The sequence below is a fragment of the Mercenaria mercenaria genome, chromosome 9 (assembly GCF_021730395.1).
Source record: "Mercenaria mercenaria strain notata chromosome 9, MADL_Memer_1, whole genome shotgun sequence".
Classification (NCBI taxonomy): Eukaryota; Metazoa; Mollusca; class Bivalvia; order Venerida; family Veneridae; genus Mercenaria; species Mercenaria mercenaria.
In genome coordinates this window covers 8,889,213-9,465,928 of record NC_069369.1, presented here as the reverse complement: position 1 = coordinate 9,465,928, position 576,716 = coordinate 8,889,213, and the positions used below count along the sequence as shown (strand labels likewise).

General features: G+C 34.8%; 1 protein-coding gene across 4 annotated transcripts; it reads left to right on the top strand.

The window, feature by feature from the left end:
* Window positions 1-106,188: 106,188 nt before the first annotated feature.
* LOC123546439 (G-protein coupled receptor dmsr-1-like) lies at window positions 106,189-386,143 on the top strand. 4 transcript variants are annotated; one of them, XM_045332696.2, is made up of 6 exons: window positions 106,189-106,346; window positions 238,052-238,105; window positions 281,064-281,098; window positions 319,953-319,984; window positions 356,355-356,512; window positions 377,559-386,143. In XM_045332696.2, the coding sequence occupies exon 6, from the start codon at window positions 378,138-378,140 to the stop codon at window positions 379,326-379,328; it is 1,191 nt and encodes a 396-aa protein (XP_045188631.1). In that variant the 5' UTR covers window positions 106,189-106,346; window positions 238,052-238,105; window positions 281,064-281,098; window positions 319,953-319,984; window positions 356,355-356,512; window positions 377,559-378,137; the 3' UTR covers window positions 379,329-386,143. The 4 variants fall into 4 exon arrangements, with proteins under 4 accessions (XP_045188631.1, XP_045188630.1, XP_045188632.1 ...); XM_045332695.2 differs by lacking the exon at window positions 106,189-106,346 and adding an exon at window positions 155,593-155,702; XM_045332697.2 differs by lacking the exons at window positions 106,189-106,346; window positions 238,052-238,105; window positions 281,064-281,098; window positions 319,953-319,984 and adding an exon at window positions 334,837-334,988.
* The last annotated feature ends 190,573 nt before the right edge of the window (window positions 386,144-576,716 follow it).

The window sequence follows — 576,716 nt, the reverse complement described above, 5'->3', positions numbered from 1 at the left end:
ATAATTGTATATTGCTATCCTAAGGTTAACAAAGTACAGTTCTTCTCTGTACCAGGCATACAGGTAGCCAACTGGACGCTGGCATATTTCCATTATACATTGCAGATTCATGCAGATTCAGCAGCCCGCAGAATGTCTTATCACCATATTTGTAATAACGCTCGGACATGATAGCTAATTACCAACAATGCTCTTGGCTATATTTCCTATATAACTCTGATTAGCGGGAGAAAGTTTAGAAGGGCAAGGGGAACCGAACTGAATAGACTCTATTAGTTATGGGTTAGCTATCATTGTCAGTGCGTCTCACTTTTCCTTAAGAACCTGGGTTGAACTTTAAATAAAAACTGTTGACTTTCAAAGTGTTGTTTACTATTCCCTTGTCACCGGAGTTTATTACGTGACAACTGTTTGGCGCCGAGACCAAGGATAAGTGGGACCAAAATGAACTTTTTAAAATAGATTGTCACTGTAATGATCTGTGAATACTACCACTACGATCACATGGACTATGAAGATAACAACATGCCAAAAACTGTAAATTACTTTTCCTCAATCTTCCCAGACAATTTTGCAAGCTGGAAACGTTTTCCTATTTCTATTTTGTGCAGATTAACAAGAACAAAATTACTTTTTGGATATTTTTTTTCATCGGCAAAACATAAAAAAAAAATTTTCAAACAGTCTTTTTATATCTATGGTCAGAAAATAGAAAGATAGTAACAAAATAAAAGAGAAAAAGAAATAAAAAATGAAAAAGTTAGAAAATAGTAAAACAAAAAGAACAGAAATAAATGGAATTGTGTACTGTATGTTCTGTATAGCTATAGTATTGGAATTATTAGGGTTATCTCCTGTCTGTAACATTGATTTAGAATGATTAGGGTTATCTCTTATTTATGAAGAAATCTTGGTTTGGGCATTGGTAAACTTGATTATCGGATTCAGTGCAAAATGTGTTACTTAGAAATGTATTTGTTAATATATGTACCGGTTTTACCGCATGTCATTTCATTTTTTTTTTTTTTTTTTTTTTTTTGTCATTCGTGAACAAAGTTTTATTTTGTCGGAGGTCAAATGTACATACGGTTGTCTGTTGTAATGAAAATAAGGATACTTGGTACAATATTTGAATTGTAAACTGGAAAACGAAGTTTATTGTCTATTTTTAGGACAGCTGGTTATCTTCATAGAAATGTTGTGTTTTTGGTGCATTGGGTTTTGGAATTATGCATAATATCATTTTGTGCATTCTCTTGGTTTGTCAATGTGAAAAAATGACAGCTTGTTGATTTTGACCATCAGTAGATAAAGGGTTACATTAGTATCCAGTCTGAAGGCTTCCTGAGACAGGACGGTCTATTTTGCTGAAAATATGAGGACACCCATACAGGGGTGTGGAGTAAACAAACTGTTTTACTCCCTCAGTATATTTTTTATTTTATTTTTGTTTTATGACTTATGAATTCTGGAATAGGGGACTCCAGTGTAGTAGAATGGCAAATCAGCCATGTATAGTGACCAAGGTATTTAGTGTGCGCGAGTGACGCATCCGACAGTGTTTACGTCGGCACTCAATCTGAGAAATAGACGCATTGATAGCGTTGTGTATATAGAGGCATAGAGGTATACTCTTAGACTAGTATATATTGTATTTGAGCAAAATAGATCTGTTTTCGTTTCTCATGTTACGCCATAGGCACCTTGTCAACTCATCCAGGCTTGTCATTTTTCAATTACTTTTGGCTAACCATCAACTGTAAGTATTGGATGTAAGATTGTTTTCCTATCTAAATGTTAATTGTCTCACGTCTTGTATTTTGATATAATACAGTACACATATTTATGCTAGGTACATCCTTTCTTTCATTTCTTTTTGGAAAAGTTGAAAATTTAAGTAAGTCATGCTTGCAAAATACATGAAGATTTAGGCTAGGTAATGTAAGCAGTACACTCTAAGAACTGAGATAGTGTGTATTATACACTGTTGTCAGAATGTTGCCAAAGGATATTACATGTAAACCCGCAAGAAATATATATTGTGACAGTCATTACTTACCCTAATAACACCGCATAAGATTACATATATTGTAATATTCTGGTTAAACACAGTGAAGAAGAAATAACTTGCTAAATACGATGTTTTGGACATTTTATAAATTTTTAGCTCCAGTGAAACAGTTTTTACAGATGATAACTTCATAAGTTCGAAATCAAATGTGATGAGAAATCTGTCCCTCAGTGACAATAACCTCTTTTAAAAACTGTTTTAATGAAAGTGACATCTTGGAACATTTTTTAATTTATTGCATCCAAACTTGAATAGTATGGACATCAAACGTTTTATTTCTCTGATGATATTGATACAAATCCTGCCAGTATGTATACTTTGATACTGTGGAAATCGGACAGTTCCAGGCAAAATGTATACTTCGATAGCGTGGAAACCGCACAGTCAAAAGCACAAACGGTAGAATTTGTAATACAGTAGAAGCGTGCATATATAGAACTTTTCATACATAAATCCTACAGAACTTTTGTGCAATCATATTACATAAATTACATACACTAATCATGCAGAACCTTTATGACTTCTATATCTAAAGGCAATTGACTCTTTGTTTAGTGATACATAGTGTGTTTACCACTTTATACAAAGAGTACAAATATATGATATGGAGAAGGCAGGGGCGTAGACCTACGCACTCTGTATGCTACAGCCAACCTCGACGCTACACATGTAATATTGAACAACGCTAACACAGAAGAAAGTTTTTTTTAAACAGCTGGCAGCTGAAGCCAGCAACACGCATACATCCTGTACATGTGAACTACACCCCTGGATAACTTGCCAAGGGGGCGTGCGGGAACTACATGACTGTACTGTCCATCCTTTGAACTATGCACATGGACCTCCAGGATGGTGTCCTGATTTAAACGCGTTGGATTAAATTCATGTACATACGCATTTTAGTGTAACATGTGACATACATATATATATATATATATATATATATATATATATATATATACACACATTTTTTTTATTGAATCGTACCTTCATTACATAAAATACGGGAGATGTTGAGTAAACAAAATTAACATTTAATTATTACAAGTGAGTTGTACAATCCTGGAATCATCGTGTACACGGAATTAACATTTACTTTTTAGAAGTGCGTTTGATGTCATGTATATTTATTCTCCAGGCATAGTGACATGTTTTGTTTTTTTTTCCATACAAACATGCAGTCGTTGTGTAAACGAAATTAACATTTACTTATTAGAAGTGCGTTGCCTTACAATCCTGGAATCATCGTGGAATTAACATTTACTTTCTAGAAGTGCGTTTGATGTCATATATATTTATTCTCCAGTAGCATAGTGACATGTTTTTTTTTCATACAGTCGTTGTGTAAACAAAATTACATTTACTTTTTTAGAAGTGCGTTTTAATTGTGACAAACACCTACATATATTTTTTTTTCGTGAACTAGTGACTTTGATTTCTCCATGCAGGAGATGTTGTGTATACAAGAGGACCATGATGGTCCTGAATCGCTCATCTATCCCCACATGACCCAGTGTTGAACTGAGTATGACGTCGTTATTTCTATTATTTGACATAGTGACCTAGTTTTTGAGCACATGTGACCTAGATATCATCAAGATAAAAAATTCTGACCAATTTTCATAAAGATCCATTGAAAAATATGGCCTCTAGAGAGGTCACAAGGTTTTTCTATTATTTGACCTAATGACCGAGTTTTTGAAGGCACGTGACCCACTTTTAAACTTGACCTAGATATCATCAAGGTCAACATTCTCACCAATTTTCATGAAGATCTCGTGAAAAATATGGCCTCTAGAGAGGTCACAAGGTTTTCTATTTTTCGACCTACTGACCTATTTTTTGACCGCACGTGACCCAGTTACGAACTTGACCTAGATATCATCAAGTTGAACATTCTCACCAATTTTCATGAAGATCCATTGAGAAATATGGCCTCTAGAGAGATCACAAGGTTTTTCTATTTTTAGACCTACTGACCTAGTTTTTGACCCCACCTGACCCAGTTTCAAACTTGACCTAGATATCATCAAGATGAACATTCTGACCAATATTCATGAAGATCTCATGAAAAATATGGCCTCTAGAGAGGTCACAAGGTTTTTCTATTTTTAGATCTACTGACCTAGTTTTTAATCCTACGTGATCCAGTTTCGAACTTGACTTAGATATCATTAAGGTAAACATTCTGACTAATTTTCATGAAGATCCATTGAAAAATATGGCCTCTAGAGAGGTCACTAGGTTTTTCTATTTTTAGACCTACTGACCTAGTTTTTGACCGCACGTGACCTCGTTTCGAACTTTACCTAGATATTATCAAGGTAAACATTCTGACCAATTTTTATGAAGATCCATTGAGAAATATGGCCTCTAGAGAGGTCACAAGGTTTTTCTATTTTTAGACCTACTGACCTAGTTCTTGACCCCACATGACCCAGTTTCAAACTTGACCTAGATATTATCAAGGTGAATATTCTGACCAATATTCATGAAGATCTCATGAAAAATATGGCCTCTAGAGAGGTCACAAGGTTTTTCTATTTTTAGATCTACTGACCTAGTTTTTAACCCCACGTAATCCAGTTTCAAACTTGACCTAGATATCATTAAGGTGAACATTCTGACCAATTTTCATGAAGATCCATTGAGAAATATGGCCTCTAGAGAGGTCACAAAGTTTTTCTATTTTTAGACCTACTGACCTAGTTTTTGACGGCACGTAACCCAGTTTCGAACTTGACCTAGATATTATCAAGTTGAACATTCTGACCAATTTTCATGAAGATCCATTGAAAATTATGGCCTCTAGAGATGTCACAAGGTTTTTCTATTTTTAGACCTTCTGACCTAGTTTTTGACGGCACGTGACCCAGTTTCGAACTTGACCTAGATATCATCAAGATAAACATTCTGACCAACCTTCATAAAGATCCCACAAAAATGTGACCTCTAGAGATGTCACAAGGAAAAGTTTACGCACGGACGGACGGACGGACGCACGGACGACGGACGATGGACACCGAGCGATCACAAAAGCTCACCTTGTCACTTCGTGACTGGTGAGCTAAAAAAACTAACAACATCAAAGATACCGAATGAATAAAGACATTATTTTTTCATGTTATCATAACGTATTCTGTCATTAATTAACTGCAATTACCAGGTATGCATTTCGCATTAATTCACAGACGTTCATCCGGATATTATCTTTAGAAGTGTTATTATCTATGTATTTTCTTCATTATGCTTAAAAAAAGGCGTAATTACAATACCTATACGATCGTGGTGTGATATTTCAGACATAATATTGCTGATACCATCTTTTTCTGCTCTGTTAAATGTAGAAGAAAGAAAGGAGTCAAGATAAGAGAATAGATTAAGAAATTAGGATATAATAAAGAAGTATTTTTGTACAAAAACACCGTAAGTGATTTTTTTTTGGTAAACCAGATCATATTCTCTATAAGTATTTTTTATACATTTTTATACGTAGTCTAAATTACAATCGTTAAAGGAGTCTTTTTTATTTTGTTTTCTTCGGAAGAAAGAAAGGAAATTGTAATGTAATGGCCTATTATTTTATTATTGTGGGCCTGTTACTTTATTATTATGACATGTTCATACTTAAATTATTATTTTATTTTAAAGAGAAGAAAGAAAGGAAATTGTAATGTAATGGCCAGTTAAGCTTTTCTTTATTAGTATGACATGTTCATACTTAAATTATTATTTTATTTTAAAGAGAAGAAAGAAAGGAAATTGTAATGTAATGGCCGTTCAGAACATAGTTATAAAGTAATATAGAAGCAGTTCAGTATTCTAAAATATTGCTTCTCCAAAATATTGTTCTCTCTGTTTCATACACATGTATAATTGTATATTGCTATCCTAAGGTTAACAAAGTACAGTTCTTCTTTGTACCAGGCATACAGGTAGCCAACTGGAGGCTGGCATATTTCCATTATAAATTGCAGATTCATGCAGATTCAGCAGTCCGCAGAATGTCTTATCACCATATTTGTAATAACGCTCGGACTAATTACCAACAATGCTCTTGGCTATATTTCCTATATAACTCTGATTAGCGGGAGAAAGTTTAGAAGGGCACGGGGAACCGAACTGAATAGACTCTATTAGTTATGGGTTAGCTATCATTGTCAGTGCGTCTCACTTTTCCTTAAGAACCTGGGTTGAACTTTAAATAAAAACTGTTGACTTTCAAAGTGTTGTTTACTATTCCCTTGTCCCCGGAGTTTATTACGTGACATTTATAACGGGAGTCACTAGGTCATAGGGCAAGGTCGTAATGACCTTTAGGCTGGAAATGATTTTCGTTCTATATTTTAAAAACACGTTGCCCTATAGTCTTCAATTTTCATAGATACATAATTGTGGTCAGTATATGACCCAACTGTTTGGGGCCAACAGGTTAAAGATTAAGGACACAATGACCTTTAGACTGGAACCGGTTTCCGCTCAATTACTAAAGAATGCCTTTGCATACAAGCATCAAATTTCTATGTATAATTTCCTGTGATCAGTAGATGACGCTCCAAATTGTTTTGGGATTAGTAGGTCCCAAGCCAAGGTCACAGTGATATTTGGACTGAAAAGTGTTTCCGCCCATTAACGTATGAAAGGTTTCGTCTGCATGATTGCAAGTGGTCACTAAATTAACCCTACTGTTGAGGGTCAGTAGATCAAAGGTCAAGGTCCCTGTGACTTCGACACTGGTTTTCACTCAAAATCTTTAGAACATATGGACTATAGCAGTAAAACTTCAGTTAATGACACGGTCTAAACTGTTCGGGGGAAGGGTTTGAAGGCGGTAGGTCAAAGTTTTAGATCTCGAGACCGAACGGTTTGACTCAATATTTTGAGAATCAATGAGTTACACCTTTAAATATTAAAGAGTGATTGGTTGTGGTTCGTAGATGACATCATGTTGTTTTGAGGGACATTATATCAAGTGGTGAAAGTCGCAATGACATAGACTTTGAAACAGTTGTAGATTAATAGCTAAAACGACGCGTTGGCCAACAGTCCACAATTTTCGTAGATGTATGGCCTTTGATCAGTAGATCAAAATTTTTGTGTTGGGGACAATAGGTCAAGGGGCAAGGTCACAGTGATCTCGGGTCTGTTAATGGGAAGGCCAACATTGGTGCATACACGTTTACAAATACCTTTTGTTTTATTTGTAAGTAAATCTATTAAAACGGCAACGTTACTATCTTTCTAAAGCAACATATATTAAAACGGTTGATATGTTATATAATTAAAATCAGCAGTGGGCAGATCCCTTTCATGGGCATATATTTCAAAAACAAGCACACGGACCAATACATTTTATTTTACCATATTATAGGTCATGTGTTTATTTATGACCATGGGAAGTTTCATTAAAATCTACATTGTAGAAATAGTTTTATTCACGAAGCTGTTATCAAAATTGTGATTTTCCTATAGACACCCATTACGAAAACTTGTATGACGTCCATATATTTCAATAATTCTAGGAAAAAATCAAGCACACGATCCTATCTGTTTTATTTACCAAACTTTCTTAGTATAATCCTGAAGATTATTAAAGCAAATTCTGCACTGTAGATTTTTTTATCCCAAATGCAGAACTACGTCGCGTGTTATGAACAGACAACATGAGCAATAAAGCTCTTGTACGTCAAACTACGTACATTGTATAAAGTAACAGACTTTACCTTCTGTTACAACACTTTAAATACCGAGTTGAATTCAAGCCAAGCAAAGAAGCTACCTGTACCATTTTTCACATCAGTTGTGTTATGCGTTCCGGAATCGAAGTTCCAATCTTTTCGCACTAAATGCGGACCCTGTGCCATTGAATTTTTAGGGCGGTTCTCTTCACCAAATATTTCTCTCCTCCCTCCATGCCATAAGAGATCAATAAATAGTCTTTAATGGCGCGCCATAATGTCATAACAAAACTGTTTAATTTTTTTGACTTTTCCAATTAGTTGTTTACAAACGAAGGGTCAGTATCGTAATTATTATTACTGTAACATAAGACAACATAATGTACTTTACTGCACTTCAGTTTAAATATTACTTTTCAAAATTTACGTCGGGAAAAGATAAATTGACCCTTACCCGTACAGCGAAATGATAGAAATTAGTACGATTATTACACAGGGCATGTAATTTTGGTCCGAATAAATGAGGTAAATTATATACATGTAACTACAAAATTCATCTCTCATTTACAGAAAAGTATAAGGCATCTAGGTAGTAATTTACAGAATAATTGATTGTTTCTTTCCAAATATCAGGAGAATAGATTTTAGTTGCATGGTATACTTTTTACGGTAGTGTCTGTCGTAAGTTGTATGAGTGAGTCAATCATTTGTCATTTGTATATAAGAAGATGGTATGTAAGGTGCACTGATTATAGATATTTTATCTTTTGATTGTTGTACATTTATGTATTCTTGTTAAATTCAGAAGGCAATATTTGACATAAGATGTAAATAAATTCTTGGTATATTGCTTAATGTAGAACTTTTAAGTAAGTATAATAAATAGAATTTAAAATAAATTAAAATGCTATAAATAATAATAAAATAATAATTTAAAACAAATAAAATTTAAATATGTATAATGAAGATAGAACTTTCTGAATAATATGATCCTGTCCATACAAATGCATTCAATTGATCATTGACAACGTTTTGAAGGGATTGAGGATTTCAAACAAACTAACAACACCATCAAAGCTTAAACATAACAATTTATACCTTAGTATAATGTACATTGTAAACACCTCATCAATATATTGCGAGTTCATCATTCTGACATCTTATATATGTGTGGTCTTGATTCAGTCCTATGTAATACGGTGCTGTCAAAGTATACTCTGTTGGATTTGCAATATTTGAGCCGTGCCATGAGAAAATCAACATAGTGGGTATGCGACCAGCATGGAACCAGACCAGCCTGCGCATCCGCGCAGTCTGGTCAGGCTCCATGCTGTTCGCTTTTAAAGCCTACTGGAATTGGTAGAAACTGTTAGCGAACAGCATGGATCCTGACCAGACTGCGCGGATGCGCAGGCTGGTCTGGATCCTTGCTGGTCGCAAACCCACTATGTTGGTTTTCTCATGGCACGGCTATTTGGAGATAAAGTCATGGAAATGTCAGGAAAATCTAGAATAATGATTAAGACGTATGATGTATGAATATATTCAAATGTATAGATAGGATTGATCGATGAGAAGCCCCATGTGGTTCTCTGACGATCTGTGTATGAAAAGAATTGGAACCACTGCCTTACCCTTGCATGATCGTAAGAGGCGACTAATAGGGTCTTAACACTTGGTTTTGCTGTAACTCTGTGATTCCAGCAGGTATGCAAATTTTGATTCCATACCTCATGTTTTTATTTCGATGTAAATGAGATATGGAACCAAAATTTGTAGTCCTGTTTGGCGCCATATAACCTACACTGTGTTGGTGCGCCGTAAAACCCAAATAAATGAATAAATAAATGATTGATGAGAACTTGTGTTATGTTTAGACAATATAATATACCTTTATTACTGTGATCATTTTAACTCGGATTATATATCATGTAGTATGCTTAGTAGTATTAGTATAGTTCAGTTTAAGCTTGTGCTAGTGGGTGTGAATGGGTTTGCATATTTTATAACATATATCGGCCCTGTTCGGCCTTTTACCTTTAGCCTGCTGGCGGCAATTGATTCTGCCTTTGCAACCAGTGCAGGCACTTCCGTGCAGGCTGATCATTGTCTGCATTGTTCGCTATCTAGTCTGTACATTTTCAGTGAACACCCCTCATAATGATAAATGGTATTGCCAAAATTGAATGATGGGCCAGTCCATTTTAGAAATTTAGCAGACTAAGGTTTCATTTGCTTGGTTGCTTTCTCTTCTTCAAAACTATATGTTTGATATTTGCTTAATCATGGTAAACAATATCAATGAAATTTTTCAGTTAAGGTTACTATGCAAGTCATGTGTATCAAACAAAATCATAACTTTAATATAACCATTCCTCTACTTGATTTATACAATTAATAAACTCCATGTCACATATATCATAGTGAACAGAAACCAGAAAAAAGATCAAATAGGATCAGAGAGAATCTGAGCTGCAAAATCAAGTTTCAAATGATACTGAACTAATAACAAATATAAACTTATTGATAAAACAGTTGGTAATATATATCTTTGTTCTGAATAACACGGCTGTAAAATAAACCGTCCGTACGTTTGCTCTTGATTGCAAGACGGGCTCTTATGTATAAAAAATAAATCTGCATGCAGTTTTATGTAAAGTACTAGTGCAAATGTGTGATCTCATTCTTAGTTAAAATTTCTTTTAATTTACAAAAACTGTTGGACAGTTTCCTATAGAAAATAGTATATTTCCGTTCATGTAAAGTTGAAAATTATACTTGAGTATAAAACCTTTTAACTTTCAATTATGTAAAACGCAATATTGATTTATAATATCGCAGTTAGAAAGTAATTGTGAATTTACCCATACAAACATGTGAGACAGTACGTATTTCTTAGCATTTACATTTTGATGTTCTTCTATTATGGCTGTCTTCATTCAATATACCAGTATGTATTTACATGTTAACGATTTGTATGTAAACAAGGAAGAATATCCAACAGGGAAAGCCACGTTCAAAAAACGCAGCCTCCCCAAAGACACACACGAACAACTCTCGCACACCACACACAAAAATGAACACAAAAGGACAAAACAAACAAATACAGGAACACAGTGGCGCACCGTCAGTGGCAAAACCACCACTGGGGAGTTTAAACCGACGTATGGTGCACCTAACCTCACTCTCACCATGTTCCAAAGTCACAAGACAGTGTAAATAAAAGTAATCCCCGCCAGGTGAAACCCTAACATACGTAAAGGCAACAGAATGTATGTAATGTAAAATTGTAAGCCTATGCATTGATATGTTACAGAAACGAGACCCAAGATGAAAAATAAAAATGAAACTTTCAAGCCTGATGTACGTTTATATTTTACGAATAATACTATTTCTATGTGATACGGTTCCTTAATCCTATACACAAGACAGCCTAACGATTCGATTTGGAATATTTGCTGATGGTGAGCCGTTATTTGCTAAATGCTAGCAACTAATTTTGATTTTCAAATTGCCAATAACTAATTACCTGTTATCAATTGCAAAATGGCATTCAGCAATGGATCAGTTGGCAAATGGGACATGGCAACTATTAACTGAAAAGATACATTTAGAAAAGCCTCAACACGTTATCATACCAAATAGCAAATAGTTTCAATTCATATTAATTTGCATCAGTTTGAGTATGATAAGAGTTTCAAGTTTCCTGCAGTTACAACAGCAGTTAGCGAATGGAAACTGCATAATTCTCATTGCAGGAGTGGGGCATATTTGGTTGTGGTCAAAGAAGTCAATTACGGAAACGCAGCTACGAAGTTCAGTATTCATTTTTAAAATACAGATGGGTATTCTAGGGATAAACCACTTTAAAATTGACCAATGACTGAAAACCCCTGATGCATTCGAAAATTTAACCTCAAGTGAAAATTGATGACTACTGTTCAGCTGGCTACGGTAGGTTACATGCGTTACGCTGTCATATGAATTGACGATTTTGCAGTCTGAGAGTATGCAATAATAGATCAGTTAAATCAACAATGAGGTCTGTTAATATAAGGAATAAATAGTTAATATAGTAGTTGTAATTGTCTTTGAATTACTTAATATATGCCGACGTCATTTGGTAGTATACAAACGTATGTGTACATGACGTATCGTTCAAGGACGAATATACTTTCTGAAATAATACGAACTATATACTTATTATTTGGTAGAGGTTGTAGATTAAACCTTTTGTGGTCTATAAGCGACCTGTAAAAAGTCTCCCTGTACTTGGACTCAGTGCTGTTTACTTATCCTTTGGAATCATGATTTACATAGATTTTCATCGCATCAGAATTCCATTTAAGCTGGTGCTAGGTGTGGTGGGGTTGGTAGGGAGGGGTTGTTGTCATTTTATTACCTCTCTTGTAGTCAAACCGAGTTTGATATCATGTTGCCTCTTCCAAAGGATGTTTTCATTGATTACATTATTTAGATCTAAATGTACTTTTAGCATTTTATTGGACCGGGATATCTATCTAATACAGACTGTTTTAATCTAATAAACTAGATCGTTTAATTAGTTCTAGATCAATTTAAACATTCCAAAGCCTTTTTCACAAACCACGTAACACAACTGATCATCTTATTCGACTGGAGAATTTTATTCCTGATGCAATTATGAAAATAAAAAAATCTTGTGTATGTCTTTCAGTTTAGAAAAAAACCTTACGATACAACTTAGAAACATGGTGTTATAAAAGACCTTGACGACTTTGAAAGGTCGTCATCCGATATTTGTATCTCATTGTTTTATCCGATCGAATTTTAGAAAAGCACGTTAAATGCAGATTTTGAGCCAGAGCAAGGGGTTCCTAAAGATTCTATTTTACCATTTACCTTTATTGCATTAGATTATGTTGATAAAGTGATCATTTATGTCGATGCTTTTTCGAAAGATATGCGTATAGTCAAAAGCCAAATACAGCATTGCTTGAGTTTAAACTTGAAAAAATTTTCAAATCGAAAACTCCACTTTTGTAAATTACAGAAATAGCATTGTTACCTGGGCTATTTATAAACGGTTCAAAATACCTGTAGTTTACGCAGCAAAGTTTTTTGGCTTTATATTTTATAAGAATTATTATAAAAAGCTCTCTCATACCACATAAAATACATCTGATGCAAAATGCTTGAAGTTACTGAATCATTTAAAAAGTAATTTCAAAATAAATATATTGATTTTCAAGCCAACCGCAAAGTTTTTTTTAGAGCTTTGATTAGATTCAATCTAGATTACGGCTCGTTCAACAATTACATCTTATTTACAAATGTTAGACACCATTAAAAATAAAGGGCGTCGTATCGCTCACGATGCATTTAGAACATCACCGGTTAAATGTGTGCTTGTGTAAGCGTATGAACCCTCTTTATTCACGACCAGACAAACGCTCAAAACAATATACTTTGAGGGTAGCTACAAACACTTTAATCCTACCCGTAAAGACATTTTCAAAATGAAATGTTTCGACTGTTACAAGAAAAAGCAAACCGATTCAGATCGCTTTGTTTTCGTATTGTAATTTATTTTGTTTGGTTAAACGTCGAAAAAAAAAACGCAATAAAAGGTCATAGGGCGACATTACAGCTTTGATGGTTGCGGAAGACCCAAGTTGCCCCATCCATGATTTATTTCATTAATTGCGGGCATGCTTGATGCATTCCTCACATTAAGAATTGAACGCCCCGAGCGGGGCTAGAACTCACATCGGTGAGGATCAAGTGATTTACACACCGACAGCGACCTTAACAATTGGCCATTGAAGGTCCCTTTGAATTATCGGATCGAACGTATATGTGGTAAGTGTTATGCACTACTACATGTATTGATATGAACTGATTCATCGGATACGATGCAGATATGATTTATAACTGCAAGACATCGTATCTGCCTAAAAGACAGATTCGTATACTGGCTATTTAAATGGACAATTAAAAGTATGGCATACCTACATATTTAGTATCTGTTATGTATTGACTCGTAACTTTAAAAATAAATGTGTGTATGCTAAATCTGTAGCGGAACACAGAAAGATTAAAACCTTATTTGATCTGCCTGTTAATTTGGTATGTGTTGTCATCCGTAATCAGAGTAAATTATTTATTATTGTGAATTTCTTTTAATCAGTTGTATGTTTGACCGTCTTGGACACTTACAGCCTTGAGTTTGCCAACTACGTGAAAACAAGTATTTACGAGTTATCACTTCTATACGCGTAAGTGTAGTTTTAGAGAAATATCTTTAAAATTAAACATTTTTCCTTTTTATATAATCCTTGTATGACAATACCAAGCAGACATATCTTTTATTTGTTTCAAGAAACAGTTGTCATTCAGCTGACGTTGCAATTTATCATAGCACTAAGCTGTGTTGTTTGTTCTAGACATGTTTCACAAACCGCCTAATGTCATGTCCAATTTAAAATGAAGACGTTAAAATCTAATTCATTTGCATTTGATTGTGTAACCAGACAAGTTCATATCGACACTCGGTAAAAAAGTGTCAAATTCGGGAGAACCCAAGATACTAGCTTTAAAAAATGTAATAGGCAAGGTATCTACATCATTGTCTCTCTTAGACTATTAAGTTACAGTGGAACCGGAAACGTCAAACTTTTTATTGACGTCTGGATTTCATATCGGGTGCGTGACGTCATTTTAATATGTGTCCTTTTTATTAAGATCAGTTTTGTCAAATTTATTCAGGCTATTAAACAAATTCCTAATATTTATACAGTATTTAAATATGTAATGTAAAGAGTATCAGCTTTACATCGAGAAATGTGCACTCATTCTTCAGAGCCTAAAGTCGCGAAATATTTCCTCTGCAGAACTCTCGCATATTTCTCGATACAAAGCTGATAACCTATAATTACTTCACTATTAGATATGAGAATAGTATTTACTAAATAAGTCAATGACATTTCAAAATAGGTGTTTGCTTTCTGTGGAAATTTAGTAACGGTTCGTTTTGCTGATTAATTGTAATTCTAAATTCATAAAATAAGTAAAATATTTCGTGTAGATATTTTCGGTTATATATCATATTGCCTTCATGGTTTGCTATTTATGTAACAATTGCATAAATGACATTTCGTGTCTAAAGAAGATTTATTTCATGGCGGAATGCAAAATGTTTGAACCTTCGTTTGATGGAAAAGCACTGTTTGTTCATCTAAAAATGAGTGACATTGTTAGACGTCTTTATGAACGACAAAACTGATCATCCACTGGTGATAGATGCTGTTTGGAATATCCGGCTCGATGGTGTCTGCTCGGAGAGAGCCAGATGTTGCCACAAGTACCTATAAAATGTAATGGAATATTTGTCTTGTGTGCCATATTCATCCAATTATAGCAAACATAAAACAAAACAAATGAGGTTCTGTAGTATCAGTATTTTCTTACATTAGTGTATTTATTGAAAGCACCTGAAATACGTCCGGAAGAGGGAAAGTCATTATGACGTTTCAAACTAGTGTCATTATTTTGTTATTTATTGTGCTTTTTAAATGACCATGTTTTTAATCACAAGCGGTGTAAAAAAAACTCACAGTCCTCAATTATTTTATATTAATTTCCTCATATTTATAATGCTTTTAAGTTTTATCTTAAAAACAAACAAAACAGCTTTCCAAATTGATGATATGTGTAGTAATTACATGGTCAGAATAGCGCTACTTTTAATATTGTACATGAATTGTTGTCGTTAGAGCCATAAAGGGATGTAATAAAAACAGTAGATTCAATAAAACATTCGTGTATATTCAGCAATATTCAAACCTTTGACAGCAATTATCGGTAACAGGATTTAACAAGAAATTAATTCATTTAATGCAAACTGGTGAAATACTGAAAAATATCAGTGAGATATTTCTCTTTATCACTTACAGTACCGAACTTCCTTTTTTTCAGATAAAATTATCTCCCTTGAAATACATTATTTAATTACCTCCCTTCGTTACATTCAGAATTACTGGTACCATATGATGATCCTAATACTCAAGCCATAGACGTGTCATGTACAGCTAGACAATCCTATATAGAACAAGCTAGCTATGATAAAGTTTGCAAAATTAAACATAGTAATGCTCTAAAAACGTTACCTTGGTTGATTGGCTTGCCATCCATGCTATCTATAGATATGTGTGCTTCCTCCATTTTTTATCTGTTCACTATCGTATGGTAGATTTTACTGGCGACAGCACATTTAGTTAGTTGTTGTCTTAGTTAATAATCACAAGACATCAACCCAACCTTACGTAATATGCCAGCATTTTTGTCGAAGTACTTTCCCACTAATCCCAGCCATCTGTGTTCCAACTTCAATCCATATACAGCTCCTAGATCGATATTTCCTAGCTATTCATACTGAATATATGATGATATTTAATTCTGCAGCTTGATTTACCAAGGACTTTTGGATATTCCTCTGTTGTTTACGTTTTTCGTGTTGTTTTTAATGTGACCTTCAGGGTGTGTTTGTGGTACACAAAGCAAGCTTCCGGTTATTCAACAAGCTGACGGCATTGACGCGAAAAGTTTTAAATATGCTTACTTTTCTGCTGACATTTGTCTGTAAGCCGCGGATTGTGTATTTTTAATCAAAATATTCAAATACAGTTTTTGTTTTAAAACAAAATGGCATCGTGTTGATTTCATGGACCTAATCACCAATATTCGATATAAATGTGCCAAAGTGATCATGGTAGTTGAGCGGATGCATCATATTATGTAAAAAAACGTGGTAGCCTAAATAAATCCAAATTTCATCATGAAATATTGGATTTTTTTAACATTTAAGCACGTAATAAACACGTAATAAAATCCGTTGATCTTCACATATAAGCATAAAATAAAAAGAAAATTTGAATTTGTTTGTTTGCAGTGAGATATCGGAATATATCATCACCGATAAGGGAGACAATTCTGATATTTCGTGAAATGTTCAATTGTCTTTCTATCGGTGATGATATATTTCCATATCACACTGCAACAAACAAATATCCTCTATGTATTTTATAATCATAACGGCAAATGTGGCAGCCACATTTTAAACCCTTTAATATTTATCCCATTTGACGTATAAAGGTCAACTTGCCATGTGATATTTAGGTTCTCTCCATATTAATGATGGGGTAATATCTCCATAGATCGAGAATGTAATAGGTACACCTTCAGAAATATGTTTTTGAATGATATATGAGCTTACACAATTTCGCCCATGCAAATATGTGAAACGATATTCATTTCTCAGCATTATGTAAGACGTTTTGACAGTTTAATTATCTTCAATGGCTAACGTCACGCAATGTGCCAGTATGTATGCAGTACTACATGTATTAAGGTTATTCATGGTTTAACGTTATTTTTGTAAATAACATTGCGAACGGGAAACTTAATGTTGGAACGTTTGTCTAAGAAATAATGTTAACATAACAGGAAATGTACTTCTCTTCAAGAAATCCATAAAAGTGAATACCAGACACAAAACTTAGAATAAATATGTTGATTTGGGGTTCGCATCAAAACACGATGACTGTTATTTTACATTTGTTTCAACTATAAGTTGATTTTGATAACTGGTTAAACGAGACCTCCCAAAACTTGCAAATATACCGGTAAACGATGCGTGTGGTATTAACATGTTTTGGGACTGAAAAGATTTCGTATTTGTTGTCTTGCCTGTTTTGTCGGGCCTTTAAAGTTTTTTCGCCCTGCCTTCTGCAAGGCTTCGAGTACATTCCAATAGGTTTTGTCTTTATACGTAATTATTTGCACGAATATTCCTTGTGTTTTTTCATATCGTTCCTTTAGCTATATTTTGTTTGTTGGTGCATGACCCGATAGTGAAAATTTTTATTCACACTGTCCTCTAACTTTGAAACATGGTGGAGTTTAGCACTGAGGTGTTGTGCGGACCGTAAACTGGATATCACTCTTCATATTGCATAAACCCTTCCAAGGCTTCTTTTATCTGTCTGTTATGTGAACGCTCGTGTACGTTATTTATGCATTTTAGTGTGTCTGCATAGAATATTACGCACATTTCCAACATTTATAGATCTATACAAACACAGTTAAAAGATTTTGATCTGAGGTGACTGCGTTCCTTCTTTATTATATACTTTGTTAGTCTTTATTTAACACTGGTTGAAGAATAATTGTAAATTGTAAACAGTTAGTATAGAATAGTATACGTTTAAGCAAGTTCCTGAATTAAGTGTTATTTTGTGTGCGTTTAAACGGGTATAGACAACATTGGGACTTCTTGCAAATTATCCAGAAATCGCGCCATAATTTGCAAGAAGTACCAGTGTGTTCCGGAATAAGCACCAAAACAAGCACTTGTCACATTCGGTTGTTGTATTCAATTCTTCGTAATATTTATCTCGGAAGAGTTGTATTTCTTCCTTTTGGGTATTTATGAACCGTCGTTTAGCAGTTTTATACAAAACGTAATTACTTTCAGACTGGTCACGTGGTCTACCATTCATGACCCATTTTATCCTGGCATTTCTTTGTTCGGTATGGGCATTCTTAATTTCATCGACCAGTACCGCTTCGCATGAGAATCTCGATTTGGGAATAACAACTCCGTCAAGCATTTTACGTGTCAGTTTGAAAGTATAATTCAGTCCATTTGTACTTGTTACTCCCAGGTTATTTTGATTAAGGAATTGCATAAACGCTTCCACTCTTTGGCCGCAGTCATTTTTGTCTATATTATATTACTTTGCAAATTCTTTAATCCTGATTCCCGAAAAAAGCAATTTATTGTTATTTTATTTATCTCATCAGGGCAAAGACTGAGACAGTGTTTCTCATTTGTTATTTAAAACCAAATAACGATAAAAATTATATTAATATAATATTATAAGCAACCGGCGATTGTAGCGTAGAAATACAATTGTTCCGTTTTATAACAGTGTATTATTACTAGTATATTTTTATGATATAGCGGCAGAAAGCTGCATTTTTACCGATAAAGAATATGTAGAAAGCAAATGTTTTTCATCGAAGACGAGCAATACATCCATAATTATATAATACGTAATTGCATTCAAATAATATAATATTGCATACCGACACATGGAAATTGGCACCATATCGATGCATCGGATGAATTCAGAAGTTGTAAAAGTTATTTTGCACACGTATTTCACAAAGATCATCGACAACATACTTAAGCAATGTCAATGTAATTGCTTAAAAAATGAACAAAATGGCGTTTTGGAAATAATCTTTAAACATTGGACATCAAAATTTCAAAAGGAAGGTAAATTTTAACAAAAACTAATTTTCTCATGGTAAAGATCTAAACTGAATCGACACGACTATATGGTTTTTCATTGGATTTGATCAAATTTTAATTAAAACTAAAAACTGTATTTTTATCGGAAGGTGAATTACATTTGAAAGCGGGCGGGTCTTTTGGCTGTGATATTTAGATGTTGAAAAGATCGATATCCTGGCATTTATTTTCATTTTCTGATACTCCTAGAAAACAAACCACTTAATTTTTGTAGCATGCTACCCTTAAATGTACATATAAGAAATAAATGCTATTTTTGGTCATTTAAAGTTACGAGTCAATACATACCAGTTACTAAATTTTAGGTATGTCATACTTTTAATTGTCCATTTAAATAGCCAGTATACGAATCTGTCTTTGTGCTTTATGCTTAGACAATTTACAGAGTTTGTATGAAGTATACTCACCTTCAGGTACAATTGAGCCGTGCCATGGGAAAACCAACATAGTGGCTTTGCGACCAGCATGGATCCAGACCAGCCTGCGCATCCGCGCAGTCTGGTCAGGATCCATGCTGTTCGCTAACAGTTTCTCCAATTCCAATAGGCTTTAAAAGCGAACAGCATGGAGCCTGACCAGACTGCGCGGATGCGCAGGCTGGTCTGGATCCATGCTGGTCGCAAACCCACTATGTTGGTTTTCCCATGGCACGGCTCAATTGTTTTCTGTGCTGATTGGAACGTAAAATGTAATAATCCATTCAAGTTATATCTGACTCGTAGTCATGATTGAAATGTGTAAGTCAATAGACCAGTACTTTAAAGTTGCAGGGACCCAAATTAAACATTACAATAAAAAAGATAAAATTGTTAGCTTATTATAGTGGTCAAAGGACGCCCATTTGGGAAAGTACTCCAGAAGACTTTTTAGTACTATTAATAGGAGGATAGTTCAGTCAAGATTCAAGAATACAAGATACAAGAAAACATAACATAAAACAACTTAAAACATAAATGAGGAAAACATTTGCATTACCAGCATACAGAATCTGTAACTAAGCTAAAAAAAACAAGGATAACCACACAGAAATAAAAACTACATTTAAAGGCATTGGTATTATATAATACAAGCGACAAAGCAGAAACTAAACAAAAAAAAAAACCAGAACTAAGAAACACATGGGAAGCAACTAAAGGAGAACTATAAATACATGGCATATTTACATTAGGACCGGTCCAGATGCGGGCCAGTCTGACAAATTCCTTGTTATTATCAATGCTCCTGATTTCATTTGGCAGACAGTTTCACACCCTGACAGCCTCAAACCTAAATGAATTTTTGCCATACATGACAGTCTTCACCCTGGGCACTTCTAACATATTTACACACCTGAAATTATAAGAATAATCTTTAACATTTATAAAATATCTTAAATTTTCTGGTGACATATTATGAATTAATTTACATATTTCAGCGGCACAGAAGACGTTCCAATTTCAGAAGCGTCTCTGGTTCTTTTGAATGCCATATGTAAAGCTCCCATACATGGGACTCTTGTCTCAATGTTAGTAATTCTTAATTGAATGAGAATCAGCTCGAACCCACGGCTCCTGGATTTGTGGCCAGACATTGTTACCACTGGACAATTCCGTCTGCTGTTACCGAAGTGATAGCATATAAACGTCACATACAATGGAGCACATAAGGACTGGTGTATCATTGTCATATAAAATTGTTCTTATCTCTGTTCATGTCTCATGAACTAGTGGCGATATTAATAAGCTTTTCAACTGACTCAAAAGAGAAAAATGAATTGTTTTCTGCATTGTAATTTTACTGTCCAGTTAACGCCGTGCGCCTTATTATACAGGGGGTTATATGCATATAACACTACCAAGGTACATTCACAAAACAGAATGATACAAGCAATACATGAAAGACATAACAATATGATAGAAGTTGGTCGTAAACTTTATATAACTTGTATTGCATTTATCTAGTTTGAACGAAAACATAAAGAATAAAGAATAAAGAGAAATACCAGGTGCAATAAAGTTATGTATAAATTTGCCTTTGAAAATTTGGACTTTGAAGGTCTGTTATTATGTTCGAGAAAGGAGTGAAATGTTAATGTCCAAATTTGGAAAGTTCTGTAAGTGCTAGAAGGTCAAATTGAAATGTCTATACATCAGTGTGAAAAACTTGACTTAGTGTGTGTACTATGTTATATAAAAGGCATTTCAAAGTTCAAATGATATTTCGCGTGATTCACAGACTTTGAAATCGATTGTAGTTCACCAGACGTCTACGTACTCCTGAATTATTCCACTGGACGTGAAATATCTTCGCCTTGTATTGATTAATCAACACAGATTAGTATTTCTATAATAAAGAATTTCTTAAACAAGTCTAGGCACTCTAATTACGGAGAAACTGACTAGAAACCATTGTTTGAAAAACGGTAATTTCAGATGTTAGCTCTTGTCTCTTTTCATTTTTGTTATTCATTAATAACGCATATTTGCTAAGTTTGTTCTAGATACTTATTTCGAAATTAAAACAAATACCAAAAATTATCATATATATTTTTGTGTATGCGGGGGCAGGATGGGGGCGGGGCAGGATGGGGTTGGGGGCTGTTTGGGTGTAAGATGAATGTTCCCCGAAATAACTTCATTCGCAATTCTGATGATTAAATACCTGACCAGAAACTTGTTAAGTACAATCAAATTTCCAGAAGATATCCTCAACAGTATGTTGTGTTTCTTTTGCAATATGTGTATTAAGTCTGGCCAATGCAAATAAGACCGAACTTGGAAACTGCTCTAAATCTAATTTATTCTTTTCAAGTGTAGGGTTTCGTGTATTGTGCATAAATGATACTTGATTTACTAAGTGGGCAAATCATACTGTTAAATGTTAAAAGGCAGCTGGATAACGTTCAGTTTGTTTCTTGAAAATGAAGAAGATTATGCAAAGAAACACATCTTAACCATATTTATCCTTGTTGTCTGGAACTGATAAAAACGATTCTTAAAAGTGATGTTCTTGCAGAACTACCTAAAACAAGTTTGTCTGAAAGGATAATTACCTGTCTGGAAATGTTTTCACGCACGTCACAAATTCAAGTCTATGAAAAAGAATCAATGACAGCAGAAGCTACAATTAATACAACGGCGTGATATTGTAGAAATTTATTATGTTCGTTTTCCTTTCTGATTTACTGTACATGTCGTCGGATTGCGTCGAAAACTATTATCATCAGGAAAGAAATGTATTTTGCTTTTCTGCAACAGAGCTATATCTTTCTCTGCTCAGGTCGTCAAGAAGCAGAACGTTAACGATAGTCAATCCATTACAGTCTCTCATACTCTCACTGTGTCTAAGTTTATTTACTATCCAAATGATCACGACTATGAAGTTACATTATATATACATTTTATGTAAGTATGCCTGTCTAGACTTTGTTTGCAAAACTACAAATAGTATTTCTGAAAATCAAGCGAATGCATAGAATATGTCGAGAACAAGCTGTATGAAATCATTCCATGTTCAGACTGAATCATTTTTATTTGGCACGTACACATTTTGACGGTCCAGTGGGTTCAAACAAATTAAGTTTGACTGTAATAGTATTAGCTTTCAAACGAAAACGCCAAGAAAATGAGGGGATCTTGCTATAAAATGATAATTTGGAAGTTCTTTGCAGTTTTTATGAACATAAGTGTTCTTATATATGAAAAATGCATTGATAATTTCTAAATAGGACAATTGACCATATAATAAAAGTCTATACAAGTATGATAAAAATAATATATTTTCATTGCTTATTTCGCTGAATAAATATTTGACTGACTGATATTATGTATCTTAACTTTTCTAAAGCAGTGGTTCCTGTAATACATGAATCAGGGGAATAAACCTATTTTTAAGATGTAAAATGCCAATTAACTACGAACATTTTTCATAATGTTCACCTCATTTACTGTGGGGAAGATTTACATAATACATTAATACTAAACGTCTCTCTAATCGCAATTTAAAATCTTGTATAAAAATACCGGAAAAGTGACATGTGAAGAAAAAAAATGTTCTCACATTTGTGCCTTTCTGCAGTAAATGCATTTTAAAAACACTTGCAAAAATGAAATGCTCGAAACAGTCATTCATCTTTTTCCACAATGTGTTTAATAAATTCAGTATTAAAAGATTAAAAGACGCTGATTAGAGACCTTCTCTGCATGTGCATCTTAATGTGGAGAAATGTTATTGTATATGTCGAAATTTACAATGCAAGCAGAAATATATTTCAGATTCAGTTTATTTTGCAAAATAATTATGATGTCCTTCACCATGAGTTCCCCTGTAATTCTTTTGGTGAGCTTATTTTACATTAATTTTCTCATTATCTGCTTCAGACTCAATACAGTATTTTAATGATAGAATAACGCTTCTACTATTTAATTATAATTTGACACATGACAACCAAACAGTATATTTAATGCGTTTGTTTTTAATTCAGAAACAATTATACACATAAATCGCTTCGTCGTGCCGATGCAGGACAATAATACCCAATGATAAAAAACACCAATAATTCACGAAATTGTGCTGATTAATGTTGTTTTAATGTACTTTTGGGAGACAGAAATCAGATGGATACTTAACAAACAAAACAAATTGTCAACACAATTTCAATTTAGTGCTGCTGTCTAAACTTTCTGACAATGTTTGCGCCAAGACAAACAAAGTAGCTGATTCGGTTGTAAATCATGGACAATGTTTAACGTAAACTAACAGAAACCGTGAATAATGCCTCTCCTGAATTTAGTTTTAGCTATTAGCATGCCTCGTGTTTTAAGATTTACTCATACTGTATCATTTGAAAGCACATTTTTAGACCGCTGAGAAATGACTTCGTGCGTTTGCCTTTCACACTGTTATTTATTTTTCGCCGATACTTCTTCAGATTTATACGTTTGTTTTCTGAAATGTGAAAACAATCAGAACATGTAGATATCAGCGTGGAAAGTCTGCTAATAGATGCCTAAAATCTTTATAAATGTATCTATAAGGTTATGTGCCAAAGAGCGCCAGGATAACACCTCTCCTTTAGAAACCAGGTCTTGAACCAAATATTCTCAAGAATTACAGGCATGTGTCCAATCTCCCGTTCATTCTAGATATCTTGGAAAAGACAGTAGTGGCATCTAAACAAAATTAAATTTCCTTCGATACTGCAGTCCGCATACAGAAAGTTTCGCTCAACTGAGTCGGCTTTTAAAGGTACAGAATGACATCATCCGATCTCTCGACCAAAAACAGTCCTCGCGCTACTCGAGCTGTCGACAGCTTTCAGTACGAGTTACCATCGAGCGCTGTTACATCGCCTAGAATATCAATTCGGAATCAAAGACAAAGCGCATGAATAGATGTCATCGTAACCAAGAGACCGCTATCAAACTGCGCGTTGATGGCGAGTTGTCGACGCCTGTGCTGATGAAATACAGTGTCTCATAGGGATAGATAGATAGATTTATTTCGGTAAGGAGTGCACATACATGAACATTTAAAAACAACATGCATAGTAAATACAACATAATAACATAATACACACATGAACTTATAAATAGCAACGACAGGCACACTGTCACCAAGGGTTACACAAAAAAGAACATGTACTGGATGCAAAGAACAACATCATGTGCTCTGAACCCGTGGTGCGATAAGCAGAAGTTATAGACTGCTTCATCATTTCTACGCCGATGTCTTTCAGTTATACCTATTATTTAAGCCAGTAGAAGCTGTTGCTAGAAGTAAGGCTTTGCGCCACACTAAGGGTTGCCTAGCTGAAATTGTCTCGTTGATGCATTGTAACATGCTAAAGCTCAAACTGATAAAACATAATTAATTTTGTTCGCGTCAAAATATAACTCAAAACATCGCAGACATCTTGGTGAATATCGGTGACACCGTGATAAAATCAACAAAATGAGTAAGGAATTTTTGTGCAGTGTAGGCAACAATATAGATATTGAACAGAACATCAACACTGTGTGTCTGGCTAGGTGTGCATAATAAAAAAGAAAAGTCACATCCAGTGATGCCACAAAGTCCCTTTTTAACTGTCAGGTTAGAAACCTAACATCACAAGGCTGTAATCGGTTGTGCTAAAAACTGAAGACGTGCTGTATGGCAATCGTAGCTTTTCGTAGGAATGCTATACAAATGTAGTATAATCGTGATAAAAATAGTTGTAATTAAAATCTATCGGCGTGAAGTTGGCAGTACAGCAGTTGCAGCAGAAGTAGCAGTTAACTGCTGCTACTGCCAGCAGTAGTAGCAGTTAACTGCTACTACTGCCAGCAGTTACAGCAGTTAATAAGTTGTTACAGTAGTTTATGTTACTGACATTAGATATTCTGTTTCCCTTTCTTCACAATAGACATTAATACTAGTACATCAAAATGCTGTCTCATCTTGCCATTTTCCCTTTATTTACTGTTATTTTACAGAGGGATGCGCTCCCTGTCCCCACACCCATGCTCCTACGCACATGGTAAAGTAAGTTTCAACAAGTTTGATATAATTAATTCCCCTGATTTACTCCTTATGAAAATGAAAGTAGAAAAATCGCGATTTTCCAGACAGTTACATGTAAATGGTTTCGTAAGTGGTCCGGGTACGTTTTCTTAATAAAATGAATAAATGTATTTTATAGGCATAAATATTCATTGGATTATCTTTAATGATTATTGAAGTGAAGATAGGAATAAATATTGACAAAAAGTTGTTAACGATAAAATCGGATTTCCTGGCTCCGTATAGACAATTACAATGAAACTAGATTTATGTATCAATCCTTCGCACAAGGTAGATTTGGAAAACGAGGAAAGTTTGGGGGTCCCCAGCTCCGCCCCAGACCTTTATTAGCGGATCGGACCGGGTGGCCGTTGTAGAGAGGGTTGTCGCCCACCAGGCACGGGTGGCCGCCATTCCGGGAAAGCTCTTGTTTGAGAGGAACCCGGGCCGAGGTGTGAGGCGGGGTGGGTCGGGGGTGACCTTAAATCGTTCCAGCAGTTAATAGGAGGTCCCTACGGGACCTTTATCTAGGGTTGAGACCGGGTGGCCGTTGTAGAGGGTGGCGGTCTATGGGAGGCCAGCATAGTGGCTGTTCCGGGAAAACTCTTGTTTACTCGCGAGCGGGTCTCAAAGTTGGTGTCAGGCCATTTTCGGAATTTTTCAATTTTTCCAGTTTGGACGCCCCCAGCTCCGCCCCAGACCTTTATTAGCGGATCGGACCGGGTGGCCGTTGTAGAGAGGGTTGTCCCCCACCAGGCACGGGTGGCCGCCATTCCGGAAAAACTCTTGTTTGGGAGGAACCTGGGCCGAGGTGTGAGGCGGGGGTGGGTCGGGGGTGGCCTAAACTCGTTCCAGCAGTTAATAGGAGGTCCCTACGGGACCTTTATCTAGGGTTGAGACCGGGTGGCCGTTGTAGAGGGTGGCGGTCTATGGGGGGCCAGCATAGTGGCTGTTCCGGGAAAACTCTTGTTTAGTCGCGAGAGGGTCTCAAAGTTGGTTTCAGGCCATTTTCGGAATTTTTCAATTTTTCCAGTTTGGACGCCCCCAGCTCCGCCCCAGACCTTTATTAGCGGATCGGGCCGGGTGGCCGTTGTAGAGAGAGTTGTCCCCCACCAGGCACGGGTGGCCGCCATTCCGGGAAAACTCTTGTTTGGGAGGAACCCGGGCCGAGGTCGGGCGGTGTTTGCCGGGAAAACTCTTGCTTTTGAGAAATCGGGGCGGAGTGTGGTTGGAGTGGCTTTCTTTCAGCAGTAAATACACCAGAAATATATACGAAACTTGTTTATTGCTCTTGTTAGCTGTAACAAGAACCTGGTTAATTGCTGTCATAAACCATTTTAATGCTAGCAGTAACAGGAACCTGGTAAATCACTTTCATAAAATATTTAACCGCTGGTAGTTACACGTAGAAAACTGGTATACTGCTCTTATAAACCATTTGACTGCTAACAGTAACACAAGAAAACTCGGAAACTGCTTCCATTGGTCATTTCTCTGCTTGAAGTAACAGAAGTCTGGTAAACTGCTCTCATAGACCACTTAACTGCTGGCACAAACGTAATTGAGACTGCTGGTCTTACATAATTTATATGAGAATTTTAAACTTCTCGTATATACCAGTTAACTGCTAGCAATAACAGACATAAAAACCTGATCAACTGTTCAAATAAACCATACTAATAAACCGTTCTTAATCATATTTAAATCCTGGCAGTTACATATATAGGAGACTGGTAAACGTTCTTATAAGCTATTTAACTGCTGACAGTAAAATAGTAAGAAAAATGACGAAACTGCTCTTAGTAATACTGTTTTATTGCTGATGGTTGCATATCCTGCTCTTAAAAACATCATTTAACTACCTGTAGGAACATATACATGAAACTGATGAAAGTAATCGCAGAAACAACTTTTAACTATGGACAGTAACATCTGTCTGACACTGATACCAGATATCGTCATTTAACTGCTATCATTAAATAATATAATGTTTATAGGAAATACAGAAAACTCAAAAATTCGTATATTTTAACAGCTGTCAATATCATACAGAAAACAGATGAAACTGTAGTAAGTGACAATATGTAACTGCTGGCAGTGACATACACAAAGAAATGATAAAGCATGTCGTAGAAACATCATTTACCTGCTGGCGATAACATCTGTAACGGGCTGAGGAGTGTTCGAATCCCGTCTCGGCACTTTTTCCCGCCTCATTAATTAACACACACGATGAATTGCTGTCACTGCTGGAAGTTAACTGCGATACGCAGTAAACTGCTGTAACTGTTGGCAGTATGAACAGTTAACTGTTGTAACTGCTGGCAGTAGCAGCAGTTAACTGCTGTAACTGCTGGCAGTAGCAGCAGTTAACTGCTCCTACTGCTGCTACTGCTGTACTGCCAACTTCACGCTGATTTAAAATCTAGCCCTTCAGTCATCCGATAGCACTACAGTTATTGCTACTATATTAACACGGTTAAAATGTATGAAGCACCAAATGACTATGTCCGATTACGCCGCGTCGAACGTTAAGATGCTTTTAGCCCATTTTCGTACACGTACCAATTATAGTGAATTACGAACACATGTGCAATGTGTGCTCATAATTTATCAAAACTATGTAAGCGTAGGGTAACCATTAACATTAGCATATTTCATTTGCAGTTATTTCACAGGTCAGTCAGTACAATACAATCCGTTCCGTTTTACGCTTTAAGATAATAATTTTATTTTTAATGTTTATAATTTTCTTTGTTTCGTCCTTCAAAAATATTGTATATAGATTGACGTATATTTTTTGTTTCATCATCATCATCATCTTCTTCTTCAGAAATCTCCCCATTCTAGAAGAGTATACTGGCGATATTGTATTCTCGCTTATGTCAGCATTTTTTTCCCATTTAACTGCATGTAAAGTGATCTGAAATGGCGACAAATTAGGAAAATTTAGCATTTCTCAAATAGACGTGCAACTTCAATATGTATATGTACTATCTTGCAAAGGTTTCATTGAAACATATATAATATTGTGGTTTTATAACATAACTTTTTATATAAATATCCGGTCCATAATTTGTACTATATGACCGGTCTATATTCAACACAATAAGGCAAAATACCTTAAATTCAAACAGTGAAACATGTTTTCTTATGTCATGTAATAAGGCTCTTATTGCATGTCTTGCTAGTAAGTAATCAAAACTATTCTATTGATCAGAAGTATTACGGCACCACCTCGTTTTGCTGTAAAAAAAATCCGACTGCAAGCGTTAGTTCTCCAGTAAATCTGTCAGCGGCGATTGATATATATATCCGCTATAGACCGATATGTTTAATAAATGGTTTTGATTCACACACAGAAAAAAATGTTTAAAATAGATGTAACATAAAGCATTTCGTGTGAATTGCTATTACGTTTGTTTGTTAATTTCTAAAGCGATTTCTTTTAATGCTTTATAACGCAATCGTATGTGCAACAACATATTAAAACAAAATGATTACGAAAGTGAAAATTGCGACAGAGATTTCAAGAAAGATTTTCTCATATTTCTTATGTTTGATGTAAACGGTGTTAAAGTCTTTGCTTCCCATAAAGCAAACGTTTAGCTATTTTATCAAATGTTGTACAATAGATTTTGTTAAATAGGATACGTAAACATTTGAACACCCTTTTAAAAAATCTGATCAAAATGGTGTTTTCGCCACTGGCTTTCCCAGGTGGTGGCCTACTTTGATCCATTTTTGTTTTCTTACTGTTTCGCATTACTTTTTTGCTATGATTTGTTTGCAATGTGCAACCATTGAAACTTCGTAAATTTTTTTGTATTATTCTTGGGAAGCTATGTCTTGGAACGGGCCATTCTTGTCCGATTTTTATCCATTTGTTTTTAATTTATAAGTGAAGTATTATAAATTCATGATGATCATGTTATTATTTTTGATCGGACATTGGGGTTTTTTGTTTGGTTTACTTTTGCTTCATTTTTAGCATATATGATGATATGTTAAGTGTCTACAGAACAAATTACAAATGCTTTCGAATGGGAAAATTGTTAACCAATCTAGGTCCGCTCTGTAACTCTTGCCGTTTAAACATATTTTATTTCAAACAAATTGATATGATTACAACAGAGATATTAACATTAACAATGATACAATCAATTTGAAAAGGGATACGACCGAAAGCCTAGCTTATAGAGGTCTTCTCCCGACTGAAGTGTAATTACTTATACATCTGACGGTCAAGTATATAATGTTTGAAATATGATTTTAACAATAACAAAGACATTTTCATAAGAAGTATGAAAGGAATGACGATGAGAATTGATTTGGATTAACGAATGCTGGAAGCAGATCCTATATGTTGTGTCATGGAAAGCGTCTACTGTCCCTTATGAAATGTTGAACTGCGACGAATATTTCAGTGTAAGTGTTTTCACTAAGATTTGGATCACCGTGCAACAACGTATAGAGCGTGACTGTACATAGGTTAAAGATTTTTTGGAACAACAAAGCTCTGATATTTGTGTAAAGTGGACATTCAAAAAAGAAATGATGGTTACTTTCTATAAGGCCACAATGACAAAGAGATGAGGGAGAAATATTTTTGCTATGTAAGTGTTGGTTTAGGGAACTGCACTCGTTGCGTAACCGAGCATGATGAATTTGCCATTTCCTCGTTCCTATATAGAAATGTGCAGGTGTTTTGCGAATGTTACCGCGGATTCTGTGTTTGAACGGAGATAAAGAAGGGGAAGTTTGCAACCGAGGAGATAAATCGTTCCATTCTCTTAAAGCCGATGGAAGAAAAGAATTATAGTAAAGTGCCGTACGAGTACGTAGTTCCTGAATGTCGGCGGCATTTCTCAAGTTGTATGTAGCTGTTTCTCCGACAGTTTGCGGAACAAGCGAAGACAAATATTCAGGTGTGAGACCATTTTTCATTTTATACAAAAGAATCAATTTGTGATGCAATCTACGTGTTTCAAGTGATTCCCAGGGAACTTCTTTATGAAGATTATGAAATGAAACAAGCTGTGTCATTCCAGACACAATTCTAGATGCTTCGTTCTGTATTTTGTCAAGCTCCTGTTTTTCGTTTTGGGTGCAGTTGCAATAAACAACGTCGGCATATTCGAGAATGGGTCTTATAAAGGAAAAATAAATGATTTCGGGAGATTTTCTGTCAAGCTGAAATTTAAGTTTGCGCATCAGATGGATCCTCTTCCAGGCCCGTTCTGTTATGTGTGTTATATGGTTATGCCATGAGCCATCCTCAGAAAGATGAACTCCAAGGTGTTTATGAGATGTTACAGTTGATATTTGTTGATTATTCATGAGAAGTGGTGGATGAAGTGGTTTATTTGCTTTGCGTGAGATAAGCATAGTTTCTGACTTTGATGGGTTAAATTTTACGAGCCATGTATCTGCCCAAGTAGAGATTTTGTTGATGTCGGTTTGCAAAACTTGAGCGGAGATTACAGGATGGTCAACTCCAATATGAAGGCTAGTATCAGCAGCAAACATGTTAATTCTAGCACTAATATCTTCAACGATATCGTTTATATAAACTAAAAAAAGGAGAGGTCCTAGGATTGAACCCTGAGGAACTCCAGCCTGGAGAGAACCCCAGTTAGATTTAACACCAGGTAGAATAACAGATTGACGTCTGTTTGAGAGATAGTTAGAGAACCAAGACAAAAGAGGACCATCAACACCAGCTTTACGATCATATTGCCAAACAAGACGCTTAAATGATTTCAACTTAGGTTTTGAGAAAGCAAAAAGAGCAAAGATGGGACAGTGAAAACGTACAATTAAAACTCGTTTCGAGTGAGTGAAGGATACTTCAACACAAATACACTCGAGGTCTGTTGGTTCGAGATCTGGTCGTCGAATATAATGTAGGCTATTCTTAACATAAACAATAACTCCGTCATGACTATCTCCTTTTCTGTCCTTTCTTTCTGGCGCATGAAAACCTCTAAATCGTATATTGTCACTTAAGTCACTAGAGCTGAGCCATGTTTCGGAAAAAGAAAGGACATCAGAAGAGCTGAACTCGGCTTCCAGAACATCAACCTTGTTAAAGAGACTTTGTACATTGTACTGCAATGGTCAGTTTGTTTCGTCTCCGCTCTGTAACTCATGAACCCCGTGAAGGATTTCAAAGAAACTTGACACAAACGTTCACCACACCAACAAGACGTAACAGACAAAATGTTAATATTTGAAATTGCACCGTTTGAATAAAGTCATCATGGAATGTGCCATCTGTTGTGGCTATGAAGAAGTGCATGGCAAGCAGATATATGATGGTTTTTGTCCCATGTGTTCGAAGACAAATGTCAACAGCTGCCGTTAAACCACGACTATCATTAATTGCTTGTATACTCCACCTTCACGAACGACTACATATATATCAGCAATATCTTATATATGAGCCGTGCCATGGGAAAACCAACATAGTGGGTTTACGACCAGCATGGATCCAGACCAGCCTGCGCATCCGCGCAGTCTGGTCAGGATCCATGCTGTTCGCTAACAGTTTCTCTAATTCCAATAGGCTTTGAAAACGAACAGCATGGATCCTGCTGCGATGCGCAGGCTGGTCTGGATCCATGCTGGTCGCAAACCCACTATGTTGGTTTTCTCATGGCACGGCTCAATATCTTTCATGTTTATATTATGCAAATGCAGAAGTTTACTTTCGGCAGATATTAAACCGTACAACAAGTTTTCAGATCTTGTATTGCTTTACTCAATTACGAAATATGTATGTAAAAGGTAAACTTTTATTGCAACAAGCTAATTTGATTGATCTGTATGCTCACTTGCGCCTCCGCAAAAAAATCAAACTGATAATGATGCGAAAGTTTTACTTTGTAGCTTTTAAAGGTTGTCATACTAACTACATTTTAAGGGGCCTCGTTGAGGTCGTTGACTTACAGTGACATTCCCCTCACCGATGCAGGTCCGAGCGTCACTCAGGGCGTTTAATTCTTCATGTTAGGAAGCCTTCTAGCTGACTTACGGAATGTCGGTGGTTCTAGACATGACATAATGCACTAAGGTGCACCTGGAATATTCCTCCGCACTCGTCGTATGATCGATAACTGTGTCGGTGCGACGTTAACCCGACATAAAACTATATTTTAAAATTAACTGGTGGTGGGGAGTCGCAACATTTTCTGACTGTTTTCAGTTTTCATATATTGTGTTAAGAATTGATTTATGGACAAAAAGTCTTCTTACAAATAGTGATTAAAATGCACATTCACGTAACCACATGTATTTTCATGGATTCGGATAGTCAAAGTTTTGTCTCAGTTTCAGAAATAGTTCCTTTTCACCTGTCTGACATATTACTCCAGTTCAATAGCATTATGTGTGGGTTAGATGGAGAGACTTGCATTTATATCAGAAATACGCGTAATATAACACGAAATTATAGAAGAATGACCATACATGTAAAAAATGCATATATGTCACAGGTTTATAAAAGTGAAAATTATTTTACACAAATAAATAAGACTTAAGCACATAGTGTTGGATTAAGTATTCTTTCAATTATAATATCAATAATAAATAACTTGAATGTTATGAATGGTAGGGATATGCCAATATCTTTTTTTTTTATTGACCGCGAATGCCAATAAATGACTATTCTTATGCCAGACAGATATGTCCATCTTGATATCTATTTGCAATGCAAATTCGCGTTTATACAGGACTTTTGAGCTTAGATAAAACAAAAACTTCCTAGACATGATCAAGTTATATAACAATGGTAATCAACCTAAGAGTAGCACTTAATCTATAACAGACAGACGAAAAAAATTTATGTATCTTGTCTCTCCTTTTCAGTCCTTGTGCAATTTCCGAAATATATTGCTTTTTAATGTAATTTTATCAAGCTGTTATCTTAAAATGTTTTAAAGGGGAATATTCAACATTTGACAATGTATATATTTAGAAAGAATTTAATGAATACTATAACTTGGCGAAAAAATTATGAAAATCGGACTACAAACAAAAAAGATATGGCAATTTAAATATTATCAATTAATGAAACGGCAGCCATTTTGGGCACAGTGACGTCATCGTTCTTTCCTTATATGGGCATCACCAAATATTGTAATATGGCAAAATTATGTTAAATACAATTAAACATGGAGCTTAAATTTAAGGTATACACTTTTACACACATACTAAGGTTCATATTATATTATGGTCCACAAAATATGTTTCTCTTAGTTGTTATTCACTGATTTTCCATATATGGTAATGCCCATATAAGGAAAGAATGATGATGTCACTGTGCCCAAAATGGCTGCCATTCGAGTTCATAGATGGTATTCAAATGGCTATATCTTTTTTGATTGTAGTCCAATTTTGATACTTTTTTCGTTAGTGTTAATGTTTCACCTAGTTCTTTCTAATAAGAAATGTTGCCAAATGTTGCATATTCCCCTTTAAGTGAAAACAGTTCATGAATGTGTTGTTATTCCAGACATGCTCTATCATTACTTTGAGAATATACGCAGAGCATCTCAAACACTCCTAACAAGTATTGTTACCTATGTGTTTTACATCTTCCTTGTTTAGGAGATATTCTATCGTGAGCAAAATCCTAGATCTTATCAAATATAGTAACCCGTATCTGGTCGGCGAATAATCATTACCGATAAAAATAGCAGTTATGAATATCCTTCTTGTCCATTACTTTCTTTTCTGCGTCGACTTTATCTGTCGACTTGCAGAAAATATATACGACGAGGTTCTTCTGAGCTATATTTTTTCTGAGACGATCCGGATATACGAGTAATTAAGTTCAGAAAAATATTAAGCTGATACTCTAAGTATTCTGATATTTATTGAAAATCATTTCAATTTTTTTAGCGACTTTGACTTTTAGTGAATGCTAACTATCGCAATATACTTACGCGCAATACGTTCCCGCAATGACGTAGCGCTCTAACTTGATTTTCTTCCTTTGAACCAATTTTGATCAGTACATTTTCATATTTATGCGAGATTATACAATGATGATGCATACGTGACATTCACATGTCGCCGATAATGTTTAAGCTGTAAAGTTGGATTCTGGCAGTGTATTAAAGAAACTGAACATGAAATCGAAAGGACTACATATTAACTTCGTAAGATTTTTAAGCGTACATCTCACCAACCCTGTCAGAATTTTGGCTACAATTTCACAATCGATCGCTGGTGGTAAAATTCTGATTTTGTTCTTACCAAATTCAATTTAAGAATTGAATATATACGTATTAAATGTACCCTTTTAGGATTGGGATTGAAATACATTGATACATTTGTGACGGCAATGACCTGCGTGTTATTTTTGCGGAAAGACAGAAACACTTTTATCTTTTGCCTTGGAACACTTTTTCCATAATCATCCATGTTTACTGGAACCTGTTACACGTACCCATAAGCATTATATGATGATCAAAATACATAACTAGTTCCATTTGCTACCATTAATCAACCTGTCTAGCGGACTCTCGTTTTCTTTCACATGAGATCCTGAAGAAGAGGAAAAATTCTCCTACAGAGAATGAACTACTTGCTATCAATAAACGTTTAGAAATTATAATTAATGACACGGTATGCCTTTGTATGAAGTTATATATTACGCCGAGAAAACAAAACAACTATAGTTACAAGCTTTCATTTATGTACAACATGATATATTGACGAATGATTAATGACCTACCATTTGTCGGCTTGCACCCACACAAAGCTGCGAGACGAAATTAATTTCCTGGCATTAAGGCGTTTTGACAGTAGAATTATCTTCAATGTCTAACATCATGCAATATCTCTGTACGAGGGATGTTCAGAAAGTAGCTGCTTAACTTATAGCAGGTCGAAATCATGTTGAAATTTCTGTTTTTAGCCTTTAAAAACGACATTAAATGCAAGTATACATCTCTGTGGTGCACATATTGTCAGTACAAATGTACTGTCGAATTCATTGGTTTTTTTTTTCACAAATAAAATTTTGTCACCTTGACCTTAGTCGGCAGGTAAAGGCGTCTGTGTGTTCATGTAGATAACGTTTCTTTTGTGACTAAAGTCAAAAGCTAGCCTACTTGAAACGCCCAAGAAATAACATTTAGTCCTTATTCTTACATGTTTACAGAAGCAAACTACAAAACGTGAAGTGTCTTTCTATAAATATAAATATAATCGAATATTGTATCTTCGTCTACCGATCTTTGCAATAAATACATGGAACAGCTAAATCGAACCGCCCATGTTAAATTTAATTCGTCTTCTGATGAAAATATAGTTGAATATCTTGGTTTTAATTTAAAATATGCTAATACGTAAGGAAAAATCATATAGCCGTGTCGATTAAATTTAGATTTTTTATCTTGAGATATAGAAGCTTAAACTATTATCAATGAGTGCTATTTTTAAAAATTTACTTAATTTGTGTCACAAATATTATTCTGCTCTTTTGGTCTGTCAGGAAAGCTGCTGTTTTGACCCATCAAGAAGATTTGTGTTTCCAAACAGTCAATATTTTGGATACAGTAATCAAACTTTGGTTGTTTAGCACTGCACTACGGCAAAACACACATCTCATACCGTTAAATCTTATAACAAAAGAGAAATTACCCTGCAAGTTTCTACTATTCCCGTTTTTGAACTGAAACAAAATTATTTCTGAAAGCAATCAAATACATAGTTAGTGAGAACATTGCTCTCAGTTTTCAAAATTTCGTATTGAGACGTTTATGTAGTGGCATGTGTCTCGAATGCTCCAAGCCCTTAATGTGTCACATGCGTCAAAGCAACACAAAGGCTGGTTATAATATTTCCAGACAGACATCCTTTGAGAAACCATAACAGTATAGTCAAATAAGAGCTGTCATTCTTAAGCTGTCCGAAAATTAAAACTGATTTTTAGAAATCTTTTATGTTTCAATGTTACTGACATTATCTTTATGGGACAGAAAATAAACTGCTACTATTAGTAGTAAAGTAATTGTTTGTGCGAAGTCAATCTGACCCCCCTGACCCCTTGACCCTATTCTCTAAGTGGACTTTAATCTTACCCTAAACTTAAAATACTAACTTGGTACCTTTGATACCCTGAAAATCTTTTAAATCTTTAGTTAAACCGAATGAAAACCTTTGGTTTAACCAAAAAAAGATTTAGTCTTTGGTCCGGACTGACCCCCTGACCTATAACCCCTCGGTCCGAACTGACCAATGCCGGCCAATTTAAAATCCACAGGTTTTAAACCCAATTAAAAGTTTTTAAAGTTAAATTTAAATACATATGATATAGATGAGTTTACAGAATAAAATATATTGTTTGAAAGAAAGAAGATTTACTGATAATATAAACCCCCATTATGTTATAACAAAAAATGGGAGAAAAATGATAAAAGCTACCTGTTCATCTTGTGGAAAGATGAAATCAAAGTTTGTTAAAAGTACAGGGGGTAATTTAGATATTCACAAAGCAATGTTACCTTTATTACCTAAGAAAGGTTTAACACTTCCAGGATATAATTATTGTGGGCCAGGAAATCCCCTAGATAATGGACCCCCTGTCAATGAACTGGATGCAGTATGTATGGACCATGATTTTTGCTATGACAGTGGTGTAAAAAAGGGTACATGTGATAAACAAATGCTTTCCAATTTAAATAAAACTAAATCAAAAACATTTGGAGAAAAGATTGCAAAACATTTAGTTGTGAAACCTATAATTAAAACGAAATACACACTTGGTCTCGGACAAAAACAAAAGTCAAAAAACGGGAAAAGGGGGTAGAGTATACCCCCGGAATCACATGGAGCGATGAATTAGCAGAAGAATTACACAAACTAATTAAAAGAAAATTTAGGAAACGAAGAGTGATAGTTAATGATATTGATGATACTTGGTCAGCTGATTTAGTTGACATGCAAGCTTTTTCAAAATATAATAAAGGAGTAAAGTACTTGTTAACCGTTATTGATATATTTAGTAAATATGCTTGGGTTATTCCATTAAAGAATAAAACTGGAGAATCTGTTACTGAAGCATTTGAAAAAATAATTTTAGAAGGACGATTACCAGTAAATTTATGGGTAGATGAAGGAAAAGAATTTTATAATAAAAAGTTTGAATCATTTTTGAATAAAAATAAAATTAATATGTACCATACATTTAATGAAGGAAAGGCTGTAGTTATTGAAAGATTTAATAGAAGTTTAAAAAGAATAATGTGGAAATATTTTACAGCAAATAATACTTATACTTATTTAAATAATTTGCAGGATATGGTTGATAAATATAACAAAACAAAACATTCTAGTATAAAAATGACACCAACCGAAGCTAGTAAAAACTTAAATAAAGGTACTGTTTACTTTAATTTATATGGTGATTTAAAGATACCAAAGAGTAAAACAAAATTTAAAATTGGTGATCGAGTTCGTTTAAGCAAACTTAAAAGACATTTTGAAAAAGGATATACACCAAACTGGACAGAGGAAATATTTATAATTTATAAAATTAATAATACAAATCCAGAACATACACTATTAAAGATTTAAATGATGAAATAATTCAAGGTTCATTTTATGAACAAGAACTTTTACCTACTACACAAGAAGTTTTTAGAATAGAAAAAGTTATTAGACGAGACTATAAGAAAAAACAAGCTTTAGTAAAATGGAAAGGTTACAATGAAAAATTTAATAGTTGGGTACCATTTAGTGAATTGAAAGAAATTTAATTTAAAATATATATATTATATAAATGGTCCATAAAAATTTAATTTCTAATAATGGAATAGAAACAATAGATCAGTTAATCATTCACTTAACCAAACTAGCAGCTGCTTACAGAAAAAGTTATAAATTTTGTGGGAGAGTAAGTACCGGATTATATATTACAGCAGGTGTTTTTGGTTGTTCAGCTGCATTAGCACTTGTTCCAGCTATTCCTATATTTGTAGCAGTTGCTGGCGCTGTTCCATCAGTAATTACCATATTTACTAACAGACTAAACTTGACGACAAGAAATTATTTTAAAAGCACATCATCACAAAATAAAACAACTAATAACAAAAGCACGGATTGGAAAAGTAAATAAAGAAGAAGAGAAACAAGTTATTCAGGATATTTTTACAATACTATTAGAAATGCAGAAAGAAAAAAAATATTCAATGCCTTTTGAAACGTATATGAAGGAATTTAAACTTAACGGATATAAAAGTAAAAAAGAAGAAGAGCTGTATTAAATTTTACGTGTGTTTTTAGAGATTTTTTTTCTATAAGTATATTATATATAGATGGTTAATAGAAAGGTAGATAGAATGATTATGCCAAAATTATCTAGCACTTTAGGAGAAATAATGAATCCAGATAAAAATTCATATAAGAAAGTTCTTAAAAGAAGAAATGTTATTAAATCAAAACTTGATCAAATAGTTAGCGATGAATATAAAAATCATGTCATTGATAAATTACAAAATGTTATAGATCCTTATCTTCGTAAAAGAACTTTATTTGAATGGGACTGTGGTTGTCTATTAACTGAAGAAGAAAATGCTGTACCCTCGAGTACTAAAACCTCTAGTTTTAAAAAGTTATGTGATTGTCCCAGACCAAATAATATTAGAAACAACCCTAAAAAAGTTATTGTAACCGACTGTGATACTAATGAAGAAAAAACATATAAAAGCAATTATGCAGCTTCTAAAGACCTTGGTATTAATTCTGGGTTAATAACAATGTGCTGCAAAGGAGAAAACCGAGTAAAATGTGGAATATCAAAAGTTAATGGAAAAAGATATAAATTCAAATATTTTATTTCTTCTTAAAGATAATTTAAAACTTTATTTATTTTATTATTTTTTTAATTATTTTTTTAATCCTTTTTTGCTTAACGAATTTTATTTTCTAAATATAATATATAGATGGAAATTGAGAGATCTACAAAACAATATTATAAGAAATTTGAAATTAAAATTACATATAGACAAGATCCAAAGAATCAATTATATTTAACTATAAACGACTCTTATGAAATACTTAAATCTGAACTTAAAACTTTAAAAGGTATAAAAATAAACGTTGTTTTAAAAATAAACTTTTGCAAAAATGGATAAAACTGATACAATATATAAATCAGCTTTTTCAATCAAAGGCTTTAGAAATTATTAACACAAACGAAATAAAAAAAACTTTACGTCAAGCTTTTGATGAAATAATAAATAGAATTGGTAATTGGATTTCTGAAGGAAGTGGCTGGAGAATAGAGTCAGTTGATGCTCATTATATAAATAGATATAAGTATAGTCCATTGGCTGCTTCAAGTTATTTAGAATTACCAAAACCATTACAAAATTCAATGAAAGGATTAATAAATATAAAGAATGATGATAATGAATGTTTTAGATGGTGTCATTTAGCTTACAAATTTCCTGTAACAAAGCATTCTGAAAGAGTTTCAAATTATAAAAAACATATAAACGATCTTGATTATACTGGAATTAAATTTCCTGTTACATTAAATCAAATACCTAAAATAGAAGTTTTAAATGAAATATCATTTAATATATTTGGATATGAAGAAAATAGTATTTATCCATTGTACATATCAAAATATCAATACGAAGAACACTGTGACATGTTGCTAATTACTAATGATAAAATAAATGATAAAATAAATGATAAAATAACTGATGATGACTGTAAGCCCTCAAGAACTGTAGTCCAACATTATGTTTGGATAAAAGACTTTAATAGATTAATGAATAACAAAACAAAAAATACAAACAAGAAACATTTTTGTAGATCTTGCCTGCAACATTTTACTCAAGAAAGAATATTAAATGAACATATTCCAAATTGTTTAGCTATTAATGGTATCCAAGGTGTAAAAATGCCAAAAGAGGGAAGTAAAGTACAATTTAAAAATTATCATAAAGGTTTAGCAGTACCTTTTGTAATTTATGCTGATTTTGAATCAATAACTAAAAAAGTTTTAACTGCTTTACCATCAACTGAATCTTCATTTACTGAACCATATCAAAATCATATAGATTGTGGTTACGGCTATAAAGTTGTTTGTTGTTATGACGATAAATATACTAAACCAACCCAGATTTATAGAGGTCCTAATGCAGTTTATAAGTTTATTGAAAAAATGCTTGAGGAAGAGGAATATTGTAAAGAAATATTTAAAGAACATTTTAACAAAGATTTGAGAATGTCTAAAAAAGATGAAAGTGAATTTAAAAAACAAAAGTTTTGTCATATCTGTGAAAAAGAATATAAGGAAAATGAAAATCCTGTCCGGGATCATTGTCATATAACAGGAAAATTCAGAGGAAGTGCTCACTCAGAATGTAATATTAATTTTAAACTAACACATAAAATTCCTGTTATTTTTCATAATTTAAGAGGTTATGACGGTCATTTTATTATGCAACAAATAGGGAAATTTAAAAAAGAAATTAATGTTATTCCTAACAATATGGAAAGATATATGGCATTTATGATTTCTGACTTGGTTTTTATTGATTCATTCCAATTTATGTCTCAATCATTGGATAACCTAGTAAAAATATTCCAGAATTTAAATTTTACTCAAGAATTTGATTGTGAAAAGCATTATTTATTAAAAACAAAAGGTGTTTATCCATAGATTACATGGATTCATTTAAAAATTCCCAAGAAACAAATTACCTTCTAAAGAAGAGTTTTATTCAATTTTAAATAAAACCCCACATATCTGACAACGAATATGAACATGCTAAAAATGTTTGGAATAAATTTAAATTAAAACAATGGGAGAATATCATGATCTATATTTAAAAACTGACGTATTACTTTTAGCTGATGTATTCGAAAATTTTAGAAAACTATGTTTTAGAGTACTACAAATTGATCCTTGTCATTATTTTAGTACCCTGGTTTAGCTTGGGATGCAATGTTAAAAATGACTGGAATTAAGTTAGATTTTAATAACTGATATTGATATGTATTTTTTTATTGAAAAGGGACTGAGAGGGGGAATAAGTTATTTTTCAAACAGATACAGTAAAGCAAACAATAAATATATGAAGGATTATAATTCAAAAGAAGAAAGAAAATACATTATGTACCTCGACGCCAAAAATCTTTAGGGTTGGGCTATGTGTCAACCTTTACCCTCTGAAACTTTAAATTTAATCCGAAAAACAATTTAAGAAATTAATTGCAAAAGGTAAAACTAACTTTAAAATTGAATGTGATCTTAAATATCCAAAAGAATTACATACTGTACATAATGATTATCCTTTTAGCTCCTGAAAAAATTATTATACCAGATCAAGGGCTTTCGATTATAGTAAAATTTTAAAAAACAGAATTTGAAAGGAAAAAGTAATGTAAAGAAGTTAGTTTCCAACTTTAATGAAAAAACAAAAATTATGTAGTTCATTTTAAAATCTTGAACATATACAAAATTAGGGTTAAAAGTAACAAAAATACATAAAATATTAACTTTTGATGAAAGTCCTTGGTTAAAAAAGTATATTGATTTTAATACTCAAAAAAGATCTAAAGCAAAAAATTCATTTGAAAGGACTTTTTTTAAGTTAATGAACCAATTCTGTATTCGGTAAACGATGGAGAATTTACGCAAGGGGATTAATATTAATTAACACATGATGAAAATATTTTATTAAAATACATAGCCAAACCTTCATTTGTTTAGTTCAACGATGTTTAACAAGAATTTGTTTGGTATTCATAGAATAAAAGAAAGTTTGTTATTAAACAGACCTTGTTATGTTGGAATGTGCATTCTAGATTTATCAAAATTTTTAATGTATGATTTTCATTATAATTATATTAAGGAAAAGTACGAGGGTAATTGTAAATTATTGTTTACGACACGATTCATTATTTTTATGAAATAAAAACTAAAGATGCATATTGAGGATTTTTATAAGGACAAAGATTTATTTGATAATAGTGTTTACGATAGTAATTAAAAATTTTTATTTCGACAATAATAAAAAAGTAATTGGAAAATTTAAAGATGAAGCTGCTGGCATTCCCATTGTTGAATTTTTTGGGATTAAGAATAAAATGTATTCATATTTATTAGAAAACGAAGTAAATTTTAAAAAAAATGTAAAGGAATTAAAAAACTTGTTGTTAAGAAAACAATAGTTCATAAAAATTCCAAAGATACTTTGTTTAATTCAACCCAAAGAAATCACACTTTTAAAGTTATTCGTTCTAATAAACACAATCTTTCCAGTTATGTTTAAATAAAACATCTTTATCATGTTATGATGTTTAAAAGATATATTTTTGATAATGGTATTGATACATTAGCTTATTTTTAAAATTAAAACTTAAATTAAAACTTAAAATTAAAACTTAAATTAAAACTTAATGATAGAACCATAAATTGTTAACTGAATTTTCATAACATTTAAAGAATTAATATAAATAACATCATTTATTTTAAATTCATTTGCAAAATTAAAAGAAATAGATTCATTTTTTCTATTATTTTTTACATGATAACTTTGAAGAATTACATTTTCTTTTTCTTTATTTGTAATTTAGCTTCTCCTTTATCTAATTTAATTGCATCAACAAGAATAATTAAGATGCATTAAAATTAATTGTTACATTTTTAAACCATTTTGAACAAAAACCAACTAGCATTTACAGTTTTCCATTGAAATAATCCCCCATGGGTATTTTGGGGTTATACATGTTAAAAACAATGGGGGTTTTTCTTATTAATTGTCTTTCTATTTTATTTACTTTTTCATTTATATTATTAAATATTCCCATTATTTTAAATTATTCCCAGTTAAATAAAATCACAGTTTTTAATAAGTTAATTTACATGCCTTATTGTTAAAATAATTTATAATAGTTTGTTCATTTTGTTTTACATTATTAAATTTTTTAGTATTTTATAAAATAAATCATACAACGGTATTTTTATCTTGTAACATTTTAATGAAAAAAAACAATAATATCCGCAAAGCATACTTGTTTTGTCTTGAAAATGAACATTGTTGTATTTTACATTTGGTATATACTTAATTACTTCTTTGGTGGAGGAAGTCCAAATGGATCGAAATACAAAGTATTAAAGTAACAAACCCAATGTGTTCCAGGTCCAACAGAGTCGTCCAAATTTATAATTCCACACTCGTCCTTTTCTTTTAATTTTGGTAATTATTTCTACTAAACAAAACACCCCTAAAGTTTTTATTTTAATTGTTTTACCCTTGTTCAATTTCAAAGTTAGATATTGGTTTGTTATAAAGTTTATTTTTCTTTTTACAAAATTTCTATTTCTTTTACTAAATTTTATTTTCTTTTACTAAATTTATTTTTTTTACTATGGGAAATTTCCCGTCGGAAGGTCTTCGTTGAGAATCAATCTGTAGTCCCTTACCACTTAACAAAGATGTAATCAAAGGTATTCCTAGACTAGCAGCCAACATACCTAAAAACCCACCGTCTTGTTTTTGTTTTTGTGTTAATTAATCACTCCAGATCCTACTAGTTGCTTTCGTTTATTAGGTGTAAGATATGGTGATATCTATTTCTCTTATCATTAGCTACTGAAATCATACATTTCCAAGTATTTTACTAACACCATACTGGGCCCGTCCAGAAAGGGCCCCAAAGCCTAGAGGGCTAAAATTTTTGGAGCTATTTTTGCTGCCATTGGAAGAATTTTTTTCCTAACAAACCAGCTAAAGCTCCTAAAAATCCACCATTTTGACCTGACTGGACATTTGGCTTTTTGAAATTGTAATTTCTAATCCCCTTATTATTTGCAACAGCTTTTTTAATTGATTAATTTGTGTTTTTGTTTAAAATAAAGGGGAAATTTCCATGTAATTGTTCATGTTTTAATCTAAAAGTTTGTGGAATTTTGTTTGTGGCTCGGGCTAATTTTCTTTGTCCATCTGTAAGGTTAATTTTATATTCAATATAATTTGATGACATTATATACTTATATTTTTTTTAATTTATATTTATTTTAATTTATATTTATTTTAATTTATATTTATTTTATTTAAACAACAACAAGTTCATTTAAACAATGACAAGTTCATTTAAACAATGACAAGTTCATTTAAACAATGACAAGTTCATTTCCAAAAGTATTTATTTCAACTGTTTTTCCCCAATAATACAATTGCGTAAATACGAATATTAGCTGCTGGTGAATAAATTTTAAATTTTGCTGTTAATGTAATATGCTTAGGGTCATCTGTAGTTACTTCCTTTTTATATTCCAAGTTAAAATGAATAAATCCAAATAAACTATTAAAGTTTGATCTATTTAGCAGACTTCCAGTAGTCTTATTATTTTGTTTATAATAATAATTAATTACATCATCATATATTCTTGATATACTTGTGTATTCTGTTTCTGGATAAAAAACACCCTTACCAACTTCAAGACGACAGAGCTCAAAATACAATTTTCATTTGCTGCTTTAATTTTAAAAGTATCTAATAAATGTGGGGTTTTTGGGTTTTTGTGAATTACTTTTGTCAGGGCGTTTGTAAATAAACAAATACATTTTTGTGGTTTTGTTACAAACCCCTGTTATTCTAAAGGTTATATTAGTTTGTTGTGTACATTGATTGTGTTATCATTTCCCGAAGGTATGACCATCTTGCTTTTGTAAATCTTTCAGTAGTAATTAGATCAAACCCAAATTCATTAAAAACCAAACGTGGAACCCATAGAATTAATTTTGTTACAATTACTCTACCTGGATCAGCAGCATTAGCTCTAAAAATTAATTCATCATCATCTGTCAGCTGCAGTGTTATTTGAATTTGACTTGGAGGTATAATATTAGTTTCTAAACCTTGAAAAAATGAATAATTATTTAATGGAATTTTAGTGTTTACCTCAGCACCACCTTGGATTAATTTCTTTCTAATAGCGAAACCACTATTATATGTAGCTTCGGTTTTTCTGAGTTCAGTGTCAGCGTCAGTATCTAAATAAATAAACTCATTTGTTCCAGTTGATTTTACATAATCTTCAGATAGTTCAACCAAACTCTTTACATTTATTACTTTGGTATAAATTATTACAAACATAAAAAATTTTTCCTTTTTTTTAATCACTAACTGATCAATTATGAAGCTGCATTATTAATTAGAGCAACTTATCATTACCATCGTAATTATTACCATTAGCAAGCTTATTACTTTAAAACTTACTTCAAATAACCATTAAAACCCAAACAAAATATGAACTTCTATCATTAATTGTAAAGTGATATCCGTTTTTTTGTTGCTTTAAAATTTTTCCTAGGACAGATATTAAAGCTGTATCTAATTGAATAGGAGTTAATTCATACTTTTTACAATATTGTTTTGTTCTAAAACATGTATATATTTTATTTTTTATTTTTTTTTATTTTTTTTTTTATTAAGTTTAAAAATGTAGTTTTTATTAAAGTTAAAACTTTAGTTTTTATAAATTAATCTGTTAATACGTTTACGTGTTCCAGATCCTGACAATATTTTATTTATTCTCATATGAATATCCTCCTCAATATCATTATTATTTTTATTATTATTTTTATTTTTTTATTATTCTTTTTTTTGTAATTCCTTAGCAATTAAATTACCAACTGCTGGAGCAGGTTTCTTTTTAAGTTTTTCACTTTTATCAGCAGCTAAATTTCCAACTTCTGTCCCAAACCTTTTTTGTTCCCCTTTCAAGTGCTGCTTTTCCTGCTGTTTCCAAAGCTTTTTTCCCCTGGGCAATTGAAGATGCACTCCCTTGAAAGCATTTCGTTAAAGTGTCAAAGATACCTGTTCCGTGTATGATTTCTTTTCCTGTGTGAGCATCAACATAAATAAAAATTCCTTTATTTTTGTCATAAACTTTTTTGTACATTATATAAAACTAAAATTTATAATTTCATAATTAAAGTTTTAAAACTTTGTTTTAATTTAATTTCTTTTAAAATTAGTGTAAAACTTGTTTCAACCTCATTAAAATTTAATTATTCCCACCAAATACATCTGTAATATATATTCTAATTTTAATTATAATATATTTATTAATTCAGAATATCCAACTCTTTGTGGTTCTTTGTAAATGGATAAGCTCTCTTTAATCTGCAGTACTTAAAGCTAGATAATATCACTGAAATACCATCAAAAAGTGAATTATCAATAAGTCACAATGAATGTAAATTGTAAACCACAGAGTTAGTTATATTTGGTGTTGTAGTTCCCCATTCAGTTTTGTCTAATTTTTTTTTCTCAAATCCAAGAATGTATGAAAATTTGATATTTCCAAATCCAACTTAAATTATCTGTAATTGAAATCAAAATCTTAAAACTACTTAAATTTAAATTCCAAACTTATTGGAGCAATTTCTGATTTATTAAATTCAAAATCTCATTACTTTAATGTTTCCCTAATATAATTATTAATATCTGTGTAACTGTAAGAACCATTTGTAAATATAATTCTTTCCATTCTTTACCATTATTATAACGAATTCTTTTATTGTCATATTCATCACTAATTTATGCCAAGAATAGGTCAAGTGTTAATACTATCCAAACCAACAACATAAGTTTTATTTTTATCTAAAATTAAAGAACGACTAAATCTGATTGTAAAATCACTCGGTTTATTTTTATCATCTTTAACTGTTTCAGAACTTAATACTATTTTTTGTTCCATTTATATAATTATTAAAGTTTAAATTCAAGAAAAATAATTTTTATATAACATTTCATGTTCTTTTGGGAAGAGTGAATTCATTTTTAATAGTTCATCAATTATTCTAATACCTTCATTTTTTAGTTCTTCATTATTATTTCCAGCATCAATTGAACCACAAATTAACTCCAAGTCATTAACCAATTCTTTTGAATTACATGGACAAACGTCATAACCCTGTCCTCTAATTACTTTTTTAAATTTCATAGATCTTTTATTGATAGGTAATCCTGATTTTTCTGTTAATTCTTTAAATATTTTTCTTGAATGAATTGAATGTTTTTAATTATTGTTATATCTTTTATTAATCAAATCAATTAAATCATCATCTACTTTAGTGTTAATGACTTCTTTTCCAGTTATTCTATCCTTAGCAATTAATTTGTTTTGACCATATAGTTTATTTAAGTTAATAATTAAATTACCATATTGTCCATTTGGTGAAACTTTATATGGGTTATGATATTTTATTCCTTTTCCACTAAATACCTCTGAGTCATTAATAATTTTTGATAAGCGTTCACCATATCTTCTAAAATTTTCTCTATATAATTCTAACTCCGAAACATACTCACCTGCAGTCATAGGTTCTGCATCTGTAAATTCAATTATTTCATTTGGGTTTTTTTTACTATATTTATTTATATCATAAGTAAAGCCCTTTAATTTCTTGGTAACCTCTTTTCTTGTTTTTATCCAATCATCTTTATCTTTGTTTATTGCTAACTCTGTTAATGTAGGCAATTCATATTTTGATATTATATCTTTATCAATATTTACATCTAAATTTGCCACAAATTCTTCTTCTGATTCTTCAGGAAATTCTCTAGTGTATTCAAACACATCATCTTCATCATCCAAACCCATATGATCTTTCGGTGGTATTAATCGCATTGGTTCTCGGAATAGCTCTTCCAAACCTATAGTATCTTCCGGCGGTAATGGTTGTTGTAGTCCCGGAGGTGGTTGTTCTACTTCTTTTATTTTATCAACAAAACTTTTTGGAAGTAACGCTAATTGCTCCTTAATTCCAGGTAATGCTTTTAACTGACTTGATAATTGTTCTTTTTGACTTTCTATTTTTTCAGTAATTGGCTTATAAATTTCAGTGTACATATCCCGATTTGTAGCTTTCTTAATTTTTTCTCTCATTATTTCTTCTCTAAGAGCTCTCATCTTTTGTCCGACTAATTTTTTTCTTATTATCATTTCATTAAGTTTTGATTGCATTTATATAATAATGTAAGATAATGTAAGATATTGTAAAATAATGTAAAATAATGTAATATTATATAAATGGAAATTCCAAATTATGATACAAAAAGTGATAAATCCAATAACTTTAAACAATTTTATCCTTTTATGCCAGATTCATGTTTTAGAATGTTAATATGTGGATCTTCTGGATCGGGAAAAACAAATACATTAATGCATATACTTCGAAAACCTCTTATATTTTAAATGATAAATTATACTTGTATGCTAAAAACTAGAACAATCTAAATATCAAGATTTAATTAACCACTTAAGTCAAATTGCAAAAAAAATTAAAGTAGATCCAAATGAAATACTTGAATATTCAGCTGATCCCAACCAAATTGAACCTTGTGAGAATCTTGAATCAGAAAAACAAAAAGTAGTAATATTTGATGATTTTGTATGTGAAGATAAAAAAGTTCAAAATGAAATAACAAAATACTTTATTCAAGGACGTCACAAAAACTGTTGTGTTATTTATTTAAGTCAGTCTTACTATAAAACACCAAAAGATATTCGAATTAACTGTTCACATTATATTTTATTTGAAAGTCCAGGTAAACGAGAAAATAATATGATTTGTGATGAACAAAATATAGATCGTGATACTTTTGCTAATGCAACAAATCAAAAATATGATTTCTTATATATTGACAAACCAAGGAAGTTTTTAAGAAAAAACTTTACTGGTAATATTAGACGGGTGTTTTTAATGATACAAAACAAATAAGTGAAACTGAAAGTGTAAGTAAAGTTAAATTTGATATTGATTTAAGTGATTATGCTACTAAAAAACAATATAAAAAGCTTAGAAAGGACATGGAATCATATCTTCACAGAAATAAGGAACTTGATAACACAATGAACAGAGCATTAGATATGGGAGGTAATAAAATAATCAACTTAGGAAATCCAGATAAATCCACCGATGTAGTTTCAAGACGGTTTGTGTATAAAAAAGTTCAAAGTGTAATAGATGACTATAATCTTGAAGATGTCAAAAGTATAAAACAGACATTAGAAGCAGAAGTAAAGAATATTGAAGAATTAACAAAAGATTTTAAAAAGAATTCATTATTAATAGTTGAATTACAAGGTAAAATTGAAGAAGAAATGAAAGCTATGACTGATTCTATTAAAGAACTTGAAGAGAAATCTGATTTGACAGATGACAATATAAAAAAAGTATTTAGAACTAATTTTGAAAAGTTATACACTCAAGTTCAAGAATTAAAAGATAGTATGATTAAACATGAAGAACTAAAAGACAAGATTATTGAAGCTGAAAAAAAGTTACAAAATATGTATCAGTTAGAAATTAGGACAGAAATAAATAAACTAAATACTGAAACTGAAAAAAAGCATAAAGATTTATTAGAATTAATTTCAAATAAACTTGCAGAATATAAATCTGACTTGGAAAAGGCAGCTTCACAAAGAGGTGATGATCATGACACAGCATTAGAGGATTTTAAAGAAGAAATTAATTCTAAAATAGATGACTTTAAAAAACAAATTCGAAATTGGATTAGTATTGTTGACAACCGTCATAATTTAAAGTATGCAGACTTAAGTAATATTACAAAAAAATTACAAGAAGATATGACGCAGCTTAATGCTAAAGTTGAAGAACATAAAATGAACTGGACTTTGTAGTTGAAAAATCAGTTAAACAAGGAGAGTTAATTACTGCTAATACTGAAGCAATTACTGCTAATACTGAAGCAATTAACACAGTTAATAATCAGATAGAAAATTTGAAGAAACAACTTGTAGACCTGATTAATAATGTTGATGCAAGTCACAATATAAAGTACAAAGAGTTAAGTAAACTTAAAGGTTTATTACAAGAAGATATTAATAAATTTAATAATCAAATTAATGATAAAATTAAAAAAATAATAAATGATTTGGACTCTGTAGTTGAAATATCAGCTAAACAAGGAGAATCAATCACTGCTAATACCCAAGTAATTACTGCTAATACTAAAGCAATAACCGCTAATGTCGGAGAAATTGCTACTAATGATGAAAAAATTTCTAATAATTGGGAAAAAATTATAGAAGTAAAAGATGCTTTCTTAAAACAAGAAACACAATTAGCTAGAACAAAGGCTACTGTTGACAATTTATCTGTTCTGAAGTTGCTACAACAAAACGAGTTGATGATTTAGCTGAAATAATTCTTAAACTTAAAAAGAAAGACAGGAAAATAGAAAAAAGGGTAAAGGAAGTGAGACATGAAGCGTTTCTCTTTGAATACTATTATAATCATACTTTTGATTACATACAAATGAAAAAGTATTTCGACCGTCGTGGTGCCTGGATACATTCAACATATAAAAATATGGCCGATCTGAACTATTTAAATATATTTGAAATAAGACCTGGAATTATCTTAGATTATAAAGATTTTATAAGCATAAACCAAGAATATAAAATAGATGTACTAGATATGCTTTTGAGTGGTGTGTTTATAGTCAAAAAAACCGGAACTTATATAATAGATATTAAGATTTTATTAAAGGGTGCAAGCTCCCCGGGTGAACCGTATAAACCGACTAAAAGCCCAATATCACATTTTATATTTAGGTGGCGAAATAATAGGCCTCAGGATGATGTTTTACTTTTTGGTATATTTGATAATGTAAATATAACAGCTGAGGCAGCTGAGGACTTTGATACTGATAAGTTAATATCTATGTATAAAAAAAAAATTAAAATTTATCTAAAACAAGGAACAATGTTTGATATTCACCCGTATGACGATTCAGCATTTACAGAATTAACATTTATGCTTTTGATGGGCAGTTACATCAAATTCTACATATCAGATGAACCTGTATCCTATGATAGAAACAGCCTTTTGGATTAAAGGTTTAATTACTATGTGTACCCTAATAATATACTTACTAATTGAAAATAAGATCAAATATGTTGTATAAACAACTCCTCGATATATGTTTATCTTAAAAGGAATGCAATAAATCGTCTGTTTAACTGCGGTATAATAGTTAGTATATAAATAAGAAATTCGGAAGTAATATTACAGGAGGTACATTTTATAGTTAATTATTTTTAATACTTTTAGATTTTGTTCTCATTTTTGTTAATTGGTAAGGTTTTGTCAAGTTAAAGCAACCTGAAAACCTGTTTTTTTCTTATTTTTTAAATTGGTTGGCATTGGTCAGTTTTTAAAAGTGGTCAAAAGGTCAGGGGGTCAGTCCGGACCAAAGACTAAATCTTTTTTTGGTTAAACCAAAGGTTTTCATTCGGTTTAACTAAAGATTTAAAAGATTTTCAGGGTATCAAAGGTACCAAGTTAGTATTTTAAGTTTAGGGTAAGATTAAAGTCCACTTAGAGAATAGGGTCAAGGGGTCAGGGGGGTCAGATTGGGCTCGCTTCGGTAATTCTAATACTACTACTATTGCATAAAATGACGATTGGCTGAGAAGATCAGACAATGACAAGTGTTCAAAAATTGAATTTGGTCAGGTAAACGGAATGTAGAAACGGTGCAGTTGATATTTATAACTACAAACGTGTCTCTGTTCTAAAGAAAATTGACAGTAGAAGACTTAAAATAGCTTAAGCGCACTTCTGTCTGACAGATATACGTGAATGGTCTCCATGACCTGAAAGGACCAGAAAGTATAAGCATTACAACACCGAGGCCTAGTACAACGATACAGTGTCACATGACATAGAAACTATACAATATACAATGTAGCACACAACGAAGCAAAATGAAACAGCTCTTACGTATCGGATCAGTAATAGGTATGAAATATGAATGTGTTGATGCTCTTACACTGACGGAATGTATCTACATTTTGAAACCAAATAGTCCTAATACAAAATGAAAGATCAATGTAAATTGTTGAATATGAAGAGCAATACTTACCTGTAATATAGAAATACTTCAATATTTTTAATACAAGACTAATGATACCAGGCTATTTGTTTTTCTGTACAATCATACAAAGTAATTGTACACTCAACAATTGCCGATGTTTTATTTTTCTATAACAAAACAATTTTTTCTTTTTCGCAATTTCAACTGACCTTACTACTATACCTATACGGAAATACTGTTTCTTAGACTGTGTATATTTAGTTTAACACATATTAATTATGAAAGATAATGAATATTTCTAAATACGTCTCTTTTATCACATTCTATTGTAAAATAAATCATTGAACTGATTAATGATAATTCATATCAAGCGATTCATTCGTTCTTAGACTATCTGACTGACATTTCTCCCATATGCATCTATGACAACTTTTGAACCACTGCCACAATCGAGGTAAATCAGAAAACATCATTATAAACACTAATACACACATACTCGTTTCCTGAAGTGTCGACTGGCACAATAATGGAATCGAGAAACACTATATTTTAAGCTATTGAAACGATCACGAAGAGCAATTAATCGACTTCTTAAAATCTTCCCAGATACAATCGAGCTCGCAAATATCAATTAGCCGAATATCAAGGATGCCATTAGGGACTAGAGCGAGATTGTATTGTCAATAGATTTTAATTGTTCTTATCCTATTTTAGTTTTAAACTAAATTGTATTTTCCAAAATGTGTGAGAAAAATGCTTCTAAGTCAATTAAAGATAGAAGAGATAATGCCCATGGTTATATAAATTATTTAGTCAGGCAAGGATTCACTCAGTAGTAAATTTACATTAAGTAATTGAATAGGTTAAACTGTTTTCTAATATGTTTAGTTTAAACAGTATTTATTTCAATCAAGTAAACATAACATAAACATCATTGTAACAAATACAGTTAGGATTAGGAAAAAAAGTTACAAGGTAACTTATATGAATCCTTTTCCTAATAAGGATTTTGTGTACATACAGTATGATTTTGTTGCAACAAGATATGTACTGTTGAATGATTAACAAAATGTAGAAAAGTAAACTTAGAAGAAAATAGAAAATTAGAGGGAAAAAAACTGAGTATTTCTTCAACCTAATTTAGAAGGATGAAAAGAAAACCACACAAAAAATGAAGAAAATAATGTTAAAAATATATATATTCAGCTACTCGGGGACCCCCACCCATCAACCGTTGTGACTCGGATCAAAACTACCTGTCGCTGCTATGAATTGCTGAGCTTTGACTATGACATGCTTATTTTGTTCGAAAGACAGATAAGCCACAACTACAGAACGGAGAGTCAATTAGTGAACGCCGATGGAGATCAAAGTTTAATGAACTACAACCCAGTCTTAGGCCAGTATGAAGTATATGGAGATTGCGCTGGCCAGTTTTAAACAGAGCATTGGGTTTCAGATTGCTTCTTGCATTTAACGCATTTTTGAAAGAATGGATGATCTTTTGGTCTGTAATAGAAGCTGGTAAACTGTTCCATTCCAGAATTGCAGAGGGTAAGAAAGATGTTCTATAGAACTCTGTCCTACAAGGTATCAACTGTAACCTTTGAGAGTGTCTAAATTCAAACCTATGATCAACCCGAAGGAGGAATTAAATTCTTATATGTTTCATATGGTGGCATATTTCTGCCACGAGATAGATAGGTAGCTATTACGATAATATTGTAAACTTTTCAAGAAATGTGTGTATCTTTCTGAAAACATTTCAGCAAAAAATAATATTTTCTAGATATTTTATTTATTTCTAGAAAACAGTTTAGTGCAAAAATTCGTATTAGTGTACATTTTCTGAAAAAATTACCGCAGTATTTTTTTATTAGATATACTCTTCATTGTCAGGAAACTTTAAATTATTAAAATAAAATTTTCGGAAAATTTCGAAATATCATGATAATTTCTGAAAGTATCGAGATAGTTATCTAGCTAATAAATGGCAGCTGTGATCATTTGCGAAAAATCTATCGAAATACTGATGTATTTTATCGCAATAACATTTTCAGGAAACTTTCGACCATTGAGATTATCTTGTCAGAAAACTTTATCGAAATAATGTTTTTAAGTATTGCGATAGCTATCTAGCTATCTCGTGGCAGAAATATGCCACCATTGTTTTACGTTGGCATATTACCGATAGCTACTATTCTCTGTACATAAAATATGAAGTTTTGTATGGAAAATAGTTTACATTTTTATGTACGGTGCACACCGTTGCACATTTTCACTAAAACATTCTGTTAATTCTGCTGATTTTTGTGACTATTCAGTGGCTATATATTCTTTAAGTAGTAAACCTAACCAGCACTTTTGTCACTGACTGTTTATTAAAATTATGTTATTTTTTCCACTTGAAATTAAAAGCTGACGGATGCACAATTATTCTTGAAATTACACAATAGTACGATCACATGTCGGGGAGAGATACTCATGGCTTTCCCAAGCCAAGAGAAAAGCATTGTCTAAAAACGTTAAATTAACGTTGAACTAATTGCAGTGATATTAGGACTTCGTCATCGGTTTACATTATGCCGGACAATACAGAAATCTATTTGTCTATTTGTCATCGACATCACTCCAGAGACTGAGGATAAAAAAGCATCCCTGACGTTCAAATACTCCATCGGCTCAGTTCCTCTTGTTGGATAAGTCCTGGCAAATAAGATAATAAAGTTCTGTACTCTAGCACATTCAATGCGAATCTACTGTCGCTTGGGAGAAAGTACAAAATGTAGGTGTTAGTAGTTCACTGAGTATTCAGTTATGTAACTTATTGCTGTTTTGGTATATGTTTTAATGTTTTTGTTTGATTTAAACTCCAAAATATACGAAAGAAAGGCGTCTTTAAAGCCCGTCCAATTAGCTCAATAGGGAAAATGTATATCTGTGGATTATGGGGCCGTCAGTTGATCCTCGGGAAAGGTGTGTTTGTCGTTAAGATCAGATAGAAGACATCATTTCTCAAGTCATTTCGTCCTCTACCTCTGATTTATGTTGAGAAGTTACTTGCGGAGAACAGGTTTGTACTGCCCCAGACTCAAGGAACACCGGCCAGGTTAATTGCCTGCCGTCATTATAATAACTGAAATACAGATGAAAACGGCGTTAAACCCAAAACAAACAAAGTAGTTAAACTGCCGCAGTAAAACAACAGCAGCAGCAACAGCAACAACAACAGTTTAGTAAGCATTACACATCTGAAAGTTGTACATAGCCAGTCGTCATTTACATACTGACACTATTGTGAATTTATATCATTAAAGATATGAGAAAATTGCCAGAGAAGTGTAAGTTATAATTATAAAATGTGTATCGGTGTAAATGGCGCTTTGGACATTAAAATGCACAGGTTTATAATTTGTTTTACTGAACGGTTGACGTCGGACAAAGTACAGAGAAAATACACAAACTGTTGAGATACAAATGTCTGTGGTGAAGGAGGAAAGAACATTAATGTTATTTTATCAGAATTTTCATATCTATTTACAACAATGGGGTAATTATTTTACCTAACTTATGATATGCTGGTCACTTGAGCGGTAAGAAAAGATCTCGCTGAACGCCCAGACGTACACAAGCCACGTGTGCTACAAGAGAAAGTTAACATTCTTTTTGTTTGTTATGATTTTCTGTCAAGACATGTTAATATACAAAAGTTAGCGATTTTCCCTTTTTCCTGTGGTATGTTTCTATCTAAACTGGTATTAACAATTAAAACAACATATCCGAATTTTTATTGCGAAAATGTATGATTTGCCTTTTAGCCTATTTAGCGAGACAGGCACACAGTGGTGTACGCCAGATAGACACGGGCAGTACCGGAAGGTTAAACGATGCCTAGCCGGTTGTCAGCGGCATTAGTAAACTAATTGCCAATTGATAATTCAGCTGTCATGACTTAAACTATTTTTCCAGATCAGTTCAGAAGTTTTTGTCTGTTTTTCGAGTGTTTTTGCACTTTGTAATGCTTTGCTCACATTTAAGATACTCTTGCGAAGTCATTTAATGTCAGACCAAGTATGACTGTCGTAGACAAAACCTTGTTTGCTGCAGACTCGAATGATAGATTGACGTTCATCACTTAACTGTTCTCAAATATATTGATGAAGTTGAGGTGATTTACAGTTCTAAATGTATGTACTTTTACTTGCATGGAATAAACATGATGAAAATATCAATGAACCGCTAGTGCATTACTTTGATTATTTGATTCTCTCGATGTGATAAATGTCGGCGATGGCAACAATATCAACACCAAACTTGCATGTCAGAAATATAGACTACTTCACAACATCATATTTGACTCTTGAAAACCATTGTATGTGACGTTGTACCGCGAAAAGCTATGTTCATTATAATTTCGGAACTTAAGACTTTATGGACTGCACGCTTTGCGTACGAAAATTCAAGACTGACTTCAGCATCATATCAAACATAAAAGACTTTTTATTTCTGTAACAATTAAGGGATTTGAAAATAGAATATGGTGTAGATGGCGTATCCACTGACTTATCTGTTGGCGTCCAAATGCACTCCCAAACATGTGGAAGTTTTTGTGCGAAACAAGTCTAGTAACTCTAAATTCGCGAATCTGACAGTGATAAGGTTTGCGTTACCGCCTGATCTTTAGAATGCACTAGAGCAGACGTGATGCTTTACTTTTTTTGTCTTTCCAACCTTTATAAACTTGAAAGTGATATTTATACAACGGCAAAACAAAAAGCTGACCGCTAAAAGTTTTCACATATCTAAACTTTTATAATGGTATAGCGTTAAGGGCATTGCGCTACGTTCAAATATTTTGTGGGTATGTGTGTTTTTATTGTTTGTGTACTTGTTGGTAATATATCTAAATTTTCATCAGATTAAATCTTAATGTATATATATAGAATATTTTTTGGTTTCAGTGTAAGATTGAAATATCTTTCACGAGTAAACACCAGATGCTATATTTTCACGAGTGGCATAGCCGCAAGTGAAAATGTAAGATGGAAGATATTTTGATTTTACATGTAAAACTTTCTTTTTATTTCATGTTTTACTAAATTTACCATAATAATGAGAGATATAATTGATATCTTTCACTGTGAGAATAACAGATATATTTCACTCTAATATTTTGATAAGTCACTGAAAATTATGTAATTAATTACTCTTATTTCTGTTGATCAATGATTTCGGATGTAGGAATCAAAATACGAATATTTCAACACATTGTTTCTGTTTTCGTTAAGTGTCCAATTGATCTAAAATGTTAACAAGCACAATAGCTTGCTTGAGATTTTAACATTCATATACCAAACTTATGCAAGAAAATGGAAGTCGTTCTTATCTACGTGTTAGTTCTTTTATTTCATCTTGTCTTAGATAGTTTGTGATAAAATATTCACCAGACATATATATTAATTTTGGCTGACACACAGTAATTATCACAGATAATAGAAAATTCAAATAATGTCTCATCGCGATACTTCCAAACAAATTTAATCGCGCACACGAACCCTGTTACTCAGACAGTAATTGTTTCCTATTCATTTGTAAAATAAATCGTTAGGGCTGATATTATTTCCGACAGAGATCTCGAATTTATATTCTCGTCAAATCCCTCCACACTTTAAAGAACCCAGTGTAGTATATATATATATATATATATATATATATATATATATATATATATATATATATATATATATATATAATAACAAAATCTGTTTGAGTCTGTTTGTTTGAAGTATCCCATCATGCTTCGAAATTCTATTATACAATAGATTGAATGAACTCCGTGGCCCAAAAGGACGTGAACAAGACAAACACTAATTCCAAGTCTATGAAACATTTTACGACTGTCATAGGGTACTTAAGGTATCCAATCCACAAATAAGCAAGTTCTATATAACAGTGTTATTAAGATATTTCAAATATTGATGCCTGGTAAGCTCATGTAAATTACATGACAATAATAAATTGTTATTCACATATAGTATGAATTAAAAAACAGACAACTTGCTGACAAATGCCAAGGCACGAACACTAAAGAATCCATGGCCATTTATGTTCGTGAGCGCCATAAATCACCAAGATAAATGCTGAACAGAACGTTTTCAAAGAAGAATCCACAAACAATAACTTGCCAGTTTTAGTGACGAATCTGTCAGATGAAATAACATACATTTTAAGGAAAATATCTGTTAGATATCGTTGCAAATTTTAAAAGAGAGCACCTTGTAAAACATTAAGGAGAATGTCATTTCCTAAATCTGGTAGATGAGTACCGTCTAAATAAATAATTCTTGGGAACTTTCAATGATTTCAGGATACTGAATGTAGGCCCCACCCTGTCCCATAAGATAAATAGTTATTATGCAACTATTAATTCTTTTTCTGGCCTTCTCAAGCTTATATTGAGATGCTTCTTCAAGAAAGTTTATGTTTTACTTCATTGTCTTCAATGATACTTCAACAGAAATCCAGTTAATAGATTGTAAGATTGATCAATTCGCAGTCAAAACATGACTGTTGTGATTCGTGCATATATTTTATGGTCATCTTATTTACTAATTCTTGTCCAGCAGACACAACTCTTTAAAGTGATACAAAAATAAATGGGTCACCAGGCGTCAAGAAATGTTACCATTTATGGATCGGATACCTCAAGGTAGGGGACATATAATCACAATACGTTGTTTACGTCTTCTGCGGAAGTGAGTTCGGCATTTTCCGATTGTTACGAAAACCATTGTTCGTATGAGTACATTTACGATCAAAGAATGCTGTAATTTAAAAGCAGACGAGAATTTGAAATCTTTTCAATTTTTAAAGTATGTAAAGTGAATAATTCACTTGATTGTATTTTCAGATGAAGTGTGATAATGATGGGAAAATTAATAGATAAATATTTATGCATGTTTTGTGTTGTGTTCAATTTCAGAACAAACTAGATCAAGATTCACACAAAGCAACATGATTCTCTGTTTCTGAAATTTAAAGCTACACACGAAACATATGTCGAAACTTCCATTTAATATATTAGATAACGTTATGTCCTATGAAAATTCGTTATAACAAACCCTTTCACATAGATAAATGGATTCTAATTGTGTAACAATTTTGGGAATATGGTATAGTTGTATTCTATAATGATTAACAAACATGTTGCAAAACACCATTCTTTAACAAATGCAAGCACTTAAGCGACATGTGCAAATTGATTATTTTCCCACTCGCTAAAACTGCCGGGAGTTCAATAATACTCCATGCAAATTACAGAAGAAAGTATTAACAATGTCTGTTTGACATAAATTTCCCAGCTTTAGTGATTTACTGTATAAGTGAACGGAATACGACTACAGTCCCCATAAAATAACTTGTTTGTAAAATTAAATTCGTCTGGAATTTTGTTCCAAAGCGGTACTTAGAATATTTCATTAAAACGGAACTGGCATATACGTGTTGCGAATCTGCCGCCGAGTGTTAATACGAGGGGTGTTCAATAAATATCAGGAAAATGCTCTCATTTCTTCATTTATCGGTAAAAATCAATGAAACTTTTGTATAACGTAAACTGGGGAATACTTACTTGATATGTCAAAAGCATGTTTTCTTTTGACAAATGATATGTAAATGCTAGACCCCACGGCAACGTCATGTGACGTCACCCGGTCCAATTTTGTCTCTTTTACTATTCTGAATTCGCTAAAACATACCTTGCCATTACCTATTTTTGGAGCTACCTTTCCTTAAATTAGCAGAGTATTAACGTTAAACGTAAGTGTTACACCAATAACGTCAAATTATAAATTTTACATCATTAAAATGTTTGGCAGGCATATTGTGTTGGTCATCGCCTGATTATCAAGGTTGAATGGAGACATGTTAATACTTTTTGTGTTTTGAATATAAAATAAAGTAATAGAGAGAATATTAATAATTTACCAGTGCTTTAATATTCGTTTCATTTCTTAAAATATTGTATATGCATGATTGCGTCTACAATAATGTAAATTTAAACCATTTCTAGTGATTTCTATCAAAGTGACGGCAGTGAATTTTCACGTTAGTGATATATTATAAGATTCTTTTACTGGTTGTAGGTGCAGATAGGAATTTCCGGCCTCGAGGGTAATTATTTTCTTGCATACCATATTCAAGAAATAATAATAATAATAAAATCAATCGAACGGCTATCTTTTTAGAACTATTTCTTATAGAAGCGTATTTAAACAAAGAGCGGGTAACCAACGTCTGTAAACAAGAAAGACGCCATGACGTTTCAAAGACAAATAACAATATTTAGTTCCGGTTTCGCTTTATCAGCATGATCAGTTGCAGCGTAACGTTATGAATTTTTGATAAAATAACGGTTTTAGAATCGAGAAATATACTATCAGGAACAAAGAGGAACGGTGAAGGTACTGGATTTTTATTCTGTTTTATGAAATAAAATGTAAATTACTAAATAAATCTTTTACATATATGTAGTTCGTAATACGTCATTTACAGCACGAGGGTCATCTTACACCACGGGGTATAAGGTGGATTTTTTTTCAACACAGGTAAAGTACTGGAAATCCCCTTCTGGTATGCAAGAAGTTCTGTTCTTGTATATAAATGGCTAGCATCTAATGAGGCTACTTCCGAATCACCCTGATGGTACTATATGATTCTTGGACGTTTCGTCAACAGTGACGTAGCAGGGAAGATTATGCCAATATATGTCGTGTTTCGTATGCATATAGGCTTGATGAATCCTTAAGTAATTTTATATTATAAAACAAGAGTAAGATAATCATTTGTTTTCAATACAGATGGTACTACTTACTATATTTGGAAAGGAGCTTGTTCAAGATCAGGGTTAATGTGCCATATGTTTCTTTAGAATTTTCTTGTATTACTGTTGCGTATGTGATAAATGGAATAATAATATTCAGGTCGTTTTAATTTTAACCCAAAAAACGCTTATCGAAATAATATCCTACAAGGTATAAAATGCCATAAAATGCCTTGTCATTAAACAACTAAATTGACAATATTGATAATACTAAGCGACTCGCCAGGCACACACTATTCGTGTGCAGTAGTTCTTAGATCTAATAAGTTTCAGATAACGGGTCGGAAGTTCAATATAGCTCTTGTTATTCCAAGATAATGTAATGTGTTCACATGTATGTTTTTGCTATTTTTGATCTCTTCATAAGACATAAGCTTGTTTTGCCTTACATATCATTAATATATCTTATACAATTCTCATACCAGGATTTGAAAAACAGACTTTGTTTTCCAACAAGAATGGAACGGTAATGTTAACTGACTATCGTTACTTATCAATCTGGTTGTCACATTTTCTTTAGGAGTGTTTGCAGGGATTAGGGACAATAGTACTTAGTATTAGTCACGGATATTAGAATCAAGCGTGAGCCTTTTTTCAATAAAATCGTGGAATATTTACATTACATGTGTTTTATAAGGCGATATATATATATACATGTATATAACATCCCACTGACCGCCCACTTAGCTCCATAGGGAGAGCAAAGATCTACGGATCGCAGGACCGTTAGTTCAATTCCCTGGTAAGATGTATGTTTTCCGTGACAATTTATAAAAGACAATATTTCTAAAATTATTCTTCCTCCATCTGTGATTCAAGAGGAAAAAATGGCGATTACTCGTGTAGAAGAGGTTAGTGCTAGTAAAAAAACCTAGAACACTGCCTAGGTAAACTATCCACGTGTTACATAACTAAAGCACTATCAACAAAAAGCGCTGAACCCAAATAAGTATAAGAATTTCAACTCACAGCATAAAATAAAATAAAAATACCTCCAAAACTCAAGAAGTTAATAGACTTACAGATAAGGAAATGAAAAACTAGAAAAGTCGTCATTTGACCTAAATTGTGTTGGTATGAAACTAAAACCAACAACAAGAAAATAACGGTTTAACCGAAGGATGCTCCCCGATTATTGCTAATTAAAAGGTCTCTTGGTACCATGAAGACTAATTAGTCTTACTACATTGTTTCCTTATTCATCTAGCAAATATTATATATATATGTTTCATAAATCTTCCAACCTGTCGGGTTGATCAGTACAAAGAGCAAACGAGTTAAGAGGAAGACGGCTCTTCTCAGTAGACAATATGTCTAAATTTATTCGAACGGCGTTAAAACAAGAATTAATCTTGCAATTTGGTGCCCCCGAAGGTGGGAATATTAAAATTGCACTGTCCGTGCGTGCGTCCGTGTAAATTCTCTTCCGGGCTGTAACTCTGCCATCCATAAAGGTATTTTGAAATAACTTGGCATAAATATTAACCATAATAAGACAACATGTCATGCACAAGACCCAGACCCTAGCTCCAAAGTCAATGTCACACTTAGGCGTCAAATGTTAAAACAGGGCATGTTTCGTTTCCGGTCCATAACCCTGCCATCAATGAAGGGACTTTAACATAACTTGGTATACATGTTTACCATAATAAAACAATGTGTCATGCGCAAGACCAAGACCCCTAGCTCTAAGGTCAATGTCTCATTTAGAGGTTAAATGTTAACAGGGTCTGTTTCTTGTCCGGTCCATAACTCTGCGATCGATAAAGGGATTTTAAAATTACTTTGCATAAATGCTCGGGGACATTTGGCACTAATAGTGACAGCTCTTGTTTTTTTCTAAATCTTTATAAGTAATCGTTTTGCATTACTACTTATTGCTGTAGGATGTATACAATTTATATATTTATTTTCAAATCTACGCTTTCAGAGAAAAATGCCAAAGCGCATTAGTAGGCAGACACATTTAATCCTTAAGATAGACAGGCTTCCGTTGAATTTATGGGGATTAATATGTATGCGTATCCAACTAGAATTAATCTATCGAATGTGATTGATAAAAGCCCGATGTCATTCAAGAAAATACGAAGGATATATAGCCAAATGTGAAATGACACTGACGTGTCATTGTCATACTTTTTATTTACATATCAAGAAAAATGTAAGGTGTGCGGCACTATTTCAGACAAACTGTGAGCTATATGTCCGCCTGTGGAAACTTTGAATAATATATAATGTACCCAATTTGTCGCATTGGTTGGCGGTCTTCAAACTCCTAAAACGATTGCCGTCTTTCTTATAACCTGCACTGAAATATGAAGGCGAAGATTTCTGTCAAGTTCGTCTATTAAATTCATAAACATCGATAAAAGTAGCTTTTTTATATTGATAAAGGATCAGAAGCAGCTGCCTACACTAGTGATATCAAATTATATGTTCAGTATAGATGTCGTCATGCTTATAAAGAGATGTAGTGTCCTTCTTCAGTCAGCGATATGTCGCTTACGCGCATTTGGCGCGCAGTTATTCACTCTACGGACTAAATAGAAATAAGATGAATCCATTAGTTTTAAGTTTCATCAGTCTTGACCTTAACGTACATTAGAGATTTTGAAAGTGTAAACATCAATGTGAAGACTAACAAAACACAAACTGATTGCTTTATATTTTAGGCGATATGTATTTCTGCATCCTGGACTTTGAGACTATCATTTACAACTTTATGTGCTGTTTTACAATAAAACCATTTTTATTTTTTCATATAAGTGTTTGAATAAAGTCAAGCGAATACATTGCCATACCACCGTCTGTACTCACTACTAGACATTAAGTAATGACATGTATAACAATTTCTTTTAAAAGCATATGTATGTAATAAATATCTGATTACATGTAGATGTAAATCTGCAGCGGTACTTAGTGTTGTAGAATCAGATACTTCAAATTGGCGCCGTTGTACGCCAAGGAGGAGTGCAAACACGTCTTTTCCATATATTTTATCTGCACAATATCTAATCTAATGTGAAATTGATTATAAATGACTAATAAACACATTATTTAAGTGAATATCCATATTAAATTGAGCTAGCCCATCAGATATTGCAATCTAATAAATCATTTTTGTTGGGAATGTATAATTTATTGTACAGTTCTGACAGCCTAACAATGCAGCAGAATTACTTATTTTGAAAAGACAGAATGCCAACATAAATCAATTTTGTCATTAAGTAACATATTCATAATAAGTTATTATATTGCCGATTGAAATTGTGTGTTATATTAACTGAGAAAAAATATGTGAGGGATAATCACATCTATACTAAATTCAGTCTTAAAAGCAATTGGCACTTTCAAAATAAATGGAAATGTGACGAATGTTTTATAAGAGTGTGCATAAACAAGGTTTAACAATGAAATCATCGAACTGAAGCGATTTCATATATTAAAATTAAACGAATCGAATCGGAATACAACAATAATATGCGCAATTAAGCATTGTGTCATCATTCCTGTGAGGTTTTATAATAGCCCAACCAATACTTTTGTGTGTAAAGATTTTTATACAGGTTTTTAACGTATAAAATCAAAGAGCCATGACTTAGTAAAATAATGCAATCCTAAAATAGGCATATTTGTGTTTGATAGTGATACTGAAATCCAGTCACGTTCAATGGCGGTTGAGCTAGAATATAATACGTTTCGAAGGAACACTGTTCTTGCCATTGAATAAAGACAATTCCGAGTCCTTTATGAAGCACAGTTAAAGATACCATTTCAACCATTTTGTTCTTAAATTTGAAAAAAATGGCTGAATCAATTCAAGAAACCACACAGTTACAAAATACCTATTTGTATGAAATAAGCACATACATATAAAATATCTTCTCCGATTACCAAGGCGAAGTTATTACTCAGTCTGCACAAATGACTTCATAGTATGCACGTAAAAAGGTAAAAGTCTAACTACATATTTGTTCAATTTGACGTACTCTACAGGGTTTAGCAGTCCTTGCATATTCTTAATGAAACATTGGGAAGCCAAACTGGTGCAACACCATCAAATTATAAAGGAATCAATGAAACAAGACTTCAATGCTGTTATCACTTTTTAGTGTCTAACATTCTATCTTAGACTTACTAGACGATTGTTGTCGCACTTATTTGCTGAATTTGCATGTCATTTCTACAATATTGTCTATTAAATACTTTATACAAAAATATAGTCAAGAATGTGTGCAAAGTTAGACAATTATCTATTATCTATAATAAGGCTAGACAGACATTTATGATAACAAGTTTTTTTTTAAAGGAAACATACGACAGACTATCTTTAGTTATTGGGATCTTCAGGAATTCCTTTATTTACAGGATCCAGTATTTCAAAAAACGCATTGTTTTATTTGTTTTACATCTAGGATCAGTTGGTGAAACATTTGCAATATACTGTATCAGTACATAATCTCATTCAAGATTAATTTAATACAAGATAATTGGGAATATCTCATATATTAAATGCTGTTTGATGCCTATGGATACATTATTTTGAGTGTCTATTTAAAATAAATTGTTCTACTTTGTCCAATATGTTTTATGAATTAATCACATTTGTGGAGAAAATGCTTGTAAAGAGCACCATTTACGGTGCAGTCTATGAACACGTCCGTTTGTTATTTTGTATTTAGTGTAATGGCAACTAATATGACCTAAGACATTTTGAAAAGCAGTCTTTTAATATTTGATTGCGAAAAAGTAAACACGTTAATGCTTCTTTTATTTTTCATATTTCTTGTCAACTTTATTCTGGTAACTTCTTAATTTTGCAATGACGTTGTGGTATATTAAATTTTGAATTGTTTTTCTAACTTAGAATGCACACAGTAAAAAATAAATTGAACTTAAGTAATAGTGCAACTATATTTCTGCAAAATAACAGAATATGTCACATTATTCGTTGCTCGGCAATTTCCAAATACCCTTGGTTTATTCTGTTTTATGAAGAATCTATATCAAACAGACGGATGGCTATAACAAAAGTATTTGAAATATACAAGAGTCTTTTTGAAAAAAGTCAACCAGGATATTTTTCTAAAAGTAATAAAACATTTTATCAAGAGAACTACATTGAAAAATATTATATCCGGCATTCAGCCCTTTTACAGTAGAACGATACCCGTTCCTCTCTTGATTGTGTATGCGTTAAATCTCACACTTGATTGCCATAACGTCTGCTTCTTTCTTGCTACAATCGTCTTACTTTTTGATGCAGGAATGTCAATATTTGTTTGCAACCGCAGACCTATTACAAACGCCTACATTTTCATATCTAATCGTCTTCCATTATTCCTTATTACTGCGGGACGTATACAATTTATCAGTTTGTTTTGAAACCCATGCTTTCAGAGAATAATGCCAAATTGTCCAAGTAGACACAATTTATCTTAAAGGCAGACTTGTTTCCGTTCCGTTTACGGGGACTAATGTGTAAAACAAAACTACAGAATTTAAAAGTACAACTTAATTCATCGAATAAGCTTGATACAAGCTCAATGTCATTTCAGAAAGTCTGAAAAATTAGATTCCATAGAAAAAACAACAGCGACATGTTATTACACATTTATTCACATACCATTAAACTGTAACTTGAGCAACACAGATTCAACACTGTTAAATATTCCGTTCTCCATTGTCTTGAATGTATGGTATTTTTAATATTTAAAATACCTCATTTGTCGTATCGTTGCGTAAATTTTTGAATCTAGTGTGTCAGAGATGTTCAAACGCATCATCACACCAGAACGAAAAGGAAGGAATCAGCCATAGTAGAAAAGCCTATAGTTTAAACATATTTTATTTACAAGTCATTACATGAATAATATACAACAACTGTTTGTTTGTTTGTTTGTTTGTTTTGGGTTTAACGCCGATTTCAACAGTATTTCAGTCATATAACGGCGTGTTCCTGGATTCTGTACCAGTACAAACCTGTTCTCCGCAAATAACTGCCAACTTCCCCACATGAATCAGAGGTGGAGGACTAATGATTTCAGACACAATGTCTTTTATCAAATAGTCACGGAGAACATACGCCCCGCCCGAGGATCGAACTCACGACCCCGCGATCCGTTGACCGATGCTCTACCTACTGAGCGAAGCGGGCGGGCTACAACAACTGAGATAAGGGAATTGGACAGAAAGCTAATTAGTTTACGGTTGTCCTTTCCAAGTCTTTACAAACAACACATACATAAGGGTTTGAATTGCTAGTACATTGTATTGATATATTTTTTGTCTATCAGTTCAGTTCTAATTTAACTAAAATATAAAAGTTGATTTATATCAGTTTTTCTAATAAGTTCGCATAATATTATGATAAAAATAAAAGTAACACTTTTATATTGACAAAAGGATCAGGAGCAACTGCCGACACTTGCTGTTTTAAATTGCATCTTTTTCGACATCGTGTCTGTATATACAAATATTACGAGATGTAGTGTCTATCTTCAAGTATCGAGATATCGCTCACACTCGACACTATTAACAATTTTGGAGCACAAGTTTTCTCTCTACGGACAGATTTAAAATGTGTAGAGGCAATCAGCAGTCGGACCCTATTTCGTAGAGCCAGTAAAATAATTATTTTTCATCTGTTTTTTCCTTAATGTACATTAAAGATATTTAAAGCGTGAACGACAATATTAAGAAGACTATTAACGAAACAAAAATTGACTACATCATTTCGACGTGAGATTATCTTTTATATTTATGCTGTCTACAGCTTCCGTCCTAGACTTCCTGACGAACATTTGCATATTTATTTGCTGTGTTTTTGTAAAATTATCTTCAGAATGTTTATATAATTGTTCCATAGATATAAAGTTAAGCGAAAACATAGTCAAACAATTCAGTAACATCCATCGCCAATACTCACCACTGTACATCGCTAAGTGATGACAAATTCTTTAAATGCATTTGTATATATGTGTAAGAAATATCAGATTAATATGTATATGTACATCTGCAACTCTTCTTTTTGTTGCAGAATCAGTTATATTTCAAATTCACGTTTTTTATACCCCAAGAAGAGTTCAAACACCTCTTTTCCATATATTCTATCTGCACAATATCTGATCTGATTTAAACATGCTTCAGTAAAAGGAAATAAATTATTTATCATAAAGGCCGTTTAGTGTCTGACAAATGCATCACTTTAAGTGACTATCCAAATCAAATTGTGCTAGCCCATCAGATATTGCAATCAAATAAATTACTTTTGTGGAGAATTTGTTATTCATTGTGCATTTCTAGCAGATATTCTTAAAATTGAACAGAATGATACATTTTCAACGGACAGAATGTCAACATAAATCATCTTGTAGTCATTACGTAACAAATGAATATATGCAAAGTAATTGCAACAAATCACGATGTGGAATGGAAAATGTCAAAATAAAGGTGGAATTGACATTCTGAATTACAGTAGTAAAGACAGTTTACGTTTTTACAATATAAATACTACGTGTACAATTTATAAGTGATTCTGAAGTCTACGTATCCGGGATTAAGTGGGGAATGGAAAAGGGAAATTTAAGGTTTTCAAATATCTTAGCTTCAAACCTATACCATTGTATCGCCAATTGACCAAGGATGACGCAAAACGTTACGACACTTTGTATAGAGAAACCGAATATAGAAATAATGGTAATTTAATTCTGAAGTAGAACAAATGGAGAAATAAAATAAGAAATAAAGTGTACGATCATAACTGTAGTCTATATTATGTATTTGTGTAAATATTTAAGAAGACGAGTGTGATACACGATGCAAACCTTTGTAACGTGGCATCGTTTTCTTTGTACTTTTTGTTGCATTTTCCCTTTAAAAATGAAGTACCTTATATTTTAGTTGCTTCAACGACCAATGCTTGTAACCTTTGATTCTATTCTCAACCAGCTGTTGTAATTTTTTCCACACATAATGTTAGTGAATACTCGGATTCTCTTCTACGTTACCCTACTGTATTCTGTGCCTTCCACACAATTTGGATGTAAATCTTCAAATTCCAGTGTCAGTCGGCCTATTGTATTTTGTTACTTTCACATATCATCTTAGCGAATCTACTGATTCTCTTCTCAGTCAACCTACTAGTATTATATTTTGTTATTTCAATACTCAATGCAAGATAATACTCTTTTCAATTTGCCGCTTGTTGTATTTTTTGCTTTCACACATACTAGTAGTAAAAGCGAATATTTTGATTTTATTCTTTGTCAGCCTTTGGTAATTTACTTCTTCCATAAATAATGCAAACGAATATTCTATTCTCTTCTCCGTCAGCCTGCCGTACTTGATACATACCTCATAGACAATATTTGTTTGCTTCAGTCCAGATTTCTAGTGAAATGAGATGCAATTATTTCACAAGTGGCAACGTGAGATATGGTGTTCATGAATTGTAAGTATTTCCATATCACTTGTAAAATTACGTATTTTGAAAATGTCATAATATATCAGATGCTGAAAATTAGCCCATTCGTGTTAGAAACCATTGCAATGATATAACGTTACAGTTTTATTCCCAGTTGTTGAACATGTAAGGAATGCAAATGAATAACAAAAATACATTTTTATACATTTGAAGTAGACAGGAGCTGAAGAAGACTGTCAAAGAAAAGATTTGCCCTACATGGAGAAATGTAAAACATACCAGAAGATGATGCTTTCATACATGTCATGACATTTATGAATATTATGCTGCATCCTTATTTTCGTTAAGGCATTTTTTTAAAATACCCGGCTAAACTATACCATATATAAGTAACGTGAATGAATTTTAACAATGGTTAATCAGATAAGAATATTGGCCACTTTTTAAAGGATTATATTTGGATCGTCCCCGTGTATAATAATCAGTTACTATATGACAAAAAAGATAAATACTATTTACACCGGACACTTTACAGAAATACTTAAAATGTACATTCTGATTATTTTGTATGGACGGTGACTCAGTGCAGACCTGGAGCGCCACTCCGGTATAAACTTGATTCAAGCAATTTGAATGAAAAGTATCTCCAATGTGTATATTTTGTAACCATGGTAATACTTATTTTAATCATTAGTCAGTATATTATACATATTATACACTAAATGTGTGCTGACATGCAATAATTTGCGTATTTTTGCCGAGCGCTCCAAATGATAATCACTTCTGGCCTTGCGCAGAACGTTCTAGGCCTGCAATGAGCAACATCGTTTCCTACATTCAATTTGTACATGTAACGGAAATTTTCATAATATTGTTACTCTGTACTACCATCATGTAACGCAGAACGGTCAGTGCTTGAAGAATTAAAGCAAATTCCTATTCAGATATGGAATAACAATTAGAAGATGATAAGCAAACAACGGGAGTAACTTCATACTTGTGACAAATTGGAACTTACATGCATTATATGTAAACAAATCAATTAAATGTCCTTGCGTCTTTATTTTACATGAAACATATTGAAAACAAACGAAGACAGCATTTAAATAACGTATGAAAGAGTAAACTACAATAAGATTTCAGCATTTGGAAGTGAGGTTGTCTATCATTTGCTTTTATGACTAACGCTTCAATCTTCACAACGATTATTTTTTGTACTTTTTTGCTGAATTTGCATATTAATTCTACAACATTGTCTTCAAAATAAAAAAATATACGAAAAAAATACCAACATTTGAGCAAAGCTTACTGCAATCATTCATCGTCAATAATATGGCTAGACAGAAATGTGATAAGTTTTTTTTTTCAACAAAACATACGTCAGACCTAATTAGATTATTGTTCATCTTTAAGGATTTCTTTATTTGCAGGTCCCAATATTTCAAAACGAATTGTTTCATGTCTAGGAGTAAATGCCGTTTATCCCAGACTAATCTGATACAAAATAAATGGAGTTTGTTCGTATATAAAATAATTATGCAGTATGTATTATTTAGGGCATTTTTCAGACTAAACTGTGTAAGCCTAGCCAATACATTGTTATATAAAATTGATCACTTTATTGGAAAAAATGCATGCCAAGAGCAACATTTCTTATGCACTTTTTACAACTCGATTTTGTTTTCTGGTTTTTTTTTGGTTTTTTTTGTCAGATGGTTTGACTGTCAAAGGGAAAGGTCTTTAATGCTTTCTATTTGGCATATTAATTTGTGACTTCAGCAAGTAAATATTCCCTTTTATACTGCTTTAAGCTGTATTTTCACCGACGTTTTAGTTCCGCGTTTGTCTTTATCTACGTTTGTTCTGCAAAAGGTTTATGAACTTGTAAATCATACATTACTTCAAGACTAGAACGCTGGTCGCTGTTGCCACAAAAATATTGATATTCCAGATGTTATTGCCTTTCTTAATTTAATAAAATATTTAATTTATACAGTTATTTAATAATAATTTAATACCATGTGCAATATGAGAAAATTAAATTCAAAATTACTACAAACAAAGATTCATAGTTACACAAACAACATAACCAGATAAAACTACCGCAATAAATGTTCTACATTTATGAGATGAGTTTGACATTATCATTCTTGCAACATTGTTGAACAGTAAGAAGAGCTCTGCCACGCATCAGGGCTACATGCACCGATAGTATGGGATCATTCGGACGTGGGAGGCGTTGAACCAGGTGAGTATTTCTGTTTATAATGCATGTAATGTCGTCATGGACTCGCACCCATAATCAGACAGTTGTTTAGTTAAGTAAATCAATTGGAGGACAGGAACTGAAATTTATAAAATAATGAAGCTGACACCACAACAAGGTTCGGTCATCTGTGTCCTGATCCTGTGTCTGAAATGCTTGGCATAAGTGTTCACACTTTTTTTCAGTTTTCTAACCAAGCAAATTATCATGACTTAGGCATTGTTCAACAAAGGTAATAAATTTTTTTTACACAATATGAATTAATGCAATCTTAATGAAAGTATCCCGATAAAGGCACAACGTCTTTAACTTAGGTGACATATGATCACCGTGCGCCGAGTTCACGTACGTGACGGTTTTTGAGGTGGCGTAATTCCTGACTGTACATGGCCACGTCAAATTTGCAATGCAGTTAGTTGTAAGGTTACGAATCATGATTGTATATTTCTTGTTTTGCTTCATTAAACTATATAATATCTTGAAAATACTCAGACTATATGGCAAACTAGGAAACGCATAATGAGCCGCACCATGAGAAAACCAACAGTGCATTTGCGACCAGCATGGATCCAGACCAGCCTGCGCATCCGCGCAGTCTGGTCAGGATCCATACTGTTCGCTAACGGTTTCTCTAATTGCAATAGGGTTTGAAAGCGAACAATATGGATCCTGACCAGACTGCGCGGATGCGCAGGCTGGTCTTGATCCATGCTGGTCGCAAATGCTCTATGCACTGTGTTGGTTTTCTCATGGTGGGGCTCACATGTTCTTTTAGACTAAATAATCCAGATATTATTGACGTTATATGATATGCGTTCGACTTAAAATGGTGTGCGATCAAGACGAGATGTAATGGGATTGAGATAGAATGTCATGACATCTATAGAAGAAGTCATGATATCGAAATAATTATAATATATTTTGAGCGTATGACATTTTATCTCGAGTGCACGACATATCTCCAGTGCACAACATATTTAGTGGACGACATAATTTATACTGTCAAAACAGCTCGTATATTTATAAATTCGATAAAAAAATTGGCATATTTTCGTTTTAACAGATTTTACATTGGGGAAAATGTTAATCGATGTTAGGACCGTCACTGCTTCTAAATGAAAAGGAAATTTCGCTGTATATATTTTGTTGATTTTCTCATGAATCTGGGCAATGTTGGTCAATTCTAAATCCTAACGGAGGAATTATGCTTGCTTTATGGGCGATTCCAAATAATCTTTCTTAAAAGAAATGAACAAAACGCCAAAACTTTACATATGAATGGACTCAGTGTCAATATTTTCTAGTTCACTTGGATCATGACCAGACTCAATCAAAACCGAGTCTGTTATTATAGTCTTCTTGGTTGCATTCTTTGCTTCTAAAGGATCTTTTTTATAGATTTTATTAACTGTCAGAACAGCAATCTTTAAGTGCCATGTGGCAGCTGTAAAAAGCCTACCCGAACTTTGTTATATAACAGTTACTGTGTTATATTTTCTGGTCCTTTGGGATCATGGAGTACATTCATTTTGACTATAATTGATTTCCGCTTAAGCCGGTGCTAGGGGACGTGAGAGGTGTTGCACATTTCATTACCTCTCATGAGCAGACTCAATCAAACCAAGTCTGCTATTATATTCTTCTTGGTTGTATTCTTTGCTTCCAAAGGATCTTTTTATAGATTTTATTTACATTCATTTTCCGCTTAAACCGGTGATGTGACGTGAGGGATGTTGCACTTTTCAATTTCTACCATGAACAAACTCATTCAAAACAAGCCTCTGCTATTATGTTGATTGGTTTCATTCTTTGCTCCGAAAGGATTATTTTGATAATTTCGTTAGTCAGTCAAGACATTTTTCTAATTGACATTCCAACACGAATCATCATAGTGATTAATTTCTTACGCTTATGTTTTTCGACGGCGTTGTGGTATATTAAAGTGTTTTTCTAGCTGAAAAAAAATCACACAATTTTTTACTGTTAATGCTACCATCTGTCCGCACAATTACTAATTCTATGGCTCAGTAATTTCCAATACCCTGTTTATGTAACGCACCTGTACTGAACAAATATTCGTATATATTAAAATGAATAAGGATCTAGCAAATACAATTTGGAAAACTTATAAAACATTTTGTCAATCGAGGATATAACCCGACGATTCTGAGAAATATCGTATCAGGCATTCAGCCCTTTTATAGTAGGATGCTACCCGTTCGTCTCTTGTTAATGTCTGTGTGAATTTCAAAGCTCAATTTGCTATTAAATACTTATTTGACCATCAGGATGCTTTTGAGTGATGTTGTAATTGATGTCCCTATTCTTGTCTCCATTGTAAAGAACTAGGTCTCTTTTCTGCATTTTGTCATACCTGTGTGTTAAATATTCATCCTTGCTTTTTTCCACTTTCCCCAAAACCCCACCCCTTTTATCTACTTCTTACCCATATCTTTACTTTTCATATAATTTAAATGTACTTGTTGGATTTTTGAAGCAATCCGTCTGCTATATTTTTCAGATACAGTTTATGTTTGTTGCAGGCCAACTTTGCGGTACATGGCTCTATGACTGTGTTTGGGCTGCTCTGTTCTTTCGGACTATCTACCCTTTTCTTTTGATTTGGTATAATATAATATATATATATATAAAATATCTTATTTTTCGTATCGGCATGCTAATGTGTCGTTCTTTCATATTGGTGTGTTGGCGTTTCTCAAACGCACTCAGACGCCAAATCGAAATAGCAGAAATCAACCAGCATAGTATAATCTTTGCAAACACCGTCTTAACCAGGTTAAATTGCTTTTAATTGTATGCTACTTGTGTAGTTGAATTCAATCTACTTCTTTTGTCTGAAATCACTTTTCTTCTTTCTTTTTTACAATTGTCGTCTTTCGCCTTGTAATCAGTACTGAAATACAAAGAGAAGTTCCTCTAATCATATTTAAATTTGTTTAAAGTAACAGTTATATATAGAAAAATATTCAGTAGCAAATGTGGAGACTAGTGATATTATGTTGTGTCTTTTTCGACATCAGATCTTTATAAGACGTTATTGCGAATGCTTAGAGATGTAGGATCAAGATATTACTCACACTCGACACTAACAGATACTTTTTCGCGCCAGTAATCGCTCTACGGAAAAATTAAATATCTGTTGTCGGGGCTTACTTCTTTAAGCCAGTAGAATAATTATGATGAAATTAATTTTTTCAGTCCTTTCCTTACTGTACATTTAACATTTTCAAAGTGTAGACAATGCAGAGACGACGATTAATGAAACAAAAATTGGCTACATTACTTTGAGTATGCTGTCTATAGCTTTTGTTTTAGACATTGCAACGAACGTTTACATATCTAATACGTGCTGTGTTTTCATAAAGTCATCTTTATATGAGCCGTGCCATGAGAAAACCAACATAGTGGGTATGCGACCAGTATGGATCCAGACCAGCCTGCGCATCCGCGCAGTCTGGTCAGGCTCCATGCTGTTCGCTTTTAAAGCCTATTGGAATTGGAGAAACTATTAGCGAACAGCATGGATCCTGACCAGACTGCGCGGATGCGCAGGCTGGTCTGGATCTATGCTGGTCGCATACCCACTATGTTGGTTTTCCCGTGGCACGGCTCATATCTTTCTATTATATTCGTAGTTTCTTAGATATAAGGATAAGTGAAAACATTGCAAAACTAATCACTAAACATCCATCGCCTGTACTCACCGCTAGACACAAACAGATGTTAAAAATTCTTTAAAAGCATATATATGTTAACAAATATCTGATAAGTATGTAGATGTAAATGTACAACGGTCTTTTTTTGCTGAGTATGGTTCAAATTCGCGTTGTTAACGCCAAGAAGGAGTTAAAACACTTTTTTCCATATATTTTGTCTTCACAATATCTAATTTAATGTAAAATTGATTAAATAAAAGGGAATAATCTATATATAACATAGAGCGACTGGTGTCTGACAAATGCATTACTTTAAGTGGGTGTACAAATTAAATTTTGCTAGCCCATCAGATATTGCAATATAACTTTTGTGGTGAATCTGTCATTTATTGTGCAGTTCTATTGGTTATTCTTAAAATTGAACAGAATGATACATTTTCAAAAGACAGAATGTCAATAAAAATGAATAACACATTAATACATGCAAAGCTATAACATCAATCACAGTGACCGTACCAGAGCTCTTCGCATACTCCGATTTTTAAAATATAGTGGTTTTTATAAGTGCACCGGTTACGATTAGAAATGTAAACAACGGACTCTGTCTATGAATCATTGGAATGAATGAATGACAGTCGATCTTAGGCATAATACTGCTTGACAGAGGATGCTAATGACTTCGTGTGTTGCCGAAAGGTATACTTGAAACTGGTAAAATGATTGCTTAAATTTGTACAAAGTTCACTGTCTTTGCCGTTCGCCAGCTGCTAAATGGGCAAATATGAAAGATTCAGTGTAAGTTATATTTCACTGATACTACATGTTATTAAGTTCATACCCTAAGACACACGTAAGAGACATTTGGGCAGTATGACGGATTAAATGGTTGGCAAAATTAGATTATATTTTTTCTTTACACGAAAATTGCCGTTAGTTAACAAAGCGAATACGCCGATAATCCGGAGAACACCGAACGTGTTATTGTCACAATTTTTTTCCAGTTCACGAAATGTATCCTGGAAAATAGGGGTGCAGTTAAACTGCCTAACTATAGCTACTACTGTTATAGGGAAATGGTAGAGTGTCTGCCTTAGTTGTGAGAGGTCCTGGGTTCGAGTCCTGGTCAGTGCTGAAATATTCCCATTCTGCTACAGCATGATTTTGCTGTTATCAGACTGTTCCAGATGTTCTATATTTTAGCAAACAGTATCATGGATCACATTATTTAACAATCCAGACCACAGCTGAATGTTGAATCAAATGCACCCAAATAGAAAATATTCAATTTATTATGTCCCTTTGATGTTTCTGCTCTCCAAGTTCAACACGGGTTACATTTCCTTCTTTTATATGAAAATATTAAATGCTCATAACTGGTTAAATATTGTCAATATATCTATTTTTGAAAACTATATGGACAGTTGCCTTCATTTCAAAGCTTTTTAACTTCATATCTATGATTTGAAAAAAATAGGTACTATCTCTACACAGTGTGGAGTTGAAAATGTCGAAATAAAGGTTGAATCAAAATTCTGTATTACAGTAGCAAAGACCGTTTACATTTCTTACAATAGCAATTCTCATGACTATTAATAAGATATGTTGATATTTTGTGTGAATGGAAAAGAGACAATTAAGGTTCTCAGATATGTTAACATCAAATCTAATACCGCAGCTTTTACGTCCGATCAGAGAGGAATTCGATCAGTTACGACACTCGTATCAAATAACCTAAAAATGAAAAATAGAGAAATGAAATCAAAACTAAGACTTAACGTACTAATTGTTAGCGAATTTGTTAATAGTTTTCTAGAAATTATGATATTTTAAAATGATTTTTATTGCAATAATATATATTATGAGGACGTATGGGTTTGTAGTATTTGTAATACATGATGTAAAGTATCGATATGTGCCATTGTTTTATTTTGTATTTCTTGTTGCAAAAATATTTTCTGTAATAAGCTTTGTGTCAGAATGGAGTGCCGTATATTTTAGCCGCTTCCACAGTCAGCCTAAAGTATTTTGTTACTTCCACACATAATGCAAGTGATTTTTTTTAAATTCTCTTCTAAGTCAGCCTTTCTTATTCTGTTATTACCACACAAAATGCAAATGCATTTTCTGACTCTTTTCTAAGTCAGCCTATTTTGTTTTGTTATTACCACACAAAATGCAAATGCATTTTCTGATTCTCTTCTCAGTCAGCCTATTTTGTTTTGTTATTACCACACAAAATGCAAATGCATTTTCTGATTCTCTTCTCAGTCAGCCTATTTTGTTTTGTTATTACCACACAAAATGCAAATGCATTTTCTGATTCTCTTCTCAGTCAGCCTATTTTATTTTGTTATTACCACACAAAATGCAAATGCATTTTCTGATTCTGTTCTAAGTCAGCCTATTTTATTTTGTTATTACCACACAAAATGCAAATGCATTTTCTGATTCTGTTCTAAGTCAGCCTATTTTATTTTGTTATTACCACACAAAATGCAAATGCATTTTCTGATTCTCTTCTCAGTCAGCCTATTTTATTTTGTTACTTCCACACATAATGCAAGTGATTTTTTTTAAATTCTCTTCTAAGTCAGCCTATTTTATTTTGTTATTACCACACAAAATGCAAATGCATTTTCTGATTCTCTTCTCAGTCAGCCTATTTTATTTTGTTATTACCACACAAAATGCAAATGCATTTTCTGATTCTCTTCTCAGTCAGCCTATTTTATTTTGTTTCTTCCATACACAATGCTCTCCTCTCAGTCTATTGTATTTTGTTACTTTCACACATTATGTAAATGAATATTCTGATTATTCTCTCAGTCAGATTATTACTACTAACTGTGCATATGCGATATTTGTTTGCTTCAGCCAAGATTACTAGTAAAACACAGATGCAATATTTTACCGTTATGGAGTTCACGATTGCAAAGTACATTAACGTTACTTGTAAACTTTCAAATATGTTATTGTCTTAAAAGATCAAATCATGAAAATTAGTACATTCCAGTTACAAACAGGCTTGATATTATAATTTGATTCCAAGTTGTTGAATATGCGGGAAAAGAAAATGAATAATGACATCAAATTTAATGCATTTGAGTTAGACAATAGCTGAAGGGAGACTAGAAAATCACAAGAATAATATTTTAATCTGCGCGCCAGTTGCCCTACACAGAAAATTCTAATAGCATAAACGAAATGGAATTTAACTTACTGATGCATTCATGAATCTAATGCTGCGCCCGTAGTTTTTATTTTCCTTTAGGCATTTTTGTGCTATACCTTACGATAGGACTGAAATATACCATATGAATACAACGTTCATGAACTTTTGCGTTGGTTAATCAGATAAAGACAGATTATGTTTGAACTGGCATTAAGAAAACGTTCCCGATTATTGTAATTAGTAACTATATATTACTCAACACAAATATTATTTACAGTGGACGCTTAATAGGGAAATACTTGAAATGTACAATCTCACGTTATCCTCTTATTATTTTCTATATTTATTTTTGGCATATTTTATAAGAGTTTTGATTGCTCTTGTGTATTCTTACATTAAACATATTAAAGGCAAACTGTTACAAAGACAGCGTTTACATATAGCAAAATAGACTAAAATGAGAAACCAGCGTTTGGAAGCTGTCATTTGTCTGGTGTCTAAAGCTGCTTCACGACTGTTATTTTCACACTTATTAGCTTGATATGCATATCATTTCTACAACAGTGTCTCCTAAATACAAATTCATACGAAAACATAACCACAAAGTTAAAGACAATTATCCATCGTCTATAATTAGGATAGACAGAAATTTATGATAACAAGTTCTTTGAAAGGAAACATACGTTATTCTAAATTAGATTGCTATGTATCTTCAGGATTTCTTCATTTGCAGGATCCGATATTTTAAAAAGACAATGTTTTATGTCTTAGAGCAGTTGGCGAAACACAACTTTCCAAAATGTATTGCATCAGCGCATTATCTCATTCAAGATCAATTTGATACAAAGTAAATGGCAATATCTCGTATATTAAACTGGCAGTTTGGTGTCTGACGGATTCATTATTTTGAGTGTGTATTCAAATCAAACTGTCCCAGCCCGTCCAATATTTTTGATGAAAGAAAAATCACTTTTGCGTAGAAAATGCTTGTCAAGATCGTCATTTTCTTGCAATTTCTGAACAGTTTCTTCTTGTTTTGTGTACTCAGTAATATGGTAAATAATCTAACCTAAGTCATTTTGAAAACGAGTATTTCAAGAGGGTTTGACTGGCCTATGTGCTTCTTGGTCGGAATATTTCTTTGTATCTTTAGCAAGTAACTGTTCCTGTAACACTGCTTTGTACTGCAGTTGATATGAGTTTTCTGTTAGACGTTTGGATTTACCTACATCAGTGTTGTAAACCCTTTTTGAACTTCTAAATTATACTTTAAGATTAGAACTGTAGCATTTCAGATGTTAATACTTTTCCTAATTCTTATTAAATAATTTCTAACATAGTGAAATATGAGCGTTGTTAACTGCGATTTTGAAATTAAGGATTCATAGGAAATCAAACAAGAAATTTTTGAGGTTTTAAATCATTACCAAATAAAATTACTGTCCACTTTTGACAGAGCAAAATCATTTCTTCTTCATATTTAACAGTTTAAATCATACATTTATTTGAATAGTTTAACATCATCATCATTGCACCATTGCGACACGTGTACGTTGGACAGTAAGAATATCTCTGCTTTGGTATTTCTTACTTTGCATTTTGATTTATATAGTTTTCAATTTATTGAAGTCAAAATGTTATTTGTTAATCTATCCATTTGACCATGCGTTCTGAACGCTAATAGTGTGGCAAATAATTTCAACAAAAGTAGCACGCTTACGTTGCATTGGGTTAACTTGAAGCGTTTTTTCTAGCTTAGAAATTCACACATTGAAGGATTGATGTGTTTCTGAATAATAATGCTATCATCTGTAGTCCATGTCTTTTAATAGTTTTCTAAAAACTTTTGTTTGGATGTGAAGCATCTTCACTAATAGATGGATGGATATAACGAGCTATTTGAAATATACAAAGGTATAGTTGTAAAAGTCAGCAAGTATATAAAATATTTTATCAACAGTGGTTATGACCCAACGATTGAGACACTTCGTATGTTAAGCGTTCTTTTCTTAAACAATAAGACGCTACATGTTGCTTTTTTGATTTTGTCTGCGTTTTCTGAAGCGGACAGATGGAAAGTATCATTGTAAATTGTTCAGTTATATAACACGGAGGAAGTTATGGAAGCCCTGGAGGGACAATTGATTTCCGTACTTCCCACTTCTGACTTCTAACTTTTGCACTTCTCACTTCCAACTTCTTGACTTCCCACTTCCTACTTCTAACTTCCGCACTTCTGACTTCTAACTTCCGCACTTCTGACTTCCAACTTCCTGACTTTCGACTTCTGATTTCCAACTTCCATATTTCTTACTTCCGACTTTTTGACTTCTTACTTCCCTCTTCTAACTTCCGCACTTCTGAGTTCTAACTTCCTGACTTTCGACTTCTGATTTCCAACTTCCACACGTCTTACTTCCGACTTCTTGACTTCTTACTTCCCTCTTCTAACTTCCGCACTTCTGACTTCTAACTTCCACACTTCCGACTTCCAACTTCCTGACTTTCGACTTCCAATTTCCGCACTTCTGACTTCCAACTTTCCCTCTTTGGAAGTCGGAAGTAAGAAGTGTGGAAGTTGGAAGTCGGAAGTAAGAAGTCAGGAAGTTGGAAGTCAGAAGTGCGGAAGTTAGAAGTCAGAAGTGCAGAAGTAAGAAGAAGGAAGTAAGAAGTCAAGAAGTCGGAAGTAAGAAGTGTGAAAGTTGGAAATCAGAAGTCGAAAGTCAGGAAGTTGGAAGTCAGAGGTGTGGAAGTTAGATGTCAGAAGTGCAGAAGTTAGAAGTAGGAAGTCAAGAAGTTGGAAGTGAGAAGTGCAAAAGTTAGAAGTCAGAAGTGGGAAATACGGTAATCAATTGTCCCTCCAGGGCTTCCATAAGAAGGACTGTTTTATAAAACACTTCATTTTTTATTATCGCGGCAATGAATACTGTTGATAAAAACCGATACTTGAATGAAAAGCAATCAACTAGACATTCCGTCGGTGTGAAGAATGTGTACCTGTTTCAAGTTTTTCACCATTTCATTTATTATCATAGAAGTAGAAGTATGTTCAAAAAACACTTCATATGATTATAATTATAAAACAAATGGGTGTATGTTCAACAAAACAAACAAATACTTTACCTGTGTATGTGTATGTTGCAACAATCTCAGCAACCATGGCTTACCTTGCAACAAATTTATCACGTGTATCATTTTACCTGTACACACACCTTTACAAATATGTCTCTTTGTGTCCGTTTCTGTATTTATAACGGATGTCTATACCTTCCATTCCGGACAATATCTATGATATATAAAAGCACCTAGGTAGAAATATGATCGGCAATTTGCAAACCAACTGAGTGAGGGAGTTTATGGAACCAATATTTTTATTGCATATGTGAATTGTGTTTACTGACCTGATATTTTTGCATATTGAGGAATAGTCGCACATATAGCCAACCAGGTACTATCTGCTTGTAAATTTTATCATATCGGACAGACCTGTATTATGCAAAGCATAAGTTCGGATCAACCCTTAGGTTCCTATTCATCTGAAAGCGTTGCGTTTTAAGTGGTTCATTGTACTGTATTATTCTAATGTGCAATGAAACCGAGGCTGAACGATTTGATTATGAAGAGTATCCGCATCTATTTCAAAGAAATGACATATACATTGTGTTAAGTTTCCGCAAAAACTAATCATTGATAATATCAAAATAATTTCAAACCTGTGATGAACTGTTTGCGACTTGTGAGGCGAAGCTAATTATATATTCTCTCCTCTTACAACTGGCAGACTATAAAATACTTTAATTTCTTTTAACAGATACAGTTTTTATTAGCGGCATTTTTAAAAATCAAGGAACACGCATGATCTTTTACATTTTTGAAGAACTTCATTCAAACTGGTTGATTATGTGAACTGGTTTGTATGTTAAAAGCGATGAATATGTTTTACTTGTAAAATATTTCAATACTTCTAGCCTCATTCTCAGAATGGATAATAAAATGAGTAGAGCTCTTCGATAAACACCAAAAATTCTAAGTACATGTGAAAGAATATAGGCCGCATCAATCTGAAACTATTCAGTAGGCCTCAAAAAATAAAAAAGGTTATTTTAACTATTGCAGTCAGCTGATTATGCCCCGCGTTTCAAATGAAAACCAGTATCAAAACGCATTTTGTGTAATTTTGTAAATCATTTTTGCGCCGGTGATATCTCCGGATAAATGCAAACAATTATGAGAATTTATTTTTAAATGTTAGACGGACATTAAGTCCTCAAACAAAATTAATGAAAAACTGTGCTTTAAACTAGAACTATTCAAAATTATGTTAGATGTGAGTTTTCAAAGCGTTTCAGTGTAAAGTCAGTCATAAAGTCAGAAGTCTATTACACATTGATCACCACTGTATTTGCAAACTTCGGTGTCTGTTATCCTGTTTTTTAGCATAAATCCTGTCGTAATACCGCCCCTTGAGACGAGCCGTGAAAATGAAGTGGTGCACCCTTTCATTATTGCATCGAACGGATGCGATTTAGTAGTTATTCGGAGTTGAAAGCTACACTTAAGTGCATCGGCGCAATTTATCACTGATTCAACGATAAGGATTTTCCTGCACTTGAGAAAAATGATTTTGTGCAAAGGCAACACTTACTGAACTTGCCATTTACGCCGTTTAACAATTGCGCAATTTTAAACTAAATAATAATTTGATAAATATTTTGCGTTGTGTGCAGAATGCTAAGGCATAGAAGTGTTATTATTTAATAATGATGTGCTTGTCAAAGATAAGAGATGATACAAATCAGTGAATTCTTTAATGCAGTAATGTTTCCATATACCATCATGCTGCATGTATTGAGAATATGAGAATATGCGTGACTGTTATTTCACACAAATTTAACATGAGACGGTCTGAAGTGAAGGTGATTGAATGGATAAATTTGCATTGAGAGCTTAACTCAAACAAATTAAATTGTACTTGTTTTTAGCTCATATGAGAAACTTAATAGAATTATATATCTTTTAGTTTGCACAATTACCACTTGCGTAGTCACATTACCGTAAAAATGACACTTAAAGCGCGGTTGCACCCTGCTAAAAGTGTGCACCTACCCAAATGCATATATTTTCGTCACGTGAATCAAAACAAACTTCACGTATTTTGTGTGGTATGATCTGGTGCAAATCACATTTACGCCTACGCAGATTTTTAACATGGTGTATTTACCACCTTGTGAACTAAATTAACATAACAAGGAATCGGTAAAATCGAATGATGCTCCCCGATGCATGTGCTTGTCCTAATATGGGGAATAACGTATTAGAAACCAAAGAATGGAGATAAAAAAAGAAGAAAATTGATTAAAGGGAGATAATCAAAGCAAGGGACTTATCATTAAGTGTAATTTTTTCCTCTATCATTTTGTGAAATTTCAATGAAATGCCATTAATACTTTTCAAGTAATGCTCCGAACAAGCCTTCTTTTGTATAATAAAGGGAGATAATTCACAAAATAGGTATTGTACAGTTATGGTTCCTTGACACTGAGTTCCCGTTAATGGCCTCAATGAAATGCCATTAATACATTTTCAAGTAATGCTCCGGACAAGCCTTATTTTGTTTAATAAAGGGAGATAATTAAAAAAATATGTAAAGTAGTTATGGTTCTTTAACATTGTACTTCCCGTCAATGGTCTCTATCATTTTGTGAAGTTTCAATAAAATGTCATTAATACTTTTCAAGTAATGCTCCGGACAAGCCTTATTTTGAATAATAAAGGGAGACAATTAAATAACTAGGTAAGGTACAGTTATGGTTCTTTAACACTGCACTTTCCGTGAATGGCCTCTATAATTTTGTGAAGTTTCAATAAAATGCCATTAATACTTTTCAAGTAATGCTCCGGACAAGCCTAATTTTGTATAATAAAGGGAGATAATTAAAAAACTAGGTAAGGTAGAGTTATGATTCTTTAACACTGCACTTTGTCATAATGGCCTCTATGATATTTGAAGTTTCAGTCAAATACCATTAATTCTTTTCAAGTTATACTTCGGACAAAATGTGACGGATGGACGGACAGAAGGACGGACAAAGCGGCAGCTATATGCTCGCGCTTCGGGGAGCATAAAAATACACACCAAACAGATTTTCGGGATCGATTTTGTGATTCATTAAATTTTAAATAAAACCTTTATAGAGCAATAAAGAAAACATTAATATTCTAAAATCGTACATGTTGTCCTACTTTTATTTTACTTTCCTTTGTTGAAAACATGCGGTCTAGAAGTATTAGTGAGTTATTTTGGTGGTTGGGTGTCATCTTTAAACGTATTCAAAATCTAATAAAAGTGTTTTTTTTTATAAAAAGTATGAACATTTTAATATTCTGATTATTATTCTGGATAAAGCGTAATCTAAATACAAAGAATACATATTTTCAAACGAAATGAACGAAAATGTGAAACTACAGTACAGTGTTTTATAAAGCAACGTACGTGTTTGTTTCACCACTGTAAAGTTTATTCTTATGTTAATCTGTACAACATGGAGATGCATACCTGCAATCGATATCATAATCATGTATGTTCCACATAACTATGTCATGTCCCAAGTATTTACATTGAATATTGTTTCTCAGATGCTAAAGGGTGTCATGATAGTGTTTTAATCTTGAATTAATCACTTAGCATATAAGGTCTATTACTTTAGATGAAATGTTACAAGTACAAAAGTAAAATGAAATAAAGAAGCCGTTCATGCCAGTCAAGAATAACTAAACTGGCATGTAAATCCCACTACAAACAATTTTACCTTGCCATATACTACCTGCTGGTACTATGCCCCATGTAGCAACGCAGCATTATTGCGTAATACCACCAAGCACTTGTTGTATATAACATTGAATGGACAGTATATCATGCATAGGTTTATAGTGATCCGATATTAAGTGAAACTATCAAGTAGAATGTTTTGTCATGTGTTTCAAACTTAAATATGTAAAAGGCAATACAGAAACTCAGCCTATGAGAGAATAATACGAAAGTAAAAAAGGGAAGTAAAACAAACTGTCTTTGGCGGACCAAAGTTCCCATTCAGAACTACCCTTACCACGATGACCAAAATAACGTCAGAAGGGTCACCTTTGGTTTATAGTTTCTAATACAGCTACAGACTTGCCATACAACATGACATACAACATGGCAAACAAAGTAGAATACTTATCTCTCACGCCAATAGCAGAGACTAAAGTACGTAAAATATCAGTGTTTAGGGTGTTATGTCAGAAAAAGAAGAGAGAGATAAAAGCTCAAATTAGACATATATTGAGCTTTCAAGATATCAGGTGTAATGTATATATGCATAGAAAAACGTGATTGATACCACATTTACCGATTTGATAAGGATTTCAAATGAGGTGGTGAAAACCTTGATAGAGTAAGATACATAAGTGATACGGATAGAATGTCTAGCTGATAAAATTCCTTCTCGCTTTTCATCTTCTGTATCATTTTTATGAAAACTGAAATAATGCAGTTTTGTACAAAAGGGTAACTTGTGATTTACCAGGTTAGTTAGTTTGATACAGGAATTTCGTTACAAATAAATATGTAGAAAAAGCTGATATAACGACGTGTATGTATTTTTGTATGTCCAGTACATCGTAAGTATTATGTACTATCTGCTTTTTGATGTTAAGAAAATTTCAAATATATTTGGAGGGCAACATCTGTTTACAAAAATAAAACACAAGCCGCTTGAAAATTGAAAAAGAAAGGAAGTTCAAAATTTCAGAAAAAGCATAATGTTTCATATAAGGTGATAAAACTAAAAATAGTCAATACATTTCTATATAAAATGTATGTCATTTGATTGATCTGTCTACGGCAAGCAAACTTATTTATTATATAATACCCTTTTCCCAGATATCTGTCAAGTTGCATGGATTTTACAAATAATTTGTTCAAGATGATAAAAGGAAGCTTTGACAAACATTTTTATTTACAATTGATAAATGTCTACTAAAGAAGAAAATACAGAATTGATTGACAGTCCAGTATTTTCGTCGCAGGACAACTGCTTAGAATTTTGTTTCAAAGGATGTGATGCTAGTGTTTCGTTTAAACGTCTCAAAATAAACTACTATAGAACAAAAAAAAAAAGTGTTTGCTTAAGTTATGTCTTTATATCGACTGTAAAGGTTGCAGCATGCATACATAAGATATATTGAGACATACAAATTTTCTTAGTACTCGATAAAGGGCATAAAACTCCTATGCAATATACTTAATTTTTTTTGTAAGCTACATACAACAAGATCATAAAAAATAACGTAATCAATGCTTTATCATTTTTGATATAAAACATATGAATAAACAAAGAAAGTTGGATTGAATTGGCCGCTTAAATCTGACAGGGTTATTCAACCGAAAGGAGATAAGACGTTTTACCAACGCCAAGGACGATTGGTTGGGAAACTTTCAGTTGTTTGCATACTAGAGGCAACTAGATTCGTAAACAAGTATTATAGTAACGTAACATAACGCAAACCTCATAACGTAGTGTTCAACGTCCCATATTATCACAAATGACTGTCGATTTACAGATTACATGCAGCATAAGCTAAACTACCCGCGTCATTGTAAGAGAAAGTTATATTCCACAACGCAAAAACGGGAACCAACTTAAGACAGAGAAAGTAACGGTAAAGCTCAAGAATAACTGAACGTCTAGCAACAGACAATGCTGGTCAATACCACAACGACGACAATGTTTAAAAAAATACATTAATAATAAATTAATAATTATAAATTATTTCCCCTTTTGTGTTGATATTAATGTAATATATCATTCCAGACATGCTAAAACTACTGCACTCCATTAAATCCTTCTAGCATTCCTTATTATTTTACACAAATTAACACAATATTATGGCGTCGTAAATATTTGTGACGGCATTTGTCTCCACACAGAGGAATTAATGGATATATTAGCAGGTTTCTCTGTGTATGTCCGAGTTTTGGTTTGCCGATAATGAAACACTGAGATGGGATTTAAGCTTTGCTATTTTGTTAGTTTTTACTGTAAACAATAGCTACATAATTGAATAAACGTTTCATGTTTTCAAGTCATACTACACACAATATGGTTGAACTGTTTTGAGGGATCTTGAAATCCTAAAAGTATTTCATTGCTGATGAAAATTTGATATTTTTACATACTAGACACAAATCATACTTATCAAAAGAGTACTCAGTACCAAATCTTCAGACATACACGTAATTATTCCGTTTTTTTAAATCATTGTCGTAAAACGTTCTGTTTTCTTTCCACGAACATATTTTCATACTGCACACAAATAGGAATAGACCCATTCTCATGATCTTACCGTATACGTAGGCACTGTTACAATAATAACCAATTGGGTTTGGTAATCATCTGGAAATGTACTTGTTTTACCATGTTATGACTAGTAGCACGCACCATACTTTTTATGTTTATCATGTTTGTTAAAATACTCGTTGTTTATTTCGAACACAAGTACTTGCTAAAAATAGTTAGGGGAAAACTGTGATGAATATAGGTAATGAAATGATACAAAGAGAAAAAACACATGCACTTTTCCCTACCTCTTTCAAGCAGACTCGACCCGAGTTGTCAGTTGTGTTGCTACGCTACGTTCCAAGCGTCTAAAAGAAAGTCTTGTAGAAAGGCATCGTGCCTGGTTATAACAAATAGATAATAAATAAGCCGCACCATCAGAAAACCAACATAGTGCATTTGCGACCAGCATGGATCCAGACCAGCATGCGCATCCGCGCAGTCTGGTCAGGATCCATGTTGTTCGCTAATGGTTTCTCTAATTGCAATATGCTTTGAAAGCGAATAGCATGGATCCTGACCAGAATGCGTGGATGCGCAGGCTGGTCTGGATCCGTGCTGGTCGCAAATGCACTATGTTGGTTTTCTCATGGTGCGGCTCAATTGATGTTCTCTCCGCACTCATCTGGTTATTGCGCATTTTCGTATTACTGAAGATATATTAAAATGACAGGTGAGAGTAGATATTAATAAACAACTATAATTAAAGAGATTCTTAGTTTATTTATCTTAATAGGTTTTGGCGCTTCGGCAGTCTACCTTCCAACTTTGTTTGATAGGTAATTACATCAATTGAGTCGTGTTTTACATAACTTATAATAGTCAGATCAATGAACGAAGTAAACGACATCTTTGTCATCGTCAGCAAATGTTGTTGATGATGGCACAGTTCCAAGCTTGTTGAAGTATTTCATACCTAGAAAATTGCAACTCAGTTTAAAAAGTAACGCAATTTGTTGTGTTCGTTTAGAAAGCTTATATGTCTTGTATTTAAAGTACTTGTGCCATAGAGGTTTTCAATCTAAATACAGAGACCAATAATTCAAAGGAAACTTACAGAAAAGAAGATAAAAACAATGTAATATACATTTCATTTCATCATTTTTTTTTTTTTTTTTTTTGCTTTTCATCATCAAAATGCATACAGACATTATGATTACTGCAGTGCCAGCAAGTAACTTTGTAACCCTAAAGAAGAAAGGCAATTATGGGTAGGCAAAATATAATGCCTCGCCTCCAAATATCAACCTTCTGGTAGTAAGGAATCACAGAGGTTATTATGCAAATTCATTAATTGAATCGACTTTAGGAGTTAAAAATCTGTAGAAAGAACAATTAAAGAATTCAATATGTACACAGAAATGCAGACTATTCAATATATCAACATTTTGGTCTCATTTAAGTTGCTAGTTACGTATGTCAATCGTTTCATGTAAAGATACGTCTTTTGTGGTATTAATATGACCTCGTTCAAAGGCATATTAAACATTCAGCGTTTTGAGGTACTGTTTTGTCTTTAAAATTAACATTTTGAAAATCTGATCAAACTTTTAACATGCATATAATATTGAACAGTTAATAATTCATTTATCAAGAAAATTTATGAACACGCACTGATTCTGGAATTAATTAATCCATGACAAAAAGAATCATGTCAGTCTATCTTTGACTTAGACCCCTTTCAAAATATAACGTTGTTTGTATTCATTTCCATTTGGTTTTCAAAACATATATTGTAAAACAGCAGGGATTTCTGTGTAACATATGAACATAGGAAAATATACTTGAACCTTATCTGGTTCTTACAGGACAACAATATATCACTGTTTTCGACTACTTGCATTTTTCTAGTGTATAACTGCTACATAAATTGGCAAAATGACATCCCTTTCAATTTACCGGAAAAATCTAATAATGCATTTTGTGTTTTCACAAAGTTAACCAAAAAGAATTAAAACAGAGATTGTTTATCATTTAACTTTTAATTATAGTTTTAGGGAAAATTATAATTTCAAAGCATACAATTATTGTAGACAGTGGCACTTAATGAAAAGTGAAATTAAAAGCAATTATGTTAAAGGCAGAAGATGTTTTGGTTAGTCCATATACTTAGCTATAAGTAAACTTAAGTACATAAAATACAAACTTCATTAACTATCAGAATATTTTCTGTTATTCGGAATTTTCTGACACTTCGGCAAGTACAAACACAAACAATCTTTGTTAATGCATCGATGTAACTCTACGTTGTTCTTTTTTTTGCATTATCTATACCTTAAGGTTTGTCTATGCATTTTTGTGAATACTGATAAAAACACACAAGGTTTTTACTTTACTTATTTTATATAATTAATGAAATCATTACATTGCAGAGTAGTCTCCTCTTGGTACGGTCTTAAGTAACTGATAAATGTCATTCCGAATTTCTTTATTCGATAGATATTTACGCCCAGCCAACATTTTTTTCAGTCTTAGAAAGAGAAAAATTTCAAAAGGATTTATTACTATTTATAAGTACTCATGTAATAAACTAGTTTTTGACGTCGTGGGGGTGAAATAAAGCAATTAACTAAGTCCATTTTAAAAAGGGAAAAGTCCTATCAATCCCATTTAAAGTAGCCATTTTGGGGAATTTACATTGATAAAATAAAGGCTATTTTTTCAAACTGGTCATAACAAAATAAGACAAAACACAAAATGCTCATTCAAATACATGTACTTTATTTACATTTTGTTCTGCTCGGCAGAACTTTTATGTTTATTATGCATTACACACAAGGAAGATGTTAAAGTATCTTAAAATTATAAAAAGCTTATAACTGAAATATGATTTAAGTTTAAAAGTTTCTGCCCGGCAGAACTTTATTTGACTCAACTTAAATAAAATTAAGGATATAATGGATATATAAAATAATAATGAATCCATAAATTTTGTATATCATTAGAGTAATAAAGCTTTCATGTTGACGTCGTTTTAGGTATTGGAGACGTTGGTCTGATTAACTTGGTCTATATAGGTAAAGAGAGACGAATTTTGATGTTTCACCGGGAAAAGCTTACATGTGATAAAAGGAATATTACATTTGTGCCTATCAACATTAAACTGATTTTATATTTTGTTCAACACGTCTAATAACTTTGATATGAAAAGAAACTCATGTCATGTCTTCTATGAGATAGGGCTTTGATGTTGACTCCGTTTTAGGTATAGAAGACGTTGGTCAATTGACTCGGACTGTAATAGGTAAAAAAAAAGAAGAAGAAGACAGTTTGAAGTTTAAAGGCCTAGATTCACTACTATATAAGTGTCCCCCCCCCCCTTAAATCCAATATACAACTCCCATCTTATCTGCTGCTTATCAGCGATTATGTAATAGCAACTGATTAGAGGGCAATTAGCACAGCAGGAACCCCAACTAGACCATGAAGATGTGTGCAGTGGAGTTGAAAGAAATTAATTTGTCTTCAGTAAATGTGGAATGATAATAATAATTATTATTTTGATATTATGTAGATGATAATAACTATTACTTTAATGTTATAATAATGATAATAATTATTCATTAATTTGAAATAAATTACATCCGTTTCCCCTTCTCACTAATAGATACACTTGTAAGGTAGACTGACTTTCCAATAAACAATGACCCTTGTTTATTGGAGCCATACTGTGATGGTCATTAGCCCCCAACTGTGCTGGTGAAGACAAAAATCCCTTGGCCCACTGCCAAAATCTAGGCCTTTAAGCAAATATAACATGTAATAAAACGAAAAGTATATGTTTAACTTTCCACATTGAATTTATCAAACCCGTCGAATGAAATTGATAAAATGCTCGGCATATCCTCGCATTGTGTTATGAAAAAAAAACATAATATCTTCTATTTATTTAACCTACTAAAAATAAGATAAATTTTAATCACCGATTAAAAGTTTACTTACGATACAAATACATATACAGGGACATATAACGTAAGTACACAGAAAACATCTTTGCTTAGTTGAAATGTTTAAATATTTGTAAGTGAATATTAATCTACGTATTATTCATGATATTTCTTTTAATGACCCAAAAGCACTACATTAGATCACATTAACTACTCATATGGCTTTGTGTTAACAGTTACGAAGTTTTTAATACCGATTAACAAGCTGCATATAGGTAATATCCATTTTAGATTAAGGAGTTTGATAACGCCACTCGTAAACTATGTTATCTTTTTATAACATTCGATGAGAATAATACCATGTTTATTATAAAATGTGAATCTCCTAATTATTACAAACTCATTGTTTGAAATGAAGCATTGTTTTTTTAACTCCCGCAACAACAACATCAATACTTTTTTGGCAAAATCTATATCAAATCTGATTTTCAATATGAAGTTGAAAGTGATACCGTATCAGCATCAAGAAAATTGTTTTCTACAAGTTTGACAAGTTACGCACATACGATAGATCCTGACACTGCTGACGCTTCCAAGAGTGGGATGGTAAGGTTGTTCTCACGATGTATTATAATAACTAGGCATATATTACAGATGTTGTCTTAAATAAAAGAAGAATTTTTTATTGCACTTATCAGATGCATTGTTGTCTTCGAGTGATAATAAATGAGCAAAATAGTTCAAGCAGAAAAGACACAGAAAAGGGCCATAAAAAGTTTACGTGAATGTATACAGACCGTACAAGAGAAATATCATGTCGAAACTTGTGAAATTATTGCTTGAATTTGGACAAAGCTCAACGTTTTTGCCGTTCGTTTGCTGCAAAAAGGGCAAATATAAAAGACTCGGTGTAATTATATTTCATTGGTACTACCAGTTAGTAATTTCATATTCTAAGAAACAGGTCAGAGAAATTTGGGCAGTTTTGACCGATTACAATGTTGGCAAAATTAGATTATATTTCTTCTTTACACGAAAAGTGCTGTTAAGCCAATACGCCGATAATCCGGAGTACACCGAAAATGTTATTGTCACAAAATTTGTTCCAGTTCAATTAATGTAGCCGGGAAGGGAATTAAATAGGGATGAACTTAAACTGCCTAGCTATAGCTACTGCTGTCACAGGGACGTGGTAGAGTGTCTGCCTTAGGTGTTAGAAAAAAAAAGACAAATATCAAACAGGGAATGCCACGTACCAAAATCGCAGCCTCCCCAAAACGAAACCTAAAGCACACAGACGTGCACATCACAAACACACACACATACACATACACGTGCACACACACAAAGCCAACACGAGGACAAAACGAACAAACAAAGGAACACACACACATACACGCGCACACAAAGCCAACACAAGAGGACAAAACGAACAAACAAAGGAACACAGTGGGGCACCTCCTTGGAACGGTCAGTGGCAAAAACACCACTGGGGAGCTTAAACCGGTTTATGGTGCGCACCCAATCTCACTCTTACCCCCACCATGTTCCAAAGACACTGGACAGTGTAAATAAAAGTAATCCCATCCAGGCGAATCTCTAACACACGTAATGGAAACAAAAAGGCATGGCATGTAAAACACAAAAATGCTCCTGTATAAAAATATAAAAAGCAAACCTTTAGAACCAAAAACCTATGTACTCAATGCCTTTTCAGAAGACAGAGCAACAAGAGAAACACCCTTAAGGGCCCAACGAAACAGGCCAGAAGACAGATATCAAAACAGTTCAGTCCTGGTAGGATTTAAAAACTGCTTATCATAGAGTCCTCCCCCACTTCCGTCAGACACAATCAAAGAGGGAAGCGTAGTGTCCAACTGTAAACGGGTTGAACACTAAACATGCGGTATGTCTCAAAACAGTTGGGTCGTAACCTCTTTTAATAAAACATTTTATAATTTACCAAATACATTTGGAAAATTACCATGACCCAAGATCTTACGAAGTTTGTAAACCACATCCCCATAAAAAACGGGTTTAGAAATACCTTCTCGCAGAAGTGTCTTTAAATTACTATTGAATTTTAAAACTAAATCAGAATTACGATAGTAAAAGTTAGCAAAATATTTACGCAATTTGTGATATCGGTAGCCTTGCTGAAGAAGTTTACTTGTAATATATAGATTACGTTCATTGAAATGCTTGACATGACTACACGCTCTGGCAAATCGAATTAATTGAGAAATATATACCCCATAAGATGTAGCCTGAGGTACATCATGTCCTGGGTTTCAGTCATGGTCAGATCTTAAATATTTGCATTCTGTTACAGCATGTATTTGCAGGTTATCAGACTGTTCCAGATGTTCTATATATCGTGGATCATGATTTAGCATTCCAGATCACTGCTGAATGTTAAATGAAATTCACCCAATAGAAAATATTCAATATATTATGTCCCTTTGATGTTTCTGCTCTCCCTGTTCAAGAAGAGTTAAATTTCCTTGATCACAAAATTTCTTTTATATGAAAATATTAAATGCTCATTACTATACGATTCTGGTTAAAACATTATTAATATATCTATTTATGAGAAATATATGGACATTTGCCTTCATTTCAAACCTTTTTAACTTTATACCTATGATTTGAATCTCTACAATGTAGGTGAAGCGTGGATTTAACAGCAATGTTACCGGCCTCTGCATCAAGATGCACTCTATATAGTACGTACAGTATACATAAAGTTTACGTTTGCAGAAAGTCGTGTTTTTAATTTCTTTTAAACAAAATGTAACAGGTAACAGCATTTGAAATTTATGATCATAAAGTGCACTAGATAACGGTTGAAATTAGTCATAATCTAACAATTAAAACAATTCAATTTCATTTTCCCTAATACCTGTGGCACCAGTTGCAGACTGCATTGTCGCTCTTAATTTGTAGTTATCGAATAAACTCAATTTCATTTTAATCTCTTTTATTCCAAGAAGATAAGAAAAGAGTCGTTTCATATGAAAAACGAATTAATTTTGATGACTGCTTGAAAATACAGGGATAAAAGGTTTCATCAAATTAATGCTTTTCTAGTTATTCAAAAGAATGCATGGAGATGGTTCGCATATCAATTTTACTATTATATGCAACATCAATACATATGCTGCTTTTGTGGGAGAGCCGGGAGAAATTGAACCACCGTTCCTTTTAGATGTGTTTCAGTGATTGCGTTATTAAATATAAGACACACGAAAAAGTCTAGATGCGGATATCAGTTGTTTGTGTTCCAGTAATGTCCATTGGGTGACTTTTGTTATCAAACTACAAATTTTGTATTTATATTGGAGAAAAAGCTGTAGCATGTTGCGTTTACTAAACATACTTTGAATCATATATTTCGCCTTTTACATGGTTTTTACAATAATTTTGAGTACTTAGATTATTGCCTATAGGAATATGATTTTAGTTTAGTGATTTCCAAAGGCATATACTAGTATTCAGCCTAGCCCGAGTCTAAATGTCTTCTATGACATGCTGGTGACAGTCACATACTAGAGCTCAGTTTCCCCTTGTTTTTGTGCTTCTTTTATCTCTATATCTTTTAAACATGTTTTAACTTTGAACATAACCATGGTTAATTAACACACTGTTTTCCAGAGTAGCGCCTCCGATTCATAATTGCGAACGATTGCTTGGGAGAAACATGTAGATTTAGGCCCAGAAAATGCAGGGGTTTACTCCTTGAATTGGTAAAAAAAGGTTATTTACTGTATCTTAGTTACCTGTTAATGGATATTCCTGAAACGTTACACAAATATAGATCACTCTAATGCGTTGGTTTAGTTTCGTCAGGATCGTTTTAGCAACCTTTTGTTTTATAATCCATAAATTCCCACATAACAAAGTAATGGATGTTCATGAAATTCTACACAAATATAGATTATTATAGGACGGTGGGGCGTGCAAAATCTTTCATTAGAATATTTTCATTACCTGCAGAGTGGTTGCACTTTAATTGTTTAAACGAATAAATATATCTTGGAATTAAATATCGCACAATATAGTCCCCTTCTATTTGGCGGGGGATATCTTTAGATTACATTTACTAATAGATAAACACCAGGATATATCAAGTGTGAGGAAAGGTTGCAACTTTGATCATATTTTCGAGTGTCGATATTTAATGAGACATTTCAAAATGTTCTCAATGAAAATATGATATACATAGCCAGGATAACCGTTGCCCATCTAACTATTACGTAAAGAACAATATTTTTGCAATCGCAATGACTTAGTTAACTGTTCAAGGAAGTTTCTGTTTTCAGTTTTGGCTATGTTTGTTGTATTTGGCATAAAAGATTGCAAATGCTCTGTTTCAGCATTCATTAACCCGTAAAGTGAGGAAGCCATCCAGCTGGCTTATAGAAGATTAATGGTTCTATATCTGTGTTCCATCCTGTTTGAAATGGTGCACGAAGGGGCACCTAGTGACTTTCTTAACCACTAAAAGCTGGAAAATCGCCATATAATATATATATATGAGTGTGTGTCAATGTGAAATTAAATCCAACATCGTTAGATTTGTTTCATTCTATGTTTTATTGTATATTTTAACTGATATTTCATTAGTGGCGAACGCTTCGTTGAATAATTCAAATTCACTATTTATATAAATGCGTTATTTGCTTCCTGTTTCGCTACAACAGTTTTTCAGAATTTTACAAATCCCTTAGGCTACTGTATTTGTTTATATACATGAGAGAGTCCGTCTCGTGGGTGTTTAGAATTGATTGTCTGAACATCAAAATGTAATTCCCCTCAGACGTTAGATAATCAAGAAAACAAAAGACATGCCATAATCAGTTCTTTTGGTGCAAATACGTTGATTGAATTTAACACCTAGCATCAGACCTCACGGGAAGATCATGCTCAATAAACGGAACTATTCGGTAAACACTGTAACTTTCGTATACTGTTTGATTAAACAAAAGTAGAAGGCAGTCAACACGAAACTGACAGCTGTAGCTGATGAGTCAAAATATCGTTATATAGCTGACTTGTAAAAAGACTTAGGAATATTTTTAGCATTTCAAAACGAATTGAGACTAGATATTGATAATTTAATATTTTTGTCACAGACTCAACATATTTTAAAAATTCCCATATACTATCAATGCATGTAGATAGATATATCAATTTCGGTTCAAATGAACACAGAATGGCAGTAACAACAAAATGCATAAATACATAAATAGACAAGCATGAAGAAACACCATGACGTGCAACCTAATACCAAAGATACAGGTGATTTTCTTCATTTCCATTATGATCCTTGATACTAGATCTAGTGGCATTACATAGGGAGCCAAGATTGTTATCACATATTTTGAATAATAAATTGAAAATGCAAACAAAGCAACCTTATTTCGAGCACAAAATACTGTTCCTTATTGCAAAAATATATTCCAGCGGCGTAATAAAAATTGCTAATAAAAAGGAGACAAATCTACCCATTATTTATTCAGATCAACTAATCAACAGTGAAAACGAGATACGTGTACAAATGAAGTTATCGAGATGAACAACAATACAGTACCTAAAACTAAACACAATAAAACATTGGCAGTTTCCTTTCGCTTATTTTGAGTTTCAGTTAGTCTCGATTAACTTTAGAGCACAGTTTCAATTTGGATTTCATGATTTTAACAAATTTTAATAGCGATTTATGTATTCGCTTTCCATATAGCGTGCACATGCCTCTTGTTATTAAGATATATTATGCCCAAATATCTATATTGAAACAGATAAATATGAAATACCATAAGTCTTTAAGTGCACATAAAACAAACATGGTTTAAACACATGGTAAACAAGACAGTACTGATATGTATTGGCACTTATTCTGGAAGTGTTTGAACAAATGTTGCTGGATAACATTTAAAGATGATTTCAGCTTTAATATGAACAGCGGGTTTATAAATATATTTGATGAGGTTTTCTTGATTTACATCAATATTTAATGATACAAGTCATATTTTAGACAAAGATGGATAGATTATGTCTTTAATGCATAATAATAATCATTTTAGATTTATTGTACCTGTCTATTTCTTGTAAAGATCAGTTGAAGAATACTTTGTTCACTATTCAGAACGTTCAAAGTGATAATAAATTCATCGTATTCTAAAGAAAACATGCAGTAAAAATGTTACTCAGTATTAAAGAATCAGTTTTATCTTATGTTAAATTCATCTTATATATCAACTTTTTTTCACTTTTCTGATTTAATTGAGTTGGGATTGTTCTTATGCTTCCCTCACTGGAGGAAATTTAAACCCGTGTTAGTAGTACTCAGTCTGCTAACATTAAAAACTAGTTTTATCGAATATATGGATATATAGTGTGTCTCATTGTGTTTAAGATATGCAGGTACATGTATGGTAATTGCACCTAGGCTTCTATATGTTTGTTTATTTGTAAACCAATATTTTTTGGGAGCAGCGTGAAGCGTGTTTGGCGTCTCAGACTGACCATAGAGTTTGAATTATCTACATAGAGAAAGGTCACAAACGTCAATAAAATGTCTTACATAAAGATATATCCCCAAATGATACTTCAAGATACTTCTTTAAATGGTACTTCAATTGTATTTTCTTAAAAGGCACTTCTTTGAATTGATACTTTCAGATACTACCTCTAATGGTACTTCAAGATATTTCACATGATGATATTTCAATGGTACATCTTTAAATGATACTTCTACGGTACTTCTTGGTACATGTTATGTGGGGTTTCATTTACGGTTTTGGGGTGCTTTCAAAGGGAGTTCCCTGGATGTTACTTCAAACGTTCTTCCTTAAATGGTACTTAAGATAGTTTCTTGGGAGATTTAATTCAAACATAGATACCGTATCTGCAGCTAGGTATATACACATGAAAGTTTAACAATTGAATTGAAATATTTATTAAAATTTATTTTTTAAGTTGTCATTAAGCGTACTTTCCATGTAAGCCATATCAGATTTGGAGACTGCAAGAGCCGTGTTAAACAACTTATGATAAAACAACAGCGTTCAAGTGTTATGAATGATGTTGTTTTATTGTACGTAATTGTGTTTGAAAAACCTGAATATAGATGCTGCCAATTGAATGAAAATATAGCTGGTATATTTTTTTTTCAATGTAGAGATGTTTTCATTTTTTATACTTATGAGAGCTAGTTACATATAACCAAATAGAATTTCTTGTTGTTTTGTAAAAAAAATGGCACTTCACTTTGATACTGAATTGTACATATAAACATCTGAAGGCATGTCCTCTAATTAAACGACATGAAAACATGCTAGGAAGATTTTATTTACAAGTAAACTGATCTGAAGATTATTTTTTTGCAAGACGAAAGATTGCACTGGCATAAACAAATTAATCCTTATGAATTTGAAATTAACAAAACTATACCATGTTGGGCATATCCACTGATTGGAGAATGTAAGGTAGATCAAGATATAACGAGCAAGACTAGAATAGCTACGAATAAAAAATGTTTGCCTTTGAAAAAGCTTATGTTGTAAGAAATGGTGTTAGGTAGCTGTTTCGCACCGCCGCGCGTTGCGACACTAAAGGTCGAGCGTATTGTTTGACATTTCGAAAATTGAATTCACGCTTCATAATTAAAGTTATCTTCATTTTTAATTATTATGTAATGTACTATTAGCCTTTTTCAAAATGAGAATAAAGACAAAAACGGTTGTCTCAGATAACGCCACATACAATAAATTCAACCTTTCTAAGTTACTGAAAAACCGAGATCAAACAAAATATGCCCGCTTGGGAAAATTGGCTGTTGATCGACCTCTACACATTTTTCAACACTATTTCAGATATACGATGAAAGTCAGTTCATAAAACCATTCACACTCGTTCTACACATGTAACTGACATATTGTTCATGTAACACACAGGAGAAGGACGAATGACGCATTTTCTTTTGCCAAACCACAATGCATCCGGGCATCGAACACGAGTCCTTTCCATTCATAGTACTATGCTCTACCTACTTAACTAACAGGACATACTTTCTGTACGAATAGTCTTAGGGCATAATTATGAAAACTATATAAACACATGTAGTACAAGGTTATTGAGCAATTCTGTTTTTTAAATCCAGTTGAGCAAACTGTTCTGATTTGAAGATTTTCCAAGCGTTATTATTTCAAGCAGACAGTAGTCTTTACGGAAGTTCATTGTTAAGCTGATTAATTACGTTTCATACCATATTTTTCAACTGTAACGGTTATGCAAGTTTCCACGAGTTTACCGATTCTGCACCAGACCAGTATTGACTTTATATCCGCATGTAACTGGCAACTTCTCCACACGACAGATAAATGATTGACGAATAATTTCAAACACATTTATTTTCTGTCAAATAATCATTGATAACACATGCCATACCCGGGTTTGGAACTCGTGATATCTTTATTCCAGTCTTGTAGTAAGCTTACTGAGCTACCTGGAAGGACTGGCTTTTGAAGTGATCGAAGTTGCACTGCATTCATAGGTTTATTTACATTGCATACTGAGTCCTGTCTTATGACAAATTTAAAACAAGAAAGAGAGGTCGGCAAAAAGTTGTAAATTTCGGACTTAGAAAAAAACGTTATGACGAATATTAGTCTGTTTTTATTTCGGTTATAATTCACACTGACAATGTTCAAGTTATATGGCTACTTTCCACCTTTGATGTTGCATTACACCCCAGATGTCCATTCGGGATATAAAAGTCATGGACAAGCATGGGTAAGCACAACAGTCAATCTTTCTCAAGCCATTTAAATGGCTTTCTCACGTGATGAACCAAACAAGGCTCGAAACTACGTAGGCAAAGTTCTTTACATTCGAAGAGGCTCAGAGCTACATAGGCAAAGTTCTTTCCATTCAAAGAGTCACGATTCGTGAAATTAACTGAACATAACTGAACTGTTTATACGAAACAACTTTTCGTCTGTCGATAATTCCTAAATTTGCATTTCTACTATAAAATGTAATTATAGTTATAAACATGTGTAGCTGCCAGTTGCCAAATACACTAGATAATGAGTAATGCGAATGAAAATTAGTAAATATCTGACAATTAACAGTCTCCTAATATCTGTGGCACCACTGCAGGCCGCAATGTCGCTCGCAATTTATAACTATTGAGTAAATGCAATTTGTTTAAAATTCCATTTCCTCTAATTAGATAAGAAAACGCAGTGGGTTTATTTGCAAAACGAATTATATTTTAAATTAACTGTTGAGAAGAAACAGAAGTAATAATCTTTATTGCTTTCGTAATACGAAGTGAGAAAATATTCAGATGTTGAATTTGCCTCTATCACTAACTGTTTGGTTGGGGTATCTATTTTGTTTACGTATTTAAATATATGAAATATTAATTTACAATATTCATTTTTGTTCATAAAAGCAGTAATTTATTGTTGAAATACAGTTTATATAAATTATAAGTTATATCTTACCTGAATAAATTTTCGTTATGCATTGTTCAAGGCTCATCATGCTTGAACAGTTTAAACACGGAACGGATTGGCAGTATTCTTGAACTTTTCATATATCTACACCGGTATAAAACTTACTACGCAGATTCCATAGCAAGAGTTATAGAAATTTAAAAATTGCAAAGCATTTATCTTCTTTCAGTCAAACATGCAAACGAACCTGTCAATTATTTAAAACGTTTAAATTTTACATTTTGTATTAACCAACTGTCCATTGCAATGCGTTCTTACTGTGATATGATATACGTTGTTCTACAACTTTCTCCTGCTTTTAGAAGCAAAACTGTATCCGAATGTAATTAACTTACTTTTCAACGAATATAGCTGTTGATTAACTATGAATTGTTTAATTGTAACGCCTTTGTGAAACATGCCGTTATTAGCTAAGACACACACTGTCAGATGTTTCCTTAGTTGTTGATAATTCGGATGATAGAGTGTATTCAATGTATACAAGAATTCCGCCTATGCTGGTGGTGTCGGTATGAGCATGCCAGTTCATTTCGTGAAACACTCATTCAGAAATAGTCTGCCTTTTCTGGTTTTGTTGCGTTCTATGAATTTAAAGAATCTTCTTGCTGATTTATTCCTTGTCACATAATATAATATTGAATACTTAAAAGTTAGTCTTTCAGAATGAAATTATACAGTAATCATTATTTGCATCTCATTTCACTCACTAGTTTTTGTAATCAATGTTCAGTACAGTGTCGGTTAAACTCTGAGAGCGAAAAGTAATTTAAACCCCGACTGAGAGGTGTTTAAATTAGATTGTCTAATATATCTAAACATCAACAAATTAAACGAATCAGTTAACATTTTTTTACAAAAAGGAAAGCAACTGACATGTCATAATGAGTTCTTTTGGTAAAAATCCGTTGATTGAATTTAACGCCTAGGGCTCGCGGGATGATTATACTCCCTGAATGGAAATATTCGCTGATTGCTGAAATGTTCATATAATTTCTGATGGTGAACAAAAGATACACCGAGTAGATACCGGTCCATATACGAAATTCGAAAAATGTCTCTTGAAAATGAAAAATTGAAACAATTTTACTTTGCTTACACGTAAATATAACGTAAAAGGCATTTGATCAATAGCCGTAGCGTATTCATGTATAGTGGTAGGTTCTTCTCGCTAGATATAAGCCTTTGATCTCGATTTCTTCAGTTTAGCTCGGCTTTTCAAAGAATAAGTACAGATATTTTACTTATCCATTCACCGGCGTCTGTGTCTGCGTCGGCGTCCGCATCCCTATCGGATTGCGTTTTTTATTTGTTCACTTGTAGGTGCTAACGGATTCTCTAAAGTAAGCTGACATGAAGCGCACAAATATAATCCCTTATATTAATTCTTGGTTACATTCTATGCTTCCAGAGGATCTTCGTTTAGATTGTACTCGCAACTTTGGTTTAATTTTCTGTGTTGAACCTTTTCTTGTGGGTAACTGCACACAGTTATTACTTGTTGATGATCTGGCATGCAAATGTTTGTGTTAATGGGAGTGAATATCGGTTTTGCAACTTGTCTAGTTGTGCACTTGAAATAAATTTGTTATTGGTGCCTAAACTTTAGAAATTGATAGGTGTGAGGTTGACATTCCCCTAACACGTTTAAACTCCAGTTTCTTTTACAAATATAATGACTTTCCAAGGCAATGCCCCAATGCTCAAATTGCTTTTTTCCGTTTCGTTATATATATATATATATATATATCTTCCCTCTCTCCCTATTTATGCCGCCTCCATTATTTACTCATCACCTCCTGTTCGCCTCCCACATTTACTCAATCCCAATTTTTTATATCTTTTGTATAAATAAATATATTATACTTGTTCAGGCCTCCCGTCGGCTGCATTTTTTCACTACTTCAACTCACTTGCCCCTCATCGATGTGGGTTCGAGCCTCACTCGGGGCGTTGAATTCCTCATGTGAGGAAGCCATCCAACTGGCTTACGGAAGGTCGTTTGTTCTACCCAGGTACCCGCTCGTGGTGAAATAATGCACGGAGGGGCACCTGGGGTCTTCCTCCACCATCAAAGCTGGAAAGTCGCCATATGACCTATAATTGTGTAGGTGCGATCTTGAACCCAACAAAATAATATAAATATCAAATGCAAACGCAAATGTAAAAACTATGTTGAAATCAAAAGAAATGACGCACTTTAAATACCATTACTTGAAGTATTATTCATACTAATGCATGTAATAAAAATGATAAAGCCTACGTTTTTAACAGAGATCTAACTCTATGTAATTGGCCTTTTTGTTTTGCGAAATGTCGCAATCACCTTTAAATGTCGTATGGTTGATATTAAATGTGGCAACCACCGCGAAATATCGCAAAATCTTCTGAAATGTCGCAAAATCTTCTGCCGCTATAATTCGGACCTTTAACGCTAAGGTACGGAATCTTTTTTGTACCACTTCAATTTTCGCCTGACCTCACTTGTCCGGAAACATACATACATGCGAGATCTTAATATTCTCAGGTAGGTTTTGAGTCGGTAATTATCGTCTTAATTTTCTCATGTTATTTTTTAATTCTTGCATTGGGATTTGGAAAATTCCCTGAGAAACAGTTGCACAATACGAGATTTAGTAAAACCTCGCATATTGTCGCACTGTCGCTCAGGACACAATTTCTCGACAGTTTGATCAATATAGTTCTTTCTATGTGTTATATATCAATACACCGTGGCAAATTTCTAATTTCAATCTGTGTGACAGGTTTCACTCAAGCTGGGACTATTGAATTAATGCAGTCAAACTTGGTTATTCGGTTACAGGGCATCAATCCTAGACGTATGCCTTGGTCAAAACTTGTTATATAATCTATTCCCTTTATTCATAAAAACAGCACAGGATTTGCAAGAATCTTTACTATTGCGATAGAGCTAACATCCCACTTTGTTTTTTTTTGTGCCCCCTACCTCCCCCATGAGTGGTGGGGGCATATAGATTTGGATTTGTCCGTGCGTGCGTCCGTCCGTGCGTCTGTGCGTCCGTCCGAAGTTCGTGACGCGCCTAGCTCAAAAAATATTTGATTTAAATTGATGAAACCTTGCATGAGTCTTTATCATGATATGAACTTGCGCACCTCCTATTTTTCGTCTGACTCCGCCCACTATTTCCAGAGTTATGGCCCTGAAATAGTTAAAAATGTACATTTTCACCTTGTGACGCGTCTAACTTAAAAAGTATTTCATATAAATGGATGAAACCTTGCATGAGTCTTTATCATAATATGAACTTGCGCGACTCCTATTTTTTGTCTGCCTCCGTCCCCTATTTCCAGAGTTATTGCCCCTGAAATAGCTAAAAGTGCACATTTTCACCTTGTGATGCATCTAGCTCAAACCGTTTATGATATAAATAGATGAAAGCTTGCATGAGTCTTTATCATGATATAAACGTGCGCGCCTCCTATTTTTTGGCAGGCTCCACCCCCTATTTTTAAAGTTATGGCCCCTGAAATAGTCAAAAATGCACATTTTCACCTAATAATTGCCTAGCTCAAAAAGTATTTGTAAATTCATGAAACCTTGCTTGAGTCTTTATCATGATGTGACCTTGCACACTTGGCATTCTTCTTGAGAAATTTAGTGTTTATTACAGTGTTACGGCCCTTGAAATAGCCAAAATAGTGGAGTTGTTGTTTGTGATGCTCATAGCTAAAAAAGTATATAAAAGAATACTGAATCCTTTTCATAAAATGTTAGTTTAGGCTATATTACCCCCTTAAGACTGCAAACATTTGAATTATTGCCCCTTATTTGTGACAAATGTACCAGTGGGAGGCACACCCTGTGCCCTACAGACACATTCTATATAGGGGACTATATTTGGAATGCGTATGTGATGAAAAATGGTGCAAAACTTAGCGGAGGGTTAATTCTTTCATTGTATGTATCTTTTTCTATATTTCCTATTGATTTTTTTGCATTTATTTGTGTCGATTCCCTTATGTCATCGGAATATGGACTCCCGGGGATAACATTATATGATAAAGTAGTTTCATATGCTCTGGAATTATAAGGACGAAACAATCACTGTTGCCAAATAAAAATGTTTATGATAATCAAGGCTCAAAAACAAATATATATTAAACTGTTTGGAAAAAATAATATAATCTTTAAAAGTAACTATGTATAAAAAAGATAACAAAATACCACATATTGACAAATGCATAGTAATAGTTATTCACTTAGAATAATTTGCCAATATTATGTAAATGAGACAATTAAGATTAACAGCACCAGAACCTATTTTTGCGGGTTTACTGCAATTGATCTTTTAGTAATGATCACTGATTGGTTGATTTGTTCACACGCGCTCTCAAGTTTAAATCGTTGATAAAATATGCTAATTTTGGTCATTTTGTGTTTTAAAATACCGTGTTGTAGTTTTGATTCAGTTGATAACATAATTTATGTCGAAATAGGCTGCAATTGTTTAGTTTAAGTGTATTTTGCATCACAATAAGTATTTAGTGAAGATGAAATTAGTTTTTATTCATGGATTTTACATTCTCTCAGCTGTATTGTACCAGATTTCGGACTACTTTTTCCATTTCTCCAGTAAGTATTTCTATCATATTTTTACTAATGACACAACCTTACTGGCTGATAAAACTCACTAACAGAATTTCCATTTAGCATAAAGAAGTATATTACTACTTTATTTATTAATAGTAAATAGATGTATAAAGAACAACATATTATCGACAGATTTGTAACAGTTTGTTACAACAGGTTAGAAATACTGGTTGACATATGGCAGGGGTGGAGAGAGGAGGGGCCTGGCCTCTAAGTGTCTGTGATTTTTTTCGTTTAAAGGTGGTTGATCAGTTTTCGGTTCAGCGTTCAGGTTTGATATATTCCGTTCTGTTGGGAAACTGTATATTACTGTACCGTTTCCTTTTGAACTTCTATAAAATATGAACTTATATTGAACTACATTTCCTTTTGTCATTTTGATATTAGACATGAAAATTGCACAACCTCGCAGTTCTTTATAATTTAAGCATATTTTCTGGCGTCTCAAAATCGCGAGACTAGTGTCTTATGACTTTCGCGAGGAAGAAGTATATATATAGTTAACTTCGTAAAGCATATGAAATTGCCTCTACAAATGATACCTATATCTTTGTGGCAGGATACTTAGAAGCAGTGAACGTGTAGAAAATAGTTCCACTGCAGTGAACATAAAATAACTATGCTTCACTTAAGTGAAAAAATAGATGAAATAAAAATGCACATTATTTTCAATCAATATTTCTTATTGTTTCATTAGGCAGTAAATAACAGGTTTCTGTTTTTTCCATTTATCCATTTATTTTAATGTGACTCACTATAAAACTGAAAGATAATGACGCCGATCGTTATTAGTGTATAATAAAGAATATGTGCTATATAAAGACCAGTCATATGGCACAAAATTTGCACCAGCAATTTATATCAAAACTCGTGATAATTAAAGACAGCAATTCTATCATATATGATATTGCAGCGGTCATCAAGGAATTATATTTATCCTCGTAAAATTACTAATTGTCTGCTTCCAAAGATCAATACTATATATTAAGATAATGGTCAAGTGGACAGTAAATTGGGAAATTTATAGAAATTAATCTCCCCAGGGTTAATTGTTCTGATTCACATTTCCGACGTTTTCAGTATTTATATATGAAGTCGTATGAAATGAGAGAAATACGCCGTTTTGTAATATTATGTAGCTTGCTTTTTTTAATAGTGATATCACATTCATTGTAAAGGAATTTAGTTGCACAAATGGAGTTACTAAAGGAATAATCACGTGACTGATGAATAGTAAGTTACAAGCATTTGTATTATTGTAGAGAATTGGTCTTGTTGTACGTGTTGCTCATATATTTTGTTTATGTATTATAGCGATGCAGGTTTTAACAGCGGCTCAGGCTAAATATTTTGTATGGATCAATTCGTTTCCCATCTCAAAACTGTGTTATTATTTCACGTGGAAAATAAAATACCAGTGTAAAATGTTAGCATTCATTTCAATGGCATTGATACCGGAGCAGAAAAAATGCACATCAGTGTCCACTAAAACTATATATAGAACCAAATATTGATCTAATTTATCGCGGAGAACTTTGTGAAAAAATAAATCCATTGTATTGTTCAAATCCGAATCTTACAAATAGCATGACATGTGTTGATGAGGGCATTTTGGCATGTGCTGATGAGGGCATTTTGGTTGACTTTGCGTTGTTGAGACATTTATTTAATGGTATGTTTGTTTGTTTGTTTGTTTGTTTGTTTGTTTTGGGTTTAACGCCGTTTTTCAACAGTATTTCAGTCATGTAACGGCGGGCAGTTAACCTAACCAGTGTTCCTGGATTCTGTACCAGTACAAACCTGTTCTCCGAAAGTAACTGCCAACTTCCCCACATGAATCAGAGGTGGAGGACTAATGATTTCAGACACAATGTCGTTTATCAAATAGTCACGGAGAACATACGCCCCGCCCGAGGATCGACCTCACGACCCCGCGATCCGTAGACGAACGTTCTTACCTACTGAGCTAAGCGGGCGGGTGTCATTTAATAGTATATCAGTGCCTTTAAATCTTTATAAAGATTGGTCAATAGTTTACTACTTGTTTCCTGTGGCACAGCACGGCCTGTAAACACTGGCTCGTCCTCTTTGAGGAGATGAGTTGAAAAAAGAGCCAACGATACTTCCGAGGCGGCGCTAATGACCGGAACTTTAAGCAGAATGTAAACAAAGAAGAAGGGTGAGTTGATTGTTTCCTTTCTCAGTTAAATGTAAGGCCATATTTCAAAAAAGAGCCAATGTAGTTCCATTCAGAAATGATTATACTTTTTAATAATGCAGACCAATTTGCAAGGTAAATGCATTCCTTGACGTGAGAACATTTGAAAGTTGGAAAATGGGGCAAGTTCGAACCAAAAGTGGAGATTTACCAATATATTTCGCCCTAATTTACACAAATAAGAGTAGACATATATTGTACCAATTTTTCTCATAATGGTATGTTAAATCCGAATTATTTACGTGTTTTAACGGCGGGTTTTACCCCTCTATGCTCAATTTTGGCTAAGAGGAGGAGCCAAAGCCTTGGAGGAGGCGCAAAAGTCCAGAGTGGGAGCCACTGACCAGTTCTTTTCCTGTGTGATTAACACTCGTATAAAGCGTTTTCGTTCTCGCATTGTAATATCTATTCCGTTTTAATGTTTGTAATTTGATGCTTGAAATTGTATTATACTACCCAAATGCACATAATCTACCTAAAATAACAAGAGCTGTCCGTAAGACAGCGCATTCGACTTTTCTCAGTGCTTGACTCTGAATTAGAGCTTTGTCGGTAAAACTTTATAAAACTTTAACCAAAAAAATCTAAGTTAGAAAATGCATAACTCTGCCAAAATTCAAATCAGAGTTATGGGGTTTATTTCTCCTGGGGCAGTGTTTAATAGTAAATAACTATTTTAAGTTTCAAGTCAATAGCTTTGATAATAACAGAGCTATCTGACCTAATCAAAAACTTTTACCAAAAATTATAAGTTAAAAAAGGGGCATTACTCTGTCAATATTCAAATCAGAGTTATAGGGATTGTTTCTCCTGATGTAGACTTTGAAAGTAATAAACTATGTTAAGTTTCAAGTCAATAGCTTTGACAGTAACAAAGATATTTGATGCTATGAAAAGGGTTAACCAAAAAGTTAAAAACGGGCATAACTCCATCAAAATTCAAATCAGTGTTATAGGGATTGATTCTCCTGGTGTAGACTTTGATAGTAAATAACTATTTTAAGTTTCAAGTCAATAGCTTTGATAGTAACAGAGATAATTGACTTATAAAAAAAAACAACGCCGACGTCAACGCCGGTGCGAGTGCAATAGCTCTACTTTTTCTTCGAAAAATCGAGCTAAAATATATGTGTATGTATCAATGCAACGGCTACACAGTTTAATGATAACTGATCAATTTTAATGTAAATGTTTGAAAGGAATCGCAAAGAAAGGATTCCCAATTCTGTATGATATTATTACTTTTGTTCGTTCCAGATGGGTCTGTTTAAAGGCAAACGTAGGAAAGGGTTATCATTGACAAAGAAAAAGAACGACGTAACATACAATTGTAAAAGAAGTGAAAATAAAACACAGCAAAGCATATCAAATTTACACGAACACTTTAGAAATGTAACCACGAGCACCCCAAATAAAAAGAAGCGCAAGAGAACGGCTGTCACTAGCATTAAAGTGAATACATTCAGATCTCCTTTGCACAAAAAAAAATGTAAAGTAGTATCGCCGATTGTTCGCTTGTACAATACACACCAGGACCGGAAATGGTAATACTTCTTGTGGAAATGATGGCGATTTATTCTGCAAGCCCATTAATCAGCTTAGTATATCTGTAAATTAAGCAAAACAGTTGTGCAATTTGACATTTGGTTTTATACTTGCTACTAAGTAAAATGTTTGATTAAACTTTGAAGCGCTATTTCTGAGTGCATACATGGCGCTAAATACAACGTCCACGTGACGTAAACATAATATCGTTTTGACGATTTAAGCATTGCTAGTTATGTTAGAATGTACACTTTATTTATAAAACTCCCTCGATTGTTTTGCTAATATGTTTTTTTCTATCGTTTCAGTATATTTATGTCTTTTCTAATTCATTGAGAAACAAATGTTTTTAAAGGCGTACGCTAGAATTCCCTGTATATGAGATGGGCGAAAATTTTCCCAATAACAGAATTTCTTTAAACTTTGGATATTGAAGGACAATCATCTAAGAAACAAAAAAAATGCAATTCGAAAAAGAGTTATCTGCCCTTGAAAACGTCATTTTTGGGGGAAATGCCGTTTTCAAGGGCAGATAACTCCTTTTCGATACCGATGACCTATGATTTTTATTGCATTTTTTTGTTTCTTAAATGATTGTCCTTCAATATCCAAAGTTTGAAGAAATTCTGTTACTGGGAAAATTTTCGCACCAAATTCTAGCATACGTCCTTAAGAGTTTATCTGAAAGCATAAATAAAATCGAGTAAGGTAGTGATACCATATGATGTAAATATAAGAAATAATATAATAGGATCGGCAAATCAATGAATCGCGCGAGCTGGAAATTAAGTATCAACATACATGTTTCCTTGCAAACATTATTTAAGTAAAATCAGAAAACTGCATTTATAATTCTATAACTGTAAGCCCAGTAACGGTCAATACCCATTCTTACTGCGTAGCATTAATTAAAAACAAAGTCTGACAGCAAATATTGCCTCAACAGATGCCACCCTATTTACAAACTCCCAGTACTAAATTATAACTCAATATGACTTTGACTGCAGAACGACTGACAAACGGACAAGGATAAGACAAAACCTATATAAAACGTGCGGTTCGACCGGGGAATAAATATGTAACGTTTTCAGTTTCATTGTTATCGTTAGAATATCTGGGAGAAGTATTTTGAGTGTTAGCATTTTCATATGTATGTAATCGAATTAAGCAATTTATAAGTAAACAAAAATATTTATTTAGTATTTGTTAGTAACCAGTGAAGCACATATTGCAATTGTATTTCAAGACTACTAAAAAGTTAACACTAACTATTAAAAATTTCAAAATGCGTTGGACACGAAAACCGCTGTGCATTAGGAAATGTCCCTTTCATAAAAATATCATAATTATACCACTTATAACGCCATGATAGCCCATCATTAGACAAGTGAAAAAGAAAAAAAGAAGTGCAAATATCTCACAATACATTCTAAGAAAATGAATAGGATGTTGTTACAATATCATCCATCAGATGTTTGTCACAATCAAAGGGAACCGTGATAAAGCTCGGATATGTGAGAATTAATGATACATTAAAAAAATCTCAATTTCATAGTGCTTTGGCTCCCACTCCGGTTCTTAGCGCCTCCTCTGCGTCGATGGCTCCTCCACATGGTGATAAATGGACATGTACGGGATAAACACGCTAGTAAACCACATAAATCATGCAGTACCAATATATGCTTTTCAGCAAGATTGATGCAGTGACTATAAAATCTTAAATTTGTGTAAATTAGGGCGAAATATATGGGAAAATGTCTACTTGTGGTTTGGACTTGCTCTATTTTCTAACTTTCAAAAGTTCTCACGTCAAGGAATGCATTTACCCTGCAAAATGGCCTGCATATATAAAAAGTATAATTATTTCTAAGTGGAACTACATTGGCTGTTTTTAGCTCACCTGAGCACAAAGTGCTCAGGGTGAGGTATTGTGATCGCTCACCGTCCGGCGTCCGTCCGTCCGTCCGTCCGTTGTACGTCCGTCCGTTGTACGTCCGTCCACACTTTCCTTTAAACAACATCTCCTCCTAAACCAACAGGCCAATTTTGATGAAACTTCACAGGGATGTTCCTTGGATGGCCCCCTTTCAAAATTGTTCAAAGAATTGAATTCCATGCAGAACACTGGTTGCCATGGCAACCGAAAGGAAAAACTTTAAAAATCTTCTTCTCAAAAACCAGAAGCCCTAGAGCTTAGATATTTGGTGTGAAGCATTGCCTAGTGGACCTCTACCAAGTTTGTTCAAATCATGACCCCAGGGTCAAAATTGACCCCGCCCCAGGGGTCACTTGATTTTACATAAGAAAATCTTAAAAAATCTTCTTCTCAAAAACCAGAAGCCTTAGAGCTTAGATATTTGACATGTAGCATTGCCTAGTGGACCTCTACTAAAATTGTTCAAGTCATGACCCCGGGGTCAAAATTGACCCCGCCCCAGGGGTCACTTGATTTTACATAGGAAAATCTTCAAAAAATTTCTAAAAATAAACCAGAAGGCCTAGAGCTTAGATATTTCACATGTAGCATTGCCTAGTGGACCTCTACAAAATTTGTTCAAATCATGGCCCCCGGGGTCAAAATTGACCCCGCCCCAGGGGTCACTTGATTTTACATAGGAAAATATTTAAAAAATCTTCTTCTCAAAAACCAGAAGCCCTAGAGCTTAGATATTTGACATGTAGCATTGCCTATTGGACCTCTACTAAAGTTGTTCAAATTATGACCTGGGGGTCAAAATTGACCCCGCCCTAGGGGTCACTTGACTTTACATAGGAAAATCTTCAAAAGTTTTCTAAAAATAAACCAGAAGGCCTAGAGCTTAGATATTTCACATGTAGCATTACCTAGTGGACCTCTACAAAATTTGTTCATATCATGACCCCCTGGGTCAAAATTGACCCAGCCCCAGGGGTCACTTGATTTTACATAGGAAAATCTTCAAAAATTTTCTAAAAATAAACTAGAAGGCCTAGAGACTAGATATTTGACATGTAGCATTGCCTAGTGGACCTCTACAAAATTTGTTCAAACCTTGTCCCCCGGGGTCAAAATTGACTCCGCCCTAGGGGTCACTTGATTTTACATAGGAAAATCTTAAAAAAAAATTCTAAAAATAAACCAGAAGGCCTAGATTTAGATATTTGACATGTAGCATTGCCTATTAGACTTTTACAAAGTTTATTCAAATCATGACCCCTGGGGTCAAATTGACCCTGCCCCATGGGGTTACTTGATTGTACATAGAAAAATCTTCAAAATTTTCTAAAAATAAACAGAAGAGCTTAGATATTTGACATGTAGCATTGCCTAGTGGACCTCTACAAAAAGTTTTCAAATCTTGTTTTTAAAGTTACTTAAAGAAAATTTCAACTATATTTTCTCATAATTCTTTTGATTGATTTCTATTATGATCTTTTGACCTTGAAGACTTGTCCTTAAGTGCAATGATAACAGGTGAGCGATATAGGGCCATCATGGCCCTCTTGTCTTAAATAAGGCCTTACATTTATCTGAGAAAGGAAATAATCAACTCACCCTTCTTTTTTGTTTACATTCTGCATAAAGTTCCGGTCATTAGCGCCGCCTCGGAAGTATCATTGGCTCTTTTTTCAACTCATCTCCTCAAAGAGGACGAGCCAGTGTTTACAGGCCGTGCACAGTATTAGTCTAAATACACAAGCTATTGATCAGTTGCATGTAACTTTCGTTCAACGTAACTGAAGTTTAATATTGTAAAAGAAAACCTTTATCATTTATCTAACATTTTGAGAAAAATAAAATAATCTTTCAAAGCTTTTAATTATGTATCTACTTTATAATGTTAAAAATGTAAAAACATAAAAGATATGAAAGGCCCGAAAGAAGTTTGATTTGAATCTGATGAAAACTGTAGATGGAGTTGAGTATACACAATTGTGTGACGGAGTAACAGACGGATGGACAAACCAAAACTTTAAAAAAAAATATCAAGAGTCCAGAAAATGTATAATCATAAAATCAAAAGTTATGCTGCATAGTTGATTCAAGAACTACAAAAATGTTATTATAAATGCTCGCGTAAATAGTCATGTCACTGTCTTATTGATGCATTACCATATATAACAATAATAATTTAAATACCAGTATTTAAGCTTCAAGAGGAGTGCAGAAAACATATATACATAACTATTCCTGACCTCATATTCTTCAGGCGTTGCCGGATGAGTACTTGATGGATATCGACCTCATGCATCGGGCTTACCTGCCTCACAACCTCGAGTGCTTCGCGCTCTCTGTGTCTCATGTAGTTAGTGGACTGGTCGTTCCCTAGAAAAGACCTCGTGCTATGTTGATATCCTACACAAAATACCTGGCAACCGAAAATACTTTTTGAGCCTGATTGTACAGAGCTATCGACTCTAAACCGAAAGTAAAAAAAGAAAGTGTTTAGTTGATCAACTTTTTTTTGATATGTCGATGAAAATCGTGCTGGTTAATATAGCTTATTCTACAAGTGTCATTTAAATTAAACTGATGAGGATTTTGGCTGTATACTGTTCGCATTCCTAAGAAATACTCTCTTCTGCACGTCCTCATGCAGTTAGGGCATGCAGGACAGATAGTACGCGAGACGGCATTAAAAGTAAATATGTACATCAACAGTAACATGTAACATGTAGAAGTGTTGTGTTAAAAGGAGCACAATTTTACACAAGACAAGTTTAAAATCTAAAACTTTGTGTTGAAAAGAAACTTGATATACACGATAGTTCGGGCAGTTTTTGCAATTGGCTATTGTTGTGAATCATTCACTACTTTAAAAATATGTTGAAATGTACAATTACAAATTGTTGTTTTTAACATCCAATTGTTTTTGGATTTTTAGTTGTTTTGTGTTGTTCTAATTTAAAAATAAGCTGTCCAACAATATAGTGTTTAGGTTTATTGCCACGAATCAAAATAAATATAGCTGAAACAACTCACATAAAAGTATGTTTTTGCGTCTGGGGGAAATTGTCCTAAGTTAGACTAAGTTATTTCTTTAAAGTCTCTAATGAATCGCTAATGTGTTTTCTTCCAAAACATTATTGTAGAACAACTATAAGACTTCCAGTAATGAGGTTCTGATTAAATGATGCCTAAGTTGCTAAAAGTTTGAATTAAATGCAAAGAACCCAAACAAATATAGCTGAAGAGACATTAATAGATACATTTGCAGAAATATTTACGAGTTCTCGTTACAATAATGTACTCGTCATTGCATATTTAAAGTATTTTCGTATCTAACAAAAAAAACAAAAAACAAAAAAACAACAAAAAACACCCGACTTCATATTTATTGTCTGAAATTCCTTCTATACACTGACGCTTTGAAAACAAAAATGGGTTCAAACATTCTGTGTTTCAAACGTGCAAAACTGCATTAAACACTTTAAGCAAAATGGATGGAATGACCAACAGTTACTGTTATATCACAAAACTTATTATTTTTCGTTCGTTCTAGGCCAGAAAATTTGATTTATGCAGTTATCTATTTTGCAAAACTTGCTCGTTTGCTTGTTTTATCAATACCTCTAAAATACATCTCATTAAATTTAGAAAATCGACAAAGTCAAAAGTAGGAGACTGTCTCCACACTCGTTTCTTCTAAATACAACTGCTCAATATACATGTATAACACTGATAAATAGGAACTAGTGTATCCTTAAAACACGTAAGTGTAACTAAGATAACTTTATGAATGTTGATAATGAGTGGTTTTGTTTTTCGCTCAATCATAAATGGTAAATTATAAATGTCATTTCTACGAAGACATGCAGGCGGCAAGATCGTTATACTATACACTTATTAAACGGCAGTGGCGACCTAAAGTTGTTAATAGCACGATAAACCTGTATTGCACGAGGGAATAGCCATTTTACTAAACAAATCTTTGAAGTTCGTATTTATATTTGTTTAAAAGGTTGAACAAATTTAATCTGTACATAAATGTTACAAACAATATGCAGTAAATGCAACGTTGACTGGTTTATGATTTTCTACATAATTTCATTGTCTGCAGTGGATATACACATGATATTAATGAGAGTTATGTTCACGTAAATGATGCTATCGTCATCCATTATGCTACATTTTTGATGAGCAATTCTAAGACAATGAGATTGAATGAAATTCTGGCAGCACTTAATTTTACTGTAATGGGATATAAACACGATGAAAAGAGATTTCTGCTCTGAAGCAATCATTCCCAGCACAAATGAAATATGTGATTGCGCTATTACCACTTCCAGTTTATATACATTTTTTCCACCAAAATGTATACCATTCCCATATAAATATAAATTCTAACACGATCCGCAGCAGCTGCTATATAAACATATAGCGAAATCGCCTATACATGAATCTACGATAAAATATAGCTCTTCCATTCCGCCCTACGATTGTACTCCCATTATATACAGTATAATATTAATACGTACTAAATAGGCTATTCGACTTTTTCAGTGCTAGTAGTAATAAAAAGTACATCAAATTTTCTGAAACAAACTATTTCTAACTGATGAATTTATTTGTTTATATTTTTACCGTAAGAAAATGTTTCAGCCCGGTAAGTTTCAACTTCAACACCAGTGCATCTATGTCTGGTCGTGTGTGTAGTTTACAATTTCTGCGTTGTAGGCTCCACAGATGTCAACTAGATTCTACTTTGACAGTAAATAAATCATAATTCATGTTCCAATCTTCCAGACTCAAGTGTTTACGTGTTTATATGCCGCCGCAATGTCCTAGCATGTATGTTTCAGTGCCATCATGTAGGTGACGTGTACTATTTTTAGAAACAGCATATATAAACACTGAATTAAGTATTTACCTCTGATTTCTATATCCGACCTTAGATGTTATTAAAAATAACATTTTCTCGGCAATAACTACTTAATAATTTAATTAAAACTTATTGAATATCGGAAAATTCAGTTTGATGCACGCTTTCCATTCGTGGGGAGGTTTTTATAATAGCATATGGCCAGCCGAATGACATATCGCGCTAAAATGTAGTGCTGTAAAATGCGAAGAATTTGCGTGGTTAGAATCAAAATAATAAATATGTTCCAATAATTTTATCAGTTAATAAAATATGGGCAGTCGTTCGGATGCGAATATTAAATCACTCGTGCTACGCACTCGTGATTTAATTATTACGCATCCGAACTCCTGCCCATATTTTATTAACTGATAAAATATAGGCACATATTTATTATTTCTTAATTAAATGCCAAAGATAACGACATTCATCTTATACATTGTGAATTTATTTCCTTTGTGAACTGAACATCAGAAAACAACGTACCACGGAAGATGTTATGCAAAAGAGCATAATTTATATTACATTGTAAATAATTGATAAGAAATCGTTATGGAGAAAATGGAAGGGGTGTGCTTGTAAAAAGCATGTAATTATACAAACACAAATAAATAAGCAAATTGGTCGGGCCACAAGTTCTTGCAACAGCAGATGACGGCCCACACAAACATATATAATACTAACAAATTGGTGGGAAAATCGAAGCTTTTGTGGGTGGGGTAGAGTGGGGGGCTCTAGTTCTTTGGGAAGACAATCTTATAGATGGGACATATTAAAATGTCTATTTTTTCCTACCGGGAACGTTACTAAAACACTTAAAAATCCACAACACCTATAGTTTTACAAAGGGAAACCTTTACGAACATTGTAAAAATTTTATTAATATATAAACATGTACTAGGAACTTAGTTATGAAAACCATTTAAATATGTTCGTCTCTACTGATTTTACGGATTCTCTGGTCGATTAAGCACGATAGTTGGATCGTTCCAGTCATATCATTACTGTTAAAGCTTTATAAATGCCATTTTATATACATTGTTCTATAACCTACATATGCAAAGAAGAAAATCAATCCACGGTTATTTTGCGATAACCCATGTGCGTGCAAGTGATTTTCTTGGTTTTTCCGTATACTGCCAAGCCATAGCATGCAATTATTTTCATGAAAGAAAGTCACGTGACGTTTGTAAATACTAGCGTAAAAGTGATGACCCCGATAAGCTGGTTTCCTTGTGTACAGGAAATATATGTTTTCTGATACAAGTGAAATTTTTAAAAAATAAATTTAGTATGAACCAAGAAATAGAAATAAGCTCATTTTCCGCTAGCATTGCGTCTCGTTTTCAAATTACTTGTCCTCTCATGTTATCTTTACAACAGGTTTGGCTTGGTATAGCATTATGGAGCTCGAGCATCAGAATATACTAATAAGAACTATGGTTACTTCTTTACTTATAGTTATTCACTGACGAAAGTAAAGGGAAGTACTAAAATTCCCGTAAGATTATTATTTCATATTTATGTACGTTTTCTCGAGCGTAATATTTCCGGCGGTGGCATTCAACAAATGTAATTTTCATCAAAACTCAGCTTATGACAGGTTGTTTTATTTTCATTTCTCCTTTTTTGAAATGTAGATGACGTCTTGGTCGCCTTGAGACATCCGACAATTTATTTAAGAAACCCACGGAACTGTAAGACAATTGTTTTCAGCTCTTCGAGGAGAATACAGATATGTATTGCGACACTGTAGGCGATAGAATGTCTGAATTACGTTATGAAACGATACATTTGAGAAATAAGATGCATATAATACGCTCACGCTCTATCACTGATATACTCTAATAATTTACAAGTCACGTACAGAACATCGTTACCTCATAAGAAAAGTTTTACTATAAGGCGGCAAAACACTTTTTCGGAATGTGCTTTATTAGAAATCTGGTACATATTAATTAAGCCCTTCCTTAGGGTGGCCGGTAAACATTTCCCTGTGAAACCAAAATTCATTTACCTAGAACTTAAACGCTCAGAGACAAAGATATAAGCACAAACTTGATGTGTGAACAAATGGTGAGTTCGTAGAAAAGGCGTGTGAAAGTTTTCTCAATTGTGTGAGTGCTATCATGTAAGTTGTTGCATTTGTAGAGAAAAACAAGCATTGTCTTATCGGGCGATGTTGATCTGCGCTGGAAAGGGTTGAGGGTTTGCCTGCTTTCCTTTACCATCCAACCCATGTTACATGATGAGAGAATCATATTCTGTTTAAATGAGTTGCTTTTTGACGCCGAACATCCTTCTTATTAATAATATTTTCTCTTTCGAAGCAAAACAGTCCTTCACATAGTTTTAATTGTAAATACTCCATTACTCTTTATGCTGATATGTTCAGTTACCAATGAATTATGCTAAATAACTGATTTAAACTAGAGGGATTTGTATCGCTCACTTGACGTAGCTCTTACACCAGGCGACCTAGTCTCCACTATCACCCAGACTGTATAAAAATAAATATTCTGACAAGTATGAAGTTTTTCTATGCTTTGAAATAGCGTCATAATTTGTGATACTAGACGATGTTTTGAATTTGACAAGGTTACATGATTAGGAATAAAATCAGGCCTACAGTATGATGTTTTTTATGATTGGTTGACTTTGTTTTAACCTCAGTTGTCACATTTGAGCCGTGCCACGGGAAAACCAACATAGTGGCTTTGCGACCAGCATGGATCCAGACCAACCTGCGCATCCGCGCAGTCTGGTCAGGATCCATGCTGTTCGCTTTCAAAGCCTATTGCTATTAAAGAAACTGTTAGCGAACAACATGGATCCTGACCAGACTCCGCGGATGCGCAGGCTGGTCTGGATCCATGCTGGTCGCAAAGCCACTATGTTGGTTTTCCCATGGCACGGCTCATTTTAGTATTTTATTCTTCTGTTTCGAAAATATTAGGGAAGTGTGGGATACCTGATAACAAAACTAGTCAGTTCAAAGAATATTGACGGCATAGATGTTGATCTGTAAACATAGAGATTATTTTCAATATTTTTTAAAAGTAGTTAATGAATAAGTATTTCAGTATGTCTTCGAGGCTCATTTAAAAAGAAAAAAAAATACATTTTTTTCCCTCACTTTAATGCGCTTCCTACCATTAATTGCATTCAACTTGCCGGGTGTACTTCCAGAACAGAACAGAACAGAACAGAAGTGTACTCGACAAAACTGGCTCACAGTGGTTTTTCGCTATAGCATAACATGAAAACAGCGTGAGTTAATACAATTATTGGAGATATTAAAGTTATTTGATATATATACACAAGAGTACTTACGAAAAAAACCCAAACAAATATGCATACAACTATACTCATGTGTGTTTACAGATACAAATAGAATTACATTTGATATGTCTAAAAAAAACAGGATTCAATTTGATAATTACTATGTAAATATAAGTTTTCATTTTGTTATTAGTTTTTTTAGGTAAGTAATTTACATGTCTTAGAATGTATTAACATGCCATTGAAATATTGGGGTAAATATAAAATATAAAGATGTAAGAGAAAATTTCATATGTTAATGTCATAATGAAATGGGCTTTAAATTTGAATATCATTTTCTTCTTTTGCCCACCTCTTATAAAATTAATATTTTGGATCAGTGTCGTGGTCACTAAACGAATAAATTTGTGAACCACATGTCTTATAAAAACAAGCTAAAACTCCGCAGAATTTCTAAGTATTTGAAGGCAGTCTGATGCCTTTAGAAACTTGTCTTTATCTGTCTAATTATATATGTTGATTCAAATCATTGTGTGTGTTTTCATGCCTTGGTCACAGTTTTAGAAAGACTTGTGCAAGGTGACCAAAGGCAATGTATTTGTCGATTTGCACAACACAAATAAACCTAAAACTGTTGACGAGAAGTAATAAATGTTGTAACATCTTTCACGCCCCTAGCACCTGTTCAGGCGATTACGAGTGATAGACCTCCAGATCCCAAAGGACCGGATATCACAAAAACACCGAGTCGCGCAACTTCAGTTATATAGCGTAATTTGAATTCAGTTTTTAGTATAATTGACACAGACAATTCTATCTGCATTTCTTTTCATCGAAGAACAATTCCATTAACCGAATTCAAGACATTTTGTATGCTACAGTATCAACATATTTCTCCATTTGCCTTAGAAAGTAAAAACCAATTGTCAAACTGTCTCAAGGGTACTAAAATAGATTGTCATTTTTCACAGACGGACACCAGCTGCCTACATCCCATCAATAAAGATGAAAAGAAAACAAAACAGCCTGTCAGAAACAGTTCTTTAGATGCAAATACTTTGATTGAATTGTCTCTCCCATGAAGATAACATTCAATGAATGGAAATATGCACATGCATACCGAACATTCCGTTTACTTTCTCGGCATGCAAAAATAGGCTGACAAAGTCGTATGGACTTTGTTATTACTGTGAATCTGTCATAAAGGCTGTAAAAAGGTAAATTTGACTGTTCGTGAAAATTTCAAATTGTTTTGGAAATTTATCGGATAAATCATAGATTTGATTTTCATATGTCAGATCTCGTCAGTAAAAACACACCCGTACAGTTTATGTTCTTGCACAAAGATGGAAAATAGCTCAACTAAGACCCTCGAGTATAACATATCATACCGGCATTTCCGCAAAAGAATTTTCTGTGTATATTTTATACTTTCGAATTAGGCACACCTTCCACCAGGGCGACTCTTGAATCAGACACTTTTGCTTACAAGTAATATTTGCTTTTGATAATACTAGTCAGTATGAATATTTAACCTTAACGCAAAACATTGAAAATTGTGTGTTGATAAGCCTGTTATTACATCGTTTCTGAATAACTAACGGCTGTCTAAACTGTCCGTTAGTATTTCGCAGTCGGAGAAAAAATTTCAGCTTTCGATAAAAGAAAAGCAAAATGTTGAGCTTACAAATTTTTATCGTGCGTGTAAATATGTAACATGATAATGTCTAAGAATATTAATTATGTGGAACTATTTAGCAGAAGCCTCCAGTACACAAATTTGCCGAGAGTTAAGTAATGGGACTTAGAAGTCACTAGCCTGGGAATCCAGTCTGACAATTTCTAACTTTTTCTCCTACCTGCAAATATTGTCGATACTATCAAATACTCGATGAATGCCAATTAACACTAATTAGCGCATATTAAATGGGACCTTTAACGCATAGATATTAGGTATGGTTGCTTCTGGCAACGCACAAATATTATCAACGGCTTCGCAGGTTAAAAAGTAACCAAATGCGGTCATAGGTTAGTATTTAGGACATTTGTCGATTACTACTACTGATGGCATGTAAAATAGAAAAAGTGAAAACTGCACAGGTCGCTCAACACGATAATAACGAAAATGTTGCAGGCTCGATTTGAATGAGCTTGTTATGGACGGTAGCGGAAATGCATGCTCTAGACCCGGGTTGAGCAGAACTCAACATTTACACATGCTACAAGTACAAAAATCAATTTAGAAACATCCGCAGATGTATTCTTACGGCGGTGCACATGGAACCTTCAATGATACACTAGCGTGTAATTTCATGAAAAAGCGGCGTATGGTCCCCAGTTAAAATAAAGGGTTTGCCCTAAACGAGAAAACAATGGGCAGAACTAAACAAACTGGAATTTAGAAAGGGGACCTGAGGTTATGGAGCCTTCATATCACAGGAACTGCCAAAAGACAAAATTAAAAAGCAGGAACCATATCCAAGAGGTTACTATACTATGCAAAAGCTATAGCTATGAAAGCGGGAACCACCCAGGCCGAAATGTTCAAGCTGATAAACTAAATAGTACCAATAACACGACATAAAAGTCGTGCTAAACGATCTGAGAAGATCGAAGATTGAACACTAAATTATAATTCCGAAAACTGTTGCTGTGATGAATTACAATATTTCACTATCTGAACATCTCGATACCGATTTATTTAGCGGTAAATTTGGTCTGCTGCATGCAGTTTTAAGGCTGTATAAAATCAAGCGTACACAAACACAAACAGGGTTGCAATGGGTATCATAAAAAGTCTCAAGAAAGTATTTCTACACAATTTATTTATTTATTTGGGTTTTATGGCGCACCAACATAGTATAGGTTTTATGGCGCCAAACAGGACTACAAATTTTGGTATCACATCTCATTTACATCGAAATAAAAACATGAAGTATGGAATCAAAATTTGCATACCTGCTGGAATTACAGAAAAACCAAGTGTTAAGACCCTATTAGTCGCCTCTTACGATCATGCAAGGGTAAGGCAGTGGTTCCAATTCTTTTCATACATAGATCGTCCCAGAACCACGTGGGGAATTTCTACACAAGGTTAACAATTGTGTAAAACATCGCCAGCGGCCAAAGTTATGATACTGTTCAAAACCACTTGTGGCAAATAGCTATGCCCTTACATACAAGAAAAATATTACAATTCATTGTATTAGCTAGTCATAAAGAAAATAAATCCACAAAAATAACAACCATTTACAATATGAATACTGGTTTTGATTTAGAGTGTTTAGCTGCACCATAATTCCCTGCATACTACTCAGAATTAGCAACTTCAGAAGGCCAATAGAAACATTACCAAGTAAACTCTCGGAAATAAACTTTGAAAGTAATATGTTTTGATTTAAACTTAACTACTGTAACGCATAATAATATCTTATTGATGTACTATCACCCCATTCCGCCGCAAGTAAAAACGCCTTTTATTTGCAAAAAACTTTTTTTCTCAGGCGGTTTCAAACAAATATCCTATCACTTTGCCGACTTGTTGAGTATAATGGTAGGTAATTCTTATAATAACTATTGTATTTATTTTAGAAATTTGCACCAGAGGTGTTGCAGAAGCTTTGAATGTATTTTGCCCTTTAGAAATGTATAATCGAATGATTTTTGGCTTTCACTATGTAGGAAAAAATGTTACATCCACTTAGTTTTCGCTAATGCTTTGTTAAGGTGTGTCTACGTTCTCGTATTAAAGATGATTAAATAGTATTACAATGTTCTTCTACACTTGAAAGAAAATGATATTAATCTTTTTAATGTTTCTGTCAAGGCTTAAAATAAACCTTATGATTAAAATTAAAGTTTTGTATTTTAATACTTTTAGATTTATGTATAAATTATGCGATAATAATAGCTTTTAATCGTTTAAGTAAGTTTTGCCTAAACCATAATGGCCAATCAGTAATATGTAGATCGATAAAGATGCAGTTTTGCAGTATAAAACTGAGCGATAGTATCGTTTGCTATTTTAAGATGTGCTTTAAATTTGTTTTTCTTGTTTTCCGGCTGTGTTTCCGACACATGCACGTCAGTTATAGGAAAGGAGAAATGGAATCCTTCTTAGGATGATATTTATAACTTTTAAGAGGGTTTGTATAAAAAGAATGATCTTGATTCGTTTAAGTAGTTTTAATGGTTTCATTCAAATGATGCATTTGCATGTTTTCTACAAATTTGTTTCTAGAATTTTTGAAAATGTTAAATTGTCTCGAATGTTTCTAGGAATGTGCTATGGTTGTAAAAATAGCATTAAAAGTAAAGTGATCATTAAAACATGATTATTTGAGCCGTGCCATGAGAAAACCAACATAATGGGTTTGCGACCAGCATGGATCCAGACCAGCCTGCACATCCGAGCAGTCTGGTCAGGATCAATGCTGTTCGCTATCAAAGCCTATTGGAATTAGAGAAACTGTTAGCGAACAGCATGGATCCTGACCAGACTGCGCGGATGCGCGGGCTGGTCTGGATCCATGCTGGTCGCAAACCCACTATGTTGGTTTTTTCATGGCGCGGCTCATTTACGTTCAAGATGTGAGGAAATACAATTCATCTAAACTTTCTTTAAGCCACGTATTATGATATACGAATACTTGTACTGCTGTTAGACAGCTTTATAATGAATACTGTATTTCGATGCATTTTTGCTGAAGCAAAGTTTGGCTTTTGCTGCTTTATGTCATTTTGCTGCTTGATGTCTGTTTGCTAAAACAAAATGATGCAATTTTGCGGCTGTCTGCCAGTTTGCTTCCTGACGCCATTTCGCATGCTAGTTTGCTGTTTGATACAATTTTGCTGCTGATCAGTTCTCTTTATAGCATATAGGTGCATCATTTTATACCTTACTATAAATAGTAACAAAAAAGGCATTAAAACGGTCATTATGGCTGCCATTGACGGATTCATAATGACGCAGTGTGCTTCGCGCGCCATAATCATAATGGTCATCTAAAGGTCAGCGCGTCCTGATGTTGACGTCATGTAGCAACGTCGACGTCAATATGGCGGGCGATAAGGTGCTGAATCAATTCCAAATCGATTGTCAAGGTCAAGTAATGATGACATTTTTGATGAAAAATGCAATACAAATGATGTTTATAACTTTGTGAAAATATGTAAAATGAAAATACCAAGATAAAGTGAAAGGAATATCATAAGATCAGTGAACGCTTAATTGTGCCTTCTATCCATAATGGCACACATAGTTTCATAATGGCCCTCGGGCTAAAGCTCGCAATTATGGCACTAGGTGTGCCATTATGGCAAGAATGTACAACCAAAATTCGCATATTAACCTCTTAATAGTATATGTCATGTCGTGTTTGTTTGCTAAGATATTTTAAATACTGAATTTCTCTCAGTTATAACATTATTCATCGTTTCTATAATAAGGTACAGTTAGTTGTTTGTACACATCATACTATTTGCTTTTAATAGTTTATCTAAAAACATGTGTATTGTAAAATATACGAACATGATAGCAAATGATGTATGAATTTTGTCTTTGCTATCAGAGTCATATATTTCTGACTTTAAAGTAAATAAATCTTATCAGAATAACACAACCTGTCAAATATCATAACATATCTCAGACACGTTTCAATTTAGAAAACAATACATTCCAGACAACTAACCGCACATATTGATATTCGTTTTGTTTTCAAAGTTTTATAGCCTTTTTAGGCTCTTTAATATACACAAAATAGTTTGATTCACAATACATTGTCATTAAAGTTCCTTAAATTGTGAAAGCACAACTAATTAAGATAAGTGTACAGCTATTCTATACGAAATGCTGAATGTATTAAAGGAAAAGGTACTTTAAGCTATATTTTTGTCATTGGCCAAATCTGAATAAGTTTGTGCTACTCTTGACTTCTTCCAAAGTAGTAATAAACAACTTGTCAAAATATATCTATTTCGCAAATAAAGTTAGGGTTACTGTATGAGAATAAGCTACAGAATATATTTCTCTGCTAGTTAACTTACATATTATATTTATAATCTGTCTATATCTATAGATATTGCAACCGTTTTTCTGAATTTGTAATGACCTTCAGAAAATGTTTTTATAGTTTCGTGTATTTCCAAGTTTTCTCTCTGATCATAATAATTATGTTAGTATGCTATAAACATTGTAATGATGTTTTATGTAATGAAATATTTTGGTAGTATCAAAAATATTCATGCACAAGGCCAAAACAATAAAACAGGAGAAAGTAAAACCATCGCCTGTATAAAATTATATTTTTTTATCTGGCCTTCGTAATTCTGTGTTTCATAGATATTTGTTATGATAAGTTAAAGGTTTAATTTTTGTCTTATATTAGGTTGGGTGTATTAGAAAAATATTTACTTTGCAACTAACTGTGAATTTGCTTTCTTTCATCCCATGACCTAGATATATTTCTTCTCCTTGCAATAGTCCGTATGTTACATGAACAACCATATAGCCTTGCACCATATCAATATTGTAACGTTTTCTTGCTATATCTGCTCCTAATAACTTAAGTTAAACTAGTTGTTAAAGACAACGGTATGCTAGAATAAATTCATCACTAGTGTAAATTTATGAATCAAGGAGAACTGAATATAACAGATTTCTACATCTTGAATTTGTTTAGGGATTAATTTAGTAGTATAACATAATCAAAATGATTTATCCTCGCCATTGGTAACACAATTCATTCAGTTACTGTAGTACATAGGATAGTGCAAGACACAGAAGACGCACTAATTCCAGATTTCCCTGGTTCGTATGCGTGCCGTATATAAAGCACCCATACTCTGGACTCCTAGCTATATGTCAGTTAATTTAAGTCGGAGGAGGATGGACTCGACCTTACAACCCTGGTATCGTAGTCAGACAGTGTTGCCACTGGAACACTGCAGCCGCTCTATCAAACATAGATTACCTTCACTTATATTATATATCATAGTCTTACGGTCACCGACATGTTTGTCTTGTCCCCGTATAATTAATTACTAATTGTCTGTTCCAAAAAATCAATACTTTCTATCAAGATAACGGTAAATGGACAGTGAATAGATAAATGAATAGCAATTGACATCCCTAAGGTTAATTGTCTGATTCAAAGTTCAAACGTTTACAGAATCATTGAGAATACTTAATCGCTGTGTACTATTTTAAAGTCATCTTGTACAAGAAAACACTTTTAATGGTGCGATTTGGGTAGGTGGCTATATGGTTACACAAGCTTTATAATGGACAAATTACAAAAGGATTGTGATGATATATATATTAGATACTTACCCTAAGCCTTCTTTACAAATGGGGAAACAATCTGTTATTATAGTGAAATTCTTGAGTGAACACCGTTTGTTAATCCTAATCCTGTCCATGTTATATCAGTGCAAAGGAAAAGTAACGTATCTATGTTAAATACTATGCATGATAACTCAGTTATGCATCTAATAGTCCTGAAATTGATTCTTTGATTATCTCATATTTCTTGATATTTTTTCCATACTTTGACGCATATATATGGGTAGAATGGCAAGAGAATGTAAATTGAAGTAAAATGGCAAAAAGAGCAAAACGTAACTTGATTAGACGAATTATTCTAACCAAATATATTATAATTAATAATAATAAGGCGGGGCGACGTTTGGCGGGGCGCCACAACGACGTTCGGCGGGTCGACATTCGGCGGGGCGCCATAATGACGTTTGTTGGTGTGTTTCTGCGACAGAACGAAAAAACGAGATGGCACAAATCTGCCACAATATATCTGGTAGTAACAATAATTAAATTTTAATAAACGTTTCAAAATTTAAAGAAGCTCGGTTGAATAAATTAAAGTGGTTATCTTCTGCATGGTATTGATAGTATGTGTATAACTGCTTACCTGAATTATAATCTCTCAAATACATCATTTGCGAAAACAATTATAGGTGATCTTTAACGTTAAATAACGGTTAACCTCATCGTTTGATGTAAGCGTTTATGGCAAGCCAATTGTCCAATAATTACGTGAACCCTAGTTCACGGTTGAAAAACTAGGATTAACGATCGATAAAATAAGTTTTTCGAATACTAACCTATATTTTCGAGCGAAAACATAGGATAACGCCGTGAACCATAGTTCACGCTCGTAAATGTAGGTTCACGATTGTAAACCCCAGTTCAAGGTCGTAAACATAGGTTCACGTTCGTAAACTATGGTTTACGAGCGTGAACAGGGGTTTACGAGCGTAAACATAGGATAACGATCGTAAACATAGGATAACGACCGAAACTCATAGTTCAATCGAGAAACCTAGTTTATCAAACGTAAACCATGGTTTACGGTCGATATATTAGGCTTATAGAATCAACAATGAATTTCGGTCGTGAACATGGGTTTACGGCCATGAACCTATCTTTACGGACGTGAACCTATGTTTACGACCGTGAACCATAGTTTACGGACCTGAACCTATATTTTCGAGCGTGAACCTATGTTTACGAACGTGAACTTGGGTTTACGAGCGTGAACTTAGGTTTACGTTCGATAAACCAGGTTTTTCAAACGTAAAACCAGGTTTTTCAAATGCTAACCTATTTTTTCGAGCGAAAACATAGGATAACATCGTAAACCATAGTTCATGCTCGTAAACGTAGGTTCATGTTCGTAAACCCAAGTTTACGGTCGTAAACATAGGATAACGACCGAAATTCATAGTTCAATCGAGAAACCTAGCTTATCGAACGTAAACCATGGTTTACGATTGATATACTAGGATTATAAAATCAACTATCAATTTCGGCCGTAAACCTATGTTTATGGTCGTGAACCTATATTTACGAGCGTGAACCTAGGTTTACGGCCGTGAACTACAGTCAGTTTACCTTCGTAAAACCGTGTTTATCGATTTGTAACTATATGCAAGCCAATTGTCAATAATTACGTGAACCCTAGTTCACGGTCGAAAAACTAGGATTAACGATCGATAAACTAGGTTTTTCGAACGTAAAACTAGGTTTTTCAAATACTAACCTATATTTCCGAGCGAAAACATAGGATAACGCCGTGAACCATAGTTCACGCTCGTAAATGTAGGTTCACGATTGTAAACCCCAGTTCACGGTCGTGAACAGGGGTTTACGAGCGTAAACATAGGATAACGATCGTAAACATAGGATAACGACCGAATCTCATAGTTCAATTGAGAAACCTAGTTTATCAAACGTAAACCATGGTTTACGGTCGATATATTAGGATTATAGTATCAACAATGAATTTCGGGCGTGAACGTGGGTTTACGGCCATGAACCTATGTTTACGGACGTGAACCTATGTTTACGACCGTGAACCATAGTTTACGGACCTGAACCTATATTTTCGAGCGTTAACCTATGTTTACGAACGTGAACTTGGGTTTACGAGCGTGAACTTAGGTTTACGTTCGATAAACCAGGTTTTTCAAACGTAAAACCAAGTTTTTCAAATACTAACCCATTTTTTCGAGCGAAAACATAGGATAACATCGTAAACCATAGTTCACGCTCGTAAACGTAGGTTCACGTTCGTAAACCCAAGTTTACGATGTTTTCAATCATTCGAAATATAGGTAAGTACTTGAAAACCATAGTTTAATTCGAAAACCTAGTTTATCGACGTTAATCCTATGTTTTTCGACCGTGACGGTCGTAATTATTGGAATTGGCTTGCCTAAGGTACATTTGTTCATGACATTGAACGATATTGTCAATATTTGAAAAACCTAGTTTTACTTTCGAAAAACCTAGTTTATCGATCGTTAATCCTATTTTTTCGACCGTGAACTGGGGTTCACGTAATTATTGGACAATTGGCTTGCCATAAGCGTTACTTTGTTCATGAACATATGAATCGATATTTCAATATTGTTTCCATTGGATATAATCTGAGTTTAAGCAAACGCATCTAAGCGTTACTGCCCAAAAAGAAAGTATGCCACGGTAATTAAAGTGAACAGATTTTTTTCACAAACTTTGTATAACATGTACTGGATGAAAAAAAGTTCAGACCTGTATCTCCTGGCAAAATTTCAAGAAAATAGAAAAACGGTCTTTTTATAACTATTAGCATCATTTTGAGGCTGTACATATGAAACTAATTACATATCTGAGCATATGATTACTTATTACATTTGAAGTATATGCTAATATCCTTTTTACAATGTTGTCGATTTATGATTAAGTTCGCTGAAAATGAATAAAGAACGAAACACTTATGATTTGACACTTTAATATTATTGTCTAGTATAAGATCCAGAAATATTAAACTCATTCCAAAAGGTCATTTGTCAAATGCGATTTCACAATTTTGATTTGGCTGTGCCAAAAGTTAGGAAACAACTGTTTCTCAAACAGGTCACAATTTAAAAATATTGCCTACCGAAGAATATGCATGGTCTCATGAATACATTTTTGTCTAGAAGTAAAGAAGCTGTATTCGTTATTTCGTATGATAGTATCTCTTCCGAGCAGCCACAAGATTTGTATCAAGTAAAACTGCCAGGTAGGTTTATACATTAAGTCGTATTATCAACAGTCTGTTTGTTTGCATATAAGTTTATTTATAGTCGCCACCGGTAACCCATATGGGCGACCCCTCCAGGTGACTATTAGTAATGTTAGTAGGGGGATAGTGCAAGATACATACGGCGCTCCAATTCCAGAAGCTTTCCTGGTTCTTTAGCGTGCCAGGTGTAAAGCATCCATACACGGGACTCTTGTCCCAGTGTTATTAATTTTAGTTGGAGGACCCGCGGTTTTGTAGGCAGACTGTGTTACCAAAGATTACTGCGTCCACCCAACGTTTATAATAATGCGTGGACAGCAACAGAATAGAACATCTAAATTTTATTTTTTGGAGTTTTAAATTATATCACAAGGATAGTTTGAATAATTTGACTCATTTTAAACGAAAACATTACATTATAAAAGAAGCAAACACTTACTTCAGTTCGTTTTGCCTGAGCAAACCAGGCAGACGTTATTTTATGCCAATGTCATCATTGTAAATGTTTGTTTCCTGTCTACGTCATTAGTGGCAGTCCTCTCCAAGATAAAAACCGTGATCGAGGTTTCCTTTAACAATGTGCTCAAAACTAGTATATAATCGTAATATACGTGAAATGTAACATTAAGGCGACTAACAAAATGTCGTTAGCATTAAAACGATTGTGTTACTTTCTTTTCTGGATGTAAAGCATTGCATGACCTTTGTAAATAACGTGAAACTTGAACAAAAGATCTTCCTCACAGTCTTTTGTTCGCACCTGATATTTTATTGGTATTTAGTTATTGAATTGAACGTTTCAGTTTTATAAATACTTAACGTATTAGTCAAGTTGCAAGGAAACATATGAAACATATATATCAAGTTTCATTTTCAGTAGTTCATGGCCTGCATTGCATTTCAAACACATCTACATACTATTTGGCGCTTATTTTTTTTTTAAAACTGGTACCAGACTAGAAAGAAAAAGCCACTATACATGCGATATCCCTAGATATGTTACATGTATAAGAACCATTATTATGACCGGAAAAGTATACTTACCCGTTTCAATCGTGTATTCTCACTTAAAACGCACAGTTCGGTAAATTGATACTTAAAACATCTTCCATCGTGCACCAGTCACATTGTCACAATATTTCATATCGCAGAGACACTCCGCATATTTTATGGCTTCGTCAACGTTCATGGCTACCTCAGGGTAGGTTATAACATGTACAGTGGCATTTTCAGTGATATATTATGATTGAATTTTGTCGTCAAAATAATGTTGATTGTCAAAATATTGAACAATTTAATTTGTACATAATTGTATCTGATAACTGAAATAATTCCATGCTGCCTAGTTAATGTTGCATGATCAACAATTAAGTAAAATTTGTCGTGTTATCGGTAAAATTTTCCCCCTTGAAATCACCTGACAGTGCGATATCGATTTTTATCTGGTTGATATTTTCCAATAGAAATAAAGAAGGAAAAAAAGTTTGAACAAATATTGTTTTGATTAGAATGAACACACAATATTTATTATCCTATTGAAGTGTTCGTCATTCTTTTCTCTTTACAAAGATACAAAAATTATTTATCTAAAATGAAAAATTAATGCTTCCCTTGGCGATTAAAAAACATCACTATCAGTCTCTGTTTACGGCATATAGTTACTGAATAAAATAAGCAAAAACCTGTGATACGTATCTTATTCTTTTCCCTGTAACCACTTTATTCATATTTTGAGAATATTTATTATCCTATTGAAGTATTCTACATACAATAAACTTTTTATATATGTTTTTATTTTGAAATTATTTTAATGTCTACTTGCTTCCCTAGACGTTTAAAAGTTGGTGATTTTTGTATTATTTCTTTATTTGCCGTGTCCGTGGTATTTCCCGACGCGTGCGGAAACGCACGAACTCGCCCGAAGTTTAGCTGCCGATGATACAGAAAATATGATTGTTACAACATAGTATTAAGTGATAATAACAGTGCGGGAATAATTTCAGTTATATTAAGGCGAACCATAGTTTTTGGGAATTACAAGCTTTCCGCAAAATAAATGTTAAAGAGAAAGATGCTGACGTATCATGTTAATAAATAAAAAAATATTAAGACATGATGCACGTTGCAACTATATATATTTCTTTCTAAACCACTGTCTCGTATTTTAAAGATTCGTTTAATTATACTTATACCCCTTAGTTTAAGTTTTAACCATAAATATGTTATAAAGAATTTATATAATGCAACGTACATTTGAGTAAATTGTTTTCGGAGCCTCTGAAACAGCCATATTAAAGCGCTTTTCGATAGTTGTTTATTACCAATTAACAGCTTTTTGCAAGTTTATTGCTTATCAACACCTTTTTATTAGGGGATTAGGGACGATCAGGTCTTTTTATTACACAGACAATAATCTTCTCGGTGACTGCGTAAGAGCATTTTGAAAATTGTAACATGTGTAATGAACGAGACTTAAATACACAATAATATAAATATTTTTTTTCATTTTCAGATACAAATGTTGTTAGATACATAAGATAATGGGACAGTGATTGAGTATTTAATTGTATTTGATTAACAGAATTTTTTCTGAATACAGGTTAATTGTTCGATATTAAAGTATAGCTATATAGAACACGTGTTAAAAGTTCGCCTAAGAGTGAAAATATTATACTATAGAAGTTTTGTGACAACATTTTGAAACATTGTCGTTTATTGATTTATTAGTTTATTCAAAGAAGTATAAAATACATTTTTTAATTTTTTATAGCTCTTTGGTTTATTGTCTCTTTTGAAAATTATTATGTACTTTCTCTGCTCCATATTGTATAATGCTTTCACTTGCTGTAGGCATTGTATTTATGCAATAAATCGAAATTGAATTGAACTGAATGTACGCACAGCTAATCTCAAGGAGGTATCCCAGCAAACACACGACGTCGCAAAGACGTCTTTTTATAGTTGTTTTGGGGTCGCGACGTCGGTGACCAGAATCCGACGTTGTTCCAACGACTTTACAGCGACCAAAGTCCGACGTCGCTATCCCGACGTTGTTCCAACGGCTTTACAGCGACCAAATCCGACGTCGCTAATTCCGACGTTGTTCCAACGGCGTTACAGCGACCAAAATCCGACATCGCTATTCCGACGTTGTAAAAACGTTGGAACAACGTCATTAGATCTACTGAAACTTTAAAATATTTCAAGCTGCAAAAATAATTTCATTGCGTGAATACTTTATTGCATTTTTGTCGGTTAGCGCTATTCGTCATGTCGTGAGGTTAGTAACATTAACCATCTAACATTAACTCGAAAGAGTTCCGTCCCATGATTTCCGACATGTGTTCGAAATTGACCAATCAAAACAGGTCTAGCTCACGTGCCTTTTTGCGCTCGTTCATGTTGTTGATTGGAGTTTTGAAAATTCGTGGAAGTATTTAAAAAGCGCCCTGTACAAATTATATGTCAAATCATGGCTTCTCCACCTGTAAGTATGTTGTTTGTTTTTACAGCAGTTATTTTTTGTCATGACGTTTTTAAAACTGTTGAAGTTATAGCTATAACTTATATTGTCATATATTTTCGCGGTAGGCTGTTGTGCTGCATGAGGATAAATTAATAATTATGCATTTTAGGCTAGAAATGGACTTACTTAAAATATCTTGCATGCGATGAAGATCAGACTGTCAACATTTTGCAGTCTTTTACTGTTTACAGTGCAAAAGATAGAACTTTTGACAAAGTGATTTTAGTTTATAAATTCACGTATGCTTAGTGTCTAACAGTTACATGCTATTTGTATGTTTATATCTGTCACCAAACAGCATTACTTGTTGGAAGCGGCTAGGGGTGTGGTAGTCCAACTAATTTTATGCGGGTCATAATATAGGACTAGACTAGATGGTGTTTGTAAACAAATCCCTTGTAGTTTCTATTTTTAGAACTGATAAGACAGTGAGAGCGGCTAGACGTCCATGTTTTTTTTTTTTTTTTTGTAAACAGTGATGTTTTTCTAACTGCATCAATATGCTTAAAACACAGATTCTATCAATATTTTTTTTATCAATTCTGATCAAAATTCTATCAAGCCACCAAAAGTCTGTATATGAAAAAAGTCCCTGCCCATCCCCACTTCTGCATGATAACGTGCAATGCATTCACACGCCATCCACCATAAAACAAGAAAATTTAACAGAAGTGCCGGTGTGAACAGGTTGTTCCATTATCTAAAGGCAACAGAAATATAGCCGGAACTATGCTTACTTGTCGCTGTCACCATATTGACTAACATAAAATCAACAGTTTTAACATTTTGTTTGTAGTCAAAGCCATTGCGTGACGTCACATGTTTTAGAGATTTCCTGAAAGAAATTGTACCAAATAAGTTTAGACATGTTGAGACAGCGACAGTCAAGTTATCACACTGTCCCGAAACATCCTGTTACGTTGTATTTGGACATCTCCATATAATATAATTTATTATACTGCTTCACATTCGTTTGATGCCTGATGATTCTCTTCAGAAGTAACATAATAGTTCAACTAATTTAATGTGACCCTAGGAAATGTTGGGATAATTCTTTTCATATGGGCAGTATCCCCACTTGCGTCAAACACTCAAATGACCAAAATAGTTGAAGCAATTTCCGATGAAATTTTCATCGCTGCCAACGCTTTACATGCTATAGGTTTAAATGCCGATTATTTTCAAACATTAGTCATAAATTCAAATAAACTTACATGTATTGAACAGGGATTCAATTTCTCAATGATTTATGCCAAAATTATCAAATAATATCCAAAATTACTTATTTTCTGGTGATTTAAATGTATGTATGTACTGTACACGATTAAAGTTTACCGTGTCTCTACATGCAAATATGCGAAAACGCAAAACCAATAACTTTACATGACTGTGTACTGTGATTTATATTCCATTATTTTGGTCCTTCAAAGTTTTGACGTTTAGATTGCCCGTCACAAATATAAAACAATCTGAACGGCGAATTATTTTGACTAGTAACATATATGCCTCGTGCAGAAAACCTAGGATCTGTTTTACAAAGATTTTGGTATGTCTGTGTTTAGTCAGGCTTAAGTTTTCATTAACCTTTACCCTGCTAAGTTTCTAAAATGAACTGATCCATCGTTCAGTTTGGACAGTACCATCTATTTTTCGAAGGGGTGTTCACTGAAAATTTACTGACTGAATAGCGAACAGTGCAGACCATGATCTGCCTGCACAGATGTGCAGGCTGATCTTGGTCTGCACTGGTCGCAAAGGCAGAATCACTTGTTGCTAGTAGGCTAAAGGTTAACCGTAAACTAGTTGTGAAACTGATTCAAGGTTGTTTACATCTAAAATGCAAGACAGTAAATTCTCAAAATTTATTTTATGCATGGGTGTACTACTGTTGTGTGTGCTTAAAATGTAGATTATTACAAAGTAGCTCTAATTTGAAATCTTTTGCTGTTGATAGGTTTCCATGTTGTCTGCTGTTGGAAGAACATCTATGAGGGACTGTGAATAGAATCTTTATCTTCTGCTTATATACAACACTTACTCATGGGCCAGTGGCACAATTTCTAGCTGTACAAGGATATGATGGTGTTTGATAAGTAAGTAATATTGGAATAAAGTTTCCATAAATTTATTACCTGTTTTTTTTACTTCCTCTTGAATGAAATATGCGTGAACTTAACTGAAACTCATCTGAATCGTGTTTCACAAGCATTTTTGTGCATGTTTTAAATTTAGAAGAATACTTTTAGAGAATGAAAAATAATAATTATGCAAGAGTTGTATTTGTCTTGTGTCAAGTTTTTGTTGAACCCACTTACGGTGAGCTCGATATCAGGGCTTTTCTGGCCATTTTGGGAAAAAGGCCCCTGTGCTTTTTGGGAATTTTCGACTCGGGGAATACTGTCATATGGGAAATATATGTATCGGTTAAACATCCAAATTAGGAAAGTATTTCCATGAAAATCAGTCTTTTTTTTTTCCTTATGTATATTTCTGTGATTTCTACTGCTAATATTCATAAAAGGAAACTGCTTTATATTCAAATTCAAGCTGAAAATTCAATAAAATCTACAATACAATGGTTGCACCACTATAATTTGCAACAAAATAGGTCTTAAAAAAAAAAAAAAATTTTTTTTTTTTGCTTTGATTGGGAATTTTTGAACAGCTATTGGGAAAAAATATGCATATTTGCCATTGGGAATGGGGCCGAATTTCGGCCCCGTGGGACACGCTGAAAAAGCCCTGGATATAGTCGCCACTTTCGATGTATGTGCTTGTGTCTGTCTGATTTTGTCCGGACCATAACTTATACATGCATGAACCAATCTTGTTTATATTTGGCATGAATGTTTACCTAAGTGAGAAGGTGTGCCATGCATAAACCCCATGTTCCTGTCTCAAAGGTCACATTTAAGAGGCCTACGGTCATACTGAAGTTTGTCCAGAGCAGTTCTTCTTCATGCATGGTGGGATTTTGATGTAACTTGGCATGAGTGTTTACCATTATGAGACGGAGTGTCATGCGCAAGAACCAGGTCCCTAGGTCCAAGGTCCACTTGACAGCTGGCGGGCTCAACACTCTGCTCCTTGGCATACTTGTCTTATTGATTTAATTTTTAGTGATATAGATTCAAATTGTACCTTTTTTAATTAACTTTTTATCACCAAATTCATTCTGTTTCACAGGTTGATGACAATGAAACTAATGACCATGTTAACATCAGAGGAAAAGCAAACTGGGAGAAGAAAGGACAACATTGTTTTCGATCTTGACGGGTAAATATTTAAGAAATGATATTTGATCATACTTACGTGAGAATGGTGTTAGTAAGAATAGAAATTCTAGCATTTGAATGAACCCGTCCAATGTATTCAGGGCTCCAGAAATTTTGAAAACTCAGTATGTCCGAAATGAATTCACGACATCGGCGCTATGCCACCCACTTTATTACCGTATAAACTTTGTGATAGAGTAAAGAAATTAGTATGTCATGCATTAAAAATGATACACCGTCACCTTACCATACATTTAACTTTATACATAATTCTAATATGTGTGATCATCTAGTCTTTAACAAAACGTTTAAGTTTACATGTGTGTTAAAATGTATATTTTCAGCCTGCGTAGACATAGGACCAGGAAGGGGAGCTAGGAGTGGGAGAAGTGCCTGTGACTGATATATGCACTATCAGATAGAAATCCAGTTCAAAAGGAAATCTGAAATAGTGAAATAGCAGAAATCATGACTTACATACTGTGTAATCTGCTCTAAAACACAAACATTTGAATTTAAAATGTGTTAAATGCAAAACAGTTCTACTTACAAAATGAATCTTTCAGTAAATTCTAAATGCAGCTGAAAAGTGATATACATGAAATGTGTGAAAACAGTGCAAGTTAAGTTTGATTTTTTGTTGTATACAAAACTGAAGAACTTGTATCCAATTCATTTTCTGGATGCACAGTGTTATTGGAATTTTTTTTCAGCTAATTTAAAATTCTACAAGGTGAAGAAATTTCAAATAGTATCTCGTGAAAAAAAGTTTGCACAATGAATTGTTTTTCAAAAATTTGCAGTTGTTTGTTCATTGTTTTGCCAGTCCATTACACTTAAACTTTACTTTATTTATTCTTAATATTTTTGTGAATGGATTAGATTACTCATTCACAAGGCAAAATCAAGAATTTGTTGGTTAAGGTTAATGTTGTCTCAAGCTAAGTGATGGGCAGACTTTATCCATTTGTAGTGATTTTTAGAATAATTAAAATAATTTGTCACATAAATCAATATTAAATGACCTGGCTGAAAGTTATATATGAAAAAAAATGTATCTTGTTCAGATTGTTCTACATAGAACTTTTTTGCAAGATTTTTTATTAAAATCATTTTCGGAAACTGCATAAAAGATGCCACAATTGGACCTTTATAACTTTACTATTTGAACTATAAGAATAGCTATCCTACTCGATACGGCATCAGCTTTGCGTCACATCTTGGTTAAGTTTTTGGTACCAGTTTACATTTTGGCAAAACCTTTGGGGATAAAGGTTTGAAACTTTCAACACTTGTTATCATCACCATATCCAATTTTAGGCAAGGGCACATAACTCTATCAAGGACTTTTGCTGAATTAGGGTACCTTTTATTTCCTACTTGTTCATATTTTGTGTAAACTGTTTGACATATGACATTGAAACTTTTATCACTTGATTATTATTATACCAGTCTGTATCTGTAGGTAAGAGTACATAACTCTTACAAGTATTTTGGCTAAATTATGACTCTTTTTGGACTTGGAAATTGGTACAATTTCTTACCAGTCCATGTTTTGTGAAAACTGTTTGATGTGTGGCTTTGAAACTTTGAACACTTGTTTATTATATGATCGCCATCTGTAAGTAAATGTTCATAACTCTGTCAACTATTTTGGCTGAATTATGGCCTTTTTGTACTTAGAAATTGGTTCAGTTTGTGTACAAGTACGTGTTTGTCAAAACTATTTGACATATGGCTTTGTAACTTTGAACACTTACTTACTTACTATCATGATTTCCATCTATAGGCAAGAGCAGATAACTCTGTCAACGAGTTTGGATAAATTATGGTCTTTTTTAGAGTTGGAAATTGGTTCAGTCAAACTTATTGGAATGATTAAGCAAGATATTCCATTAAATAACAATAAATCTTGTGCAGAATGTAGTATACTAAATTTGAAATATTGCAGAAAATTTACATTCCTGTTGCATTTTTTACCAATATCTAAATTTTATTCTCAACCGTTTTAGATCACATTTCTGTGTCAAATACACATTCCCTGCTAATTTTCTTGAAAGGAAGATGTTGAAAAATTTCACCCAAACTGTGGGTGAGTAACTTTAAAATTTTAGCTAGACTGTACAAACTATATGCAGAGCTATCCTACTTGTTTTCTGTCAGCATCTAAAATCAGATTTCACAGACCGAAGTGTGGTATCGAACCAGTATTTCTTGAATTATTTAAAGGAATTTTAGGCAGTTTCACTCATTTATGGCTATTATTCAATGCTTTTTGTTCAAACATAAAGTAATTGTGTAGGGATAACGCATGTTTTTCATGCTACAACATCTCCAGAATCCCGAGGGATTGGTTGGTACCCAAGCCAGGTACCAATGATTCCCGAGGGATTCTGTAGATGTTATAACACGAAAATAACATGCGCCAACGCTATTCTGGCATAAAACGCAAAACCAAGTAAATGAATATATTGTCCCTCAACGTCATTAAATTCCCATGAAATACGCGGTAAAGTTTGTTTTATCACGTTCACGTCATTTCCTTTTGAATTATTCGTTTTGGGGCCGTAATACGTTTACGCTTTGCCACGGAACGCGCATAAATAAAAAGGTGTTACAACAGCATGTGAGCGCGAGAATCTCTCTGTTAAGACACCCCCGAAAAGTGACAATAACAGCAGTTTTATGCTAGAATTCAAGATAATGTTTCTTCACTTAGTATCAAGTTTTAAAATAGTTAAACATGCTGCTTCTATGACAGCTCTTGTTTTTATATGCTATGACACTTTATTACATTCAAGCAAAATGGTTGCCCATTTCCACAAGTGTTTATCGTTGTATTCATTGATGAAATATTTTGTTAAAAAGCTATTGAATAGTCGATTGACTGTTGCTGTCCCTGAACAGCTCTTTTTACAGATTACATGCATCAACAAAATTTATTTTTGATTGAATGGTATATGTACTTTTTAATAAAAACATTTCAGTTGAATCATATTTAGTATGTTTTCTTACTAGACCCAGTATGTTAAGATACGTCTTGTGACTATTCTATTATTCAGTACACTTTTGTTTAAAACCATAGACTGTTGGGGTTTTTTTTGTGCTTTTAGACGAAACAACATTGAGAAAAGATGTCATTCAAATGTAAAAAATACATCTTTCCAAAGTTGTGAAAAATATGTCGTTCCAACACTGCAGAAGACGTCAAAACACCTTTCACAATCAAAGAAAAACTACGTCTTTCAAACGTTGTGAAAAAGACGTCTTTCCAAGGTGGCAAAAAAGACGTCAACGCACTTTTCATTATCAACCAAAAAACAACGTTTGTCCAACGTTGTGAAAAAGACGTCTTTCCAACGTTGTGAAAAAGACGTCAACACACCTTTCATTATCAACCAAAAAACAACGTCTTTCCAACGTTGTGGACAAGACGTCTTTCCAACGTTGCAAAAAAGACGTCTTTCCAACGTTGTGACAAGACGTCAACGCACCTTTCATTATCAACCAAAAAACAACGTTGTTACAACGTCAGGAAAAGACGTCATAACAACGTTGTAACAACGTGGTGTGTTTGCTGGGATAGCACGCGCTAAAAGATGAAAAATCTGTAATCCCCTGTTCATATAGTAAACATATTCGTGATAGTTATTATGAATAACCTTTACACTACATTAGCGTCACTTTATCCTAAATCTTTTCTAAAAGACTTTTTTCTATGGTGTGCTCGTTTTATTCTTAGGTTTTCAACTTTTTATTTTAAAAATCTGACATTTATTAAATTAGTCAGTCAGTCCCTTTTGAGAAACCTTGAGAAGTCATAATTCGCAATTTACTTTATTACACAATGACTAGCTCGGGGGCCAATAGGTCACACTTCCAATTAACAGGCTCTGGTGTCATAAAAAGATACCTTTTACATTGTACTTTCTACACAATATCATCGTATACAACTGAGAATAAACAATTGCGTTCACGTAAATGATGTTTTTTTTTTTTTTTTTTTTTTTTTCAAAGTAGTTTATTAAGAGAAAACTTGTCACAATGAGATTGGATGAAATAATAGGTTTCCCATAATTTAGAAATAATGTCATATACGCGTGACTTTAAGTGTTTTAAGCCCTTTAGGACGATAAAATATTTGATTGCTCTATTACAACGTTGATCAAGTGCATGTAACTCTAAGATAAATATGATTCAAATAGAAAGTCATGTTCTAGTAATTCGTTTTCTGCTTACAAATAAACAATTTTATTTGATTGAAAGACGCACATGAGACAATAATGTGACAAAACAAGCTGCTTCGAAATGTCATTATTTAATATGACTGACATGACCACGGAAATAATGTAATTTTTAAGGTGGAGACACAAAAATAAATATAGATAGATAGATAGATAGATCTTTTATTCCACATTGTTAATTAAGATGCCTAAGAAACAAGCTATTGTGTGAATTGTACAACAGACTCGGATCTAACATCTCCGTTATCGGTGAGATGTGATTAATATCCGACAGAGTTGATAACACTTTACGTCTAATATTATAAATGTAATAACGATAAAGAGTGATATGGCGGAGTAAGGTGTCGTTTCAAGAAAGTGTCTTATGATCTTCAGTAATATGTTTAAGGACAGTTTCAGTTCTAAAATAAATTTTCAAAACAGTAAGATGGTTTGTTATATTTAAGTGTATGGTAAACAAATAAAATGTAAAGATCCACAGATCAGCGATTTGCGTGTGTCTGCGTACAAGGTTAGCTTAAAAAAAAAGCTGGAAAGCAGCTCGGTTCGTTCTTTTTTTAAGGTAGGTTGTGGACATGTACACAGCATATGCACAAAACCGTTATGCAGAAATGTGTGGGGCCTGATTTTTCCCGGGAAACCTCAGTGTAGAGAATTAGTCTAAAAAAAACGAAAGACGTGAAACGAAAAGAGCCCGAGTTAACTCAGTTCTGCACTGCGTATTGGCTCATGATCACGCATTAGTAATGTTACTTATGTCATGTTTATCTAGTGAAGTAAATCACTTGTGTCCTAAACCAGAAAGTTTTCTGTTGCATTTCTAACTCAATCGAGTTCAAGTGCAGTATGCACTAACCGTGGCTCCTGATCAGTACCTTGATCTTATGACGTCTCTTCATTTCAAAGACATATTTAGGTTACTATACTTATGGCCCGCAAACATGGGGGTAAATTTATGCTTTGTAAGCCCGATTTCTACTGGTTACTTTGCAAAACGTAATATTTGGTTTCCGGGTTTTTGTTTTATTTATAAGATGAAGCTGGAATCCAGGTTGGTTCTAATTTTCGGAACGTTCGGAGTTCTAGGCGTGTTCATGTTGTTTTCACACTAAATTCCTAACGTATACGTAATACCGGCATCAGTATAAATAGCTATACGTAAGAATAACAATGTGTCTGGCATTATAAATTCTAAACAAGTATGAAATTACAAAATCAGACATAGTTGTGTTAGCGAGATTTCAGGTAAATTAAATCAATGAATGATGAATTTGATGATAAACTGGGATCAACTACTTACCACATGCCGTTTGTTTATACTGACAATTCATGTTGCGAAGCACTCCATATCGTATACCTATAAGCGATGTATTGCTGATAAAACACTGATTGTTTTAGTTGATCTTAAATGTTTACAGCTTGAAACAACTTAACTCATTATGAAATACAGAAAGAATGCGGAAGTCTAAGCGTCGAGCTTATTTACATGGTTACTGAAATCGTCTTTTAAAAATATGTAATTTTTTTACATTTCTTTTTAATTCGTGGTGATTATAGACAGTAAACATAACGCTTCTCTGTACTTAATTAATGGTAGAAGACAATGATAGGAAGTGCAGGCCAGCAACACTGTAGCGTTGTATCTTGAATAATCTTTTTTGCTCATCTCTCAAATTAAAATCTTTTTTGCATGATATAATTACTGCCATAATTATTTATGAAGGACAAACAATAAAAATGGTTAGCTGACAAGATATTTCCTACAAAACCTATTGAATCATTTATATGTTCGTCTTAACTTGTTTTAATGTCTTATTTTTGATGGCTGTTGTTTTACAAATGTTCATACCTTATGAAAATAAATGGGAGCCCGAAAACGAAATAAGCAGTAACTTTGCACCTATAGTTGGCAACTTTAAGAACAATTGTACTATGACAGATGCCAATGACTGGAAGTACTTAAATAGTTAAATAGTTCTTCTTTGTCTAATTATCTACCTATTTATATAGCCTGTCTTATTCCATCATATGTCTTTTGACGTAATGTCGTGCACCGGTTACATTTCAAACTTTGTCGTTGAATGCACTCTAACTTCCGTACTGAATGGAGCTCAATACGGTCATTAGTACCTTGAACAGGGCTGTTGTTTCGGCTGAGTTGGATTCTGTTAGACCTGGATTATCCGAGGCCCTAATGTAACATCCAAGTTCAAGATTCTGTTGATATTTGTCTTTTGTTGTACCTAACCTTAATGTGTCTTGAGCGACCTGTGGAGTTTCCACATTTTCTATTTTTTGGTGCATATTGCGGTCTACTACGCATTACAAGTGCGTGTATATGTCGATAAGCTGTTGAATGCTTATGACTGATAATTGCATGTTATGTTCATTTTGTTTCAAATATGGCCTTCTGAAATTAAAAGAAAAGTAAACATATTACATGTACTGTCACAAATGAAATATACTTAATCACTAAAATAGATAAAGCAGCTGCTAGAGATATCTTTGACGGATCCACAAACACATTCTTTCTATATATTTTTGTACAATTGGCATTAAAGTTGAGTGACAAAATGATATACAAAGCTCTTTTGTTTTTCAGTCTATAAACAAGATAGCTGGCAATTATTACGCCTTTTAATTGGATGAGAAATACAATTAGCGCTGATGAGCTTGTGTATGAGCGTTTAAATTGCTGAACAAATTTAATTTTGCACGAACGGACACAATGGCTAGAGTGCTGTTGTGGTAACACTGACTAACTACGAAACCAGGGGATGTAAGGTCGAATCCCCGCTCTCGAACTGAAAATTACTAGCATAAGGCTAAGGCAAAAGTCAAGCACAGAAAAAGCCACAACAAAGAATGTAACCGCTCTTCCAAACTCTAACGCGTTTCTCAAGGAATTACGTAACGTTAAAATAATCTAATGCTAATGAAATAACAGCTTAAATGGTAATGGTTTGTGATACATCTTAATTCTTAGATTTTTATATATAGTTTGACAATAAAGATGTTCAAGCGCTAATGGTATCTAAATACGAATGTGTCTGTACTAAGGTGATACATTAATTTCGTTTTTGTAACTTGAAAAGGCGCCAAGTTGTTGTCATTGTTGTGCAACTAATAGAGTATGAAATGAAGATTTTGTTTTTGACTAAAAAACATGGCCACTTTTCGTTTCAGCATTTTTTATAACAAAACAGGTAATTGTGTGCGTGTTTCTAATTATTAAAGATATTGTACAGTAATTAATGACGTCAGGCATTAATTACGATCTGTCAACGGAGATATTTTAGTTCTTTATGTTAATAAGAAATGTTCATAACACTTGATTTGTGCTGCTCATGGAAGTACGTGTCAGAATCAGTCAACCGACCAGGCACGATCAAGAATGAATACGTTGCATATCAGATAGAAGTAAGCAGCCTTTGACTCGATCCTCTCAAATACCTTACTGCTTGTATTAAATTCAATTTTAAACAGAGGGATGAACCTGTCTACATTTCGTTTCATCTTAGAACACTTCCTTTGACCTAGTAACAGTTCTTCTTTATGCTAGATTGTGAACACATAGCTCTGTTCACCTTTGAGAATAAAAACCAATTTTCAAATTGTCCCGCGGGTGATAAAATAAATTGCCATTTCTTCTCAGACGGACACCCAATGCCTACATCCTTTCAATAAAGATTAAAAGGAAACAAAACAACCTGTCATAAGCAGTTCTTTAGATGCAGAAACATTGAATTATTGTCTGTCCAATGAAGATGCTTTCAATAAATGGAAATATGCACAGAATACTCAATGTACTCAAGTACTGGCTTTTCCAGGAAGCGGACTGGAGAGTGGTTCAAATAAGCCTGAAGCTTTCATTACAATCAAGCTAAAATAAATTAGTATATTAAACTAAATTAAAATACTGCTCTAGTCTACATGCAAAAAAGGGGAAGAAGTAAACAAACTAGAATTAATAGAGAGGGAAGCGATGTTATGGAGCCTTCCTATCACAGAAACTGAAAACGAAGGCACCATATCCAAAGGGTGATTAAACAATACACAAAAATATGAAAACAGGAGTAATTGGAACCACCGAAGCCGAAATGCTCCAGCTGAAAACTGAGCAGTATCACTAACACAGCATAAATTTCGTGCTGAACGATCTGAAAAGACCGAATTATATTAATTCTGATTGAACGAAAAGAGAAAAGTTCTACGGCCGCCACACGGCACAAACAACGCTGCTCTGATATAGAAAACAATGAAAATCCAAAGGTCGCCCACGACAAAAATAAAAAAAGTGCAGGCTCAGTTTTATCTAGGTGCAGGCTCGGTTTGATCTAGCATGTTATGGACTAGCAAGTATTGTTCTACTTAAAACAGAATGATGCGCATTACTTGAATCATCCTGCGCGCAGGAATATTGACCTCCACCGAAAAAATCGCAAAATGGTAGCATTCGTGGCAACGTCTTGTAAATAAAACTGCCATAACCTATTGGTAAATTGACATTGATGTCAAAACCTTTTATTTATGATAATGATGAAAGCACACAATTCATTTATTTTGCAAAATGTGAATCGTTCTTTTAACTTTATTTAAATACATTCAACTGAGCTCGTTATTCACATTTTTTCACCTGGAAAATATTAATGTTAGTATTTCTGTATTATTATTTTTTAATGCTTACCAATGGCTGTTAAAATTCTGTCCAAATAAGACAGAGGCCTTGATCAACTGCTGTATCTCACGTTCCAGTTAAGGTCGTTAATTACAGAACAACTGTGGTGTAAACCTTAGCAAAGACAGTAAATAACAAGAACACAAAGAAAGTATTTTATCATCATCTTAAAATTTCGTTACTTAGAAAAGCTCTTCACCAAGTTCATGTATTATTTCTTCGACCAGTTATAGAGTGTGCTTCTGTCATTATTGTAACAACTTTGAAAAAAGAATGTCTTGAAAAATTGCAAAACGAAGCTGCTAGACTTGTAACAAGAGCAGCACGATCGGTATCACTCAACAAATTATACTTGGAAATTGGACGGATATCTCTGTCTGAAAGACATAAATACCAAAAATTAATAATTATCCGATTCGATATTTAAGACTAAAAATGGAGTGGCTCCAGTCTGGTTTATTAATCTTTCATCAAAAAAAAAAATATGATTCAAGAAATAGTGCAAAATTTGAAATTATCCCGCTCCTTCTTCGATTTAATTTAGGAATAACTTGGAATCGTTATATGCTTTCAAAGAGTTACTCTCCAATCCGTCTCGACGGGTAGGTATTACGATAGGATCTTTTTGTTAAAATACAACGAAAAGGTCCGAAGTTTTCGAATCCCACGGAGGCTTTTGTACCTTATTTTATGTGTGATCAACTGGAAATGCATAAGCATGTTGAGAACCAGCTATTGCAAATACTAATCCAAAGAGTCTAAATGAAATGTGTCTCCTCTGTGCTTATCTGTCCGATGGTATACTAGTATATGTACTTCGCAGATCTTTCAGTCTTATTTATGTTGAACATTCGCATAATAATTGGGCCGCTGACAGCTAACCTAGTTTACAAACACTTTTAAATCTCTAGAACTACTGGATATATTTTTATTCTCTCAGTTTACCATACTTGAAAACAAGAAATACTTTGGAACGGCATTAAATGGTAAAGCACCACTAGGGTGTTTTGACCGGTCGTTCGTGCACCAAACCCTACCGTCTCCAAAGCTGCGGGATAAATCGTTTAACATATCTATATCTGTATCTGCTCATTAGATGTTAGATAATGTTCATCAGCAAAATGTATTTATTTCTCGGTAAGACCTTCGAGTTCGTGGTAATCCGCATATAACGGTATATTTCCAACGGTATCGAATGTGTTTATGATAAGACAGTCATTAATACCTTTAAATCTATAACACATACTTATTAATACATAACAAATACATATCCAAAAATACTAAACTCATTTGTCTAATGCGATTTCACATTTTTATTTTACTCTGCCAAAAGTTAGGAAACAACTGTTTCTCAAACAGTCCACAATTTAGGACATGGCCTACCTTCGAACATGCATGAATACACTTTTGTCTAGAAGCAAAGAAGCTGTATTCATTCTTTCATATGAAACTCAGATGATAGTATCTCTTCCGAGCAATCACAAGATTTGTATCAAGTAAAGCTGCCTGGTAGGATTATACATTAAGACGTATTATTAATAGTAACAGCTTTGATTGTTTCTCTATATATAAGTTTATTTATAGTCGTCACCGGTAACCCATATGGGCGGCTATCAAAATGTCGTTAGCATTAAAACGGTTGTGTTACTTTCTTTTCTGGATGTAAAGCATTGCATGACCTTTGTAAAATAACGTGAAACTTGAACACAAAATCTTCCTCACAGTCTTTTTGTTCGCACGTGATATTTTATTGATATTTAGTTATTGAATTGGAACGTTTCAGTTTTATAAATATAGTAGACGCAACTTGACCCCGATGGTTGACCTTTGTATTATAATACATAATGAGGCACAACTTATTATTGAAAAGGAGTGTACGTAAATCACGAGCTGCACGCGAAAATGGAAAAATAAATTTTGTGTGATATAAATTAGATGTTATTGGAAAGTTTAGCTGATCAAAGTAAATATACATTAACTTTGATACTGCACTGTGTACAAAACTTAGTCTATATAAATATGCACAGCTACCATAAGCCCCTTTTATTTCTTCAATGAAATAATCGATATGAATAATCAGGCTAAGGTCAACCATCGCGGTCAAGTTGCGACTATTATACTTAATGCATTAGTAAAGTTGCCAGGAAACATATATATCAAGTTTCATTTTCAGTAGTTCATGGCCTGCATATCATTTCAAACACATCTACACAATATCATCGTAAACAACTGAAAATAAACTATTGCGTTCACGTAAATGATGTTTTGTTTTACAATGTAGTCTATTAAGAGTAAACTTGTCACAATGAGACTGGATTAAATTATAGTTTTCCCCTTAATTTAGAAATAATGTCATATACGCGTGACTTTAAATGTTTTAATCCCTTTAGGAAAATAAAATATTTGATTGCTCTATTACAACGTTGATCAAGTGCATGTAACTCTAAGATAAATATGATTCAAATAGAAAGTGGTGTTCTAGTATTATTTATTTTATTTGATTGAAAGACGTACATGAGACAAAAAAATGTGACAAAACAAGCTACTTTGAAATATCGTTATTTAATATGATTGACATGACCAGGGAAATAATGTAATTTTCAAGGTGGAGATACAAAAAATAAATATAGATACATAGATAGGTAGATCTTTTGTTCCACCATGAGATGTGAAGCATACAATTCACGCCATAATATAGAAATTATATGGACATATAAAACATAGAGAAACACATCTATTGAACACAAAAATTGAGAAATGATAAAGTATAAAGTGTAAAGGCACTTTACATGGAGTAAATGGCAATTTGTAAATGCTAATATTGAATGTTCAAGAACTAGCCATTGATATTATTTTAAACGAACATAAACAACAATAATAGTGTAAAATATAATACATGTATATATTTATCTATATAATAGGTGTTTTATTTCAGTAAAAAATATGTGCTAAATATATTTGACTGAATATTCTTTAGTATATTAATCAAAAATAAACTTACATTATTGTCTTTTTGGATATTGCATTTTAATTGAGATAACAGTTACTAACTTGTGTATATCTGGAAATAAAATATCTTTCAAAATATACTCTTCACATTCACTAAACTACTTATTCAGCGGGAGATATACTAGTTACTAGTAAATTCTCTGAATTTGATTGTTTTATTTTGAAACTTGAATTTAAAATATTGTTAATTAAGATGCCTAAGAAACGAGCTATTGGGTGAATTGTACAAAAGACTCGGATCTAACATAACTGGCCAAATGTCTCCGTTATCGGTGAGATATGATTAATATCCGACAGACAGTTGATAACACATTACGTCTAATATTATAATGTAACAACGATAAAGAGTGAAATGGCGGAGTAAGGTGTCATTTCAAAGAGTGTCTTAATTATAATATACAGTAATATGTTTAAGGACAGTTTCAGTTCTAAAATAAATTTTCAAAACAGGAAGGTGGTTTTTTATATTCAAATGTATGGTAAACAACTAAAATGTAAAGAATCCACAGATCAGACATGTACACAGCATATGCACAAAACCGTTGTGCAGAAATGTGTGAGGCCTGATTTTTCCCGGGAAACCTCAGTGTAGAGAATTAGTCTAAAAAAAACGAAAGACGCGAAACGAAAAGAGCCCGAGTTAACTCAGTTCTGCACTGCGTATTGGCTCATGATCACACATTAGTAATGTAACTTATGTCATGTTTATCTAGTGAAGTAAATCACTTGTGTCCTAAATCAGAAAGTTTTCTGTTGCATTTCTGACTCAATCGAGTTCAAGTGCAGTATGCACTAACCGTGGCTCCTGATCAGTACCTTGATCTTATGACGTCTCTTATCATTTCAAAGACATATTTAGGTTACTATACTTATGGCCCGTAAACATGTGGGTAAATTTATGCTTTGTAAGCCCGATTTCTATTGGTTACTTTGCAAAACGTAATATTTGGTTTCCGGGTTTTTCTTTTATTTATAAGATGAAGCTGGAATCCAGGTTGGTCCTAATTTTCGGAACGTTCGGAGTTCTAGGCCTGTTCATGTTGTTTTCACACTAAATTCCTAACGTATACGTAATACCGGCATCAGTATAAATAGCTATACGTAAGAATAACAATGTGTCTGGCATTATAAATTCTAAACAAGTATGAAATTACAAAATCAGACATTGTTGTGTTAGCGAGGTTTCAGGTAAATTAAATCAATGAATGATGAATTTGATGATAAACTGGGACCAACTACTTAACCACATGCCGTTTGTTTATGCTGACAATTTATGTTGCGAAGCACTCCATATCGTATACCTATAAGCGATGTATTGCTGATAAAACACAGATTGTTTTAGTTGATCTTAACCCTTTGCCTGCTGGCGGCAATAATTCTGCCTTTGCAACCAGTGCAGACCAAGATCAGCCTGTACATCCGTTAAGGCTAAGGGTTAAATGTTAACAGCTTGAAACAATTTGATATAATTCATTTTGAAATACAGAAAGAATGAGGAAGTCTAAGCGTCGAGCTTATTAACATGGTTACTGAAATCATCTTTTATAATAAAAAGATGTAATTTTTTTACATTTCTTTTTAATTCGTGGTGATTATAGACAGTAAACGTAACGCTTCTCTGTACTTAATGGTAGAAGACTATGATAGGAAGTGCAGGCCAGCAACACTGTATATAGCGTTGTATCTTGAATAATCGTTCTTGCTCATCTCTCAAATTAAAATCTTTTTTGCATGATATAATTCCTGCCATAATTATTTATGAAGGACAAACAATAAAAATGGTTAGCTGACAAGATATTTCCTACAAAACCTATTGTTTCATTTATATGTTCGTCTTAATTTGTTTTAATGTCTTATTTTTGATGGCTGTTGTTTTACAAATGTTCATACCTTATGAAAATAAATGGGAGCCCGAAAACGAAATAAACAGTAACTTTGCACCTATGGTTGGCACTTTAAAGAACAATTGTACTATGACAGAGCAAATGACTGGAAGTACTTAAATAGTTAAATAGTTCTTCTTTGTCTAATTATCTACCTATTTATATAGCCAATTGTCTTATTCCATTATATGTTTTTTTGACGTAATGTCGTGCATCGGTTACATTTCCAACTTTGTCGTTGAATGTACTCTAACTTCCGTACTGAATGGAGCTCAGAACGGTCATTAGTACCTTGAACAGGGATGTTGTTTCGGCTCAGTTGGATTCTGTTAGACCTGGATTACCCGAGGCCCTAATGTAACATCCAAGTTCAAGATTCTGTTGTTATTTGTCTTTTGTTGTACCTAACCTGAATGTGTCTTGAGGGACCTGCGGAGTTTCCACATTTTCTATTTTATGGTGCGTATTGCGGTCTACGCATTACAAGTGCGTTTATATGTCGATAAGCTGTTGAATGCTTATGACTGATAATTGCATGTTTTGTTCATTTTGTTTCAAATATGGCATTCTGAAATTAAAAAAAAGTAAACATATTACATGTACTGTCACAAATGAAATATACTTAATCACTAAAATAGATAAAGCAGCTGCTAGAGATATCTTTGACGGATCCACAAACACATTCTTTCTATATATTTTTGTACAATTTGCATTAAAGTTGAGTGACAAATGATATACAAAGCTCTTTTGTTTTTCAGTCTATAAACAAGATAGCTGGCAATTATTACGCCTTTTATTTGGATGAGAAACACAATTAGCGCTGATGAGCTTGTGTATGAGCGTTTAAATTGCTGAACAAATTTAATTTTGCACGAACGGACACAATGGCTGGAGTGCTGTTGTGGTAACACTGACTAACTATGAAACCAGGGGATGTAAGGTCGAATCCCCGCTCTCGAACTGAAAATTACTAGCATAAGGCTAAGGCAAAAGTCAAGCACAGAAAAAGCCACAACAAAGAATGTAACCGCTCTTCCAAACTCTAACGCGTTTCTCAAGGAATTACGTAACGTTAAAATAATCTAATGCTAATGAAATAACAGCTTAAATGGTAATGGTTTGTGATACATCTTAATTCTTAGATTTTTATATAAAGTTTGACAATAAAGATGTTCAAGCGCTAATGGTATCTAAATACGAATGTGTCTGTACTAAGGTGATACATTAATTTCGTTTTTGTAACTTGAAAAGGCGCCAAGTTGTTGTCATTGTTGTGCAGTTGATAAGAGTATGAAATGAAGATTTTGTTCTTGACAAAAAAAAAAAACATGGCCACTTTTCGTTTCAGCATTTTTTATAACAAAACAGGTAATTGTGTGCGTGTTTCTAATTATGAAAGATATTGTACAGTAATTAATGACGTCAGGCATTAATTACGATCTGTCAACGGAGATATTTTAGTTCTTTATGTTAATAAGAAATGTTCATAACACTTGATTTGTGCTGCTCATGGAAGTACGTGTCAGAATCAGTCAACCGACCAGGCACGATCAAGAATGAATACGTTGCATATCAAATATAAGTAAGCAGCCTTTGACTCGATCCTCTCAAATACCTTACTGCTTGTATTAAATTCAATTTTAAACAGAGGGGTGAAACTGTCTACATTTCGTTTCATCGGAGAACACTTCCTTTGACCTAGTAACAATTCTTCTTTATGCTAGATTGTGAACACATAGCTCTGTTCACCTTTGAGAATAAAAACCAATTTTCAAATTGTCCCGCGGGTGATAAAATAAATTGCCATTTCTTCTCAGACGGACACCCAATGCCTACATCCTTTCAATAAAGATTAAAAGGAAACAAAACAACCTGTCATAAGCAGTTCTTTAGATACAGAAACATTGAATTATTGTCTGTCCAATGAAGATGCTTTCAATAAATGGAAATATGCACAGAATACTCAATGTACTCAAGTACTGGTTTTTCCAGGAAGCGGACTCCAGAGTGGTTCAAATAAGCCTGAAGCTTTCATTACAATCAAGCTAAAATAAATTAGTATATTAAACTAAATTAAAATACTGCTCTAGTCTACATGCAAAAAAAAGGAAGAGGTAAACAAACTAGAATTAATAGAGAGGGAAGCGATGTTATGGAGCCTTCCTATCACAGAAACTGAAAACGAAGGCACCATATCCAAAGGGTGATTAAACAATACACAAAAATATGAAAACAGGAGTAATTGGAACCACCGAAGCCGAAATGCTCCAGCTGAAAACTGAGCAGTATCACTAACACAGCATAAATTTCGTGCTAAACGATCTGAAAAGACCGAATTATATTAATTCTGACTGAACGAAAAGAGAAAAGTTTTACGGCCGCCACAAGGCAAAAACAACGCTGCTCTGATATAGAAAACAATGAAAATCCACAGGTCGCCCTCAGTAAAAATAAAAAAGGTGCAGGCTCGGTTTTATCTAGGTGCAGGCTCGGTTTGATCTAGCATGTTATGGACTAGCAAGTATTGCTCTACTTAAAACAGAATGATGCGCATTACTTGAATCATCCTGCGCGCAGGAATATTGACCTCCACGGAAAAAAATCGCAAAATGGTAGCATTCGTGGCAACGTCTTGTAAATAAAACTCTGCCATAACCTATTGGTAAATTGACATTGATGTCAAAACCTTTTATTTATGATAATGATGAAAGCACACAATTCATTTATTTTGCAAAATGTGAATCGTTCTTTTAACTTTATTTAAATACATTCAACTGAACTCATTATTCACAATTTTACACCTGGAAAATATTAATATTAGTATTTCTGTATTATTATTTTTTAATGCTAATCAATGGCTGTTAAAATTCTGTCCAAATAAAACAGAGGCCTTGATCAACTGCTGTATCTCACGTTCCAGTTAAGGTCGTTAATTACATAACAAATGTGGTGTAAACCTTAGTAAAGACGGTAAATAACAAGAACACAAAGAAAGTATTTTATCATCATCTTAAAATTTCGTTACTTAGAAAAGCTCTTCACCAAGTTCATGTTTTATTTCTTCGACCAGTTATAGAGTGTGCTTCTGTCATTATTGTAACAACTTTGAAAAAAGAATGTCTTGAAAAATTGCAAAACGAAGCTGCTAGACTTGTAACAAGAGCAGCACGATCGGTATCACTCAACAAATTATACTTGGAAATTGGACGGATATCTCTGTCTGAAAGACATAAATACCAAAAATTAATAATTATCCGATTCGATATTTAAGACTAAAAATGGAGTGGCTCCAGACTGCTTTATTAATCTTTCATCAAAAAAAAAAGATATGATTCAAGAAATATTGCAAAATTTGAAATTATTCCGCTCCTTCTTCGATTTAATTTAGGAATAACTTGGAATCGTTATATGCTTTCAAAGAGTTACTCTCCACTCCGTCTCGACGGGTAGGTATTACGATAGGATCTTTTTGTTAAAATACAACTAAAAGATCCGAATTTTACGAATCCCACGGAGGCTTTTGTATCTTATTTTATGTGTGATCAACTGGAAATGCATAAGCATGTTGAGAACCAGCTATTGCAAATACTAATCCAAAGAGTCTAAATGAAATGTGTCTCCTCTGTGCGTATCTGTCCGATGGTATACTAGTATATGTACTTCGCAGATCTTTCAGTCTTATTTATGTTGAACATTCGCATAATAATTGGGCCGCTGACAGCTAACCTTGTTTACAAACACTTTTAAATCTCTAGAACTACTGGATATATTTTTAATCTCTCAGTTTACCATACTTGAAAACAAGAAATACTTTGGAACGGCATTAAATAGTAAAGCGTCACTAGGGTGTTTCGACCGGCCGTTGGTTTACCAAACCCTACCGTCTCCAAAGCTGCGGGATAAATCGTTTAACATATCTATATCTGTATCTGCTCATTAGATGTTTAATAATGTTCATCAGCAAAATGTATTTATTTCTCGGTAAGACCTTCGAGTTCGTGGTAATCCGCATATAACGGTATATTTCCAACGGTATCGAATGTGTTTATGATAAGAGAGTCATTAATACCTTTAAATCTATAACACATACTTATTCCGTAACTCGTTCTCCGATAGGTTACTTATCACATGATCTGTATCAGATAGCACAGGCGGGAATGTGTCCGATAGGTTCTTGATAAGGTTAATGTTTTTCGCAAATGGCTTAAGATGTAATTTTGCGGCAGGAAAGCATCAAAGTGATAAGCATTGGAATTAACGAACACCTCCAGGTAAAAATGTCTGATATATTCTAAAGTTACAACTCGTGCACTATATTTTATCTACTTTAAATAAAATTGATTAAACCTATAAAACTGCGGATAAAATATTTGTATACCACCCAAAGGTAACTATGTACAATTCATATATCTATTTACATAAGATATTATCTCATTGCTGTGCTGAGTTAATTATATGTTTAATCGCTATTTGAAAACTCTGTCTATGCTGCTTTAACTAGGTTTGTTTAAATTATTGTAGATATTTTCTTAATTAATTGCATTGTTTTAAGTTCTAAATTTACAGAGGTTTTCAATATGAAAAATCTGTATAAAGTTTTGTAAAAAGGGCAATTTTTTAAATAGGTACACAGTATTTAAAATCAAACGCTTATGAGGTATTAGAATATTTATTCAATCTATTTTGCCATGCAATATTTATTTAACAAATTTATGTTTTAGCTCAGTCAGCTGAAAAAAAAAAACAACTTGGTTATACATAAAGCAAAATAATACATGGAAGTCAAATCTTTAAAGTGCTTAACAAATATATGTTGTGTTATGTAACTTTAGATTTTAGATTTAGGCAGAAATGAATTCGTCACCTTGGCGCAAAAGGTGAATAAGTCCTTCTTTAAGTCAATGCTGTTATCCATATACTGCATAACTCCGTCTACTTCTACTTCAACCTGCTTGTACACAATACTCCAAGCAACTGATTATATTATGGAGTAGTTAGTTTTATGACAGTTGTTAAAAGTGCTCAAGAGGTGCAAGGTCCTTTCTGTCTAAGTCTGCTGGCGTCTTTCAGCCTTGGAATTGCTATTTGAATTCCTCTATTAGCCAAATTGTCTTCAATTATTTTAAAATGCCCGCCTACGATAGACACTATTAAATGCGGGAAGTACTCCTTGTTATTCAGTTGTGCCAAGAGAAACAAATTGCTGGTGTTCCATAATCACCTACCATATTCCCCAAAGTATCAGTAAAATGTAAAGGGCGGGGGCTGGAGAATAATAGAGAAATGTGGAACACAATTCCTTTATATTGTATTACATTTTATCTGTTTTAAAATACATAGCGGACTCTAGATATCTAAGCAACGCGATCAAGACTGAAATCCTGTCATTTATGAGGCTGTATCTTTTGTTAAATTGTTCAAATTTTAAAAGGTTCGAAATTTATGTGTTATCAAATTGCATTGTGATTCTTTTCACAGTTGTAATATGTGATAGTTATCATATTCCCCAAAATGGGCAACAGCAGTATAAAACGAGCTGGTGTGAACGCATGTAAACTGTGATTTGTCAAAACTATGGCAGCAAAGCTATTTACTGTTGGTGCTAGTTTTACGTTATGAATACAAAGGATATGAAACGTTAAATGGAATATGATTATAATTTTATTGAACTAAATATAACTTGTTCGTGTATAATTTTAACTTTTATCGTTTAAAATAATATTTTGTGTATGAACGAGTAACGTTGTGCAACGACAGACGCAGTAGGAAGATATGTTCCTGACGACTCGAGATCAGATATATCTGACAGTAAGATGCATTAAAAACAAATATCACATTTAATTCTTCTAAATAAAATGTGCTCTCCGAGGAAACAAGTTAGGAACATTGCGCGCATAAATTACATATGGTATGCTCGTTTTTGTCGAGCCCGCTTGCGGAAGCAAAGACATAGTTGTCCAAATGGCTGTTCGATGTATGTGCGTGCGTCCGTGAGTCCGTGCGTGCGTGCGTCCGTCCGGATTAGTTTGTCCGGACCATAACTTTGACATGCATGGAGCAATCTTGTTTACATTTGGCGTGAATGTTAACTTTAGTGAGACGGAGTGTCATGCGCAAACCGCAGTTCCTATCTCAAAGGTCAAGGTCACACTTGCAGGTCAAAGGTTAAATTCAATAATGACTTTGTCCGGAGCATTTCTTCTCCATGCATGGAGGGATTTTGATGTAACTTAGCACAAATGTTCACAACCATGTGCTGGAGTGTCATGCGCAAGAACCAGGACCCTAGGTCTGAGGTCAAGGTCACCCTTAGAGGTCAAAGGTCAGATACAAGAATGACTTTGTCCGGAGCATTTCTTTTTCATGCATGGAGGGATTTTGATGAAACTTGGCACAATTGTTCACCATCATGAGACGGAGTGTCATGTGCAAGAATCTAGAATTACTTCCCTTTGTTGTCACTATAAATAGCTTATATTGTAACTTTTTATTACGTGTCGTAGGGAAAAATCAAGACCACTTTTCTGTAGTACAATATGCATGTTACATCCAATTTTGAGGTGTATTTTGACTTATCTCTACTGGTAAGGCTTTTTGTGTGGACTTAGAGTTTCTTAAAGATTTACTTCCCTTTGTTGTTACTATAAATAACTTATATTGTAACTTTTTGCAATCATTTTTTATTTGGCATAAATGTTTGCCTCAATGAGACAGGGTGTCATGTGCAACTCCTAGTCCTTTTGACAGCTGGCGGGCTCGATATGTTTCATGTGGGCATCTAGTTCCTGATATGGTTTGTTCTTTAACAAAAAAAACCAATGTTTGGTTTACAGAATCTTGCAAATATGCATGATAGGTGACTTAATGATTTTAACTCGATATTTTTTAGTACGACACACCTTTCAGAATGTAAAATAAACACGCCCTTAGATGTATACAAAATATACAGACTACTTCCAAATGCCGGATGTTTAATATTTCACTTTTAATTAGCGACTGAGATACATCAGTATATCATTAGAAGCATTTATTTATTTTCCTTCTGTTTATTTAGTTTACTTTTAACGCGTGGCACCGTGTATTTGTTCTCATATTTCATATATTGGTGTCATATCTTCGTTAATTTAGGTAAGCAACCGGTACAGCCGCACTCCGCATCAGTATCCGCCTGACGAGTTACAATAAGTATAAAATGAGGAAACAAATTTGCTATCATTTTACGTAGACAAAACGGCTACATTACTTTATTTTACTTACTAAACAGTTGTTCACTAAATAAAGTTATTAAGGTATTAGATGCCTAATAGTAATGTTTGCAAAATGGCATTTGCTTGGTATATTCTTAAGGGTGACCGTGTTTCGCACTGTTTTGCTATTTTTTAACAACTTTTACCGTGCCGATTTTTATAAATTTTGTATTACTTACGGTATCTCCTCAAGCTCAAGAAGAGACAAATTTCAAAGTGATGACCACTATCCAAAACGTTTTCAGAGAACTCATTTTACCATTAATTTTAATAAAAGAAGCATCAAACTATTGGTAAACAATAATAAAACACAAAATAAAAATGTCAGTATCATTTTTTCTAGGGTGCCTCAAGTAAACGGATTTAATGAGACAGAATTCTAACTTTAACATTGAAAAAATAAGGTCGAATCCTGTGTTTCTGTTTTGAATTTTGCTTACTTCATTCGAAAGTAACCTTGGGGCAGACGTAAAACCTACCTAAATTTCTTCCTCGATATGTCATCTAAAGAGTGAAAGCAAAATAGAGAAACTTTACCGCATGTAACTCAATATGTTTAAATATGTGTAACTTTACCCCTTCTCTTTAAGTAGTAAATTCACTTTGAACAGCAAGAAATCGCTTATCAAATTATTTTTCTCCATTTTTGTACAATAAATCAATTATAAGTCTTGAAAGAAGTAAAACCTTACTAGAAAAAAGGAAAATAAGGGAAAAATATTTGGTCTCAGTAGGGGTTTTCATGTTTATTGCGTTGTTTCGTTTCATCGAAATGTAAGATTTAGCGTGTATTTCTGTGCGATGTTTTAATAGGTATGAATGAGATTGAAATGACTGCGCCAGTAATCATGATAAATGGCTTTTTTATTTTAATTGAAGTACAGACATACCTCTCAGCAGTTATGGAAACTCGCGCTAAAAGCATGTGGTCTTGCATTATTGGGCCAAGTATTTTATGTTCATTTTTAATTAGTTACTGAGGTTCATTACAAACCCATTAGAAATATATATTTTGCAACCGTGAACTTGTTTTCTTTCTGCTCGCGCCTATTGTTTATTTGTTCTCCATGTTATCGTCTGACAGTTACATTGTATAAGTACAGGCTGTAGTCTTCAAAGGTAGTGGGCCAAAACGCGATAAAATCTATCAAACTGTCGTAGTTACAAAATATATCGTTTGGAACAAATGGAAATACGTAGCTTCTATACAACATTTATTGGCAATATGCATATTTAGCAAAGTTGTCTACAGATGTGCTCGATTTGTCTACCTATTATTTTGGAAAGGACAGGCTAGTAAACGAAATCTAGGTCAGGAAATCACAGCACCTTTTAAAATGGTGCAATTCATCTCTCACATTACGTTACCTAAAATATTTTTTTTTTATATTTCACTCCGAGCGTACAGATACTGGTATAGAATGTAGGGGGGATAAGGCATGTTTTTTCGTGCTATTACATCTGCAGAATCCCGAGGGATTGGTTGGCGGCCGACCCCGGTAGGGCGAGGGTACCAACGATTCTCGAGGGATTCTGATGATGTTATAGCACAAAATGAACATGCGCTAACACTATTCTAGCATAAATGAAATACTACCTCTTATGTTCTCTCTATCTGATATTGATGATGATAATTAAACTGTAGAGTACAAAAATAAATACCGTTTTGTTTAACTGAATACATCTAAACGTTAAATGTCATTGACTGAAAACATCTAAATGTTTAAATGTTATTGACATTTAACAGTATATTCGACGACGAGTATACAGAAGGTAAACGTAACAAAAATGTGTAACGTTTTGTATTGACCCTCAGAACCAATAGAAAATTATATTCCTGACTAGAAAGCAGATAAGTCTGACAAAAAGACACATAGTTAATAAGAGATGTCAAATATCAAATAGCATCTCAGACACAGTCTGAATACCAAATATATCCGCCGAAACAAACACTAACAAACTGGTTTAGGGGCATTATGTGCAATTATTTCATTGTTTTATGTTTATTCCAATGTTTAAAGTGTTTTTCCCCTATCTCCAGTTTTGTCCGGCGTGAAGCCAATGCCAATGATAAGTGCTTTATGACTTTAATGCGGTATATTGAATGAAATACGGAGATATCTCACAGGAATTATAGAAAATTTCACTGACTAAATCAAATCGCATAATGGTGCCAGGTGTGTTAAAGTTTGTAATTTAGTTACTGGGATTTTCAGAAAGTCCTTAGAATCATTTATTTGATTTGCAAATGTAAATTTGTTTTCTTTCAGCCCTTGGTCACTTTGCATTATTGTCTCGTGTGATAACCCATTCGTTACATGTGCTGTCGCTTAAATTGAAAATGCTTATAATTAAAAACATATTTCAACTACAATCAACAAACCTCACATTATCAGTTAGCACATGACGTTTGCTCACATTAACTATTATCGCCTTTGACTCAGTAGAAGCAGATTAGGTAGATAGGGATTTTTGACTGCATCTACGTAGCATGTCAATGGACCTTCATGAAACATTAAACAAATGAAGATCACTGTAGGGGTTGGTACACGTGCAGCTGTCGTCAGGATCACTTCAGTAACTTCCGAGTAATATTTTAGAGTCCATAAAACCCCACGTAACAAAGTTATCTATTGATGGATATTCAAAAAACCTAACACAAATATAGGCGGTGGTGCTTGCACATCTTTCATCAGGGTCGCTTTAGTAACTGCAAAGTCATTGCCCTTCAGTTATTTTGAAATTCATAAATTCCCTCAAAACAAGTTAACCCATTGATTAATATTCATGAAACTTTACACAAATGTAGATCACTATAGGATGGTGGTGTACGCACAGTTAATACGTTTTCGTCATCATCTCCTGACCTTGGTTACTGCAGAGTTGTTATATCTTTCAAAATGTAGTCCCCTCATTCACTAAACAATTTATTTGGTGGAATTTGCTTGTTAATTCTATGCTGGTTAGCATGAACGGTGTATCTTCAAATCTAATGTTACAACGTCATATACAAATGGAAGTAGATTAATCTATGCAGCCTATTTACGTTATACTTCTATAGATTATAAATCTTTTTACAAGATTCCTTTGGTTTGTCTGATATACCTGGGATGAATACAGTACACAATGTGGCATTTTTAGCATGACAATTCACTTACACTTATTTTTGCTATAATTTATTACTCATAGTGATTACCACTTTTAGTTATAAGAGGCAAAAAAGTGATTTACACTTTTAGTTATAAGAGGCAAAGAAATAAAAAAAAAAGTGATGGTACTATCAGATATTGTTTTATGTGTGTAATGAATGTTCTTATGTGTATATTATATTATTAAGCTTTATTACGCAGAGGAGTTATTGCTTCAGAGCGCACTTAAGACTCTCCATCTCCAGGTCGGTAGTGCGAGCCAACTTGGGTCACACCCATACCTTCTCATATGACATCAGTAATTGTTTCTCCAGGAAGCATACTCAAGAGTGATTTAAATAAATTTTATCACGATCGAGTATAATGATTAAATGAGTATAAGAAATTTAAACTAAAATGGTTGCCAAAATTCTAACATAAAAATCCCAAAATTAAACAAAACTAACTGTCCAACTCAAAATATAAACGTATGTGACGTAATCTATAGAATTCATACGTCAATGTGCGTATTCAACACGTTTCCTTTGTGTACTGCGTAACGCGCATTATATGATATACACAGTTATACTTTAGAGAATATTTCTTATAATAATAATTCCTGTCGCAATTAAATCATGCATACGGTGACAATTGTGTCTAGAAATTGAAGTTTATTTGGACTACTTTGCATTTGTATATTTTGTTTTGTTATATGAATGCCAAGCGAGCGGATAAAATGTTTTGTAGTGAATTATAAAATTTCCCTGAGCACGGTGGAAATTTTTCTCTGCTGCGGAACGACAGAATGCGAACGTTCGGTAATCATTGATCTTACGTCTTTCCATCCATGAACACGTACTACCTTTCACGCAAAGTAGCTCAGGTATCAATTTCAGACTGATATTTTATGTTGCGCGCAGTGTATCACGCGCAAGATTTTTGCACACTGAAACAAATTTTCCACGTTTAATCGAAGTATTTGTGATAATTTTGAAATTGTGCGCCAAGTGCCTGTCAGGAATGCCTCAAATAGCATATTTTTAACTAATTATATTTAGCAAATAGAATTATTTCCTTTAATTGTTTTAGACAGTGTGTAAAATAAAATCAGATAAATTTTAGTAATCCAACCAAAGAATGTTTAAATCTGCTTTATTGTGATTGACTTCACAAGATTTCTAACATTTATATCATTCTATTTTCTTATGATACTGATAACTTATATTCGACAAAATTACAATGTAAAAGGTAATGTCCAATTAATTTGGTGTAAAACATATATATTTCTAAACAAAAAGATCAACAACTACAACAAAAACTGAACATTGACATACTTCGGATGTTTACTCGTTTTTGAATGGCTATGTTTGTATCGCAAGATTTTCAGCATGATTTTTATGCCCCACTTCAAAAAAGGAGGGGTATATTGTTTTTGCTGATGTCGGTCGGTCGGTCGGTCGGTCAGTCTGTCTGTCTGTAGACCAATCGGTTTCCGGATGATAACTCAAGAACGCTTGGGCCTAGTATCATGAAAGTTGATAGGAAGGTTGGTCATGACTCCTATTGGTTTTGAGATCAGTAGGTCAAAGGTCAAAGTCACAGTTGCCGGTTGATCATCACCAACAGATGACGCCAAAGGTCAAGGCCACAGTGACCCAGAACAGTTAAACCGTTTCCGGACGATAACTTGAGAACACTTAGGCATAGGATCACGAAACTTAATAAGGAGGTTCATCATAACCAGCAGATGACTTCTATTGACCTTGAGGTCAGTAGGTCAAAGGTCAAGGTCATAGTAACCCGGAACAGTTAAACCATTTCTGGACGATAACTTGAGAACGCTTTGGCCTAGGATCACGAAACTTAATAGGGAGGTTGATCATGACCAGCAGATGACCCCCATCGATTTTGAGGTCAGTAGGTCAAAGGTCAAGGTCGCTGTGACCAAATAATTTCTGTTCCTTGTGCAGTTACTGAATGCATCAAGGGGGCATTTCGTGTTCTACGACCTCTTGTTTTCGTAGAAATAAATTTCTAAGTGTCATTAAATACTGCCAGCATCTCGATGATGCATACAAACTAACGAAGTAAAAACAATAGATTAATTTATATAAGTGTCTTTTGTAAAAGAATTAGACATATTTGACAGTAAAAATATTTATTTTTATTTTATAGAAGTTGGCAATTACTTGTGGTAAAGAGATTAGTACTGGTACAGCTTGTTTGAAAGAAAACCTTAAATCGGAGTATTACAAAATGAGTATCATTTATTAAGCATTTATTGCTTCCTTTGAAGTTACTGTGACTTGTTTTCCATAATTATACCTGTATTTTTGCGACTTTATATGTACATGAATATGAATGAATGAATGAATAAATGAATGAATGAATGAATGAATGAATGAATATTCAAAAGATTCGTAATTGTAATACATTGTGTATGTTTCAAATTTTAGTGTACATAGGTTTTTGGCCATTTGAATTTCAGTTAATGCGCGTTTAACTATTCTTCTACCAGTGGTGACATAAAAGTCACGTATCTCATTGCATAAAAGTAATTTAGTTTACCAATGTATCTCATGGCATAACAGTATTTTTTTATGAATAACGAAATACAAGCAAACATGAAAATTATAAAGTATAAATTAACACAACAAAACAGCGCGTAAACTGAAACGAGGTCCTTCTTATTCATTTCTAAAATGTCAGTTACTCCTTCATATCCTTAGGACGGCCATATTTGTGCAACTTCGCCAGGTATATATATGTTTTTGACAACACAGAAAATGACGTCACTCGACCTTCAGCTATTTCCGGAAGTAAATAAAATGAAAGTAGAAATGCTAAACTTGAAAACGAAAGCCGCATTTTGATTCGTAGATAGTCAGGGGTCACGCGCAGGGGTTACCCCGTCTAAATGTATTAAATGTATGCGCGTGGACTTCTTTTTTTTGTTTTTTTTTTTTTTTTTTTTTTTTGCTTTTTGAGCCAATTTTCAGCACTTTATCACAAATTGAAATTTCCTGGGCTTTAGTACAGCATGTCAGCTTTTAATCTATGGAAAAGTATTTGAGCTCTGGATAAACACAAATCCCACAGGGGTCCGTAACGGACCAAGGGTACATTGATAATTTTGGAACCTCATCAAATCGCTCAAAATGTCATTTTTTATGTTGTCTGAGAGTGTCAGTATATGCCTCAGATGTAAGATATAGCCGTATTTGTGAGCTGCAGACCTAGACATTTCAGAAATATTTTCAAAATAAGTTTCGTGTAATAAATGTTGTTTCTACGGAAGCGTGAAAGGGCCATCAGACGCCAATAAGTTTTAGTACGTTAAGGCTGCGGAAAGGATATATTGTAATTATTCTATAAAATATTCGCTTTTTTTCATTTGCAATTTTCTTGTGAAATCAGGATGTCTTTTTTATAACATAAACGCAATATAATAAAGAAACACTGTCTATTTACAATTCCAAATAACTTTGTATTTAAATTCTATCGTTACATCTCCGTTTAAACCTGGGAATTAGTTCATATGCACCGTAGGGATGTTTTTGGTTGTGACAGGCATTAAGACATTAATGAGCCGCCCATGAGAAAACCAACATAGTGGGTTTGCGACCAGCATGGATCCAGACCAGCCTGCGCATCCGCGCAGTCTGGTCAGGATCCATGCTGTTCGCTTTCAAAGCCTATTGTAATTAGAGAAACTGTTAGCGAACAGCATGAATCCTGACAAGACTGCGCGGATGCGCAGGCTGGTCTGGATCCATGCTGGTCGCAAACCCACTATGTTGGTTTACCCATGGCACGGCTCATTTATTTTAGTGAAAACACAGTATTCTCATGCTGCGACGCTTACAATTAAACGTTGTCTCTCAGACAAACACATGCTTTAAAGCTTCGTACAGATGCGAAACATGAATTCAATAACAGTAATTGAAATATGTCTTGTAGACCAAAGTAGAAAATAACCGCATGTTGCACATGTGTTTCAAATATTTTAGGACTAGAAATTGCAATAAATAATAATAATAACCCATCCATTGTAGCATTATTGAGATTTGTCTCAAAGAAAATTCGCAATGCATGTTTAATCACTGTTGTTTTTGCTTTTTGCTTTTTTGTTGTTTTTTTATGGTTTTCTTTATTTCTTTTTTAAATAATATTAATCACATATAAACAAAATAAATGTTTATATATCGTTTGTTGATGGTGTAATACAGAAAAAATAATTTCTTTCTTGCTTGTATGAAATTGTACGTCTAAATAGTAATAATCAAACAGAGTAACATCACAACACAATTGTTTGGAAGTATCTTATTACGAAGCAGCGAAAAAATGTCAACGTAAATTTATCAGGGAATTTCAATAATTCAGAGCAAAACATATGATAATTATATCCTTTATTGTCTGTTCGCTTGGAATTTTTCATGTAACAAATGCAAAGTAGTATTAAATTGAAAGAATTAGTTTCAAGTCGGCCATTACCTGAGTTTTTATCTCTAGCTTGTCCAATATCCGAATTAATTTGAAACAATTAAGACTGTATGTTAGTTTTCAGAATAGCTTTGTCAAACAAATGCTGTGTACGCAAAAACGAACGAAAAGCGAAGAAAGTAAAAAAAAAAAAAAAAACAAAGGGAAAAAAACATGCGATATGTGACACCAGTGTGGTCTGAAATCACGACATTTATATTTACATGAGCAAATTCTTTATAGGACTCTGAGCAGAGCTTTGGAACGTTGTCTATTATTATTGACAATAAAGAAGTACTTAAAGGAGGCTTTCTCTGGTGTACGTAAGTCCTAAAAATTTATTTGTAAATTGAGAATCTGTTTTATGAATTGCAATAATAGGACAAGGCGGTGCTCCACCATGTTTATTTATTTGTTAAGTTTGTTTACTTTGTCTGTATACGTTTTACCTTGTTTATGTACGTGAGTGTATATATTTCCTTGATGGACAAATGCATAAACACCCAAGATTTCAAGATTCAAAATTTTATTATTTGAAACATAAAAATATGAGATAAACAAACAAATATAGACAAAAATAAAAGATATACAAATGTATGGCTGCTACATAACTAACCTGCAAATAAAGGCATGGTAAAAAAATCCTAAAGTTAATATTTTGATATATTTATATCTTTTAAAAATCAAGAAAATGAATAACGTAAGCCATAGTTTTCCAACTTTGTTCTTATAAAAGAACAGGGCTATCTAATTGAAAGATCTGTGCCCTGCAATTCAGCTCCAATATTTTGATTGCATAATGAACATCAACTTTGTATTCTATTCCAATATCCTGTTTCTTTAGATTTTATTCTATATTATAGACATTTGTGTGGTGATTTACCATGCTATAGCGTATCAGTGTGATGTGCATGGGCCGTTTCTTTGAACTTGATTGTTCTTTTATGGACCTTTGACATTTTAGTTTCCGTATTTTGCGAATCATTGATGATAGAAATACGTAAGAAAACTGTCACATTTACTGTAAGGGATAAATTTAAAAAGTAGTACATGTACTTCACATTAAAATATGTTTTTTTTCCCAACATATTCATTCCCACAAGCTTCAGCAGACTTCTAGTAAACAGATAGATGACGACAGACGACTAGACCACATAACAACACTGAGTCCTAGCTTTACGTCCACCACACAAAAACTTGAAGACTGCTGTTGTGATATTTAATGATAAAACAACTTTAAAACATCCGAACCTTTTATTATGGATCATGGGGTAGTGAGTTCGGCCTTCAGGCGCGGCGACAATTTGATAAAAACCGCTAATACATGAGGAAAACTTGGCAGTTAATTGCAGAAATCAGGTACACAATACAGAATCTACGAACGCTGAATAAGTTAACTGTCCGTCGTAAGATATCTGAAGTTGCGCAGAACGCAGACAAAACAAAATGCCAGCGTAATAGGGAATCAACATTACAAAGTTACAAGGCTTATTTAATTTGTTGTCTTAGGATGTTTTATACCTGTTTGATTTGGTTTATGTTATTGTTCGGCTTTACATGGGAGTAATCAAGAGTAATAAAGACTGTCATAATCATTTTGTACATTCTTTAAGGTATGTTGCTTAGTATAACAATTATTTTATCCGACCCCTAATCCAAACAGAAGGTTGGATATTACTTTATTCTCCGTCCATCCGTCCGTTCGTAAGTACGTCCGTCTGTGACTCTCTTGTTCTGAGCATGAATCACAACTATTAAATAATCACACAAAGACGAGGGACTTTGAACATCTTTATTTGTTTCCCCTTTTCAGATTTACTGGTCTGAAACTGAAACTGAATAGTTTGTTTAAACGCCTATTTTTATACAATGATATATTCAATGGCGTTGTACATAGTAATAATATTAATTATTATAACAATATCAATAATGACAATAATAATAATAACAGCCTTTTTGTAACAAACAGTCATGACCGCACCCCTCCCCTTGAGGTCATTTTACCCCTATTGCGAATACCAGTGCTTAAAGCATCACATGGTACGCCCAGACGAGCTGCATATAGAGGTTCAAACCCCCCGGTTAATGATGCCATCATATACTATTTAAGAAAGAAATACTACACACTACCTTACCCATAGAGCCTTACCAACAAGCGCGTTTAATTAAACAAACCTTGGAAATATAAATGTTGAAATGTAAAACCTTTTACAAAAATTTAAGAACTATCACCTGCTGTTTTCGCATAATAAACAGTTATCAAAACATTCAAAACAGTACCGCGAAATCTCTGAAATACAGTGTCTTAAGATTTTTTTAATGTGTCAAGTGAATTACTTTTGCGTAGTTCTAACGGCAGTTCATTCCAAAGTTTTGGACCAAAACTTCTATCATTGAATGTTTTGCACTTGTTGTATGGAACAACATAACGACATTCAGAATTCTCTGACGATCTCAAACCTTGTCTACTAGAAATATACTCTGTAAGCAATTCTGTTAAATACGCTGATTAAGTTAACTGTCCGTCGTAACATATCTGAAGATTTACTGGTCTATAGAATAATATCTGAAAGTGCTGAATAAGATTTATTCAGGGTACATATAGTGATGGAGGCTGAAAACAAAACGAAATTCATGTATCACATTTGATATTACTTGTAAGTGAAGAAGGTCATCAGCAAATGTTTTGTGTATATAGAGCTGCAAACACAAATGAATGTTATGAAGGAGAAACAGTTTTTTTTATTTGCCCGGTGATACAGGTGCATATGATAATATCCAAACCGCATAGTTACGAAGATGGAAGACATTAAGGGGAAGTACTATGCTTTAAGATCTATAATAACTGTAACATCAATTAATGTTTATTCAGAGGTACAAGCGTAATGGCTTTTTAAAAACGGTTAAATAAGAAAAAACACAACACTGCCTTATATTCATTGTACATTATTTTGTAATTTAAATCATTCTTTTTTTTAATGCTTTTAGTTGTTTTTGGTTGCGGTTTTATCCCGCTACCAAAGTTAAGTGTATTTCTGACAATCACATAGCATCTTTATTTGATTCCAAGTTACATCCAAAGGATGTTCATGTGCTTCCCAAAGTAGTCCCATTCATGAACAATGCGGATGAATTATCAATGATCAAGCAGTTCTTATTCAACCTACATCCGTTCACACTGACCATTTAGATTATACAAGATCTATCAAAGATAAGGTATTCCAGCCGATTGTTACATCACTGATTTCCAGCTGTCAATTTAGATAAGTTCATGTAAGGTCAGGCAGAGTTAATCTTAGACATTAGGCACATTTGTATTTGATTTTTATACAATGTCATGTATATTTATAGGTTGGCATTCAAACAGAAAATAAATCTAGCAAAACCCGCAACCATCAGACATCTCAAGGCTTTGATTTTTATATAGTTTCGTCTTGGTAGTTTACTCCGTTTCCTTTCAGACAGTGAACGCTTAATGGAATGCTTCCCAATATAATAACAGTGTGCTTCCACTTCCTTGATAAAATAGAATACAATCCGTTAATGATCATAGTTCATATTTTATATGTTTCAGTGGAGATGAGAATTAAGGTCATGAGCGTATTCAAGATTCAGCAATGATAACCAAGCAAGTATTATAAAGATGAGCTCATAAAGATTAAATGTTTAATCATTCTAAACGCACGAACAGCACGAGGCCAGAATATTAATTGCATCCTTAGAGGAGTACTTTGATACATGCGCGGCTAAAGAGAAAAGTAAATTCTTGTGTTATTGTATCATATAACGGTTCATATATAATTAATAATCAGTATTTATTACTTACATGAGAACGGCTGCTACGTAAAACATACTGTTAAATGTTTCTTAAACTACATTTAGAGATATTTCTTTGAATTTGTTAAATTATATTTCATAAAAATCAAATTGTAGTGCTCTTTCTTCCTTTTTGTAGTACAATTTTCTCGATACAACAAATTTTATTTTACAAAAAAAATAATAAGATGAAATTGAAACTTTGTTGTTGTGAGTCTTTAAGACATTATCACGTCATTTCTGTTTACTGACATTAATTTCTTACACACCTTACAGCGGTTTCCTGTGATTTTACCCATGTTGCTTTTGTTCTTTTTTATTTTATAATTGCTATTTATCTAAATAAACATTATTTTATCTGCTCGCCTGGTGTCTTCTGCAACTTTTACTAGAAATAATTGGATATTTTATCTCTTCAGTATTATTTATCACATTCTTAAGCTTTCATCTTTTAACCCTTACCCTGCTAAATTTCTGTAATGGACTGGTCCATCATTCAACTTGGGCTGTACCATTTATCATTTGAAGGGGAGTTTACTGAAAATTTATTGACTGAAAAGCGAACAGTGCAGACCATGATCAGACTGCACGACAGAATCAATTGCCGCCAGCAGGCTTCGGGTCAAACGAAGTATGTCTACTAAATATTCGTTCATTGACCTGTGATATCTTTACTGTTTTGTAAGCCAGTTGGTCGTCCAGCAGATATTATTGCTTTCTATTAAATTATGGCGTGTGATGCATATTGATTTGAAGAGAGGATGGGTCAATTAACGTCAAATGTTTGAAGTCAATGTACTTTGTTGTTTTGTCCTTACACGCCATAATCAGACCAGGGAATTTAGTTGTGTAAAACTAGTAATTATAATGTAAAAGATCTATTTAATTTGATCAGGTGCCTACGTGACTTAGTGGTTAAAGTCACTGACTTTACATCACTTGCCGCTAACCGGTTTAGGTTTGAGCCATGCTTGGGGCGTTGAATTGTTTTCAAAGATTTCATGTGTGAAAGCCATCTAGCTGGCTTACGGAAGCTCGGTGTTACTACCCAGGTGCTGACCGCGATGGAATACTGATAATGCACGGAGGGGTACAAGGGTTCTTCCTCCACCTTCAAAAGCTGGAAAACCGCCATATGACCTAAAATTGTGTCAATGTGACGTTAAATCCAACAAAACAAAAAACAAAAATTTAGTTTGATCACCTTTATTGCAGTTTTATACTGGCTGGTACAGTAAATAAATATTGCGAAAGAATGCCTTAGAAACATAGAACGCAACCAAGAAACATGATAGCAGACTTGGTTTGATTGAGTCTGTTACTGGACTATCCGTGAAGGATTCAGAAATGTTTCCCATTGGAAGAAGATATACCTTGCGCAGTTTCCAGATCTTTAGCATAAAGGTTAATTTCTCGCTCTCATGTTAGCGATTCAGATGGTATTAACAGTGTCTAGTTTTACAAAAATATTCCCCATAATGAGTAAATGTGAGTAAATATGTCATATGAAAGGTCAAGGTCACATTGAAGGTAAAATATTTTAGGTCAAATATATTAGTTTCTTGGCCTGGCAGAAGCTTGTATTTATAGCATAATACCGTATGTCTATCATGGACATTATATCAGATAATTAGGCTATTCTTCAGATAAGGTATTTAGTCACTTCCCAGTAGGAGACATTGTATCGCCCGGCAATACTTCTTTCACTTGTTCATACTGACATTCTTATTGCCATTTATTAGAAAGACGGTTCAGTTATCAAATAAAAATGGACTATTTTAGAGGTTTGAAATTTAGTTGAAAATCTTTGCAGTATTTATTAAAGGATCTTTTTTTAATCCACAGCTGCTGTGAATGACTTGAATTGAATATGTGCATATCATCTGCATTGTACGCTAGGATTATTAATTTGACATTTTTTGGTATCTTTTCTTCCGAACTACTACTTTGCTTGAATGAAACTTCATAGGAGTTATAAGTGCAAAACCAAAGTTCCGTCTAAGGTTTTTAATGGACTTTCGTATAATACTCATTACAAACTTGACTACAGTTTGTAAAACAGAAAATATACAGTTTTAGAAATTTATGCCAAAAGTAAAAAATGAAGTTTGTTTACAAAATACGTATGACGAAATATTGAAAGTTTTGTAAAGATACTTTTTTACTGTAAACAGTTCATTGTCTTAATGGAAAGGCAAGATTTTCAAGTGATAAAGACGATGTTTTGCAGAATGCACTTCATTGATATGAGCATTTATTGTCTTAAGATGTCTGTACGTTAATCGCCATTGTTTTTGTTAAGTTCTGCTTTGTTTTAATGTAATGCACGGGTAATAAAGACTGACACTAACAACAGATATAAAATAATATATATTTCAAAATAGAAGTTTTCTACGTTATAAAGTGTTCAATGACATACTAAAAACATGACACTTTTCCGTTGAATTAATGTTTGAAGACTGTTAAAAGTCGTATCCATCCGACTACTGAACATACTATCAATTTAATCAAGTTCAATAAATATTGTATCATTGCAGTGTACTAACCAAAGGTATTGGTAAGTAATAATGTAAAACTTGAAAAAGGTCACTGATTTTTCTGGCGAAAATGCATAGAGTCAAATAATAGAAATAACTTTGTCGCTGGTAAATAGTCGTAAATATCGTACACAGTTTTGAACCATTTTTTTTTGTTCTCATTTTTTTAAGCAAGCCAGGAGGAAAGTTCTGTATAAACAAGATTTTTGTTATGTGAGATTGCTTTATTCAACAGAAGCGGTTCTGTGTGTCGTAACGTTTTACCTTTTGTTTATTGCTGGCTTTAACGACACACCGGCACAATTTTAGGCCATTGGCGACTTTCTAGCATTTGATGGTGGAGAAAGACCCCAGGTTCCTCTTCGTCAATTACTTCATCGCGAGCGGGCACCTGGGTGGGACCAGCGACCTTGCGTAAGCCAGCTAGATGGCTTGGATATGGTGCCTGTTTTTTTTTAAATTTTGTCTTTTGACAGTTTCTGTGATATGCAGGCTCCGAAACCTCAGATTTTCTTTCTAAATTCCATTTTGTTTAGTTTTGCCCATTGTTTTCTCGTTTAGGAAAAGCCAGTTCTTAAACTGGGGACCATATGCCGCTTTGCATGAAATTACACACTAGTGTATCATTAATTTGAAGGTTCCATGTGCTGTTAATACTAGAAATCTACACCAACACCTCTATTAGATGAACTACACTTTATTATTACTCCATATCACACATGCAAACAGACATGACTGTCATATGACGTTGCTAAGCAAAACATGACGTCATGACGTCACAATGACGTTACTTTACGTTGTTTCCAAATGAAGAGTACTTGAACAGAGTTATGTAACATGAAATTAACATTCATTATATTTTCTTTTCTTTTCTTCTTCTTGGTTTATGAGAATTTTAAATTGTCAGAAAACGTCTTGAGAAAATAATTGAAATGTAAATTAATGAGAAAAATGAAAAAAGTCTATATCTTAAATTCTTCTGAAAATCGCCCTCAATGGAATACTTCCAGCAGACTGTAGCCAGAAGCTTCTCGTTTGGTCATGCAGTCGGCGAGATGATGTTTTCCCGGGCACCACCGTATCTCATTAACTTCTCTTCTGGACAGGGATTCACTAATGGCTGCTATGTCGACCCGCAGACGCTTGTCATCAACTAACTTGGTGGAATGCACAGCATCAATGACACTCTTATTGTCCACATAAGCTATTATTGGTATAGTTGTACGTTGAAGCTTCATAATGTCCTCCAGCATTTGTCTGTAGTAATAGCCACTTTCAAGTCCTTCTTGTAAACTTAGCGCTTCAGCAGCAATTGTCGATTGAACAACTCGTTTAATCTTGTTTGTATGCCAATCTAATGGGCAACATCTTCCCTGTGTGTCAGCTAACCATATAACAAAAGCCGCAGTACTTCCAGTCCCATCATTGATGTTACATAGAGAGGCATCTGTGAACACCACAATTCTCCAATCACTGACATTGCTGCTAAGTCTTGGGAATGAAAGGAAAGATCTTACATCTTTCAGTCTGTTGACTTCTTTTACTGCCCTTAACAAATCACCAACGGTTGCTTGCTTTAATTTGGTACTTAAATCTATAAGTTCAAATGCCATGTTTGGTCTAGTTCCCTGTACAGCCCAGTTTATCTGACCAATAATTTGTCTATAGATTGACTGATCTTCAGCTGTAAGTATATTTTCTTTGTGTTGGAGCCGTTTTGAATCAAAATTTTGACTCTTTATATTTCCTACTTACTTACATTGGTCTAGGCAAATTTCTCTGGATTGTTGTATGACTCTAAATCCAATATAATCAAAACTGCTTTCCTCTACTTTACCCGCTACAAATCTTTTTCTCAGACTAGTCATTACTTTCTCCAGGTATTCATCTCCAGCATGCAAAAAATCATCAACATGACAACAAACAATACCATTCAACTTTCCATTTGTATGCAAACTGAACATTGCAGGATCCATTTTAGAAATTTGACACCCAAGTCTCAGTAGTTCTTCCTTCACACTCAGATAAAACTGTCTTGTACCATCTTTAAGTCCATATAACCCATGACGTAACTTCCAGACAACTCCTTCAGCATTTTCACACTCCTTTGGTGGCCTTATGTATACATCTCTCTTTAACTCCTGACCTTGTAGAAATGCCGATTTAATATCTGTGGTCTTAACAATCCAGTTGTTAATGGAAGCAATATCAAAAAACATTCTCATAGTTCCTTTACCTACTGTTGGACTGTCACTTTGCATTGTGAAATCTTCTTCGAAGCCCCTAACAACTAGACGAGCTTTTGTCTGTTCATTCTTCGAAGTTATGACCCATCTGGTTGGTAAAGTATTTTGTCCACAGTCGTTTTCCTCCTCATATGTGTTGAATTGTTTAAATTTCTGTAACTCTGCCCTTTTTGCCTCTGTGATATTACTATTTACATCCCTGTTCTTCAAAACTAGATTCACGTTATCAGTCAATAGTTCCCAGTCAACTTGTTCCAAATTTATACTCTTTTTCTCTTTACTAATATCTTCTTAAATGTTATACCAGTGTTTGTTCTTCCCTGTTGCCTTTCCTGCCCTTCCAATAACCTTTGCAGGAATCCATACATCAGTGTCTTGCTTTTTATACTGGATCTTATCATTTGGTTTCAGTATCTTTCTATCCTGTATGACCACTTCCGACTGTCTATCTATATCTAGCCCTGTTTGTATGTCATCATCAAATCTTCTTGCTGGTAAATCTTCAGTTACCATTTGATGATCACTTGACCTTGTGTTCTCTATCTCTGGTTGAGTATTAGTCCATTCTAAATGTGTACTCTGTTTTTCACTGACACTGTCACTGCTGTCAAACAAAGTGTTCACCTTTTGTAATCTATTAGGAGATACACGCATAAACACTGCTCCATGTCGCACAAACACCACTTTCCCATCTTGGAAAACTACTTTTCCTGGTCCAAGCCAGCGTTCTCGACCCTCTCTTTTGTAAAATACACAGTCACCATGTTCAAATACCTGTTCTGAGGCTCTACCTTTATTTCCGAGTGCTCTTTTTACTCTTTCATCAGCTTCAGACTGTATAAAAGCTCTTCTTGTCGCATGTAGTACATTCAAATGCTTTGCGAACACTTCACCGCTTGTCGATCCTTGTAAAGCTGGCAAATTGTCACTCATGATGTTTGGAATGTTGGGATTATGACCAAAGACAAGTTGATGGCTACTATAACCATTCCACATTTGCAAAGAATTCCTTGCCATATTTGCCCATGAAAGAAGAGTCTGCAAATTAACTTCCGTATAATCGGCATGAAGCTTGGTCAACATCATATCAGTAATTGCATGCACTCTTTCACACAAACCATTTTGAAATGGACTTTCGGCTGATGTGGTACATAACCGAATATTCAGAATGGATGTAATTTCCCTTACCTCGTTTGAATTGAATTCCCCTCCATTGTCTGTCATTAAAGATCCCATCACTCCAAATTTCCCTACCCTCTCTTTCATCAAGGTATCTATGATATTACATGGCTTCTTTCTGTCTATAAAAATCGACAAAGTGTACCTCGACCGCATGTCTATGATGTGTACTATCCACCGCCCATTCCATTGTTTTAGATCCATTGCAACTTTTTCATTGAACTTGGAGGCCATAGGCATACCTACTACTGGCCTTGAATGAGTCTTAGCATACACTTTGCACAGTTCACACTTGTTTTCTATCTGTTCAAGATCTTCTTCATAATCATCTTCCCATATTCCAGCATCCTTCAGAAGTGCTACTAACCTTTTCTTCGCAGGATGTGCGAATTGTCTGTGCAGTTTAAGTAGGGTTTTGTATCTCTCTTGGGCATTCAAATTTTCTAGTTTGACTGCTCACACTTTTTCTACTGGAACTTCCACTGTTTTATCTATTGGAATGCAGTAATAACCTGATGTTGTTAAGTTTAAAGCTACCTCCTGCCCCATAATTGTTGCCGTATCATTTTCTAGATCCATTTTTATTGCTGCTTTCTTCATTGCCGTACGTGATAGTAGTAAAGGAATATCAGACTCTACGACATCAGTTTTTATGATCACCGCTTTTCCAGCAACAACAGCAGGTATGCTGAACTCACCTTTAGATTTCAGGCATGTACCCCCTCCAAATTTAAACACTCTGACCTTCTGATTTCAACACCTTCTCTCTGTCTGTTTTGTCCAAAGAACCAACATAATTGTCCATCCAACTGCTTCCACATACTGTACTGCTACAAGCACTGTCCAAGACTGCACAGTTTTGAGCATCAACACCCAGACGTCTAATCTCGTTTCTATCATATCCAGTGAATAGTACAGCATGGACACTCTTCATATTTTCCCAGCTATCAGGACATGCAGGCAGCAAATGTCTATAAGAGCCACACGATTTGCATATCAATGGTCGTCCATCAGGTCCTGTGGGGTTAATTTTCTTTATTAATCCCTTCTTCTCATTTTCTGTGGCGAACTCCCCTCTCTGATTAACCCTCGAATTATGGTTTCCTTGTTTCCCTCGATACCAGCCTCTTCCTCTTCCACAACCGTAATTCCCCCGATAGGCGCCCCGTAATTTCGAATACCCAGCTGCCAACAGGGCCTCTTCGTTGGCAGCCAGTAATGCTGGTTCTAACTTTATACTACTTGCCTGGTTGTGCAATGATTCGTTTTCATTGCCCTTGAACTTTTTCAGTGACTTTTTGGCTTCCTCGTAAAGAGTCTTCTTGTTCTCATAATTCATACCGGTTAGAACTAATAACCTTTCTTCCTTCGAAATATTAGCCTTCCTGAGAAGCTTAAAGGCCAGTATTTCTGTGGGCAGTGTCATATTCTTCTTTTCTATCTTTCTGTACTTCGAGTCAAACATAGCCACAAATTCATTTATATATTGACCTTCTAATCTTTTAAAGTCTTCAAAATCCTCAATTTTTTTCAAGGCTATCCGTGAGATCATCTTTAGCAAGATGCTGATCCAAGAAATGAATTAAAACACTTAATCCATCGTAACCTTTCAATTAATCTAGTTGAAGCTGATCAAACACTTTCTCTCTAATTTGTGACTCGTCATCCTGAGGAAGTGTTAATGCCACAGCAATACCTTGTGTTTGTTTATTTAGATCTGTTATTTCTTTCCACGCTAAAAGTTCTTGCTTAAATCTTTCATAGTTCTTTCCTTTTCCAAATACTGGGGGGCTTATCCTAGTTGTCATGTTGAACTCCCTGTTTAATTCTCTGATGTTACTCCAAAATTTCACCTCAAAACACTAAAATTCATTCGCCAATTGTACACCACAATACACAAATTTTTACTCCCTAAAACGCCAGAATTACGGCACACTACGCCGATTTTCACCAAGGATCCTTTGGTACGCTCTGCTACCACTTGTCAATACTAGAAATCTACACCAACACCTCTATTAGATGAACTACACTTTATTATTACTCCATATCACACATGCAAACAGACATGACTGTCATATGACGTTGCTAAGCAAAACATGACGTCATGACGTCACAATGACGTTACTTTACGTTGTTTCCAAATGAAGAGTACTTGAACAGAGTTATGTAACATGAAATTAACATGTGCACCACCATATGAACACATCTGCGGATGTCTCTAAATTGCTTTTTGTACTCTTAACATGCGTAAATGTTGAGTTCTGCTCAACCCGGGGCTTGAGTACGTGGACGGTAGCATGCATTTCCACTTCCGCCCATGAACAGGCTCAATCAAACCGAGCCTGCAACATTTTCATTTTTGTCATGTTGAGCGACCTGTGGAATTTCCACTTTTTCTATTTTCTTCACATGAATAATTAAATGACCCGAGCGAGGCTCTAATCCGCGGGCAAGAGATTTGAAGTCAGCTACCGTAACTACTCGGCCACGAAGACCTCCTTACCTTTTGTAGTTGATAAGGTTAAAAGAAACCAACCCGGTCTGAGAGCTGCAAATATCTAATTACCTACATATACAGTTATAAGAAAGTAATGTAGACATAGTATTATTTAGAAAAATAATTTCCTGGACGGACGATTAAACGAAAAACTGATAAAAACAGACTGATAAATTATACTAGATAATTTACTTGAAAAACAATGGGAGTTAGTTGGCAAGACAGGGGAAATACCCAGATAAAACAAAAAGAATAAAGTAGATCAAGAAGTATTATTGCAGGACTTTAACAGAAAGTCCGGTAAGTAATTGCAGTTTGTATAACAGATCTTGTCGATGCTACTTAGGTATGTCAATTTGCAGTGGAGATCTGAAGTAACATTTTCAATTATGTCAGTCCTTATATGACATGCAGTTCAATAATTCTGTTTTAATGGAGTGATGTCACGCTAACTTGCTACGTTTTTCTATCAGATATGGGGAGTTTGATGACAGGCTTAGCACTTCCATAACAATGCATGATCTATGCCTTCATTTCATGCAAAGATGGTCAATTAATACAAACTGTGCGGACTCAATACGAAGGAGATAATGATTAAGGTCACGGTCTTATTAAAGATTCAAAATGATAACAAATCGAGCGTATTAATTCTTCAGCTTAAATCATTAAATGTAAAAGTTGATCACTTAAGCGGATAGCGTGTGTCTAGCATATTAATTTATCATCGCACATTCAAAGAAATATGGTTCATAATAACTTATTATTATATTAATCTGTGAAGGTAAGGCTAAATGGAACAGTATTTCCTAATATGCTCACAGCGCTAAGTATCTAAATGTCTACGCAAGATATAATTTACGGGATAGTCGCTGTCTCGTCTGATGGAAATCATCTAAAGCCAAGCTTCATCCTTATACCACAGTCACACATACGGCCCAGATAGCTACGTTTAGCTACGGATAGAAACGTAGTTATTCGTATCGATCCGTACTTGAGCCGTACGGACTGGTACGGATTGATACGGGTTACTACTTTAAGGTACGGTTCAGGTACGGATCGATACGGATCAATACGGATTACTACATTTCTACCCATGGCTAGACGTAGCTATCCGCGCCGTATGTGTGACTGGGGCATTACGTATTACAACTGTTTCTCTACATTATTATTACATTTTCCGTTTGTCAGTTCTCTACTCAAACAATATTTTTGAACTATTTTATATAAATTGAACGTTCTTTTTAAATGGTAATATTGGCATGTGGAACTGTATTCTCGTATTAGGTGACTGAGCACATTCAGACATCAACACAATAGAAAGCAAAATTTTCTTCTGCATGATATGTTTAGAGTTATTTTAAACAGGTTGACTGTACATATCGCAAATATATTTAGTCTTGCATTAATTCAGAACAGATGACGTGCATTCTTTTCGCTAAAGCAGATGAAGATCATGTGAGATTGAATAAATGTTGGAAATTAATGTCCCTTACCAATATTTTACGTACATGCAGTCACCAGGTGTGAGGAAACATTGTTGTAAAGTTAGTAATAAGTGTAATAACTCCACGTCTCTGCTACCTTTTCATACAGGCTCAGATACTTAGAAGTTTAAGTATAAAATATTATTTAAAAATGTATTTATTTTTAGCCTGTGTAATGTACATTGATAAGGCTGTAATAAATGATAAATAACAAATAGAAAATGATGCGCGATGTTATGAAATTGAAACTCAGTATATATATCAAAGCATGTTGAATTATAAGTACTTGTGTCATAACTTGACCAGAACCAATTTCTTAAACAAAGTTTAACTTTACTAATAAAACATATGTAATAAGTTCATTACACACTCAGCAACATGCACTATAAACATGGTCGCCATATTATTATACTCCCACCAAACATGTTGGAGGGGGGCTATATAGGAGTCAGTTTTGTCCCGTCCCGTCCCGTCCCGTCGCGTCGCGTCGCGTCGCGTCCCGAAATCTATTTTCTCAGTTACTACTATATGGATTTGATTCAAACTTAAAAAAGATGTATCACCTTATTACCCGCATCATGTGACACATGGTGCATAACTCTTGTCACCAACTTTTCATGAATTATGCCCCCTTTTACTTAGAATTTAAGGTTAATTTTGATGCATTTTCACTATATTACTAAATGGATTTGATTCAAACTTAAAATAGATGTTCCACCTTATCACCCACATCATGTGACACAAGGTGCGTAACTTTGACACCAATTTTTCATGAATTATGCCCCATTTTAATTAGATTTTAAGGTAAATTTTGATGCATTTTCACTATATCTCAGTTATTATTAAATGCATCTGATTCAAACTTGAAATAGATGTTCCACCTTATCACCCACATCATGTGACACTAGGTGCATTACTCTGACACCAACTTTTCATGAATTATGCCCCCTTTTACTTAGAATTTAAGGTAAATTTTGATGCATTTCACTATATCTCAGTTATTACTAAATGGAATTGATTCAAACTTAAAATAGATGTTCCACCTAATCGCCCACATCATGCGACACAAGATGCGTAACTCTGACACCAATTTTTCATGAATTATGCCCCTTTTACTTAGATTTTAAGACTAATTTTGATGCATTTTCTCTATATATCAATCTGATTGGCTTAGAGCCAAAGGGAAGTAACCTTTTTTAAAAACTTTTGTACTGGGTAACTTCCCCTTAAATTCCATGAATTAGTCTATTTTTAGAAATTTTATTTTTAGATTTTCAATAATTTAGGTATTTTTTTTTTTAAATTATTATTAGTCCTGTTTAAAAAGTAAAAACATTTTTTCTGTGGTAACATGTGTCTATAAGACACTTTTTTGTTTTCATTTTAGTGTATCTCTTTTATTAAGAGTTTTTTTTTTATTTACCGCATCCCTCATCCTGGGCACATATACTAGTATCACTTATATGTGCCGAGGAAGCCCAGGATTAAGTACTCCAAAGACGAGTAAAGTTTTGTTTTAAGTATTAAATTGTTTTTTATGTTTTATATTATTCTAAGTATTTTTAAAAATTCTTATGGTTGATGGTTGCCATTCTTCTGTGACAAGACCGTATGGCGGGGGTATAAGTCACTCCTGTGAGAGTTCTAGTTTGAAAAAAGCTCCAAAAACAAATTCATAGAGAAAAGTCAATGTTTACGTATATTGTTATAAATACATCATATTCTTGACGTTGTTGAAAAAAACATCACACATTTTGAACAACATTAGAGGAGGTATAATTCGCTGCTAGACGTTTTCCAGATTTGTTAATCTATGAGATTATTAGAGAGTACTGCAATGTTCATCATTGTTGATTTATACATAGCATGGTCTCACATAGTTTAAGATGATTATTTACGCTGCAAGTATATTACAATATGTATAACACTGCTAAAGTATCTTCTATAGAAACAAATAATAGAATTTTCTTCATACTACGTTATTCCACAGAGAAATCAGAATAATGCAAAATAAATTACGTAGAGGAAGTATCTGCCATTGTTTATGTTCTTGTATTAGTATTTGTTTATTACTGGTAATTGGATTTCATTTATCTCATTTCTGACAGGTGTTGTTATTTACACGTCTTTCCTGACAGACTTATCTAGCTTAAATCAGAAACTCAAAACCTTAGTGATTCTGAAAGTAAATATTTAACATTTGTGGTAGATAATCACAGACAAAATATGTGAACAGTTTTCTATATATGCATATACTGAATGAATTTACCTTAAACTGAGAGTAGGAAAGCCAAAGACTTGTTGCAGTAGTAATCTGTACTTTAGTGTATAAGATGAACACTGCAAGTATTTTGATAAACAGAGAGTAAATACAACCGCAGTTTAAAAAAAAATATCACTAAGTCCTTCTGTATAGAAGCTTAAGATACAGTAGTATGAAACAGTGATGATGAAAGAACTTTAATTAAAAAATGATTCAAGTATTGAACTCAGATGGTAAAGTTATGTACGGTTTGGTAAAACACAAATTGTGAAAGCAAAGCTGCGTCCGCTAGCGGTCCTGTTTTGATTATTAATTAAGATGAATATAAAATCGGATGCAGTTGTATCATATTATTAATAAGATATTGGAAATTACGATCTTACTACTAATAATTTGTTTTCAAATGTAATTATAGTTATCTGAAACACCTCTTGTGAGCTTATTATTTTTACAAAACGCCGTTTATGGGTATATTTTTACAATCTTTAATATCGTAGAATATATTGAAAACCGTTTAGTTATTGTATGTGTTAGAGGGAGAATTCTATTTTTTTACACTGTCCAATAACTAAAGAACATTGTTAACATTAAGAGGGAACTTTGATTTGAAATCCCAGTGGGTGTTTTTGCCCACTGTACCCCGCTGCCTTCGTTGGTTAAATGTGTTTTTGTCTTCTTTGTCTGTAGTTTAATGATTCCTTGTTTTGCTTAATAAATGTTTCTTTATACATCTGAGATATGCACTCCTATACATGCACTGCTTTAGGGTTTCGTCTTCAAGTAGGTGACGTTTTATGGAATGTGTGTTCTTTTCGTGAGTGTCCTTTTTGATAATTTAGGCGTAAGGAATGTCGTTTGAAATTTGTCTTGCAAAGCATGAACCCGAATTTAAACGGCCAGTGCAAAGCACCAACATAAATCCAACCGAATATTGTTATCGAAGTAATAATATTCGTCTATATGCACGCAGTGCGAAAGCAAGATGTAGTTACTTCATGTGTGTCGAAACAAGATTGTTTTAAAATAGCTAGGAAATTGGACCAACAAAATTATTTGTAACCGATCCTGAAATGACGCCAGTATTCTGTGAACATATTCAGAACATTCCGATAGGCCATCAAATTATGTTTGAAATAATTGACAATGAAACACACAAAGTGTCTACAGAAAACCATTAAGCAGACAGAACAAACACAAAAGAACAAAATGAGGTTGGAAAACAAAATTTTGATAAAGATTACGTCACTTACTTATCGCCTAAAATCTGCGGATAAAGACAATTAAGGTTATATTCCAGTTTTCAATCTATAGATTGATCTTTTCGAACATAACTTTGGGCCTCCCGCTTTCATAGCTTTGGGTATTGTTTAATCACCCCTTGGATATGGCGCCTGCTTTTTAATTTTGTCTTTTGGCAGTTCCTGTGATATGCAGGCTCCATAACCTCAGATCCCCTTTCTAAATTCCAGTTTGTTTAGTTCTGCTCATTGCTTTCTCGTTTAAGGCAAACCCATTATTTTAACTGGGGACCATACGCCGCTTTTCATGGAATTACACGCTAGTGTAGCATTGAAGCTTTCGTGTGCACCGCCGTATGAACACATCTGCGGATGTCTCTAAATTGTTTTTTTGGACTTTTAGCATGTGTAAATGTTGAGTTCTGCTCAACCCGGGACTAGAGGGCATGGACGGTAGCATGCATTTTAACTACCGTCCATGAACAGGCTCAATCAAACCGAGCCTGCAACATTTTCGTTTTTGTTGTGTTGAGCGATCTGAGGAGTTTCCACTTCTTCTATTTTACCTTCAACTAACACTGTAAATACAACAATAATAAAATAATCGTATTAGTATTCTCTTTTCTGGACACGTGTATGACAGAACTGATTAATACCGTTTAAGTTTAAAAGCAAGAGAAAATAGTAGTGAATATTGTTGTTCTTAAAATACAATTGATAGAAAAAAGACATAAAAATATTTTCCTTGAATATGGGAGCTATATAGTTTAGATTTATCCCCACTAATCCCCGCGTCAAGGAATGACAAATCAACACTGCTCCTTAGTAGGGCAATCAATAAGTTTCCCATTATTTTTTCTCATTTACAAACAGGACATTCTCAAAAGGTGATCAGATAAATTCATGAACGCTCCCTAACTGACTGATCAAATGTGTCACATATATGCTTTGTAGTTGTACTTATATATACCTCAGTTAAGTAGAATCGGAATCGAAATTATCTTTATCATTGTTGATGCGAGTTGAAGGTAATACATCAACTGGCATATGTTAAATAGTTGAGCTTTTATCAAATATATAATATGATAAGTTAATCTAACAGGCTATTTTTGAAATATTTGTTTCTATTTTTATTAACTTGAAAAACATTCATACCTATGTCGATGAAAGGTACATAAGCAAGCTGTCTGGTTCTAAAACAGATCTACTTTACAATGGCTTTTCTGGCTCGATATTTTCTATATTTTAATAATACTGGTATTTTACTGTAGCAATTTATTTTATCGACGATGTTGGCACAGTGTGACATAAAAAGGGACTTTATCTGTTAACGCAGTGTAGCACTTACATACTGTTATTAAAAGGAGTTTGTCGAGGTCAAACTTGGAGATCAAAGGTCAAGTAGCTTAACTTCATGTCTGCTCCTTTCTTCTAAACCGCTTGGGAGGTTATCATAAAACTAGCATCAAACTTTCATGTGAAGAGTAAAGAGTCAAGGTCAGACTAGTTGTTCAAAGGTCAGATAGAATAACTTCCTAACTTCATATCGTTCCAACCCCTTCGAAGAAAATCAACGTTCAGAACGCCCAACCATGGTCACAAGGTCCAAGGTCACCTTTGGAGGCCAAAGATCAGATAGTTCAAATCTTTGTCTGTTCCATATCTTCATAACCACTGGAACGATTTTCGTAAATCTAGCATCAGCTGTCACCCTCAACGTGCACAACCGTGGTCATTTCGTCCAATGCCTTAGTCATAAAATAGAGGTCAAAGATAAAATAGCGCAAATCAAGTCCGCTCTATATCTATGGATTTTTGTAAAGACAACATCATCAACACGACATAGAGAGTGCTAAATCAAAGTCACTAGGTCAAAGGTCATGGTCACTCTTAGAGGTCATCCTTCAAATACCTTAAATTCGTGTCCGCTGGATATCTTCTAAACCACTGAAACGATTTTCATATTACTAGCATTAATTGTAAACATTACCAAGAAGAAATGTAGAAAGGACACCCTAGGTTACTATGTCCAAGGTCAGGGTCACACGTGGAGGTCAAAGATGAAATATCTCAAATCCGTGTCCGTTCCATATTTTTAATGCGTCTCTTAAACCTGTAATCAGTTATCAACCCATCAAGACAACATTGAGTTAAATGTTACCGATTATGTCACGAAATTAGTGTTCTACAAAGTTCTACAAAATACAGCCTGACAGAGCAGTGAAAACAATGTATTTTCAAATTGAAAACACTCTTTAAGTAACTACATGTGTGGTATTAACTATTATTTTCCCATCTTAAATTTTTCTAGATTTTTTAACTAGATTTAGTTATTCGTCGAACAAAATATGCAAATTAAGCAGTAAATTTAAAATTGCTTACACAAACAAAAGTCAAAGCATATAAATTTAAACATCAATTAAGCCTTGTATTTTCACGAAATAATGTACTGGGAAAACATGGAAAGTACAAGTTTTCTAAACAAAGTGCAACAGGCAGCTGAAGTACCCAAAGGGGTTAAGAATGTTAGATGTTGCTTTGGTAACTATGTAAATTAACTGTTGGTGTTATCAATGTTGCTAATATAGTCAAATTTCTTCTTTCTGTTACAGTTCGTAGAAATTTAATTTGATCATGAAAGATATGTACCCTGTCAAATTAATCAACTCTATGTGCCCTTATTATATTTTTATATTTATTTGAAGAACAAGTTTTAGGCTGAAATAGTACCAGCTTGTTTAATCAGAGTCGAATTAAGAATTCAGAACACGTAGAACTATGTATGCCTTCCTTTGTGTTTTTTCACCACCTTTTTTATAAATTATTTTTGGAGTGGATTGATGGAGGGTGAAGAGCACTTAGATTTACCCTTAACCGAGCGTCCCCCGATGTATATCCATCCGAATTTGTTTCATGCATATCTCAATAGGTATTTTACATAGGCTCATTAAATATCATAGGATTGTTACTCAGGATGCGAAGTTGTGTTCCCTGTGTTTTATTTGGGATTTTACTTATAAAGACCATATTTATGGCCCTTGGTCTTCAAAAATATTTGACCTTGAGTTATGAAACGTTATAAAATTATTATTCAGCATTACAAATTGTGCATCTGGTGTTTTGTACTGGATTTTATGGCCCTTTACAATTAAGATATGCATCAAGAGCCTAGAAAATCGTGTTTTGCCTATCTCAGAAATGATTGACATAGACTTATAAAATCATATCGAAATGTTAAACTGTTATTCGGCATCTGAAGTTGTACACCATTTTTTTTTTCTTTTTCTGGGGGATAGGGGTGGAGTGGTTGGTGATTGGCGGATATCACTTCGAAAGAGTTATGAATTACGATATTTGATTTATTCAAAAATATGTATCTCTAGGAATGTGGTTTAGCACGTAATGTTGTGCACCTGGGTTTTTTTTATTGGGATTCACCAATCTCACGTCTACCTCTCCCAGTTGTTTCTCTTTTAGTTTCTTTTATCTTGCCTTTATGACGTTTCTTATTGCCCGCTCTTACTCAAAACTTTGGTCAAAGTTATATGAAAGCTGACTTTGTCCTACATTGTCAGCAAGTTACAAATGACCGCACAGGAAGTGTGCTCAATAGACACTCACCCGTTTGTTATATTTCAAATGTTTCTGCTAGTTATGTTTAAATGATAATTTCTAAACATTTTACCTTGGTGTTTATTCTTTTCAGTAAAGCTGAGAATGAGTTTTGAATGTCGATAGGTTTTATTAAATGTTTTCATCTATGTCTGCATTGTATTTTCTAACAAGGGGTTGGATAACATTTGCTATGTTAATATAAAAGATATATTGTGACCACGAATGATCTATTTGTAATATTCGCCTGAATACAACATGATGTGCTTGAAGGAGATTAAGACATAAAAGTGTTTATGGTATTATGCACTTGTCCTGCTGTTGTAAAGTATTACTTATTGCCATAACAAATGTCCAAAAATGATGAATTTGAATTTGCATTAACACAAATCTCCCTACACAGAAATCGCAATTTCCTGCCAAAGAGACATTAGGTAATGCATGTGTTTGCTTTGATTTGTACAACATTGCTTGTAGCTGCGATAGTTTAACATTAAATGAACTGATACAGACGTAATCGACCTGTATATAACCCCAGTCACACATACGGCGCAGACACGGATAGGAACGTAGTAACCCGTATCGATCCGTACCTGAGCCGTACCTCAAAGTAGTAATACAAACACTTAGTCAAAACGTGTTCAAGACTTATCCCAAACTTGCAAGTTTCTCCAACTTCTGAACAAGCTACAGTCACACATACGGATATGTCCGTGCGTTGAGGTACGGTGCGGATAGGATTGGTCTGTGGGGGGCGGACACTGATAAGTACGGAGCAGTAGGTCTTAGTACGGGAAAATGGTGAGAAACGGGGAACAAAAAATACAGGACCCGAATAAGTACGGATAGGTACGGCGTACTACGTTGAACTACGTTTTACTGCGCCTGGCAACTTGCCCAGCGCGTGGACGGGTCTGCGGTGAACTACGTTGAACTATTCTTAAGTACGGACAGTCTCGGATAACTACGTTCAGCTACGGATCAATACGCATGACTACGTTCGCATTAAGGTTTAGTCACGTGCCGGTAAGTTTCATATAAATAGGCCACGTGTAGCAAGCGTTTTCATTGCGATTTAAACCTGCAAGCAATACTACACATGGCAAGCTATGGCAAGGTACGTTTCAGTACGTTTTAGTACGTTTAACTACGGGCCCGGCCGCTTAGCTCAATAGGTAGAGCGTTGGTCTTTGGATCGCGGGGTCGTGAGTTCGATCCTCGGGCGGGGCGTATGTTCTCCGTGACTATTTGATAAACGACATTGTGTCTGAAATCATTAGTCCTCCATCGCTGATTCATGTGGGGAAGTTGGCAGTTACTTGCGGAGAACAGGTTTGTACTTGTACAGAATCCAGTAACACTGGTTAGGTTAACTGCCCGCCGTTACATGACAGAAATACTGTTGAAAAATGGCGTTAAACCCAAAACAAACAAACAAACGTGTAACTACGAATGAATAGGTTTCGACCAAGTGGGGCTAAAGTCATGGTCAAATGACTACGGACCGCTCAAACTTTTGTGAATGTTCAAAAGTTTGGGATAAGTCTTGAATACGTTTTGACCAAGTGTTGGTACGGATTGATACGGATTACTACTTTGAGGTACGGCTCAGGTAGGGATTGATACGGATTACTACGTTTCTACCCGTGGCCAGACGTAGCTGTCCGGCGCGTTCGTGTGACTGGGGTAACATACACATAAGTTTTAGCGATCCGTAGCCATTTAAGCGTGACTTTAGTCCAACTTGGTTAAAATGTATTCATCCGTACTTACACGTACTAAAACGTAGTTATCCGTACTGAAACGTACCTACCCGTAGTTTGCCATGATGATTTTAAAACTTGCTGTCTTTCCCCGCGTTGTACTACGTTGAACGACGTTTCGGTATGGATAACTACGGCTGAACGTACTTATCCGAGGCTGCCCGTACTTAAGCGTAGTTCAACGTAGTTTACCGCAGACCCGTCCACGCGCTGGGCAAGTTGTCAGGTGCAGTTAAACGTAGTTCAACGTATTACGCCGTACCTATCCGTACTTATTCGCGTCCTGTATTTTTTGTTCACCGTTTCTCACCATTTTCCCGTACTAAAACGTACTGCTCCGTACTTATCCGTGTTCGCATCTCCCCCAACACACACACCAATCCCATCCGCACCATACGTCAACGCTAGGACATATCCGTATGTGTGACTGTAGCTTTAATGATGTACGAGCGTTTTTTTTTTTCAGAATATCCGCCATTTTGAAAAATCTTACTCCGAATTTTTCTTTGTAACAAAATATTTGCCAAAATAATGTTAGATGATTAAAATATGGCTAATAATGTTACATTTTACCAAATAGTTTCTACTTGTTGCGATTTTTTTTTTCATCCTTTATTTTGGCTGGTATTTGCCTAGAATTGATATAAGATGTACAATGGGGTAGGGGTCGGAAATTTTAAATATCTATGAAAGAAGATCAGGTTTGGTTCTGAAATTTTTCTGACTGAAAAGGAAATATAAATTAAAACATAAAGAACTAAAAACATAAATATTCACCAGTTTTTAAACATTTTTTTTTTCTAAATTAATCTCTAAGATGCACAGTGACCCCAATATTTTTTTCTTTTTGAAGCATGTTTACGTGTCAAAGCTGCAAATTATTTTTAAAATGTTAAGGTCAGATATTTTTGTAGATTTAAATACGTTTATTAACTTGAAAATAAATTAGGTGGTGTAATTATGTCAGCATGTAAAAACGAAGTTTGAGGGTGTATATAGGAGTGAGCTTATTGGTGGGTATGTCGGCCGGTCTGTCAGTCCGTTGATTATCATGGTTTCCGGACAATAACTCAAGAAAGGCTTGACAGATTTAAACAATTTTTGAGAATACTCGGGCCTAGGACCAAAATTTTGTTACACAGGTGTAACATAATAAAATACAGGTCAGATTCAACTTTGAGGTTAGTAGGTCAAAGGCCAAGGTCACAATAACCCGGAACAGTTTAACGATTTCCGGATGATAACTTGAGAACGCTTGGGTCTAGGATCATAAAAGTTGAAAGGAAGATTGATCATAACCAGCAGATGACACTTATGAATTTTGAGGTTAGCAGGTCAAAGGTCATGGTCACAGTTACCCGGAACAGTAAAACCGTTTCCAGACGATAACTTGAGAACGCTTGGGCCTAGGATAACGAATCTGAATAGGGAGGTTAACCATGATCAGAAAATGACCGCTTTTGATTTTGAGGTTCGACTTTGACATTGGTTTATTTCTGTGACAAGGCCGTATCGTGGGGTATAATTCGTCACTCCCGTGACAGCTCTACTTTGTCTTAGAAACTAATGTTCTTCAAGCTCGCAGAGTATGAAGAAATTCTTAACTTTAGGAAAAAGCGATCCTAAATCCTTAAAACGAAAAAGCGGTAGTCTTTGATTTACTAGATTATATATCTACAGGCGGTATAATTACTTTTTATGACAGTGAGGGTCATTTTGTTCCAAGTAGATATCTGATTCAAATTAATGGCATACTTAAGCCGAAGACTTGACAATAAAACTGATATATTGCAAAGTATTTTTTGTTTTCCACGTAAGACTGGAGTATCAGTAACTAAAAATAATTGAAGAGAATGAAATGAGTATGGAAACAAATAAGATATTTTGTGTTGAAGAAATAAACGGAGACGCAGAAATAAACGATATATTTATCTTTAGGTATCCGATCCACAAATAGATATCATTCCGATGCCTGGTGACCCCATGTGTTTTGTCTGCTGAACAAGAATTAGACAATAAGACGACCATAATAATATGCACGAATCACTAGTCATCTTTTCTGTAAATGGATTTCTGTTGAAGTATCATTGAAAACTATAGAGTAAACAAATAAAAAATGTTTACATATTTTTGTCATGTAGTTTTCTTTTTCTTTTTCAGTAGACATGAATGCTATTGACAAGTTTGGTGCAATTCTGACCATAAGTTTCATTTGGTAGACATTATCCTTAGTATACTCAGTGTCACTAAAAAGTTACCACCCTAATGACCCTTATATTTTAAAAATTGCACTGGACTGTGTTAAAAGCATAACACAACAACATTTTAGGCAACTGAGACGTCACTGGTGTAAAGATTTGTCAAATTCGATTAACTCTATTTGAGGCACGGGCTGCACGTGCAAAATGACTTTTTCCAGCGATGTTGACATGTACGAAAATTCCATCGCAAATACACTTTCATATGATACCAAAAATATATGAGCTTACCAGGCATCAATAATTGATATATTAATTTTTAATAGCACTGATATATAGAACTTGCTTATTTGTTGACCGGATACCTTACATAAATATCAATAATTAATACGATTGGTGAAAGGCGTTTTGTCAATAATCACGGTCTACGGACGCAGCCTCCCATAACAAATCCCTAATCCAGTGTATGCATGGAGAAAATGTTTCCAAGCCGATTCGATATATCTCGCCGAGTAGTTTCTTTTTCTATTGTTACCGGTAATTGGATCTCGTTAGACTTTTGGTATGCGTTATTTGTCAGATCTTTTTATTAACACGTCTTCCTGTCAGAAAAAAATCGTCTTGATCGACAGTAACAAAATTACTTGGTTCATGGTAATAATAATATAATTATGATATTTTTGTTTTCAAATAAAGGCTGTAGTGGTAATGACTTAAACGAATTATTTTGTCTTCGAACGATCTGTGTGCAACAGCATATGCTATTGAGTAAGAATCTTGACAATATTACTAACTTACATTATCACAAATTGAATGAGTAAACAAAATACGCTTTGAAGACATCAGATCACCATGAACTATGCTGGTCCTTTAATTATATCTTATTGTAAATATTCTGACAGACCAATGTAATTGTAATTTTCTCAGTTTTCTGTCAGACACCGAAATCCTTAAGCTAAATGCTGTATATGGTATTGTGTTTGCTCTTATAACAAAGACTGAAGTCAGAAAATCCCCATACTCTCATAATGCATATTTCATATTATTTTAAACAGATAAAGATTCAAGTCACAGTCTGCCCTAAAATAATGATTACCAAATCAAGCATTTTGATTGTAGCTCGTAAAGATAAGATGTTTAATCATTTTAAACGGGCACGAATATCAATTGCATTAATTTTACAACTGAATATGGTTCGTTATTACTTGAATATCTAGTCTAAATATCGAGTCTAAAGGGACCTGATATTAGATAACATATTATACAACAAAATCTCTACCACGTAAAGTATATGGATAAATTGTTTCTTCGTTATATTTTACAGTTACAATTAATTTGAACGTCTCCTCGTCTCGTGTCTCCTGCAACTTTAGCTGGAAATATTTGCAACATACAAACTGACTTTTATATCTCTTCAAGTGCTATCATATTGATAAACTTTGTCTTAAGCATATATCTTTTAAACGCAGTATTTCTACCAATTACTTTAAGACTCATTTAGTTTATCAAGAGTAGATACAGACATAAGCCGATCACATACTACTGATGCCACCTCGGAAATTACCTTGTAATCGTACAGATAACTGGTTGCCACTTTAAACCCACTGTTATATTATCTGCTATGAATGAATAAACAACACTATGTTAAGTTCACTTCTTGTATTATACCAATCAATCAATAATTAAATTTGTTTATAGATCTACCGAGGTACCATTATCGTCTTATTGATAAATTCAGATCCACAGAGGTCCCAAAAATTTCTTTGCGAAGAATTCTATCTCCAAATGTGCTTCCTCGTTAAATGACTAGGCCGGACAGAATGAAACTTATAAAAGATCTCTCCCGAATTATCGCGTGATAAAACAGCACCTTTGATCGGACACTACAGTGATACAAATTATCATACCTAACCTTGCTTACATACCATGCGCGGGCAACAAACTATGCTTATACCATATACAACAGCGCTTATACCATGCGCAACACCAAGCTGTGCTTATACCATTCATAACTGCGCTAAAACCATGCACAACTGCGCTTATACCATGCGCAACCCTATACTGCGCTTATACTATGCGCAACACTATACTGTGCTTATACGATGCACAACACCATACTGCGGTTATGTACTATGCACAATTGCGCTTATACCATCCGCAACACCATACTGTGCTTGTACCATGCACAACTGCGCTTATACCATGCGCAACACAGTGAAATAGTAAAATTTCGATTTTTGCTGTGCAGTAATAACGGGATAGGCTTTAGCGTACGTTGTACACAAAATTAATATATTCAAAATGAAAAGAACATAAGGGTTAGTTTTGATAAAAGCACATGTGAAGCTAGAATTTCCGCCATAAGTAGCGACTTGTACGAAGTGTTAAAAATCGGCACTCTCCTTCCGAGTTGAATTCATTTGCATCTTCCGGTAAGAATAACGTTCTTCCTCACGCTTAGTCCAGGGTTCAATGTGTTATTACTTGTTCCCCAGTTTGTCTTCAGTCTTTGAATTTTTCGCACCATAATTAGTCGACCGTTGTTGAACGAGTGTTGTAACTGAACACAGTAAAACACTTACGGCAGCACCGCTGTTCAGATACTTCATGATTCATGGTATATGTAATACCATATAAATGGCACAAAGATTACTTAGACGAATATTTTAAGCATAGATCTTATTGATTGCTCTGTTTTGCTTAAATCGTGTTTACACCATACCAAATCTGATTAGGATGTACACGTATGCCTTAGAACTCATGAGTTAATAGATATAAATACGGTTTGAAATCTAGATTCTATGTTATATATTGTTCATTTTGTGGCATTCTAAACAGTAACTTGCGCAACTACAATGCCTATATGTTTAAAAAAATAACAATTATAATCATTATAATAAAAATGGGGGACTGGCTGGGTGGGATTTCTCCATTTCGTCCATTTATGACCTTGCGGAAAGAGGCAATTGTGACGTCATCGCGCATTTGTCATGAAAAACAAAAATCGGCATTTTGCGTAAGCACCAAGAATACCCGACCTGTCTTGTGGAGTCGTTAGTTTAAATTGAAATCAAATAAATGACAAGATGAGAATGTAACATTATTTCACTAAAATGTAAGTGGTTATTTACGAGAAATAGCCATCATTATTTTGAAAATAAAAGGTAAGGACTCATTTAATTTAAAGTAGACATATCAAATGGACCGGCCACTCGACCTTACTGATTTCTTTTTCAATCATTTCTTTCGTAATTTCAGCGTGATCTAAGGCTAATTTTAAGTTCTTAGATTCGATGAAAACTCTAGGACCACTATATTGTATTGAGGAGCCTTCGATAAAGCCTTTTTTTTTGCAGTACATGTTTATTACAGTTTGTGTAATAGCTCAACTCACGGTACAATACAGATAGATTTATTGGTGATTTACAGATTCCAGATACATTGTATTAATTCTAGAACATTTTTAGAAATTGCCAGATGGCTTGGGCTTTCCCTTTGGGTGCACTGAACGAACCACGGAAAAATACCTTTCCCTAAGGGGCTGCGATGTTGTTATTACCTGTCACCGAATTAGGATTATTTGATTGTCTCCAACACAAAATTATTGGGTGTTGTGCGCCACACGATAAACAAGAGTGTGTAAAGCAACAGTTGTTGAAAGTGCAATGTCTTCTGTTATATGCGTTGCATGTGTTTACATTTTGAAATGTCCAAGTGCTAGTTACATTTCAAGTCATTGACATACAACGAAGCCATAACTCTTGATTTATAGAAGCCCAAGATGCTGGACAATGCGCCTGTCGCACTCGAAACTGCTCGTCGACTGTTACCTGTAATTGTCGACTGTATTTGTACACATATTTAATCAAGTCTTGGGTTAGTGTTGGTGATTATTTCAAAAGGATACTCATATAGATTAAAAAGGCATCCGCCCACTTTTCAATGGATGTTATTTTTCCTCTGAATTCCTTAGGTCTAGATTCAATTAGACCACTTGGTGACATGTACAAACTGTTACATTTCTAAAGAGCCTTTTAGCAGAAGCGCCATATTAACGTACTCATCCCGCCAGATTTGGTCTTTTATAGACTGTGGGATGTGCATCGCAATGTCATCTGAGTTAGTCATCATGGGTTCGAGTCCCGGCTGCAGGAGCCGGCTTAAATTAACAGCATCCGGTCCCTTAATGGGGTTAAAATCACCACCACACCCAGTGCTTTCAATAATCTTATCTGGGTAGTTCAGAAGAGATCTAAAGTTAACAATATTATCTATACCATTACCCGGGTTTTCTGAGTCTTCGGCATCACATAGCCTAACATGTTCCACTTCGTTTTCGGTCTGAATGCCTTCATCTATCTTTTTCCCTTTCATCATTTGCTTTCTTTACCCCTCATTTCATTGATTTATTTCGACATTTTGTTCGTGTTTGATTTATCCTGTTCGCCCATTTACGACCTTGCGGAAGGAGGAGTCATCGCGCGTGTTTGTCATGAAAAACAAAAATCGGCACCAAGAACACCCGGCCAGTCTTGCGGAGTCGTCAGTTTAAATTAATCACAATTAAGTGACAAGATGAGACTGTAACATTATTTCGTAATATAAAAGAGGTTATTTACAAGAAATAACCGTAAATATTCAGTCATTGACCTGTGACATGCATATTATTTTGTAAACTATTCGGTCTTCCTGCAGATATTATTGCTTTCTATTAAATTATAGCGTACGATGCATATTGACTTAAAGTACGGATGGGCCAATCTGCTTGAAATGTTTAACGTCAGTGTTCTTTTTTATTTTATCCTTAGTTATAAAACTAGAGAGTTTATTTTTTTAAAACGAATAATTGTAGTGTAATAGACCTATTTAGTTTGATCACTTTTATGATAGTTTTATACAGGCTTATACAGTAAAGACATTATAGGGCGAGCATTAACTTGGAGACAATATATTACAATACGAAAGTTAAAATGAACCTCAAGAATGTGTGTCATGTGAGATTAGAAAGTAATTTTAAACCTATGTTAAACAGCAAGTCAAGGGAGCGACATATTCTGGCTGCTTCCTCATGCATTTGACTGCTTAAGACAGGTTGAGATATAGATTGGAAGGTTAATTCGATAGTTAAACGACCAGCGGCTGTTTTATACAGCTGACCGTTGAAGAAGTATAAATAAGGGCACAGAAGAATAATGGTTGTTAATTCAGAGTTGAAATTTTATCAAACATACATTATGACTACTTTTCGAGAATGTATTATTTTATTTCACCAGCTGAATTTAAGGGAATAATGTAAATTGTGTGAATAGCAATTGTTATCATTTGACAATAAGATAAACTTGAGTTTGATTATAAAACATTTGCGTTCACTAAAGAATTATATTAAATCGAGACACTTTCAAATGATAAACGCAGCTAAAAGCAGGCTTAGAGATATCAAAGGGTTACTTGTTTTTTCAAGAAACAGATAAATACTTTTTGCGCTCGACCTTTCATTCTCGTAATGGAAAGGCAAGATTTTCAAGTGATAAGGACGATGTTCTGCGGCATGCACTTCATTGATAATAACATTTATTGTCTTAAATTGCTTTTTAAAGTTATTGCTTTTGCTTTTGTTGTGTGCCTGTTTTGTTTTAAAGTAATGTACGGGTTATAAATACTGACAGTTATAACAGATGTTAACAAAAACTTAGTCAAATATTGAAAGGCTTTGAATAGGGCTATTTCAAAATAGAGGGTTGTTACTTTAGAAAGTGTTCATAATAAAAATTGATAGTTTTCTCAATGATTTCTTCAATTCATTTAGATTAAAAGATTGAATACTGCTTAAGCCGGTGCTAGGGGGCGTGGGCAGTGTTTCATTTTCCATTACTGCTCATGAACAGACTCAATCAAACCGAGTCTGCAATTTTCACTGTTTGCTTTGTTCTCGGTGCTTCCGAGGGATCTACTTTTCAGATTTTATTCGTTCTTTGTCGACGAAATCTGAATATGATTATCTTCTTCAAATGTTTCACGTGAATTTTCATCTAGAGTGCTGCATTATGATACACATACCATAAATTTGATATTGAATAAATTAACAATAGCACGATTACACTTCAACAATTATTTTAGTGTTTTTCACCGTGTCTCGGTCCTACGTCTTTCCTAGCTTCGTTTGAGAGAGGATTCATACATAGACAATACATGTATGTTATTTCAAATTTATTAGATTTAATATTATTGTAGTGTACGAGAGAAAAATTATCAATAAGAAATAATCTATAATTGGAAAAATGTCATTGAATTTTCTGGTGAAAATACATAGAGTCAGATGAAAAAAATAACGATGTTTCTGGTTAATGATTATCAAAATCATACACAGATTTGAACAATTTCTCAGTTTTCATTTTAATATTCTCTTAATATTAAAAAAATAACAAGATAGAATTTACAGGATAATCGCTCTCTCGTACAACATATCCAATTTGGTGGAATTCATCTAAAGCTTAGCTTCATTCTTACATATCACCGATGGTCTAGTTCTCATGCGTTAATGTTATATACTATTTGACTAGCAAAAAGAACAAAAGTTCAACAGGAAAATAGAAAAAGTGGAAACTCCACAGGTCGCTCAACACAACAAAAACGAAAATGTTACAGGCTCGGTTTGATTGAGCCTATTCATGGACGGTAGTGGAAATGCATGCTACCGTCCACGCTCTCTAGCCCCTGGGTGAGCAGAACTCAACATTTACACATGCTAAAAGTACAAAAAAAACAAACAATTTAGAGACAACCGCAGATGTGTTCATACGGCGGTGCACATGGAGCCTTCAACGCTACACTAGTGTGTAATTCCATGAAAAGCGGCGTATGGTCCCCAGTTACAATAATGGGTTTGCCTTAAACGAGAAAACAATGGGCAGAACTAAACAAACTGGAATTAAGAACGGGGATCTGAAGTTATGGAGCCTGCATATCACAGGAACTGTCAAAAGGCAAAATTAAAAAGCAGGCACCATCCAAGGGGTGATTATACAATACCCAAAGCTATGAAAGCGGGAGTATTGGAACCACTTAGGCCGAAATGTTCATGCTGAGAAACTAAACAGTACCAGTAACACGACATAAAAGTCGTGCTGAACGATCTGAGAAGATAGAAATATAACAGCCCTGACTGAGTGTACGGAGATACTTTTTACGGCCGCCACACAGCACAAACAACGCTGCTGTGATAAAAAAATAGAAAAAGTGAAAACTCCACAGGTCGCTCAACACAACAAAAACGAAAATGTTGCAGGCTCGGTTTGATTGAGCCTGTTCATGGACGGTAGTGGAAATGCATGCTACCGTCCACGCCCTCTTGCCCCGGGTTGAGCAGAACTCAACATTTACACATGCTAAAAGTACAAAAAAACAATTAAGAGACATTCGCATATGTGTTCATACGGCGGTGCACATGGAACCTTCAACGCTACACTAGTGTGTAATTCCATGAAAAGCGGCGTATGGTCCCAAGTTACAATAATGGGTTTGCCCTAAACGAGAAAACAATGGGCAGAAGCCACAATCGAAGAGCGCAGCCGCCAGTACAACACTTTAAAATGGAAATATGGGTGTGTGGAACTGTATATTGGTATATAGTGACTGAGCACATTCACACACTGACACAACCGAAAGCAAACTATTCTTCTGCATTATATGTTTAGAATAATTCTAAGCATGTATACTGTATATATTGCATTAAATTAGCACTCGGCTGAATTATTTTGTTACTTCTGTATCAAATTATTAGTTATTATATTATTTTCCATTAATTCAAAACAGAAGACGTGCATTATTTTTGCAAAGCAGAGGAGTTTCATCTGAAATTTGAAAAGATGTTGGAAATCAATGTCCCTTAACAATAATTAACTTTCACGCAGTTACCACGTGTGAATTGGAATTGTTGTAAATTTAGTAATACATGAAAGTGTAATAAATCAACGTCTTTTTAATATTTTGCTACTTTTTCATGCAGGCTCAGATACTTAGAAGTTTAAGTACAACACATTTAGAAGGCTTTAATAAATGATCATTAACAAATAAGAAATGATACGCGATGTTATGAACGGAAGAAAATATATCGAAACGCAGAATTGTAATGCAACCTCGTGGATATGATTAATACTTTTCATGGTCTCTCATCTTTAAAAAAATTAAATACGCTGCAAGTATATTACAATATGTATAACACCGCTAAAGCATCTTGCTCAAATCCTTTCTATAGGAAAAAAAAATATCTTCATATTACGTTATTCACCAGAGAAATCAGAATAATGTAACAGAAATTACGTAGAGGAAGTATCTGCCATTGTTTATGTTCTTGTATTAGTATTTGTTTATTACTGGTAATTGGATTTCATTTATCTGATTATTGACAGGTGATGTTATTTACACGTCTTTCCTGTCAGACTTATCTATGTCAAATCTGGAACTTAACACCTTAGTGATTCTGAAAGTATATATTTAACATTTTTCGTAGAGAATCATCCACGTGTCAAACAGACAAAATATGTGAACAGTTTTCTATTTGGTGTATACTATATGTATCTACCTTAAAGTTCCATAAGGCGTTAAATCTTATGTTTAAAACTGATAAAACAGCCGTCAAAATAGATGTTATGCAAAATTAGATGTTTAGAAACGCGTAACCTTTAATGCTGCACGTGAGATTGCACAGTTAGAGCTATAAAGGGAGGTAATCCAAGACAAAAGATTCAGTAAAACCTTCTTCCATATTCATCAATATTCAAACCTTTGCCAAACATTTAAGAAAACAATTATCATACGTATGATTTAACAAGAAATTAACATATTTATGTTAATAACGAAAAAGTGGCAGCCATAATTTAAACAAAGACATTATCAGCCTTTAAATTGAGAGTATGAAGGACAAAGGCTTGCTGCAGTAGTAATCCTACTTAAGTGTGTAAGATGAACATCGCGATTATTTAGATAAATAGAATAAGAGTAAATACAACTGCAGTTAAAATATGATTTATTAAGTCCTTCCATATAGACGCTTAAAATACAGTGCTATGAAACAGTGATAATGAAAGAACAGTAATTCAAAAATATTTCAAGTATTTAACTCAGATGAAAAAGTATTTTACAGAAGGTATGTACGGTTTGGTAAAAGCAAAGCTGCGCCCCTAGTGGTCCTGTTTTGACGAATGAAGATGAATATAAGATCGTATGCTGTTGCTAAATATTTGGATATACGAAAATCACGATCTAAATATTTTTATAGGTTTTGTTTTGAAATGTAATTATCATAGTTATCTGAAACACCTTTTCTAAGGTTATATAACAGACTGCCGTTTATGGATATAGTTGTTTAAACTTTAACATCGTAGTATATATTGAAAACGTTTTTTACAGCATATCAAAATTATGATATGGTTTTCCTTTTTATGGAGGGGTTGTGGGGGGTATATAGATTTGCCCTTGTCCGTCCGTCCGAGAATGTTGTGTCGCGCCTCCAAAAGTATTTGACGTAGAGTCACAAAACTTTACAGGAATGTTGGTCAGCATGTGTAGTTGTGCACCTGGGGTTTCGCGTCCGGATTCATTCAGTCTTGTAGGAGTTATGGCCCCTGACTTTGTAAAAATTGGTCAGTTTAGTGTTGTGTCGCGCGTAGCTCCAAAAGAATTTGAACGAGAGTCACCAAAATTTACAGGAATGTTGGTCAGCATGTGCAGTTGTGAACCTGGGGTTTCGCGTCCGGATTCATTCAGTCCTGTAGGAGTTATAGCCCCTGAATTAGTTGAAAATTGGTCATTTTAATGTTGTGTCGCGCGTAGCTCCAAAAGTATTTGATGTAGAGTCACCAAAATTTTACAGGGGTTTCGCGTCCGGATTCATTCAGTATTGTAGGAGTTATGGCCCCTGACCTAGGAAAAAAATTGTGTCCTTTGTTATGTAGTGGGGGCATCTGTGTCTGTCTGTCCGTAGACACAATCCTGTGTGATTAAAGACAATTAAGGTTATATTCCTGTTTTCAATCTCAAGATTGACCTATTCGAACATAACTTTGAGACCAACATTCTTGACAGTGAACAGAGACGGAAGCCAGTTGAAACATTACTTTCAACTCAATGTGTAAATACAACAATAATAGAATGGTGGTTTTACTTTTCTGGAGACGTGTATAACGGAATTGATTAATACCATTTAAGTTTGAAAGCAAGAGAAAATAGTAAATATTGTTGTTCGTAACATACAATGTATAGAAAAAAGCATAAACTACTTTCCTAGAATATGGAAGCTATAGAGTTTAGATTTATCCCCACTAATCCCCACGTCAAGGAATGACAAAGCAACACTGCTCCTAAGTAGGGCAATCAATAAGTTTCTCTCTTTTTTTGTCATTTACAAACAGGACGTCATCAAAAGATGATAACTGACAGATAAATTCCTGAACGTTTTTGATTGTCCGATAAAATGTGTCACATATAATTATGCTTTTTGTTGTACATATATATCTCTCTCAGTTAAGTAGAATTGGAATCGAAATTATCTTGATGCTAGTTGAAGGTAATACACCAATTGGCATATGTCTCTGTTCGCATTTTACAAACAGTTGAGCTTTTATCAAATGTATAATACAATAGCTTAACCTAACAGGCAATTTTTCAAATATTTGTGTCTGTTTTTATTACCTTGATAAACATACGCAAATTAAGCAATAAATTTAAAATTGCTTACACATACAAAAGCCGAAGCATATAAGTTTAAACATCTATTAGCCCTTATATTTTCACGAAAAAATGTACTGGGAAAACATAAAAGTACAAGATGCTGTACAAAGTGGAACAGGCAGCGCAAGTTCCCAAAGGTGTTAAGAAAATTAGATGCTGCTTCTGGTAACTATCTATTAAATTAACTGTTGTTGTCATCAATGTTGCTAATATAGTAAAGTTTCTTCTTTCTTTTACAGTTTGTAGAAGTTTGATTTGATCATGAAAGATATATATCCATTCACATTTATCACCTCTTTATGCCCTTAAATTTTTTATTTATTTGAACAAGTTTTAGGCAGAAATAATACCAGATTGTTTAATCAGAGTCGAATTATGAATTCACAACTGAGAACACGTAGAATTATGAATGTCTTCCTTTGTGCTTCTTCACCAGCTTTTTATAAATTATTTTTGGAGTGGATTGTTGCAGGTTGGAGTGCACTTAGATTTACCCTTAACCGAACGTCCCGCGATGTATATCCATCCGAATTTGTTTCATGCATATCTCAATAAGTATTTTACATAGGGTCATTAACCATCATAGGATTGTTACTCAGAATGCGAAGTTGTGCAACCTATGTTTTTTTTATTTTACCCATTAAGACCAGATTTATGGCCCTTGATCTTCAAAAATATGCATTATGTGCTTAAACATTTGTGTTGCGCCTATTTAAAATATTTGACCTTGGGTCATGAAACGTTATAAATTATTATTCAGCTTTAGAAGTTGTGCATCTTGTGTTTTGTATTGAATTTCACTCTAACAGACCAGTGTTATGGCCCTTGACAATTAAAATATGCATTATGAGCCTAGAAAATCGTGACGCGCGTATCTCAAATATTTTTATATAGACTTATGAAATCATATAGAAATATTAGATTGATATTCAGCATTTGAAGTTGTACACCATTTTTTCTTTTTCTCGGGGATTGGGTGGAGCGTGGGGGTGGGGTGAGGAGGGATAACACTTCGAAAGAGTTATGAATTATGGTCTTCGATATATTCAAAAATGTGCATCTATACGAATGTAGCCTGGCCTGTAACGTTGTGCACCTGGGGTTAGATCGAGTTCAGTCATCTCCAGTCTACCTCTCCCAGTTATTACTATTTCAGTTTCTTTTATCTTGTCTTTCTCAGTGATGTTTCGTTTTGTCCATAACCCCCTCCCCGCTGCTAACTCAAACCTTTGGTCAAGGTTATATGAATGCTAACTTTGTCTTACAAGTAAAATATGACCGCACAGTGACAGGAAGTTTAGGCGGCCTCAGTGTCTAATGAACTCTCATCTGTTTGTTATTTTTCAAAGGTTTTTGCTAGTTATGTTTAAATCATAATTTCTAAACATTTTATCTCGGTGTTTATCCTTTTCTTGCACACCGGACTGGCATTTCCAGCGTTTATACCCATGCCGGCAAAACCCATCTGGCACCCCCTATGCCAGATGACTCTCGTGCTGTTAATGACAACAAGTGGTTCATGCACTGAAAATATATTGTTCATGTAAAATACGAAAAATGCAGGTACCTTGATAGTTTCTCTCCATTGCTTATAGTATATTTCTCGATTCAAAACACGTTACTTTACCGAAAGAACATAACGTTACGCTACAAACGGTAAAACTAAAGTGGAACTTTGTTATTGTGCGTAACGCAAAACATCGTGACGTCATTTCTGCTTACGGACGTTAATTTCCCGCGCTTTGTGTTCATTCTCTACTTTAAGAAAGAGTGCTAAGTTAGTATTTCTACCTGTTATTTGTAAAATACGGTATGCAAGAAAAATAATCTACCGGAATAAAATGCCAACAGGTATACGATATGCAAGAAAAAATATCAGTCATGTGTTTACGAATCGGATAGAAATATCCACCCCGAGGGCACCTGCGCATGGGCGGTAATTCAGCCGCCCAGTGCGCAGGTGCCCTCGGGGCGGATATTTCTATCCGATTCGTAAACACATGACAGATATTATTATTCGGTAAAGCTGAAAATTCGGTAAAGCTGAAAATGAGTTTTGAATGTCGCTTGGTTTTATTAAATGTTTTCATCGTCAACATTATATTTTCTTTCAATGGGCTGGATAACATTTGCAATTTTGAACATAATATAAAAAGTATATTGAGACTAAAATGATGTATTTGTCATATTCGCCTGAACACACAATATAGTGTTTGAAGTGGATTAAGACATAAAAGGAGTTTTATGGTATCATGCACATGCCCTGCTGCTGTAACATACCCCTTATTGCCATTGCAAATGTCCAAAAATAATTAATTTGTATTTGTATTAAAACAAACGTTCCTACATCGTAATTACCTGCCAAAGAGAGATTAAAAAATATATATATATTTAGGTAATTTATGTGTTTGCTTTGATTTGTACAACATTGACTATAGCTGCGATAGATTTACATTGCATGAACTGAACGTTTGTTTGTATACAGACGTAATCGACCTGTATTGAAAAAAGCAATAATCTTTTATTTACTAGATTATGTATCTACAGGCGGCATAATTACTTTTTATGACAGTGAGGGGCATTTTGTACCAAGTACATATCTGATTAAATTTTATGGCATACTTAAGACGAAGACCTGACAATAAAACTGATATATTGCAAAGTATTTTTGTTTTCCTCGTAATACATCAGTAACCAGAAATTTTTGAAGAAAATAAAATGGGTATGGAACAGATAAGATGTTTTGTGATTGAGAAATAAACGGAGACGCAGAAATAAAGGAGGAATAAACGAATACTACTATGCGTACAATGTCTGCTCAATGCTGATGTCTTTTTAAACAAAGAACAATGCTGACAGCATTACAGTTGACTTTGAACTTTGGACTGTTCAATTATTCCAAAGTCACTGGATAGTCAATGCTAAGTGTATATACCAAATGAACGAAAGATTAAAAATCACTACAGTCATGATTTCTGACTGCTAAATGATAAATCTTTCACTGCAAATAACTGAATTTCTGTTGCAATATCATTGAAAACTAAAAAGCAAACAAATACAATTTCTTTAGCATTTTTGTGACATGTAATTTATATTTTCTTTTTCAGTAGACAATACACTTTCAAATGATACCAAAGTTATATGAGCTTACCAGGCACCAGTATTTGATATATTTAAATAACACTGTTATGTAGAACTTGCTTATTTTTTGATCGGATACCATAATTAGTCCGATTGGTGAGAGGCGTTTTGTCAAGCCATCTTCAAGACATCTCTAATTTGTCTTTGATAATCAAAACAGGCATACAGTACATTGAAATGTATCATTAGAACAACGCTTGTATATGTACAAGCAAAATAAAAAGATAAACTTCCATTATGAATAATCACGTTCCATGGACGCATTACAAATCCCTAATCGCGTGCACGCATGGATAACACAGGAAATGTTTCCATGCTGATTTGATATATCTCGCTGATTTTTTTTTTTTTTGTTACCGGTAACCGGAACTCGTTAGACATTTGGTATGTGCTATTTGACAGATATTTTTATTAACACGTCTCTTTTTTTTTTCCTGTATGAAAAATTCATCTTGATCGACAGTAACAAAAATTACTTGGTTCATGGTAATCATTTGATATTATTGTTTTCAAATCAGGACTGTAGTGGTAATAATTTAAACGAATTATTTTGTCTTCGAACGATTCGTGTGCAACAGCATATGCTATCGAGTAAGAATCTTAACAATATTACTAATTTACCTTTTGACACATTGAATGAATAAACACAGTTTCAAATTAATGAAAAAGTTTTTAAAAATGTGAAAAATAAAAAGCTTTGCAAACTGTACTAAATTTCAGTTGTTGTCAATAAATGTGCTAACCGATATGCCTCTTTGAAAACATCAGGTCACCATAAACTTTGCTTGTCCTTTAATTATATTTTCTATTTAAATTGCTTATCGTAAATATTTTGACAGACCAATGCCATGGTAATTTTCTCTGTTTTCTGTCAGACACTGAAATCCTTTACCAAAATACTTGTAAACACGATAACAGTACTGTATAATGCATATTGTTTGTCCTAATACCAAAGACAGGTCAGAAAATCAACATACTTCCATAATGCATATTTCATAATTTTCATAAAATTATTGGAACATATGTATTATTTCGATTCTAACAACGCAAATAATTCGCATTTTACAGTACTACATTTTCAGCGTAATACGTCATTCGGGTCATATGCTGTTACAATTTACCCCCTATGGTTAGAAAGTGTTGCATAGCCAATGGAACGTATATATATTTGTTTATTTTTTATCAAAATTTTGAGAAATATATATAATTTAGTTATCTAACAGCTCGCAAACTAATTATGAACAGAATAATCAAAATAAGCGAGTTGACCTTGTATTACGAGTGACGAGATTAACTTTTATATGACGTCACATCATTATGACGTCATACTTTATGTCATACATTTATGACGTCACCGCTGAATCATAATTAAGCTAATTGAATTCGCTTGTAGAGATCAGAGCGTGTTTTACGGACCTACACATAGGTCAGTATGACTTTTTATTATATTTATGTTTTTAAATGCTATTTTCAACCGTTTGGTCCTGAAATAATTCGTATGTAATGGAACTAAAGTAGAATATCTTATGTTACAATCATAGGGGGGTGAAATGTAACAGCCAACCGTATTTTATCGTAGATTCATGTATAGGCGATTTCGCTATATGTTTATATAACAATTGCTGCGGATCGTTTTAGAATTAATATTATTTGAAATAGATAAAGATACAAGTCAGGGTCTGCCCTGTAAAGATTTTGTAATGATTACCAAATCAAACATGATTGCAGCCCGTAAAGATTAGATGTTTAATCATTATAAACGGGCACAATGCAATATGGTTCGTAATTACTTAAATATCAGCGAGTCAAGTAGATACCATATCATACAACAAAATCGCTACCACGTAAAGGATGTGGGTAAATCGTTTCTTCATTATAGTTTACAACTACAGTTAATTTGAACGTCTCCTCCTCTGGTGTCTCCTGCAACTTTAGATAGAAATATTTGCAACAAAACTTTATATTTTATCTCTTCAGTGTTATTTATCATATTGATAAACTTGGTCTTAAGCATACATCTTTTAAACGCAGTATTTCTACCTCATTTAATCTATCAAGCGGAGATACAGACATAAGGCGATCACATACTATTGATGCGACTTCGGAAATTACCCTGTAATCGCACAGATAACTGGGTACCACTTTGCTCTTGAACCTTCTGTTATAGCTATTATCTGCTATGAATGAATAAAAAACACTATGTTAAGTTCACTTCTTGTATTATACCATTCACTCAATAATTAAACTTGTATATGGATCTACCGAGGTACAATTATCGTCTCTGTAATAAAGTCAGATCCACAGAGGTCCCATGCAGGCTTCAGTTTGACCTGATCAATGTCCTAAAACATTTCGTTCACTGTAAAAAGTAACCAAGTTATTGCGTTTGTCCTGAACAGCTGTAAGTTTCTATAGAGCGAACAGTGTTAGAAAGCCTTCTAATGCCTCTAAAGTTAATTCAATAGAGAAAAGTGGAAACTTCACAGGTCGCTCAACACGACAAAAAAGAAAGTATTGCATGCTCGGTTTGATTGAGCCTGTTCATGGACGGTAGTGGAAATCAAGACCAGTGTCAAAAAGGTGTACACCATGCGGCCTGTATAAAGCGCTGGTTTTGTAGTCGATGTCTATTGTGAAATGTCTTCTTCGACTGCTTTCGCTTAGGAGTTTATGACTGGTGAAGTGTATGCGTTTTCGTTTGTTCTCGATACTTTTAATCGATTCAGCACGGCCCACACAATCCTTTGAAAAATATCTAGCCAAATAACTTTAGCGTTAGGAAATGTCTGGAACAAATACCGAATACTTTTGAACACCTTTCTAATTAAGCCATAAATACTGATCGATGTGAGATCGTTGCCACCGAGATGAATTAATATTACCCTCAAGCTCTTTGTTTTGTAATATTCTTCGTTGTGCAGCTGCCTATGAAAATCTTTCCACTTGAGGCCCCTGACCCCAAGCCGTCCGATAGACGTATTGTTTGGTAAGATCAAATTCGGTTGTGCCATGTCATTTGCTCTTTTGCCGGCTCGATAAAGAATCGAATCAGACAGGATCCATATAGTGCTGATAATATCAATTTTAGAATAAAATAGTACTGTACTAATTTAGCCAATATATGCAAACGGCTCAAGCTTCAGCTTACATGGCCTACTAATGTACCGTTTCGGTTGCAGTTAGATCATTGTACGACCGTGTAATATTTATTTACAAGCTTGTATGCGCCATATTGTTAGGCTGCACTTTTTGAGCTCTGATTTGATTTAATTTTGTTGTCGGTAATAGTGGGAGTAGAGACGTAATTTTTGGAGTGTAGTTTTGTGAATGTGTGCTTGATGTGTTTGTGTCATTATTTTTTGGATTGCTGCATGTGTTGATCCAGAATCAGCATCAGAAACAATTACATATACAAACTTGAAATATTTATTATTGATAAACACTTTGTGAACTTTCGTTCACCATTGTAGTTTTCAATCATGGATTTTATTATGTATGACACCAATTTCTTACACAAAATTGGACAATCAACAAGGTGTAGACTTAATCCTATTGTGTTATCAAGGTTAAAAGATTTGAGAATATTGAAACAGTACAGAGGAAAAAGAGCTGGTCGCCTGAAGGCACAATCCTTGAACAATAGCAAAAGTGGTTACAGTAAACCAGTGGTTTTCAGAGGTGTAAACTTAAGCAACCTTATATACCCTAAGAAAAAAGGAAATAAATTGAATGGACAAAATGAACAGCTTACATGTTTGACGCTAAATTGTCGCTCGGCAGTAAATAAGGATGTTCTTATTGGTCAATTATTACGCGAGGAAAAAATAGATTTTGCTCTTCTTACAGAGACTTGGTTTTCGGACGACAAACAACACCAATATGAAACGTCTGATCTCAATCAAAATGGCTACAAACTGAGTGTTACGAACAGGCAAAATAGGGTGGGTGGTGGTGTTGCACTGACGTGTAGATCTGCTGTAAACATGCGCAAACTTTCGGCAGGCAATTCTCACAGTTTTGAATATGGTATTTGGCAGTTGATTTTCAAGAACATTACTATGCATGTAGTTGGGATTTACAGACCTCCATCTTTATCCACTTGTTCCCAGTTCGTCACAGACTTCTTTCAATATATGGAGGGGGTACTATCACAGTACTCAAATGTAATGGTCATGGGTGACTTTAATCTTCACATCCACGATGACACAAATGCAGTAACAGAATTCAATAATTCTTTGTACGCCATAGGTTTACAACAACATGTACAATTTAGTACACACACTGGTGGTAACATTCTTGATTTGGTCCTTAAATGGTCGTAAATGGTGTTGAAGTAGTTTCTTGTGAACAGGGTCCATATATTTCTGATCACTGTGCAGTCAAAATTGTGACAAATGTTAGAAAGGAAAATATAACAAGTGAGGTGGTGCTCTTTAGAAATTTCAAAGACATGGATACGAACACATTTTCAAGCGATCTGAGAAAAATGACAATCGAAACTGATAATGTCGATCTTTTTGTTGAAGAATTTCAGACAGCAGTAGAAAAGATTATAAACTCACACGCACCATTTATAGAAAAAACAATCATCCATCGCGCTCCAAAACCCTGGTTCACAGAAAAACTTCTTCACCTTAAAAGAGTGGCTCGCAAATCTGAACGTTTGTGGAAGAAACATAGACAATCACATCTGCATGAAGCCTTCAAAACAGCACGTAAAAACTACGAAAAAGAACTCAAACATGAGAAAAAATCATCTCTGAGTGAAAAAATTCTTAATGCAAAAGGTGACTCGAAAAAGCTTTATAGATTTGTATCTGAGACAACAGGCACTAGGTCTGAGAACCCTATGCCAATTGGACATGACAGTACACTGGCTGAGAAATTTGCAGATCATTTCATGAATAAAATCGAAAAAATTCGAGAATCGTTGAAACATTCCGATAAGTTTCAACCATGATAAAAAGATATTCCTTGTTTTGACAGTTTTAAAGATCTGAGCGAGGAAGAAGTTAGAAAACTTATAAACCAACTACAGACAAAATCATGTGAACTTGATATTCTACCAACAAAAGTGCTAAAATCATACTTGGATGAGCTGTTGCCTGTTATTACCAAATTGGTTAATTTGTCGTTGCGCGACGGCATCTTTCCAACAAAAAGGAAACAGGCAATTGTAAGACCTTTATTGAAGAAAATGGGACTGGAACTTGAATTCGCAAACTACAGGCCTGTTAGTAATCTATCGTTTCTGTCAAAATTAATTGAAAAAGCAGCTCTGTTCAGGTTAAATGATCATGTAAACAAACACAATCTTCTACCAAAAAACCAATCTGCTTATAGGAAAAACCATTCTTGCGAATCAGCACTGTTACGTCTTGTAAATGATTTACTGGATGCTATGGAGAAGAAAGAAGTTACGGCGCTAATTGCCATCGATCTCAGTGCCGCTTTTGATACTGTAGATCATGACATTCTTGTTGATGTGCTAAACAAGCAGTATGGCGTTCGTGGAACAGCACTGAGCTGGGTTGATTCCTATCTGCGCCCCAGAAGTTGTCGTGTAAGTGTCAATTCAGCCATGTCATTTCCACGCCAATTAAATTGTAGCGTTCCACAAGGGAGCTGCTTAGGACCTTGGCTTTATTTGACATATGCGGGGACACTGTTTGATGTTATTCCGCCGTCGATTTCAGTTTACGGCTTTGCGGATGACCACACTGCTAATAAACGCTTTAAACCATCATCTCCAACAGTAGAATCCAGGTAATACGAGAAACTTGAACAATGTGCTAAAACAATCAACAACTGGATGAATGAAAATAAGCTTAAAATGAACACTTCCAAAACCGAGTTCATCATGTTTGGTAGTAGGCAACAGCTCTCTAAGTGTTCAACTGACAAAGTATGCATTGTAGGTGATGAAGTGAAATCAGTGAGCTTTATTCGATATCTAGGTGCATTCCTGGATGAAAACTTGAATCTAAAAGAGCATGTAAAACGAAAGTGTAGAACAGCAATGGTCAACTACTTCAGAATAAAATGTATCCGGAAATATCTTACCAAAGAGGCTACCGAAACCCTTGTCCTGTCATTGGTGATATCCCATTTAGATTATTGTAATGTCATTCTGTATGGTATTGCTCAAAGTGAAGTAAACAAAATGCAACGAATTCAGAACATGTGTGCAAAACTTGTCCTGAATCGAAGAAAATATGACAGTTCCAAGCAAGCGCTGTATGACCTTCATTGGCTGCCAATCAAAGCCAGAATCACATTCAAAATGTTCACCTACATGTATAATTGTTCAGTTGGAGACTCTCCAGAATTTCTTTCTGAACTTCTTATAAAACAAACACAGACAAGGAACTTGCGTTCTTCAAATTCCGTTACTGGGTGTTTCGTTGGTCCTTTCAACAAGCGCAAAACGTTCAGCGACAGAAGTTTTGGTACTGTTGGACCTAAACTCTGGAATGAATTGCCTCTCGAAATAAGGAACTCAGACACAATAGATGTTTTCAAAAAGAAGTTGAAAACTCATTATTTTGGAAATTACTTTGCACTCTTTTAGAGACTGTGACTGTAATTTTTAAGAGATTGAAGTAACGTGAACTGGATGATTTTATTTTTATTGTGTAAATACATTCGAATATGAACTATATTATAACAAATACAAAATACAGTTGTTTGTAATAACTTCTGGACATGTCGCAATAACCCACTTATTCTTACTTAATAACAAACAGCTGTCTTACTGTATCAAATATTTTATCAATCTTATCTGATGTCTGATCTTTTTTTTAATGCTTACTAAATAGTTTATTCACAATGATATTTATGCCCATTTATGTTATATGTCATTAAATATCTTAATTTTTGTCGTATCTTTTAAGTATTTGTAAAACGCCATTGAATATGTTTTGCGTAAAAATAGGCGTTTAATCAAATAAAACAGTTTCAGTTTCAGTTTTATTTAATTAGGCCCACCGCTCCAATATGATACTTGGTTAAATTTAATATCATTACTATCATCGTTATTGATGATGTTATTTCTGTTGTTATAATTGTTGTTATTATTATTGTATCCTTATATATGATCAACATGCGTAAGACCTCCAGCGCCCCTGCTATTTCTACACCATCGTCAGCTAGTTGAGTTGCTGTGCCTATGCGAAAAGAGTGTGAGGTATAGTGACCGCTAAACAGGCCTGTATGCCTAATGCATTTGCTTAACACTGCGGTAAATTGATATCTAGTAAAGGGCTTGCCTTTGACCTGCGGCATCCTTCCAACAGTTTTCCAACTATAAATGAATTGGTTAGATCATGAAAACCATAAGCTTTGTGAAAGATGCTTACCCCCAGAGACATAGGTCTTAGTAGTGGCTGGCGTGCTTCAGAGCTCGAAACAATATGAAATGAATAAAGCCACGTGCTTGGTTTCATATTGTAATTGATATCGTAAAGAGTATTGCTTATAAAAATTTTATGGTAAAATTACATGATGAAATTCAGCAACAACACGTGAATACCTATGTCTCTGGGGTAAATATGACCTATAATTGTGTCGGTGTGCGTGAAATCCAACAAAGCTTACGGTTTTAGACTGAAATGGCGGTTTAGTATATTTTAATGGTGTTCGTTGCGAGGCTTTCTTTTAGTAGAAGTGCGACTCTTTCCTGAATACTTCACAATAGACACTGTTCTGAATCCATTTCTGGGGCCAGAGTTCGGAATCGTTCCCACTGATGAAAACGAGACAATGCGTCACATATATAATTTTTGAGCAAAGGACATGAGAGGCTTTTTTAGCATGTTGTGCTTTAAGCAGCGCATTGTAATACATCGTATAAGGGCCATAACGCTGATTTTAAGTTCTTCGATTCGATAAAACGCTAGGACCACTTAATCAGAAAATATTTTTGCAGTACATGTTTATCACTGTGTATGTAATGACTCAACTCGTGGTACAATATAGATAGATTTGTTGGTGATATACGGATTTCAGACACATTTGTATTAATTCTAGAACTTTATTTGAAATGACCAGATGGTTGAGGCTTTACCTCTACGAAAATTAGACACCTTCCCCAAGGCGCTGAAATGTTGGTATTACCAGCCACCGAAGTAAGATTATTTGATTGTCTCCAACATATAATTCTTGGGTGTTGGGCGCCACACGACGAACAAGACTGTGTAAAGCGACAGTTGTTAAAAGTGCAATGTCCTATGTTATATGCGTTGCATGTGTTTACGTTTTGAGATGTCCAAGTGCTAGTTATATTTCCAGTAGAGCCTTGATTTATAGAAACCCAAGATAATGGACAATGCGCCCGTCTCAGTCTAAACTGCTCGTCGCATGTTACACACGCGAAGCCCTGTAATTTTACTGAAGCCCCCCCCCCACCCCCAACCCCAATAACAGACACATATTTGATCAAGTCTTGGGTTAGTGTGTGTGATTTTTTCAAAAGGATACTGATTTAGATTGAAAAGACATCCGTCCACTTTGCGATGGATGTTATTTATCCTTTGCACTCCTTAGGTCTAGATTCAATTACGTCTAAGACCACATGGTGACATGTACAAACTGTTACATTTCTAACGAGCCTTTCAGCAGAAGCGCCATATTAACGTACTCACCCCGCCAGATTTGGTCTTTTATAGACTGTGGGATGTGCATCGCAATGTCATCTGAGTTAGCCATCATGGGTTCGAGTCCCGGCTGCAGGAGCCGGCTTAAATTAGCGTCATCCGGTCCCTTATTTTGGCTCAAATCACCACCACACCAAGCGCTTTCAATATTCTTATTTGGGTTGTTCAGAAGGTAGCTAAAGTTAACAATATTATCTATACAATTACCCGGGTTTTCTTAGTCTTCGGCATCACATAGACTAACATGTTCCACTTCGTTTTCGGTCAGAATGCCTTCATCCACCTGTTTCCGTTTCGTTGTGAAATGCTGTGCTGTTGTTATTTGGTTTTGCAATCTTCTTTGGCTTCATTTACCCTTCATTTATTTGAATAATTCCGATATTTTGTCCGTGTTTGATTTTTCCTGTTCGTCCATTTATGACCTTGCGGAAAGAGGCAATTGTGACGTTATCGCGCGTGCTTGTCACGAAAAACATGTCTTGTGGAGTCGTCAGTTTAAATTCAGCTCAATTAAGATGGGACTGTAATACCATTTCGCTAAAATAAAAGTGGTTTGATCTGCGACATGCTTATTATTTTGTAATCCATTTGGTCTTCCTGCAGATATTATTGCTTTCTATTAAATTATAGCGTGTGATGCATACTGACTTAAAGAGAGGATATGCCAATTTACGTCAAATGTTTAACGTCAATGTTTTTTTATTTTGTCCTTGGTAATCAGACCAGAGAGTTTATTTTTGTAAAACTAAAAATTGTAGTGTAATTTGATCACTTGTTTGGCTCATACAGTAAAGAAATTATAAATATAATCTGAAAAGTAGATCCCTCGGAAGCACTGAGAACTAGACAAACAGTGAAAATTGCAGACTCGGTTTGATTGAATCTGTTCATGAGTAGTAATGGAAAATGCAACACTGCCCACGCCTCCTAGCACCGGCTTAAGCAGTATTCAATCTTCAAATCTAAAAGAGTTGAAATCAATGATCCCGAAGGACCAGAAAATATAACAACACTGAGATGAAGTCGGGGCGATTTTTTACGGCCGCCACGGGCAATTAACACCCGCTGTTGGGAAGTAAATATAATCTGAAAAGTAGATCCTTCGGAAGCACCGAGAACAAGGCAAACAGTGAAAATTGCAGACTCGGTTTGATTGAGTCTGTTCATGAGCAGTAAGTAATGCATAATATAAGACGCGCATTAACTGGAAGGCAATATATTACAGTACGAAAGTGAAAATGAACCTCAAGAATGTGTGTCATGTTAGATTAGCAGGTACTGTCAAACATGTGTTAAACAGCTTGTCAAGGGAGCAACACATTCTGACTATTTCAGGCAGTTGGCTGCTGAAGACAGGTTGAGATATAGATCAAAAGATTAATTCGATAGTTATCCGACCAGTGACTGTTTCATACAGCTGACCGTTGAAAAAAGGTGTAAATAAGGCAAGGAAGAATAATGGTTGTAAATTCAGATGGAATTCAATTACACATACATAATGACTATTTTTCGAGAATGTATTATTTTATTTTACCGGCTGAATTTAAGGGAATAGTATAAATTGTGTGAATAGCAATTGTAATCATTTGACAATAAGATAAACTGTTTGATTATAAAACATTTGCGTTCACAAAAGAATTATAATAAATCGAGACACTTTCAAATGATAAACGCAGCTAAAAGCAGGCTAACCCATGAACAGGCTCAGTCAAACCGAGCTGCAACATTTTCGTTTTTGTCGTGTTGAGCGACCTGTGGAGTTTCCACTTTTCTCTATTTTAGATATATCAAAGGGTTACTTGCTTTTCGAAGAAACAGATAAGTACTTTTGCGCTAGACCTTTCATTCTCGTAAAGGGTAGGCAAGATTTTCAAGTGATAAGGACGATGTTCTGCGGCATGCACTTCATTGATAATAGCATTTATTGTCTTAAAATGCTTTATTTAAGTTATTGCTTTTGCTTTTGTTGTGTGCCTGCGTTGTTTCAAAGTAAGGCACGGGTTTTAAAAACCGACAGTTATAACAGATGTTAACAAAAACTTAGTCAAAAGATTAAAATGCTTTGAACAGGGATATTTTAAAATAGAGAGTTTCTACTTTAGAATGTGTTCATAATAAAAATGAGTTTTCTGTTGCATTATTTTTGAAGACAGTTAATATCCGTAACCATCCGATTACTAAATAAATATGAATTGTACCAGTTTATCTCATTGTTTCTTCGTTTTTTGTCAACGAAATCTAAATATGATTATATTAATGACGCTTTTACCTTAAATTGAGGCATTTCAAATTCCATGAGTTTTCATCTAGAGCACTGCATTATGGTACACTAACGATAAATTTGATATTGAATAAATGAACACCATCAAGACTAAACTATAACAATTATTGTACAATGTGTTTCACTGCGTCTCGGAGCTACGCCTTTCCTAGTTTCGTCTGAGAGAACTCTCTTACATAGACAACATACATAGACAATACATGTATATTTTTTCAAATTTAATAGATTTAATATATAAGAATTAACGATGTTGCTGGTTAATGATCATCAATATCATACATAGTTTTGAACAATTTCTCTGTTTTCATTTTACATTTTATTAACCAATGGGTGTGTTATTTTTCCTTTTTGAATATACCAGATTTGTGTTATAACGGGATTGCTTTATTCATCCGAAAAATTTCCGTGTGTCGTAACATAATACCTTGTTTTTATTTAGGTTAACGTCTCACCGACACAATTATAGATCACATGACGACTTTCCAGAAGGTGAAAGGAGAACCTGGGTGCATTATTTCATCAGAGACGGGCACCTGGGTGGAACCACCGACCTTCCGTAAGCCAGCTAGATGGCTCTTTCACATGAAGAATTCAACGCCCCGAATGGGGATCGAACCCACATCGGTGAGGAGCAAGTTATTTGAAGTCAGCGACTTTAACCGCACGGCCACAGAAATCCCCTTACCTGGTTACAAGTATCCAAACCGGTCTGAGAGCAAGCAGACAATATCTACCAATCAGTGACAGAGCATTACATACATATACAGTTATAGGAGAATAATGTAGACACCGTATTATTAGGACAAATTATTTACCAGGACAGATGATTTAAAGAAAAACTAACCAGATAGATAAATTATACTGGGTGTTAATTGACTAGATAAGAGTTACCCATAGAGAATAAACTGGAAACAGAGAATTATGTAGTACAATAAATATAAGTGTGCCATTTGATAAAAGGCATTTTTAAATGAATGAAAGTGTGATGGTCAAAGCAAACAAAATGTAACCATCAGAATTTGTGTAAGTGGACTCTTCTTCACTTCTCATACATGTTTTATTGATATTTACGTAAGTAATATTGAATGAAAAATACGAATTCATTCAAGATCGTGTCCATAATTATTCTTAGCTGCAGGACTTTTACAGAAATTCCAGTAAGTAATTGCAATTTGTACCATCTTTTTATTTGATCTTTTCGATATTAGTTAAGTATGTCAATTGGCTGTGAAGATCTGAAGTTATATTTCCAAGTTTATCAGTCATTATATGATATCGTATTTTGATGGAGTAATGTTACGGTAACTAGCTACGTAGACATGGAGTTGGTTATAGGCTTAGCACTACGATTGCAATGTATGTTCTGTGCCTAGATTTTATACAAAATATGTCAATTAATACAACCTGTGCAGGCTCAATGCGTTTGGAACGCTTTTTAGGAGATAACGATTAGTGTCTCGGTCTTGTTAAAGATTCCTTATGATAACAAAATCAAGTGTGATAATCCTTCAGCTTAACTTACTAAATAAATAGTTAAACACTTTCGTGGATAGCTTTAGGCTAGCATATTAGTTGTATCATCATAGATTCAAAGGGATTGGTTCATAATAACTTATATTAAAATCAATGAACCTGGGGCTAAATAGAACAGTATTTCCTAATATGCTCATAGCTCTTAATATTTAAAATACATATCTATACAAGATATAATCTCCCTCGTAAAGCATATTCAGTTTGGTAGAATTCATCTTAAGCCTGCCTAGCTTCATTCTTGCATATCACCGATGGTCTCTGCATTATTATTACCCTTCCTGCTTGTCAGTTCTCAACTCAAATAATATCTTTGAACTATTTGATATAAATTGAATGTTCTCATGCGTTAATTTCATATACTATTTGGCTAGAAAAAAAAGAACAAAAGTTCAGCAGGAAAAGTCATAATCGAAGAGCGCAGCCGCCAGTACAGCATTTAAAATGGAAATATGGGTGTGTGGAACAGCATACTGGTATATAGTGACTGAGCACATTCACACACCGACACAACCGAAAGCAAAATATGCTTCTGTATTATATGTTTAGAATAATTCTAAGCATGTTTACTGTATATATTGCATTCTAACACGATCCGATTCATTTTCATATTAAACAAAGAAGGCAGAGAAACAGTGAATTATACTACAACAAATCTCTGTTCTGACGTAACAATTATTACGTCATGGCGTCAAACGGCATAGCGGCGCGCTGGAAAAAAACCGATTGAAAACGGGCAAATTTTTAATGAATGTCGTCAAGGATATACTTAAAAATCCTTTGTAACGTGTTAGAATTGAAATAATATATCTCATTTAGTGATTTGCTCTTGAATAAATCATTGTTTGTCGTTCAGATGCGTATTATTATAGCGTTGAATTCTTCATGTGAGGAAGCCATCCAGCTGGCTTACGGAAGGTCGGTGGTTCTACCCAGGTGCCCGCTCGTGATGAAATAATGCACGGAGGGGCACCTTGGGTCTTCCTCCACCATCAAAGCTGGAAAGTCGCCATATGACCTATAATTGTGTCGGTGCGACGTTACACCCAACCAAAAAAAAAATTATTATATCACTCGGGCTGCGCCCTCGTGATATAATTCCTTCGCATCTGGACTCCAAACAATGATTTATTCAACGACAAATCACTGGATGAGATATATTATTTCAATATAATCAACATCTCTTCAATATTTTGCTACTTTTTCATACAGGCTCAGATACTTAGAAGTTTAAGTACAACACATTTAGAAGGCTTTAATAAATGATCATTAACAAATAAGAAATGATACGCGATGTTATGAACGGGAGAAAATATATCGAAACGCAGAATTGTAGATCAACCTCATGGATATATATCGTGTAAGATTATAAGTATCTGTGTAATACCTTGACCAAAATCATTTTCTTAAATAAAGTTAACTTTACTAACAAAACGTATGTAATAATTTTATTACACGCCCAGGAACATGCACTATGAACTTGGTCGCCACATTATTCGAAACAAATTCATAGAGAAAAGTCAATGTCTGCGTATGTTGTTGTAAATCATAATCTTGGCGTTATTTATAAAACATCACAAAGTTTGCTAAATAACATTCGATGAGGTATAATTCGCCGTTAGATGTTTTCATTTCTGTAATTTTTTTTAGAGTTCTGCCATGTTTACCATTGTTGATTTATACTCTTCATGGTCTCTCATCCTTAAAACAATTTAAATACGCTGCAAGTACATTAAAATATGTATAACACTGCTAAAACATCTTGCTCAAATCCTTTCTATAGAAACAAATAATAAAATTATCTTCATATTACGTTATTCGCCAGGGAAATCAATCAGAATAATGTAAAATAAATTACGTAGAGGAAGTATCTGCCATTGTTTATGTTCTTATATTTGTATATGTTTCTGGTAATTGGATTTCATTTATCTGATTTTTGACAGGTGTTGTTATTCACAGGTCTTCCCCGTCAGACTTATCTAACTGAAATCTGGAACTCAACACCCTAGTCATTCTGAAAGTAAATATTTAACATTTTTGGTAGATAATCATCCACATTTCAAACAGACAAAATATGTGAACAGTTTTCTATTAGGCATATACTGTACGTATTTACCTAAAACTGAGAGTAGGAAAGCGAAAGACTTGTTGCAGTAGTAATCTGTACTTTAGTGTGTAAGATGAACTCCTGAATTACTTAGAGAAATAGAATTGGATTAAATGTAATTGCAGTTAAAATATAGATGTACGAAGCTCTTCTAAATGGAAGCTTAAAGCTCCAACTTTTACTACCCTGGCAGTATTCAATCTTACGAACAATTCAAAGTTGAGACTAGCATTCCTGATATTTAAACTGAACCGTGAAACTTCAAACTCAAACATTCATTAGCTTTTCTGCCATTGCTGACAGGCCCATTAATTAAAATAATCTAGCAATAAATGCAGAAATAATAAACTATTTAAGTCTGGGATGTAGAACAATACACACAGACTAGCAAGTGTTGCTGTGAAAAGGTCTATAAACTGATAAGCTATTTGAAATAATTGATCATTCTATGTCTGTAATTTGGTTCCCGTTTTTAAATAACATATAACTGCAGAAAAGAGCATGATATTCTATTCACTTTAAACATTCAAAATTACTTTTCTTGCAAAGTTTTAGAATGCACTCTATTTGTTAATTCCATTGATACATGAAGCCTTCTGCTTATCAGGTTTGTTGATAAAACTGGCCGCATGGGACTATTTCTCGAGGGTTCATGACCTCATTAGTTCCTCCCGGCAAATTCAATTTTTGGCAGTTTAAATTATTAGTCCCCTAGTGGTTGAAAACCAGTTTCAGGGACTATACGAATGCATTTTTCCGTCATTCCGTCCGTCCGCAGTTTCGTGTCCGGTCCATAACTCTGTCATCCATGAAGGGATTTTAATATTACTTGGCACAAATGTTCCCCATGATAAGACGACGTGTCATGCGCAAAACCCGGACCCCTAGCTCAAAGGTCAAGGTCACAATTGGAAGTCAAAGGTCAACAGGGCTTTTTTCCTGTCCGGTCCATAACTCTCCCATCCATGAAGAGATTTTAATATTACTTGGCACAAATGTTCCCCATGAAGAGATGATGTGTCATGCGCAAATCCCGGACCCCTAGCTCAAAGGTCAAGGTCACAATTGGAGGTCAAAGGTCAACAGGGCTTTTTTCCTCTCCGGTCCATAACTCTCCCATCCATGAAGAGATTTTAATATTACTTGGTACAAATGTTCCCAAAGAGGAGACGACGTGTCGTGCGCAAAACCTGGACCCCTAGCTTAAAGGTCAAGGTCACAATTGGAGGTCAAAGGTCAACAAGGTTTTTTCCTGTCCGGTCCATAACTCTCCCATCTATGAAGGGATTTTAATATTACTTGGCACAAATATACCTCATAATAAGACGATTTGTCATGCACAACTTTCAGACCCCTAGCTCAAAGGTCAAGGTCACACTTAGCAGTCAAATGTTAACATAGCATGAACAGGGTCTGTTTCGTGTCCGGTCCATAACTCTGACATTCATTAAGGGATTTTAATATCACTTAGCACAAGTGTTCCCCATGATAAGACAACGTGTCTTGCGCAAATCCCGGACCTCTAGCTCAAAGATCAAGGTCACAATTGGGGGTCAAAGGTCAACAGAGTTTTTTTCACTGTCCCGTCCATAACTCTGCCATCCATGAAGGGATTTTAATATTACTTGGCACAAATGTTCCCCATGATGAGACAACATGTCATGCACAAAGCCCAGACCCTTAGCTCAAAGGTCAAGGTCACAATTGGAGGTCAATAAGGTGTTTTCCCTGTCCGATCCAGAACTCTGTCATCCATCAAGGGATTACAATATTACTTGGCATAAATGTTTCCCATGGTGAGACGACATGTCATGCGCAACACCCAGTGCCCTAGCTTAAAGGTCAAGGTCACACTTTGAGATCAAAGGTCAAGAGGATTTTTTTCCTGTCCGGTCTATAACTTTGTCATGCAAAGCAGGATTTAGGTATCAGTTGGCACAAATATTCCCCTAGATGAGACAACATGTCATGCGCAAGAACCAGGTCCCTAGGTCTAAGGTCAATGTCATATTTAGAGGTCAAAGGTCAAATTCAAGAATGACTTTGTAAGGAACGTTTCTTCTTCATGCATGGAGGGATTTTGATGTAACTTGGACCAAAATGTTCACCACCATGAGGCACCCTTGTTTTTAGAATTACATCCCTTTGTTTTACCATAAATAGATTTTATTGTAACTTTTTATTACTGGCGGTAGAAAAAAATCGAGACCACTTTTCTGTGGTACAGCATGCATGTTACATCCAATATCTAGGTGTATTTTGACCTATCTCTACCTGGTAAAGAGTTTATTGTGGACTTATATTATATAGATTTTTTAAAAAGATTAATTTCCCTTTGTTGTTACTATTATAAATAACTTACATGATAACATTTTTATAATCAGCCAAAAAAAAATCAATATGAAAACAACTGTGGGTTTTTATATATGCACATTTTAATCCAAGTGTGTTGTTATAACATATTGTATATGTAGTACAATATTGTTTATACATCATTGACAGATATCAGTTCATTATGTTATACTGCAGTAGAGAAAATTAGGTGCCTTCCAGTAGGGGACTTTGTATTGCATGGCAATACTTCATTCACTTGTTTTTTTTAAACTATACTCCACATTTTTTTGTTTTAAAAAAGTAAAAACACTAATTGATAAAGAATGCTTCAATGTGTATTAATGCAGTTTTTCATAACTTTTTATTCAATAGTTTATTTAAAGTTTTGAAAAATGGCTCTCTGATGTGAAACATGCATAATTTATATAAAAATCTGCCCCAGCGCCATTTTCTGGTACAATCAGACAGTAATAATGAAAGAAATGTAATAAATTATTCAAAAACATTTCCAAGAATTTAGCTAAGATGTAAAAGTTTTTTACCGAAAGTATGTCAGGTTTAGTAAAACACCATTATGAGAAAGAAAAGCTGCGCCCCCTGACCATTATGAGAAAGAAAAGCTGCGCCCCCTGGCGGTTCTGTTTTTGAAGAATTAAGATTAACATAAAATCGAACACTGTTGCATCTTACGCAGTGCAAAAGCAAAACAAAGTTACTTCACGCGTGTCGAAACAAGATTGTTTTTAAATAACTAAAAATATTCTCAACAAAATATTTGTAACCGATCTGAAATGACGCCAGTTTTCTGTGAGCACATTCAAAACATTCCGATAGGCCATCAGATTTTGTTAGAAATACTTGGCAATGAAACATACAAAAAACTAATGGACAACTTGTGGTTTGAAAACAAAATTTTGATAATGATTACAACACTAAATTGTCGCCTAAAATCTGTCAATTAAGACAGTTAAGGTTATATTCTAATGTTTTCAATCTAAAGAATGACCATATCGAACATAGCTTTGAGACCAACAATGAAAAAAGGCGGTACAACAATAATAAAATAATTGTATTACTGATCTCTTTTCTAGACATGCGTGTTACAGAATTAATTTATACAATTTTAGATTGAAAGCAAGAGAAATAGGAGTGAATATTGTTGTGCGGGAAAGTTATTGATGCTGTTGTTGTCGCTGGTAAACAAGGCTGTTTTCCTAACATTCAGTATATAGCAAAATCATGAAAAAGTTTTTTATGAATATGAAAACTATATAGTGGAAATCTAAACATACAACAAAAATAAATTGTACATACATACAAAATCCTGGGGGTTACTTTAAGCAGTTTAAGATATATCCAATGTAGTCGTATTTATTAAATTTAGCGTTTAGCATTTAGTGTTATTACTAAAAAAAAGGAAAGACAAATCAACCCTGCTCCGAAGCAGGGCAATCGATAAGTTTCATTTTTGGCGTAGCTGTCTAAGCCAACTTTTGACCAACTAAAAGAACCAATAAATTTTGTAAAGATGACCTCATCAAATTCGTGTCCGCTTCATATTTTCTTAATCCCTGGAAGGATTTTCTTAAAAGTTACCTACTATGTCATGACACTCGCCAAGGTATTGTTTGCGAACATGTTTGAAGTTATCTGCAACATTTTACAAATATTGTTTCCTAAAGTGGAGATCTCATCAAGAGAGCTAAAAGTGATAGGTTAGCAAATTTCTTTGGATTTTTTTTCTAAACTGTAGAACATCTGTGTTTTATTCCGCGAATGTATTTGTAACTGAAGTTCTATAAATACATGTATTTCGCCTATCAGAGCAGTGAATAAAATGTATTTGCAAACTGAAAGTACACCTTAAGTACGTATTTACTACAATTTCTCCGTCTTGAATATTTCGAGATTGATTAACTAGATCTGAACAAAGTGGAACAGGCAGCTCAAGTTCTCAGAGGTGTTTAGAATTTTACGTTATGTAAATTGATGTAACTTGCTAATTCAGTTTTTTTTTTTTGTTGCTATTGTAAAGAATTTATGGACATTTATACCTGTCATAGTAAGAACATCCCTGAAGTAATGTAATATCTCAGAGGACAATTTTCCGCCGGTTTCTTTGCTTACGTTGTCACCGAGTACATTCAGTGTATTTAAAGGGGTATCTGGTTTTAGACTGCTTCTAAGCATGGTTTCACCGCATAGTCATGTTTGCGAAAAAACCGGAGAAGTCGACTACTTCCGGTTTAAATAGTAACAAAGGCAAACCCTCATTTGGACTATAAATAGAGCATGTACGGATTTTACGGATGCTTTTACACAATGTTTTCGGTTTTATGCGAACTGTTTTTGTTTTGATCATAAGCTGCTATACTTGCAGTCTTTGATATAGTTCCTAGATTGAAAAACCAGGCAAGCCTTTCATTTTAAAAGGAAATTTTATTATTAAATGGTTTTATTGTCAACAATGTTTCATTATATTTTTACCGATGGGCTGGATGACTTTTGCTATTTTAGCATAATATAAAAATTATATTGAGACTAGGTATGATTTATTTGTATTACTCACTTGAACACTCAGTGGTGTGCTTGAAGCGAATTAAGACATAAAAGGATTTCTATGGTCTCATGCAAATGTCCTGCTGCCGTATCATATACTTTATTGCCATTACAAATGCCCAAAAATGATGAATTTGAATTTGTATTAACGCATGCCACAGAGAGATCTAGAAAGTATATTTAGGTAATTTATATGTTTGATTTCATTTGTACAACATTGAACAGCAACATAAAACATGTGTAGCTTCCACAGTGTTCTGTTGCGTGAACTGAACGTAGACGTGATCGACTTGTACTGAACAGACAAAAGCGATAAACTTTTATTTACTAGATCATCTACAGGCGCCATAATTACTTTTTATGACAGTGAGGGACATTTTGTTCTAAGTACATAACTGATTCAATTTTATAGCCTAATTAAGACGAAGACCTGACAATAAAACTGATATATTGCGAAGTATGAGAAAGAGACATTCCTCGTAACATTGGATTATCAGGAACTGAAAGTTGTTGATGAGAATAAACTGGATATGAAATCAGATAAGATGTTTTGTTTCACTCGCATTTGTGATCGAGAAATAAACGAAGACGCAAAAATAAAAGAAGAATAAACGCATATGTGCTTAATGCCTAAGTCTCTTTAAATGAACAACAATGCTGATTGCATTAACATTGGCTGTTCAAAATGAAATCTTTACTTTCTTATATACCTAATAAAAAAAAAGATTAAAAATACTGATGTTATATAGATAGTTTCAAGTTCATCCGAGTGATATGTCTTATTCTTTAAAATATATTTATATTAAAATATCGTTCATTAATCCGATTGGTGAAAGGTGTTTTATGAAGCTGTCTTGCAGACCCCGCTAATTTGTCTTTGTCAAATCAAAACAGACATAAAGTACATTTTAGTATATTATTAGATAAACACTAGTATCTGTGGAGCACAAACAGGACAAACTTCCATTATGAATAATCACGTTCCATGGACGCAGCCTTGAAATAACAAAAACTCAATCCAGTATATGCATGGATAAAACGGGAAATGTTTCTAAACTGGTCCGTTATCTCGTTGAACATTCTTTTTGTTACCAAAAATTGGATCGCGTTAGACTTTTGGTAAGTGTTATTATTAACAAGAAAAAACATCTTGATTGACAGTAACAAAATTCCCTGGTTCGTGGTAGTATGGTTATAATTTGATATTACAACGTATTTTTTTTCAAATCAGGACTGTAGTGGTAATAAATTGAACGAATGTTTTATCTGCGCAACAGAAATACTAGCAATTAAGAATAGTAAGGAAAAGAGGCAAAATTCTAACTACATGTCCAAGCAGCGATTGTTGCAATATCTATAAACCATATCAGAAAGATAAAATCAAAATAGAAACAACTCGAAATAAAGCAGAAATATTAAAAAAAAAACACGTTTTGTGTGCGCCTCCTGTGGACACTATTACGAGCACGTTTGAATTAAAATGAACTAGGATTAGCTTCTAAAAATAGTTTCTGACAGTGAGAAATCGTTTATAGTATTTATTCTGCATGTATCTACTTATTCATTTCTGTTTGTATAATTGTTCAATATCAGCAAACATTTTTATTCAAAGTAAGCCTGTGGCGGAAGGTTGTAAGAATATTTTATTACATGTTTTCGTTCTTTGTCTAAATGCCACGTTTACCAGGTTATAACGTGTCTGCAGGAAAACGTTTATAAATTATTAAATATTCAGACAACAAAGATCAAACCGCCATATTATGTCTCATGTATGACATGTTCCCAGAATCGTCTCGTGGAATCTTACAAACCAGTTGGAAAGCAGCCGACGTTTAACAACGTGTATTGTAAATCGAAAAAATAATTCATTTCTTATTATTTCTATTGTTGCAATGATACTTAATGTAAATATTGTCAGCGATAAAACCAAACGAGATTATGCACAATACATTAAGACACATAAATGCTACTAAGCCTCAGTGTTTGGTATATTCCTGTCAATGTAGTATCTATTACATTAAACTCGGGAATACAACTTTAATTGTTTTTATTGAAGTTATTAAATGATATCTTGAAATCATACTACATGTAAATATATAAAACGTCAAAATAGCTTTTCGAATATAGTTTCAAATGAATTCTTGCGGAAAAAGCTATTTTCCCCGGATCTGGGCATGTGTTAACGGGGGATGGGGGGGGGGGGGGGGGGGGGGGGGGGGATGCTATGCAGCCAAAGTAGATTTTGCTGTATTCGTTAACTACCAAAAAATGCATTGTCGTCTCCCCATAGCTTATACTTACTCATTTGCTCTCGTTGTTTACTCTCTCAAATACAGCTCAGAATCTGTTTCAATTTTCCTCGATAACCGTGAATGTATTGAGTCTCGTGCAGCTTGTGCGATTGGTTTTAGGAATTAAAACTATTAAAGTTTGGAAGTGTCTATTTAATTGCTCACAGAATTCGTATCAATCGGTCTCAGTCTGGCTTTTGCAGACGTAAGTACACGAAAACGTGTTATATCCCTATATTATTGAGCGCTTTGTTGTAATTGGTATTTCACAAGTGTAGACATTATAAAAGATGGACACACCTCTTTTGCTAGCATTTAGAATTCAAGGGCGATAAATTTTATTAAAAAATGTAAACAAATCGTTTTGACTGGCCGCAAAACTCAGTATATTATTGTAGCAAAATTATGATAAATACATTATCTTTTATCATTGTTGTAGAAAGGTAACAGCTTTTAACATTGAATAGTTTCCGTTGTAAAGTTCTATAGCTCCTAGAAAATGGGCTTGGTGGGTAAATTATTTCGAAATATAACGGGGGCGGGTATATTGGTAAGTGAACACGGCTGCTAAGGTAAGAAAGAATCTTTTTATTAACTGAGCATACATAAGTTAGTTACTAATAAATGAGTTGTTCTCCAAATTTCCACCTATATAATATAAACTTGAGACAACATGTTCATCTGCTCAGACGAAAAAAAAGTATTGACAGTAAGGTACGATTGAAATCTACATCATGTTTACTTTTGTTGCTCTGCATATCATTGAATTATAAACATCATGTTCATGAATTGTATTAATTGTAAGAGAACAATATAATCACATAGCATGAACGCCTCTAATCATCTGATGCATTATATTTACGGTCTCCCTGCAAATGATGTTGGTGTGATAACAGTTACTTAAAATTTTATTCATGTAATGCATTACGTACACTCTGAGAGAGCAGGTAGTAGGTGATGCCATCATAATGTTGGCAGAGGAGGAGTTTATTGATTTCTATTAACTTTAGTATTTTATTCCAATGGTTTATCGAAGAAATACAACAGCGGATGGTATTAGAAGCTGGCACTGTTTCCAAAAAGGAAGCAATAAATTGGGATTTCTATTTTATAATTTTATAATTTAACTTTGCCGGAACTTCACTTAAATGCGAAAAAAAATCAATAATAAATAATCAATTTCCCCCAAACTATGCACTTATAAAACTATAAAAGTAATATAATATAAAATTATATACCTGCAAATAAATACAAATATGCATTCCAGCGTAATAAAATATAAAAGTAATTAAAATTCTTAAAGATTCTCTTTTTTTCCAGTAGTAACATTGTGATATCAACATATTCGTGTGGTGCCGTCCACTGCGCCCGAGGTTGCCTAAGTAAAACTGGTTCAATTTGTTAAACAAAACAACATAAAAAGTAGAAATACTTTTCACTTGTGAACACATACTTTAAATGTGCGCTTGTTTGCAGCACCACTGTTGAGAAGATTGCATGTGATGTTTCCTCGGGGAAAGATATATTGTTCTTACATGTGAAACAGACGAATGTTTAGTAAGTCAAAGTGTTGCGCACTAAGTCTGGGTTAAAAAGTCCAACGTCTGAAATGATACGACTATAAGAATAAACTACATCGCTTGCAAAATATCTGGATATCAGTAAATCTATCATTAAATATTTTTTACTCAAACTGCAAAACAATGGGATTGCATTTATAATAGATTCACACAATCAGTTATATATTTGGTGCAGTTACTGTAACTTGTATGCTAATGGAACTTTAAAGAGTGACGAATCACTTTCATATCTTTAACAAAAGTCACTGGCCTCCAGATCGTTCGACAAACAAACAAAAAACAAATTGGCATCAGGAAATTAATGCTGTATTTGGTAAGAAGGCTTTGAAACTTAATTACTGACAGACTAAATGTTACGGAAACACATGAGACTTAATTGTTTTTACTTATTTTTTCACTGAAAATCGAAGTTCGTTTATAACGCTTTACTCCAGGTAAACTGCCTTAATTATAAATATCTGAATCCAACCGGCTTTTTAGACACATATTCCTCCGTGGCGGTATTAGTAAAGACAGCCGCAAATTTTTAATTGCCGCAGCGGCCCGGGTTCGATTCCGGACGTGGGCCCTTTTTTCATTCATTTGGCATTTTTAAGACAGTTTAGAAACAAAAACTCATATCCTGATGTTCATAATATGACCAAACTTCAATTTTAAGGAAAGATAATTTTATACCAAGATCTTGGGATCAGTGCCTTCAAAGGGGTGCAAGTTACAAGTTCATAAAATTAGGAAGGTTTTCTTGATTTTCTAATAAAGTGCGTCCCGTACATAAATGCTTGAACTCGTGTATGTTCTCAGTAGATTGTCATAAAGTAATATCCATGTTTAGAGGCACTTACAAAGTACAACTTCTAGTGTATCATACGATTTTATTTAACTGCTCATCCTTTGCCAAGTCGGTATACTTGTGGGGTGTATGTAACGGTTATCAAACATACTGTTGTGTGTAAGTGATATTTTACTGCCACTGCCAGTTAGTTAGTTCAAAACACGTCAGAGAACTTTTGGCACTTTTGACCGATTAAAACTGTTTGAAAAATTAGATTTCATCCTTTTTGACACAAAAATTGCCATTAGCTAACAAAGTCAATACACCGATAATCCGTAGTACTCCAACCATGTCATTGTCACGAAATTATTATCATGTAATGTAATCGGCTGAGTATAATGGTACGCTTGCACTGCCCAACTATAGACTCTGCTGTTACATAGAAGTGATAGAGTATCTGCCTAAGGTGTGAGAGGTTCTGTGTTCAAGTCCCGGTCAGCGGTTAAATGATCGAATTCTGATCCAGCATATATTTGAACGTTTTTGGACTGTTCCAAATGTTCTATAATTTTAGCGAATAGAATGGTATATCATTATTAAGCAATCCAGATCACTGTTGAATGTAGAATGAGACACATCCAAATGGAAAATATCCAATTTTTTATGTCCCTTTGATCTTTCTGCTCTACATGTCAAAGAAGAAATACATTTCCTTGATCACAAAATTGTCTTTTATATGAAAATATTAGATACTCATAACTATGCATTTTTGGCAATTTGAAAAATATGCATTTCAAAGCTTATTATTCTATGTTTTGAAAATAAAAACAAGGTACTATCTCTACTTAATAGTATGACTGGACGTGGTCAGTAAATGACCCTAATGTTTTGGGGTCAGTAGGTCAAAGGTAATAGTCACGATGAACTTTAGGCTTAAAACGGTTTCCGCTCAGCAGTTAAAGAACTCGCTGGTCTACGGTCGTCAAATGTCATATAATGGTTGCTTGTGGTCACTAGATGACCAGTTTTGTTTTCGGGATCAGTTTGAGGCATTAAAACTAAAACGGTTTTAACTCAATGGCTAAAGACTGTTTTTGTCTACAGCTACTACACTTCACAAAATAAAAAGACAGTTTTTGTCTACAGCTGCTACACTTCACAAAAAGAAAAGACTGTTTTTGTCTACAGCTGCTACACTTCACAAAATGATTGCCTGTGATCAGCAGATAATCCCTACTGTCTTTTGTGATCGATTGTTTAAGGTAAAGACTGTAAATGTTTCCACAAAGTAACTTAAGAATCCTTTAGGCTAATGCCTTCAAATTCCTTAGAGTCAGTAGATGACAAGTATTCAGTTGGGGGTCAGTAGGTCAGAGTTTAAGATTACAGTGATTTAGACACTGGAAGCAGTTTTGGCTCAAATCCCTAATAAGGTATTGGCCTACAGTTCACACACTTCGTAGCAATATGGTCTATGTGTGTGTGTTCTGGTTTAACGTCTTTTTCAACAATTTTTCAGTAATATAAACGACGGTGTCTACTTGTAGCAGTGAGCACAATGTCCAACTTTATAGTGCTGTCTCACTGGAACATCACGCCGTAGACACGTGACATGATACCCCACCCAATCTCATGATACTGACACCGGGCTGACCAGTCCTAGCACTACCATCTTAATGCTGAACGCCATGGTCTATGGTCAGTAGATGACCCTTATTGTGTTGGTTGTCAGTATGTCAAAGGTCAAGCCTAAAGTGATCTCGACATGCCACCATAGAAAGCAAACGTATTTTACAAACAGCTCTAAGACTTGTTTTTGTTATTTTCAAAAATTAAAGGAACATGCAAATTGAATAAACTGGAATATATATATTTAAATTACATACACAAACTAAAGTAAATCTATACGACTGTAAATTTAAACATCAGTGAAGTTGGTCGTAAATGTTCTAAAAACATGTATCGGGGAAACCATAATTAAGTGAAAGTCATTTAAACAAATTCAAACAAGCAGTTAAAGCTCCCAAAGGTGATTAAATTTTAGATTTTGCTTCTAGTGAGGATGTTTATTGAAGTTTCTAAGAGCATATAGTCTAGTCTCCGACATTTTAATTTGATTATGAAAGACACATAGCCATCAAAATTCATTAAACAATAGTTTATTGAACTCAACATATTTTGAGTTGAAACAATGTAATACTTATTATTAACATTTCATTAAATGACAAAAGCCATTTCGTTATGCATTTTTAACAAAACACGTACTCGGAAACGCTTAGAATTAAATTAATGTAAGCTATACATTTACAAAGTATAACAGGATTTATCAAATTGACACAGATAGTTGAAGCTCCAAAACTGCTTTAAGTTAAGAATTTTAATTTCCTTCTGGCGAGCATGTTTCCCAAGTTATGATCTCATTAATGTTTCAAACCACATCAGTTTTAATTTTAATAACTGTATTTAGCAAAAGCTATTAAGGACTTTTTTGTTTGAACTCATTAGGGAGGAAATAATCTCTTTCGGGTAGATTATTATTGAATTATAAGTAATCCATTTACACTTTAAAATGCTCGTGAACGTCTATTTTGATTTATCTTTTGAATTCCCAATCTGTATGTCAAATTGAATTTTTTCTTGGCAAAATTGAATTTGCAAATTTGATAGACGTAAGGTCTGATAACTTTATCTTAAGTCATCCTTGCCAGTAAAGTTGATTCAGTTCTTTTTAGTTTATGCTACAATTTATGTGTAAAGTGAAGTTATTATTATTAACAATATTTCTTATTGGCGTTTACTAATACACGTTATGCTTATTCATATGGAAACGTATTTCCTAAATTAATTATAATATTATATATTAAATATATTAATCTATAAATTTGAGTCTGGAATAAACGTATTTATGTGACAGTCGCTCGATCACCCAACTAGAAATATCATTACGAACTATGAGGTTTTTAATTGTTTCACACAGTTGTGCTGTTCTATTATAAAAATATTATCGATAGAAATAATCGGGAATGCATTCGCGCTGTCAGTAAACACGTTGACAAAACCAGTAAATAACAACTCCGTGTGAAAAAGAGATAAACAAATTACATTGAGGTAATTCATTTTATTCTCTGTGGTGTTGGTAGGATAACTAGCGGTCAATTTACCACTGCTACTAGTTAACTTAACGTTGTGCTAGCAACATCTATTGACTAGCATATTGATGGATTTGTTTCTACGTGAGTTTGCATCAACAGACGGCATAATTACATTTTACGATACTGAGGGACAATTTTTTCCATTCAAGTTTATGGCCTACATAAAACGTAAATCTGACAATAAATTTGTTGTATGGTGAAGTATTTTTGTTGATCGGGAGAAGACAGTTCGCATAAAACTGAATTATCGATGATTTATTATTGATGACAATAAAACCTATGCTTTCTGTGGCACTGTCATCAGTGACCGATCGATAAAAGTTCTAGTTTATACGTACTCTTAAATGTCTCCAAATGGACACAAATGCTAAATTCCAGCAACAGTAAGACTGAACATGCTAAGCTATGCTAAAAGTGTAATCTTATTTCAAAGCTACCTGTTTTTATTGCTTTTTATGAGTAGTCAGTCGTAAATATACAGAAACAAGTTTGGTCTTATTTAGTTATATTAGCAAGGAGACATTTTATATAATTAATCCCGATACTTTGTTGCAAAATGATTCATGTATAAACTGTATTTTGAGTTAACCAAGGCAAACAAAGTTTTTTTGTTAAACATACATCCAGATACTTTAAAATCAGTTCTGATATGCTTGTTTCTGTTAAAACACGTTTGCGTTAAAATGACGTCACGTGCGATGACGTCAAAGATTTGTTGCTACCAAGAAAGAGCACTATTATATTTTATCCACTGTTTTAGATTAAAGGCATATCAGAATCGAAATAATGTATAATAGCAAAATCGTGTTTTACCAAAATTAATACACAAAAATATACGTAGCAAGAATAATTCACTCGAGTTACGCCCCCGTGAAATTATTTCGCGGACGTATAACCTCTTTCCATGCATTAGTAACGTTAAAAGACACTTAAATGAAACATAACACACTTAATATGCGATTCATCTGTTTTAAGCAGGTGAGAAGCGACGGCTTAGTTTCTTTTATTACAAGAATCTTCGAGGTAAGCTATACCTTGCAGACATATTCGATTCAATTAAGTTCAATATCTATTTATTGTCGGTAAACATAATAACATTACAAACTTAAGCTATGTATTGCTTTTGATGACCGACATATTTATACATGTTAAAGTACACACTTTACATAAAATACTGTATCATAATTTAAGAGCTGAAAGACATATGACATCATAAAAGACAAATGGGATAAGCGACGTTGGTTAAAAATTGAAATATTAAGATAATTTACACAAAAGATTGAATAAATAATAAATAAATAAAATACATTATATAAGCAAACACGTGCATAAGTAATGTCAGGAATAGGTAAAACGCTAAAATAAAGGACAAGCAGTTACGTCTGTCACGGGCAAAATAAACTGCCACAAACTGAAAACAGAAAAAAAACATGAAGATGTTAACAACATCAATGTCAACATAAATTCTCTTATATAGTTACAAGAATCAAACTTGAAAGTGTTGAAAGCATTTAGGAGCTGCTGCTGCATGTTGCTCGTATCCTTGACTAATGATTTCCAAGAGATACAGAAGCATAAATAACTTCAGCGCATTTGCTGATGTTCGCAGTTATCATTTTGGCAGATTATATGAAGCTGAAACAAGATTTAACCAATTTTGAGAGTTTAAATTGATGTTAATGTTTTAATTAAGGAACCTCTAGTTCAACTCAAGATGGAGAGTGAACATGGTTTATCCTGGGGCAAAGGAAACCAAAGTAGCAACGTACAGTTTGTTTATACATTAACACATTATTTTGCCAAGAACAACAATGATCGCTTTCGAAATGCAGCCTGAATTGATCTGAACATAATTAAGTTATAACCACTTACATTGGAAACATCAACTAAGGATACTAAGCAAAATTGTTGTTTAGTTTTCTCACATTAGCCCGTTTTATGATTTAGCAATTTTACCAACACCTTCTACTGCTACAATCCACTGAAAATACATTTTTCATCTCAAGGTCGCTTGTTTATTAAAAGCATGTTTAAATATATCTCGTTGTTTTGTTTGACAAAATTATTGGTAGGAAAGATATATCGTTCTTTAAGAATTTTATGAATAGCACTTGCTACATTTTCCCCTTTATGCATGAATGTTTTAATCATATTTTAATATCAAACATCAAGACAATATATTTTTACCTCTAGCTTTAGGATATGGCTCAAAAGTGCAGTATCCAATCTGTGATTGTGTTTCTAGATTAAGTATACTGTGATAAGTCTCTTATAATTCTTTTACAGAATGGCTGTGTACAGTTGTGCATGACTATTGAAAATGATACTTTTATGTTCTGTACATAGATGAAACTATAATAAAGATATATATATATATATATATATATATATACATTTAATTTCTGGCCAAGATACCGGTACATCAACACAACACATTCCCGATGGTGATACGTACACTGTAATCTATATATCTGGTTTTGAGTATTTACGAAGACTAATACCGTTTTAAACGACAAACAATCAGCGATTTATGCTTTCTGAATGGATTTATCAATAATTATTCCGCTATTTTGACGGGAATGTTGTCATAAAAAGTCAGATATGTTCATGATTTAGGCAGAAACCGATACAATCTGTCACAAACAAATGTTTAATAGTGTGTAGAATCATGTCTAATGCTCTATATTCACTAGAATCCACACTTTACACTTTAAATAGAATTGGAACGAAATGATTGTCTGAATTCTAATTTTCCCATTTTTACACGTGGTGATGGCATAATGCTTACCTTTTTTCTTTCTTGTGACTGCATAATAATTATGGTGACACGCGTTATTCCAACAATATCTGTTTTGTTAAATATCACGAACCTCACTTAATTTAATCTGTTTTAAGTGTTCAGATATAACATAATAATGTTTTGGTTAATAATTTCTTAGTTTTACCTGATTCAAGTTGATCTGAATCATTTTCGTGTCCGCTTCTTGAAAACAAAACTGGTAACATATGAGATGTGGTCTTAGTAATGTTTTGTTATTGTGCCTGACACTCTTTAACAGGTGCTTATCATAGGTATTTTTAAGCATATTTTTATCAACAACGTTTCAAATAACAGTTATTTAAATTATATCAATTTTGTTGATATAACATGTTTAATTGGCATTATAACTGAAACAAAAAATTAACCCATTTCGTCATGTGTTACTAAAACCTATACAATGGAACAATAAGATAGATAAGAATTGCTGTTACATTTTTCTTGTGATTATGTACAAGAAACGCAAAACAAAATAGTTCCATTGATCTGAACATTAGTGCTGCAGAAATGTAAACACTTTTACTCTCGATGATTTTATTTTAATTTGTATATTTTTCCTGTGTTCCCTTCAAAGCGATAAAACAGATACAGTAATATAAACACATACATAACGGCCACAAAGCGCAGAACTCTCTTATATCGTATACCTCATATGTAGCACATTGATTCCACGAATGTATTAAGTTTTTATTCGATCGCCATCCGTCTTCCAGCTACAAGGATTTGCACTTTCCTGTCCGGGACGTTAAGGTAATATCACGTTGAAGACAGAGATTCATGTTGTCCACGTTTTTCTTTCATCCTGATACACGAGTTTCAACTTAAAAGAAAGAGCAAAAAGGAATTAAGTTCGATGAAAATTATTTAGTCTAGCCGGAGTGTTTTCTGATATGTAAGCTTTTTTTCATCGCCGATATTGTTTTGTTGCATTTTTAGCTCACCTGAGCAATGCTCAGGTGAGTTTTTCTGATCGCTCGATGTCCGTCGTCCGTCGTCTGTCGTCTGTCGTCTGTCAACATTTAGCTTGTGTATGCGATAGAGGCTGTATTTTTCAATTAATCTTCATGAATATTGGTCAGAATGATAACCTTGATGAAATCTAGGCCGAGTTCGAAAATGGGTCATCTCGGGTCAAAAACTAGGTCACTAGGTCAAATCAAAGAAAAACCTTGTGTATGCGATAGAGGCTGTATTTTTCATTTAATCTTCATGAATATTGGTCAGAATGATAACTTTGATGAAATCTAGGCCGAGTTCGAAAATGGGTCATCTCGGGTCAAAAACTAGGTCACTAGGTCAAATCAAAGAAAAACCTTGTGTATGCGATAGAGGTGGTATTTTTCAATTAATCTTCATGAATATTGGTCAGAATGATAACCTTGATGAAATCTAAGCCGAGTTCGAAAATGGGTCATCTCGGGTCAAAAACTAGGTCACTAGGTCAAATCAAAGAAAAACCTTGTGTATGCAATAGAGGCTGTATTTTTCAATTCTTCTTCATGAATATTGGTCAGAATGATAACCTTGATGAAATCTAGGCCGAGTTCGAAAATGGGTCATCTCGGGTCAAAAACTAGGTCACTAGGTCAAATCAAAGAAAAACCTTGTGTATGCGATAGAGGTGGTATTTTTCAATTAATCTTCATGAATATTGGTCAGAATGATAACCTTGATGAAATCTAAGCCGAGTTCGAAAATGGGTCATCTCGGGTCCAAAACTAGGTCACTAGGTCAAATCAAAGAAAAACCTTGTGTATGCAATAGAGGCTGTATTTTTCAATTCTTCTTCATGAATATTGGTCAGAATGATAACCTTGATGAAATCTAGGCCGAGTTCGAAAATGGGTCATCTCGGGTCAAAAACTAGGTCACTAGGTCAAATCAAAGAAAAACCTTGTGTATGCGATAGAGGCTGTATTTTTCAATTGATCTTCATGAATTTTGGTCAGAATGATTGCCTTGATGAAATCTAGGCCGAGTTCGAAAATGGGTCATCTCGGGTCAAAAACTAGGTCACTAGTTCAAATCAAAGAAAAACCTTGTGTATGCGATAGAGGCGGTATTTTTCAATTGATCTTCATGAATTTTGGTCAGAATGATTGCCTTGATGAAATTTAGGCCGAGTTCGAAAATGGGTCATCTGGGGTCAAAAACTAGGTCACTAGGTCGTATCACGTAAAACCTTGTGTATGCGATAGAGGCTGTATTTTTCAATTGATCTTCATGAATTTTGGTCAGAATGATTGCCTTGATGAAATTTAGACCAAGTTCGAAAATGGGTCATCTGGGTTCAAAAACTAGGTCACTAGGTCAAATCAAAGAAAAACCTTGTGTATGCAATAGAGGCTGTATTTTTCAACTGATCTTCATGAAATTTAGCCAGAATGATTACCTTGATAAAATCTAGGCTGATTTCGAAAATGGGTCATCTGGGGTCAAAAACTAGGTCACTAGGTCAAATCGAAGAAAAACATTGTGTATGCAATAGAGGATGTATTTTTCAATTGATCTTCATGAAATTTGGTCAGAGTGATTGCCTTGATGAAAACTAGGTCGGTTTTGAATATGGATTATCTGAGGTCAAAAGCTAGGTCACTAGGTCAAATTAAAGAAAAATCTTGTGTATGCGATAGAGACTGTTTTTTTCAGTTGATATTTATGAAATTTGGTCAGGTTGATTGCCTTAATGAAATCTAGGTTGAATTTGAATATGGGTCATCTAGGGTCAAAAACTAGGTCATATCTAAGAAAATGCTTGTTTTATCGCAAGAGACCAATTTTTTTGTCCAATCTTAATGAAAATTGGTCAGAATATTTGTTTCCATGAAATCACTAGGTCAAACATGTTTTACACTGTTATGGAGTGTTTCTTAGGTGAGCGACCTAGGGCCATCTTGGCCCTCTTGTTTAAAAAGGGTCTTGTTTAGTATCACTACCGGGATAAATAGCAAGTAATATCAATAAGCTTTTCTTTTAATTTCAGATAACGGTTTATGAACCAAGTTCATCTGCTTAGATACAAACTATGGACAGTAAGGTAAGTTTTTCTGCAATGTGAAAGTTTGTTTCCTTCCTGTGTTTTCCTGTCAGTTACACGAATCGGAATACTTCACATAACGGATACAGATTGTTAATAATATTTCAACGGTCTGCCCTGCAAAACGTTGTGTTCGACCTTATCAATCAACAGTCGCACAAACTGACAAACTAAAACATTGTGTTTATGTACTTAATACTATGTGTGCATTGTGGTATAGTGTGTAATGTTTAGGTGGATAGGCCCATCCATCTAACGGTTTGTTAGAATGGCCTTTCTCCGCCTCTCTACCCACCCAAAACAGTTTGTGCACTTTTACCAAGAATTGTCAAGTATAAGAGGAATATTATTTAGTTTGTGAAGTTTTGAACATAGTTTCTTGTAGGTCTTTTTACTTGAGTCAGTTCTGCATTCCTCTTGCCCTATCAGCATCCCAACCCAAGGTATTTTTACTTTTTGTCACTAGTAATATCATCATCTACGTATAAATTTCCAGTTTTGATTTCTTGACATTGAAAATATTTTTCAAAGTTAACCTAGTGTTGAATTGTCAACAAATAACTTAAGACTACAGTGACAGTAAGCTGAAGTTCGTGTGTCATATGCATGTATAGTTACACAGTTTGTTATAACCCCCCCCCCCCCCCCCCCCCCAACACACACACACATGCGCAGCGTCAGTCAGTTTTATGTTCGTTTGATAATTCATATATGGCTAACAGAAAGACTGTAGTATGTTCCCCTGTTATTATAGTGTGTACTAAATAAAGTACATGTATGTGTGTACTTGTGTATTTATATGTTTTACGTTATAATTTATCTGACAAATCAGTAGTACTTCCTTTTGCATAATAGCCATGTTATACATATAAACATATATCTATTACAGTTGTTATGTCTTCCTGGTATGTTTAACAAATACTTGACGACCTTTCAATTATAGTTTTCACATACACAAAGCTTAGGATAGAAATACACCTTCCAGGACTTCACGTTGTGTTTTCACCCTTACGTAATGAAGGCAATAATGCTACAATAAATGTAATTCCTTTGACTTTAGTTTTACTGTAATTTGTTAAATTTGGCATTTAGCCGGAATATAATGTTGGAGCAAGATGTCAGTGCTCTAAACCTTCTTTCTGACAATACTGTAATTAGATGATTTTCGTCTGTCGAACATTAAATACAAAACTGCAATGTAACATACTGTGTCTAAACTAAATTAAATGTAGATTTGCTCGTCTGCTATTAAAATTGAAGGGTAAATCCAGTGCGTCCATAAACGGTACCTACATCGTAGAGACTCTTCTATTCTTATAAAAGTGAACAAACATGGATATTCCTCAATGATTATAGATGTAATGGGTCAAAATTTATCTTCTTACATGGCTGGCAAAAATGGCGGATTTCCAACTTGATGAGAAAATTGCAATATGTCTACAGACATAATGACATTTTACGATTCGGACGGACAATTTTATTGTGGGCATAATTCTGTGAGTCTGATTTGCATTGACAATATATTATTACTAATTGACTGAATGTTATGTTGTTGAAGAGACAGTCGAGTTTATTACTGGGTACTGACCATTGGCAGAATAATTACGATTACATGTCGATACGTAGGAAGGATTGTTTGAGTTAACAAGCAGGTAAAGGATTCAGGTTTGAACTGCTTCTTTAGTAAATAGCAAAATAAGCGTAATGTTTTGACACGTGTTTTTTGACGTGCTTATTACTTTGGGAATTGAATATCTCTTTGTCAGGGAATCGCATTTCTATTACATGGATGGTCGCGAAAACAGTGTCGAAAGCGTATCAACAAATTTAACAAGGCTCAACGATTGATATACATGTGTATCTCAAAACAGTTACTTACTATGAGCCCAAAAGAAAGGTCGAAAAGAGCTGTGTTCGAGAACTCTCGCAGCTTGTGTCGTTACTGCTGAGTAAAAACAGATGATGTTTTAAAGCAGTGTTACATACCGCTAATTGGATCTCGTAGGAGATGTGTAACGTACGTTGTGTTATATCATTTTATTACCACGTCTTTCAATCAGATTTATCTATCCAAAAAAACAAAGACAACTATCAAACAGGGAATGCCACGTACCAAAAACGCAGCCTCCCCAAAACGAAACCCACAGCACGCAGACGCGCACACCACAAACACACAGACACACACATACACATACACGCGCACACACACACAAAGCAACACACGAGGACAAAACGAACAAACAAAGGAACACAGTGGGGCACCGCCTTGTAACAGTAATGTGGAACAAAGAAGCAGAATATATGAGGACGGTTATCTGTTTGTAACATTGGCGTAAAGGGTTTACAAACTGACCTTAATGCAGAGCAACCCGCTATTCAGTTATATTCCACTTAACATTATAATAAATCACTCAAACGATAGCTGTATTACTTGCTGATAGAAATATCAAATCAAACAGAACACTTTACTTGCGATAGTTTTATTATACGTCAACATAGATATAGCTACCATGTTTAGATTGTGCGTATTTATAAAGACTTCAAAGGAAAATGAATCAATGATGCATCTCTTAAAAAGGGACTAATCAATACCTATCCCATCGTGTGGACCATTTACAAAAGGCCCATCTTCATAAAACAATCAGATAAGTTCAAACAATCAGCAGAATACTCTCTCAAATAATTTGATAAGATTTGTCACAAACACGAATGCTTTGGGCCATATTCATAGTCGCCACTCAAACTCACACTTGACTCAAACTTGGGTAAGTATCACTCAAGTAGGTCTCGAGTAGACCTTGCGGGAGTGTGAGTGGAAGTCGAATGTCATATTCATATATCCCACTCAATCTTAACTTTCGGAAGGGTAACTTAAGTATTGGTTTCATTGTACACAATATATTTATAAGATTATAACGGTATATATGACAATAACATCAAAGGTATCGAAAAGTGTTAATCGTTATTTTTGCAGATCTATTTGCCAAGTCGGAAGTTGTCGTTTTATTGCCTGTCTGAATGTTTGTCCGTCCGTCTATTTGTTTTATATAACGTATTAATATTAGTATTATTAGTCATGTTAGTAGAATAAAATTTATACATAAAAATACATGAGTTTTTTTCCCGCTGTATTGAGATTTTATTACAACTGAATAATACTCGTGCCTTTAAGTGTTGGTGTTTCCGAAAGCCAGTCCACGTAAATTCCAATCATTACATATATATCATTTGCGAAATAAATGTTTTCGAATGAGATTTGGTGAATATTGTTTTTTTAATGACACATTAAGTCGGAGGGAAATATTTATATTTTTCAGTATGAATTTTCAGATATCTAGGCTTGTAAATATTTGTTACTAGGACGTGTGTTTTTTTTTTTTTGGATTGACTGATGAATTTGCCACCAGCATGGATCCAAACCAGCCTGCGCATCGGCGCAGTCAGGTCATGATCCATACGGTTCGCTAATAGTTTCTCTATTCTCAGCATAGATCCTGACCAGACAGCAAACGTACTATGTTGGTTTTCTCATGGCGCGGCTTATATCTTTTATAAAATAAATGTTTCCGTAATGATGGGTTCTTCATGACATTTAATTGTTATATTTTTTCAGTATGAATTATTGAAGAAGAAAAAATAACCGATATCTAGGGTTGTGAAATGTAAATGTTAGTTACTAAGACGTGTGTTTCTGAGAGTGACTGATGAGCCCCGTCAGATTAGGTTTAGTAGATGTATATTTGATTTCCTGTATCTATCTAACCGTTTTTATTAATTCAACAGTCTTTTAATTTGTTGGGTATTTTTACGTTTTCGTCGTCCTCAACAACATGTATTTAAAAAAAGAACTAAATATATTTTTTCCAAAATACCTTGCACAACTATGAACTTTCGCTTTTAAATGGCACTGTTATCTTACCTTCAAATTAATTGAATATTGTAAATTTATCATCTAAACTTACATTATGAGACCTTGAGAAACACTCAAGGGTCCCCAGGACCTCCCTTAACATTCACTCACTCTTGGGAGTTGACTCGACTGTCACTCACCTTTATGAATACAAATGGAATCTTTCCTGAGTGAAGACGTGACCGTTAGGCAATTTATTTGAGTGTACTCAATGAGTGGTGTTGGAGTTTTGTCTAGGAATATAGCCCTTTAACTGATGTTAAATCGTTGTCCGTGCTCCGTATTATTTAAAGGGGCTTAAAAGTACAATAGGATAAAAAATGCTAGACACTAATCCCAGCAGGGCGAGTGGTTATTTAATCCATCTATTAGCCGTAGAGAAAGCAGTGATATTTTATTAATTTAAATGCGTATGGAACATGTACTTTTGACCTATTTCACTGAATGGTTCCGTCTCTGATCGCACACGTTTCATTGATGTCGGCTGGATGTTATTTTTGAATCAATGTCAGAGAAAAAAAACAAGGACACAGTTTCAATTCGTTTAACCCGAAAATATGCAGATCTTTTAAAATAATCTAAAGTTATCTAGCAGTAACGGTTGATCTATCAGAAACGGACGATTTCAAACTTGTTTCTGCCTTTGTTTGTTTTATTTCATTTCATTTTTTTCTTCTGAATGTCTGGCGATCTCTTTACTGAAGCAGTGGAAGGATAGCAAATTTCTTTGACGAAATAGTTTTAGAAATGTAGAGACATTTATTCAACAGAAGGTTATAATTTTGCACATTTAATTTAAATTTCCAATACAAATCTATAGAATTTTTAAAATCATCATGCTTAGGCATAACATGAGACAATCCCTGTTAATATATTTTCATTACTTGCGTACATTTTGTAGAAAAGCGTGACATTTGAGTTTATGTGAAAACACATAAATATTTCAAAGATATTTGGCATTGTTTGGGATTTAATGTACTGAAAATTTGGACTGCAGTATCGAACAAGAAGTATAATAAAGTCATTCTTTCGTGCTGTGCTTGCTTTCTCGCAGTTCAATAAAATCACTGTTACAGTAACTGTTTCGTATGACACTCCAATGCCAGTCTCCCGCGCGGTTTTTACAATGCATTACTTCTTGACAAAGTTATAACGCTTTACAAAAGAGTTAGAAAATGTCTGTGCAATGTTGAATTAATACTGCATTTCTGACCCTTTTCGGTAGATATGCCAAAAAATAGACAACATTTTGTTATTTTGAGTCATAATAGATACTTGCATTTATTACTATTAGTTTAATCAAGTGTGGAAAAATCCGCAAGTACATTTCAGAATGAGCTCCCCACGACCGTCAGCTACACTATACATAAATAAATAAGTCAGTTTAGTATGTGTATACATAATTATATAAATATAATATCATGCTGACTAAATAGATTAAGTTAAATTTCTTAATACATAATATAAGAACGAACCAATGATTTCAAAAGACAATTTTACAGGAAGAATATTACCAAGATTTTGCAATATGAACAAAGGCACATTATTATACTGATACGCATGGAACAAAAAATACATAAAAGTGTTCTATAAATCTACTAATATCGATTATTTTATTCATAAAACATTATTTCAATTTATGTCTTTCACATTACTGCCTATGTTACATACTTAGGATGATTTATTACATTACTATGTTACAGGACCATGTGTTAGAAATATGTAATCCTCTTTAAATAAATGCATTATTGTCATTACAGCAAAGAAAAATACCGTATGTAGATTCTTGAGACTGATAATTAACATGGTTACGATTTATTTATTTACGTAACGCGTTGTCTGTAACGTTACGTGTGTTACCAAAGACGATACCGGCTAGCTGGGCGTCCAAATGTGATTAATGGACATTAACAAATGATATTTAGAGTTCGCTCTGATACTATCTATATAAATATTACTATTATGAAATGAATAAAGCATGTCTATTCTGATCACGTCTTAGACGTACGTTAAAACTGGAACCCAATATTGTAAGGTTATACAAGGCAATTGCCATCAAGTATGTAAAGACAACTTTTAAACTTTTCCATGTTTGTTTTTATTGAAAATGGTCACTTAAAATTTGATCTTCTATTGCCATATTCCAAGGAGGTAGAGAGTACTGAGCACCGGTTATTACAAACGACCGACTACGTGCAAACTTTAGAAAAAAGAAAGCGTATTTTCCAAATAAATAATCATTGTGTTAGAGTAAGAAATTGGATCGTTATAGTCTCACTAGAGCCTATTGCTTCTGTTTACTTCAGTTAAATGACATGTTCTGTAATTACATGTGAACGATTTGATGCATTTAGCTAGGTGTCATGATCAGCATGTTTGTGCAAGTACTTTATATCTAGCTAACTTTTACTTTCCACAAAATCGTTTTTCTCAGAAGGCCAGCAAGAAGCAACATACACTGCAATGTTAATTATCTTTACAATAAATCTAAAAATTAATGCAATTTATTTCTGATTACTACTTAAAGCACATATGCTAAGGATATTAAAACAGTATTGGATAATGCAATTTCGTAGAACTGAGCTTAATTTTCGTGTTTATTGACCTTTATCCGTGTATCGAGATACCGTTATTACTGACTTCCGTCATTAATTCCGTTTTACCAGGAACAATAGCACTTAATCTTGAAGATCCAATTTACAAATTTACGACGTAATTTCTTGCAATCGTATAATTACAGACCGTAAATGGCTTTTTGGGATTATGGTAGTAAAGAGTACGGCTAAAAAGAATTTTAGTTTTCACGTCATTTGTATTATTTTCCAAATTATCGCCGAACTTAAAAGCATTTTAAGTACGACAAAAACGCATAACGTTATAACTACCGAGTCTGATGCGCTTTCTATTCCTTCATTTGTTTGGTGGATAATATAAAGATACCGGCATTTAAGGAGTCTACAACTTAGGAGTGTTTCATATCCTGATATAATAGCGTTATTTTTAACTCACTTCCAAACAGAATTGTAGCCAGTGTTTACAGGCCGTGCAAATACATTTCAGAAGCGTTACCGTTTCCATACTGCATAATGAACTACCCTGTCACGCGTTGTAATGTATTCTTGCATAAAACTACTTTTCACTGGATGAACGGAGAAAAATCGTGTATAAATAAGACAATTCACGTGCTGTTAATGCATGCTTTTTAATTTTTGAAATGCTTTGCCAGGGACGTATGTGTATTTTTGCGCACTCCGTCTTGTTTCATCGATAATATACGGTGTTCCGTTTGGACAATCGTGACATTTTATTTAATACTAAACCGTGATGCATGATGGTACGATGACGAAAACACGATGGCGCGATGGCACGATGATGAAACAACGATGGTACGATGGTGAAAACGCCATGGCACGATGATGAAATCGCGATGGTACGATGGTGAAATGTCGATGTAATATCGCGTTTTCATCACCGTACCATCGCGTTTTCATGATGAAACAGTCATGGTAATATTATATGAAAACAATACATTTAGACTTGGTGTCATGTTTTAATGCAAGAATAGCGACAATACACGTTTGTTTGTGTATTAACAGAAGCGCTTGGGGTATGTTTGTGACCGAGACCGAACAAACATTCCCGCGGGTTCCTGCAGACGTAATACACAAAACACATGTATTATCCCTATATAAGCATTTGATTTGATCCAACTTGTCTGTTATTTATATAAAAAAAGATAACAGCAACATATAAAGACATACTTTTATTTTCAATTTTATTATTGTAGTTTTGTTACAATAATCTTTGTTCAGTTTGGAACGCAGTTTGCGGTATTAAGGTGTGGACACATTCCATATCATTTTACAATCATACGCCATTAAATCAACCAACAATAATTACCAATACATAAAAAGCGGTTTATCCATGTAATTATTCTTCAACAAGATTTTCTAAGACATCATGCATATGACAGCAAAATGAGCTGAGCTGCACATTGGATAAAATATCAATCTCGATAACTTAGCTTGCGTTTTTAATTTAAGAACGAAAGTGTTTCAAAGAAATTTTTATGCAACCTCGCCCCCACCGCCCCATTTGGAGGGACATACGGTAATTGCAGTGTCCATCTGTCCGTCCGTAAGTTAGATCGTATGTCCCGAATTTGCGTCGGGCCCATTATTTTGTTATCCTTCAGGGGATTTTTAATTTGAACCAAATTTTCTCCATAATGAGACAATGTGTCACTCGCAAGACTCAGACCCCTGGCTTAAAGGTCAAGGTCAATGTCACATTTTGAGGTCAACATGTCTTTTTACCTGTCCGGTCGGTAACTCGATCATCCCTCAAGAGATTTCAATATTGCTTGGCATAAATTATCCCACATTATCAGATGGCGTGCCTTGTGCAACATACAGTACTCTAGCTTTAAGGTCAAGGTTACACTTGGACGTCAAAAGTCAGTAAAGTTGAAGGATTTTAATATTACTTGGCACAAATGCATCCCATAATGAGACAATTGGCCACGCACAGCTCTCAGACCCCTAGCTGAAAGATCAAGGGCGCACTCTGAGGTCAAAAGGGCTTTTCCTTGTCCGGTCCATAACGAATATGACCAACCATTTACTCAGATATCACATGTTAATTACCACTACCATTCAAATGAAGCAGTATTAAGGCATGCATATTTTCAAAAGTAGTTTCCTGTTTATCTCTTTCTTTGAGATATGTAGCATATGATGTGACAGACGATGCTTTTAATACGTCTTTCTTTCAGGGTAGGAGAATCACCGCCTTATTGATTCATTCTGATAGTAAACATTACATGTTACCACATAATATGTATAATGTATGTGCCTGTTTTTTGTGTATCTTGGGCATAGTCATGGAATACTGACAGAGGTTACTATGTCATCGCAAAACAAACAAGACCAATTTTCGAAGGACATAATTATATTGCTGGAAAGTTTAAATAGATACATTTTTGTAACAAGCAAACGCTTTACCGATATAGCAGAAAGAAAGGTTAGGATTAAGTGATACACCAGAAATGACAGATGTACAAATAAAAGGTATTAACAGAAATAAGCAATTTAGTTCTCCATGTGCCGTTAGGAAAACATCATTCAGGCAAACCGATTTGAGATAATTGAATAAAAATTGGCCAAGAAATGGCGCCAGTGGTCTGAGAAAATATTAAAAGAACTTTGCTTTGGTATTCTCGTAGGAACTGTTCAATACATCAGACATATCGAATATGTATTTAACAGGCTTTCCCACTGCATTATTATTACTGTACTATATGGACTACTGGAATGACGACATGCATATAATTTTCAGACCCGAATCTGCAATCGCATATAAGGATTCTAAAAAGTCCCTGTCTTCACTGTATGCTGATCTCCGAGCTGAAATGTCTTGGTCTTAGACCGGCATTCATCAGTGTTCATCTCTGTGATCAACATTGATTGTAGACTCGGCACTGTAATCGCAGATGTCAGGGTCGTAGATCGACATTTGAAATCGTTCAGCTTTTATATCAACATTCTATGTTAAAATCCAGAACTCAATGTTTCATTAAGTAGAACTGAAAATGAAATGATTAAGAATTTTCTAAGAAGGATCAGGTTTAGAAATACTGACTGTCCATTAGCCTTAGTGTAAGCAAGAGTCAAACTACATATATCTGAGTGTGGGTGTTTCTGTTTTTCCTGATATTTGGCTTTCATAGTTGTTTATTTATAATTACTCCTTCGTTGATTCTGGAATTCCGGAATTCTGGGCACAATGTGAAAGTACAACTTCATTACTGTTTGTATAAATTTCCTCCAAATAACTGGAAACACTGATTGTGTCGATAGATCAGTCTAGCCTAAAATAAATAAAGACCTAAAGTTGCCTATATATAACGGCTTATATGTCGATGTTTGTCTCTCTGTTTTTCTTTTATGTGAATTCCAAACGCGTTCGTTACTGATATATTGGATAATTATACAGTACTTTTTATCCTGCTGACGTAGACTGATAAGTAACCGAATGAATACTTTTATACATTTTTTTTCAATTTCAAATGTATAATCGGGTTTGCGAAAATGTATTTTAGGTACCGACATTTAAATAGGTTTTGTATATTACGATCAGACGCTGGAGAGCTGATGACATGTTAAAAGTAGTTAAGCGTAAAAAAAAATATTTTCTTTTTATCAAAATTTAGCTGTCCATGATAAGAAAACAGAACACTATCTAAATTATATTTATGTACATTAGAGGAACTATTATGAATTAAGGTCATTTGTGGTTATTACAGTCTCGGTTTATTAACGTTAAATTGCATCAATGAATATATTTTATAACTTAGTCTATCGACAATAAGGGTACTAGGATTTAACTGTCGTGTTTTGATACTTTGCTAACCTATGAATGTACAAGTCTAGCAACTTCGCGTACAGATTGATTAAAATAAAAGACTTATGTAATAATTATTTTGTGTTAAGGTATAAATGTCAGGAACATAATAGCTTTCACTGCAATTATACTTTACGATAATGACAAACTTATTCTTTATACGCAATAACACACTATTTTTATTGTTTATTTCACATAAAATTAATAACACAATTACGAGGCTAAGTGATGCTCTTGTAAAAACTAGTTACAGGAGACTTTGATACTATACCTGTGTTCAGATAATTAATGTTAACAACACACTTACAATTTAATCACTTAGTTATTGATACTGTATTGTCATAGCTAGCATCTGTGGGGGAAACATCTAGTAAAACTGTATAATATCTGTCTATTGAACTCTTTTAGATATACATTTTTCTGGTTACTGAATAAGGTATTAAAATATGTATATTTTGTATTGCATTGATACAACACATATGTAGTATAATACATATTATCATTCTTGAGCACTATGGAATATTATATTCGTTCGTATTGTCTCTCGTTTGTAATTATAAAGTATATTGTTTAGTTGCAAACATTAATAAATGAGTAATATATAAGTTCACTGTATTATTGTGACATGCATGAATCAGAAATACAGAATTCATATAGTGCAACATATAAAACATCTAGATATATAACATTGCTTAGATCGATCAAGTATTTCAAGAGATTTGTTTCCTAAATGGGTGATTTAATTCTACAACAAATCTTTTTACATGCACATGTACCTATAATGTCAGTTATGAAAAATGAAATAATAATCTGTCAGTCGTACATGTAGTTTTGATCGCCGAAACAGTTTCCCGAAAGCCTGATATTCCAGTCTACATCTACAACCAGCTGTATTTATTTTTTCTTGCATACCGTATTTTACAAAATTATTAAATAAATAAAGCAAATTCTAAAGTAGCGTATTCAAATAAAGCTTTCATAAATAGAAATGACGCATGGTGTTTCAGTGACACACAACAACAAAGTTTCGGTTTACCAAGGTATTTGCTTTTATCGCTTTAACACAAACACTATATAGTGAGTGGATGAACTTTGGGTACAAGATGGGTTTTGCCAGTACGCACAAAAGCACCGGAAACGCCAGTCTACTGCATGAATGACTGATTCTGAGATTTACAGAACAGCGTTTGCGTGATAACCCGGCGTTTAGTGGACAAAAGAGAAGCCAAAAGACATAAACAACATTTGCTATGTAACAGACATAATTTTTGCTTTATTAAGTGCGATGAAACATAGCTTCTCCACTATCAGGGAAGCGTCTTTGAGGTGCCATTTTGTTAACATTTTGGTACTAGCTTCGAGCTTATAGAACGCTTGATACTTCTTAAATGTTGATTGGACCATTTTTCCGCTACGTTTATGCATTAGTATATTAGCTATGATGAGAATAAAAGTAATCGTGTAGTAACAACTGTCGATTGAAACTAACTTGAATCTTTAAAATGATATTTTAGTTAAAGAACAATGAGGTTTTGCAGGAAAATAAACAAGTGAAATTTTGTATGCGTGTTTAAAGCAGTACTCGCAAAAAAGATTGTTGAACTTTACTGATATTCAGTAAATATCAAGTGTCTTTTAATTATTCAAGCTCCACAGAATCCACAACTATGCCTGTTTACACTTAATTGTAAACTTGCGAGTTCTTGGCACTGTATATCGGTGTTGAGGCTTGTGGTATGACCTGGTGTGTTGATACTGAAAATTTATTACATGGCACAAATTCTTCCTTAAAAGTTGAGGTGAGGAGGGTGGGCATTGCAGTACACAGGAACTACAAATCAGCAAAACCTTACTTATTTGAAAATAAGATACGTTAAAGCAGCTGGTACATCGCGCAATAAATATTCTGGGAAATACAATGTAGAAAGGTATTCAAACAAATTACAACAGGCAGTTTTAACTCTCGAGGGTGTATAGAATTTTTTATTTTGCTTGACAATGAATGTAGTAAATATGTTTTGTGAATTTGATGCAGTCTTTAACTGTTCTCATTGCAGTCTTGGTTTTGTTAGATATATAGCTGTAAGAATGCATTTACCGTAGTATTTACTGAACTATTTAACTTATTTTACCACATTTTGAAATGCGGTAAAATCATTATTTAAGTAATTTAAAAAGTCATATTCTTTACTGTAACAATATAAGATATACTTGAAAATAAAAAAAAAATGTTGAATGTATGTCTTTATCATTTGATCTTGTCAGATGTACGAAAATACATTGTAATTGAGCAATATTGACAATTGTTTATTTCAAGAGCAATTGATTCCTTCTTCATAATTTCGCTTTCAAAAGATCGGCATGTATCCCCATACTTCTTTACGTACATTTTTATTTTCTTCTAGCAAAAGTATGGTATTAATATACATCCGGCTGATTTGAAATTTCTTAACTGATTCGTGCTTAAAGCTTATGGTTAAGCCATGCAACGAATCAATAACTCTTTACGGCACCTTAAGAATAGAATTTATATGAACACTTGAAAATACAGCAAAAAAAAAATGTATGAAAACTTTTTATCCGATTTTACAGATATTAGAAATAATCATTTTAACTGCTGCGTTACGCAAAACCCTACTGAGTAAAATAACCTAAACTAAAAAAACGAAGAAATATTCCCTTTTTGAAGAAAATAGAATGTAAAACAAGCACAATATCTGAAGTATGAGAATACAAATTCTAATATTTACAATCACCCCATTCATTCTATTAAAAGTTTGGAAGTTCATTTTGTATGAACCGCAAAAGGGAAGGGACAAATGTTACAATAACCACTGTCTCTGTTTTGACGACGTATACGTGTAGTCAGAGAGAACGTTCCTTAGATGACTTCATAGTTGTTCTGTCTAGTGCACAGAATGACGGGAAGCGTACTATAATGTTAAATACAACAACATCTGCGCAATTTTAAGAAAAATCATGTTTATAAATGGAAATAAAATACATTGTAAATATCAGATATGAATTTATTTTTTCATCAGAAATGAACGACAGAATAGGATCAGCAAATTAAACATGAATACCTAGCGCGAGTCATGGATTTACCGATCCTATTCTGTCGTTCATTTCGCATGACTTCCTAAAAACATTTATAATAAGAGGAATATTACGCCTAAATAAAACGAATTACGTTTTACATTCTGCCCGTGACTTTTATATCTCACGTTTATAACATGTGTCGGCAAGTCGCATTAGACATAATAACTATATAAACATCTTATGGTAGCATTGATATTGGATATATTATAACATGCTCGCCTTTCTCTTACTTTAATTAATCTGAGCTACATTTAAGTAAACAAACTCCTCTGTTTTTCTCTTTAAAAAGCCCAACCAGAATAAAGCACACACTTTAATTATATTACTCATACTATAAACCCTGTATTTAATGTAATTAATTTATTTCTTATTATCGTTTTATTGCCTTTTATTCTGGTTCGTATACTGATTTGGATAATAACCGGAAAATTATAAGCAGAATTAGCTTGGCCACTTGTGTGGCGCTGAGCGTTATGCTCGTGTTTATCTTAATGTCCGATTAACTTGTATCTGTTCATCAAGATACCGTTATTATCGAGCTTCTGGCAAAAACAGTCAGTCAGGTACTATTGCAGAAAATCCCGAAGATCCAGTTCACTGGTTATATAATTTTTTAATATTTTGTTATGATAGACCATAAATGTTCTCCTTTTTTCGCGGAACATTGGGCCAATGGTTTATAGTACTGAATACTAGTTTGAGTTTCTTTCAAGCATTGTCAGCAAATACTTTTAAACAACATTCTTAGGACAGTTCATCCTTTGTTTCGGTAATACCGACTATCAATTAGTAGACAGTGTTTGATATCTTGATAAAACTGACGTATATCTTAAACGTTGGTTGGTAAAGTTGATATTCAGGAAGCAAGATGTTAATTGCAGTTTATGTAAGTGTCTTCGTTAACAAAGAGGTATAAACCATAGCCTTTTTACAATGTAAACACTACACTCTAAAAGACGCATTAGTAAACATGATTATGCTGTACAAATAAATATAATTATAATACGGTCTTATTTTGATACCGGTAGTACAAATAACGCAGCTAAGTTACATTTGATGATTATTTTCTAGATGTAAATCAATGTCCTTATATAACTTATTGCATTGGAAGATGACCAAAGTACATCATTAAAATGTGAGGTAGAGCTAAACTAATACTCGTCAAATAAATGAAGTAGAATATTTGAGAGGTTTGTTTTGCCTACGAGTCTGATCATTAATGGGTTTTTGTTTGCGATTTTGACAGGTCCTGTTATTAAGACATCAACTTGTGAGACATATCTTCTTAAAGACGGAAGGATAATGTCCTACTAATTCTAGTAATAAACAAAGAATGTGACCGCTTTTTAGCTCACCAGAGCACAAAGTGCTCAGGGTGAGCTATTGTGATCGCTCACCGTCCGGCGTCCGTCCGTCCGTCCGTCCGTCGTCCGTCCGTCCGTCCACACTTTCCTTTAAACAACATCTCCTCCTAAACCAACAGGCCAATTTTGATGAAACTTCACAGGGATGTTCTTTGGATGGTCTTCTCTAAAAATTGTTCAAAGAATTGAATTCCATGCAGAACTCTGGTTGCCATGGCAACCGAAAGGAAAAACTTTAAAAATCTTCTTCTCAAAAACCAGAAGCCCTAGAGCTTAGATATTTGGTGTGAAGCATTGCCTAGTGGACCTCTACCAAGTTTGTTCAAATCATGACCCCGGGGTCAAAATTGACCCCGCCCCAGGGGTCACTTGATTTTACATAGAAAAATCTTTAAAAATCTTCTTCTCGAAAACCAGAAGCCCTAGACCTTAGATATTTGACATGTAGCATTGCCTAATGGACCTCTACTAAAGTTGTTCAAATCATGACCCCGGGGTCAAAATTGACCCCGCCCCAGGGTCACTTGATTTTACATAGGAAAATCTTCAAAAAATTTCAAAAATAAAGCAGAAGGCCTAGGTCTTAGATATTTCACGTGTAGCATTGCCTAGTGGACCTCTACAAAATTTATTCAAATCAGACCCCCGGGGTCAAAATTGACCCGTCCCAGGGGTCACTTGATTTTACATAGGAAAACCTTAAAAAATCTTCTTCTCAAAAAGCAGAAGCCCTAGAGCTTAGATATTTGACATGTAGCATTGCCTAGTGGACCTATACTAAAGTTGTTCAAATCATGACCCCCAGGGTCAAAATTGACCCCGCCCTAGGGGTCGCTTGATTTTACATATGAAAATCTTCAAAAATTTTCTTAAAATAAACCAGAAGGCCTAGAGCTTAGATATTTCACCTGTAGCATTGCATAGTGGACCTCTACAACATTTGTTCAAATCATGACCCCAGGGTCAAAATTGACCCTGCCCCAGGGGTCACTTGATTTTACATAGGAAAATCTTCAAAAAATTTCTAAAAATAAACCAGAAGGCCTAGGTCTTAGATATTTGACCTGTAGTATTGCCTAGTAGACCTCTACAAAATTTCTTCAAATCATGACCCCGGGGTCAAATTGGCCCCGCCCCATGGGGTTACTTGATTGTACATAGAAAAATCTTCAATATTTTCTAAAAATAAACCAGAAGGCCTAGAGCTTAGATATTCGACATGTAGCATTGCTTAGTGGACCTCTACAAAATTTGTTCAAATCTTGACCCCCTCAGGGTCAAATTGACCCAGCCCCAGGGGTTATTGTACATAGGGAAATCTTCATAAATTTGCTTAAAATAAACCAGAAGGCCTAGATCTTAGATATTCGATATGTAACATTGCCTAGTCGACTTCTACAAACTTTGTTCAAATCATGACCCCCGGGGTAAAATTGGCCCCGCCCCAGTGGTTACTTGATTGTACATCGGAAAATTTTCCAAAAAATTTCTAAAAATCATCAGTTTGACATTTGAAACATATTACTCTGGTGAGCGATCCAGGGTCATCATGACCCTCTTGTTATAGTTTACTTTTGTCATTTAAAAACGAAATACGAGGACATTATTTTCCAGTTGAAAATTATGATAGGAAAGATTCGATAAGACAGCGTAATGTTCGTTTAAGTAGCACAGGACATCAAAGACAAACCGAAAGTCTACGTAACATCTGATCTGCACTGAAAAGTAAATGTTTGATAAATTTAATACTAGGGTGATCATTTTACTAGAGTCGTTGGTGAAAAAGAAATAGCTTCAACTGAAAATTATTTAAGACAGCGCCTTTGAATCATCAGACAACAGTTTATTACAGTAAAGAGTCAGACCAAGATACAATAGCATTTTTGCAGTAAAATCCAATCAATATGTTCCAAATATCATTTACATAATTAAACCATAAACATATGTGATGTTACAGTAACGAAACAATGAAGGTATTTGAGGCCAGCCGATTTGGATATTTGGTATCATATATTTCAAGAATTATTAAATAAGTGATAAGTCCATAATACAAGTAGGTGCGAAATTCGACATTGGTTGAGAATTTTTATATAAGAACATCGAGTGAATCCGACTTTTGATATCGATACTAGTTCAGTTGATAAATATCTTTCGAAAGTCAACGATATTTTGCCTGCAATAATTTCATATTACTACCCGGAAAGTGTTTATCTTTGTATATGGAGTGACATCTTGTTTTCTATGTCTGTAGGTTTAAAGTTACAATTATATAAATCTGTTAGCACTGCGAATATGTTATATGTCCTTGTTACATTTGAACTTTGTTTTATGGTCATTATGACATAATAAGTTGAAATTTATGATAGGATCACACTACATCTTGAAACACGTCATTGTTATCGAGCTAAATGAACGTCGTAAAAAAAGGAAAAACAAAAGTTTGTAAAAGAACTATTTGTCATATCAATACATCTGGTGAAAGCAGATTAATGCTTGATTCAACAAAAGGGGAACACCGGAACCACGTTGAGACGTGGTGTAAATGTGAAGACGCAAAAACATATTTGTACCATGGTTAAATCAATGAGTAATCCATCAGATAACTTCATGAACTAAGCAGAATCTTGTTTTACATCTTTACAGTCTATCAAATATGTCACACTTAATACATATTCCCTCTGCCTGAAGCTGTAGCATGTCTTGTTATATTATCTGGTCTTTTGGTATCTTGTTGCGTGTAGTAAGAGGTGTTGCTTGCAAATTTAATCACGTCTTGATTATGAACAGACACTGTCAAACCAAGTCAACAAAAATTTTTGTCGAGCCCGCCTGCGGTGAGCTCGACTTAGTCGACACTTTTGGCGGGTCGGTGTATGTGCGTGCGTCCGGCCGTGCATCCGTGCGATCGTCCGATTTCGTGCGGACCATAACTTTGACATGCATTGACCAATCTTGTTTGTATTTGGCATGAATGTTTACCTCAATGAGAAGGCGTGTCATGCGCTAACCCCATGTTCCTATCTCAAAGGTCAATGTCACAATTGGAGGTCAAAGGTCAAATTGAAGTCTGTCCGGATCATAACTTTGGCATGCATGGACCAAATTTGTTTATATTTGGCATGAATGTTAACCTCAAAGAGAAGGAGTGTCTTGTGCAAACCCCATGTTCCTATCTCAAAGGTCAAGCTGGAGGTCAAAGGTCAAATAGAAGCTTGTCCGGAGCATTTCTTCTTCATGCATGGTGAGATTTTGATATAACTTTGCATGAATGTTCACCTTTATAAGACGGAGTATCATTCCCTAGGTTTAAGGTCAAGGTCACATTTAGAGGCCAAAGGTCAGATACAAGAATGACATTGTCTGGAGCATGTCTTCTTCATGCATAAGGGGATTTTGATGTAACTTGGTATATGTTCAACACCATGAGGCAACCTTGTTTTTAGAATTACTTCCTTTGTTGTTACTATAAATAGCTTATATTGTAACCTTTTTATTACTGGCTGTCTGGGAAAATTGAGACCATTTTTCTGTGGTACAACATGCATGTTACATCCAATTTGTAGGTGTATTTTGACCTATCTCTATCTGGTAAGGAGTTTTATGTGGACTAATATTATATAGATTTTGTTTTTAGACAGTGGCGGGCTCGACATTCTGCCCATGGGCATGCAGAATGTACTTCTAGTATTGCATTTAGTGCGACCGATGGATCTTCTTACATTATTGTTTTAGTTTTTAATTGAATTGCTTAATCTTCATATTACACAAATTGTGAGAGAAAAATTATTTTTGTTTGGCAAAAATCGTTATGAGTATATATCTAGCTGCCAATTACTTATGAGCTCACATGAGCACGAAGTGCTCAAGAGTGCGCTTTTATGGTCAGTGATTGTCTGGCGTCCGTCGTCGTCCGTTGTCCGTCAACACCTCCCAGCCTAAACCACTAATCCAATTTGGATAAAACTTTCACAGAAATGTTCCTTGCATAATCTTCGGGGGCCTCCGTGGCCGAGTGGTTAGAGTCGTTGACTTCAAACTATTTGCCCCTCATCGATGTGGGTTCGAAACCTCATTTGGGGCGTAGAATTCTTCACGTGAGGAAGCCATCCAGCTGGCTTACGGAAGGTCGGTGGTTCTACCCAGGTGCCCGCTCGTGATGAAAGTATGCACGAAGGGGCACCTGGGGTCTTCCTCCACCATTAAAGCTGGAAAGTCGCCATATGACCTAAAATTGTGTCGGTGCGACGTTAAACCCAACAAAATAAAATAAATAAATTGCATAATCTTCATTAACAATTAGTAAAATAATGAATTCCATACAGAACTCTGGTTGCCATGGCAACCGAAAGGAAAAACTTTAAAAATCTTCTTGTCCAAAACCACAGTAGCTAGGGCTTTGATATTTGGTATATGGCATCATCTAATGGTCCTTTACCAATTTTGTTCAAATTATCCACCTAGGGTCAAATATGGCCCCGCCCTGGGAGGTCACATGGTTTACATAGACTTATATAGGGAAAAAATTTGAAAATCTTCTTGTCCAAAACCACTGGGCCTAGGGCTTTGATAATTGGTATGTAACATAATCTAGTAGTTCTCTTCCACGATTTTTTAAATTATCCCCCCTAGATTCAAATATGGCCCCGCCCCGGGGGTCACATGGTTTATATTGACTTATATAGGAAAAAACTTTGAAACTCTTCTTGTAAAAACCACGGGGCATAGGGCTTTGATATTTGATATGTGACATCATCTAGTGGCCCTCTACCAAGATTGTTCGAATTATGCCTCTGGGGTGAAAAGTTTTACATAGGCTTGTACAGGAAAAAAACTTTAAAAATCTTCTTGTCTTAAACTACAAGACACAGGCCTTTGATATTTGGTATGTAGCATTGCCTGGTGGTCCTCTACCAAGATTATTCAAATTATTACCCTGGGGTGAAAAGAGGCCCCGCCCCGGGGATCCCAGTTTTATATAGACTTATGTAGGAAAAAAACTTTAAAAATCTTCTTGTGTAAAACCACAAGACCTAGGCCTTTGATATTTGATTTGTAGCATTGCCTTATAGTCCTCTATCGAAATTATTCAAATTAAAATCCTGGGATAAAAAAAGACCCCACCCCAGGGGTCCCAAGTTTTACATAGACTTATATAGGATTTTTAATAAAAAAAAAATCTTCTTGTCTGAGAGTTCAAGGCCTAGGCCTTTGATACTTGTTATTTAGCATTGCCTAGTGGTTCTCTACCAAGAATGTTCAAATTATGCCCCTGGGGTGAAAAGAGACTCTGCCCCGGGGTCACTTGTTAAGTGTGTTATGTAGGAAAAAATGCTTTAAAAATTTTCTGATCATATATCCTAGACTGTTTTATTATAATCACCTGATGACCCCAAGAAGTTAGGGGTCACTTGACTTTGACCTTGACCTACTGACTTACTTTTTTGTTTTTTAAGATAGAGCCTTGAAATTTGGATGACAAATACAGTTTTGCACACCGATCTTAAAACTGCTTTTTAGTGACCATGAATGTGACCTACTGACTTACTATTTCTTTATATTTTAGCATCAGTTTGACATTTGAAACATGTATCTCATATTACTCAGGTGAGCGATCCAGGGTCATCATGACCCTCTTGTTAATAAAATGAGATTGACGACGTAAGTATTATATAATACTACTGTAACATTTTCTATTGGAACGTAGTGCTGCTAAAATCCACAAAATGCCAGTCATGCATCAAATTAAAACTGACGTTTACTTGGCATGAAATTAATCTTACGAAGAAAAAAGTTTCGGTCAGTAGCCACACATTTCATTTTTCTAAATGTTTCTGTCTAAACGCATATGTAAGTACTAAGACCGAAAGATGTACGCAACTTATTTTCAAAAGAATAATACAAAATCAGTGACAAATCGCATCAGACGTAATCAGAAGGAACCACATGTATTAATGTACTCAGAATAATTAAGCAAATAGTTTAACCATCACAAAACCATAGAAAAGACCCAACAGCAACAGCCAAAGCACGCAGCCGTCCTGAACAAAAAACCTACTGAAGTGTATATATTTACGTGCAAACGACACACACATATCCGAAAATACAAAGAGTAAAAGAATAAAAAGACAAAAGAAGAAACAGTTACATAAAGAAAAACCAAAGGTCATGGCAAAAGAACGGTTGACGGACACTGAAACCATTAATCCAAACCTTGGTCCAAATTAAGTACGGCGTAAATAAAATATATCACCGCCAAGTAAATCAATTACATACTTATTGGTAACTCTTGTAAAAAGATATGATTTTTAAAATAACATGCTAGTATTTCAAATGAATCGCGTGTAGAAAATCTACTGAATGTCTTTGCAAGGAAAACACCTGTAAGTCTTTTACAGATTAGGTATAAAAAAGCTGTTCAGTCCGTTTGTGGGGAGTAGGTTAAATTTTGCAGAAAGGAGTCTTAAGTTAATACCTAGTTCATACTTTGTCGAAGAAGAGAGCTAAAAAGTCCAATGTAAACGACAAAGACACCACACCAAATACGCTGTATGTCTCATAAAAGTATGTTCAGAACCTACATATATATAACTTAATCATTTCAAAACTTTACATCACCAAAATGTCTTACGTCATTTGTAAGTAACATTCCTTTGGCATGCTGAGTGTTTTGAAGCCATATGCTATTTAGTTTTAGATGAAATTAAAATTACACGTAACAATATGAATACTGATTCTAAACACAGAATGACAGTCAAAGTAAGAAAACAGACGGCAAGCGTTCCCAAAGGAAGTTTTATTTAAAATATATTAGGATATTGTGAATATATTATTGCATTTATGCTTTTAACATCGTGAAGTTTCGTCCTTTATTTACTGTTTGTGATGGTGTAATCTCATTTTTAAGACATTATAGTCATACAAATACATGATTATTATGCCCCCCTTCGAAGAAGGAGGGGTATATTGTTTTGCAGATGTCGGTCGGTAGGTCGGTCGGTCGGTCGGTCTGTCGGTCGGTCGGAATATAGACCAATCCGTTTCCGGATGATAACTCAAGAACGCTTGGGCCTAGGATCATGAAAGTTGATAGGGAGGTTGGTCATCACCAGCAGATGACCCCTATTGATTTTGAGGTCTGTATGTCAAAGGTCAAGGTCGCAGTGACCCTGAATAGTAAAACGGTTTCCGGATGATAACTCAAGAATACTTGGGCCTAGGATCATGAAAGTTGATAGGGAGGTTGGTAATGACCAGCAAATGACCCCTATTGATTTTGACGTCAGTATGTTAAAGGTCAAGGTCACAGTGACCCTAACAGTAAAACGGTTTCCGGATGATAACTCAAGAACGCTTAGGCCTATGGTCATGAAAGTTGATAGGGAGATTGATCATGACTAGCAGATGACCCCTATTGATTTTGAGGTCAGTATGTCAAAGGTCAAGGTCACAGTGACCAGGAACAGTAAAATGGTTTCCAGGCAATAACTCTAGAACACTTGGGCCTAATGTCAGAAAAATTGACAGTTAGGTTGGCCATGACCAGCAGATGACCCCTATTGATTTTGAGGTCATTAGGTCAAAGGTCAAGGTCACATTGGCCAGGAACAGTTAAAACGGTTTCTGATCTTCTTATCCAAAACCATAGGGTCTAGGGCTATGATATTTGGTATGTAGCAAAATCTAGTGGTCCTCTACCAAGATTGTTCAGATTATTTCCCTGGGGTCAAATATGGCTCCGCCCTGGGGGTCACATGGTTAACATAGACTTATACAGGGAAAAACTTTGAAAATCTTCATGTCCAAACCACAAAGACTATGGCTTTGATATTTTGTAATGTAGCATCATTTAATGGTTCTCTACCAAGTTTGTTCAAATTATCCCTCTAGGGTCAAATATGGCCCCGCCCCAGGGGCTAAACTCAACTTCATATAGGCTTATATAGGGAAAATCTTAGAACCTTCATGTCCATAACTTACATCATTCAAATTTGGACCACATGTATAGTTATTAGTGGCAAGATGAACCTTGACATGAGTTGGCCTTGATCTTGACCTAGTGACCTACTTCCACATTTCTGTAGCTACAGCCTTAAAATTTGGACCACATGCATAGGTTTGTTTACCGAAAAAAACTTTGACCTTGTTATTGACCTACTTTCACATTTTTGAAGGTACAGGCTTCAAATTTGGACCACATGCATAGTTTTTTGTTCCAAATTAAAATTTGACCTTGATTTTGACTTAGTGACCTACTTTCACATTTCTCAAGCTACAGCCTTCAAATTTGAACCACAAGCATAGTTTTTTGTACTGAAATGGACTTTGATCTTGAGATTGACCTAGTGACCTACTTTCACATTTCTGAAGGTACAGGCTTCAAATTTGGACCACGTGCATAGTTTTGTGTTCCGAAATAAAATTTGACCTTGGTTTTTACCTAGTGACCTGCTTTCACATTTCTCAAGCTACAGCCTTCAGATTTGAACCACATGCATAGTTTTGTTAACCGAAATGAACTTTGAACTTGAGATTGACATAGTGACCTACTTTCACATTTCTGAAGCTACATGCTTCAAATTTGGACCACATGCATATTTTTGTGTTCTGAATTGAAATTTGACATTGATTTTTACCTATTACCTGCTTTCACACTTCTCAAGCTACAGCCTTCAGATTTGAAGCACATGCATAGTTCTGTCTACCGAAATGAACTTTGACCTTGAAATTGATCTGTTGAGCTGCTTTCACATTTCTCAAGCCACAGCTTTCAAATTTGAACCACAAGCATAGTTTTGTGTACTGAAATGGACTTTGATCTTGAGATTGACCTAGTGACCTACTTTCACATTTCTGAAGATACAGGCTTCAAATTTGGACCACGGGCATAGTTTTGTGTTCCGAAATAAAATTTGACCTTGGTTTTGACCTAGTGACCTACTTTCACATTTCTCAAGCTACAGCCTTCAAATTTGAACCACATGCATAGTTTTGTTAACCGAAATGAACTTTGAACTTGAGATTGACATAGTGACCTACTTTCACATTTCTGAAGCTACAGGCTTCAAATTTGGACCACATGCATATTTTTGTGTTCAGAATTGAAGTTTGACATTGATTTTTACCTATTACCTACTTTCACACTTCTCAAGCTACAGCCTTCAGATTTGAAGCACATGCATAGTTCTGTCTACCGAAATGAACGTTGATCTTGAAATTGATCTATTGAGCTGCTTTCACATTTCTCAAGCCACAGCTTTCAAATTTAGACCACATACACATTGTTTTGTACCGAAATGAAATTTGACATTGATTTTGACCTTGAGCTAGTCTTGAAATTTGGAACATTCAAAAATGGCTCAGTGGATGGCACCAAGATCACTCTGTTATCTCTCGTTAGGTTAATAGGTTAAAGGTCAAGGTCAGATTAAACCGGAATGGTAGAACTTTTGTTTACAGTGAGCATATAGTTTCTGTTCCTTGTGCAATTACTGAATGCATCAAGGGGGGCATTTCGTGTTCGACGAGCTCTTGTTACTGAATAATTTAGAATTAGCACTATCGCTGATGACTTTAAAAATGTCAAATTAACACACGTGCTTTAAGTAAATGAACTATTTAGGATTAGGACTATCTTAGGTGACTGAAAATGTCAAAGATATTGATGAACAGGCAGTATAGTTAAATATGAGCACAAACAGGCGAAAAAATGGTAGTGATGGCTTTAAGAGCTTATTATGTTGCTTTTACCTGAAATATGCTACTTGACAGCATTGATTAATGTCATATTACAAGAGGTAGTGATCTTAACGTGTATTATGAAGTAAACTTTTAGCTTTTGTGAAAATGCTAACTATCCTTATACTCCTTTACAAATTTGGTACCAAAATGTTCATTAATTAAGTAGAAAATGACAATTGTAATTGGAAATTCACATTGCGTTATTTAACTCAAAATTACTCTATATTTAAGAAAATTAATATATTTAAACTTGTAAAGTTTATCATATGACTATCAAAATGTTATATTACAATTTTCATATATTGCTAAGTAGCTTTAAGCTATATGCTTCATTTTACACTCTGCCTAAAGAAACACTTCAATTGTTATTGTTTATTATTTAGCCGGTTTCTTGATTTACACTTTGATTTGACATCCTTTCTCAAACAACAAACCTCTAGCTCCTGAGAACGAGAGAGGTGGATAATTCGTTTTGGCATATTGGAGTCCAACAGGTTTAAAACTTTTGATTCATTACATCATCTTTTGATTTTGGTGTAAAGGAGATGTGACAGCAAAATATTGAGTCCTGTTTGGTGCTTTATAAACTGTACTATGTTCGTGTACCTTAACACCAAACGTCATCAACATTTAGAATAATGTAAAGATGATACATCAAACTACCCTGTATGCGTTCTAAGATGCGTATTACAGAACACAGTTGTTAATTTTCTTGCGGCTATATCTGCTTGCATCAACATCTTGTTTTTAATCTAAACTGTTTACATATCATCGGTTGGGACGAGTTTCTTACATTTTTACGCATTTTGTTTTTATTTCAAATGAAATAATGTAACATCTCAGAGGGTCTTAATATATTAGTAGATACATTGTCTTGCATTATTTAAACGTCTTTTGGCTTCGAGGTGTTACCGAAACATAACAAGTCTATTATTGAATATAATCATAATCGGCCGCACAATGCTAACATGTGCCTGTTGCAAGCACAATGATCTACCGAGGTTTCAAACTCCGGAATTAATAGATAGCCACTTGAATAATTTCTTTTCTTATGCTTCTGCTATGCTAGAAATGAATTTAAAAAGTGCAAATTATGATTGTTTTCTTAAGTAACTTTGTGTAAATGGTATACATTTAAACAAGCACGTATTTCTTCATCATCACAGAATTCCAACAAATAAGCTAAAAGGTGTACGATTTGCAATGTTGTTCGTAAGATAAAGATACAGCAAGTTTATAGTTACTTAAACAAATTACAGAAGACACTGTGAATTCTCAAGGGGTCTTTAAAATCTTCTAGCGACACTTTTACCAAATTTATGTTGTCGTTGATCTTGCTAACACCGACAATACTCATTATTTATTTACCTCTTCATTTTAACGGGCATACAAAGAATTTTTAGAACATTTCCCCCGAGGAACTAGGTTTGGGATTGTCTTAATCCCTATTGTTCATGACATATGTCTAAAACATAAAGTCACTGTTTATATCAATTCATATGGCTGGTTCAGTTGTCATGCTTTGCTTTTTGTAATAGATTACAAACTTAAGACAACTGTACGACAAAGTGCCATTGTATTGATATTTTTCAATTAATGCACCTTGTTTACAATACAAAAATATTTGTCAAACATGTGTCAATAGTTTTGACAGCTAGTGCAAAAATGTTTTGCTTTTGTAGAAATAATATTTCAGTGCATTCAAATGTCTGTAATTGTTTGACCGGAATGAGTATTTTCTATGTTTATTAATAACAAAGAAGATAAAACAATTTAAGATCTTATTATTGCATAAAAACGCGATTTTTTTTCATCGAATCATAGAGTGTATCAAAGGCAACATCTTATATATCCGCGGTAACAGAATAATTCTTTATAAAATTATACTTGGCGTCTATCACAAAAAGCTCCTCAATAACTTGTACTAATATTATTTGCTGCCGACGGAAAAAACGAAACATAGATGAGAACAAAATATGATCTCACAGAATGTTTCGAGTGTACTTTTAAATTGTTTGTAATCAGCACAGTTTAGTTGTAAGAGATTGTAGTGCTTTAAAGGGGAGATAGATACGTTTAATTTTAAATCTAAAACTTTGAGCGTTCTATAAGCAAAACGCTTCGAAGCTAAACGTTTAAAATACGTTTATGAAACATTGCAGTTAACATGATTTATTAAAGAAGAAATAAAACAACATAAACTGTTTCTATGTTCATATTCCTCGACTCTCCATGACATAAGTTTTATATGGTGCTGTCAGTTTTCAGTTTGTTCCGCTGTGTCCAAACTCTCCCGAAGACTATTTTTAACTCAATATTCGTTTTTAATATGGACATAAAAATGTAATTTGTTCGAAGTTTAGTAGTTTAGAGGGAATTGATATAGAAAGGAAGCGTTAAGAAAGCGTTAAGACATCTTTTCTAAATATTACTGTTCAATAGGCTTTGAAAATTATTAAGTAGTACTCAAAAGAAATATTCGCTATGAGTAGAGGTATGTCTCAAAAATTGATTAGACATCTTTTTATTTTTATTTCAAAAGCTTTAGGTTTATTTATGGCCACATGAAATAACGAGAAACAAAATTATGCTAACGTAAATGTTATTGTTTTTTTTTTTCAATTAAATTGTATTGTATAGACAGCAAACTACCCTTGGTTTAATTAACATTATAGCATTTTAAGGGAATTTTAAAAGACGAATTATACCACTTGTTTAATTAACATTATAGAATTTAAAGAGAATTTTAAACGGCGAATTATATTTTATTAGCTACCTCCCGTGTGCGAATATGTTTTGAACGTTGGAACAATATTGATGGCAATTTATACCCTTTAGTGAAATATTCAGCACCAATATTGTTTAAATCATATTGTATGTTTGAACTTTGATAAAGAACAAAACCTAAGCACTCAGTATATAACAGTTTAGATTTACTTCTAAATGTCGTCGCAATATCGTATTTATTAGAGAAAACATCACTATTTCATTATGTACATGTATTCAATTACACATTAGATCCAGTCGAACATGAACTTAATTAAATTATATGTAATTTAATTATTTGATCCAGCACCGTTGTTCGATTAAGACGAAAAAGATGTAAACATGTAAAAGTAAACTTTATATAACGTCGCATATAATCAACAGACAACACGAACTACAAAGAGCCTTTGCACGTATTATATCAGCGCTATGCACTGACGAGATATGAAAACGCAACAAACATACGCCTGAACATATTTTTACTACAAAAAGCATCACCTTGAAAAGTTGAACACGTACACATTTCGATACTCTGTACCCATTGTGTTCAAATTTAACCAGCACAACAGACTGTCAAATTAACACAATGAGTATAGAGTATCGAGATGTGTATGTGCTAAACATTTCAAGGTGATATTTTTGTAGTAAAAAATATATTCAGGCATATGTTTATTGCCTTTTCATACCTCGTCAGTGTATGATAATAGTAGATTTGTACGACCAGGACTGTTAAATACTATAGTTCCAGCAAGGAACCTACCGGTACCATTTTTCCCGACTTCAGTATGATGCTGTAATGAGTCTAATCTCTAACCTCCCGCACTCAAAGGGGACACCCTATCGTTGATCTATTTATTTGAAGTGAAGTATGGTTTCCAGTGTCAAGTACGTACCGATGTCATGGGAAATAGAGAAATATTTACAAACACTTGAACAAGATATATAATGGTTAAAAACAGATACGGTCCTCATTTTAACTGAGTTAATTCAGAAGTCGTTCTTCATTATAAACACACTCATTGTATCTATTTTGTTCTTAAATATTACTGTCTCATCCTTAATGCAAAAAAGCTATCTATTTTCATTTAACAACTCCACATGTTTGTATTTTAAATATCCGTGTCGGCTTATTATATACCGTGTAATTGCAAACAATAGTCACACTGTCATTTTTGGTGTTATTGATCCTCGCTACCAATAAACTGATACAAAAGTAGTCAAACACATATTTGTTTCCAATTAATTATCGATAACGAAGCATTTGAGGGACAGATTGATTCTCAAAGGCGAGAATTACAACCAATTAGTAAGCCATTAGGCATCGTTTCATGGCAGTTTTATGGGAAAAGCTCTTCGAATGGTAAATGCACCATTTAACTTAATTGGACAACCGTTGTATCACTTTAATGTAGTTTCTATGTATGTTAAAATAAATGTTGTTGTTGTTGTTGTTGTTGTACTGTAAGAACAATGCGTACAGGTATCTTGCAATACTAGCCACTATTTGTTTGAACTTTAGACAAAATAAAGAAATAAAACACAAAGTGCTTCCTATAACAATCTGAAAGCAAACGTAAATTGATCTGCAAGTGGTGTTTTACTCACTTATTGGTCCAAGGAAATATCTCAATATGTTAAATAGTGTTCAGTGTATCATGTTAAGCAGGTCGAGTAACATGAACGAGCTATTTTTGTTACTAGATCGTTGGCATTAATTAATATATTTTGTTTAGGTCATTAGTTTTCACAAACAAGCTATTTTAACTGCTAAGGCTTTGAACGTTTTATACTTTTTTATCATTTTTAGGTTATAGGCCAAAAAATATACCTAACTTGTATTTTGTCAGAATTATGACAATTTTTGCACTTTTTTGGATTAAGGTTTTTCAAAGTCCACTTTGCTATTAGAGCAATTATTGTAATTTATAGCTTTTTCAAACTTCGTATATCATCATTTGTTTAGTATATGATGGCCAAGGACTATAACGCTTGCTTGCAATTATCAGAATTATGGTCCTTTGTACCTAGCAAATTGGTATTTCTTTGTACTTTACTATTGTAGGTTTACTTTTCATTGATGATATAGCTTTGAAACTATCAGTAAGTGAATATGAAGACCAAAAGCCTCATTTCTTTTCTTGCGTATTGCCTGAAACACTTACAGACGAGCGTTTGTACCGACAGGCGCTGATCTTATTATATGAGCTGTGCCATGGGAAAACCAACATAGTGGCTTTGCGACCAGCATGGATCCAGACCAGCCTGCGCATCCGCGCAGTCTGGTCAGGACCCATGCTGTTCGCTTTTAAAGCCTATTGGAATTAGAGAAACTGTTAGCGAACAGCATGGATCCTGACCAGACTGCGCGGATGCGCAGGCTGGTCTGGATCCATGTTGGTCGCAAAGCCACTATGTTGGTTTTCTCATGACACGGCTCATATATGTTTCAGTATTTGTATTGTTGTGCACGCGCACGTTAACATGATTAATAGATTATCACTCACAAACTAAGCTGCTAGCTTTCATACGAAACTGCATTGACAGTGATTTTATTTCGTCAGTGAGTATTTGTTTTGTTTTAGCCACAGTACGTATTTTCACTGTATTTGTATCGAATATCCACTCGTCAATTCTTAATAATTAGAGGTAATGGCTAGGTTTCTGAATTCGGGGGCAAGTTGAATTATACTAAAAGAAAATTTGGTAACATGATTAATAGATTATCACTCACAAACTAAGCTGCTAGCTTTCATACGAAACTGCATTGACAGTGTTTTTATTTCGTCAGTGAGTATTTGTTTTGTTTTAGCCACAGTACGTATTTTCACTGTATTTGTATCGAATATCCATTCGTCGATTTCTTAATAATTGAAGTTAATGGCTAGGTTTCTGAATTCGGGGGCAAGTTGAATTATACTGAAAGAAAATTTGTGACAGATGTCTACCCCTTGCTTTTGAAAGAACATGAAGCAGTATAAGTTACTTATATTTGGGAAATAACTCAATAAATCTTACTTACTAAATTATACTCATCAAAATGATTCGAAGTCGACAAAACTTAACTTTTACAGATGTATGTAAATTCTGTAAAGAAAATTAATAAGGAACTGATCAGTTGCATAATATCTTAACTTCACGCTAATATGTGATACTTTCAAAATAGAAAATTTTTTTTTTTTTTTTGAGATCTGTTGTAATAATACATATTTGGTAGGTATGTTTTAGCTAAGCAAGACACTTGTCATTATCTTTTTTTACCTCGTAGTGTGGAAATGATGAGCCAGCACTGATTGAGTTCTGTCACTATCTGAAATTAAAACAAACAGGATTTAATTAGTTTGTTAAATAGTTACAATAAGTCAATAACAGTTGTATAGACGCGAATTAGCTTTTCTGCACTTGAATGAATTGAACAGCTTGTATTTGAACTATGCCCTAGCTATTGGATAGTCGTTTGGAATATACACTTCAAAGCGTCTTCATCACTTTGTTGAATTCTTCATGTGAGGAAGCTATCCAGCTGGCTTACGGAAGGTCGGTGGTTCTACCCAGGTACCCGCTCGTGATGAAATAATGCACGGAGGGGCACCTGGGGTCTTCCTACACCATCAAAGCTGGAAAGTCGCCATATGACCTATAATTGTGTCGGTGCGACGTTAAACCCAACAAAATGAAAATGAAATCATCACTTTGTTATTTACTAGCAAAAGTATGGAAAATATGCCAAGCTTCATTACCGATATATGTGACCCTAGGTCTCACATCTCAACATTCAAATCAAGTATTGTTATAAACCAGACTTTGGAGCTATCAGTTTACAACATATATACATGCAAGGACATTTGCAACTCGACAAGAGTTTTACAAACCGTACTGATGCTTGGAAACATCCATAACATAACACGTCGTGAACATTTTATTTAATATACTGTATAGTTAAAAAATGAATTATACACATCTTGAATTGCTGGCCACTCAAAACCATCTGACCGAGTCCTAAGTACTTATATAATTTATTTTCATACATTGTTATTCACCACCCGTTTGGCATTGTTTCGATGCCAGTACGATCATTTTGATCACTTCTTTTATCTATTAGATGTTGACAGGCTGATCTCATTTTCATTAAGGATAAATAATGATACCATCTGTCCTATGAGATTTGCCTATCGAAGACGCTTTCCTGTTCTTTCTGATCATTTAACTTCCTTATGTACAGGTTCACTTAAGGTGGTGCTAGTGGACATGTGTCATTACCTCTCTTGAGCATACAATCTCAGTCAGTTTTTATTTTGCTCGGTTGCATTTTGTTCTACCAAAATATGTTCTTAATATATATTCCATTCAAATGCACCCAAAGTGGAGTGCCTAGAAATAAAGTAATATTGTAATTGAACATTATTCCGACTCTTTTTATATTAACATTTCTGTTAAATATTTACTGCAACAGATCATCTAACAAAGGAGTTTTACTCTTATTTTCTAAATATATACTGAACAACTTTGTGAGTGAACAGTTTGGTATTTTCGAATATCTTTGTCAGACTACTTTTTGCAGGTTATACTACATACAAACAACATTGATTTCTTGAGTCACGGCTATAAGATTAATAATACATTGTGTACCGTTATATATTTGTTTAATGATATAGTGAGTATTGCTATATACTGGTTTGCAGTTATTTACCGATAACGAAACCCGTGTGAGTGACAGCTGAAGCATAGAAAGTGAAACATACAGCCAATTAATCTGACATAGTCTGTAGTTGGTAATAGTTTTCTAGACCTTCAGTTAATGATTCAATTTAACTTCATTTCATAATTATGATTTCCTCCACATTCTTGCACCCCAGAATCATTTTTTTTACAGATGCTGGTAATTGTTGAAATACCTGTCACCTTTTGCAAAAAATTATGGATAAAACTAGAGTGTAAATCTCTAAAAATGTTTCAAGATTGTAATGGTCACCATATTTCAATTATTTCATAATCTGAAAGCAAAATGCATTAAATTACGACTTTTAAAAATACCAATAACTGGAGAAAAGAATTACTATACTCGTTTAGTTTTCGTTTTATAAATATATGCGAGGGCACTTTTGTGTTTTACATAATTACGCATTTCTTCCCAGAAACTGCTCGTCGATTAAACAAAACCGCGAACGATTGTTGTTTCCTTGTTCTAAATACATAATTGATACTTTAAAAGTCTTTGCAGGAGCTGATGATATGATTCTGATATCATTTAAAATAAATGATGTTTGCTTCACTTATCTACCATTTTTGTTTTGATAATTCGGTTTAAAAACAATACCGCGTGAAGAAGATGTGGTATTTTTCCCCTATATATATACGCTGGATACCTTTAATTTTCCTGGTAGAAGCTTTTCGTCAGATTTTACAATAATCTTACATAAATAATGCTTGCATGAGTCTTAGAAAGAATAAGATTCGCCAGAAAACGTTGCCGCTTTAGCATGATTAGTTTTTGTTGGAAACTGCTAAGGTGATTTTATAATGATTACTCCAAAGGAGAATATTTGTCCCTTTACCAAAACTGCGATCATTTTTTATAATGAATATCAGAGCTTTAAATAGAAATAGTCATCAAACAGCTGCTTAACACATATTGAAATAGTTATACAGAAATAGTCTTTGCATGACCCTCAACCAATAATGTTTTCCGATGCATAAAATAATACATGGTGGAAAGATTTAATAATATATTCTAACACGACCCGATTCATTTTTTCCTATAAAACAAAGAAGGCTGAAAACTGTGTGTTATTATACAACACTTAATTTTTCTGACTTCACAATTATTACGTCATAGCGTTAAACGGCATAGCGGTGCGCTGCAAAAAAAAATAACAACGGAAAACGGGCAAATATTAAATGAATGTCGTCAAGGATGTGCTTTAAACTCCTTGGTTACGTGTTAGAATCGAAATAATATATCTCATTTAGTGATTTCCTCTTGAATAAAATCATTGTTTGTCGTTCAGATGCGTATTATTAGACTGATCTATATCACTCAGGCTTCGCCCTCGTGATATAATTCCTTAGCATCTAAACTCCAAACAGTGATTTTATTCAGCGACAAATCACTAAACGAGATATATTATTTCTTAAATAAACTTGAATCGGTTTCTTGTCATGGACCACTTTATGGACCTTTCTCCAATTCCCCTTTATTGCACTAAAGGGTGTATGGAGGTAAATATGGTATTAACTTCATGAACAACCAGACATATGTATTTTTATTTAATTCTTTTCAAATATTTATAGCCCGATGAACTCATGTAAGTGGGCCACTATGTTCCTCTGATTTGAATGTAGATTTTCTTATTGAATATCTATACTTGTTATTGATCCCAAGGTGAAGTTCTGTATGCGTTGGGGTCTTGATTATTTTATTGATTTTTCACGTGATTATCCATATGTACCTTATCCTGGTGTGTAGTTAATTACTGTATATATCGTTTAATGCTGAACAGTAAACAAGACGGCAATCCAGAGAAAATCAGGTTTTAATTAAGAAAGACCGCACGCACGGAAAAGCCGTTCTGTCGCCCACTTTGTCTTTCAATTTATATTCAACACAAATGAGTTCTGCTAAGTACAATACGATGATTACAATTGACATCAAACGAAATTAGTTTTCAGACCGAAGCATACAAATTAGATTTATATTCTCCGTAAGACCTTCCCAATCTAGTTTATGACTGCCTAATAAAAGACAACCGTATTATCGAAGCTATGGTAGTGAAAAGCTTCTGAATCCACTAACTTGTCTCAGATTTCTGTTGTTGAAACATTTGTTTAAGAAAATGTTACAGTGACTTATATTATCTATACTTTATCACTCAGCAAAAGAAAATATTTACATTTTAGGTTTTCTGACAAACTACAACTTGGTATCAACGTGCGAGATTAATATTCTAAACACTTCTGCGTAAACACAGCGGTGGGCCTTTTGTAGTACTACTACTTGATAATTGTCCTTACATTTTTGTTACTTTTTGTGACCAGCTCAAAATATGAAAATCAATGTTATTAAATAGTTTTCGAATATTACATTCGCCTGTTTCCATATCGAAACCAGGTTATTTTTGTTGTTTTGTCACTAACTGAAATGAAAAACAATCTTAAAGAAGTTATCATCAAAAGCATATCTACATACATGATAATAAAAGAAACAAAATTATCAATTATGCCTAAAGGCAGACCAAAATTGTTTTTGGACCAAACATATAGAGACAGGCTATATTCACATCTTTAAAACAGAAATTACAATTATCATAGTCTAGGATCTAGTGTATGCAATGGCAATATGACACGTTCATATTATATCAAAATGGGCTGAATATATATTATAAGAGTAGACTTTATGTATTAATACTACACCTGCTATCGATCTTTGTATACAGGTCAATGTTTAAAAGGACAGAAAATATAATGACACGAATTAAAATCAAATCAGTAGAAGATTGCGAGACATATGAATATAATACATGTGTCCATCCTCTTCACTTAACAGTGTTCTGTTATTTTTACTAAACGTACTTGTCGCAAAGATACATTTCATTGATTGAATACATGTGCACTTTTCGAGGTCTTTTGTTTGACCAGTTCCAGTATGAGATAACAATACAAATTATATACAACAATCCAGACATTATTATTCCGTAATGCAGAGAACATTATAGACAACAACCGACAGATGATAAGCAAACTTATGATTTCTTTATCAAGTTATCTAAAATAAATGTAAAAACTTAGGTCATCTTCTGGCGGGGAACAACAGATCGTTATTTTAAACATAACTCATTTGGTGCAGCCAGCATACCTCCTTTAATGATATCTCTTAAATATTTAAACATTTACTTACGTTCGAGGAAAAGGAAAAATAGTTAAAACTTTATTCTCTTTCAAACACATTTTGCTCTATATTTGACGATCAGTTTCGACAAACACACATTTTTGTGATGCATGATTATGATATACTTACGTAAACCTGTCTCAGACCTTCAGCACAAATTTCTTCGAGGTAAAGAAACCACGAAATTACCATATAATGATGTAGTTGTGGCCCTAGAGTCTCAGTTTTAACCGCGATTAGAGTGAATAGCCAAGGATGTATGTGTATCATCTAAGAAATCTTTGAAAGCTTTAGTTAGAGAAATTCGTTATACTATTAGAAATAGCCTGATGTATGTCTTAATTGTTTAAAGCCAGTAATCGTTTGCTTGTTTATCAAAGATTAAACTGTATGTAACCTACATTTTGAAGGATACGTTGATCTATGCATTTGTTAATTCCAAGTCATGTACAAATGCGCTGGTAAGCCGCCACTCCTTTACATTTGTTGCGGGTGAAAATAGCCTTTCGTACACAGAAAAACACTTCAATCGCTTAATTCAATGTTAACAGACTATTTTCATGTAAAACTGGAACACTCAACTGCTGGTTCATTAATTACTAGACTTTGCACGTCATTCGCATATTGAAGACGCATACAAGTATCTTTTTTCTAGTGGAATTCATAATTTCTAACAAAGTAGACGTTAAAGTCCTAATATGCGAGTAAAATTTCTTTGAACATGTTAAAGGCATATAATCTAGAAACCTAAACAATTATTACTTTTAAATGTATTGACATATAACAATTTTTGTCTGGTCATGTTGTTATTCTAGACACGTTGTTTTTTGGTATGTCGAGACAAGTATAGTAGTCATTTATCAAGCAAGTCGTTTATGTAAAACTATATCAACAGACAGTCCCATAAGTGGAATATCCGAACTATTTGTCAGTGCTTGACCTATTTACACCTACGTTTTGCTGTTGCAGAAAGCGTTTCATACTTTATACCATGACATTTAAAACACGGAAAGCCTCAGTGATCATATTCTTTACTTTAACGTCACAAATATGTAGATCCTAAGAATTTCGATTTCAAAGACAGTCTTGTCCTGTACATACATGTGCATGCAATATTGCAATATTGCAAAGTGCATATTTCATAAACATAACAAAGAATCAAACACAATTATATACCTGGCATGGCACTATTTAATACATTTCAGGAGATTTTTTGTTCGTAATGTACATTGGGCTTTTTATTTGACAGAGCTACAAGAAGATTTTATTTTTCCGTAATGTTCACTGTATTTTATATATTTTGAATTACTCATACATTAGCTAGATCTTTGTTTAGCAGTTCTTTGGAAACATTGTTATTTGCATGATACTGCACTCAACATCACATCGCAAATCTAAGATAAACTAATATCGAGTTTCTAAAGTTTCGCCAAGTGGAATTAAGATAATATTATAATGTGAAAATTTACGAGGCAAACATCGACAGCCTGTTTTATATTTATTTCATATTCAGATTGTTTATATACCACTTATTTGTTATTTATTCATTTTAGAATTTACACCTATTAACATTATGTTTGTAATGGCAGCGGCATGTCCAAAAATTTGATATACAGTTAGATTAATAAATGGTGTACAAACTAAATATACTGACCGAAGTGGTTATCTGCAGCGGCGGCCAAAGAAACAACTCTAATCAATGTTTCAGCACCTACTTAAGTTCTTCAGGTGTCGCAATTTCAAATGTCAGCATATGGTACTTCACCTATACAGTTTACTTAATTGATAAACAGATCAATCGTTCAAATAAACGGGTAATAGTTGTGCAAATATTACCACGAACTAGTGCTTTAATTATGGTATTTTGAACAAGCATTTGATTCTTTGTTTGGTCCCGGAAGAATTTCGGAGGTATATAGTTGCCGTCTTGTCCTTTAAACTTACATATATGTATCACTATGAAATGAACATGCAAACCATTTCAGGTCGTATGAATCATACTAGCTTTATGAGTTATGGCTCTTTGAAAAGCAGAATACTGTATACTGTTCAATACCGTTGATAACTCCTACAATTTCAAAGGGAACTGACACAAAACGAGAAAAATGCATCATTAAGAAATGAACTTGCCTATATTATCAGGACATCAGTTCTCTTGTCTGATTTAAGAGTTATGTCCTTTGAATATTATCGTGTAATACTGATTAAAGCCTTGTCTGCATGCCTCCATCACCTATAGTTTTCAACGGATCTGGCTCAAAGTAATAGAAAAATCTATAAAAGCAACTCGCGCTTGTTATGAGGACAATATGTTTACATGTACTATGCCTGGTTTATAAATTAAGGCCCGTTGAAATTTTAAACAAATGCTTTTTACATATATATTTATAAGTCGTGTTACCGTTTTCAAGCGACCTAGTCGAAGCCATAAAATTGCATTTATATATAAGTGAATGAACCTGCGTACACATGGTTCTACTATATGCCCCAGGTTAAACACATCCCAGTCCCAGCCCCTGATCACTTAAATACATATAGAACGTATAAAAGTTCTATGGTTGTTGTCACATCTATCTAAAGTACAGGAAATCAATTTGGCTGCATACCGTTAGTTTCAACGAACCCCGGAGTAAATAAAATAAAGGAAAATGATTTAAAAAGTGAGCAATATACAGTATCAATAGTCCTTATCTTTGTATGAAGTTTTATAAACATCCCTTCAATACATTTGGAGTCATTTTCCGGACAAAACATTTATAAATACATCATAGGATTTGAGATAATTCATACAGAAAATGTGTTAGAGTTATTTTTTTGTACATTTTTTTTTTCTTGTGTACTGCACTTCCCTTTTTCAGCATTTGTCATTTTGTGAAGATGTATGAAAATCCCTTATATAGTTTGAGACAAACGAGTTACGGACGAAAGCATGTACACACATACGTACAGTATGGAGACCATCACTATATCGGCACCGTGTAAAATATGGAGTGGAGTCGTGGAGTGGAGTGGTGGAGAGGAGTCTGGAGTCGATTTTGGAATCTATTTTGGAGTCAAATTTGGAGTGGAGTCCTTTTTGGAGTCAAATTTGGTGTGGAGTCTTTTTTGGAGTCAGTTTTGGAGTCAATTTTGGAGTCAAATTTGGAGTTGAGTCTTTTTTTGGAGGCAATTTTGGAAAGAGTCATGGGAGTGATTTCTCTCAGGCCTGAAGTCACTAAATATATGTAGTTGTATTGATTGATAAAATGGGTCTTAAGACAAAATGGTCTCTAAATTTATGCGGCCTGTCAAGCAAGATGTTTTTGTAAATGTTGGGGGATTCTGTGAGTGGAGTCTCATTGGTGTTTAATGTTACTGAAGTTTTTGGTTTATATTAATTATTTTTATCATTTTTGGGTGAACTGAGGAATGAAATACCTTGATTTTATGGTCTAAGAAAAACAACAACACTGGTTATAACTGTTTTCATCACGGTTTTCCTGGTTAAAAAATTCTATTAGAGTCTGTGTTTTTAAGACAATGGTCATGTCATTATTGGTAATATTATGGTTTACCAAGGTATTAAAGTCCCAGAAACACTTTGGATATTGTAATTTCAAGTAGCATTTATTTCACCAACAAAGATATCAGCCTTTTTTTGCTGAAAATATAATCCTAGCATTGCTTTTTAAGTTAAGTGTACAACAGAAATACAGCACAATATTTTTTGAATAGTATTGCAAAAACTACCAAATGTTTCAATTTAATTGTTTTTATTGAAGAAATAACTTAAATCCATAAAATGGTATATAGTAACCTTGTTTTACACAATTATATCAATGAATTATCACAAAAAAATAATGTTCTATAAGTAAATTAATTAACGGTTTTATCTTTACCTTTCTCACTTGCACTTCTTATTAAATACCTTTAGGGTTTAATGAATATAAGTTTATTGCTTACTTTATTGGTGAGTTACAGTGACCTGTGACCACCTGTGACCCTGATGGATCAAGATTGGTCAGTGGGCCTTTAAGATTCATCAGTCACCTGTTACCCCCATATATTAGGAGAAACTAGAATGTGTATTCTCTGGTGTCAGTATATCAGGGTAAGTTGTCATTGTGTACCATTATAAATATGACTTGTTTGTTGGAATATGGAGGACAATTTTTATTTCACATAATACACTGGTATGCGAGATAAGTGACTCCAGAGTAACATGGATATTTATAAATTCTGACTTTGTTATTTCTCAATACGCCCTTCGTTATTTATAGAAATAAATTTTGAATTTTGACCAGCGAAGACCATGGCTGATCATGGTCTGCATTGTTTGCAGAAGGCAGAACTATTTACCTGCTATAACAGTCTGAACTTAAAATTTACAAAATGCAAATCTTATAAAATCCAGATCATAGTTGAGCCACACCATGAGAAAACCTACATAGTTTACTGCATTTGCATCGAACTAGATCAGCCTGCACCTGTCTCATTTATCAGATGTTCGACATGGTACCCGAGAACCGTGGTAGAGCTCTGGTATGCGAGAATGGCCTGCACAGGCATGCAGTTGATCAGGATTCATATAGTTCTTTAACAATTTGTCTTACTCGAATATGGTTTGAAAGCACATTTTGTATGGAATGAGCAGACTAATCAAGAACCAGACTAGTCACACAATTACAGTATGCTGGTTTTGTCATGGTGTGGCTCAATAATTCAATTATTTTGCTAGATTAAGTGGCACATTAAAATGTTGCAACCTATAGTTTTGCATATTTCTTCTATATGTTTGTTTTCCTCCACTCTTTTTTTATAGAAATCAGAAATGGCATTTTTGCATGCTGGACAGAATTTTTCTGTGCTTTTCCGGTGCTAGAAAAACAAGTTTTTTTCTTCATTGAAATCATAGTGAAATATAATCATAGTGAAATTACAGTCAAACATGTCTGGACGGACCACCCATAGAAACAGTAACAAATGGTTTTGGGCGGACAGATAGTCTCACTAAACATATATGATATCTTTGAAAATGGTCAAACTGGAGATAAAAATCCTGGTCTTTGCAGACAAGTTTTGATTCTTATTGTTAGCAGGTGGTTTTTACCACCGGTTGACTGTACATCAAATTCCTAGTTCTCTTTGTAATTTATATGTCCATAGGCATTTTATAATATGAAAATAAAGGTACAAATGTATTTTTTTTTTTTGTAAATTGTACTATTGTCTATGATAAACATATGCATAACACACAGTATTCTATCCTTCATTAATTGTATCAAGTATTATCAAGTATTATTATTATATTATGCCGTTTGCAGTAGATAGTAAATATTTAATTACCTAAGTTTTTTCTTGTTTTCATTTTCCTGATTCATTTTAAAATCTTAAAACAATAGTTTCTTATTATTTCATATTTCAAGTTAGAAATGTTTATTAATTCTCTCTGAGTAATCTTCAGGCAACATCTGGCGTAACAACATAAATAACAAACCATGAAGGAACTAGGGGTCAAGTCCTGATAAAAATGACATACTAGTATATAGGCTGCACCGGTACCTTCTCCAGCAGAATTTTGTAGAAATCTGTCATAAAAGCAGAGAGTGATTTGTTGTAATTAACTATCCAATGTAATGTCAAGTTAACCTTACCAATCTGATAAGGGTAATTAACTATCCAATGTAATGTCAAGTCAACCTTACCAATCTGATAAGGGTAATTAACTATCCAATGTAATGTCAAGTTAACCTTACCAATCTGATAAGGGTAATTAACTATCCAATGTAATGTCAAGTCAACCTTACCAATCTGATAAGGGTAATTAACTATCCAATGTAATGTCAAGTCAACCTTACCAATCTGATAAGGGTCATTTGAGAAAACGTCAGTAACTGTTATTGTTATTTCCAGAAGAGTGTGATATGAGCCGCGCCATGGGAAAACCAACATAGTGGCTTTGCGACCAACATGGATCCAGACCAGCCTGCGCATCCGCGCAGTCTGGTCAGGATCCATGCTGTTCGCTATTAGTTTCTCTAATTCCATTAGGCTTTGAAAGCGAACAGCATGGATCCTGACCAGACTGCGCGGATGCGCAGGCTGGTCTGGATCCATGCTGGTCGCAAACCCACTTTGTTGATTTTCTCATGGCACGGCTCATATTGAGCCCATTCATGATTCAACAGTTTACTAGCCCTTAACCTGCTGCATTTCTATAATGGACTTGTCCATCTTTCAATTTGGAGAGTACCAATAACTGTTTAAAGGGAAGCATACCAAAAAGATACTGACTGAATGGCGAACAGTGCAGATCATGATCAGACTGCACGGATGTGCAGGCTGACCTTGATCTACACTGGTCGCAAAGGCAGAATCAATCGTGTCCAGCATGATAAGGGCTAGTAAATGTAAGTGTGAAATATTGTATGTGGATAATTATTTGTAGGTGACATATAAATGCAGGATCTTTTAATGAATTTTAAGGTTTTATTAAATGTTGACTCCAAAACTGACTTCAAAACAGATTCCAAAATTGACTCCAAAAAGACTCCACTCCAAATTTGACTCCAAAAAAAGACTCCACTCCAAATCTGACTCAAAAATCGATTCCAGACTCCACTCCACCACTACATTCCACTCCATATTTTACACGGTGCTCACTATATCCCCTTAACCTTTCTTTTTCTGACGGCAGTAACAAATTGTTTTTCAAATGATTAAATTATGTATTTCCCATCTTGGTTAACAGTTAACTTTGTTATGTGATTAGCACATTTTTTCAACAGTATTTCATTTAGCTAATGGCAGGCAGTTAACTTATCCAATGCTCCTAGATTCTGTACCTATTATAACCTCCGCAGGTAACTGCCAGCTTCTCCACTTGAAGCAGATATATGCAGGTCGAATGATTTTATACACACTTTCTTTTTCTAAATTGTCACGGAAAACATACGCTTTGCACGGGGACAAACCCTGCGATCTGCACTGCCCCTTGAGACAAGCAGGCTGGCTATATAAATCACTTGCCAGTTGTTTGGATATTATCATATTGTTGATAAATGTGTTTGCTTTGTTCATACAAGGTGTAAGGATGATTATATTGTCTTTGAGCAATATATACAGATCAAACATTTTTCATTTTCATTTGTATTTTTAGTGTAAACAGTATTACATAGATCGTGTTTTGGGTTTTGTCCAAGAATGTGACATTCGTTTGATCAAAATGCATGAATTGTGTGCTGTAATCAATCGAATCGCATCAGATATTGTTATTGTGGGTCATAAAGTATTTTGAGCCAAATACCATAGGAAAAACGAAAATTATAACAATAAATCTCCTGTCTTCTTAGTTTTAAGAATGTTGCTAGAAGTTCATTTGTACAGTGCTCTAGCGGAAGATAGACAATGTTTTCATAAATGAAAAAGGAACTAATGAGTTATACTTTTCTCTCATTTTCGTTCAACGAAAGTGTACTTAGTCTATCGGAAAGCTGCTGCACATCATGGTATACAATGTCATTAGGCAAAATAACAATACAGTACTTTTGTCTTTAAGTTATTTTAACATACGTTAACTAGCTTGCCAAATATAAAATCCAGTTAGCCTGCCTATGATAATAAAGTAACTAGCTATAGATTAATTCATAAAATATGTTATATAGTCATTTATCAAAGATGGTAATATGCAATAATCGTGCATTCATGCTTCAGTGCATTTTGCAAGCAGACAAAATTAATGTTATTATGTTAAACTATTTTATACGCTGTCATTGGTTACGAATTCCTTTCATTTTATTTGACCTTTTCTCATTTCAGATGAAAGATGAAAAGTTTGAACAGAATTAGCTTAGGTAAGTGTTTTAAAGTATAAGATCAAATCTGTGAAAAGGTCCTTTGGAAGCATAAAACGCAACCAAGCAACATAATAGCAGGCTCGGTTTATTAGTAGTGAAATATACAGTACCCCTCACGCTCCCCTCCCCCTCCCACCTCCAACCCCAAGCATAGGCTTAGGCGGAATTTTGTTCTATGGAAAATGAATTCACTTAATGATCCAAAAGGACCAGAAAATATATCAACACTCAAAGTACGGGAATACTTTTATCGTCGCAACGCGGCACTTAAAGACTGCTCTTGTGATAGTTAATAAAGTCTATGAAAACGTCTTTCCAGTTAATTCGTTTGCTTTTTCGTGTATTTCTGTATTTATTTTACAAGCAATATGATTAAACGATTTTCTAACACTTGAACAGGTTCAGTTCTTATGCTATCGCTGCAGTTAACATTGTAGATTAATGTCCTTGCAAGAGCATTTGCGAGTACATGTTTTAATTAACACTTGTATAAAGGCATGACACTTTTTTTTCTGAATTTGAAATCAAGGCTCAGTTTTTAGCGTAACAACATCGGAACATTGCACACTGTTTAGATAAGTGTGAAGACGATCCTAAATTTTCCCAGTGAATTCCCTAGGTAATCATATATCAAGTTTAAAGTTATTTAAACAAATTGAAGCTGACAGCGGACACTCTCAGAGGGGCTTTAAAGTTTAGATAATGCTGCCGGTGACAACGTTAGTCAATTTATGTTTTCACTGATGATTCTAACACCATTCAGACTCATTATTTATTTACAGACTAGTTTGAGTGGGTAAAATATTAAAAGCAATTTACTGTACATTTCTTCAAGGAATTATTTCGGAAAGCCCCTTAGTAATGTATTTTACAGGTTTCTAAAGATTGTAAAATTTGATATAATGGTAAAATCAAACCTTTACTGTTAAAACTGTATAATGTTTTTGCCTTTTGTAAAATGTCACACAAACTGTTCTTAAAATTTGCTTGGTAGAAATATTTTCGGTAAATTATTAAAATCATTTTAAATACAGTACGAATATATCCCGTTTATTGTCAAAAGCTAAACGTGTTTGACTCTTGATTTTGTTCTCGTCGAAATAAAATTTCAGTACGATCCGATACTTTTTGTGTGTATTTTTATTGATCCGATAATTCTATTTGTGAATGTTGAACTATGTAAGAAACTTGTATGAGTCTACTAATAGGGAATCGATACACCGGATGAGATATATACTATTGAATTAAAAATGTGTACTTCCGGCACGTGCACAGAGCGTCTAACTTCGGATTTTTTGGAAGAATACGCCTTTTCTTTGTGCCTAATAAGCGTCCACAAAACCTGTCCGAACACGTCTTGCACATCAGTACAAATATGGATATATGGTATATATCACGTAGTATGCACTTGTAAAAAATGCACCTAGTGAGCACAGTTCATATAAATAAATATACCTTTCCGGCGGGAGCACCTATCCGAGAGGCGGAAATTACCTGTAATACAATACAATATGGGCAGTGTTGTTTTCATTCCAAAATCTACATTTAAATGGATAGGGAATCGATACTACGCGTAGCGACGAAAATCGGGATCGATCCCTCTACAAACATTACTTGATTTTGCAAGGGATACAGCCGCTATTATTAACTTCATATGAATTATTTTCAGAATTAGATACTTTAATCTGGGATGGGCTCAAAGTAAGACTCAACTATCACGCTATAGTAAAAACAAGAGCATCGAAATGCGGAGCAGTATAGGCCCGAAGGTAGGGCCTTTGACCCGTAAGTGCGATTTGAAACATGCGCTCTGCATGTTGTCTCAATGTGATGGACATTTGTACCAAGTTCCTTTAAATTCCTTCAAGCAGTTCAAGAGTTACGAAGCGGACACGAAACAAAGTCGAAACAAATTTACACAAAATTGGACTTCATATTATTAAGGAAAAACAAATTTTGTCTGCAATTCATCTTACAGCATTGCTAAATTATTTGTTCTTCTAAGAAAAGCTTACAGAATTGTCACCAAAGTCAGTTTAGATAAGAAAGTGGATCTATTGTTGACTGGTGCTGTTGCAAATAAACTAATCAGTCAAATCCTGATAATTTGATTGACTTTGTTGGGTTTTACGTCGCACCGACACAACTTTAGGACATGTGGCGACTTTCCAGCTTCGATGGTGGAGCAAGGCCCCAGGCGCTCCTCCGTGCATTATTGCATCACGAGCAGGCACCTGGGTAGAACAATCGACCTTCCTTCAAATCCTGATAAAGAAGATTTTGAGAATCAAGTGTTTTAAGGTATTTATTCATGCTCAGAAGTGATTTTATTCAAGGCAGTATCTATACACAATACCGTAACAATGCAGTTTAACATTAAAAAATATTTTGAAAATTTTATAGATATCAGTGAAAGCAAATGATTACCATAGCTGATCTCTTGACAAAGAAAAACAAGCCTACTCAGATGATCTAGTATACCATAAAAATCAGTGTGTGAAGTTGATAACAGCCCACGTTTTGGCATTTCACACTTGCATTATGTTTGTTTTGCAATACAAATTCCCAAATCGAAATGTGTGGTATAAATTATGCACGAGTTTAGTTTAGCCTTCTGATAATATAGCCTTTATCGTTCATCAGTAAACCCATCTTTACAGTTTTGCAAACAAACTTCGAAAATAATTTAACTGATACGTTTGTCTTAGCTGTTTTATGTTTAGTTAATTTTCTTGCAGAATGGTGTTGTCTTGCCAAATTATGTCTTTATGAACATTAAAGAATATATTAAAGGTACATAATATCTTAAAACTGAAAACAACATTGATTATGTTTATTTATATTGACATCATGATAATTTCCGTCTGGTCATTTTGTTACTTTAGACACGAAGTTTGTATTATGTCGAGACCAGTAGCGTAGTAATTCATCAACAAACAAGCCGCTAAGCAGACAGTCCCAAAAGTAATATTTCACGTATCATTTACAAATTATGGGTCCGCTTACAGTAGAAAGACGTTAAAACGTCTGTCATCACGATTTTTCATTGCTTTTACAACATCTATTATACACCGTATAATGTAAAATGTCAAGACAGATATCAACTTTACGTATGAATCTTTGTAAAAGATTGTCTGTGGATCATATTGCTAAGTGGGTTTAAATAAACGACGGATGTCGTCATGTGATCGATATTCTTGATACAGCCTGAAGCAGGAGTATAAAATATAGTTCCTTCGTTGTCCACTATATTTTTGGCGGAACTGTCATACTATCTATCTATACTTTGGAAATTTTTTAGCGTTTTGGCTTGTTAATGTTTTAACGAGCCAGGCCTAAATAGAAAGAAAAGCAACCAATAAGCAACAAGGACACACTCTATTCAAATTTACATAACAGTACACGTAGTATTATACATGAAACATCGTCCTACAATTTATGATATCCGATTCTGATGAAAGCTTCATGCTTCCTGGAAAACTAGTATTGGTGCCATATGAGAAAATGTGGTCATCACTCCGGGGAGTGTCGAAACCCAGACTACCCGGGCTGAGTCTCTGACAACTTAATAGGGGATGAAAATCCCGGAGACGGTAACGTCCGTATATAGTTATTCGTCTTCCTGTTTATGTACACACCGCAGACTGGTTGTCTGCAGGAACATCCGAGCACCCCGAATCAGTCACAGAAATTCGTAAACCGCGCCAACATGATTCCTTTACTTCTTGTTCGTTATGAAAATTGTACATGCAACTGAAAAAAAACATTTTTAAAACAGCAAGGAAGTGTAAAGGCCGTCAAGTTTCTGCGTGGAGTGCAAACAAACAAAAAAAACCATAAAAGCCGTTGCGAGAACGCTGTGAATCACGTCATCGTTAGGGCTTCCCGTAAATTTTGCAAAATAAGATATTCGCTGTAAGAGGTATGATGACACTAAAAGTAAAACTGTTACAGCGAAGTTTCACTTTCTTTTGAGTGTTGAATATTTCTTTGTAAGTGGATATATAAAAGATAAATCCCCATGCTAGGCGGTGCCTTAATTCATAATATCTAGACAACCGTTCCCCTTTAATAATCTTTTTATAAAAAACTATAAATGTAACCTAAGAAGACAAGATCAGAAATGCATTTCGTTAGCATATTTACATTGGCAAATATATCTTCTCATAACTTCCAGAGATTATAAATGTTATATTTCTAAATAGGTATAGAGAGAACACAAATAGAAAATGATGGAATAATTGACAATGCTGCAACTTTAAAAAAAGAAATAGAATTTTCTATGCAAAGTTAGATAATGCAAAAAAAAAGTGAATCAGCAACTCTGTAGCTAATCAATTTAAGTACATCATCAGTTGAAAGTATTTTTGTAAAGAACATTACAATTAGGTTCACACATGTAACAAAGTGGTAACACATGTCACGTTATTAACAACAGTTTTAACATAGTATGTCATTACCCATAATTGCATAGGAGCTGCTGCGTAGCGTTCATTATTTTGTCTGCTATATTGTGCCCAATTAGTCATTCAAAGTAAACATAAAATACTACCTTTAATGAGACTATTTACGCAGTCTAGCTAGGTAAACATTTACAGCATATATATTGTATTTATTCCACTTTCACACTGTCTTATATTTCAGTTATTGGCTCTAATAGCATGTCATTGAACATTGAACATTTTTTACTTACAAACTGTTACCCGGGCAGTGGATGTGTTTCTCTGACAGTGCGACATTTTTTAATCAGTTCTAACTTAACGCAATATTTGAGGACGCCATATGGTACTTCCTCAACAAAGTTTATTTAAGTGTTGAGCAAATAAACCGCCAGGATATGTGCAAATAACACCAGTAAGAGTAGCTTGACCATATGAACGTATACGACCATTATTAAATGTTAAATGTACGAAGTACACTTGTAACAGGTTATTTCAAACAAGGTCTATAGCTCAATCGTTATGATAAATATAATAACGTATTTCGTTGAAACATGTTCCTCTGTTTGCAAAACATGCTTTGCTTTGGCCTTTCTCTTCATGTAGCAACCATTTGCAAAGGTACGCATATATATTAAAGAACATGGACAAGTGGAAAAATATTAGATCTTATACAACCATATCCTTAGCTATTGTTTTCCTTGCCCGCTACATGTCTTAATCTAAATGATACACGTACGCACTGCTGTGCTGTTATTTGTAAGACAAGTATAAATCAAATTGGCCATTCCGTTGTTCCACCATGATAGAAGGTAATCGATTTTGTCTCCGAATCTCTAGTGATTAATGCTGATGAAGATGAAAAGGTATCCAAGCTATTATGCAAATGAATGGATCATTCTGCTATTTGACTCGGATTAATGCCTCAGTTAGATGTGGTATGTTCATTTTAGCGATATTATTTCTCTCCTAATGTTTCCACAGTAAACTGGTTCCACCACAATATACCAGATTACACAAGAGAACGTAGCAGTACAGAACACAGCAAATCTAGAGACTCAACCAATTTAGTTTCGATGCTGTTTTATATACACACCTGATCTGCACTTTTCAGTGATACAAGTTCAATATTTGCATCTATGCTCAAATCACTGTTGTCATGTCTCAAAGGTGAGCACATTTTAGCTTTTTAACTGGTTGTCACCAAGCTTAAAATTCTCTCTGTGAAAGTTAACTTGATGACGAGGATACCATAACTTTGTAGGACCTGTGGACTTTCCACTTTTTCTGTTTTATAGGGAATGGTGTGCATAAAGGAATATAATAAAGTGGTGGTTATGCAGCTTTGCAATATCCACCATACTTTTTATCACTACTGTACCATCGCGTTTGTACGAATCGGCTTCACATCCTTTCAAATTGTCTGTTCGTGTCAGTAATGTAGACAGACCTGACTTTTTCATCTATTGGTAAAAGGGTATTTTACCATCAAAGTCGATTTTACATTTATAAGAGTATGACTAAAACAATGTTTTTACATGTGTGGCGCTTTTTATGACATATTTGACCAGCGTCATTTTTATGCCCCCGAAGGGAGGCATATAGTTTTTGAACCGTCTGTCTGTCGGTCTGTCGGTCTGTCAGTCTGTCGGTCTGTCCGCATTTTTCGTGTCCGGTCCATATCTTTGTCATCGATGGATGGATTTTCAAATAACTTGGCATGAATGTGTACCACAGTAAGACGACGTGTCGCGCGCAAGACCCAGGTCCGTAGCTCAAAGGTCAAGGTCACGCTTAGACATTAAAGGTTATTGCATTGATTGGCGTGTCCGGTCCATATCTTTGTCATCGATGGATGGATTTTCAAATAACTTGGCATGAATGTGTACCACAGTAAGACGACGTGTCGCGCGCAAGACCCAGGTCCGTACCTCAAAGGTCAAGGTCACACTTAGACATTAAGGGATAGTGCATTGATGGGCGTGTCCGGTCCATATCTTTGTCATCGATGGATGGATTTTCAAATAACTTGGCATGAATGTGTACCACAGTAAGACGACGTGTCGCGCGCAAGACCCAGGTCCGTATCTCAAAGGTCAAGGTCACACTTAGACATTAAGGGATAGTGCATTGATGGGCGTGTCCGGTCCATATATTTGTCATCGATGGATGGATTTTCAAATAACTTGGCATGAATGTGTACCACAGTAAGACGACATGTCATGCGCAAGACCCAGGTCCGTAGCTCAAAGGTCAAGGTCACACTTAGATGTTAAAGGTCTTTTTTCATGATAGTGCATTGATGGGCGTGTCCAGTCCATATCTTTGTCATTCATGCATGGATTTTAAAATAACTACGCATAAATGTGTGACACAGTAAGACGACGTGTCGCGCGCAAGACCCAGCTCCGTAGGTCAAAGGTCCTAAACTCGAACATCGGCCATAACTATTCATTTAAAGTGCCATCGGGGGCATGTGTCATCCTATGGAGACAGCTCTTGTTACATTTAGAACAATGTTTGTGGAATGTTTTGACATATATAACACATTTTTTTCTAATTTTAATTGACATTGAAGGTATAATTACTTCCATCCTTTCACGCATTTCAAAATTCCGTTAAAATGTATGGTTAACCTTTGAATAAATATCGGCTATATTTCCCCTCGACCTTCCTCATATATTTACACTAGTACAAGAAATCAAAGTGCGAAATATAAACGTTATGGCCAATAAAAGTAATGTTGAATTATTCAATTGCATCTAAATAATGGAAATTTATTTCACCAAGTCCAGTTGTATAAACCTGTTTTTCAGATATGGGTTTACGTGTGTTTTGGAATAGTTTATCAATTCTGAATAAGAGAGCAACATTTTATAACTTGACTTCCAGACTGTCAAAGAATATACTTTTAATATTGTGCTATAAATAGTCATGTACATTAGAGTTTTTACAGATCGTGTCTTCCGTTGCCTTAGCCTATTTAAAGCCTCGTAGATATAACAGAGGTTACGACAAGCTACAACTTGACGTTGTAAGAACTTGCAGAAAATGCCTATATAATCCATCTTTCGACAAAACTGGTCCATGCTACATGGACTTTGTGTAATTTTACATGTTAAAAACATACGTTACTTTTTTAACGAAGTAAATAGCATAGAATATCCAGTTTATACTGATAGCAGTGTCATTTACACATTGTAAAAAGGTTAAATGATAATTTTAATTTCGTAAACATTAATTCAATTTCTTTGTTTTATATTTTAGACGAGTGAAACTTAGTAAATGTTTCGCAATGCCTTGCTGTATTGTTTTAAGGCAAAGAGGGGTTTAAAAAGCTATTCCACGGAAACACTGAAAACAATTAGCCAGTGCCCCTAAGTATCATGTAGTTGGTGCTTGTGAATATGTAATCAACAGTCAATCGCTTATTAGAGATATACGAGCGTTTTTTTTTTTTTCAAGAAATTCCGCCATTTTGGAAAATGTTTCTTCAAATACCTTTTTTACCACAAATTAATACTAAATAATTAAATATGGCTAATAATGTACCATTTGATCAAACAGATTCTTCTTGTTGCGAAAAACATTTCACCCTTATTTTTGACTGGCATTTGCCTAAACTTGATGTAAGGTGTACATTGGGGTAGGGGTCGGTTATTTCAAATATCTGTTATAGTAAAGGAGTTGGCTCATCACAGACTTCATTATTTTTCTGGACTTGTTCCATGCTCACGACAAAATGAAAATATTATCTTGTTAGGCTCGAAGTACGAACGTACTTTACAAGTAAAATCATCCAATAAATCGTGTTTTCTCTTTATCGTCAGCAAATATTGAATTATCTAGTTTTGTCTTATTATAGTTAAAAGAATTACGTTGATAAATGTGTCTGTTATGTATACAGGATTGCAGTAATACAGTCGGCGATCTTACACGTCTGATATTAACTTTATTTATCAATAATATACCCAAGAGTCTAAGGTATTTAGCGTTTTCTCTTCAAATGACGTTTTTGGAATTGAATATTATAAATGTGGCTAGTTTTAAATGGCTTTTATCTGTTTTATTTTATTATTTTTTTTTTTTTTAGTGTGTGGGGGGGGGGGGGGGGGTGGAGTTCAGACACAACGGTAAAATTGATTTCATACAGATTTGGCGGGTGAAAATATTTAAAAATTCTCCTCGACAGTAGCGGGTACCTGAATAGAACCACCGACATTCCCTGAGACAAGTAGATGGCTTTTTATTTAAGAGTTCGACATCCCAAGCGAGATTTCGAAAAGACATTGATGATGCGCAGGTCATATTGAAATTCGAAGACATTTAACACTTGGCCACGGAGATAGGAACCCTCAAACTACATTGTAAAAACAAAACATAACAAATCATAACGTCGAAAGAAAATAACCTAGAAAATAAACATTAAGTTTTTCTGATCGGTTTGCTGCTTGAATACGTATAAGGTAGACTTAACATATTTGTGGGCAATTTGATAATGGATTCGCATTGATATACCTGAAATCAGTGTTTCAAACAATTGGTCTTTAAACATTTTATAAATTTTTAAAATATTATAAACGCCGTCTTTAAGTGTTTTAGTACCTCCCCGTTCTTGAGCTCTGCATATATATATATATATATATATATATATATATATATATATATACATATATGGTCCCTTTGATCATGCAGCCAATTCAATTTTTATGCCCCCGAAGGGAGGCATATAGTTTTTGAACCGTCTGTCGGTCTGTCAGTCTGTCAGTCTGTCCGCAATTTTCGTGTCCGGTCCATATCTTTGTCATCGATGGATGGATTTTCAAATAACTTGGCATGAATGTGTACCACAGTAAGACGACGTGTCGCGCGCAAGACCAGGTCCGTACCTCAAAGGTCAAGGTCACACTTAGACATTAAAGGATAGTGCATTGATGGGCGTGTCCGGTCCATATCTTTGTCATCGATGGATGGATTTTCAAATAACTTGGCATGAATGTGTACCACAGTAAGACGATGTGTCGCGCGCAAGACCCAGGTCCGTAGCTCAAAGGTCAAGGTCACACTTAGACATTAAAGGATAGTGCATTGATGGGCGTGTCCGGTCCATATCTTTGTCAACCATGGATGGATTTTCAAATAACTTGGCATGAATGTGTGCCACAGTAAGATGACGTGTCGCGCGCAAGACACAGGTCTGTAGCTCAAAGGTCAAGGTCACACTTAGACGTTAAAGGTCATTTTTCATGAGAGTGCATTGATGGGCGTGTCCGGTCCATATCTTTGTCATTCATGCATGGATTTTAAAATAACTACGCATGAATGTGTGGCACAGTAAGACGACGTGTCGCGCGCAAGACCCAGCTCCGTAGGTCAAAGGTCCTAAACTCTAACATCGGCCATAACTACTCATTCAAAGTGCCATCGGGGGCATATGTCATCCTATGGAGACAGCTCTTGTTTAAAAAGAGTTTCGCTTTAGCCGGTACCTGAGTGACTCGTTTACTCATATCATTATCTCTCTTACAGACACAGTAAATTTAATTATTTGAATTTGCTTTTGTTTTGGCTTTGTTGCGTTCAGTGCTCCCAGAAGGTGTTCATATGTATACACTTGCCACGATGTCTCTTTGAATTACTTGAAACGACGCGATTTGTGCATTTTCGGATGGATATTTGAAATAGTTACGCTTTCCTTTTCATAAATCAGATAACAGATAAGTATTCTTTTATTAATCTAATGACACTGTCAAAATTAAGAATGCATTCATGTAGGTAAAGGGTGCATAACTTTTTATAAAGCTGTTGCATTTGTGTGTATGAATATTTGTTTCTATATTCGAACCAACATGTTTGGAACACCTGTCATAAGGGTAAAAATGTTATGTTTCCCTATTTAAATGTTATACGTTAAAGACACAAACAGTCTCAGACCTTTTTGTTTCTACTGAAGCTAACTAAACGGCCTGATTTTTTTCAAACCGACATGACTTGGTATATCATTGGCCTATAGGTTTCATAAAGATAATAAAAGTTTATGTCTGTTATGAAAAGATTTTAGCAGTCCAAAATAGATAGATAAAAGCTTCCACGGATATGTTTATGTTACTTTTGGGACAAAATAAAATATCAAATGAACAAGCAACAATGCCCTTACATAAACTTTATTATATTCGTAGTTTACAGTGCAGACCTACAAAACAATGTAATTGTCGAATACACAGTCTAAATTCCCCTTCACGATTTCATTTGAGACTGTGTAAAGAGACTGTGTTTTCCCCTTTTCTCGTTTATCTTAATTCTTATTATTGTCGGCGTAAAGTCTGTGAAATATAAAGAAACAAGTCGATGTCAATACTCCATTGGCAATGCCACTTGGTAGGAAATACATCGCAATTTCGTTAGATGTGTCTTTGCATAATAAAGAGAAATGTCATTATTAAGCCAGACAATTTGTTACTGATGAGTAAACAATGATTGTTTCTCATCCTCATTACTTCGATCTAGCAAAAAACAGAAAACATAGGTTTATACCATGACCTGTTTTGATAAGAAGGCATGTTCTTGTATACTTGTACTAAAATTATGTTTTCAGCTTTTGCATGTGAATGTTATATTCATAATATTTTAAGCGGACGTAGAAAAGGTTACGTTGATGAGATAGGTGTAAAACCACATATTGTTCTTAGCCTTTAGCACACCTTATATCGATAAGTCACCTGTTTTGTACATGGAATCTGTTGGTTCCCAGAATAACTAAATGAGACAAGCCTTTCAAAAAAAGATAGAATAAGCGTCCCATTCTAAACATAAGTCATTACAATTTTTTTAATATCACTTACCCGATTGCGATCATGTGTTTGCGTTCGATTTCATAATTAAAAGGTCATTTTGACTTTTTGTTTTTATAATAATTGGTAAGATATTTTTACAGGTATTACCTAAATATTACAAGCCGTAACTGTCTGAGTCAGATAATACCAGATTTACCCAAATGGTCCAGGTCTTTATTATACTTACAGTGAAGCTTTTGGAAAAGGAACCTGTAATTTGAAAATTTACAGATAGTCATTTGCCATTTTTATATTGACAGATTTTTATGTTGATTACAAGACATTCTATTTTCGCCGATCAAGATGTCGTATTTTTATTTAGCATCTTACAAAGTTTGAAGTATCTGATGAGTCAATACATGTTGGAATGAAAATTTCATCAAAGTAATCCACATTTTAGTGTATTTCTCCTATTTTATTGGCTTTGATTAGGATGCTAGAAAGATACTGTACAGTGAAGCACAGCACTCGTTCAGATTGCCTAGGTGTTATATCCCGACGACATTAGCTCCTACAATGTACAAATACACACTGTGTATGTCCTTGTTATAAATATATCATTGATACGTTTTGGTCAACAAATCGATTAAGTACTAGTAAATAGAACAAATGTCATTTTATAACTTTTAAGATGAAGGTAGTGCAGCTTTATATGAGCCGTGTCATGAGAAAACCAACATAGTACCGTTTGTGACCAGCATGGATCCAGACCAGCCTGCGCATAGGCGCAGTCTGGTCAGGCTCCATGCTGTTCGCTTTTAAAGCCTATTGGAATTGGAGAAACTGTTAGCGAACAGCATGGATCCTGACCAGACTGCGCGGATGCACAGGCTGGTCTGGACCCATGCTGGTCGCAAACCCACTATGTTGGTTTTCCCATGGCACGGCTCATATGTATCTTATGACACTATCTCTGCCATACTCGCAGAAGACTTTAGAGACTTTTGTAAACGCACTAGAACTATGCTTCTGTTTTGCTCACAAATCTTGCTAATCAAAGCCTGCAAATTTTCTTGAAGTACTTTTGTATTGACAAACTAGCGTTATATTTTTGTAAAACGTGTGTATAAAATACTTAGTTCCGACTTTATAGAATACCATCAGTTTAATTGATTCAATTTAATGACTTCATAGTATAACGATATTGTTCACATTTTATTTATATGCTTACTTGTCGTGATGTTTTAAACGTATGCCTGGTTAGGATAACACTTGAAAGTTTCTATAAAATGTCTTAATCAACATGCTTGTTTTCCTGTAGCTTAAATGTACTGCGAACAACATAAGATAATTAAGGTTGCTATGTTCAAATTCTTGATATTCGGCAATTTATTGCATATTCTAGGCCATCGTCGTAGCAAAAGTCATTTGGTGAGTCTTACTTTTCTGCATTCTCTCATTGTAAGAAAAAATGAATCTTTTACTCAAACCTCAGTTCAAATTTAAGTAAGTTACAAATTGCGCAACACTTTCTGATATTTATTTTGAATTCTCTCATGTGAGCTGCGTGTGTCAGCTGTTTGTCAACGAAATTTGATCTTAAAGACGAAAAGGTGAAAAATAAAAAGAAAGGAGATATTTTGAAAGATATGACAGTTTCTTTCATAGAATGTCAGAACATCAAAACTTCGTTTGAAATCATGCAGACGCTTTCCCTAAGGTTTTGTTTTCTTCACCAGCCGAGTGTTATTTACTAAATAATTGGCGATGCCGCGCTGTAATTTGTATGTCAGATAAGGACAAAAATGAATATTTATTGTTATGCCAAAGAAGAAGATCATCGAGTTTTCGATCAGTCTGTACTGAATATTGCTGATGAAGCTTCAGAAAGTGTCCACGCGACTTCTAGATTATGTAGATGACCACAGACTTTATTCTGACTCAAAGTATTCCATTATATAGGATTTCTCTATTAATGCCAGCATTGAATTGTATTCAAATTGTCTACTTCTAGGAAGGAAAGAAAATCATGAAAGTCATATTATCCTGGAGGAGCTTACACGACATTTCCTGCAAAGGATTTCAAAATCATTGAACTTACAAAACAACCTGTCAGACTTCTAATTCTTTCTTCTTCTTTTTTTTTTTTTTTTTTTGTTCATGTCTTAAAATTCATCAGATAATATTTGGCCGTATGACTAAAATGAGCGCACTGATAAATGTGTGTGCTGTCAATGTATATAAATGTAAAAGCGTGTCGCTCACTATAGTGTTTTACATCAACGTGTAGCAAGTAGATGACTAAAATAGAGAAAAGCCACATATAAGCCATATAATAAGTATGTTAAAAGTGATTTCGAAATAACGATGATTTGTATTTTTGTTGTCTGTTTGTATGTTTATTTCATGTCGTACTTACGATGATATATGTTGCTGGTTTTGTTTGAACTATATTTGTACATATATCTTTGCTATAGGTATTAACGTCAGCTAAATGAGTTACCCTCTACTTACTTAATTACACGCTTACTTACTAAATTACTTATTTGCTTGCTTATTTACTTACTTACTTATGTTTTTACTTACTTGCTTGCTGACTGGCTGGATGACTGGCTGGCTGGCTGGCTGGCTTGCTTACTTAGTGTTTGAGCATTAAATGTATTTATACTTGTATCATGAGTTGAAAACACGTAGAGTGATGGTCTAAACGTCTGTTTTGTACATTTAGTATGTTGTTTGCCTTTTGATTTTCATTATCTGGCAACGATTAAAAATGTTATTATTAAAATTCTAAATCATTGAATTGCTTATAAAGTCCTTTATACGTTTGAATTGTTTTCATTAAAGTTTATTATTTTACTCAATAAATTTGTCTGTCTTCTATATCGTATAATAGATTTTATAGATTCAAAGAAGACTACAATCTGTCTGAACCTATACTTAATAAGATTTCCTACAAAATAAAACGCGAAATAAACAAGGTACTTCAGACCAAACGAAGTGTACAAATTAGATTTTTCCTGTGACTTCCATCTAGTTTATGGATTTCTGCGCAGAAGACAACTCCAAATTAGGTTTTCACGGACGTATTGGATTAGTTCTGACTTTGGTTAATAGAGGCATCATATTGGAAATTAACAGTATGTGTTTTCTATACCATATATTTACATAGAATTTCTTTTTGTGTATTCCATACACTTGTAATGGTATTCTTGGTGAATGTCTTGTAAAAGGGGAAGGTATGTTTAGTTTTATATGTTTAAGTATGTTAGTATTTTTTAACATTTAGCCTACTGGTGGCAAGTGGCTTTGCCTTTGCAACAAGTGCAGACCAAGATCAGCATGCACATCCGTGCAGGCTGATCATGGTCTGCACTGTTCGCTATTTGGTCAGTAAATTTAGACACATTACGCTTAAATGATTAACATTGTCTTGAGTTGTGAAAATTTCTAGTTAGGGTGTCCTACTTTAAATAAAATAAAACCAAGCATATGCGATAAAAAAGAAATTTCAATATTATATAATAAAAAATTAAGGTAATGGTAGATTTCCCTTAAGCAAAGAGCACCTCAAATCACACATTTTAAGACTGGTGAATGTTTATATTTTCAGTTTGTTTTGTTCTTATTTTAATCTTCAAAGATAGCAGACTGAACCAAACTTGATCTAATCAAATTGAGATGTTTGAAATTACCGACCCTACCCCATTATGCATTTTACATCAGATTAAGGCAAATGCCGGTCAAAAATAAGTATAATCTGTTTGGTTAAATGATATATAATTAGCTATATTTTGATGATTTAACATTTATTATCGGCATAAAATTTGTTAGAAAGAAATATCCAAAGAAACATGTTTCAAAATGGCCGATATCCTAAAGGAAAACGCTCGCACATCCTTACGTAAAAATGTATTTATGGTAAGTCTTTCATCGGTGATATTAACAGTCGCAATGTGGTTAGATATGTCTTTGCATAATGAAAATGAAATGATATCGTCCTACCAGACAATTTGTTACTGATGAGAAATTTCGTTTACTAGAAAGCACTAGAGATGTTATATTATTAGAAAACATCTAATGAGTGTATAAATTGCACTTTTGCTATCTGCTGTCTGTCCTTAATTTCTTATTGATTCGCAAATGTGTTCCTGTTAAGAAGTAACAAAAAAGTTAAGATATGTCTATGTAATTGTATGTATTGTTTGCATATAAGTTTTTAACCATGTTTGTACCGCGCTTCACCATTTCCCCTAGATTTCCAAACTGTTATTATCAAAAATATTTAATATAGACAGTAACAAGGGCAAGTTCTACGCTTAAAATGATCATTTTGTTGCCATCACATCGACGTTAAACCAATATTTCTATTAGACCCGTGAAAATTTTTACATCAAAAGAAAAAATCGAATCTTGATTTGAAAATAAACGAATTATTGCCTTCAAAATTGCCAGTAAACCATATTTAAATATTTGTTACCTTTCAATGATTGTAGAGCAATTTGAAACTATTCTTTGATCGCTTTAAGACAATTAACGTGTTGTGATGAAACAAATTGGAATTACTGAGCAATACTGAATAAATTACAGTACATATTCTAATAAAACAAAAACTGACGTTAGTATTAGTAAAATTATTCAGATACATGTGCGGATGGAAATCGCAATCTACATGTATCTAGAAATTTAAGTTTTGTATATTAACAGACAAGCGCTTAAATTAGCTTTTAAATTAGTTATACATATGCACATTTCTGTAATCATTGCAGTTCTTAGTTTTTGGAAACGTTTTCAATAAAGACTTATAGTTTCACCACATCTCTATCTCGCCAAGCGTAAACTAGTTGTTCAGTTTTTATCTTCTGTTATGTCTTATAGTCAGTGTAATAAACTTATTAAAGACAGAAAACTAGACAAAAAATGGCACGAAATGCAAGCCCGACGAGCAGACCCACAAGGCCTGCCCAAGAAGCGTGTGTTAATGAAACGTAATATCTTGTTATTTTTCAGTAGACGGAGAAAACACAGTATAACTTCTGACATTTTTCACCTGTCGAGACAAATAACACAGTTATAAATCAAACAATAATATAGTTTTCACCTTTTTAGTCTTTTTGCGGTAAATTGTTGTTCTAGTCCCTTTTGAAAATGCAATATATGAATGCGTAAAGTCAAATACATCATTTAAAAACACATTTTCAGATTCCGACGATAAGTATTGTATAACACAAGTTAAATTTCTTGAAACTGATCAGTTTTATGTGTCCTCATAAGACAGTTATCCTTGTATACATGTTTAGAGTTCCCAAATCATCTAATGTATTACAGATACCTCACAGAAATATAAGTATAAAACGAGAGGTTTGGTAAAACCTTAACCGATTTAAACTTCTCAATTTTGTGTTTGGCTTTGACTGCAAAGGCAATGCCCCATTTGTTACTTAATTGTTTTCTTTTGTCTCTGTTGTTTGTATGTTTAACTTTGTTTATGTGCTTTGTGTGTATGTTTAACTTTGTGTGTGTTTATGTGCTTTGTGTGTATGTTTAACTTTGTGTGTGTTTATGTGCTTTGTGTGTATGTTTAACTTTGTGTGTGTTTTTGTGCTTTGTGTGAATGTTTAACTTTGTGTGTGTTTATGTGCTTTGTGTGTATGTTTAAATATACTTACACTGCTGTAGAGTTCCAGTGTGGGTGCTATATTGTTTCATTTTGGCGGTTTCTGATTGATCTGCTATGATTTGCACTGGTCTCTGCTAAAATGTAATGATGAATATATTTACATTCAATAAATCATTCCCTGAATGTAGGGTCATTCATAAAAGTTAAGTTGATGTTTCAATTTCAATTGCATTAGGACCTATGCATAGTATTAGGTAATTAATTCCAAATGGAAATATGCAATTTATGTTCGATAACCTAGTCCCCGAAATATATCGTCAAACTTGAGTCTTGCATTTTCCATTACTGCTCATGAACAGACTCAATCAAACCGAGTCTGCAGTTTTCACTGTTTGCTTTGTTCTCGGTGCTTCATAGGGATCTACTTTCCAGATTGTATTTACTTCACAACAGTGGGTGTTAAGTGCTGTGTGGCGGCCGTAAAAAGTCGCCCCGACTTCTTCTAAGTGTTGTTATATTTTCTGGTCCTTCGGGATCATTGATTCTAACTCATTTAGATTTGAAGATTGAATACTGCTTAAGCCGGTGCTAAGGGGCGTGGGCAGTGTTGCATTTTCCATTACTGCTCATGAACAGACTCAATCAAACCGAGTCTGCAATTATCACTGTTTGCTTTGTTCTCGGTGCTTCCGATGGATCTTCTTTCCAGATTTTATTTATAAATACGGTTTGGAAAAACGGATGGATAATGTGACAGACATTGCGCAGACAGTCTGTCCAGACAAACGAGAGGACAACTGTTGTTTACTGAGGACATTTCTGTATATTCCGCACTGTTTTCTGGGTACATTCTGTTGCTTGTTCAGTACTTTATAACAAATGGAATACGAAATAGATGTCCATTTGACAGAATGTTCGTCTTTGTTTGCGTCCATCTTTCCTTCCGTTATGTTTCGTGTCCTGAGCATAACGTTATCACCATTCAAGATACTGATTTTAAACTTTGCATATAGGTAGGTGGCAATGACTATAGTGAACAAGATCGGCAGTTCAAAGGTTAAGGTGACAACATCGTCAATTTTTTTCCGTCGTATTTTGAGTCTAGAACATAACTTCATTCAACCATTCAAGATATAGAATTATAAATAGGCATATAAATAAATGGCGAACCTGATCAGCAGGTCAAAGGTAAAGTTCAAAAACTCAGTCCTAATGTGTCCTTTGTATTTTATGTCCTAAGCACAACGCCAATACTATTCAAGTTATTGATTTTATACTTGGAAAATATATGGGTGGTGATGAGGCAATCAAAAGAAAATAGTAATCTACATTACTTCAGCGCCTCTGCCCAGACACATTCACAAATTACCCAAACCCCTCACTTTTAATTTCTTGTGTCTAAATATACATCAAGGTCAGAGGTCAAAGTCACAGACTGAGTTCAAATGTCAAATCCGCCATTTGTAACTTATGCCAGGAGTACAGTTTCAAATAAATTCATGGTATTGTCATTAAACTTGGAATATAATTACGTAATTTGTGATAAGACGATTTGATGAGTGCAACAATCAACGTAACTCCCATCTCAAATATTTTAACCCCTTTTCAAATCCACAATGCCTCCTTCAAAAAAACAACACAAATCTATTTTAGTTTATTCACCGCCACAAACCCCAGTCCCCACTTACCGCCACATCACATCCCCACTCCTACATGCAGACCCCAAGTTAAATTTCTATTTCTTTAAACTTTACTTCCTGCTGCTTCGGCCTAGAACCTCGTCCGTATATTGCCCCGCTTTGCAGAGCTCTTGTAAAAATTATACTGACCAATGCACTAAATAGCGACATATGGTCTTTTATTTGAAGTACTTTATAAATCAACTTATGAAGATAAAAGCAAATGGTGCCAAAGTCTAGTGCCGCAATTATGTCTGATTGTTCATAGAAACATATGTCATTTTATTCCATTTAAGAACGTCGGGCCTATTGTTTCAACCCCCCCCCCCCCCCCCCCCCCAACACACACATTCATAGAATTATCTATGACCGACATATCTTTAAAAATGGACCTGTAATTAAGTAAACACAAAATATCTTGATAAACGAGGTCATTTTACATGTACTAAATGGAAATTTCAGAGCGCATTTAATAGGCACACAATTCATGCTTCGAAATAGAATAAATCAGAGAATATGTGCGATTTCATGCCGTATAACATTTTATGTAAAAGCGAACTATTCTGGCAGACAGATCAGGAGGGTTGAGTGCTTTTTCAAATTTGATAGTTTAAAGAAATGTTATGTCTGACTCAGTTATTTCTTCTGTAGTTTTTAATTTTCTCCTTGTCAAATGCATGTGGTAGTAAATTGTCGTGAAACATTGATCAAGGAAAGAGTATGAAATTAAAGCATTAAAAGAAATAAGATAATTTGAAAGCCATGACTGCCAGACATAACGACATTGTTTAAATCCAAGCAAGAACAATCCCAAAGGTTTTGTTAACTACACTGGCGAAGTGTCATTAACTAAATGGTTCGCGACGCCGCTCTGTAATTTGTAAGTAAGATAAGGACACTCATTAAATCTTTATACAGAAGCCGAAAATAGACTTTTCCTATCCGTCTTTTGTGGTAAACACTGATGAAGATATAAAAGTCTCTACTCAACGTCATGCTTATGCAAATGATCGAATACTTACTTCTATTATGTTTCTAATTACTTTGTCTGTTAACTGTATATGGATGTTTAGCATTATTTTAAACGAATGTTCTGTTTCTACACAGGAAGCTAAGTAATTCGTTTCAGTTTCATGAAGAGGTCAGCAGTAGCACTTCTTGTTTAGCATGACATTTAATCAAAACTCATATCTCATCGGAATATATTTGACTGTATGTCTAAGATACTGTCTGTTGTTAATGTATATAACTGACAGTGTTTCTGGTCAGTCAGCTGAACTGTGATGGAACTAATGCGATCGTTATAGACGTTTAAAAATACAGGTATGGTCCTATGAACAAGTACTTGTGTCATATGATAAAGTAACCGTGGTCCCAGTGAAACTCGAGCCCCTGCCCATTAACCATTAGACCAACGTTCCATATAGTAGTTTAAAACGACACAATGAAAATACGAAATAAAAGACAAAAATCTATGAATATTGTTTTTGTAGTGTAAGTACGGCAGTGTGCTAACATATATTTTCTCGAACTTTTCTGAACCTATATCAGTTGCGACTTACATTTTGCTGGATATTTGTCCTTGTTTTTAACTACTGAGTAAATGGAGACAAAAACGATTTTCTCAGAGGTTTTAATCACGTTGAAGTTTTTACGTTAAGTGTACTAGTTTTGTTTTCCTTTGCTTCATGCATTTTATTAGAAGGTAATAACAGATGTTTTTGAAAAGTGGTTGTTATTGTATCTGCGATGATTCCGGTTGAATTGAATTATCTACAACGTATAATGCACATTATTCTTTACCTGAGCATGAAGCTGGATGAACGATATATAAAATAATAAGCGCTGAAATTGTAGTTACTGTTAAGACACACATGAATGTGATGGTTTTAATAATCGCCTAAAATGAATAATTTGTTAAATCTATTACATTTCCAACAACCTAGACTAGTTTTTAAAATAAGAATACAAACATTTAAAAATTCAAATAAAAGATACATGTAATAGCTTTTAAGAAGAAATAATGTTGTTAACAGTCATTTGTATTATCTTTTCATACTTAGTAAGACTGTATTAAATATCGCTTACATTTTTAGCTTGTTTTAACGGTATCCTATGTAAGTAAATGAGTATCGTTACGTTTCACAAAGGATATGATATAGAATACCAGTCATCTGATACAATACAGTTGAAAAGACAACACATTGATAAACAAGAAACGCGGCAATGCCACGAAACCAGGTTTTCAACACTTTTCATAAGAATATACAAGAGTGCCAGAATGTCACAATATACACCCGTCACAGCAAATTTCTTTACTCTAGCACCTGTATTTGCAGATGTAATTTTAATTTTGTGGTTGTTTAGTAATCATTGTAATTCTTTTGTTTTTCTAAGTCCACAAAAAAACTCCTTACCAGGTAGAGATACCTTAAAATACACCTAAAATTAGAAAGTAACAACTATGTTGTACCACAGAAAAGTGGTCTTGGTTTTTCCCTACGGTCAATTATAAAAAAGTTACAATATAAGTCATTTATAGTAACAACTAAGGGAAGTTAATCTTAAAAAAAAAAAAAAAAAAAAAAAAAAAAATACAAAAAAAAAAATTTTCAGTCCACACAGAAATCCTTACCAGGTAGAGATTGGTCAAAATACACCTCAAAATTGGATGTAACATGCATGTTGTACTACAGAAAAGTGGTCTCGATTTTTCCCTACGTCTAGTAATGAAAAAGTTACAATATAAGCTATTTATAGTAACAACAAAGGGAAGTAATTCTAAAGAAGGGAACTGCGCAAGACACTTCGTCTCATGATGGTGTATAATTGTGCCAAGTTACATCAAATTCCCTCTATGCATGAAGAAGATATGCTCCGGACAAAGTTTTCATTCTTGTATCCTTTGACCTCTAAGTGTGACCTTGACCTTAGACCTAGGGACCTGGTTCTTGCGCATGACACTCCGTCTCATGATGGTGAACAATTGTGCCAACTTTCATCAAAATCCCTCCATGCATGTAGAAGATATGCTAACCCTAACCCTAACCTAACCCTAACCCTATTTTTAGTAACAATGACCTTGACCTTGATCTCAGAAACCCCAAAATCAATCCCAAGCTACAACTTAATATAAGTTTTCTATACACCAAGTTTCATCATGATAGCTCATTCCTAAGTTAAGTTATTGACCGGAAACCCTTTTTCTATTTTAAGTAAAAGTGACCTTGACCTTGACCCCAGAAACCCCAAAATCAATCCCAGCCTTTGTCTTGATATAAGCTACATACGTACCATGTTTTATTCAAATATCTTTACCGAAACAAAAGTTATTGACCGGAAACCTTTTTTATATTTTAAGTAACAGTGACCTTGACCTTGACCCCAGAAACCCCAAAATCAATCCCAGCCTTTGTCTTGATATAAGCTACATACATCCCAAGTTTTATTCAAATATCTTTACCGAAACAAAAGTTATTGACCGGAAACACCAGTTTGACGCCGCCGCCGCCGCCGCCGCCGCCACCGCCGCCGCCGCCCGCCCGACCGACATCTACCCCAATCTAATAACTCAGGTTTTCGTTGAAAACCTGGTTAAATATCGAATGGTGTTTCCAATTATCACAAGGATGTTGTTTTTCTCGCAAGTAGAGTGGAACTAGATGGATGATAACAGCGCCTTGTTACAACTGCCAGTAAAGCAGAACAAACTGAAAATTACATTTTACTGTGTGACACTTAAAAGGTAAGTGAAATTGAATAAGCAATAAATACCACTTACGCAGAGGTATAAGGATTGTGAAAACACAAGTTACTTGTTCCTATTCTGGCTCATACTGGATCGGTTTGTCTTCAACTTCATTAATTATACAGTCTTCATGAAGTTTCAGTATTTTCCGGATCGGTTTTCTGACCAAAAGCCTGAGGATCATTTTAACGTAATAAGAACATATCAACATTCACGCGCCTGTAACATTTTTACTTTCATCGTGTTGAGCGACAATGTCAGCTTCTGTGACTGCCCGTTGTCCGTCCACAATTTCTTGTGAACAAGATAGACTACAATTTGCAAAAATGGTTTGATTTGATACAAACTTGCAAAATATCTTTAACCATAATAGATCTTGGATTCTATGATGAATCCGTCAGATCCAATCATAGGTTCCGGAGTTACGGCCCCTGACTGACCCCTGAAAGAGCAAAAATGTGTTATTTTTTACCTTGTGAACACGATAGAAGTGACATATTGCATTCGATTTTAATCACACTTACACATAACTTGTCACAATAGGACCTCGGCTTCTTTCGGATACCGGCTAGATTACATCATGGTTTCTATAGTTACTGTCCCTGAAATGGCAAAATTTTCTATTTTGGCCTTTTCAGTCATAAAGAAGTTTCATTTATGCTTTGATTTGATACAAACAAAATACAATCTTGATTATCTCTAGTCGAAGTTCGAAACTGATGTGGAGACAAAAACTCATTCAACATTTATGACCCTATCTTTATGAAACTTGGTCAAAATGTCTATCTTGATAATTCCTATGCCAAGTTTAAAACAGGATTATATGTTATCAAAAACTAGGCCGCCCGGTCAAATCAAAGGAAAAGCTTATTAACACCTGAGGCCACATTTATGACCCTTCTTCATCGAATTTGGTCAGAATGTTTATCTTGATGATTCCTAGGCCAAGTTCGAAACTGGGTCACATGGGGTTAAAAACTAGGTAACCCGCTCAAATCAAAGGAAAAGCTTGTTAACACTCTAGAGGCCATATTCATGATCCTAACTTCAAGAAACTTTGTAAGAATGTTTATCTTGATGATTCCTAGGCAAAATCCGAAACTGGGTCATATGGGGTCAAAACCTAGGTCACCACTTAAATCAAAGAACAGCTTGTTAACACTGTAGAGGCCACATTTATGACTTATCTTCATGAAACTTGGTCAGAATGTTTATCTTGATGATTCCAAAGCCAGGTTTGAATTTTGGTGATTTGGATTTGAACCACATGGAACAGACCTTGCACATATTGCATGTACCATATTTAACAGGCGAGCGATATTGGGTCATCATGATCCTCTTGTCCTATTTTATTATCACAGCAGCGTAGTTTGTGCCGTGTGCCTATCGTAAAAAGTCTCCCCGTTCATTCAGTCAGGGCTGTTATATTTCGATCTTCTCAGATTGTTCAGCACTCCCGGTTTCATAGCTTTGGTTATTGTATAATCATCCCTTGGATATGGTGACTGCTTTTTAATTTTGCCTTTTGGCAGTTCCTGTGATATGCAGGCTCCATAACCTCAGATCTCTTTTTATAAATTCCAGTTTGTTTAGTTATGCCCATTGTTTTCTTGTTTAGGGCAACCCCATTTTTAACTGGGGACCATACGCCGCTTTTCGTGGAATTACATGCTCGTTCTATGTGCACCGCCGTATGAACACATCTGCGGATGTCCTTAAATTGTTTTCGTACGTGTAGCATGTGTTAATGTTGAGTTCTGCTCAACCCGGGGATAGAGGGCGTGGACGGTAGCATGCATTTCCATTACCGTCCATGAACATGAACATGAACGAAGTGTAGAAATCTTCATGTAACGAAACCTTACAGCTGTCTTACGAAGACTCTCCTCAGGTGCCATCCCCCACCTTCCCCATGTACAAAACGATGCTCAGATCTGAGCTTTGAGCCTTCCTGTACCACCAAAAGCAGGAAAATTTGCGGTATGACCTAACAGCCTGACTGTAAAAAAGAGCTTACGGTCAGTAATAATTTCAAAAACGATCATACAGCCCATGTGTCATTTGCTGCTGTTTTGTTTCCCGCTAATGTAATAGCTAATAGAACTAAGACAGTTGATTAGTTTACCGTTTAACTGTGACAGTGGTTTAATGGGGCTACGTTGAATTAATCTGTGCAATGTTGACTCAGCATTAATCATTGATAATGGCAAGTTTTTCCTGCGTGGAATCAAACTATACCATTTAACTCAAAACGAACTATTTAGAGATAATGCCGAATGCAATCCAGATCTCAGCGGTAATTGGTCAATCTAGTGGGCAGTTGGCATCATTTTAAAAGGAGATTGTTGAATGAAATTGTTTGTTTCATCCTGGACGAGTCGATGGATTTCATGGAAAATCCCTTACAGATTGTCTTACTGTAATGTTTGAAATGATAATTAGTATTAACATAGAAGTGTACGCAAATAGAAACACAATGTTGATGACCAATTAGTTATGCTTAATTTGCTAGAAGCAACAAAGTTACTAGTTTCAATTGTTTATTTTCTTTTTGTACGAGCATACATCTAGGCACAATATTAATGGCATTTTAGAAAGCTGTACACTGAGAGAATAACAGAAGCAGGCATTGCAGGATGTGTGCGCCACGTGATGGTAACATTAGTGGCTCAATTAGGAAATCTTTGTCATTTTAAAGAAGCACATTTCGACGGATAATGGTCTTTTACACTTCAATAAACAATCATATAATAATATTTATAATTTACAACCTGATGAATAAGTCAAAGACGCGAAGTTGGTACGTATGACTACAACACCGCCGTGACGGTGCTGGGTGATATATTTTTGATTATGCGATTTCGATACGAAAAAAGAAACATACATCCGTACAGTGTTGTTGCATAGCAGGTACAAAAAGTAATGAACTTTATTCATAATACGAAAAAAAAGTTTCTCTTAAATGTTGCGGAGGTTATCGGCATGAAAATATTTTCAATTATTTTGTTTTGTCATTTGGTAGGCCGACACGTATATTGGTACTTTCAGACACATTTGATACATCAGAAAAGTCCCTGGCCATTCATCAAACAAGAGCTTTACGTAAACTAGTCCCAACTGCGATAATTTAGTGTTCATTATGCAAGTAATTTGTCTACTTGCTAATAAAACTGCCCGAAATGTCTGGAATAGCGTTTTTCATTACCACTGCATCTGCTTGCCATCATTAATTTGGTTTTATGTTTCCTCTATAAGGCGATTTAGATATCAGTAGGTATGAACATACAGCTGCTTTCAGCAAGCGCAGGCATTGAAATACTTAAACAGATGCAGTTTGATTCATTTAACGGTTCATGGTTTGACGATATCTCGGATGTTTTCTTAAATCTGTATTCTTTCACAAATGCATGTTTGTCTGTGCACCTTGTGCTCGTGAAAATGTACCTTTTGCAGAAAATTACCTGAAAATCCCTCCGTCAACTCACCAAAGATTTGCGTTAGATGATGTATTTAGTTACAGTCGAACTTCGATGGCTCGAACTCGAGGGTCCCGTGGAAATTAGTTCGAGTTTTCCGTTGTTCGAGCCATCCAAATGGCGGCCATTTTGAATTTGGGAATTCGAGGGCAAGATGTGTTACAAACCTTACATCGTACTATATTGTCATATTGTACCTAAATGTGAGTATGATACGATGACAAATAAAAAACGAACGCTGAAATATGCTTAATTATTTATTTTCAAACATGACATGATACGGATAAAACACAAATAAAACACTAATATAATGATAAGAATTTGGTGAAGACAGCATCAAATAGAAAGACATGAATAACAAACCTTTTTGAATCATAGTCCAGTACAAATATTATCAAATTTATTGCTTTCCAGTAGCCGACTTAGCTATCCCCCCGTATCCGGGTCCTTTACTAAGTTGTTCAGCCATGCTTAAGCAGTATGAAAGTTGACGTCGGATCTCCCGTTTTTATGCAGAAAAAAATAAAGACAGACGTAGTATGTACATTGCTCAATCATTTTAAATAATTTTATTCACATAAATCAAAGCCCATTAAAGCATTGCAGTGAACGAAAGTCACTTTGTTTAATTTGTTTGTCGTATACCGACGCTAATTACGTAAGCGTGTGAAAATTACGCACGCGCCGGTTAAAGGGGAAGCTTGGCGAATGTCAGGCAGAAGTGTGAAAACTTTGTAAACACAAGCCATCCCGGTAAAAATTGTCTGTTCGACTGAATAGGTGTAATTATCACTGTAATTAAGCCGAGGGGACCACCAAATGAGTTCGAGAGTTCGAATTATCGAAGTTCGATCGATCCGAGGTAGAACTAAATAGAATAAAGAAGGAATAAATTCGGGACCGGGCGAAGAGTTCGAGCGATCCCGGGTGTTCGAAAGATCCGAGTTCGAGCCATTGAAGTTCAACTGTATTTAGTGGTAATTAAAAGGAACTCTGCCTCTTTGAGAAAAAGTGGTCTAAGACCGCTTTAGATAAAACTCCTCGTTAATTAGACTATTTCGAAAGAGCAAATAAGGCTAATTACATTTAAACGGTTTAAAAGATGTAAAAGGTATATCTTTAATTCTCTCAGCAAACCTAGTTATTACATACTTTAACAATTTTGACAGTTCTCCTGTAGTGTCCTACGCAATGCTGATCTTTGCAAATTACTACACATATCTTAGTGTATACAAACAGTTGTGTCCCGTATTTTGTTCAAATAGCTTGATAACATGTACTGAATTAGTTGGATCAAAATTAATGTGGGGACGCCGTGGCCGAGTGATACCCGTGCTTTGAGAGGCATCTGCTTTCTTATTTCGCCATAAAAGCTGGAAAGTCACCATGTAATATATAACTGTGTCGGTTAAACCCTAGAAAGCAAACGTTTGTTTTTGCTGGGGGTAGTGGTGGGGGGGGGGGTCTTTGTTGTTTTTTTTATTAATTTAAGTTTAAGTTAATGCCTGGATTTCTTGGAATTTGAATGTAATGAATAATACATTATACAAAATATTGAAATCCACAAAATCCTCTCATCAATTTACAATACTTTTTTATATTTTATACTGTTCATGCTTAATGTCGTTGGCATATGGTACTTTATCTTAAGTACTTAGTGAATCGGTCGTTCAAACAAACTTTAATGATAAAAGCAAATAGTGTCACCCACTTGAGCCGTAATAATGTCATTTTGACTGTAGAAGCATATGCCGTCTTAATATAAGATGATTACCCCAGATAGAATGAATCTTCATACTTATTGACCAGAAGCTGCTGAAAAAGATAACATGTTAATTCTATAAAATTTTAAGACGGGCAAGTAATATTTAAAAATATTTTGTTTTGGTAGTATTTCTTTCTTGACTGCTGAAATCAGTCAATTTATTCAGTAAGTAGCGCATTAATTTCAAACTACGCTCTTTAATTACAAGTTATCTATTGCTGATAGAAGTGTTTGTTTAAGGTATATGCAGAAAAGATTTCATATGAAATATCTTAAAACAAAATTATTTTACAAATAATAAATATATAAGAATTAAGTACTACATAAAAAGGTACAGTAAGAATTCATAGCTCAAAATAAACGAAATTGATATTACAACGCTTGGCACAGTGATAACGATATCAAGATGTTTTTCTTTATCTCAAATTGTATTGTTTCATACAATGTTTTGTCAGATTGAATTCTCCCTTGTCAAATGAAAATTATTTGTTAAGAAATGTTGGTTTTAAACAGCAGAAAAATACGGTAAGTTAAGACAATAAAACGAACGAAGATAAATTTAAGGACATGACAGTTTCTTTGAACATAAGAACGTGGCTTCTCCATTTCTATTTATGCAAACACCATCCCTAAGGTTAGTGTCATTTACTAAATAACACGCGTCGGTCGCTGCGCTTTAATATGTAAGTCAGATACGGACAAAGCTGAAATATTTATTGTTATGCCAAAGAAGAAATTTAGTTTTCGCCCAGTCTCTACTGATTATTGCTGCTGAAGCTGTAGAAAGTGTCCACGCGACTTCTAGATTGTGTAGATGACCACATCCTCACTTCTGTTCTGACTCTAATTAGTGCACTTATCAGATATATAAGGTTCCTCTAAATTAGGTTATAGTACTCGAGTTTCAGCTTTTGCACTAGAACGTAAATCTTACATATACCTTGTGCCGCAGAGTGGAAAACAAATATTCTGCGTATTACCTAATTGAGTCGAGCCCTAGTTCTGTTTATTTTTCAGCATGAAACTAAAGTTACCTCGATAAAGTGTCTGATATGAATGTATAAACTGGTACATGTACAGTATCTTAAAATAAGAATATTTTGTATTTGAAGTAGTGTAATATTACTGGCTTAGATAGTCAAACTATATCAAGCATATTTATTTTTGTAAGCTTTCTCCAATTTCGTGCATTTATGTTTTGCATTTATCATTCAGTCTGTTTTATAGTCTTTTGCCAGTGTTGGCTATTAGTCCCCAACTGGTTGAAAACCAGTTACGGGGACTATAGGAATGCACTTTTCTGTCCGTCATTCCGTCCGTCCGTAGGGAACAATCGGGACCACTTTCTGTGGTACATGCATGTTACTTCCAATTTTTAAGTGTATTTTGACCTATCTCTACCTGGTTAAGAGTTTTGTATGGACTTATATTATATAGTTTTTTTTTTCTTAATTTCTAAAAAAAAATCTAGGATTAACTTCCCTTTGTTGTTGCTATAAATAACTTATATTAAAACTTTTTTATAATAGGCAAAAAAAAAATCAGTATGGAAATACAGGTGCAAGTGTAAAGAAATTTGCTATCACGGGCATATATTGTGACATTCTGGCACTCTTGTTTATATTTTTAGATGTTATTATTATTATTATTATCATTTACTAGATTTTTATAGCGCTCTTTTCATCCATAAAATAAACGTCCAAAAGCGCTGAAAACGTTCAAAAGCGCTGTTATAAAACAATCAACAATTGTAGGTTTTTGTAAATGCTAATTTTAATCCAAGTGTTTTGTTATAACATACTGTATATATAGTACAATATTGTTTATACATCATCGACAGATGCCAGTTCATTATATTATTCTGCAGTAGAGAAAATTAGGTGCCTTCCAGTAGGGGACTTTGTATTGCATGGCAATACTTCATTCGATTTCATAGATGCAATAGATAGAATATATACTACGATGACAATCCGTTTGTTTTTAATCAGATAAGACAACATGAGTATGTCTGTTGTCAGGAATTTTACTGAACCTATACCTAATACGATTTCCTGTAGAATAAACGTGAAATTAACAAGGTACTTCAGACCAAACGAAGTGGAACAAATTAGATTTTCCTGAGATTTCCACTCTAGCTTATGGATTTCTGACTAGAAGAAGACTCGAAATTAATTTTTTACGTATTATTGAATTAATTCAGTTAAAAAAAGACGGAAATGAAAAGTACTCAGAGATAAAGTGTAATGTCATTAAAATTAATGCTTTTGCAACAGAAAATTTAAATTGTTCTGCTTATTCAGAGGCATAAATGCTTCGACGTATAGATGCTAAAATCTTACAAAATGCTGGTATCATGGCGTCTCACCTTGTCCAACGAAGTACTGTTATCATCTCGAAGTATTATTATAACTTGAAATAAATCAAACAGTCATTCAACCTGATATTCAGCAATTGACTTAATAATAAATTATGATCATGCTTGAAAGAGATCTGGAACTGAAAGAGATCAACCTTTATTTAAGAAAATAGAAGGAAGACTTGTTTGCCTTATGTTCTGAGATCATCATGATTTTTCTGACGTATAATCGATAAAGCAGACTTTTTATTTCTCCATTTTAGATGCGTATTATTAACAGCCTTATCTGCCGACAAACCTTTAGTTCAGAGTTGGTATACATGTATTCCAGAAATAGTGACAAAGATCTTAAAAAGTGTGTCTAGAATTGCTATTTTTATCACATTGTTATCATCGACACCATTCTGTATTATTTATTTTATTAAATGCAAAAAGTATGTTTTTCTATCCCGCTCATCATTGTACATACTGTCCGTATATACATGGTATTTTTTAGATTTAAAGTAATATTCCCCTCACCCTATATCCTATTGATAATATGCAGATAATAAAAAAACGAGTGATATATTTTAATACTCTCAGAATTCTTCAATTTTATATACAAAGAATTCATCCGCTGTAAGATTTATGTTACTATTCTACGTACTAAATACAGGTGTTTAGAGTGTTGTAAATATCAATACTGATTTTGTTTTGACTGACTAATATTTAGTCAAACGTGGAACAGTTCAGGAAAATGCTATTTTTGTCAAAAACTATTTTACTGATAATATTATATCAACAAGGGTTGTATTCATTTAACCAGACGAATAGCCACATGATATGTTTTAGTCTGTCACACTGTTTATAGCAGATTTAACTGTGAATTAGTCCTTCCGTTTTTTGTTTTCACTCAATAGCAAATTATTGCGACCTCTCTTGTATTTGTAGCAGAATGCCAAATATTTTGTGCACAATACATACCAATATCTCCGCATACATGCGACTGCTTAAAATTGCTATAACTCATTTTCGTTATCAGTTATATTTGTAATATACGTTCGTGTCCTAACCAGCGTATGCTTTAAGAATATACCTGTTTAGGTAGTTTACGGCATACTTTTATAGCTCTTAGTATCTTTAATATGTACACAACTATAATACGTGCAAAGATCTGTCAATTATTTGCTTACTTTCCATTTTTTGTCACTAGCAGACAGACTCAGAATATGATCGACGTTTATTGACTGAACTAAGGTACCAAAATAACATTGAGGGTTTAAAATCATTTTAGATTCAGAAGAAATCATGTTTACGTTATGATTTGTCATTTTTATTAATTGTAGAGGGTAAGGTAATTGTATACGTAGGAATCGTGCTATTCAGTAATACGTAGATGGCATGTTTGGTAAATGCAGCTGGTACATTGTATATCTGATAAGCTAGACACATTGGATCGTTATACAGACATAAGTAGAATAGGTTTCATTACTATTGTATCCCAGTAGTACTGGCCAGAACATGATGTAACAGCTGTTCAGCTTACAATAGAAACCGGCTTAAATTTTTGTAATATTTCCTTTTCTAGTTACCAGTGTAACAGCTTGCATACAATAATTTTGTCGATTTTCGTCTTTACACATTATATAATTACATTCTTCATTTTGTACTCCGGTAATTTTACCTTCAAACGCGTTTATAGCATGCAGTTGGTTTGGTTTAGATAAACCAAGGAGTGCGTTTATATTACAATAAAACTCAATTGCAAATTACACTTTGGTGACATTTTCTGTATTGGCTCGTCTGTTATGATTATTATGGTACAATAAATTCCTACTCCAATATTCATGAGGTAGTTTACGAGAAAAAGTTGATTCAGTATTGTTTATTAGGACCCTACTGGTTGTAAACATGTTTCTTGGATTACAAGATTGCCGTTTTTCCAGTAAATGTATATATTTATAATTCACTTGCCACAGATGATTTCCGTAATGAGAATATATGCTAGTCTTTTTCGTGTTCGGTCCATAACTATGCAATCCACCAAGAGATTATCATATTGCATGGCACAGTCATTCCCATAACAAGATAACCTGTTGTTTGCAACACTCAGACCCCACATATAAAAGATCCGAGTCACGCTTTGTGGTTAAAGGCCAACATGGTTATTTTTCTTTAAGCTCAATAACTCAGCTATCAATTTAATGGCACTTGACACAAATGTTCAATGTAAAACGACGTGACTTGCGCAGTACCCAGACCCGTAGCTCTACCGCACTTGGAGGTTATGGAAGACGTTTCCGCTCGATAACTCGGCCGTCCATCAATGAATAAAAATGTTCCCATGTTCCCAATAACAAGACGATGTATATGTGCCACTCATAGACCCTTACGTTTATTAATCAATGTCACTATTAGAAGGCTTTGTCCATGTCTGTTCAATAACTTTACCATTCACCAAGCTTAGGGATCATAAGACCCTATGGCATAAATGTTCCTAATAATGATTTAATTGTTGTGTGCAATACCCAGACGACCAACTGAAAGCTCAATACACTCATTAGTTAACTGGGTATATTTTGTCCTCAACATGTTACTCCCATCTATTGGGTGATTTAAATAATACAAGGTCCAAATGTTCCGCATGAGACGATGTGTCAAGATCAAGTCCGCTAGCTAGATCACAATAAAAACAGTTTTCCTGTCCTGTCTGTAGCTTTTCCATCCGTGCATTAATATTTTGATATCTTGGTATAACCATTTAGCATAACAAGCTGAAATGTCATATGGACCCAATTAAAATAAGAATGTTAGTGTTTCTTTTTCAGACTTAAATGAAGTATTTGATAACATTTTGCTTCAGTTTGAAAATGAAATGTTGTTAACAATAATTTATTATCAGTACAGGTAAAAAGCGATAACAATTGTAAAATCATAAATATGCAAACAACTCTTAAACATAATATTGTACATATAGCACGATATTGTATTTATATATGTCATTGACAGATTATTAGGTTTTTGCTCATATGGCTTTGTGCGTACTTTAGTTAATAGAAGATAGTATTGTCTCACTTAAATTTTTTAGTACCTACTTAAGTTTCGGAACGACCGTAACGTTTATTCTTTGGCGTTTTACTTTTTACTTGTATTTCTAAGACCTTATGCCAGTAAAATTTACATTAAATGTTCAAACAAATTTAACATAGGTTCGTTTTGTTTCAAAAGAATCTTTCATCTTTATTTCTATGCGTCGTCTAATACAAAAAAGTATTGAATATTTTCATCAGGTAGGGGCTACATATTCGAATGTGACCTGGGGTAATCGATACCAGTAATGGTTAAAATCTCTAATCGATTACATTTGATCATGTATTCACATAAATTCTGTTACCAGACATTTTTTGTTTCAAGTAATCTTAATCTAATTAGTTATATAGGAAATTCATGTGTTATTATGGTTACTTTCTGATTGCAATTTAAATACATTAAATATATAATATATGTTACAAAATGGTTGATCGTATTCTTTTAGATATTCTTTTAAAGTGTTCTCTTTTTAAAGTGTTTGTATAATAGTAAGGAGTCAATAATTCCATCATTAACAGACTGTCATAGATCAATACTAGTAGTAAGCAATGGCAACAATTAAAACTTGTATACATTAATATGTTTTTTCCTTGGGCTGTGGAAGACAGTTAATTATCTGCACATATACCCCAAATGATTTAAAGACTTTTACACAATGACAAACGTAAAGCACCAAAGTAGTCATGAAAATGTCTTATCAGTTTTACATAAGAAAATTCTAAGATATCCTTTCGAAGAATCTGTTATAAAAAGATATATAATGATATAAAATGATATATAATATAGTCTCTCTTCTAACTTATGGCGGTTATATATAAATTAAACCTGTATTTAAAATTTTTGACTTTCTGGTTATTCTGCCTATAAACACTTTTGTTAAGATCATAATTAGGACGGTTGAATTCATTTGAAATATTGACTTTTTTATTATGGGATCAGTTCACGATGATAACGTCTTTAATAGAGAAAGTATTTTAAAAGAATAAGCAGAGTAATAGGTAAATAAACCATATACGCTGCTGCACCATGCACCAGTTTGAAATATTGTTTCGATGTATCATCTTTAAATGTATGTATACTTACTTGAGTTTATAATCTAGTGGACACTGTATAAATACAAAAAAGTCTTTGCAAACTACGCATGTACAATGTATATCAAATGCATTGCCCCTGTTTACAAATCCACTCTATTCTTTGACGACACAAGCAAAAGTACACGTCAAGTAAATGTAAATTGTAATATAAAATAGAATATGATAATATATAGAATATTACCAAAAGTAAAAGTACTTAATAGTGCAATCGATATTATGTGTAGGATCGCTTCAGAATTAAAAAGTGTCACATTAATAATGTTATCAAATCATTAAATTGTTTATTGGTGATATTTATTAGTATATACCACAATTCGTTAAATATGACACAGTTATTTCTTTGTAGGATACAGAATACTACATAATAAATAAAATACAAGTAGTGTCAGTACTCAGTACATGTCCATTAACTTTCAGACTTCAGAAGGAATTCTGTATTGCAATGACATATTATGTGTTGCTATGGATATTTATGATCTGTCGAATTGGTGGTAATTACTTCGATTGTCAAATGGCGGTTATTAACATTGTCTAATAAACTATTGAACTCTATACAATCGTTGCGAAAATCCTGTCGTTCACTATACGAAACACAGCGAAAACCAGATGATCTCTGCTTGTTAAGACGATTTGCAATCTTGAAACACAATTTTATAGAACGAAAACAAAGTTCGTCTAAAGTTAAAAAATGACTTAAATTTCTTAATGGTGGTCAGACACATGTAAGCAACACTTTATCACATTATGAGATTTTACATATATTCAGTGAACCAATATATATATATATTGAACTTTAAAAAATATAATACAATAGGTCTTACACTTTTATCGTTCAACAGACAAGGTATGTTAATACAATCGATATTCATGTTAAAATAGCTCTATCTTGGTTGAGCAACAATAACGAGAAAATCCATTTTTAAATCTTCCTCAACGGACATCAAACAACTGCATACAATTAAATGTAAATGTTTGGAACAAATCAGTTCCTTGACTTAAATCTGATTAACCACTTTTGATGGTGTAGCATCAATACTGCAATGAATTTAGATATAAATGATTGCAAAAAGCAATACATTTGCGAATACATTGTACAAATAAAAGGTATTTATGAAGATATTGGAGTGTTAGGAATGTCCTTCAGACTATATGTATTTATCACTTACAAGACAAAAATACCTAAGTCATCTTAATATTCTACTCTAAAAGAACTACTTGTTTTATACAATCACCAAAGAGCTTGTCTTGCGTATTGGTGACCTTAACGAAATATTATAACTCGGTTTCAATCAAATCCTATCTATCAGGCGGAACCACTGACTGATCAATATTCCTAGCAGTATATCTCAGACCGCCACATACTAATTAGGTAATTAGACTGACAAGGCGTAAGTTTCAGGCAGCACCGACTATTAGTTACACCACTTAGAGTCACTTCTAAGCATCATATCAGTGGGTGGTGATATATTGCACTCTACAAGACTAGTACCGACAGATAACAGAATAGCATTTATACAGTCACTAAACGTTCATTAACACCTAATGGCTCTTAATATCTTTTTAATGGCGTTATCATGGCAGCGTTGTATTTGATGATGCTTAATTTACCGAATAGCTGAAAAAGCCTGAAAACATGCAAACACACAATTTTCTTATAAAAACAGTTCGCTATTAAAGAACGCAACAAAGGGAGGTATGTATCAGTGGCATTTACGAGTGTAGAAAGTAGTCCTAGTCAATGAATTAGCATTACATCCACCTAAGCACATTTACATTTTCATATCATTGCTCGTGTCTTATCTTATTGACATAAGTCATGAATTTTGAGAAACCTGATTGCAAGACAAGTTATAATTAGAAAGACACGAAAATTTCTTTTAAATAATGACAAAATATGAGATTATGTTCCTTCCCTAAGGTTTTTCTTTTCATCATTCGATAGCCCAATGTCACCAGGTAGATTAAACGCGTCGCCGAGTAATAATTGTTTATCTAATACGGACTGAAATGAAATACGTGATTGCTCCGTCAAATCTATTTTAGGATATAGTTATTCTGAGAAATATGTTAAGGTTCTATTTTATTTTTTTCATGTACCCAGTTTTTTAAAGACAGATTACTTTGTTTGTTATTAGTCACTTGCATGCAAGATAGTTAACTATACCCTGTTTTTCTTTAGATATGTCGTGCAAAACTTCTCAGACAGCATGCAAAAATGTGTCAAGCAATACTGTAAATCATTGGCACACAAACTATACTGTTTTAAAATAAATATGTCTGTTATAAAGATATTACAAGTATGGCTATTTCGTCTGTGAGTCATACGTGAAAATCGAGTGAATAAAAATAGTCTTGAATGTCGAATAACATCTTTATATTACATTATATAAAACTTATACGAAAGTTAAAGAGTTGTTTCAACACTTTAAACATGACTAGTTATAATGTGAGTACCATACGTACACCGTTCGTATCCCGCATTTTTCCAATTTTTAGAAGTGAAATGACATAAAGCCATTTCTCTGGTTATTTATGATGTGATACTTTTTCCTCGCAATAAAATGATTTATATTAATACGAGTTTTATCCTAAAATAATGAAATAAAAGGAACTTAACTTTACTTGACGTAAACAATTCTAAGTGCAGGATTCTAACATTGAATATTAAGCTTGCAAAATATGCTTTCTTGTTGTCGAATTGATTTTGTATTTTACACAAAATGTATATCGTCGTGAATATTGAACAAATGAAATTATAAACAGTTTATAATATTGAGACAGTAAGTTATTATATCTCTTCATATTGCAACATGAGGATCATACAATGGCAAGGGTGTCATCCAGCTGGCTTACGGAAAGTCATTGTTTCGTAACAAGGTACTCGTCCATGCCTGCAACACTTCTGCTGTATTCCTGCTCCGTCAAAAGACTGAGTTTCGCCATATGACCTTTATTCTGTCGATGTCACTTTAAACATCACAGAAACAAAATTCAACATTGATTAAAAACAACTCAGCATTGTTTGTTTGTTTGTTTTGGGTTTAACGCCGTTTTTTCAACAGTATTTCAGTCATGTAACGGCGGGCAGTTAGAGGGTGCTTTACTCTACAGCAATGGTCAGTAGATATCATTGTCATCAAACAATTATGTTGGCAGGTTTATTATTTTGTATAACTGATTGCCATATTATATGTTGCCACGATAGCTTTATTACCTTCTTGCCGTTAACATGGTATAATTAGCATAATTATATTACTATATAATCGAACGTCTAGTAAACCAAATATAACGTACATGCTAGAACACGAATGGTACAAAACTAATCCCAAATGTGATATTTTCAGCAAAGTCGTCTATATATCTACTAATAGTATATAGAGTTATACCAGTCTCATCAAAATGTAGGTATTAAAGTTTAGAAATTTGATTCTTTTGTGAAATTTGTTAACAACTTGTAACTTGCACATGATAAAAAATAACTTGCTGTCTATGTAAAGTTGTTCAATAATAATATTTTGATACTTCTGCATGATGAAGACAGATGAATAGATATTCTAGAAGCATGAAACGCAGTCATTGTGAATAATACAAGTCACGGTTTGATTGAATCTGTTTATGAGAGGTAATGAATTATGCAAACACTCATCAAGCTTAAGCTAAAATCTGCCATAGGATTCAATGATCCCAAAGAACTAGAAATTATAAAAGCATTTATAAAAGATAAAATATGCAATAAACGAGCGTAATGGTGTTTGTGTGTGTGTAATAGAATGGAAAGTAGACAAACTGGTTTAAAATATTTAATATGTAATTGTATGAATGGAATTGAATAAAGTGGATGTGCATTTGATTTTACCTCGAGATTACGGGATTATGTATTATCAAATGAAAATAACAACCGGTAAATACGCATTACCTGCAGTATTTAATTCATAATTATATACATGTATAATAAAATAGGCTATATTGCGTTTAAGATCAAGGTCGGTCACGGATACTGTGCACTGTCATGTCTAGGTCGTGACTGTGTTACCCTGACCTACATGTATTTGTATATGTTAAAGACGTCCAATTTCCTTCTTGACCCGGTCACAAAACAACAAACCTTACCTATGTTGATTGAGTAATTAATTGGACTTTAATGTGCTGTAACTCAATAATTCTGACAGTACACAACAAATCTATATATTATAGCTTATAAATAGCAATTCATTGTACACAATTCATATAGAAATATATTCGGATATAAGGCTATATCATTTTTTGTTTGGAATATATATAAATGTCAGGAAAGTCAAACAAATTTTTGAACACCGTGTGGTATTTTTGTCTCATACTTCTCGGCATCGTGCAGTAATTAAACGGAGGAAATATTCCTTGATTCTGTAGCAGTGCCTGTTCGCCGCAAGTAACTGTCAACTTCTTCACAGGAATCAACCAGAGATTGAGGACGGAGTGACTTCATACACAGTGTTTTCTATCGTGTTGTCCCTTTTTCTGTTAATAGCTAAACATACAACACGTAATGAATATTATTTTTCTCATTCTCTTAAAATCTAATAATGTATAGTCGCTGTTTATTGTGTGAAATATATTGCCCTTTGTCTTGATAAATCCCACAGAAAATATACAGGCCATACATTATAAATTGGCAATATATTAAGGTCATATATTGACAAAAACAAAATCAAAAGGTGAAACTATGGTCAGCTAGAAGAAAGCGCAATCATGTGTTTCAAGCCAATATCATAAATTGTGTCACAATGTAACACTTAAGATACATGTACACACACAGGTTTGTATAGCATGCTTTTCTTACGAATTTATTTCAGATGCTGACCGGTGAGACACTGAAGAAGGTCTGGTAAGTTGCCTTTGCCTATTTGATAGATGTTTAGCAAGACAATTTTGTAACTCTTAACAATGCCTGCAAACAGTAAATTAAAAACAAATGCTGGTATGGAAAGAATGAAAACTGTTTCATCCCATTATTGAATGAAATAAATGCCATCTTGCAATGCCGACTTTCTTTATATAATTTTCAGTTCCGTGTTAAATCAGAGCAACAACAGACGGAATGAGTGACTGATCAATAACCCTATCTATATTTATCTGGCTGCCACATTGCAATTAAGTAATTAAATTGATATACGTAATTGACTGTTAGTTATTGCCATTAACAGTCACTTGAACTATTGTTACTTCTGAGTGCGGAAACTGAAAATGGTCGCTCAACAAGACTATTCCTGACAGATAACTAAATGACATTTATTCAATCATTTGACGGTCATATACATGTATAATAAAATACTTCATGCTTTATAAGAATCTTTCACTGGTTGAAGGTACGGATGGAAATATCTGGCTCTCGGGTAACTGTTTAGGCGCCTCATTACCGTCTTAACAGTTATCCTCGAGCCAGATATTTCCATCCGTACCTTCAACTAGTGATAGATTCTTTTTCTTGCATGCCTTATTTTTAAATTTATGGAGGAAATAATTTAACAGTAAAACGAATGTCTTGAACAGACACTGGTCGAATTCCAGTTATTCCACTAACAGATGCTTTCACAAAATATTTCAATGAGCATGTAAGAATGAAAAAGACCAATGCATTATTGTGGGTTATCATTTAATCTACCACGGTTCGTCGTTCAGATGCTTAGATATTTAGACATTTAACCATCTAGGCAAGCGATTTCATGGTTCAATTCCTGTGCATCTGAACTCAAATCAAGCAACAAACCACTCGAAGACCTTTATTATTTCATAAACAAAATGAAATGTGATTAAAGAGTGTTTTGATGCAAATGTTTGCGGTTTTCAATGAACGTGTTTTGATAATTAAAACATTGTATGACTTTCAACATACCATGTATCCTAATATAAATGTATGCAACACTAATAAATCATTGTGATAGTTTAAAGATATAAGAACAGGTTAATAACTCTGATTTAAAAGCATATATTCCATGAATTTACTGGGTTTTTTCAAAAGTGAACGTTGGTGAGCTATTACCATTGTTTATCTTCTGTTTTAGCCTGTCGAAATTACTGTGCTGGATTTATTTTCATTGACCAGTTTATGACACCGAAGCCTTCTAAGATGACGTCATGAATTGTAATACAAAAGTTAATAGTACATTATTCTGATTACTATTGTTGCTATATCCATCCGAATTGAAGTGCGTGTAAATTTGAAATCTGAAACTGCAGAACCGATTTTATTTAGCAACATGTGATGTTAACACCTGTACAATTGCAGTGCCAAAATATACATTGCATTGAACCGTGTCAAGCTAGTACCTCTGTAAATTTATAGAGGCCCATACTAGCATTTAATTTTGTCATTTTATGGGTTAAAACAGACCTTCCTTTTGATGTGTCTCGTACTTAGTTCCGATCACTTATAACAATGATTTGATGCTAGTATCCCTCGTAAACGCTTTAAAACACGCAAACTATCTGGTAAAATACTGCGCAGTACATCTTTATCTGAAATGTACGGCATACACGATTTACCTGTGATAAATATTTGGTACCAGTTTTACTTTATCAAGAAGCCAGTGTGACATCCTGTTAAATATTTTTTGAAAAAATCATAAAACCATAAAGTTTATGTTTATATTTGTACAAAACAAATATTGATCTCACACGGCTGTTATTGAACGATTGTGTTCAATGCGGTCTGCACAGTAGATACCGAGATATATGACATGTTTCTGTGCATTCAGGATTGAACGTCGAAAAGGTCTATATCAGTATAAATATCCTATAATAATACCCAAAATGAGTCTTAAAACCCATTTTATGTCAGCAGGAGGTAGTCTCAAGGTTATAAATTCTTGACATTGTACATACATTTCGAACATATAATAAAACAAGCAGCTAACGCCTGACGGCGTTTTGGCCGGGTTTTCCGAATTAGGTGATAATAAGTTCTAATAAAGGCATACAATAAATAAGCCCCAAATTAATAAGCAGTACTGAAGGGAAAAGGGACAAAAGAAATGGACAGGCGGAAAATGAAATTAAAGAAAAAAATTGGTGTAAAAAATCAAAAAAGAAAAACACCATTTTTAATGTTTATATCCCTGTGACCTTGACCTTTGACCCCGAAATCAATAGGGGTCATGTACACATTAAGACCAACATACGTATGAAGTTTCAAGGTCTTAGGTGAAATACTTGTCCAGATATTAAGTTGAAACAATTTTCAATGTTTAGATCCCTGTGACCTTGATCTTTGACCCAGTGACCCCGAAATTAATAGAGGTCATGTACACATCAAGGCCAACATACGTTTGAAGTTTCAAGGTCTTAGGTGAAATACTTGTCCAGATATTGAGCGGAAACAATTTTCAATGTTTAGATCCATGTGACCTTGATATTTGACCCGAAATCAATAGGGGTCATGTACACATCAAGATCAACAAACCTATGAAGTTTCAAGGTCCTAGGTGAAATACTTGTCCAGATATTGAGCGGAAACAATTTTCAATGTTTAGATCCCTGTGATCGTGATCTTTGACCCAGTGACCCCGAAATCAATAGAGGTCATGTACACGTCAAGACCAACATACCTATGAAATTTTAAGGCTCTAGGTGAGGTGAAATACTTGTCCAGATATTGAGCGGAAACCATTTTCAATGTGCAGGTGCTTGTGACCTTGACCCAAAGACCCATTCTCACTTTGGACCAACTAGGGTAATAGGGGATCACTCTGACCAAGTTTCTTGAAGTCTGGATAAGTAGTTGTTGAGAAAAATGAATGAACATAAAGGTTAACATTAGACTCATTATCCCACCCATCCGTCCATCTATTCGCCCGGACAGCCCTAATCTACAAGCCGGATGTTTCTTCGAAAACCCGGCCAATAAGTATGATCGGAAAGTAATTTGTAAGTCATGATTATGTCTTGTAAAAGAATGACGGGTAAACAGTCTGTAATTCTGCAAGTCTTTGAAAGACAGTTGACTTTTGGCTCCGATCATTGTGTTGATAAATCTGTCTGCGTTGTCTATTTAAGGATGATTATTTCGTCTGCATGCAATAAATAAAATTCTTAAGAAAATATTGTCTAAGACGTCGTGTACACAACAGCTATTTAGTTGCATCCTCCTAATGGTATTTAAATATGCTTTTCCGAATTATGTTCATATTACGAAAAAGTAAAACGAGTTTTCAGATATTGTCAACATCTTCAATTTTTAAGCTCCCGCGAGCAAGCAGTGCTCAAGATGAACTGTCGTCGCCCGACATCATTTTAGAGGTCACATTTTGCTAAATCTTAATTAAACTTGGTCAGAAGGTTTCACGCAGGTTTGAAGCTATGTCATCTGGAATCAAATGCCAGGCCACTAGGTCAACTCATAGAACAATAGCAATGTTAACACTATAGACGACATATTTTCTGTTTTGTCGTCACAAAACATAATCAGAATATTTGTATTTATGAAGTCAATGACAAGTTCAAAACTAAGTTAATCGAGGATGAAGACTACAATCGGCCAGTCACAGCAAAATTTAAACTATCACGTTTTTCACTTTTCGTCAAATTTTTTTCCCGAATGTTTGTATCTATTAAATCTAGGTCACAGTTTAGACAGGATTACCAAGGCCTTCATTTAGTTCATTAGGTCAAGTAATCGAAAAAAAGATTTTTAAACGCTCTAGATATCATTTTACTACATGCTTGCACTTGCGCCAGGCCAGAAAGAAAATGTCTCTGTACATATTTTACACTACCACTAGATGTACTATAACACCCATGGTCACGAACGGGAAAATATGTTAACCCATTTCAATTGCGCATTCATCATCTACAACGTGCATTTCGGTAAATGAGTCTATTCATATTGAACAAGTGGTCATTTATCTTCCATCATCCACCGGTCACGTAGTCTCAATATTTCATAATTATAGCAAAGAAACCATGTATATTTCATGCTTTCGTAAACATTACAGAAACAATTTGTATGAACTTTCGTAATGCATTTCCTGTCTAGATGACATGTAAATGCGAAATGTAAACAAACAAAAACAGAATTTGAAAGTTCTCATTTATACTATAAAATTTAAAATGATTGATCTTAGAAATAATTATGAATTTGAAATCATACAGTGGTACACATTTGTATTGTTTATTTAATTCACACTGCACATGTATATTGCATATGCACATTCTAGCGAACACGTGTAGTTAAACAACGATTGAAATACATTTCCGTGTCAGCCAGTCAAAATAATTTTGTTATCTAGTCCGGAGCTTCATTAGAGAAGCTCATCCCGTTTTAAATCACCACTTGTTCAATATGCTTAGTACAAATTAGATGAGAAATGCACGATTGAAATTGATTAGTTTATTTACCTGTTCATGGCCATGGTTTTTAAAGTATGCCTAGGGTAGGGTATAACATGTACTGCATTTTTTTCCTTCTGGTCTGGTGCCAGTGGATCAATATATATCTTTATTTATGAAATCGAGGTCAAGTCAAAAACATGGTTACCTGAGATTTAAAAAAAAAAAACTAGGTCACCAAGTAAACATATCTACATAGTCTTAATAGACATTTACGAAAGAAGCCGAAGTGGAGTGTGAACACCCAGGACGATTGATTTTCGATGGGGGTCATCTAAACATAATTTGTTTATATTATGTGCGGTGGAAAAAACATGCGTATAACGGTGATAAGGTCTGGCATATTATGCCACCACTATGCGGTGGGGGCATAGATTTGACTGTGTCTGTTCGTCCGTCCTTCTGTCCGTCAGATAATTTTGTGTCACAGATATCGCAAGAAGTATTGAACGACCGTCATGAGATTGTATAGGAATGTTATTCAACATTTGAAGCTGCGTACCCGCTTTTTTAGCACATCTGAGCACAAAGTGCTCAAGGTGAGCTGTTGTAGCAGCACTGTGTCCGTCCTACAGTCTTCTTTGTTTTAGTTCATAAATGTCTAGTGAAACTTGACAAAATGTGGGTTTTTTTTATATCTAAATTTCTCTGCGTCTAATGGGTAAAAATCTAGGTCAATGGGACAAAATATTGAAAACCTTTGTTAATAATTCACAGATGTTGGCATAAAACTCAGTCATTTTGTTTTAATTATGAAATCTTAGCCACTTTGGATTCTAGGTTATCTTGGATATGAAAAACAAGTCAGATAAACGTTTGAATTGACAAGTATATTGTCCGTGTCAATGTTGTTTGCGAGTTTAAAAACAATAAACGTAACAGTAGCAGAACAAGTTTATTCATGTTTAATACACAAATACACATTGCATGGAACTTTAGTCTTATATCACTGACTTTTGGAACAGAAAAACGTATGTCATCGCTAAGATTTGAAGGGAAAGGCTGTCGAGATATGTTTTGGGATCATGGAGTACTTTCAAGTTTACAATGGAATTCCGCTGAGGCAGTGGATAATATTTATCCACGGGAGCTGCAGTTAAATAAAACTAACAACTCGGATTGTCTGACAGAACAGGTGGAGGACTCTATGATAGGTAGTTCTTACAACCCACTGGGACTGAGCTATTGTGATTTCTGCCTTTTGGTCTGTTTCGTCCGGTCCTTAAGGGTGTTCCCCTTCTGTCTTCTGGAACGGCATTGAGTACATACGTTTTAGGTTCTTAAGGATTGCATTTATACAAGAGCTTTTTTGTGTTTTACATTACATGCCTTCTGTTGCTTTTGCATATGTTAGGGTTTCACCTTGCGGGGATAACTTTTATTAACACAGTGACTTTGGAACATGGTGGGGGCAAGAGTGAGGTTAGGTGCACCATAAACTGGGTTAAGCTCCCCAATGGTGGTTTTGCCTCGAACCATTCCAAGGCGGTGCCCCACTGTGTTCCTTTGTTTGTTTTGTCCTTGTGTGTTTGGTTTGTGTGAATGTGTGTGTAGGTCGTGTGCGCGTCCGCGTGCTTGGTTTACGTCTGGGGAGGCTGCGTTTTTTGGAACGTGGCTTTCCCTGTTGGGTTGGATATTCATCCTTGTTTTTTTATTGTTGTTGTTTTGCACAGTTCATTATCATTCATGAACAGACATAATCAAATGGTCTGCTAATAATTCTGTCTAATTCTAAATCATCTTTTCTCAGATTTTATTAACTATCAAAACAGCAGTCTTTATGTGCAATGTGAGGGCTGTAAAATGTCTCCCGCGTTGTTATATTTTCTGGATCTTCGGGCTTACGGAGCACTTTCGTTTTTACCATGATAGATTTCCAATTAAGTAGGTAGGGGATGTGCAAAGATCATTACTTCACCAACAGACACATTCAAACTGAATCTGCTATTAGTTTGCTAGGTTGTGTTATATGCTTACAAGGCAATTTTCGCATGTTTTATTAACTATCACCCCCATGAAATTTGCCGGTATGTAGACATTTTCTTAATGAATAAAACTAACAATGAAATTGGTCTAAATTTATTCTCATACCAAACATATAACTGCCATATCCTTATATGACTTATTATACCATATTTCATCAACAGAATACTTTTTGGACAACTTCACATGTACTTCCTATTTGATGTATACAGTTATTTAATAAAACTCCGCATGGACGCGGAGATGAACAGAACCAAGTCTCCTATTATTTTGGTTGCGTTAAATACTTCCAAAGGTTTTATTTGCTATCAATAAAGGTATTACTACGGTGATTTTAATGTTAATCTCTTCGCAATCACTAAAGTTGTGCAATTAATACAGCTTTATTTATCAAATAATAAGTTACTGATCTCATTTGCAACCAGTGCATTGAACGCATGGACATGAAATTATTTTTTATTGTAAGCGAGTTGATATTTGTCTATATACCATATCTCATAACATTGCAACATTAATTATGCAATATTCTTGGTTGAAAATACGTTATGTAATAAAAAAGTGTACATTCGACAATGTAGTTAGATACTTTAAATGCGGCATTGATACCAGAAAATATCATGCTCCACAACCCATGAATCAAATCGAATCTATTGTATACATATTGTATACATATTATATGCAATAAAAACAACAAGCAAAATAAGATAGATTCAGTCTGCTTTATTCTGTTAATGACCGAACTGAGTATGAAGCGGTCTTCACATTTCATTACCTCTTGCATATTTCATTACCTCTCATGAACAGACTCAATCATATGGTTTGTCTGCTATTATTCTTCTTGGTTGCATTTTTTGCTTCCAAAGGATCTTTTTACAAATTTGATTTCTTACGGTCTCCACTATACTTTAAGGCTTTGAATATGTGACTTAATCAAACTGTTGGAACAGAAACTGCAACCAAGCACAAAACACACGGTTTGATTAAGCATGAACATGAGAGGGAATGTGCAAATCCCAGTACGTTACGTCTCCTAGCAAAGGCTACACAGTGACGTTGAATGGTCTCCGTAACGCCAAATACATCGTTGCTATGTTTCATTATATTTAAAACCCGATATACACACACTTGCCATTTGGTTGCCATAGAATTTTTGTTACCTCTCGCCCGTTGATATAGTATAATTTACACAATGTTAATGACGTCTGTATATTAAATGATCGAATATTCAGCAAACGCCGTTAAAAGTATATGTACATGTACTTGCACGGATGGCATGTATTTTGATTTCACATGGGTTTTTTTTATATTCAGCAAAACGGTTCTTATTTTTTTATTTAGTTGTGCAAATTTAACACATAAACACTGCATGATAATATCATACATGAGTGTAATTAACAAATATATACACCGAAATGAACATCTAGTATATTTCTTCATATTAATTTCATATTAATTCCAGTTTAAAGCAGTGGTTTTACAAACATTCTGTTAGAGAATCTAGCTCTATCACTTTGCTTGCGTAAAATTTCATAACGAAAAACGTGTGATCACGTGTGTGTGTTCGTCTAAAGCCACTTACATGGAAAATGTGTCACAAAATAACATAAAATTCATTAGGATACTGACTTTCATCAGAGCTCTTTCCTTGTTTGGTTATTTGTGTTTTATAGACTGAGGTTAAAATAACAAGAAAAACAGAAACTTCCAAAAAGCATTAAGACATACAAAATATGTAACAAAGTCAACCCTTTAAATTACGTTCTTTGAGCTTTCAAATGGTGGTGTTACGTCTGCTTTGTTTATGGAAATTACCGCCATTTAAAAAAAAGTTTTTTCTTTGACGAAGAAAAAGCGTTTTTCAAGTCCAACTTTTGAAACATAATAGATGTCCGTCATTTTTAAGATCGAAAAAATATGGTTTTCTCTCTAAATCGCTTCACCCCATTTCATGTAGAAATGATTAGCAGTCTGAAATTACCTTATTATCAAACATTTTACATAAAGTCGTAACAATAAATTTTGGCAGAATTTTTTAATTGTGCATTTTCAAGCGTTTTAGTGGTGGTATATATCTTAGCGAATTTGACCAGAGATTAATTGTCGAAAAACCAACAGTATACTCATATTTCTTATTGATAAGGTCAACACAAGGTACATGAGTGCTTAAGGTTTAGCAGTATATCACAAAACAACAGATATTTTTAGCGAATGAACAGCATCTTGACACACAACTTATCTGTCCAATACATGTTTTACTGTTCTGTCCAACGGAGTTGGATACTTAAGATATTCTAAATGAGTTGTCCCCCTTTAATTAAGAATGCCATTTGTAAAAAAATAAATGTAAACAATTGTCAAAACGATGTTTTACCTAGTTATGTAAAGTTTAAACACTCGCACGATGTTGCAAATGCATCAAAACGAAGACATGTAACAGCTTTTAAAAATGGTGAGTTTTTAAAGGCGCTGGACTGTCCAGAAGTGTGGCCCCTTCAGGTAGTCCCTTTCCGGAATTCAATACCTATATGAATAAGTTGACAATGGTTTTGTACAATAATATAAATGTTTTATATGCTGTTATATTTTCATGTAAAACAATGCTTTCTTTCTATAATTTGATGATGTTTGAACTTTTTTTCTCCGAAGCATGGACCTATACCTTAAACAAAATGGCTAAAGTAATCCTTAAAAGTACTACGGCTTTAAAATAAATCCTCCTTTGCACTGTTCTAATTACCTCGTACTGGTCGTATTTCATAAAACCTTGGAAGCATAGAGTGCAACCAAGCACACTTATAGCAGACTCGTTTTGGTTAGGTCTGTTGTTTGAGGTAATGAAAAGTGTAAAATCCTTGCTCCTTCTAGGACCGACTTAAGCAGAACTCTATTATAGTAAAATTGGTTGTACTCCATGAGGTATATAACAATATATAATTATATATTTTTTATCATCTGTTCAGTCCAGTCTAGTTTAAAATCGCTTTACTTTCACCATGGCGTTTCCTACACGGACTTTTAATTTGAATATTTCGCTTTAGGCAATGCCTTTTTAAACTTGAAAATATTACTAAATCGCTGAAGCTGAGTCTATATGTAAATTAATTCTGAATTGATTATACCTATCTATGGTTGTTAAAGACACTAGTTCTTCCTATTTTCGACAGTAGTGTTTTCTTTGTTTTGCCTGTAATACTATATTATTTTTCATCATGTTGCTTATAGACATTATTAACAATTCACCAACATGAACAGACACATTTACTTGCATAAAATGGCTGATTTGGAATATCTTCGATTACAAATGTTCGAATATCATGCTTTAGATAATGATATTTTCTAAAATAGAAATCTATCAGACTAGTTTATTTCTTCTGGAGGAAACGTTAGTCGGCACTGGCAAAATTCCATAAAATAAATATTTTTGTCACAAACGTTCGATGAATTCTATCCACAGCGTAATCTATTATCTGATAGAAAGCTTCCGCGTCTAACAATGCCAGGAAACATCGGTCTCAAATAACAATGATGACAAATTGCTTTGGTCAAAGTGAAAAGTGAATAGTATTCATTTGGATTTAATTTTCTCCCGATTTTGAGTGCTTTTTGTCGAGAAAGTAGAATTATATCAGCTTTTGTTTGCTACAAAATATAATACAGTAGCACTTGTTTCCACACGTTTAAGCAAAACGTCGTGGACTTAATGTTTTTACGCGTGCAGTTTGTTTGCTTATAATTATAAGCTTCCTTTAGAACTGTGTAACCACTGCATAGAAGCATCACTGATAACGAGTGCGAAAATTAAAGAATTTTGGAACTTTATTATATAAATTCTAATATACAATTAATGTAATGGAAGACGTTTCAGAAACTGGTTTTTGCATACCTAACTTTCAAATTACCTGATGTTTCATCTTGACAATACTACAATGTGAATTTTGTACACCCTCGCGATTTTACTATTGAGCCTTGAAAATATTGCATTATATAAAAAACATAAAAGAATTAAGAATTCAAGCGATCTAAAGTGTTGCTACTGATATTATCGTGAGGTATTTTCATTTGTCAGTTTAAATTGTTTTGCAAGAATTTAAAAAGATAACAAAACATGTTTTGCATTATTGATGTTTTACTAGAAATTTAAAGTCCGAACGACAGCTGTTTTAACTTCTCAAATATTTTCTATAATTCGTAAATTCATACGATTGTCGCTTTAAGAACGCTTGTGAAACAGGCCCCAGGTTCGTTGGACGTTATCACATTCTTTACGGCTGAGAGAAGATCGGCTGTCATGAGGACAAAGGTTGTCGTAGGCTTAATTACTTTTCTTTACCAATTGAAAAGAAAGCATTCATTTAGCGGAAAAAATAATATTTTTTTCTGACAAGACGAAAACAGCACTACACAACGTCTATTTCAATTTAATAATTTTAAAACAAAACAATGAATTGTGTTCAGTTTATACAGAACATAAATCTCGATCTCTACTAAGCCAAAAAGCTAACCCGACATTTGCTGTTTTGCAAATAGTTTTAACATAACAGAAAGTACATTTCTTAGAATAAGGGGACAGTTATATCGATCTATGTATATTAACATATCAAAATTTCAATAGTATTAAATTTCGCAAAAATATAATTTTAATCATTTTACTGCCAAAGCCCGTTTTTAAAAAGTCACAAAAATACCCACGAAAGATGCGTTTTTAGAAAATGAATATAATATATTAAATGCCCATTTACGATAGGGCATGGCAACGCCATTATATTGATTTTGTTGTCATTTTCTTCGCTCATATGGTTGTTCGCTAATTAGCAAATTCTATATTTTTTGCATTATTGTGACATCCTAGTGCACGGGAAAACAAACAAGGCTTTAAAGCAGTCAGTTAACCTATGTAAATGCAGAACATGTTCGTCTCTCCACATGGGGGAAGTCTGGTCCACTGACAAAAACAACAGCTACAATACAGCCTCAGTTCCAAAATATACTGACAGAAACCTAATATATGCTCTGGTCTGCTCACGATGTGACGTGACAGTTTATGTGGGAGAGACAGAAAGATCCCTGAAGGAACGCACAGAAGAACATCTTAGAGATGTCCGTCAACAAGCAGATAAACCAATTATGAGACATTTCGAGGGTCATACAGCATCAGATGTAAAGGTTGCGGTACTTCAAAACGTGTTTAAATTAACGAAAGACGCATTTACAGACAGATGGTGGAATAAGAATGGATAAAGAAGCTAGCCACGAAGACACCCCAGGGATGTAACGTAAAACTTTATATTTAAATGCATTCTAGTAGGACACTCTCGGTCATTATCGTCATCAGTAGAGACCCATGGATTTTTCAACTTATTTTGTGTAATTTTAGTAACTATGGAGGGTCCCTTCACTTAAATGACAATGCATGCATTTCTAGTGTTTCCGTACTGACTGTGCATATAGACCTTGTGAATTTTAGGGTTTAAACTGAATTGGACAGTTATTTTGCTGATAAATATATATATATATTTTTTTTTTTTTTTTTTTTTAGTTTTTGTATATCTTGCTGTACTTAGTATTGTGTTTTGCTCTCTGTTTGTGTATGATGTTGACACCTTGCCTTTTTTGCGGGAAACGACGTCACGTCTTACACAGGAAATGACGTGACGTCGTCTTAGAGACAGGACGTCAATATCACTCATTCCTGTCATATAAATGTTACATGGATATTACTTAGTCAGAAAAATATTTCCATATTCTTGAAAAAGGACAAGTGTCCGAAAATTCGAAATTAATAGTAAAATATCAACATAGTTTTGTACTATACTTCCCTTTGGAAGATTTACAGACATATTGTGTTTTGTTATATTTTTGTGACTTTTCAACGTTTAGTTGAAGTCGTACAATAAGCGGATTTATATGATAGCATAATTTGATTTAAATTATTAGAAATTGTGAGAACTTATTAACAGCATATTGCTCTAGACGTAGACTATTTTTCAAAATTGTATGTTCAGTAATTTTTAAATTACTGGCAAAGAACAAATGGCGATTTAGCTGTTTTGTTCAGTATATTTTGTATTTCAAATCTTTGTGCATAGTATCTGTTTTCGTTTCATATAATAAACTTCGGGAAAGTTTGAAAATGATTAGTTTCGGGAGACTTTTATAGAAGATTTTTGCCTTTGTAAGACATGTTAATATCTTGAGAGGAAAATTTTAACGCAACACTAACAGAAGTGAAGATATTGCTATGAAAATGTCCTAGGTTATATATAGCTCATGCTGTGTACATAATTTATATTTAGGAGGCGTTCAAACTCCTGTAGATATATTTATAATCAATTTATTCATTCCCTGCAGAATTGACGGGTGTAAGTACATTTGATTGAAGAGAATAATTATGTCCCAATTTGTAAGTCAAATAAGATTACGAACTCGTTTTGAATTCATTATCCAACTGTTTGTGGACCTGCAGAGAGTGATCGCAGTTTTTCAACCGGACACTTACACTGTATGTAAATTGCGTTAATTTTGTCAAAGTTACACACCCCTAAGATGGGGATTTGAAGTATAATTCACAATTGCTGACTTCCAAGTATTTGTAAGCAGTTGCATCCACATTAAAGGGTGCTATGAAACAAACAGCAATATAATCGGACTGAGATTCAAGACTGTGCTATTTCCCGAAACAATACCTTTAATCGAAATATATGATTTTAAGGTAGTTCTGCACGTTCAGACCAACATTTGTCTACAATAACAGATTTAATTAAACCCTGATTTTTCAAAATAAACTTCAGACTATACTCGGAAAAGAGAAAGAATCCTGCGCTTGATTTTTTGCTAGATTGACTCGAAAATTTTGGACCCTACACATCTTCATAATGGGAGTTTATAGGAAAATCATAATTTTGATGACATTTTCGCGAATACTTTATTTACAATGTAGATTTTAATTAAACTTTTCACAATTATTAACTAACATACGGGGTATAATATGGTGTAATAAAATGTATACGTCGCTTTACAGACGGACGAATAATTTCTAATCACATGTATCATTCGGAATTAACATCGTCTTTGAAAATCAGGTGTAAGTTTTAGAAGTCAATAAAATAATTACCCGGGTTATAGACTTTCTTTTCTTTTGTCATTATTAACAAACGTACATCAGTTTTCTGTTTCAAGGCGGTAGTGATACATATTAGCGATTATTCCATTATGTCTTATCGATAACATAGGTCTAGCTAAAATACACACAGAAAATCATATTTCGAATATTTATAGATTTGTTTTGATGTTAATAAAATCAATAAGAAGAACATTATAAATCTTAAACGTAGAACGCAACCAAGCAAGATAATAGCCGACTCATTTCAATGTAACATACCTCAGTCTTCGAGCTAAATTCTGTAAAACACGCATATAGGAGGGAGGGAGGTATGAACCCTATAATACAAGTACACTGAAGTGACGTATATGGAAGGGAGTATAATACCAATAATATTGGTACATTGAAGGAACGTATGATCCCAAAAGACAGAGTTCTACACGGAAAATACTATTAACAAAAATGAGTACTAATGCTGCAGCCGAAAATCAAGTAACATCCGCCAGAACAAAAATGTCGCAAAAAATCAACAGTACATAAAACGGACTACTAAAGCAAGACAGGCGATTGACAATGATCTTTCATAATTATGATTTGCGTTTATTCTAACGTTTATCAAAAAGTCTCAGTTGCGCAACATTTATATCACATTTGAGGTTCTCATTTGTTAGGCACAGAGTCAAATTATTTCTCTCAATGAGGACTAGATATCGTGACCTTGTTGCTGCAGAATAGGCGCCTTCCGAGGAAAAAGAAACACATCCTTTGTTGCGACCAATTTAGTATGTGTCTTTCGGTTATAAGGTTGACAGTATTATGATATGAATAATCAAAGCAAAAAGACACCGCATCTAAAATGTTAGTTTGTTATATTTCTTATACCTGTAACTTTATTTTTCACATTTATTCTCGTATTGTTACCCTCATTTGAGTGCAAGATATTCTGCAATGTATTAGATATGAATATATTTTTCTCATATCTTTTATATATGCAAACTGGGGGTTGTAAAAAGGTTAACAGTGTTAATAATATTATATCGATATTACTAATACTTCTGTAGACATCGGCTCTTGAAAGATGTTTCAAATATGATATTGAATGTTAATTAAGTTTTTGTCCTCAACAAATAAAATGACAGTGGCATGTTAGACGTTTAGTTCGGTGCACGTTACTTCTAAAGGGCCACATTCCCTATACGAGGTTTTTCGCTAGTAATGATGGGCTCGCAGAAAGAAAACCCTACAATAACGCTGTAGAGGATAGAGATCTGATTATCGGCAAATGACCAGCGAAGGATAAAATTCAATATCAGTTGATCCGTTCGCATTTCAACAGAATAGCGAAAGCTTTCGGTGGAATAAGGCCTTGTGGCAAGATTTTGGCATAGTTGTGTAATGGAATTAATAACGTCGTCACTAACTGGTAAATAGCTTTTTTTTAAAATTTTGGTCAATCGATAATAGATAATGCATTTAATTGATACAATTTTTCCTGATAATAATCAGTTTGATTCGCATTTTCTGGTACATATTTTTTTGCTGACTTTTTTAACCAGGCGATACAATAGATACCGGTATTGTAAATTAAAGTGGTGAAACTTTTAAAGTATATGAAAGAATTTTAATATAATGATGATAGAATAATTTTGCGTTGTAATTTCCAAATTGTTACTTACTTCCATATTGTTATTTTATATTTACAACGTCATATAAACCCTTAAATTAAAAGGAATAAAAATAAAACGATTGTCAAAACTGAAATGCCCGACTTGCAAAAATTTAGACTGAAATACAAACATTTTTGATATTTTCAAAATTTGACTAACATCAACCATTAGATCTTTTAGTTGATTATAACTTTTCAATTTTAATCCCTGTACGATAAGCTCTTTATTTAACAGATTAGTAATATATCATTTATAATTATGTTCTTTCTGTAATTTAAATATAATTCTTTTTTTTTTTCAATTATAAGTACAGGACTCAATATAATATGGTTTTCATTTAGAATTACAATCGTTGATTAGTCTTCCTATTAGTATTTTATAATAAACAATATGACCTTCAGCCTCAATAAATTTTGTTTTAAAAATCCTTGAATTTGACGGAAACAAACAAACAAACATACAAACGAAGAATAATTCTTATCTTGAGCAGTTGCATCTTTGTTTTCTTGAATATTTTTTTTACAAATATTTATGGCGTAGAAGTTTTAGTTTTGTCCGTTTCATAAATGAATCAAATTCTTGCAAAACTCGCATTTTGCTTTTGAATCTATGATACGTGAAATAGCTTAACCTTAATAGAATGTTGACAAACACGTTGTTTCATTTTTGTTTTAGAAGAAGCATCATCGCGTGTGAGGAACATGTTTTAAGAAATTGCATGGGGCCACTTAACGTCTACTTTGATGAATTATATTTTGTTTCCATATGCGGACAAAACTAATGTTATATTGTTTCGTATATATATTTAGAATATTTTGTAATTTATCTTTAAAACTACATACTGCATTAAATTGTAAAAAAAACTATATGAATTGATTTCTGCGAAAGACCTTGCCATTTAAATCCGAAACTTGATTAAATATCAATACATATATGTAATATGTGTCATATTACACGAGTATATTTTGCTAGGTAAATAATACTTCCTGTCCGCCCGCTTAGCTCAGCAGGGAGGGCGTTGATCTACGGGTCGCGGGGCTGTATGTTCGATCCGCGGGCGGGGCCTGTATTCTCCGTGACAATTTGATAAAATACATTGTATCTAAAATCATTCGTCCTCCACCTCTGATTCATATGGGGAGTTGGAAGTTACTTGCGGAGAACAGGTTTGTACTGGACACTGGTCAGGCTTACTGCCTGAAATACTGTTGGAAAACGGCGTTAAACCCAAAACGAACAAACATAAGAATTATTTACGGGAAATAGAAATATATCTTCTTACTTGAAAGATTTTAACTGGTTTATGTGGGTGCCATCATCATATGATGCACGTCTGACGATTAAAGAAATTAAATAATATATATCTTATTCAAACTGCTTTAATTCAAGTAACTTCGCTGCAACGATATTATAGGAAGTAATTATTGCATGACTCCTTATATGAATCGCCGGTCCATAGTTTGTGCTATATTACCAGTTTATATTCGACACATGTTTACTGGGCTTATTAGTCATAGACCCTTCGAACCTCGGGTAATAAGTTAAACTATTGACCGGCAAGCCGTTAAATAATTGTATACAATTACACAGTATAATGATATGTCAGGTAAACAAAAGAGTGATGTTGTTACTGTACAGCAGGTTTCCCAGTTATAGAGGGCAATATACAATAACTTGTTTACAATGATTGATGAGAAATTAATCACTTTTCTTCAAAGTCTAAACGTGAAAAAATTTAGCAGATATATTTTCAAATTGTTTGTATTATCTTACTTTAAAAATGGCAAAGAACCTTTATGCGTAAATCATTTGCAACATGTTATTCCCGTGTAGGAGTAATAATGGTGTTTTGTTGTTTTAGCTCTGATTTCGTGACTACCAGCAATAATGGTGCATTGTTCTTTCAGATAGTTTGTAGTAAAATGTCCAGCAGTAACACAATCATTCAAAATGCTCCTGTACGTACAGACGTAGCCAAATTTATGTCATGTTATAAAATACGCATACTTGGTTGGAAAAATTGTAGTAATAATAATAAAATATTAAAATGTTGGGTACGAAGAGTGAGGCTTTGTGTAATATCAACTAGTACTCACTAGTTCACAAGTGGTGTTTTGTCACTGACCGTTCCGAGAGTGTGTTTCCAGCTGTATTTCGTTACTAATTTATCTCTATCATATCTCTATATATATTACTTTGTCTATGTATTCGTGGGCATATGTTAATCTTATACATATTCAGACATCCGCTGGTCTGGGGTTGCAGTTTTATAGGGCTGTGCTCAACGAACGTGGATTTCCCACCGCCCATCAACGTATTTTTGTTTCTTGTACGGGATTATACAAAACATCAAAATATCAAAGTGTAATGTCTTTGGCCTTTACACTAAGCGTCACTAAAGAAAGATATTTTGGGCGGGGTGTTGAGGAACAACGTTTACTTCTGTTACATTTTGCATTTCCGGTCAGAACAATAGCTATGTTTTTCAAACTGGACAAATTAAACTTCTCGCCTGTACATGTATGTGTATTATTGTCATATCAGCGTGCCTTTAATTCCATAAATTGTCATTGAATTATTTCTTCTTTTTACCCTTTAAAAAAAATAAATATTTCAAAAACTTTTAACCAATACATACTTCGTGATAACATAGATAACAGTGCAATTTGCACATCATATGAATTATTTTTATGTAAACTAAAGTTTTAACAAAATTTGTATCTGTGATTTGCCCTTGCACTTAGAAATATTTCGTTTCTGCATTTTATACACCTGTTTTACAGTTTTGATTAATGAAACTTGGCTCATGATATTACAGCGGCGATCTGTACAATGATTAATGGTCTGAGCATTTACCAGTGTTCTGTTACCATGATGAAGGTGTAATTAATTTTGCCGGGTTAATTTCATTTTTGATGAACTTTGCCAATTCTCGTGACGATTTTAGGCAAAGGTTCTCAGACATAGGCTTAAAGATTCAAGAACTTAATATTTTCGGCGGTCGTGAACTTTGCCTTTTTGTTAATAAAACATAAGTATTTCAACAGCATCAATTTAATGTTGCAGTTATAAAATAATAAAATAAAATACAGAATTAACACCGCATTTTGTGAAATAACACCGACAGTTGATATTGAACGCAATGAGGAAGGTTTTTGTATTGTCCAGTTAGAAGCACGGTCTTTTATTGAGCTAGGTTGTGTTTTCCTTCTAACCATAGCAAGGCGATGCGGTGCTTCACTGCATCTCTCTTGTCCTTACATGCATCTGTACGTATAGATAAAACGTACTAAATAAGCAATCAAGCAGCACTTCCGGACTAATCGGATAATAGCGAAAAGACAAAATCCTCATTTTTTTTCAATTTGAAGCGGCATTTTCATGTTTTATGTAAGACCTAATTTCTGTTTGTGTTTCATTGTGGGCCTAAAACTTAGACATTTTTGGTTAATGCATAATAGATCAGAATTACAGTGGAAAAAGAGTTTGTATATTTAACAGAGTTTAGGTTTTTATTTGCTTGCAAATAGTTGAGTTACAAAATAAAAGATCGGGCATAAATGAAACTGGCATAATTACAGAAAGCTACTTTTTCTTATATATATAATCTAATCGGATAATAGCGAAAAGACAAAATCCTCATTTTTTTTCAATTTGAAGCGGCATTTTCATGTTTTATGTAAGCCAATTCCTGTTTGTGTTTCATTGTGGACCTAAACTTGACATTTTGGTAGCATTGCATTTTGATAGCTATCAGAGTAAAAGAGAGTTTGTATATTTAACAGTGTTTATGTGTTATTTGCTTGCAAATTTGAGTACAAAATAAAAGAATAGGGCATAAATGAAACTGGCATAATTACAGAAAGCTACTTTTTTCTTATATGTATAATAATTTTAACTAGGTAACCAAGCAGCTCTTCCAGGCTATGGCAGAAAGAAAGAATCCTCATTTTCAGGTTTTATGTAAGCCAGTTCTGTTTTTTCATTGTGAACCTATACTTGACATTTTGGTAGCATTTGCAAGGGGATTTATTTGCATTTATAGAAATGTAAACAAACCTTATTACTCATGTGTTTATACCCACATTTTAGCTGTCAGTTTGGAAGATATTCCATCAGACAAAAAATCTCTCTTAGAAGATACATGACCCCTTTTTACATGTCATTTAAGAACATAAGGCTAGATCTAGTAATTCTTTTTGAAATGGGCCTGGCTATGTGTTACGGCTCTCAGAATTTTATAGAACATACAGCAGATTTATTTACTACTGTACAACCTGTATACTAGTTATATGCATACAGTGCTATATACAGTGCTTTAGAAGTTTGTTTAATAAAACCATAGCCTTTTCCCCTTGAAGTTCTTTTTAAGATGTTTATATATACGGTTTTTAATTGTCATCTCCTGATGATAATCCATAATGAGGGCGATGTATGATTTTTATATTTTACGAAATGTATAAAAGATTAACTGAAATGCATTGATAGCCAGTTGTACATAAATGGCAATATTTTGATAAATGATGAATTGTGTTGCAATGTTTTGACGCATTAGTCATGCAACTTCTTAAGTAAAATGAATTATTATAATGTAGCAATCCATCACATATGATACAAGCACTAGCTGGAAGTTTATTGAAGGTTTTTATTTTATAAAACATATATATGTTGAATAATACTGTGCTTTTTAGTACGTTCAAACCAATCAATATTTCTTAATAGACTGACAATTTGCTGTATCAAAAGACTGAAAATTTTTATCTTTTAACGTGTCTTTTAGGTTTTAGTTGCTCTTTTCTCTTCTACATTTGCGTTGTAAGCGAACCCGAAATTGATATACATATTATTTAGACGTTTACGTCTAGTTAGCGATACACAGGTAATTCTTCCGATTTTGATTTTCTGTTTTTCTATTTACTACAGTAAATGATTTATTACTAGACTCGTTTATTGCGTTGTAGTATTTTATATTTTCAGTACGATATATCAACGCAACCGAGAAGTCTCCGTTTGATGTAATATTAATGTTGCACAGTGATTTAATGTATCTATTTCCATTTCAATATATTTCTGATGTTTGATGGCATAAGGTTTGTGTGACGCATGGTATACTACATTATTCATTGCATACTTTTAATTGATCGAGTATAACTTATATGATCTAATAAAATAAACTTCATTATCTAATTTCCCACTCCTCTGCGAATTGATCTCTGATTATTCTCATGCATTTGACATAATTCAAATCCTTTTTTCTGACATAATGTCGATCCCATGCTAATATCAGGTAGGACTGATACGATGCTAAATGTTTAGCTATTAGTGAAATGGTCGGTATTCTTTAGTTATGTAAGATGAATGAACTGGTATACCTATACACCGTGCTAACATTCCCTAACAGCCATGCCATTAACGCTGCTGATACTAACCGGACTAACGCTTTTTTATGAACTCAGTTCTTAAATTCTAATACATGTATTTGTTTTGGTGTTATGATATTTTACCTGGTCAAACGATCATTACAGCTTTGTAAACTCGTTTGATGTAAGAGTACAATGAAGTTTAGTACAAAGCGCAACTGCAGACTTCGGTTTTTAAAACATTACTTTAAGCATTTTATTTAAAACCAGGTAAGTTGTCCATCAAATGGCCGTTTGAGTTACTGTCCATTTGATTGAAATAAGATCTACTGTTTGTTTACAGTTAAATAGCAGAATACGTTCTCTTAGGCCACTTTAAAAAAAACGAATATATATATATATATTAAAATATTAAACTGTTTCATGTAATACCAAAAGTGACTTTGAAGTCATAAAGAGTTCATTAAAAGTTAGCTCATTGAATGTGCTGACGGTTTTCTACACCTTTGTATCAAACCTGATAATGTATCGAGCTTTTAGTGACAATTATGCAATGAAGGTATTGAATATCATTTCCTGAACAGGAAACAGTGGGTTTTATGAAAGAACGCGATGAAATAATACTGCGGAGAGAAGGGTTTAGTTTATCGGCAAATGGTTAGCGATTGGTATATATATCCAGTGACGGTTGATCCGGTATCATAACAGAAGAAGTTATAAGAGCAATAAGTTTTCTGTGTTTGGTAATGATGTGAAATGAAGGAATAAATAACAACACTGGTAATGTCAGTTTGATATTTTTTGTAATAAGGACCTTATGTGTTTAATCTAATTAACATTAAGAAATCGGGATTTCTTTATCTTTTCGAAATATTTTTATTATTTTTCTTTCATTTGATAACTGTTATAATGTATTATACAACTTTATATCAACGTCTATTGCAGAGCAGGTATATTAATTGTCTGTCATTTTTTTCCGAATTTGTTTCTCCAAATAATGACTGCTACTAATGTTTATTCAATTACTCACTCTAGTGTCTCTTCATTCCACTCACTATAAAATGATGTCATAATGCAAGAGCTAAAATAGTGAGCATTCCAGCACATAAATTGCATTTTGTTAGGATATTTTGCGTTCTGAATTACATACAGTTTTAACCACAACGTACAGCCTAAATATGCATTAAAGTCTAAACTGTGTGCCCTGTTCTAACGAAAACGTAAACATGTACGAGAGCAACGAAGTTATTACGAATAATGCACTCATGTTACTGTTTGTGTGTAATAACACATTTCAGTTGCCTAAAATATCTTCAAGTCTTAAAGGTACAAATTGACTATTTTGGAAATTACATCGCGAAAGTATTTTATAGAGCAATATCGTTCAGTGTGTCGATTTATCTATCTAGTTTAAAATGTATAAAGAGTATAATAAGTCGTCATATTTGTTATAACCAGTTAATTGAAAGCACAGTCGTACTCGTGCACGATCGTAAAAGTTTAGTTTAGTTTCAAGTTTATTCAAGCAAATGTTAAGTCCCACTTATGTGGGCAGCATTAACAGCATATAATATATACAAATACATACATTTAACAAACAGTGACACATTGGAAAACGGCCATTGTTATTGTCTTTCATAGTTTTTTTAACTCTTATTCGATAATACATGTATAATGAGTAATAAATGAAAATTTTAAACTACATGTATAACAGTTACTGGAGAACAGTAGCAATGAAAATTACTGTTCAGTATGATTAAAGGAAACATATTGCTGGAGAACAGTAGCAATGAACATTACTGTTATAAGTATGATTAAAGGAAACATGTTGCTGGAGAACAGTAGCAATGAAAAGTACTGTTCAGTATGATTAAAGGAAACATGTTACTGGAGAACAGTAGCAATGAAAATTACTGTAATAAGTATGATTAAAGAAAACTTGTTGCAAGAGAACAGTATCAGTGAAAATTACTTTTATAAATATGATTAAAGGAAACATCAGATGAGTTTTTATAACAGTTTGTGTTTTTCACAATACTGATTAATGGTTAGAAACTGTAGAGTTTTAAATATGGAATATATTGTGAACTTTTAATGGAGAGAGATATCATTTATTTAACATCTTAATGAAAAGGCAAGCCTAATACCGAAAGCGAAAATGAAATAAGACCTGCAAAAGGCGTCAAATTTAAGTTTGCTCTATATACAAAATTTACAGATTTATATGGTTATGTACAAAAACAATATACTACACATTACAAATACATGTATATATGAATATACATGTCAAAAGTTTTAAACAAACACAGATAACAAACAAACACAGAAAAAAAGACAAACAAACAAACAAACAAAACAAGATAAACTATCAATAATAGAAATTGAGGCGTATCAATTTTTTCAAATATATCAAATGATCTGTATTTGCATTTGGACACTTAAAGAGTTTACTTTCATCAGTCTTTTGTAACTATACATGTACACTTTTAAGCTGTAGTAATTGGGACATATATAACTTGACGTATTTTAAATGACATGAATACTTAGACTGGCACTTGGTGAAATAAGTGGACCTAAATAGAGTCAGTAGTATAAAGTAACTACTGTTAAATTGGTTGCATACATTGATTAGCTAATTAGCCTTTTTGAAATGCTTTATAATAATGTTGCAAAATAAACTAGCTTTTTTAAGTTTTATGGAGTTATGCGACGTAAGTAGTTCTATAAATTTTATCATGTTAGGTCTAGTATAAATATTTCTATCTATTAACTGTTTTCTTTCTGTTTTAAATAATGGACATACAAGGAAGAAATGATATTCATCACCTAAATCATTGCAAACTGTACATTTTCTATCATTTGAGGGTATATTACTCCAACGACCTGTTTCAATTGGTAAATTGTGGCTTCGAGTCATAAATGCCATTATTCGTTGACCTAAATGTGTGGGAAGCTTGTTAATATATGCACTCTGTTTAAATTCTGTTTTTAAGTATTTATAAATATTAGATGCAGAAGTATTATTTATATCTGACATCCATTTTTGTATAAACGTGTCTCTTAACTTTTGACCAGTGGACTTAATTAGCCACCTACTATTTATAAAGCTTTGGCTATACCAAATACCGGAGAATCCTAGGTGACATAAGTATTGCTTAATGTTTTCTAGCCATTGTGATTTTAAATAATTATCTGAATGAAGTGTATAGACCATGGAATATATTTTTGATGCTAATTTAGTAGTTTTATCACTATCAATGTTTTCGATTACACGTGACCAGTAAGCAATGAATCTGTTTTTTATGTCAACTTCTAATGGTGTTATTCCTAGTTCCCCATAAATCATGTAAGAGGGCGTAGACTTTTTTTAAGTTAAAAATATATTTATAAAATTTAAGTTGTACTTTTTCTAATATTTCCATGTTGCTAAATCCCCAAATTTCACTTCCATAAAGTAATACCGGTTTAACTGTTTTTTCAAAAAGCTCAATTTGCAAGTCGTATGGTAATGATAGGGTTTTAATTTTCCTTAACAATGCAAACATTGCCTTATTACCTTGTTCTGCTATTTTTTGCTTTGTTTTGTAAAAACTTCCCGATTTAAAAAAGGAGAGCCCAAGGTATTTGTATTCTGAGACAACCTCCAAGTCACTATTACCGATTTTGATTTTAATGTTATGTTTTGTTCTGCCTTTACTAAAAACCATAATTTTTGTTTTATTTATATTTATATTTAACTTCCATTGATCACAATATTCTTTAAATATATCTAATGCGTGCTGTAAGTCCTGTTCACTATCACTAAGTATAATTGTGTCGTCTGCATAGAGGAGTAAAAACACTTTTAAAAACGTACGTGCACCATCAAAAAAATAATGTTTTGAAACTCCTTTAACATTTTTTTCATCTAAAAATAGCTCTAGATCGTTAAGAAAAATAGAAAATAAAAAAGGCGATAAATTTTCACCTTGTCGTACCCCAACGAGGCAATTGAAATATGGAGATGATCCTTCCGAAGTTATCACTTTTGATTTTATATTTTGGTACAAATTGTAAATTTATGTTTTCGTTGACAGAAGGCGGCTAACAGAATCTGAATTCTTGGTTTTGCCGTAGTTCTGGGATTTCAGCTTTCCATATTTCAGATCTTTACTTCGATGTCAAGGTGGCGTGAAACCAACTTACCATAAATCTGTATGAATGTTTTGGTGCGCCATAAAACCCTAATCTAATTAAAGAAAATATTCACATGTATATTATATTTTATGTCCTGTAAACAGAATTCACATCATTAAAACTTAACCATTATTTTACAATGGACAATTCATAGCTAAATTAATGAAGTTTTATTATTTTAAAATGTCCAGGTGGCCACTTGAGAAAGATTATTAAACGGGATAATTGTCCCTATTCTTTTCTTGCCACTCTAATGCCCTTACCATGGTCACAAGTCTAAATAGCATTATATTAACAAAAGCAGCATTATGTGCAACACATAGAAGCCAAACAATATCCGGTAGGATGTTTAAAAAACGCGGTTTATTTAACTTTTTAGATGGAAGCAAGACATTTTGCAATCTAGCAGTATTGCTTTTTGAGATTTAATTGTCGATTTTGACATGACTTGACTTCAAAGTGTTGATGGAAATGAGTTTCGAGGTCAAGGTTTGACCAAAGCAAGCAGTTTGCTTACTCAGTAGCGATTTGGATGAAAAGTAAATGCCAGTCTTATGTCAGACTTATTGATGCAAAATTGTTTTACACACTATTAAGCTAAAATACCAAAACCAGATGACTAGTGAAACGGGTGAATTTTATCTTATATATTCAGAGATGTCTTATACTAGAAATGGTTGCTAGCACAAAAACAGTGTTCTCATTTTTGAGCAAACTAGCTTCGTCTGGCACTTAGTCTGAATTAAGATGGTATTTGATGAGCATATCACGCGATGTCCTTGATCTTATGAATTTATTTTTTGTACAATTTATATCGCTGTATGCAGCAATTGATATTACCTGTATCTTCGTTTTCATTTGGCTATCCTACCGTGATAGTATAAAATAACAATGAATTTCAATATAACAACAGTGAGATGATGCATTCTCTTCCGTAATCGTATTATCATTTCAACAAGCAGTGATTTTATTTCTGTCGCTGCTCTGGTGGTAAGAATCCTACTAAGGGAATAAAATAACATGTAAAGCTATAAAAGTTAAAATAACCCTGTTATTAGTGACATAACCGGCCCTGTTACTGAGGATTTGTGACATAAAGGGTAATAAATAACGAGGATAATTATAAATAACGCTTACTTTACATTTACAAGCACGTTCATTTGACGTTTAAGTTTATAAAAAAAGTCTGTAATTAGAAAAAAAATACTAATAGCACGTTTTTATAGTGGTGGTTTAGAACTGAGACGTAAACAAGCAAATAAAATTATACATGTTATTCCCTGTTAAAGTGATAATAGGATTGTGTTGTTTTAGCTCATTTCGTGACTAATGGCTATAAATAGTGCGTTTTTATTAATTTCAAATTAGGCAGAACGAACGCTATAAATTAGCTTGTGGTAGTGTGTCCGGCAATAGCGGTATCGTTCAAGACATTGAATACTGGATGAACTTACCAGCTTATTTGATTACATAAGTTCTTGATTGACAGAAATATAAAATAATACATCTAATGCATCTAGAGAAATAGTGAACGAGCATTTAATACGCATCTTTTAAAAGACTGTGCATATTGTTGCGCAGTTCTTTTGTTCTGATCTTGCATTCGGACTCCTGTTTTAGAATATATTCATTAGAAGTGTATCAGGACCTAGATTGGTTTATTGATACCTCGCATTGACCCTATTTATATGTTTTACTTTTAAATAGTGTAGTACTTTGTCACCAATATTGGAGCTTATCTCAGTTGTGTGGTGTGGATCTGGCATTGCTATAAATGTGTTTAAGTTTAGCGTATTTTTCAACAATTTTTCAGCCATATAAATATATGCTATGCATATAAGGTATGTATATAGTCTTGTATTTTGTCGGCATTTCTGTCCCTCATCCCCGTTATTTACGCTCAACCTTTTTCCTTTGCCTTTAGCCTGCCGCCTTTTTTCACCCATCACCATTTTAACACCTTTCAAATAACTAATGTATTTAGTCCTTCCACTTTCCATTCACTTCCTTTTGACTTCGTTTGATTAATGATGTGTATGCAAGGGATACTCAATCTTCCAGGGAACTATCTTGCCTTAATTTTGTTTTCAGTAAAGAGTGATTATTTCCATAATAAACGCAGAATGTATGTACTAGCGTTGAATTACATGTTCTATAGTTGTGAACTGGAATTGCTTCAATGCAAACGTTAATCATGCATTTATAAGCTAGCTTTCAAATGTCTAAATGTATTTACGCTGTCGCACTCATAACTGTTTCACGTTTGTTATTGATGTGTTTGCAGTACTCAATGCTTCCAGGGAACTTACTCTTGCCTTAATTTTGTTTTCAGTTAAGGAGTAGATTATTTCCTAAATAGACGACAGAGATACGTATGTAACTAGCGTGAAATTACATTTTCTATACTTTGAACTGGAATTGGCTTCAGTCAAACGTTAATAAGCTAATAAGCTGGCTCAGTAAATGTGTTAATTGCTGCCTTTACCAGCTAGTCGACGTCATAATTGTTGTCATCGTTAAGCGTTTATTGAGTGTTATACAATGTTGGTATCCACAACAGGAAACATTGGGCATAGTGAAAGAAGCTGCGGATGAGAGATTAGAAGATCGATGAATAACCAGTGAATGATAAAGCCTCGTTGATTCTCTTCTAAAGCCTCGTTGATGGATTTTGGCAATTATGTAAAAACTTTATTTAACAAAACATTTATAGCAAAGGAGTGCTTTAATACTATTTATGCACGATGGGCGGTTATACGTCGGGCGTAATAATTTCACGAGGGCGCAGCCCTCGTGAAATTATTTGAACGATGTATTACCCACCGAGTGTATAAATAGTGTTAAAATACGGTTTGCTATAAATGATTTCAATTCTAATATGCCTTTAATCTAAAACAGTAGATAAAATATAATAGCGCTCTTTCTAGGTCGCAACAAAAACTTTGACGTCACCACACGTTAACGTGACGTCATTCTAGCGTAAGCGGGCATTTTTACCCAATGGATATTTCAATATATCATACAACCTTTACTCGCTATTGCAATACAAAGGAATAATTTTCATTTATTCATTAAAAAGGTTCCTTAATTAATTTACCCAATTATGATAACATCTAACTATTCATGTTTGAATTATTCATCTCTTTAACTTTCACTTATTGTAAAAATAGTCAGGCAATACTTTGATGGTAAAAATAAGATTTTTTAAAATGCAAAGAAGGGTCAAATAGGTTTTAATCAAGCATTAAGTTGTATTTGATAGGGCTGCATTGCATTCTATATCACATGATGTTTGGACTAAAATTTACAGAAACGAGTTGCAATTCCTTCTAAAAGATCGGTCTTATTATAAAATATATAATCAAGTATGAAACCAAAGTGTTTATGATGAAATTTTAAAAAGGGATTTTCTCAGGGCGAGACTGGCACAAAAAAAACCCATAGAAACACATATAACGTCATGCGCTGATGGCGCCTAAAATACCTAAAAATCTAAAAGCTTTCATCTTTTCCCTTACGATGAATGCACATTGTTACTTGACAAAGCCTTATTAACGAACTGGGTATAAAATTAATTTTAATAAATCAATTACATTCTTACTAGTGAAAGCAGAAGAGCAAAATCTTTTGTTTGATTATATCAAATTCCATAAATTTTGAAAATGCAATACGATGCAATAATGATAGGTGGTTGCGCCTTCTTGCCATAATGACAATGGAATATAACTTAGTTTTCTTTATAAGCATGACGATTAAGTTGTCTATTAAACTATCATGTTTATACTTTGATCAGGAAGATTAAAGAAACATGTATATATTAATAACATTATAGCGATGTAAGATCGTCTGCTATCTACTAGATTCCATTACATTTGATCTCCTACTAGTTCATAGGAAGCTAACTTCGCCGCTACTCAGTGAGCTTAAAGGAGAATTATAAATTATCTAATCATTTTCGCAGACGACAGTATGTCGGAAAGTCAGTGAAAATCAATTAGTGACGTACTGTAAAGGTTTACGTCAAAAGACTATACTTATGGTATTTCGAAAGGATGGTCCGTAAAGGTCATGAATATTGATTGGTTCAAGCTGTTATATTGTCATAATACAATTTGTAATATATATTTGTTTATGATTATCTATTCACACGAAATAGTAAATATAATTGTTTATCAAGTATCAAGTGTATTTTGCAATGATTTATGAACTTTTTTTGCACTCGTTGCTAACGCATTTTTGTTTTGTTATTAATTAGTTGAAATTTAGGCTTAAACCTATTTTGCTTAGTTTGTTCTATGCTTCTATGTGACCTTTTTATAGATAATCTATCACAACAGGAATCTTTTAGTTCTGTGTGTTTTTTCGCAAGTATTAAGGAGGTAGTATCTTTCAACATTTGTATGTGCGCATGCTCAACTAGAAGCTAACGTTGGGATTTACGACAGCGTTTACGACAAACTAAATGTGTTTATATACTCATTTTTCTGAAACAAATTCATTAACCTGTCTCTGATCTGATGCTAAATGGTTTAATTATTCTGAAATAATGAATAAATTACCGCAGAACGCTACAAATTATTTTTGCGCTGAAATGACGTCATCGACGTCATGACGTTACGCGTCAGTTACCGTGCAAAATCAATATCTTTTATCTTCAAAGTACGTAATTCTGAGCATTTTCTTATTTCAGCTATTTTCAAACAGCCATTATTTGCCAAAATATTTTTATGAGTCTTTTGCTTTGATTAGGATCAATATTTTGCAGCTTTTATATACTTATATTGAAATTTAATACGGAATGCAAGTAAATGGATGTTGGTAACTGATGTTATTGGGAATATAGTTGGGTGCAAGGTTACTTATTACTGTCATTTTCAAAAGTTTGATTTGTTACACCTACTTTTTCCGTTTTCTTTTATACTTTGGTACTTATATACAAAACCTATGCTCTAAAATTGTTCATATTTCAGTAGAAAACAGTGATATCTTGTCAATGAATTAAATTAATGTTATCATGGAAACGAACCCTGTGATCTATATATCTAAATGTAAATTTCAAAGGCGTTGACACTTGTCTTTTTAAAGATCCCCGTTTCAACCTTTATCTGTATTTCAATACTATCCATGAAAATATGAAAATAAAAATTACAAGCGCAAAGATTTTGCCATAAAAAGTCATATTATGATTATTGCTGTAAGTATTTTAAGCTTTGATACTTGTTTAAATAAATGCAAATAAAACGAACGTATTACTGACTTAAGAAATAAAATGTTTTGAAGCTGCATTAAACATGTAATAACAATTGTACTTGAAGGGGTAGAGATACACGAACTTGTTATTGTAGCAGTTAAAACATAAAATTACACGAAATACAATAAATTGCAACGGTTCAATAAATTTAAATCTACACTGACGACAAGGTAAATAGCCTCCTTAAGAGTCTAAAACGTGTTATTTAGTATTTGGCAATGAACTATTGTATGGTATTGCCTGATATAATATTAATAGTGTGATTCATGGCTTTGCATGATGTATACCCGTAGAAACGCGCTTACATAGCATAGCATTTAATTCTTTAATCCTTTTCTATCTGTGTCATATAATCTGATTTCGTTCCTTCGCAGTAAATACCACCAACAAATGACTAGACATTTGTTTGTATCTTTTAAAAATTGTTCAGTAATGGCCTCATTTATTTCTTAATGGAAAAAGGAAAACAAGCTAATGAATGTCCATGCATACCATTCTTGCAAAATGTCATTCTTCTCTAAGAATAATTACAGAACTTTGGGATATGTTTCTGCTGTAAGACAATCACCAATATATTGCATTGCTATTGATTTCTAATTAAGTAAGGGAACAAAATTCAGATAGATGGCCTGCAATCGGTATGCAAGGCAATAACGTGAACATTTACTCAGAAATAGCTATTATGGAAAGAGCGAAGAGTATAGCAAGAAAGAGAATTTCTTGTTTAATGTAAGAAATTGTCATTTTGTAAAGATATTATATGTAATGTTCTGTTTTATTACGTAAAACTTCGGAATATCATTTAGAAGAAAAAACAATTCGATCACTTCAGTCATTATATCAGACGATTGCTGGACTAATAATCGAACGGGCGTGTATTACCACTAATTTCACCAATCTGATAAATTATTTCACATAACCTGAATCTCCTATTTAAAAATAGTTATATTTAAATACTATAAATTAACTAACAAGTTTTTGGCCAGGTTAGAAACACATAACATATAGAGAAGTTATATTATATAAAGATACATTAACATTAAATATGCATGGGAATGAATGATGAAAATTTAATTATCTATTATTAAGAAATAGTTTATCGTATGTTCATTGTATATTTCGAACGAAGAGAGATCGTACAAACTTGCTTGTAAAGCAATGAATCTTTATATTTATAAAATATCAACCAAATGATAAATTAAGTATGAGTAATGGGAGAAGAAAATAATAAACCTTGATATTATTATTATTATTTATTGAAAGAGGTTTTACTCATATTTAGCCCTCCTACCACTTATACAACCTGCAGAAAACACGTTTAAACAGTAGTTCGAAACACCAAGAAGGAAATCGTCCGTGCAACGTTACATTTATTACATTTCGAAATATTTCGTTTTACCATGTAGGCGGTTTCTTTCAAAACAAAAATATATTAACTTCCAACAAATAACATGCATGTAATGTCTTCTTTTGAAATATATAGCGTCAAAATTATGTATATGTTAATAAATGGGAGAGCTGTGCCAACGTGTGATAATGGCCCTGGCAAGATGATAATAGCCCGAGGGCTATAGCCCGAGGGCTATTATCTTCTTCTAGGGCCATTATCACTCAAAGGCACCGCTCTCCCATGTATTTACCTGTTTATTACATGTTTACCTATAATATGGTAAGAAATGGTTTTTTGTGTCATTTTTATGGCTACTTGCATCTTCTGGCACAATAAATTTCAGCTTTTCAGTTTCTATATAATTTGAATAAGAGTGTATTTACTGTGTAAAATCAAATACCTGGATAGTTGTACTTTCTTGCTTTTTGCATAATTTAGGGATAAAAATACGTTATTTCACGAAGAATACACGATGTTACGCTCAAGATGATAAAATAAAACGGAAATATTCGCTGTTTTACCTCCATGAAACGCCATGACGTCATTTCTGTTTACGGACGTTAATTTCCCGCGCTAACGCCAGGGCCATTATCGATAATGGCCCCGGGGCTTATTATGATAATGTGATAATGCATGACGCAATGCGATAATGGGAGAATTTTCAGCACAAATTTGTTACTATTTATAGGTACTCATGTAATAAATTATCATTATGAACAGTGATTTAACGTCAAAGGTTTATCATAATCAGTCAAAGGTTTAACATACCTAAAAGTGGAACTAAGTTGAATTGGAAATAAACAAAACAAAAGTTACAGGATACAAAGTAAAATATGGTTGAAAATATCATTGCAAGTTGTAGAACTAACGGATTTCAACCAACTCTTCATGTTTTACAATGAATACTTGATGCATGAAGTATAGGATTCATTCTTCAAGTTGAAAACACACAGAGTAGTACTGATAGCACGAGACTGCTATTCATGTACTGTTAATGGTACAACTGTCAAGCCATGTCTCTGTCATTGTCAAATCATGAAGTTCAAACACAACTACTATTTGGACTTTAACCTAATTATTTCATGGTGATAATGTTTGTTTTACTCTGTCTGCCTATGTTATCACATGATCATAAATACGAATTATTGTATGTTAATTTAGAAAGATAAGAAACAAAATATATTTGTTTAAGTTCATACCTAAAGTAGATTCAATTTGTTAAGTGAAGATGTTCTTTTCTACATTATACGAACTACAGTCAGAAATTTTGATAGAGCCACGACCACCAGCCAACTACATTAACATACCTAGCAAGACCGTTGATCAAATAAGCAAGCTTGAGTACCCGGTGGAGTATTTGATTATAGTTCATGTTAGAAGAATGTTTACTTCTAACTGATAAATACATTTTAGGTTCATTTTGTACACTGGGAGATGACCAGAACTAGTGAATTATTAGTACCAGTAACAACTGATGTGACTAGCCGCGAAAGTTGAAACCTTCTCAAAACTTCTTTTATCCTGTCACTTGCAGTATTTTAGACCCGATATCAGGGTGCCGTATGCCTTTCTTGATATAAACCCTCAGTTGATCATGTGACCAGTGATATACGGTCAGTTGATCATGTGGCCTTATGATCGATATTGTTGTCATAAGAAATTTTGCAACGAAACCATCATCATTGTGTTGGAAATGTCCGAACTAAGAAAATGAGTGGTCAAATAATGAGTTTTTATTCAAAAACGAAGAAGTTATTGCGATTTTGCCGGTAATCACGTAATTATATCGGCTCACCCGATAACCTCCTCCACCTCGCCAGATAAACTTTCTCATCTACGGCACTAACCTATTATTCTCTATTTATTTACTAAGGAAAAGGCAAAGGCAAATATCAATTTTATTTACCTTCGCTTTTTGAAACAATGAACGACACTTAAAATTATACCTTAACCCCTGCAATTTACTGGTACCAGTCTGACTAAGGCAATCGTGATTAAGTGCCTTGCCCAGTGACACAATTTAATGTGAGTAGCATGAATCAAAAACGGGGTCTTCACCTCCGCAGGAAAACGTTTTAACCTCTTAACCAAAACTAACTATACATTAAGGGTGTGTTATAACAGTAAGGTTTGCTATCACAGCGTTCACACTTAATTTAAAATAAATGTCTCTTCCCCAGCGAATAGTGTCAGCATGTGATGAATTGGATCAGAATTTAGATGACAGTAGTTGAACATGTCAGCCTGGTGTCCTCGATTTCATCAAATAATTACTTTTTATTATCAAATGTTTATTGATTGCGTAACTTCATATCAATTTTAAACATGACAAGTTGTCATTTTACTCTCAAACAGTGATCACATATAGTCTTACAATTGAACTTTTAGTGAAACGTAACAGAAATGTACGTTTAAGTTAGTTCTACACGTTTGATTAACCGGAAGTGACGACGTATCATCATTTGTCCGGTAAATTAATAATAAAACCAGGTAGAGGTTATACGGGTAGCATACATTCTGCTAGGACTCGATCATATCCTATGTGAATATGTGCGATATACGGTCAGTGCCACTGTCTTACATAGGTTTGTTTAGAGAGGTTTTAATGTGAAGTAACTGAAAATAATAACACTAAATATTAGAAAAGTAAGAACTGCAGTTGATATTTGGCGATTTGTTCAAAATTAAGCACACTGCTATGTTACATATTACTTTCTCTTACGTTTGGAAATAGGTAAATAAACACCTGTGAGACATTCCATGTATGTCTACATTGTGGAGCTTTTACTACAGACGGACATTTCACCAAAAGTGTGACTTTCCTATAGAAGCAGGTCATTCTGAAATTTGATCTTAGAAGCAATTTTTTCAAATCAATCTGACAAGATATAAAGCCAACGACTCTTGTCATTTTTATTGGCTAAATTTCTTTCGGATACGGTGATGCTTTCAAAACATATGGCTAACTCCACATCGTACGGCTTATTTGTTTCAGATATACAGAACCACCTAAATACAAAATGTTAAAAGGAGGCAAGCTTTAATAATCGAAAAAGATGTTTCCTTTACTTAAGTTTCCTGTCAAGTGCGTAATGTACTGTTAATATTGTTAACGAGATATGTCAAGTGTTTTAACTCTGCAGTGCATGAAACGTAAATTATATGGAAATATAAGGATGACAAATCAGGTTCGCATCATACAAGTTGATTGAACAAATGGTTGAGAAAGATAAACACATACACTGAAAAGAATATTTTCCCTGTAGAACGCTATTGTGATTTTCATTTCTCTGTTTTTTATATCATTTTATTTTACGAGGTTAAACTACTTGAAAGCCTTTCATTCAAATATTTTCTTTGGGATATCACATTGTTCAAACTTATGTAAGAGTAAATCATTTAATGTAAAAATCTCTGTTTCACAGTCGCGATTATATTGTTCACTTGCTGAAAATATTGGGATAGTTTACTATTATATTTAATCTATATATTCATCTGGTTTCTTTCAGATTTAGTGTCAATTAAACTTTGGGCTCAATATGAATCATGTAATTTGGATTGGAATTACTGTCTCTTTTAGAATCTCATATATCATTTCAAACACAATAAGAAACACATATAAGAAAAAAAGGCATTTTTGGACCAGAACATTTCTCTTATAGAAATAAATGTCAGATATAAATGTACGCCCACGTTAAGTGAAAGACAGTAATTGTTACAAAGTGTATTCTTGTATCTTGTTTAGGTAGTTACAAGAACGTTTATTCTGTTGCGTTTGAATAATATCTTGATTCGCAGTACCAGTCATCTATACGTGCTCCGACAATCGGATATATCTTTTCAAAAATATGTTCAGTAATTGCCTCGATTATTTCTTGCTAATGGAGGGAGAAACACAAGCCAGGGAAATGTTCGTGCTTACTAATCATGAAAGGGTCATTCTAAGATCAGTTAGAAGACTTTGAGAAGTTGTTATCAAAGAATGATGCAATTAATTGAAATAAAGTAACAGAACAAAATTCATTTAGGTTGTCAGAGGTGGTTTAATGTATCCGCTTTATGAATTTCTTGAGAACATTTATATACTGGGATGTTCTTACCGCAGTGATGTATCTAAAACCCTATTGGTCAGGTGAGCAAGATTTACGAAGTTGCATGCATGGTAAATATATACGTAAATAAAAGAATTAAATGGAATTAAATAATATTCACTACTAGCCATTTAACTATTTTGTCCAAAAATGAATGTTGATATGTTCTACAATAACGTTGTTATACGGCCATCAAATTGATAGAAATTTGATTAGTCAGCATAATAAAGTGATTTAAGATACAATTATTTCGGAAATGAACACGTTCGTATATACTTTCTAATTGAAAGCTATTTATACAATGCTTCGGAATATTCTACTGCTTCTAGTCTTTATGTTCTGAACAGTTGATCAGCAACTGAAACGGATTCATTTCAGTCATATCTTCCCATTTCCATAATTTCATCATCTGATTTCTTGGTATTTAGATGAACTGAATTGGCGTAAGTCGTTAGATAATCAAATGTATTTTGACTTCATGTCCAACTTAGTGCGAATTAGCTGCCTATTTCTGCGCAAGATAACTGTATATAAAATACATCTTACACAATTCTTTGCTACCTTGAGCTCAGAACAAGTTCACCGGTAGAAATTTGAAGTTCTGAGAACTAATCACAAGTTCGAAGTTTTGAAAGTCACTTTTGAATACTTATCGGATCGATTTCGATTAACTATAGTCAGAACGCTAAAACGTTAATCATTTGTAGTATCACATAGCTGAAAACAACGTATTATATGATAACAAATCATTTAATACTCGCCTAATAAGTGTCTCTAGAGAATTAAGCATTTCATATGCAAGTAGAAACGAGTTGCATAATCGTCTTGTATATTATAGTGTTTTATCTTTACAGAGCATAAAAAGCAATCAGCCAAAAGGAGACTTCCAACTTTGTCGCGTCAGCGCAGTGGTGCATTCTCTCACATAATCGTGTCATCATTTAAGCAAACAGTGATTTTCCTTCTACTGAAATTTATCATCATCTTGGCGTTTTAATGCCGACTGTAGAACGTAAGTATAATAATTATGTCTTACTAATACATCCAATCTTGTTGCCGTTTCCAAAGTCACTTAGAAGTAGCCGAAACATATTTTCTGCAATATTTCGTTTCCATTGTTCAATCTGAACATTGTTAACACATACACTTTAAACCATATTATGACATCAGCCTTAAGGTAGTTCTGCACGTTTGGGTTAAAAAATTTTCTACAATGTAGAATTTGATTAAACTCTGATTTTTTCAGAACTTCAGAATATACCTAGAAAATTCAGCAAATAAAAAGGATAGGGTCGTGTGCTTGATATTTTGCTAGACTGATTTGAAAAATATGGACCTCACGCAATATTTCATAATTGGAGTCTATGAGAAAATCATAACTTTCAGAACATTTTCGCGAATAGAAATTTTTCTAAAATGTAGATTTTGATGAAACTTCTCACAGTTGTGAATAAAGGCATAGTCTGCAATTTGATAAAATAAAATGTATAGGTCCGTGTACTTATTTTTAAGATATTTGACCATGATTAAAATGAACCGGACATTTCACGCTAATTTTAAGACATTATTTTGAATTATTTAATGTGTCATATGTTTTAATACCATATTTTGACTTTAAAAATATAGCAACAGTATCATTGTAATAAATTTACTCACAGGTTGCGTTTAATTCATAAAATGATTTTCATGTCCGTACGCCGAATCCAGGCTTTATTCTACGTTTTCCGGATAAATGACGTAACGCCATCACTTCCGGTTTGACGAACGTGCAGAACTACCTTAAGTTCAAAGAATCTATTGATGTAACATTTACCCCAGTTTCTATTTGATAGTTTCCAACATAAAGTGTTAACAAACCATTTTAAATAAATTGCTCTTATAAAATATTCAGAGTTTTTCATGGGCGATAGTCCCGTTTATCCAGCGTTTACAGAGTTGCAGCATTAGCATATTAAATACGTTACATATTGTCTGCTTGTGAAACACTGTTTACGAAAATGAAATGAGCGTCTCGAAAGATAACAAAATATCACTTGAAGCCTAATTCAACTGACAGCTGACTAATCAAGAATGAGTCTGAGCAAGCAAAAATTTATGGTATCTTTTAACGAAAGTTAGAATGCTATTTTGAAATATTATTTACTCATATTTCATAGATTATCAAACAAAACGATATCATCAAATGTATTGCAAGTCACAAAAATAAACATAAATGCATCTATATCTTTAAGCGAATATCATTAGATATAAGGACTGAAGGTTTAGATATTGACAGTTTTCAAAATCTATGATCAAATATCAGACGAAAATTGAATTTATTCACATGTGCAAAAATGTATGGCAGGACGACGATGTTGTTTTGTTTCTGTCTGTAGTAATATTTGTAAATCAAATATGTGCCTTTATAGGGCCATTGTATATCGTAGTGTTCAAGTTCGTTGAAACTGCATAAATACCGCTTGTTAGAATGGTTTGCTTAATTTTGAAAACAGCTTTAGATTTAATTTTACAAAATATCAAACGCTGTATTAGACTACAGATAATTGTACGTTTCCTGCAATGGATTGTAGCATTAACTGAAAAAGATACGTCGTTTGTCGCATGCCATTGATATAACACCGCCGTAGGGTACGTAATAAACAGGCAATACTTTTGTCTGTTTTTCACGGTCAACTTTTCGAAAAGTCATGCTTATAATGAAATTACATTTCAGATCTTTTTGTTACGAATCAGAAAATGTAAGAAAATAAAACCGTAAAGTTAAAAGTGATATTCGTAATTATAGTAGAAATGTTACTAATATAGAACGAAAGACATATCCCCTATGATCATTTTCCTATAATCCAATTGAAAGAATTTGTACATTTCGTTACTAATTAACAGACTTGATCAAACAGAGTCTGCAATCATTTTGCTTGGTTACGTCCTATTTTTTCAAAGGATATTTTTCTGATCTGTTAGAGTAGGGGATTAAATTTTAAAATGCATGTTGTCTGAAATTATACATATGTCAATTAATGCTTCTAGGATTTACATCAGAAAACTGCAAGCATTTCCCTGGAGAAAGAACAGGTATATGATCAAGAATAATTGTTAATCAAGCACGATGATATAAAGGTATCCAAGTTAAGCGGATATGATTAAAAAAAACTAAGTAGCACTAACTGTATTTGCACGGACGCGTAAAGCATTTTAGATTTTTTTTTTCATATTTTCACGGAAAGTAAATTTGTTTTAAAAACGTATCATTGTTTACAGTATTTTGTGCACGTAATACTGATATTTTTAGTATTAACTGTTTATAGAACTGAGTTCTATAAACAGTAAATACTAAAAAGAATTAAAATAAAAGCGTTTTTAAGTTACCGCAAATGTTACAACCTCTATAACATTGATAGCCGACGTGTCTTTTTTCTTAATTAATATATGACTATTCTAGCTTTATCTACGATTTATATTTAGGCGACGTTCGAATAATGCCTTTATTTATAATCAATGTCTCCAGTCCCAGAAGATTTGTCCTTCCGTCAGAAAAGTTTAAGTGCCTTCGATTGACTAGGAGATGTCCAATTTGTAAGTCAAATTAGTTTTCCAGCTCGTTCTGTATTCATTATCCAGCTGTTTGTGGAAACACGTTTCTTCACCAGACACACACACAACATGCCATTGTCTACACTGACTCCAAAACAGTGTCACGGATAAATTTTCATTTATCATTGTGAACAGAACATTGCATTCAGAATGCAGTTTTATACAACATTAGCATTTCATTCTGTAAAGACTTTCTATTGGTCCAAATATTCTGTTAATGAACATTATAATAGTTCTCAAGTATAGTAATCAAGAGCGGATCATTTAGTGGTGGTACGGCAGTTCCATTTCCGTTATGGGCAGCAACACGTTTATACTTTTATCATTATGAAAGAAAGAACAAACACGACGGAGTAAAGCGGACAGTTTATCGGCAGCTGACCGGTGTAGAATAAATTCAATATCGGGTTTATTCGGAATCTAACAGAATAGCAAAAGGTATTGGTGGAATAAGTCTACTCTACCAAACACTCATAGTTGGATTTCGTCTTTTCATAACATATATTATATATGGAATAAATAACACAGAGTGCTGGTAATTTCTGTTTTATTTATTTATTTATTTATTTTTATTTTATTTCCTAAAGGTGATTAAATATTTATAGTAAGGGGATTTTTGTTATTTGAATATTTTCTACATGTTAACTCATTTCAAATACATATTGTATTGCACTATCTCTTAATCAGTTAAATCATAAACTCTATAGATTATCAAAGTTTATAAACAAATATCTTTTAACTTGTGTTGGGGCAATAGTTATCATTGTTGAGTGATTCTTCAGATAACCAGAAACTAAATGCTACCTATTTCTGTTGCTTTGGTTAGTTACTGCGTACTGTTTGTTATTTTTATTGAACCTATAAATGGAAATACTTTTCTGCAACATATAATCGCATTTTGAATTTCATATATTCTAAGTAACGGCAGCTTATGTGGTTAATATATTTTTTTAAATTATGTATTTATTATTCCTATTTAATTAGTCAGGGTGTTATTACGTGTTAGATAAATTAATTTCGTGATTTCAAATCATTTAATCTGCAATTTGCTATCTGTGTCATTTTGGGCATGTTTGCAGAATTTTTTCTGTAACTGTTTGTAATTTCTACTAATTTGATGAATGCATTCGTCATGTATGTCTAGCTAAAACTGCTCTAACTGTATTCATTTCAGCTATAACAAATATATAACATTCTGTAAGTGTGCATACTTATAATGTTTGTAAAATAAGATTTAAAGTTCTTTTAAATGTATCTTACTACCCGTTAAGAAGATCTTTCCCGTTTGACAATTTTCCCGCGTTTCACTTTCAACAACTTCAAACAAAAAACCGATAGTTTGATATCGCCGCAGTATATACGTCACAGTCGCCAGCTGTCGTTTACTCTTACAATGACAAGCGTGTAGGCCAATAAAAAATTAGTTGTTTGTTTTATCTATTGGTTTCTAATTTAAGATAACTGTTCATATGCAGTATGAAAGTTCAACATTTCTATTTACACGAAAATGTAACGTCAACATATGCACATCATTGAAGGCACGTTCAACTTTCCCGCCAAAACACGTATAAACTAGCTCTTGTTTTACGAGACATTCAGAAAGTGGGTCGTTCTTAATAATAAAAAGCAGAATGGCGTTATCGTAGATATTGTATAAGACACTGTTTCAACAAAACACAATTTTGAAAGAATTATTTTCCGCCAAGGGCATCTTGACTTTAAAAAGTACATGTATGTCATGATGCCGAAAAGACTGGCGATTCCTCGAACAATAGTCCCGATTCATTCTTAAATTTTAAGCAGTTCCATAACACTAAGGATAAGGATGTCGTGCGGTGCATGTCTCGGCAAAACAGGTTTTAAAAACACTTATTAAATATGGGTATAACGCGAAACGATTTTAATACTGACTATTGTTATGAATAACGCCCCAATTTTTTTTTTGCCGAATATTGTCCTGAAATTTAAACTGTACAAAATTCAGGATATATGCGATTGAGTAACGGTTTTACTTTGTCGCCATATTGTTCGTGTTTTTTGCTATTGTATCACAAATATGGCCCCTGACATCAGTTTTCGTGCAACGCCCTGTTTCGAGTCTTTTCGATAGTTTTCCTTTCCTGCGCTCTGAATGTCATATAAAGGTAAAGTACAAAATAATTGTCTCTTTGCATTCAGAAAATGCTACTCAATGGTATAAAATTCAGTGAATTGAAATTGACGCTTAGGACGTCAGTGACGATTTTGTGACGTCAGAACGGAAAAAATCACATGAAGTTTTGCTAAAATTTTTGCCTTTGGTATGTTGTTTGGCAATGTGTGCACGTTTAGTAGACACATAAATACTTAGTTGTCAGCGATTTCAATTTTTCGCAGTATATCGTAACTTTACCCTAACCCCCAAATGGTTTATGGCTAATAACGTTAGAGTAAATCACATATTTGTGAACACAGTCTTCATAAAACATGATTCGCTATGTATGTGACACTTCCATGAATCAGACACTGATACCCTTCTGTCAATGTCGTAACAAATGACATATTACCGATAACAAATATATGTTTAAAAGCATAATATGTTTTCTTCGTTTATTATAGAATGCGCCACCCTTATTTTTCAACGGGCTGTTATAAACTTTTCACAGATTAAAATTGGCGATATTTCCGACAGTGTTTTTTTTTTTCTCCATTTCGCTGCCATGACCACTTACGTTGTCCTTTCAACACAGCGCAAAATGACATACTTGATTTACATTAATTCGAATTTAGTTTTTGTTTCTGTTGCTGGATAAAATGAAATAAAATCACAAAAATAATAAAGGTAGATGTTATTTCGGGTCTGTGACAAAACATCGACACGACAAAACGCCGACCCGACAACTGATCGATGCGACAAAAGATCGACATGTCGCATAGTGTCATGTCGGCGTTTTGTCGTATTTATGGTCGAAAATAATTTTGACCATACGATTATCATACGATCATGATTTTGATCATACAATTATCATTCATAAGCATTTACGTGCTCTAAGTGCGAGTTAAAGTCCGGATAGGACGAGTGGACCTCGCTGTATACTCGACCGACCGGGCGAGTGGATTTTACGTCGTAACTTTACCAAAATTCAGAAATTACATCGAAATACGTCAACAAACTTTGACGGTAAATGATGGTAATTTTCCATTCCACGAGCACGTGCGACCTGTTGTAATATCTAATCTACAGCGTACACAAAAAACGCGCGTAGTGCATTCATTTTTTGATATTATCGCTTGATTTTTTTCAACACCGTTTGAGACAGTTTGAATTCTATAACGATTTTAATTAGATATCGACAGAAATGTAGGCAAACTTCTATAAAAACGGCGAATTTTCATATAATTATTTGTAAAACTTCTAACAGCGCGATCTTGATTACTTATTCCTTTCTAAAAGTAAATAAATTATACATACTATGGACATAAAATTCAGACTTTTGACCAGAAAGTACAAAAAAAAAACAGAATAAAAAAATCTTAAATAATGAAAAAGCGTCAGCAATTTAAATACATGGAGTAAAACGATTTTTGGCAAACAGATTTCTGTTAGTCTGGCAGAATAGGTTACGTGACCTCGTGAACGTAGATAGAAATGTGGTTTTGAAATATATTATACGGGATATTGCACATTCGCTTTTGATAACAAAGAAGAAACTTTTTTATTGACTTCTACTTCTCAGCAATTTAAAAATTTGAAGAACACGGCATTGTGCTCTCCTATACATGACATACGCACGTTTACTGTACACGAGTGCGCATGTCCAAGTCAAATAAACGGACTTAGTCGACTATCACATTAGTGCATTACACAGTAAAACAAACCAATAGCACGATTCTATTACACATTTTATTCAAGAAATTGTATTGAGAAAACAGAAGCCACGTAAAACTTTTACCGAATAAGGACACTATACATTTTAAAGCAATAGCAAGACTACAAATTCGACAGGCTGATACAGAAATATTTTAATGAACAGAAATAAAAACAAATAAAGCGGAAAACAAACAATATTTTGATTTGGGCCTAACCGAGTGTTTGCATCATGCCTATCGATAAACTCCGTCCATACTAAAATGTACACGCGCAACTCCCGATGACATGTCGGGTAAGTTTCAAAGACATGTACCGAGGTCACGGAGGGCAAACAGGTGTTTGAGTGATTCACAAGTAAACGACTGCAAACTGGCAAACGGGAAACGTCTCCTTAATGGGTAGTATAGGATGCGTGCTTAAAATTCGTTTGACAGAGCAATTTCTTTAATCCTCAAATTGCGGCAATTTATAAAATAAAAGTTAAACTGGATACTTCTACAATTATAGTAATAATAATGATTAAGTTTGATAAATAAATAAACCTTAAGTTCTGCGATTATGATATTTTAGGTTAGCAGTTTAAACAATAACCGTTAGGATGATTTTAATACCACACTGTCAAAATAACAACACCTACTGCAAAACATATTGAATCGCATACAGCTCACAGTTTTTAACGACATTGCTTTTATTTCAGCAGGGTGATTCAATTTGTTTTCCATCTATAACGTTTGAACTTGTATAGAATATTTAATATTTAATTGTTTAATTCAGCAGCCATGTAAATTGTTCATAAATGTATAAAAATATAGCAAATTAATGTATTTTCAAAATACATGCTCCAGTATCTATGCATATCAGATTTTGATATATTATTTCATGTATTTCATTATTCTCTGTCGTCTGAAAATTTAATATTACATATAATCCCATTCATAAATAATAACGCGTATCCAAAATAATATGTTGTCTTATGTTTATAAGTGAGTAAGGGTTATAAAAGCTTACGTTTGTTTGAATCCAGTGTTAAAAGCAAAAAATTCAGGGCAGAATATATTGTACAATAGTTTTGTAGACTAATTTCCAGTGTGCTTTATTTTTAGTAAGTACTTTGACCCATTCATTTCCATAGATATTACATATGATTCCAGATGGACTTAATAAAAAATATTCAATTTCACCATCGATTAATGGCAAATAGGTCTAAGCTATCCTTTATTTTACTTTCTTGTTATTCCACAGCAACCAGTATATGATAGTACTCATTTGCTTCGTAAAATTATATCGGTATTGTTAAAGAATATATGGCGTAAGAAGATTTAGGAATAAGAACGGCTTGTTTATTTGAACTTTTCCGTATATCCTTTCATTTCTTTTTTACCCATTATTTTGAACATATATACAGTTATCCGTTCACACTTATTTTGTCCACGTCTTCATGATTTTGTTTGTTCTAAATATGCTTAATCGATACAATTAAATTTTAAACCGAAAAGAAACAAACACAATCTAAATTTTATAGTTTTACTTATCAGAGTTATTCAAAAGGTTTAGAAATCTCGTTTGGATTTTTTTCAAAAAAAAAATATTAACAAAAATTATTATTCATCTTATTAATATTAAACACAAAACCTTATTTTCTTAATCAAAATGTTAATAAAAATGATTTAAATTTCTAGAACATTGAAACACGTTTCCATTGCAAAAGCTAGGACAGTTACAATTACAAAAAATGTAATCTTTGTTTAGTAGTAGTAGAGTAAATGCCCACAGAAATGCAAAATGCATAATCTAAACTTATTGAGATTTCGATTATCAGTATTTCAGAACGTTGAAATTAATGGACATCTCAGCACACTCCCATTAAAACATTTCTTAACTGTCTATTGGTCGCCATTTTTTTGAAACATACAAATAATACTTAATTAATGAATTGTTCAACGGTAATATCCAGTCATTGGTAATGTATATAATCACTTTAATTCAATACACTAGACCGTTCATTGAAAAATATAATGGACTGAGTTAGAAACACGGGAATGTACTAAATGCCGCCTGATTACTCCATTCGTTGATTTTCGTGGCAGTCATGTAAACTCTCATTATCAGTAGGTTCAACAAAATATATTTGGTTGTAATGGTGAAGCTAACATCCTTCTAGAATATATTAACAGGGTTTTACAAAACACTATAATTCCTATAACTACAGACAGTTATGCATCAGTCTATACATTTTTGTATTGTTATGGAGAGAGAGAGACATTACCCTCTGGCGATTTTATGTAGAAGGGAATACAATACATTTGAAGACGTATATCAAACTTTTGTGACAGGATACCCTCAAGCTTGAAAAAAAGTGTATACAACACAGTAACTCTTTTGGTTATGCAAGGAGAATAGCTCATAGTAACCTTCAACTAACGAGCCTCTGTCATTCACAAAGGGAGTTTAATGTGACTTGGCATAATTTTCCCCATAATGCAATGACATGCCCTTTGTAACACAAAGCTCAAAGGTCAAGACCACACTTGTTGGTCAAAAGTGTTTTCTTGTCTATTCTAATACTCAACAATCCATTAAATAATCTAAATATTACTTATGTAACGAGATGATATGTCATGCACGTTACCTAGACCGCTACTTTAAAGGTCACTCTTGGAGGTCAGAAAGCAGTGTGTCCATATAAAGACGACTGTGTCGTTCTCATCTACCCATCTTAAAGATCCAACGTTAACGGTGGCTTTTTATGTCCACACAATAACTATACTATACATCAAAGCATTGTATGAAACTTAGAACACTTGTTTCGTGTGTCGAATACAGATAAACTCTAGGTCAGGTTCGCTCTTGGAGGTAAAATGGTAAGATTGTCTTTTCCATGTCTGCTCATTAACCGTATCCCTTAAGGGATTTTACTACTACTTTACACTAGTATTCCTCCTAAGGTAGTGTCAACCGGACCCCAAGCTGAAAAGTCAAGGTCACATTTGAAGTCAGATAGTTTATATATCTTTTGTAGTCTGTAACTTTTTTGTCCAAATATGGACACTGGCACCAGGCCAGAAAGAAAATGCCTCTGTACATGTTATAAGCTACCCCATAGGTATACTATAAGAACCATGGTCATGAACGGGAAAATATACTAACCCATTTCAAGCGCGCATTTCATACCTAAAACGTTTCCATTGCAAAAGCTAGGACAGTTACAATTACAAAAAATGTCATCTTTGTTTAGTAGTAGTAGAGTAAATGCCCACAGAAATGCAAAATGCATAATCTAAACTTATTGAGATTTCGATTATCAGTATTTCAGAACGTTGAAATTAATGGACATCTCAGCACACTCCCATTAAAACATTTCTTAACTGTCTATGTAGTTCGCCCGTCTCCTCTACTTTCCACTACAGTTTGTTACTTTGTGATGCGCGGCTCTGGTGGTGTCTAATAATAATAATAATAATAATAATAATAATAATAACTTTATTTTAATAACATATGATTTCTAATGATTTCTGTGGTTTCGAGAAATCTGACCTCAGTTTTATATTGTTTAAGATTTCTGTTATATTAAGATCACAAATGCTGAATGTAAATAAAGTGTAGAGTCATGTCGAAGAAATATTAATTGTGATACTAAATAACTGCGAATAATTTATAATTGTTTATGTAATTGTTAGTTTTCTATGTGGAACGAGGCTAGGCGGATAGTCATAAAAACTTCGGATTTGTTCATTCCTTTACAAAGAAATATTAGTTCTTATGTAAAATGCATTAGCACAATTTTAATTATTAATGGAATTGTTAATATACTGTACGGGACGAGTCTTTAGAAAATAATTCTTGATAAATTTCTTGATATCTGAGAAATCGTCTACCAAAAACATACCTAAAATATTATTGCATCTTTAATCATTTTAACATACGGTGGCGAATACATTGCTAGGTTAGACTTAATAGATAAAAATATTATTTCTAAATCGATTATTTGGCTGTCTTGGAGAAACAAACTTTCTTTTAAGTATAACAGCATCAATGGTTGCCTTGTCTTAGATGAAATATATATACACGATTTTGCAAAATACTTGCAGTCAGTGGACATGCACTATTAAACAACTCTTAGCATGCACATGACATCAGTCACCTTTTGTCTCTGTAAATAAGTATACAATAATCAAGTTAAAGGCAAATTACATGCTTTGACTTCAATTTCCGTGTGCAATTGTTCTGTTAACATACAAGAAAGACAGATATACCGTTTTACGTTTATTGAGTTTAAAATGTCTTACAGAAATTTCATCACTATTACGGTAAACATAGTACAAGCATACTACTGGTATTCAGATCAGGATTTAAGCTGATGTCTTCAAAATTTGGCTTTAGTAGTTCCTCATGTTCTCAAGAATTGGAAATAAAAACAAGTCAATGGCTGCGTTCGTGCAGAAAATCCTTGTAAAATGTTATTCCCGCAATGACAGGACTTTGTTTTTCTGCTCTTATCGCGTGACAGGTTACTATCTATTTTGTACTGTTATTGATTTCCGATTATGTAAAGGAATAAATTTCTGATAGATAGCTTGTTATCAGTGTGTACAGCAATAACGTTATCAGAAAATGCTCTTACAGAAAAAGCAAATGGTACGCCAGAAGGATAACAAAGTTGACATGAATGATTAGTTATATAACCTGCGGTTCACCTGAGGTTCAACAAGGCAAGTGACATATTGTTCACTGCAAATGCCTTTTTTTATAAAAATTGAGGGTTTTTTTTACAAGTTGGTGAGGGGGTGCAAGGCGGATCAAACCTTCGAAGTTTTACCTGATTAGCTTTGTCCTAGATCTTTATTATAACTAATCCGGGTGATTCAGCTTTGTAATTGTATGCATTAATGTCGTTATCTGTATGTTCGCTAAACTTTAACCTTGACCATTGACCCAGTGACCCTGAAATCAATAAGGGTCATGTTCACATCAATTCCAACATACCTGTGAAGTTTCAAGGTCCTAGGTGAAAAGCTTGTGCTGATATTAAATGAACAAAAAGGTTAACATGAGACTATTCCGCAAGACGTATTACCATTTCCGGTCCTGGCGTGTATAAACAAAGGTGCGTGACGACCTACCATTTGGCGCCACACATGCGCCAATAAACAGTTCTATCATATTTGATTTGATGTACAATAAAAGATATATTAGGGTCGAAATAACTTATCATAAAACCGTGTTTGAATACTATTTATGCACCCGGGCGGTTATACGTCGTACGAACTAATTTCACGAGGGAGGATCCCTCGTGAAATTATACATGCCGACGTATAACCGCCCATCGTGCATAAATATTGTTAATAACGGGGTTTGCTATGAAATATTTCTTAAATAGTTTCCTGAAAAATGGACAGGTAAATTCAAATGCGTTAAACGAATTTGTTGTGTTCAGTTGCAAGTTTGTATGAAATTTGGTCGCCATTTTTTGAAACATACAAGTAATACTAAATTAATGAATTGTTCAACGGTAACATCCAGTCATTGATAATGTATATAATCACTTTAATTCAATACACTAGACCGTTCATTGAAAAATATAATGGACTGAGTTAGAAGCACGGGAATGTACTAAATGCCGCCTGATTACTCCATTCGTTGATTTTCGTGGCAGTCATGTAAACTCTCATTATCAGTAGGTCCAACAAAATATATTTGGTTGTAATGGTGAAGCTAACATCCTTCTAGAATATATTAACAGGGTTTTACAAAACACTATAATTCCTATAACTACAGACAGTTATGCATCAGTCTATACATTTTTGTATTGTTATGAAGAGAAAGAGACATTACCCTCTGGCGATTTTATGTAGAAGGGAATACAATACATTTGAAGACGTATATCAAACTTTTGTGACAGGATACCCTCAAGCTTGAAAAAAAGTGTATACAACACAGTAACTCTTTTGGTTATGCAAGGAGAATAGCTCATAGTAACCTTCAACTAACGAGCCTCTGTCATTCACAAAGGGAGTTTAATGTGACTTGGCATAATTTCCCCATAATGCACTGACATGCCCTTTGTAACACAAAGCTCAAAGGTCAAGACCACACTTGTTGGTTAAAAGTGTTTTCTTGTCTATTCTAATACTCAACAATCCATTAAATAATCTAAATATTACTTATGTAACGAGATGATATGTCATGCACGTTACCTAGACCACTACTTTAAAGGTCACTCTTGGAGGTCAGAAAGCAGTGTGTCCATATAAAGCCGATTGTGTCGTTCTCATCTACCCATCTTAAAGATCCAACGTTAACGGCGGCTTTTTATGTGCACACAATAACTATACTATACATCAAAGCATTGTATGAAACTTAGAACACTTGTTCCGTGTGTCGAATACAGATAAACTCTAGGTCAGGTTCGCTCTTGGAGGTAAAATGGTAAGATTGTCTTTTCCATGTCTGCTCATTAACCGTATCCCTTAAGGGATTTTACTACTACTTTACACTAGTATTCCTCTTAAGGTAGTGTCAACCGGACCCCAAACTGAAAAGTCAAGGTCACATTTGAAGTCAGATAGTTTATATATCTTTTCTAGTCTGTAACTTTTTTGTCCAAATATGGACACTGGCACCAGGCCAGAAAGAAAATGCCTCTGTACATGTTATAAGCTACCCCATAGGTATACTATAAGAACCATGGTCATGAACGGGAAAATATACTAACCCATTTCAAGCGCGCATTTCATACCTAAAACGCACAATTCGGTAAATGTGACTAAGGATATTGAACAAGTGGTAATTTATTATCTTTCATTGTGTACCGGTCAAGTTTTTTCAATATTTCTTATCTTAGAGATAAACGCATAGTTTATAGTTTTTTTTCAACGTTGTAGAAAAACCTTGGTTGAACTTCCCTGGTGAAGTTACGGTCTAGATTACAAAAATATTCTGATTGGTTGATGTGAAAATGTATGTCGCCGTTTAACTACACGTGTATATTAAAATGTGTAAATGCAGCATAAATGTTCAATATGAATTAAATAAACAGTACAGATGTATACCAATGTATGACTTAAAATTCAAAATCATTTCTAAAATGGACTTCATTCATCATTTCGAATTTTATTGTAAAACTGTGAATATTTTGCATTCTATTTTTGTTTGTTTACATTTCGCCTAACATGTACACACTGCTGTGACCTCTAGACCGGATGTTCATTAGGGAAGTTCACGCAAGTTTTTTCTCTAACGTTGACGAAAGCATAAAATATGTGGAGTATCTCTGCAATATGAAATATTGCGACAATGTGATTGGTGCACGATGGAAGATAAATTACCGCATGTTCAATATGCCTTGTACCCATTCATCGAACTGCGCGTTTTAGGCGAGAAATGTACGATTTTCACGTTTATGACCATGGTTCTTATAGTATTCCTAGGGGTAGGGTATAACATGTACAGAAGCATTTTCTTTCTGTTCTGGTGCCAGTGTATATGGATATTTAAATAAACATAAATAGTTGCTGTGTCATATGGATCAAAATTAAAAGAAACTATCAGAATTACTTCTAGTGTTTCTCTAATTTTACAACCAGTATTAAAATCAGATGTTCTTAAAAATATCTTTCACAACTGTAGATCTTTATGTAAGCAAAAGTAAATCCAAACATTTTTGTAATAACATAATGTATTTATAGCACAATAGTGTATGTATATATCAGTGGCAGATATATGGAGTTGCTGCAGCTGCGATAATTAGTCACCTTCAGTAGGGGACCTTTTCTAGCGTGGCAATATTTCAGTCACATGTTTTATGTGGTTTACATGGTGTTGTAAGAATGTGATAATTACTCTCATTTTAGTTCACAACTATCCAATACCAATAATAATCTCGTTTGCAGAGAGAAATTCATACTTATATGATATACAGTTGATACACAGTTCAGTCTTCTGGAAAAATAGTGAAATCCAGAGATGACAGGTTTGCACATGATATTGTGTGATGGTGCGGTACTTTAACGAATCTTTTATATTTGACGAATTGCGTTAGGTTTCTAGAAATGACATTTAAACATCTATTCGGTTTGATTGAATTTGCAGCATTTTGTGGGAGTTCGTTTTAAGTTACATGTGTTTTCATTTTTCGATTCAATTACCATTTAGAAAAAAAAAACACTTTTATATATATAGGACATTGAAATTAAACTAGAAGCATCTTGTATGAAATTGAAAAGCTAATTTATAAAGTTGTACAGGTAGTAGTGTAAGGCTCTGTATAGTTTTGTTCTTTTTTATTTCATCATTACATGCATCTCTTTCTGTGAGCAAAATTACTTACTCTGGTTTTGTGCGCAACACTATGACTGGAGACGATTGTAATATACATTTATTCAATATTTAAAAATTTAAAAACTCCTGCCTACAGAAACATTTTTTAATGGAATTCACTTTTTATACGCCCAAAGGTGCGTATGTTATGACGCTGGTGTCCATCTGTCCGTCCGTCCGTCTGTCTGTCCGTCCGTTAGCAATTTCATGTCCGAAGATTTCAAAGAAACTTGATACAGATGTTAAACACATCGAGATGACGTGTAGAGCGCATGTTTTGGATGGCTCGCTTCAAGGTCAATGTCACACTTAAGGGTCAAATGTCGTATGACTTTGTTTCGTGTCCGCTCTGTAACTCTTAAACTGCTTGAAGGATTTTAAAGAAACTTGGCACAAATGTTCACAACATAGGTCAAGGTCACACTTAGGGGTCAAAAGTCATATGACTTTGTTTCGTGTCCGCTCTGTAACTCTTGAACTGCTTGAATGGTTTTAGAGAAACTTCGCACAAATTTTCACTAATTCAAGACGACGTGCAGAGTGCATATTTCGACTAGCTCGCTTCAAGGTCAAGGTCACACTTAGGGGTCAAAGGTCATACTTTTGGGCGTATATTACTCCGTATTGCTGTGCTCTTGATATACAGGTACTAGTAATCCGCTGTGATATTGAAATGCTAAATTTGTCATACACCCCTTCAACAAGGTTTGGTGGTGGAGCCTGCATCACTTTGTCCCGGCGGGTCCTAATTGTTTTCCGTAAATATGACTATGTCTGGAACCAATACAGATATGGTTTTGAAATTACAACAGGATATAAACAGCATGAGACAACTTTCATAACTCTGACTCAAAACAAGGTTGTTGATATTTATTTCTTCTTATTTTCTGATCCATGCTAAATGCAAACAAACATAATAATAAAACATTTATATCATTGTCTGCGATAATTTCAAAATATTTTCAACAGGTTGTTTCTTCAAAACCTTTTATCTGCCACCGTACGATAACCGCTGCATGCATACTTGACAAATAGCGGATTCAGTTTATTTCTTTGTTGTCTTTTATATCTCTTCCTCGTCGTAGATGAAAATGTCATACAAAATTCACATTTGACCTTCCATCTTCCGAATGTATGTCAACGGTTTGCATGTGTTAGGGTAAAATGCATCAAACTAATAGCTGAAGTAAAATTTGAATTGTGATAGAACTGATTCAAGAGCATATGTGTTAGTTTTCTGTTTTGTAATGAAATTTCTTTAGCAACATGAATATATGTTTTACAAGTATGTCTATGTCTTTCTGTGGATTCCAAATCTGATAGAAGCGGAAATAGATCTATCACCTTTGTAGCGTAGAAGCATTTAACTGCTGAATTAAGAAATCCTTTTATAAGTGTAACACTCATAACGGAAGGGATCAAAATGATTTTCTTTGGATTTTAGCGGATATGTTAATCACCTTTGTATATTGTATACGATTGTTACTGACAAATAAAATATTAAATTTATTGTTGCTGTGAAATAATTAGCAGCGCATGAGAATGCGTTAACAATCTCTCATCATACAACGCATTAATCAAACGGAGTTCGTACGACTTGTAAAGATTTAATTAACACTGACATTTTGATGCAATATTTGGCATTGGCGCGTTGTTATTAAATCAGCTAGCAACCGTCATTATGTCATTAATTTAGCAGTGTAATACGATCCCAATGCTCAATCAGTCATGCTATAGAAAACGAAGTGTTCCATTCCAGAGAGATGACAAAGTGTACTCATAAATTATTGCAGAAAATAAAATTTTGTTCAATGATTGATTTGCAGAAGCTTTTTATTCCAGATGATGCCTAATGACATGTCCAAATGGAATAGTTTCCCAAGTATTAAGGCTCTAAAAATCGTTTAAATGTTTATGGCAGGAAACCGTTTCCGTCATACACAAATTAGACTAACAAAATTTAGGTTATCAACAAAAACAATGGCATAAAAATTGAGAATACCTTTAAGTAGATGTACATTAAAAAACTAATAACGTAACTGACAGAAGACTAATAAACAAATGGAAATCCAAGTTTAGACATTTTTGACAGTGTTTTGCTCTTCAACAATCATTTCCTAGTAAGAAATGTGTAAACATGATGTTGTATAAAGTGAATAAGATATAGAAAATATCAGGTTACAGTCGTATAAATATAAAATTCGAGGCTCATTATTTATTTATTTGGGTTTTACGGCGCACCTATTCGAGGCTCTAGCCGATAATTTTTTTTTCACAGACGAAATTTAATTTTTAAGACAGTACCCTAATGTTCTATTATCCTACCTTCTGATTTAAAATAATCTTTTAATTAAAATTTACCACCAACTAGATCTGTGTCTGCATTATATTAAAAAAATTAATACGCCATCCAAATTACACACACATACTGCATTAAGATAGGTCTTTGAAAATCCCAAATATAAGATAAAAGCGAAAAAACAAAGGCTAACATTGTGTTTTGTTTCCGACCTCTCTTTACTGCTGAACATCAATGAATAATTTTAATTTGCTGCCACGAGAAGTTTTATCCGAAGTTCAGTTGCAAGTCGGATACCCATTCTCCCCAAGCAAACGTTAGCCGTGTCTTAAATTTACACAAGCCATAACGCCGCTTGACAGAAAAAAATAGGCAAACGTTTGATCGATGATTTCATTCAATAATTCAATAACATTCCATTCCAGATGCAATAGTCCTTGATTTAAGTGCTGAAATGCTAAATCATGAACAAACTCTTTAGATGAGTCATTTTCCGTTTCTCCGAGCGTTTCCGTTATAAAAACATTTTGTGGTAACTGCAAATACGGTAGGCATACGGCATTATACATTAGCGACATTAGCGACATGGTCGTCTCACGTACCTGATAAAGAGCGGTTATAAAAATAATTGCATAAATATGTCTTTTAGCAGTTATTTTCAAAAATAAGATGACGTCTGTTTGAAAACAAAATCAAAAATAAAGCAAAAAATATTCTACTCCTAGATTGTTTCTACTTTCTTAAAAATAGTTATATATTGACCGCATCAGACAAAGCTATATTTTCGTGTCAACACACTGAGGAAAGCTGTACCGTAGTGAACAAAATCTTCCTGTTTATATTTTCTTATTTAGAGCCATGGTCTCGAAATACAGTTAATACAGTGGGATTGTATCCGTTTATAGAAAAGATGTCTGAATATTTACTCAGAAATACGTATTAAAAGTCAGTTGGTGGGTCTGGAATTAATAAAAACCTTATATAAGATACATGCGTTTGGTTTCATTCAACAAGACTATGTCGAGAATGAGTCTGATTCTATGCACCGAAAATAATACTGATAAGAGCAAGCTTATAGAAAGCCATATACATGTATAATACATTTTTTAAACGTTACTTTGTTTATATTTGCGGGCATACATAGAAACTGGTTATAAACGAAACCGGTATTGATTAATCAAACAATGTTTTCTGTTCTGCAATTCAGTCTATTAAACAAACCTACAGGGAAAAGATGACCTTAATTACATTTACCTTATACTCATTCTCGTCCTGCTTTTTTACTTTACTTTGAAGGTAAAGTGCAGTTAAAGAGACACTTATTTAAGCCCTCTACTTACTCCTGCTTTATAAGTCTTATTTCCCTTCATATTCGCTACTTTATGTAACCCGTTGGTGGATAAACGTTTTTATGTTTTCCTATACCTATAGGGGAGGTATTCGTTAAATATAAATACGACCAAAATTCGTACTTGAACATGTATAGTATCTACATAAACATAAAATCAACAGGATTGTGACTCACAAGTGTAGCTACACACACTATAAATGCATACTGCATGTACCAGCAAACATTGGAACATTTTAACAAATGACATGTTATTGTGAATATTAGCTCAACAAACACAGCTAGTTTATATACTCACATTTTCGGTTGAAAGGTCATGAAGTTCAATAATGTTTGCTTTTTGTATATCATTACTTTGTAAGCATATTCATTTCCTAATTATGCAACCAGTAAATATGTTTTGCACACAGGATGGGCGTTTCCGGCAATTTTACACATGCTGGCAAAACCCGTCTGGCACCCCCATTAAAATGCTATATGATTCTCGTGCTGTGACAGCTTATGATTCGTGCACTGACTATACGTTGTTTATTAAACATGATAAAAATCTAATTCCTTTTTGCTTTTCTAGTATATTACTCAGAAAAAGCTATTTCACGCAAATAAAAACGTAACATTATGCTAGAAATAATTAAACTAAAACAGAACTGTCGTGTTGTGCGAAATTTCTGTTTACGTATGTAAATTCCCAGGCAAATGAAAGAAAGATAGTTGCGAAGAAAGTATTTCGTTTTGCTTTTCCATAATTTCCAAAATACGGTACGCAAGAAAAATAATCTATCACTAGTTGCAGATGCTGACGGCGAATATCGGTAAAATCGGCCATCTGCCTATACAACAAATGACAGAATATTTTAATTTGATTTAACTAAAAATAACAAGTAGTGCTATTTAAAAATTTAGAAATGAAACGTACAGCTTTATGCTTTCAAACATAGATATAAAGTAGAATACTTTACGTCATACAATATAAATAAAATATTATATAATAACTTAATTAAGTTATTTCTGTTTTTTGTATGTGTTAGAGTGAAGCAGCAGTAATAATAAAATAATACTCCCTTTTATTTCCTCCAACTCCAAAGAGCATAACATATATACAATGCAAATGTAAAACAAAAGCACAATATATGCATGTACCTTTACACATATACACAAACACATTGTAAACAATGGTGTACATGTAAATTAAAGTTAATGCTTCTGACATTTTAGCTTTAGAAGTGCAGATTAATTTCAAACATATAATCTGGTGTTCTCTTTAAAGTGCGAATATAAATGTAAAAACGATGTAGTCTGTTGATATAGACTAGAAAGAAATAAAGCTATGCTTTAAAAAACTACCAGGAAAACCCTTAAAATAGCATCTTGACATGCTATTATATTTTGAATTTATAAGCAAACAGTTACCCTTACTAAATATGTATATAATGGCTCAGAAATCATTACACTTTATTGGTATAAATCATTGGTGCAGCACATTATGACAAATAAGTTAAAGGCCTTTAAAGTGAAAAGCAATGCTAAAATTGCCGTATATTAGGTGAGGACTTCACACAGTTACTGGCTATGAATCCATAAAACATCGCAGAATTTAATTGAATATTTTACTAGCTTCTAACAAGTTTGTATCATGCACTATCACGCGCCATATCTGACTAATTGACAGACTCTCTGAAAAATAACGTGATTAGAGTTGGTTTGATGTCAAACCTGAAACAACACTGATTGCTTTGTTAATTGGTTTTTCGCCCGAATTGTTTCTGAACTTTGTTTCTGAGAAAACACTATAGGTTTGCATAAGGCTATGCCTCCGAAGTTGAACTGCTGATGTAGACTGAGACGTGTCATGTTGATTGATGTATCATGGTGTCCGTCTACTACAATTTTGTATGTGTTATATTAACTGATATTTAATCGGTCCCAGAACGACCGATTTTGATATATTCAGAAGTACTTACGATTGTGTTGTCAACCTTTCATCAGAATGCAGTTTTTCCTCGGACTTTAATTATTTTTGTCAATATCTGGAAGTTATTTTTATAAAATTTCCCAAGTTTATGAACGTCACCAAAGGAACTAGTTAGATGATACAGGTCTAAGTAGGAAATCAAGCAGCACTGTTTTTTTGCAACGCAATACTGTGCAAAAAGATTATATCTTAAAGAGCTAACAGATGTATTAAACGACATGGCAAAGTCTTCATATAGTGTAGAAGTTACAAATGTTATCAACAATGTTTTCTGTATCCAAGAATAAAAACTCCATCGTAAGATAAATAAAATCTCTATAATGCCTGAGTCCCTATGCGTAACAATTTATATATTTCTACGCAGATGTATGTCTGCGAATTCCGTGTCAATACTGCCATAAAGGACGAAAAACAAGAGATAATTGCATCTTCTACGCTCTTGACATGAACATAAACACTTAGAGGGACATCGTCTCACTAAGTCCCCGAGTTTTATTTCCTCTAATGTCAATTTATGTTTGATGAACGTGTTTTCGCCCACGTTGATGAATGACCTGACGATGAATAACAAACTTTCCACCGGTAACATATCAGGCGACATCAAACACTGATGTATATGAACAATAACATAACTTAACACTGGTTTGATATATGATAATATTTAGTTTTCTTTCTTTTTCAGGATCTACTGATCAAGTCGTCAGATAGGACATTATGTCGACGGAATAAATTGGGCCCAGGAGAGCATTTGTACATGTTAAGAATCCAATACTTGTTTAAGAGAAGAATACTGGCAAATGAGAGATCTCTCACTAGAGAGTTGACAGCCTCGTAGCTCTGTTAACAACATAAAGTGTCTTTAAACTACGGATATTACAGTATCTGCTAAAAACGGAGACAAATAGGCATTTCAGGGATTTTGATACGAAAACCGTTGCATTCTCTGCAGAAAAATGTAAGGAATTAAATTTTGCAAGACATTGCTCAATTGGAAAATGTGTCTTATATACACAGTATCGACTTTAATGAAAAAATAAAACATGGTCATTGGGATATTCAAGCAGTGGATTTCTTCTGGATTATAACATGTATGTGCTATATACATTAAAAATGCGGCAGCAGTTGTTTCCATGAAAATATCTTACCTTAATACACGGATATAAATCGCGAGTAGGGCTCAAAAAAGTAGTAGCCCGAAATTGTTTTTATCTGGCATTGAAATTAAAACGTTACTAAACAAGTTTTTACCTATAATATATCAATGGAAATAACAACTAAAATGGATAATGTAACGGACATGACCTCGCTGTCACCGACCGGTGGCATAAACGAACCGAAGTATTTAGATCATACCACTTACAAAAATTTACAAACTCTTAGAGTACGATATGCGGAGATCCACGGATATATTAGCGTCTTGGTGTGTTTGTTTGGTATCATTGCTAATATCGCAAATATTGTTGTTCTGAACAAGAAGCATATGCGAACGTCAACAAATGTTATCCTTATGTGGCTGGCTGTAGCGGACTTGTGCACAATGACGGAATATGTTCCGTTTGCTTTGAGGTTCTATATATTTAAAGACCCGGACCTTGAATTTCCGGATAATAAATCTTACAGCTGGATGTGCTACCTGCTATTCCACGCCGATTTCAGTCTCACAATGCATTCTATGTCAATATGGCTGACAATAATGTTAGCTATATTTAGATTCTTGTACGTTTTCCTTCCAACGAAAGGAAGCATATATTGTAGTATTAAACACGCCAAAATTATTATAATTACAGTATACGTTTTGGCCGTGTTAGTGTGTATACCAAACTATATTTCAAATTATTGGAGTAAGAGTGTTCGGAATATCAGCAATGAAAACGTTACTGTTTATACATTCTCACAGCGAAAAGACGAAGACAAAGACTTTGAAACAGTATTTGCCATCAATTACTGGGTTCAGTCTATATTGATCAAACTGGTACCATGCTTTCTGCTGACTGTCCTTACGATCCTACTTATAACAGCATTACACAAGGCTCATAAGAGACACGTGCATCTGAAATCTCAGGGCATGCGCAAGGACGACGTTGAAAAACACCACGAACATTTTCGCACCACCGCAATGCTACTGGCCGTTGTCATTCTGTTTCTCATAACGGAGTTGCCCCAGGGGATATTAACTCTGTTAATGATTTTCATGGATACTCTGCATGCAGAGCTTTACAATCCCTTAGGTGACATACTAGATATTGTAGCATTGCTGAATAATGCTATCAATTTTGTGCTGTATTGTTCAATGTCACAACAGTTCAGAGACACGTTTGTCGCCACATTTTGTGGCTGTTTCAAAAGAAACACCAACCCTAACGCTTCAGTCTGGGCAAAACGCCATCTAATAACGGCAAATGGTACGTCAACAAAAACAACAAATTTGCAGGAAAATGGACAAATGGTTTGAAAAAAGTAATTATCAAATGTATAAACATAATACGCACTTTTGGGTGTTGAGTGTACTGCTTTTACTTTGACACTGATGTTTCTCAATATAAATAATATTTATATGTTTACATACATGAATTCGCTGTTATGCTGACCTGCACGTTACATGTGACTATGCTAAACGTGTTTATGTAGTCACCTTTATGATCAGAGTAAGTATTTGGAACTTGGGAACAAACAAAAGAAACAAGGAGTTAGGCCGTACTTCTTTTGTCGGAAACAAAGATTGGCCTAAATATTCTGAATTGTGATATATATTCAAATTATCTACCACATACTAGGGAAGAAATAAGCTGAAAGATTTATTGTCTTGTAGTGACGAGGTTATCGATTTTGTACAGTCGTCATTTTTCAATATCTACCACTGTGCTATGCTGTTTTGCATATTTATTATCCATATTGTGAGGACGATTTCAGAAACATTGATCAAGTTGACTGACCGTGGGTTTCTGTTGTGAATAAACACAGTGTGATATACTTGTAGATATATAATTTGTAAAACACTGTACAGATACACAATCGTTTACTGTTTGGTTTAAATCTTACATGAACGAGTTGCTATACATTGACGATTACCGAACATACCCGGTTGTTCTAGAGAAAAATAGAAGACAATGTTTGACGCTAGCAATTAGAAATATCCGCTGGGTAACCTTACAAAGCACAATTGTTGCCGTTGTTTACTTTGGTTTCAGTTCTCGACCTGTTTCACTATGCAGGCAGTTTCCACATTCAGGCTAAGATTGCCAATTAATTAAGTCCAACTTACCAACTCTTGTTAATCAAGACATTGCTAGACTGAAACTAACAAAGCCGACAAATCCATGGCTATTGGCAAGACAGAGTCTTACATAAAATCCATAGCATTATAAAACGTAAGAGGCAAAACTAAGACTTCGTGTATGTTCTGTTTTCGTGTACTGTCAAACATAATAAAATGTGCTGCCAACTGAAGTTTTATCCTAAGTTCAGTTGCATATCGACTATATAACTTTGGTCTGCGCTGATTTTGTACAGGTCATAACGCCACTTTAGTTTCCATGACGATATGAAATTAATACAGAAAGCTAACACCCTGCACAAACTCTTTAAGGATGAGCCAACTTCTGTTTTCTTGAGCGATTTCGTTATAAAAACATCTTCTTGTGACGGTCTCACATACTTGAAAAATATCTCCATTATTAATATCAAAAATGTGTCTTTCAAAAACAAGATTGCATAATTTTGAAAAATAAAAATAAAAAAGAAGTTCGGAATGTTTTTATGTCGTCACTGACTTTAATACAGCAAAATTTATTGAAGCCCTCGAATTTGCCCGTTCTTACGTATAAAGGTAGGATAAACTAATAAACGTTTGGTATTTTTCAGCAGCCAGGTATATTCAGTCACTCAAAATCAATTGCTAAATACAAATTCTAACAGGTGATAAAAATTCCATAGTATTAAGTCCTAATGGCCGTAAGTGATTATTCCTCTGCTTATCATACACAAATAGACAATAGAAATATAGCTTGCAATTATCAAGGCCATGTTTTAAGGTAAATTGTACCTTTTTAGATCAACATTGTGTTTACCGATCCAACCCTTCCCAATACACACTATAATGTTGGTCGACCAAAACAAATGACGTGTCTCTGAAATAAAAAAAAAAATCTAGTTTCCTGACATCGATCGTCTGTTAAAACTAAGTTTCCCAACGCCCAGTTGTACAATAAATGACAGGGATTGCAATTACTAGGTGAAATATTGTCGACAACTTTATTTTGTAACTAGAAAATGGAAAAGTTGTGAAACGCACACACAAATGTAAATTTCTAGGAATGTTTGGCAGTTTTATTCAAATCATTTAGATTAAAACCATGATCGTTGCCATAGCTGCGTCTGGTTTTAAATCCTTGGAAAAGAAATCTATTTTTTTTATGTGGATTTTTATTCAGTCATTCAAAGTCTTGATGTTGACTTAATTTTTACGCACAAAGTGACTGCGTCATGACATCATCTAGCTAAGCTGCGATATAGGTATGATACATGTCGGGACAACCGACTATGGCAGATTTTAACCAAACAGTAAGATCATCTTGCGAAGTCTTTCGTGATATGTTTATAGTAGTGATAGAATCTGTGATGTTCAAATAGTGATATGTTCTCACGTGTTTGTTTTACTGCACATTAGTCTGGTCTGCACGTTGTCTTTTAATATTTCAAGTTTTTTTTTCAGAACATGAGGATGTTCCCCACAAGTATGAATTATCCGATTGTCTCAGAGCTCACAAATACTTATTTAACATGGCCTAAATTGTTTGATGCCTTTATTTGAGTCAACATTCTCAAATCTGCTTATGTCTGCTTATATCTACTTCATTGTAGACAATTTAAAACTCATTGTTTCTACGTTTTGAGGCATTCAAACAAATAGTACAGTGTAATACATTACATTATTTAAGGATATAGGACCATGTTTATCTTTAGTTAAGTACTTTCAGCTTAGATAATATTACTTTTAGCTCAGGCATTTAATAGCAGAAACGGCACATGTCACCGCATTCGTGTTTTATTTAATAGCGCATTTCCTTCTTGCACTGTTCAAGCATTTTTGAAATTAAGTAAGGTTGAAAACAAAATGGAGATACTCTATAAAACATGTGATATACCACTTAATGTTATAGAGATTTCACGACTTACAGTTTACTATGAATACATTGTGATATCAGTGTTATGTAAGGAAAAATGTCACAACAAATCTTTTCATTTTTACATGTTGATATAATTACCCACCCACTTTTTTCAATGTAAAAAAAAGTATTTAAATCTACAGAAAAGTTTGTAGTTAAGATTTTAAAAATATTTTTTCTACTTCAATGACACACAAAATTTCTTCAAAATAAAAAGAAAAATGTTGGGATTTCCGTGCATCTAAGAAATATATCTAGAAGAAACCTTTAAAAGCTGTTGAGTTTTTTTCAATTTACCAGTATGCTATAATAGATAATATATAATGTTATGATGAAAACTTTTATTTCAGTTGTAGCTTATCATTATGCATGTATATATCAAAAAAATATCAGAAAAAAACCTGATTTACATAAATAGATGTTTGCAATCACCGACCTTACCCACATTGTACATTTTACATCAGATTATGGCAGATGCCGGCCAAAAATAAGTTTGAATTTCTTTTTCGCAACAAATAGAATCTATTTTGTTAAATGTTACATTATAACCCAAAATGGATGATTTAGCATTTAATTTCGGCATAAATGTTTCAGTAAGAAATGTACAATCAACGCTCGTACATCCTAAAGCAGTGAGAGTATCACGCTACAAGTCACGTGAACAGGGAGACACTTATTTTAATTGTCTGATGAAAGTCCTAGTATTTTTTGCATTGTTTTTTTTTTTTGTAACAGCTACCCCCGTTAAGATATAAAATTAATTGCAAAATGGTGTTCACTACTACATGGTTTAAAAAGGTTTCCATTGCAAATTTATTGTGTAGAAAATATTGAATTAAATTAAACGTTTAAAACGAAAGACGTCCAAATATGCATCACAATACACGGAGATAAGCACAAATATAGATCACGATATAGTAGTTTTTAGTTGGGTATACAATACATGGCTATGTCCAGTATCATGTATTTCATTTCCAAAAAAGCTTAGTGGTTTGTTTCTGTTTCCATTCACATTGTTTAACGTAGTCAAATGCATGTAACAGCTTCTATTGAAATAGCAAACGTTTTCACGTTGCATCTCTACGCAAACGCGCACACCTTTTCGCTGTCGTAACAAAATGATTTGTTTAGAGTTTCCGGTCAATACTTGGTATAATCTTCAAAATTATCTAATTTGAAGCTGTATATATTTTATCGAAGAAAATATATTTGTAGACGATATTCAAGAGTGAATGCCGCATATACCTCAGTATATCACATTCCTTTTTTTATTTATAATTCCTTACAATAGACTAATAATCTGTTCGGCACAATGACGAAACCGAAGGGAGTACCTTTCTTTCAATATGCATGCTAATGACATGATTTAGATAATTTCTACTTCATTATTTTCACAGTATGATTCAGCCAAAACTTGGAAAATGAAAATATATACGGGCCGCAAGACAATATACGTCAAATATATTTAATCATAACTAAAATAGGATTTCTTAAAAGGAAAATAAATGCTTACACGAAGTTACATTTCCTCAATAATATTTTAGTTCAGATGGAATGCTTGACATTAAATTGATAAACCCTCATTACTCTGGCATGATGTGAATATTAAGTTACCGTATGAATATTTTCATGAATATTAGAAAACACGATATCATTGCTTTGGTTTAATGTAATGTAGTTAAAAACGTTTTTGTCTCATGTGGTTTTGGAACTACTTGTAAACGAATAGAATTGGAATGATCGTTAAACGACTTTTGCCTGAACATTTTACTTTACTAAATCCATGCGATTAATTATAAGGTATTAGCTCTGTGTCAGAAGATATGCGCCAGTTCTGCAGAGTAAATGTTGACCTACTTTATAAGCGCCTATCAGTATGATTAAATAATAATAAGGAATATATATATATATATAAAACGCGTGCATATTTTTTTCATGCAAAGCTGATTATCTTTTTGTTACATCCATTACCTACATATGTTAATTAAGAAAAAATACATAGTAGAATCATGTTTTACCATAACGTAACAATACGAGGAGGTTATACGCATGTGGACTAGTTTCACGAGGGCGTAGCTTGAGTCAATTCGCTTCTAATAGGTTTCTTATGTAAACAAGTAAATGAAGTAGGGAAGCAATATTTCATGGCACGTGTATGGCGCTAAATACAGTAGGTCGACGTGACGTCTACGCGTAACTGTTTTTAAACAGTGATAAAATACGGGAAGTAACACATCCAACGGATTGGCTTAGGAGTGCGTAGACATCGGGTGAGTTGTCCTCGCGCCAGATAACCCATGCAGTGTGTGTGAAGTGTATCGCCATTCCGTTCTGATATAGAAGCACTATTCTCGGCGCAAATAATTCGTCGACGTGATGTCAGATTTGCGTAATGTGCATAGATTTTTCAAATTAGAATATTATATAAATATTACGAGTTGTTCAACAACCTTAATATAATTGACGATACTGGCGTAAATGAAATAACGAAACAATACACATTAAAATGTCGTCACGCACCAGATATGAAATTCAGATTTCAGTTTAGAAAATTATTAAAGTTAACGATTCCATTGTGACTTTGTGGAGAATAAAAGGGAGTATGTTGTAGAAGTGTTTAGTCAATACGTATTTTTTCTTTCAATGTTAATGAGATGCGAAACCAAAGTTTTTAGTCCTGCTTGATGCGCGCCGTAAAACTCAAATTAGTTAATCAACAAATAAGAACGCTCCTTGAGTTTTACTTCAAAAATACAGAACAAAAACTGAGTCATATCATAAAGGACTATATCTATAAGACACTCTCAGTAATATATGTTCTTAACATCTACTTCCGGTACCAGACAACACTTTGTTTTAACTGAATACTGTTTCTCTCCGAACAAATATATTGTTAGTGCAACTATTTCCTGAAAAGAACGTACGAGTTAAACCACTGTTTAGAACATGTATCACGCTTGAAAAATAATTTCAGAAACTTTCTTGTGTTTGTTAACGGCATAATTTAGAAAACGTACAGTAAAATAGTGTTCAAAAATTAAATTACTGTTACTATTGTTTCAAGCTCTCACAGAAATGTCTAAAATGTTGTTATAGTGTTAAAGTTAACAACTTGTCATCTTTATATAATAGATGGTAGATGTATACAGGTTAGAAATACGTAGGAATTAACAAATTACTCTGAAACGATTGTAATTTATATTTCTAGGCGGAAATAGATGTCTATGTTTCAGTTTATCTGACTCCAATGGTCTTGTTAAAACACGCTTACTCACCACACTGGTTTAACTTCAATGATAAAACTTTGGTCTGGTTTAACACAATCTGACTAAAGTACTTGATCTTCTAAACGAAGATCTGAGAACGACCCATTCACATTCGTCTTCTGTATATTTTGGATTTCCAGTATTGCTATTTTTATTTTATCCAATCAGATGACTTGTTCGAATGTCAAAGAGTAAGAAAAATGTGCAGTTATTCCAGGGCTCGAACCCGGGACCCCTCGCTTACAAAGCAAGTGGCCTACCGACTGAGCTAACCGGCTATCTGATACAATAGGACATAAAAATTGTAAATATCAAAAGTAAAGGCTACAGGTAGATTTGCAGGATGTTGTAAGTTAGGCTCTGATTGGCTGGCGAAAGGGTCGTCAGAACGAGGCAATGAATAGGTCGTTCTCAGATCCTATGCGTAGCGTAATAGGATATGTACTTTAGTCAGATTGGGTTTAACATTACGACAGTAAAACAGATCAACCTCATTCAAATATTCAGCCAAAGTGTCTGTTTTGGGAGCAAAGTGACAAATAAAAACGGACGCTTCTGTTGCACAGCATAAGTGAACAGTTTGAACAGGAAAAGGTTATTATGACATTGAAACATTACGAGAGAAGAATTGTAGAATCACACCTTAAAATGATTTTTATTCCTTTACAGGCGCATATGACGTCTAAGACGCTCAAACATCATGGTCAATAAACTTTTCTCTTGAATTATCTGCTGCCAGACACGAATTCCCAGTTGATTCATTGACATCTATTTTTACCTACATGCACTTACAACAGTCAATGTACATGACGTAGTATTAAAATTGTGACTGCTGATTTTTGTTTGCTTGTTTTTTACACTTAGTCTGTTAATAAGATGTTTTAAATAAAAGTACAGTGTTTAAAGTATCTATAATATGCACTTCAGCAGCAATAAGCAGACAAATGTTGCGCTTATAATTAGACATTGTCAATTCTGCATTACACCACCTCCTCCATGACAAATATTGTTTTAACGCCACCTGTCAAGACTCCGGCGCGGTAAGTTCACTCGAAAAGTGGATTTTACAACAGCATTACCATGTTTCCAGAAAAGCCCCGACAACTTCCTCACATGAATAAATGGTAGATGAAAAATATCTAAAGGCATATTGCTTTCTGTCAAAACGAATGGAAAAATTCGGATGGAAATTGAAGAGCTGGGTGTATTGTGGTCTACCCGCTCAGCGAGCAGGGTTGTAAGGCGAGTAATTATCTGAGATGTAACATAGTGGCATCAACATTTTACATGAATTAGTACTGAACACTAGAAGTAAAAATCTTTTGATCAAAGAGTAATTAGAACGTGAAGTACTTGAAGAGATTTTCAATGTAGTTTCTACATGTCTCACGTGGTGACAATGCGACAGATATATTGCGTAAATTTAGTTTTATTGATAAATGTTTTAGCCTATGAAAATGTCCGATAACAATCAGTTTTGCTATTTCTTGTCTTCTACTCAAACAAACAGGCCAGAAAAAGAAAACTTTAAAAACAATAATGCCAGTCGTAAAGGTGAATAACTTAAATTCACTTAAGGTACAAAGTCAAATGACACTAGAGCTTGCAATTAAAGCTGATGGGATTGGTATAAAAATGTCATTTCAGACAACGCACATGTAGTGTGTTTAAACAACGAATACTTCTTGTTTTTGCACTACACGCTTATACATTTTATGTTACAATAACGTTTCTTGACCAGTCGACTTTTATCATCATTGTGTGAACAGGGCTGTATTCTTGCCATAAATAAAAAAAATAGTCTCTCTGGTAAAAAATGAAAAACGACTTCGAATAAAATAATGGGACATTTACCAATCAGGGATATCAAAATAGCAATGTCGTAAATTCAAACTTCTGCTATAATTTCCGACTGAGATTGCAAAGTAATGTGACTGGTAGGAGTACAATGGCACGTACCTACGGCATGATGTCCCAGTAAGGCAGTAATATAACATTGGTCATCTTGTTCATTGCTACAAGTTGACATCGTCGTTATACACGACTAAAAAGGTGGTAAAAAGACACTAAACCTATAACATACAGTTTCGGACATGACAACTGCCAATTGTCATTTGCTCAATGTCATTTGGTCATTGTCATTTGCCATTCGTCGATTGACAATTACTATTTACAAGTTGTGTGTTTTGATATGCCATTTGTCACTGCTTTAATACCACTGGTCATTTGCTAATTGCCATCTGCTCATTACTAATTACTAATAGCGACTACGGACATGCCAAAAGCATTGCCATTTGGCGTTTGCAAATTGCCAACTGTCATTTGCCTATTTCTAATAATAATTGCTAGTGAGCGACATACCGTCTTTTCGGGTACCGTGTAATGAGGTTCGAATGGCCGGGTATCAGAGAAAACAAATCACCTGCACATAACGAAATTAAAGGTTTATTTTCTTCTTATTTTACTGAGAAATAACCATATAAGCAAATGGCTAATGGCAATTATTTAATCTCCTTTTCTTCTACTTATTTTGTTTTGTGCCTATTCATGAAATAGAGCTGTTGATCATTCGTGAATTCAGCCAGCCTGAAAAAATGATGCATTACTAAGTGAACTAATTGATTTGTGAATTGTCAGAAAAAAAAACTCAAAACATTTGTGATTGAAATAATTAATCACAGTATGTTTCTGTCATTGATTTTTAATTTCAGAATGAATCTTTATAATGAATTCAACGTCTGTCTTTCTGTGTGTCGGTCACAAAATCCTATTCGCGTCATGTGTTATTTCCGTCTGTTTCCAGGTCTGATATATATACATGTATCTAGAAAGCATGAATTGACATTGAAATAACTTTGCACAAACAGGAACATTTACATGTTAAATTCAAATTTCAAGGTCACTTTTCCTGTTCCCTCTTTATAAGAGAAATAAATGGAAACTCCACAGGCTTTGAGTATATAATGTATATTCAAATAATTTAGCACAAACATATAACAAAAGTCACACTTTGAGATAAAAGATAATGTTTCACTTTTCTTGTTCTGTATCAACTTTTTCATGTATGAAATTTTACGAAAATACTTTGGCATAATATTTATAATACCAAGACAAGGTGTCAAAAGAAAGATCAAGAGCCTTCGTCACACGTTCGGTTTAGTCTTACTGTTCTATATTTAAGTTACCATTATTCCCAGGATTCACACTTCTTGATCCTAGCAAAACGTAAAGCGGGTGTTCGTGCCATATGGAAACATTTCTTGTTTACAGTTGATTTTCTGCGCATGTCTGGAGGCAATTTAGATGACAGCCATTAACATTAACTCTGCCGCTTTTAATATTGGTATTAACAAGAAATCAGAGGAAATAAAAACATGAAGAATAATGAAATGATGCTCCAAACACAAGAGGGAAATTCAGTTTTATTTGCGAAAGCAGTCCAAAGAATACATACAAATGTAACAATTGCACGAGAACTTTCTACATTTTCCGCAATCACAACATCTTTCAAAATTCTTTTTAGCTTTTATCGTTTTACAATTATCGAATTATACATTTCTTTCTGTGCTCAGTTGTTTCATATTGGCGTCATTCTGTAAAAAACAGTTTTGTGAAGAACACCATGAAATACGTTTTACGTCTGCTAAATTAAAAACAACTAATTTTGCACGCAAAGCATGGTGAAGCTAGAGACACAATGGCTGCTATTTTGTTTACTAATTGTAGGCCACTATCTCTCAAATGAACAAAGGTTATAATTAACATGCATTACGCTTAGCAGTCACAGTTTCGAGGGAAAAAATAAAACTCCAATATTCAGACAAGAAGTTTAATATGAAAATATGAGATTTATAAATGATAAGAGGATTGCAAGTACTTAAAACAGCCGAACTCTATATACATAACGTCTGAAGTACAGCGTGCTGAGCCGGCTGTTGAAGAGACGGTGAAAAAGAGAAGGACGAGAACGTTTAAATTTTCGATTTAGATTTAAGCGGTTTTCATTCCCAAAGCAAACATAAAAATAATTAAAATAGCTATAAAAAAAACCAGTCATAGACCCGGCCTTGTTGGACTTTTCCCTTTGCAAACAGCTATACAAACAAATAAACAGTTCCTATACAAATTGTTTCTTACTTGACATATAATTGTGATTTTATATGTTATCAAGGCGATACGTTAATAAAACGGATGTAAATTAGCCTTACATTTACAACTCCAGCAAAGTCCTACTCTACTGTTGTCATTTATGAATGCTCGTCACCTACATTTGATAAAATCATTTTCTAGTAACTAATGATGCCACTGTAAATAGGTATGTGGTCTACAGCTCCTGGAATAATACTTTAGAGTATTAAAGAACTGATGTTTTCTGACAGTTCATGTAGAATGGTGATCACACATAGCTTTACAGGTAGATTAGATTGTCGTTTTGTGTTTGAAGAGCGTTGCTTCTCTGAAACAGTTTTACAATATTATACTTTTTTTCTCTCAAAGACATATACATTTTTATGCCCCCGAAGGGAGGCATATAGTTTTTGAACCGTCTGTCTGTCGGTCTGTCGGTCTGTCCGCATTTTTCGTGTCCGGTCCATATCTTTGTCATCGATGGATGGATTTTCAAATAACTTGGCATGAATGTGTACCACAGTAAGACGACGTGTCGCGCGCAAGACCCAGGTTCGTACCTCAAAGGTCAAGGTCACACTTAGACATTAAGGGATAGTGCATTGATGGGCGTGTCCGGTCCATATCTTTGTCATCGATGGATGGATTTTCAAATAACTTGGCATGAATGTGTACCACAGTAAGATGACGTGTCGCGCGCAAGACCCAGGTCCATATCTCAAAGGTCAAGGTCACACTTAGACATTAAGGGATAGTGCATTGATGGGCGTGTCCGGTCCATATCTTTGTCATCGATGGATGGATTTTCAAATAACTTGGCATGAATGTGTACCACAGTAAGGCGACGTGTCATGCGCAAGACCCAGGTCCGTAGCTCAAAGGTCAAGGTCACACTTAGATGTTAAAGGTCTTTTTTCATGATAGTGCATTGATGGGCGTGTCCGGTCCATATCTTTGTCATTCATGCATGGATTTTAAAACAACTGCGCATAAATGTGTGACACAGTAAGACGACGTGTCGCGCGCAAGACCCAGCTCCGTAGGTCAAAGGTCCTAAACTCGAACATCGGCCATAACTATTCATTTAAAGTGCCATCGGGGGCATGTGTCATCCTATGGAGACAGCTCTTGTTCTCTTTGGGACAAAGCTCAAAAATATATTCTCCGCAAATACATTCTTTACTCCTCTCTTATACAGGAAGATTTAATATATAATAAGATAACAGTGAACACTCAGCCTCTTTCTGATGACAAACCAACAGTCTGAATGTCATTTCATTTCCTAATTACATCAATTATCTGTCAGTTTTCTAACAGTTATGTTACGTAAGTGGTAGAGTTGCCCATCGAAACAAACACACGCACGCACACAACCATCGTAAAAACATATAGATGTGGTAAATGAAAGGATACCTATTGCTTGTAACATCCTGGACAACAGTCGACCGAGTGAGACTACAAATGCACCGATTCTCTGTGACGCATGATACATGCAGTCATCAGCTAACAGTATTGTTACCAATATAAAAATACATTTCAATAGATCCAAACCTGGTATTTACATATATATATATACTAGGCCCACCAATCATATATATATATATATATATATATATATATATATATATATATATATACTATTCAAGATGTGAGCGACTATATTCATAATGAGGTTTTGAATTGCGTGAACAACTATGAAATTTAGATACTGCTATGTTATGCATGCTGCTGGGCTAGACGAATCTTTGATAACTGCCGCAAAGTAATGACGTCAGATGCTATGGATCAAAGAAATACATACCATCTTAATACCCGATTTACGGATTATAACCTTCAGAGGCAAGTGTATATAAATATTTGTGGTTGGTAGATCTCACTAATAATTCTTACTATAATTTCGAAGTAGTTTATCAATTTTTAAGGTTATCAGTCGATTTTGTCATTATGTTCTTAAGAAAAGATTTAAAATTGTATTAAATGAGTAACCAGTTACGGATGGTTAAGTGCAGCAAGAGAACTAATTAAATAAAAACATCTCAGCTTTAAGCTACTTACAACATTGTAGTTGATCTAGCATTTCATTGAAAGTACATTTTGCTTTAGTTCATCCAGCGTTCATTTGATCAATGATGATTCGCTTGTGAAGTTCAAACAAAAGGGCCGTAATGGCTCTATATCGCTCACCTGTTATCATTGCACTTAAGGACAAGAAGGTCAAAAAATCATAATCAAGATCAATCAAAAGTATTATGAAAAATATAGTTCAAATTTTCTTAAAGTTACTTCAAATAAAAAAGACACAAGTTTTGTGCAAGTTTGATTAAATTCAAATCTGATTAAGTGCAAATCTTAAATGAAGCTGCTATTGTGCAGACAAGGTCAAAATAGCTAATTTTACACCTATCAGGGGCCATCACTCTGGAACCCATAAAAGAATCTGGCCAGTTCAAGAAAGGAACAAAGATCTTGTGGTGATACAAGTTGTGTGCAAGTTTCGTTAAAATCAAATCAAAAATGAAGCTGCTATTGTGCAAACAAGGTCAAAATAGCTAATTTCGGCCCTTTCAGGAGCCATAACTCTAGAACCCATTATGGGATCTGGCCGGTTCAAGAAAGGAACCGAGATCGTATGGTGACACAAGTTTTGTGCAAGTTTGATTAAATTCAAATCATAAATGAAGCTGCTATTGTGCAGACAAGGTCAAAATAGCTAATTCTGACCCTTTGAGGGGCCATCATTATAACCTTCAGAGGCAAGTGTATATAAATATTTGTGGTTGGTAGATCTCACTAATAATTCTTACTATAATTTCGAAGTAGTTTATCAATTTTTAAGGTTATCAGTCGATTTTGTCATTATGTTCTTAAGAAAAGATTTAAAATTGTATTAAATGAGTAACCAGTTACGGATGGTTAAGTGCAGCAAGAGAACTAATTAAATAAAAACATCTCAGCTTTAAGCTACTTACAACATTGTAGTTGATCTAGCATTTCATTGAAAGTACATTTTGCTTTAGTTCATCCAGCGTTCATTTGATCAATGATGATTCGCTTGTGAAGTTCAAACAAAAGGGCCGTAATGGCTCTATATCGCTCACCTGTTATCATTGCACTTAAGGACAAGAAGGTCAAAAAATCATAATCAAGATCAATCAAAAGTATTATGAAAAATATAGTTCAAATTTTCTTAAAGTTACTTCAAATAAAAAAGACACAAGTTTTGTGCAAGTTTGATTAAATTCAAATCTGATTAAGTGCAAATCTTAAATGAAGCTGATATTGTGCAGACAAGGTCAAAATAGCTAATTTTACACCTATCAGGGGCCATCACTCTGGAACCCATAAAAGAATCTGGCCAGTTCAAGAAAGGAACAAAGATCTTGTGGTGATACAAGTTGTGTGCAAGTTTCGTTAAAATCAAATCAAAAATGAAGCTGCTATTGTGCAAACAAGGTCAAAATAGCTAATTTCGGCCCTTTCAGGAGCCATAACTCTAGAACCCATTATGGGATCTGGCCGGTTCAAGAAAGGAACCGAGATCGTATGGTGACACAAGTTTTGTGCAAGTTTGATTAAATTCAAATCATAAATGAAGCTGCTATTGTGCAGACAAGGTCAAAATAGCTAATTCTGACCCTTTGAGGGGCCATCACTCTGGAACCCATAGTGGAATCTGGCCAGTTCAAGAAAGGAACCGCGATCTTATGGTGATACAAGTTGTATGCAAATTTGGTTAAAAAACCATACATGAAGCTGCTATTATGCAGACAAGGTCAAGATAGCTAATTCTGGTCCCATCAGGGGCCATAACTCTGGAACCCATGACGGAATCTGGCCAGTTCAAGAAAGGATCCAAGATCTTATGGTGATACAAGTTGTGTACAAGTTTGGTAAAAATCAAATCATAAATAAAGCTGCTATTGTGCAGAAAGGGTCAAAATAGCTAATTTTGGCCCTATCAGGAGCCATCACTCTGGAACCCATAATAGAATCTGGCCAGTTCAAGAAAGGCACAAAGATCTTGTGGTGATACAAGTTGTGTGCAAGTTTGGTTAAAATCAAATCAAAAATGAAGCTGCTATTGTGCAAACAAGCTCAAAATAGCTAATTTTGGCCCTTTTAGGAGCCATAACTCTAGAACCCATTATGGGATCTGGCCGGTTCAAGAAAGGAACCAAGATCTTATGGTGACACAAGTTTTGTGCAAGTTTGATTAAATTCAAATCATAAACGAAGCTGCTATTGTGCAGACAAGGTCAAAATAGCTAATTCTGGCCCTTTGAGGGGCCATCACTCTGGAACCCATAGCGGAATCTGACCAGTTCAAGAAAGGAACCGTGATCTTATGGTGATACAAGTTGTACGCAAATTTGGTTTAGAAAATCATAAATGAAGCTGCTATTATGCAGACAAGGTCAAAATAGCTAATTCTGGTCCCATCAGGGGCCATAACTCTGGAACCCATAATGGAATCTGGCCAGTTCAAAAAAGGATCCAAGACCTTATGGTGATACAAAACAAAGAAAAATATCAAACAGGGAATGCCACGCACCAAAAACGCAGCCTCCCCAAAACGAAACCCCCAGCACGCAGACGCGCGAACCACACACACATACAAACACACTCGCACACACACCCAAAGCCAACACATAAGGACAAAACGAACAACACACACGCGCACAAAGCCAACACATAAGACGAAACGAACAAACAAAGGAACACAGTGGGGCACCGCCTTGGAACGGTCAGTGGCAAAAACACCACTGGGGAGCTTAAACCGGTTTATGGTGCACCTAACCTCACTCTTACCCAAACCATGTTCCAAAGACATGGGACAGTGTAAATAAAAGTAATCCCCTCCAGATGAATCTCTTACACACGTAATGGAAACAAAAAGGCATGGCATGTAAAACACAAAAATGCTCGTGTATAAATATATAAAAAACAAACCTTAAGAACCAAAAACGTATGTACTCAATGCCTTTTCAGAAGACAGAGCAACAAGAGAAACACCCTTAAGGGCCCGACGAAACAGGCCAGAAGACAAATATCAAAACAGTTCAGTCCTGGTAGGATTTAAAAACTGCTCATCATAGAGTCCTAGAAGTTTGTAAACCACATCCCCATAAAAAACGGGTTAAGAAATACCTTCTCGCAGAAGAGTCTTTAAATTACTATTGAATTTTAAAACTAAATCAGAATTACGATAGTAAAATTTAGCAAAATATTTACGCAATTGGTAATAACGGTAGCCTTGCTGAAAACCGAGCCTGTAACATTTTCGTTTATGTCTTGTTGGGCGACCTGTGATTTTCCACTGTTTTATGGTAGACATAAATGTCAAATATCAGTTGATAGTGTCGCAGCTGTTTATACTTGGTGGAAATTAAACTACCTTTTCTAAGGCAATACAAGCAAGATGTTTAAAGATTGTAACGTCGGAGATTTCTCATTTGTTCAATTGATATATTATGCCTAACATTAGCTATACAAACTTCTGTATCCGCAATTTTTCCAAAGCAAAATGAAAGGCATTTGAACTGATAGACATAACTTAAACTTTGAAGGAGTTTGAGGAAGTAGATGTAGTTAATCAAAAACAAAGACAAATATCAAACAGGGAATGCCACGTACCAAAATCGCAGCCTCCCCAAAACGAAACCTTCAGCACGCAGACGTGCACACCACAAACACACACGTGCACACACACAAAGCCAACACACGAGGACAAAACGAACAAACAAAGGAACACACACACATACACAAAGCCTACACAAGAGGACAAAACGAACAAACAAAGGAACACAGTGGGGCACCGCCTTGGAACGGTCAGTAGCAAAAGCACCACTGGGGAGCTTAGTACAAAAGTTGTGTACAAGTCTGGTAAAAATCAAATCATAAATAAAGCTGCTGTTGTGCAGACAGTGTCAAAATAGCTAATTTTGGCCGTTTCAGGGGCCATAACTCTGGAACCCATAATGGGATCTGGCCAGTTCAGGAAAGGAACCAAGATCTTATGGTGATACAAGTTGTGTGCAAGTTTGGTTAAAATAAAATTATAAATGAAACAACTCGTGCAGACAAGAAATTGTTGACGCACGCACGGACGCACGGACTGACGACGGACGACGGGTGATCACAACAACTCATCTAGTCACTATGTGACAGGTGAGCTAAAAAGGGAAAATATATTAGTGCTCTCCGCTACCGCTTCTTACTATTTTACCAATTTATTCTCTCCCATTATCTTTCATGTTCTCGGGAAGAACGAGACAAGTGTATCTCGAAAATACATCTTTTTACGTGTCAAAACTATTTTGATTAGATAGAAACCTTTTGCAAAGCTAATGGCAATACGCTAAGGCCAAATTCGTCTTTCGTTGGAGCATTGTTTTTTTTTTAAATTTTAATAATACGTTTTGGCTAATACGAAAACGTACAGTATAGGTAATTTGCATTTACTAGTAATTTATCTTATATATTAGTCATCTTGAGTGTCTTATATTTTGTGGTATTTCTATTTAAAAACAAATTGTATTTTTCGAAAACACTCCTATCATAATTATTTCTTCTGTATTTTTGTTTAATTTTTTAATTTTGGTTTTTGCATTTATTCATTTTTTATTGTAATTGGATATCAATATTTAATTCCTCTATCAATTAATTTATTACAAAGAATGTGCACGAATACAAATTGGTGCTATTATCTGACACTGATTTTGACAGAAATTGTCTTAATGCGCGCCATCAAAATAAAATGACTCATTATTTCCCATGCGATTTTATTAAATTTTAATTTAAAAATGATTAGAAATTTGTTTTTACTTTATCGATGAATTTTGCCATCAAACAGTTTTTGCATTTACTGTGCCACATTAATTTTCAGCTTAAACAGACATCTGGATGTTTCTTGACATAATGTGAACATTATTTTCAGAAAATATGCCGGTGACTGTATGGACATTTCTTAAAACACCTTCAGCACGTATGACTGCGATGTATCTCTGTATAAAAGGTTGAGACTTTAACCGTTGTTTCGGAGCGTTACGGGCACTCCAAACTTCATGAACACGATCAAACCGAGTCTACATTTTTATCATTCCTCATGTGATTGCATTTCCGTAGCTGGAATGGAGCCTGCAAAAACAGACATATTACAGTATATGAACTGGTAGAAACAAAATTTTATAGATTTAAAAATATTACTCAAGAAATTTACAAGAAGAACAATTTCAAATATTAAACACTTTTTTCTAATGTTCCTATCAAATACTGAAATGATGAAATACTGTTACGCTACAGGGAACAATATAAAATAAAATTATATAGCTTCAAACGTGAATGTTCGAGATACATATGTATGTCACATGCTTGGCTGTCAATCCAGAGGTCCGGGGTTCGAATCCCGGTCCAGGCACTGGAAAGTTCTGGGATGCTCTTGAGTGTCTCCCACCTAACTTAGAGGCCTGTACTGGTTCTTCCAAGGAAAGACGTGCTACACACCACGCACGTTAAAGAACCAGACTGTCTATTCGCAAAGAGCTAGGCTAAGTTAGCCGGACAAGTCTGTATCTTAAAATTTCTCTCTATCTATTCTGGGGGCTTTGTCTCGCTCTGTCCCTCTTGTCAGATCGCTCTGTGTCTGTACTAGTAGAGGATGAATTTCGCGCCCTGTGTGGCTGCGTTTGCTATATGTAAAGCGCCTTCGAACGTGTTTATCATGAAAAAGGCGCTTTATAAATCTGGTATAATAATAATAATAATGTCTTTTGTACCATATGCGCTAGGATTGTGGCTTGAGCCCCTGACTAACACATACGTCAAAAGGGTTTATGATGTGTGACCTCAATCATTCGGTCACAGGGAGTGCTATAAACAGCTGTTTTTAGCTTTTTCTGTCGGGAAAAGACCTTAAGGCCGGCTGGACGATGTGAGTTCCTTCCTGACCAACGATGACTGACAAAGGTAACCTAATCTGTGTGGATTTTTTCTAACGGCTAGACTCCAACATTGAAGCTATGAAAACAACGCAAACGACTGTTAAATGTTTCCAGTTTCGTTTCTATTTCTTGATCTAATCACCTTTTACAGTTTCTCATTAAATAAGCTATTTGACATTACATATTAAATAGAGTCAGTTACACTAATTGTTAATTTCCTGCGTCAAATTACTACATAAACATTTAAAATGCTATCAAATTAATGTTATTTCTTTAAAAACACGTTGAAATGTCCAAATAAACCACATGAATTTGTGGCATACATTAAGAATTTATTTATCTTTTGTATGCGCACAACCGTGTTGTTTATGCCGTGTGGCGGCCGTAAAAAGTCTGCCCGTACATTCAATCAATGTTGTTATATTTTCATCCTTAATGGATAGTTAAACTCTCGGCCTCTGTCAATATGTCGTTTTGGGGAGGCTGCGTTTTTGGAACGTAGCATTCCCTGTTTGATATTTATTTTTGTTTTTTTTAACTATAAGCTCAAGAAATGTAAATTTCAAAGAACAGCCAAATATGAGCAGTCGCTGCGGGTAAATTTCAAATGAATCTAGTGGAGTTAAATAACCCAAAGACACAAACATGAAAGACATAAAGAAACCACAGTATACACCAAAGGCCTGCGCTTTCTTACACGTAAATGATTATACATGACAGAAAATTGATTTAAACGGTAGCACAGGCTCCGCTCAGGGCACAACAAGCTCAGTGCTCACATGTACAAGAAATACAGACTGACATCATCGCCAACTTGTCCATGTGGTGAAGAAGATCAGACTGCGGAGCATATACTTCAGATATGTAAAAGGCATGACCAGGAGCGAGCTGCGACTTGGCCGATAGATACCTCAATCCACCAGAAATTGTATGGAGGCATTGAGGATCTGCGGCAAACCACAAGTTTCATCGAGGCTACTGGTCTGACAGTGTAGTCGCGAACAATAAGAAGAAGAAGTAGCACAGGCTTCCATAGTTGCTAGGCGACTATTCGTCTTGTGAACAAATGTGTAGGATTAAAGATTCTACACAACAGGTGCTCTTGGACAGAAAGTCATTGAACTGCATGGCATTACTAGCATATTTACATAAAGACGTTTGCTACATAATATGAAATTGAAGCTTCACTTCAACAAGGTAAAACAAAGAAATATTATATAACAAACGGTATCGTTCGTAATGCCGAGTTTGTTGTCTTGTGTAAATGAACTAACACAACAACCCACTTAATGCGCTGTCGCCAATAAAGAACGAAAGTAAACGGAACGTACACCACTAAAATCTTAACATTTCTAGAAATTACTATACGTTCCTATGATTTTATTTATGTTCTGAAATCTGAAAGAACATGAACAGTTTTCAAATATGTCTACGTCAATCCAAACGATTCCGAATGGTGTGTAGAACAAACAAGCTACATACAGATTTGACTTACCCTATACTTTACAATTCTAGTATGCTGCACATCTGTATGAATACACATCTATGACTTCATATCAACCGATATGGTACCTACAGTCGTAGTGGGTAGAAAGTAAATGCAACTGAACATATCAAATGTTTATGTAATTCTCCATCCGATTGACTTGTTCGTTTGTTTTAAAACTTGTCTATTTAACTGTTGTGCTAATATGTCGTTATTGATAAAATACTTCTGTTATGAGTTCTCTGAATGTTTGCAAACAGAACGCGGTAATTAGTTCTATAGGAAGTCGCTTATATATAAAAGATACTAACACTGAAATCTACCAATCCTACATGCCATTTATTGTTTTACCAGTATGTACTTTGAACTGCAATTATCTGAAAATAGGATGTGAATTAGTAGCTAATTTGGTCGATAGTAAGTAATTGCCTTATGATCTCAAAGCAGCGTCCAATAACTATGTTTTTTATGGAAGCCCTGGAGGGACAATTGATTTCCGTACTTTCCACTTCTGACTTCTAACTTTTGCACTTCTCACTTCCAACTTCTTGACTTCCTACTTCTAACTTCCGCACTTCTGACTTCTAACTTCCACACTTCAGACTTCCAAGTTCCTGACTTTCGACTTCTGATTTCCTACTTCCACACTTCTTACTTCCGACTTCTTACTTCATTCTTCTAACTTCCGTCATTCTGACTTCTAACTTTCGCACTTCTAACTTCCTGATTTTCGACTTCTGATTTCCAACTTCCACACTTCTTACTTCCCCCTTCTAACTTCCGCACTTCTGACTTCTAACTTCCTGACTTCTGATTTCCAACTTCCACACTTCTTACTTCCGACTTCTTGACCTCTAACTTCCCTAGATTTCCTACTTCTAACTTCCGCACTTCTGACTTCTAACTTTCACACTTCTGACTTCCAACTTCCTGAATTTCGACTTCTGATTTCCAACTTCCACACTTCTTACTTCCCTCTTCTTACTTCCGCACTTCTGACTTCTAACTTTCACACTTGTCACTTCTTGACTTCCTACTTCTAACGTCCGCACTTCTCACTTCCACACTTCTGACTTCTAACTTCCTGACTTTCGACTTCTGATTTCCAACTTCCACCCTTCTTACTTCCGCACTTCTAACTTCCTGACTTTCGACTTCTGATTTCCAACTTCCTTACTTCTTACCTCCGACTTTTTGATTTCTTACTTCCCTCTTCTAACTTCCGCTCTTCTGACTTCTAACTTCCGGACTTCTGATTTCCAACTTCCACACTTCTTACTTCCCTTCCCTCTTCTAACTTCCGCACTTCTGACTTCTAACTTTCACACTTCTGACTTCCAACTTCTGCACTTCTGACTTCCAACTTTCCCTCTTTGGAAGTCGGAAGTAAGAAGTGTGGAAGTCGGAAGTAAGGAAGTTGGAAGTGCGGAAGTTAGAAGTCAGAAGTGCAGAAGTAAGAAGAAGGAGGTAAGAAGTCGGAAGTTAGAAGTATGGAAGTTAGAAATCAGAAGTCGAAAGTCAGGAAGTTGGAAGTCTGAAGTGTGGAAGTTAGAAGTCAGAAGTGCAGAAGTTAGTAGAAGTAGGAAGTCAAGAAGTTGGAAGTGAGAAGTGCAAAAGCTAGAAGTCAGAAGTGGGAAGTACGGAAATCAATTGTCCCTCCAGGGCTTCCATAGTTTTAGCAATCTGAAATGCCAACGATTATTGATCGTCGGTAAGATTTATCTCCATATATCATGATGCTAGAATTTTTTAAAACAATGATCTGATTATACGAATGTTTCTCCAGTTAAACTTTCAACTTTTTATTAAAACTAACTTTAGAAGTTTACTCTTTAGTTTTTATGTGTGGGTCATTAACGTAGCAGAGTGCTAGAAACAGGTAAGTAGATCAAGGCAATGACACTAATCTAAACCCTAATATTGTGTTCAATGTACTAGCTCAACAACTCATTTTGTTGTTACTGCGTGCTGATATTTTAACTGGAAAAGGTTTAGAAAAATTCAGCGTTTACATATTGTTTCTTCCATACCAGAGGGCTATCGTAGTTCTATGGTTTGTCTTGAACGTGTGACTGGTGAGAAATCATAACATGATTAACTGTTTCGTACTAAACTGAACTACATTTAACATGTTTACGAATGTAATTACTTGTAAATCGTTGTAAAATGATTCTATGGACATAACATATTAAACAGATTACGTCAAAGCTGAAGTAATTAGACTAAGTGCAAAACATGATATCCCATAGCGTACCATTATTTTCCTTACTATCGATACCGTACGACATGTCTTGCGTGTAAAATCTAGTGTCTATTATATATTGTGTGTCTGATATGAGGTGGAGACAATTGGCCAAAATGTATTTTGCTTTTAGATATGAATAGATTAGCTGTTTGGCTGTGACGTTGTCCGCCGGTAATCCGTAGGCGGTGCCCGAATGTTGTATTTTTCCTGCTAATTGTGTGTGTGTGCGTGCGTGCGTGTGTGTGTGCGTGTGCATGTGCATGTGTGTCTTGAGCGGTGCACCACATTGTTGTTTTTTCTTACTTTTGTGTATGTTAGCTGAGTGTGTGTGTTTTATGTCATTTGTATGCGAATGTCTGCGATGCTGTTGTTTACGTTGTAGGGTTTCTGCGTTTAAAGAATGTGGCTTTTCTCTTTGAATATTCATTCTTCTTCCACTTTCCCTCTCTATCCGACCATTTTACCTACCCCTTTCCCTCCCCCATCACTCTTTTTCTGTATTTTACGTATGATTAAATATTCTTGTTGGATTTTTGGAGCAACCCGTCTATAATATTTTTTCGTCATAATAATAAATAGTAAAGTTGTTATTAAGTTCTTGAAAGAATATATTAGTTGTTTTACCAATGCTAAATTTCCGATCTTTTTTTTATTTTATTTTTTTGTAGGGAATGAAAGGAGTTATAGCATAAAAGGGTATTTCTATAATTATAAAAATAGGTATTTTCAGGACATGACTAATTTAACTTCTTTAAATATTTTAAGTGGGTTTATTAGATTTAATTTCTAGTTATAAAACTAGGTTTTCGGGAGATCTTTCAATATTTTCAAGTAGGATTATTAGGTTAAATTCCTTAAAAGAAACGAGTATACCTGTCAAACATGTCAATTAGCCAAACGCCACGGGTCTTATCTGTTTATGATTCGATTTATTTACGGAAAGAAACCTAAAATACACCAGACTTAACTCGGAAGTTTACGAGATAATAAAGTAATATTGCACCAGCTTGTCTAGCATTTCTCCTACATATAAACGTATACTTTTAGATGTAAAATCAGTTAGGGACGGGGAGATAGCTAGATGACTGAGGTTACCATGAAATAAAATTGTACTGTCAGTTATACATGGTTAAAATGCTGTTATGTTGATCAGCTGAAGACCGCGAAGACTAGTCCTTCTTGCATCTTTATGTATTTTCGTTGAACAGCTTTCAGTACCTTGTCTCTATAAAACTTTTCAATGACTGACTTCCCTGGCAATGTTGATCTACGCTACGTTTACCTTTCTGGCGCCACTGTCTGATGTCAACAAGATGCTGTAGCTCAAAAAAGTATACCCACCTGTAAACAGTTTTCTCTGATACTGCAGGCTTCCCATATTTAATATGCAGTTCACTCAGTAACTTCCTTGCAAATATTTCTAAACAACAACGTAATTTAATGTAGGCTCAAATTTCAGATTTTTGTTCGCTTTTTATACCTGCATGTATATTTCTTAGCGTATATGACTACACCTGATACAAAATTAAACATCTCTGAAACAAAACGATAGTTTGCAAGATTATAAAGGAATCACTAATTTTATCATCCATATTTGCATGTCAAATTTCTAGGCATTATTTTAGAATAACCCTCAACACATAGTTATTGTTTAAACTTCTAAAAACAATCATATTACAAGTTCATTATTTCTCAAGCAATACTTAAGGTTCTTGATTGTCTGTGGTGTCAACGATATTCCACTGGGAACTGATATTTAACTGGTTTTATAATTAGTATGTATCAGTAACAAAGGGAAAAGAACTTCAATGAGGGTGATAATGTATTAAAGAAGAAATGCACCATGCATCATATGGAATACTTGTTTTGTTTTCAATAGATAGGGTCGTCAACTTCGACATAACTGATATAAGCTTGTGCCGCTTTCATGCTAGATTTATTTCATATAATCTATACAAATGTATAGCACTTCTTTGATTCTATATTGAAGAATGAATTCATGCTTCAATATCATTTGAATTCAGAATAAGCTTTTCAGAGTCGTAACATGTTTTGATCCGTTTGTGATCGCGGTATTTGTTCGATGGCTTCCTCACATGCAGAATCCAACGCCCCGAGTGAGGCTCGAACCCACATCGATGAGTGGCAGGTGATTTGAAGTCAGCGAACTTAACCACTCGGCCACGGAGGACCCCGCGGATTTGAAAGTTCCTGAAACAACTGACTGAAACAATTCGGCAGACATGTTGAAGTGAACAAAGTTTAATGACTTTCTTATATTCTTATAAAACCTAACAATAGAATAATTCAAAAACTCCTATCTGCGTAAAAATAAACAATCATCAATCAGAACATGTTTTATCTCCACTTTGTAAAACTTTTGACTCAGACAGCTACATGTCTCAAGCGCTGAGAATTTCTCTTTAAGTCTCAGTCAAAGAGATTTTAATCTCTGAATTTACACTGTTCCAAGAATAATAATAAACACAAACATGCTTTTGCGTCTACATAATAATAAAAATATGCCTTAATTTAAGGATATATCAAGCATGCACAATAACTATACTGGCTCAAGTGTATAGAAATTTCCAAGAATTTATCAGTTGAAACATTGTGATGTCATGATGAACACTATACATTGAGATCATCAAGAACTATTGTCTGTTCGATAAAATGGAGACAGACAGAGTTAATGAAATTACTATATTATTACATAATCTATTTAGAAAAACAAATCATACAACATTAAAACTGGAATATATGTAATAAAACTGAATTAGGAATGGAACTGATGTAAAAACTAGTCCGTGAAATGGGCGGACCAATTTTTGTTATCAGGTCATTAATGTCAGGCAGGTGTTTTCAGGCAGTTTCCATAGTAGTTACATGATAAGATATAAAAATTGTTTCAGCACACATTACCTGGCAATATAGCTTATCACCAACGTCCTCTTCAGAATGCATGTCAATTGCGTATTGTAAACCGTTTTTAACACACACGCTTTAACATGTTTAAGATAAACAAAATTCGTACGCATCAAATCTGAAATGGAATATTGCGACTAAATGTCCCGCCTTTCGCCGTAATTCCAGTCAGTCAGTTGAATGCCGTTGTCACCGCCTGAAATTATTACATGAAGATAATCGATTTTGAATTTGACTATAGTACCGTTATTTCTTGAAGACCAAATCATTAATCGTGAAACACGTTTTTTGTTGTAGTTTTTTCTGTAGTGTTAGTTAATCTACCCACACAGACTGACACTGCAAGTATTACATATTTCTGCGTAGGAACATCCGTTTAGGGAATTGTAATGGCAGTCAGTTCAGTTACTGGTCTGTCAGATAAGATCAGTACATATCGAATTAAACCGCCGAGTCACTATCAATAATTGTGTTTCAAGTGTGTGCAAAAGAAAGACAAATTAACGGTAAATGTGTTTTCTTTAAATGTAGTAGCTTAGTCTCCATATCGCAGCGGTGTCGAAGATGATCATCAAAAAAATCCCACGAAATTCAGAGATGTTCTCCGGACATTACTAATGCAGTTTTAAACAAAATCTGTATTTTGCCGAGTCCTTTATACTTAGGTAATTGCTGAACTAATCGTGACTGGACAACCGAAAGGTAAGTGGTCACAAAATGGTACTGGCTAATTCGAGCAAACTGATGGAAACTGGCAAAATCCAGTAAACTTACAAAGCTAATTACAGCGCAGACCAGACTCTTGCAGTTATGTTTTGTTTATTGTTGATTAAAACTAGCCATAAAAATTGACAATGTACTTATTTTTGACTGAATCTCATATATACAGGATATGAATAAATTTTATTCAGAAAATTTGAAACTTTATGTTCCATCTTTTTAAAAATCATCAGTTTTAAAGACAGAAATGCTTTGAAAATTTCACTTTCGTCTGACATTTATTTCGCATATAGTTTTTTTAAAATGTTGCTACAAATCATGCTGTGTAATGAATATGTCAAACTATTTGCCTTACGATGATTCAACTCCAAAAGATGAACTCCTCGTAATTTCTATATGGTAAGCACCATAGCAAATACAAATACAAGCACAAACTTATATGTTGTGTACACCATACCTCTGCAGGCTCCCATTAATAATACGTGCCAGTAATACAACAAAGTATACGTGCTATGAAGTATACTTGCTACTTCACTTGAATACAATACGTCACTTAGTATTTCTATACATTATCCAGTTAATTACTTACTGGACTGACAGACCAGATGTTTTCCATGTCAGATAAGTAATATCAATTAAAACAAAATGGCTGGCGGGTAAAGTCAAGTAGAATAATTATATATATATCCAGCTATAGATACCTTTTCCGGTTCATACTTGATAAAAGCCAAAAGAAGCGGGATTAAAAGCACGATTTATCTCTTTATCTAGAGATCGTAGATAAGTTGATATCACATTTATTGACGACAATTTGAAAAAAAGCAGTTTTTGTCTTTCCACTATGCTTTTTATTCACTTTTTATAAAACTTGGCAAGGATCATCTCGTACGTTGCATTAATCAGTTCTCCATACTGAACAGTAGTGTATACTATTCACCATACTGAACAGTAGTGTATACTATTCACCATACTGAACAGTAGTGTATACTACTCACCATACTGAACAGTAGTGTATACTATTCACCATACTGAACAGTAGTGTATACTCTCACCTATGAACAGTAGTGTTACTACTCACCATATGAAACAGTAGTGTATATACTCACCATATGAACAGTAGTGTTACTATCACCATACTGAACAGTAGTGTATACTATTCACCATACTGAACAGTAGTGTATACTATTCACCATACTGAACAGTAGTGTATACTATTCACCATACTGAACAGTAGTGTATACTATTCACCATACTGAACAGTAGTGTATACTACTCACCATACTGAACAGTAGTGTATACTATAACTTAAAGACGATTGATTGTCAAAGGACAATTGTTCGCCAATGCATAGACAGTAACAGTATGAGACGGGTACAATTAAGGGATTGAGCCAATACTGGGGTTATTATTGCAGCAGATTGTATTTCCGCAATTGCTTATCATATTTAAGATATTGTTTTCTCTGTACGATATAACTTGTGTTGTTGATGCAATCGGATATACGTAAAAAATCTAAGAAAAGCCTTGGACAGCTCTTCAATACATCACCTTATATCGAGTGTCTAACAAGACATTTGATGCGAGCAATACGCCGTTATACGTTAGGTTCAACATTTGGTGTTTCTGAAACATCGTATTTGTGAAGTTCATCTTCCTCGCATAACACTGCACAAAGCTTCTCGTCTGTAACGTTGTGTTATAGACTCACACAATTGTGTACTATGTGATATCCTATGTTAATCTATCTTTACTGCGCAATCAGTCATTATTTATTTTTACTTCATGTATTGTCTTACAAAATCATCATATTAGATTATGAAATAAAGGGAAATTAAATACAAAAACAAAGGAATTTGCATTATTCACAGGATTTCTATCACCGAATCAATGATTTATATACCACTTTGTCATTGTAACGTCTTGAATACTTTGGTTTACATTTATACATACAATGGTGCAAAGTAAAACAATTTTTGAATAGTATTTTCTTCTTTCATTTCATAATATTTTACATGAACCACCTTGCCTTTTCCCATGGAATGAAACATATCCAATTGTTTATACAAATCATTGTCTACATTGGCGCCAGATTTCCATCTATACACTGGTCGGCATTATATGTGATACAGAATTATGTGAGCCGTGCCATGAGAAAACCAACATAGTGGGTTTGCGACCAGCATGGATCCAGACCAGCCTGCGCATCCGCGCAGTCTGGTCAGGCTCCATGCTGTTCGCTTTTAAAGCCTATTGGAATAGAAGAAACTGTTAACGAACAGCATGGATCCTGACCAGACTGCGCGGATGCGCAGGCTGGTCTGGATCCATGCTGGTCGCATACCCACTATGTTGGTTTTCCCATGGCATGGCTCATGTGTAGTTCCACAGATCTCCCAATATTAACATTGACATTGTCCATATTTATTGCGAAATGATAGTGCGTTAAAACTATAAAATGTTATACTCGGAAAAGTTTAGTCGTGTGTTATTTCCCAAAAATGTAACAAAAACTGTCTTCATCAATAAAACTAATATCATCCAGTAAGAATAACAGAAAGTGGATAATGTAGATCTGATTTGCATGACGTGGTTATTTTCAAAATGCACGTGGTGTCAGCATCTTTTGTTTTTAAATCTACTGAAAAATCAGCATAATCTAGATTCTAGTACATACTGCATCATATGGATTGCTCACCTTCGTACATTATCGTTAATATACCTTTCATTAGGAAGATGCTACTATGGCATGAAGAGGGCATTTTATTTGCGTTTTGGAAAATAAATGTCGCGAAAGTTGCCCATGTATTTTTAGAAAACTTGATTGTTGGTTGTCCCTTTTTGCTTTTATTCTTTAGAAATATTGAATCGGAAGTTTTTACTACTGAAGTACGGAAGAGCACTAGTGCCAGGTCGGTGTTATTTTGATCAACGGGAATTTCGTCATACTATCCCGAAGTCTGGACTTGTGTTTGTCGGAATTTTGGACTAATTACTACCATATATAGGCGTATATGTACAGATCCTGGCCAAGATCACATGCCTTTGGTAGCCTAGATAGTCAAAGCTTGTGAATAGTAAGTGGTCACATAAAATAATCCTTATTTTGATCAAGATATTTTTTGGGAGGTTTTTAACTCGCTACGAACCATATGGTAGCGTGATATCGCCATACCTTACATGAACGTGTATTTATAGGAACATGGTGTCGCTTGAGACCACGATCGAGTACCTGGGTAGTTCGTAGAAAGTGAAACTTAAAATAATTCATGATTTTGACCATACCTATAGGACTTTAGACCTTATTCGATTCCCTATGACAAAATACATACGCATATTACAAACATATAGGTAGGTCCTGGCTATAGTTTAAATAGAGATCCCGCGTGCGGAAACCTTTATCACGCTAGAGAACCATGGTATATACTTGCAGTAACATTGCCTTTAAACATGTATTATATACTTATTTCATTCTTAATTATCTTATAAAGACGTTTATCCAATACGTTTGTGTTTCTGTCGATGTAATCGCATTACGATTCCCATAACGAACATTCCTACGTAAAGCTTTGCCAAGGGAGATTAAGTATCATTATCCGTATGGACGAAAAGAATATGTTAATAATAATAAATATTATTAATAATGGATTTGTTCTCAAGCAATTATCGAACGACAGCAAATTCACATATTGTTTTTTTCTTTATACAATAATTTCAGATGCAAGATGGTGCGAACATAAAGACCTGTATATATGTCACGACACGATAGGTTAAAGTGCAATCTGTTCCCATCTCTTTAATCTCTTTGCGGTTTAAGAAATATCATACAAAATGCAGCACGATCGCCTTTTCAATAATATGAAGAAAAAACTGGTTTCCACAATTACATACGAAGTTTGTAATAAGCTTTGTTTCTTGAGAAATATAAATTGCCGTCATTTATGAAGTGTTAACCGTCCGGTATCAGAACTTTCTGCGTTCTAGACGTCCGGTGACCGGACGCACAGCCTGTCCTCTAGGAAATTCGTATTTACTAGGCCTCTGGTAGTCATGTGTATATACAAAAAAAAAAAAAAAAAATATATATATATATATATATATATATATATATATATATATATATATATATATATAATCTTATATATTTCAGTGAAAGTAGTGTGTTGATATATAATTGAGCCGCACCATGAGAAAATCAACATTTGATACCATCATGGATCCCGACCAGCCTGCATCCACGCAGTCTGGTCAGGATCCATGTTGTTCGCTTTCAAAGCCTATTGCAGTTAGAGAAACCGTTAGCGAGCAGCAGGCTGACCAGACTGCGCGGAGGAGCAGGCTGGTCTGGATCCATGCTGGTCGCAAATGCACTATGTTGGTTTTCTCATGGTGCGGCTCATATAGTAAGTGTATGAAATTAAAAAGAAATCCGCCAAACCTTGTATGAAATTTTTAAAAAAAATCCTGCTTACAAAACTCAGTATGTCTGTTAAACATTCAAGGAACTATATCAGACAACCAACAACAAAACCTGAAACTACGCTATAGTTCTGATAATACTTGTACTTGTTTTTGGTTTTCAGCAAAGAAATTCGTTTGTCAATATAATACATCAGAACCCTATAAGACTTGTTTATCGTTCTAATCCTTTCCACGAATCGTATTGTAAAGTTTATTATAAGGTTAGTTTTGTATATTGTTGGGAACAAATATGTTTAAACCAACCATCAAAGTAAGTAATAACCAAAAAATATTATTGTTTTTTAAATAAATTTCCTACATTTTTCATACGATTTCTTTCAAACCTGGTAAGAATAATAATATCTGTCATGTGTCGGCCACCCTCGGGACGGATATTTCTATCCGATTCGTAAACACATGACTGATATTTTTTCTTGCATATCGTATACATGTTAGCATTTTATTCTGGCATATTATTTTTCTTGTATATCGTATTTTACAAATAACAGGTAGAAATACTTTCTTTATAGTACTCTTTCTTATGGTAGAGCGCGGGAAATTAACGTCCGTAAGCAGAAGTTACGTCATGATGTTTTGCGTTACGCATCATAACAAAGTTCCACTTTAGTTTCATCGTTTGTAGCGTAACGTTATGTTCTTACGGTAAACTAACGTATTTTGAATCGAGAAATATACTATATGGAACGGAGAAAAACTATCAAGGTATCTACTTTTTTCGTATTTTTGCATAAACAGTATATTATTAGTGCAATGAACCACTAGTTGTCATTAACAGCACGAGAGTCATCTGGCATAGGGGGGGGGGGGGGGGGGGGGGGCAGATGGGTTTTGCCGGCATGTGTAAACTCACCGGAAACGCCAGTCCGGTGTGCAAGAATTCTCTTTCTGCATATCTACCCGTCTTATTTGGATTTGAAAGACCTATAGTGCCAGATGCGGTTTAGCCCGTATTTTGAATTATTAAATCGAAGTTTCGACTAAATACATAGAAATGTCGGGATACAAAGTAATTATCCTGTTTTTTCATCAACAGATTTAATCAAACAGAGTCTACTATTATATCGCTTGGCTGCATTGTATGCTTCCAAACGATCTTCATATACAGTAGATTTTATTACTATCTGCAAACATTTGTCCGACTGTCCGGGATTGGTGAAAGTAGTAAAAGTTTGCACAAAAACCCAGCCACCTTCTACGACCTCTCCTCAGAATCTGTGGCAGGCCCAAAGCAAAATGGTATGTTCCCCGCCCCCCCCCCCCCCCCCCCCCCCGCCACCATACAGAAATTCCAAAATGATTGTTAACTTTCATACTTTCCGCTGTTTTACATTAGTTTTCTACTTTGTATATTTTGGTTATGTAATACCACAGTCACACATACGGCGCGGATAGCTACGTTTAGCTACGGATAGAAACGTAGTAATTCGTACCGATCCGTACCTGAGCCGTTCGGATTGGTACGGACTGATACGGGTTACTACTTTAAGGTACGGCTCAGGTACGGATCGATACGGATTACTACGTTTCTATCCGTGGCTAGACGTAGCTATCCGCGCCGTATGTGTGACTGGGGTATTAACAACAGTTATAATATCATTGGTAGCATTCCCAAAATAATGAAAGTAGGTCCAATACACATACGTATACTATGGTAGCTGGTTACTCGATATGGCCAGTCATTAAGTCGCAAATTTGAGGTACGTTACTCAGTGCTGTTATATCTTGTGGTTCTTTGCAGTCATTGAATACATTCGGTTTACACTCAGAGTTCCGCTTAACATTGTGCTACGGGGTGTGGGTTTGCGACTCAGTCAAAACAAGTCTTGTTTTAGTTTGCTTGTTTCAGTACTATAATATATTTCTAAAAATCACCTAAAGTCGTAACTGAACGACAAAGGTTACTATGCTATCCGGTTTAGACAGGTTTGCTGCGGAGGACTCACTATACAGAATGCATTTAAATGCGTCTTGTTTCAAAAATACGTGTTTGACTGAAATTACATTTATTTTTCCCTCCGTACGTTTTAAGCAAGAAACAAATCAATCTGCAAACTAATAAAAAATATAAACCTGTCAGACGTCTTTCTCAAACAGGTTTTAGAAATCTTCCCTAAAATCGATATCAAACATTTCATTATTTACTACGACTTTTTTGTTTTGAAGAAGTCCATAGTGCTCAGTAATTATTTTTCTCTCAGATTCATAGTTAATGTACTTGATGCCAAATTGTACAACAATTGCAAACACTTAAGACAAAAGCAATATTGACAAAAATACTTTCAATTTTACTCTTTATCCAATGCTCAAAGAAATCCGGTGGGTGATCCATTTCAAAAATCGGAACTGTCCGTTTCAAATACGCTTGATGTTTTAAGTGAGTTCGAATGTTGCTTCTAATGGTGTGCTAATAGGCATTTAGTTTTCCAAGATATAAAAGAATGGATTCTATTCGACCAATGCAAACAGTAGAACTTTTTCGTTTGAAAGGATTCAGCACAGAATATGCTGGGAAAATCCTGTTATTAACACTCATTATCAATGTCATGTCTCAAAACACAGCGAAAATATGGTTATTTATAGAATAAGAAATAACAGTAGAAAAATGTTTTGGATTATCGTAGATGTAAGGGTTATTAAATGCTTTCTATACTTTATTAAGAACAATCACCAATAAACATTTATTAAGAACAATCAACAATAAACATTTAAGGATAGTGATCATGTATTAATGACGAATGATAACGGTTATCACTCAGAATATTAATCTTTTATCCCTTTAAAGATCACATCATCTTAAAAAAACAAAGACAGATATCATTAAGCCAGGTGCCCACAGATGGTACAGTTATGTTTTTAGAAATTAATAGATTTACATAACTTATGAACAGCCTTAGTAGCCTACTTGTTAAGCGTGGGAGGTAGTGGGTGTGCTCTCCGACCGCGTATACCAAAGAGGTAAAAATGATACTAGAATCTTCCTGCCTTTGCGTACGGACTTGTACGTCCGTTGTAAGTAAAATGTAAATAGATGAGATATCATGTTACGTGTATACAGACAGATAATTGGGCATTGTATTATGCTTACAGCTACAATTACTACAAGTAGACACCTTCTTTTATATGACTGAAAACTTGTTGAAAAGCACACACACATGCACGCACACGCGCGCGCACGCACACGCACACACACAGAGAGCGAGCGAGAGAGAGAGAGAGAGGCAAAGAGACTTATATCGTTGTTGCTTTCTCATGTTAAATTAGAATGTAGTAAACTGGTGCAGTAAACGTCAATTTCCAAAGCTTGTCTTGCAAACATATTGTTGAAAATGCTTTATGTAGCTTTTAAAGTTCTCAAACGTTTTTATGTAAAAGTTTCAAGCTTTGATGTTTTTGAATGCTTTCGTTTTCTATCAATATCGGCAAGCAGGGAGAAACTGGTATTTTTATCATGGCCAGACAATTAAGTCTAGTGATACGGTATGGGTATTCTGATATTAAATGCGTTGGAAATGACAATCCTGTTGTGACCAAATATATAGTTATGCATTCATAAGTGTACTTTATCCCGTTTTCGGTCCTTACCGTATAACCGGATACAGGCATTTACACAACTTAATTAACTCCGCAGCGGATAGGAATATATCAAAAAATTTCATATTTTTGTTTACATCTTGCAATATTATTATGTTTGTAGCTGACGTATATACATTTTTACATAACTGTTTTTAGATATGCTTTACATTTTTACATGGATGTTTTTAGATATGCTTTACATTACTCATAGTGTTCTTTACATTTTTACATGGATGTCTTTGGCTATGCTTTACATTTTTACATCAACGTTTATGCTTTACACTTGGCGTTTGCAATATGACTTCTTTTCGGCGATATATGACCGTTTTATTCGATTCGCCGTAAAACCCAACTCACTCACACACTACATTAATCTGTGGCGTCAGGCAATGGCTTAGACGATGAACAAAATGTTGAAACTGTTGATTTTGTGTTAGTCTTTAAGGTGACAGCGACAGGTAAGCACAGTTCTGTGTATATTTTAGTTGTCCTTAGAAAGTTACAACAGAGGTATAAAAATAAATAGATCGGAAACTTGAAAGGCATATAGAGCAAATCTCGCCAACATAACGTGAGAACTAAATGAGATCTCGTTTTATCAGTGTATGAAACAGACAGCAGCTGGACAAAAATGTGTGTCGTGAAAAACTTTCTATCAGATCGTTGTTTATAATGATAATGGTGATTTTTCATGTTATTAGTATTTTCTACATGGGGAAGGAATGAATTTATGATTGGAAGTCCGAGAAATCAACAGTTGTGCTTGAAAATTGGATCCGATTCGGGCCGTATCGCCAGTAATACATTAATAAGCGTCTGTTGATTTTATCACGAGTGATCCTGTCAGCAAACGCTTTAATAAGATAACGCGGTGACATGAGCTTACACGAGATTATCTCCTGTTGCCATTCTGTGTATTTTATACTTCTTTGCACTAGTCACAACTGCACTTGTGCCCCATGTGGTTCTGGGACGATCTGTGTATGAAAAGAATTGGAACCACTGCCTTACCCTTGCATGATCGTAAGAGGCGACTAATAGGGTCTTAACACTTGGTTTTGCAGTAACTCTGTGATTCCAGCAGGTATGCAAATTTTGATTCCATACCTCATGTTTTTATTTCGATGTAAATGAGATGTGGAACCAAAATTTGTAGTCCTGTTTGGCGCCATATAACCTATACTTTGTTGGTGCGCCGTAAAACCCAAATAAATAAATAAATAAATTGTTTTTCGACATCTTCTTTAATATAAGTGGTGGGTGGGGTGTTAATGCGTTTGCATTCCTGGTGTTTTTATTTATATAGACTTGTGTTGGCTCATGGTTAGACTTTTAGGTTTCTATGGGTAAAACTAAAGGTAAACACGTGTACTGTATCTTAATGTACGAAAGATTTTAAGGATGGAAATCGTACATTTCGTTGAATATTGTGCAAATGATATTTATACATGCGAGTTACTTACCTGCTCCTGTAATGATTTCTTAACAGTGCAAGAAGAAACGATTTGGTCTTTTTAGCTCATCTGTCACATAGTGACAAGGTGAGCTTTTGTGATCACCCTTCGTCCGTCGTGCGTGCGTCCGTCCGTCAACAATTTCTTGTCTGCACGATAGTGGTTTCATTTTGATTTTATTTTAACCAAACTTGCACACAACTTGTATCACCGTAAGATCTCGGTTCCTTTCTTGAACTAGCCAGATCCCATTATAGGTTACAGAGTTATGGCCCCTGAAAGGGCCAAAATCAGCTATTTTGACCTTGTCTGCACAATAGCAGTTTTATTTATGATTTGATTTTTACCAAACTGGCACACAACTTGTATCACCATAAGATCTTGGATCCTTTCTTGAACTGGTCAGATTCCATTACGGGTTCTAGAGTTATGGCCCCTGAAAGGACCAGAATTAGCTATTTTGCCCTTGTCTGCACAATAGCAGTTTCATTTATGATTTGAATTTAATCAAACTTGCACAAAACTTGTGTTGCTATAAGATCTCAATTCCTTTGTTGAACCAGCCAGATCCCCTAATGGGTTCCAGAGTTATGGCCCCTGAAAGGGCCAAAATTAGCTATTTTGACATTGTCTTCGCAATAGCAACTTCATTTATAATTTGATTTTAACGAAACTTGCACACAACTTGTATCACCACAAGATCTTGGTTCCTTTTTTAAACTGGCCAGATTCCATCATGGGTTCTAGAGTTATGGCCCCTTAAATGTCCAAAATTGGCTATTTTGGCTTTTGCAGCCATATAGAGACTTCATTTATGGTTTTATTTGATACAAACTTCCAAAATATCTTCAACAACAATAAATCATGGATTCCATGACAAATCAGATCCAATCGTAGTTTCCAGAGTTATTTTATATCTGATTACCTCCCCTGATTGTAGTCAAAATGGATTTATATCAGTAAGTACTCACAGGACTTATTTGAAATTTCATTATTGTCATTAGTTGGACCGAGCCAATCAGGGTAGATAACTATGGACTGATTTTATGTCAAATTACCTCCCTTTATTTCAAATTAAAATGGGTATATCTCCGTAACTAATGAAGATACTGATCTGAAATTTCATTTATGTCAACAGATTTATTTGGCAGATCCTTCTTTTTTTAACTTTCAATAATTTTCTTTTGAATTACTTCCCTTTTACGTTACTATAAATAGCCTATTTTAGTAACTTTTTTATTATTGGCCGTAGGGAAAAACCGAGACCACTTTTCTGTGATACAACATGGATGGTACCTCCAATTTTGAGGTGTATTACGACATATCTGTACCTTGTAAGAATTTTGTTTTTCTTTTTGGTTAAATTTCTTTCCTTTGTTGTTCCTGTCCTTTGGACTTAGATATTTTTTTCTGAGGACCTTCTTGTCCTCAAGTGCAATGATAACAGGTGAGCGATATAGGGCTATCATAGCCCTCTTGTTTCATTTTCCCACGCACTGTCGATTTACTGTATCCGGTGTCGTAAATCGATTGTCATAAAAAGGTTTCTTTTAAAAAAGTACGAGATACAAACAATACAGGCTAATCATTGTTACGATTCTTTCAAAAATGAAACCTCATATCTCTCTAAAACTCTAGTTAGCTGTACAAGTCAACGGTTCTATTTCAATAATTTTTAACGACGTGTCACATGATGAAAAGCGACACCTTAAAGAATATCTTTAAAAAGCGACCAATTAATTGTCTTCGATAAGTCTCGTGGTAGTTGCAGACGCGTTAAATATCAAAATGTCGAAGAAAGTACTCGTCTGCTGGAGCAAGAACAAAACTGGTCAGCAATTTGAGCTACGGCGGTGAGGGAAAGTGAGAAACTTGTTCCTGGAGCATCCACTATTCGAAATTTGATGGAAAATGGTATCCGTCCATAACCATCGCCAGTAAGTTGAACATGCATGGCAAGAACGTTGAAATTTTGTTTTTAATTTCAACATTTTACAAGATGAGATACAAATTTTCATTTATAGTCGGGTGTCAACTTTTTATCCCCGGGCCCCGCGGGATATAGATTTGGCATTGACCGTCTGTCAGTCCGGTGTTCGTCTATTCTGAGCTGTATCTCAGAAACAAACATGGATTTTAAAGAAATTCATGGCTTCCAGATGGCTTGATATTTGTCTTTGTTTTTTAAGGAAGGTCAATGTTTTTTTAAGCAGATGCCTGCTTGTTATCAATAATGCATGGAGTTGCACCTATTCAAAATCACTGGGGGTAATTAGCCTCTATATATTACCTTCTTATAGGAAATAGTATTCACTTATTGTAAATATTATTTGTTAGCAAACATGTTTATATACCAGTTCTTTATTTTAACAAAATTCTTTTTCCTAAATGTTCTTGGATTTTGGAAGTTGGACTCTGTCAAGTGTTATTCAAAATAATCCATTTTGCAAAGTGTGACCAAGAAGAATACTTAAGAAAGAAGAGGAGTCATTCAAACTTTTCATCAACCTTCTACTAAACGAAGAGGACAATGAAAATATTTGAAAAGGCCCAGGAGTATGCTAGAGGTATTACTTTTTATGCCCCCCTTCGAAGAAGGAAGGGTATATTGTTTTGCAGATGTCGGTCGGTCGGTCGGAATGTAGACCAATCCGTTTCTGGATGATATCACAAGAACGCTTTGGCCTAGCATCATGAAAGTTGATAGGGAGGTTGGTTATCACAAGCAGATGACCCCTATTGAATTTGAGATTAACTGATTGTAGATTGTCTTTTGTCGGTCGAATATTAAATTTTTTAACGACGTCTTACAATCATCATTATACCATGGTTTATTTTTATAAGGACGATTTTCATGAAGTTTTTGTGAGTTACAAAAATGTTGAATTCCCTATGCTATGTTTGTAAACATCACGTTATCATTGGGTGGACGGATAGCTCAGTGGTTTGCACACTGGCCTTCCAATCCTGAGATCGGGGGTTCGATCCCCGGCAGCTACTCGGGAATTTTCAGAAACGCTTTTCAGTGTTTCCCACCCAACTAGAGGTGTACTGGTCAGGAACCCAGGCAATCCTTGCGTATATCAGTGCTATACACTGGGAACCAGGCTGTCTATTCGCAACGAGCTAGGCTAAGTTAGCCGGACAAGCCTTATCTGATTTCTGACCTCTCTGTCGTGGGGGCTTTGTCTCGCTCTGTCCCTCTGGTCAGATCGCTCTGTGTCTGTACTAGTAGAGGATGAATTATGCGCCCTGTGTGGCTGCATTTGAACTATGTTAAGCGCCTTTGAACGTGAAATTGATCATGAAAAGCGCGCTACATAAATCTGCTATAAAAATAATAATAATATTGGGGCATATAATTTATTTTGCATCTATTTATAAATCATAGCCTCGTTTCGGAGCATTCTTCCGAAAAAATCCGAAGATGCGCGACGGGTTCGTAAGCAGTCGGAAAACATACTTTCGGTTTGAAACAGGCAAGTTTTTTGTTTATTTGTTGGTTGGTTATTCTTGAACATATGACTATTTGGTCAGATCCGATGCAGTGGGTCATATTTTTAGTAAATATGAAATCTGGTTTTATATAATACTCGTTCGGTTGTTAGTAGTAGACCTTCAGAAGTACTTGTGTTACGTTTTCATTTAGGAACCACGACTGATTGACTTTTCTCTCGGCTTTCTGTCAAATATACGAATATAATCTGAAAAGTAGATCCCTCGGAAGCACCGAGAACAAGGAAATCAGTGAAAATTGCAGACTCGGTTTGATCGGGACTGTTCATGAGCAGTTATGGAAAATGCAACACTGCCCACGCCCCCTAGCACCGGCTTAAGCAGTATTCAATCTTCAGATCTAAATGAGTTGAATCAATGATCCCGAAGGTTTGTTTGTTTGTTTTTGGGTTTAACGCCGTTTTTCAACAGTTTTTCAGTCATGTAACGGCGAGCAGTTAACATTACCAGTATCCTGGATTCTGTACCAGTATAAACCTGTTGTCCGCAAGTAACTACCAACTTCCCCACATGAATCAGAGGTGGAGGACTAATGATTTCAGACACAATGTCGTTTATCAAATAGTCACAGAGAACACACGCCCCGCCCTAGGATCAGAAAATATAACAACACTGAGATGAAGTCGGGGCGCCTTTTTACGACCGCCACATAGCACTTAACACCCGCTGTTGTGAAGTAAATATGATCTGAAAAGTATATCCCTCGGAAGCACCGAGATCAAGGCAAACAGTGAAAATTGCAGACTCTGTTTGATTGAGTCTGTTCATGAGCAGTAATGGAAAATGCAACATTGCCCACGCCCCCTAGCACCGGCTTCTTCAAATCTAAATGAGTTGAAATCAATGATCCCGAAGGACCAAAAAATATAACAACACTGAGATGAAGTCGGGGTGACTTTTTACGGCCGCCACACAGCACTTAACACCCGCTGTTGTGAAGTAAATATAATCTGAAAAGTAGATCCCTCGGAAGCACCTGACATCTACCAGTCTGTTATCATTGATTTCTACACTAAGACACAATGCTTCTAAGAGTAATTATTTGAATATTGGATGTAAAGAAGTGGCTAATTGGCTCCGTTTGTGTATGATTATTCCAGTGACAATTTGAACGTGTTTGAATAGCTCTCAGTTAATGATCACAGTGAATGAAATCATTCCAGCGCATCAAATTTACCTTTTTGTACAAAGTTGTAGTACTAAATTATTAATTAGATAACTAGTATTAAATTTTACAGTAATACAGGCTTTCAAGCACTATTTAACAAAATAATTAGGGCTAAAGTTAGGGCTATTTTTGCCAGAAAGTATGGCTAGATTAGGAAGATTAGGGATACATTAATAAAAATTAGGGACTCCTTGATATAAAATATTGATTATTACCTTTGTTTTAACTATTATAGTGAAAACCTGCTACAACCTTATTATCCACTTCTTTGTTATCAGCTAGGTTCTCACTGATTCCTAGTCTACAGTAACACTTGAAACACACTCCATTCTGACACAAGTTTCATCAAAGTTTTATCCTTAATGACTTAAGATCTAGTATTTGCTTCTTCAAATAGTTTTTCTAAAGCTTCGAGATCATTTCCAAGTTTTTTGTCCGCTTCAAATATCTGAGCAGTTTTCACTGAGTTCTTTCCGCTCTGCCTCTTAACATTCTTGCCTTTTTGATAACTTGTTCTTCAGCAGCCTCATCTTCTATTCTTCATTTGTATTTGTTATGAGCAAGCTTACCAAACCTTATAAATACTTTCGTTACAGACATTTCTGACACTACACCTCCATGGATTCTCACAGCATCTTTCACAGTTCTTTATCCATTTATAGAACTATCTGACAGAAGAGTTCTCTTTTGTCAACCGTTTCTTGGTTTCAGAAAGACTTCTTTCTACTTCAGCATTGACATGTGCCAAACAGAGGATTGCTTTGACTAGCTTAGCAAGATTATCATATTTCTTTAGTTACTAATACTTTGCTACTTGCCGAAGGCATTCAAGGTCGATGTCAGCAACGTTTTGCTTCTTTTTAAAAGATACAGAATTTTCTGGACCAATATCTAAAATTCCTTTATTAATTTGATTGGTTGATCAGCTCTGTCGAAAACGATACCATTTCTGACTGGTTCATCCAGCTTGGATTATATCAGGATCCGTTTCATTTCAACAATATCATAATAACTTTGCTGATACTGTTTGGTTATGAACTGTAATTATCACAAGGTGTTCACCAAAAATGGCTTCCTGCATATTATGACTAAATAATATAGGGAGGAATGCCGGTGAATTTACGTTGTTCATGCCGTTGTTCTTAGCAAAGAGAATTCATTTACGGAGTCAAGTGCCGCTCTGTCCTATAAACATGAATTATAAACTGTTTACTTGGTTGGGATCAATGAAGTATGTGAAAAATTCCCGATTTGGGCTTGACCTTGGCTAAGCTGGAAGTAACGTTTGGCATCATGTAGAAGACATTTTTAACATAGGGTCAACTGACTTGTGTTTTAGTCTTTGAAAGTAATCATGACGAGATATACATTCAGGTTATGTAAAAAACACCAGCCATTCCTTTGTTCACACTAGTCTTGATAATGAAATACGATAATATTTTTAATAAATATTATAACTTTGATTACTAAATTAATAATAATAAAAAATATATATATATATAAAACCTTTAATTTGTTTCAGTATTTAATAAGTCTTTTGTCCTGGTGTGTTGGCTTTGTGTGTGTGCACGCGTGTGTGTGTGTGTTTGTGGTGTGCGCGTCTGCGTGCTGTGGGTTTCGTTTTGGGGAGGCTGCGTTTTTGGTACGTGGCATTCCCTGTTTGACATTTGTCTTTGTTTTTCATATCACTCTATATAATAAAAAGGTTTTAAAAGTATTGCGACTTTTCCGCACTTAATTTTAATATAAATTAGAATAGAATTTGTGTATATAACTTCTCGTTTTCATTTCTCACTAAAATGTGTAATCAGAGTTCCGATAGAGGTTACGTGATAACAAAAGTTAACCGTGTTACACTGCTGTGTAACAGTATCTCTCATTTCGCTCTGCAAATCCTTCGGCGCAATAAAGATAATGCTACAAAATATTTGACACAAAAGTAAAACAAATACTTCCGAATGTGTTTTTGAAATATCTGTTAAAATATAAAGTAAGACAAATCTATTTCATATGTGATGTAATAAGCTGCTCTATATAATTATGCAGTACATGTAATCATAATGTCTTTCCTTAATGTTTTTCAAAAATGTTTTATATAGTTACAAAGAGTACTTTTTCTGGTCAGTGGTATTTTTACTTAAATATCCAAATGAAACATTCTCTGAATACACGGTACCATTTACACTTTAATTCTTGCAATGAATGAAGTTAACAAAATGAACGATATAAGCTCTTTGTAAAAAAACAAACGTAACAGAATTTGGACATTATGCGGAGACCATGTGATCTAGTCCCTGTTAACTGCTTACGTTTTATGACATTGTTCCATTTGGCACCCACATTACTTCGAGAGTCTTACATACATTTGTATATGTCACTTGTTATAGAATTAAATTAATCCACAACATACATTTGTATATGTAACTTGTTATAGAATTAAATTAATCCACAATATATAGCAGGCATAGGTTATGGTAAAGAATTTCATTATGAACTAAGGAGGAAAATGTTAAAGCGGCATGATAAATCATTCGTATTTGAGTGTAGTTCTGTTGCACAGTTTTCTAACTGTGACACAATTAGATTTTAGCCATAGTACTACCGCAGAAATACTACTTTCTCTATTTCCTATCAGGACATTTAGAAGGGTGATGCTGGAATGTTTTATGTCCACATAAGTTAATCTGTTCTTTTGTTCGCATTAAAATACAGATTAACCATTGTCTGTATGTTGATAGCATTTTTTTAATATACTTTCTCTCGTTTCGGGTTAAAAAACATAGAAAAATATCAAGCAGGGAACGCCACGTACCAAAAACGCAGCCTCCTCAAAACGAAACCCCAGCACGCAGACGCGCGCACCACACACACACACACACACACACACACACACAAAGCCAACACATAAGGACAAAACGAACAACACACACGTACACAAAGCCAACACATTAGACGAAACGAACAAACAAAGGAACACAGTGGGGTACCGCTCTGGAACGGTCAGTGGCAAAAACACCACTGGGGAGCTTAAACCGGTTTATGGTGCACCTTACCTCAGTCTTACCCCTACCATGTTCCAAGGACATGGGACAGTGTAAATAAAAGTAATCCCCTCCAGGTGAATCTCTTACACACGTAATGGAAACAAAAAGGCATGGCATGTAAAACACAAAAATGCTCGTGTATAAATATATAAAAAACAAACCTTAAGAACCAAAAACGTATGTACTCAATGCCTTTTCAGAAGACAGAGCAACAAGAGAAACACCCTTAAGGGCCCGACGAAACAGGCCAGAAGACAAATATCAAAACAGTTCAGTCCTGGTAGGATTTAAAAACTGCTTATCATAGAGTCCCCCCCCCCTCTTCCGTCAGACGCAATCAAAGAGGGAAGCGTAGTGTCCAACTGTAAACGGGTTGAACACTAAACATGCGGTATGTCTCAAAACAGTTGGGTCGTAACCTCTTTTAATAAAACGTTTGATAATCTTTCCAAATACATTTGGAAAATTACCGTGACCCAAGATCTTACGAAGTAAATCAGAATTACGATAATAAAATTTAGCAAAATATTTACACAATTTGTAATAACGGTAGCCTTGCTGAAGAAGTTTACCTGTAATATATTGATTACGTTCATTGAAATGCTTGACATGACTACACGCTCTGGCAAACCGAATTAATTGAGAAATATATACCCCATAAGATGTAGCCTGAGGTACATCCCCATCCAAATGGGGAAAATTTACAATACTAAAATTAAAATCATCCCTCTTGTCATAAAGTTTGGTATGTATAAAATTGTCATAAATAGAGAGATGTAAATCTAAAAATGAAGCATCAGTATCCGAACTGTTAGTTTTAATTAACTGAAGCTCCCTAGGATAAATAGTACCCACCAATTGACCAAAAAGCGGATTATCCATATTAAGAATATCATCTAGATAGCGTGATGTATTATTAAATGCCGTTATAATATCTGTCTGCGTATCTGGAGAGAGGCTCAACATAAAGTCTCGGGTTAAAGTCACACATTCTCGCCATTTTCCTGGAATTTTACCAATACCTTTTAGTAGACTTGATTTCTGCAAGTAATTCACAACTTTAATCAAATTTATGTTTAATTTGAATTTCACTCTCTTATTATAGTTACGACATATTACCTCAGCAGAGTCATAATATGGTTAAAGAAATAAGACAACTAAAGTTTGCAACTCGTTTCGTATTAAAATACTTCTTCAGGCAAACATACAATGTATACAAACATATGCATGACGTCAGTTAATATGACATAACGTCAAAGTGTGACGATAGGTTTGGCGCAGCAGAGTCAGTTATTGTCCCAACTTCCAAAAGGTTAAACTTTGAGCACAAGAGTCCATGATAAGAAATGAGTTTTATTAGTGTATTCATTTTCAGGAGAGGAGACATGTTTTGGCGCAAGTTATGTTTGTCCTCTGTCGGTTCGTCTTCCGTAATAACTTCCGTATTAACGCGACTCCAAAACAGGCGGCTGGATGCTACGACAAAATCAATCGTATTGCATTTATGATAATTTGACAACTCTTGTAATAGTTTGCTTTTTATAGGTTTATAATTCTGCATCTCCCGCTTTATTCCCCAATGATGAACAAAAGAGTTGGTATGACTTCAACATGTTGTGTTCAATTTGGATTATTCTTCCCCCTCTTGTGTTACATGTTCATGCATGATTTAAGAACCACGAATGTTTGGCCTCTCTTTACGAAATCAGCTTTCTATAGAATATACGAACACTGACATCTGCCAGTCCCAGTTGTCATTGATTTCTACACTACGACCAATATTTATTCGCCTATGCTTACAAGAGTATTTATCTGAACGTCTGAAATAAAATAGTGGCTAATTGGCTTTATTTGTTTATGTTTATTCAAATGACAATTTGTTTACAACCTAGCGAGATGACACATAGCTGTCAGTTAATGACCACAGGAAATAATAAAACCATTCGAGTGCATCATATTTACCTTTTTGTACGAAGCTGCGATAATAAATTATAAATCACAGGTAATATCTGCCGTAATACTATGCTACTTGAAGTGAATCGAGGCTAAACTCAGTATCTTGGCCAATGCAGGACTTTCTAGACCAATATCTGATTACTTTAATTTGATTGGTAAATCAGCTCTGTCGAATGATTGGTTCATCCAGTTTGGATAAAATCAGGACCCGTTCCTTTGACTGCCAAATATACACAGTATTGTTTTGGTTTTAAATTCATCAACACCTTGATAATATTACCGATATTGTTTGATTACAAATACAGGTGATAACATTTAGTGTACTTCTCTCAACAGTAACATTGTAATTTTTACAAGGTTTAAGTGCCCCTGCCCCTTGTCGGCGGGGGGATAGAAAATGCCGGTTGTATCTCCATGCAGAGGGGTACGACTCCCCCGAAAATGGAGCCACCTGTTTGCCATGGGTGGCGTCCCGTAAGCCGGAGAGGAGGGACCTGGATGTTGAGGTGCCCCATAGCATCCCGGGGAGATGATGCGTGCTTGTTTGCATGTGCGCATCAACTTCCCGGGATGTGGATGCCAATTCACATCTTTGGCCTCTAATTCGGTGTAGACGTTTTGGCGGTCGTATTGGCCCGATACGATCAATCGGCTAGTCATGCCAAGCCCTAGGAAATCTCACATTTACGTTTACATTTTTCATTGTTTATTTCAAACTGCATCTTAATGTTTTCATTTTTATATTTTCACAAACCTAATTTTGAAACAAAATACGTTACACAAAATCTAATTTTACTCTGCTCTACTGTCACCTTTTACTGCATTCAGCAAACCTCATATTACGTTCACACAAATTTATTTAAAAATATACTTTCATATATACTTCAATCTATGTTTTCTAGAAGGCGGTGGCTTAGGGCCAGTCGGGTGGGTAGAGTAACAATCCCTTGAATCCCATGATTGCTTTTCTGCAATACAGCTGGGGATATAAACAAGATTGTAAAATACCTGGCCGAGCATATCACTACAGTATCCCTAACATGCATGAGCTGGATATCCGCTCTGTTTACATGTTCCTTTGTTGGACTCCGTGGCGGGTGGGGGCTGCGGGTGACGAATACCAATCATTTAGCATGGATAACCAAAACAAAAATAAAAGACCGCATACCGAAACAGACTCCGACGGCACGGAAGGTGGGAATTATTCTCACCGACCTTTCAATTCAAACATTCCATTTCCGCGATTCCTTCTCATTCAGTCAACAGTCGAAAACTTTAGGATGACAAGCATCTCACCTTTTGTAATAGAGAAAACTCTTGAAAGTATAGCTGGTGTACCAAAATCTGTCAAAAAGCTACGTACTGGGGATCTTCTCGTTGAAGTTGATAAAGCGGCTCATGCTCAAAATCTACTTGGTACAACATCATTTTTCGGCCATCCTTGCAAGTGCATTGCACACCGTACTCTGAACTCCTCAAGAGGGGTCATTCGTTGCCCTGATCTTGCTGGGGTATCGGAGACGGAAATTGTGCAAGGTCTTGCTGATCAACATGTTACTGCAGCTAGACGGGTCAAAATAAAACGAGATGGAAAAGAAATTTTTACTAACACTATATTACTTACTTCTGGCATTCCATTTCTTCCGTCTTTGGCCAAGCAAAGGTCACCCAGTATATACTGAATCCCCTTCAATGCTACAACTGTTTCAAATTTGGTCATAACGAGTCAAACTGCAAAGGAGAGCACATCTGTCACAAATGTAAACAGGATGGTTATTCTCATGAGCCTGGCAGGTGTAATAGACCATTGTGCTGTGTGAATTGCGGCGAGGAACATTCAGCCAGGTCTCGCGACTGCAAGACATGGAGGATCGAAAAAGAGGTCCTCCATGTCAAGTTCACACAGGGCATTGGATTCCCAGAAGCCAGACGAATCGCGAATACTAAATTCATGTCTCCATCTTCCACAACATCATATTCTTCAATCACAAAATCAAATACTAACAAATCAACAACTTTTTTGACGCATCTACGCAAACTGACTCTGTACCTGCCAAAGACATACCAAATGAAAAGCCTTAAGTACCAGCAAATCCTTCGCAGGCATCTCAAGTTCAAAAGGCAGCTGCTAAACCAACACTTCCACCAGCTATACAAAATGTCCCTAAGTATTCAAGTACGCCGTCGTCACGACAAAACGTTTCATCAAACTCTAATCAACGTGGGGTGAGTCAAACACCCAGACAAAAAATTGACTTGAAAACTGATGGGTTTGGAAAGGGATCAAATGATCCCATACAAACCCATAACTGGTTCCCTCTTGATTTGAACCGGTTGACAGGGGAGGATGATGACGATCCGCCATTATCTGCTCCGTCCAGGTTAACTAGCACAAAGGAGGGGAAGATCAAAAGGTTCCCTCCTGAGTCAATGCAGCACTAATACTTCTTTAAATTTCCAGTTGCTCAATTTTTGTTTACCATCGTAAATGGAAAGTAAAATTATCCAATGGAATTGCCGTGGACTTAAAGCAAATTACAATGAAATTCTTCTTCTTTTATCAAAATATAATCCTTCACTTACATGTATGTGCCTTGATGAAACATTTTTAAAGGAAAAGGACAAAATAGCTTTCAAAAATTATTCAGTGTATAACTTCATTAATACTAACACTGGCAGAGCTTCTGGTGGTACATCTATTATTAATAATAATACATGTCCGCACAGACAAATTGTTCTAAATACAAGTATTCAATCAGTTGCAATAAACGTTACATTGCATCGACCAATTACTATCTGTTCGATTTACATACCTCCCAAATTTAAACTAAATCTTGAAGATCTTGATGATCTTATAAAATAATTGCCACAACCTTTTTTGCTTATGGGAGATTTAATGGTCATCATGAATTTTGGGGCTGTTCTGACAGCAACACTAGAGGTCAAATTATTGAAACTTTTATTGAAAGAAATGCCCTCTGTTTACTAAATGATAAATCAAAAACGTATCTTCATCCTGCAACAGGTAACTTTTCATCGCTTGATTTGACAATTTGTCAACCGAACGTCTTTCTTGATTTTGAATGGAAAGTACTGGATGACTTGAATGTTAGTGACCATTTTCCAATTATTATTTCAAATACTTCTAATCTACCTTCAGACCACCCTTCATATTTCAAATTTAATAAAGCTGATTGGAAGAAATTTCAAACATTATGTAAAAATGATTTGACTTCGGAGAATTTTACAAATTTTTATGATCCTATTGATCGGTTTTCGGTTCTTCTGTCCGATATTGCTGACAAGTCTATTCCTAAAACTTCAAGAAATGGTAAACATAAAAATAAGCCTTGGTATAATGATGATTGTAAGACCGGTGTTCGAAAACGTAGAGCGGCCATTAAAAAATTCAATATACGGCCGACAAAAGAAAATCTACAATCAGTTAAGATTCTGATAGCAAAAGCTCGCAGAACTATAAAACAAGCAAAGAAAAGTTCATGGCATTCATACGTTTCAAAACTTAATTCTAGGACATCGGTTAAAAAAGTCTGGGAAATGATTCGCAAAATAAGTGGAAAAGGAAAAACTTCAAATGTTTCCCATCTAACAAAATCAGACCGGTCTATTGCATCTACCAAGGAGGACATTGCCAATACACTTGGTGAAACTTTTTCAAAAAACTCTTCATCAAATAATTATGATAAAAGGTTTCAAAACATAAAATCCACTAAAGAAAGTAAACCTTTAAATTTTGATTCAAATAATGATGAAGATTATAATAAACCGTTTTCGCTCACAGAATTGCTTGACTCTTTAGATAAATGTCACGATACTGCAGCTGGCCCAGACCAAATTCATTATCAACTTTTAAAACATTTACCACAAGAATCATTAGACCTCCTACTTGAAATTTATAATATTACATGGAAAACTGGAATTTTTCCAGATTTCTGGAGAGAAGCTATAGTTATTCCAATACCAAAACCCGGGAAAGATAGAACGAACCCCAGTAACTATAGACCGATTGCCCTTACTAGTTGTTTATGTAAAACTCTAGAACGTATGATCAATTCTAGGCTAGTTTGGTATCTTGAATCTCAAGGCCTAATTACAAACTTTCAAAGCGGTTTTCGCAAGCAGCGCAGCACAACTGATCATCTTGTTCGACTGAAAATTTTTATTCGTGATGCATTTGTTAAAAAAGAGCATCTAGCGTCTGTCTTTTTCGATTTAGAAAAAGCTTATGACACTACATGGAAATATGGTATTATGAATGATCTTAACGACTTAGGTTTAAAAGTTCGTCTTCCAACATTTATATCACAATTTTTATCTGATCGCAATTTTAAAGTACGTGTTGGATCTACCATTTCTGACTCTTTTGAGCAAGAACAGGGAGTTCCACAAGGTTCTATTGTATCTGTTACACTTTTTAGCATCAAAATTAATAATATTGTGAAATGTTTATTACGAGGGACAGATTGTTCATTATATGTTGATGATTTTCTGATATGTTATCGTTCAAAAAATATGCGTACGATTGAACGCCAACTACAACAGTGTTTGAATAAAGTTCAAACTTGGGCCATGGAAAATGGTTTTTAATTTTCCCAATCAAAAACTCTGTGTGTCCACTTTTGTCAATTACGGAAACATCATTGTGACCCTGAGCTTTTCCTAAATGGTATGAAAATACCCGTTGTTGACGAAGCAAAATTTCTAGGTGTTATTTTTGACAAAAAGCTTTCTTTTATACCACATATAAAATACTTGAAAGCCAAATGTTTGAAATCATTGAATCTTTTAAAGGTAATTTCAAATACTGATTGGGGAGCAGATCGCAAGGTTTTGTTAAGACTTTATAGAGCTTTGATTAGATGCAAGCTAGATTACGGTTGTGTTGTTTATGGTTCAGCCAGAAAATCGTATTTACAAATGTTGGATACTATCCATAACCAAGGTCTTCGTATTGCACTTGGCGCTTTTAGAACATCGCCTGTTGAAAGTTTTTATGTTGAAGCAAACGAACCCTCCCTTTACACAAGACTTGAAAAACTGTCATAGCAATATGCTCTGAGGGTATCTGTCAACAAATCCAATCCTGCTCATAAAATCATATTTAAACCCAAGTACAACGATTCGTATGACAGTAAACCAAAGCAAATTAAACCTTCTGGATTTCGTATCAACGATTCTATGAAGGAATCTGATTTTGAATATGATGATGTAAAAGAAAATTTAGTTTTGAATACACCATCATGGACTCTAAATTCTCCAACAGTTCTTTTTGATATGAAAACCGCCTCGAAAAAGTCTGAAACAAACCCTGAAATATTCAAGTCCAAATATAATGAAATCAAGTCGACTTACAAAGATCATTTTACAATTTTTACAGATGGTTCAAAAGATGATTCTAAGGTTGGATGTGCCGCCGTTAGCCACCTACATCAATCAAAATTACGTTTGCCAAATAACGCTACTATTTTTTCAGCCGAGGCAAACGCTATTGATTTGGCCCTAAATTTTATTTAAGAATATAATGAAGAAAAGTTTATCATCTTTTCCGACTCACTTTCAGTATTACAACCAATTCACAACCGAAATACGGAAAATCCTCTCATTCAAAATATTCTTCTCAGGATTCATGAACTATCTTTTAAGAAGTCCATCATATTTTGTTGGCTTTCAAGTCATGTTGGTATTTATGGAAATGAGGATGCTGATACTGCAGCAAAGAAATCACTTTCATTACAACAATCTAAATTGAAATTACCATATACTGATTTTAGGCTAAATATCAACAAATACATTTTAACTAAATGGCAGTCTTCATGGAACAATGCTTCGTTCAATAAACTTCGTGAAATTAAACCTACTTTAGGTGAATGGCACCAAGGAAACAGATCTGTTCGCAGGAAGTCGTTCTTTCTCGTTGTCGAATAGGTCATACTCGGTTGACTCATTCGTACCTGCTGAACAATGAAGATCAACCTGACTGTGTACCATGTCAAACACCGCTTACTATTAAACATATTTTAGTCGACTGTATAGACTTCGATCCAAAGCGCAATTCATACTATAATGTTGAATCGTTAAAAGAGCTGTTTGAGCAAATTCCAGCCCACAAAATTTTACAATTTTTGAAACAGATAAGCATATATCATAAAATCTAAACCTTATTTGATTTTAATTCGCAACTTTTATACTTCTTAACGATTGCAATTGATTTTCTACAATATATATGTATATACACTTTTACTTTGATAGTTTTATATATGCTTTGCAATTAACGTCATCCATTTAACTTTTTCTCGGCGATATATGAGTCGATTCGCCGTAAAACCCAACTCATTCATTCATTTAAGTGCCCCACTGTGTACCTTTGTTTGTTTTGTCCTTGTGTGTTTGCTTTGTGTGTGGTGTGCGTGTGCTTATCGTGTGTGCGTTTGGGAAGGCTGCGTTTTAAGAACGTGGCTTTCCCTGTTGGATATTCTTCCTTGTTTTTCAGACTCGCTTTCTGTTTTACAGTCAATTCATAACCGAAATACGGAAAATCCTCTCATTCAAAATATTCTTCTCAGGATTCATGAACTATCTTTTAAGAAGTCCATCATATTTTATTGGCTTCCAAGTCATGTTGGTATTCATGGAAACGAGGATGCTGATACTGCAGCAAAGAAATCCCTTTCATTATCACAATCTAATTAGAAATTACAACATACCGATTTTAGGCCAAATATAAACAAATACATTTCATCTAAATGGCAAGCGTCATGGAACAATGCTTCATTCAATAAACTTCATGGTATCAAACCTACTCTAGGGGAATGGCACCAAGGGAACAGATCTGTCGCAGGGAGGAAGTTGTTCTTTCTCGCTGTCGAATAGGTCATACCCGTTTGACTCATTCTTATCTTTTGAATAAAGAAGATCAACCCGAATGTGTACCATGTCAAACACCGCTAACTATTAAACATGTTTTAATCGACTGTGTGGACTTTTCTTCACAACGCGGTACATATTATGACGTTCAATCTTTGAAAGTGTTATTTGAAAAAGTTTCAGTCGGAAATATTTTATCGTTTTTCAAGCAGATAGGAATTAATCAAAAAATCTAACATTTCTTATATTTATTTACATCTTTTGCAATATTATTATGTTTGTAGCTGATATTTTAACACATACGTATATACACTTTTACATAACTGATTTTAGATATGCTTTACATTTTTACATGGATGATTTTAGATATGCTTTACATTATGCATAAGTGTTCTTTACATTTTACATGGATGTTTTTAGATATGTTTTACATTTTTACATAAATGTTTATGCTTTACAGTTGGCTTTTGCAATATGACTTCTTCTCGGCGATATATGACCATTTTGTGTCGATTCGCCGTAAAACCCAACTCACTCACTTTAAAAATTAACGGAGGGCGGGTGTATAAATTTGCATTTGTAAACAAAATAATTTCCAGTAAACTATATTTGAATCGTAAAGAAATCAAATTGTCTAGGCGTATTTAGTAAAGTATATCCATTTACTTAGTCAAGTGGCTCTCTTTACTAAAAACTGACACGGATATTGCGTTTGTTTGTATGTATAAGAATGCCCAATTTGCAATTTGATTTTGACTTAGTTGGAAGCGATGTTTGGCATCACTAAAAAAAGGTAAAGATATATTTTCAGGGCCACGTATCGCAACGCAGGCCCGCAACGAAAAAAAAACCGTTACGGAAAAATATAGCTTCGAAAATCCAAGTACTTTTAAATTACATGTAAAAGTCAAAAATGGGCAAAGTGGGGCTATTGCGGAATGTGACAACAGCACAGATGAATATTTAACAGAGAAAGCTACGTCCCAAACACGCAGTCCCCCTACACCGCAAACAACAGCAGTGCATACATGCACGTACACAAGACACACATGACCGCACGCACTCCCACAAGATGAAAGAATAAACTCAGCGGGGCCTCGCTCAGGGACGGGCGGCGGTCAAAAATGTTGTGGGTACATAACTACATACGAAATTACGATTATTGTGATGAACTCTATTAAATACTAATACCTCATTTTGAACAAATGTTATTAATACAGGAATAAGCATATAAATCTTTTTGACCTGACTTATGAATGAGATCGTTAAGTAGCTCCCGCAAGAAACGAAACTTTCGCAGGAATATAACTTTCATAGGATGACATTTAGATGCATTGAAAAGGCATATTTACATTTTTAGGTGGTATTTGTGAGTTGGTTCTCATAACAACAACTGTCTTTTTGTGTTTTTTATGCAAGATTCTATGTTTTGTATGTTGATGTGCATATTAGTTCTTTAGTAATTATACTTAAATACAGATATCGCAAATTATCTGTATGCCTGTATATAGTAAGCGAATCGTAGACACAACTGTATTATACTTTTTATGACACTTCACAAATATAACCAACAAACGTTTTCAGTTCAAATCTTGATATTTTCCCCTTTATGCACTAACTGGAGTTCCTGTTGGTCTGCTAAAATATGTTGATGCGTGTTTTTATTTATGTTGGTGTTTTTGTATTCTTTGTTGTTTTTTTTTACTTATTCAGCTTTCGTCAAAACCATGTCAGGTTAGGTAAAACATGTCAGTTAGGTGCTATTAAAGAGACTGGATAATACAGGTTTGTTTTGCATGACATGGATCAGCGAAAAATATTTGGAAAATCCTGTCTTAACAGGGTTTGTTCATCACATGTTGCTTATCTAGTAAACGCATTTGGAGTCTGTCTTGTTCTTTACATAACGAGATATGAAACAAATGAAAAACTGCGAGATAACAAAGATAACATTTTGTTTGGTGCTAGTATCTAAACACGTTTCAGTTGTAGACATTTAATGATTGTGATAAATAAATGTATTATTGAAACACAGTTGAACATAACCTCGTAAAATACTGGGTAAAATGAATGAGTTGGGTTTTACGGCGAATCGACACAATAAGGTCATATATCGCCGATACTGGGTAAAAATAGTGCAATAGTGCATGTGAATGAAAACAAACCTGTTAACAAAGTGTATAACTTATTGAAAAATGACTGAAAATTACCCAAGTAAAAACAAGGAAGAAAATCCTACAGGGAAAGCCACGTTCCAGAAACGCAGACTCCCCAAAGGCACACACGAACAACACTCGCACACCACACACACACACAAAATAAACACACGAGGACTAAACAAAGAAATACAGGAACACTGTGGGGCACCGCCTTGGAACGGTTGGTGGCAAAACCACCACTGGGGAGTTTTAACCGGTTTTTGGTGCACTTAACCTCACTCTTACCCCCACCATGTTCCAAAGTCACAAGACAGTGTAAATGAAACCCTAACATACGTAAAGGCAACAGAAGGCATGTAATGTAAAACACAAAAATGCTCTTGTATATATATATGCAATATGCAATCCTTCAGAACCTAAAACGCATGTACTCAGTGCCTTTGCAGAACACGGAGCAACAAGGGAAACACCCTTAAGGGCTCGACTAAACAGGCCAGAAGACGGAAATCATAATAGCTCAGTCCTGGTGGGATTTAAGAACTACTAATCATAGAGTCCTCCACCTGTTCTGTCAGACACAATCAGAGGAAAGCGAAGCGTCCAACTGTAAAAGGACTGAACACCAAACATGCGGTGTGTCTCAAAACAGTTGGGTCATAACCTCTTTTCATAAAACGTTTAATGACTTAAATAAATACAATTGGAAAATTGCCATGACCCAAATTCTTACGAAGTTTGTAAACCACATCCCCATAAAAAGTGGGTTTTGATATACCTTCTCGCAGAAGTGTCTTTAAATTGCTATTGTATTTCAAAATCAAATCTGAATTACGATAGTAAAATTTGGAAAAGTATTTACGTAATTTATAATAACGGTAGCCCTGTTGAAGAAGCTTATTTGTAATATATAAGTTACGTACATTGAAATCGTCAACATGATCACACGCTCTTGCAAACCGAATTAATTGAGAAATATATACCCCATAAGATGTAGCCTGGGGTACATCCCCATCCAAATGGGGTAAATTTACAATACTGAAATTAAAATCACCCCTCTTGTCATAAATTTTGATATGTATAAAATAGTCGTAAATAGAGAGACGTTAATCTAGAAATGAAGCAGTATTATCCGAATTGTTAGTTTTATTTAACTGCAGCTCCCTGGGATGATTATTTCCCACTAACTGTGCAAAAACGGGATTATCCATATTAAGTATATCATCCAGATAGCGTGATGTATTATTAAATGCAGTAATAATGCCTGTGTATCTTGAGAAAGGCTCAACATAAATTCTCTTTCATAACAATATAAAAACAAATCTACGACAAGAGGTGCACAATTTTTTCCCATGGGAATACCAATTACTTGTCTGAAAACTGCATTCCCAAACCTGACGTAAATATTGTTCAATAAAAAGGAAAGGGCTTTACAAACTTCGTCACAGGTCCACATAGTAAAATTCTTTACAATGCAACTAGTAAAAAATGCTTTATCGAAATTGCAAGCGAAAAAAATAGCATTTTCTCTGGCAAAAGTCTTTTGAATTACGGCAGTTAGTTCTTCATTTATTAAGTTACGAGGTAAAGTCGTATACAAAGTAGAAAATCGTACGTACTGACTGAAGACACCTTGTAATTTTTAATTCTAAATTTATCCGGGATTTCGGCAGAATGTTTTACCGACAAAAATAAGTTTTTACCAAGAGTTTTCGTATACTTTTCACGCTACTTTCCAGATTTTATTTACTTCACAACAGGTAGGTTAGATAATTCGAGCAGGGCCATATTCTACAGACATATTGCTATTTGTACATTTCAACCATATCTCCAGGGGTCATGGGTTCGAGCCCCACTGGGGTCATGACCATGACTTCTCATATAACACCAGAACTGTTTTGTTTTCCCAAGAAGAGGACTCGAGAGTGGTTCAGATAAGCTTGAATCTTTCATCACAATCGGGCTTAAACAAATTAATACTAACAAAGCTAACCATATTTCAATTGTATGTGCATCAAACGTTTTTTTTAAATATCTTACTATGTTAAGAGTTTCTTCTCACAGATTGCATATTGAGACTGGTAGACGGACTAAGCTAAACAATACACCACTAGATGAAAGGAAATGTTTTTTTCTTGTCTTTTAGATGTCGAATGTCTTTAAAGTATATTATGAATTATTCCGATGTATTACTGGAGAAGAATTAGAATTAATTCTAAAAATGTTTGCACAATACGTAAGTAAGGGGAATTTGTGAAAAAAAGCATTTGAACTAAGGAAAGAAAGATTATTCGCAGTTCCTGTTAATGCGTAATCTATTTAAATCAATAGATTATTTAATCAGCTTACTAAGCAAGTATAAGAGACATACCGCATGTTTAGTGTTCAACCCGTTTACAGTTGGACACTACGCTTCCCTCTTTGATTGCGTCTGACGGAATAGGGGGAGGACTCTATGATGAGCAGTTTTTAAATCCTACCAGGACTGAACTGTTTTGATATTTGTCTTCTGGCCTGTTTCGTCGGGCCCTTAAGGGTGTTTCTCTTGTTGCTCTGTCTTCTGAAAAGGCATTGAGTACATACGTTTTTGGTTCTTAAGGTTTGCTTTTTATATATTTATACACGAGCATTTTTGTGTTTTACATGCCATGCCTTTTTGTTTCCATTACGTGTGTTAGAGATTCACCTGGAGGGGATTACTTTTATTTACACTGTCCCATGTCTTTGGAACATGGTGGGGGTAAGAGTTAGGTTGGGTGCGCACCATAAACCGGTTTAAACTCCCCAGTGGTGTTTTTGCCACTGACCGTTCCAAGGCGGCGCTCCACTGTGTTCCTTTGTTTGTTCGTTTTGTCCTTGTGTGTTGACTTTGTGTGCGCGCTTGTGTGTATGCTTATTGTTCGTCTTGTCCTTATGTGTTGGCTTTGAGTGTGTGTGTGTGTGTGTGTGTGTGTGTGTGTGTTGTTCGTTTTGTCCTGATGTGTAAGGTTTGAGTGTGTGTGTGGTGCACGCGTTTGCGTGCTGGGGGTTCGGTATATATTTCTCAATTAATTCGGTTTGCCAGAGCGTGTAGTCATGTCAAGCATTTCAATGAACGTAATCAATATATTACAAGTAAACTTCTTCAGCAAGGCTACCGTTATTACAAATTGCGTAAATATTTTACTAAATTTTATTATCGTAATTCTGATTTAGTTTTAAAATTCAATAGTAATTTAAAGACACTTCTGCGAGAAGGTATTTCTAAACCCGTTTTTTATGGGGATGTGGTTTACAAACTTCGTAAGATCTTGGGTCATGGTAATTTTCCAAATGTATTTGAAAAGATTATCAAACGTTTTATTAAAAGAGGTTACGACACAACTGTTTTGAGACATACCGCATGTTTAGTGTTCAACCCGTTTACAGTTGGACACTACGCTTCCCTCTTTGATTGTGTCTGACGGAAGAGGGGGAGGACTCTATGATGAGCAGTTTTTAAATCCTACCAGGACTGAACTGTTCTGATATTTGTCTTCTGGCCTGTTTCGTCGGGCCTTAAGGGTGTTTCTCTTGTTGCTCTGTCTTCTGAAAAGGCATTGAGTACATACGTTTTTGGTTCTTAAGGTTTGCTTTTTATATATTTATACACGAGCATTTTTGTGTTTTACATGCCATGCCTTTTTGTTTCCATTACGTGTGTTAGAGATTCACCTGGAGTGGATTACTTTTATTTACTCTGTCCCATGTCTTTGGAACATGGTGGGGGTAAGAGTGAGGTTGGGTGCGCACAATAAACCGGTTTAAGCTCCCCAGTAGTGTTTTTGCCACTGACCGTTCCAAGGCGGTGCCCCACTGTGTTCCTTTGTTTGTTCGTTTTGTCCTTGTGTGTTGACTTTGTGTGCGCGCGTGTGTGTATGCTTATTATTCGTCTTGTCCTTATGTGTTGCCTTTGGGTGTGTGTGTGTGTGTGTTTTGTTCGTTTTGTCCTGATGTGTAAGCTTTGAGTGTGTGTGTGGTGCACGCGTTTGCGTGCTGGGGGGTTCGTTTTGAGGAGGCTGCGCTTTTGGTGCGTGGCATTCCCTGTTTGATATTTTTCTTTGTTTTTTTTTTGAGGAGGCTGCGCTTTTGGTGCGTGACACTCCCTGTTTGATATTTTTCTTTATTTTTATATGTGCTACAAATGTCTGGACACGATATACTATTCTCCTTCAACTAACATACCAATTGCTTATTTTCAATTATAATCATTTGAATAGTATTTGCTTTTGGCAAATTGCCATATGAATCCTAATTTAATTCTTTTTTGCTGTGTATTTTGTTTGTTGTTCGTTTGTTTCGTTTCGACAAGATCAACATTCATATTGTCTATATATGTATAAAATCGAATGCTACCACATTTACACACTTGGTATAAAAATGATATAACATATTTAATAATCGAATGCTACCAAATGAGTCGATCATTTACGAAGAAATTATGGTACCAGTTTTGCCGTATGAAGTGAAGTTTTGAACGTCCGATGATGTGATATCACGAAAGTCAAAACTTCAATCTTTTTACATCTACTATGTCCACATACTCGGCATCAAAGACTGAAATCTGGATGGAGGCACATGGCATGACAGTCATTTTACTTGAAAAATGAATAATAACGCGCGATTATCATTTGGTGGAACATTTTATTTTCACTTCCAAATAAAATCAATCCGTTTCTGTCGGACACTTAATACGCCAATTGCGTTTACTAAAACATAAATTGTTACTCTAAGCGGAACATTTTTCTAATGTAAGACTTATGATGATCTATATACCTGATGCCGGAAGTTTTCCATTTCTCCGTATGGGATAACTCCATTCCTTACATGCACGGACCCAGAGCCTGTCAGAGGGTCAATGTTGGTCAATCCCCACTTTGATTCTTACAAAGAAAATCGGTCTTGAAACTCGGTGTGACACCCCCCCCCCCCCCCACCTCGAAATGGGTGACCCCCTACTTTATAGTTGGTGTCCCTCTAACCAAAATTCCTGGATCTGCACATGCTTTACTTATGAAATAGTATATTCAAACAAATGCTTGTATATGCCCACATTTTGTGCGACAATTTTCGTCTCCACCTAAAATTTCTTCACTGTTTCGCTAGACAATTGGTGACTTGGCACGATTATATTGTGCTGTCTGAGAGTTTGGAATTATACAGTCATACAGAGTGTCATGATGCCAAAATGTATGATATCATTCTACATTTGTTTCAAATCGCTTGTTAAATGTATTCATAAATTGTGTATATTGGCTCATGTTATCAAAAAAAAAAAGACAAATATCAAACAGGGAATGCCACGTACCAAATAAAATCTGAAAAGTAGATCCCTCGGAAGCACCGAAAACAAGGCAAACAGTGAAAATTGCAGACTCGGTTTGATTGAGTCTGTTCATGAGCAGTAATGGAAAACGAAACCTACAGCACGCAGACGTGCACACCACAAACACACACACACACACACACGCGCGCACACACAAAGCCAACACACGAGGACAAAACGAACAAACAAAGGAACACACACACATACACGCGCGCACACACAAAGCCTACACAAGAGGACAAAACAAACAAACAAAGGAACACAGTGGGGCACCGCATTGGAACGGTCAGTGGCAAAAACACCACTGGGGAGCTTAAACCGGTTTATGGTGCGCACCAAACCTCAGTCTTACCCCCACCATGTTCCAAAGACACGGGACAGTGTAAATAAAAGTAATCCCCTCCAGGTGAATCTCTAACACGTAATGGAAACAAAAAGGCAAGGCATGTAAAACACAAAAATGCTCGTGTATAAAAATATAAAAAGCAAAGCTTTAGAACCAAAAACGTATGTACTCATGCCTTTTCAGAATGCAGAGCAACAAGAGAAACACCCATAAGGGCCCGACGAAACAGGCTAGAAGGATACATCTTTTAAAAGGTAAGATTTTCATTATGTACATTGTTTATGAAAGTCTACAAGTAAAACGCGTCTTTTAAGGAGTTCGATGTACAAAGTACCAATTCTGAGAGAAAAAAGCCTTTAAGAAAAACTATGAAATACTAGTCAACAACATGACGGATGAATGTGTCCTTTATATTTCATGGTCATACATTTTGTGTTTGATTTATCGCATATATTTAACTTAACTTCAAAGTATATCGAGAAATGCGTTTGTAATAGTTGGTGGCTCATGTTTTTGTTTAAAAAATATTAACTGTATTATCTTTCAAGAACACCATCAACAATAGAATCCGTTGATATGATTATCATTTTTATTTCCTCTCATGTATGATTTACAATCGTGCATTGTATACTGACATCGTTTTATATAAAACCTAAATGTTCGGACCAACATCAACAAGTTTTAACATTGTTCACATTGTTCCTTTTTTTATCGTAATCGCGCTAATGCGATGATTATATTAATTGAAATGTTTTTATTTAATTTTCATTTTTAAAACCTCTTGAAAAAGTCCTGCCCATTCGGACAATTGATATCAAAATGCACGAAATAAAAAAAAACGATCATAATTACGAATAAATTGAATGGGCGGATTAAAAGAAGTAAGGTTCATTCTAAAGTTTGAAATCTCAAGGAATTTTAATCGAACTTCAACTTCATACGTTAAAGGTCCATTACTAAAACCCGAACGAGTATTATATGAAAACCAGAGTTTGTAGCTGAAACTTCCTATTTACTGAAAATATGGCCCACTGCATCGGTTCTGACCAAATAGTCATGAATATGTTCAAGAATAACTAACAAAATAAACAAAAATTGTTGCCTATGTCAAACCGAAAGAATGCTTTCCGACTGCTTACGAACCCGTCGAGCATCTTCGGACATTTTCGAAAGAATCCTGCGAAACGAGGCTATAATTTATAATTAGACCACGATAATCCGTAAATAGTCAATCGCAAAGCAGATTTGTACCCGTCTATATTTCATAAACAACAGTAGCGTTGTATATATATCGGGGGAAACTTTGGCAAAAAACGCGTGAATTTCGTGTCAGTTTACCATCTAACAATACAGGCTAACGCCGGAGTTAAATGACTGCAATTTTCTCACCAGTTATCAATGGGATAGAAAATAAGATAAGAAGAGGTAAATTCGGTTGACAACGTCTAAATATTAATGTAGGGATAATACACCTTTTTTTGTGTGTATTAACGTCTGTAGAAGCCCGCGGGATTGTTTGTGACCTAGACCGAATATAAACAGATCCAGAAATGCGCAAATCTATGAATTGAGTAATAGTTATAATTATATAAAATCAATTTGAATTACAAGAAACTCCATATTTGCAGTGTAGAACCAACTGGGTAAATACGTAATTTATATATTCACTGAAACGTTTCCAACAGTTGAGCCTTACATTTGCAAACAACTGGATCCAGTTGTTCGAAACTTTAACAGACGATTGAGCTAACGGTCGATTAACTTTATTAGTATATTTCGACAGTAGAAAACTTAGAAACACAAATGTACTTGTTAAGTATTACAAACACTAAATCATCTTTACAGTAAAATTAAAACATCATACTAGTGTTTCCTACCCATCAAGACTAGTATCTTGAATAGAAATTTAACAGGCGGTTAGTTTAACAGCTTAATACAGGGGTCTTGGGTTCGAGCATCGCTGGGGTCACGACCATGACTTCTCATATGGCACCAGTACTGGTTTTCCCAGGCAACGGACTCGAAAGTGGTTACAATAAGCTTGAAGCTTTCATCACAATCGAGCTAAAGTAAATTAGTACAAACTAAACTAAACTAAACTAACAACCCGTTAAAGTTTCGAACAGCTGGGCCCTGTTAGAAAGTAGAACAACTACATCATTCTTACAAGAAAGGCACGATATAGTTCAAAGTGTCCTACGAGTATCTACGAACTAACTATATTCTGATAAACAAAATAAATAAATGAAATAAATAAACACCGACACTGGTTCCTGTTTCTATAAGAACAAAAATGAATATAAACATAATTATTTTGTCACTTTATACCAATTGTTGAAAAGTGATTTCTAATAGAATCTGATAATTTATGTATATTACCAGTAAGCACTAGTCAACATTTGTTTACCTCCGGTTTGCTGTCAGCCTTTTTTGTAGTTTCGGAACCTTGCTATTTTCTTGAATCAACGTATCTGTCATCGTGTTTCGCCAACATGCAAACTCCTCACAAAAACTAATTGTTTAGTTGTTCAATTTTGAGTATTTTTGAGAAATCCACATTTAACTGTTTAGCATTTGCGATTGCAAATGACTCAAAGTGTTAATGAACGTCAAATTTTAGTAAATCCAGTATTTAAGTAAAACTGAATTTATACAAAGTAACCTGCATTCTTTCACATGCCCTACTGAAAAATAAGCGCTAACGGTACAAAGATAATATAACTCTTATAAAAACACGTTAATCCTGATTTCTATAGAACGCGTGGGACAGTTTTCAATAATTGCAGTTTTTAAGTCACGTGGTCTAAGTCGGATAGACAACTCGTGCCGTTGTCTATCCTATACATAGATGCAAAATATATCATATGCCCAAACGATAACGTGATTTTTACAAACTTAGCACATGGAATTCAACAATTTTGTAACTCACAAAATCATCATGAAAATCATTCTCATAATACAGATAATATACAGCTATACTACAAGTTTTCATAAGGACAATTCAGGCCCTTCCCGAATAAAAGTGCTTTTACAACTTCGTCTGTAAACTTTTTCAGTTAATCTCTTTTCAGTGTAATTTTAAGAATATAAATGAGTAACTGTCTTACACTGCAGAAACAAAGTATGATTGAAATTTACTTAAATACACTTACTTATGCACACATGGCTACATTAATTTAATAAGATTTTAGACATTAAACACAGTGTCTTGGCCTAAAATATGTCACTATAAATTTTAAATTTAAATTTTGTACATCTCATATTTTTCGTGCAAGTCGTGCATAATTACCATCATGGAAATACAGTTATTTTGTTGCGCGTCTTAAATGGATATTCGTTTGAAACAATTTTAAAATCACGTGATCCCGAAGAATTTCCGACCGATTACGGAAAAGCGATAAACACGAAAGTAGGACAAAATGACCCCCCATGTCAGTTTAAGAAAATACAGAAACAATCATTTGTTTCTATGTACATGTGTTGATTTCAAGGGAATATTGCACGGCTATGGTAATGTTTAGTACTATATTTCAAAATGTGTAGTCTTTTTTCAAGATTTATGTCTATTCATTTGTCTTTATTTTGCACCTTTAACTTCGAAGGAGACGTTGAAGGGGAAGGCGAAGGTTGTAATCTCAAACTCTCTAATAATTCAGATTTGGTTACTTTAGAAAATTTATTGTATTAGGCCATTTAATAACATAAAAATTCCGTATGTCATATAAAGTTAATAATAAATACAGTCTTTTCAAACACAATTATAAATTTTTCCGCCATGGTACCCATACCTTCACTGTCAATCAACAATTGAAAACATGGGTGTCAAAAATAGAATAGTATGCAGTGAAATGCCAGTTGACTGAATCTCTGTTGGTCGTATTGATACAGCATTCTGCAAAAAAAACAAAATCAAATCTTTCAGTTTTTTACTTCCTGTTTACGAAAATACCAAAATCCACACTAATATAAGCATTTCTGTTTGTAACAGAAACAATTATTTGACAGATAATACATATATAGCAGTTAAATTTTCGTCTATGCCCCAAAAGGAGTTACTATTTTATTTGTACTTCTTTCGACTACATCACGGAAGATTACAACAGAATTATTGCTATATAACCATTATACAAAATCCTTATTTATTTCATGTAGTTTTATTGGGGTTAAATGTATGATATGAGAAAGGGACATTTGTTTCATCCAAATAATTGCGATACAAGTTAACAACAAACTAAACATTCAAACAATTTAAATGAAACTCTGAAAATGAATTACTGAAAACTAATGGCAAATGTTTAAATGAATATTATTCCCTAAAGAATTTTTAAAATATTCTGTTATCCGTTGAAATAAGGACGTCGATTAGGTTTGATTATGTCTGTTCTGTTTAACAACGACTTACATCAGCGAGGATTACGCTCAGGGAATATGTTGTTGACAATCATTTTCAATGGCATGTCTTTTATCAAAACTCACTGGAAACAATGTCATTTACGCGATGTCAAAATAGCACTGGGAAATGTAGTAAAACACTTAAACAAATGCAAATTATTAAATTCTGTACATATCATCTCTAATGAATGCTAAATTATTAACGACATGGATTCACAAACAAGAACATTTAAGGGGGAGCGAAGGGAGTCACATCCACACAATTTAGGTCATACGTTGACTTTTCCCGTTTATGATGGCGGATGAGAACCCTAGATGACCAAATTGGCATTATTTCATTACCACTGTATATAAACAAAACTGTATCCAACCGGATGTTGCGAGCTGATTTTGATGGCGACAGTGTTAAATCCATGCACTGATCGTAGATTATTGTGATTTACAGGATGACTACTTCTAAACAGTAAGAAATCCTTTTTTAAATATGAACCGAGGATAAAATTGTTCCCTTTTCACTATCTTTTGTAACCCCATTCGGCATGTATGTCATAAAATCTTGGTAAATCACCGGCGTTTACACAAGTAAAAACGTCATGTCTGTGCGGAAACCTATTTTTCGTCTGAAATATGTTAAATATGCAAACAAACTGTTTTTGAGAATACCGGGGTCGAACACAGATAGAGAACAAGAGCTGTCACAGGAGACAGCGCGCTCGACTATTTCGATGCTGGATAGTAAAACTGGGCACATCGTAGGAAACTGGAGCTGTCACTGGAGCATTAAACAACTCCAATGGTGGATGGAGATACTGCACAATAGCTGGAATCTATGTCAAAAATATCATATAATAAAAGAGGTAAAGATAAAGTGTATCAAAACACTATATAAGTATAATTATAAGCAAACAGGGGGCATAATTCATGAAATTTTGGTGTAATACTTATGCACCTTATGTCATATGATTCGGGTGATGATATAGAACAACTACTTCAAGTTTGAATCAAATCCATTTCCTTATTATAACTGGGATATAGTGAAAATGCATCAAAATTAACATAAAATTCTGAGTAAAAAGGGGCATAATTCATGAAAAATTGGTGCCAGATTTATGAACCTTGTATCATATGATGTGGGTGGTAAGGTGGAACAAATATTTTAAGTTTGAATCAAATCCATTTAGTTATAACTGAGATAAAGTGAAAGTGAAAGTGAAAGGCATCAAACCTTTAACCTGAAATTCTAAGTAAAAAGGGGGATAATTCATGAAATATTGGTGCCAGGGTTATGACCCTTGTGCCATGCGATGCGGGGTATGATGAGGAACAACTATTTAATGTTTGAAGCAAATCCATCAAGTGATAACAGAGATAAAGTGAAAGTGCATCAAAACTAACCTGAAGTTTTAGGTACAAAAAGGGGATAACTCATAAAATACTGGTGTCACAGTTCTGCCTTGTGTCAAATGATGTAGGTAGTGATGATGAACAATTATTTTGAGTTTGAATCAAATCCCTTGTAAAATAACAGAGATATAATGAAAATATATCAAAATTAACATAAATTTCTAAGTCAAAAGGGGGAATAATTCATGAAAAATTGGAACCAGAGTTATGGACCTTGTGTCATATGATGTGGGTGATGATGTGGAACAACTATCTTAAGTCTGAATCAAATCTATTAAGTAATAACTGAGATAATGTGAAAGTGCACCAAAACTTTAACCTGAAATTCTAAGTGAAAAGGGGAGATAATTCATGAAATATTGGTGCAAGAGTTATGACCCTTGTGCCATATGATGTGGGTGATGATGAGGAACAAATATGTTTAAGTTCGAAGCAAATCCATCAAGTAATAACAAAGATAAAGAGAAAGTGCATCAAAACTTAAACCAAAGTGTGGACGCGGAAGGACGCCGACACCGGGTCGAGTAGGATAGCTCTCCATACTTCGTATAGTCGAGCTAAAAACTTGTATCTTCGTTGAAATTGCGAGCACAGATATTCGTTCTGTATGACTTATTGGGAGTTTTCATCGCGATTTTGTATCAATTATTGCTGATTCTGTATGACTTATTGCTGTCTGCAAGTCTGCTGTTATCGTGTTCGGCTATGGTGTGCTCTAGCAGTGCTCTATTTGAAGAGAAAACTGATTCACAGGATTAAATAGAGCAACTAAAGTTAGTACCTTCGTGAACACTTTTGATGTAGTCATATAGGCTTCTTTGGAAAGGAAATGTAGAGGAGCACAAATTAAACTTTACTCTCAAAATATCATGGTGTGACGCAAGTTATAGTGTAACTCTTTTCCACATGTTTCACAGATATAAACATCTTTCTCTTTTTCAACCTGGTCTTCGGTTTGGTGAATGCGGATTTGTCTTTTAAGGTTGGATTTCTTATCTGTAACGTAACTGCATATACCACACGTGTACGTCGAGTTGTTGTTCTCTTGGCTACACGCACCTGGAGTAGTATGTTCTATAGAGAGAACAGTGTCGGCAAGTGGTGGAGTTGCCTTATCATTGTGCACTTTTAGGTGCCTTTTCAAATTTTGTTTGAATTTTGATGTATAACTACAAATTTCACACACGTATTTGTAGGCCTCCTGACTGCTCACAGTAACTTCATAGCAACTGAGATCAAGTCCTTGTTATTCATTATTTTTGTCCACAGGGTCCCTTTCAATGCTTTCAAATGGTTGTATGGGTGCCAGACTCTCTTTCCTCATGCTCAGATCAAGTGGCTTGTCCGACGACTCTTTCATAGGAGTGCTTTCTAGCACCAAATGAATATTCCTGTCGATTTCAAACGAGTCGTCAAATTCTATCGTTGGGAAAAACAATTAATACAATATACATTGTATGCGATTCTGAAAAATAAATGGTCAAATGAGAGAGAGAGAGAGAGAGAGAGAGAGAGAGAGAGAGATGGAGAGAGAGAGAGAGGGGGGGGGGTTGGTTTTACCGTAATAGCGGGGACATTTATCCTGAAAAATACCTCGTTGTGGGGACTCAACAATTTTGTGGGGCCATTTTCATGTCCCCAGGATTACGGTCCGTTCATTTGATGCAGTTTTGCCTAAAACAAAAAAAAATCAAGTATAAAACTATGTCCCCATAAAGATGCAAGAGAGTGTTTTTTCTAACACATTGACCCATGGATTTGACAAATGGAGTAGAAATCGCAAGCCTTCTCCTGATTGGTTACTGAGCAGCAATCAAAACGAGGCACTGAATGTCCCCACAAAGAGCGTGACGTCAGATGCAAAACCATCTCAAGCTCGTACCATGCCGTAACTAACCATACATGTTCGTATTTTTGTGTAGACTGCAAAACATACGAACTGATATTATATACAAACATAAATGTAGCTATATCAATAATGTACGAATAAATGATTAATAATAAGGAGACTTTTGTCTTGGAACAAATTTGATTCGTAAATATTGTGAATAAAGGGGCGTATCTTAGCATTTTGACATTGTAGGCTGGTTGTGTGCGCACCATAAACCGGTTTAAGCTCCCCAGTGGTGTTTTTGCCACTGACCGTTCCAAGGCGGTGCCCCACTGTGTTCCTTTGTTTGTTCGTTTTGTCCGTGTGCGAGAGTGTGTGTTGTAGGTGTGCACGTCTGCGTGCTTTGGGGTTCGTCTTTGGTGGCTGCGTTTTTGGAACGTGACTTTCCCTGTTTGATACTTATCCTTGTTTTTTTTACTCCACCTTTCAGATGAGAATTTAGAATTAAGTAAGTTGGGTGCTCAGCCGTTTGTATGACACTACGGTGACCAGCTCTGACAACAATGAATACTTTTAAGCCTCGAGTTCTGGCAAAAAATAAAAATAAAAGAATCAAGTGGATACAAAATAAAAATCAAAGCACTGAGAGGACTGATGTGGGCAGCGGTTGACAGCTTCAGGTAATGGGCATGAACAGTTAGCTTAAGTTCGGTGATTCTAGTTAAACTACTTTTGATTAATAAGCATTTCAACCATTTTTTTACCAAATCAATGGGCAAAACTCTGCTTTTACTTTGTCAAAGAGGATAAAATAATATATGAGCAAAGCTCATGTGCTTATTGAAGATTTTGTGAAGTTTGGTTAATCTTGCTCAACATCTTTTTTGAATTATAAGCATTTTTTATTTATCAAATCAGTGGGGAAACACTCTGCTTTTACTGGAACAGTTTAATGTGAGCAAAGGTCATGGACTAATTGATAATTATGTGATGTTTGGAGATTCTATTCATAACAAGAGCTTGTAGAACACTTGCATGAAGTAACTGACAAGGAACAGAATTTATTGGAAACTGCACACTGGACGTTTGACGTATTGACCTTAAATCATGGGTCATTTTCCAGTCTTAAATGACTTCCGTATTAAATGTGATCTTAGACAAGGCATTATCTAGTTTTCTCGCGAAAAGTTCTATTGTCAATGTGATCTTGACCTTTGACCTACTGAACTCAAAATCAATAGAGGTCATCTGCTGGTCATGACAAATCTCCCGATTAACATTCAAGCCTATCCCAAGCGTTCTCCAGTTATCATCTGAAAACCGATTGGTCTACAGACCAACCGACATCCATCATCAAACAATAATATTAACAATATACTAGTACCCCTCCTCCTTTGAAGGAGGACAATTAATTTTCAAACTAGAAGATGCCCATGTCTCCCCTAATGTAAAGTCGTAATAGGCAAGAAGTCAATAGAGGATAAGAGCGAAAGACAAAGAGACAGTAATGGTTGGCTGCAATAGGGATCATCTACTTGGCATATCCAATCACCCTATGAAGTCTCAAAATTCTGGGTCAAGTGGTTCTCAAGTAAACCATTTTCCATGTTCAGGCCCCTGTAGCCTTGACCTTCAATCGAGTGAGCCCAAAGTCAACAGGGGTCATCTACTCTGCATGTCCAATTATCCTATGAAGTTTCAATATTCTGGGTCAAGTGAGTCTCAAGTTATTGACCAGAAAGATATTTTCCATCTTAAGGCCCCTGTGACCCCAGAAACATTAAGGGTAATCTTCTCTGTAATTCCTATCATCGTGACTGAAGCTTCTGGGTCAAATGATTCTAAAGTTATTGGTTGGAAACTGCTTTCTATGTTCTGGTTCCTGTGACCTTAACTTCTGATTAAGTGATTCAAAAATCAATAGGGGTCATCTACTCTACATGTCCAATCATCTTATGAGGTTTCAATATTCTGGGTCAAGTGGTTCTCAAGGTTTTTTTTTTTTTTATCAGAAACGGGTTTCCATGTTCAGGCCCCTGTGACTTTGAGGGCTTGACAGGTGATTTTTTTTTCAAATGAGATCTCATCTTGGTAAAAGCAGGCTATGAATATATTATACAAAAATTACATAGAAAAAAGACGCTTCAGAATAGCAACCATAACTGAATATTTACAATGATATCAAAATGTTTGTTTTAATTCAATTTTAAAACAACCAAAACACCTACAACTGTCTTCAATATCAGCACACATCATGATCTTCAGGTTGCATTCAGTCATTTTTTCAGAGCTCTGTAGATTAATGTAATATGCATCATAATACAACATGCATGTTTTAGTGTTGTTATATTTTTTGGTCTTTTTGGATCATAGAGTCCATTCAACATATGCCGTGTAACAGAGTTCCGCTTAAGCCGGTGCTAGGGGGCGTAAGGGGTGTTGCACATTTCATTACCTCTCATTCAAACCGAGTCTGCTATTATTCTTCATGGTTGCATTCTGTATGCTTTCAAAGGATCTTTTTACGAATTTTATTGTTAAAAATGCAAATATTGAAATTTGAAGGTTTTCAAACTTAGTTTGAACTGTCTCAAATGATTTCATTGCAGTCTTCCGAAGCCCGCTACTGTTTAATTATCCGAGAAGAAATCGTACGCCAGTTCGTGAATATTTGGGGACGAAAACACCGCGAATCTACCGGCGATTAAAAGGCGAACTTGTTTAAAATAATGTTTCTTTCGAAATACTTTTATACCCTATAATGATATGTCAGTCACAAACACCAGCTAGAATGTAAACCTAAATCAAATTGAAGTGCATATGTTCGTATTTTGGGGAAAACAGGTACGAATTTTTCGTCTCCTCCGTTACGGCTGCAATTTATTTCTTATTAGCGTAAATATTATGAAAGGATCGTATCTTTCTCTATGAAAAATGAATAAGATAACACATCTTCCGTTGGTTTCATGCAATATATTTGTAGATCTACGCGGATGGTGCTGAAGCACTATTTTTTGTAGGTTGTTTATAGTTTTTTGGTCACGTGAAAAAGAAATGTTTTGGTCATGTGATCAAAGCAAGTGTGCTCATTTTCATACGCTTTGTTTTTGTTATAAAATAAAGATAACAACAAATATATACTTAAGCAATGTATTTTTTAATAAAGTTGAATCTCAGAAGCTTTCTGAAATTTAAACAGACATGAATTACGTAAAATCTATGGAGACATGGAACTATTTGTTCTTCGGTTTCGGATAAGAAATTTCGTCCGTAAATTTGTGGTATGGTAAATCTGTGGTCACGCTTCCCTGCCCACAAAAACCAAGTTTATAACTTTAGCTGTCTGTTATTTTCGGTAGTGATGAAAAACGCTTGTTAACCGTAACAGATGCGCAAGTGCGGTTTAATTTTACGGAAGTCAAACGAATTGTAATTAAAATTCTTTTCAATTTATGTAGATAACTTTGGAATTCGCTATCAAGGTTTTAATTCGCTTAGTTAGTAAGTCACGACCAGTGTCTTCTATAGATTAAATTTGAATTTAGAATTACAATAAAATCTGTAAAAAGATCCTTTGGAAGCAAATAATGCAACCAAGAAAAATCGGTTTGACTGAGTCTGTTCATGAGAGATAATGACATGTGCAACACCTCTCATGTCCCCTTGCACCGGCTTAATCTAGTATAAATATGTTGAATGTACTCCATGATCCCAAAAGACAGAAAATATGATAACACTGAACCCAAGTACGGAGAGACTTTTTACAGCCGCCACACGGCACTTAAAGATTGCTGTTGTGATAGTTAATAAAATCTGTAAAAAAGATCCTTTGGAAGCAAAGAATGAATTCGAATGCAACCAAGAAAAATTATAACAGACTCGGTTTGATTGAGTCTGTTCATGAGAGATAATGAAATGTGCAACACCTCTCACGTCCCATAGCACAAGCCGAAATGTCTTCCTCTGGCAGACACAGACAAAGGAATAAAATGTCTAGATGTAAGAATGTCCATATACAATGCAGTATAGAGGCATAAGATATATATGAGCTAACCCTGCGAAATACTGTAGATTTGGACATGGTGCAAAGGCGAATTTCTAGACCATGCGATGCTTATAGTAGGCCTGCGATCTAAAAACGAGAAATAGCAATTGCAATTGCACGTTTGTTTTGTTAAGAATTGTTACTTTTAATTAACGTTTACACAATTATTCAGCGCTACGCCAATGTAACTAAACGTTTCGAAGTCAAAATCTTGACAAAATATCGTTTTGACATCTTAGCGGGGGAGATAGACTGACAGAGAGAAAGTGGCAGAATAAACCTCCATATAAATCAGCATTTTGTAATAAAGACAATTGATATTTGTGTCGAAAAGATGGTTGTCAAGTTCTTGTACTCTTCCTAAGAACGATGGTAAGGAAACGACTGGCCTATATATGACTGAAAAATTGTTGACCATAAAACCCAAAACAAACAAAACTAAAGATACGCCATGCACCAGTAACAATATCGTGCGCTCAATACATCTACGTCATGTTTATGCTAATGATGATTTTTTGCATGAGAGACCCTAAGTTCTGCGTGTTTTGTGCAATTGCACTCCGACTCGCACAGATTCAATTCTATGATATGAAGAAGATCTGTGTCTTTTCCTTGTTTCATTGAACATCAAGGTCTTGATAATGATAATAACTGAGTTGACACGTTAAGTCTTAAGTATATGTGACTTCACCAAGGAAAATGCACACCAGAGTTTTTGTACGGAAGTCTTAAATTTAACACCAGTTGTTCCATTTACAGCTGGATGAACTTATACACTAGGGATGGTTCTTATGGTTAATAAAACATGAAAGACAATAGTCCCAATCATTAAAATAGCGGTCGTTTTAAGCACGAACTGTCGTTGTTATTGTAGGGACTCCTAACATCTGTGATGCGCTGCTCTTGATGTGATAGTCGCATGTTGAAAAACAAAACAAGCAGCTCGCGTCTTGAGCATTGTATGTTGCCTTTGGTGTAAGGGGCTAATGCGGAGATAGCATATTTCAAGTTGGACCGATTTGCATTTATAAAAAAAAATGCATGGGGAAATCGCCATTTCATTATTTTTTTTTTCTTATCAATATAAGTTTGTTATCAATTTACTAGTAAAGATGTCCACCTCAACAAGAATACGGGTCAAGTCGGCCTTCAGTCAAGTCGGCCCTGATCAACACGGTCTAGTCAAGTCGGCCTATTTTAGATGTGGAAACTTTTATTTAATTATTTCTTAAAATTTATAAATAGTTTTGACACAAAGCGTTGTTTTTGAGTGGAATCTCAACGACAGAATGGACAATATTCATGATAAAAATAATTAGTTTTTTAACAGTCCTATGATGTGAATAATATCTATGCTAACTTTCACTAAGAAAGGCATGTAGATCAACATCTTTATTTTTACTGCGTAATAGTTGATATAAAGTGAAGATTCGCAATGTTTCACGTGCATATGCCATTAAATGTGATTTAAAATGTTAATGATTAAACTTTATAATGATTTCACTGTTGTTTTTTTATCTTACAACCATTTGTCATAATAATAAAAAATTGGTCGACTTGACTCGGCCGAGCTGTCTCGAGGCCGACCTGACTCTAGGACTACTTGACCCGGCCCCTCTCAACAACACCAGATGGTCGGAATTATATACGGTAGGTGGTCGGAATTTAGCGCTTACATTCCGAATGGGAGGCAGACCGCGTGCTATTAAAAAATGGGTAATCTTAGTTAATAGTTTTATTTTTTTCAGTCATGTAGTTCTGTATTTTCATTTCACTGCAAGAAACATGTGCTCTTTTAATGCAAAAACCAGCAGTTTGCATCGATAGAACGAAATCTGTTGGATTTTTACGTTCGACAACAGCGTGTTCTGGTTGAAACCCAGAATTCGGACGACCCAATATTCGGACAGTCGTGTAAACTCTTATTTCGGTGTATATTTTTAAAACAAATGTTGACATATACTGGTAACACTGAAACTTACTTTATGTGCATCCACCGCAACAATTTCAAATCGGATACAAGTACAGCTTACAAAACTTAAATATTACAAATTTAATTTTTTTTTTCATGATCTCCCTTGGGAAAATTGCATGTGCTAACAGTGTGCATGTGCAAACTTCATTTGAGGTCCAAACATTATTAAAAGAATACTAATTTACAATCTGCTTAATGCAGGCGAAAAATTGCTGGTTTTAATATGATGTAAAAGAGATTCTGCAAGAAAGAAATTTTGACAATTTGCGCTTCCTACTGTCCGATTTCTGGGTCCTGTAAGTTCTAGCAATGCTACAGGTTCAGCAGGAGTTATCTCTCCTGAAAATGAGAGTTACTAAAAACCTGAAATGTTGAATACTCTGGTTTGTCCTGGATTTTAATGCTAGATCAACAGGTTACTGTTAGATGAATTGAAATAACATGGTAAGGACATGGGAAATGCAGGGAATCACACAGAATTGGATCCTTTATTGGGGTGCATAAATTGTGCAGTTTATTTGCCATTTTCACTAAAAATGGTATCACTTGAAATAATACTGCTGAATAACAATCATTTAATCTTGAAGTTAAATGATTAAATCACCCATTGCATGGTGTTACTTGTAAAAATATCCATACCATCTAAAATATGCAAGAATTTATTCCCATTTACTGTATTATCCATCAGGAGTACATTTCCATTTAGATACACATATACTTAAACAAACTTTCTGCACCGATACTAACTTAATATTACATATATGTGCAATGTATGGACATCAGGTTGCCTTTTTGTTTTGTTTGTTTGAAAAGAGAAACTTTACCAAGTAGAAAATAAGGTGTAAGAATGTGGCAAATAATTTGCCAAGAGCATGACTTTTTTTTAAATGAACAACATTTTCTAATTATTTTTATAAGGACCTTATAAGAAATGAAGAAAAATCATTAAACATATTGGTACAGAAAAATCATGTTGTATTGCTACTGTAACATGCTTTACAAGACCCTTTTTATGTACCCATTCTTGGGCCAAGCGACACGATCAGTGTTGTTTTTGATACAAACAAATTCGCGTTTTGTAACAACGAAGAACTGAACTTGATTCAGGTAACATTTCATGGAGTTTGCATTTAAAATGAAAATATGATGGTTGAAAAGGTTATAATGTTGTCCGAATCTGGGTCCCTAACCAGTACTGTAATGTTCCGGTGCGCGCCAAGTTTGAAAGTGTAATTTTCCTTGCTTTTCTGTACGGAGTTACTTTTAAAGAATTGCTTTCCTGCATACTTTTGCGTATTTAGGCAGATATGGAGCTTATCTCTAGCTCTGTTTACATACCACAATGAAATAAGAATTCATATAAAAGAAGAACATCGAGATTAAAACAAAAATAGCCAAAGATGAACTTTTAAATGGAAGAAGTTATAAAGCTGGTTCATGGTTATTCGGCCTTATAAGCATTGAAATAACAAAATCAAATATTCTACTTTCAATTTTGCATTCAAATGAGTCTTATTACCCATCCCGTCACTATCTTTGATACATGTCTGTACATCGTCTGCACCTCCGTAAAAATTAAGAGATGATTCTGCAAGAAAGTTGTAGCCTATTTATTTTATGTTAAAACCTCTCAAAACACATAAATACATTATCATTCATTGAATAAAGTACCAAACCCTATTTGACAAATAGATATATTACCATTATAATCAAATGTCACATAATTTCGCGACCCACTTTTTCACCCGAACACGCACTACTTCTGGGATGAAGATAAATTTATATCATTGCTCCAGACCCCCAACTCCAGCTGAAAAATGGCAAACCTCCAGTTTTGGGATTCTGAACTTATCACATGTATGGTCTTAATACAGATTAGTCTCATTAGACTGTCCAACACATTTTGAGAGGTTAATTGTTGAAATGCAGTATGAGATATGTGAACCTGTGAAGTAGATATTACTATCAAGTGTGATCGGCCTTTGTTGGCGACACTATTCGGCCACATTGTCAGCTTAAATCAGTAGGCCATTGCAAAGTTTTTAAAAAGTATTTTATAATTCTTTGCATAAAAACATGTAGATCTAGATCTATTAATTCTGTAGTAAATCAGTTCAATTATTTGCATCATATATATATATCTAACGCATTAAGAGAATACATGGTATGTTTAAGATACTGAAAACCATGCTGTTGATCAATAACAAATTCTAAGGTAGATCTAAGAATTTACAGCTTATAAACATGTTATAAAGTAAAATACTACATGTTCTTTCAAAAAAACTAAATTTTCTTTTTAGCAGGTTCAATTACTTTTATGATAAGAATATTTCCCCTTCTGACACCATTTACTTAAGCAGGAAATTGTTTTATCAGTTATAAAAATGTCTTATTTACCCTTTGTTACTAACGGTCAAAAAAGCCAAATATTTAACACGAATTTAATCCCATAATTTTGTGAAAATAGACCCTTTGTCTGACATCAAAGTAAGACAGGGTTGTCATTAAGAAAGTGCTGAATAGGTCAAATGGGAAATGGAGGAGGCTGAATGGAAGGAGCGCCGAAGGCACGATTTTGAAAGCGGGGTCCAGGGGCATGTTCCCCCCCCCCCGCCTTGAAAATTTTGAAAACAGAGACTCAAAATCGTGACATTTGGGCCAAAATATTTTGTCTTTAAAAATTCCCATTTTTTGCTTAGCTTTCAGGTTTAGGTACTATACATTACAAATCAATTTGAAAAATTAGAGGCAAAATAAACTATATAGGCCTTAAAGTCAAGAAAATTTCATTTTAATACACTGAAAGATATGGCACAAATAATACTACACATTTTTAGATTATAACGTTGGGAGGGGTGTAGTGACAAACAGGAAAAACAAGACAGTAAAAGAAGTTAATTAACGTTTGTTGCGGATACTGGTTGGATGGGTAGTCGGACTTGAGGAAACCAGCTATTTCATTAAAAAAATTGGTAAAGGTTGCCCTAGCCTAGGCATTTTTACATGATAAAATAACACCCACACCCTGTTAAGTCAATGTTTTTACGCACCCTACTATGCATGCCAACATACCATGAAAACTGATGAACGGAAATTAAAAAAAAAATTAGGAAAGTTCGGGACTCCAGAGTTCCATTTACCCTCCTGTGCAATTGAAATGTGTTTGAGATGACTAAATGCAATTATTGTGCTAGTTTTTTAAAACACCAATGCAGGAAACGTTTCAGACTGTTCACGTTTAGAAACTGTAACAGAATACATGCAAATATTAACAGCGTGTTACAGGAATAAAAAGCCAGCCTGTTTCGAAATTTCATGCACAAAACAAATAACAGGAACAGAGAAAGTTCTAAATTTAGCCCAACATGCTTCTAACTCTAGACACAGACAAAAAACTTGTCAGTCTTTCACTTTTTCATGCCGTTATATTATTATTGAAATAAATATGGATTTATGTACACAACATGCTTATGTTACCGACTACCCAATTGGACAAATTCAATTGATGTCACTCAACAAATCATAAAGTAATTTACGTACGTAAGATATAGAGATTGTTTACATCCATTTCGGTACAGTGTACGCGCACGCGAATAAAAAATTATCGTTGTCGACACGATTTACGTTCCGACTTTTCATTTCTGGGGAGATTTGAGCCGGCCCAAATCGTTTGAAACGGTCAATTGGGCCGGTGGCCAGCTCTTTATGATAACCGTGTAAGAGAGCATTAATTTTGGAGCACTGAAAAGGAATCTGTTCAAAACTATTTGTATTGGCTAATTCTAGTTTTAGCTGTTTTAATTGTAAAATGTATTTTTAATAAGTCAGTTAAGTCTGAAAATCCAATGAGGGAACAACTTTACATATTTTTGGTTCACTATTAGGATTTCCTAGTGTTTAAAATTGTTTTGTGGATTTCCGCTCTCGTGTAAAATCAGGATTACCTGTGTTGTTGTAACATTAGAATAGATAAACTTGTGCAGATCTTGTGATATTCACTGCATCCCACACAGACACTCTTTTGAGAGGTTTTCCTCTTCATGATAAACAAAATGTAACATAGAACATTTCACAATTGGGACATATGCTCAAGAAGACAATATAGAAAGATATTGTGTTGCTTGCAGATTTCACTGACTGCCACATTTAGATGTCAACAAATAAAACCACAGGGTTTTTTTTTTAATACCAAGCAATCCTATGGAATGGTGAAAATGTCTTTCAATCTGTAATAAAATCTGGAACGTAGATCCCTCGGAAGCACCGAGAACAAAGCAAACAGTGAAAATTGCATACTCGGTTTTATTGAGTCTGTACATGAGCAGTAATGGAAAATACAACACTGCCCACGCCCCCTAGCACCAGCTTAAGCAGAATTCAATCCTCAAATCTAAATGAGTTGAAATCGATGATCCCGAAGGACCAGAAAATATAACAACACTGAGATGAAGTCGGGGCGACTTTTTACGGCCGCCACACAGCACTTAACACCCGCTGTTGTGAAGTAAATAAAATCTGGAACGTAGATCCCTCGGAAGCACCAAGAACAAAGCAAACAGTGAAAATTGCAGACTCGGTTTTATTGAGTCTGTTCATGAGCAGTAATGGAAAATGCAACACTGCGCACGCCCCCTAGCACCGGCTTAAGCAGAATTCAATCCTCAAATCTAAATGAGTTGAAATCGATGATCCCGAAGGACCAGACAATATAACAACACTGAGAGGAAGTCGGGGCGACTTTTTACGGCCGCCACACAACACTTAACACCCGCTGTTGTGAAGTAAATAAAATCTGGAACGTAGATCCCTCGGAAGCACCGAGAACAAAGCAAACAGTGAAAATTGCAGACTCGGTTTTATTGAGTCTGTTCATGAGCAGTAATGGAACATGCAACACTGCCCACGCCCCCTAGCACCGGCTTAAGCAGAATTCAATCCTCAAATCTAAATGAGTTGAAATCGATGATCCCGAAGGACCAAAAAATATAACAACACTGAGATGAAGTCGGGGTTACTTTTTACGGCCGCCACACAGCACTTAACACCCGCTGTTGTGAAGTAAATAAAATCTGGAACGTAGATCCCTCGGAACTTGCTGTCAATATGAGAATAAATTTTTCTGATATAAAAAATGTTATCTTGTCTGTGGTGATCAGCAGTCAATTTCTCATTGTACTAAGTTTATAGGACCTTAATATACCAATATAAATCCTCTGCATCTGATTAAATTTTACATTGTATACTTGCAGCTAACATAGAATACTGTAATTTGAAGCGTTAGACAATACTAAAGTTTTGTAAAGACAAAAAAATCATGAGCTTCTCCCATCCTAAGGGTTAGTCTCAGCTTTTGCTACTTTTTCTTGTCCAAAGGATGCCTCCTATCAGGGCAGTGAAGTCATGTGTGGATTTTAATCAACATCAGTGAAAGCTCTAGTTTGAAAAATAAAACAATATAGTTTGATTGTATTAAAACAGGTATATTACATTCAGTATTTCTTATATTCTGGGTACATGTCTCTCTTAGAAAGGACAGCAGTACCTCAGTCATTGTGGGGACAATGCCCTCAAAAACTGTTAAGGAGGGCATGTCAGTATCCCAGTCAGAACAGGTCTTACTTCTTTCTTGACATTATTAACAGTCGTTGAAATATTATTAACAGTCATTAAAAATTATTAATAGTCGTTGAAATACATGTATTACATTCAGTATTTCATATATTCTGGGTACATGTCTTTCTTGCTAAGAAATGACAGCAAAAGCTCAGTCATTGTAAGGGACAATGTCCCCAAAAACTAACTGTTTAGAAGAGCATGTCAGTATCCCAGTCACAGCAGGGACCATCAGTCCAGTTTATAAATAGAAAAAGTTATGATGTCGTTTGTTAAGACATGCTTTATTCAAAATCGAGGCCTCTGGCATTAGCCATTGTTATTTGTTTAACATTACTTCTTTTCCTGATGATACTAATAGTCATTGAAATATTACATTCAGTATTTCTTACATTCTGGGTACAAAATGTTCATGTCTCTCTTCCTTCGAAAGAACAGCAATATCACAGTCGTTGTGGGGACAATGTCCCCAAAAACTGTTAAGGATTTCCTTACTTCATTAACTTATTTTCCTGACTTTATTATTAGTCGTTGAAATATTATTGATAGTTGTTGAAATATTACATTCAGCAGGGCTTTTTCAGTGTGTCCCACGGGGCTGAAATTTGGCCCAATTTCCAATGATGAATACGCATATTTTTTCCCAATAGCTGTTCAAAAATTCCCAGTCAAAGCAAAAACAAAATATTCTTAAAGACCTATATTGTTGCAAATTATAGTGGTGCAACCATTGTATTGGAGATTTTATTGTATTCTCTTCTTAAATTTGAATATGAAGCAGTTCCCTTTTATAAATATTAGCAGTAGAAATCACAGAAATATACATAAGAAAAAAAAAAAGAATGATTTCATGGAAATACTTTCCCAATTTTGATGTTTAACCGATACAATTTTTCCCAATATGGCAGTGTTCCTGAGTCAAAAATTCCCAAAAAGCACAGGTGCCTTTTTTTCCAAAATGGCCAGAAAAAGCCCTATTCAGCATTTCTTATATTCTGGGTACAAGTCTCTCTTAGAAAGGACAGTAATATCACAGTCATTGCAGGGACAATGCCCCCCCAAAACTGTTACGGAGAGCATGTCAGTATCCCAGTCACAACAGGACTTACTTCTTTCCTGACATTATTAACAGTCATTGAAATATTATTAATAATCGTTGAAATACATGTATTACATTCAGTATTTCTTATATTCTGGGTACATGTCTTTCTTCCTAAGGAAGGACAGCAATATCTCAGTCATTGTGGGGACAATGTTCCAAAAAACTGTTACGGAGAGCATGTCAGTATCCCAGTCACAACAGGACTTACTTCTTTCTTGACATTATTAACAGTCATTGAAAAATTATTTATAGTCGTTGAAATACATGTATTACATTCAGTATTTCTTATATTCTGGGTACATGTCTTTCTTCCTAAGAAAGGACAGCAATATCTCAGTCATTGTGGGGACAATGTCCCCAAAAACTGTTACGGAGAGCATGTCAGTATCCCAGCAGGGTTCGACATTAACTTTTTAAATAGCTAGACCAGGTGGTCCAGTAACTCTTAGGATGCACTGGACCTGACCCAAGTTCAACTGGACCAAAGTAGTAAATAATGAAAACCAAAGTAAATCATGTAAACTGATACCTGTTTAATAATTTTATAGGTCATCATACTTTGGTGCGTTAATGGTCTCTTTAACTTTAAATAAATGAACATTTGTAACAAAAACAACAAACACAAATTTGAACAGGTCCATGGTTGTTTTCACCGTCTGATTTTTGTCTGATAATGCGAAGTTGAGAAGTCAATGTAAACAAAACGTAAACGGTACTGAATGTCGTAAATTTTAAATGTCGTGAATGCTGAAACAGCTTAAAGCATAATTAAACCAGTTTTACTAAATGTGTGTTTTAAACTTTATTAGAATTTTATTGATGTAATATTTCAAAACATGAAACTTAAACATCTTAAATTGCGTTACGCCGATCAGAATTAGACAGTCAAATTTCCCGCGAAAAAAGCGCCACCTTTAGTCCCGCATAATTAGATACAGAGAACCAATGAAATCGCCAGCATCGGTTAACGTCTATATTTCTATGTATTGAAACCGAAAGTACTTCGAGGAAGCGAAAAGAAAAGCTTGTTTTTCGATTACTGGTGCTTATTTTAATGTCTGAAACATGGATTTTAATGACGATGACGGCAGATTTACAACTGGACCATTCAGACCAGCCAGCCACGGACCTTAGTAGACAAGACCAGTATGTCACTAGACAATGTCGTTCGGTCCAGGGTTAATGTCGAACCCTGCCCAGTCACAACAGGACTTACTTCTTTCCTGATATTATTAACAGTCATTGAAATATTATTAATAATCGTTGAAATACATGTATTACATTCAGTATTTCTTATATTCGGGGTACATGTCTTTCTTCCTAAAAATGGACAGCAATATCTCAGTCATTGTGGGGACAATGCCCCCAAAAACTGTTACGGAGAGCATGTCAGTATCCCAGTCACAACAGGACTTACTTCTTTCTTGACATTATTAACAGTCATTGAAAAAATTATTTATAGTCGTTGAAATACATGTATTACATTCAGTATTTCTTATATTCTGGGTACATGTCTTTCTTCCTAAGAAAGGACAGCAATATCTCAGTCATTGTGGGGACAATGTTCCCAAAAACTGTTACGGAGAGCATGTCAGTATCCCAGTCACAACAGGACTTACTTCTTTCTTGACATTATTAACAGTCATTGAAATATTATAAATAATCGTTGAAATACATGTATTACATTCAGTATTTCTTATATTCGGGGTACATGTCTTTCTTCCTAAGAAAGGACAGCAATATCTCATTCATTGTGGGGACAACTGTTCAGGAGAGCATGTCAGAATCCCAGTCACAGCGGGGACATGGCGTCAGCATGCATCAGTCCATTTTATAAATAGAAAAAGTAATGATGTCATGTATTAGACATGCTTTATTCAAAATGGAGGCCTCACTAGCCATTGGTATTTGTTTAACATTACTTCTTTTCCTGACATTATTAATAGTCATTGAAATATTTTTCTTATATAAAATAATTGATAGATACATGAGGGTATGGGACAGGTTTTATGGTTATCAATGGCTGTATGGCACCAATTAGGTATTTCCCATTTTTTAGCTCGACTATACAAAGTATAAGGAGTAAATCTGGTGGTATTGAGGGGGAGGAAGGGAAAATCCCCCCCCCCACTTGTTCATGTCTCCCACCTATTTTCGACAAAGTTTCAAAAAATTTACTATATAAAGGCTTCGGGCTTTTTTTCCATGGGCTATAACTTCTATTTGTTAGACAGCCTTGTTATCGGACTTGTGCACAAAACTGACCCTCAATGGGTTCTAGATGATGGACCATAAATCGAGTCTCTGCCGACACCGGATTTGTGCTAGGTGGGTCAGGGCCCTAGCACAGTAAAGAACATGTCCTAACCCTTAATTTGACCCCTATATGACCTTTGAGCGACCTGAAATTTTACCCCTGGACGGAGTCCCCCTAGACGGGGTCACATGCAAAAAGGCTTGAAATCGGTGACCTTTTAAAAAACGGTAAATTTTTCAGTTTTATTGAAGATGTCTATGAAGAAAAATAACACTACTTCAGAGGATGCTTAAATTCGACTTTGAGCGAAAATTAGGGCGTGGTCGGTTGGGGGGGGGACCCCTAAACATGTTCCTATTGGGTACGTTATTGACCCCCCTGGGTATTCAGAATAGGTTACCCCCTCAGGCATGACCCTTACCCCTAATTCTGGGGTAAATAACCATGCAAGATATTGACTTCAAATTTGACTTGGAGGTAGATGTGAGGCAATGTGCAGAGTGCTTGAATCAGTTCTGTAAGTCAAAGGTCAAGGTCACCAATCGAGCTTAAAGAATTGAGCTCAAAGGTCAAAATTGCCTCATATTTCCTGTCCTGGGCATAACTTTATAACCATGCGAGATATTGATTTCAAACTGTGTATGTAGGTAGGAAATGATTAGAGGATTTGCAAAGCACATGAACACGGCCTATCATTTACCTTTGTTGTTACTATAAATATCTTATTTTGTAACTTTTTTATTACTTTTGTTATATTTCATTATTGCCTGTAGGGTAAAACTGACACCACTTTTTCTCTGGTGAAAATGTTTTTATGTACATTGTACATTTTCACTTATCTCTACCTGAAGTATTTTTCAAAAGTCTTCTTCCCACCTCCTATCATTTAACCTTTATCTCAGCTCAGCGGAGCTCTTGTTTTGCTCCGGATACATTATTGGGAAAAGCACGTGCTTCGGGGAGCATCATTCGCTTTTACAGATTCCTTGTTTTGTATGATTTGGGCATCAAGCCCTTAAACTTACATAGTTTGTGACAAATTCTTCTTGTTGGAAAAGTGATGGATAAGAATAGTTTTTAAAGTAAAGAGATAAAAGACTTCTGACTTACAAGTTCATCAAGTCTTGAAATCAAGATTTTATTGTTCTGAGCAGGACATTCATATTGTAGCTTAAAATTTATATCAAAAGTAAATTAAGTTAAATTCTTTTAGACTTGAATAGGTATTCCTGTACATGGCTTTGAAGAAATGGTATAAGTTATAAATATCATGATATTTATACATACTAAGATAGTTGCGTTACTTTGCTTTGATTTGTTTTCAGAGCGCAGTAGACGAATAAATCCAATAGATGTAGCTAAATATTATTTTGAAAAAGGTGACGATCCCCCAGGATTCACTATCAAGAATTTCACTGGAAAAGGTATTTTTGGCTAAACTATTTTGATAATAATATAAGTATTCTACTCAACTTGATGTCAGCATCTCAGATGGCATTTCACACTGGTTAAAGTTAAGCTTGCAAGGCATTTTCTATTGAAAATGGATGTATGGCTTTGAAATTTCTCAACTTTTTGTAGGTTATAAAACATGTTAACATGTTCAGAGATTATAGATAAGTTAACAAAGTGATTTGTCTGTAATTTATGAAAAAAAAGTTATGCTTTATTAGTATCAATACTTTCTGAATTTGGGAATTCGAGGGTATAATGTGTTACAGATCTTACTTCGTAATATATTGTCATATTGTATCTACCTATGTGCAAAAATACAGAATACAGATAAAACACTAATATAATTATAAGAATTTGTTGAAGACAAGTAGAAAGACATGAATAGCAAACCTTTATTAATCATAGTCGTTTTTGACTTCAGATCTTTTTCACATTTGATGATGATGTTTTATATTGTTTCGAAGAATTTGGATCTAATTTTCGTTTTTTTCCTTGCTTTCCAGTAGCCGACTTAGCTATCTACCCGTTTTCAGGTCCTTTACCAAGATGTTCAGCCATGCTAAATCAGGATGAAATTTGACAGAATCAGATCTCCCGTTTTTTTTTTGCAGAAAAATGAATACAGACATTGCCCAATTATTTTAAATATTTTAATTCGTTAAATCAAAGCCCATTAAAGCATTGCAGTGAACAAATTCTCTTTGCTTTCAATTTGTTTGTCATATACCGCACGCGCCAGTGAAGGCAGGGTTTGCACAGACTTGAAAACTCCTTGAATTTCAAGCTGCTAGATGAAAAGTGCTTGAATATGCAATATGATAAAAGTACTTGAATTTCCTTATTCAGAAATTTTGGCCAGCTTATTATAATAAAAATAGATTGTAAAAGACGCATCGTTATATGTACGCATCGCCATGTGTACCGTACGGTACGGGTTTTAGAGACAGACTGCGACAAATACGACGTGGAAAAATTACGGACACCATTTCCTTTTAGGTATAATACTACTAAATAGGTAAACAAACAGCACTTCCGGGCTAGTCAGATAATGGCGGGAAGAAAGAATCCTCATTTTTTTCCCAGTTAAAGTGGCATTTCCATGTTTTATGTAAGTCAGTACCTGCGTTTATGTCATTGTGGACCTACACTTGACATTTTGGTAGTATTTTCGAGGAGATTTGTTGCATTTTCAAAAACGTAAACAAACCGCATCACTCATCTGTTCGTACTCACATTTTAGTAGTGGTGACCTGTCGGACAAAAAATCTCTCTTAGAAGATACATGACCCCTACTTTTCTTGGTGTTTTTTGGTGGTTTATATGCCATTTAAGAGCATATGGCTAGTAATTCTTTTTTAAAATGGGCCTGGCTATGTGTTACAGCTGTCAGAAGTTTGTCTATTTTATATAGAACATATAGCATTTTTTTACTACTGTGTAGCCTTTACCGATATGGTAGAAGAAAATGTCGTGTATTTTCAACAGAAAGTGGCTTGTCTCCTAACCATGGCTGGTCGATCACGAAAATACGATAAACGGAAAGCAATGTGCAAATATTGTAACAAAGTTATTGACATTAGTTCAATGGGTGAATCGGCGCTTAAACCGCACGTCAGGTCTGAGAAAGAAAAATGTACCTGACCGAGAGTCACCCACGGCCACTCTTGATATGTTTATGATTCCACCTCCACCCCAGCAGCCAGAGGCACCTAATCGTGTCGAAAATAATAATGTGAAAAGTTTTGTTAGCAAGAATGACATATTAAAATCTGAGATTTTGTGGACTTTGCAAACTGTGGTAACTCATTGTAGCTATAAATCAAATGAGAACATTAGTGAGGTCTTCAAGGCCATGTTCCCAGATAGTGAGCTTGCACAACGGTTCAAGTTTGGTGAAAGGAAAACAGCCTACCTGTGTGAGTTTGGATGTAAGAAGTGTTCATCAATTGTTAACCAATCATCTTGTGTGTAATAATTGCCTGTTCAATTTTTTGGTTCATCCTTGAAAACGTAATAAAAGTCCTTGAAAACTCCTTGAATTTTTTGCCAGTCTGACTGTATGAACCCTGGAAGGGAAGCTTGGTGAACGTCAAGCCAAGTTGTGAACAACTACTTAGTAAACACAAGCCATTCCGGCAAAAAATTGTGTGTCTGACTGAAAAGATGTAATTATCATTGTAATCGAGCCGACAGGACAACCAAATGAGTCTGAGAGTTCGAATTTTAGAAGTTTGAGCGATTCGATGTAGAACTATATAGAATGAAGAAGGAATTAATTCGGGTCCAGGCGAAGAGTTCCAGCGATCCCGGGTGTTCGAAAGATTTGAGTTCGAGCCATCGAAGTTCGACTGTATATATATTACATGCAAAGCAAATAGCATACCAACTCACGAGCAACAGATTCACACAATGGCATAACAAGTGAAATCTCAAATGTTACTGCCTAAGTAATTAACGTAATTACTACTATAACAGTAATTTATAATTGTTACTTTCTTGATGAAGAAAGATCCTGTCTCAGTCACTTATTTTCACCAGCTGTTTCAACTGGTTTAAATTGCATTAGTCAGTACAGTAACAGCTTATACTCGTGAGTTCATCAGTTTTATATGCTTTTCTTATAATTTAGAGCATAACAGGAATTGCAGAGGAAAGAATTCTAATGATGAAAAATCCAAAGTTGCTGAGGTGGGATTCGAACCCAGGTCAGAGAGGTGGAAGACCAGTGCTCTAACCACTGAGCCACAAAGTCAACTCTGATGCAGTTGTCAGAGGTTGGTTTTAAACCTGAGGCTTAACTTAAGTGACCTTAACACAGTTGGTATAGGTTGTTGCTGAAATTTAATTGAAGCAATAAAAACAATAAATATGATTTAAGATTAGCAGTTTTTGTCAGAAGAAAGCTGCCTCTATTCCATATTATTTTGTCAAATATTCTGACAGAATTAAGAAATCTCAATGTAACTATTAAATGTGGCTATTACATTGACCTTATTGAAAATAAGTGCCTTGGAGAAACATCTAGCTTTGAATAATGGATGTCCCGAGAATTTGAGATCCTTTGGATCTTGATGCTCACATCAGAGCAGAAGCAGTTTGGTATTTTTTAAGACTACCTGCAGTCAACTGGACTTAGTCAGCATGCATTCAGTCCCAGAGCAATGTTGTTTATATTTGACATAAATGTTAACCTCAATGAGGAGTGTTATGTGCAAACCAATTGTTCCTATCTTAAAGGTCAAGGTCACAGTTAGGGGTTTTGGTTTTTAGGAGTACTTCTTCATGCATAGAGGGTTTTTGATATAAAATAAAGCATTATGTTCAACATATTGATACAATTTTACCGATGGCATTTTGGGGAATTTTTAAGTAGAATATGAGAAGCTAATTTATTTTTCCTTTCCAAGTTGTTATAGTGAGTTTGGCAATTAAAGCACAAGTATTGTTTTTACTTTATTTCAAACAATACAATATTATAATTGTTAAAAATGTTTTGATCTTTTATTTTTTTTGTTGGGTTTAACGTCCCACCAACTTAATTATAGGTCATATGGCAACTTCTAAGCTTTTATGGTGGACAAAGACCCAAGGTGCCCCTCCTTGCATTATTTTATCACGGACGGCACCTGGGTAGAAGCACTAACCTTCCGTAAGCCAGCTGGATAGCTTCCTCACATGAAGAATTCAACGCCCTGGGTGAGGCATAAACCCACATTGATGAGGGGAAACTGATTCCAAGTCAGCGACCTTAACCCCTTGGCCACGGAGGCCTCTTGTCTGAATCTACCTCAAGTTGTTTTCATAGTTCTGTCATCAGTGGTGATCACCACTTGCCATTTAACATAATCTAATACAGACCATACTCAGTGCAAACTCACTCCTGCATTTATTGGACTCAGCTGCCACATTATCAAAGTTTATTAGTATTTATAAATTGAGGTGTAAATAAGACCCCCGCCCCCCACAATTTTTTTCATTTAATATCACTGACACTATAGCATGATTTTCTCATTTATTTTTCATGCAATAAAACACATATTCAGTGATATACATGTAATTTGTTTTACATTTAAGAATACTTAGATTACCAATAATCACATAAATTTACCAATATATATGTTTGACCTTATCTTACAAATAGGAATTCTTCAATCTTGTGTTATTTTTTTAAGGAATTCAGAGTTCGCATTATATAACCATGGTAATTTTTTTGTATATTTTCATTGGGACAAATTTGTTCTGTAATACATGATCATTTGTTATCACTTAATTTGCTATAACCATTTATTTTAATATAAAACAAGAATGATTAAAGTCGGGCTAGAAAAAAGCAAGAAGTTTACACTATAACCGGAAGTTTGCTAAATTAATAAAACCATGTATGCAACTGTATGTTGTTTCAACTGCATTAACAAATAGAAAGGTCCTATTTAGTCTCCTGTTATTATACATAAAGTCCTATGAGGACTTTGTGTGTTTTCTGGGGTCCTTTAACAGGAAGTTCCACCATTTTGAAGGACACATGGTTAAAAAATGTGCAATTGTTTGAAACTGCCATTTTTTTTTGTGCTGGAAAATGTACATAAAAGACTAATAGCAAGGTTTCTAAGAAAGTTTGGATTCAAGACAACAGTCTGTCATTACCATGACTATTGTAATGGATATCTTGTTGCGTTTGACTCATATGAAGTTTTGACACTTTGTGTTTTATATTTAGAAGACAAAAGAGTGTTTCTTCAGAAATTTTACTGATCTTTTTTATGAGTAAGTTTAAATAACGTTTTGTTTACTGTAAGTGTATTTGAAGACAATATGCTATAATGTATATAGGTATATATTATGAAAAATAGTGACACCTCTTTGAAAGAAGAAATATTCCAGTGCTTTATAATGGCATGCACTTTTTCGAGTTATTAAGAGCTTAACTTCAAATAGCAGTTAAATGTATTTGTTTTATTAAACACCTGTCATTGATGAACGTGTTTGTAGGCAAACATAATACACTAAAATTACTGGGGGCACTTCAGATTATGGCCTTTGAATTATCCCAAATTGGCCAAGTTAGCCTTGTCAGCTCTACGTCCCAATTTTTACCCAACATTGGCATTGTTCATGGGTATCTATGTTATTTGACCTAGTCGCATGAAACATTACAGTAATTATGTCTACCCTATATAGGGGGAGATATATTGATCTTGTGCTGTCCGTCTGTCTGGATGTAACAGTTTGTCTGTGCTTCTCCTTTGAAACTACTGGTTGGATTTCATCCAAACTTTATAAGTAGGTTTAGTACCAAGGTTAGTATCGCATATCATCGGCATTTTCCGGTTGAATGATTTTTGGCCGAGTTATGGCCCTTTGAAGGTAATTTTTCATAAGGTTTGTCTGTGCTTCTTCTCTAAAACTACTGGTGGCATTTCATCCAAGCCTTGTTAGAATGTTCAGTACCAAGCCTAGTATTGCATATTTTTAGCATTTTCCGGTTGAATGATTTTTGCCAGAGTTCTGGGCTTTTGAAATAAATAATGCTATATTTCATGATGTTTACACTCTTAACAACTTTATTTCTTCCAGTTACGTGCCCTTGACTTAACAAAATCTGCCATATTTCACTATGTAATACTGTAACACCTTCATTTCTTCACCAACCTTAATTGTTTTTACACAGAATGTGTATACCTATAAGATCTTTATAGGTCAGATCGAGTTAGTAGGTTCAGAGTTATATGCCCTGGTTAATTAAAATATGCCGTATTTCATGATATTTATACTCTAGTACATTCTTTTCTTCACAGATCCTGATCATATTTACATAGAGATTTTATATCTGTAAGATCACATTCAAGTTGGATTATAGGTCAGATTCGAATACTAGGTACAGAGTTACATGCCCTTGATTTATCAAAATCTGCCATATTTCACTATGATTTTACTCTATCGCCCTCATTTCTTCACCAATCCTAATCATATTTACATAGAATGTGCTTAGCTTAAAGATCTTATTCTGATTCGTTTATTGGTCAAATCAGAGAATATACTTATGTGCCCTTGAATGAACTAAAATGCCAAACTTTTCCAGTTTATACATGATGACTCTCCATATGCAGGGAAATATGTTGATTTGTTTGTTTCCATTTACATTCTCAAAAAAGACTTGATTGCAAAAATTATATTGTTTGCAGTTATTCTTTTCAAGGTAAGGAGTCACTTTGTACTTTGCCCAGAAAATGCTTTTCCATTCACCATTCCATACAAATGAAGCGGTATGGGGAGACATGTGCTTTTACACGCCATGTACCCGGATAATCTTAACTCTGTTCAGCGACCCTAACTCAGTGCCAACATGGCGGATGTAAAGCCGATACAACTTGGTTTTCTGTGTAATTACGATGTATAAAGGAGTGTTTCTGTTGTTATATCTATCTCCATTGATCAAGTGTATATTTATTTCAAAATGTAACATGTTAGATATATGAAAGCTTCATGAAAGCGCAAATAGACTGGAGATCGAGTTCTTTATTTAGGACAATGAAAAGAAAAGCATATCACAGTAACTGTGGTAAAATATAAGCTGTTGAAATATTTGCCTTTTAACGTTTATAAAAGTCTGAAATCGCGTAAGCAGTGTTCGGGATCTTTTGAGGTCATGCCCGAAACACTGCCCACGCAATGGTGCAAAGTCAGATGAATTCAGATAAAGACCTTAAAACGTTCCGACTTGTTTAGTCATACTTGCGATCTCTGTGTGCTTTTGATTTTAATTTGGCTGACTACTGTGTCAAATATTTCCTTTGACAGTGACTTATTGTCTCAGCAGTTGGAATTCGACTTACAAACTTGTCATAATACTTTTTATAAGTTGTTTACGTTTCTGATGTCTTTAAATGTCCTTTTAGTTCTCTGTGTGTAACCCTTGTTTTCCTTTGTTTTAGTTTTAGTTACAGAATGCTATATGCTGATGATGCAAATATTTTTCTTCAGTTACTTTAAGTAGTTCTTATGTTCCTTTTAGCATGTATATGGTTTCTTCTTTTATGTTTTTTTAAATGCATGTTGTAAAATGTGACTCTTCTTATTTTCGTGTAGTGTCAGTTATTTTTTTATGTTGCTTTAAATGTGCTAAATCTGTATGTGGTAAATTACTTTTTCGTTTTATTTGCTAGTACATATGTGCTATTTTGTTTTAATGCGCTGTAACATGTATGTGATAATTTGTGATTTGTTTCTTATCTACTTAGAGCCAGATGCTTTATTTGCTTTAATGTGCTTTAACATATTTGCATTTTATTACAGCTGTTTTACTTATGTTGAGCTTATTTACATGTGTTTGTCGGAAAATAGCTTTAAGCTAGTGTTATATGTACCTTTCCGACGTTAAATAAATCTTCTTGTATCTAAATCTTCTCTGATATCTTATCATAGTCACCAAGTTACAGTGTGCGCGAGACCTAGTCAAAAAACCCATTATCTTTATCACCTCCATACACTTGAAGCAAGACACAATCTAAATGATTTTATGTTTTCTCATTTTATACCTGAAAAAGTATGCTTGTCCGCGGACACACAGAATGAAAAATGCACTTGTCCGCCCGCAAAAAATCACGAGTCGGATAAGTTGGACATAGGAATCCCACATCCCTGAAGGGGCGGGTAGATCAAAGAACTTCGAGCATCAGCAGTCCATAAACAAGCACAGACGAACAGCAGTTTTCGTTTGGTTAGGTGTTTATCCATTCTAAGTTCGTATTTATCCAGCACTGTTTCCTATACCAGTTAGGAATTATCCGCAAATTTAAACCCACCTCATAATCAATACAATTTTTAAGCTATAAAAATCGATTTCAAACTTTGATACTGTTAAACATTGTCAAAGATATATTTATGGACCTAATACATTTAATAAGTAAGGTCTTACTGCAATTTCTGGTACTTTAAAACAGTTAGAAACATAAAACATGTTCATTTTGAAGACTTTTTTGAGTACATTTTAATGAATTCCAGCCACATAATGTGACATTTCGATTGAAATATTTAGTACACAAAACATGTTATCAATACAGGATATTATGACTATCAAAAGTTTTACGCTAACATTGCATACTCTCATAAAAACACGAAAAAAGACAAGGAAATTAACTACATACATCGTCTTTCTGTCAGCCATGTTGGCACTGAGTTAGGGTCGCTGAAAAGAGTTAGGATTATTCGGGTACATGGCGTGTTTTATTAAAAGTAATCTCTAGTATTAAGGATGTGAAGTTGTGCACCTAGATATTGCTTGTGGATATATCCAAATCTGAGCCATGCTGTAGATAACCTGCCTTTATTAAATCATGTGACACACATTGCTCCTTCATCATCAGGAATGAAGTGTATAGAGTGATTACTTGTACTCATTTATTTATTCTTGCTTTGGAAGCAAGTTCTTACAAATTTTTACTTATATCAACCCTTCTCCAGACTCATTTTAAATCCAACCTTGAAAAGTTAGAAAGGCAATGTGGAACTATAATATCTTGCCTAAGAATGAGGGTGGGACTGAGACTGAGGATCCTTTGATCACGAGGCAAAGTTTTGGCATGATTGATTAATATAAGTTGTATAAAGTGTTTCACAATCAAACTAAAATAAATGATTTTGAACTCATTATATGATGAAAAAGCTCTTTAATTTACAGAAATGTTAATTGTTGAAGTAACTGTTATGCACCCAAGCATTCATTTAAAATTTGACCTACGCTAGGGGGAAAACTTGCCTTTGTTAAGTTATGAGGTACACACTGCTCCTTCGCTGTGTGACCTTAAATTTCTAAAATTTATCACATGACATTAAGTTGCCCCAGCATGATTTTAAGGTGTACTTGAATGTATACTTTACCATACTGATTCTTGCATAATTACTTTCCAAATATTGCACAGGGATTGTCTTGAAGTGGAATTTGTTTGATTAAATTTGGATTTTGAATATGAAGATATAGAGGATATTTGTTTATTTTGAGTGAATATGGAATATATCTCACCGAGAAGTAAGAAAATTTCAAATATTTTCATGAGCGCGTAGCGCGAGTGAAAATGTGAAAATGTTCTCACCTCGAGGTGAGATGTATTCCATATTCACGAAAAACAAACACATTTTCTGTTTATTTTATGCTCAATAATGTTGAGATGTGCACTTTGCAACAAATTTTAATCTCAGCGCGGGAAATAGACGCGCGTTAACAGACGGCATGACGTCAGACGTGTTGTGACATTAGAAAGACGCACACAACATAAAGTTCCATTTTATTTTTTATTTTGCTGCATAACGTTATGAAATTCTGATGAAGTGAAATCATTTGAATCGAGAAATATAATATAAAGAACCAAGTGCGACTATAATTTTTGTCCTGTTTAAAGCAAATAATTTAATATTTAAACAGTCACCATGTACAAGTAGGTCGACATTTACAGTGAGTGATATGCAGTGAGTGATATGGATTATATCTCACTGCTAAAACACAGTATTTCATCAGTTAGCATAAAATCAAATCATTTATTAATAATAACATAACTATTTAGGTAGAGGTGTTGTGACCACATGCAGCAGGAAAAGGGGAGACTTCCTCCTTCATTATAGAGATCTACAGGAGAAATGATATCTGCAGATGAGGGGGAAAGAAGGGAGAAGAAATGTTCATCAGGATACAGGCTTTTCTTCAAAAAACTATGGTAGAGTAACTTTTTGTAAATTTAACAGTTAATACTTTTAAAGTGACAGGGGTTTTTAACCACACAGTGTACAATAGAATATGCTATTTTACAGATGTATCATCCTCAATGTAATATATAACAGAAGTAACTTGTAACATTTTTAGTATACCTGAGCATGCTGTATAAAATCACCAATATTTGACCATTGTCTACACTCTGGAAGCCACAATTTTTAGCAATCATGAAAACATGATGGAATGTATATAACTACAAGATCTCAAAAAAATTTGATTATGGGCCCAATCTAACAAGAGCTCTATCAGAATAGAAATTGGACAATTACATGTGGAGACCTACTTTATTATCCCCAGCTGAAAATAGGGGATATAGTTTTGGTGCCGTGCGTCCGTCCGTCCTTCTGTCTGGAGCCATATCTCTGAATTAGTTTAGAATAATTTAATAAAACTTCAAGTCAGGCGTAAAAAAAATTGTTTGTTTCCGGTATCCCGACCTACCCTAAATTTTTGGCCCGACCCTAAATGTTTTTATGGCCTTGGAGAATTTTTTTTTTCAACTTTTTAACAAAAAGATGCAAAACTGCACTTTTTATGCTTTAAACATGGCCAGTGATGTTAGAAATCAACTTACTGATGCTCTAAAGGCATAACCCCCTTATTTGCAAGCATTTTTGACAAAAAAATAATTTCCGAAAAGTCTCCCCTAATAAAAAAAATTCAAAAAAAAAAAAAAAAAATTCCGACCTACCTACCCTAATTTTTTTGAGCATGTTACCGGAAACAAAGATTTTTTTTTAGGCCTGAGTAATAACCAATATAAGGAAATGCGGCTCTGCAAGTAACAATCAGATTGCATAAGTAACAACAGAGTTATAGCCTTTAGTAGTTTCTACTCTTAACTACATAGGGAACCATCAGTTTCTAAAATAGTAAATGGTAATAATTCTAAAAGAATTTTTGCTTGAATCACCAAACCAGAAATAATTATGAATTGTTACATGACCTTTGTTGACACATATAATAGTTCCCCCCTTGGTTATTAAATGTGGATTTTGGACTCTTATTCAAAAAGTGTTTTAGTAAGTGGCTTGAAAAATAAAAAAGTTATTCACCATCATGTCAAATTCTACACTAAGAGAAAAAGTCCCCATAACTCTGATTTAAATTTTGACATAGTTATGCCTGTTTTGAATTTAAATTTTTCGGTAATTTTATTTTGATAAAGTCAAATATCTCTGTGACTATCAAAGCTATAAAAAAAACCTTAAAATACCTCTTAATTATTAAAGTCTTCACAAGGATAAACAATCCCTATAACCCTGATTTGAATTTTGACAGACTTATGCACCTTTTTAACTTAGAATATTTTCATTAAGTCAAATATCTCAGTTACTATTAAAGCTATTGACTTCAAATTTTAAGTATCAGTTCACTATTAGTTTACGCAAGGAGAAACAAAACCCATAACTCTGATTTGAGTTTGGTTGAAGTTATGCCCTTTTTAAGGGCGGCATATTAAAATCATACCGTCCGTCTGTGCGTCCCCACTTACATTCGTGTCTGGACTGTAACTTTGTCATGTACTGAAGGATTTTGAAATAACAGTGTTCCCACTACATTTTTTGGCCAGGGTTGTTTTTACCCCCGGCCAAACAAAACTGGGGGTGAAACATGAAAAGTGGGGGTGACAAAAGTAAAGTGATCAAGTAATGAAAGAAATAAACAATTTTCTAAGTATTTTTGTTCTTTATTGAAATAATATCATTATGTAATGACTGTTTTAAATCACTGACCATTCTGGTCTATATTAAAGAGGTTTCCTGGACGCTTTACATCCTTGGGCAATGGGAACAGGGTGTGGGGGTTGTCAGTTGTATGCTGTTTGGGCCGTGTGGAGGAAGGTTGAACATTGCCACCACCCACAGTTATAAACATGTCCGAAATTTTTCGCTGCACAGCCATTTCTTTGCAGACCAAACATGTGACGTCAAAGTCACGTGGTTGACTGTGTACCGCAAAAGTGAATAAATTTCATACATTGCCGATACAGTATTATCGAGTGTTACTACCAGTCCATTATGTCATGTTGTTGACGTCATGATGTTTTTTTTAGCTCACCTGTCACAAAGTGACAGGGTGAGCTTTTGTGATCGCAATTCGACAGTCATCCGGTGTCCGTCGTCGTCCGTCGTGCGCAAACTTTTTCTTTAAACAACATCTCCTCATAAACCATTGGGCCAATTTCAACCAAACTTCACAGGAATGTTCCTTGGGTGGTCCTCCCTCAAAGTTGTTCAAATGGTTCTGGTCCATTGCATAATAAGGTCACAGGAGCTAAAAATAGATTTTTTACTGGAAAGTTTAAAAATCTTCTTCTCCAAAACCATAAGGCCTAGAGCTTAGATATTTTGTATGTAGCATCATCTAGTGGTCTTCTACCAAGATTGTTCAAATTACGGCCCTGGGGTCAAAGGGGGCCCCGCCCGGGGGTCCATAATTTTACATAGACTTATATAGGGAAAAGCTTTAAAAATCTTCTCCAAAACCAAAAGGTCCACAGCCTTAATATTTGGTATGTTGCTTCATCTAATGGTCCTCTATTAAAATTATTCAAGTTATGCTCATGGGGTCCAAGGGGGCCCCGCCCGGGGGGTCCATAATTTTACATAGACTTATATAGGGAAAAGCTTTAAAAATCTTCTTCTCCAAAACCAAAAGGCCCACAGCCTTAATATTTGGTATGTTGCATCATCTAATTGTCCTCTATTAAAATTGTTCAAGTTATGCCCCTGGGGTCAAAGAGGGCCCCGCCCGAGGGGTGCAAACATTAGCATAGCCTTATATAGGAAAAGCTTTAAAAATCTCCGAAACCAACAGGCATAGAGCCTTGATATTTAGTAAGTGGTATCATCGGATGGTCCTCTGTGAAAACTGTTCAAATTGTGCTCCTAGAGTCAAAGGGGGTCCCCACTCAAGGGCCAAAATTTAACATAGACTAATTTTAAGGAAAGGCTTTAAAAATCTTCTCCAATACCAGCTACAGCGATGAAATTTGGACCATGTCTGCGGTTTTGCATACCGATGTCAATGGTTGACCTTGGTGAGCTTGACCATGACCTTTGACCAACTGTCATGGTTTTAAAGCTACAGCGATGAAATTTGGACCATATGTGCGTTTTTGCATACCGATGTCAAAAGTTGACCTTGGTGACATTTACTGTGACCTGCTGACCTACTTTGATGGTTTTGAAGCTACAGCCATGAAATTTGGACCACCTGTGCGTTTTTGCTTACCGATGTCAATGGGTTGACCTTGATGACCTTGACCTTGACCTACTTTCAGGTTTTGAAGTTACAGCAATGAAATTTGGACCATATATGCGGTTTTGCACACCGATGGCAATGGTTGACCTTTGTGACCTTGATCATGACCTACTGACCTACTGTCATAGTTCTGAGGCTAAAGTGATAACATTTGGACTAAGTATACGTTTTTGCATACCTGTACCATGTTTGCAGTTTTACATAAGGATGTCAATGGTTGACCTTGTTTGTTTGTCTGTCCATCCGTATGTACATATGAGGTTCATTCAAATGGGAGAATATATTGACAAGGCTGCCATTGGGGGCATAACGCCTTTATTAGATGCAGCTCCTTATTTCTCTTGAAACTGGCCTCCCTCTATTTACACAACTGCTAATATCTAGATCAGGTGAGTGATACAGGGTCCTAAGGACCCTCTTGTTTTTTTTCCTGAGCGTGATTTCACTCTCGGAAGACTTCCTTTACGTGGAATGTGAAATCTGTGCGTGAAAAACGTACATATTTACGTGAATGGGAACACTGGATAACTTGGCACAATTGTCTACCACATCAAGACGACGTGTCACATCCAAGACCAATGTCCCTACCTCAAAGGTCAAGGTCACAATATGAGTTTGAAGGTATTCATTTGTATCCGAACTGTAACTTTGTCATGCATTGAAGGATTTTAAAATAACTTGGAACAAATGTCTATCACGTCAATACAACCTGCATCCAAGACCCATGTCATTTCTTTAACGGTCAAGGTCACACTTAAGAGTTTGAATTTACACATACTCACAATCACAGTTAAGAGTTTGAAGGTACACACATTTTTGTCCGGCTGTTATAACTTAGTCATGCACTGAAGATATTTAAGAACAATATTAAGTCATTAGTTACTTTTATTCTTTTTTTTTTCATAATACCTTTCTGCAAAACTTCAGATACCACTTCGGGGGCATTTGTCACTTTTGAGTGACCGCTCTTGTTTAACAAAAAATGTTTTTGTTAAAGTCGAATATCTCTATGATTATCAAAGATTTTAACATGAAACTGAAAACAGTAATTTACTTTCAAAATCTCCAGGAGAAAAAACAATCCCCACGACTATGATTTGAATTTTGTTATGCCCCTTTTAACTTTAACTTTTTACTGGTAAAGCTATAATTCAGAATCAAGAACTAAGAAAAGTTGAGTGTGCTGTCTTGCCATCATCTCTTGTTGATGACAAGCCTTGCTGAGATGTATGTTATCCCCTTTGTGACATAGTGAAAGCAGAGATATTAATTCATTGAATTTCTTTGTTTAACCTAGTTTTAATTGTAGAAGCCATGTTTCTTGCAAGGGTCATTTGTGAAATGGCTAAATGCACCAACTTCTTGAGCACCAGTGTATTATCAAATGATTTAGAGATGTACTTCTGCTGCTTAACAATACTTAGTAGAGATTTTTAAGGAAATCTTGGACTTATTTAATTTCTTTAGTGTTGATGCTACTGAGGAAAGTGAAAGATTGGGGAGGCTTGTAAACCATGGCAGAGGACAAGGACAAAATGCTGTAATGAAAGAAATCTGTGGCAGGCTAGCATTATTTTGTGCCAGGTAATAATTCTGATCTCTTACAAGTGTTTTTTTACTGAATACAGCTCTTGTAATGTCTACTCCAAAGGGTAAATAAGTTATTATAAAGATAATGGGTTTCAGTAATATAAAATTAATATCATCTTTCATATAAAAAAGATGTATTTTAGGAACAAAAAGATGCATTACATAGAGTAGCATACCTATTAGAAATGTATATTTTATTATCTTTTACAAAGTATTAACTTCTTTTTCTATGAAAATATTTAAAGATTGGTCTATTTCTTTTGATTGCGATATAATATCAAGTTTCACATTTGCATTTGATAAATAATGGGGATATTTCAATTACCTGAAATAAAATTCAAATTTGAAAACAACTTGTAGCTTCAGAATTCAAGTATTTTCAATCTATCTTGGTTGTGAACAAGATAGACAAAGGGAGGTAATAATAACTTTTATAAATTTGCATTTCTGATCAATATTGGCAAATTATATACTTGTCAATGTAAATCTCTGACAGCTTTAATATAATTGAGCTTATATTCATATTATGTAGGCAAAATATGTTTATATGATTGGTTTACAAACTTCGTAAGATCTTGGGTCACGGTAATTTTCCAAATGTATTTGGAAAGATTATCAAACGTTTTATTAAAAGAGGTTACGACCCAACTGTTTTGAGACATACCGCATGTTTAGTGTTCAACCCGTTTACAGTTCGACACTACGCTTCCCTCTTTGATTGCGTCTGACGGAAGAGGGGGAGGACTCTATGATAAGCAGTTTTTAAATCCTACCAGGACAGAACTGTTTTGATATTTGTCTTCTGGCCTGTTTCGTCGGGCCCTTAAGGGTGTTTCTCTTGTTGCTCTGTCTTCTGAAAAGGCATTGAGTACATACGTTTTTGGTTCTTAAGGTTTGTTTTTTATATATTTATACACGAGCATTTTTGTGTTTTACATGCCATGCCTTTTTGTTTCCATTACGTGTGTAAGAGATTCACCTAGAGGGGATTACTTTTATTTACACTGTCCCATGTCTTTGGAACATGGTGGGGGTAAGAGTGAGGTTAGGTGCACCCTAAACCGGTTTAAGCTCCCCAGTGGTGTTTTTGCCACTGACCGTTCCAAGGCGGTGCCCCACTGTGTTCCTTTGTTTGTTCGTTTCGTCTTATGTGTTGGCTTTGTGTGCGTGTGTGTTGTTCGTTTTGTCCTTATGTGTTGGCTTTTGGGTGTGTGTGTGTGTGTGTGTGTGGTGCACGCGTCTGCGTGCTGGGGGTTTCGTTTTGAGGAGGCTACGTTTTTGATGCGTGGCATTCCTTGTTTGATATTTTTCTTTGTTTTTTATACTTCTGCTAAAATAAGCCTCTTTTGTTTGGGCAACCAGGATAGGAAAATACAATTTTAAAAACACTTCAAGTGCATATCTGACATGTAATAAGAACATAGCGAACAAAGATTAAGTGTAAATAATCCATTAAATTCTGCACAAATACAGTAGTTGACCAAAATCTGATTAACCAACTTTAAGCTTTTGAATGTTTCACAGTAAAGCCATTGACATTGATTTGGACAAGAACTGTAGAAAGATCTGTTGTCTTCAATGAGCAAATTGTCTTGCATTTTGCCCCCCCCCCACCCTCCATATAAATAGGTTGGACAGGTATATAGAGTTGCCACTGTCTGTGTGTATGTATTTGCATGTGCGTTTGCCTTTGTTGGGACTGTAACTTATTCATACATGAAAAAGTTTTGAAAAAATGGCACCATTGTTTGCAGTGATGATTAAACAAAGAAAGAGGTTGAAGGTAAAAAAACCTGCTTGTGGTAGCTGGACATAGTTATCACAATGATGGTTCAGTACAGTTGCATCTGTCTGTGTATGCGTGTGCAAGGATATCTTGTCTGGATCGTAACTTTGACAAGTATGGAAAGACTTTAGAATAACTTACCTCAGATGTTCACCATCCACATTGATTGCAAGACCTAGGTGTGTATGTTAAGGTCAAGGTGACACATATAGAGAAATGGACACATATGATTGTTTCAGTGTTGTAACTTTCTCACTCATGGAAGAATTTAAATTGTCCTCAGACAATCTTTCACCAGAGTTACAGTTATCATGTGCAAGAGCCAAGTCTGTACCACATTTAACAGGCTTGTTTAGTTTGTAGTAAGTTTGGAAGTGTTAAAAATTGAATAGTGTTCATTTTCAAGTTGTTAAATGTCACTTATTTGTAATTGTCTTTCAGCTTGTCCATTGACAGAAGTCAAAAATGAACTGTTCTGATTGATATGTGTTGCCTTTTTTGCAGAGATATTGAGATAGGGGAGGAATTGACTTACAACTATGGCTTAAAAGAACTTCCATGGGAAAAGGTAATGTTTTCTGTTACAGAAACTATAATATGTTCTGATGTTCAATTAAGTCTTTAAAGCGATTTAAAAAGAGCTGTTTTACTATCATTCATTCATGAGGCACCACAAAGTAGTTTTTGTTGGAAAGGAGCTTCAGACATCTCATTTCTTGAGATAGATCAGTCCACTAAGCAAGCATATTTCCATCTAAAGCATGCATAGAAACTTGTGTCCTTTTTTGTAAGGCGAGAGTTTTTTTATTTTTTGTTTTACGGGAGCGCCGTACCTAAGTATTGTAAAACCCAAATAAGAAAAAGATTCAAATTCTCAACTTTATTTTTATTTTTTTTCCGCCGGTCGTTGCTTGGATCTCCGATTGAAAATAAGATTTAGTGTCGTTTAACCTAATGCTAATTTCACAACAACGTAAAATTTACTCGCGCCGAGTCGCAGACTGGTTTATCAAATGATTTTTTTATCGGTAAACTGCACCTACAATTTCGTTACAGCAAATACCAGTCTACCACAATTTTCAACGTGGCAGAAGCCGCTGTTTATTTCAAAGTTCCGGTTAAAAGTTTTAAGAAAAACGATTTTAACAAAATAAAGAGATTTTCAACATCAGCTTCATTAGGTCCTCCACGCTAGATGTTGGTCAATAGCGATTCGTCACTAATGTTTGTACATGTTGTGAAACCAACCGACTTGAAATAAAATATGTCTATGTATATGTCTACGCTATCCTAGAAAGAGTCTATGATCAAGTGGTGGACAAAAACTACACCGGGACGGGGAGTGATCAGTTCCTCTGCGAACTAGACACCCCAGTGCATGTGCTTGTACAGCTTGGGTAAATGATTATTGTGAGAAGTTTGCTAAGTTGATAATTTTCGACTGTATGAATGCAGATCCATGCAGATCCAAACATATATTAAAGACTGTATTTGTGTTGTTTCACACTTCCTGGTCGAAAATAATGTCTGAAGTAACCAAGAGGACTGTTACCACACACCGAGTTATCCTCTTTGCTATTGAAGTAACCTAGAGATGAAAACCTTTATGCCAAACTGGGAATTGAATGCAGTACATTTTGCAAGACAATGGCACACTCAACTATGTCACTAAAGTCTAGTAAAAAGCTATCCCAACAGCAAGACAGTTTAAAGGCTATATCTGACACTACACTCTTCCCCTCTTTATCTGTTGTAGCTGGACATCAGCTGCATATCCTTGCAGTTTTTAGCCCGTTACCGCACCTCTGTGGCTTATTCCCACTCATAGAATTATCCTCATCGCCTCAAATTATCCTCAAACTTTCAGGTCCCAACCGGGAATCGCACCCTGTACCTTTGGCCTATGAAACAAGATAAGCCACCAACAATACTACTAAACTACTTTATACAAGGCGTGTTTGGTCTCTACTATAGTCACTGAAATTTGCTTTACGTGTGCCTGTAGCTTTATGTCTTTTATGAAAAACCATGTCAAAAATTCTTTCACTTTTTATATGTATAATAAAAGGATTGTATACATTTGAACAGAATAGTTAAAACTGGATTTGCCAGTGCATGTTTCAGTGACTATTTAAAGGACTACAGAAGCATAGGAGATCAAAATCATGCAAATAAAATGAAAAACTGAGTAAATCTGGTTACAGTTTTGCATGCAACAGCTTTCAAGGCAATATCCCAGTATCCATTGCTTGCACTGAATTGAAACTTCTCACAAGACATCTATACCATCAAACTTATTGAAAAGTAATTGAATACATTTGAACAGAGTACTTACAAACTGGTTTTGCCAGTGCGAGTTTCAGTGACTATTAAAAGCACTAAAAAAGCATAGAATCATGCATATAAAATAACAGAATTGATTTAATAATCATTTTGTGAAAATGCCAGCTTTTTTAGCCTTTATAATACAAAACTATTATACAACAGGCAGTATAGAGTACAAAACAAGTGTTCACAACCTCAAAACACACGTTCTATAAAAATTTCCGAAAAAATAATATTTGGAAAATCCATCTTATTCTTTTTTCCCGACGTTCATTTTTGGACATCTTTTTCTTATTTTTATTCCCTCCTCCTGGCGCTTATTTCTGAAAAAAATCCCGTAAAACAAAAAAATAAAAAAACTCTGGCCTAAATCACCTGGCAGGAAATGCTTATGTGAACTTCTGGGATTGGTCTTTGTCTATATCTGTTCCTTTAGAAAGATATCATTTATCAAACTACAGTGAAACCTGTCTATAAAGACCACCCGTGGGATCGCTATATGATTCATGAAGAGCAGAAAAAAAAGATAAAATATCAAACAGGGAATGCCACTTACCAAAATCGCAGCCTCCCCAAAACGAAACCTACAGCACGCAGACGTCACACCATAAACACACATACATACACATACACGTGGCTTATCTTGTTTCATGATAAGCCACCAACAATACTACTAAACTACTTTATACCAGGCGTGTTTGGTCTCTACTATAGTCACTGAAATTTGCTTTACGTGTGCCTGTAGCTTTATGTCTTTTATGAAAAACCATGTCAAAAATTCTTTCACTTTGTATATGTATAATAAAAGGATTGTATACATTTGAACAGAATAGTTAAAACTGGATTTGCCAGTGCATGTTTCAGTGACTATTTAAAGGACTACAGAAGCATAGGAGATCAAAATCATGCAAATAAAATGAAAAACTGAGTAAATCTGGTTACAGTTTTGCATGCAACAGCTTTCAAGGCAATATCCCAGTATCCATTGCTTGCACTGAATTGAAACTTCTCACAAGACATCTATACCATCAAACTTATTGAAAAGTAATTGAATACATTTGAACAGAGTACTTACAAACTGGTTTTGCCAGTGCGAGTTTCAGTGACTATTAAAAGCACTAAAAAAGCATAGAATCATGCATATAAAATAACAGAATTGATTTAATAATCATTTTGTGAAAATGCCAGCTTTTTTGCCTTTAAAATACAAAACTATTATACAACAGGCAGTATAGAGTACAAAACAAGTGTTCACAACCTCAAAACACACGTTCTATAAAAATTTCCGAAAAAAAAAGAAAAATATTTGGAAAATCCATCTTATTCTTTTTTCCCGACGTTCATTTTTGGACATCTTTTTCTTATTTTTATTCCCTCCTCCTGGCGCTTATTTCTGAAAAAAAATCCCGTAAAACAAAAAAATAAAAAAACTCTGGCCTAAATCACCTGGCAGGAAATGCTTATGTGAACTTCTGGGATTGGTCTTTGTCTATATCTGTTCCTTTAGAAAGATATCATTTATCAAACTACAGTGAAACCTGTCTATAAAGACCACCCATGGGATCGCTATATGATTCATGAAGAGCAGAAAAAAAAGATAAAATATCAAACAGGGAATGCCACGCACCAAAATCGCAGCCTCCCCAAAACGAAACCTACAGCACGCAGACGTCACACCATAAACACACATACATACACGTACACGTGCACACACACAAAGCCAACACACGAGGACAAAACGAACAAAGGAACACACACATACACGCGCTATACACAAAGCCTACACAAGAGGACAAAACGAACAAACAAACGAAAACAGTGGGGCGCAGCCTTGGAACGGTCAGTGGCACTGAGATGAAGTCGGGGCGACTTTTTACGGCCGCCGTCCAAAAACGCAGCCTCCCAAAAGGCACACACGAACAACACTCGCACACCACACACACAAAATAAACACACAAGGACAAAACAAACAAATACAGAAACACAGTGGGCACCACCTTGGAACGGTTAGTGGCAAAACCACCACTGGGGAGTTTAAACCGGTTTATGGTGCACCTAACCTCACTCTTACCCCAACCATGTTCCAAAGTCACAAGACAGTGTAAATAAAAGTTATCCCCACCAGGTGAAACCCTAACATAATATTACGTAAAGGTAACAGAAAAACAAAGCAAAATATCAAACAGGGAGTGCCACGCACCAAAAGCACAGCCTCCTCAAAACGAACCCCCCAGCACGCAAACGCGTGCACCACACACACACTCAAAGCTTACACATCAGGACAAAACGAACAACACACACACACACACACACACACACACAGAGTCAAAGCCGACACATAAGGACAAGACGAACAATAAGCATACACACACGCGCGCACACAAAGTCAACACACAAGGACAAAACGAACAAACAAAGGAACACAGTGGGGCACCGCCTTGGGACGGTCAGTGGCAAAAGCACCACTGGGGAGATTAAACCGGTTTATGGTGCGCACCCAACCTCACTCTTACCCCCACCATGCTCCAAAGACATGGGACAGTGTAAATAAAAGTAATCCCCTCCAGGTGAATCTCTAACACACGTAATGGAAATAAAAAGGCATGGCATGTAAAACACAAAAATGCTCGTGTTTAAATATATAAAAAGCAAACCTTAAGAACCCAAAACGTATGTACTCAATGCCTTTTCAGAAGACAGAGCAACAAGAGAAACACCCTTAAGGGCCCGACGAAACAGGCCAGAAGACAAATATCAAAACAGTTCTGTCCTGGTAGGATTTAAAAACTGCTCATCATAGAGTCCTCCCCCTCTTCCGTCAGACGCAATTAAAGAGGGAAGCGTAGAGTCCAACTGTAAACGGGTTGAACACTAAACTTGAAATGTAAAACACAAAAATGGTCTTGTATGGTCTTATATATATATGCAATCCTTAAGAACCTTAAACGCATGTACTCAATGCCTTTGCAGAAGACAGAGCAACAAGGGAAACACCCTTAAGGGCCCGACGAAACAGGCTAGGAGACGAAAATCATAATAGCTCAGTCCTGGTGGGATTTAAGAACTACTAATCATAAAGTCCTCCACATGTTCCGTCAGACACAATCAAAGAAGAAAGCTTAGCGTCCAACTGTAAAAGGGCTGAACACCAAACATGCGGTGTGTCTCAAATCAGTCGGATCATAACCCCTTTTTCATAAAACGTTTAAACACAAGAAACCGGTAGCGACTACCGTCATTGAATGGACAGGTATATAGGCTGTGGCTTATCAGCAGTGTTACTCATGCATGTAACATCTCTGCTCTACAGGTTATAGAAACTCAATGAATATAGGTTTTACTTGACCAGCATAGAGATTTATATACAACACTTGCTTTTGATAAAGTTAGGATATGATCTTGATGATAGTGAATATAACCGTTCAAAGGCGGTGCCCCACTGTGTTCTTTTGTTTGTTCGTTTCGTCTTACGTGTTGGCTTAGTGTGCGTGTGTGTTGTTCGTTTTGTCCTTATGTGTTGGCTTTGGGTGTGTGTGTGTGTGTGTGTGTGTGTGTGGTGCACGCGTCTGCGTGCTGGGGGTTTCGTTTTGAGGAGGCTACGTTTTTGGTGCGTGACATTCCCTGTTTGATATTTTTCTTTGTTTTTTACTCAGTGTAACATAGTAATATTGTTATACTGTACATAGTAATATTGTAAAATCAGTTAACTGTATAATAATACAGTCGAATACCGTTACCTCGATATTCAAGGGACTGTACAAATTACATCGACGTATCCAAGTTCAACGTAACGATATCGACTATCTGGGACTTCTTTGTACTTGTGTTGGACGTCTATATTGTCATTATATCCAATGCTTTTTTTCAGAGGGTTTGAAAGGGGAAAGAAATAATATAAAACGTAAATGCGATTTTAATTTTATTTACAAATAAAACATCTTAATTAAATACATAGATACAACTTTTTCATTTTTCAAAATATACATTTAAACATTAGCATTTTTATTCCTTCCCTAAACAAGTCTGAATGCAGCGGTAACGTTCCAAGTTGAGTAGTCATTTTAATAACGAAAATTTGCCAGTTAAATACGCATACTGTTACTCAATCCTAAATGGCAGATTTTTACTCCGTCAAACAGAAAATATTTCAACCAAATTAGTTGTTATATTTGAAAACCGCTTTCCTGCTTGCACGGTGTTTTATAATAGTAATTATTGGGAATTAAATGCAAATTTCCTGACATTTAAATTGGATTAAAGATTAAATAACAAACAAAACAAACACACAAACTAACGTGAATATGATTAATACATCGCCGGACAACAATAGGTTGATTTTCACACTTTACAAATAACATGGATATTATTTGACAAGCTCTGATATCGACGAAACCAGGTGTAAAAACGGTACAGGTATGTTGACGGGACCGAAAAATCACATCGAGCTAAACAAAATATCGAGCTAATCATATCGAGGTAATGATAAATAATTACATTAAGATAAATAGGGGAAAATCGGGACCGACTGAAACACATCGTGCTTACCGGAGTATCGAGCTAACCGATATCGAGGTAACGATATTCAACTGTATATGGTGGCTCCAATAAATTTTGACCTCTGCAGACATTTTTGTATCATATTATGGTTATTTATTCCACTAGCGAATTATATTGGTAAATATTGAATCATGTTATAGACATAGTACAAGAGATAATAAATGACATAAATATTAATCCTATCCTGCATATAAAAACATATGTCAAAATCAGAAATAACTATAGTGTTGATAATGTATATCCCTTCAGTTTAACTTGATTTGAGAAATAAATCTATTTTAATCAAGTATTGATTATGTTGCTTATAGCTGTGACTGTTCCTATAGTTTTGATGAAGCTGAAGTTTTTCTGCTAATTGCTCTTATCAAGTACCATTACATCAGACATGTTTGATGATGTAAATACCTAAATAATGAGGTAACAGTAACCATAAATACTGGAAATCTGACCCATCTGGCATTAGATAATAGCCTTGAAACATTTCTTAGCCAAATTACCACTATCTTCTAAAGCATGATACTCAGTAAATAGAGTACTGTACACAATGTAGGTAATTATACATTTATAAGTAGATGTTATAATTAGAGGGATGTTTGCAGCAGCAGGGGGAATAGCATGTTCATTAGAATCAAATAAACAGATTTTATCAGGTAGTATGGCAAATAGTGATTGCATTGTCCATTAAATTTTGTTATCTGTCCATCTGTTACAAACTTATCCCCTCAATTGCTTTTAGAAGGATTAATAGAATGAATTTATTTTTGGTACACAGGTATATATCCATAAAGTGCAGGTCAGTCTCGATATTTGCATAGGTCCAATAATTTCTGGGTAGTCATGACCCCTTTTCTACTGAATTTGGCATAAATTCCTTATCCTCAATAACTTATTTGGGTATTATTTTTCATCTGTGACATTTCTGGTTTTACTTTTCATGAAATATGGAATATCTATTCACTTTATGAAGATTGTTTTTTATATTTTCACTCGTTCTTTGGAGTATTTTATAAAGCGACTGTTAATAGAAATATTACTGTATCACATTTTTGTTGGTAATGGGGTTTATGCCTTTTTGTTTCCATTACGTGTGTTAAGAGATTCACCTGGAGGGGATTATTTTTATTTACACTGTCCCGTGTCTTTGGAACATGGTGGGGGTAAGAGTGAGGTTGGGTGCGCACCATAAACCGGTTTAAGCTCCCCAGTGGTGTTTTTGTCACTGACCGTTCCAAGGCGGTGCCCCACTTTGTTCCTTTGTTTGTTCATTTTGTCCTCTTGTGTAGGCTTACTGCTTAAGCCGGTGCTAGAGGGCGTGGGCAGTGTTGCAATTTATATTACTGCTCATGAACAGACTCAATCAAACCGAGTTTGCAATTTTCACTGTTTGCCTTGTTCTCGGTGCTTCCGAGGGATCTACTTTCCAGATTTTATTTGTGTATGTGTGTGTGTTCCGTTGTTTGTTCGTTTTGTCCTCGTGTGTTGGCTTTGTGTGTTTGTGCACGTGTATGTGTGTGTGTGTTTGTGGTGTGCACGTCTGCGTGCTGTAGGTTTCGTTTTGGGGAGGCTGCGATTTTGGTACGTGGCATTCCCTGTTTGATATTTGTCTTTGTTTTTTTCAGTATCCCCATTTCTATCATTGTAACTGAACAAGGCAGAAAGGCGAGAACTTCGATTAAATATAACAGAAGAACAATTCTGGGCTGTTTTATTTTGTTAATCATAGTGATTGTGATTTTAACGAGGCATTGATTTCATCGGAATGGTCATTGGAAAATGTGCAAGAACCTGTTCTTCAAACGGAGCATGATATTCCTGAACAAAATGCTGTTTCATCACTTGACCCATTTCCAACAGGAAGCACGAATGATGAAAATGATGACAGTGATAATCAACATGACAATGACAATCAGCAAGATGGAAATTATCTGCAGCCGCATGCAAATAATGTGTGTAATCGTTGTCAATTTTGTTTTTGAAACCCATGTGTGACATCTCAGCGACAAACATGGCTTCTTATGCGGTATATATTTCTCAATTAATTCGTTACATCCCCGTAACATATATTACAAGTAAACTTCTTCAGCAAGGCTACCGTTATTACAAATTGCGTAAAGACCGTAAAAGGTCTCCCCGTACATTCAATCAGGGTTGTTATATTTCGATCTTCTCAGATCGTTCAGCACGACTTTTATGTCGTGTTATTGGTACTGTTTAGTTTCTCAACATGACCATTTCGGCCTGGGTGATTCCAATACTCCAATTTTCACTGTTTGCATTGTTTCCGGTTCTTCCGAGGGATCTACTTTCCAGATTTTATTTTCATAGCCTCGGGTATCGTTTAATCACCCCTTGGATATGGTGCCTGCTTTTTAATTTTGTCTTTTGACACTTCCTGTGATACACAGGCTCCATAACCTCAGATCCCCCTCCTAAATTCCAGTTTGTTTAATTCTGCCCATTGTTTTCTCGTTTGGGGCAAACACTTTACTTTATCTGGGGGCCAAACGCCGCTCTTCATGGAATTACTCGCCTCAACACGTGTATCATTGAAGGTTCCATGTTCACCGCCGTTTGAATACATCTACGGATGTCTCTAAATTGCTTTTTGTACTTTTAGCATATGTAAATGTTGAGGTCTGCTCAACCCGGGGCTAGAGGGCATGAACGGTAACATGCATTTCCACTACCGTCCATGAACAGGCTCAATCAAACCGAGCCTGCAACATTTTCGTTTTTGTCGTGTTGAGTGACATGTGAAGTTTCCACTTTTCTCTATTTTGCTATAGTTATAAATTAAAGAATACCTTTTATGGCCCTGTTTGTATGCTTTATATTATATCCGCTTATATTGTTACCAATATTTAGCTAAGCTCAGCGGTAAATCACAAACACTGTCTCTTTAATAAACTAGTTCAGGTAATGTGTGATTATGGCTAGTAATATAATAGCCTTACTCATAGTTTTAAGCAGAAGTCAGATTTAAACTAACGTATGCCAGTTAAGTGTTTTACAGATTTTATTTGCTATAGTTATAAATTAAAGAATACCTTTTAGGGCCCTGTTTGTATGCTTTATACATTGGTATTACCAGAAAAACCCTGTAGCAGGGCTTCCGTTATTTTACAAAGTTTGTAAATTTTTAGCTAAATTTGGTTTTCGTGATTGGGATTTAGTGATTAAATCTAAAAATAGTCTAAAAACAAGAAAGAATATCCACCAGAGAAAGCCACGTTCTGAAAACGCAGCCTCCCAAAACGCATACCCAGCACGCGGACGCGCACACGACCAACACACAAAGCAAACACACAAGGACAAAGCAAACAAATAAAGGAACAATGGCGCACCGCCTTGGAACGGTCAGTGGCTTAAATCGATGTTCCAAAGTCACAGGACAGTGTAAATAAAAGTTATCCCCGCCCGGTAAAACCCTACCATACGCAAAGGCAACAAAAGGCATGTAATGTAAAACACAAAAATGCTCTATATAAATGCAGTCCTTAAGAACCTTAAACGCAAAAATCAAAAAACGTAGCTCAGTCCTGGTGGGGTGAGTGAGTGAGTTGGGTTTTATGGCGAATCGACACAAAATGGTCATATATCGCCGGGAGAAGTTATATTGCAAACGCCAATTGTAAAGCATACCTTAAACCACCTATGCAAAAATGTGAAGCACATCTAAAATTATCCATGTCAAAATGTAAAGCACATTATGTTAAAAAGTGTGTGTGTGTGTGTGTGTTGTAACGTCCTTTTCAACAATTTTTCAGTCATATAAACGACGGTGTCTACTTGTAGCAGTGAGCACAATGCCAACTTTATAGTGCTGCCTCAATGGAATATCACGCCGTAGACACGTGACATGACACCCCTCCCAGTCACATTATACTGACTTCGGGCTGCGTGCGTGTTCGGGTTTAACGTCTTTCTCAACAATATTTCAGTCATATAAACGACGGTGTCTACTTGTAGCAGTGAGCACAATGCCAACTTTATAGTGCTGCCTCAATGGAATATCACGCCGTAGACACGTGACATGACACCCCTCCCAGTCACATTATACTGACTTCGGGCTGCGTGCGTGTTCGGGTTTAACGTCTTTCTCAACAATATTTCAGTCATATGAACGACGTTCACTTCGGGCTGACCAGTCCCAGTACTACCCTCTTAATGCTGAGCGTCAAGCAAGGAAGCTACTGGTACCATTTTTATGTCTTTGGTATGACGCAGCCGGGGATCGAACCAATGACCTCCTGCACACGAAGCGGACGCTCTACCACTAGGCTACCGAGGCGGTTGCATATCTAAAATCATTTATGTAAAAATGTAAAGCATATCTAAACAGGCTGGGGATCATTCCAAAACGAGCTATAATAGCTCGAACGAAACAAAAACGTATAAATCAACCCATATTTCATATTTATCCGAAAAAGCGCACGCCGTCCGAACACATACAACTTTTCATCGATTTCTCAAAAAAAATGACAAAATCAACTTTCGGCAGAAATGCGCATTCTGAGTTAAAAAAGTGGTATTTTTGAAAATTACCTACAATTTACTACATAAAAGTATCTTAGCCGATTATTTCCTCCGAGCAATTTCGTTGAAACAGAATACATAGACGCTTCCCTAAAAGTCATTGACCTCTATTAATATAATGTAATTTAAACGGATTCTTTTGTTTTTAGTTACTTCAAAGGAAATTTGTAAAGGGTGTTCTCATATGTTGATAGTTGAAGTAATTAGAGTAAAAATGATTTTATAATAAAAAAACACAGTCCGTAGCTATAATGGTAATTTGTTTTGTTTTTAAAACTAAGCGTTTTGAATTTTTGTTTAAAACAACAATTTGAAATGCGACTTGAAATACAGCAAAATTTATACAGAAATTAGGGTATGGAAAATAATTATGTATTTCAGAAAACAACGAATGGAAACAATCCTGGTAAAAATGTCAAAGGACAGGCGTCACGAGCCAAAAAGCATCATCCTGGGAAAATAAACCTTAAGTACATTGAGGATGCTGATAGCAGAGCACAAGCACTGAATAAGAGGCATCCTACAATCTTAAAAAAGGTAAAATTCTATTTTATTCATTTGTAAAAAAACTTTGTTATACTCAGTATTTAATATATGTAACACAACAGACCAATATTTTTGCATATGCGATACCTGTACTCTTTCAGATGAATGAGTTAGCAACTTTGACAAAAACAGAGTTTCTAGTGAAATGGAAAAAGAATCAGGCAGTGTGGGAACACATAAAACGGCTGGATATTCCGATGGTACGTACATGTCATTTTTTGTCTTGTATTTCATATTTCGAAAACAAAAGTTCAATTGATTATTTTTTGTCTCTTATGCATCACATAAATTACTTTTAGGAGAAGACGTTCCGGTTCCCTCTACAACAGACAGTGACAGCAAAGGACTAGACGGAAATGATACGAGTACATCAGAGCCTATTTATCCGCCACCTCCTCAACCTGAACCATCGAACCAATCAGTCAGTTGCTCTGAAAGTGGAAAATGCGAAATTTGTTGTAAAAAAAGTATTACAAAAAAGAACAAAGACTTGTGGTTGAATTGTGAGTTTAAGAAAGGGTGTAGTTACTCGGTGCATTGCTTATGTACAGGTATTTCGGCAAAAAGTGGTGAAGATTTGGCAGATATGAAATTTTTCTGTCTTGAACATAGACAAAAATTTATGAAGTAAAGAAATAAATTTATATTCAAAATATGATATGACGGGTTTACTTTTATTATTGTCCTTTCTTTTCAGTAAATCCAGTGCGACGTGTTACATGTCATTTCCATCATTGACAAAATCACCATCAGGGGAATCTTCGTCATCAGCATCATCATCATCATCATCTGGAAAGTAAGGAGAGTTTCGAGTATTTTAATATTATGCAAGATACATTAAAGAAATCCTAAAAACAAACAGAGAATATCAGCAACAACATTATGTAGGATATAATTATGTCTCCCCTAGGAGACATTGTTTTTGCCCTGTCCGTCCGTCCGTCACACTTCATTTCCGAGCAATAACTGGAGAACCATTTGACCTAGAACCTTCAAACTTCATAGGGTTGTAGGGCTGCTGGAGTAGACGACCCCTATTGTTTTTTTGGGTCTCCGTCAAAGGTCAAAGTCACAGGGGCCTCAACATTGAAAACCATTTCCGATCAATAACTAGACAACCACTTGACCCAGAATGTTGAAACTTCATAGGATGATTGGTAACGAAGAGTAGATGACCCCTATTGACCATGGGGTCACTCCGTCAAAGGTCAAGGTCACAGGGGCCTGAACATTGAAAACCATTTCCGATCAATAACTAGAGAACCACTTGACCCAGAATGTTGAAACTTCATAGGATGATTGGTCATGAAGAGTAGATGACCCCTATTGATTTTGGGGTCACTCCATCTAAGGTCAAGGTCACAATGGCTTGAACATTGAAAACCATTTTCGTTTAATAACTAGAGAACCACTTGACCCAGAACGTTGAAACTTCATAGGATGATTGTACATGCAAAGTAAATGACCCCCTGTCGATTTTGGAGTCACTCCGTTAAAGGTCAAGGTCACAGGGGCCTGAACATTGAAAACAATTTCCGGTCAGTAACTTGAGAACCACTTGACCCAGAATGTTGAAACTTAATAGGATGATTGGTCATGCAGAGTAGATGACCCCAAACGATTTTGGGGTCCCTCTGTGAAAGGTCAAGGTCACAGGGGCCGGAACTTTGAAAACCATTTCCGGTCAGTGACTTGAGAACCACTTGACCCAGAATGATGAAACTTCATAGGATGCTTGGTCATGCAGAGTAGATGACCCCTAACGATTTTAGGGTCACTCTGTTAAAGGTCAAGGCCACAGGGGCCTGAACATGGAAATCCATTTCCAATCAATAACTTGAGAACCTCTCGACCCAGAATGTTGAAACTTCATAGGACGATTGTACATGCAGAGTTAATGACCCCTATTGTTTTTGGGGTCACTCCGTTAAAGGTCAAGTTCACAGGGGCCTGAACATTGATAACCAGTTCCGATCAATTACTTGAGAACCACTTGACCCAGAATGTTGAAACTTCATAGGATGATTGAACATGCAGAGTAGATGACCCCTATTGATTTTTGGGTCAGTCTATTAAAGGTCAAGGTCACAGTGGTCTGTTCATGTAAAATCATTTTTTGGAAATAACTTGAGAACCACTTGACCTACAATGTTGAAACTTAATAGGATGATTGGACATGCAGAGTAGATGACCCCTATTTATTTTGAGGTCACTTGATCAAAGGTCAAGGTCACAGGAGCCTGAACAGTGACTTCAGAGCCACTAGGCCAAGAGTGTTGAAATTTAGTGGGATGACTGGACATGCCAAGTAGATGATCCCTATTGCAGCCAACCATCAGTGTCTCTTTGACTTTCGCTCCTGACCCCTATTGACTTCTTGCCTATAGGACTTTGCATTGGGGGAGACATGCGCTTTTTTACAAAAGCATTTTCTAGTTACCATTATCTAACTTTGCTGCTGTAGAGTTTTCCAACGCTACCACAACTTTCTTATAAAACTGAAGCATGTCATTCTTCTTGCTCGCTGAAATGAAAATAAAATATCACTTGTAAAACATTGTATATTTGGCTGGTATAACCCTTTAGTAAAGATCATGTTTAAGAAAATTATTTTCATTTACTATTTACCTTTAATTTTCCCATTGTAGCTGTAACACCATAGCTTCTTTCACATCACCATTTTTCCTGACATCTTCAATTCCTTCTATAACTATCTCTGATATCTGGACTTTAGTTTTATTTTCTATGGCATGAAATTTTGTCCGTGCAGCCTCAGTTGTGAGCACAGGTACTAGAGATAGTCCTTTACCAGGGTTAGAACCTTTTGCAATACCTTGCAGGTACTTCTGTAGATTTCCTTGGCACTGCGTCTCAAATGCCAGTAAACCTCTGTCTAACACTTGACCATCTGTAGACGTGTGATTCCTTAAATAATAAATTCAATCTGATCATTATATAATCTTGATTGAAAGATGAATAATAGTGGACAGAGATGTTTTCGCACATATAAGTATCTTTCCGGATAAAGACAAGTATATTTTCTTTCATTAGCTAAATGTCATTACTTTAAAATGAACAATTCTATATAGATTTCTTATGTATAATTTTAAGTAGAAATTAGTATAATGAGTTAGTTGGTTTGTTTTAACTTATGATATTAAAAATGACATCACACATGAATCTGAAATTTTTGTCTTTTGAATCACCAATGTATTTGTAAAGGTATTGTAGTGTTGGTTGTTTGTTGGAAGAAAGACAATGTCGGACATATGTTGTGTGGATTTCATCCAGTGTACCAAAAAGAAATATAGTCAAAATCATCCATGATTTATGATTGTCTGTACAAAGTTGGCAACACATTAAAGCTCTAGGTGTACGAAACCCTAAAAGTTTCGCTAGATCTTGGAAACCTGGCTCCCATAAAAGCTTGAAACATGCTCTGATTGAGTTCATTTCTATATGGCCCAGTCCGGGTACCAGAAGCACATTTTGAAGATTACGCTCATCTTTCACCAATCTATTTCCGAGCACATAAGGTAAACCATCACAACTCGCAATTGTCCATGCTCTTCCAGTGCCAACACTGCTTTGTTTATATATGCTTGAAATATATAGATAGTTATATAAATAACAATTTCATAGAAATGTTTTGTTACATAACTGTGCATGCGATAACCGGTAAAAGATCATGAAAATATAATCCTTTCCCGCGAAATTGTAATTACTTTCCGTAAAACCATTATAAAGTAGTGTTGATTTTTTAATTCATCTAATTTATAATCTCACTATAAAGCAGAAAATTAACCAAGGTTCCAAGAATGCTATACAATTACAAGTTATGTAAGATGAAATAAAGAGTTATCATCATGAAAATCATTATTATAATTATTTTCGCGAAAAGTAAAGATTTATCGAAAGGTAAATGTTTTCGAGAAAAATATAAGTATATGATAGTCAGATTTACATCAGATTAAGCGAAATTTACCTTTGTAGTTTCGATTCGAGTCAGCATTTATAAACATGAAAATTTTAGTTCAAAGGTCTATTGAATACTGATCGGGTTACCAAAGTGCAATACAAATTGTACTTTTTAATGTTTCATTTTAAAAAAAGAAATATTTTCAGATGATAGTTTCTCTACATAAGATAAGGAATTATATAATGAAAATTTATTGCAATTTCTTAAATTTCAGTATTTTATCTTTTATATTTTTCAAATGTATTGTGTTAATTATTTCTTATGTCTGTCTGATCTTATGCATGTTTAATTCGTAACAGGTTACCTCAAGCACGGCCTTAACAGACGCATATGAACATGGGTTCTGCATTGCAGGCTCTCCAACCTTTATTTCAGGTTTAGGATTTATATGATTGCTGCCCAGCCAAGAATATGGGTGCTGTCCAGCCAAGAATATGGGTTCTCTCCTTCTAAACGTTTCACAGGTCCATACACACCTGTTAGATTTATAAACGAAATGAATTTGTAAATGTGTTTTGCATCACAATTTCAGAATTTATTTTGATTTGATTGTGTATCTTATTGAAAATGTTTAAATACTTTGACAGTTTAAAAGGTAAGTCATCCAGTTTGCAGTTTTTTTCTGATTATAATGATGCTTCTCAATCAAATTCACAGTGAACAAACTCAATGAAATGTACATAGATATTAATTTTACATTTTGCTTATCTACTTAATTTGTCAAAAACATTTGCTATTGAAGTATGATATTTTCAAACGAAGTCTTGTACAGGTATAATTTCATTATGTATAAATGGGTATTTTTTATATTCTCATCCAGAAATTATTATTAAAAAACTCATTATTTTTACCTGTTACTGTCCTTTCTGTAGTTATAACAGTTTGGCGAATAACTTTATTCAGCCTCCGCTGTACATATTCCTTTCTCATGCCATCATATAATTTCTCTCCTTCAGAAATACCATTTCAATACGTTTGACTACGTCTGCTGGAGATATGGTAACATTGTAAAGCCACTGGTATGGACTTAAATGGGGATGGACTTGTAGTGTTTCTTGTAGATTTGGTTTTATATGGACAAGAGTAGTAATTACACTAGCTTTTGTTTTATACGCGTAATTTACCCTCCCAATTTCGAGCAATTGTCTGGCTATTGTCAAAAAATGTTATCAAATCACCACTTTCTGCACATTCCATGGGCTTTCTAGATATAAGGTGTAGCCACCTTTTTAAAGAGGAATAGCTACCAGCGGCCTGTTGTCGGTTGTTGAGTTGTGCATCATGTATACTCCCACTGAGGTAATATGTAAGAATATTTTTGGAAAATTGTAAGGGGGCAATATAGTGAAGTTTTCGCGCCTTGTAGACACTGTTGACAGAACCAGCAATACAACGTTTTTTCTTGATATTATTTGTCCCCAAGCATCCAGCACATGACAAAAGGAATGATGTAAGTACCTTATTTCTTTCAGTTAACCAATTGTCAACAGAAAAACTAGTTAAATGTTCAAGACCTTTATAACTGTTTTGCAAAGACTCCGCATCATTAAAGATACTGTCTGAAATCCTCTCGCCCAAAGAAATGACAACTTTTTGCAAATGGTCATCATCCATCTTATTTATTTCTTGTAAAATACTATCAAAGGCCTGTGATGTACCATTTTCTACTTTTCGTGTTTTATTCATAAGGTTACTTTCAGTGTACTGTACAGTCACATATCTGGCATACTGCACTAGTATGCTTGCACAGAAGGCCACACTCTTTCTTATAATTTTGTGACCTTTACTTTCTTAGCTTTTAACTTCAAGACGCTGCTGTCTTGCCCTTTACTAAAAGCAATATGCTCCGTACATTTGCAAGAAGACATCTTTACTATTTTGATAATTTTCCCGTGCACAGGATGCAGTGCAAGTAGTTGTAAAACTTTATTGAGCGAAAATATGATACAAACAAACATAAATAATATGTTTTTATTGTTTTTAATAAATTTCCACAAAACAAAACAAAACAAACGTAAGGGTTAACAAATATGGCACAGTATGTAGGTTAATTAATAAAACAAAAGAATTCGTTTAAATGAATGCATTTTGTAATTAAGCAAAGGGCGATAATTAAAGCAGGAAAAAATACCTAAACAAGGCTAGTGAAATCGGGCTTGAAATCATCGGCTAAGATACTTTAATGTAGTAAATTGTAGGTAATTTTCAAAAATACCACTTTTTTAAAACTCAAAATGCGCATTTCTGCCGAAATTTGATATTGTCATTTTTTTGAGAAATCGATGACAAACAACTATATGAAGTTGTATGTGTTCGGACGGCGTGCGCTTTTTCGGATAAATATGAAATATGGGTTGATTTATACGTTTTTGTTGTTAATTTCATAGCTTGATCGAGCTATTATAGCTCGTTTTGGAATGATCCCCAGCCTGCTAAAATCAGTTATGTAAAAATGTATACACGTATGTGTTAAAATATTAGCTGCAAACATAATAATATTGCAAAAGATGTTTATGAAAGTATGAAATTTCAGTTCTATTGATAAATTCCTATCTGCTTTTAAAACGATAAAATATTTCTGAATGAAACTTTTTCAAATAACTCTTTCAAAGATTGAACGTCATAATATGTACTGCGTTGTGGAGCAAAGTCCATACAGTCGATTAAAACATGTTTAACAGTTAGCGATGTTTGACATGGCACACCTTTGGGTTGATCTTCTATATTCAAAAGATAAGAATGAGTCAAACGGGTCCTGGTGGGATTTAAGAACTACTTAATTTCTGTACACGTCTTTTCTGGAAAGAGGCTTCCAAACTAGTCGGGGTAAAGAAAAAATGCTGCATTGTTTGGCAGAAACGTTTTTTTAAAGGCTGTATTAAATGACACACTCAGAGTACGGCTCACAATTTGACAGAAATACAAAATCGCTCTTTTATTGATTTCCTCTGTTTTTAATTCTTTTGTATTGAATTAAAGAGTTAAACTACCATTTGTTACATTTTCATTGGACAGAAAATATAGTATTGCATGATTTACATCAAAAATGTGTTTCTTTGACAATTTGTTCATACAATTAGATATTTAGGTAGGCCTACATGTTTATTTTGTAAGTTCTGTTTCATATATCTTAAGTTCCTGTTTGTAAGTAATAGTTTTTAATTCCCAAGTCGTGTTCGTATATTTTAATCCGATTATTGAAAGCTCTGTAACTGAACATGTATTTATGTATTACAGATAACTATGAAGAATAATCAGTGCTATTATTGCAAGTCTGTCATCGATTTACGTAGAGATGATGTAGACCACCTTATAGATTGCAGTAATGCCTTCAAACTTAAATATAGGGATTTTTTATTTGGAACTGAATGAGGAATCAGGACGAAAGGGAGGTCTATATCTCCCATTAACTTACCCTTTATCTAGTTATTTTCTTTCCATCAACTCCAATATAATTTAATGAACTTTGACTAGATAGACTCTGATAACAAGAGGGCCAAGATGGCTCTAGGTCGCTCACCTGAGAAACACACCATAACAGTGTAAACATGTTTGACCTCGTGATTTCATGGAAACAAATATTCTGGCCAATTTTCATTAGGATTGGACCAAAAATGTGGTCTCTTAAGTTTAAACAAATATTTTCTTTGAAATGACCTAATGACCTAGATTTTGATCCCAGATGACCCATATTCGAACTCCACCTAGATTTCATCAAGGCAGTCATTCTGACCAAATTTCATGAAGATCAGTTGAAAAAAACAGCCTCTATCGCATACACAAGGTTTTTCTTTGATTTGACCTAGTGACCTAGTTTTTGACCCAAGATGACCCATATTTGAACTCCACCTTGATTTGATCAAGGCAATCATTCTGACCAAATTCCATGAAGATCAACTGAAAAATACAGCCTCTATCGCATACACATTGTTTTTTCTTTGATTTGACCTAGTGACCTAGTTTTTGATCCCAGATAATCCACATTCAAACTCGAACTAGATTTTATCAAGGCAATCGTTCTGACCAAATTTCATGAAGATCAATTGAAAAACACAGCCTCTATCGCATACACAAGGTTTTTCTTTAATTTGACCTAGTGACCTAGTTTTTGACCCAAGATGACCCATGTTCAATATCCATCTACATTTCATCAAGGCAATCATTCTGACCAAATTTCATGAAGATCAACTGAAAAATACCACCTCTAACGCATACACATTGTTTCTTTTTTGATTTGACCTAGTGACCTAGTTTTTGATTCAAGATGATCCATATTCAAACTTGACCTAGAATTCATCATGGCAATCATTCTGACCATAATTCATGAAGATCAATTGAAAAATACAGCCTCTATCGCATACACAAGGTTTTTCTTTGATTTGACCTAGTGACCTAGTTTTTGAACCCAGATAACCTTTTTTCGAACTTGACCTAGATTTCATCAAGGTTATCATTCTGACCAAAATTCATGAAGATGAATTGAAAATACAGCCTCTATCCGATACACAAGGTTTTTCCTTGATTTGACCTAGTGACCTAGTTTTTGACCCAAGATGACCCATTTTCGAATTCGGCCTAGATTTCATCAAGATAATTATTCTGATCAATTTTCATGAAGAGCAATTAGAAAAAAACAGCCTCTATCGCATACACAAGGTTTTTCTTTGATTTGACCTTGTGACCTAGTTTTTGACCCCTGATGACCCATTTTCAAACTCGGCCTAGATTTTATCAAAGTAATCATTCTGACCAAAATTCGTGAAGATCAATTGAAAAATACAGCCTCTATCGCATACACAAGGTTTTTCCTTAATTTGACCTAGTGACCTAGTTTTTGACCCCAGATGATCCATTTTCGAAATCGGCCTAGATTTCATCAAGGTAATCATTCTGACCAAATTTCATGAAGATCAGTTGAAAAGTACAGCCTCTATCGCATACACAAGCTAAATTTTGATGGACGACAGACACCAGACGACAGACGCCGGACATCGAGCGATCAGAAAAACTCACCTGAGCATCATGAGCATTGCTCAGGTGAGCTAAAAATTCAACTGATTGACCCTGACACCTGGTATTATTGGATCTAACTTATTTTTTCATGATTTCCAAACGAAGACACTTGTCTTTGAACAAATGATAACCAGCCTCACTTCAGGTCTTATGTAACGCATTTCTGAAATTGTTGAATTTGAAAACCATCCAACTGTATCAAGAAAAAATGATATATAATTCATTGGATTTTTTCTATTATCAAGTTACACTATTTTTTATTTATCTAAAAGTCTTTAGAGTCTTAGACTACATTTCTTTAAATATGCTAAAGCAGATGGAATGTGTTTCTAACAGTTCAGTTGTTATTGCTTTAACCACTATCTTCACTATCTGTTTCTGAAATAATGGTTCCAATATTCATATCCGATAACAGAATAGGTATATTATTACTTTGGGCTGAACATTCATCTGTGTCTAATTCATAAGCATTTTCGGTTAATTGTCCTTCTTTCAATGCCGTGTCACATTTTTGTTGTTGTTTCCCCCGGTCATCACGATATAGTTCCTATTTGATCAGCGGCAGTAACAAACACCACGTCCCATTTTTTTCATTCAGTTCAAATATCCTACATTTAAGGTGGAATGTATTACGACAATCTACAAGGGGGTATATAACATCTTTATGCAGATCGCAGACAGACTCACAATAATAATAATACATAATTATGTTCAGATACAGAGCTTTGAATATTTAAACGATATTATAAACGACTTAGGAATTTAAAAGCTATTACTTATAAACAAGAACTTCGTTTGGGGCAAACCCTTTACTTTATCTGGGGACCAAACGCCGCTCTTCATGTAATTACACGCCTCAACACGTGTATCATTGAAGGTTCCATGTTCACCGCCGTTTGAATACATCTGCGGTACTTTCTGTACTTTTAGCATGTTTAAATGTTGAGTTCTGCTCAACCCGGGGCTAGAGGGCGTGGACGGTAGCATGCATTTCCACTACCGTCCATGAACAGGCTCAATCAAACCGAGCCTGCAACATTTTCGTTTTTGTCGTGTTGAGCGACCTGTGAAGTTTCCACTTTTTTCTTCTTCTATGCTTTAAAGTCTATGAATTAGAACTACAGCATATACCTTAAAGATTTTATTGAAAAAAATGTCAAAGAAACACCTTTTCGAAATAAATCATGTAATAATATACTTTCTGTCCCAAGAAAACGCCAAATTGAAGCCACATTGAATTTCTTACATTAATTAAATCTAAGACTGAGTGCTCTTTAAACTATTTAACGATACAACTGTTTTCAGTTCTCATTTCATTTCACACATGGTTCAGTTTTATAATTATTATTGAATCTGTTGTTTTAATTTGACTAAATTATACAATCAACTCAAAGGATTTGCAAATGAGGTTTAAGTGCCGTACTTGTACTCAGTGTTGTTATATTTTCTGGCCCTTTGGGATCATGGAGTCCATTCAATATATGTGAAATAGAGTTCCGCTTAAGCCAGTGCTAGGGGGCGTGAGTGGTGTTGCGTGCACATTTTATTACCTCTCATGAACAGACTCAATCAAAAAGAGGCTGCTATTACTCTGCTTGGTTGCATTCTATGGTTCCAAAGGGTCTTTTTACAGATTTTATTATGTGAATGATTTTACTTAATTCCTGGCAAAACTCAAGTGAAAAGATCTCTAACCTCCTCGTAAAAACAACATAGGGGACTTTCATACAAACCATAATTACTCTAACTGCATCACTTCCTTTTATTACAGTATGTTAATAGCACTGACCTCCAGATTTTTGAAAAAAAAAAAAAGAAGATATTTCTTACAAATTTGAACATTAGCTTGGACCATATTAAAGGCGTAGTGTATTTAAACATAATTACGTGTAAATATATATAAGTTCGTGAACAAGTTAGAACTAGATTTAACAAAAAAAATAAATAAATAAAGTTTTAAAAACGGACTTTTAACGGGTCTGGGAATCGAACTCCCAATTTATAAAATATATACTACGAATACCGTAACCGCTCGGCCAACGAGATATCATTGACTGCATCGTAAACGTATTGTCTTCAAGTATTGACCTGGCACTCATTAATCTTCCCCAATATTTTCGGTGAATTTCGTTAGTTTACACAATATTTGTATATATTACTGAAATAACCTATAAAAATAACCAGTGATACGACGGCGTGGTGGTAAGGTGTTTGACTTTAAAAAATCAGAGTAATTTTATGTTATCGGTATTTCTTTTATTCTTACAATATTTACGTTACATATCTCACAAAATTTTACTATTATTTCTTGTAGTACTGATTTTCTTGAAACGCTGGTGACAAGTACTTTGTCTTTTTATCTGAGAAACTTTTAAAGATTTTTTATTCAGTTTTTTTTTCACAACGGTTAACTAGACTAAAAGTGTTTTCCTTTCAAGAAATGGACCATGAAGTTAAATCAAATAAGTGTGGCAAGTTTTCTACTTAGAAAGTTTGCAGAAAAGAATTGAAAACAAAAATATTGGTCAGATGCAGGACTCGAACCAACAACCCCGAGATTGGCAGGTCCGCATATCTCGGCCAAGTTCGATAACCAGCCAAATCGCTTCAGGCACTCATGGATTATGGCCATTGAATTACTCGAAAAACGGCGGGCGGCATCCAAAGCATGTCCGCTGTCCAAGTCGAACTATTTTCATCAGATCTTCACCACACTTGCTGACAATGTTTGTGGGCATAATATCTCGGCCGAGTTCGATAACCAGTCAAATCGCCTTAGGCACTCTTGATTTATGGCCCGTAAATTACTCGAAAACTGCGAATTTTGCCTTGTCCACACCATCTCATTATTACTCTTTTTTTGGGGGTGGGGGTGGGGGGTTAACAAAGCATATTACATCAACATTATTACCTTTATGGTAATTAGCTTGATATTTAGACAGGCGTATTTTGTGACAGTCTGGCACTCTTGTATATTGTTTTATTTGGTTACAGTTTCAAAACGCCATAACACCTATACCTATACTTGTGCGCTCTATTGATTAACATGTTCCCACTGTCACGTGATGTTTGCAAGGTGTTCGCTGAAGGGAATTCCGTTTTTCTGTAAACCGGAAAATCCTGATCAGAAATAGTAGACGAATGTTTTATTTTTGATTTATAAGGAAAGCAACGATTCTGAACAGAATTCGATGAAAAATACATTGTTAGAAATTAAATATGCAACATAAAGGTGAATATATGTAAACATTTGATTTTATAAATTCTCACATCACGATGTATTGTATAGTCGCTTTAAACTTAAGTGAACTGTTTTACAACTCCCCGAGTTAAGACACCGTCTTTATTGTGTGTACTGTAGTCCTTGTTCAAGTTCTGAGGCAGCCATATTTGTTAACTCTGAACTATACTGAGCTAATAAACAGTTGTTTATTCCGATATATTTCTTTCTTGTCTGTATAAACACATATATTTCGTTAATTCTGTATAATGCGATTATACAAGGTACAATTGCGTTAGACTTATACGTTTCTCGAAATAACGTTACATTTTTGCTTTGCCAGCAAAGTGTTTTAGTATCGCATACATCATTTTTGACCAGTTTCTAGACGTCTAAATATATTGTTTACCAAGTCTTAACTGCGTAATAATTTTGCTTCGCTAGGAATGTGTTTTATTATCAATATATCATTTTCTAACCGACCACCAGACGTCAAAATGTAATGTTAAATAAAGACTCTATAGCTGTGTTTTGGGTGCTCTGTGTTCCGGGAAATCTACCCTTACCATTTACTTTTTATAAATCCTTTAATACAGGAAGTACTAGTTTAAATCTATGCAAAATAGGATAAGTTTCAGATAACATTTGAATGTTATCTTAATAAAGGAGACATCAATTGCAATACAAATACAGTTATAATGCCAAGAAGCCAAAAACAAAGAACTTATAGTGTGTACAACAGGTATTAAGCATTGAAATAATGGAGCTATTTTGCATCACATATTTATGAGGTTTTCCCCATTGCAAAACTAAAGGCAAACTAATTGCAAATAACTGTCAACAGTACTGTACAGACAAATAATATTCTTCGGTGCTACTTGCAAGTCAAAGCAAAGCATGAGCGCCACATAGAACCTATTATGTTGGTAATCAGAAAGCATTCGCAAACAGTCATTAAATCAGATACCTTCAATGCACCTAAAATTTTGACAAATACAACTCGGGTAATTGACATTGACAAAGACAAATTTTAAAACAACTCCATAACAAAAGAATCGGAAAGATTTTGTGTCTAATATCTAAAAAAAACAATCACCCAAAATCTCCAACAAACGTTACAAACGCTAGCAACAGTTGTAAAGAACATTTTAACAGCAACAACGACTGTAGAAAAAAGCGACAGCGACGTTTCATCCGGGTTCCCGACAAGAAAACTTGGCGGAAAACAAAAAATACAGAAGGGGAAAAACACGGTATTGAATTTATCATCAAAGCAACTAAGTGATGATGACTACATACTTCTTGGTAAGGGACTTAAATTTTGACACTATTAAACTTGCAGAGGATATTTTTAAATTTAATCGTAGACTTAGACTTAAGGCGTATTTTAGCAATAAGTATGAAAATGATGAAAATAGCAATGATATTGGGGAAAATAATGGTGACAACTATCGCGATTTCCCTTTTTTCAATAAAACTGAATCAACATTTACCCCACCCGCCGGGCGGGAAACATATTTAAATGTTTACATAACTGCAGTAACTGAAGAAATATTACAGTCTCGGAAAAAAAAACAAACGTTATAGTAACATATCAAAGGCTGAATTGGATTCCCTGCGAAATCTTTCACAAGATAAAGATATTATTATAAAAAAGGCAGATAAATCAAATACTGTCGTAATTATGAACACAGAAGACTACCGAAATGAGGTGTTGAGACAATTAAATAACGACACATATTACGAGAAATGCACGGATGATCCTACAGATGCAGTACAGCGTAATATTTCCGACTGTTTGGAGGACTTGGAAAAGACAAACAGCAATATTCATAATGAATTCGATACATTTCCAGCGGACATTCGTACCCCTTGTTTCTACGTCCTGCCAAAAATTCATAAAAGTCCAGACATCAATTTACCTATACAGTACCCTGGCAGACCTATCGTCTCAGCGTGTAATTCGCCGACTGAGAACATTTCTAAGTATATAGACTTTGTACTTAAACCGCATATGATTAACTTGCCGTCATACGTGAAAGACACTACTGACTTTATTAATAAAGTGAAAAGTATGAAAATTAAAAGTAAAACCACATATTTGGTAACACTAGATGTATCATCTCTTTATACTAACATTCCACATAATGACGGAATTGACGCCTGCAAGTATTTTCTACAACAGGACAACCATAATAGCAAATTGTCGACAGAAGAAATTTCCCATTTGCTAAACTTGTACCAGAAAATAACTACTTTAAATTTGGCGACAATTATTACCTCCAAAGGATGGGCACGGCCATGGGTAGTTCTATGGCACCAACTTATGCTTCCCTGTTCATGGGCAAGTTTGAACATGACTTCTTCCAAAAGCGGGACATCAAACCAACACTGTTGTTAAGGTTTCTTGATGAGGTGTTTATGATATGGGACCATTCGCTTGACGAGCTGCATTCATTCATCAATGAAATAAATAGCTTCCACCCGAATATTAAGTTTACTCACACCATATCGAATAAATCCGTTTCCTTCTTGGATGTTCAAGTATCGAAAAGCGATTCGCTTCAGACTGAAACAGATATTTATGTGAAAGAAACAAGCAACCATCAGTATCTCGACTACACTTCATGTCATCCGAAAATGTGCAAGGACGGAATTCCTTACAGCTAGGCCAAACGTTATAGGAGAATTATATCGCACGACGCTTCATTTAATTCATCACTTCATGAATTACGTGACTTCTTTTTAGACAGAAATTATCCTAAATCTGTGACATATGACACAAAGTGACGCACTAAATTCCTCAACCAGAGACAAGAAAAATGTACTCCCATTCACAGTGGTATATAATCCGTCGTTACCAAATATTGGTCGTTCAATTAATAAATACTGGGATCTTTTAAAGTTATCAAATAACAAAGGTGTTAATTTTGTGCATAATACCTACAAACCTACTGTAGCGTATAATCGGCCTAAGAATTTGCAAGACTTTTTGATAAGCTCAGAGCTTACGACTAACTGTACGAACATTTGCGCATCTGAAAGTTATAAAAGAAACCGTTGTTCACATTGCGCGCGTATTAATACTGGGACATCATTTACGAGTCACGTTACAAAGGAGACATTCAATTTACGTCACAACATGAACAGTCAAACTAAAAACGTGGTGTACTTAATAACATGCAAAAAGTGTAACATGCAGTATGTTGGGCAAACTATGCAACCTGTTTCCAAACGTATGAACAGCCACACATTTGATATATGTAATTTCATTGACTCTGCATTCTCTTCCAATGTTGCTACACACTTCAATGCAAATAATCATTGTATGAATGACTTCTCATTTATGCCGATTGATATTGTGAAAAATAATATTGACCGTCTCTGTAAAGAAACTTTCTGGATCCATAAACTCAAAACAAAAAGTCCAGAAGGATTAAATTTAAAACTGCTATTTACAATAGATTAATTTCACGAATATTATGCATGTACAGTTGTGCATTTACACATATACTCTGGGTACTATTCCGTTTTTTCCTATCACCGCTTTTTTATATAATCTTACTATAGGAAATTTTTGGTATTTTCATATCCGGGATAGTACCTTGTAGATATAATTATATGTATTTGCATTTTGATATTTTGAGTAACGTTTTCCCGCCATTTGACGTTACGTTATCAGTTTTATGTCCCGTCCGTTGTTTATATTTGTATGTGTATTATCCTGATGAAGGCGTTAGCCGAAACGTTGATGAGATAAAAAAAACTATACATAATACGTGTTGTTGTTGAAATACCTATCGCAGTGTCTAATATCTCAAACTGAAAACATGTCACGGAATGTTGTACATACATTTTCACGACCTGTAGGGTCTCCTAAGAGTCGCAGCTTCCAAAACTTGTCGGTACTGACTAAATGATCCCTTTCTTACTAGTACAAAGCTAATTACGTCTTCAAAGTAAGGACTCCGATTTAGATTTATTTTTGCCGAAATTTAGAAAGCACTTAAATTTGTTATCAATTGTAAATAAAAAAGTATCAACATTTTGGTTTTTCGTATACTAGATACCTGCCACTGCTGGTAGACTTGCAAATGATTCACATGTATGAGGTTTAGACCTTTTAGACCAAATGTAAATGTAATTGTGTTTATCAGGAAATCAGCTTCAATGAATAAGCTGGTATGTTTCATAAATGTAATTGTGTATATCAGGAAATCAGCTTCAATGAATAAACTGGCATGTTTCGGGGTCTTTTTCATGTCGGTTTAAACCCTCAAGGTGCTCAATATCGCATTAATTCATTCTCACATATCCGACGACAGACTGTCTGACTCGGAGCTTTGTTTGATTAATTAGCAATATACTTAAAAGTTATTCCGAACAGAACGTGCGTCTTATTACTGTAATCATTGCCTCAATCATGACAAGTTGCAAATGCCAAAATGCACACACACAATATAAAGTGATTAAGTCTATAACGTAATTACTAGAGCAAAACAATTTTCGTTTAAAGTAATCGTCTACATATGATGTGTCTGGTGCTATTGTCAAAGTCTTTGCAATTATGTTTAAGCATTTCTTAGCTTACCTTATCTTGTATGCTCAAACAAACACATTTCCTAAAGGATTAGTTGGCGTTTGCAATGTGGCTTCTTCTCGGCGATATATGATCATTTTGTGTCGATTCGCCGTAAAACCCAGTTCACTCACTCACTTATTTTTGAATTCTAATCTCCTCGCCACTGTGAAGGATCCTATTTCACAATCTCATGTAACAATACTACTTGAATATCACATATTGTTTCAAGCGTCTTAAATATAGCATATTACATGTTTGCAATGGTACAATCAATTCTTTAGATCAATTCTTGAGATGTTTTCTTTAGCTGACCCGCCTCGGTAGCAAAGTGGTAGAGCGCCCGCTTCGAGTGCAGGAGGTCATGGGTTCAATCCTGCTCGTGTCATGCCAAAAACGTAATTTAAATGGTACAAGTAATGCTAGTAGCTTCTTCGCTTGGCGCTCAGCATTAAGAGGTAGTGCTAGGACTGGTCAGCCCCGTGTCAGTATAATGTTACTGGGCGGGGTATGTCACGTGTCTACGACATGATATTCCAGTGAAGCAGCACTATGAAGTTGGGCATTGTGTATACTGCTAGAAGTAGACACTGTCGTTTATTTCACTGTACATTCTTTAGCATGCATTGTTAACATATTATTTATGGGAAATCAGGCGCACTTTACAGCAGTACTGAACTAATTTACTTTTTGTTAGCTTCTGTTTCACTTTCACGTAGAATGAAATAGTATTACGTATATTTGCAGTTTTTAAACAGCGCATTCCTCATATCTGTTCCAACTCTCACTTCATACAAAGCTACATAACACACATAACACATGACCGGATACAGAAACCAGACGCATTAGTATCGCTATGTAACTATATAGCTGTAGAAATGAATATATTGCCTTTTTGTTAAAGATACATGTATCTAATGCCCATCTTTCACTAAAATATCTTATCTTTAGGAATTTATTTCAAAAGTAGAAAAGCCTCATCAGACGTATTTAACACTTCTAGACATGCGAATCAATTGTTTTTTAATGTAGAAGTAAAACATTCTGAATTAAATGTCACGCAGTTCCAGTCGATTGTAAAAAACAAACAAAAGAAAACGCTTCAGTTTTATAGTGGTTATGATATGGGCAGAGAGAAGGCTTAAATCAAAGTTCATAGAAATAAAACATTATCACATTAGATAGACAAAACATAAGCAGTATATATCATCATTTTTTTTTTTTTGGATTTAACGTCGCACCGACACACGAAAAGTCACATGGCGACTTTCCAGCTTTAATGGTGGAGGAAGACCCCAGGTGCCCCTCCGTGCATTATTTCATCACGAGCGGGCACCTGGGTAGAACCACCGACCTTCCGTAAGCCAGCTGGATGGCTTCCTCACATGAAGAATTCAACGCTCCGAATGAGGCTCGAACCCACATCGATGAGGGGCAAGTGATTTAAGTCAGCGACCTTAACCACTCGGCCAAGGAGACCCCAATATTGCAATACTATCTGGTAAAATAAGGTTACCAGTATGCATGGGCAGTCCAAGCGCGCACTACTGTATCTTATGCAATGCTTAGTGTAAAATATGGAACTTACTGTGGTAATATGTACGAGTTGGAATTTAAAATAAATTCTAAATAAGTTCTTTAAAAACATTTGCAACTTGTGTAATATATTCTAACTATTCAAACTCATTTGGAATAGTTTCTGAAAATATTCCAATAAACATGTGGAGAAAACTTAAAGTCTCAGACAATTTTCTGAAGCAAAATATTACAATCATTTAAACATTTTGTTATAACATATAATATCGATTAAATTGCTTTTTATTTAATCGAAATCCCTCCCAAATTAGTCAAAAAATCATAAAATCTGTGAGCCACAAATACTGTATAGAAAACACTGTACTCGGTTAGTGTCTTTTTTTAATATAAAAAGCCTGTATCTTAAGTAATACGAGACCGATCTTTACCAAATAAAGAGCAGAATCGCCAGTAATTAACATAAGATAATTGAACGTTTTAAGAAGTGTAATATATTTGCATGAAAAAATTGTCAGAGACTTTAATCGATGGCTTAGCAAACCGAACGGTCATGAGTTCGAACCCATCAGAGCCACTTTTGTGACATCTTTATGCAAGGCTCTCTTAAAGTTTGTTACATCTGGTATGATTTTCGAAAGTAAGTGTTCATGCGAAAATGAGTCCACGTCCGTCCGACTTTAAGTGTTCATGCAAAAATTAGTCCACGCTCATCCGACTTTCATAACCGCATGAAACTCATATTCGTGTCCATGCAAATTAGTCTACGCCAATCCGACTTTCATAACCACATTAAATACAGGAGCATTTTTGCCATGCCTTTTGTTTTCATTGCATGTGGCGGGGATCACTTTTATTTACACTGTCCGTGTCTTTGGAACATGGTGGTGGGGAGTGGGAGGGGGGGGGGGGGGGGGGGGTAAGAGTGAGATTCGGTGGGCACCATAATCCTGTTTAAGCTCCCAGTGGTGTTTTTGTCATTGACCGTTCCAGCCGGTACCTCACTGGGTTCCTTTATTTGTTCAGTTTGTCCTCTTGGCTTGTTAAATGTATGCGAGTGTGTGTGTGCTGGTAGTATGCACATCTGCGTGCTGTGAGTTTCGTTTTGGGGAGGCTGCGTTTTTGGAACATGGCATTCCCTGTTCGACATTTATCCCTGTTTTTTATGTATCTCAGCATTATTATCATAATACAGTACATTAGATAAATGAAATATAATACCAAGTAAATTCCTATCAGGTAAATCCCTTTTAATGAACATGATTGACCGTCTGCCGGATTCACAGATTTAACATACAAGCCGATTTCCGTGTGTGTTAAGGCTAAACCCGTATTACAACTTCATCAAGTTCAAATCCCATCCATAATCATTTCATTATCTTCTGAAAGACTGAATAAATACAAGTAGATATTTATTAGAAATGAAATCAATTGGTTGATGCTATATATATGACGATCACAAATACATTTGACATTGGCGCACTTGTCCTTATGGTTTTATGGAACATGTCTTTTTTACAAAGTGTGGTATCAACTGTTTCAACAATATAACGATTATTGTTATCATTCCGCTAAATTGTATCATCTTTACTTTGAATAATTTAGAATTTAAGGAGTCATGAAATCTTTAAATTTTATATCCAGCTGGATCTTTTATGGATTCAAACGATCGATTTAAGCAGACATAGGACTTCTTATAAAGTTTCTTTTAAACTTTATATTGACAACTGGTAGTCGTCAGTATCTTGCATGCTTTTACTTAGAGACCGATATTGATGCTTTTATATGTGTCACGCAATGTTTATATACGATACTATAATCCAAGAGTGTACATATTGTATGTGCGAGCCTTAGAATTATAAATAAGTTTTTCGCTGATTTAATCATTTTGTACGAGTCTGTCATAAACCATTTTTGCCAGACTCATTTGCAATTAATTCTACGAGAAATAACTCCTGATAAGGACACAATTAGGGGTCAAGGAGTGATCTGCTTTAACATGGTTTTGCTCCACATTTCTGAAGAATAAACATAATGTGTAGCACACCGAAATGAAGGTGAAAAATTGAACTACACCATGGTACAATTTTAATAACATTTTATGCATCACGATTCTTTTAAGATTTAAAATTTGTAAAAGCCTATTTTCATCTCGAAACACATTCAACTATCTATGGAAGCGTCCTGGTGCCAGCAGAGAGATTTGAATTTGTCTTACGTACGACTTACTATCCCCTACGTAGGAGTTAGTATCTCCTACGTAGAGCTTAGTATCTTCTACGTAGGACATAGTATCTCCTACGTAGGACTAAGTATCTCCTACGTAGTACTTAGTATCTCCTACGTAGGACATAGTATCTCCTACGTAGGACTTAGTATCTCCTACGTAGGACATAGTATCTCCTACGTAGTACTTAATATCTCCTACGTAGGACATATTAAGTACTACGTAGGTGTTAGTATCTCCTACGTAGGACATATTATCTCCTACGTAGGACTTAGTATCTCCTACGTAGGACTTAGTATCTCCTACGTAGGAGTTAGTAACTCGTACGTATGTCACTGACTAAAAGACTCTCAAGCATGCGCAGTGGAACAATATACTCGTGTGTACTATTATTTAGTAAGGATTATCTGATTATCTGATACCGGTAGATTACATATTTGTAAATAATTAAACATCTTCCTTCTTTCAATGTCTCGCACAAACTTCGTAAGTATGAATTAAAGACACATTTGACCAAGTTCTGAATTTGACAGATGAAGTAGTCAATAAATTTGTTTTAATAGATATTTTTGAACATTTTATTTTGTTGTTGTTGTTTCTTGGGAGGATTTTTTGTTGTTGTTTTTTGTATTTTTTGGGGGACTATGTAGTTTGGGTATAGTCACACTGCGCTACCCACAAGGTGCACTTCTAGGCATTGCTCCAGGCATAGGCAGACATCATGTTACAACCGCCGACATTCCATAAGCCAACCGGGCAGTTTATGAGCATGAAGAATTGAAACATGTCATGTGAAGTTTCGAACCTTTACCATTCGGCTATGGAGGCCTCTCTTGAAATTATGTAGAGAGTTCAAATGTATGATTAAAGTGTATCATGAAAGTTATAAAATATAATTACCGCCAGTTATTGTTTCGACCGATTGTGTGATTTGATTAATAAACTTTCTCTCAATAAAGGCACTGACCTACACATTTTGGCTAAAAATGGTCTTTCTTTAAAATTGAAGTTCGGTCATACATACTATGGACATTAAAATTCGAGTTTTTGTTTCTAAACTATCCTTAATCTACTCAATCAAGGAAAAAAGATGCCAGAGCCGGGAATCGAACCCGGGCCGCCACGGCAATGAAAATTTTCCTGCTGTCTTTAACGCTTATTAATGCTTTGAAGCTTTGTTATTTATGAACTGTTACTCTCGTTTTGAATGTTTATTTTTTGAATGTGTAGATACTTATTTGTTGTATAGTTTGACCTTATATATTTAATATATTTTATGTTTAGATGAGGAGCTTTCAGCTCAAGTCTTGAATAAAATCTTCTTCTTCTTCTTTAACAATATACACCACGGAGGAATATGTATACAATGACCCTTGAATGTAGATATTTAATAATAAGGCAGTTTATCTCAGTAAAACGTTACAAACGCTTTTTAATTTCCAGTGTAAAAGATAGTTAAGACAACTAGTTCTCATGTGTTTCAATAACATATAATCTGTCAGTAATTAATTCAAAGCTTTCTTAAGCGGTATTAGCATTAATTTCTTGATACTGGTACCTAAAATTTCATTTTTTTCTGTTGTCGTATGATCTCAAGGACAGTGCCTTTAACAATCAATATTTATTAGGTGTTATCATCATTTGAGCTGCGCCATGAGAAAACCAACATAGTGGCTTTGCGACCAGCATGGATCCAGACCAGCCTGAGCATCCGCGCAGTCTGGTCAGGATCCACGCTGTTCGCTTTTAAAGCCTATTGCAATTAGAGAGACCATTAGTGAACAGCATGGATCCTGACCAGACTGTGCGGATGCACAGGCTGGTCTGGATCCATGCTGGTCACAAAGCCACTATGTTGGTTTTCTCATGGCACGGCTCAATTTTCTTTTTCTACATTCAGGTCAAGCATTAACTAGTTACAGGAAATTACTGTAACTGCATCTAAAGCATGATTTAACATGATAATAAACTATTGATACTTTTTTGTTTCAAACACTCATTTCTACTTTATTTGCATATTAAAGATGATACATTTATGAAGTTTATTAAGGTATAAAGTTCATTAACACCTCTCCCATTCATCTGGTAATAAAAGGTACTCATTGGCAAGCACTTCATTATACAGACTGTGAAGGTCATAAAGGATATTCTATGATCCAGGGCACTGGAGTCAATCAAGGGTTATATTACATCATAAACACATTTGCAATGATCTCTAATGAGATGGTGATTATTATAGCTGGGATGAAAACTGCCTAGCTCAGATCGCATTTGTCCAGTCGTTAGAGTCAGGGGTAAGAGGTATTGATTTTTTTCAGAAAGTGGTATCAGAGAGGAAAGTGCTTTACATTTAATGACTCTAACGACTGATGCGAGTCTATAGTGTTCCGAAAAACTAATGTCAAATCAACTTGTGGTCCGACGGTTTTGCTTTCTTTTACATGGTGTGTGGCTTCTATATAATGTATATGTTGTGTAAACTCTTTTAATTACCGAATATCACGGAATTTGTAGTTTTCAGTCTTTAAATCTGGTTATCCTTTGTTTTGTTAAGTGTATGCCTAGAGAGAAGAAATTAAGGACGAGTAACTTGGTAAACATGATTTATTCCCCTTTATCGCTCTTCACAGTAGAGGCTATTTTTTTAATATAAGAGCTAATTTCATGCGAAATAACATTTACAATTTTGTTTGATCAGAGTGACTAGATAAAAGAATAATTGACTAGTTGAAACTAACGAAATGTTATAGAACATTGATAATCATGTCATGCAATCAGGTCTATATAAATTCATTCTTTGTTATTGGTTAGAAACGGTGGTTAAGAGATAATTTCACTGATTGCAATGAAAAGTTATTTATTTAAGCCCCTTCTCGAGACAACACATAAAAAACAAGAATGTAAATAGCTTAGAAAATAAATCAAATATTGCAATAATTGCCATTTATCAGCACGCAATTAAGAAGTCAACCAGCAATGTTCAATTAACACATGAACCGGAAACGCGAGTAGGACCACAGAACGCTGTAGCTCCCCAAAATAGGAACCCTTACGTATGAGTTACTAAGTCCTACGTAGGAGATACTATGTCTTACGTAGGAGATACTAAGTCCTACGTAGGAGATACTAACTCATACGTAGTACTTAATATCTCCTACGTAGGAGATACTAACTCCTACGTAGGAGATAGTAAGTCGTACGTAAGACAAATTTAAATCTCTCTGCTGGCACCAGGACGCTTCCATAACTATCTAATCAGTACTTCAAATGAGTCAAAATTTTGTGTGCAGTATGGGAGGCCAATAAATTACCAAACTTGTCACAAACTGCCTCTAAATTGCCAGAAATGAGTTACAGACAAATCAATTCTTTTTGGGTACCAGTATCTGCTTCCTTCCCCCCAAAGAATTAAAAGTGATATAATTCAAGAATGGGCTCATCTATTAAAACGATGATACACTTTAATAGAAAACCCTTCAAAGGAACAGACTGTCAATATTTATGCAATATCCTTCGTAAATAAATGAATTGAATCACATCAAAGACTTATCAAATTGAGAAAATCTGAGAAAACGAAGAAAATGAATAACGAGAAATCCTTAGGCCCCACTTTAACCAAAGCATGCGCTTTCCTTATTTTTCTGCCAACGAATGAGACTACTTCTGTAGAGCTAAGCAGGCGGGTGATTTCTCGTTGGCCCAGAGCGGTTACGGTATTCGTATTATACTTTTTTCGTCGTGAGTTCGATTCCCAGACCCGTTAAATTTTGTCTTTATTTTTTTCTTCAAATACAATTCTATGAAGACAAAACGAGTTCACAATTGACACGTAATTATGTCTAAATACATTCCACCTTTAATATAATGATGTAATTTTTTAAGCTTTCCTGTGATATTTCTAACACATATTAGAACAGAAAAACAAACTAACATTTATGTAATGAACTAATAGTGCTTCATCCATAAAATTATATCATATAATGTCACCCAAGGAATCACTAATTCATGTCTAAATACACTGAATTGTTATTGTTTAGTAATTGTTTTAAGTTTTGGCATGTTCTTCGTAAGCCAACCTGGTCGTAGTTAGTTTTTAATTATAAGATTTATAACAATCTCACAATTCACCTTAATAAAAGCATTGCCCGGTCATAGTTTTAGGATTGACTGATTTATAGATACTACCAATTTTATGCGAAAATGAGAAACAGAACAATAAATTAGAAACCAGAGAAAAACAAACTTACACAAAGTATGTAATGCAAACTGAAAATAGTGGGGCTCGAACTCCCGATGAAAAGGTATAATACGAATACTGTAATCGCTCGGCCAACGAAGAATCACTAAATAATAACTAAATCGTAAACATGAAGTGTATTGACCTGATTTTGTTATTATTTAGTAATTTAGTTTTAATATTTTGCCATGTTACTTCGATAAATGCCCACACGCTGGTCGCTAGAAATGAACATTTCACCTTCGTTTGGAATCACGTCAGTATTATGTTTTTGACCTATATCCAGCATGCTAAATGTTTTCATCTAATTCCAGTTCCCTGTAAGTATATGGTCAATCGCTCCAGCTTTACAACCTGCAAAATCAGTGTTATCGCATTTTTTAAAACAATTATCATATATTTCAATTTTCAAATATGTATGCTTAAATATACTACTCGACAAAATGTGTTAACCAATCATATATGAACTGATGTGTATTTAAATGAAAGCTTTATAATGCAAAACGATTTAATATTAACCGTAAATTCAACTCACGAGGACTTACGATATCATTATGTCCCCACACCCTCTGGGGGAGACATATCGTTTTTGCCTTGTCCGTCCGTGCGTACGTCACACTTCATTTCCGATCAGTAACTGGAGAACCATTTGTCATAAAACCTTCAAACTGCATAAGGTTGTAGGGCTGCTAAAGTAGACGACCCCTAATGTTTTTGGGTTCACTCTATCAAAGGTCGAGGTCACAGGGGCCTGAACATTCAAAACCATTTCCGATCAATACTTTAAGAACCACTTGACCCAGAATGTTGAAACTTTATAGGATGATTGGTCATGCAGAGTAGATGACCCCTATTGTTTTTGGGATCACTCCGTTAAAGATCAAGGTCACAGGGGCCTGAATATTGAAAACCGTATCCCGTCGGTAACTTGAGAACCACTTGATCCAGAATGTTGAAACTTCATAGGATGATTGGTCAATCAGAGTAGATGACCCCTATTGATTTTGGGGTCACTTTGTTAAAGGTCAAGGTCACAGGGGCCTGAACATGGAAAACTAGTACTATCCTCTAAATGCTGAGCGCCAAGCGAGGAAGCTACTAGTACCATTTTTTACGTCTTTGGTATGACGCGGCCAGGGATCGAACCCACGACCTCCCCCACTCGAAACGGATACTCTACCACTAGGCTACCGAGGCGGTGTTAGTTTTAATTAACTGAAGCTCCCTAGGATAAATAGTACCCACCAATTGTCCAAAAAACTGATTATCCATATTAAGAATATCATCCAGATAGCGTGATGTATTATTAAATGCAGTTATAATATCTGCCTGCGTATCTGGAGAAAGGCTCGACATAAAAAACAAAGACAAATATAAAACAGGGAATGCCACGTACCAAAAACGCAGCCTCCTCAAAACGAAACCCACAGCACGCAGACGCGTGCACCACACACACAGCCAACACATTAGGACAAAACGAACAAACAAAGGAACACACACACACACACAAAGCTAACACATCAGGACAAAACGAACAAACAAAGGAACACAGTGGGGCACCGCCTTGGAACGGTCAGTGGCAAAAACACCACTGGGGAGCTTACACCAGTTTATGGTGCGCACCCAACCTCACTCTTACCACCCACCATGTTCCAAAGACACGGGACAGTGTAAATAAAAGTAATCCCCGCCAGGTGAATCTCTTACACACGTAATGGAAACAAAAAAAAAAAAAAACAGAAAAATATCAAACAGGGAGTGCCACGCATCAAAAGCGCAGCCTCCTCAAAACGAACCCCCCAGCACGCAAACGCGTGCACCACACACACACTCAAAGCTTACACATCAGGACAAAACGAACAACACACACACACACACACACACCCAAAGCCAACACATAAGGACAAGACGAACAATAAGCATACACACATGCGCGCACACAAAGTCAACACACAAGGACAAAACGAACAAACAAAGGAACACAGTGGGGCACCGCCTTGGAACGGTCAGTGGCAAAAACACCACTGGGGAGCTTAAACCGGTTTATGGTGCGCACCCAACCTCACTCTTACCCCACCATGTTCCAAAGACATGGGACAGTGTAAATAAAAGTCCAAGTGAATCTCTAACACACGTAATGGAAACAAAAAGGCATGGCATGTAAAACAAAAAATGCTCGTGTATAAATATATAAAAAGCAAACCTTAAGAACCAAAAACGTATGTACTCAATGCCTTTTCAGAAGACAGAGCAACAAGAGAAACACCCTTAAGGGCCCGATGAAACAGGCCAGAAGACAAATATCAAAACAGTTCAGTCCTGGTAGGATTTACAAACTGCTCATCATAGAGTCCTCCCACTCTTCCGTCAGACGCAATCAAAGAGGGAAGCGTAGTGTCCAACTGTAAACGGGTTGAACACTAAACATGCGGTATGTCTCAAAACAGTTGGGTCGTAACCTCTTTTAATAAAACGTTGGATAATATTTTCAAATTCATTTGGAAAATTACCATGACCCAAGATCTTACTAAGTTTGTAAACCACATCCCCATAAAAAACGGGCTTAGAAATACCTTCTCGCAGAAGTGTCTTTAAATTACTATTGAATTTTAAAACTAAATCAGAATTACGATAATAAAATTTAGTAAAATATTTACGCAATTTGTAATAACGGTAGCCTTGCTGAAGAAGTTTACTTGAATGTAATATATTGATTACGTTCATTGAAATGCTTGACATGACTACACGCTCTGGCAAACCGAATTAATTGAGAAATATATACCCCATAAGATGTAGCCTGAGGTACATCCCCATCCAAATGGGGAAAATTTACAATACTAAAATTAAAATCATCCCTCTTGTCATAAATTTTTGTATGTATAATATTGTCATAAATAAAGAGATGTAAATCTAAAAATGAAGCATCAGTGTCCGAATTGTTAGTTTTAATTAACTGAAGCTCCCTAGGATAAATAGTACCCACCAAATGACCAAAAAACGGATTATCCATATTAAGCATATCATTCAGATAGCGTGGTGTATTATTAAATGCAGTTATAATATCTGCTTGCGTAACAATATAAAAACAAATCTGCGACAAGGGGTGCACAATTTGTTCCCATGGGAATACCAACTTGTCTAAAAACTGCATTCCCAAACCTGATGTAAATGTTGTTCAATAAAAAGGAAAGGGCTTTACAAACTTCGTCACAGGTCCACATAGTATAATGTTTAATAATATTGCTAGTAAAAAAAGCTTTATCAAAATTGCAAGCGATAAATGTAGCATTCTCTCTGGCAAAAGTCTTTTGAATTAGGGCAGTTAATTTGTCATTTATTAAGTTATGTGGTAAAGTGGTATACAAAGTAGAAAAATCGTATGTACTGACTGTAGATACCTTGTAATTATTAATTTTCAACTTATCCAAGTTTCATGAAAATCCTTCAAGGGATTTAGGATATACAGAGGGGACACAAAATGTTACGGAAGGACGGACGGAGACCATTCCTATAACCCCCACCATTTGTGGCGGGGATTTAAAAATATAGTTTCCTATTTGCAAATACCGTATAGTATTCATGTAATTACCGGACCTCTTGACAGCCCTGTTCCCGACTATATTAGGCACTGCCTAGATGTTTGCAATTTATATTCAATGTCATATGAAAATAAATTGCAAATGATTATCACAGGAAACACCACCAGTCTGCCAAACATATCGAGAAGGCGCACGATAGTGGTAGAAAAAGACCCTCTTCAACCACAACTGAAGGAAGTGAGCCTGATCTCGAGCAACCAAAGCTTTCCTTCGACAGGTCATATAGTGTGAAAAAGACCATGCCGCCAGAAAAAAAGAGGGCAGACAATCCCCTGTCAAGACTTATTGTTTGAAAGGCACTCCCGTTCAGCTTGAGCAATTCCAAGTACTTCAGGGACTTCTGTGCTGAGCTCAATGAAGGGTAAAATTAAGAATATAATCATTTAAAATGATAGCTCAGTTTATTTTAAAGACCTCTAGATTGTTCGACAACACCAAAAGAATTTTTTTAGATATCAGAAAATTATTCAATTATTATTGCTATATTTCATAAGAAACAGCCCGCCCGCTTAGCTCAGTAGGTAGAGCGTTAGTCTACGGATCGCGGGGTCGTGAGTTCAATCCTAAGGCGGGGCGTATGTTCTCCGTGACTATTTGATAAAAGACATTGTGTCTGAAATCATTAGTCCTCCACCTCTGATTCATATGGGGAAGTTGGCAGTTACTTGCGGAGAACAGGTTTGTACTGGTACAAAATCCAGGAACACTGGTTAAAGGTCCAATACTAAGGAAAGTGAACATTTTAATTTCTTTTAAAAAGCACAGAAACTATTTCATTTTGTTGGAAAATGAAAGTTGGTATGTAGAAATTAGAAATAAATCGCAGTATATGTACAATTATTTTTCTATGAAGTATGAAGAAAGTTAAAAAGACCTGGGGGGTCATTCTGTCGATTCATTGAAATTTCAACATAATACACATACATTTCTTTGAGTTCCAAAGACATTCTGTAAATTTTGACCTGCCGATCTTCATTATTTAGTGTCTTGCAGAAGTCTATGCACTGGCTATGAAAAAAATTGACAACTCACTTTCCCTTAGTAATGGACCTTTAAGTTAAGCCTGCCATTACATGACTGAAATACTGTTGAAAAACGGCGTTAAACCCAAAACAAACAAAATATTTCTTAAGAAAGCTTTGAAATATAGTTACCGACAGATTATAAGTCATCGAAACACGTGAGAATTAGTTGTTTTTACTTATTTTTCCATTCAGAATTGAAAAAGATCAACCATAAAGTACCAATGCCTCTGTTGTGTATGGGGCAGCATGAAAAATGTATTGCAATAAAGACCTGGGTTCGATTCCTGACTCGGGCTTTTTTTCTTCTTGATTTGGCATTTTTAAAATTTGAAATTATCTGACATTTTTCTACATATTAGAAAAAGGCTGTGGCAAGATTGAGAATTTATTATGGCCTATTGTTTTGAGATTTACATATATACGTATAAATAAAATCTGAAAAGTAGATCCCTCGGAAGCACAGAGAACAAGGCAAATATTGAAAATTACAGACTCGGTTTGATTGAGTCCGTTCATGGGCAGTAATGGAAAAAGCAACACTGCCCACGCCCCCTAGCACTGGCTTAAGCAGTATTCAATCTTCAAATCTAAATGAGTTGAAACCAATGATCCCGAAAGACCAGAAAATATAACAACACTGTGATGAAAACAAAGACAAATATCAAACAGGGAATGCCACTTACCAAAATTGCAGCCTTCCCAAAACGAAACCTACAGCACGCAGACGTGCACACCACAAACACACCCACATGCACACACACAAAAAAACAAAGACAAATATCAAACAGGGAATGCCACGCACCAAAAACGCAGCCTCCTCAAAACGAAACACACAGCACGCAGACGCGTGCACCACACACACACATACAAACACACACACAGCCAACACATTAGGACAAAACGAACAAACAAAGGAACACACACACACACACAAAAAGCCAACACATCAGGACAAAAGGAACACAGTGGGGCACCGCCTTGGAACGGTCAGTGGCAAAAACACCACTGGGTAGCTTAAAACCGGTTTATGGTGCGCACCCAACCTCACTCTTACCCTCACCATGTTCCAAAGACACGGGACAGTGTAAATAAAAGTAATCCCCTCCAGGTGAATTCGGGGCGAGTTTTTACGGCCGCCACGAGCATCTACTTTCCAGATTTTATTAAGCAGTATTCAATCTAAAAAATCTAAATGAGTTGAAATCAATGATCCCGAAGGACCAGAAAATATAACAACACTGAGGCCTTGCTGTACAAAGGCTTTCAAAATGGTGAACTTAGCATTTCCTATCTATATTTTTCTCTAGAGCCTTCATATAGCAATAGGAATCCGGTTTACTATATAAAGGATGCGCGCGTGTGTGTATGCTTATTGTTTGTCTTGTCGTGAGTGTGTGTGTGTGCGTGTGTATGGTGCACGCGTTTGCGTGCTGGGGGTTCGTTTTGAGGAGGCTGCGCTTTTGGTGCGTGGCATTCCCTGTTTGGTATTTTTCTTTGTTTTTTTGTCATTATGTGTTGGCTTTGAGTGTGTGTGTTGTTCGTTTTGTCCCGATGTGTAAGCTTTGTGTGTGTGTGTGTGTGTGTGTGGTGCACGCGTTTGCGTGCTGGGGGGGGGGGGGGGGTTCGTTTTGAGGAGGCTGCGCTTTTAGTGCGTGGCATTCCCTGTTTGATATTTCTCTTTGTTTTTACTATATAAAGGATTCCGGTCATAAAGTAATGAAAATAATGCAATAGAGTCTTTATATGGTAAAAGGGATGACACTACGCTTCCCTCTTTGATTGTGTCTGACGGAAGAGGGAGAGGACTCTGATAAGCAGTTTTTAAATCCCACTAGGACTGAACTGTTTTGACACCCGTCTTCCGGCCTGTTTCGTCGGGCCCTTAAGGATGTTTCTCTTGTTGCTCTGTCTTCTGCAAAGGCATTGAGTATATAAGTTTTTGGTTCTTAAGGTTTGCTTTTTATATATTTATACAGGAGCATTTTTGTGTTTTACAATAAAATCTGTAAAAAGCCATGCCTTTTTGTTTCCATTACGTGTGTTAAGAGATTCACCTGGCGGGGATCACTTATATTTACACTGTCCCGTGTCTTTGGAACATGGTGGAGGGTAAGAGTGAGGTTGGGTGCGCACCATAAACCGGTTTAAGCTCCTCAGTGGTGTTTTTGCCACTGACCATTCCAAGGCGGTGCCCCACTGTGTTCCTTTATTTGTTCGTTTTGTCCTTGTGTGTTTGCGCTGTATGCGAGTGCGTGCGTGTGTGTGTTTGTAGTGTGCACGTCTACGTGCTGTGAATTTCGTTTTGGGGAGGCTGCGTTTTTGGAACATGGCATTCCCTATTTGATATTTTCTTGTTTTTTTCTTGTACAAGGGCTTCAAAAAATGTTGCCCTTTACTCTATTCTACTTATTTGTTCGTTAGGAGCCTTTGTATGGCAATCGGGATCAAGTTCACTTAAGAAGGCTTCTTATACATAGGCTCTCAAAATACTGCACTTCGCCAAATCTCTCGCCTACCTTAAGTTACTGATATGTTTTCGTTCAAAATGATTTTTAAGTGCTACTGGCACAACACTCCTTTCACATCCTGGGCTTGGGACCAGGCAATTGCGGAGTTAAAATCAATTTTAAGTAGTTAACAATGATTAAAATAAATAAATTAACGTAACGTTCAGGGCAGCAATATGTGTGTGTGTTCGGGTTTAACGTCTTTTTCAACAGTTTTTCAGTCATATAAACGACGGTGTCTACTTGTAGCAGTGAGCACAATGCCCAACTTTATAGTCATAAACCCTGAACAAATACAAATGATCATAACAGAATCAGAGATTATTTCCACGATTTATCACAGATACGCTTATAAATAAATCAATCAAAGTATGTACAGTGATTAAACAAATTATTGTAGGATTTCTTTTACTATTTTGCCACTGAAATGCAAATGCCTTTTTACATTTTGTAGGACACAATTATGGCGCACTTAGAATGCATTTCAAGAACAACCTTTGCTTTAATTCGAACAAAAGAACCACTGGATCCAGCATCCTAAAATGTAACAGAGCTACACCAGATACCAACTCATGAACTCACCCTTGTGCCTCCAGAACTAACACTGATGACCCAAGAACTAACACTTGTAGCATGTGTAAATGTTGAGTTCTGCTCAACCCGGGGCTAGAGGGCGTGGACGGTAGCATGCAATCCCACTACCGTCCATGAACAGGCTCAATCAAAACCGAGCCTGCAACATTTTCGTTTTTGTCGTGTTGAGCGACCTGCGAAGTTTCCACTTCTCTCTATTTTATTTCCTCTATAACAATTGTACACCAGGCTTTATAACGTCTTTTTCAACAATTTTGCAGTCATATTAACGACGGTGTCTACTTGTAGAAGTGAGCACAATGCCAAACTTTAGTGCTGCCTCACTGGAATATCACGCCGTAGACACGTGGCATGATACCCCACCCAGTCACATTGGACACGTGGCATGATACCCCACCCAGTCACATTATACTGACACCGAGCTGATCAGTCCTAGCACTATCTTCTTAATGATGAGCGCCAAGCGAGGAAGATGCTAGTACCATTTTTTACGTCTAATATGACGCGGCCGGGGATCGAACCCACGACCTCCCGCACTCGTAATTGTGGACTCGATGACAAATATAATTATATATGCTTGTATATAAATCCAGATAATATGCTTGGCCAATATTGTCCACAGCAAGTATGCACGAGTCTTTTACTGTTAACACGAAGCTATTGTAGCATCTTCAGGAAAAAATGTTGATAAAATGGCTTCAACGCACCTACGTTTTAGACAAATACATCTTGAGTAATTGACACTGACATTGACAAGGACAAGTTTTAAAACTACTTTAGAACAAACACATCAATAAAATGTTTTTCTAATATCTGAAACTTGAAACTTGTCACGTAATGTGGTGTAGACACGCTCTCTGGTGTTCTACAAGTTGAAATTTCAAAAAGTCGCATTTATTGATAAAATGATTACTTTTCTTCTATATTCTAAAGATAACACATGTTTGTTTTCGTGTTATGTACTACTACAGAATCCCGAGGGATCAGTTGGTGCACGAGCCAGGTAGTGCGAATGTACTAACGCATCCCGAGGAATTTTTAAGATTTTATAATACGAAAGGTGTATGTGTGTTCGGGTAATCATGGCTGTTATATTTCGATCTTCTCAGATCGTTCAGCACAACTTTTATGTCGTGTTACTGGTATTGTTTAGTTTCTCAGCATGACATTTCGGCCTGGGTGGGTCCAATACTCCCGCTTTCATAGCTTTGGGTATTGTTTAATCACCCCTTGGATATGGTGCCTGCTTTTTAATTTTGTCTTTTGGCAGTTCCTGTGATATGCAGGCCCCATAACCTCAGACCCCTTTCTAAATTCAAGCTTGTTTAGTTCTGCTCATTGTTTTCTCGTTTAGGGCAAACCCATTATTTTTACTGGGGACCATACGCCGACGAAGCATCACTCGAACTATCGGCGGGTAAGTGGCGTCATCACTGCTTCTTCGTCGTTGAGTGAAAAAGTATCTTGAAGATTTTTCATATAATTTTCATTAAAATTGATTAGAATTTTTAGGAATTCGCAACAGTTTGACAGGAATTTCTTTTAATTAGGGACAGCGGCTGTTCAGTTTTGCAGAACTGATCAATAAAATCTGGAATGTAGATCCCTCGGAAGCACCGAGAACAAGGCAAACAGTGAAAATTGCAGACTCTGTTTGATTGAGTCTGTTGATGAGCAGTAATGAGTCGAGTGTTCCTTCTGGAAATTTCCAAGGTGCCAATTTTTCAATCATAAATTCAACTGTAAAGTTTTCTCTCATTACAAAAATTTGGAGTTCTTCAAACAAATTTTATTAATTTTTCCCTTTTAACAGATTCTCTTCCAGTTTGTCAGTCTAGTCGGTTGGATTGTGAACAGTTCTTTTGACGGTATTTTTACAACAGACTTTGTATTCATCCACGGCATTCATAGCGGTCCATCATCATGAGGGACGGCTGGGTGTATTATTTTTAACAAACAAAATTCTGTCAGAAACGTCTCTTGCCATGTTCATGTAGGAGTCAATTTCGTGTATAAATGCCGTAATGACACTTACTGCATAGACATATTTGCACTTTCGCCAATCTGGGCCACTGATTTCAATAAGCTTTTTCTTGCTATATTCCTTTTTATTTCTAACTTTCTCGAGTTCACTTTCGTTTTCTGATATCCTTGCAAGGTGTTTCTGTAGGGAACTTTTCATGCCATTGCTGTCGAGAATTTGAATGTCGCTTTTCTCATTCTCGTCATTCATTTCGCGATATTGCTCCCTGTAACCATTTACTGTCTGTATTAATACCTGAATATCTTTTATTACCAACTGTAAATTATCTTTCCGCTCTTGGAGCGTAATTCCCTTCTCGAACCCCAGCAGATCAACATCTCCCGTGCCGTCGGTAAGACCCTGTTTCAGTTTTTTCCAATCAAACGTAATACAAGCGGATTTATTAGTGAGGTTTTTACTCATTTCAGAAATGGTGTCATTGAATATACCCGGTTTGCGTTCCGTTTCAATGACATATGGATCAAAGTCTCTCAAAATGTTAATATCTGGAACAGCAAAATTTATTTCTGAATGCCCAGGACTATAATTTCCAGACTCTGTCATTTTCAACACAGTATCACCATGGCTTTTAAATCCACCCATGAAGTTTAAAAAAATCTTTTACCAAAAATTCTCCAACCTAACTTCCAAAATAACTTTGTGTTGTCAGTGTACCTCATTTCTGTTGTGGACGAACAAGAAAACCACTTCACAACTTCCATCCAAAGCAGAAAAGCAGTGTTATCTAGTGGAAATTGTTTACTTGCCACTAGTTCAAAAAAATGTTACTAATGTTGTATCAAGACCATCGTATTTGACCAACTCACTTATTACCTTGGGAACTAAAGTAATAATTTTGTTTGTGTTTTGGTTTTCATCCGTATCTTTTGGCAAAATCTTCACTTCATGTTCCTCGTGATTAGTATGAATATTTTCACTCACATTGTCATCGGGCAAAGATTCTAAATCAATACAGTCGTATTCTTCAGTCAAAGAAAGTGTTTCCGTTGACTTTTCAATTCTCTAGTACATCACGAACTTCATTAACAGCACTTCAAACACTTACATTAAATTTGGATCTTTGTCTTTAGTTTCGTGAGTGTTCGTAGTTGTAAATAATGTTCTAGCAGATTTAAATCGCTTCACGGAAGGGGATTTAGACAGTGGATGATACAGTGGTGATTTAAACGGTGATTTAAATTTAAATGGTGATTTGAAGAGACTTGCTTTACTTGGAGTTTTCTTTAGTTTTCTCTTTTCTACACGTTTCACCTTTGGTAGATTGTCATTTTCCAAAACTTTGCTCTTGCTACGCCGAATGTAGCCTGTTATGCTGTGGTTTCGATCCCCTTAATACTTCGTTCTGCGCATGCGCATTAACACACACATTTAGGAGAGTCAAAAGTAGGTCAAAGTATATTTTGGGCATTCCTTCAAACATATAAACAGCATAAAACACAAAGCAATATAAAACATGTTAATTATGCATACCTGAAACCAGTCATGTCATCGTGATCCAGACAGAAAAAGCTTTCTTGTCAATTCGCACCCTCAGACTGCATATGTGTTGAAAACCAGGTTAAAGGTCAAAATAATTATTTATAGCACAGTTCACTTTGTTCGTTCCACACTGATGCCACATGTATGTAGAATCATAAAATAGCAATGTACAAACTGGATAAATTTAACTTTTTAAAAACACGTGTCAACTTGGATTATTAGTTTCTGGATGAACAAATCAGTTTTAGATCAACAAGTAAAGTTTCGTTAAAGGAAACACAAAACAGACAAACATATGAAACTTATTTACAGGTAGGATAATGTTTCTTTTTAACTATTTATTTGCAGTGGGGGCATAGGAAGGTACTATGTCTTCTTATGACCCTTTCTTCGGTGCACAATGAAAGGTGGACCCAATGACGGCAGATGTCACATTGACCCCAGTTGACGATCTTTATGCAGGGCATTTCACTGAGCTTAGGAGGTGTGAATTTTTCACAGACAGCACTTTCGTCGTCTACGATATCCTCACTGTCTGAAGAAATGTTACTACCAGTGTCAATGCTTATTCCAGGGCCTGCATTTGCATTCTGTAACCCACTTGTTGATGGCTTTGGGCTGTGTGGTTTAGTGACTGGTTTCTCTTGTTTTTGCTTCTTCTGGTTTTCATATATGGTCATGTCATCATAGTATTTGTCATCAGTTATGGCTCTGCCTGAAGCATTAGGTTTGGTGTTCACTGAAGTCTGCTTTGGACTCTTCTTCTTCTTACAAGAGCAAACGCACTCTGCTACGTCATTACCAGTACTTGACATTTCCCGGATTTTCTCTTCTTTCTCTTTAAGAAATTGCTCCACTGCTTCTGGCCCAGACTTAATGTCCTTCACTTTTGCAATAGGGTCATTCTCCCTGTAACTTTCACATGGAAACAGTTTAGCTGCTTCAATGATTTCCTTGTTCAGAAGAAAAATTCCTGTTTTGCGGAACCCCGCCTGGACATTTAGTGGTGACAGAGCTTTTAGATAAGCTTTGCATGCAAGTGAGCAGATGTTGTATTTCGTGATGGATTGCCCCATATGAGAGTAAAGGTACTGGGCACATACTCTGTAATAGTAATTTTTGAAAGGCCCAAAGACTGAAACATCAAGTGGCTGAAGAATGTGTGAGCTATGGGCAGGTAGGACAAACAATATGATTCCCTTTTCTCTTGCCCATCTGATGATCTCTGGGTTTTTATGTGATGCATGTCCGTCATAGATAAGCAAAATCGGATCATTGCTGCAAGACGATGGCCTAACAAGTGGCAGAAAATGTTTTTCAAGATAGTGTTTGAAAATATCGCTGTTTGACCAGCCCGATTCAGACAAAGCACCTCTGGCACAAGTAGATGCTCCCTTCATCAGGTCATCATTCCATCGTTTACCCTTGAATACTAGAAAGGGGGGCAAAGCATAGCCAAGAGCATTCGCGCATGCAATCAATGTGGTTGTTGTAGAGCGGGGTGATGTAATTGCCTGTACTTTAACGTTTGGATTGCCTATGACATTGGAAGGTTTGTGTTCTGGCTGAATCCCTGTCTCATCCAAATTAAAAATCAAATTTGGCTTGTCCATCAAATTGTTCTCTTCCATAACGTGCCTCAAATTCTGGAAATAAACTTCCACAGACTCTGGTGTAGCATTTTTTGCCCTGGGTGCTTCAAGCTGCCTGGGTTTAATTGAAGCAATTGCATGCTCCCACCTCTTAAGAAATGCATACAACCACATGTTGCTCAGTGCTGTACTTTTATTTCTTTTTCCAAGATCATAGGCCATTTCACCAGCCAACTTTTGTGTGTAAGTGATTGACAGCCCATAACCCAGTTCTGCACGTGCCTGCAAATGCTCCACTAGTTTTTTCTCCTCCTCTAATGTAAACAATGTTTCATTTCCAAAATTAACAGGATCAATTCTCCCTGCAACTCTTTCTCTCAAAGTAATGTTTGGAACATTAAACAGTCTGGCTGCCCTTTACACTGGAACACCCTTTTCTGTCACAAGTTTGAAGGCTTTTAGTAAAGCATCTGATGAATACCGCCTATATTTCTTATCTAGCCTCTTTGGTTTAACCTATAAACAAAGAAAAAATGTATTCACTCAAGGACCTGCACAATCTCAAGATTAATCTGTCCCCCACCCCCTCCCACGTCCCTGCACCCCTCCATCCACACTTTTCCTTGGCACTGCAGTCTTATTTCGTTTCACACTCTATATAAGACACCAATTAGCTGGTTGAAAAAAAAACAATACTTATCGTATACGAAAAAATGTATTTATTAAATAAGAACAAAAGAAAAATCAAGAAATTTAGAATCGAAAGAGCAGGTGCGCGGGACAACTGGCCCAACGTGGCGGAATCGCTGGCCGCTTATCCCATTTTGCATTAAAAAATTGCAGCATGTTCAGGACGGATCAGTAAGCATGAATGTAACTGTAAAATACGGGGTTTTTGGAAAGGAAGCAACTACCGGCTGAAAAATCAATACATACCTGCAAGCGTCCGGTTGTGTGGAGAAAAGTTTGGCAAAAAATAAATGAAAACGTCGAAGAAATAATGGCAAATAATCAGTATTTCTGGTGGAATTAAGGTAGAATATATACTTTGACAACCTCCTGTTTGATGATTTACCTGCTTTTTGCGCATGTTGAGTGATCAATTCACGTTTTCCGCTTAGTAAAATCTTCGCCGTACTGAACGTAACCAGTACTCGGATATTGTCATGTGCGTCGCGTGCGTTATTTCGGAAAATGCTAAGGGATCGAAACCACAGGAAGGGTCGAATTGACAGGAAGCAGGCATACTTCCTGAGATGACTCTTCCTTCTAGCCATTTCCTACAACAAAATAAATATGTTTAGAACTTTGAACTGCCATTATACAAAATCTAGTAAAGTGACATTTTGGTGTTTCAAGTGTTGGGCTAACTGAAATAAATGTAAACACGTATTTAGCAAAGTGTGTGATGTCAAAACACGTGACTGGACGTAATTAGTGCACAGAAGATTGACAATGCTTGCTTTGTACAGGATTTTCTAAATTTGTGACACAATGTGACTATGACACATTGTGACCATTCAAATATATATCCTCAGAACATATCAGGAAACACGTCTAAACATTTGTAAATTGCGGGTGAAGAAAGATACATGATCGCAGTGTATTTACAATCTATGTCTTCCCAAAACATACCTGGTAAAGTGCATAAAATCTCTAATTTTGAATGTGGGACTCAATGTGACCACACTTTTTCATGAAAAAAACCACCGCTTCGAAAATCTCTGCACGGTAAATGGAAAATCTATAATAGCAACACAGCAGTATTATACATCGTTGGAACCGGAAAGTTGTAAGCTGGAACATGGTCAGTATAATATATTTAACTATTATGAGAAATAATAGAAACACGTAAAATACCTTCTAGTATATGGGCGCAGCCATTGAGGTGAGCACAATGTGATCATAAACAAATGTCACGTGATCACCCGCCCTGAGTTACTGTACCCAAACATTCATTAAAACATGGACACACGAATAGTGAGCCTCTTCACAAAAGCACGCAACATGGATATGTGGAGTGCGAGTCTTACATATAATGACATGAGTTAATTTTAGCTTTAATACGCCTAGGAACTTTTATACCCAAAGGCAGAAAAACAGGATTTCCATAATGACACACATCAACGGCCAGAGGATGTTTTCATACAAAACATGCACTCAGATCTAAGAACTGTTATGTTTTCATAAACAATAGCAACATAATAGCGAATAAAATTCAATTAAAATCATTAAGGGTCTTTTTATAATAACTAATATGTCTCCCCCAGAATAAAGGTTACTTGTACAGTTTTAATCTGCATAGTTAATCATTGTACTTAAGAATGTACTATTACAACATATACATACACAGTAATTGTCACATTCCAGCAATACATGTACAGTACATGTTTGTATTTGCAAACTTCACATATGTCAACCGTTGTTCAAATCACTTATTTTTTTATGGTTTTTGATGAAGAACTTAATTTGTTTCCATGGTCGTCTGCTCAAAAAAAACAAAGAAAAATATCAAACAGGGAGTGCCACGCACCAAAAGCGCAGCCTCCTCAAAACGAACCCCCCAGCACGCAAACGCGTGCACTACACACACACTCGAAGCTTACACATCAGGACAAAACGAACAACACACACATACACACTCAAAGCCAACACATAAGGACAAGACGAACAATAAGCATACAAACACGCGCGCACACAAAGTCAACACACAAGGACAAAACGAACAAACAAAGGAACACAGTGGGGCACCGCCTTGGAACGGTCAGTGGCAAAAACACCACTGGGGAGCTTAAACCGGTTTATGGTGCGCACCCAACCTCACTCTTACCCCCACCATGTTCCAAAGACACGGGACAGTGTAAATAAAAGTAATCCCGTCCAGGTGAATCTCTAACACACGTAATGGAAACAAATAGGCATGGCATGTAAAACACAAAAATGCTCGTGTATAAAAATATAAAAAGCAAACCTTTAGAACCAAAAACGTATGTACTCAATGCCTTTTCAGAAGACAGAGCAACAAGAGAAACACCCTTAAGGGCCCGACGAAACAGGCCAGAAGACAGATATCAAAACAGTTCAGTCCTGGTAGGACTGCTTATCATAGAGTCCTTCTCCTTTCCGTCAGAACAATCAAAATGCAAGACACGGAAAATAGAAAAGGAGGTTCTTCATGTCAAATTCACACAAGGCATTGGATTTCCAGAAGCAAAACAAATTGCCAATGCCAAATTTACATCTCCAACACTCGCAGAAACTTATTCATCAATAACTAAATATGTCTCTAGCAAAACAACACAGTGCATTGATGCCTTTACTCAAACAGATTCAGTGACTGTTCAACAAAATCCAACTCAAACTTCGGTACCCAGTAAACAAGATCGGTTCTGCTCGCATTGCTTGAATACATTCAGCTTTTCCTGGAAGCTTCTTTATAACGAAGTATTTCCCCAGCTGCCCGTTCTGAAGCAGTCCATGGCCTTCTCTCAGTTTTATTTTTCGCTGAAAATATAACCTGTTTACATTGTATATTCAAGCTACTAGCTCTCTCCCATTTCTGCTGAAAAAATTATATTCTACAAAGATATTACTAGTTTTTTTAGCAGACAAATGTTCAATTTATTTAATCTGCGTTTACAAAACATTCCACTTCCATTCCATCCAAGCATAAAATGTTCCTAGGACAGGGCTTGTTTTGATCCCAGGGCATAATTTGAAAAGTCATTAATACCATACCTCCTGGTCGTAAGCTTTATAAAATTTAGCTGCATAAGAATATTGTGTGAATGAAAATGTAAGCAAGTTGATTACCGACCAAACCTTAATAACTTTGTGCTCAGTTCAGCTACAAACTCGACCCACCTGATTTCACAGGACTCAGTCTGGATTTATCAACACCATGAGGCTCAACTATCTATCTGGATTAACCAACACCATCAGGCTCAACATCAGCCTCCTCCATAAATTCTGTCAAAAAGAAAGAAAACAAGAGGGTCATGATGGCCCTTAACCGCTCACCTGAGTACCTTTGCCACACAACCAGAAGTTGAATTTAAATGCAAATGTGGCATCTAGCGTTCACAACCTTTTGTACATTAAAACCAAGTGACCAGGGGTAGGGGTTTTAATGGCCATTGGGTGATGATTTGATCTTGGTAAAGGTTCACTAGACAAAAGTCCATGTAAACTATGTGCCTCGCGGTTTTAGATAGTTTTTTTTTTATTTATTTCCTAAAGAATTCTATGTAAAACTACAGTGTTGGGCCAGGATTGACCCTGGGAACATAATTTAAACAATCTTGGTATAAGTCCTCTGGACAATACCACATATGGTAGCAAATATCTAAAGTCTACGCATTAAGGAATTCCATAAGCGACAGCGTCCTGCTTACTGCCCACTGTCTACTGCTAACTGTACATACTTTATAGCAAAAACATCAAAAATTCCGAATACTGTGCTGACGTCACAACAAACGACAGACTTACTTCCCACTGCCTACTGCGTCCTGTCTATTGCCTACTGCTGAAATTCGATATCATTTTCTGATTGGTCAATTTTGATATGACGTCATTCGATATCTTTACACTACTCTTGTAACTTGAATTACTCATTCTTCATTTGCGCTTTGGAGAGACCAGATGTGTTTTGTAGTCGCACTTCAAATTCTGTGAAAAACGTTTGAATCAACACATAATGCTGTTTGAAGGTTTCAGGCGATATACTGTCTTTCTGAATCAACATGGAGAAACTATTGCAACTGTATTGGTCAAAGAACTATAGTTGCCGAAATACGCAATGAATAAAAATACATGGAGGTTTCTACTTAATGCTTATGCATAATTTGTAGTAGCCAGAGTCGACCGACACATGCATAGTCCTTCCTGAACACATCTATTACGTACGAAAGTTTTCAGCAGTTTTAACAAATAAGAAAGAATTTTTTGAAGAGGTGATAACTGTATAATTTTCAAAGCTCTCCGGTAAAAAATGTAGGTGCTATAAGACTAGAATGTGTCTGTAGGACCCCCGACCCCCTCCAACTGATACATTTGTCACAAATAAGGGGCAATAATTCAAATGCAGTCTTAAGGGGGTATAGCCTCAACAAACATTTTATGAAAAGGATTCATTACTCTAAGCCATATAATTTTTGAGCTTTGAGCACCACAAACATAAAATCCACTATTTTGGCTATTTCAAGGGCCATAACTCTGTAATAAGCGCTAAGATTCTCAAGAAGAATGCCAAGTGTGCAAGGTCACATCATGATACAGACTCAAGCAAGGCTTCATGAATTTACATCAAATACTTTTTTAGCTAGGCACATAATTAGGTGAAAATGTGCATTTTTGACTATTTCAGGGGCCATAACTTTAAAAATAGGGGGTGGAGTCGGCCAAAAAATAAAAGTTGTGTAAGTTTATATCATGATAAAGACTCGGGACAGTTTTCATCCATTTATATCATATACATTTCGAGCTAGGTGCATCACAAGGTGAAAATGTCCATTTTTGGCTATTTCAGAGACCATAACTCTGAAGATTGGGGGCGGAGGCAAATTCATATCATGATAAAGACTCATGCAAGGTTTACTCAATTTATATGTTAAACTAAATGAAACCTCTATATGGCCGAAAGTGCCAAAATAGAAAGGTTTGCCCCTTTAAGGGGCAGTAACTCTAGAACCCATGGAAACTAGCCGGTGTTTCTTATTGTGATTTAAGTTGTGTATAAGTGTGGTTAAAATCAAATGTAAAATGTCACTTCTATCACGTTCACAGGGTAAAAATTAACACATTTTGACTCTTTCGGGGGTCAATCAGGGGCCGTAACTCCGGCACTTATGATTGGATCTGACGGATTTATCATGGAATTCAAGATCTATTAATGTTAAAGATATTTTGCAAGTTTGTGTGAAATCGAACCATAAATGAAGTCTATATGGCTACAAAAGCCAAAAAAGGCAAATTTTGGCCCTTTAAGGGGCCATAACTCTGGAACCAATAAAGGAATCTGGCCGGTTCTCGAAAGGAACAGAGATATTATGCAAATTCAAGTTGTGTGCAAGTTTGATAAAAATTGATTGCAAAATGTGGTCTCTATCATGTTCACAAGAAATTGTGAACAGAGAGGACGGCGGACAAAATGCGATCACAAAAGCTCACCCTGTCAGTAAAACAAACGACTGCATACCGAAACAGCCTCGGACGACACGGAAGGTAAGAATCCCTCTCACCGACCATACACATCCAACATGGCATTTCCAAGATGTCTATTAATTCAGTCAACAGATGAAACTTTTAAAATGACAAGTCTTTCTCCATTCGTAATTGAAAAATAAAAACACTTCAAAGTATAGCTGGTGTACCGAAGTCCGTCAAAAAGTTACGCACAGGGATCTGCTTGCTGAAGTAGAAAAAGCAGCACATGCTTACAATTTACTTAAAATAACATCCTTCTTCAACCGGCCATGTAAGTACATTGCACACCGCACTCTGAATTCCTCAAGGGAGAGAGTGGGGGGTGGTGGGTGGAGGGGGTGTCATTCGCTGTCTTGATCTTGCTGGAGTTTCGGAGTCGGAAATTGTGCAAGGCCTTCCTGATCAACATGTCACGGCTGCTAGACGAATCAAAATTAAACGATTAGGAAAAGAAATTAACACAAACACTATCATTCTTACTTTCGGCATACCTTTTCTACCTTCAGTCATAAAAATTGGATACCTCATGACAAAAGTTACAACCTATATTCCTAATCCACTTCAATGCTACTGTTGCTTTAAGTTCGGACACAATGAGATAAAAAGTGCAAAATTGATCACATTTGCCAAAAGTGATGTCAAAATGGCCATTCTCATGACCACGACAAGTGCAGTAATCCACTGCGTTGTGTGAATTGCAGCGAGCCACATTCAGCCAGTCTCGAGATTGTGTACTTGTTTTTTCAGAGCCATGTCTTCTCAGAAGAAAGCTTTCCAATGTTCTTCATTTGATCTAGCCTACGACAATGAGGTTCAGCTTAATCGTTATGTCGATGACCGCCATGGTTTGATAGTGTTTTGTACTCAGTGTGGGGCCACTTTTCCGCAGAAGGGGACTGACAATCAGAGGCACCACCTCAAGTCACACGGTACTGATATTGGATCCAGTTCCACCAATAATCTAATGCCTGTGGAACGCTACTTCCAAGATTTTGAAGTTATGCCATGTCCTACGCCAGAACCTACAGGGTTAAAGTCGGCTGTCAAGTCTGTATTTAAACCAGTGTTGGCCAATCTTTAGGCGCCTAGCCCCATCTCCTCTGTTCAAGCCGTATCCTAAGAAGAGGCCGGCAACTACATCTGAACCTCTGGCAGCTAAGCTAGTCAAGCTACAACCTTCAACTTCGGTCAGTTGAAAAATACAGTCTCTATCGCATACACAAGCTTAATGTTGACAGATGACAGACGACGCACATCGAGCGATCACAAAAACTCTAAGCTAAAATTATTGACGTTTGAGATTACATTGTAAGTAAATGGATATTGAAAATGCGTATGTAATAATCTCAAGTAGAATGCAAATTAAATACAAATACTTCAAATACTTTTTGAACTAGGCACACCATTAGGAGAAAATGTGCATTTTTTAGTATTTCAAGGGACTGTACCTTTGGAAATAGGGTGTGGAGCCAGAAGTAAAATAGGATGCGCGCAAGTTAGTCACGATAACGACTCAATCTTATATTATCGATTTCAAGTCAAAATTATTAAAGGATGTTTCACCTAAAGCTAGAACATGGTATGTGCCACGATAAGTCAAAAGAAACCGTACTTGTCCTTTCAACTTTATTTAAACTGCGTAGAAATGCAAAGCAATTAATTCAAAAGATGTAATTCACATAGAAATACAAAGGAACTGTGTCTACAAATTTATTACAGACCATTTGAAAACTTCACTATGACATATTTTTCCCCTCATATTTTGACATGAACAAAGTCAGCAAAACCGTTACCTAGAGGACAGAGGACTGCCAAGATATACAGTTGAAGGAGATGGTAACTGCCTTTTCAGGGCAATACGTTTTTCTATGTTTGGCACTGAATGCACCATGTAAGGCTTCGACAGGAAGCAGTTAATTTTATGGAAAAAAAATTCAGACTTTCTGTCTTTTTTGATATACCAGATTCACCCATTCACAATCAGATTTCCTTGGTCCGAAATCAAATTCATCGGTTATCTCTAGATAGTTTATGCAGGACAAGAACCTACTGTAGCCCTTGCACGACTTTATAACATTAACACTATTGTGACCTGGGCGGTGATACCAGTAAGCCACAAATTACGTCTCAAGGCCGTCTTGGTTCTAACTCCTAAAAAAAATATATATTGCTTATTCTAGTTTTGGCGGTGGTCACTATGCCAGTGTCGTTGAACAAACTGATACTGGTGAAAGAGTAAATGTGAGTAATTTTGACGATACTAATATCAGAGCTGCAAGTAACGTTAAGGATGGTGAAAGTGAACAGGTAGACGGAAGTGAGACAAATATTGTAAATAATAACAAAGACTATACATTTTTATATCCGAATTATTAAAGAGTGAAAGATCAAAGTGAAGTTATGCAAGCAAGGTCACTGACTGATATTATAGCCGGCAGAAAATATGCGAGCAAAAAAATGGCAGTTGTAAATTCTATTGTTCTAAATCTGCTTTGAACAGACACAAACAAATGAAACATTTGTCTACCAACCCTTTGTGTCAAGGTCAAAACAAGCAAAAATTCTCGTTAGAATTATCCTGTTTGTCAGATTATTGTTCTAAGTTTCAATCTGTTTCAAAAATGCTTACTCATTTAAATATGTTCCACAGAGGTCAAATTGCAACATCTAACTACTTACCACTTTTAAAGAACTTGGGTTATGGAAAGAAAATGAAATGGAAAAAAATGTCCATTTCATAAACAAACTTGGGAGATTTTTTGTCTAAATATCACAGGTCTGTTCAGTATGTTTGTAACAGAGATATTAACGTTCATCAATAAACAGTATAAAAAAAGGAACGGTTCATGTAAAATCAACAAAATTTGCCCTGCTCGTATGTTAGTGAATGAAAAATATGACGGCACTGTCAAAGTGAAATACATACACATACATACTCCATTTCTCTAAAAGACACCAGACACCTACGTATTCCTATATCAATTCGATCACAATTTGCTCTGAAGTTGTCTCTTAGAGTACCAACTGAAAGGATTTTATAGGATTTTTATTATTATTATTTTTTTTTTTTTTTGATTGGGTTTAACGTCGCACCGACACATTTTAGGTCATATGGCGACTTTCCAGCTTTGATGGTGGAGGAAGACCCCCAGGTGCCCCTCCGTGCATTATTTCATCACGAGCGGACACCCGGGTAGAACCACCGACCTTCCGTAAGCCAGCTGGATGGGTTCCTCACATGAAGAATTCAACACCCCTATTGAGGCTCGAACCCACATCGATGAGGGGCAAGTTATAGGATTTTTATGTAGATGCATCTGATTTAGAACATCGTGATGTTGCAATGAAGAAACGACAACACTTAATTACTGCTTAGCATATTAATTCAGTAAAGCGTAGACGTTTTGATCCAAAGACAAACAAACGATCCGATGATGCAACCTGTTTTTGGGGAGGGGGGGGGGGTTTAATTAAAAAATTACAATCCAGTCCATCCACAAATCCAATTTTATTCTTTAAAATGCGACATTCAAAAGAGTTCTCAGAAAAAAAGTTATGAATCCTAAGGACTTTCTACTGGTTCCATGACAAACAAACAAAAAGAAATGTTCCAAAATTTTGGTGAAAGAATTCTATGTATGGATTAAACTCATGGAACTAACAGTTACCTGTTGAAAAACGGCGTTAAACCCAAAACAAACAAACAAAACAGTTACCTATTCAAACTGATAACCTGTTGTTGACGAGTACAAAAGGGGCTATCCAGTTGCATTTTGTGTAACAAATAGAAAGGATGAAACCACAATAAAAAAAATTCATTGAATAAGTTAATAGAAGGTGCCCAGAGACTATAACTTCTTATCTTATGTCAGATGAGATGGTATTGCTGGATTTAACGCAGTTCGTTCAGTGTATGGAAATATTGTTAAACATTACTTGTGCATATAGCATGTTATGAATAGCTGGTTCAGAAATGTTAAAAACACTGTACAATAGTGAACAGGAATGATATTGATAAAGTCCTTAAAAATGTGGTCAGAACATAATAACAACCACACTGAAGTACATGACACAACACCTACATCTCAATCTGAACTGGCTTTGGAACATAAAAAGACAGTACTTCACCTTACAACAAAATATATACGAAAACTTCAGCAGGATATGGAAAACCCTGAGTTAAGGCCAAGGTTATCTGTTATCAACTCTGTATTAGAAACTGTCATTAAAGATAATGAAGCTTTCAGGAGTTGCATCAATGCCCCACTGCAAAACTTATCAAAGAAGGTTAAAATCCCCCCAAATAAGAAAACAGATAAACAACCTCGTTTCACTGCAACAGAGAAAAGGCAAGGAAGGAAAAAGCAACATCTTTCAATAGCATAGGTCAATCAACCCCAACTTCACTTTTCATAGATCAAGATTCTTCCCCATCAAATAACATAGGTCATGTTGCAGATTATCCACCTCTGAGATTAGTTTCACCAAGTTCTCAGTTCACACAACGAAGGTTAGAACAGTCAAGTACATTCATCAATGACAATGGACAAATTCATATACTATACAACCTTTTCATTCCACCTTCACTAGAAAGTTCCTATTCCTGTTGAACGGAAGGACGGCCGTAAAATTATAATTAAGATTTCCAATAAGCCAACAATACCGAAATGTGACTTGTGAAACATTTTTACAATGGCCAATAAATTAGTGTGCTCAGAATAAGTCCATTGTGAAATAGACATAGTTAATGTTATTGTGAATTTTTGTTGTGTATATTGCAGCGCTTTTATCCTTTAAATACAACAGATATCATTCCCATACCTTACCTAGATTTATATTGATAAATTTTCCAAGCCAATGCATTACTCAATAAATATTCAAAAGTCCCGAGACGTATGGCTAGCCTTGTATTGATTGTGTGAACTTTCTTACATAATATGTGGCTGAAACTATGTGTATTAAAAAATATTCAACTTTATTTGGTGAACGGCTTGAGGATGCTTTGTGATTCCAAAAGTAAATTGTTCAAAACAATATTAAGACAAGGGAGATAGTGTCAGTTGGGTTTTGATCGTGTGAACTGTCTTACATCAAATACCCCTGATACAATTTCTCCTTTTGCACCATATTCGTAAGTAATTTGTAACCATGTGCGTGTATGTATCTGCACTTCTCTATATACAATAAAATGTTAACAATTGAGTATTTAACATAATTACATAAAAAGGTATACTTTAAGAGTATGTCACTGAACATTTACCCAATGTCACTTTGCCATATAGCAATTCATCATTTATATTAGTAATACAAGTATGATATCTTTTCACTTCAACCAAATATTTCAATGTATAGTCATCAAGTACGTTTAAAAATTTATTCATTTGTGCATTTGCCAAACACAGAAAAACTACCGGGTAGTATGTAATCCACCGGTAAGTATGTAATTTATGTCTTATTCAATTATCTTTGGGAACACTTTAAACATATTTAATTAACAAGACAATAATCGAGTTTGTCTCTTAGGGCCTAACTGTTCAAATATAAGACTAAAACGAGTCAGTGAATTTTAAGTAAATCCCTCAGAACTTTTAATTTCAGTTATAACATGAACAGGATTAGCAGATATATTGTCATGTTATTTAATAAATACAATATACTTATTCCGAAAAACAGTATGAACATTCCATGCTGATTTAAAAAAAAATAAATAAAATAAACAAGAGGACCATGATGGTCCTGAATTGCTCACTTGTCTCCACATGACCCAATTTTCATGAAGATCCATTGAAAAATATGGCTTCTAGAGGTAACAAGGTTTTTCTATTATTTGACCTAATGACCTAGTTTTTGAAGGCACATGACCCAGTTCTGAATTTGACCTAGATATTATCAAGGTGAACATTCTCACCAATTTTCATGAAGATCTCATGAAGAGTATGGCCTCTAGAGAGGTCACAAGGTTTTTCTATTTTTATACCTACTGACCTAATTTTGACCACACGTGACCCAGTTTCAAATGTTATCTAGATATCATCAAGGTGAACATTCAGACAAATTTTCATGAAGATCCATTAAAAAATATGGCCTCTAGAGTGGTCAGGTTTTTCTATTTTTAGACCTCCTGGCCTAGTTTTTGACCGCAGTTGACCCAGTTTCAACTTGACCTATATATCATCAAGATGAATATTCAGACCAACTTTCATACAGATCCCATGAAAAATATGGCCTCTAGAGAGGTCACAAGGTTTTTCTATTATTTGACCTACTGACCTAGTTTTTGAGGGCACGTGACCCAGTTTCGAAACTGACCTAGATATCATCAAGGTGAACATTCCGACCAATTGTCATGAAGATCCATTGAAAAGTATGGCCTCTAGGGATGTCACAACGTTTTTCTATTTTTAGACCTACTGACCTAGTTTTTGACCGCAGTTAACCCAGTTTCAACCTTGACCTAGATATCATCAAGGTAAATATTCAGACCAAGTTTCATACAGATCCCATGAAAAATATGGCCTCTAGAGAGGTCAAAAGGTTTTTCTATTTTTAGACCTACTGACCTAGTTTTTGATCGCAGTTGACCCAGTTTCGAACTTGACCTAGATATCATTAAGATGAACATTCAAACCAACTTTCATACAGATCACTTGAAAAAAATGGCCTCTAGAGAGGTCACAAGGTTTTTCTATTATTTGACCTACTGACCTAGTTTTTGACGGCACGTAACCCAGTTTCGAACTTGACCTAGATATCATCAAGGTCAACATTCTGACCAATTTTCATGAAGATCCATTGAAAAAGTGTGGCTTCTAGAGAGGTCACAAGGTTTTTCTATTTTTAGACTTACTGACTTAGTTTGCGACCGCACGTGACCCAGTTTCGAACTTGACCTAGATATCATCAGCTGAAAATTCAGACTAACTTTCATAAAGATCCCATGAAAAATGTGACCTCAAGAGTGGTCACAAGCAAACGTTTACGGACGGACGCACGGGCGACGGACGCTACGCGATCACAAAAGCTCACCTTGTCACTTTGTGACAGGTGAGCTAAAAAAAGAGCGTATTTGAAGTAATGCTGGCATATTTGTTGCCACTATAAAGGTTTAAAGCACACGTGTATATTGAAAATGAACGGTTTTACACTAAATTCACATATCAAATATATATTGAATTTTGTGCATACAGTAACTCGTTAGACACTTATGCACTAAGACCTTATAAAATGTCAGATGTTTCTTACTATATTTATACAAAGTTACTAGATATGCCACATACCGCATACACTGGTCTTGAAATTGTGATGTCCATCTTCAACTACTTTTTAAGCATTTATAGCAAGAGTGTTTTAACACTATTTATGCCCGATGGGCGGTTAATCGTCGGGTGTAAAAATTCCACGAGGGCGCAGAGTAAATTCAATGTACTGCATGTACCAAAATACTATTCAGTATATCATTGGGTATTTCATTGACGTATCTTAATATGAACACCACAATATGTGTTTATTTCTTAATATTTATTGTAATATATAAACTCTTATCTGTATGCTTTACAGTGTATCAAATAATCAAGGCCTTCCGAGTGGTTTGTCGTCTAATGTATCATGGTTTACAGCGCAAGAATTGAACCAAGATGTCGTTAGCCAGGGTGGTTCAATATAAAAGCATCTGAACGATGTACCGTGGTAAATTTGTCAAGTTTTGATATATTGTTATAAAACACGGCACAATTCATTCATACATCCTGAAATTTTGTAAATGTAGACATTTACCACTAGAAATGTCACTTAACTGAGCTAATCCAACTTCAAGTGTTACAATGTGTAAAAACCTGACCTACTGTTTGATGTTTAAATGTTGTTTATATATTGTATTTGTAATTTATATCTGTCCACAAACATGTTTTGTGCAGTCAAATGTTGTCAGTAAATAGTACTTATGCCCCCTAAGGAGAGGTGTATTGCTTTGCTGATGTCGGTCGGTCTGTCCGTCAACCGCCTCGGTAGCCTAGTGGTAGAGCGTCCGCCGCTTCGAGTGCGGGAGGTCGTGGGTTCGATCCCCGGTCACATCCCAAAGACGTAAAAATGGTACTAGCAGCTTCCTCGCTTGGCGCTCAGTATTGACGATAGTGCTAGGAATGGTCAGCCCTGTGTCAGTATAATGTGACTGGGTGGGATATCATGCCACCTGTCTACGGCGTGATATTCCAGTGAGGCAGCACTATATAGTTGGGCATTGTGCTCACTGATACAAGGTGACACCGTCGTTTATATGACTGGAAAATTGTTGAAAAAGACGTTAAACCCGAAAACAAACACACACACTGTCGGTCGGTTTGTAGACCAATCTGAATTTACCGGTTCATACTGGCATGACAAATACTCTTAGATAGCCTTTCCAGCTTTGATGGTGGAGGAAGACCCCAAGTGCCTCTCCGTGCATTGTTTCATCACGAGCGGGCACCTTGGTAGAACCACCGACTTTCCGTAAGCCAGCTGGGTGGCTTCCTCACATGAAGAATTCAACGCCCCTAGTGAGGCTCGAACCCACATCGATGAGGGGTAAGTGATTTGAAGTCAACGACCTTAACCACTCGGTCACAGAGGCCCCATAATGGAAACTTAAGTTTATTTTAGAAAAACATGATATAGATCATACTGATTTATAATGAACGTTGAAAACAATCTGCTTGATATTCATATTTGCCTTCTTATATGAACAGTTGTCAATAACTCAATAACAGAATGCAAAAGTTCCTTGTCTTACCTTTTACAAAAAAATAACTTCATTTTGGGAATTTAAGTGGTCTTTTATTACAGTAGTAGTAATTTTTAACCGATCACTGTTTTCCATAGACATAATTGCACGGCTACGTTGCGTGTTGTTTGCACAATAGGGTGAAAATTAAAAAGAAGTGAAGCCCCAGTGTGAATAAGGGGTAAATTTAAAACCATGTGCTTAAGTTATACATTAAATAAGATAGCAAGAAGGTTCTAATTAAATATCAAAAGAGCAAGAGTAAACTAGTGATTTTTGAGAAAAAAATAAACAATTTGAAGGATGGGAACCATACTTTGATACAAAAACAATTAAAAACATAACAGGTCTAACGCTGTTTTAGCTCAATATCATTTTCCTGTTGTTTTTTTTTTCTTAGGAACATCCCGCATAAACTTTCACGACTTTGCTAGATCTCGCATGATTGTGTGTCAGGTTTTGGACTAGTAGAATTTGGTAGAAGATACATGTAAACCTGTTTGTTTTGCTGGGTGTAAGGTCACATCAACATAATTATAGGTCATATGGCGACTTGATGGATTAAGACCCAGGTGCTCTTCCGGTCATTATTTCATCACTGACATTCACCAGGGTAGAACCACCAACCTGGAAGGTTTACTTACATGAAGAATACTACGCCCAAAGTAGCAACAACCTTATCCCCTGCATTGCAAGGGATATAATTTTGACAACTACACACACATATCACCCCATTACCCTCTATTAGTATTATGCTGTTCTGCAAAAACATAAAAGGATATTGAGAGAGAAAAATATTCATTTCTGCAAAGAAAACAAGTGTCAGACTGTTACAAAATACGACCGTCATCGAATTTAGTCTAATTCAACTTGGCCGAGATATTATGCCAACCAACATTGTTACAAGTTTGGTGGAGATCGGATGTAAAATGTTTGACTTAGAGGGCCGACAAGGCTAAATTTGCAGATTTTGAGTAATTCAAGGGCCATAACTCATAAGTGCCTAGAGGGATTTTGCTGGTTATCAAACTTGGCAGAGATATTATGCCCACAAACATTGTCACCAAGTTTGGTTAGAGATCGGATGAAAACTGTTTCACTTAGAAGGGCGGACAAGGCTACATTTGCATATTTCATAATCCAAGAGTTCCTGCGGCAGGTTATCGAACTTTGCCGAGATATTATGCCCACAAACATTGTTACCAAGTTTGGTGGAGATCGGATGAAAACTGACTTAAGAGGGCGGACAAGGCTAAATTTGCAGATTTTGATTAATTCAAGGGCCATAATTCACAAGTGCCTGGAGAGATTTTGCTGGTCATAAAACTTGGCCGATATATTATGCCCACAAACATTGTCACCAAGTTTGATAAACAGTTGTTTGCTTGAAGAATCTCCGATACAGGCAATATTTCAAACATTTTCACACCCCCCCCCCCTCCCCTGTCGGAGACCTTTGACCCCCTTTTCACCCTTCCACAACCCATGTACCTAAAATAGCCCCTCCCCATCAGGTCCCTCAAAATAAACCCTAACCCTCTTCTCCCATTTTGCGAAATCCCCCCTCCCCGGCCTGACAACTGCTTCCACACTACTCAAAAAAATACACTCTCCCTCCTAAACACCCCTGCTGTTCCCTTATTTGTAAAGTACCACCTACCCCCACCACGTCACAAATATTTTTTTTTGTTGCTGGAATAGCCCCAATGTGTGCTGAAGGTATGGCTACACATTATTCTCATCCTGTGACATTGGCAGTACTAAGTACTGATCAAAGTGCTCGGAAATGGATGCGATTGAGACAAATAAATACATAAACGCTTTTGAAAATATCCTGCTGCCCGTGACTTAATTGACAAAAAATCATCGGGAATGGGATTTAAGTAACTATTTAATGAGGTCGTTTTAAATTTTACTAAAATCAGTACATTCAATTGTAAGTCGCGCAATTCTTCCTACCAAGTTTATCCGTCGTTTATATGACTGACGAATTGTTGAAAAAGACGTTACACCGGAACACACACACACAAAGTTTCGTGAAAATATGACAAGGCTTTTATCAAAGAAACTGTTGTTTTACCGCGTGATACTGCACAAAATGTACAACCTTGATAAAATTTTGTACATGTGTGTTCGGGTTTAACGTCTTTTGCAACAATTTTTCAGTCATATAAACGACGGTGCCTACTTGTAGCAGTGAGCACAAAGCCCAACTTTATAGTGCTACCTCACTGGAATATCACGCCGTAGACACGTGGCATGATACCCCACATAGTCACATTATACGACACCGGGCTTACCAGTCCTAGCACTATCCTCTTAATGCTGAGCGCCAAGCGAGGAAACTATTAGTACTATTTTTGCGTCTTTGGAACAGGACATTCCCTGTTTGGCATTTATTCCTTGTGTTTTACCCACACCATGTTCCAGTTACGGGAAAGTGTAAATAAAAGTAATCCCCGCCAGGTGAATCTCTGTGTACTGTATCAATTAACTTAAAGCTATAAGATAAAATCTGAATTTAAATTTGTAGATATTCTTTGATCAACCAGGGAATTACAATAGGCTAGGCAAAGTAAAGAATGGTAGACATCCTTACAAAGGAACTGCATGTGTATCATGCATGATTATGTCACAAAGTATGAAGGCCTATGTAACACTAAAAGATTCAAAACTTTCCACAAACACTTGTAACATTAATCAAATGAGGTTTATTTATTTGTTTTATGTCCTTGTGTTTATCTTGTGTGTGTGGTGTGCGAGTGTTGTTCGTGTGTGCCTTTGGGGAGGCTGCGTTCTCGGTGCTTCCGAGGGATCTACTTTTTAGATTACATTTCCCTGTTGGATATTCTTCCTTGTTTTGATCTCTAAAACAGCTCAGCGGGTATGCGATGTGTGTCTAGTTCTATATGGTGGTGGTGTAACTCTGTAGTGGGAATGGAGGTCACAGAGGAGCTAATCAGCCAATCAACGGCAGAGTTTGGCATCATGTGACGGTCACAGCCAATGAGAGGACGGGTGAGCAGCCTCTTGTGATATCGAATGCCATTGCATCGATTGTATTATTCATTTAGCAGTGAAAATTCAAGATAATCCTTGGTAAATAGGCTGCCTTTTGCATTGTTTGTCTGCCTATTAGAGTCGGGAGCATCTCCTGCCTCTAACTGGAGGTATTTTTGCTATAACTCCTTTATATATAAAATACAAAAGGTGAAACACCACAGGTAGCTCAACACGACAAAAATGAAAATGTTGCAGGCTCGGTATTACAAGTAAACTTCTACCGTTATTACAAATTGCGTAAATATTTTGCTAAATTTTACTATCGTAATTCTGATTTAGTTTTAAAATTGTTTTCACTTTTCTCTATTTTACAAACTTTGTAAGATTTTGGGTCATGGCAATTTTCCAATTGTATTTAGTAAATAAAATCTGAAAAGTAGATCCCTCGGAAGCACCGAAAACGAGGCAAACAGTGAAAATTGCAGACTCGGTTTGATTGAGTCTGTTCAATAGCAGTAATGGAAAATGCAACACTGCCCACGCCCCCTAGCACAGGCTTAAACGTCATTATGAAAAAAGGTTATGACCCAACTGTTTTGAGACACACCGCATGTTTAGTGTTCAGCCCTTTTACAGTTGGACGCTACGCTTTCCTCTTTGATTGTGTCTGACGGAACAGGTGGAGGATTAGTAGTTCTTAAATCCCACCAGGACTGAGCTATTATGATTTCCATCTTCTGGCCTGTTTTGTCGGGCCCTTAAGGGGGTTTCCCTTGTTGCTATGTCTTCTGCAAAGGCATTGAATACATACGTTTTAGGTTCTTAAGGATTGCATTTATATATATATATATATATATATATACAAGAGCATTTTTTGTGTTTTACATTACATGCCTTTTGTTGCCTTTACGTATGTTAGGGTTTCACCTGGCGGGGATAACTTTTATTTACACTGTCTTGTAACTCTGGAACATGGTAGGGGTAAGAGTGAGGTTAGGTGCACCATAAACCGGTTTAAACTGTGGTGGTTTTGCCACTGACCGTTTCAAGGCGGCGGTGCCCCACTGTGTTCCTGTATTTGTTTGTTTTGTCCTTGTGTGTTTATTTTGTGTGTGGTGTGAAGTGTGAGAGTGTTGTTTGTGTGTGCCTTTGGGGAGGCTGCATTTTGAAACGTGGCTTTCCCTGTTAATATTCTTCCTTGTTTTCCCCATGTGGTTTTGGGACGATCTGTGTAAGAAAAGAATTGGAACCACTGCCTTACCCTTGCATGATCGTAAGAGGCGACTAATAGGGTCTTAATGTGTAAATGTTGAGTTCTGCTCAACTCGGTGCTAGAGGGCGTGTACGGTAGCATGCATTTCCACTACCGCCAATTTTGCAACATTTTCGTTTTGGTCGTGTTAAGCGGCCTGTGAAGTTTCCACATTTCTCTGTTTTAACACTTGGTTTTGCAGTAACTGTGATTCCAGCATGAAAGCAGATTTTGATTTCATACCTCATGTTTTTATTTCGATGAAATGAGATGTGGAACCAAAATTTGTAGTCCTGTTTGGCGCCATATAACCTATACTGTGTTGGTGCGCCGTAAAACCCAAATCCACTTTCCAGATTTTATTTAAGATGCGTTTTTGGAGCATGGCATTCAGTGTTTGATATTTGTAAATGATTTTTATGCCGGATGTTCGTAAAAATACAAGCATATCAGAATAGATATGTATGGATATCTCCCAAGGACGTTTTTGTTTTCAAATATTGTAATTTAACTGCAGATCGTGGTAAATATACAAATACAGTAATATTGCGCTAATGCACTTGGAATTAACCCGAGATGTTGAGCTCCTCATTATTTGCTATCCGGTACCATACCTATGCGCCAATAGTGACGTAATAAAGCTGTAACGTCACCAATGGCGAAAATCAAATTGATAATGTAGGTCAGTGGGTGACTCCAGGTACAGCGAAGTGCTTATGACACGACATATCGCGTATTTCACAAGACAAGTGCTCATCAGAAATATTTTTCTTTTCGCAATTAAATCATCGTTATGCTTGCAATGATGTCTGAAAGACTAAAATACATCAATTAGAAACTACGTCGATTTAAGGTTCCATGTTCACCGCCGTTTGATTACATCTGATGTCTCTAAATTGCTTTTTGTACTTTTAGCATGTGTAAATGTTGAGTTCTGCTCTTAGCATGTGTAAATGTTGAGTTCTGCTCAACCCGGGGCTAGAGGGCGTTGACGGTAGCATGCATTTCCACTACCGTCCATGAACAGGCTCAATCAAACCGAGCCTGCAACATATTCGTTTAAGTCGTGTTGAGCGACCGGCGAAGTTTCCACTTTTCTCTATTTAAATAGTCGTTCCATCTGACTCTGTGGACACACTGTTAGAAACATAGTGGGTCTGCTTAACCCGGGGCAAGTCGATCTGTGTATGAAAAGAATTGGAACCACTGCCTTTATATTTATACACGAGCATTTTTGTGTTTTACATGCCATGCCTTTTCCATTACTGCTCATGAACAGACTCAATCAAACCGAGTCTGCAATTTTCACTGTTTGTCTTGTTCTCGGTGCTTCCGAGGGATCTACATTCCAGATTTTATTTTTTGTTTCCATTACGTGTGTTAGAGATTCACCTGGAGGGGATTACTTTTATTTACACTGTCCCATGTCTTTGGAACATGGTGGGGGTAAGACTAAGGTTGGGTGCGCACTATTAACCGGTTTAAGCTCCCCAGTGGTGTTTTTGCCACTGACCGTTCCAAGGCGGTGCCCCACTGTGTTCTTTCTTTGTTCGTTTTGTCCTTGTGTGTTGACTTTGTGTGCGCGCGTGTGTGTATGCTTATTGTTCGTCTTGTCCTTATGTAACGCGTTTGCGTGCTGGGGGTTCGTTTTGAGGAAGCTGCGCTTTTGGTGCGTGGCACTCCCTGTTTGATATTTTTCTTTGTTCCCCCCCCCCCCTTGCATGATCGTAAGAGGCGATTGATAGGGTCTTAACACTTGGTTTTGCTGTAACTCTGTGATTCCAGCAGGTATGCAAATTTTGATTCCATACCTCGTGTTTTTATTTCGATGTAAATGAGATGTGGAACCAAAATTTGTAGTCCTGTTTGGCACCATATAACCTATACTGTGTTGGTGCGCCGTAAAAAAACAAAGAAAAATATCAAACAGGGAATGCCACGCACCAAAAACGTAGCCTCCTCAAAACGAAACCCCCAGCACGCAGACGCCCTCTAGTCCCGGGTTGAGCAGAACCCAACATTTACACATGCTAAAAGTACAAAAGCAAGCCTACACAAGAGGACAAAACGAACAAACAAAGGAACACAGTGGAGCACCGCCTTGGAACGGTCAGTGGCAAAAACACCACTGGGGAGCTTAAACCGGTTTATGGTGCGCACCCAAACTCACTCTTACCCCCACCATGTTCCAAAGACACGGGACAGTATATATAAAAGTAATCCCCTCCAGGTGAATCTCTAACACTCGTAATGGAAACAAAAAGACACGGCATGTAAAACACAAAAATGCTCGTGTATAAATATATAAAAAGCAAACCTTTAGAACAAAAAACGCATGTACTCAAAGCCTTTTCAGAAGACAGAGCAACAAGAAAAACACCCTTAAGGGCCCGACGAAACAGGCCAGAAGACAGATATCAAAACATTTCAGTCCTGGTAGGATTTAAAAACTGCTTATCATAGAGTCCTCCCCCTCTTCCGTCAGACACAATCAAAGAGGGAAGCGTAGTGTCCAACTGTAAACGGGTTGAACACTAAACATGCGGTATGTCTCAAAACAGTTGGGTTGTAACCTCTTTTAATAAAACGTTTTATAATTTTACCAAATACATTTTGAAAATTACCATGACCCAAGATCTTACGAAGTTTGTAAAAAACAAATATCAAACAGGGAATGTCACGTACCAAAATCGCAGCCTCCCCAAAACGAAACCTACAGCAGCACGCAGACGTGCACACCACACGCCACATCCCCATAAAAACGGGTTTAGAAATACCTTCTCGCAGAAGTGTCTTTAAATTACTATTGAATTTTAAAACTAAATCAGAATTACGATAGTAAAATTTAGCAAAATATTTACGCAATTTGTAATAACGGTAGCCTTGCTGAAGAAGTTTACTTGTAATATATAGATTACCTTCATTGAAATGCTTGACATGACTACACGCTCTGGCAAACCGAATTAATTGAGAAATATATACCCCGTAAGATGTAGCCTGAGGTACATCCCCATCCAAATGGGGAAAATTTACAATACTAAAGTTAAAATCATTTCTCTCGTCATAAAATTTTGGTATGTATAATATTGTCATAAATAGAGAGATAAACTTTTGTTTGTTTGTTTTGGGTTTAACGCCGTTTTTCAACAGTATTTCAAACTTGGTGACAATGTTTGTTGGCATAATATCTCGGCCAAGTTGGATAACCAACAAAATCCCCAGGCATTCCTGAGTTGTGGCCCTTGAATTATTCGAAATCTGTAAATTGAGAATTGTCCGCTGTCTTATGTGTAACAGTTTATTTCGGATCTTCATCAAACTTGGTGTCAATGTTTGTGGGCATAATATCTCGGCCAAGATCGATAACCATCAAAATCCCCCCAGGCAGTACCCAACTTACTGACGATGTTTATTGCCAAAATATCTCGGCCAAGTTCGATAACCAGCCACTTTTGGATTACGGCCCTTGAATTAGGCCATATTCGATGACAGTCGTATTTTGTGACAGTCTGCCACTCTTTGGGGTTTTTTTGGGGGGGGGAGATTAACGTCGCACGACAGAATTATAGAAAACAAAGACAAATATCAATAAGGGAATGCCACGTACCAAAAACGCAGCCTTCTCAAAACGAAACCCACAGCACGTAGATGTGCACACCACTCACAAAACACACTCGCACACAGGACAAAAGGAGCACAGTGGGGCACCGCCTTGGAAGGTCAGTGGCAAAAACACCACTGGGGAGCTTAAACCGGTTTATGGTGTGCACCCAACCTCACTGTTACCCCCACCATGTTCCAAAGATACGGGACAGTGTAAATAAATGTAATCGCCGCCAGGTGAATCAATAACACATGTAATGGAAACAAAAAGGTATGCCATGTAAAACAAAAATGCTCGTGTATAAATATATAAAAAGCAAACCTTAAGAACCAAAAACGTATGTAATCAATGTCTTTTCAGAAGACAGAGCAACAAGAAAAACACCCTTAAGAGCCCAACGAAACAGGCCAGAGGACAGATATCAAAACAGTTCAGTCCTTGTAGGATTTAAGAACTGCTTGTCATAGAGACCTCCCCCTTTTGCGTTTGACACAATCAAAGAGGGAAGCGTAGTGTCCAACTGTAAACGGGTTGAATACTAAACATGCGGGTTGTCTCAAAACAGTTGGGTCGTAACCTCTTTTTTGAAACGTTTTATAATTTTACCAAATACCTCTGGGAAAATTACCATGACCCCAGATCTTACGAAGTTTGTAAGCCACATCCCCATAAAAACGGGTTTAGAAATACCTTCTTGCAGAAGTGTCTTTAAATTACTATAGAATTTTAAAACTAAATCATAATTACGATAGTAAAATTTAACAAAATATTTGTAATAACGGTAGCCTTGCTGAAGAAGTTTATTTTTAATATATTGATTGCGTTCATTGAAATCCTTAATTTGACTAGCAAAATAGAGAAAAGTGGAAACTTTTCACAGGTCGCTCAACACGACAAAAACGAAAATGTTGCAGGCTCGGTTTGATTGAGCTTGTTCATGGACGGTAGTGGAAATGCATGCTACCGTCCACGCCCTCTAGCAAACCGTATTAATTGAGAAATATATACCCCATTAAGATCATATGGCGACTTCCAGCTTTGATGGTGGAGAAAGACCCCAGGTGCCCCTCCGTATTTCAGCACGAGCGGGGCGTATGTTCTTCGTGACAATTTGATAATCGACATTGTGTCTCCGCCTCTGATTGTTAGGTTAACTACCCGCCGTTACTTATAAGGGCGATTCCAGAATTAACTGTATGGGGGGGGGGGGGATGGCACTTCTTAAAAATACCCACTACCCATAATTATTTTCCGCCAACCCCACTACCCATGTTTTTTATTTTCATCCAACCCCACTACCCATAATTATGGATTTTCCTACAATCACCACCTACGATTATTAATTTTCCTCTGACCCCACCACTCTTTTTTTCCAACATAAACTTGAATTCGTTTTTTACCTCGTAATTTCCCAATCAGATCCCCAAATTCAACATTGTGCAGCCATTTCGCCAACTCTTCTGTGCTCCAGTTTTTCCACATGGTGGCACATGTTCGCTTGATCACTCTGCGCATGTGCACGTCAAGGGAAGTAATGTCTGTACAGTTGTTTGACGGTAGGCGGGGTCAAAATTTGCGGCTCTTGTATCGCGGTCGGGTAAGTAGCGACTTGTACCCATAACTATTAACTATTAATTTCTGACCCCGCCACCCATAATTACGATTTTTGTTTAGACCCCACCGCCCATCAATGTGGCCTAGTGGTTAAGGTCGCTGACTTCAAATCACTTGCCCCTCATCGATGTGGGTTCGAACCTCACTCGGGAATTCTTCATGTGAGGAAGCCATCCAGCTGGCTTGCGGAAGATCGGTGGTTCTACCAAGGTGCCTGCTTGTGATGAAATAATGCACGGAGGGGCACCTGGGGTCTTCCTCCACCATTAAAGCTGGAAAGTCGCCATATGACCTATCAAATCCAACAAATAAAAAAAAATTCGGGTGCCGTCAGACCTCGCCCCCCCCCCCCCCCCCCCCCCCCCCCCCCCCCCCGACACACACACACTATTAACGCTGAAAAGTCAACAGAAAAATTATATCATTTTCTTCAATTGGTTGGTATATGTTACAGCACTTAATTGTCAGTTGTATTTATTAATGTACCATGATGTGTTGTTTACACTTATGCCAAGATTTTTTTCTGCTATATTAGCAATGATGGCTTCTTTTTTAGCCAATGAAATGGGCGCTTTATGTTCAGAATAAGACAATTGATCATTCTGGGGTAATTATAATTAACCTCTGTTATCATGGTATCCATGTGATCTAATGCATCAATACAATACTCGTACGTATTCCTGGGCATAGATGGGTTATGTAAAACCAGCTTCGAAATGCTTATTTTTGAAGCTGTCTTGTTTTGTGTGCGAGTTTTTAAAAATGCCTTGATATATTTCACTTTGTATTTGTTCCTTCATTACGTGATCAGTATCCCTACTTGTAGGTATAAAATTAGGACCTTTACCAAGTATTTTGATTAAATTGTTACCAATATTTAAATTGGTGAAGTTGTGTATTATATCATTATTCGACAATTTACATGCTAAAAACTCCCTGTTACATGTATTAAAACAACCGCCTCGGTATCCTAGTTGTAGAGCGTCCGCTTCGACTGCGAGAGGTCGTGGGTTAGATCCCCAGCCATAACATAAATTATATAATATCTTTACTACCAGATTCTACTAAAAAAACAACTGAACACAATATAGGAGTGGTATGACGGACTACTCTGTATTTCATAAGCATTTCATAACACATCATTTCAATAAGAACTCTATCACACAAGATAGTTCCACACAAAAAAATAGCCCCTTATTAACTTGGGACATTCACAGTCACTAACATTATACACTGGAAAAACATAATTGGAATTAAGGTTTAGGTCCATGTTTCGGAGAAAAAAGTTCAAACGTCATCAAATCATAGATAAGAAAGCATTGTTTAACTTGAAAATATAACAGCATATAAAATATTTATATTATTGTACATAACCATTGTCAATGTATTCATATATATATTGAATTCCGGAAAGGGATTACATGAAGGTGCCACACTTCTGGACAGTCCAGCGTCTTTAAAACTCACCATTTTTAAAAGAAACTGTTACATGTCTTCGTTTTGATGCATTTGCAACATCGTGCGAGTATTAAAACTTTACATAACTAGGTAAAACATCGTTTTGACAATTGTTTACATTATTTCTTTACAAATGACATTCTTATTTAAAGGGGGACAACTCATTTAGAATATTTTAAGTATCCAACTCCGTGGAACAGAACAGTAAAACATGTATTGGACAGATAAGTTGTGTGTCAAGATGCTGTTCATTCGCTAAAAAAATCTGTTGTTTTGTGATATACTGCTAAACCTTAATGATATTCCAATTAATTGAACTGTCCACTCTCCAGTCTATGTTCTATGTTTAACAAACATTGTGAAATTCCTGCGCAAAGCACACTTCTTTCTCTCTTTTAAAACATGAAACAGGCAATAAAAAATCGGCAGTCTGCAAAAGAAAAAGTACAGTTAAAATATGTACACAACTGATAAGGAAAAGCACAAAGGGTGGGTTGATATATATCTTGTACGTAGTCCGTCAAAACCTCGAATGACCACAAAGAACCGTTATGCTATATATAGTAACTACGTTACTTAAAATAGAACACGAGAAACCCGTTCTGTACTGACAGATTCTTGTACGAACGAAAATAAATACATCTAGCAGCTTCCTCGCTTGGCTGTTTGCAAACAGACTCTTTCAACATATCCATTTGTTTTCTTTGCATTATAGGATTCTAAATGGACAATCATTTCCTCCGAGAACTTGTCTTCGTGTTTGGTACGTGGCATTCCCTGTTTAATATTTGTCTTTGTTTTTCATTGACAATGCCTCTATTATAAATATACACGGCTGAAGACTTATCTGCCTCATATGAATATAAAGGTTTTTTTGCAAACACTAAGGTTATAAAATTTAAAACAACAGGATGATGACAGGGTTTCAAAAATGTATCAATTTTAATATGTAGCAGCGTATTTCATTGACTAATTTGCTGATGTTTTACCTTCTATAGTGCGAAACTAAACCAATCGCGCTCATTGTTACATCAGGGGTGAAACTCGTGAAAAATGGTTTCCTTTGCCTAAAATCGTGTCCTTTGCCTTTTATCGACATCTTCAGAACTTTTTAAAAACAATCGAAAATCTACCCTAAAATACATAATACATGCGAATAAATTTAAAATATTTCTTTCTTTTCATCTTGATCCAGCAGTTCGTTCTCTGGATACTTTGCACACAAAGTGCCATCGGGTTTTACATTCTACACATTTCACCCATCTTGATGGATGTTGATCGCCCTTATTGCACGACGGGCACATTTTGAACTCCTCTTCTACCTCGTCATCTGTATCTTGAAACAGCAAACTCATATTTACATTTTCATCAGTGTCGGAGCGTTCATACTTTTGTTTTTTAAGTGACACTAGGTCTTTTTTTTCATACTTTTGTTTTTTAAGTGACCCTTGGTCTTTTGTTTTTCTTCACTCTGTTAAGTTTTTCTTCTCTTTCCATGCGTTTCCTTTCTCCGCTTCACGTTCAAGTTTCTTTTGTTGCCTTTCTTCTTTGCGTTTTGGCTTTGCGGCCTCTTCGGCATCTTTTTCTCCTTTTTTTTCTAGTAACATTTTAATTGCGGCAGAGCCGGAAATAGCTTTTGGAACGTTTTCGCTAATTCTCTGTGTGTGACGCTTTAACTTTGGTTCTGGGACTACTCTGAGCTTCTCAAAGGTCGAGGCAACAGTCAACCCCTCATTCACAGCTGAAGTTGATGGCCCAGGACTTGACTCATTTCCAGAGATACTCGATGTGCTTGCAGTGGCGTTGTGTAAAGCTTGGTTTGATTTATCTGACTCGTTAGTCTTGCTTGCCGACCTGGAGGGTCCAAGCTTACTTAATCTATACCCGTTGGTAATAAAGGTACCCAGACTTCCTGAATCCGTGCGCTGCATTTTCAAATGCTGCTACCTTGTCCCCGGTCGTTTCTGTTCAGAAGAGTAGTCTTTTTGCTTAAATCAACGCCCTTGTTTTCAAATTACCACTGTTTGACATTTTGCTGCCAGACTTTCTTAGGGCTAAAGAAACAAATATCACAAGCTTGCAATACATGAGTAGCCTTTGGAAACAAGCAGTAAAGAATAACGCCATTGGTCTTACAAAATTCAGCGGCCTCTAGACTCACGTGCGTAGAATGCCCATCAACAAACAAGAGTACGGGAAATTCAATTAACTGCTGCTTTGCAAAATTTACTAGAGTCCCAAGGAATGCAACAAAAGTGTCTGAGTCCATCCAGCCAGTTTTCGTAGCCGATTAAGTTACTTAAGGAAAACCACTTAACATAACATCCCGCAGCCTTCCACCAGGAAAGCGGATTAATGGGGGTACGTATTCACCAAAAGACGTTTTGCTTCCTTAGGAGCAGGGGTATGAACTGGTTGATCTACCACATTGGAAAGGACGTTTGTTACAATTGCAAGGAGGAAGGACATTTTGCCAGTCAATGTCCCAACGAGCAAAGCTACATGAAGAATCTGCTAATAAATGTCCCACTCGACAAGCAGGCGATAGCAAGGACACACAGGCGACTTCAGCCTACCGTAGACTATTATTTCCACCTATCGGAGGAACCTCTGACAGTATACCACCAGTACCACCACGCATGTACAAATGGTCAGATATTGCAGAGGCGAAGGAAAACACCGGCAACTTTGGTTTTGGCTCTGTACCCCCTGTTGATCCGCGACAAGGTTTTGTTCCACAGAAGCCAACTGCTGGTGTACAAGGCATTAAGAAAACAGAAACACCTAGAGCATATGGTACATTTGATCTGATCATACCAACAGTCCCTCAGGGGAATACGGTAGAGAATCAGGATACCCCACCACAAACCGAGGAACAGGAGGATAAGAAGCGTTTCATACCCAAACGAAAAGCTGGTGGTAAGAAGAGCCAGGGAGAACCCAAGCAGAAGCAGCCAAAGTTATAAAAAAACAAGGACATTGACTTTTAACATAGTTGTGTGTGTGTGTGTGTTTTCTTTAAAAAGTTCTATCTTGAAGAAAATAGTTTAGAAAAAAGATAAGTTGTTTGTTGTTTCTTTCAATTGACAATATACAAGGTATTTTCTACTCTAACATGGTATGTCCTTAAAAGGACCTTTGTTAAAATCAAAGCTTAATAAAACTCAGACAAGTCCGGATATAAATTATTAAGCTTGACTGGTTGAGTCTTAAACTCAGTCAAGTCCGGGTACAGGTTGTTAAGTTTAACTCTGTACTGCGGACGTGGCCACTCTACCCCACGTCTTGCAAAGAAGGCTTTCAGACCTGCCTGCTTCTGTCTCTTCTCGATCTCTGCGTACACCCAGTCAGGGGTCCGATCTTTCTTGATCAACCGGCATATTAAACGAAGAAGTTTTCGTAGACCCATAGTGAATACCCTATACCTTTAGCAACTTGTATATTAAGTTTAGGCACGAAATGGATAGAGAAATAACGGACTATTCAGAATCAAGTTTACATATTTAATTTTAACCAATCAGAAGAGGTCTTACTAAACTACCCTTGGGGACTTAGACCACTTTGGTTTTTCAATTTGTTTTTGACAATATAATGAAGGTATCTTTCTAAAAAGATGGGTGTAGCCCTGAAAAGGGCTGTTGGTTTTAGGTTTGGAGAATCTCCAAAACCTAATGCATGCCACGACAGGTCGGGCAGTACTGAAGATTCTTCCTCTTGGAAGGACCGCCATGGAACGTGAAGGCCGGTTCGTCGTCTCCCTCCCAGTCCGACCCTTCACCACCGACAGCTTGGCTCTGGTCCGCCTCCTCAACCTTCCCTGGCCCATTTATGACGATGGGGTTGGTCGGGTTGTCGCCTGGACCTGCTGCTGGCATGGCTGGCTCCTCCACCCTCATCTCCGTATACTCCACCACCTCTTCATCCTCTGTCTGGGTTGCAATGCTTCGCATTCTCTGCAGGCGCTCAACCTCAGCCTCCTGGATGGCCTGTCGGAGTAACGAGATGACCATCCCCAACCTGTCGTAGCTCTTCTCAATGTAAGCAAGTCTGTCTTCAAGCTCCATTGTGGGTTACTGCCAGAAAGTGCAATGAAGCCTATGGAGCGCTGCTCTATATAAATATAAAATCTGGAAAGTAGATCCCTCGGAAGCACCGAGAACAGGGCAAATAGTGAAAATTGCAGACTCGGTTTGATTGAGTCTGTTCATGGGCAGTAATGGAAAAAGCAACACTGCCCACGCCCCCTAGCACTGGCTTAAGCAGTATTCAATCTTCAAATCTAAATGAGTTGAAATCAATGATCCCGAAGGACCAGAAAATATAACAACACTCAGATGAAGTCGGGGCGACTTTTTACGGCCGCCACACAGCACTTAACACCTGCTGTTGTGAAGTAAATAAAATCTGGAAAGTTGATCCCTCGGAAGCACCGAGAACAAGGCAAATAGTGAAAATTGCAGACTCAGTTTGAAGACGCGAGAACCTAATAGAGAGCACTATAAATGACGTCATCGATACATTTTCTGTACGACTAAATGTAACGTTAAAATGGCTTCTTTGTGTTTCTTGGCGCTACGTTTTTTCTTGACTGCTCATTAATTAGTCGTCCGATTTTAATGAATAGACCCTTGTTAGAAAGGTCTAGACCTAGGCTATACAATTCTAATATGTAATGATGGAAATGTTGACTACGAAAAAAGACTGTAGAAGAAAATGTAAAAAAATACTTGGATCTTAGCTCATGTTAATTCTTGATCAGCCAATGAAAACACGTGTTACATCTGCATCATGGGTCTATGCAGGGTATATAAGGGCGGTGCATCCTACGTCCAGGTCACTTTTTTGAAGGATGGAGGATATCTTACCTTCTACCAAATCTATACTTGAAGGTCAGGGAGGCAACAAATATCATTGAACCGTATACACAAACAGTACCACAGATGAATACTTATACACCCAATCATCAACCTGTGTATACATCGGTACCTCAGAATACCATACAGAATGGGGTAGATTCATATTGTACCTCACCACAGGCGAATTTTACAAAACAGTATCAACATCAGCCACAGCAACAAGCTCAGCAACAGTCACAGCACCAGCAGGCACATATGGCGTACCTGAGTAAAGTTGGAACATCTATACTGGAAGAGATCAAGACTGTCAACATTAATCTGGTCAAACTCAACTCTACTATCAAGGAGAGTCGAAGACATCATCGGACGGAATGTGATGTAAAATTCAAGGCAGATCAACTTACGGTACCTATCCTCTTCACTTCTCCAACAACGACAAGTACGACCAAGCAGGAAAAAAGAAAGGGTGAAGAGCAGGATGTCAGTACACAGTCGAACAAAAGACCTCTATCGGATGATCAGGATGAGACGGTACCAAACAAACGAGTTGGATCAACAGGGAGAGGTGCACACATGAAATCTATCAATAACCACAAGAAGGCCAAGAAGTAAACAACTCAAAAAACACAACGGCCCTTTTCAGGGCCCCTCCATTTTACGAAAGAAAGTACCTTTTCTCTTATTGTCTACTGGTAAATAATTATAGTACCCTAAATGGTGATCTGGCACCTAGCAACGGACGGAAATGGCAATATGGCACCCTGGATGGTAATCTGGCACCCAGGATGATGATCTGGCACCCTGGATGGCGGTCCCTAGCAACGGGTGGGCTGGATGATGATTTGGCACCTAGGTCCATAGCAACGGCCTCATGATAATCCGGCACCGATGCCAGATCATAACCCTTTACTACTTTTGTAGCAAAGATGTCGACTGGCGTTGGTGTTTGTAGTTGTTTGGTTTTGGGTTTGGATTCCATGGTTTATTGTATAAGATTTAGTTCAAGTGGTGCTCTTGTTTTGAATATCAATATCAGTGTTTTCTCTGTTCTGAGGCGGATGTTGGTGTTTCTAGGTGCTGATAATAGTATTCTTACGTCAACATAATTGACGTTGTGGTTGTGCAAAAAGAAGTGATAGGAAACTGGTTTGACGTTATTGGCAGTTGTTATGTCGGCGAAATGTCCGTAGAAACGTTCTCTGATTGTATTCCCGGTTTGTCCTAAATATTGTATACCGCATCTTTACACAGCCCGCCCGCTTAGCTTAGTAGGTAGAGCGTTGGTCTACGGATCGCGGGGTCGTGAGTTCGATCTTTGGGCGGGGCTATGTTCTCCGTGACTATTTGATAAACGACATTGTGTCTGAAATCATTAGTCCTCCACCTCTGATTCCTGTGGGGAAGTTGGCAGTTACTTGCGGAGAACAGGTTTGTACTGGCACAGAATCCAGGAACACTGGTTAGGTTAAATACCCGCCGTTACATGGCTGAAATACTGTTTAAAAAAACGGAGTTAAACCCAAAACAAACAAACATTACCAGGTACATTACAATGGATGATGTACAATTATACGAACCTGTAATTTTGAAGTTTTTCCCAGTTGAATTGATCTGGACTTGTCTTTTTGCGCTTATGTGTCTGCATGCGTCACAGTTCTTGTTGCACGGTTGAGACCCTCGTAGTTGCCTGGGAGGGTTGATGTCGGATCTGATAAGCATATTTCTGAGTGGAACACTATTAATTTTGTATTTGTTAACAAGAGTGGCAGACTGTCACAAAATACGCCCGTCATCGAACTTGGCCTAATTCAAGGGCCATAATCCAAGAGTGCCTGGGGCGATTTGGCTGGTTATTGAACTTGGCCGAGATATTATGCCCACAAACATTGTCAGCAAGTTTGGTGAAGATCGGATGAAAACTGTTTGACTTAGAGAGCGAACAAGGCTAAATTCACAGATTTCGAGTAATTCAAGGGTCATAATCCAAAAGTGCCTGGGGCGATTTGGGTGGTTATCGAACTTGGCCGAGATATAATGCCCACAAACATTATCTGCAAGTTTGTGGAAGATTGGATGAAAACTGTTCGACTGGTGCGGACAAGACTAAATTCGCAGTTTTTTTTTTTAGTAATTCAAGGGTCATAATCCAAGAGTGCCTGGGGAGATTTGGCTGGTTATCGAACTTGACCGAGATATTGTCACCAAGTTCGGTGAAGATCGGATAGAAACTGTTTGACTTGGAGGGCGGACAAAGCTAAATTTGCATATTTCGAGAAATTCAAGGGCCATAACTCAAGAGTGCCGGGGGCGATTTTGCTGGTTATCGAACTTGGCCGAGATATTATGCCCCCAAACATTGTCACCAAGTTTAGTGAAGATCGGATGAAAACTGTTTTACTCACCAAACTATTAAACAATAAAGGTTAAGAACAGAAAAAGTTTTCAAACAAATCAAATTGGCTTGTAAGTTGGAATTAGATTATCAGACAACAAAACACATTGCAAATACTAGAGTAAAACTGCACACTTCGAATATCATCGCTTGTTACACCTGATAATCATAGTGCATTTTGAGCCAAATAACATCACGAAACAAGAACTTAAAAAAGTCTTGCAAATAGTAGCGCCTTTCTGATTCGCGTATATAGCTGAAACACATTGCCCATTCAAATGAATTACACAGGTTCCTTTGAATGTATCCTCTTATACTCTAATAATAATATCCTTAACCTTTAACCTGCTTAGCTAAATGTCATCACTTGTTACACCTGATAAATAAAGTGCATCACATAACAAGACCTTCAAAAACATCTTGCAAATGAATTACACAGGTTCATATGAATATATACTCTTAGACACTCTGATGATAATATCCTTAACCCTTAACCTGCTAAGCACGCCGGCTAAGCAGGTTAAAGGTTAAGGATATTATTATAATAAGATACATTCAAAGATACATTCAAAGGAACCTGTGTAATTCATTTAAATGGGCAATGTATTTCAACTTGTACCGTCTTAGCCTTACTGTATCCCCTAAGACTATGACCACTTATCCTACTTGAGGCCACTCTCCAGCATATTTAGGGATGTCAGTTAGAACCATATCCCCATCTTTAAATTGACAAACGTCATTCACTTTCTTGGTCTTTTTTCCAATAATGAGCTGAACCTGGAAAGCAAAAGTATCATTTATTATTTCAGTGTAAGTACAAAATATATACTCATTCTCATTTTGGCAATTCAACCCTCCCACCAACCCCATTGTACTTTAATACATTATGTGAATTTGAAATTATGTTCCAATTCCTATTCCACAGCCTTTCTATAAATGCTGCACAATACTAATAATGTCCTTGGTTGTCATTTATGTTTTGTAATGAACATCCTGAAAAGTCAAAATGGGTGTAATAAACTAATGTAAGCTTCTAAATTGACAATTCAGTATTCCTTCCTGAAATAATTCAATATTTATATGTAAATTCATATTGCACGACTGTTCCATTAACGTTGATATTGCATAGCTGTTAAACATTGCTGTACAGGATTTATATAATAAGTGTGGATCTCGGAGCTGTTCAGTAAGACTTCTGCTATCTCTAGGTTAACATTTTGTTTGTGGCAATCGTGTCACACTACACACTGTGCAAGTCCTGTTTGTATATTTTGAAATGATGAGCCCTAATTCTAATACGCAGGAAACAGTGAAACTTGACTAACTCAGTGTGTGTGAAAACACGCCTTTTTGCACTGATCATTAGCAATAGATTTGCTTTAGTTTAACACTGTTCAAAAGACAAACAAGCAACACAATGATGTAAAAAAAAAAACCAGTTCTATCCACCACATATACTTGCCTTGATGATACTTTGCCTTAGGCAATATTGGAATGTGTGGTCTTTAGTTTATTTATACAAATTTCTCAAATCCATATGAAATCAGTGAGGTTAAACATATGTATACTGCTTACTGTTTCTTCTGTTTCTACTTCTATGCCATCTGTAATTACTTCGCTGACATCAGGCTCACTGTTTAACCTGTTCATGAAAATATTACTTTCGTTTTGGTTTATATATTTAGAAGTATACATATAAAAAGAGTGTATGTGTGTAAGAACCAGGCTAATTAAGGTATCCTATCAAAACGTGCCACTGGCAAATATTCTATATTGCAAATTAATCAATATTCCTTTTTCCTGGAGAATTAGCAAATAAAAATTGAAACCAATTTAAAAAAAATAATTAATTTGCCAGGAGGAGCTTTTAACCCTTATCATGCTGGACACGATTGATTCTGCCTTTGCGAAGAGTGTAGATCATGATCAGCCTGCTCATCGTGCTGGCTAATCATGATCTGCACTGCTTGCCATTCAGTCAGTACCTTTTTGGAAAGCACCCCTTTTAACAGTTAATGGTACTGTCCAAATTGAAAGATGGACAAGTTCATTATAGAAAATTAGCAGGGTAATGGTTAAGGTGAGTAAACCAATGTAAACAGTTCCCACTTGGTTATGCAAGATATTGCAGACTGCTTCATGCATCAATGAAATTAGCACCATCGTTTCAAGCAAGACTTTTATAGAAGTGTTTTTTTATTTTTAAAATTGAACAGAAAATCCTTATCTTTTTTGCAGTATTATTTTAATATTTCATAAAAAAGTGAAGCAAATACTGCAGACAATGTGACATGCAATATAAATTTTATATCAGCTTTGTACATATTTATCAATGCTTGATAATATGTGTGCATTGTGCTACAACCAGACTTTAATAGTGAATTATTTCTACATTGGTTGCTTTATAATATTAGAGTGACCATGACCTTGGAGCTAGGAGTAAATGTCTTGAACATGTTATAATGTCATTTTATTATGAGGGAACATTTATGCCAAGTGACTTCAAAATTCCAAGATGAGTTGTAAAATTGCAGAATGGACAAGAATCAGTCCCTGTTAACCTTTGACTCATCTTTGCTTTGCTGTTTCTATTTCATCTGGCATCCATTTTCCTGATTTGTCATTTATTTCCGACTCTGTATCATAGTTTTCTGAAATGTTTTCACATCAATGCAAGGATAAGCTTGACATTTTTTTATGAACGAAATAAAAACTTGAATTTAATATGTCACTTAAAACATCATACTTCACATCCCTGTTGTGAGAAAACCAATTTGTCAAATGTCTTTTAAAAACTTGCAATGAACCAGCCTTCTTACATTATATTTAAACAATAAACAATTTAAAGCTGGTTAATTAATACAGTTAGTTATGCTCCTGAACAAATGTTCTAATTTTAGATATTATCTTATCCTTAGGCTGGATACCACATTTGATCCTGATCCTGTATGAAAATTATAACTGATATGAATATATCCCAGCAAACATAAAAAAATCAAGATTTTAAATCAGGTTTATTTGAATTTTAATACATTTTACATTGCATTGATGTCTTACATCATACGGTACCCACACATGGATGACAGAGTGATCGGCCGGAAAAAATGTTTTTACCTTTGGCCTGGACCTTTTAGATAGGGGTCATGGTGTTGTGCATGACAGATAATATGAATGCTAAATGTAAGGACTTTTGTTAATTGAGGTAACAGGAATCATAATTTAAATTGCACCGATTTTTTTAAAGAGCTGGTCCACCACTGTCGTTCTTCTGGTTTTCCGAAAAATGGTGAAGCCTTTTGTATGTCTCTTTTTAGGACTTCTATATCTACTTTCTCGAATGATTCAGGAAGGTAGTTTGGACTTCCATCAGGCATTGCCTTTAGCAGGTGTGGAAGATCTCCGGTACTTTTACTGTATTCCTAACAGAAAAATATTAGTATGTTTTTAGCTCACCTGAGCCAAAGGATCATGGTGAGCTTTTGTGACCGCTCAATGTCGTCCGTCGTGCGTCCGTCAACATTTTATAAAAAAAAATCTTCTTGAAAACCACTGGGCAGAATTACACCAAATTTCACAGAAATGATCCTTGGGTGGCCCCCTTACAAAACTGTTCAAAGAATTGAATTCCATGCAGAACTCTGGTTGCCATGGCAACCGAATGGAAATATTTTAAAAAACTTCTTGTTCAAAATCACTGGCCATATGGCTTTTATATTTGGTATGTAGCATCATCTAAGGGTCATCTACCAACCAAGATTGTTCAAATTATCCCCCTTTGGTTCAAATATGGCCCCGCCCTGGGGGTCACATGGTTTGCATATACTTACATAGGGAAAAATTTGAAAACCTTCTTGTCCGAAACCACAAGTCGTAGAGCCTCAATATTTGGCCTGTGATATTATCTAATGATCCTCTATAAAGATTGTTCAAATTATGCCCCTGGGTTGAAAAGAGGCCCCGCCCCAGGGGTCCCAAGTTTCACATAGATTTATTTAGGAAAAATCTTCTTGTCCGAAACCATAAGACCTAGGCCTTTGATATTTGGTATGTAGCATTGCCTTGAGGTCCTCTATTAAAATTATTCAAATTATGCCCCTGGGGTGAAAGGAGGCCACGCCCCGGGGATCCTAAGTTTTACATAGACTTATGTAGGAAAAGACTTTAAAAATCTTGTCTGAAACCACAAGACCTAGGCCTTTCATGTTTGGTATATAGCATTGCCTTGTAGTCTTCTACCAAGATTGTTCAAATTATACCCCTGGATTGAAAAGAGGCCCCGCCCCGGGGATCCCAAGTTTTTCATAGAAATATAGGAAAATATTTTTAAAATCTTCTTGTCTGAAACTGCAAGGCCTAGGCTTTTGATATTTGGTATGTTGCATTACCTAGTGGTCCTCTACCAAAATTGTTCAAATTATGCCCCTGGGGTACAAAGAAGCACTGCCCCGGTGGTCCCAAGTTTTACATAGACTTACATAGGAAAAAACTTTTAATAAACTTGGCTGAACGTTCAAGGCATAGGCTTTTGATATTTGGTATGTAGCATTGCCTAGTGGCTCCCTAACAAGATTATTCAAATTATACCCCTGGGGTGAAAAGAGGCCCCGCCCGAGGGTCACTTAGTTTTTATATGAGTTATATAGGAAAAAATACTTCAAAAATTATCTTATCATATTTCATAGACTGTTTGATTATAATTACCTGATGAACCCAAGTAATTGGGGGTCATTTGACTGTGACCTTGACCTACTGACCTACTTTCTTGTTTCTTAAGATATAGCCTTGAAATTTGAATGACATATACAGTTTTGCACAGGGATCTTAAAACTGACTCTCAGTGACCATGAATGTGACCTACTGACCTACTTTCTTAATATTTTAGCATCAGTTTTACATTTGAAACATGTAGCTTATATTACTCAGGTGAGCGATTCAGGGTCATCATGGCCCTCTTGTGAAACATATGTCTCAATAACTTTGAACAAATTATTATTTTATTTTGGCTACTGAACAAATGCCCCTAATTAAGTTTGTCTATCAAATATCTGTTAACTGGAAATATGTATATATTTTGCATTGTTTTATCAACCTCCCTTTAACATAGTTGTTCTAGGTCAATTACAAACCTAACTTAGTCCTTTTCTGTAACTTTGACATTTTGGCCAATTAATTTAATCTAGGTGATAGCATCAAGTGACATAACTCTCGGCATGTATATTTGCCAAATTATGCCCCTTTATGGACTAAAAGAATCCTGGTTAAAGTTTTGATATGCAAGTACATACATCGCTGCCAACCTCAGTGAGTCAAGACCCATAACTTTGACTATGACTTGTATTTTGGACTAATTATGCCAACTTTTGAACTTAGAAAATCCTGGTACAGGTATTGCATCCAAGTAACTATCTCAAAAACTAATGCAATCACTAAATTGTAACTTCACACGTTTCTTCAGATTTATGAAAGTAGGTTCTGTCATCAAGTCTCATATCTCTGGCATGTTGTTTTGCTAAATTGTGTCCTCTTTTGAACTTAAACACTTCTTGTTAAAGTTATGCATGTAAACCCAAAACTGGATTGAAACTCTGTAGATGATTTAATATTTAAGCTAATATTCCGGCTTGAGGGACAACATTTCAAATAGTTTAGCAATGGCCGTCGTATGGACAGCTCTTGTTTATGTGTTAAGTAATAGTGCAATAGTTCACTTGGTAATAATTTGAATTTAATTTTTATCATGCAAATACTATGTTTTTATATCTAAATTAAGCTCCTCCCATATTAACGGACTAGTTTTTATATCAGTTTCCTACTAGCTTGAAATTTACTAGAGTTCAGTTTTAGTTTTGCATGACTTTTTCTAAACAGATTATTTAATCTAAACTAAAAAAATATAAAATTTACTTTGTCAGTTGTCCAATTTTTCCAAGCAATTTCTGTTTTTCCAGATGCTCCTTAGGTAATCCTGAAAACATGTAGTCGGGATTGTCCGCTTATAGCATTCAAATATTCCTGAAGATAGACATTTATCATTACATCATTGATCGTTTATTTTCATTTTTAAAATTTTGTTGAAAATGAATGCCCCGATCCCAACAGGCTGGCACTGTTTTATTTTCAAAGTTTAGATAAAAACACAGGTTCATTTTGTTTGATGTTTTTGTTTTTGTTTAAGTGTGTTGTCCAAATTGATTTTTTAGATTTTTCGTAATGCCTCTCTTCATTGTGCGATTCTATAATGTTTTCTGTTCATGCATGAAAGTGATTGGTTTCCCGGACATTTCTCTAAGTAGAAAAATTCAAAGTATCACAGAGTCAGGTTGTCAATACTATGTTTAACTAAATTAACAAGTAATTATATATACTGGAATATGCATTATTCATTTATTTAATCATTGGCTGGATGTACCTGCAACCATTCTGTTACATTATATACGTTTTCACATTCCACGCTTACTGGCCTTGGTGTTGTGCATTTTTCAAATATGTTCATAAGTGTGGTCAAGGTCATTGCTGCTGTTCGTTTCAACCTAACATATGTTAATTACAGTTTAATAAACCTCCTGGTATTGATTGTTTATATTGAATAAAAAGACGCATATACTTACTGTTGTTGTTATTCATGTTAAAGTCTATATTATGATGTCATAGGATGTTTAGTAATGGCTTCCATTTAACTGGCCTTATAGGCTGTCTTAAATTGAAAATTTAAATTGGATATATTGAGATGTCTAAAACCTATGTATTGTAAGACTCCTAAGCAGTTATAAACCTATCTTAAATAAAACATAAAAACAAACCGAGAAAACATCTGATCAATATCCTCATGGGTATGGCCTAATGACTTGATTTTTTTGAAAATTTCTTTCTCCACTAATAGACAAAGGAAATCCAGTATGTACCTGTAATATAGTAGAAAACGTATATGTTATTACTGTACTTTTTATTTTATTAACATCAACTAAGGTGAAGTTGACAACAATGTAACATTGCATATAGCCACAGGTAACAAATAAAAAACGATAGACATTTGTAAATTTCTAGATTAATAATGAAATAAACAACTTGAACATTGATACTGTTATGATGTAGCCCATACTTTTCATATTCGGTTAATCATGTTTATTCATTTTTGCTTCTCTTAAAAAAAGTAAATACTAGAGAGAAACCACTTAAGATCTCATTTATCAGCCATGAATTAACAGTTTCTTATAGAAGCAATATTTGACCAAAAAAAAAAAAGTTTTTAAAAAAATGAAAATAAAAAATTAGTTGTTTTTATTTTCTCTGGCACAGTTATCCATTTGTAGATAGATGATATCCGGTAATGAATTCTTCTGCATATATAAAGTAGATAGCAGGTAATGAAATGTTAAATTACATCCAGGAGGGTACTGATAGTAATAAAAAATCCACAGTTGCCAATTCCATGTACTATAGCACCACCCAGATGTGTTTTCAACTTCCACAGATTAGACACAAATGAACTTAAGTACAGGTAATAGGGTATTTCAGTCTTTTTCTGGTCCATTCCATCCAAAATTACTGAGAGTACTTGTCTGGCTCCGTCCTTTTCATCGCATACTTATAGTAGTTTCTCCTCTCAATGCTGAATTGCAAATAAAAAATCTAATCTTAACTTTTTTCTAATTTCTCTTACTACAGCTATTCCAAAGTTTAAGATGGACACTTATTTACATTACAAGTTCCATTTTAATTGCAAATGAATGGCTAAGCAGCAATGTCAATTACATGATATTCAGCACTTTTCTTCCTTACAGAATTAAGCAAGTTACACATCACATAATGTTTCAAATCAACTTCTGAATCCATTGTTGCAAGTTTATCACATAATTCCACTTTTTCATTTTTATACGCCCGTTTGAAAAACGGGACGTATTATGGGAACGCCCCTGGAGGGCGGGCGAGCGGGCGTCGTCCAGACTTTGTCCGGAGCATATCTTCTACATGCATGGAGGGATTTTTATGAAACTTGGCACAGTTGTTCACCATCATGAGACGGAGTGTCTTGCGCAAGAACCAGGTCCCTAGGTCTAAGGTCAAGGTCACACTTAGAGGTCAAAGGTCAAATTCAAGAATGATTTTGTCCGGAGCATATCTTTTTCATGCATGAACGGATTTTGATGAAAGTTGGCACAATTGTTCATCATCATGAGGCACCCTTGGTTTTTGAATTACTTCCCTTTATGTTTAGTATAAATAGCTTATATTATAACTTTTTATTACTGGCCGTAGGCACAAATCGAGACCCTTTTTCTGTGGTACAACATGCATGTTATATCCAATTTTTAGGTGTATTTTGACTTTACTCTATGCATTGACGAATTTTGATGTAACTTGGAACAAATCACCACCATGAGACAGATTGTCTTGCGTAAGAAGCAGGTGGTCCCTAGGTCTAAGGTGTAGGTCACACTTAGAGGTAAAGGTCAAATTCAAGAATGACATTGTCCACAGCATTTCTTTTTCTTGCATAGAGGCATTTTGATGTGACTTGGCACAAATGTTCACCACCATGAGGCACCCTTGTTTTTTGAATTACTTTCCTTTGTGTTTAGTATAAATAGCTTATATTGTAACTTTTTATTACTGGCCGTAGGCACAAATCGAGACCTTTTCTCTGTGGTACAACATGCATGTTATATCCAATTTTAGGTGTATTTTGACTTATCTCTACCTTGTAAAGAGTTTTGTGTGGACTTTTATTATATAGGATTTTTATACGCCCGTTTGAAAAACGGGACGTATTATGGGAACGCCCCTTGCGGGCGGATGGGCGGGCGGGCGGCGTCCACAGACCTTGTCCGGAGCATATCTTCTACATGCATGGAGGGATTTTGACGAAACTTGGCACAGTTGTTCACCATCATGAGACGGAGTGTCATGCGCAAGAACCAGGTCCCTAGGTCTAAGGTCAAGGTCACACTTAGAGGTCAAAGGTCAAATTCAAGAATGATTTTGTCCAGAGCATATCTTCTTCATGCATGGAGGGATTTTGATACAACTTGGCACAAAAGTTCACAAGCCTGAGACGGAGTATCATGCGCAAGAACCAGGTCCCTAGGTCTAAGGTCAAAGTCACACTTACAGGCCAAAGGTCAGATACAAGAATGACTTTGTCCGGAGCATTTCTTCTTCATACATGGAGGGATTTTGATGTAACTTAGCACAATTGTACACCATCATGAGACGGAGTGTCATGCACTGGTCCCTTTTGAATTACTTTCCTTTGCTGTTACTATAAATAGCTTATATTGTAACTTTTTCATTACAAGTCGTAGGGAAAAATCGAGACCACTTTTCTGTAGTACAACATGCATGTTACATCCAATTCTGAGGTGTTTTTTGAGCTATCTCTACCTGGTAAGGATTTTTGTATGGACTAGTAATTTTTTTTTCTCTCTAAAGATTCACTTCCCTTAGTTGTTATTATAATTAACTTACATTGTAACTTTTTTATAATTGACCGTAGGGAAAACCCAAGACCACTTTTCTGTGGTACAACATTGATGTGACTTTCAAATTTTGGGTGTATTTTACCTGGTAAGGATTTTTTGTGGACTTAGAAAAATAAAAGACTTACAATAATTTCTAAAAAAAAAACATTGTAAACAACTAGAAAATTAAAATTCCATTTGTAAAAATACAGGTGTAGTGTAAAAAAATTTGCTGTGACGGGCGTATATTGTGACATTCTGGCACTCTTGTTTAAGGATTAACTTCCCTTTGTTGTTACTATAGATGACTTACGGGCGGGCGGCCTCCAAATACTGTCCGGAGTATATCTTCTTCATGCATGGAGGGATTTTGATGAAACTTGGCACTGTTGTTCACCATCATGAGACGGAGTGTCATGCGCAAGAACAAGGTCCCTAGGTCTATGGTCAAGGTCACACTTAGAGGTCAAAGGATACAAGAATGAAAACTTTGTTCGGAATATTTCTTCATGCATAGAGGGACTTTGATATAACTTGTTCACAAATGTTCATCACCATGAGGCGGAGTGTCATGCGCAAGAGCCAGGTCCCTAGGTCTAAGGTCAAGGTCACACTTAGAGGTCAAAGGATACAAGAATGAAAACCTTGTCCAGAGCATTTCTTCATGCATAGAGGGATTTTGGTATAAAATGACACAAATGTTCACCACCATCAGTCAGAGTGTTATGCGCAAGAACCAGGTCCCTAGGTCTAAGGTCAAGGTCACACTTAGAGGTCAAAGGATACAAGAATGAAAACCTTGTCCGGAGCATTTCTTCTTCATGCATAGAGGGATTTTCAGGCTGTCAACCAGGTCTTCTCCAAAATATAGGAAGAATATAGGAATATTTTCACAACAAATATAGGAGTTTTTGGATAGTTTTGAGGCAAAATATAGTTTTCAACTACATATATTTTCATTTACTGGTACATATACTATCAACTCTTACCTGTACACTTACTGTCTTACTGTTTCTACATTAATCAATGTCTAGAATGTCTACCATTCTCTTCAACAGCATCACAATCAAGACAAGACAGAAGACTGATACAAAGCCCACAACATATTCTTCTGTACCTTTCATTGCTCTCAAGCTGTTTTCGTGCAGGCTTGGATTTCACTGATTTTGGAAGTTAGACAGTGAAATAATCCACACTTACCCTCTAGTTTGTTAATACTCTGGTCATGGCTGGCAACAATGTAAACCATCTGCTTGGTACATGTCTTAGGAACAGGCTCTCATCCATGTCATACTCCAGTTGAAGGTCTTTAAAATCTTCGCTTCTGACTGGCTGCTGCTTGAAGAACTGATACATGTCAAAAGTTAACTCTTCTGCATCACTTCCAAAACAGTGGAGACCTTTTCTAAAAGCATTGTGCACTGTATGGAGGTTGCAGGGTTCAAAGACAAGCAAACCCAGGTTGCCATCTGCTTTCAAACTTTCATTGACTTTTCTGTGAATGGATTTGTTGACATTCGGGCCATCAGAAGAGAGACTTATCAAATTCTTCATGGGTAGGTCTACTTCGAAATCATTCCCTAATTTAAGGAAAGCTTCACTTACAATGTCAGCTGTTGCATGGCCAAGGTGAAAAGCTTTCAAAAACCTCACAGACACTTCTCTTTCAATATTGCTCCAAAATCTTATCAGTATGTCCATTTGTCTACATTGCTGTGTTGTAGTAGTTTCATCAAACATAAGAACATACCCTAAATTTCCATCTATAACTTCCTTCATAATTGCTTCTGTCAAAAATGGTCTTTTGGCTTCTGAAACTATGTATGATGCCTTTGTCCTTGACAAAGAAAACCGATCAGCAATATCACACTTGAACATCTTCTGAAACACTTTGTCAAGGTCATCACATGATCTGAATGAAAAATCAGCAGCTGCTACTTTAAAACACCACAACAGCTCAGATTCTGTGACTTGATGTTTCAAAGGGTGACTTGTGAATGCATGCTGTATTTGCCTCTGCTCAATATCGCTTGAACCTACAGTAGCTGGTTTATTAGATGCTCCAGAGGCTGTAGCAGTCACTGTTTTACCGTCACCCTTGGTCAACACTTTTTGGGCAGTGACGCGGCAGTGTTCTCAGTCTCTGAGAAAATCTTCCTGTTGACAATTCAGTAAATGAAAACTTTGAATTTTGGTAAAACTTCATGAACTGTATATTTAAAACAGACATGGTACTTCTGCACCAGTTTGTCATCTTTACTATACTTTTTTGATGTCAGAGATCTCAGAGATTTGCCTTGTATTTCATCATTGGAGAGTATCTGAAAGAAAATGTCTGAATGAGACTTTGATTTACCTGAAAGACCCATGTCCTGTTTCACTGCCTTGCAAAGTGACCATACAGATGACGAAGAAGAGCAAAACTACATTATCTAAAGGATGGTGATGCTGTGGCAGACATGGGAATTTTCTTACCTATAAAATAAAGAATCCAAAAGCAGTATCAAACCAAGATTTACTCTCTTATTCATCGGCAAGAACTTTACTAAAAAATATAGGAATATTTTTCAAAATATAGGAAATATAGGAGGTTTTTCAGAATATAGGATTTTGATCCAAAATATAGGAATATAGGAATCAGTTGACAGCCTGGATTTTGATATAATTTGGCACAAATGTTCACCACGCACAAGACCAGGTCCCTAGGTCTAAGGTCAAGGTCACACTTAGAGGCCAAAGGTCAGATGCAAGACTTTGTCCGAAGCATTTCTTCTTCATGCATGGAGGGATTTTGATTTAACTTGGCACAATTATACACCATCATGACAGGAAGTGTCATGTGCAGTTCCTTTCTTTAGAATTACTTCCCTTTGTTTTACTATAAATAGCTTATATTGTAACTTCTTCATTACTAGTCGTAGGGAAAAATCGATACCACTTTTCTGTAGTACAACATGCATGCTACATCCAATTTTGAGATGAGTTTTGACCAATCTCTGCCTGGTAAAGATTTTTGCGTGGACTTACATTTTTTTTTTTTTTTTTTTTTTAAAGATTCACTTCCCTTAGTTGTTACTATAAATAACTTATATTGTAACTTTTTTAAAATTGACCATAGGGACAAACCAAGACCACTTTTCTGTGGTACAACGTAGATGTTACTTTCAAATTTTAGGTGTATTTTAAGGTCTCTCTACCTGGTAAGGAATTTTTTGTGGACTTAGAAAAACAAAAGACTTACAATGACTACTAAACAACCACAAAATTAAATTTCATTTGCAATACAGCAGCTAGAGTAAAGAAATTTGCTGTGACGGGCGTATATTGTGACATTCTGGCACTCTTGTTGCAATATACCTACACCTCATTAATAATGCTTTTGACAATACATTTATATGTTATTACATGTAAAAGGTATACTCAACAACTTTCTACACCTGTTTTTTTTTTTTTTTTGTTTTGTTTTTATCTCTGATTTAAATACAGTTTGTACACAAAGTGTCAAATAGGGAGGTAATTCAAAACTGGGACCACCTATAGTTATAGTTCCACATCACCGCACTCCATCTCATTGACGTCCATTCATATGTAAAGTATGGAATCAATACCTTACTTAGTATTCAAGTTATGCTCCAGACTTGGCATGCAGGAAAAGGGAGAACTAAGATTCCTTGAAAATGCATTCCCTCTCACTGACCTCTGTCAATATGCTAAGTATTAAAGCAATACCTTACACAATTTTCGAGTTCTGCCCCAGACAAGGTTTCCAACAAGAGCTGTGAAAGGAGACAGCGCGCTCGACTTTGATCATTAAAATTGATAGGGAGGTTGTTCATGACCAGAAGATGACTTCTAAAGATTTTGAGGTCGGTAGATCAAAGGTCAAGGTCACAGTGACCCAGAAGAGTCAAACGGTTTCCGGATGATAACTCAAGAACGCTTGGGCCTAGGATCATAAACGTTGATATGGATGTTGGACATGACCAGCAGATGAATCTTATTGATTTTGAGGTCAGTAAGCCAAAAGTCAAGGTCACAGTGACCCATAACAGTTTAACCATTTCCGGTCGATAACTTGAGACTGCTTGGGCCTAGGATCACGAAACTTAGTAGGGAGTTTGATCATGACAAGCAGAGGACCTCTGTTTATTTTAAGGTCAAAGATCAAGGTCACATTTACCCAGAACAGTAGAACTTTTGTGTACAGTGACCAAATAATTTCTGTTCCTTTTGCAATTACTGAATGCATCAAGGGGGGTATTTTGTGTTCTTATTGTTTCCTACTGGGTCCAAAACTCTGATATCCATGAAGGAATTTTAATATTACTCCGTACATATACGCAGCTTTCAGAACCCTAGGTCAAATTTCATGGTCACACTTGGCAGTCAAATGGTTATATGGCATGAACCTCTTTCTTAGCCGGTCCAAACTATGTCATCTATTAATGACTCGACACAAATGTTACTTGTAATGAGAAAATGTACCATCTGCATTCCCCAGACCCCTAGTGCAAGGGTCAAGATCACACCAGACGGTCAGAAATCCACATGAATCTAGTAACATAATTTCATATATGCTCAGGTGTCATATGTACCCATTTACAAATATTGATACCAGTGTAATTTCTTCAGAAATTCCCAATTAAATTAATCTAAGTGTTGAATAACATGCTGTATAATTATAATAGCACAAACATTTTTCATGCATCGTTGACAGATATCAGATCGTTATGTTATACTGCAGCGGAGAACATTAGGTTCCTTACAGTATTGGGGCATTGTATTGCTTGTCAATAAATCATTCAATTGTAATTCCTTAAATATGAACTTATTATACAGTTATTACATTAATTAAAAGGATGCAATTATTCAATAGAAAAGTTTTGATTCCTGCTTACTATCAGGTGCATGTAATGATTGTTCTGCTGTGCACACAAATACAGTTCATGCTATTTGTTGAGTATCACATATTGGAGATTTAGGGCATGATACTTTCACGAAATATGATTTAAAACATGACCTTTTGTGATTACAGAATAAAATTGTCCATTTGAATGCTAACTTTATTATAGATTTTATATTTATTATTCAGGAACAGTTTATCTACAATACGGAGATGCAGAGTTTAAGCTATTTTGGAAAGTTGTTTCTGCTTCAGAAGAAAAAGGAGAAAGGAGTGTGAATTCTAAGGTATCAAGATAGAGATCATTCCTATTAAATATAACCTCTTCATAACATTGGTAACTCATGTCTTTTAAAGGCTATATGGAGACTTTTGGAACTTTGTCAAATCGCTCAAAAGGTCCTTTTTGATGTCTAAAAGTGCCAGTATATGCCACGGATGTCAAATATTTCCATATTTGAGAGCTCCAG

Bases quoted from the DNA above. Each gene is read 5' to 3' on its own strand.
- LOC123546439 (XM_045332696.2), top strand. From the start codon at position 378,138: ATGGAAATAACAACTAAAATGGATAATGTAACGGACATGACCTCGCTG.